Raw genomic sequence first — 576,716 nt, forward strand, 5'->3', positions numbered from 1 at the left:
TTTAAGTTATTATACTAAGCATGACAAGTTATCATCATTTACAATATGGTACACTGACACAATAAAAACCATGTCACAAATGTGCTGTTATAAATCAGTAACGTTAAGGGAAGACATTTCATGAACTGTATTATTTCATATGAAATACTATACAATATAAACAGAACATCCAGTTCGGATGACCTTTACAGCAACCAGAGACCAAGTAATTTTAATTTTTTTTTCAGTGCAAACACATTTATACAAGGCAGTCTTGGTTGCAAAACTCCCTTCTAGCATACAGTAAGTCCCACTTGCATTTATTAACTCATTTAAACCTAAAGCAACAACCACATTCAGTCACTCACAGGTTACCTGCAGAATTATGATCCCTTTAAATCTAAGTCTCCTGTTCATACAGAAGTTAACATCTGTGCCAATTATTCAACGGGCCCTATCTTTCATGCTCACAGGTGGGTGTCTGATGTATTTTAAACTGTCTATAACCTCTAATCACAGTATTGTTGTGAATCATTATGGAATAGCATCAAGGGGTGTGTGAGAGAGAATTTGTCAACGAGAAAAGAACAGTTTGCTTAATGTTTCTTAGGGTACTTTTATGATGCAGAACAACTCAAAGTGGAGGCACTCTGGTGAGTTTGTGTTTGTGCATCATATACTTGGCATGATAGGAGTCTGGCAGTTGCAGAATATGATACACAATGGCTCTATGATAAACTGTGACCTGGGAACCATCTCCCAACAGAAGTACTTTGCTTCTGCCACTGTTAAGTGGACCAAAACAACTTCTCTCATATCATTAACTATTCTTGTCCACTAACTGTATATGCTGCATAGGCTACTGTTATTTTAAACTTTTCTAAAGTGGTTAACACGGCCTCTGCCTCTCAGTCATATGATGCTGGAACTGTCACCGTATTTTCTATGAACTATGGGATACTTATAAATGCTTCCATCATAGTCCCACTTAGGCTGTGGCCATACTATAGAACAAGCCATCTAACTCACCCCCAACAGAACAATGATGGACCAGCAGTCATGTATTGAGCCTATCAGGCACTTTAGATTTGAGCCCCATGTCCTTGCAGATCCAAGGCAGACTGTAATATTGTAAGCGACAGGCCTGCTGTACAACATATTTAGTTTAACAGATAATCAATCCCTCTCATGCTATATTTTGTGAATCCATGTCACACAACACCTCTATGCACACACCCCGTTGGGCTGATCTGGGACCATTTTCATGACATGTTCTTAAAACTGAAATATTGAAACAAATTTAAAACACAGAGGCTTAAGTATTTTCTGCTAATTCCACATGAATGAAAGCGAAGGTGGAACTAGAATGAAAAAAACAGTGTTGTGGCTCCTTAAATACTAACAGCTGCTCTGTGGAATGTGCATGAAGTGGACTGTGGGCCACGAAAGCTGATGCCACAATACATTTATTAGTTTTTAAGGTACCAGAACACTCTTCATTTATGCTGCAAAAGACTAGCATGGCTGTGACATCTCATTATACTTTTATTTCATCCCATTGCCCAAACCCAGCAGAGAAAGCTCGAAAGACAGCTGCAAGAGGGGACAAACCTGCACTTAGCAACTGGTTTCTGTGTGTGCTCTCTCTCAAAGTGATGCTGTGATGATCACCTGTTAGGCAACGGAAAGTATGCCTTGATTTGCAGTGTTTCCCAACCTTGGGCCTCCAGCTGTTTTTGAACTACAGTTCCCATCATCCCTGACCACTGGTCTTGCTAGCTAGGGATGATGGGAGTTGTAGGCCAAAAACATCTGGAGGCCCAAGGTTGGGAAACACTGGTCTAATGGGTAAAGAGGAGTATTACATTTTGGAAGCAGAGGGGTATAAATCAAATGAACTAGATTGGGATGATTATCTGTAGGATTATAACTTAAAAGTGATTTATTTATTTAAGTTAATGAAATTAGTTGGAAATATTCTATGGAGGAGCAGAGAGGAATATAAACTACAGCAATCTCTAATTTACTGAACTCAGCGATTTCACATTTGGAAAAGGCTTGTTCAAAATAAGTATTATAGTATTTCTCTTGTGTGTAGTAATTTTAGTTCTTTTTCACTAGTGAGAATGGCTATGTTGCTGGAAGTTAAAATATTTTGGCACTGTAGTAAGGGCCACTTCAAGGCTCCAAAACGGTTTCTTTTCTTAGACAGCTTAAAAACTAACTTCGTAATGTTAACGCTGAACTTATTTTAAATATTAAACAAATGTTCATTGTTACTAAGCAGTCAAACAAGTAGAATGAGGGAAACCCTGTATTTGAGAGGATTTGGAACCTGGCTACATTGACTTGGAAACAAGTCATTTGACTGCAATGGAGTTTATTTCTACTAGTTAAGTTTGCAAAATGCTTGAGATTTTCAGGAAAAAGTACAGTAGCAGTGCATTGCCAATCTTTTATGAACTGCTCTTTATAACAAAACTCCCCCCCCCCCCTTCCCGGAAAGCGGTGAGGGAAATAATTGCTACTTCTTCCAATTGACAAATATGGCTGGTGATTTACTGAAGGCAAGAATGCTTTTAAACCACACAGCTATTTATGCTAATCTGCCTATTACAATCAGGACTATATTTATTCTGTGTGTCCATGACAGTACCACACATGTGTGGACTGGAATCTGGGTCCTGCATGAGAGTCAGCATCCCACGAATCTCTACAAACAGAGGCTCAAAAATACACAAGGGGAAATCTAATTTTTTTTAGAATGGCTCTGCACACGACTACCAGTGGTTGGGATGTTTGTGGCTTCAATCCTATGTGTGTTTCCCTCCCTCTCCTTCTTCTATGGGTAGCTGATGCAGGGAAAACATATTTATTTCTCAGGAGATGGCTCTTCTTGGTACAGAATCTGGATTACTTTGCTGTAGAATTGGGTGGTTTTTTTTTCCAGGTACAGAACATTCACAGCCCTGACTCCAAGAAAGCCAGTATTATTTTAACTAGTTAAAAGGTTCTAACAATACGCTCCTCCAATCTTGTTTTGTATTTCTGTGTGAGTGATAATGGCATGGATTTAGCTGAACAACACCCTAAAAATATACCTAGCACATTTATAGAGAAATCATAGCCTTGAAGGGCAGCTGTCATTCAATGCGCTTATTTTTGTCACCCCCACCAAGGATGCTTCTGAAGATACTTTCTTAACTGTTCCTCGCTCTTTTTACTGTATGTTTAAAGGAAAAACACTCCTACGGCTTATTTGGTGGTTCTGTTATTATTAACACTAATATCAGGATCTCAGACTATTTATCTCATTGTGAAAAATATTGGGCTCTATAGTATTCAACCCCCAAGATGCGCATGATTGAGAAAACTGAGAGCGTATTATGCCAGTGGCCCACTTGGGAGGCAGATAATGCAAAGATTTAAGCTAAACTCTGGCATGATATGTTGCCATAAATGAAGGCAGAATAGGGCCCAAAGAGTTTAAATGGAGGCAGTAAAATACCTGGTGTGTCTTCTGCTAAGCCCCAAACTGCCAATCATATTCCATATACTGTATATATTTAACAGGCTTCTAAAGTACAAGCAACACTAGACTTTCTACCAGGTAGAAACTTCAGCAGAAATGGAAAGACAAAGGACAAATTTGAGCCCCCCTCCCCTTTGTTTATCTAAAAGATTCTATGACCCTTGTATAAAATCTCGTACTACTAAAGCCAAAAGCCAATTGAATACAGTAACAGGAAATCATGGCAATGAAAAATGACTTCATATGCAAGCACCGACACACAAGAGAACGTCATGGCCTATTTCTTCATAAAGTTTTAAACGTCGCTCTTAACAATACCCTTTTAAAAAAAAGACATGTTGCTGCATTTCATCAAATTCATGGAGGTAGTTATATGTGTAAAAAAGAATTTTACCATAAAAGTAACATGTTGTATTATAATAATACATTTCAAGTGTGCAAAATGCCGACAGATTTGTGTTGACCCTTTAAAGTTGAACACAACATAGAGATTCAACGCATTCTGGTTCTGTAAACCTTTAAGTTGATACATTAGAAGGATGATAGATGATCAACCATGCAATATAAGGTCATCATGATTTCATCACAGGATAACAGTGACAAAAACACTCAAGCTCCACTCCTGTGAGTATATGTCTATAATCTCAAAATGGACTTTCTTTATATTTCTTTTTGAAAAGAATGCACATTAAGAATGTTTCTTTATGTAAGTTTCATTTATATAACATGTTCCGAGAGTCACATTAACGCTAATAAAATGCCACAAACATATTATTGGCCAATAGCCATGCCAATATTAACAGGACCTTTTAAAAGCTTGTCTTTGGGGACCTTTAAATGTCAACCAAGGGAGAATTTATTGTTAAAACACTGGAATGATGTCTTTTGTATAACTGCTTAATGTATCCATTTCAATAATCTTAACTAATGGAAGCATATTTCCCATACATGGTAATATCTTCCTCATTCACATTTTTATACGACATTTTAATTTTTACTTTCAGTTATGAATTCTGATATCATTCCAGCAATTGTAGTGAATGGATGCATACTATAAATATCAGAGCATATCTCCAAAAAACCACCCCACACATTGCTACTGTATAGTGTTATAGCAATTTCCTGCCCAAAACCTAATAACTCTGGAATCTGCATGTATTAAATATTCCCAGAGTTACTTATGTAAGGAATGAGATTTGTCAGGCAATGCATTTCTAGGTTATTATACCATAGCTTCAAAGGTATTTATAAGGCAGGAGGCCAAGTAACTAACCAACCAACCAACCAACCAACCAACCAACCAAGCAGCATAATAATCTCCATTATATGCACTGAGCCATCTCACTACTTGTAGCAAATAGAATGTATACATGATAATAAAGCAAGTATCTAGGCCTGATCCTTCACTGGTTGTTCCAGATAGCAGGGCTACAACTCAAAGCTTCACAGGACCCAGAAGGCTCAGTGTGCACAATGGGATTTCATGTATGGAGCATTTCCTAACACTAAAGTTAAAGGAAGAGCTCCAGTTTGTTTAATACTAAACACACATCTGAGTCCCTGCATAGGTACCAGGGTGCCCTGGATTTGCAATGGACTGATTTACCCTGGTGTAAACTGAAACCAATTGTGCCCAGTGTTTGTAAAGCTATTTAATAAGCACCTGAAAGCTGTTTAAAACTGTTTAAGGTAAGAGTGCACTTTCCGAAGACAACACAGAACACAGGGGAAGCTTGAACAGGTTATACAAATCATCACCAGTACCTGATGAAAATACCGTCTTTAATGGTATGCTTGGTTATATCACCTGGGTATCAACAAAAGACAGATAAGTGTAAATGTTAATCCATACAACAATTTACACTGCTTCTGATCTTTCTTATTGTATTTTATTATTCTACTTGTACCACCATTATGATTGTTTGAAAACAAAATTTATGCAGTACTGGGTTGCATAAATGACAGACAGCAGAATTTGGCCCTTTATACTTTTCAAGTTTACTCTTGAAATTGCAGGTCTCTCTAAACATTAATCTAGAATACTTTTCTTAAAAAATAGATTACTTTGGATTAGCAATTTCAGGACATACACATTAGATATAATAAACCTGTGGATACAGAACTTCTGCTATCAACTTTGTGAGACTCACAAAAGAGGTAACGCGATGTCTTTTATTGAACTAACCTTTGTTGATGAAAAACTTAGCAAGCTTTTGAGTACATCAATGAATATCTCATTTTCTCAGATCAAACAAATAATCTCTCTCTTCATCAGCGATCCACCTGGACACATTTAAAACTCATGATTATTTTTAAACTAAGTATTTCCATACAATGTTTACTCACAAAGAAATGTAATTCAATAAAAGGCCTGAAGTTTATTAGTCTCTAAATCTTTTCTCTACAGTGTATGCTAGTTTCAATAGCCTAATTTAGGCACTCTAAAAGCTACATAAAATAAAAATATAATATGTCCTTCCATAGAAAGAAATCAACCCTTCAGGCCATAATTCATCATTTGTATCACAAAGAACTTTCTTCTTCTTCTTCTTCTTCTTCTTCTTCTTCTTCTTCTTCTTCTTCTTCCAAATTACTTTGATAATAATAATAATATTAATAATTTGGGGTAACAACTGGAGTGACACATTAAAAAAGTGATCACTTTACTTGCCTTTTATATTTTTAAAAACAAAAAACACCTGTTACCTCTTCTATCACTTAGTGATGTGCCTCAATCAAAGTTAGGTTTCTCCTTCCTCACCTTCAATTCAAAGTCTTATATCCCTGCTTTCAACTAGGGGAAATTAAGAAATAAGTTTTAGGGAAACATCTCATACTTTAAAAAAATCAAAGTAAAAATAGATAACATCTCCATTATTCCCCACCTCTTCCCAAAAACACGACCTCTTTTGACTTACTTTTGCTATGGATTCTTGCAAGATCATGTCATGAAGACTCACAGTGAAAATGACAGATGTATAAATAATTCACAGGTAGAGCTGAGGTCTTTCCTAGACTCATTTCGCATTGTTTTCCCTCAAGGTGACCCTTACCTGTTTACTTTCAACAAAGGCTCAGTTTATAAAGGAAAAGAACCATCTCTGTGGCAAATAGTTTAACCAGTGGTAGGGGGCATCACATATCTGTGGCATTTTAAAATGAAGTTGGCAACTGCATGACATTGAAAATGCAGATTACACTTACAGTGTCTAGACTTTCATATATGTGCTCAGTTACGATTAAGTGAAGCAAAAGTGTACATATTATCCCTACTGCTATTCTCTTGCTACAGAGCCGCAAAATGTGAAAAGCAATACCTTGAAATAAAGATTTCTTTGTTGTCCCTAGCCTATGTAGCAACACAGTTTAGGTAGACACAAAAACTGTGCGGTTGAGATGCCTGGTTTTTCCCCCCTCCAAAAGACGTAAACATCAGTCCCAGCGTCGTAAACTTTGCTGTATAGGATGAGACAGAAGATCTGAGGCAGAAGCACTATCAAACACTTGTAACAGAAGCTTGCAGGCAATTAGCAGGTTTCTGCAGTTTTTCAGTTTCGCTTGTTGGCGGGTCAGCAGTTGCGCGGAAGCTGAACACTGGACCTGCACCACCATGTGCAGGACTGAGAGCTGGGTTCTGGCGCCTGTTGCTTTCAACAATGCTTGACGTGTTGGAAGCTAAGCTCTCACGAGTACTAGAGAGAGAAGGGGAGGAAACAAACACACATATAACAGTTGTACATATATCCGTCTACTTGCCTGCAAGAAAAGGTAACACAGAAGGTTATATAAAGAAATTCCTACTTTTGCATTTTAACAGTAAGCCAAGGACCCTAGTTTAATAAACCATACTGTGCACAAGCCCAATCACTCCTACTTCTCTCTTGCCTTGACATCAGTGGGTAAAAAAGAACAGCTTAGTGTGATGTCCGATTATGGTTTGTTTCCTTCTTAAAAAAACCAGGATCTCTAGCCAGACTCCAGCCAAGTTTGTTGTTGACTGACAAACCAAAATTCTGGGTTCAGATGCTTCCACATCACAGAAAGTGAAATTATAGCTTATCAGAGCTGTGTAAACATGCAGACTCCTGGAGAAGAGCTCACAGTTGCTTTTCGCATCCTCTGTCTTTTTAACTCTTATGATGTGCTAAGCCAAGCCATGTTATGAACTCTGAACTCATGATCAAAATTCTTCAACACTGAATATTAGTATATGTTATAATTAATAATTTCAATACTTTACGCAAGATTTAATAAGTCCTTAATACTGAGCCCATGTCAAGGTGTAGATATTGTCAATTGTTGTTCAAGTGAAGCAAACAATATATCCCTATTGCAGGTGAAATGTAGCACCTTTCCATTCCAGACTGGTGCACTCAAGAACAGGGTTGCCCTGGACCAGACGTGTGGCTGCATGACTGAACTAAGATATAAGAATTACTGCTGTATCACAGGCTCCACTGAGCACAGGCACTTACTGCTCCTTATGTAGCATACAGAACATTTCAGGATAAATCTGAAAAGCCTTTAAAAATAATTTTTTATATATATCATGCTGTCAGCATGACACCTTTCCCATAATTTTATCATGCAACCATGACAAAAGACTGACCTTATCCTTGCCTAAAATATGCGTGGGCCTAAGCATGTTACCAATATTCCTTTGTATATCAAAAACATCGTCTGTAGTAGACAGCAGGTCGTAACTACAGGTACAGCAAGTGATGCTTGGCACCCCCAGGGCGGGGGCAAAGAAAAATGATGTGCATGCATGAACCTACAAGACAATTGTAATAAGTTTGCTTCTGAATTTCTTTACTTTTCCCTTCTGTTACCCTCCCCTTTTTCCTTCTGTGTAAAGCAACATTCACTTTTGTCTGTTATAGTTAAGTATCATTCATGTTTATGTTAAGAATAGCAGTGGTCTTTTATTTTTCATCGTGTGAAGAAAGAGCTGTGAGTGGAGGGACTCCCTCTTCCCATCCTCTAGACCCTCTGGGGAACCCAACAAATCTGCTGTACCTAGAAATTGGTGTAGAGAGTGCAGCTCAATGGGACACCGTTGTGGGCAGCCTGAAGAAGTGGGCCTTGGGCCTGCCCATAAAAAGCAAGTCTAGAGTGAAAGATTAGGGTGCCATTTCCATGAGCTCTTCTTGTTGTGGGTGAATTGAGTGTTTGTTTAGATCCTGGGTGAGAACCCAGACGCTGAGAGGAAGGGTGAGTTAAAAGGCAAATGAACTGATATTGATTTATATACGGTGGAACCTTGGTTCCCAAATGGCTTAGATGACAAAGAAATTGGCTCCCGAACGCTGAAAACCTGGAAGTGTTCCGTTTTCCGAACGTTTTTCGGAAGCTGAGCGTTCAATGCAGCTGTCGGCTATTGTTTCCAGGGCGCCTGTGCCAATCGGAAGCCGTGTCTTGATTTCCAAACATTTCAGGAGTCAAATGGACTTCCGGAATGGATTAAGTTCGAGAACCAAGGTTCCACTGTATGTATATATTTGCATTAATGTAACATTTTTGTATGTAACTGTGTATTTTTGAAATATTTTAAGTTGTCTGTTGTTGCTTCAGTTTTCTGCATGCCGCCTAAGGGATATTTTTAGTATATTAAGCAGCATAGAAATTAAATAATCAAACTAATCAATTACTACCTCAATTCCAAGTTCATATTTAGGCCATTAATATCTCATATGAAGCCATATTGTTCAGCCAATGGTAAATCTTTCCCAGATAACCCAATTGCTCTGCCACAAATAGACTGTTATAGCCAGCCAATTCCTGAAATGCCATCATTCTGCAGTGGCATTTCAACTAGAGAGTGATCATGGTGGAAATATCACATCGGTAATAAAACCGTAAGAATGAACACCCAATGCACACTTCTCACTGAATATATAGGGGAGATAGGGCATTATGGACTATTGGTAGGATCTCACAGCACCATCACCACCACATGTTGCTGAACAGAGTTGTTGATTGTATAACTCTAAAAAAATATATATGCCTCACCTAATTTCCAAATAAACTCAAAGAACAAAATATATAAAATCCCCAGTAAAATAAATACTGGTGTAATGTAAAAATAAATAACAAGAATAACAAGAATTAAAATCCCACTAAAATTAAGACAAAGATAAACCAGCAAAGAGAGAACAATCTTTTAAATTAATTAATATTTTTACCAGCCACAAATACAGTATAGTGTGGACCTAACACAGCTAAGCTGGCATTCGACATGTGTTGCACAGGAGAGAAAAGGCCCAAATCGTATTTACTGCTAGTCCTGCTTCCTGGGATTGAAGGATGTAGAGTAGGGCTTCGCATAAATGACTGGCAATGTCAGGAAGAAATGTGCAGAAAAAGGCAGTTCTCAAGGTAATCAGTGCCCAAAAGGTCAACACCAGCACCTTGAATTGGGGCCAGAAACACACCAGTAAACAGTGTACAGATCACACAAAACTGGCATGACAGAATCAAAATATCGAGCACCTGTCAGCAACCTGGCTACAGCATTTTGCAGCAGTTGCAGTTTCAGAACACTTTTCAAGGGTAACCAACCGCACATAGAGCACTTTATTAATTACCAGTAGCAATGTTATTGTTATTGCCATTGGCCTTAACAATTTTCATATAAAATTTCTCAAACACAAACTTCAAGGAAGTAAAAAAAAGTTATATATATATTTTTAACCCAATACATTAATATTACAAATTAAATTAAAGGTATTTGCTATCTTCTCCTTAGATAGCTTCCACACCAGCTGTTTTGAGCCTTTCCACTTCTTTCTCTCAAAGTTAAAACATATAGCATGTTATAAGGGTCACAAAAGGCTGTGACACCCAGCTGGGTTGTTCCCTGTGAATGACCTTCTTATATTACCTTCCATTCTAGGAGTATGGCAGCCAATGTAAGAATCACTCACTGAAAGGGAGCTTCAGCAATATAAAAATCTAAAAAAACCATGTGGTAGCAACCTGGAAGATTGGAAGGAAGTAGAGAAAACATGCTTATTCCTCCCTTCCATCCCAGTTCCTTGACAGTATTTAGCCTAGATGTTCTAGATGGACAGATGGGTTCATGTCCTAGGCCAACAGTCCATTCTCTGAAAATAGGAACAAATTATGTTTACTTTTGAGTGAATGCAATATAGCTCTTTATATGAAGAAACTGCTTAAGTAACAAATAAAAAAAGTGTGTGTGTGTGTGTGTATATATATATATATATATATATATGCATGCACCAGTAGTGTAAATACAGTGGTACCTCTGTTGTTGAACGTAATCCGTTCTGGAAGACTGTTCGACAACTAGTCACAAAGGGCTGGCTGCCAAGTCAATGGAGAAAATTGGGGGGGGGGATGCAGTGGAAGCCATTTGACATCCAAAGTGCATTCGAAAAGGGAAGCAATTACTTCCAGGTTTTCGGTGTTCAAAAATCAACATGTTCAGCTTCCAAGGCGCTCGAAAACCGAGGTACCACTGTATTTTCTGGTTTTCGTCTGCACCAAAATGAGATTGTAACTTTTGCTAATTGCTGGTGGTAATTGCTCATAAAATGTGTATGAAACTATACAAATGGATAGTTAACTACAGTGCTATATGGAGGGAAATGTAGGAAACTGCAGAAGAAATTTATATCCACGTTCATATATGTAGTTCTTCCAGAGGTGTTAATGTGAATTGGCTCAATTCAGGTGTTTCTCCAAATCCTGGTTTGTTTCCTCTGAGCCTTCTCTTTCAGTTACCTGCTTTGCTGTGTGACTTGTGAACTGGCAAGATAGGCCTGTTCTCCAATCCAGCATCAGAAATCCACCTCAAGCCATGGTTTCCAATCCTGGTTTCGAGGGCAATTACTAACCATGGTTTGCTGATTTTGTTGTTATGGTAAATTATGGATTATATTTAAGAGCAAGGAATCCACTCTGTCTAATCCACGGAAAATAATCTGAAGAGAACCTTAGTCATTAACAGACTAAAACCCCTGTCCCACACATACAGAGGGAAAGTGCAAAGAATTCCACCCCAACCGCTACTTTGAAAATCCTGTTGCGTGGCATTTTGCAGGGTAGTAATGCATGGAGATTTGGAAAACACTAAGTTCTTCCCTGAGCCAGTGAAGAATAAAGAAAATAAAAAGAAGGGGTGAAAAAGGTTCTGTCTATGAGAGAAGCAATACAGGAAACTGCCTGATATTGAGATGGAATACTGAACCATCTGTGACAGTTTTGCTGACACTGACTGGCAGTGGCTATCCAGGGTTTCAGACAGGAGATGCTCCCAGCTCAACCTGGAGATGCTAAGGACTGAACCTAAGATCTTCTGCCTGCGAGGCAAATGCTCTCCCTCTGAGCTACAGAGGCAGAGAGATTAGATTACAGAACCTGCAGGACAGAAACAAAAGCCTGCCTTTTACATTCATAATGATATGAATAGCATGTCCATAAAACTGACGTTTTTTTAAAAAGCCTTGGTTGAAATAGTCAAATAAAATTGCACCTCTACACACACCCTGGAAAAGGCAGCCATGACCAGACAGAAAGCTTTGCTTCTTTTCCTCAGGCCTCGTGCAACAGTATAAGATGCAGGTAGTTTGATAGAAGCAATTTACTTTTGACAAAACACGTGCAATAATACCATCCTCGTCTTTGTCTGGTCTCCAAGAGCTACAAACCCAGTAGAAAATAGGCCAATTTGAGAAACAACAACAGAGCTCTGTGGGAGCTGACCAGAAAACAAAGACAACAGCAAGGTCTACAGAAGCTCAGAGAAACCCGTAATTAGAGCCTCCGGCACAGGAATCGGACCTTCTAGGCACAGGCTCCCTGAGTTAACAGCAAGAAGCGGCTGTGAGGAAAGCAAGCTCTCTTTCCAGAGCCAAAGAGCACCAAGATCAAGCTAACAGTGCTATTTCATGCATGACAAATCTCCGACAGAAGATCATTTCCACATAGGAAAAATGTCACAGCCTACAGTCTGATCACCAGATCTGACTATCTGTACAACTTCTTGCCTTAGATTAAGAAACAGTGTGGGAGGAACCTGATCTTGTTGAGATCATGCTCTCTTTTCCTCCTGCTCTCTGGCCTCAGAGGACACAAGTCTAGTCTAGCACTGCTAGAGGAAGCAACCGTGGGCTCCACAGGCATTCTTCCCAATGAGTTGTCCTTCCAACATTGGTTGCTCACTACTTTCGTCTTCATTTCAGGATAACTGATAATATAAAGACTATTGCAATCATTACCAGAAGTGTGCAGAGACTGGTAGGGTTCACTATTCATTGCAATAAAACAAAAAATGACTTGACTCTGCAATCCTATAGGATCCCTTCTATGCTCGAGTGTATAAACCTAGGCAGATAATCCATATAGGCAAGAATTTCACCACACAGCTGCACCATGTTTGAGTATCTGTATCACATCCATTTTTGCCAAAGCTTAAGGAAAAGTATAAGCAGACCTTGGCTCTGTTGGGTTCATGCTCTCCCTTTTCGGCTGATAAAAGCTTCCTTTACCACTTGACCGTATGGTGACAGAGTTCATTCAGAAAGAGTTTAGTTAACTTTCTGAGCTTAAAGGCTGATTATTTAGCAGAATAATACTGACCTAGTCATCCTCTGAAATAATCACAATTATCCCCAGTTGTGTAAACAACCTCACAAATGTCTGGTGGCTGCCTGACTTGGGACGAGTAACCAACCAGCCAGCATAAAGTTAGCAAAGAAAACCTGCTATAAAATGTTATCATTGAATAATAGCCCAGCCTCGTAATACTTAATGCGTATGTAGGACACGATAATTTAAGATTAAAATATTACAGGTTTTGGTAAATGAATGTTAAGATCTTACCGTGGCGAATTGAACCCACTATCGACGGTGATGCTGCTGCTGTCCATGCTGTCCAGTCTTGCTGAATGTGTGGCTCTCTGGTTGTTGCTGTTTTCCGTTTCCTTTGGAGCAAGGAGAGTCAGATTCTTCTCAAACTTCCTTTGCAGGTCTCTTTCTTTTTCCCGCTCAAGCAGCCACTGCATAGTGCCCACATCATCCCGGTTCTTTTCTTCTTCAGCATTCTTATTGGTCCCTTCATCAGAATCGTCATCATCTGATACGTTGTAATAGTCAAAGGATGCCTCTTGGTTTCCGGCTGTTTCTTGCTGTCTCTGTGAAACAGGTATGACTTGTGTTACTGAGGTCACCATAGCTTGCTCGAGTTTGTCGCATCTGCCTGGCAATGCATCAGAAGGTGTCTTTTGATGAGGTTTTAGTAGTGGCACACTAGGCTTGTGAAAACTGTTCACAGAGAGAGTACTGTGAAGAGGCTTAAAAAGTGTGTCTTTACTAAATATTTCTTTCCTCTTATCAAGGCTACTAGATTCCGTGTTGTGGTGTTGAACCAGTCGGCCATTTGCAATCACTTCGGGGGTTTGGCTAGTTGCAACGGGTCCACCACTGCTGTTTGGCCCTTTAGGTGACTCCTCTTTGTGCACCCCAGGCTCTCTGGCTATGTGCTGAGACTGCCTCTCAGAGGGAGACACTTTTTTAACGCTTTCTGTCAAAATCACTGTGTCGTGGTCTTCTTTATTTTTCCCCAAAGGTGAAGGAGCAGTAAGTACAGTTTCACTAGAAGTGTTACACTGAAAATAATCATCAATTGCTGATTTCGTTGTACAGGAGTTGAGCTCATTATACGGGGGCAAATTCTCGGCTGGCTTGCTTTGTTCCAAGAGGCTACAGGAAATGGGAGTTTCTGCATTGCCACCAGTCTTTTCGGGTTTAACTACTTCTTTGTAGTTTGCAGATGACATAAGAGCCCTTTGATGACTTAGTGATTGAGAAGGCCTTAAGGTGCTATCGTCAATGTATGTTTGGCTGGTTGTTTGGTCATCTTGACTGCAAGCTTCAGCTATGTCTTCAGGTGTACCTAAAGGAGGAGCACCCAGAGGTCCTTTGGAGTTATCCATCGATCGAGACCGCTCCTTGGCTTTATTAGACCTCTCATTCCTTGATCTTCGGTCCTGCGTATGGCTGTGGCTTCGATGGACCTTAGAATGGGAGCTTCCCCTTGAAGGTTCAGGAAAAGGCATTTCAGTTCTCCTTTTGGCTAGTTCACCAGATACATCCCATTCAGGTGTCATAGGAAAGTGAGATTCAAGAACGTTAGGGCTGCTGTGCATAATGAAATTGTCCCTCTTGTGTTCTATTATGAAACAGCCTTCGCGTGGGGACCTTGTGAGGGGATCATAGAAATCATACTCTCTTTCACCCGGAACGTCCAAATGGGAGCCCTCTGAAGGATCCCCTTTAGAGACCCGAGTTTTGCTATGTGACCGAGATTTCCCATGAGACTTCCTATGACTTCTACTCTTTTTGCTTCTCCCACTATGGTGAGCTGAAGATCCAGCTTTGCTTCGTTGAGCTTTTTCTTCTTCAAGTTTCTTCATTAGTGCAGTGTGCCTCATGACATTTTCCACAGTTAGATCTGGGTTAATACGCCTAATAATCTCCATCTCTACCTCCCTAGGTATAGTGGTAGGGGTATCTTCATCCCTCAAAGGCCATTCTTCTGGAGGAAACTGGGCAGAAAAGTTGGCCAGCTGTTTTGTCTTGTCCTTTTTGAAGCTTAGTCGAAACAATTTTAGCCCAAATTTCTTAGACTGCTTTTCTCCATCCTTAGGCTTTGTAAGTGTCTCTGTTTTATACGAAAAATTTACAGTACTTTTACTTTTTTCAGTGGGTGGCACCTGGCACATGGAAGGGGGGCAGTAGGAGTCCTTGCAGTCTTTTGCCGATTTCCTCTGCAGAGTGGAGGCATGCATGCTGTGCATGTCTTCTCTACAACAATGGCAGGAGTCGCAGTGGTTTTTGGGTAATGTCCGGTCTCTGACGCAGCCCGAGGTGGAAGGCGTTATAGTTCCTTGCTGTGGAGAGGTACACTGAGACCTGTCAGGTATCCTCTCATCCAGATGGTACCATTTACTGTTAGTTCTAATAAGGGATGGTGTTATAAAATAAGTCTGTGGGGTCACAATGAAGTAGCCATCTGGTGTTGGGTATATTTTCCTCTCCCGTACCAGCATGTTTAAGGTGTGACGAAGGATTTCTGGACTTGGCGTTGGAACACCTGAAAACAACAGCAAAATGTATTTATGAGTTCCTTTTAACCCTTCCCAAAGTATGCAGATCCTTGACATGATAGTTTCTGCTGAGCAAGCAAAACTTGGTCAAGCATCCTCCAGCATGTTTGCTTTTAACCTATCTCTTGCACTTGAGGTCTCTAAATTATTAACTAAAAAGGGAAAGCACTAGCAGAATGTGAAAAAATCCCCTTATTTATTTTCAAAGTGTTGGCGAACCTTAAGGTTCAAAGTTACACCTCCACACCAAGCCCCAAACTAAAAATCTTTATTAAATATTGTGGATTCTTCTCACACACACCACTTACCTTGATAAATATTTAAATCCTAATTAGCCAAGTTATTGCATATAACACAAAAACAAGGCAATAATAAATATGCTGTTTTTGGTATCTGCACATGTATTTAAATAAAGAAATCATATCAGAAAATTAATAACAAATGCCCATGGGGAGGGAAATACACCTTAAAGAAGCAGATCAACATTTCCCTGATTATATCGCAAACTATTATCTTAAGAAAACTGAAGGTGCAGAATTCAATCTAAAAGAAAGTGTTGTTTCAATATCAGGAGAAAGTCAGATTATGTCAAATTTTTCACACAATACACAGATGGCATTAGATTTTGAACTTGAGGTAAAGCTAACTGTAAGACCAATTCAGAAACGCAACAGGTTGACTAGAGAAACCGTGGAGGCTTTATGCAAAAGCTAGACAAATAAAATAGCTTCACAGTGAATATTCAGTATGAAGATGACAAACAAAGTATCTTAAAGAGATTGTTCTTTTCCATCCCATATGGCTGAATATGCAGCCAAAGAAACTGTGCAGCTGCAACATAAGATGCTACCCAAATTACTGTATTTACATCAATCTAATGTGCCATCAAAACTAATGCACACCTCAAATTTCAAAACCCTGAAACCAAAAAAGTTTTTGCTGGCAAATATAAATGCACCATCAAATCTAATGCGCACCCTAATTTTCGCAACGTAATTTGGCCAAAAAAGGTGCGCATTACATTTGAGTAAATACAGTAAATTTCTATGCTATTAAGGGCACATGTTAACTTTTTAAAGCAAACTTACAAGGCACGAAGAAACCATTAGTTACCAAGAAGACATAATGGGTATAGAATGGATATAGAATACACTATTGATTTGGAAAGTAATGGGAATGGGAGGGCGACGCCACCAAAACCAAGATTCCAAAATAATCTTACAACAACAAATCAAGCTTGTTTCACCACACATCCTAAGGCATGTGCTGCAGCCATCCCATGCATAATGAAGGCTTTTAGATCACTTTCCTGCTTATGTCTGAAAAAAGTACAAGAAAAAGTGACAGTGTGAGAAAATTTGCTATAAAATGTGTTAGGCTGTGCGAGAATTTTTAACACCATCTTAACGTCATCATACAATCATGAGAAGAAATCCAGTTATTTGAAAAAAGAAAGAAAAAGCTTTCATACTTTTGGGGGGGAAATTCAAGCTGTGGAGGCACACTCTAAGTGCATTACTCATTATTCCTTTCTAGATTTAATTTAAACTTAGCACTTTTTGAATTTGTCACCTTTTTCAGTCACTGGAGGGCGAGTGGAAAAGGTGACAAATTTTTAAAGAGAGCTGGATTTAAGCGCTGGCTGGAAAGAAAGAACTGAGAGGGCACTTAGGGCATGCTCCCGATTTTCCCTTTTGAATTTGGCATGCCTGAAGTCATGTGGCGAACATGTAGGCAAGGTTTAGGTCAAATGGGGAGGAGGCTTATAGGCTGGAGTTCACCACCATTGCGCTATATCATAATGGCTCAAATATGTTAGGATACCATTTCAAAGCAACATTTCCGTACCCTGCAGAAACATCTTCAAAAGGCCTAACAGTACAACAAGAATTAAGTAGCATAATTTAATCGAGCCTCATAATTTATTACAAATGCACAATCCATTTTAGTGCAGTGGCCTGACAATTCTCCCCCTCTCTCTGCACCCTCTTACCCAATGTGCTACCTTCCACTGTGTTTTAGAGGAGGGGTTGCAAACCTTTTCGAACCAGCATAAGTACCTTGAATTTTGAGAAAGAGCTGCAGGCAGCAGTCACAAAACAGCAGCCATAAGGGGCCTATCGTAATGAAACATTAGAGAGAGCACAGTCATTGCTGATTACTCCTCCCACCCCAAAAACCTCAGGCTTACCATGGGAAGTCAACTATGTCCTGTTGGTACCGATTGTGGAGATCACACAAAATTGTTTTCTCCCCTACCACTTCAGGAAAAATATACAAGGCAGCGACAACGTTAGTTCTCTTACCCACAGACATACGTGCATATCTCTCTCTCTCTCTCTCTCTCTCTCTCTCTCTCTCTCTCTCACACACACACACACACACACACACACACACCACATAAACATCTCTCAGTGTCTCCCACAAACCACACATAAATGCAGACCACATATTCATACCTACCTACCTACCTTTAATAATAACACATCTCCCTTTCACTGACCACACATTCTGTATATGCATAGGTCCGTCTGTCCCCCCCCCCCCCGAGAACTCATACACTTCTCTCTCTGTCTCTCTCCTCCAAGGGCGCTTCTCCCTCACATGCATAGGTATTCAAATGTTTTTTTGGTAGGAGGGGAATTTCCAGGGCTACCCCATTCCCCCCCAACAGGTGGGTGGGTTCCAAGTAAAATACAGTTCCAAGTAAAATACTCCTGACAGTCAGGAGGAGGCTAATTTCTCGCACAAAATCAGAAGCTGCCTGTACATTCTGCCTCACATCTCACACTCTAAAAATGTTAGAAATCTGCTCTTTAAAAAAGAAGAAGCTGGGAATCTGAGGGTTACAATTAATCAAAACCCCTATTTTAGAGGGTCCTGCAACCTAAAGGTATATCTCTTCAATACTGGCAAAATAATTAATTCAAATGAACCCTATAACCATTGCCTTATATTATACCCATTTTAAAGTTAGAGAAAACTTTATAGGTTAAATGCACCCCAAAGATCACACATAATTCATGTTACTACCATGACTAGCAATCAGTTTAGATAAACTTCTATTAAAATATATTTCTTTGTCTAGTTCATCTTCAAAAGCTACCTCATTCCTACACTTCACCAGTAAATTCTTTCAATGATAATAAATAAATAAAACACAGCGAAACCGGAATTTAAAATACTGCCTGACAGCAGTAGTGTTATTTAAGATTATGTAGTGCTTTAATAATTCAAAAGCAAAATCTGTCTGGACACTGAATCATCAGACATGTACATTTTCCACATCTCAAGAAAGTGTGCTGTGCCCTCCACTGAGCTTCCAGACAGAAGATTATGTCTTGTTTGCTGGCCACAAAAGAAGGCTGACCTAAGGTGAACCCAGTTAAATGTAAGACACATTTCAAGCTGCTGTGTGTAAATTGGATGCAATTTAGAAAGGAAATGTATAGGAATCCTAGTTTTAGAAAGAGGCCACAATGAAGCATGGCAGCTGTCAGAAAATGACTTCCTCACTTCTCAAGGTAACAGCAGCATTAATAGTTATACTGCATTTCAGTTTACCGTGCCTAAATAGTCCCATACATTATGCTAATTTTGTAGCTACCTTGACAGTGAAAACGGCCAAAATGCCTTCCCTTTTGTTGCTGCATTCTAATGACAGGCACCTATTCCATTTGCCTTCCCTAGCTTGGGCTCAGGGAGCATTATTCAATCTGCCTTCCAACAAATATTGAACATAACTTTACATAAAACGATTTCTTTTAATAAGATAATAGGCATTCACCATGTTTGCCTATTAGGAAGAATTGTTTTATGTTCATCATTATAGTCAAGCTCTGCCAAGAGATTTGTGGAATCTCTCTTTCCTCTATATATAAGCATGACAAGTGGAGGCCAACCTGGCCCTATCCAACAGCCAGAAAAGGAACAGCTGCAGTGTCATTGCTTCTTCACTTCCTGCACAGAAGAACACTCTGCTCCAGCTGGGAGCGCAGAGCTGAAGGGATGTTCTCCTAAGGTTACTGGGAGGCTGCATGCCTTGCTTCATAGGAAGAACATCACAGCAAGGAAGAGATCAGCTTGGCCCCATCCATTGGCCGGTGAAGATGCAGAATACTCAAATGCTTTCTTGCCTTCCCATCTTGTTTTCCTTTTGTATCATGTCTGTTAGATGGTGCATGCCCATTGGCTCACAATCTTATCTTTCAGTAAATAGACAGTACTGTGTAGTAATAATAATAATAAAGTAAAGGTAAAGGGACCCCTGACCATTAGGTCTAGTCGTGATCAACTCTGGGGTTGCGGCGCTCACCTCGCTTTATTGGCCGAGGGAGCCGGCATACAGCTTCCAGGTCATGTGGCCAGCATGACTAAGCCGCTCCTGGCGAACCAGAGCAGCGCACGGAAACGCCGTTTACCTTCCCGCCAGAGCGGTACCTATTTATCTACTTGCACTTTGACGTGCTTTCGAACTGCTAGGTTGGCAGGAGCAGGGACCGAGCAACGGGAGCTCACCCCATTGTGGGGATTCGAACCTCTGACCTTCCAATCGGCAAGCCCTAGCCTCTGTGGTTTAACCCACAGCGCCACCTGCATCCCTAATAATAATAATAACAACAACCACTTAAATGCTTTAGTTAATGAAGTAGTAGCATGTTCCCTCTCCCTTCCTTTTAAATAAAGCTAACCCTAAGGTATAACAATAAAGGATGCATGTTCTACTGGAATTGGTGTTTATTCACTATGAATACAGATTTATGAAAAGCAAATTCCAAATACTGTACTAAAACTTCTAAAATGATTCCCCCGCCCCCCCGAACTGTCACTGTGGCTTAACAAGGGGTAGAAAAAAAACCATCCTTTGCTCATGATACACTAAAGATGTACAGTGCTTGCAATGTGAGGTTATAAATAATTAGTATACCTTATTTCTGATATAGCCATGACCCAGATTTGTACCTGCTCTGTTGCTCATCAAACTAGGTAGCTATGTTGCAATGTAAAAACCTGCACTGAGGAAGCACATTTTTCTTCTAAGGCTGTGGCTTTGAAATTACTCAATCTTAAAGAGTTGTGTAAAAAGCAGCAAAGTAGCAGAAGCAGTTTGATAAGTGCAGCTTTAGATGGGCAACCAGTTTTTGAACCAGATGGGCTGTGGGTTGGTACCGGTTTTCACAAGCAAATGCCAGAGCAGTTATTAGCAATTCTGATGACTATAGGGGTGATCTATTCTTACTTTCAAGTATTTTGAATACCATCCTTCAGTAAAGATTCTGTGGGTGGTTTACATAAAAGGGGGGGGGGGGAGAGAAACACAACAAAAATAAAAATAATATGAAAGGACTCAGTTATCACCAGTAATAACATCTGCAATCTGTGATGGAAACAAAACAGCAGTGGTATGAAAATGTTTATGTAACCACCACAAAGGCCTATAATATGAAACAGTTCCAAGAATAAAGGGTCCGGTAGCCACAAAAAGCATCTGTCCACAGCTTCTCACAGGACACTATGGAATGATATGTTTGCTTGATCTATTCTCATCGTACAGCATCATTTTAATTATTGATTCCAAAGTATTATTCTTTAACACTATCTCTGCTAACATTATTGCTATTTCTCTTACTCTTGCTATATTTGCAGGGAGGGCCAGAAACACATTTTTCTTATAACAAGCCATTCTGAGAAGTGTTTGGACATGGTCCGCCTGTCCCCCAGGTTTTCTCCATTTCTTACTAGGCAGAAATTAGTTGCCCAACTTAGTTTGTATCAGCATGATGGAAATTTCTTATTAACATAACTTTTCTTGATTGGCTTTTTACAAGCCCTGTCTTTTTGCCAACTTAGGTAATACTGACTGGTCCATGTCTTCAAAGGAAGTCTGCATCTTCTGTCAATCCTACAAACTTCAGATTTTTAGAAAATGTCCAACCCAAATCTCTTACGTGTGTTCATTCTGTCAGCTGTTGGCATGAAACTACATTGTCTAGCTCTAGCTGGTACAAATCCTACAGATATATATTTTCTTGCTCTTTTTTATTTTATTTTTAGATCTGTATCCTCCCGCTGAACTGGAAGCGGTAATCCATGGGATTGCTTTTCATGTTGATGATATATTAATTTAAATATCACATGCTGAAATTGTCTTACTTGAAACGGAGTAGAGAAATTTAGTCATTGGAGAGGTTTGTGGATTACAAAATGAGTATACTTTTAACTTTTATATACATACAGACAAGCTGGCAGCTGTGCATGAGCTTCCATGTGCTAGGAACAAAAACCAAGGAAAGAGCCAACAGTTGGAAGAAATTATTTATTAGTTGGGTTAAGTAGGTGGTTTGCAACCTGCATGAATTGGCACTCCCTGTTATTCCACCTATTCTATAAGATCTCTATTCATAGACTTTTGTGTGGGTGAGATCAGAGAATAAAAGAATCAGAAGAACTATTGCATTTCTGACTATGTCCAGATCTGCTCTTAAAAAGCTGTATCAGCAAGCTCTGCCCACCCAGTTGTGGAAGCTCAACTATTAAATATGGAAAAGAATAAGATGGTGGGGGGAGGAGGAAGATTTGAAAAGCAAAGATGAACTGCAGGGCAGACAGAGAATTTAAATGAGCTGTTACTGTTCACAGAGGATTATGCTTTACAGGAAAATACTAAAGAAATCAATGTTTTGGAAATCAAATCATTCCACAAAAGTGGAGAACACACCCCTCCAATAATATTATAGGGCAAGAGAAAATTGGACAAATTTAATTTCCCTTTCAGGAGAGTAAAACTTTCGCAAACACTCTCTTTGTAAAACCATGTTCAATAAAAATACCCAAATTTTGATTGAAAAAGTGAGATCCCATGAATATTCTATTTGATATAACAAAACAGCTAATTTTCCACTCTTGGTCCTCACTAAATGATACTAGTAAGTCATACTAATAAAGATGTGTATTTGCAGATCACTGGGTTCTTTTCAAAATATCCATAAAAAAGAAAGAAAGAAAAGGTGAGATCCTTTGGCATTACCTCAGGAGGGTTAATCCCCAAAAGGAATCTTTAATGATAATGATGATAATAATGATGTCTGCTCAGAAGCAAGTCATGCTGAGTTCAGCGGGGCTTTCTCCCAGGTAAATGCATATAGGATTGTAGCATAAGGGACTGTTGTTAATTTGTCTTAGAGTCCATTGCAAGTGCAGCCTACAGAATATGCTAATAGGTTGAAAAATCTCTTCTGGAGTATATTTTCGGCTGATAAGCAAAGTTCTGTACTGATGTGTATAAATCCAAATTAGCCATCTGAAATATTTTTAATCTCAACTGTCTAGTGGAAGTGTTCCTTTCTTCGGGATTTCATTCTTTTGGCCCTTACTGTAGCACACCAAGCTGTCATGCAGAAAAGATTGAGATATACTATGCTAGAAAGTAACATGAACTTTATGTGCCCTCTCCACCGCCTTTCCACCTCCAACATGGATCATTAATTTCACAGTCTTCTGAGAACACTGGCAACTCACCTTATAAATAAAGCCACACGTGAAGAGTAATAAAAGAACTCTGCTACAGAATGCAGCTACAATCCTATGCAAAGTTACTTCAGAGTAAACCCCACTGAACTAAGTAGGATTTACTTCTGCAAAAACAGGATCAGGCTGCATGTTAACTTCCCAACTCCCACCCCTAAAAAAAACCAACCCCCAAAACCCCAAGCATGTTTAATTCTCTAATATTTTGAACTCTTTTTTAGAAAAGATGAAGGAAGTATTTGAAACATACTTTAAAATCCACATTCACATCTATTTAGAAAGAAAATCCTTTCCATGCACATATAATAGAGAATGAGGTGACAGACAAGCCCTGATTCAATATAACAAGAAAAGCAAGTGAAATAACCTGAATATACATCATTTCAAAACAGCAAGCTTGTAAAACTTTTACAGGTCATTTGAAAAGCTTTGTTTAAAAATAAGGAAAAGAAAATCTGGGTCAATGTGAGCACAGATACATTAGCATGTATTTTACCTGGGAAACAGGTTGTTAGGTGTTCCATTAGCGCTTCTTGCGTGACTTGTTTTCGTGCTGAGTTCATTGCAGAAATGGCCAAGCAAAGGATTTCCCCAAGTGGGATAAACTGTGATTGACTGATGGGAGACATACTGATGGGCGATACATCACCTGCAGAGAGAAAATATTTTGCTTAAATATCCTCAAAGCAAGCTGACTATTATATACACAGATGTTTCCAGCGTAGTTTTGGAATAAAACTTGGACAACAGAAGAACATTAAAACAACAACAACCCCAGACTATTTTCACAACAGAATTGACATTATTAAAACATATCAATCCCCAAAGTCTGGTTTAATAGGGGTGGTGGTGAGGGGGTTAAAATGTACAAGTCTTCAGGAATATGGGGGGGGGGGGGAATCTTTAGGAAAAGGCAGCCTCCATTTTTTTATATAAAAAAACCCCCTGCTCTCTATCTTTAAGCAGATTGCTCGACAATTCTATAAAAAAACTCTAGCAGAGGGCTAACATTAATTTTACTCATTTTATTAGAATGAAACCACGAGTATTGAGAGGACTGTCAGTCAAGAATGAAGAAGAGAAATCTGATGGAAGTTTTTGGCATCTGTATTTGACCTTATTAGGTCGTTTCCCCAATTTTTACCCCTTCGTCATCTTCTTTAAAAATCTGTGTAAAATTAGTGAATTTTTTAAAGAGCAATATAAATACCGCATTGAAAAAATATGTAACTGTTCCCTGTGATAAGCGATTATAAAGGATATGCATGACGTTTCAAAGTCTGCACTTTACCTACCATTTCAAGCCTAATTCTCATTGAGGTGGTGAATTTGCATCAGCATCACTAGCAGGGGTTCATAAAGGCAACAATTTAATTTGAGATGAGGAGGGGTGGGGGGGAGAATGAAGGGGGGGAGGAATGGTAAACCATGAGTACATCTTTTAAGTAATGAGGGACTTCAAATTTACAAAAATACGAAGGCTAATAAGAGAATTTGTTTTACACACGGTATTGCATTGATTGTAAGTGCAAGGTGCTTTCTTGTTTACTTAAAAGCAATATTAAAGTTGGTTCTTATGAGAAAGGATTTTAGATTCATGCAAATGATTATCTTTGTTTCATTTATCTACACTTCCATATCTCTAGCTGAAGGAGAAGTCACATGCAGTGAAATATATGCAATTCCCCTGCCTGAAATTGCACATGTGGAACCCATTTTTTAAAAATGAAACCCTCCCATCAGCTGTTTTAGTTGGAGAGCAGGGGGATGGACTCAGCCTCCCTTATTGTCCCTTTCTGAACAAACATCTGGTTATCAAGAATTTCACCTTCAACACAGGATCTCACGTGGAGGCTCAGCTGGTCTACATGCTCTCTGCGGGACTGAAGCTGTGCTTATGATTGTGCATGGGACAAAATCAAATACTGCTCTAAATACACTCAAGCCCAATGATTTCAGGGTGCTTAAACTCTACTAGATTTTGTGTTAAATAGTTGCAGCAACACAACACAGGGTCTTGGGCATGTTAAATACACAAAACAGCCACCAACACACCACTGGACTGGATTGTGGACACTGCATTCAGTGGTATGACTTAGGATGCAGCTATTATTTTCTATTTAAATCATTTACTATTACTAAACAAATTGCTTCTGAATGCTTCTGCATACCTGAAAACTCTACTAATGTTTCGACTCTGCACAACTTATTATAAAGTCAAGCTAAACAATGAATAAATATTTGCATGGGCTGACTGCCTTTTAAAAGCATAACAGAAGCCACTCCTTTTTAATTCTTAAAATAATTTTTAGTTCTTGTTTATCGTGACAGGGGAATTCTCATTTACTTTCACTGCTGACACAGTTAATACAATAGGCACTCTACAGATGTCTATGAGACATTTTGTGGCTCCTCATCTCAAATATTTTTGTAGAGCTTACAGAGAACCAGCGACAGCTCCTCTTCATCTCACCTTCAGAGGTACTAATTTGCCATGTTTTATCATACTCTTAAAAATAATATTTGCTAACACTTATCTTCTACATTATTTCAGATCAATTTTAAAGTGCATTTTTCTTCTTAATAAAAAGTTGGGTAGCTTATTTCTTCTGAATACCACAACTCTTACGGAGCATGGAGGCAGGGGGAATCAACCATATGGCTCCCATTAACTTGGGCTGATGCTCGCTTAAAGCAGCTCTCCTTCAAAATTAAATTACCACACTCAACTTTCCAATGTTTATGCTCCAAATTAAAGGGCAAGCTGTGGGTGGGGGGGGGAGTGCTTTTGCAATTTGACTGTCCAGTTTGTTTAAATGCCCAACAATTGGTTTTATCACCACTACTACTAACTGAAAGGAACAACAGTCAACTCAAAAAAAGCAAAGCTGTTCCCTGTTACTTTCTTATCATACTAAGAAAACAACCTGAAAATGGCTACCAAACAGAATTTGCTTGAGTAGAGAAGATGCTTCTTGCAGATGGCTACATAAAAAACTGCAAAAAACAAAAAAATAATTTAATAAGTAAGTTTTCTAAGTGATAAAAAATGGGTAATAATGAATGGGTTCTTAAGGAGGATGTTATTCGAAATATTCAGTTAGATTCTCAGCATATACTTTCCACCCATTTCCTCTAACAGTATTTCTCAAACTTGAACTACAACTCCCATCATCCCTAACTGGCAGGACCAGTGGTCAGTGGATGATGGGAAGTGTAGTCCAACAAACAGACTCTGCAAGCATCTCCTATGTCTTCCCTCAAGGAAAGGTCCTGTTCAGAACAAATTTAACCACAGAATATAGTTCACAGAATACAACCCAATTATGCATCATTTCCCCCCCCCCCCAATAAATTTGTTTATAATATAGAATGATTGCATGCGGAGTAATCTGGGTGCTACTATCAGGGGCACACAGTTCTGTTTGTCACAACAGCAAGTGTTTCATTCATTGGCCATCACATTTTATCTTATCCTTTCTTGCTACTGGCAGGACTTTGTGGAAACCGAAGAGATAAGGGGTGATGGAGGACTTCTCCATGAGCTCCTTTGGATAACCAAACTATTTGATAAGTGTCCATTGGTCAGTAGTTTAGTGATAGTATGAAATACATCTGATGTACCCACTCTATGAAAAAAAGATTTGATTTGGCGGGAAAGTTTTCATTTCATAGGACAACTCAATACTAAACAGCAACTTGCTTGCTCTTGCTCTTGCTCTCGTGAAATGGGAAAGTCTTATCTCAGTGGTAAAACACATATTTTGGGTGCAAAAAGTTCTAGGTTCAATCATTAGCATGTCCAGGTATAGCTGGGAAAGATTCCTGTCTGAAACCCAGGAGAACCATTAGCAGTCAGAGCACAAAATTGTGAGCAGGATGGACCAGTGCAGTATTTTTAAATAGTCCATAGCTATTTTTAAAAAAATAAAAAATATGATAAATGCATTTGCATGTGATATTAAACTGAAACTATTCATCTTCTAGATTCCTATTAATAACATTACCTTCTTTATTCTAAAGCAAATTAAAATTTTCCTCTTTTTCTTAAGATGGGAAGTAGTCATTCCAGAAAGAGCCCAAGCTTTCATAACTGAGGCATATCCTGCAGTAGCTATAGTGCCGTACTATTTTATAATATTTTGGCTGATAAGTTAAAATGGTATCCTGACTTCAAGTTAAATTTCACATATCTTCCATTTTTTGGAAATAAATTATTTCTTATATAATGCTACCTTTTGCTCTGTTTTAGTAACACTTTGTCAGTTTTCTAAAAATTCATACACTTAGAAATAGTCTCCGTTTTCCTTTCTCTTCCCACCCAAATGTCACTGACATTCCACTCCGCCCTTCCCTCCCACTGTCCCTATACATATGTCAACAACAAAAAAGAGAAAAGAAAAACACAAAACAAGCCATCACAAAAAAACAAACAGAAGCACAAACCCACACATATCATATATTTGGAACACAGTCCATTTGCTTTGCTTGTGGTTTAAAACAAACTATTTGGGAAGTCACTTTAATGCCCTATAACTGCTGCTTTCTAAGAATTGAAACATGCAAGATCCTCTTCAAAATGCTATCTCAATTCCTACTGCAGCCCTGCTTTCAATATCCAAATAATATTTGGTCAAAGAAACCTACCAAAGTGTTCTAGAACACCTCAAAATATAAGTTATGCCTGAGACTTTAATTCTGCATTTCTCTCCTAGTTTGCCTTACATGTTTCTAGCTCTACTTTTTGAACTGCACCACTCTAAGTCAACTCTTTCATTATCTTATTAGATTGTTCAAAGTCCTAGCCTTGGGCAACCTGCAACTTTATAGTGGAGAAGCAGATGTTTATATGCTGATTGGCGAGACCTGGATATTGGGTTTTTCTTCCTCCCAAGTCCTGGGAGGGATGAGCCACTACAGGCCACTCTTGAGAGCCCAGCAAGTTTTGGCATGCTCCAGCAGACGCTCTAAGTATCAAATGCTTTCTCCCATGCAATACTTCTGTTTCACAGCAGAGTGTACAGCTGCCTCTTGCAATCTTAGAGCAAAACGGTGGAAGCCTTCTCCCAAGGAAGTACCAGAAGACAGGGTTCTTCTTCCACCCAAGTCATTGAAAGAAAGAGCCATTACCAGGCATACCTGAGAGCTTAGGGAGAGCAGGAGCTGTCAAAACACCCAGAACATTGTAAAGTCTATGTTCCAGAGCACCCATATCTACATTTACCTTTAAGTATATGCTACCCTTTACATCTGTGTATCACCTCTTTAGGTCCTTTGAGCAAGGAAAGCTTTTAATTTCCAATCCATGAAAAGCTTCCCTTGCTCAAATGACCTAAAGAGGTAATGGTATATATGCCAACCTCATAAATGAGTCCCTTTGAGCTTAATGGGGCTTATTCTTGCATTACTGAGTGGCAGCCTAGACTCTGGTTTAGGAGCGGGAATGGGGAAACCAAGGTCTTAAACAGGTGTATCTTCGCAATCAGGCACAGGAGGATATAGCTATGGAGAAGCATCAATGATTATACACTCACGAATTTTGTATCATGCCAAGCCCCGTGGCAGCCATTTTGTGAGTGGCGCCCACAGCACTCTCTCAAAATTTGAGATGTGCCCACTGGTCCAAAAGAGTGGTGACCCCTGCTCTATAAGCCAATCAAAAGCAAACTCAGGTAAATATGCACACATAAGACCTGAAAAACCTGTTTGAAGACACACTTCAACTTTACTAAAAAAATAGCAGTTATGCACAATAATTTCCACTTAATACTAATGCTTTGCTCTTCATGTCACAAACAATGCTGCTGTCAGTTGGCCTCTGGTGACAACAGAATATTGAAAGATTCTATGCTGTGTGGAGAACTTCTACTGCTGGTTAAGTGGCACCCAGCCATTGTTTAGTATCCATTTATTAAATTTATATCCCATCCATCTGCTTGCACTAAGACATGGTTTGGCTTAACGTAAGTGCAAACTAGGTCAGTGGAAGATTAAGACAATAAGCATTTGCATTACAAATTTCAAATTTGCAAGTTATAGTCAAAATTATTTTCAAAAAGGGTGATACCATCAGGATAAGACTTTAGGACAGGGGCCCCAGTTCACACTCAGTGAAGCAGTGTTGGCATACCACATTTTGAAGTAATATACCTTACCATCCAAAGAAGCTAAGACCATTTATTCCAGAGTGCAAAATTACCTAACTGAACCACTGCAAAAGGGAGCTGGGAGTGCATTTAACAATCAAGCTTACATTTAAAGCTAGTAGTATAGTTTGACCTGTCCAAAACAAACTTCTGAAATTTCTATTTATGCTAACATTCCTTCATACATGCTTATCTTAATATAGCTTGATAGAATATGTTGACTATCTAGGTACAAGATAAACAAAGGCCATCATTGGATTAAAAATATTAGATTAGAAAATTACAGCATTTCCTATTTGGGTTTTGTTTTCAACAAGAACCGAAGTATTCTCAACATACACTGTTTCAGGTAGAGTGAACAGATGTACAGAACAATGGCTAAAGTTCAATGGAAGGGAAAAGTCACGCCCTCAACATCCTTTTTTGCTAGAAATAAATATCCAAAATGATAAAAAACCATATTTTAATATATTTTCCCTCACGTTCAACGGCTAGGCAAAACTCCAATGCCATAAATTCACATCTTCTAAGCACATTTTTTTTTAAGTCTATATAAAATACAGAGCATGTTCTTCACAAAACCTAAACGAAAGACAAAAAAAGTTTAAAAAGGCTAAAATCATACTATTCCAAGATTTTAAGAGCAATGTGTTAGTAAAACCACACAACATGCTAAAATGGAGCAGTCTTTATCCCCTTGCAGATATGCTTCCTTCATCTGCATGGACAACCACACCAGATACAGACAAAAAAATACACAATATTATTATGAAAACATCTATTTTGTAGTATAGATGAAGACCAGAGTCCACAGGATTCTCTGAAAGACTGTACTGGACCTGAAAGATGACAAATACACCTTACCTTTAAAATCAGGCTATGATCAAGAACACATTACCTATAAACTGGTCACAGTTAAGTAATTCAGCAGTGCCTGGACAATTAAGAGTAGATGTCAACTCATCAGACCGCAGAGCACACAAGCAAAATTAAGTTAGCTGGAAAGGACTTTAGGAATGTGGCTCCTCATTCATTAATTAGCTTTACAGTATCTAGTGCAACTCAGCATTTCTAGACCAGTTCTACTTCTACTTTCTGGAATGGAAGCACTCACAATGATGGGGGAAGTAACACTGCGCTGCAATGCTTCAGGATTCTGCCGTGTCATCTTCCGCCTGGATCTCTGCAAAGTGAAGTCATATGAAAGCATTGGCCAACCTCACTCTTCACCACCATACCCAGAATCCTTTGTAAGCTGAAATGAGTAATTGCTCTGGGAAAATGCTATCGCACAGTGTTCCAGGTTTTCCAGAGAAGCTTTTGGAAAACTGCCTAGGTGCACTGTATAACAGAAACAAAACAGCTAAAACAGTGGCCAAAATAACCAAGTAATCACTAATTAGTTACCATTTTAACTCCTAGAGTTTTTGAAGGAGTGGGTACTGTATTTAGACCTAAAACATGTCAAGTGTTGATAATTCAAATACGCATCAGCTTCTAAAATGATAAATTAGATGGCTGGTTCACTTACCAGCTTTTATAATACAACCACAGATTCCTGAACGGCTCTCTTTCGACCGTAGAAAAAGAAACTGCAGTCCACTTGAGCAGTACAGAATTGGGGGAGGCGTGGCTCGCTTTTGAGCTTAATGGTGGCTTAGTATTGAGTCTCCCACCGCCACTGAGCTTATATTGCTTCAGGCAATGGCTGTATTGAGAACTAGACAACAGCAAATCCGTTATGCAGTGGGGAACCCTTGGGAGGAAAGCAAAGATGGCCAAATTGAGCAGGGAAGAGGTAACTGATGAGAGCATGTCTGAGCTGTCAAACACGGAGGCCATAACTAGCATGGTGCATGGCAACAGCAAAACAACAAGGGGTGTGAAACTGACAAATGTGGCTAAGGACAAGGGTGAAACCAATGAATTCACTGCAAAGGTTAGATGAACATTAGCTGCTCAAGTCGATCAAGGCCAAGTTATAGGATCTCTTCTTGCAAATTGTGCAGTTAAATAATACTGCAAATGAAGCTATGACTATGAACCTGGACAATCAGGAAAAGGTAGACATTTTAAAAATGGAGGTGGGGGATCCATTGGCTGTGCTTGCCAGAGCTGATGGGAGCTGCAGTTCAGCAACATCTAGAAAGTCAAAAGTCCCCCACCCCTGCCCTAAAGATAGAACTACAACTTTACAATGGGGTAGCCAGACTGGAAATAAACTGCTCCAAGTCTATATAATACCACTGAATATGTCAGAAGCAGAGAAGAACTGTCCTCAGGCTTCACTTTGCAGGACTCACCTGCTGCTGAGGGCCTGAAGGGCCTTTCCTGCCTCCTTCCATCTGGGCAGAGAGGGCTCCGTTTTTGTTTTTTAAATTGCTTTTATTTTTTTATCTATGTCATTTTAAATTGTAATTGATATTAATGCTGCAACCTTGGGTTACAGATGCTTCAGGTTACAGACTCCGCTAACCCAGAAATAGTACCTCGGGTTAAGAACTTTGCTTCAGGATGGGAACAGAAATTGTGCGGCGGCAGCGGGAGGCCCCATTAGCTAAAGTGGTACCTCAGGTTAAGAACAGACCTCCAGAATGAATGAAGTTCTTAACCCGAGGTACCACTGTATTCCTAGTTTTAGATTTTATGACTTATGTGGAAATTGTTTTCCATTTTGTTGTGTACTTTTGATGTGTTTTATTTATTGCTTATGACTTTTGTTACATTAGTAATTATGTAAATCTTGTCATGTTGTAAGCTGCCTTGAACATTGTTTTAACTATGGAAAGGTGGCGTACAAATAAAATGCTGCTGCTGCTGATTTTAGTGGGTTTAGGTACTTCCGAGTAACAATGCCCAGTTGAGAAACATATTAGTGGGAAATTGTATGGGCAGATTAGAAGGGAGATGAAAAACTGGCATAACCCGAACTTGTCATGGTTTGGGAGGACAGCAGGCATTAAAATGGCTATACTGCCAAAGCACTACTTCTTTTTCCAGACCCTCCCTGTCACTATTCCAAATAATTGGTTCTCAAAGTAGCAGTGGCTTTGAATAGCTTCACAACAAGAGACAAGAGGAGCAGCTTGAGTAATGCCACATTGTACAGACCACGTGACAGGGGTTCTGGGAATGCCTAATCTAAAGCTGTATTATGAAACCTTCCTGCTGAAGCATCTTATTCATATTATATGGGGATCCCAGGGAATACAATAGGTGCAACTTGAGATGTATCTTTCAATATCTATTGTATCGTCTCTTCTGCTTTTCAACCCATCATGAGCAATAATACATAAGATTAGCAATCCCTTTTTATGGACATCTTTGCAGGTCTGGAAATGCTGGAACTCCTTTTTAGCTCAAATACAGTCTACCATTATTCCAATATTGGACTACTTGAAGTTTTGCTGCCCAAATATGATAAATTGAAGTGAGGGAGAGTTAAAGGGATAATCAAAGTAAAATATATAATTATTAGGGGCTACCTGATGACACAGCACTCTTTGCAAGATCAATTACAAGAGTGAAACATAACTGGTTTCAAATAGCACAACTAATTGCTTTATTATTATTATTATTATTATTATTATTATTATTATTATTAAAATTTGTATCCACCAATCATCTGAAGATCGCAGGGTGGTTCAGTCTAGTTCTCTAACCAGAAGGGACAAGGGTCTTCGCTCTCTCACCTTGGATGAGCATCATTGTGTGGCAACAAGTTTGTATTGCAAAAGCATGACTTCTGAATTGTACAAGGTATTAAATGAACTGTAAGGTTTCAGAGCATGTGGAAAGGTGACCTGGAAACACTAATCGAGGATGAGCAGTGGGACAGAATATAGACAGCAACACCTCCCCCCCCCCAAACAAACCTGGCTAAAATACAAGAAACCACAATGAAACTACTTTTAAGGTGGTGCTTTATGATTAAGGGAGTCTCAACTCTGTGCTGACAAGAACATGGGGGATGCAGTTGCTACTGCACATGTGGAATTGTGAAATACTTCAGACTTTTTGGTGGCAGGTCTTTGAGGATGTGCCAAGATCATGAAACATTTTTTTTTGTTTAGACCTTGCGTTATTTTACATACAGAAAAAGAAAAATCCGAAAATAATACATAAATACTGAATTTGTATGGTTCTAGCAATCACCTGCTTAAAATCAGCACCCTCTCATAACATTTAACACAACCTCACAGGGTAGTCAAGGGAATGTCCAAGCGCAATCAATTTGATGCAACATGGTTCCTGTTTCTTTGTTTCATCAACGCTTGCAAAGACGTTATTTATCCTCCAGCCACACATGCAACATTATGGTGTGGACGTGTCCAGACAAAAGAGTAAAGTTTTACTTTCCTGTTATTGTAACATTCCTAACTCACCTGTTGTGGATGAATACTGTTGTGACTGATTATTATTTATTATTCATGTTGTGTTCTGGAAAATTGTGGAAAAAACATTATAAATGTTATTTTATTTTTACAATAATTCTCTGTGCTAAATTCGTTGCTAAGGGCTGTTTGCCAATAATTCAAACTGGTGAACAAGTCCTTGCAGGCTTGCCTCTCATCATCCTATTCACTTTTTTATGCATGCACCAAAGAGGAAGCCTTAAAACCATGCCAGTAAGTTGGCAATTAAACGTCAAACAGCTCCAAAGACAGAAAGCCAGTAAAACGGCTGCTTCTCTTGCTCCTGACAAAGAAGGTAACATTCAGAATGAGGTCACTGTGTGAGGTTGCTCGCACAGCGTGAGATTTGTATTTCCTTCGCTAGAGTCTGTAACATTCTATCTGAGAAAAAAAGAACTCAAGGCATGTCTGGGCTTATAAAAGGTTGGATTGCAGCGATGAAAATGTATTTTGTATCCCATGTGTTTGAGTTAGGGGAATGGTGAGTGTAGCACCTATCACATGCAAGAAACAGGAATTTGACATTGACGGAGGGAAGGGGAAATTATATAGCTTGCACAAGTCATTAGTTGTGTGTGTGTGTGTGTGTGTGTGCGCGCGCACGTGCACACGTACACACACACACACACACACACACACACACACACAGACAATTTTATCAAGAGGATCTGCCCATAGCAGCTTGTGTTCTATTTTGATACCTAATCTAGAGAGTTTGACCATATCATTCTAAATGGAACTCAGCTTTCAAAACTTTTCTGGGCTAGTAAACAATTGTGCTAAAAGGTTAAGAGTTTGAAATATGGTTAGTTTTGTTCTTCTCAGGCCTTCTCTGTGATGGGATGGTAGCTGTTTTTATTGGCCTGCGGCACAATAGATGATCTGCCATGCGAAAAACCACTGGAAGGTATCCTACACATACCTACTGAGCTCCAAAGCCAAGCTTCTGTGTCATCTAGAGGAAGTCAACCCTGAACCAGTGTCTCGTGACTAAAATGATAGACAAAAGGTAATGAGAAGAACCCTGCAAATGTGTTAGTCAGCCATCAGTCCTATTAACACTTCAAATTGGCTTACCATACTTTCAATGGCTCTACCATACCGAGGTCTCCTCCTCCTACTTCTCTTTCTGTCAGCCTGCTACCCTGTAACTTTTGCAAGTGTTTGTGAAGACTTTCATTTCTAGAAAAGCTCTCTAACGTCTCATGATCTGCTCACATTAAGTGATGGTGTGATGCAAGTACAGTGGACACTTGGGTTGTGAACGTGATCTGTGCGGGAGGCACGTTCTCAACCTGCAGTGTTTGCAACCCACGACCCGCACATCTGCACACGCGCGAGTCGCGATTCGGCACATGCACAAGCGGCAAAACCCAGAAGTAACCCGTTCCGGTACTTCCAGGTTCGGCGTGGTGCGCAACCCGTAATCGTGCAACCCAAAGTATCTGTAACCCAAGGTATGACTATACCAGCTGCTCACCACCCCTGGTTAGAATTCTCAACTTAAAGTCAGTAATCAGGATGTCTACCTCACCCATAAGAATTTGTTAGCACTCCATCTTCCCCTGAATGAGTGTCTCCCCCCTTTAACTCATCTAATATGTCCTGTCATCACAAAAGGGCAATTCTTTTCAATTCACTGTTTGCAGAGGTTAAGAATATTCAGATACAGAAATTAGATACAAAAGGTCCTATTACTGCAGACCATTCCATTCTTCCTAACAAGTATAACAGGTAACAGCCCATTAAAATGCTTTTAAGTTTTTAAATCCTTAATCAAGTAACATGCTATGATGCCAACAGAACAGTAGTCAGAATTAGCAAACTACCTGCAATATTAAAAGGAACATTGCTATGTGCATCCCTAGAAATAAGCAACAGAAGAGAGGCCAAAGAAAAAAAGAGATTTGATACTAAAATGTTTTACAAATAATACACGTTTTATATTGGCCACATAATAACCTGAGAAACTGACTTATTATCTCGATCTTCAAATTAGGTAGGATTGTTGGAGAAAACAAGACAAAAGCATGCAAATGTCCACATCTGAGAATTACAACAAAAAAGCCAATATTTTTGCAGCTGAGGGGATTTGTATTCTGTATCAAAAAGGTATGTCTACCTAGAGAATGATAGTAAAACCCTCCACTGTGTTTCACCATTGTAACCAGTAGTCCGAGAAAAACTGCTGGCCCCTACAGAAATATTGTGAAAGCACAGCATTTGTATCATGCCCCCAAACCTAATTCTTAATTGCAATAGTCCAAATTTTCCTTCTGCTTACAAGTAGGTAGGCGGCTGGTCTACGTAAATTAGAAGATGACCTCAGTGGTATCTGGAAAAGCCACATTATTGAGCTAGGATAACCTTGGAAGTTTTTTGCCTTAGGCCAACTTGAGGACTTGGCAAATGGTGCACCATAATCTGTATCAAAGCAGCCTCTTGAAAAGGGCTTAGCTGATCTAAATGCAGCAGCTCAGAAACTTTAGGAAATACTGGTCTGGTTTGCACATCACACCAAGCCATGGTTTGTTTACCAAAATACATACAAATGAGAAACTGTCCCTAGTGATCAAACTGGAGTGCACATTATTTAGGATGTGGGGGAGAGCACAAAATGAAAATGGTTCAGACAGCACAGAAGAATTTGAGAAAATAATTCGCTTTCAAGAAACAATGAAAAAGAAGCACAACATAATGAGTTTTGCGTTGTTTTCTTGTTTGCTCTTCTGCATTTGACTAACCTTTGCCCTGAATCAGCCCATGGCTGCACCTCAGTATTATTAATGATGCAGCATAGAGCAGCAATCCTAAATACACTTACAGTGTGCTTTTTACTTACAGTAGGATTTACCTAAACATGCATATGATTGTGCTGCAGGTCTCATTTAAAGTCTGATTTAAAATGTGCCAGAATAAACCTGCCACAGATCTGCACCTGGAGCCCAAATTGGTGTGCTGATAAACCACTAGAGGGAGTATTCCTTGTGGCCAAAAACCTGCCAATAGAAATACATTACACAGCTGCTGTTCCTAGGAAGTATTTAATTATGTGCTGACTTGCAAGTTCTCACAGATTTTTGAGATGGGTAAAGAGCATAAAGAGCATATTTGCTTGCACAAGAGTGTTTTCTAATGCTTGACAGTTCAAAACCCAGACTAGTTCAGGAAGGTTTTTCTAAAGAAAGCAGAGAAAGAGGCACCATAATACAAGATATTCAAAATCAAAGCATATGGCATATTCACTTGATAGCACAAAGAATCAACACCCTTAAATACATATTTTTAAAAAATATTTGTTTATCGGTGGAAATTTCTGAGAACCGTTTTCAGCTTCAAAGCTGGCTACTCTTCTATGAAACACTTTTGACAGGTGAGTGTATTTTGTGACTTCAGGTAGAATCGTGTCCACTTTTGGCAGGCGTGAACTCCACCCTGGAACTACCAAGCGGAACCAATCTCGGTGAGGCTTTCATTCAGCATCAGTTTAAAAGCCCCACAGCCAAGGAACAATCACAAGCATGCCTCACCCCTGGCCTAAACCAAAGGCAAAGGCATTTTAGTTTAATTAATGAAATGAAAAACTCTGCTCAATATTCAAGGTTGTTCTGAGTGGTAGTCAGAACACCCCTTTTTGCATTTCTGTGGTTATATGTATATTGTAATAACAATCAGAGAGAAAAACTAGTATACAGCCATCTTTCTGTGATAAAGAAATCATGATTTTGTTTATTATTCTCACATTTAAATGGGAATTTGAAGAACCCTATGTATAACCCATTAGCAAAATGTGGCCCTGTTACTGTTCTTCACTAGCATACTAAACAAAAAGCCTGCTATTTAAAAATAGCTATGCTACTGCTGTTACATGGGACACACAAAAACACATATCCAAGCTATTTCTAAAAAAAGATAAAAAATCAAGCCTTACGTGTTAGAGCAGGGGATTAGCAAGCTTTTTCAGCAGGGGGCCAGTCCACTGTCCCTCAGACCTTGTGGTGGGCCGGACTATTTTTTTTTTGGGGGGGGGGAATGGACAAATTCCTATGCCCCACAAATAACCCAGAGATGCATTTTAAATAAAAGCACACATTCCACTCATGTAAAAACATCAGGCAGGCCCCACAAATAACCCAGAGCTGCATTTTAGATAAAAGGGTACATTCTACTCATGTAGAAACATGCTGATTCCCGGACCGTCCATAGGCCAGATCAGAAGGCGATTGGGCCGGATTTGGCCCCCAGGCCTTAATTTACCTACCCATGTGTTAGAGGAACTTGGAATCCTGAAACATGCAGATGACAATCCCACACAACACTGCATGTGTGTAAACCTCAGTGACTGTCTGTAGGTTTTTAATCACACAGGTAACACCAGATTAGGGCAGCCTACCCAATTTAGCATCCTGACATGGAACTGCTAAAGTTGGTGTTTTCCAAATCACTCAAAAAGAGGAAGAGGCAGCTGTGTTGGCCTGCAGCAGCAGCAGCAGCAGCAGCAGCAGCAACAACAACAACAACAACAATCCATGTTAGGGCAATATCCAAATTAGAATTATTTTAAAAAGTTAACTTATGAAGAATTAGTGCCCAAATCTGCTTGTTTTCATGTTCTTTTCCTGTTACCTTTATATCACATATATTAGATCAGAAGCCTGCAGACAGAGATTCTGCTTTTTCACATCTTTGCACAACACTTAAAACTTTAGCTGTTTCATAATGCATAATAGTAACCACAGCAGCAGCAGGCAGTTAAAAGTTGTATTTGTTATACTTTACTTTTAAAGTGCCTAAAGGTATTAGACACTATACAATAATATTCACAGGCTTGCAATCAAAATCAAGGGGGAAGTCGTGACATATTTATCGCTCCCAATGTCTAAAATAGACTAAGAACTTCCTGGACTTCACAGTATCTACACCACATATGCCCACTCCAACCAGTGGAGGGTGGGGGACCAACAAATGGTCTGCACTCTCTTTTCCTGATCGTTCGCCACGCTTCCTGATAAGTCACACATTCCTTCTCCTAAATAAGAAAAAAGAGGAGCAACTCAGCTGCTTTCTTGCATCAATGTAGCCACATGCCAAATTATTTGTCAGGAAAGCGTAGCAAGGCATGAACTGCACTTCCAGAGACAGATGACAGTGTACTGCAGGAAGGAGGAGTTGTGTCAATATATTATTTTTTTCTAAGCTGAACCAGCTAGACAGCATTGTCCCAGCAAGCACTCCCGTTGTGGGTAAACTGGAGTTGTCCCAACATTCATTCAGACTGCCAGCCAAAGTTACTGTTAAAGCCCTAATTCTTGGCTCCAGTCCCCTAGGCTGTTTCCACAACCTTTACTGTGAGGAAGGCTGTTGAACTTGGATTGTGGGTACCCACAGGACAGTGCATCTTACCATCATCATGAAACACCAGAAATCCCTCCCTGGTACAATTTCGAACGTCCTGCCCGTAGATCTATTTTTGCCCTAGCTGCTGCTTCTTTCACTACCTGGGAACATGCACGTATATAGGCTTAACAGAGGGCAAAATGCAGTACCGAGCATGCCCAAAGTACAATGGCAAAGCTGCTGAAGTTACAGGTACTGTGGTTTTCGCTCTATAGGACGCACTTTTCCCCCTCCAAAAATTAAGGGGAAATGTTTGTGCGTCCTATGGAGCGAATGCAGGCTCCTTGGCTTCAGCGAAAGCAACGCGAAGCCTCCAAAGCGCAGAGGGAGCGCTCCCTCCGCTCTCCGGAGGCTACGTGTTGCTTTCGCTGAAGCCTGGAGAGCGAACGGGGTTGGTGCGACCAACTCCTCTCACTCTCCAGGCTTTAGGGATACCGCCTGAAGCCTTTGGAGTGCAGTGGGACCTAACGCTGCGCTCCAAAGGCTTCAGATTCCTATTCTGGCTTTTGGATAGCCCCACGAAGCCTCCGCAGGGCATGGGGGTGAAGGCTCCCCGTGCCCTGCGGAGGCTTCGTGCAAAGCTATCCCAGCTATCCCAGCGGCTATCCCAGAAGCCAGAACAGCAAGAGGCTATCCCAGAAGCCAGATCGCTCTTGCTGTTCTGGCTTCTGGGATTTAGAATTCCCCCCCTTGCTTCCTCCCCCCCCCCGCAAACTAGGTGCGTCCTATCATCTGGTGCGTCCTATAGGGCGAAAAATACGGTAGGTAGCCGTGTTGGTCTGCCGTAGTCGAAACAAAAAATTAAAAAAATCCTTCCAGTAGCACCTTAGAGACCAACTAAGTTTGTTATTGGTATGAGCTTTCGTGTGCATGCGCACTTCTTCAGATACACAAGTGTGCATGCACATGAAAGCTCATACCAATAACAAACTTAGTTGGTCACTAAGGTGCTACTGGAAAGAATTTTTTTAATTTTTTGTTTCAAAAGCTGCTGAAGCTAGCGAGTGCCACATTAAAATGCTAAGCTGTGGAGTCAGATGGGTTTTGCTTGTTTTAAGTATCCTGTCATATAAGAACAGCTTCTTTCTACTCCTCTTCCATTTCTTGGAGCTTGCTAGCCCTCCTTTGGCCTCACCTCCTGCACATATTAAAGCTACATACCCAATGAGGGCAATATGTGGATTTCTATTAGCACATACAAATCTGATCGTTATGCAGCAAGTTGCTTTGATTTGGTTATGCAAGTGCTCAAGGTAGATGCCATGGGCAAACAGAAATGCAAGGAAACAATGCCTTAACATTATTTATCTCAAAGTATAAATGCAATTGCAATGGAAAGCAAGCAGTTATTTCACCAAATCTTACTGGCTCACAACATATACATTATACAATTCTCTCCCCCCGCCTTCTGCCAAAAAGGGGACCATCTGATATTCAATCAAGTCTTAACTACTGTAGGCAAGTTTTTTTTTACAAACACAGTATGACAGTATTTCCAATGTTTTCAGCCATTGAAACAATGATGATTAGTTTTAAAAATCATCACAAACAACCATTAGCATCCTACATCTTAAACATTTCTCCAAACTATCAAATTCCTAGAATTACACAGATGGGTTACTCACTGCACACTGGGATTACATATTCACAATTTTACAACTGCGTTAAATAATAAATTCATCCTGCACATAACTGAACCACCCAAATCCTATCATTCAAATAGTGGCATAACTTGAGTCTCTTCTTCCAAAGGTGACCAGAAAGTAACTCCAAACTTTCTTCTCTCCCACATCAATCTCTTTTATCACGCTTTGCCAAAGGAGTTGTCAGCGCATCTTCAATTATGCCAGCACTACGTAGCTATGCTGAAAGCAGCTCATCCCAAACACTGCCAATCAATCTGCCCACAGATAAATCTTAAATTGCTCTCCTAAATTCCCACATCCCACTACATAAATATACATAGAAACCATATAAAGAGTACTGGGGAGGGGGGGTTTCAGTTCAAACGGGAATGAAAATAATCTACACTGCAGCCTTTCAAAAGATCCGAGTCCGTAATCCCAAAAGATTCAAAAGCATTACCTCACCGTCGCTTTGAGACAAACTGAGCATTCACTCCGGGTCCTACCCAGCATTCCCTGGTCCACACAAAGACAACAGAGGTGTGACCAATCACATTGTGGCTAGCAGGCGCTGTTTGAAAGCTCCCTCCCTACACTGCCCATTGACATGCTAGCTGGCAGCCTGCTGAACCTGTCGTCATGGCAACACATCCCAGCTGCTCTCCACTGAGGCTTGTTACATTACTCAGCCCCCTCCTCCCTTTTCACCACTCACTTTTGCTAATTAAAAATTTAGGCCTATGTTTTGCATGTCGGAAGGAAACAGAAACAAAACACACACTCTCGCTGCGAAAGAGCTAAAAACACACATTTAAAGCAAACAGAAAGTCTTGCGGCAGCCAATCAGTGGGCAGCTGTACAGACCCGGACAGATGGAACTTGTCACTAAAGCTCCTCTTTGTTTTTGTAGCAAACACGCGCAGACCTAAAGATACTCCACCCAGATTCAAACCTTGCAGACCTCCATGAAATACATTTGTTTTGCTCGCTCTCTCTAAAGATACCATTTCTGCTCAAAGAGATTGCGGAGAGTCCTCTGTGTTAACACAGGACCAATAAAATCACAAATTGCCCACAGGATAATCAGGCATTGTGTGGGATAAGAACCTAGTTAAGCCGTCAATATAGTAAGTGAAGCCAATGGGGTGGGAGACAAAAGCAGGAGATGCGACAAGGTGAAACTTAAAACATGCAGCTTTTCCAGTGGACTTCCCTTGTTGCACAACAAGCAAAAACAGAGATTAAAGATGCAACCACAGACACATTAACCTGGGAGTGAGTCTCAATGAACAAAATGGGACTTACTCCTGAGTAGATCGAGAATACATGCCATTAGAAAGGATACAGGATACAACAGTGGAAGATCCTCAGATGTGAAAAAAGAGAGCAAGGGTCTTTTCAAATAAAAAAGGGGGCAATAAATATTATTTTGAAAAGCATGTTCAGTGAGTTAAAATGCGCATCAATACGAGAAAGAAGCGGAGGAAGGAAGTTCTGTGCACAGCAGATATCTCTGGCAGCAAACTGAGTTCATGGAAAGTCTTGCCTCATCTCAACTCTGTTCATGATTGCAGTGTCTTCTGTTTTAGCCCATCACTTATGGTTCCATCCTTTCACCTGTTTCTTTGTCATCTTAAAGTTCAACATGTGGTCAAACCACAGCCCAACACGACAACAACAAGAACCCGCCAACAGCATTTGAATCAATCTGGCTAACCTGCTCCAAAAAACACCCCCCCCCTCACACATGAAAACAAATTTCACTACAGCCCATCAAAGACAACCAACCAAACCCTAGGCCAACCCCAACCTCTCTCACCACCAAAGGAAATAAGCAAATAAGAATAAGAAATACAAGCAAATAAGAAAACCCACACGCTGACAGAAAATCCCATGCGTACACTAAGTAGAACAGAAGCCCTGCCACCCAACCCCAACCCACTCACCATTCCCCCAACTCCACCTCTTTCTCCCTTTTCTTCCTAATGTAACACTAATGTTTCAAGTAATGAAACTGATCTGTAGAAAATGTAACTTGAAAAAAGACACTGCACATACTTTTGTAAACCAAGAAATCTTTAATAAGAATATATTATTTTTTTAAAAAAGTGATCAAACTACACAGTGACTACATTCACACAAAACATAGAAACTACTAGACAATCCGACTAAAGGAAATAAGTGGGGCCTACAACAAAACATTAGTGTGGATTACTCATGACATCTTCCAGGATACTCCATTCCATCCCCCTTCCTCCAACCAATTCAGAATTATGTGGCTCAGTGTTTATTGGGCTATATTTTTAATTTGATTCTGTATTTTGTGGTTTTATATTTCAATTTTATTCTGTGAACCGCCCTGAGACCTCCAGGTATAGGGTGGTATATAAATTTAATAAATAATAATATTGGTGGGGTTGCCTCCTTCGGTTTTCTTCTACTTCAAACTTTGGGGTGCTTCCAAGCATGCAGATACCTCTCTCATTTTCTAGTGGCACCATTTGGCTACAATTCTGTTGACAGCATCTGAATTCAATATTGGAGGAAGTGATGACATCATCAACATCTGCTCAGGAGACTGAACGTCCCCACATCCCCTAGAGTCAAGGGGTGGCAAACCTTTTTCATTCATCGTCAACTGTTGGAGGTAGGAAGAGGCTTGTCAAGTGAGGTACAGCTGATGTGCAAAAATGGGCAGACAATTGTTTTTAAAATAGGGTAAATTGGAGGGGTGTCCACAAAAACAGTTTGGCATCACAAAATTGCATCATGGGACCAACTGGAGTGGTAAGTAAGAAAAATAAAAATGGACAAAATTGGAGAATACATTCCAGTGGAGTATCTAAGGGAGCAGGGAGTACAAACATCATAACGATTTCAAAAGTGTGTTCTTTTTTTAATTGAATGTGGAAAAAAGGTGAGGGAAGCTTTGGCATTACGGTACCACGGCAAAGAACCCAGAGGAACAGTAAAAAAAAAAAAGGAAAAAAAGAGTTTTATTTGTTATTATTTTAAATGACACTTTGGGTAGGGGGATTTGAGTTTCACACAAAAGCCTCTTGCAGGACTGAATGTGGCCAATGGTGCAGAGATTAGCCCCCCCCCCCCCCGCCCTAGACATTGTGAAATCTATTTTTATGTAAACATTTAATTGGGCTCCTTTGGTATACAAATACAGTGGTACCTTGGATTAAGAACGCTGCAAACCCAGAAGTAGGTGTTTTGGTCTGTGAACTTTGCCTTGGAAGCAGAACATGTTGAGTGTGTTCCATTTGTAAACTGAGTCTCCCGCTGCTATGGGAAAGCACACCTTGGTTTAAGAACTGACTTCTGGAACGGATTAAGTTTGTAAACCAAGGTACCACTGTAAGCTTTAGTAATGTTTTTGACCAGGACAAAATAAATGAAGCAATTTTGGCAAAATCTTTGAATCTCCATCTTCCTGTCCACTCCCAGCTTCTGACAGCTTAAGTGATAGCCTAACTATGAAGAAGCCTTTTCGCCATGCAGCCTAGGTAAAATATGGAAGAATGGTACTGACTCTGAAAACAAATTGTAACATAATAATTTTCCAGTCAGAAATGACTGGAAATAACAAATCAAAAATATGACCTAACCAAAGCTTGGGAACACCCTCAAAAGTACATGTCAAAATTGTGTCTCATTTGCAGGTAAGTATAATGAATTGAGTATGGTTGATACCTCATGAAGTTCACATTTTTAAAAATTATTTATGGGAAACTAAGGATTTTTCAGTCCCCAAAAATAATGAGGTAATGTCTGAACTTCACCTGTGAAGGTGAGTGGGGGGGGGGAGATACCTGCATGTATCTTCACTGAGTTGCTGGCAAATGCTATAAATCTGGTTAATATTTCAGTAGTGTTGAATCTCTCATATAAGCAATCATTTTTGTCTGTGTGTGTGTGTATGCGCGCACGCACACGTGTGTGCATGCTGGGAGTTATTTACCAACTTAAAAGACATGCTTTTTTAAAAAGGTTGTCATGTGAACAGTATCTCAAATGAAATATTTGTTTAAGTCAAAGGTCATTTAACAGTCAATCGGAGTGTTTATTTTGCGATACTCATGTTGATTTTTCATCAGAGCACAAGCCAAAAGCAGAACATGTAAACATAAGGCCTGTTTATTGAAACCATTAAAACTACATGTAAGAGACATTGCGATGAGTGCTCATTCATAGTAAGAAGACGACTTCGTGCTGCACACTGTGTATATCATCAAGACTATAGCACAAATCTCCACAGTGGGGAAAACTTCCCACAGCAGTATACAAGTAATGAACATCTGGCCAAAGAATGAAATGTGGGACACCCAAGTGAAGAACAGCAGAATGAATCATTTTTGAGGGAATGTAGCTGTTTAGAAGCAACTAATGAAGAATAGCAGAGTATTGCAAAACTCAGCAAAATTCACAAGCATACGATAGCAGACACATCAAACACAAGCTCAGAACACTGTGGGAACAGTATTGGTGAACGTGGTAAAGCTGATGAGGTGACACAGAGAAATATGCTTTACCTCCCTCTCATGACTCTAAAACCTGTGAATAGCCAATGAAGCTGAATGTGTACTGATCTGTAGCTAAACTGAGTTGTAGTTTGCTAGTTTGTGGCCCCACAGCTTGTGTCATGCTTTGCCCAAGTGGCCCAACCTTTGTTGACACATAAACTTCATAAACATATTCTGACTCTGTGGAAATACCGGTACTCAAGCACTTGTTCCTCAGTAAATTGTTTAGACGGGGGTACACATACAGTGGTACCTCGAGTTACATACGCTTCAGGTTACAGACGCTTCAGGTTACAGACTCCGCTAACCCAGAAATAGTACCTCAGGTTAAGAACTTTGCTTCAGGATGAGAACAGAAATCGTGCTCCGGTGGCAGCGGGAGGCCCCATTAGCTAAAGTGGTGCTTCAGGTTAAGAACAGTTTCAGGTTAAGAACGGACCTCCAGAACGAATTAAGTTCTTAACCTGAGGTACCACTGTATTTAAAACTTGATGACTGAGACGTGATGCCACTCCTGTTAAGTTTTGCTGCAGTTTCAATTACATGCATCTTCTGTAGGGTGATGTCGCCTTCTTTTGACTTTGCACAGTACCCTTGCAGGATATGATCATCTTTCCCTATCCCCTTTTTCTCTAGGTCATGCATAATTTTAAATACTTCTATCCTGTCACCTCTTACTTGTCTTTTGTCTCAGCTAACAAGTTCCACATGCTGCAACTTTTCCCTAGAGGAGATGCTCCATTCTCTTGATCATTGCAGTCACAGTTTACTGAACCTCTTCCAACTGTACAATATCCTTTTTGAGGTAAGGCAACCAGAACTGTACACAGCATTCCAAATACATTTGTGCCACAGATCTGTATAACAGCATTATGATAACATCAGTTGAATTTTTAATTCCTTTTCTATTGACCCCTAGCATGGATTTCACACTTTTACACTCTCAACAACTTCAATGAGGTATCCACTACGACCCCAAGGTCTCACTCCTGGTCAGTCACAGGCAGTTCAGACTCCATGAGCATATATGTGAAATTGAGACTTTCTTACCCCAATATTTATCACTTTACACTTGTTTACACTGAACCTCATTTGCCATTTTACGGCTCATTTACTCAATCTGGAGTCAATCCTGCAACTATCATGTCATTTCATGTGATACACTGTTTTTTGATGCATTTATCCCCAAACCAGGTTCAATCCAAATTGAGAAAAAGAACAATCTACCTATGTTTAAAGCTGGCAATGGGTACAGAGTCTTACTCGCTACAGTTGAGTGCCTATTTATAAAAGTGTGATACGGAAATAGCCATGGTTAATTTTTTAATAACGACTAAAAAATTCATGTATTGTCGTTAATAGTCTGCAATATTCCTAAAATGGTAAAGCAACCCAAAGAGCATAATTTAGTGACTGTAGTGTCCAAAATAAACCCTTTGAAGAACTTACAGAACTGGCAATTCTTGGAAATAGGTAAGTGGGCTAAGGGCGTTGCTTTATCTATCCCATTTCCCATTGCTGAGAGCTAACTAGGTCTATATTATGTGGAAGAACATTTGCAGCTTAAAGGTTATGTTCAAAAGGAGATTTCTAATTTATGTTTTTGGGACGTAACAGCATATTCACACCAACATTTTATGTGGCCACATATAAATGATTTGGGGGTATTAAGTGAGTCTTAGGGATGTTCTACCATATAAATTTATCACACCTTGGAAAATTTCCAGAAGTGGATGGAACCAGGTCATAATCTCAACACGCCTGAGCATCCACAAGGTTGGGGGAAATGATGCCACTATCCATCAAAAAGGTAACTGGGTCGTGCAAAGCTGCCTTCAGTTAATTAAACTAAACACAGAAAGGAGAGGGGAGCTGAACCTGCAATATTTCTCTTTCAGCCCCATTCAGAACTTTAATTTTTAGCATTAGGTTAAGCTTTTGTCCAGATTTTTCACCTTAATTTTCAATTTAATGAAATTAAGCCAGTCGCTACACGAGTTCAGAGTGAAATCTGAAGTCTTTATCAGACTGTAAAGATATAAAGCTTTTCTGTGTGTCTCTATTGTCTTCACCCAAGATGAAATAGCAGGCTACAGCATGCACTGAAAAGTCAGTTGAGGATGCATGCCAAATATTTTCAGGAACTAGCACAAGCAACTGAAGAAATGAAATTCACACCATTCTCCCCAGATGAAATCTAAACTTGTGTACTGGTGCCTGTGGTAAATCAATTAACACTACTTGGCTCACCTTCCACACTCATTTATGAATTCAGTTTAATCTTTATGCCATACAGACATGTGCACGATAATATGGAGGATAAGATCACTACTAAATCCCCTTGCACAGACAGAATTTGGGGGTGGGGGTGAGGGGAAACAATGATACTGCTGCACTGCTGGGTGTGAGCTGGCAGAACTAAAAAATGCTGAAATGGATGGAGTAGGTGCATGGTCAGGGAGAACCAAGGCTAGTCAGAACCCTCTGCTTGCTCAGAGGTTGCTTCTGCTCCCAATGGTGGCATAATGTTATTATCTATCAAATAAGCAGTGCCATTTTTCTAGAAAAAGAGGTGCTGGAACTCACCATGAACACTTCCCTCGTTCTCTTAGAATGGCAATGGCACCCACTTGAGAGAGGTGCCAGAACTGAGCTCCTGTGAGTTCCCTCTGGAAAAAAAGCCCTGCAAATAAGTGGTGTAAGGAAAAGCATGCCCAATGGACTCAGTCCAGAGATCCAGATGACTTTCCCCCCAAAGTCACAGTAGAAAACCTCTGGCTACAGTGAAGCACAGCACCAAGAATCGAGAAGACCCAGAAAGGGAACTGAACTTATTCATATCACAGAACAACCGTACTCTACTCTCTTGTCAAAATAATTAATCAGCACATAAGAGAGGACCCTGCGCATAGACTTTATTTCACCCAGGTCAAAGACCCAATTTGGCACACACGCACCCCTGCACATTTGCGCACACACACAGGCTGGGAGCCTCAATGGCGCCCCTCTGGAGGCTTCACCCAGCTAGCCCCACCTCCCACATAGCTATGGCTCTGCCAGGATCCATGGTGAAGTGGCACTGCTGCTTATGCAAAAACAGCCAAGGCCAGCAATAAAGTTGAGAAAGAAGATGCATTACTCTTATGGCTTCAACTCTCATCACAATAGTACTGGCTGGAGCTGGTCAAGTTGCAGAGCAAAATGTCTGTAGGGCACTGAGTTGAGGAAGGTTATGTTACATATATGCCGCTTCAGGATGCCAGAGTTTTGTTTTTGTTTTTTTAAAAAACTAAACCCTGGGACTTTCAAGTTTAATGCTGCAACTAGGGCTCCAGGGGCAAAGAAGGCAGCAGAAGCAAGAAGAACAAGGGGATCACTCCTGAACAACCTTCCCTTCCTCTTTCTTAAGCAGTCTAAAATAAGCACAGCATCCAAATACCCGGGCAACAAAGCATCTTCCCTCCCAAATGCAACATGGAGCAATAATATACTGTCATAACAAACTTCCTTTACTCAACAGGTAAGTGCAGTACAGTGGTACCCCTGATTATTAACTTAAATTCGTTCCAGAGGTCCATTTTTAACCTGAAACCGTTCTTATCCTGAGGCGCGCTTTTGCTAATGGGGCCTCCGGCGCACGGTTTCAGTTCGCATCCTGGGGCAAAGTTTGCAGCCAGGAGCAGCTACTTCCAGGTGAGCAGAGCTCTTAACCTGAAGTGTTCGTAACCAGAGGTACCGCTGTATTTGATCCAAAAAGAACACAGTGAACATACAGATTTCTACCCAAATTGAAATGGGTGCACTATAGAGAGAAGGAAGGATAGGCTCTAGCCAAGGAGAAGAACAGAGATGGAGACAGCTTCTAAGAGAATAGTGTGAGAGAGAACACTTATCAGCTGAAGGAAGAGCTGGAGTTTTGAGTCTAGCAATGGTCATTGTGGGACTTAGGAGGCCTGAGAAAAGCCAGGAGCTGAAATCAAGGTGTGTGGGGAAGAGCTTGTGACTAATGAGGCAGCCTTCAAGAAAGTTATACAGCCAAAAGTCAGCAGAATTGCAGAGAACCTTGAGCAACACTAATGGTTGGACTAGAGTGAAGACTGTAGCATAAGTCCTGGGAGACACTCAAGAGATTCAAGGGAGAAGAGGCCACAGACCTGGTTGAAGACTGCAAATCCTCAGCACCTAGTTGAGTGTTACCTAGGGAGGAGTGGTATGGGAAAACTGGCTTTAGATGACAGGAACCCTAAACCGTATTTGCTATATTATTTAAAGTGATTGCAACCATATAGTGTAAATACATTTATTTAAAGCAACAGTAATAAAGAATAGTGTGCATGTTACCCTATACAAACATCAGCATTTGTCTATAATAATAACCATTGTAAATAAAATAAAATAAAATAAAATTTACTTTGCTTTTTCTTTAATATTTGAGTCTCTGTGTTGTTTTGTCCCATGCTTATCCATAGTTACTGGAGCGTACACCGAGAGAAAATTAGTATTATTGAGATATTTAGTAGCAATGGTAACAAAAGGTTAGAAGATGTAAGTAATGCAGCAGAACCATCTTTTCCAAGACAACCCTCATCATGTCTGGCAAAACAGGAACTATACTTGATGATCTGATAAAGTTGAAAATCTTTACTTGGACTTTGTTATTTTAACTCATGTGCAACTACCTATTCTATGTGCCTATTTTATAGTTTTGTTTTTCAACTTTTAATTTGTGTTTTGTTATAATTGTTCTTTTCGTTTTATGACATTAAAACATGAATTAATAATAAAACTTTGCAAATAAATAAAAGAAAGAAAGAAGGAAAGAAAATAAAGAAAAGAAAATAGGTAATAGCTAAGGAAAAAAACTAATGTGCAAGATGCCGCTCGACAACAAACAAATAAGTAGTGGAGGGGCTCTCCCAGATAACGCCAGATACTAAAGTACCGCCACATGACAACTAATAAACATTGTAAAACATTATATGCCAGTGGTAAATCCCTGGGAATCCTTAGTTCTACAGAACCTTTATCATCAGGTTTTTTGCAATGAAAGAAATAGTTAAGGCAGACATACTTACCCTGAGACAGCTTTCCCACCGCTACTGATTATCTTCAAGGGAATCTTGGGTGTGTTCTAGTGAAAAGACTCATGTAATGATGGGCAATGGAGAGGCTCAATAATAACTTGCATGGATTGGGTATGCATCCTATAATTGTACCCTGGAATCCTCAGTGATACATGGGAGCCAAAATGGAAAGTGCTCTTTAAATATGGAAAGGTTGACAACTACCATAATATGCTACTACGTATCAGGTATGAATATTTAGCATACACCCACAGCACAATACCCAAAGTCATAAAGCACATGTTCCAAGGAAAACTTCCAGGACCAAATTAATTTTAGCTCTGTTAAGAACTAAGGCATCAAGACATCTATCAAGACAACAGATGAAATACAGACTGAGACTTGCAGTCGCAGAAATGCAGGTTTGGATCATATACATTTTTCCAGCAAGTGGCAACCAAGTCGAGCTTAGTTTTCCTGTTGGAGGTTGTTTATTGGATGATTCAAAAAGTGAAGATGATTAATGAGAAAAACAACAACATATGCTATATGACTCAGAACTCAGATGATTGGGGGACACGCCATAGCAAGGGCACATTAGGACGCAGAAATGGAAAATATCGCCTGGCCACTGTCACTGTAGCATTCTTCATGTTTGTTCCTCCGTGGTGTGTGGTAGAAAGGAATAAAGTGTCAAAAAGATGTCCAATTTCATCTCATATGGTTTGCACTGAACATCTGCCAGTGTTTTAGCCCCCTACTGATACACAATACATTTTTTAAAGTTTACGAGGAAAGATTTTTAAAGTTTCCTTCTTGAATTAACAGCATGAAGATGGTAATGGCAAAAACAGACAAATCAGCTTCTGTGGAGAAGGTGTGTGTTTTTCAAATCATGTTTCTGAAAACAATCACAGTCTTACTAAATGGCATCATATGTTTAGGATGTGTGCCACTGAGCAGAACTGATTAATGTCTGCAAAAAGGAAATTAAAATAGTGAGAAAATTCCCACATACATCCTGCTTTTTAGAGAATACAAATATATCTTTAACTGTACGTTTGTTTTAAAATCCTTTGCTTTAGACAGACCCTGTGACTAGTGCAAATTCCTGGCTGCATTTAAAGATGTAACATAAGTCTTATTGGTTTTAACAAAGCCATTATATCGTCTACAGGGTTAACTGAGACATGTGCAATTTCCATAGTAACCTCCTTGATTGTTTATTTGCCATTCATTTTTTATGATGCCCTTGAGTGCTGGCAATTCTTTTTCTCTTTTAATAGCACTCAATTATTGCACTTCATCACACCTGGCTAGGAGGTGAATGTAAAATGTATCAGCACTGCTTGGCATTTCGACAAACCTACATGAAACAGATTATGCCCGAAAAGATCTTGCATTCCCATTCTAGCACAGCCATAGCAGCCCAGACAGTTGTGCAATAGAAAAGTAGTTTTATTTTGTTTCTTTGTTGTAATACATTTGATACAATTATAATAGATAATGTTCCCTTTTATTTGTTTTATTAGAGTCTTCCAGTTCATATAGAATAATAGGTGCTTGCATGAGGACTGCATTCAGGACTACATGCACCATTTGAAAAAAACAAAAAATCAAAACCCCTTTCCTCAGGTTTGGTGAAGATGTAACATTTCTGATTTCCTAACTATGGCTAGGAGATTAATTGCATGCTTCAACTCACATGCTCCCTTCCACTATCTTCATGCTTGTTGATGAATCCTCCTATGCTTTCCCTTTTTAGAGCTAACCATGGTGCAGTGTGAAATCTTCAATAATGCTACTGTAACTATGGTTAGTTTTTGCAAACAGAATTAAAAGCAGGTTTGCAAACTCTGCTTAATTCAAGCTCACATATGCATTCCACATATGCCACCAGGAGTTTGATCCCATGCAGACATAACATTTCTGACCTCCTAAGTATGGTTTGAATAGTAGGGTTGTGTTCTCAGCTTGCGCTTTCTCTCTTCCTTCCTTCTACTGCCTATGCAGATTTGTAACTTGTCTATATCGATGCTCACACAATCCACAATCACCATTAACACTAACCTAGACATAATGCTGCTACACAAGGGAAGGGACACACCAGATCTCAGATGGCAGGCTGCTGGGATCTGGATATCATACAGTGTACATTATGGAATACATGGGAGAATATCATTTAAGGAAAGCAACCACAATAACATTAAGAAAAAAGAAAGTGCCCTACTGGAGCTTGGAGTTTGTACTAATGGGTTTTTATTATTGCTGTTCAGTTTAAGTTAAATACTACTCTTTTCCATTTCTGCTCCTGGTCACCAGATCTGCTTTCCAGGTGACACGCAACTAACCTCATTATCTACTTTATTTAAATGGCTGCTGACAACTAAACTTCTCATTTTGCCTTACTGCAACTGATTTTCCTCCACCATGTTTTTGCTGCACCTCACCTTTCATAGAATCATAGAAATGTTTGAAGGGATCCCAAGGGTTATCTATTCCAACCCCCTGCAATGCAGGAACCTCAACTAAAAATCCATGCCAGATGGCCATCCAGCCTCTGCTTTAAAACCTACAAGGAAGGTGAGTACCTCACCTCTGCTGGGAGTATCTTCCACTGTCAAACAGTTCTTACCGTTGGAAAGTTCTTCCTGATGTTTGGTCAGAATCTCCTTTCTTATACTGTAACTTGAATCCACTGGTCTAGATCCTAGCCTCCAGAGCAGGAGGAAACAACCAGTTGGTTTGGCATTTGTTTTATTTTGTACAGCGTAACAACTGATTTTTAGATGAGTTATACATCAGAAACAAGATTCACAAATCAAGTTTTGTAATTAACTACACTCCAGAGCTAGAAAAAGCAGCAAAATGCTTTTCAGTGAGCACCGCTAGGATGGTGAGAGAGGAAGCTGCCTTATACTGTACAAAAGCATCTCAAGGTACTTAGTATTGACTGGCAGTAAGGTCATCCAAATGCCACTGTTTCAGACAGCAGTCCTTCCTAACCCTACCAGTGTTGACTGTATCTTTCAGTGTATCTGAAGAAGTGTGCATGCACACGAAAGCTCATACCAAGAACTGACTTAGTTGGTCTTTAAGGTGCTACTGGAAGGAATTTTTGTTGTTGTATCTTTCAACAATACCTTTAGAAAGTTTCCCACCCAGTATTAGATCCAGTACCTTGGTTTACAACCATAATCCATTGTGGAGGCCAGTTGTAAACCAAAACAGGTTGTAACCCAAGGCGCACTTCCACCAATGGGGCCTCCAAAAAATGGGCTGTAATCCAAAAAAAGGGACACGCACTTCTGGGTTTGACATGGTTGTAATCCAAATTGGTTGCAAACCAAGGTTCCACTGTATACCTATTTGATGCAATTCACCACAAAAACAGAAAAACAAATACGAACAACTTTCTTAATATTGAGGCTAATACTAAATTCAAATGGTTGATCTGGCACAGAGGCAGTGTTGACATTGTATTTATTGGCAGCAGTTCCTCCCCTATCCCATTTTGAAGTAAATCCTTTTGATAACAGAACAAGGGCACTGGATCCCACCTCAAGTATCCCAGACCACTGAATTCCCTCAAACATATTCATTTTTTTAAAAAAAGAACCATAATTAAGTGTGTGTGTTTTTAACAAAACACACAAAAGGAGATTAAGAATCCAACACTCCTTGAAGGTAGATCTGTTTAGGAGAGTGATTTAGAAGGGAAGGCACAATTGTATAAATAAACACAAAAAAGCTTATGATGATATAAATTAAATTCTGTAAAAATTACATGAAATGCTATATATATATATATATATATATGACTACTTCTGAGGTTTCGATAATTTGCCCCCCAAAAAGGCAATACATACAAACAACTAGAAAATCTGCATAGTTTATTTTTGAGAACAAGGCCAGTAGCATATAGATAACTTATCCCAGGCATGTCCAAAGTCCGTTTCGGGGGGGGGGGGCAACTTCAATCCTAAAAAAAGCTCAACAACTTTGGCTGGCCCTCGCGGCCCTTCGCTTCATTAAATCCGGCCCTTTTTGAAAAAAGTTTGGACACCACTGACTTATCCTATGCAGGCACGTCCAACTCCCCAGAAACTGTGATCTACCCCCACTATAAAAAGACTGGCAGTGACCGACCCATTGGCAGCGAAGGGAGGATGAAACAGAGTTGAACTTTTTTTGGGGGGGGGCACCAGAGTTGTTGAGCTTCTTAGCTTCCTTTAAATAGCTCACCAACAGCTAATGCCAAATTGATGCAATGGAGCAAGAGGGCGTGGGGCAGAGACATCCATTCACATTTTTGAAAAGTTGTTTTTTTAAAGGTAAGGATCTCACGATTGACAACAAACACCAAGGGATCTACCTGTTGGTTGCAGTCGAACGGCTGGACATGTCTTATTTAGTATGTTGATCCAGGTATTCTTCCCAGTGTTGTGAAGCTCCCCCTTCAGACTATAAGGGGAGCGTGGGCTGCATGTCAGGGTCACCAACAGCTAACGCCAAATGAGTGCCAAATTGACGTGATGGAGCAAGAGGCCGGGGGGCAGAGGTCAAATGGCTGGACATGTCTGCTGTAGTATGTTGATCCAGGTATTCTTCCCAGTGTTGTAAAGCTCCCCAATCCCATTTCTTCCCTTCAGACTATACGGGGAGCATGGGCTGCATGTCAGGGTCACCATGCAACCATGGAACTACATCACCTCTGACCAGACTAATCAGGCCTTGAGAGCACCAGTATTCCCTAGCAGCCCACATACATGGAAACCTTATTCTTGCAAAAATTAATGTACTATTTTGAAAAGTGAAAGAACTCTAGATTTTTCCTTAGCACCCTATTGCTATTCAAACTACTGCATTCAAAACTGGGAGGAAATCAGGTTTTTTAGACATCAGCTCTACAGAGGATGGGGCAAGGGATGGGGAAAGGACTGTCAAAACTGACAAGAAACACTATCAAAATTTTAAGTGCTTGGGCAACTATCTGACCAGGGTTCCCCCTGCCCCCAGCCAACTGTATGGAAATGATAATGGAATAAAACCAAACCATCACACGCACAACAAAAACTCAGGCCCACAGAACCTTTCCTCATTATATTAAATATTACGTATTTGACGTTGAAGACAAAGTGGACAAAATTATTGCTTTTACATTCCAAAGCAATAGCAGATAATTAGTTGTTCTTATAAAACAAAATCCCATTCACTAAGAAGTTCCATTTTGGATACAAAAACACAATTCTGCATCATACATATATAAAATTCTGTTGCCATGCTACTAATAACTAACCTCCTTCCCTTTTCTTTCATAAGTAATCCTTCAAGTGTGGAAACCACTCTGTGTAAAATTGCAGGGATTCAAGTTAGGATGTCTGTAACCCTTAGCAGCCACTGAAGCTGCAAACGTGACACCAATGGCAAGTCCAAAATAAGCTGTGTATTGACCAGTAACTGCTACTGTTTGTTTCCCTTTCAGTGGCAAAGGAAAAATACATTAGGATGACTGAAAAGGGTAGATGCAGTATCTCTACTGACCTGAATAACAATCCATTAGAAGTTGACATGGCAGCACAAAACAACACTGAGACACACACACATACACACACACACACAAAATAGACAGACACCATCACTCCTGCAGCAAGGGAGCCAGCAGATAACACTGCTTCTGTAAGTTATGCCAGCCATCTCTGTTCCATCTTGTAGCCAGTGATTAATCACTCTCCAGCAGAGCAACTCATGCAATGCAGACCATGGAAAGGGGGGGCGGGGGACGACACCGTGGGAATTTTACGCCTGGTTAGGAAATCTTTTCATCTACCTGAGAAACTGAAAGTGGTGCAACCAATGAAGTGGAAATACAAGACAGTAGTTTTGATGACTGGATGTGTGTGATGGCATCCCAAGATCTGCAACAAAAGATAATTGTTCTGTTTATTTAAACAAATTTATAGAGATAAGGGAACTTTTTACATTATCAGTAACTAAGTAATTCCCTGACGCACACTCTGGGCCCTAGCCACTGACACCATGAAATACTAATGAGCCCATTTTATAGCTTGGAAGGCTGACAAATAGTTATGGGGTCCAATGAGCCACAGATGTAAAAGCATGACTCTAGCGTCACATTTGACATGTTAAACACTAGAACGCAACAGACTGTGTCTAAGGCTCTATAAAAATAATTTTTAGATACTATTCACATTTATTCCAGATGAAGCATTTTTTGGTCCCAGTTCCTTACCACTGGAAGAATGCATTCAGACAATAGCTAATCATATGGCAACTACTTCAAAACTTACTAGGTGGAATGGAAATCCCCAGTAGCCTTCGGTCATGTGAAAAGGCCAACATTACTTTAGGCCCTTGCAATAAACAGAGGGGGATTCATCAAATTCTACAGGGAATACTTTGCCATCATGACAACTGATTGAGCATTATCTGCCTTACACTGGTGCAACTTTTTCAGCTACAAGTGCAATGCTGGCAACATATCACAAGCCATCACTCCTTTACACGCAGGCAACCCCCAGCTTGCACTGGGGTTGTGTACTTGATCATCGCATGCATCGGTGGAGTGCATAAGCCCACCCTCTTCCAGGTCCAAAAACCACCTCTGCATGCATGGTGGCGCACGCTTAGAATGCGTGCAAAATGTTCGTTGCCTGTATATCTTGGTTGCAAATAAGCATAGTAGTTTGCATATTGCCTTTTGAGAAGATAAGCCAAAACAGCATCCTACATTCTAATTCTGATTCTCTGGTGCCACTGCTTATGTAGCTAGAACAGCCACACACAAGCGGGTCATACCATCAGTCTCAAACCAATGAGGTAATGGGAAATGAGGACAGAGAAAAAGAGATACAAAGGTAACCTCCTTGTTCACTTGATCTCTTGCCCACACCTTGGTCACTCACTTTGGGCAGCCTCCTGTTTGAGCAGGGAGAACTTTGAAGCCTTCCTCCCAATCACATACAAAATTTTGTGCAGTCACACTCATTTCAAGTTATTACCATTTTTCAAAACTGTGACACTTGTGGCCACTGTTAGAAACAGATTCCAGGGCTAGATGGACCTTACTTATGCAGAAAGGCTCTTCTTATATTATTATCCTTATGGGGGCAGTGTGATGTAGTGGTTAGTGTGTTGGACTAGGACCTGAAAGACCAGAGTTCAAATCCCCATGAAAGCTCAGGGGGTGAGCTTGGGCCAGTTGCAATTTCTCAATCCAACCTACCTCACAGGGTTTCTGGGACAATAAAACAAGGGAGGGGAAGAGTACAGAGGAGGCCACTGTGAGTTCCTCCAAGTCAACGAATACAAATGCCACACATAGAGTAAGCTTTAGACCAGGCTTCTTCAACCTCGGCCTTCCAGATGTTTTTGGCCTACAACTCCCATGATCCTTAGCTAGCAGGACCAGTGGTCAGGGATGATGGGAATTGTAGTCTCAAAACATCTGGAGGGCCGAGGTTGAGGAAGCCTGCTTTAGGCTCTCCCAGCACAAGAGGTGTTGATAAATGCCTGTTAGTGTCCCACGTTGCCTTGAGAGTATGTATGTCATGATGCAGATTCAGGGTTTTCACCTCCCCACTAAAAACAAATGGTTGCACAGTTGTGCTTGTAACGACATAGAAAGAAGACTTGTTTAAAGAAAAGATTCCAACAATGGAGAATATACATGACAAATGGCCAAGATTATGGAAAGCAAGATTTCTGTCCAAACTAGTCGAAGGAAAAGTCTGTACCTGTTTTGTGTGATACAAACTTGCATGTAACAAAACTGAAAGTGGAGCACTAAACGGAATAGATCGCTAAGTATGCATTACAATGTGCAATACCTTGCACAACTATCAGCAGCAAATTGTACAAAAACAGTACAGTATTAGATTATTTTCTGCTGTGCCTTTAAAGGTAAAATCATCAGAACCACAAAGGGGGGGGGGGAGAGAGAAAATGAGAATTCCTGCAATTAAGAGCTGACAGTTCTGCACGCCTAATACAGAAAAGCCATCTGCGTGGCATATCTCATTACAACACTAACTTCCAAAAATGTAGAGCAATTTAAACCTCTAAGCCACTGAGCTTTAGCAGGAGACAAGCATATGTGATTAGAAATATACTTTTTTCACCATAATACCTTTTAAAAAAACACTTTAGGCACAGAACTTCCTAACACAAACAAATTTTAAAACTGAGTGAATTCTTCTGGATATTTGCAGTAAATAATTGCTTTCTACATAGTTACATTCTTCTGTGGTTTATCTACATCTTGAGCACTATTGATATCCAAAAATAAACAGATTTCCATTTCAAGTATCAACTAGGCAGTTGCCTTTGACAGTAGAGGTCAAACTAGTGGGTTGCTATGGGTCATTCTTTCTCTCTCTCTCTCTCTCTCTATATATATATATAAAACACTGCATTATTACAGAAAGGCTATTTTAAGCTCTTGAGAGTCCCATGGACTGCAAGAAGATCAAACCTATCCATTCTTAAGGAAATCAGCCCTGAGTGCTCACTGGAAGGACAGATCGTGAAGCTGAGGCTCCAATACTTTGGCCACCTCACGAGAAGAGAAGACTCCCTGGAAAAGACCCTGATGTTGGGAAAGATGGAGGGCACAAGGAGAAGGGGACAACAGAGGACGAGATGGTTGGATAGTGTTCTCGAAGCTACCAGCATGAGTTTGACCAAACTGCAGGAGGCAGCAGAAGACAGGAGTGCCTGGCATGCTCTGGTCCATGGGGTCACGAAGAGTCGGATACGACTAAATGACTAAACAACAACAACAACAACAACAACAATAATAATATATTTATACCCCGCCCATCTGGCTGGGCCTCCCCTTAAAATATCAATTTTAAGCTGATTTAATTACTCAACAAGAAAAATACTTAAACAGACCAACAAACCAACTTATTTCCTAAGATTTTCATGCTTCACTCAGATTAGGTGAATAAATGCAGTAGACACCACACAGAACTCAATACTACTTTGGGCCAGTTAAATTCTTTATTCAGGAACTATTACTGGTTCAATTTGCATGCAGGGATTCCTACTACATAAAATCCCTAATATAACAAGTGCTATACTGATCTGTGAGTCTCAGTTATTTGAGTGATGGGACCAGCAAGCTGAAGCAGTACACACAAGAGTTAAATTTCCTCTTTGTGTTGGGAGGCTTTTGTTTTAAAATAGTAGACTATTTTAGATATGTCTACTTGCAAAAATCTCTTTAGTTCAAATTTAACAACATGATCTCACCCATGTTTACATAGAACTAGCCTCAATGTATTTCAATGAGTTGTCCATTCAAAAGTGTATGTGCTTGACACTAAGAAAAAAAGATCATTATACTGAATCAGAGGTGAAGCTCTAAAAGTTGGTGAAATTAAGAACCTGTACAGTAAGAAAACATAAACTGACAAAAACAGCACACAGAAAGATAAAACAACAGTATTATCAAGTATTAGAAAAGAGAAAGAAATAATAAATTTAAGGTCTACATGTCGTTCACTTCTGCACACTTCCAGAGCTGGTGCAAAACTAAAGCTGGCTTTGGTATTATCTAAGGCAGTCTTAGGGATCTGTAGTCCAAAACATCTGGGAGGCACCAGAATGGGAAGGGCCGATCTAAGGAACTGGATTTTTCTACGAAATTGTGCACTCCATCCACTAAGACCCTCCTCTTTCCACATAATTTGGTTGCCATTTTGTTTGCTGGCCCATTCAAGGTGCCCACAAGCCTTAAAAGACTTACCAGTAGGCCCCAAATATCTGAAAGATCTTAGCCATCCCCACCAACCCTTTCAGGTGTTAAGATCTGTAGAGCGAACTTTCTGGGAGACGGCTTTCTCTATGGTTTCCTCTGCACTATGGAATTCCCTCTCCACAGAAGTGTGTCTACAATCTTCACTGCACAGGCGCCCCCAATTACGATCGATCAACTCACGCGCAACTACATGTACACACAGCGCCAGGAAATAAATTGATGCAAACCAGGAAATTGCAGGAGAGAGCTGGAGAGTCAATGTTTTATAACCACTGTTTTTAGGTTTGAGAAAATCAGAATGTAATGTTCCAGTTACAGATAGGTAGCCGTGTTGATCTGCCATAGTCAAAACAAAAAAAATTCCTTCCAGTAGCACCTTAAAGACCAACTAAGTTAGTTCTTGGTATGAGCTTTCGTGTGCATGCACACTTCTTCAGATACACTGAAACAGAAGTTACCAGACCCTTCTATATAGTGAGAAGGTGGGGAGGGGTATTACTCAGAAGGGTGGTGGGAATGGGTGATTGGCAGATAGCTGTGATGAGCCTGTTGACGACTCGACTGCAATAGGTCTTACAGAAAAAGCAAGGGGTGAGAAGGTGAAAAATGGCTTTGTCATGTATAATGAGATAAGAATCCAATGTCTTTGTTCAGACCAGGTCTCTCCATGGTTTTAAGTTTGGTAATAAGTTGCAATTCAGCAGCTTCTCTTTCCAGTCTATTTCTGAAATTCCTTTGTAGTAAAACAGCTACTTTGAGATCTTGTATAGAATGTCCTAGGAGATTGAAGTGTTCTCCTACTGGTTTCTCTGTCTTGTGATTCCTGATGTCAGATTTATGTCCGTTTATTCTTTGGCGTAAGGTTTGGCCTGAACATAGTTGTGGGCTATCTAGGGTTGCTGTATTTCAAAAAGTGAAAATCCGGACAGTTGAGCTTTTTTTTTTAAAAAAAGCCAAAGGTTTTTTTTTGGGGGGGGCTCCCTGTCTAAGGCACAAAAGTAAATGGTTTATGTAGGTGCTCAGGTTGTTGGGAGTTCTCATGCTTGCAGATGTCGGGCAGCTCCGAGGCCAGGTAGCTGTTGCTGAGGGGGTTTTTTTTTTTTTTTTGAGAAAAGCTCCATTAAAAAATGAGTTTTGAAGCTTTTTAAAGGATTTTCACCAGAAAACTGGCCACATTGCCATACGTCTCGGTTTTCCCTGACATTTTAGCGATTTCCGGAAATTCCACCCAGGTGCCATTTCTGGCATTGGAATCCCACATGTGTCTGGGGAAACCCGGATATATGGCAGCCCCAGGTCTATCTGTGCTCTGCAGATTTAACAACAAAGGTAAGGAGCAAAAAAAATGAAAGACAAATGGTTAGAAGTGGTGCTTTTTCCCACAGAACAGAATTTCTTCACTTATACTGCTGTGCAAACATCCTGAAAAGATACAAAAAAGTATTTAAAATATTGGAGTGTTCTCTGGAGAGAAAATTGAAATGATTTTGACTTCTGCTGCACTTTTGCACCAGATGAAATCAAACTAAAATAATATGAGCAAGTGGATACAGTGCCTCATGAGTTACGTTGACTAGAGGATTACATTAACAAGTCTCTGGGCAACACCTAGAAACTTTAGCCAAAACACCTCCCATACAGAGAGAGCAGGCTTGCATGCACTGTGTCAAATAGCTCCTCCTCAGAAAAATAATTCAGGAGAAATGTTATAGACTACCACCATAGTCACTCCAAATTAAAAATAAAAGGAATATTACCACTTCTGGAAAAACAAGGCATAAGAGAACTTTCTCAGTTTGAAAGGATACTGACTGTATCCAGAGGTTGTGCAACAAGTGTAAGTGATATTTATTTTCTTCCCCTCCCCTTCAGTCTATAGACCCTGACCCTGCTTCCTGCCCTAAAAAGAAACCCTACTTCTGGATAAGTTCTGAATATGATGCGAGACCAAATAAAATTTACAGATTGGCTGTATAGGATTCCCAGTGTGAAACTGGCTAGACACGGCCAACACCAAAGAATAAGCTTGGACTTGGAAAACAGGAGACAAACTCTGAAAAGGGAGGAGGAAGAGTGCGCAACTCTGGGAACAGAGAACCTTTGGTGTTGAAAAATCATTTTTCTTCTCTCGCCCAAGTTAATTTCCTTTCTTATAACTGCTAGTGCCTAATCTCCACTTTCTGAGGGACTCCTCTCAGCTGAAGTCACAAAGGAAAAAGGAGGCAACTGGAAGTTCAGGGTAAGTATGTTAACCCTGAGCACATGTTGCAGAATGAGATGACAGAATTCTATCCCAAGGCGGTAGAGTGAACCATACTATTTCAGAATGCAGGTGGGAGATGTCATTTTAAAATCCTACCTCACATTAATCGTGCCCTCTATTTATTTCTTTTTAATAGTACAACAGGAAGAAAGGTTTTAGCCTAGTCATTTCTCTGTGTCATTCTTGTGCTTGCAGGGAGTTTCACATATAGGGGAGCTGTCAACTATCTGTCCACAATCCACCCATGTCATAACTCTAGCACTGTATTCTGGTGCATCTATAGTATTCAAGGATTACAAAAACTGACAGTCCAGCCCTACCAGAAAATTCATATGGGAAGAACTGGTAAAGTCTTGTTTTAGGACTGTTCTGTACTTATATATTCACCAGTCATGGGCATTAGCAAGGAAATTCTCAGAAAGTATTCAGCAGGCCAAGTTCTCTTTGGCCTGTAAAACCACATTAATATTCTGTTTTGACTGTGACTAATGTTAATCTACTGGTAAACTCAGTATTCACACATAACTAGTGATTAAAACTAATGGGACTCAAATACATGCATCAAGGTTGGGAAAATGTCCCTTGCGTTACAATTTTTCTCTAAATCCAATAGAAACAACGTGAGTATAGAAAGCAACTATCTTTCACCTATGAATTGCACAACACCAAAGCAGATTATGCACTAGACTCAAGATACTTCATTTCAATTTCAGCTCTTCTTCCTTGGACAAACTGTTCCTTGATTATTCTTGAGAGCAGCAATAGCTTCCTCTGCTCAGCACCCCCCATCTCCTAGTTTTTGGATTGGAAATAACAGAAATGCAGAATTGTACAATTGTAAGCAACCCCAGGGATCATCTAGCCTAGCCCCCTGTAATGCGGGAATCTCAACTAAAGCATCTGTATTTAGCTGGAATCTCCTTTCTTGTAACTTCAATCCACTGGTTCCAGGTCCTCCCCTCCAGACTAGCAGAAAACAAGCTTGCTCCGTCTTCCATGTGACAGCCCGTTATAAATTTAAAGATGGCTATCATATTTCCTCTGTCTCCTCATTTCCAAACTAAACATACCCAGCTCCCTCAACTGTTCCTCATATGGCTTGGTTTCCAGACCCTTGATAATCTTTGTTGTCCTCATTTGTACACATTCCAGCTTGCCAATATCCTTAAATTGTGGCGCCCAGAACTGGACACAATATTCCAGTGTCAGCCAGCTAATAGTACAAAGAACATCAACACTGTGCACTCTGATTATCATACTATTTCTCTAATTGTTTAAGTCTGTGGCTCCCAACGAAAGGCACACACTCCATAGGAGAGCAATTTGGAAGCTTGTTTAGACCAAGTTTCAGGCTTCCTCCATGTGAATAGGAGTTCGGTTTTTTTGAAAAATAAGAATTATATGTCATGGCGGGGGAGGCACCAGGATTTTAGAGATGCTTAGGTGGGGCATGGCCAAAAAAGTTGGGAACCACTGGTTTAAGTCAAGCCCTATGGTCAGTTTATATAACTGACAAGACATAGGCAATATCCCTTACTTATGCCTCAGAACCTGGTTTTGGAAGGAAATCGGAGGTGCATTTGGTACAGTTACCCATGTTTACCCATCTTGCAAGGATTATTGGCCCTATAGATATTGTTGGATGTGAAACTGAGCTAGCAAAGCAACCAGGACAAAGTTTCCCAAACCGCAAGCTTCATTCAGTTGGTCTGCGGCATGTCCACATTAAATTATATTTTTATGGTTTATTTTATTTCTTATACTTTCTTTTATTGCATTACTTGAATTTTATGGAATGCAAATTGTAATACAATAAAATACAGTGTAAAAAAAAAGCAATAAAATTGAATTAAAATTCAATTACAATCATACAGCATCTAGCACAGTGCATTGAAATTTCTACAACAGGCAGAAAAGCATGAAGTGGTCCACCTAGACCAAAAGCTATCAGCAACTACCAGATGGTCCATGAAGGTCGGACGTTTAGAACCACTGAACTAGGGTATATTGCACCACACACAAATTTCGTTGCAAATACCAGAAAATTCTTTCATCAGACATTTGGTCCCAATAGGTCAAACAATATTAAACAGAGGACAGCAACCCAATAGAACTCAGGAACCTAAATAAAGTTTGTAGGCCAAAAGCATCATCCAGAATTGAGACTAAGTTCAGAACAGTGAACTCTGTATAAACAAAGACCTGGACTTAAATATAAGGGTAAAATCACTTGATGGGAATTTTGCATACTTTAAAGTAGAGTTGGTTGCTAATCTGGCAGCCTTCAAGTTTGACGGAGTGTTTCAAATGCCAACAGCCAGCTACACAAATAAATTAAATCAAGGGTTTTTTATTTTATGCTGACTTAGCATCATGACCCAATCATACACAAGTTTAACACAGAACTCCTATGCAAGTTCTGTGGAGCTTACTCTCACTTGAGGTGTGCATGGAACAGAGACCTTAGCCTTATTGACAAAAAATAAAAAGCCAAGTAATCTCAATGTGATGCCTTCCATCTTTCAGACACTCATTACCACGCAGAGAACCAATCACAAAGAATTCTTGCCAAATGTACTGATTTCTAACCTTGAGCCACGGAAAACATACAGCCTTCATGATGACTAAACACATCTTACATATGTAGATATTCAAGCAGGAAATCAAGAAAGAGGAGGTCTACGGAGCTGCATCAATAAGGGGAAATGTGTCAGCTAAAATGTCACCAGTTTTTGAATAAGTTGTAGCGTGAACATCAAAAATAGCCCACAGAATGTTGCCACTACCTTGACAGGCACTGAATATTGGTTCCTCACCGACACCCCCTCCTTCTACCCAACTTGCCCTCCTCCTTTCCCATTCCAATGCATAGCAGCTATCTGTTGGGAAAATGAAAAGAAGTCATTATGGGCAGCCCTCCCAGCACACCCACACATGCAACAGCAGTTTCCCCTCCACTTCCTACATTGCAGGGGGTTGGACTAGATGACCCTAAGGGTCCCTTTCAACTCTGCAGTTCTATGATTCTATCCCTGCTTGCCACAAACTGACCTCCCAGTTAGCTATATTTGCAAGACTATCGGGGCTTACAAATAGAACAGAAAGCTAAAACTATTTATTATTTTAATCATGGTATGTGGTGAGGTGCTACATACACAGCAAGAGAAACCACAGCTTATCCCAGAATATAAACATACATGGAAATCAGTGGGATACTGGAAAAGACGGAAAGGCGAAGAAGTCCCAGGCAGGTACCAAAATAGCCTAGAGAGAACAAAACTACTATTTAAGAAATGTGTCCTTATGACTGAGATTTTACATACAGAACTTTAGCTTCTCAGGCATCAATCAATTTATTTCCTTTAGACACTTCAGGAAGCTTGGGAAAGAAAAGTAGGAAGCTAACAGTTTCACCCCCCAGTCTTACATTAGAAGGGATCAAGAACTATTTAGAGGAGAACATAGAGGAGTGTTTCAAACAAATAAGTGGATACCTGCCCTAGTTTTAAATGGCATAGTTTTTATAGAACCACAGGAGTGTAGGATTTTTTTTTATTTATTGTGCTTGAATTTTTAAAAGCAGGGGTGGGGAACCAGTTTTCTATCAAGCACAAGTGACCTGCAGGGGGGAAAATAGGTGTCATAAGCATGATTAATTGTAGCATAGGTTCTTAAATGTATTAAAAATAATAAAACATATTTAAACCTAGGAAGATAGTACTGGGATGCTGCTGGGATGTGGCTACCTAGGCTGAGGGGAACAATTTGACTAACTCAGGGGTCAGCAAACTTTCAGCAGGGGGCCGGTCCACTGTCCCTCAGGCCTTGTGGGGGGCCGGACTATAACCCAGAGATGCATTTTAAATAAAAGCACACATTCTACTCATGTAAAAACACCAGGCAGGCCCCACAAATAACCCAGAAATGCATTTATTTTTAAAGGACACATTCTACTCATGTAAAAACACACAGATTCCTGGACCGTGTACGGACTGGATTTAGAAGGCGATTGGGCCGGATCTGGCCCCCGGGCCTTAGTTTGCCTACCCATAAACTAACTGTTACAATACTATAAATGTTCCTGGAAAGGGAGGCAGAAGAAAATGCATACCTGCTCCTTCCAGCATTCTTGAATGGAGTATGTGGCACCAATCACTGGTTTCTATGCAAACCAATAGCTGTCCTTTTTTAGGAGGATTTTGTTCCTGGGTTAGGTTCAGCATCCTAACCCTATGCACTTAATCCACAAGTAATTCTATCACATACAAATGGGATTTGCTCCCAAGCACAGGGCTGAAACCTGCAATCTGGAAAGAGCTGGGTGCTTCAGTTTTTAATTATTGGTGCAGCAGGAAATGGGGAAAGGGGGGTTCTCTTTTGGGATAGTAACAAACCAAGTGTTTCTGTCTCTATCACGAAGTCTCCCCTTCTCTAACACATCTCTCCTGCCACTTCATGTAACTGTAGTCCACAGAGAAAAGAAGGGCCACGGACAGGACTGATGTGGGCAGTAAAAAATTTGTGAATACTGTATTCCGAGTGGAGAAGCAGAGCTCCTGACCAGTGGCTGGTGATGGCATCATGGAGGAAAGAAATGCTGAACTGCTGCCTCATGCAGTAGTCCAGGGGTAGGCAACCTAAGGCCCGGGGGCCGGATGTGGCCCAATCACCTTCTCATTCCGGCCCGCAGACAGTCTGGGAATAAGCGTGTTTTTACATAAGTAAATGTGTGCTGTTATTTAAAATGCATCTCTGGGTTATTTGTGGGGCATAGAAATTCGTTCATTTTTTTCCCCAAAATATAGTCCGGCCTACCACATAGTCTGAGGGACTGTGGACTGCCCACGGCTGAAAAAGGTTGCTGACCCCTGAAGTATTTTGGGCTCTATGACTTTGGGCTTTCCATCTCTGCTCTTTCATGCAGAAGGGAAAGGAATGGTTGTACCACAGCCTAAAGGAGCAACAAGTCATTTTGTGGGCTCTACAGACTTTGCACCCTTTGTTTCAGGCTCCAACCCCACAGAAACTGCAGTTTCTTTTCCATTTTTTTTCTGTGTTTTGTTCCCTCTGTTGTCAGACCAGGCCTGGTTCAGACTCACCTTCCTCAGTCAGGCGCTGCCTCACTTCCTCTGAAGTGCTATGGGACAGGGCGGGGTAGGGAGGGCAGGGAGTTAGGGGGCTCTTTTCTTTTATGCCAGCCTCAAGCAGCCTCTGTACCCACCTCAGGAATGTGTCCCTGGAAATGTAAAGGGGCCAGATGAAGCTAAGAAGGGCCGCTTCAGCCTCAGGCCTAAAACAGACCTTCAAGTTGTTTAGGCCTCAAAATCATCAATGTCTTGATGCTTTCATACTTAAAAAGAACAAGAAAAAACTTGGAAAAGGCTGAAAGAGCTATTTTGCTTTAGGTTTCACTTCTGGAACCAGCTTTGTTGTTCCAAGATGAGCCCCACTGGTATGAAGAAAATAATATAGAAGATTCGAACATTTTCTGGTCTTCACATGTTTTAGCTTTAGCTATTGGAATCCATCAATATATTAAGAACAGCACCGCTGCATCAGGCGAAAGGTGTACCTAATACAGAAATCTGCTCCTATAGTGACCACAGGGCCTACATCAGGCAGGGAGGATTTGTTGGCCTCCAGACTCTGTTGGAGCCCTTAACCCATCAGTCTCAGCCAGCATGGCTAATATACAGAAAAGACGGGAGCTGTAGTCCCTACAGAACTCCCACAAGCAGGATGTGAGCATAACAGCCCTTTTCCACTTCTGTTCCCCAGCAACAAGTATTTAGAAGCATGCTGCCTTTGATTCAGGAGATTGTAAACAGCCATCATGGCTAGTAACCACTGATAGGCAAATCATGGAGGATACGGCTAATTCCCTTTTAAAACCATCCAGGTTGGTGGTCATCACCACATCTTGAGGAAGCTATGCAAAGAACTTTCTCTTGGAACTTCACACCATTCAGCTTCACTGGATGACCCCTAGGTTCTAGTATTATGAGTCAGAAAAAACTCTCTCTATCCACTTTCTCTATGCATTATTTCATATGCATCTTTCATGTCTTCTCTTACAAACTTTCCCCCTAAACCCTTTCTCACAGGAAGATTACTCCAGCCCAATGTTCATTTTGGTCACAGGTACTGCACAAAGTATTTCAAGTGTGGTCACACCATAGATTTTGTTCTTTTTATGCATCTGTAAAACATGTTTTTAATAAGTGATCCACAAGTTACTATAAACTTTTGGAACTGGTCTTTGGTTTCCTGGGGAATTTGTAAATGAAATGAAGCTCCACCATCCTCCTGCAAAGGGTATTTTTGTGCTTTGTTCCTCTTAATTTGTAAGTCAATTTTTCTGTAAGGGCAATGCACCATTCTCTCTTGAACCAGGCATTCCGGTTTTACCCCTTTTAAATCCTTCCAGAATATGGCTATAATCATATGTGCAGCCACTAAGAGAAAGCCAATTACTAGTTTATCTACCAAGTCCTGATTCTCATTTAAATACAGATTCAGTAACACTAGTTCTGAAGACTTCATGACATGAGATCCTTTGGGAGCTCTTCATAATCCCATTTTTGCCCCTATAACCAATAAGTTGGTATCATTCACAAACTTGGCTACTTTAATGATCTGGCTTTAGGGGTGAGCAGTAAATAATTAAAAGGCACAGGTCCCAAATCAGATCCTTGGGGACCACACCTTACACCCTCTCATTGTGAGAACAGCTCTTTTATTTCTATTCTATGCTTCCTGTTCTTTATCTATCTTCTTATCCCATGACTGCTAAGTTTGCCCAGGAGCTTTTGGGAAGGGACATTGTCAAAAGCTGTTTGAAAATCCTAGTATACAGTGTCTGCCAGATTTCTCCTATCCACATGCTTGCTGATACGCTCAAATAACTCTAAAAGCTTTGTGAGACAGGACTTACCTTTCCAAAAATTACATTGATTCTTCTTTAGCAAGATACTTGATCATTTTAATTTTATGCTTTAAATTTTCTATATTGTATGGTTTTTGTTTGTTTTTTTGTAAGCTACTTGAGGCCCAGATATACTGAAAAGCAGGGCGCAACTTTTAAAAATTAATAATTTTCTGAATGAGTCCCTCTGGATTTCCTTTTAAATGTCACCTTCCAGTTCTAAGACACCATTCTTAGGGAGAATTTACATCACTTTGTTATTTAAGAACACTCTGGTGGACACAATCGACATAATACATGAGATGGGATTTGGGCTCCAATAAAATCTGGAGGCCAAGAGGTTCTCCATCCCTGATGTAGGCATCTGGTTGGTCAGTATAGGAGTAGGATGCTGGATTAGACACAGCTTTTTTGCCTGATCCATTAGGACTGTTCTTAAATTATTAATCTGATCCATATCCATATTATTACAATTTAACTATGTAAACAAATATGGCCAATACATAATGAATTCACAAATCATTTGCGGTATTTATACCCATTTTAGCACGACAGTTCAAAAGTTTAAAGAATTTAAGCAAAAAATATTTGAGAATTTCTTTTCTCCTCAGTCTTCTACTCACACCCTATTCAATGCTAGAACTACCAATATCTGTTTGATGTTCAAGACAAAACTGTCATCTTAGTATTCCTGGCAAGATGGGGTATATATTATAAAATGAACAAACTTCTGCCTGAATTTTCTATTAAGAGGCTGCAGCTTTTCTTAGCAGACGGCATTTATGCTGAGCTGAGTAGGAACCCCTCCTTATTCTTTTCAAATAACAGGAATCACATTTTCTACAATGTGATGAAAACAAAGTGTTATTTTTGGTTGGTAAGCAATTGGTTGACATGGTAAAAGTGATACCACCACTTAATAACAGTAATTCCAAATCATTTTCTGCTAGTATTATGAAAAGGGAAGGATCTTATACAGTTATCAGGTAGGAAGAAAAAGAAAATTTGCATGTTATGGCAGTTCAAGCTGTTGGTCAGTGAGCTGAACCGACAATGAAACATTGTATTTTAGATTTCTAACAGATCATCATGTTACCAAAAACACATTAGCATTTCACAAAATTTCTTTTCAAGTTTTTTTTTTAATTCAGTACACTATCCAATGCCATGATTCCCACAGATGTGTTTGCTAAATATATGTTTCAAAAATGGAAAGCTGCTAAATTATGTTTAGGCTTATCTAAGCCGATCCACAAGTTAGTTGATAACAAAAGGAGATAAAAACTTTCCTGCATTTCAAACACAATAAAAACACTCTTGGTTAGTTCACATCTAGTACCATGATCCAGCACTACAGTATGTCGATAAATCTCAGCAGGTCTGTGCAAAGCTCACATACTCCTCTTTGTCTCCTCTCCTCTTACACAACAAAGAGGATTTCTACTATGTTTACTTTCAACTTGTGACTTAGTGCAGGAATGGGAGCCATGGCTGTCCAGGTGCTTTTTAACTACAGTCCCTATCATCCATGACCATTGGACTGTGTTGGCTGGGCTGATGGAAGTTGGAGTCCAAGAACATCTGGACACCCCTGACTCAGCAGTATGTGTGAACTGTGAACCAGGAATTCTAGTTTACAACCAACAATGGTTAGTTGCTAAACACGCCTACTTCATGGTTTGTAGCTGGCTTGTTTAACAGCTAACCATTGTTGGTTGCAAACCAGAATTCTTGGTTCACACATACTGCTAAAGTTTAGTTTTTGAAATTAAAAGTAAACTCAGCAGCGATCCTCCTCCTGGGTGCACAGAAGGAAGAGACAGGAAGCGTGAGAGCTCATACTTGCCAATACTTATCCTCATGGTGCTAAAGCATTGCTTATCACTAAGTAGAACCAATCAAATTTGATTACAGGTCAATCAATGGTCTCAGCAGCATTAAAAGAATATGAATTCTGGAATATTCTTATAAAAGCCAGGTTCCCCTAATGACATTTCATGATTTTATTGAAGAGTTGTGGTTCTAGGACAATCATTCTACAAAGGTCGCATGTGTACGCCAGCCATATTTCAAATGATAGCAAGAGGCAATGTCTCTTTGCTTTTGCCCTAACCTAAGAAGATTTCAGCCCATTTTATCCTTCACTTACCTACCGGTAAATAGTCCTCAAGCAATGTCTGCCCAGTTCACTGCTAGAACAATGCCATTACCCAAACAATTAAATAAACAAAACAAAAAACACCACAAACTTAAGGCTTCAATCCTACATACACTTACCCAAAATGAAGACTCTCTGTATATTGTGGGATGTCTGAAAAAACATGTACAGGACTGTAGTACAGGATTGATCTAAGCCGTTTTATAAATATAAAATGATTTCTCTTTGCCATTGATACATTTAGGACAGGAAAGAGTAGGAGACTACTTCAAGTAGTTGTCGGGGGATATAAACGCCTTTCCTTGTTCATCACTGAGGTCATCATCCAAGGTCTTGCCTCTGGTGGGTGGCTAATGCAGAAGATCTTCCCAGAGATTTCATTTTGTTCCTACCCTCTCAAAATATTGTTAAAGCATTTTATTCTCTCAAGCGTTAGAAAACAAAACTATATTTGTATCCTTTGTTTGTCTTCCAATTTATCTGCAGCTGCTACAATTGTGAGTGTGTTCGTTGATTATTTTAAGTGGGTTACTTTTGGCATAGTTTTATTTTGGATTGTAGATCTCCTTGCGGGCCTTCTAGTGGAAAGATGGAGCACAAATGTTTTGAATAATCTTTTTATAAAAAGAAACATGATGTATGTGCATCTCGCCATAGCAAAGTCACAGTTGGGTGCTCGTCCGGGGCAGTTGCAACTTACCATAGCTGGGCTGACACTTTGCAAATTACATGGCAAGGCTTAACAAACCTTGTCATGGATAAAATATACAAAATTAGATAACAGGCCAGGTGCAAAAGGAAGAGCAGAACCACTGTGCCTTGTCTAATTTTTATCCCTTCCTTCATCCAAGAGAGGCAAAAAATATATTACTTCCTCATGCTCACTTTATTATTATTATTATTCTCACAACAATCTGTGAGGTAGGCTAGAATGAGTGCATGTGATTGGTCCAAGTTAACCTAATATGCCTCAGGGGTGAGTATGAATTTGAGCCTGGGTCTGCCTGGTCTTGGGCTGAAATACTATATTGCTCCTCAGACTTAGGAACAGAATTCTAGCCAAGTCTATCTATGTTGCACTAGGTTCTTACACACCCTATGTAATGGCAAGCCTCTATTACAGAGCACATGGGCAAGGAATATGTGGCACTGCAAACACTGTTGGACTAACACAACTCCCCTCATCCCCAAACACGGGTGATGCTGGCTTGGACTGAACAGAGTTTGGAGTCCCAACAATATCTAAAGGACCACTGGCAGGTTTTTCAATAATTTTATGTATTGCATCAGAAGCTGGAAACAAACTCTTAATATTGAGTTGAAGTAACATGACAGGGTTGCTAAATTAATCACAGTACAGTGTCTTTCAAGCCAACATGTTTCAATTCTTCAAATACGCAGCCCAAATATCAGAAGCACAAGTGACCCTATGCGTATTTTAGTCACTTTGTTCATTTATCTGAGCACTAACAAACCCTTATTTGAAATTGTATTATGAAGCTCAATATAAGTTTCTCTTTTGAGGTATGAAAAGGCTCCTGCTCTTTTCCCCCAAAATCTCTTTTTTAAATGGCTTTTTCAATGCATTTCATCAAGTAACATGAACAAGTAGGTTATTCCTCCATTAACAAAATTAGTGCTTAAGCTTCTGCTTGGTGGCAAGACTTTGCATTTGGTTCCTTTTTTCTATTTTAATACATGAGCCACTTCCCACTAAACATACTGAAGTGATTTAACAACAAAAACTTTGACAATACTGATGAGAACCGGGATAAAATTCTCAACTTAAAAGGCTCGTTCGAAAATGAAGTTCTTCAATAAATAGGTGTCAAAAAGATGGTAGAGAGGGTGCCTATCTGATGCATCACGAGGGAGTTCCTACATTTGAAGGAACAGACCTACACATGATATGGCAACTGCAGGTGGCCTTCTCCTGCGGAGCACAATAACTGGTTAGATACAGAAGGAATGAAGCAATCTTTCAGGTATCCTAGTCCCAAACTGTACAGGACTTTGTACACCAGTCCCAGCATCTTGAATTTAGCCCAGTAGCTAACTGGCAGCCAGTGCAATTCTTTCACCAGTGACACAATATATTGCTGATATTCTGCCTCAGTGAGCAGCCCAGTCAGAGTATTCTTCTTCTTCTTCTTCTTCTTCTTCTTCTTCTTCTTCTTCTTCTTCTTCTTCTTCAGCAGCTTTTGAGCCAAACTCAGGGGCAGACCCAATCTGGAGGTTACTAGATTTAAGTATCCTCAATACTTCCTCACTATTCCAAACAAATATATTGGTGTAGCAATAGGGGGAAATTAAATCTATATTGTAAAAAACACACCTCCAAGTTAGGGAAAGGCATGTCCATCTGTCCTAAGTCTCTCAGCTACTCCTAGGTGTGCACCCAAGGAGGCAGTTGCCGCAAAATAGAGTTGCCACCCCATGCTCAGCTTATATCTCTCCCCTATCAGAGATGCATGCAAGCAGGCAAAGACTGTCTACATGTAACTTTCTGCTGCTCCTCCTTCAATCCTCTCCTGGTCCTGGGAGACAGTGGAGCAGGAGAGGTGGGGGCAGGAGGAGGTGGTGTAGAAACCCTTGCGTCTACACTAGCCTGACCTATATCTTCCCCTTCCCACACCTGTTTTCCACTCTCCAATCTTGTAGTTTCTCCTGCCTCTGACTCTTGTTTCCCGGCTGCTATAGGTTACCCCAATTCACCGATCCCTTCTTCCAAGTCAGTCTCTAACCCTGCTTCTCCCAGTGACCACTCATCGGTATCCACTCACCAGTCCTCAGCATCCAGCCTGTCTCTGACATTTAGCCACTACTAATATATTTTGAGTTAATGACATTCATGCAGACTGTTCAAAATTTTATATACCTTAGACTGAGCACCACCACCACCACCACTGCTAGCAGCAGACAGTGCAGAAAGTAGCTCAATCACACTCATCCTGCTTAATCAGATTCTGATGGGACAAATATTGTATGTGTATCATACTTAGGGTTGCCATATTTCAAAAAGTGAAAATCCGGACACAAAGTTGAATAGCTTTCTTCCCCCTGGGGTTTTTTGTTCGTTTGTTTAGCGTTGACCAAAGTTGTTGAGCTTCTTTGGCAAAACCGCAAAAAAGTTTTTGAGCCATTTTTATGGAAAACGACACTGCCAAAATGGATTGCCATAAGTCCACATTTTCCCAGACATTTTAGCAAATTTCTGCCCACAGTATTCTGGCTATGTCTGGGAAATTCCGGACATATGGCAACCCTGTCCTCTCCCCAATCACCCCCACAGGGCCAACTGACACCAGCTGCCCTGTGGAAAGGAAGAAAAGAGGCAGGCAGGCAGGCAGGTAAAGGCAACGTCAGGACCTGTTCCAGTTGGACTGTCCCCTGCCCGATCCCCACAGAGCTAACATAGCAACTGCCTTGTCGGATGGAACATCTGATGTCAGCTCCCACCCCACCAGAACTGTTTTCTTTTTTTGAGGATGTGGTTCTTGATGTATCTGTTGTGTTTCAGAAGGATTACTGGCCACTTTGAGGACTGCTGGAAAAGTGGAATATAAATCTACTAAACAAACAAGAACATGCATGGGCTATCTTAATTAAAATTCATCTTCTTGCAATGAATTTAAGTAATGGGCTTTCAATACATAGTTAAGTGCAAATAAATAATAGACAGTGAGAGGCAGTGTTAGAAATTCAGATATATTAGTTAAGTGCCAAATGGCACCTTAAAGCTAAGATACAGTTGTCACAATGGAATGTCTATTTGCCAGGGAGTTGGACTACATGACCCTTGGGGTCCTTTACAATGCTATGATCTCTGCTTTACTATTCTATGATCTCAACTATATTGATTTACAATTCACTTGTCCCAGTATGCAAGAAGGAGAAACACAAAGAGTTGTAAGGGAAATGGTATTAACCATGGACTAAGGCAGAGGCTTTTCAACTGTGGTCGCCAACCTGGTGTCCAGAAATCTCCACGTAGTTGCAATTGGACCCAGGCCAATAGCAAAATGCACTAACACGTTGTTTGCTAAACTCTCAGTAAGTATAAACAGCATAGCAGCATTTGTTGTTGTTATTTAGCATGACTGTTTCCTATTGGTTAAAATTCATCACTATTATAGTATCTACTGTTACTGTCATTTTCAAGTTATAAAAATTATTAGGATAGACCTACCGGTAGTCAAAATCTCTCTCTAGATACAAGGTCAAACATGTTTATTGTTGCAGTTTCTACTTATTTCAAAGGCACAAAAGTCAGCATGCTTTCTTATGGGATATGTATATTTTCAGCATGAACAATGAACTCTCTGCATGGCCTCTGAACCCTATGCTTGCTCAGAAGCCTAAAGAAACTCTGAACTTCAGCAAAGGCCATTCACTAGACAATTACTCATCAGCAAAAGGCACAGAATCTCACCGTGAAAATATCACTACTTTACCTAACAGTTTCTTTATGGGTTGTCTATCAGGTTTTTCAAAACATTTCACTATTTATTAGTAGCCCACTCAAAATAGTATTCAAAATGCTAATATTAAGTACTGGTGTTATTTACTATAAAGTCATAATATTACTAATTCATAAAGTAAATGCATTTTTTTAAAAAATAAGCCCTCTCCCATTCAACTTTGTAGACAGTTGCACTTCTAAAGTAATTATTTGGACCATTTTGTTATTCAAAAGCACATACCCTGTCAGATTACAATTCTTGGTAACTGTTAAGACCACTTTGAGGTCTTTTACAATTGAGTGTTATGCAAATTGTATGAAATAAAATAATTAAACAAGACTCAAAACTCTTACAGCCATTTACAGGAAAACTGACCTTCGGTTCCAAAATAATCAGGGTTGGAGCAACTCCCCTATATGGAATGGTTACACTGTTTGGGGTTTTTATGGGTTGTTAAAAAAAAAAAAAAGCTGAGTAAAGGGAACAAGATAGTGCTACATAAAATTATCCATGTGCGGAGAACGTGGGTAGATATATTTTTTCCTCCTTTTGTCACAACGCCAGAACTCAGGGTCATCCAAAGAAGCTGAATGGTTGGAGATTCAGGGCAGGCAACAGGAAGTACTTCTCTTCATATAGTGCATGTTTAAAAGCATGGAATTCTCTACCACCAAATGATGGCCGCCAACTTAGATGGCTCGAAGAAGGGGATTCCTGTAGGATGTGGCTAGTGATGGCAACTGGTCACAAAGGCTGTATAACACCTCCAGGATCAGAAACAGCATGTCTCTGAAAACCAGTCACTGGTGAACCACAGCATGAGAGGGGCATTGTGCTCCAGTCCTGCCTATGGGCCTCTCCTAAGACATCTGATTGGTCACTGAAGGAACTGGGATATTGGATTACAGTAGCCTTTGGTCTGATACAGTCATGAAGATCTTGTGTACATGTATTGGTGGGGGAGGGGTTAGAGAGAATCGTTTAAAAAGAATTTTAAATTAGATCTTGTTTAATAAACCCATGCCCAATCCCGAAGACTCAAAGTGCATATTAATGAGTTTACAGTCTTTTGAGTGTGGGAGGGAGAAGAAAACAATTTACTTGCTTGCATCCCTCAATGTCCTTGGGCTCAAACAATCAAGCGCAAGCAAGCAACATTGTCTCCTATCTCCCAAACAATACAGCACTTATTTAAAAGGGACCACAACAATACTAATAGTAATTAGGCTAAATGACTGGATAAACAGAATGCAGCCCTCTTGAAAAGCCCATGTGTTTCAAGGCCCTCTCTCCTGTAAAACAGTTTGGGTGACAAAGAAAGCATTTGTATTCACAGTCACTGCTACTTTTATGCAAGACGACTTCCTATAGATTTCCTGTCAGGAAGAGAGCTTCCTTTTAAAATAGCCGAAGTGTTTAGATACAGTACCCATTCCTCCCAAAACCAATATTTGGAAAGGCAAAGGACAGAGTTCATTAAAAAAAAGAGAGAGAGAGAGAAAGTCAACCCACAAAGAGGCCAAAATTACTTTTCCAGCTACAGTATCACATGCTAGATGTGCTTTACATCATTCTTGTTTCAACTGCCACTTGTGCTATACTCCTAACAATTATAGTGTATTACTCATAGTGGATGTGTCACCTGCTCCCTCTTCTCCCACCCCCCCACACCATACGTTCTTGCATTGTAGCACTGCAGATTATTGCCTCTAGGATATTCAAAGATGTAACATTCTGTTTTAGAATGTCCAGACACAATAGGCATTACCTTCCCATCCCCCAAACAAGTACAGACTCATATATGTGTCTCTATTACTTACACACATACACACACCTCTGGAATCAGACAACTCAGTATTGATAATCAAACTGGACCATGCAACCACTCTCCAGAGTTTGTTTTTATGAATACACACATACTTTGCATTTAATTCATGCTAATTGCCACCTATAAAACTCTTAGGAGAAATACATCTGTTAAAAGGATAACTCTTTCAACAACACTGCTTTCAAGAAAAACAAAGAAACCTGTTTTTCCCCCCTCCATAGTCTTAATACAGTTGCAGAAAACTAATTGACTATTCTGTTGGGCATTATCTAATCATTCTGATCTAAAATGTTTCAAATCTCTCTCTTTTTTTGGGAGGGGGGAAAAACTGCACTGTGATAATGAACACCAGCTCAGATTCTAGGTGTATACAGTGAGGCCAGATTTCTCATAGGTGTGTTGCTAAATGTACTGCAGCAACCAAACTATAAACAATATAGTTGCTTTTCAGCTCCTTAAAGCATAAATTACACTTGTCATTTCATTTAATGCATACCTTCTGAGAAAAACAGATAAGCTTGTTCACCAAAACTTAGTCAAGTAATATTTCCATAAAAGATTTCTTCTTTATGTTTATGGTTGCTGACAAAAGAATGTTCACAAGAGATTCTTAAAGCACAAGAATCCTCTCCAGTACTGTTTAAAGAGACATATTTATTAGAATGCAAAGGAATAAGTTGGGTATGTAAATTGCTGATAACCACTAAGTTTGACTTGAATCTGGGGATGGGATACAGGAAAGAGATGGAAAACCTTTTCTAGCTACATATAAGAAATCTTCATTTCTCTAAGCTAAAGTGAGTCTCACAGGGAAAAATGTGCCTTGATGATAAATAGGATATTTGGCATCATGGTCATGAAACATTATGTCGGATTGTCACACTAACGAAGCACTCAAACAACAAAGGAGGCTTCCAAGATATTTTGTCCTTCTCGTCAACATTCTCTTAAAGATTATTTCCTGTTCCCTCCTGAACATCTCAAAAGGGAATCATAGAATGAATGGAATATAAAGGCATCATTAAAAGGGAGGGATGAGGCATTTCCTTTCATAATTTTTATTAAAAGATGACTGTTTCCCCTTGTTATAATCTTCCACAGCTTTATTGTTTGTGCTCTTATCCTGCCATGCATGCACAAGCATGTTGGTGCAGTGTCCATTATTTCTAAAGAGCTTCCACTGAAGCAATTGAATAGATGAACATACACATGTGATACATATCCACAGACACCCTGTTCTCCTAACACACAAATGTTTATATTTATACTTATTTCTGTATAACCAAAAAGAACTTCCCCAGACAAAAACAGTCAACTGGGACACGAAGGCTCTATTCACAGAACCCCCAACTGCAGCGACACTTTTTGTTGTTGTTTAGAAAATGAAACGCAGAAATGCCTATTGAGATAATTGCATTTAGCTGGATTAAGAGACAATATCTGATTTGGTAATCATGATTTAGCAGAAGGAGACCAGGGATGCAGATTTGGGAGTGGGGGGTGGGGTGGGGGAGACTTCTGGGATCACATCTACTAGGCATTTTGATTCGTTGAAAATACTGATCTGACCATTTTTCTCTCCATTTATTTTAGGGGGAAGCGGGGGGGGGGGGCTGGAAGGCTTTAAACACCATATTGAGCAGGCCCTGCTGTGAATCTTCCTGAGGTACAAAATGGTGGATGTGAGCTTTAAAAGAAATTGCATTATTCATTACAACCTATGTTAATCAGTCACAAGATAGCCTTTTTTTTTTTACACAGCACAGGGGAGATAAACAAACATGCGAGCCCATGCCTTGAAACAAACACACAGATGTACACACACACACACACACACACACACACACACACACTGCCAGTTACTGACCAGATGTCATGTAGCCCCGTGAAGCCTGGGAAAGGAAAGCTGGGGGGAAATGTTTGTGCAGGCGGTAGTCCTTTTCACTGCGGGACCTCATGCGATCAGAGGCCCGGTCAGAAAAATCAGAGCTAGGCCAGGCTCGCCGCAAGGTTGTACTTCGCGTCTTCTTCATTTTGAAGCTACCTGCAGTCTAATCCACCACGAGCAGCAGCAACAGCAGCAGCAGCAGGAGCGGCATGAGCCAGGAGGCCTCACGGCTTGCTGGCTGCACTCGTTTTACACACGTCTCTTTACGGGCACCGCTCGGTTCGGCTCTGCAAGCAACATTTTGCCACTACCTTGTCCATCAAGCAGACCGCAGGTCCTTTCCCCCCTTGGAAAGATCCAATTCTTTTACACACGTCCCACAATGCATTACACTTCATTGGCGCTCAAGCCCGGCTTGTAGCTTCCAGAGTCATGTGGAGGAGAGGCAAATTATGTAGCTTCTAATGCGGGGGGGTAGTGGCGGTGGAGGAGGAGGAGGAGAGCGACCGAAAAAAAGGGGGGAGGAGGGGAGAAGAGAAGCGATCTGCAGCGTGGAAGCTCCGGGGTCCCAAAACAATAGGTCGATTCAGCACAGAAAGGCTCGGCCAACTGTGATCTGCAACACAAAAGGCCCGGGCGAATTAGGCAAAGCAGGCTGCCTTTGGGCTTGACCCGAAAGACGGCAGGGAGCAAAGCAAAGCAGCATCGGGTCTGCAATGCCATAGGAATCGCGGGGAAGTGCTGGTAGCGGCCAAAGGCTGGTTTCCCCCGCCCTCCTCCAACCTATCAGAATCCGAGCAAAACATCAATGGAGCAGCCGAAAAATCATGGCTGCAGCAGCAACAGCGAGCATTCTCCCCGTTAGCGGCTCTCGCAGCTCCTCCTGCCGCACTGGCAGAGCAAGGATCCCTCGCTCGCGCGCCCATTCAAGGTGTACATAAACCTACAGGCAGCAGCGATGGTGCTCGATGCGGATGGTCATCATGGCCGAGGGCTCCCGAGTCCCGTCTCTTCCAGGCTCCTGCAGCCGGCCGTCCTTCCTTCCTTCTCGCATGCACGCTTATTCCTCTTTTCCCATCACCGCCTGTGTTTGCCTACGTCTGCGCCCGTCGAGCCGTGCCAGCTCCTCCAGCCTTGGGGGGCAGCCGGACCGCGAGATTAAGCCCAACGCGCTTTGCTTTCTGCAAATCCGGTGCGTTTGCCTTGCCTTGCCTCCCTGCTCCTCTCCGCCTCGACTACAGTGAATAGCTATTGAAGGCAGGAAACAAGGCAGCCACCCAGTCTTATGCTAATCAAGGAGCTGCCTTAAGTTAGACGCGCTCAGCCAGTCGGGCTGCACATTCTCATGTAAAATAGCCCTGGGCTCACCAAACCTTCGCTTGTGCCCCAGCCTATAATCAGCTTGTGCATATTTACATACAAAGTTGTTGTTGTTTTTTTAATTTTTAAAATAACAATCCAGCCTCTACCTCATCTCTTTTCTTTTTCTTACAAAGAAAAAACAGAAACGCCTTTGTTTTTTGTTTTGTTTTGTTTTTTGAAACCAAACCTGCCTGCTAGATTTCTTAGCCTGCCCAAACAATCACTGAGGTTGGAAAGGGGGTGGGGAGGGATGGAGAGAGAGATTGGTGGAGGGAACCCATTCATTTGACAGCTGGAGAGGAACTCTAGGACAAAAGTAATCAAACTGCTTAGAAGCAGCTAGTACTACTACTACTACTTTGGCCCTTCTCTCTCTCTCTCAGCACACACTGCCAACCAATCAGACTCTATGAGAAAGGCCTGTAATCTCTTTTGTAAACCAAAGGCTTGGTACAGCTGTTTCTAGTCCAATAGCCAATCATTGTGAGACAACAATGCATGCAGGGTACTAAAAGGAGAGAGGTCCAGTTCTGTTTGGGATGTGCTATTAGCTGGAGAGCACCCAAGCAGCCAGAGCATGACTGTGGGAAGGGTGTAGGATTCTGGAGACTTAGAGGGATACACCCCCCACCCCTTTTACCTCTCCACCAAAAGGAATTTTAACTATGCTTGTTTTTAACCGCAAGAGCTCTTAAGGCCAATCATTTTCATTCGGAATAACATTATTTACTATCAAACAATTCAGAGGTCTTGTTTATCTATAGGAACATTTCTATCTGGTGCCTACATTCCACTCTGGGCAGCTGAAAGCAATCAAGAGCAACCAAAAAGTACAATAAAAATTTATAAGGTACAATATAACACAAATAGACTAGAACAGCAGATAAAGTAAGGCGTCAGATAAAAAAAACCCCTCCAGATAAAAAAAACTTTTCGAATAAAACACACACCTGCCTAAAACAGGAAAGGTTTTGCCTGCTCCCCAGAGTCAATGAAGGCAACACTAGGACTAGAAATGTTTAAGAAGCACTTCTTCCTCTCCTAGTCCCCGAGAACACATTTCCTGCCACTTATTTTCATAGAGATGTCATCAATACTTCAAAGCTGCCCAGAGATATCTAATGTTACATACATGAAATTAGTCACCCAAGTTGCCACCTGAAAATTACTTTGCTGCTAAACATTCTTCCCTCCTCTTTTCTTGCCATGCTGCAATTCTCAACAGCTTAAAATATATAAATGGTAGTTCCCATTTCATCCAAACAGAGAAACTGTGGTTACTGGTTTGAGAGCAAGTCAGAATCTTAAACCAACTTCAAGGTCACCATGTTTCTCTACGGAATTTTAAATATCACCTTCCATAGGTAATTTTGCTGCTGTTCAGCTGATCATTACAGTAATGAAAGAAAGGTGAATTAAGGACCATAGATATGGGTTGGGGTTGTGGACCTCCTTTCACCTCCTTTCAACTTCTAATTCGGCCATGGATTTGTAAACAAGTCAGAGGTTGAAGTGAGTTCAAAACATTAACCCTGGGCCAAGGTAACAGATTGTGTAAAGAGGTGCTTTGCCTTCATTGGTTTTACAGATTACTATTAATTCATCACAGAGACCAAAAAGTAGCTTTGCTCATTAGCACAAGTTTAATTTACCAATGACAACCGCCATATGGTTGACTTAAAAGGAGAAAAAGTGGTGGATGCAATCTTTCTGCAGAAAAGTCATTGCACCATCCATTACACAGCCATCTCTTGGAGAATATCGCTAAGGCTAAACGTGGCAGGGGTTCATTTAAACAAAAAAGTCACATGGGAAAGCCATGGGAGACCATTTTCAATGGACCACAGTGTCATTGCTCCAAACAAGTCAGCAGGAATAAATTCAAGTCAGTGAGGTTTCCAGGTCAAGCTGCCAAACTTCTGCCACTCAAGACATCACCATCTTAATGTTCCCCACTTTTCTTCCAGTACAACACAAAGAAGAACACAACTACCATTTCCACAAGCACTTCCACGCTATATATACACACTGCTAACCATCTGTGAAAGACTGCAACAGTTTCCCCGTTGAAAGCCATATTAAACAACGAAAGGTTCTTACTACGTATAATTATAAATAGGCATATCTGTAACGTAGCAATGAATACATAAAAACCCTATATCCATTATTGCCAAAATATTTCACATTTTTAAAAGGTCATGGATTTGACAGGTGCAACTTCAAAAGTAATTAGGCATGGGTAAATGGATGCTTCTTATAAAAGAAAGTAATAAATATTGGAAGTTCTATATGGATTGTACTACTTATCTGGAGATAAGACTGAATGAGCTTCTAGTTTAGTTTACCAGCATCACCAAAGTAAAAAGAATAACAAAGCTCAAAACAGTCATGAAAAAAAGGCAGAAGGGGATCTCTCCACACTGACTGGATAAACAAATATGCTAGCAAATAAAATTCACTACTAGTAAGAGCAAAGTAATGCAAGCTAGGGACAAACAATCATAACATCATAACTACACAATGCACATTCATAGGTTGGCTGCAGCTACCTAATAAACTGATCATAATAGAAAGTCCACCAAAAATGTCAACCCAGTGTGTTGAAACAAAAAAGGCAAATGGCTTCAAATAGATTAAACAAGTTAGTGGAGGGTACATTTCAGTAGAATTTAGCCATGACAGATGAAGATGTATTTCCCATGCTCAAGTGCTTCTTTCTGTCTATGACAGACTAGAAGCAAAAAGCAGGGGGGTGATATTGACAATTTGCTTTGCCAATGCTCATCCCTGGGACACTGGATCAGTTTTTTTAGTCTGAAAGCTGGTGTTAGATTGGCACTACTGGGACACCAGCTGTTTCTCTAGCCTTTAAATGTGGAAAGTTTGGTCTGGAGTCAAGGCTGCCTCTTGACTAACAAGCAAAAAGCATCAGAAGATGTGCGCATTTCAGCCTTCAACTGCTAATGTTAATTGAAACCTTAAAGAGTTCAAAGGTTCAAAGGGGGGAGGCTGAGATGGTGAAAAGTTTTGTTTGGAAAGCTCAAACATGAAAACAGAGCTCTGCATCCATCCATCTCTTCCACGTGAAGTAAGCAACGACAAAACCAACTAGTTTAGGAGTTCAGGGGCAATGGCTACTTAGTGAATAAAATATATATTGGTTAAAGTTCTACGCTGGATATAACAGAAATGCCCCAACGAGTGTGGATGTTGTACACAGAGAGAGTGCAGGCACAGAGCTTCAACTAATGTACAGTACCACTTGGTAAGAGTCCTGAATCTTAAGAGCAGGGGAAAGAGGCTGGGATTTCTTAAACAGAGAAAAGGAATTGGGATTTATTATACACATGAGTTGGCAATTACAAATGCTGCAGTGCTTCCCCTCTATCCCTTTTCAGGTCACTTTCAAAAGAAATGACTTTTATGAGTGGCCCAATACTGGGTTACAGGAAGTCCCAGGTTTTGTCTTTCCCACACTGATACTGAGGTTCACTAAGCAAAGTAACATGAAGAAAGGACACAGTACAGCATCGCTCTTAGGATGTCTGCCACTGATTTAATTTGTTCCCTTTCAGAAAATGCTCATCATCATCCAAATCAGATATACAAAGGGCGCCACAAAAAGGAACAGTTGGCAAGAATCACAATCTTTTGGCTGTCTCCATCCTAAGTACATATAAGATTGTTTCCACTGATGGAATTGAATTAGCACCACAGTTGCCAGTTTGACACATTTCAGGGTCTATCTTCTTAGATGCAATGTTTGAACAAATTTTGTCTTTAAAAAACTTGAGAGATACAGAGAGAGACAGCAAAGCAATTCCCAGGATCTTCAAAATATAAAAGCAGGAGCCATTCAGACATCCTCAGGCTAGTCTGCCACTTACCTGCAGAAGGGCAACAGGTATATTATGCTATTGTACTAATCCAGGCTTAATTACAGAACCTTTTAAGCTTATTTCAGATCACATTTCTCCCCCTTCTTGTGGTTCTGGGATGCACAATAACAGGAATGCAGTGCTTCTCTTCCATCAGCTTTTCTTTTCCTTTGTTCTACAATGTGTTTATTTTAACAAACAATTACTTTTAGTCCGGTTAGATTCCCCATTCCCTAAATGTCCCATCGAGAGAAGAAAGGTTTTGCTGACTTATACCCTATTCTGCTTTTTAATCCAAAGGCTTGTGCTCACAGGTACACATTTCAAAGGTGGCAACCTATGACTCAAGGCTCATACTTCTTACCCTGCATTTTTTAAAGAGTTGAAAGTGAAGCAGGAAACCACCTCAGTTCTAAATACCTGCAGCCATGCATGCATGAACAGTTACTTCAGTTTAATAAATCCTAATCCTCTTCAGCTCATACTCCGTCCTCTATGTCAGGCAAGGGGACAGTGAGAAGGAAGACTGAATACAGAGTCCTTAGAGAGGGGCCCACAGTCACTGCCATTCACACGGACATAACCAGAGAAGCTTTCCAAGCAAATGTGACCTGAATAAGGTCACACAACCTGTTCTTAGGATGCTGCTGAACACACCAAGACGGAGCAAGGAGGACCTTCTTCAGTTCAAGGGATGCATTCTCTCCCAGGCAACCTTTTAAGGGCCACATGCAAGGACAGAGGCAATGGATGTAAATTTAACCTTTCTTCCCTGTCTCCCACATGTGCACGTAATGGGGAAATGTAGTTTGAACTAGTTTCTATAGACACTCATGCACCCGTCCCAACAGTCATCTCTCAGAGAAGCAAGATGTATTATCAGAATTCAAGGACACTTTCCAAACTGTTTGGAGTGTATAGCAGAGCCAGCGAAAGGTGTGGCCTAGGGAGAGTTCCAAGACAGAGAGCAGCCTGGAGGTCTGCATTTGGCCCCCAGGACCCCATATTCATATTCAGTAGAAAATGAATAAAGCTTCTCATTCAGTTCCCAACAGAGCCTTTGATCCCAAAAAACCTTCTCCCCACAAGCACCTCAGCCACTTTCTCTCATGATGAAAATTCCCTTTTGCTCAGAGTCATTACAAAATTCTTCCTCTCATGCCACTTATTGTGCATCTTCATTCATTCATTCATTCATTCATTCATTCATTCATTCATTCACTTACTTACTTACTTACTTACTTACCTACCTACCTAAAATTTGTATACTGCCCTTCATCCAAAGATCTCAGAGCAGTTCACAGCATACAAGTTTCTACATACTAGCAAACAGGAGTAGCTAAGGCACCTAAAAGAAAGGCTTTGCCAAATTCTGTTGGGGGATCACAGCACCCTTTACCCTGAATATTGGCTTGAATGAGAATCAGCCAATGGGAAAGCAAGTGTTGCTGCCCCTGCCTGCCAGGCGTTTCCCAGTTCTAGATTAAAATTTCTTTCTGACCAGTAAAGGACACTGTTGGGTTAAAATATGGTGAACCACAAAACAGCAGTTCTGGAGAATGAGTCAAATAACAAAGGAGGGTAAGTAGTGGAGAGTGGGGGATGATAACTGGGATGGCACAGTTATGGAAAGTAGATGTAGAGAAGGTGAGAGCAAAAAGCAGAATGGCATGTTGCAAACACAGCCAAAGCAAGGGAAGCGATTAAGGCTGAAACCCAATGCAATTTACCAGGGAGTAAGTCTTATTGAAACCAAGGGGCTGTGCTGTGCTGACTAATGTCGTCTCCAAAACACATCATGGCTCTCTGATGGACTGAGGGCCTCACTACTGAAAAAAGTACAGAGCATGTGTTTTCAGGGGAAAAAACCCCAGGTATTATAAATATCCTCAAGTTTCACCTGGTTGATTTAAGATTTTACAAGTTTCACAGCTCTCATAATATGTACAACATTATACAGAGCTTAAGCAGAGGGGGAAAAGGTTTAGTACATTTCTCATGCATTTTGCATAACCATGTTCGATGGCTGTACACAAGTCAAGGGCTGAAATCTGGAGGATCTCAAAGGCAAAGACCATTTTCTTTTTCTCAGGTAGCAGCGCATCTCCACATAGCACTACAAGGTGCTTTTCAAACTTTTTCAACTTTGGAAAAAAAAGTAGTTGTGATAGGGAGGAAGAGCTTGCTGTTCAGAAAAGAGAGGTACTGCTGCATGAGAACATGAAAACTGCTGTGAGGATTCTGCCCAATATTCAGTCTTGTTGTTTGATTTTCAAATTGATTTGAAATTTGTAAGAATAAATAGCCATATTTAGCAGAAATGTGCTACCAATAAGTAAAGGGTAAAGGGACCCCTGACCATTAGGTCCAATCGTGACCGACTCTGGGGTTGCGGCGCTCATCTTGCTTTATTGGCCGAGGGAGCCGGCGTACAGCTTCCGGGTCATGTGGCCAACATGACTAAGCTGCTTCTGGCGAACCAGAGCAGCGCATGGAAACGCCATTTACCTTCCCGCTGGAGCGGTACCTATTTATCGACTTGCACTTGGATGTGCTTTCGAACTGCTAGGTGGGCAGGAGGAGGGACCGAGCAACGGGAGCTCACCCTGTTGCGGGGATTCGAACCGCCGACCTTCTGATCAGCAAGTCCTAGGCTCTGTGGTTATACAGTGCGCTAATTTGGGCATGATCCTTAGAGCAGGGGTACAGAACCTGTGGCCCTCCAGACGCTGTTCAACCCCCAGCTCCCATCAGCCAGCATGGCCAATGGGCAGGAATGATGTCCTCTCAAACTTGTACTTAAGACTGGATCCTGTTTTACTGTACTTTCCTCCAACCCTTGTGTGTCAGACAGTACCATACTGGCATGTAGAAAATACAAGTGCTTCTCATTTTGGGGACTTGAAAACATCCACATTGTAACTGCTCTGCACTGGTACTGCCAAGATTCATATGAGCCATACATTTCACAGGAGTTTACATATCAGTCGCTTGGAAGGGACAGCAAAGCAACAGCAGAGGTAACCATCACTATAGTGATGTATGTTGAGACAGACGACAACTCAGAAGGGTCCAATCAGCTGAAGCAGCAGAGAGAATAGCATTATGGTCTTATGTGGCCTGTGGGTCACCTGTTGAGCACCCTTTGCTTTATATTATTTCCCTTCAGTTTCTCAACTAAAACATTAACCGTGCTAAGGCATGGTGTTAAATGCTGAAACATTCAACAGCTGCTCTCTTGTTACAGGCAAGATTGTACAGACAGCAGCTTTAAAAAGCCACAGGGTAACTTGCCCTGCTTGCCAGTGAGCTCTTTGATGAAGATGGGGGAAGAGACAAACAGGTGCCCACTGTTATATTTGGACAGCAGATAAACCGTGTAATGGCATTTGCTAGAGGAAATTTATTAACTTCTTCCCTTATAGCATGCTGTCATTTAAAATAATATGCAGTACAGCTGGCTTCTATATGTCAACTTGTGGCCTTTGTGCTATGGATATTTGAAACTGTGGAAAACAAAAGTTGAGGCCAGCATTTATCCCAGCCCAAAATACTATTTAATCTGTCTGTAGGTTTGTTTGTGTAACTTATTTTTATTACCACGTTTTATTTTACATAGAAAGTTAATGGATTGTCATATGGTTGGTGGTCAAATGCCATGTGTACAATAAATATTCTTACTACTGCAGGAGTAAAACAATCCATGAGAGTCATCTTTTGAGATGCTATTACACATGCACTTTAACTGAAAAGCCAGGTGAGCAACTTGTTTTGCTTGGAAATACATTTAGTTGGTTCGTACAACATAGTAAGCCAAACTAGGTTTAGGTGGTTTATTCTTGGCTACAGCTCATAGTTGGCGAGAAGAGAATTTAGTTATGAGCTTGATTCAGATGACACATTAGTTCAGGGGTCAGCAAACTTTTTCAGAAGGGGACCGGTCCACTGACCCTCAGACCTTGTGGGGGGCCAGACTATATTTTGAGGGGGGGGAGAATGAACCAATTCCTATGCCCCACAAATAACCCAGAGATGCATTTTAAATAAAAGGACACATTCTACTGATGTAAAAACACGCTGATTCCCGGACCATCCACGGGCCAGATTTAGAAGGCGATTGGGCTGGATCCGGCCCCCGGGCCTTAGGTTGCCTTCCCATGCATTAGTTCAAATTAGTGTTACTGCAGTAGTAAAAAAAAAGGGGGGAAAGAGCAGGGTGGAGCATAGCAGCCGCAGGATTCTTCCTGGGAGGCTACACATCTGTGTTGTCCTGTTAAGCCACACTTTGTCTTATCATTTTAGGTGAACCAGGCCATTGTATATCTAATGACAAAGGGGTAAGGAAGAAAAGAGAGAACACGTACATGTGTGTAGTGGGGGCTTGCAATCATGCCACCAAACATCCTGTGTTTGTCTTGTGCAGTGGGCAGATTTTACCTAACCAGTCCCGTCAGCAGAAGCCCTGTGCAAGGACTTCCACTTGTGCAATGGGGTGCTCGCCCTCTCCCTTCCCCTCCAAAATGGGCTCTGGAAGGGTTGGGAGAACCTCCAGAACAGTGTACAGGGGGAAGAGGGAGGGATTGTTCCATCTGGCAAAACTGAAATGCTTGTGCAGATAGAATGATTAAAAGAGTGTGACGCTGAATCTCACCCAGTGGCTGTATTAACAAACCCTTTTCAAACCTCCTAGCAAGGATAACACAGGAGTCAGGGGCACATGAAGGGTTGGCCACCACCTGAAACATTCATTGTACACGTAATGTGTATCACCATAAAACAGAAGCAATCCTCAAAGAGAAAGTACTGATTATTTGGCTGAGAAAACAGGCTCACACCTAAAGCCCAGAGAAGGCAAGAGAAAGGAGGCAGACATTATTAATTAGACCCTTGCTCAGGAGTAATCCTTGCCCCCAAGAACTGTAGCCAAAACTGTAGCCTGAGTCCATGAGGCTTGAACACAGAAATAACTTGCTAGGGGAATGGCCATTTGGACTGAAATTGCGTCGCTTCTCTTTCTCCTTTGAATGAGCCTTTCCCCCCCAGTACCCCACTTTTTTCTATTTTGCCTTTTTTAGATTACAAACCTGTGGGCCAGGCCTGTATTAAGTTTTAGTTATGTTCCATACCCAGCTTTGCATGCTCTGCAATAATGCTATTTGATACTTGGCTTCAATTCAGTGCTGTAATAATTATATTATTCACCCACCCACACGCATACACCCAGTGACTTACCTTGTGCTGACTGCACAATGAAGCACATGGGCTGCCCAAAGGGTGACAAAGCACATCTTTTATGTGTGTAAGAGTGCACATTTTCATTTGTTTCCCCTCCAAACTTCACTCCAAGCTTCACTCGAGAACAGACTGGAATTTGGTAAAAGCAAACCATGCAATATTTCCAACACATATTTTAAATATTTGTTGCTTTTGGTCTCTGCATCGGGTATGACTGCAAACTCACATGGTTATTTCCATTTCCTACCTACTCACCAACTAGGCATTTGGTGGACAATCCATGCTATGACAGAAAGCAAACCTTTGAAAATGGTGTGTGTGTTTAATAACCTACATGAAATGCACGCCTTTCAACGAAAAAAACCCAAAAACACTTGGGTAGGCACTGAAGGCAGTGTTATCTTGTTTTCGGATAACATTTTTTGCCAAGAAAATATTTAAATTGTGTAACAAGCTGCACATCTATATCAACAAATAGTAGCGTTTTTAAACTTTTTAGATTTCTATTCAATGTACAGCCCTTTAAAAGGAGGAGGAGGATGGGGTGGTGGAAGGGGGCAGATTGATGCTATTATTGAGCTGTCCATAAAGAACCTCCTGCTAACACCCTTTCAGCACATCCCCACATGTACCTAATCTGAACATAAAAGGGTGGGATTAAAACTGCCAAGATAAAAACTGCCTGCAGTTTCAAGCTTCAGTGGTGGTGGTTTAAATCCTTGGTTACTTGCATCCTTCAAAAATGTGAAATGCTAAGAATTCCCACTCACCTCCAAGTTACATACAGATCACCCACACCTGCAGGCTCACCATGCAGTGCAGGATCTTGAATGTCATCTTAAAAAAATAAATTAATCAAGTTTCTAGCCCTCGAAGATAAAGAAAAAAGGAAGGGATACAGGCAGTTGCTTCTGAAAGGAAACGAAAACTCTCAAGCAGAGATTCCACTGGGTAAGAGGATATTGTATTTCAGCAGATATTTTGTACGTGCAACTTATATTTCCCATATGTGGTAGATTCTGTTGTGTACCAACGAAAGCGTCATACTGTAGCATACAGTCCAAAGCTGATTTGCAACCATGGGCAGGCTTGCTGCAGATGTAAAATTGTGTCATGGGAAAGAAGATATGGGAAGAAAAGATAATAATGCATGCAACCCTATTGCCTGATCCCAATCTCTTAACCTTGGTTAAGAGTTTGTGAATGTTGTATCTGAACAAATCTATAGTAGTTAAACTGAAGCTTGCATTTCTGAAAGTAAACTGATATAAAACAGACATACACGTTCATACATCAAATTTCAAAAGAAAAATATTTTCCTTTTAACACCACTTATGGCGAACTATATTATACATAAATGCATAGCCTTGACTCTTTTGCTATTTGCTATTATTCTTATTACAATTACTATAGCGCTGATGATTTAATAGCGCTTCCCATCCCTCAACTAATTTCGTATTATTTTTCTGGCAGTCAAATATTCTTCACAAAAAGAACTAGAAGATTAAGAGTAATTAGTGTAACTTTTCTTACTGACAGAAAAGCACTGAAAGGAGATCAAGACATATTTCAAGATTCAGCAACTGTTTTTCCAGGTTAGTAGCACTGAAAATATTTCGCAAGAATGGGAAGTTAGAAAGGAGGACCACAGAAGAATTATATATAGAATGAAGCCCACATAAATAAGATTCTATTTATTTTGCTATTGACAAATCTCACAGTAGTTATCATTTGTATTAAAGGAGCTCAGGTCGGCATAAGAGTTGCCACATTTTTATTTTCACTAGAAGTTTCTGGGGAAGGTTTGTTCACACAGGATGCTAAGTCGTTGTTTGTTTAGCTTCACTGTGATTATTTGTACATCCAAACCAAGCTCACAAAATATGGTTTTGAATGTGACCAATAAACCACGGCTTGAAGTTGGCTTACAAATCTGAGCTCGTCTTAATCATGGTTCCTTTTTAGGTCTGAAATGGTACTCTGATTTGTTTCAGTGTCCCAGCCCAAATGCTCACTGGCTATACCTGGATGAGTCACAAAATGTAAGAAAACAAAACCAATATTACAAAAACAACTTGCAGTTACTTTGCTCATCTACAAGGTTGATCCTCTTTTGTTCAATAGATCATGATTAAAACAAACCATGGCTTAGTGTTGTGTGCAAACGTGGCCAGTTACTTGTTCACACATAACAGCAAACAACAGTTTAACATTATTTATTAAGAGATTTCAATACCACCCTTCAACAAAAAAAGGTCAGAAGTAAATTTACCAAAAAAAATAAATATAAAACATATTAAATGAAAGCATTAAAATAATCCTCAGAATTTATATAAATAGCATAATTAAAAACACCCCCAAAAATGACTTAACTGTCAACCACTAAAAGCTGGCAAAAATTGTGTGTTTTAACCCAATATCTGAAAGAATACAGAGTCGGGGCAAGATGCACGTCAATGGGGGTGTCATTCCAGTGTCAAAGATCCAACACCAAAAATGCTCTTCCACAGGTCCCTGGACTATACACCTCCTTTAACACAGCAACCACCATGAAAGCCTCACCCACTGATCAACCAACACAGGTAGGGTAGTACAGAAGAAAGCATTATCTCATACATTTGGATCCAGGCCATTGAACATAAGTACCCTGAGCTGGGCCTAGAAGGTAACTGGCAACTAGTGCAGATGTTTAGTAACAGGAGTTGGGGTCATCTGGCCCACTGCCATTGACACCAACTGCATTCCACACTAGTTGCAACTTCTGGATTAATTTCAAGGGCAGATCCATTTACAGTAGTCCATCCTGGAGGTTACTAGAGAACATGGTCGAGACCCCTTCATGGACAATCTTTGGATTCACGAGCTCCTTTCTTTTATTCCATTAACCTTCTCCTGCTATTAAGAATTCAGCAAGTTAACAGATGGGGATGGCAATAGGGAAAAGCATTGCCATTTCAATCACCTACCAACTTGTAAATGGCAAATGGGTGAAATAGGGAGCCTTTTCATGTTTTCAAGTTTACTATTCTTGTTCTGTATATTCTTTGTATCTAAAATAAATAAATTTCATTTCATATTAATTATGTACCCTGTTTCTCTCTCAAACTGAAGCCCATGGTGGCTAAACAGCAACCCACTGAAACAAATACAATATGGAAAATAATATGAAAGGTTATTTAAACTTTTTCAAAAATGAAAATCTAGGTGTTTCTGCCACAGAAGTCTGTTACCAGTGTTTTAAAAGAGTATAGCCTCTGTGGACATGGAACTGTTGTTATGAATTGAATAAATCTTCCAGGAGGACGTGGGCTGCCCTATTTGCATATATATTCCCTCCTTGGATCGCAGGCTAAGAGCTTGGTCACCAAATGTGACAAGGCAACAAATTCTCTTTGCATAATGATGGCTCACAAATGCCCACAGCTCTTTTGAGATAGTCCCATATGAAGAAGTGTCCATGTTTACATAGGATTTCAGCATTCCCAGATATCTTCACAGTTCCTAAAAATTCCACAGTGATCAGAAGGTGCACTGCAATCCCATATAGAGGTGTGCTTTTAATTCACATAGTCTTACATCCACATTGTTGAAAGCAAGAATCTGAGACTGAACACACTGTCAACAAAAGGTTTGCACGTACAAAACAATCCTTAGTGACCTAATCCAGAAATATAATTGTAATGCATTTTCAGAGTAAAGGTGCGCCTATGACATGTGACACTCATTCCTTCCCTCCAAAAAAGACTTTTGGTGATAGTCTATCGGAAAAAAAGAGAACTAATCACTACTGTATAATATAAGAAAGGTTACATATTAAGCAAGATTTATGAACGCCATCTGTTTGCCTTTTCTTTCAAATACAGGTTTTTACCAGAATAATTAAATAAATGAGCATTATAACATACAGAGAAAACAATGGAAGCTAAAGCCAGTTTGACTTGTTTGGGCTGTGTTTTATGCTCTCCAGGTCCAGCCAAATTGTCTGTCACCCACTACCAATGTGCTGGGAGGGCTACACATAGAACCAACTTCTCTTTTCATTGAACCACTGCCAAACTTGCCTGGAAATAATAGGGTACCTTTTTAGGTTTCAACCACATTAAGTCTGGTATCTTTCAATGACTCTAAATTAGGAACTGGAATGTCTTCTTGAAACTCCATAATCTATATGCATTTCTGCTACAATAACTCATTACATATTTATATGTTACTTATAAATGCATACATATACACTATGTCATATATGCCCACAAGCATTGCTGAGGCAAAAAGGAGGCAAGCCATTGACTTGGTTTTGCATAATTAAGACTCCAATAACTCAGCTAAAGCAAGTTACCAGGTTCTTTGCTGTTCAAGAATAAAAACAATGAAACCAAAGCAATTCAAGAGGTTCTACTGAAACTGAATGCAAAATATGGAAAGTGCATGACAAGATCACCAAAAAGTATTTCTAATGAATGAATATCCCCCCTCCCACACACATTGAAACACTGTCATAACTTATACTCTTGCAAATTCATTCTTTGTACAGAGGGACAGGAGAGTAGGCAATCCTAGCAGAGTTCATAAAATGGATTGATACTGCATGCTACAGACACTTAAAGACTATGTTGCTGTATCAAGAGAACTGTACAAGTGTTACTGTTCTGCAAATATTTTGGTTTTCATATAAATCACCCACAACATAAATTTTAAAAGCTTAGAGAAAAGTTCAATACACCCATAACATTGTGCTTAGCCTATAGTACAACCTGTTCATACTTCAATTGACACCAGAAGCTTTCTCAGAATTTCCTCACCATATGGCAGGTAGGTACACTAGGGGCGGGGAGAAACTTTTCAACTGCAGCACCACATCCCTTCTTGAAGAAGGACTACCTGGCCCCCTAGTTGGTGACTAGTTGGTCCGCCATGTTCTGAGAACAGGCATTTTCATATAACATTGGGCAAGGGCCTGGTAGCAGGTTAAATGTGCCTCTTGCCCACTTTTATTTTTGGGTGATTTGTTTTGGCTGATACAGCTTGCATTGTATTTTGATTTGCTGTAATATTTTGCTGACTTCAATTGATTGTTTTAAAGCAGGAGGGGAGAAGCTGTAGCCCTTCAGATGTTTCTGGACCCAACTTGCATCAGTCCCAGCTAGAATGACCAGTGATTAGGGGTGATGGAAGTTATAGTCCAACATCATTTCAAGGGCCTCAGGCTCCTCATCCCTGTTTTAAAGAAAAGCAAGCAGGATATAACAACAACTCACTAACCACGTAAACAAATAGGCCCTTGCCATACTATTCTGCCTGATCACCACTCCATACCTGCTCTGAGGAATAGGTTGGCCCAGCTGTGCCTCCTTACAAAATAAAAGGTGGGGGGGAGGTGGGACACTTCTCAAACCAAAGGGGAGGCTATGCAAGATTATAATAAGAAACGGCAGCTCATGTTGAGTTTGCAGCATAATATCATAACATGACTGAACAGCGAGAAACAACACTGTAACATGACATCTAATGGCAGAGATTTTCACCTATGCAAGTCTTTGGAATTCTTTATCAGATGACAGTTCTGTTTGCACTGTTCAATTAAATCTACCCCATATATGCAAGCATTAAGAATACTGTATATCACTTCAACAAAGCATGTAAGTTGTTGGTGAAAAAAGTGAGCATAACTAATATTTTAAGAACCCCATAAAAAGCAATGTGCATGTGTATCACTGGCAGTGGGGGATGTTATTTCACAGTCATTTCCCATAGTCAATCTTCTTGGAAACCAGAATTTTGCTAGAAAAAGTAAGACAGAAACAATAGTTTAGAAAGCAATTCATCTAATGTACCAAACCAAATGTTTGGCTCATGTTTTGACATAAAAACAGTGCCCTCTACTGCAAAACTAATGAGTAGCAGTGCCCAACAAGGACAATAACATTAAATACCGTACCTTTTCAATCAGTGGTAACAGTCACTGTGCCTAGTTTATACTTTTCAGTGATTAGGCTAATTGAATGTACGAACTGTACAACATTGGATAAGAAAGTAGGCTAACTAAACATTTTCTCCTCTGAACTAGTACAGTTTATTCTTTCTGGTAGCAACTACATTTTTGTTGATCACAAAAATACAAAAAGAAAGAAAACCACACCTAACGAGTAGCATTGTAGTATTATTGACAGAGAGTTTGGAACTCTGAAATAAAAAGTATATTATACAGCAGAAAAAGCCTAGCTGAACCATTCATACACTAGTGAGTCTTTTCTTATGTTAAATACCAATGAGAGTAATGATAAAGATCTAGTCACAAGACACCCTTTATTGCTCAAAAGGAAGTGCATGAATTAATCTGCCCACATTGTCCTAAACAATCCTCCTCTAAACATAGATGAGGCACCCTAAAGTTATTGCAGTCAAAGACTTGAGATGCAAATCCAAGTTAGCACCAAATAAAACATTAACCTGTCTTATTTTAAAATTTAACATTTTAAAACGGCATAAATTTTGTTGTTGATTTAAATGCTCACAACTTGAAAAAGAGTGAAAGGCAGACAGAAGGAACAAAGAATCTGAAGAGGATTTATTGATTGTCAGACAGATCCAGGGAGGTCTGCTAACATTGGAACACAAATATTTAATCTGATTCTGAAATCTTATCTGCTGCCTTTAAGAAGATTAACATATATTCTCTTGCTGCAGACTATGAATTCTGACTGCCTAACAAAGTGGAAGCACTTTTTTTTTTTTTGAAGCTATAGTACCTGCAATTCTGTAAAATACAATTTTACTCAAAAGCAATTGTGCTAATACAGACAAAGAGGCAAGCATGTTGAGGAAAGATGTATCTCAATAGCTTACAACAGAGCAGTATTCATGTATTCTAACTTCATATGCATTTAGGCTGTACTTACTGTGAATCCAGTCTGGGATACAATGTGTATGCAGAATATTTAAATCGGGTTGAACTATAGATTAGGAATTATATTTTTGTGTGTGTATATATATTAAAGAAAGAGATAAATTTACATTCTGAGACTTTAAATTAGCAAATAAAAAGAACTCTTAGCTCAATGATGAAGCAATCCTAAACTGAATTGACAGAAAATAAAGACAGAAGCACTCAATATGCTAAACAACTAAATGCTTGAATAAATGAAACCTGTTGCCTCAAAGAGGCCTTTCCAAACCAGTGTGAGAACAGAGACAGGCACACAGCCAGACTGCCATAGACTATCAGCTACATCCCACTCCACATCCTCCATACAGAGGTTTGGGCCAGAAAATCCATTAATTTACAAAAACATTAGGCGTGCCCCTGGCTCTCCACAGCATCCTTCACATTGCCACAAGGGCTTTGTCTAGACTAGGATTTAAGGGCTGCATTAGCTTATCCTAGCATCTAACTCAATCAGTGTAAGTATGTATACATTATTCTGTACATTAGACCCTTTTTAAACTCTGGCTGTTGCCATCCCCCTAAAAAAGCACATCAACATTTAAAGCCAAGTTAGTCACAGTAACATTGAAATAAAGTAGTGGCCCAATTCTAAGAGCCACTGCAAACATACAGTTCATAGGGAACTTGTGACAAAGATACAAGCGGTTCCTTGCAGTAGGGCCCAGATCCAACTGCAGTGCTGGCACACACTGTTGAAACTAGAGGCAGCTAAGCCGCCTTCCTGAGGGCCACCAAAGTGAGCAGTCCAAGAACTGTTGTGTTTGATATGAAGACTTTAAATGGCAACTGGAATCAAACTGCATACAAACTGCTGCCTGTGTTACTTATAGTCAAAATTCCATGTCAAAACTGGGCTAGATGCTAATTTATAAGAAAGTTGAACTAAAGAGGTCTTTAAGGTGCATTATGGGTTAATTAGCAACAGGGGCCTGACATCCATTAGTTGTTGCAATGTACTGGAAGTAACAAACACCCAGCACAATTTTTATAGATCTCACTGTATTAAACTTATTTAAAAAAAAAACCTCACTCCACAAATTTGTTGAGAAACATCTTTGTCATCTTTTGGCAACTTTCTGGTTTTTCACAGCCTGCTGCTATCGAATTACAAGTAACAATCCTGGTCCTTTTTTCAAGTTTTAATACATTTGGAAACTGCTTTCTTTAGACCACATCTTGAATTCTCGCACATTTGTTAAATGTATGAAAAATCCTGAGCCATTTTGGGCTCTGTATCACTCACTAAAATTGCCCCCAAACTTGCAAAAAGGCCTCTCTTCTTCTTTTTAACCCAAATTCTAATGTCACGAGCAAAATCAGATTTTGTTTGATTTTTTTTAATGAAATGTTTGAAGAGGTACTAAAAAGTTAAAGTTTAATAGAAGGGGTTTGTTGAAGTTATCTCATAATTTATTTAATTTTTTTTAAAAAAAACACCACTTCCTGGAAATGTGAATATTTGAAGAAAAACAATAGAACATATCTAATTGTGTGCTTCTTTACTGCAGTTGAGGCTTCTGTGACTGAAAGGGGGGGGGGGTAGAGGAGTTCTAAAAATTCTCCCTTTCCTCAGCAGTCACACTCTTCCAAAGGCTGCCCTTTCCTCTGGAAAAGGTGGCGAGCTCAGAGAATTGCAGAGGGAAGGTAGTTAGGTTAACCAGCATAAATATACTCTTCTGGTTCTTCTCTATGCCAAGATGTTCTGCTAGCATAGAAGACAAGGCATTCAAGCACTCCTTGTTAGCTACATACGGTCTCAAGTTACTGGCGAAAAGTTGAAGAGGGCGACTGTAGTCATGGTCCTGCTTGTTAGAACATTCCTATTGCTTATAGTTGGGCAGTGTAGGAAAAAGGTTACTGGATCTTAAAGGCCTACAGTCTGATGCACATGGCTGTTCTCAATGCACTGTAGAGCTGGGCACTATCTGGTTTTCAACATCATGATACATCACCAGCTGAACTTCATGATATATTGATATATCAAGATGTCTTAAATAAGGATGGAGATATGTAGAGGCTTTGGCTAGCTTCACATTTCCCCCCACATTGGGATTTTGACATAGCACACACACATCATGATTTGCAATATATTTCCAGGTCAAAAATGATGAAACCAATACAATGATATGGACTTGAAACTAGTTTTGGACGATATATCGCCCAGCCCTAACACACATCATGATTCACAATATATTGCCAGGTCAAAAACTATGAAACCGATAATCCGATAAGGACTTCAAACCAGTTTTGGACTATATATTGATATACCGCCCAGCCCTAATACACTGTATATGGGGCTGCCTTTGAAGGCCATGGTACTTGAAAATTTCAGCCGGTACGAAACATGTCAGACAGATTGTTATTGAGCCCAGCTCTAGCCTAACAGCAGCCCTGCATTCTCTCAACGTGCATGAACTCTGCCCCAAATTTGATGCCATTTGGACCTTGCAACAAAGCACTCCTCACAATACAACCCACTGCTTTTGCCTTTAGATATTGTCCTATCCTGACCAATTCCTAATCCTGTATTCAGCTCTGATCCCTGCTTGAGATAAAACATAAAGATACATATATAATTACATATTACTGCAGCTCTGTCTCTTGTCAACCCGCAATATAGTTTTGGTCCATGACTGTAAACGCCTTGGAAAATTCTAACAGAACTCATTAGTGAGGGGTGGGGAGTATATAAAACACTACTCTGCTCATATTTCAGCTTTCACTAGTAACCACTTGACCTCAGAGAATCTAAGAAGACGAATGGCAAAAGGAAACCACTATACAAACCTGAAACTAAAACAGACAGAAGAGGGAAAGAGGATGTAATATATGCCAAAAAGAAAACATGGCCAAACAAAAGCTTTAAATCCAGCCAGTAAAGAATGTTTTTTTAAGTGGCTTTTACAATACTCCAGTTCGGCAATGTTTACATAGGAAAGTTCTTGAAAAGGGGAAACTGTCAAATATCATTAGATTGGTAAAATTATACATCTCAAGTTTACTGCCGCAACCCTCATTTTTCCAGACTTCTTGCCAATTTTTGGCTTTTAAGACTTCACCGCATCTTCCGAGAATCTATTCTGAATTAAAATATATACTTTGTCCAGAAATATCTGAACTCTAAGCTAAATAGAAAAAGGAAAAGACAAGAAAATGATGAGTCCTGTAGACAAGCACTGTAAGAAAAAGCTGAGCATCCTTTAATGAATGAGCCAGATGTCCCAGGACTCCGGTCCTAACTCAATTTAAGGGCAGCCTGAAAATTTGCTAAATAAATTTTACTTTAAAGGAAACAGTGTTTGAATGATTGAATTTTAGATTTGAATATTTAGATTTTGATTAGATCCTCATGCTGCCCTTTAAGATTACAGCTGTACTAGATATTGAGTTCCATTCTTAGCTCATGAATAGGGAAATGAAAACAGCCAAACACAAGTCAGACCATTTTTCCATCTGCTCTAGTTGCAAAGCATATTTTGGCCAGTAAGTTACAGTACCTTCCATCCCATAATTATCTACTCTTGACTGGCAGTGGCCCTTCAGTGTCATCAGCATTGGTCATAGCTCTGGCAAGGAGCACATCACAGAGATCTTCAGCTTGGACAATTACATAGTCTAAGAGGTACCAGTGGTGTGACCAAGGGTGCCTCTATGATGTTTTAAATTTATTTTTGTTGAAAGAGTGTGTTGGTAATAATGAGGTTATGCGCTGCATGTATCGTCAAAAGTAAGATTCCATTCTGGTTGCTGTTACCAATTCCTTCTTTCCCAATAGTCCCAGGCCATAGATCAAAATCTCGCCCAACTCTTGCATTAAAATCACCTAGGAGGATAATTTAATCTGATAGGATGGCATCCAGCTGAGACTAAATTTTTTCTTTAATGTCTTCATCGGCATCCAGTGTTTGTGCATGAGCGCTTAGAATAGCAGCCTGTTGGTTTTTGGTGAGTTTTATTCGAAGGGTTGAAAGCCGCTCATTAATGCCAGTAGGGACTCCTGACAAGAGCTTCACAAGATCATTTTTGATAGCAAAACCTACTCCATGTATTTGATGTTCTTGTTCAGGTAGACCTTTCCAGAAGAATGTGTAGCCTCCTTTTTATTCGTTGCAACTCTCTTGCAATGATGGCAATCCTGAGCTCGGAATGCTCATTATCTGTGTTTTCCAACAAAGTCCGTATATTCCTTGTTCCAAAGTTCAATTGTCTTTTACAACTGCTGGGTTGCGCAGTAATCCAGTCAGGGAAAAAGGGAGGCAGACTATGTTTAGGGCACCTTTTCTACGCCCACCCCCCATTTCACGGTGAGCAGAGTGTATCCTAAATAGGACTGCTCAGCTGCCGAGCTACACAACTGCCTCATTCCTTGAGTCAGAACGAGTGAATCCACTGCCCACAGGCTGGTTCACGACTAGGGGCTTCCAGATTTCATGGTCTTGCCCCTGTTACCATTTGCCGATCACCATGGGACTTTTTTGGGTTTGGGGTGGATTTTTGGAAGACGCCTGTACGTGAATTTGTTTTGTGTGTGTAGATCAGTACACGCTGACCAATGCACAGTCTTCACAGTTAGAGTCTATTCCGATGACATGAGTATCACGACGACCAGTAGATTTTTATGTGCTGCAGCCTTCATCCGCCGTTACAGCCATTGTAACATACCCCTTGTTATCTTCCGCCTGTTCTGTCGTTGAGGACTTCTTGGATCATTCTTGGTCCTCCCCTTTGACCCTTTGTTTCCTGCTTGGCAGGGGGTTGGACTCGATGGCCCTTGTGGTCTCTTCCAACTCTATGATTCTATGATTCTATGACCGTACCCCCTTGGGTGACCCTGCTGGGAGTACGAGACTCCAGACGGCTTCGCTCACAAGGGTCATAGGAACGTGCAAGCCCACTCACCACAACAAGGCGATGATCCTGCAAGCAAGTGTATGTATATGTATGACTTGCTTGCCTGCCCTTCACCGTAAAGTCCCAACTGCCAGGGCAGGTTACAGTATTACACAGTTAGGATTGCTCTGAACATAATTTTAGAAAGAAATGTTAAAATTCTCTTTTAACGTTATAACCAGAAACCCACTCAAGAACACCACAAGAGTCATTTACTTAGTAACAGTATGATAGATATATTTTCACAATAATTAGCAAAATAATCACCTACTGGTCAGCCTTATCTAAAAGAGTGGATAAGTTGGATAACTTTGGTTAATCACAGGTTTGCCTAAACCAGTATTTATCACAGAAGAAGAAATACAGGCTGGCTTTGAGATATATATTATTTAGCTTTTTAATACTGTATGTTATTTTATTTTGCAGAAATCAGGGTTTCCTTTACAAAATGTTTCTTACAACCGTTATTTCTTTGTTTATACTGACCTCTAGTGGTATAGTGGGCTCCATGATCACTGCAGATGGAGACAGCAGTCACGAAATTAAAAGCCGCCTGCTGCTTGGGAGAAAGGCGATAGCAAACCTAGACAGCATCTTAAAAAGCAGAGACATCATCTTGCCAACAAAGGTCCGAATAGTTAAAGCCATGGTTTTCCCAGCAGTGATGTATGGAAGTGAGAGCTGGACCACAAAGAAGGCTGATCGCCGAAAAATTGATGCTTTTGAATTATGGTGCTGGAGGAGACTCTTGAGAGTCCCATGGACTGCAAGAAGATCAAACCTATCCATTCTTAAGGAAATCAGCCCTGAGTGCTCACTGGAAGGACAGATCGTGAAGCTGAGGCTCCAATACTTTGGCCACCTCATGAGAAGAGAAGACTCCCTGGAAAAGACCCTGATGTTGGGAAAGATTGAGGGCACAAGGAGAAGGGGACGACAGAGGACGAGATGGTTGGACAGTGTTCTCGAAGCTACAAACATGAGTCTGACCAAACTGCGGGAGACAGTGGAAGACAGAAGTGCCTGGTGTGCTCTGGTCCGTGGGGTCACGAAGAGTCGGACACGACTAAACAACAACAACAGTGGTATAAAGTAGTATACAATAATTTTATATGTCCCAGAGTTGAAATGCAATATTGAAGAAATTGCCATAACCAAACCAATGAGTCCGTCAACTGTTCACGTTGGCCAAGGAGGTCACACCCTATGAAGGACAAAGCACATTGACACAGATAATACTCAGAATCCCCCACTGGGTTATGAATTAATACCTTACTGTTCATTAACAGACAAGTAAATTCTGTTTTCACACGTTAAGCTTGTAATTAAAATGTGCAATTATAAACATGTAATTAAAAATGTCCAGGAGTTATTAGATAATGTGGAAATGTTTGCATAAATATTTGGCTGAAACTCCGGCTCCTACATATTAAATCTGATGGGTGCCCTTCCTATTTGATTTGATTTTTTAAAAATTTATATACGATTACGATATCTTTATTGTCATTGTCCCATGCAGAACAATGAAATTGAAAAACTACATAAAAGCTACATAAAACTACCACAAAACTACATAAAACTACATAAAAACTACATAAAACATTCAAAACCCCCTAAAAACTCTAAAACCCCATTTTAAAATACACTATACTATAGAGACCCCTTATGCTGCGTTTAGAACCAGAATTGCATTTGCATAGAAACTGTTTCTCAGGCGGCTAGTCCTGGCCTTTATAACCCTATACCTTCTTCAAGAAGGCAGAAGCTGAAAGAGATCATTTCCGGGGTGCGTACTATCCTGTGCTATCTCTGCCGCTTTCCTATGGCACCTGACAGCATAGATTTGATCTAAGGTGGGAAGAGTGCACCCAATTATTCTCTCTGCACTCTTTACAACCCTGGATAGCATTGTTTTCCCCTGGCCGTGCAGCTCCCAAACCACACACACAGACCATAAGTTAGTACGCTCTCCACAGTGCAATGGTAAAATGCCATCAACAGGTCCTTCGAGAGAATGCTTTTCCGGAGGATTCTCAGAAAATATAACCTCTGCTGTGCTCTCTTCACCAGATCTTTGCTGTTCTCTCCCCAGGTTAGGTCAACTAAAAAATATCTCTAAACTGTGCACAGAAAACTGAAGCAACAACAGACAACTTAAAATATTACAAAAATACACAATTACATATAAAAATGTTTCATTAATACAAAGATACTAATATATATAAATCAATATAAATTCATTCTTCTTCTGATGCACACTCTCTCTGGGTTCTCACCCAGGGTCCAAACAAACTCTCACCTCACCCACAAAAGTATCACAAGAAGAAGAGTTCCTGGAACTCTAGTCTAGTCTCTCGCTCTAGACTGGCTTTTCATAAGCAGGCCCAAGGCGAGTGGTACTTCCTCAGCCTGCCCACAGCTGTCTCTCATTCAGCTGTACTCTCCACACGCAGTTCCAGGTGCAGAAGGTTTGTTGAGCTTCCCAGGGGGTCCAAAGGATGGGAAAGGGGCACCCCTCCACTCACAACTCTTTCTTCAACCTCAATCCTCTCTCCTCGTCCTCCATCTGATACATATCCTATTAAAAATGTGAACGAGGCAACAGGGTGTAATTCAGTATTGGTGGAATGACAACAATGGAACAACAGGAGTAAAATCACTAGTAAAGTTTCCACGTGGGGTTCAGCTTACAGATGAGCAGAGTGCCATTGACTAATTTAATGTATGCACAGAGGGTACCAAAATAAAAATGAAGTCCTTGCACTTTAACTGCTTTCAAGTACAGCACACTGAAACATAGTCCATTCTTCCATTCCAAAATTTACCACAGCTTTGGTCACAGGGGTCAGGGCACAGGAATGTTTCACAAGAGGAAGCGGAAGGGTCAAAAGATGGGCAACGGTGGGAAACAACTTTAGCAGTTCATTTCCCTTCTAAAAGAATGACAGTTATTTCCTCTTTCCAGGAGGGAAAAGGTGGATTAAAACATACACATTGTAAGAAATAAAAGGGAGTGAACATCCTCATACTAAATACATTCAGCTGAAGCAAAACCCATTTAAATTCAATAGCTTTTTACTGCGCAAAACATTTTATGGCATACACAAATCCTGTATCAGTCATTTTTGCCCTAAAAACAGAATGAAAAAGGAGCCAGCTTCTAAAAAGTTTCTCTGCACAGTTTTTTGGACACCCCCCCCCCCCACTGGGTGCAATGGTATGACAGATACACTTGATACAGCTTGCATGTGTTGTGCTTCCTGAGAGGAACTAGGAAGAGTTAGGGGCAACATTCACTTTCCTCTGGCCCGAGGAGAGAAGCTACAGAGAGCTGTGAAACCGTTACTTAAATAAAACTTTTAGGTTGGGTTTAGAAAGCAAAGTTTGTTTGATACTGTAAGCAATTCCAGAACCTTTAAATACAGGCAACCAGGCAAGTAGCTATTAACTAGTCTGGCATACTGCAAAGTAATAATTAGTGTTTATACGTCATGCTTAAAAGCGTAAAAAGCACCTTGTATACCTTAGCTCAGCAATCCTTAAGGCAGCCACGGAAAACAGACCAGTACTATCCCCTAGGGCAGATTCTCTCATATTAAGCTGAGAGAACAATACGCTTGCCACTACAGCCCCACAGTTTATTTAGCTACCATAAAGAGTTGCTAATATCGCAACACCTTGGGAAGATGTGTCACCAATGGCGAGACCACTGCTAGCTTCAGCATTTGAGCTACCGTGGGCTCCCAGAAATTAAAACTGTGGGGACCCGAAGCCACACTTCCATGGAACACTGTCTTCTTACAATCTATGGGATATGTTTAAGTTGTCGTGGCCTGAAGACATGGACTTGTGAGGCCAACTACACACCCTCTTGGTCCCTTACCCATTACAGTTGGCAAAATCTAGCAGGAAGATATTGATTGGATGGCTAATGCTTCACTATGCCAGTTACAGATAGGTAGCCGTGTTGGTCTGCCATAGTCAAAACAAAAAAAATTCCTTCCAGTAGCACCTTAAAGACCAACTAAGTCAGTTCTTGGTATGAGCTTTCGTGTGCATGCACACTTCTTCAGATACGAAGAAGAATCTGAAGAATCTTCAGATACAAAGAAGAATCTGAAGAATCTTCAGATACAAAGAAGAATCTGTATCTGAAGAAGTGTGCATGCACACGAAAGCTCATACCAAGAACTGACTTAGTTGGTCTTTAAGGTGCTACTGGAAGGAATTTTTTTTGCTTCACTATGCGAGGGACTTATACCTACCATCTTGAAAGACACAGTGGCGTGGCCTTTTCTGAACAGGCCCTCCATGGACCCGGAGGGTACAGAAAATGCCAGTCCCCACTATTCCCTTTCCTGATCATGTGGAGGCTCTGCACCACTCATGCACTGGGCTTTCTTTACAGTCAACCAAGTGCCACATTGGAGGAAGAGGATGCAACATCAGGGGCAATGTTAAAAGTGTGGCCCTGCACCAAAATAAATATGCCCTACATGTGAGTAACATAGGAACAGAGGTTTTGCCCCAATTACAATGGCACCTGGCTGGGAGGACTAGGGCTATTCCTGGGTGTGTGGGGAATGAATGGGTGATGGCCCCAGCCCAACTACTTTTGGGAGGAGGGGTGCTTGGTGCCCAGCTGTCTTCCACCCACCCAGTGAGGTTTTTCACCTCCTCAATGCCTAGAGCAGGGAGGCAGGTGGCAGAAGACCTCGCTGGCACTGCCATTGCTAAAGCAACAGGAAAATAAGGAGGGGCACTAAAGTAACACCTGAACAGCAATTGAGGTGGAAGGAGGTGATGCCATCACCAGGAGCAGTAGACGACGGTGGATGAAGGAAAGGTGTGGGGAATACACACAGTGTGATTTGTCCTGGCTCCACATCCCCCTAGGGCTAGCCCAGGGATAAGTGTTTGTATTTTCAGATCATGGTACACTGCCCCCACCCCCTTCACTGAACGGTTCAGGTCTTCTTGAAACTGATCTTGGCTAAGTAATACCCTAATATAGGGTAGGATCTTCCACACAAAGGATGGTTCTTCATTAGACAGGCTCATACAGTTCTTATGGACCAGAAAAGGAAAGCACACATTCTTAACAGCCTGCTATATAGTCATACCTTGGAAGTTGAACCGAGTCTGTTTGACTTCCAAAACGTTCGCAAACCAAAGCACGGCTTCTGATTGGCTGCAGGAAACTCCTGCAGTCAATTGGAAGCTGCGGAAGCCCCACCGGACATTCGGGTTCCAAATAACGTTCGCCAACCAGAACAATCACTTCCAGGTTTGCGGTGTTCAGGAGACAAAACATCCGAGTTCCAAGGCATTCGGGATCCAAGGTACAACTGCATTGTGTTGCTAGCATATTGTGTTCTATTTAATGGATAACTTTCCCCTTACTCAAACAACTAATATATTGAGGGGGCACCTACACATAGCAATTTGTGTCAGAGGAGCTTTGCACGAAAACACGATTTCCATGTCAGAATCCTTTACATTTACATGAACTCGCTTTGCATGTCCCAAAAAAAGAAGATGGGTGATCTTCATTTACTTTGTATCACAAGCCTAAAGAAGTTGAAAAACCAAATAGCAAACAAATAGCAGTGTTTGCTGTTGGATGGGTGGTTGGACAAGAATTGAATTATCTATTGTTTCCTCAAATTATTATCAAATCCACACCCTTTCCTCTCAATTAGGACAAGTTACACCCTTTCCTTTCCTTGGGAACATATTTTTTTTCTGCAGCCAAGACTAGTTTCCTTCCTGTGATATACACACACAAACCAGACAGGGTTAGTTTCTAGTTTTTACTTGCACTGAAAACCCCAAGTTTTCCATGAAATCTGTCTCACAGGCAAAGGCTTTTTAATTATTCCCTGCTCTCGGTGAAAAAACTAACATTTAGCAAGACCATAGAACTGTTACCACATTCAAAGTGGCACTAACTATATGAAATAACCTGTGAAAGATACTATATTATGCCTTATGCATAGAGAGAATCTGACACACATCAAGCCAAGTAATATATTGTCTAACTCTGGCTGAGTAGATGAAAAGAGCCCCAGGCCTCTGTTCAAATAATTACAAAAGCTTTAGTCTCCTAGAATGTGGCCCTGATTTGCATATTTACATAAATATGACCTCATTCCAAATCAATCTTTGGACTTCTTCATGATTACAGCCTTACTCAAAATTGGCAGAAAGCCAGTGTTGTGATCCTTGGGCACAGGCAATCTATTTTTCATTTTCTCTCAGTAAACACACATGACTTCTTGATAACTTAAGGATACTAAAACTTTTGCCTAATAATCAGGCCCCCTAAGAGGTCCAGGAAGGCCTGGGTCAAATCTAGCTTTTGAAACTCCCTAGCCATAATAAAAATTGAAACGACAAGACCTAAAAACAACATAAGGCACCAAAAATAGATTGAGAAATAATCTGAATATACATTTTCTTATTTAACAAATGCTTTTGTAGCAAACATTTGGGTCGTATGTACATAAAAAAGAAGTTGCAAAACTTATCAAGTGCTGAAAAAATAAATTTGAAGACCCCTTTTATCTTGAGACCCTGGGACAAAATGGCTCTCCTACCCCACCCCCACTGGCCCTGCTAATAATCTTTTGAATGAATACTCTCATCCATGTTTTCCATTACTTTTAAGCTGCTAATCAGGACAAGGCTGGTCTTAGCAACTCTTGTCTAAATCCCACTTTGCATATCTATACTGCTTTGCACCTAAAGATCTCACTGTGACTTGCAAACAATGAATCACAGGAAACCACTGATTTTTTTAACCAAATAAATCTGCCTGTGAGGTTTGTAAGCAACAGTCTCTAGGAATGAAAGAATGAAACCATGGTGAATTAAATTAGAATATAAGTGAAAGAGGCAAGACATATTGAGCACTACAACCTCAAACAACTCAATTAGCAAACACAGGAGCGGTATTTAAAATTTGCCATTCTGCCCATGTAACTTTAGGAGACAACCTCCCCCCCCAAAAAAAAAAATCCAGTAAGATGACCAGATTTCTGTTACCAAATATTTCCAAATAAAAAGCAATAGCTTTATTAGAACCAACTAAAATATCACACAGTTCTGAGAAGCTTTCTAATTCTCCATAAATCTTTTCCAAACTATCCTGGTCCATGAACCCAATTTTTCAGGGAAAAACATGCTCATTTCAAAATGGCACTGCTAGGCTAGGCTAATGAGATTATTTCTAAAAGGAAAAAAGGGGGGGTGGTCACCTATGTACCCAACCGGCTTCTACCAGATTTGTCATGTGATGTGTGAAGTAACTTTAGCCACAGCACAAAAACCATGGTTTGAGCTTAGTTTTATCATGATTTTCATACTCGTAATAATTGTTTTTATTGCTGCTAATATTATGGCTTTTGTAACAATTGTAAAGCACTTCAGATACAGTGGTACCTTGGGTTAATGACTTAATTTGTTCTGGAGGTCCTTTCTTAACCTGAAACTGTTCTTAACCTGAAGCACCACTTTAGCTAATGGGGCCTCCTGTTGCTGCCGCGCTGCTGCTGCACGATTTCTGTTCCCATCTTGAAGCAACGTTGTTAACCCGAGGTACTATTTCTGGGTTAGCGGAGTCTGTAACCTGAAGCGTCTGTAACCCAAGGTACCACTGTACTATTCTACAGGCAAAGAATGCAACACCTTTTTAAAATTAAACAAATGGGGTTTTTTTGCACTTGGTAGTAGAAATAAGTGCAGTAAATGATGGCAAAATGGAAGTTGACCGTGGACTAAAAAGGCCAAGATGGGCTGCATAAATTGACCACTTGTGATGTAATAATATGTGGGTTTAGTAACTATTACAAGCAGTGGGCATTTCAGGGAAAGACTATACAGTGCAGTAATGCAAACACCTGCAACCAGCTCAACTGAAGGGAAGCAGTAGCAGCTGAAACTCCTCACTGTGCTGCTCTCTAAGTCTAACATTCATTGTAGCTGCATACCTCGGAGCTTTCTCACATACTGAACAAAGATCATTTTCAGAGATAACCTCCAGAATCTATGCAAAAAGTACAACACAAAAAGCCTGGAGATTTCTTTAAAACGTCTCTGTTATTTTCTAACTCATTTTCCTGTCAGCCATGACCAAATATTCAACCCTATTTAAGTGGCATATTTATGACACTTCATTCTTCACAAAAATTATCATCTCATAATTGTCATGTACAATCGTGTGTCAAGGGGTGATTTATTTTTAGATATACTCAAATGTATGGCTTGGACTCAAACCAGCTGGGTTTTCCCCCCACCATTGCTAATAAAACATAGAGGTGTGGTTGCCAGTTTGTTTCTTGGCCCAATTAAAAATGCTCAGCCTATTGCTTAAAAGGCCTAATTGACAAGCCCCAAATATGATTGAGAGACTACCTTTCCTCCTACAAAACCTCTCAGGATCAGCAGAAGGAGTTCTCTTGGTAGTTTCACTGAACTCAGAAGTTCAGGGTGATGATGGCCCAAGAGACTACTCCTCTCTTCCCATTTCAATCTAACCCTGCCTCTGGTTTATTAGCAGACATTAAGCCAAAGGTTCCCAAATTTGGACCTAACAAGGAACTCTGGCATAATTCAAGATCTCTGCAATGAAGCCCACAAGATGGAAGGAGGCAAAGGAGAAACACATGGCTTAATTTTAAAAATCTATGGCAGGGTGAGGGCTGTTGTTTTGTTTGTTACCATGTTGTGTATTTTAGTGTTTTTATATTGTCAATTGCCCTGTGATCCTTGGATGAATGGCTGTATAGAAATTTAATAAATAATAAAATAATAATAATGGCCACAGCACTCATACATAACTTCATAAAATATTATTTATAGAGCCAAATGATAGTCTGAATGTGGCCTTTGAATAAGCAACCAACACTGTCCACAATAGTGATCTGGATTTTAAGATGGTCCTATTCCAGTTTCCATAACAACATTGAGAAGCAGAACTTTCCACACCCAAAAGGTGTTTTTTTAAAGGTGACACCAAATTTGATAGTTTCATCAGTAACACAGAGTTCCATACACAGTATCTCTGTAATCATTATATGAACCCGGTTAGATAGGCCAATATTATTAGCCAAGATATAGTGGTTTGCATAAAGCCATCCTTCTAGTGAGTTTGCAGCAGCTGTGGGACTTGAACCAAACATTTTTCACATCTTGAAGTTTTTGTATGTATAACTTTCTGAAACTTTCTGGTAAATAAACTTTCTGGTAAATAAACCTGGCACTTTTACACCCTGTGGATCAAGATCCCTTGCTCATGTGCTCAGGTAAAAAGGAATGCATTTCTAAAATTACATTATTTCATCAAGCAGCTTCTTGATTAGTAAGTTGTAGCTTTACCAAGAGCTTTGTAATGAGATAACTCCTCATAGGTGAATTTAGTTTTTTTAGTCACACAACTCAACAAGTTCACTCACTTCTTTTTGAAATAACAGCATAACTGGGAGTAGCTGTGCCTGTAAAAAAGACACAGAAGGCGATACAAAACAATGCTCTGGCATACCAGTGCACTGACCCCATGAAACCGGACTATACAAAAATTAAGCTGCAGCACATCTGAACTAGCACATCAACATTCTCCAGATCTTTTAGGAAGATTAGTGTGTGCAAATATTTACACCAACCCCACTCCTATCCTCCCCACAGAAGTCAAACAGTCGAGAGCAGTTTTAATAGCTGACTAGCTCCAGGGTAATCTGCTTACCTGTGTCATATCAATATACAATGCCTCACACAAAGTTTTCCTCAGCTTCTCCTAACAGATCTACCACACAACGTATATACTCAAGTTTCTCTTACTTGTAGGCAACCGGACATAATAAAACATAATTATTGTTAGTATACAGACTTGCCCTTCCCTAGGGCTTAACATAGGAAACCATTTACTTCAATTAGAATTTTATTTGATCCCATAAGTTCACAAATGTATAAAATTATCTCATCTCTCAGCAGTTTCCCACCCCCAGCCATCATGGTTGAACGTAGTTTGCTACATCAATTCACTATATTTTCCATAAGTCCAATATTGTAACAAGGGCATTATTTCATTTAGAAGTTTATCCACTCAAAAAAGAAGAAATACCAGTATCTGTTTTTCAAACTTCTTATTCCCCCCCAAAAAAACTTTACTTATTGTTCTCTTTCCTGCCTATTTATTATGTATTGTGATGGATAATTAATAAACCGCTGCTATGACAAAAAATCAAAACAAGTTTTCTTGCTTCTGCCAATGGTGATCAATGACATAGGACTTGGATACAGTAACTCGGTACAATTAGGGGCACTTTCAGTCAGCCAGGCAGTCAGCCAGGCCAGCCTCGAAGAAAATGGGTCCACCCTTATCAAACAAATTTTAAAGTCTGTCAGTGAAGCTCCCAACACAAAAGAGCAATTCACCTTCATTAATATGTATATGGGTCAACAAAAACATAATTATCAAGCCTGCAATTTAGGGCTGCTGGTTAAAGTGCAAGCGATTTCCACACACAACCACCACCACGCAAAACAATCTTCTAGATCCCACAGAAACTATCCACAGCAACAGGAAATCTGTTCAGTGTGATAGTTATGAAAAAGACGTTGATGCATGTTGTTGCGGACTTCCCAGCAATAAAGACAGCACAGGTGAGTAGTGTTAAGACTGTTCTGCCAGGGGAAATCACTGAAGTTTGCAAGACACATCTTAAGATTGCTGAGGCTGTTCCACCATCCAAGTTTTTCTCCCTTTATTCTTCCGAAAAGGACCAGCCAGCAAATGAGTCATCACACACGGGGCGTGTGGTCTAGGGAGGAGCCTTGGAAAGCAGGATGCAGCCTGCAGGGATGTTATTACCTATTCTTACCTTTAGCCATTTTGTAGAGAGAGTAAGAAATAAATAAGAGTATGTAGGTGCAGTAAAGAAATGTCAGGCATTTATCACCAGCTAACGCCCTAGGTAAGTTCAGCATTCATTCAAGCAATGACTGTTACTGAATTTTGCTGGTGCTCTTCAAGTGTTAACGATTTATAGGCTGCCAAATCATGGTCGTGAGAGAGCCATGTTCAAAACCTCACCTCAGCCATGTATGCATTAGAAGTCACTATTCACTTAGCATGCAGAATGGGGATAATAATAATTCTGACCTAGTTTGCAGGGTTGTTGCAGAAACATTACTTAGTCATGAATAATGGTGCCTTTTAATATTATTATGCATTCATAAAACACATTTAATGAATGTTTCATTAATTCGTATTATTAGTAGCAATAGTAAACAATTCTTCAGGAGTACTAAACTGCAATAAAATGGACCCTTCTTAGAATGCAAACAAACAAACATGGGAGAGAAGAGGAAAGTCGATTTTACCTTTGCCCAAGAGAAAGCAATATGTGAAAACATATTTAATGGTCTGGCTAAGTAATGTTCCTTTAAGCTACTTTGTTCCTCCTCTTTTCTCCCCCACCTCCAACACCCATTAGTGACTGTGAAGATCCTGACAAATATTTCAGAACAGAGGTATGTCACAATGATTCCACAGCAAGGCACAAAAATGTCCCTTCTGTAAGTAGCTCACAGCTAACAATGCATTAACTTGTCCAGACATTGTTGGCTAATAAGAAAAAGATAGCTTCAAGTGACGGGATCAAAGGGAATATGCCTTGCTTAATGAAATTAGATTTGCCCCTACCAGAGTATTAGAGAGGCAGCTGTTGATCCTGGGTTTAGAGAGTCTTAGACTCACTGTCTGGGCTTGCAGATATTGTCAAGTGTCTACATGGATACTTCCCACAGCATCTGTGGCCAAAGAAACATTAGGATTTGTGAACATTTTCACCTTTAGCTCCTTGTTCATCTGGCATTGAGGCAGGTTTTGTCAAAAGCTGGGGGGGGGGGAATCCTCAGCCTATCTCTGTGATTTTTTTTACTGCTCAGAAATAGAATACAAAGAAACTGACAGAAATGTAAGTGCATCTACTCCCACAAATGACAAGAAGGACCAACAGATAGTAGTGGTCTCAGAAAATGCTACAGCATTTGACAAACTATGCCTTTATTAAATATTATGCTGAGCTCCACACTAAAAACATTTGCTTTATATTCACAAAATTATGGGTTTGTGGTTGCTCTTGAAAATCGCTTTCGTGTGGCTGGGGCTCCTCCATACACCAGCTGCAAAGTTTGAGTCTGCTTTTCCATGTGGATCAGCCAAATCGCACTGTGAGTAAGTGAGCGAGCCTCACACATCTGACAGGCTGGCAGTGCTGGCATGGGTACTTGCTGTGCATTCCAGCTCAACCATGTGCAGAAGTGACTGTCAGCAGCAGCCATGTTGTAGAGGTATACTTCTCAACTGGACCTTAAAGTGCAGTTGTGCTTATCACTGGCCTGTTGCTGTATCACTGGCCTAATGCTACAAGGCTCACACTTGAGCAGAGGTAGTTCAAAGTAACCTTGACAGTACATTTACAAGGGATAGCAACCACAGCCTCCTCTGTTCTATAGACATGTAATATCCTCTTTCTCTTGATGGCAGCTGCCATTGGACAGTACAACCTCTGACTGCTTTAAGCCAGAGAGAGAGAGAGAGAGAGAGAGAGAGAGAGAGAGAGAGAGAGAGACCAATGGCTAACACAGAATTTCTGCCTTAGTTTGCAAGAAGAGATACAAAATACATGGAGTACATCAGCATCAGCAATGTTTCCTCAACTGGGAAAAAACACTGTGGCATAATGAATTTCCTGTGAAACAGTTGATATGAACCACAATGTTGCGTTTTGATCATCCCACAATTTAAATGGAAACATTTTGTAAATAAATAAGTAAATTGTATCCCATCCACCTGACTGGGTTACCCCAGACCAGGGGTCTGCAACCTTTAAGACAAAAAGAGCCACTTGGACCCGTTTCCGAAGAAAAAAAAACTGGGAGCCGCAAAACCATTGCGACATTTAAAACAAATATAGACCTGCATGCACGCCGCTGCCCTCCGATCTGACAGCGGGCGGGAAGGTGACGTCGGGACGGTGCGTGACTAATGCACACACCGCCCCCATGCAACGTCACAGCCAGTACAGCGCCCGCCACAGTGGGGAGTGTCGGGGCGCACAATGCGCCTCCTCCCCTCGCTAGTATCCGCCCCGGAGCCGCGGCAAAGGTGTAAAAGAGCCACATGCGGCTCCGGAGCCGCGGGTTGCAAACCCCTGCCCCAGACACTCTGCGGGGCTTCCAACATACAAAAAAAATCCTAAAACATTACACATTAAACAGCTTCCCTATATAGGGCTGCCTTCAGATGTCTTCTAAAGGTTATATAACTACTCAGCTCCTTGACATCTGATGGGAGGGCATTCCACAGGGTGGGTGCCACTGCCGAAAAGGCCCTTTGTCTGGTTTCATCTTTTATCATATTTGCATTTTTTAACTCCTTTAAAGGCTGTTCTTGGAATGCCACTTGACCATTGAAGGACAAGGTATAAACTTCAAAAGTAAACAAACAACTGCCAAGTTTTATTTTCTGTTTGCAGCCATTAGGTGCAAGGCTACTTTGAATAGTGCCAAGTGAACTGTGCAGTAACAGCAAGGAGGAGAGCTGCAGCAAGGTGTTCATTGCAATATTTACTGCATTGTGACAGTTTCAATATAGACAGTTCTGAAAAGCTAGCACCACTCAAAGAAGAAAGATGCAAGAAACAATTGAAATTTCAGGAAGGAAGTCCAAGTATTGGAAGAAGCAATGGACATCTGCAAGCCATCTTCTACTGTTCCAATGCCTGGATTTGACAACATCACCCAAGAATATTGCAGACACCATTATGTGCATTTTACAGTGAACTATTCATAGGTAGCAAGTGTATTTGCAAGTATTTATAGCAAAGCAAGAAGAAAGGAATGCACAAGCAGCCACCGATGTTTCCCTCTTATTGTTGTGTTTTGTGGGAGATGGAGAGAAAGTGAAACTAACACATGTGACACCCAAAGAGCTACAAAAGTCCTGTTAATTGTTAGGGCCACAAATGATACCAATATGCTAATAATAATAATACAGAGAGTAAGGATTTATAAGTGCCTTCAAAAGAATGCTAAGTGTTGTAACTAATACACAGTTATAATGGAATGAAGGAACAATGCTATAAGTATAGAATTAGTTAGAATTAGAGAACAGTGACAAAGTGCAAGCTAGTGATGTAGTTCAAGATTAGGGACACAATCCACAACTGAGCTATGCAGCAGGGGGTGGGGTTTGCATTGACAACCTCTACACTGCTCAGCTCTCACCAACTCCTGGCATATGCAGGGCTGAGATACCTGAAATTTGGGCAACCCACGTGGTTGTCTAGTTTGCCTCGAGGGCCCTTAGTGTTATCTCTAATTAAGGTAAAGGTAAAGGTACCCCTGCCCGTACGGGCCAGTCTTGTCCGACTCTAGGGTTGTGCACCCATCTCACTTAAGAGGCCAGGGGCCAGCGCTGTCCGGAGACATTTCCGGGTCACGTGGCCAGCGTGACGAAGCTGCTCTGGCGAGCTGGCACCAGCGCAGCACACGGAAACACCGTTTACCTTCCCGCTATAAAGCGGTACCTACCGGTATTTATCTACTTGCACTTAGGGGTGCTTTCGAACTGCTAGGTGGGCAGGAGCTGGGACCGAAAGACGGGAGCTCACCCCGCCGCGGGATTCGAACTGCCGACCATGCGATCGGCAAGCCCTAGGCACTGAGGTTTTACCCACAGCGCCACCCGCGTCCCAGTATCTCTAATTAGGGTAGAGTTGTTAGACATAATTACCAAAAGCAAACAGATAACATACCTTTTATTCAGCATACTTCTCAAGAAGCTGTCTACTACTATATTAGTGCATATATAAAAAAAAAAGAATGCAGAAAGCAGAGACTGAAGGTTGCTCATATTCTAGAGGGGGCAAGCGCTGTCTAACATGTCCTCAGTCTACAGTTATGTGTCAATGAGAAGATGAGTTGTTACAAGAAATCACAGGCTTTTAAAAGCAAAAAAACGAAACAGAATTAACTGAAAGGTTAATTACAGAAGAAAGGTAAAACCCTATAATTAAGCTCATAGAAAAAAACGTTTAAGATGAAATAGGAAGTAAGGTTTTCCCCCCAAGGCTTTTGCCAACACATGTCTTACACCATTAACTAGAATTTGACAAAAGGCAAAACAAGCTTAACAGCAACCAAAATGACCATTTATCCTAAAAGGGCAGCATTAAAAGTAATGCATCATTTGCTATAATTATTTCAATATAAACATCTCCAGAAAGTAACAAAGATGCACAGTGATGGGGTATGCACACTGGGACATACCTTGCTGCTTTAAACAACTGAACCATTGGCCATTCAAGACCAGCACTGTATTGGAGATACGTAACCAACACATGTGCTCTAACCAGGATCTACAGTCACTCCTCCACCACAGGTGGTGAAGGAACAGCACTATAAATGCAGAGAAAACATGGGTGGCCAACCTGCAGCACAAATATAGCATGGATCATGGAGGTTTGAGACATACTTTCATAGAAGCACATGGACCCATAGGCCTGGATAGAGCACGACAGCAATGACTATGGCATAGGGGCTCTTTCCTGCCTCCTCCTGAACAATGTGCTTTTGCCTCCTCTCGAATGCAGCAGATTAGTGGCAAACCTACTCCAAGGTAAAGGTAAAGGGACCCCTGACCATTAGGTCCAGTTGTGACCAACTCTGGGGTTGCAGCGCTCATCTCGCTTTATTGGCTGAGAGAGCCGGCGTACAGTTTCCGGGTCATGTGGCCAGCATGACTAAGCCGCTTCTGGCAAACCAGAGCAGCACACGGAAACGTCGTTTACCTTCCCACCAGAGGGAAGGTATTTCCCACCAGAGGGAAGGTACCTATTTATCTACTTGCACTTTGACGTGCTTTCGAACTGCTAGGTGGGCAGGAGCAGGGGCCGAGCAGCGGGAGCTCATCTCATTGGGGCGATTCGAACCTCCGACCTTCTGATCGGCAAGTCCTAGGTTCTGTGGTTTAACCCACAGCGCCACCCACGTCCCTACTCCCAGGTACTAGTAATTTATTGTGGCACTACCATATATTCTGGACTTAACTTGTGGCACGCTTCCCCAAAAAAACTAACCATCACTGAAATGAGCAAGTTTAACATGTGCATTTATCTGTGCAGTTGTTAGGGGTAAGCTGTAGACAGTTGCCAGAAAAGAGAGCTCAGACCAGGAGTTAGGGCAGGGGGTTAGAGCTGAGAGCAGGCTTCCTTCCGGCTTGTCATTCACCATGGTAAGTGAGTTTCTGCAGCAAGATGAACAGTCCTCCTTCCAAGCTTTAAAGCAGGCATCCCCAAACTCGGCCCTCCAGATGTTTTGGGACTACAACTCCCGTCACCCCTAGCTAACAGGACCAGTGGTCAGGGATGATGGGAAATTTAATGTCCCAAAACATCTGGAGGGCCAGGTTTGGGGATGCCTGCTTTAAAGCTTGCAGAGGTGGGTGGGAATTGTCCTGGAGGTTTTGTGGTGATCCTCACCTCACCCCAACCCAACTCCCAAGACTGAGAAGACAAGTACAAGCACTATGGCTGCTGGGTTTCTGGAGGTTGACTGAAATGCCTCAGCTGCCCAGAACCAAACAAGCTGTGGAACAGGAAATACTACAAAGAGCAAAGCCTCCCCCCCCAAAAAAACACACACACACAATGAAAAATTAGTTAGCAGCAGCCATTTTTGAGAAGTAACACAGAGTCACCACTTTTCCTTGAAGTAAATGGATAAGCAGCACATTTTTAGAATGCCTGCTAGCTAACTTCGCAAAGATTTGCCTTACCACAGAAAACAGTACATAGTACTTTGTAGGTGCTGTAAACTCACACATCAAGCACAGCAAGTGTGGGGCTATATACAGGAAGAGAGTAAACTTTTCATAACAAATTTTCTTTCTTGTTAATCATTTGCCAAGTGCAAGGTTACACACAATGCAAGATTTGTGCATTTAATATTTGTTTTGTGAGGAGCAAATGAATTGGTTTGCTGATTAACTGTGCTATGCAATTTTTTTAAAGTTACTGAATGAGAAAATTTGGTTTTATTATGCTGGGTTGAATGCTGTTCTTATGGCTGTTTTATGGTTGTGGAGCCCTACTGCTATTTTCAATGCGGAGTTTTACTATAGTTTGTTTGTTTGTTTGTTTGTTTGGCTAATATATTTTGTATGAGAAGGGGACAACAGAGGACGAGATGGTTGGACAGTGTTCTTGAAGCTACAAACATGAGTCTGACCAAACTGCGGGAGGCAGTGGAAGACAGGAGTGCCTGGCGTGCTCTGTCCATAGGGTCACGAAGAGTCGGACACGACTAAACAACTAAACAACACATATTTTTTATTTTTATTTAATGGAAGCTACCTTGGGACTGCTTGGTCCTAATAAAATACCTCAAATAAATAAAACATGTCAAATACCCATATCGCCTTGTTTACCTATTTATTGAAAGTATACAGTACTTATTGCTTAAAAGCCTGATGGTGATAAGCCTGGTTCCAATCCACATAATAAACTAATATTTAATGCTTTGAGATAAAAGTTCATGCAGGTTACCCTAACCGCAGCAGAACATCAATACCTTTTTCATGTTTGTTTATTTTAAAATGTAGAGACTTTCTTTATTCCCCCCAAAGCATCCAGGATTCAGTACGTTAACTTAAAGTTATGAAACACACTAATTCAAAGAACAGAACAGTGGCAAACACCAAGTTCTGCAGAAATGACAAAGTTGTATAACAACAAATAGATACCGTGGTACCTCGGGTTAAGTACTTAATTCGTTCCGGAGGTCTGTTCTTAACCTGAAACTGTTCTTAACCTGAAGCACCACTTTAGCTAATGGGGCCTCCTGCTGCTGCTGCACCGCCAGAGCACGATTTCTGTTCTCATCCTGAAGCAAAGTTCTTAACCTGAAGCACTATTTCTGGGTTAGCAAAGTCTGTAACCTGAAGCGTATGTAACATGAAGCGTATGTAACCTGAGGTACCACTGTACAACAGTGGTGCATATTCGGTTCTCAAATATATTTCTCTTTTCTTCTCCTCACTTAAAGTTATTTCAGTGGAGACATTGAAACCAAGGTTTTGGAAAACATAAACAATGTTCAGTAACAACAAGACCTAAGGCTGTCCAAATTGCTTTATTCAGTGTTCAAGATAAATTTACTGTAAGCAGCTACTGCATTGCTTTAGAGATCTCATCATCTGATACTGATACTTCTGGCTGGTTAGTATGACATTAAGGATGAGTCACCTAATATGAACTCTTTGTAAAAAGAGGCACCAATTAAACGGTGTGGTTGTTTTTCTGCTGAAAAGGGGTAAATTGCATCCAAAAACTTGTGATGCATAAAATATCCACTCCAAGCTACATAGTTACTACACAGTTATTACCTGTGTTGCCCAATAGCAGGATAATACATGCAAACCTATATGACAAAGAAGTAGTTTTGTTTGTTTTGGTAGCCTAATGATACTCTTAAAAAGCAATTAAAAACTAAGCTTTAATGTAGGAAACCGATGTGTGACTGAAGGTATTCACAATAAAACTTTGGGGGCCCTCCAGAGGTCCCTTTTATTTTGCATTCATGATTGTTTGTGTTCACAATGGTGTCAGGGCAGTTATACACAATCCCATTTTTAATACTGTTTGTGCCTGCAAAAGTTTTGGGGCAGACAGCTTATTTTTACACTTCCTCAAATAATAGCACAAACAGGCAATATGGACATCACAAGTTTTTGCCTGCCCAGCCATTGACTGCCCCAATTTAACTTGGGAGTTGGGGAGAAGAGAGCTAAAGTTAGTATCTCACTAAAAAGACATAAAACTTTCTTGCAATTGGGCAGATGCCCTTGGGTACTTCATTCCAGCCACACCAGAGTCATTATAAAAACACTTTTTTCTTTATAAACCATTATTAAGTTTCAATTCTATGCATGCTTAACTGGGAATGTCTAACTAAATGGGACTTACTTCTGAGTAAATATTTCTGGGATTAGGCTGCATGTCATCAGGCCTGGAGCCTGGCTTTGACAGGATGCACCAGCTGTCTAGTCCTGGAAGGTAGACGATGAGTGCTATGTGCCAGGTGAACTTATGTCTGTGACAACATTGTGGGGGACTGAAGAATGTGCAGTTTTTCTTTTTCTTGGGACTATTGTTTTGTTTTGCCCTGCCCACTTTGTCCCCTGCCCAGTACTGGAATCCAGCCTCCAGAAAATTGGGCTGAAACACATTATAAATTTTTTTTTTGAATGGTGTAAACCACACACAATATTTTTAAAGCACTCACCAAATTGGTATAGACACAGGAGGAAATAGTGTTGCTTGCCACTGGTATCTTGACAAAACGATCTAGCCCGTGTCTACGATGAGACATGCACACTTCACACTATACTTATTATCTCAATGATAAGCTGGGGAGAAAATCACCACTTCCCCTGCAGCCAAATATTTCTGTGCTAATGCTGGGAAGCACCACATCTCAGTAGAAGCTATACCTCAATAAATTATGTCTGAAAACACTTTAACAAATGAGCATCAACTCTGCTGTAGATATGGACGATATGAAGGTAACTTCCAGAACTGTTCTAAAAGACACAGAATTGTTACATATGAATAAACCTTACTCCTCTAGGGGAGGTATTACTACAGATGAGTAACTATTACTGTGAAACCAAAACAACTTTTCAGTGAAAGGAAGTTTTCATGGTAAAAAAGGGATATTTTGAACATGACAATACCTACTTTGTTGCCCATCAACAAATTAACAGCATTTCATGTGCTATGTCTGCTGTACGTTTCTACAGTTATCTACTAATGACCAGAAAATTACAACAAAGCACTACTCCTGGGAGCAAAAATTAGCAGGGACTTAATTTCATTTCAAGAAAAAGAAAAAGAGAGAGGGAGGTGCGGGGAAAGGAAGAATGTGCACACTCAGCTTCAACTCAAGAGAACAGCATATAGCCCCTCTACTGTTATGCATGGCAGCGTCTAAACAAAGGAACAATATTTCTGTTGAATTCCCCTTGCTAGGCTGTTGCTGGTATATTTTGTTTAATTATTGTACAAACTGGTGAAGTCACCTTCCAATTAAGGAAGCTGCCTTCTGAACTATACCAATCACTTATAAAATCTGTGGACCTGTTCCAGCCAAATGTCAAGCCCTTCCTGGCTGTATAATGCTGACATTTTTCAAACAAATCTCTTTGCTTAGCATTAATTCAGCAAGTGAAGATTGTAACAAGAGCTGCAACTGTTGGATAGGGCAAATTTGAAACCCACCTACTAAAGCAGTATTAGCATCGTACAATAAAGCAAACAGCAACAACTGGCTGCAGACGGACACAGAGAAAATCCATAGCTGACAAAGTTTGTCAATAAAGAATAAAAGTTGGGGAAAGAAGTGCCTTCTTGTTGCTTGCTGTAGAATTAACTTGAAATTCTCCTGCCTAAGAGCTCCAGATAAGTATATCACATGTGATGGTTGAGAGGCGAAGTATCAACCACAGATTAGAGTAGTGATCATCTATAACTCTTTACTAGTTTCCTCTGATGGAGAACCTTTTTTTTAAAATGCCATTCTCATTAAGTCTTGTCCTTTGAATGCTGACTTCTGTGCAAAATTCCATGCAAAGCTTCATCTCCAGCCAGCATTATAGACACACCCTCCAATTTTCTAACACTTGAGCAACTTTGGTACTAAATAAACTCTTAAGAGACTATTTTGAGTACTGTATAGCATAAGAAGCAACTAGAAAAAGTACATCACAGAATCCCATTACCATTCATATTAAGAGAGGTTACACAGGTCTGAGAAGAGCAATAATGTCACATTCCATGAGTTTCAAAAGCCCTGTCAGCCTGATTTGCCCTGCACTAAACTTTCGGTCACTGATGGGCTGTCAGCAGCAACTACCGTAATTGATCAGTTTCAGTTCATGGACACCTTAATATTCTCTAACTAGATTTACAATAAGAGCCCCAGTGTAGTAGGTCACAATGAAACAAATATACTATGTTTCTGCTATATATCCAAGTTAGCAAAGCTCTCTCTCTCTCTTTTACACATGGTTTACAAATATTAAAAGATACACTAATTCTAAGATTAAAAGCAAAGATAGTTCACAGCTGCAGAAAGATTTCGCCTTCGGGCACTGCACAATTACTCATATCTTTCACTCACAGAAACATGATTGACTCAACAATTACTGTGTAAACCATTCCTCACAGTGTTTAGAGTTCCAACACTTTAGCCTTCATATCCTTATTTGCAGTACATACAAATTCAAGGTATCAAGTACACCCTATTATAAATGTGGCACTTTGCATCTAATAATGGCAATACCTCAGTGGCAGAGCACATGATAAATACACAGAAGGCTACAGGTTCAATCCTGGGCTACCCCAGTTAAAAGGATCACACAGCAGGTGAAGGGAAGAACCTCTCTGAGACCTCCAAGAGCCACTGCCAACAAGAGAAAATTCTGGGCTAGATGACACAGTATAAGGCAGAGGGGTGTGTGTAGAAAGCCATGGTGTGAACAAGCTCCATTTTGTACAAATGCTTGGGAATCCACAGGCACAGATGCCAGCATAGCAGGGGCAACCAGAAAACTTATATTTGTAAAGAGCAGGGAAAGCATATGCAGGGGTAGCAATGTTTGTTCTTTTTTAAAACTGCCAGGGAGGTGGGGCATTTGATATAAATACAACACTGCATCTAATCTTGAATTGCAGTATCGGTGAAATGGGTTGGAAGGCTACAACCAAGACCATATGGTGGGCAAGACACCATAACACAAATTAAATAGTATTGCTTCTTTCTGCCAGTGCTGTGAAGAGGTACCATTTTCTGGCATGCTCTATGAAAACAGCTCACACAAATGCACCTGCCATTGTAAACATGAATTACTGCAGGGAGTGACCATTACTGTCCCATAAAGAAAATTCCCAAATGTCTAAGATACAGGACACAGACTCTGAGGCAAGTTCACACTAAAACAACAACAAATAAGTCTTGAGAAACATCCCAGGTACAGGAGACTTTTGGACAGACACTACAAAATCCTGGTGGAAATCCAACAAAAGCAAAAACTTTTCCAAGGCCAGCCTACTATAAGAAGCCATTACATTTCATCTTCAAGTTCCTAGTATCTACCTATGTCTGATGTACCAAAGGATAAACGAATACTGTATAAAGCAGTGTAAAAATCAAACCTGGAGACTTCAGCGGATCAGCTACTAAGCCACAGCTGAGTGGTAAAGCATCTGATTTTCATGCACAAGGCCCCAGATTCAGACACAAGTTGTTGAGCTTTTCTTGGCAAAGTTGTTGAGCTTTTGGCCAATAAAGTTTTGGAGCTATTTTTTAAGGGAATTTCCTCCAAAATAGTTAGTTGGCAATGGTTCCTGAGCTAAGTTAAACCACCAATGGAAGAGTCTGTGATTATGTTAGGCATGTGCGCTTAGCTTATTTCGAGCACCATATGTGATGGGGAGGTTAAAAAATTGGAGAAAGGAGAGACAGTGACCAATTGATCTGGGGTAGGAAGGTGTTGGAGATATTTTTCTCACTTTTTATACAACACTCACTAGTTAATCTACATGAACTGCCTATCAAAAAGACAGAAAAAAACAAGAGACAGTACTGACAGGTAAAATGCTAAGGAAATGGAACTTTTCTTAGCAGTTTACCTGTCAAACCTGTATTCAATTGCTGACATACCAGAGGGGGTGAAAAAGAGGCAATATTCTCCCCCCTAAAGATAATAGGCCGCTTCTGGATGGGCGCAATCAAAAGTCCCACCACTTTTCAGGAATCTAGCACCGCTTTTCTTCTTCAAATCACACGATGGTTACGTCGTGTATGACTGTATTTTTTTGCTCTATAAGACGCACCAGACCACAAGACGCACTTAGTTTTTGGAGGAGGAAAACAAGAAAAATAATATTCTGAATCTCAGAAGCCAGAAGAGCAAGAGGGATCGCTGCGCAGTGAAAGCAGCAATCCCTCTTGCTGTTCTGGCTTCTGGGATAGCTGCGCAGCCTGCATTCGCTCCATAAGACGCACACACATTTCCCCTTACTTTTTAGGAGGAAAAAAGTGAGTCTTATAGAGCAATAAATACAGTATATTATACTTACACACCCCTCCCCTCCTCAATCAAGAGGAAAACGCATTTGACAAGAGTTGAGTTAGGCAGAAATCATTAGGAGGTTGCTGAAGGGGTAACGGACTGAGTGGGAAGCAAGAAAGTGGCGTGCGCGCTTCCCCAGGAAGATGCCCAGGTCGCCTTCCTCCCCTTGGGGCAGAGGGAACAAAAAACGTAACCTGGGCTCTCTCAGAGCCTTTCCAAGTTGCCAGGCGGAGCTGGGGGGGGGGTGTTGACATCTTTCGGCCCTGCGCAGGCGCACCCCGCGCCTCCCCGCTCCCGTCCACTGGGGGACGCCGCTGCTTCCCTCGTCCTGCCCCGGCTTGCCCCGCGCGCTCGGCCCTGCGCCCCGGGCGCGCGCTTACCCAGGCACTTGATTCGGAAGCCCGCGGGGGGCTTGAGGGACCTGCGCATCCAGCCCTCGCGCAGCGCCTCCAGGTGCTCCTCCTTGCCCTGGATCAGCAGCACCTGCTCGTCGATCCAGCCCAGGAAGAAAGTCTCGGCCACCGCCGCCGTCACCTTCTTGTTCCAGAAATGCTGCATGTTCTCCTGCTTGAAGTCGGCGAAGATCTCGTAGCCGATGTGGTGGCGACCCAGAGAGTCGCTGCCCGGCGGCGGAGGCGGCGGCGCTCCTTCCCCTTGCTGCTGCGGCTGCAGCCGCCGCCGCCGCTTGCCCTCACCTTCCCCGTCGTCGTCGTCCTCCGCCTCCCCGCCACCGTCCTCCTGCAGCTCCTCTCGGTGCCTGGCCGGCCGCGAGGCAGCCTCTTCCCCGCCGCAGGGGCTCAGGACGATGGCCAAGGAGTGCGGGGCGATTTGCAAGAACTTCTCCATCCGGCGAGGCATCGCGGCGTCGGAGCGCCGAAGCAGCAGCAGTCGAAGCAGGCGCCGCTTGGCCAGGAGCGCCGGGCACGGCACTGCGCGCAGCGCCGGCAGCCTGGCGCGGTTCCCAGCTCCGCCAGGACGGACCGCCCCCCGCCGGCCCAGCGGCAGGTTCCGCGTCTCCCCGCCTTCTCCCCGCTCGCTGCACGTGGACGCCTGGCCCGCCTCCCGGGCGACCCTCAGCGGCGCCGCCCTCTCCCTGCGCCGCGGGCTCCCTCGCAGACCAGCTGCGCGGGCTCCTGGCTCCTTTGGCGCGTTTGCCTCAGGTTATAAAGCCGCTCTTTTCAAAGCAAAAGAAAAGTTTTAAGCGCGGCACACGGCATCATACAATACTCGAGGAAATTATTAAACTACTTTCGCCCGCCGCCAGTTCAGGGTTGCCACCCACAGGGCCCCGCTGTGTATTTTAGCTACTGGAAGATTGGGAAAGGAAACTTAATTCACCGCCTCGAACTTGGGGACTGTTTAGTCCTGTCATGCAGCTCTTGAAAAGCGCGCGCGCGCTGTGAGGAATTGACAGCCCTGATCCACTGCTAGAGAGCAAGGGAGTGGAAGCGTTCTCTCCCTCCTCCCGGTGGCACCCCAGTTCAACAAATCACCTGGGCCATTGTAAATTCCTTTAAAACTTCAAAGGATGAAATGAAACCTATAGAACCTACTCACAATTTACATGTCGCTTGAAATAAGCAGGATACCGTACAAGATGATGGTTGTGTACCTTTTCTTCTTTTAATTCTTAGATAACATTCTCTTACAAAGAGTGTAAGATAAACGATGACAACTGTATAATCGGTGCACTAAGATATGTAATATGCATACTGTACACACACACATATATATCACACACATTTTTTTAAAAACTTTCTTTTCTTACTACCTGAATAGCAAACTTGTCGACAGCTCCTCATCTATTATTACTGGTCATCTTGTAACCAGAGATAGTATTAAAAAAAATTCTGAATTGACAGCTATTTAAATACTGAGGGATTATTTTAATTATTATATATCTCACCATGGGCATAATTTAACCAATGCAGTATTATCTTCAAGCATCATTGATTACATTGGAAAGCCAGTATATATTGAATTTAATTGTTGCTATCTAAATAAGAAGAAGTGTTTTAATTTTGCTGATTCATGAAATTTACATTTTTATCACTTTAGAAACATATTACCTATCTCACAACTTTAGGTTCTGAAAGGTACAAACTTTAAGGGTTTGGTGGGTTTTTAAAACACACAGCAGCTTAAAATGTTTAAAATACAAAAAGCCCAGTAAATCTAAACACCCAAATAGTTTTACCAAAATCCACCAAACCAAAGCAGAGAAAAGGGGTTTAAAAGGAACAGTATCCCAATACCATGCCCAGTGCACAACACTTCATCCTAGATTTATTTTAAAAATGCAAAGTAATGGCATGGTGAAAGCATTTTGTTTCTGTTATAAGGTTGTGTTTTACTTTCTATTATCTGTTACAGATCTGATGTGCATAAGAGTCCATTCTTCCCAGTGGACTTCAGGGAAAGCTACTATCTGTAAAACAAAACTCTAAATACTGACTGACTCATTTGTGGTTAAATAGGAATGTAGGAGACAAAACTCAAAAGGAATGTATTAACTGTACTACCAAAAGTAAAGTTACAGTTAACATTAATGCCCCTGATAGCACCAGGCTATGGTTGATAGAGGCCTGAGGCACCACGATAACTGTTTTAACAAAAGCTTTAAAAAGTATATTGTAAATTATACTCTAGTGTCCTTTCTTCAGTGCTTCCCTAGAATGGACTTGTTAGGGAGTCCATGTTCTCTTGTAATCTCTTCCAGCTGCAGGTATTAACTGCAGCTATAATTTCAGGGTATCACAGAATTCTCTGGATTGTGGCCATGTTCCACATTAATAACACTACCATGAAAGCTGCAATCATATAACTTCTTCCTTCTTCTTTGTGCCATTCCCTGTATTCGACTGGATCTAGCAACAGATAAACAAAATAACCTTGATGACTACTCTTACTTGTTGAAACTAGTCTAAATTAATTTAAGCATGTATGTGGGAAGGAAAATGTTGAGAACAAGGCAAATGAAGAGATAATTGTAGGTAATTTGTCTAAAGGTTTTCTGGCTGGGGATAGTATTTCACGCACACGTGGGCAGCGAGGCATACTCTTAGAACAGAACCTGATCAAGCCAGTACGTATAAATCTTTTTTAGTTGACATTATATTGTGCCATATACTGAAAATAACAAACTGCCCATGAATTAGCCGGAACAAGTAGCACTTCTAGGTTGTTTTGTTTTTCCTGCAGCTTCTAAACAGATAGTAGGCCAAGCCCGAACAATACCCAACTGTCTTTAATTTATTCTTTTAACTGCTACCACCATGCAAAGAGCTTAAGGTCAGTGGGAGACATAAAGGAAAAATAAATTTTCCTGCTAAATGAAACATATCCCTGAAGTCACGCCACCACAATATTAATTTTTATGTATTTCTTTAGATTTACAAACCACTTAATTGCAAGTCTCAAAATGGTATATCAATAAGACAGCTAAAATTAACAAAATGATTACACACACACACACACACACACAATTCTATTATTACTGAGGATTAGAGTCCTCATTTGTACTGTTATAAGGATAATTAGCTGACATCACAACTCAGCATTGACTGAAGCTATTCCAGTGTAATTTTCCTATAGATTGGGTGGCTCCCAAGAATTAGGATTATAACGGCAGCCAAAATACCTCCCTCCCCCCCCCACAAATATATAATTACTCCTTTTTTACACTCAAACAAAAAGGCAACTGCAGCAGAAGTCTATTTCCTTCTCATTGTTTTCTTCATTTAAAAAATGTAAATGTAAACACTTACTGAGGTAGGTGTAAGCTTAAATAAAGTGTTTTGCACCTCTGTAGTCTATAAGGGTTGCTAGCACTTTCAGAATTTGGGTACTGGTATGAAAATACAGAGCAGCTTCGTCATGCTGGCCACGTGACCCGGTAGTGTCTCCGGACAGCGCTGGCCCCTGGCCTCTTAAGTGAGATGGGCGCACAACCCTAGAGTCGGAGACGACTGGCCCGTACGGGCAGGGGTACCTTTACCTTATGAAAATAAACATCAGGATCCAAATCTTTTGCCAGCTGAATAATAAGCAACTGCTAGCCATCTATTTATAGAGTTTGCTTGCCAGATCCGTAACCTGACCGGAATCACCTGGTGCTGTAGTAAATCCCTATTGCAGCAGTGGGGAATGTCTGTTCAGTGGCTTGCAAGTGCTAATAACCAGCTGATCATTGGGGCTTGCAAAGCACAGTACATGGTTTTGAAAAGCCCCAGTGAAAAGCTGATTGCCAGGGCTCCCATGCTCAGAGGTATGAAAAATGGGTCACCTGGTGTAATTATGACAGGTGAATAATAGGTGGATGGCCTGGCTAACCTGTCAAAGATGCCCTGTGAGTGAGATGCAGCCCACCACCCAGATGCAGTTCCCCACCTCATCCTTATTGGGTCACATCCAAACAAACTTAAGAGTTCAGTACTGCAGCTACTCCCCTCTTTAAAAAATATATCAAAGAATGTTTTTGATTTTGAGGGCCTAGTCATTTTTCCAAGACATGGGTAGGAAGTGTGTGAAGCTTCCACTTGGTTTCGATTAATTCTGAAGTGGGAAATAACTGCAAGCTGTTACTTTGCTGTAAATATCAGCTGACCCTGATAATTTTGGGCTTGCACAAGTGGGGACATACCTTTGCTGGTGGCAAAGAAGGGATGGGGGCCCTTTTGGCCCATTGGTTGAAGTGTAACTGGTCCTAGTGATTTCTCTCTCCCCTGTAACTCAGCAATTATGTCCAATTGCTGAGCAAGCCATAGAGACACAACACTGAGAAAAACTTAACACTGTAGATCAGTGGTTCCCAATTGTTGGTCCATGGAACTCAGGGTATCTGCATAACCCACCCATGACACCATTCACATAACAAAAACGACTATAGAGATACAATAAATTTCAAAAGTAGGGGGTCCATGGCTTGGCTTTTGAAAAACAGGGCATCTGCAGTGCTTAGCTAATAAGGAACCACTGCTGCAGATTTTGATCCTTTGAATGGCTTGCTACTTATGTTATATTGAATCATTAGAAACAAATGAAAATAGGAAGAGCAAAACAGTTTTTAATATTGCAATGACAAAATGTACCAGTGATTTGTGATGGGTCATATGTACATCTAACAGAAATAAAAAGGATTTATATAAATACTTTTTTGTGTGTTTTTTTTGCACAGAGTAAACATTTAAGATGTAATGTGCAAAGTTACAAATTTAAAAAATGTTGCGTTTAATGCATAGTTTACAAAGGGATGGAATGTAGAAAAAAGTAAAACCAAAATACACTACCTGCGGGTGGTGCTGGTTGTTTTTTTTTTTGGCGGGTCTTCACTTGTGTTTATATAATAACCTTTTAGTAAGAAAAGACAGACGGCTCCGTTGTACAATAGCCTACGGGTCTGGACACACCCTACAACACTCTGCCATCACAATGACAAGATCAATAAAGAAAAGTGCTATAACCTTGACTTAAAATGAAAAGGAAACCACTAACCTATATTAAAAAGATATGCCATCAGCACAAAGTATTTTTTTCATTCTCTTCTTCAATAGCTATTATTTTAGGTATATGTATGGATTTTAAACTATTTGCCACAAGATTGTTCATGCTTAAGGTTTCTGAAGGCCATAATTCCTTAGTGACTACCAGCATGAAAAGTTTTTAATCCCCCCACTAGATGTTTGGAAATTCTTCTAGTAAAGATTCCAGATGTTTCTTTTTTTTTTCCCAGTCGCTGTTGCTTTTTTTTATGCATCAGGAATGTTGTTAGGGGGCAAGCACTTCATGTCAGATCTTTCTCTTTCTTTTGCAAAATAACTATAAAAAAACTCTCTCCCCCCCTTTGCTTACAGGGTGACCTAGCACACCGTGCTGTGCAGTGCCAATGAGACCATAATGGCCATTCAACATTTTAATTTGCCCACAGACACATTTATGTCATGGGCCTGTGATCCTGGTCTTTTAAAAACTGAAGAACACCCCAGTTCTTTATTTCCCAAACCTGCTTTGTGTTTTTGCATGAATTGTTCATTAAGAAAAAAGAAACAGGAGTAACAAAAGAGATTGTAAATTCCTTGGAGGAGAGACCAACAAAAAAATTCCAACACAGGGAAGGAAAATGGACAGAAGGATAAAACAGGGCAAGAATGTGTGTTCAGTTTGGTTCCACATAAAATTAGTTTCAATAAGGGTTGAAGATTATGGGGTTGTGCCAAAGGTATAACTAAGAAGGTAGCCTTAGAAGGAAGACAGAATTAATGCAGCACAATGTGCTCTGAAATGGTGCTCCAGAGATGGGGCAGTAAAGGGTGGCATGGTAGTGCAGCAACACTCCCCTGACCTGACAGTGGAGTCAGTGCCACTCAATGGGGGAGATGGTGAGGCAGCAGTGAGGTTGGTGTGGTGTAAATGCACTGGCAGGAGCACTAGATAGGCTCCCCTTCCCTCCTCCTTCCCAGTAAATAGCAGAACCACAGCTGGTAGGAGGAGTTTGGATTTGATATCCTGCTTTATCACTACCCAAAGGAGTCTCAAAGCGGCTAACATTCTCCTTTCCCTTCCTCCCCCACAACAAACACTCTGTGAGGTGAGTGGGGCTGAGAGACTTCAAGAAGTGTGACTAGCCCAAGGTCACCCAGCAGCTGCATGTGGAGGAGTGGAGATGCAAACCCGGTTCACCAGATTATGAGACTACCACTCTTAACCACTACACCACATTGGCCAGGCCTCCCCAGCGTGCCATCCATTACTGCAGATGGGTAGAAAGAGGGGCACAGTTTAATGAAACAGGAGAACTGTAGATGGCTGAAGGTGGTGAAGCTGAAGGAACAAAGGTCACAGCTGGGGGATGCTGAAGGGATAAGAATGCTTTGAAGGTAAAGATGAGTTTGCTGGAGAGAAGCAGCATGACCTGGTGATGCTCTAAATAAGGAAAACAAAGGAGATCCAAGATAAAGCCATGGTTACACGCCTAGTCAACAGGGTAGAAGGTGGCAAAGAAGGAAAAAAGGCCCGGAAGGAGAGTTGCCCAAGTATAAACCAAGTTTGTAATGGCAATGAATGAAACATCTAAGCTGAAATATTAGACAGAAAGTTGGTGGGGTTGGATGCAGTTGTGGAATAAAGAAGTAGAGGTGGATGATCTCACTGAAACCTGCAAGATTTATGTACTCAGGTACATAAATGGAGTAGCAGATGACCAAATACAAATTCCTGAGAGACACCAGCAAATTTCCTGTGGAAATTTTGAATGAGGGATTAGGCAAGTAGGGGGAAAACCAACAGAGGACAGAGAGGGATAAACCTAACACACATAAGCAAACAGCAGATATACTCAGCGGCATGAGAGAAGTAACAGACGAGGACAGAAGATCTGAAATGGGGAGAGTTCTTTTGAAGAGTACAAGTTAATTGGAGTACAAAAGGTAGAATTCAGATTGTAAGGATTGGAGAGGAGCTAAAGAAAATCGAGACAGCAGTAATCTAGGATGAGCAACCTGGCATCCTCCAGCTGTTTTGGACTAAGTTTCCCTTCAATCTCAGTCAGTGCTGTTCAGTCGTCACTTAAGAGTGCATGCATTAAACATAAGATGAATTTACTTATATTCCTTTCTTTGAAAGGCAGCCATTTTAGAGAGATTTTAAATATGCTTTTTTTAAAAAAAGGATTTGTGGTCAGGAAAATGCTGTTTCCAAGCATCCCAGCTGGGGAAACTTATTTCACAGATAATTGACTGTTTTCAAAGCATTCAGAAAGATCATTATCAACATTCTCTGGTATTCGTTAGGTACGGTATGTTATTTCTCCTCAGCTTGTGGGCTACCAAGCACACACCTCTGTTCCCGTCTCCTGGTTGAAGTTGAAGTACAAAGCCAGAAAACATGCTCAGGTATTTATTTCCTTTGTTGTTGCAATCAAACATATTGAAAGCCTTCAAACAATAGAAGAGACTGGGGGTTCTTGAACAAGTAGATAACCCATTTTTTCTTGTCAAATTCCATGACTCTTTGACAGGGTCACATACAGGCTTCATACTGATGGCAAAACGGGGATCTTACTGTTAATGCAAATGAAAAATCAGGAGGACTTAATCTATTTTCTACTCTTATGGTCTATCTTTACTCACATTGGTTGTAAAGTCCACCAGGGTACACTTTATACAGCATCTGTGGGCAGATTTTTTCCTTCCTTTAGACCTTATGAAAGGCAAGCCAGCTTTTTAAGGGCTCAAGAGGTAGCATTTATAATGCTGATAATACTATGTGAAGAAAAGCAATGTTGGATTGGTGGACTAGAAAGGCTGCCCCTCTTAGGAATGGCTTAAAGATGCTCACCCAGTAATAGACCACAAATAATCAGCTTGCATTTTAACCAAACCTGAGAATTTTGAAGAAAATAAATGTGCTTGTGAAAGTCTTAAATTTAAAATTTCAAAGCAGCAAAAAACAACAACAAAACAAACCAACAAACAAATGAAATTCAGCCTCAACTCAGTATTGTTATGGCTGGGATGTTGCAGCTCAACTTATGCAATGGTTAGTAAGCATAAGATTTCAAGAGCAGCTTTAAGATCAAGCTAGACTGATCTTGCAGCAATAACTGGTCAGTTTACTTTTAAAGCTTGTATATCCCATCTCAGTTGCACAACATACCTTTTCAGGATCAACACTGCTTTGGTATAATTGTTTTATTTTCTGGTTTAAAGCAACTCTGATTTATTCATATTTTCATCAAAATGAGGTTCACTGCATTTATGAGGCTAGAGGAAGTTAGCCACATATTCTCTCTCTCCCTTGTTCCTCAGTAAAGTTGTGTCATTATTTATTTACTTTTTAATTTTTTTAAAAGACATTTGGTTCATTTCCAGATAGCTGCTTACCCAGTCAGCTGGCCACAATAGTAGCACTGAGGCAGATCTTGCCATGGTGTTAGATTCCTTTAGGAGGAAGATCAAGACATACCCACTTCTAGGTGTTTGAAGGCGAGGAAGTATACTTTTTGACATTGGGTTGGTCATCAATACTACCACATGGGTGACCCTTTTATTAGTACAAAACCAGCTACAGTAATGCCAAATGCTAGTTTGCAAACCTCCTTCAGATTACAGGTGTAAACCTACTTCGGATGGCATTTATGCCATTTTAAAATATTATCTCCTAAACCTGTATCATACCGTAAAGACACTATTCGTCTCATAAATTGCTGTAAAAATTCAGGATAGCACTACTTGGTGGTTAGATCGCACTTCAAGCATTCTGAAGTGCATTGCCTATGTTATGCCAGCAATTGCCAACAGAGCTGGAAATTAAGCCAGTTGTTATCCTCATATTGCAGATGAAGGGACTGAAGCTGAGAAAAAAGCATCGTGCTTACGGCAGCCTAGCAAGTTCATGGTGAGGAGATATTTGAATGAGGAAATTTCCTAGCTCACATTGTTAGCTCACATTGTACCCTGGGCTCTGATCTTCCTTTAGATCCAAAAGGAGACACACTATGAGATCCAAAAGCCAAAGCTTAAATTAATTTATTGAACAATGAAAAAAATCACGAAACACTTTTATTTACATGATTCACTGTGACCGGCTCACATGAACATTGATAGGATGAATTTCTGTTAACTAATTGACATTCTGCATGGAGAGTTAACCCTGATAGAGATTGACTGGATAAAAGTCTGAAGACTGGATGATATTGCTGCAGTGTAATGGCCTTTTTCTACAAAATGGCTTCCAGTTAGCAACTAGAGTTTACAGTAGAAAGCATTTTTAAGCCAGCCCATGGTAGCAGACCTGGCTCTGAACTGTTAAAATTAAGCATATGGCTCCACACATTAGCCAAATGTTTCAGCTTCTCCCAAAAGGCCTACCATAGCAATAGGATAGTTTTGCAAGGGTGGCCAAGCATTTAAGATGCATTTGGCTACTTGATAACAAAATCCAGCCATATCATTTTGTAGTATTGTGGTATTCATGGTTTCTCTTCTCCCATAGTAAATGACTGTCAAAGGATGCTGAAGAGCTGCTTGAAAAAGCCAAGGGTTGTTCAGTGGCCAAGTTGCCATTAGGAACTATCAGCTTCTCAATACATTGCCTCTTCATGAGAAAGGCCCCCAAAACAGCTTCCCCACAGTTTGCACAGCACTACTAATAGCCAGCAACTCTCAATTATCACCAGATGCAAGCACAAAATGACACTTATTCATGGAATACTTCAAATTATCAATCATGCATCAAGTAGCTAGTGCCTAAGAAGACAATAAGCATATTAAGTGAATCCTGTTCTTTACTCGAAACATAGAAGGGCACAAAAAGGAGGTTCTAAAAGCAAGTGAGACTTAAATGCTATAGAAATCGAGGGCCAGTGGTGGAATCAGTTATTATAGCAAACACCACAGGCGTTGCACCTCAAGACTGGCTACTGAAGGCAGAATAAATTTTCTTCTTCTTTTTAGCCAAGTTAACGTCATTCATATTGCCAAAATATTCCATATACATAATAAATAGCACTTCCATTTCAGTGAAGTCCAAGAAAAAACCCGCACACTTAGAAAAACCCGCACACGCAAAATTAGAACACTGACTTTCCCCCATATATTATTTGTTCGAATCAAGTCCATAAAGAGACTTAATTAAGACTTTAAGCAGTTGTTTTGGCTCCTAAGTTTTTCATTTGTAGACTGAGCAAAATTAGTTTGGAAAAAGCAGAGTTCTATAAAGTATGTGCAAAACTCTCCCCCTTAAGTGCATGAATCCACAGTTACGCAGCAGCAATAGAAGCATCATCTGGTTGACGGCCCTGTGGCTTTAGAAGGAAGAGAGAACAGATTTAATATTTAAGTTTAATCTACAAGTATACAGCAGTACAGTACAAATCTACATACCAATATTGGTTTCTTGTCTTTTAGAATTCAATCAGCCCCAAACTGTAAATCCATTGTACTGCAATTCATGGCACAGACTAATATTACTTAGAAGCAGCTGCAGCTAGAGTGGCATCCTCCTCCTAGCAGCTACGTTGGGATTTATTGGGGTGGTGTTGGAACAAGCCAGTGGCGAGGTTCAGGAGCCCTGGACCTGCAGTGGTGGCATTCTTCACCACCAAACCAGAGCTTCGCTGACCTCACCGCCTCCTTGCCCATCCCCATCCTAACAAACCCGATACCCCCAGCCCTCTTCACGTGCAACTGCAGCTTAGAAACTCTGTATATTTATTGTAGAGAAAGTTGCCTAGGGTTCCACTCTTAAAAATATTTAATTGGCGGCACGTCCCATTGAGATTAGTGAGCGCTGAAGGATTGTTAAAACAAACACTGTTAGGCGTTGGCTACAAGGAAGCAATGAAGTTCAGGCTATAATGGTGAAGAGCATTACATTCATTCACTGGTGGAAATAATGTAAGAGTGATTTTTCATATTTTCTTGTGTGTCGGATCACTTCTAATCCAAACAAAAAGGAGTTTGGATATGTGTTAGTTACAGCAGAGACACAGGCAGAAGAAGGCAATAATTAGATGCCAACTGCACTTTGAGCATCCTTCTCTTTTTTCGGATTTCCATCAGCAAGCTGCTCCACTAATAAAAAAATGTTTATCTAATGTCTCTCATTCTGTGGGACTAACAATACTGCATTTTTTTTTACTCTTAAAGAAGATAAATACATGCCACTTAATTAGAAACTTTACAGCATGAGCAAGATAACTCTTATCATTCTTTCAGATTTGTAAAATTCCACCTAGTTTTCAAAAACATTAGTAGCAATAGCTTAGAATGAATTTTAAACTGACGTCACTGGCTCCAACAGTCTCTATAGATACAATGCACAAAAGTATAACTTGCAAAATGACAATTCTTTAGCATTTAAGACGACAATTTTATCACTTCTAAGCAACTACAACACTTATAATAGCAAGTATCTTTAACATTCTTTCAGTGCTGAGAGATTATTAAGTCTAACATAATCCGGGACTCAATTTATTCAACTTTTTTCCTTTAGAGCAGAAAGGGGATGAAATGTATCCCTTAAGGAAGCCCCCCACCCTCTTTTAGGAAGAGAAACTAATATTGCCATGTATGAGAGTATGGGCAAGAAGAAAGTACAGCTCAAGATGCTACACATGCTTAGAGCTTCTTTCCCAGAGGCAGCAGGCTTATGTCTCTAGCTGGCAAAATGTGTAGGTGGTTCATCTCAATAGTATATTGATTGTCAGAATGTATGGGAAACACCCATCCTTTTTGGCTGTAATGCAAATCAAGTAGAATGAAGAGCTATGACAGGGGAGGGGATTAGGTTTTTTTTTTTTTTTTTACAATGTAGTTCACAAAAGGCACATCACATTTTTTCCAACAATTTCACTAACACTGCCTGGACATGTCTCTTTCTAGCCACCAGCGTAACAGTAACATAATGAGTATGAATATTTCAATTAATGTAGACCAATTCTTGCTATGAAAAAAAGGGCTTGGGAGAAACGACTCATTAATCAACTTCATAGTACAGTGGTACCGCTAGATACGAACAGGATCCGTTCCGGAGCCCCGTTAGCATCTAGAAGCAAACGTAACTAGCGATGGCACGTCTGCACACGCACACGTTGCTTTTCGCCGCTTCTGCGCATGATGTCATTTTGAGCATCTGAGCATGCGCAAGCGGCGAAACCCGAAAGTAATGCACCCCGTTACTTCCAGGTTGCCGCGGAGCGCAACTCAAACACGCTCAACCCGAAGCGCATTCAACCCGAGGTATGACTGTACCTAATAATTCCACTATCATATGAATACTTTTAACAAATGCCAAAGAAGCCATTGGTGCTTTGTCTTCATATTAGACTCTTTTCAATTCCAGTTATTTCCAAGTTTGATTTAGCATCATGGTAATTCATAACCCAAAGAGATATTTACTCTATCTTGAAACTATTTCAACTAAGCATCTTACAAATTAATATAATACGAAATATAATACGAAATAGCAGCTATTGTTTGCCTAATTTTAATTTGGATCACAGAATACAGGCAGAAGCTTTAGTACATTTTACAGACTGAACAGATACTCTGGTTCTCTCATAAAATGATGTAAGCTAGTCTTAACAGGAAATATTTCCTCAGAATCCCAATTAAATTATTGCAAAATGCAGTCAACAAGAGCCTTCTAATTGACTCTACTCCTAATTATAGATTTGCTTCTTACATTTTGCAATTTCTGGGTAGATGCTATGCCAACTTGAAAAGTCTAGCCTAATATTCAACTGTCTTTAAGTATGACACATGTACTGAAAGAGCTCTAAACAGCACAGGTGTCATTATTATATCTTACCTTTACAAATATGTGTGTTGGTATAAATCTTCTAAGCAGCTGGTTGGTGAAATTTGGAAACCGTAGCAGGTTGATATTAAGTGATGGCAGCTGTTGATATCCAGCCATGAGAGGATAGAAGTTGTATAACATTTCCTGTTCGGTACCAGGAAGGATTCGCAATCTTATCTAAAAATACAGTTCGAAGTCTGTAATCAGTCTTTTTTTGGATTACGATCTCAATCTAGGCTTTTTATTTAATTTAAACGTTTGTCTGAAACAGTTAATCATTAGTATGTTCTTTTTATTCCCACTCAATTTCTCAACCTCCTCGCTCTTTCAACTTTAACCTTGTAATTTCAACCCTTCTGACCAGCACTTGCAAAGGCTCAAGTATATCTTGTGAATGTTACAAGTTGTCTGTTTCTTAAATGGCAGCTGCTGAAGTCACAACCGTATCAGAGTTCCCCATGGAAAAGGTAAAGGACCCCTGGATGGTTAAGTCCAGTCAAAGGTGACTATGGGGTGTGGCGTTCATCTCGCTTTAGGCCAAGGGAACCAGTGTTTGTCCACAGTCAGCTGTCCAGGTCATGTGGCCAGCATGACTAAACCGCTTCTGGCACAGTGGAACAGCGTGATGATTGCCAGAGCACACAAAACACTGTACCTTCCTGCCACAAAAGTACCTATTATCTACTTGCACTGGGATGCTTTCAAACTGCTAGGTTGACAGAAACTTGGACAGAGCAACAGGAGCTCACCCTGTCACACAGATTCGAACTGCTGATCTTCCGATTGGCAAGCCCATGTAATGAATGGGAGCATACAGTTTAAGGTAATAAACCATACAATTTCTTACCACCATCAATATTTTCTTTCTCTACCCTCTCTCTACTCTAGTTTCTCTCTCAATTATAGATAAATGCAAAGTTCCCCCAGGTACCTAGATATCTGTATATACAAACTTAATATTTCAGATTTATGTAAAAAGTTATTCTTCCCTCAAACAAGGATATCTTGTGGTTTTTATTCCCCAGTTTCTCCACCTCTAAGTTTTGCAAACGGACACAATATTCAGAACACTATTGGACATGTTTAGGACAATCAATTTATCCTATGTGTGACTCAGATAATAGCTTGAAGGTGTGCAAGAGGCTGTAAGAAAATATTTCTTTTAAGTTTGGAGTCTAAGCCATACCTGCTTAAGGCCAGAAAACATGAAGGCTTCACTGGGTTCCACTAACACTTCCACATCTTGAACAATATTGGTCTTATTTTGCAGGTGATATTTTACAGGTAAGGATTCTCTGACTCGACCAAATGAGGGCAAATCTTTGGAAAGGAAGTGTAACAGAAGTTACATGTATTTCAGCAAAAATAGCATTTATTGTTTCTTTCTGAAATTTGCAAGTATATATTAACACTATTTAGGGTTATATCCTCAGAAACCAAGATGATTAAAAATGTACTAAACACAGGAGTAACCATGAAAACATTGTAGCTTCACGTAGGACTGATGAAAATACCAGTCTCTTTTTAGACACTGTTAAGTTGCTGAAGTGCTGCAAGGCAAATTCCATCTGTCAGCAGTAAGTGAAAAGGGAAGGTTGTGCATTACAGTCTGGATTTAAAAAAAATGGAACTAGAATAGCTTATTTCAGTCTTTTGCTTTTATGAAAATTCACATCTGTAACAAACAAATGGAGCATCACTTCTTTCCCCAGAAACATACAAAATGATGGAACAACTTAGCAAAGAAACTTTTATTTATTACATTTTATATCCTGCCTTTGAAATGGCAAAGAGAGGTTGCTTGAATTAGGGTGAGATGCGCCATATCACCAGCAGCTTCATGGCCTAGCAAAGATTTGAACCCAGGATGTTCAGCCTGTCACACTCATTGGACAGGTTTGGGAGTCGGTCTGCTTTTGTATGTTTCTGGGGAAAGAAGTGATGTTCAATAAATTGTGTGTCTTCTCATGGAAGTTTTATGAAGATGGAAACAGGGGACAAACAGAATTTGCATCTATCAATTGTGTGAACTGTGATCTTTTTTTGCCTCTTATATTTTAGAAACTGGAGCGAGCTGTGGCAGCACAAAGGGTTGGATCTAAACTTAGTCATACTTAGAGCAGACCTACTGAAATCAATAGGACTTATGACTAACTTAAATTGCATTGATTTTAGTGGATCTAATCCAAGTATGACAAAGTGGACCCAACCCAGTCCTTAACATTTAATGGGGAAATGACTTTGTCCACAAACTATGTTAGTAAGCAACACTTTTGCAACACACCAGAATCTAATTTTGCACTGCGGTAAGAGTTTGAGAGCATCTGAGGTCAACTATGACTTTATGCATAAATTTACATTACCTGCGTTAACATGGAGTGGGATACTTTCTGCAATAACGTGGGGGAGTGTGATCACAGTATTAACAACAGGTATGCTCTTCTCAGCTGTGCGCCTTTAAAAGAAAACAGAGATAAATATTTTAACACTACAAAAAAATCAGCAGTAAACGACTTCTTAATTTTCAGTTTAAAAGATAAGAGGAAAGAGTTACAAGAAAATCAAATTATTAGAGGCAAGGGATATAGGATCTAGGTGACAAAAACAGATTTGCACAATTCAGTGCTTTGCATAATAAGTCGAGATAAGTATTGTGAAGAATGATAAAGGTTATAAAACGTGAAACCAAAATACAGTAAGGGCAGATGGTTAGGGGAACAGAAAAGCACAGGGACCTTGTTTTTCAGCTTTTCATTTTGCCAACAGCTCTTTCTACTCAGTGCAGATTCTTTTTGCTTGTTTTAGGTTTTTTTAGGTTGTTGCAATACCTAGATATGAATTTAGAATATACAATGGCCATAAATTTTAGGGATGAGTAAAATACAGAAAATAAATTTTGCAGAAAGATCTATGTTCCTGAATTTGATAAAATACTACAGTGGTACCTTGGTTCTCGAACTTAATCTGTTCTGACTCCCGAAACCATTCAAAAACCAAGGCACGGCTTCCGATTGGCTGCAGGAGCTTCCTGCACTCAAGTGGTAGCCGCATCGGACATTTGGCTTCCCAAAAATGTTTGCAAACCACAACACTTACTTCCAGGTTTGTGGCGTTCAGGAGCCAATTTGTTCGACAACTAAGCCGTTTGAGAACCAGTATTTGGATTCTGCCTAAAACTACAGCCTAGCTAGAATCCATAAGCCCACCTCTTGCTACATGAAGCCTCTAAAGTGTTGGGTCTGAAGGTTTGCACCGTGGGCTCCTCACCACACTAGCAGAAGCATTCATGGCCACCTGGCGTTATGGGTACAGATTCAGCACATAAGCATATGAGGCGTATATGCAGGCTTTGGTCTGCATGCTGTTAGTTACTCACACACAGGACTACACAGGTTGGGCAATGAGAAGAGCCCCATTCATGACAGGCAGGCCAAAGCCTTTGCAGAGGCCTCAAGGCACCAGGTGGGTCCCCAGAAGCCCGGCAAAACCTGATGAAGAGTTTTCCAAGCCCCCATCCCAGGTAAATTACAAAGTAGAGTCCACAATGTAAACTTAAGACTCCAGACAAAATTCTGCCTTGGGCAACCTTCACTCCAAGCTCTTCTTTTCAGCAATATATTATGAAAGCTGTTCCTACTGCATTCTGCTAAAGAACTGGTTCCCTGAATGCTGTTTGTTTCACTAAGGAGCTGATAATGAAAAAACAAGCTCCTTGGCTGGGAGTGTGCCTTGAATAGTCAGAGAAATGCTGATCTGCCTCATCTGAACTCTCTAGATTCATGTGTTCAAAATTTGTGTGAATGGGTTTCTTCAGCAGTCCTCTGCCTGGGGTATCTGTGTGAATGTTTTTCCACAGTCTATTTCACCCCCGCTATTTTAAAGGACTACTGTTGGATCTGGCTAAAAGATACACTATTAGATAGCCAAGGCTTCTCTCGGTTATGCCCATATTGTATGCAAGAAGGCGTGAACTGTGATAATGCTTATTGATATTCATCAATAAGGAAGAAATATACAGTGGTACCTCAGGTTACATACACTTCAGGTTACAGACTCCGCTAACCCAGAAATAATAACTCAGGTTAAGAACTTTGCTTCAGGATGAGAACAGAAATTATGCTCCAGCGGCGCGGCAGCAGTGGGAGGCCCCATTAGCTAAAGTGATGCTTCAGGTTAAGAACAGTTTCAGGTTAAGAATGGACCTCCAGAACGAATTAAGTACTTAACCCAAGGTATCACTGTACAAGACTAACCTATGGGATATTTGATGGGAATATTTACCTTTTCCAGGAAATTACATAACTTCCAGTAGCCACTCCACTTTGACCAGTAGGAAGTGATGGACAACGAAGGCAAAAACATTCACTAGCACTTTCACCTGTCTGTAAAACAACTATCAGAAAAGTCAGGTTCAGTCTAAATAATAATAATAATAATAATAATAATAATAATAATAATTTATTTGTACCCCGCCCATCTGGTTGGGTTTCTCCAGCCACTCTGGGCGGCTTCCAACAAAGATAAAAGATACACTGAAATGTCACATATTAAAAACCTCCCTGAACAGGGCTGCCTTCAGATGTCTTCTGAATGTCAGGTAGATGTTTATCGCTTTGACATCTGAAGGGAGGGCGTTCCACAGGGCGGGCGCCACTACCGAGAAGGCCCTCTGCCTGGTTCCCTGTAACTTGGCCTCTCGCAGTGAGGGAACCGCCAGAAGGCCCTCGGAGCTGGACCTCAGTGTCCGGGCAGAATGATGGGGGAGGAGACGCTCCTTCAGATATACTGGACCGAGACCGTTTAGGGCTTTAAAGGTCAGCACCAACACTTTGAATTGTGCTCGGAAACGTACTGGGAGCCAATGTAGGTCTTTCAAGACCGGTGTTATATGGTCTCGGCGGCCGCTCCCAGTCACCAGTCTAGCTGCCACATTCTGGATTAGTTGTAGTTTCCGGGTCACCTTCAAAGGTAGCCCCACATAGAGCGCATTGCAGTAGTCCAAGCGGGAGATAACCAGAGCATGTACCACTCTGGCGAGACAGTCTGCAGGCAGATAGGGTCTCAGCCTACGTACCAGATGGAGCTGGTAAACAGCTGTCCTGGGCACAGATTTGACCTGTGCCTCCATGGACAGCTGTGAGTCCAAAATGACTCCCAGGCTGCGCACCTGGTCCTTCAGGGGCACAGTTACCCCATTCAGGACCAGGGAATCCTCCACACCTGCCCGCCTCCTGTCCCCCAAAAACAGTACTTCTGTCTTGTCAGGATTCAACCTCAATCTGTTAGCTGCCATCCATCCTCCAACCGCCTCCAGACACTCACACAGGACCTTCACTGCCCTCACTGGTTCTGATTTAAAAGAGAGGTAGAGCTGGGTATCATCTGCATACTGATGAACACCCAGCCCAAACCTCCTGATGATCTCTCCCAGTGGCTGCATGTAAATGTTGAAAAGCATGGGGGAGAGGACAGAACCCTGAGGCACCCCACAAGTGAGAGCCCAGGGGTCTGAACACTCATCCCCCACCACCACTTTCTGAACACGGCCCAGGAGGAAGGAGCGGAACCACTGTATGACAGTGCCCCCAGCTCCCAGCCCCTCAAGACGGTCCAGAAGGATGTTATGGTCGATGGTATCAAACGCCGCTGAGAGATCCAGCAGAACTAGGAAACAGCTCTCACCTTTGTCCCTAGCCCGCCGGAGATCATCAACCAGTGCGACCAAGGCAGTTTCAGTCCCATGATGAGGCCTGAATCCCAACAGGAAGGGATCCAAATGGTCCGCTTCTTCCAGGCGTGCCTGGAGTTGTTCAGCAACCACTCGCTCAATCACCTTGCCCAAGAATGGAAGGTTTGAGACTGGGCGATAATTGGCCATCGTGGCCGCATCTAAAGATGTTTTTTTAAGAAGCGGTTTAATAACCGCCTCTTTCAGCAGGTCTGGGAAGGCTCCCTCACGGAGGGAAGCATTCACCACCCCACGAAGCCCATCGCCCAGTCCTTCCCAGCTAGCTTTTATAAGCCAGGATGGGCAAGGATCCAGGAGACAGGTGGTTGGCTTCACTCGTCCAAGCAGCCTGTCCACATCCTCGGAGGTAACAGATTGGAATTGATCCCACACAACTTGACTAGACAGGACTCTAGCACTCTCCCGCCCCGGCCCTGCTCCCACGGTGGAGTCTACTTCTTCCCGAATCTGAGCGATTTTATCTCTAAAGTCTAAAGTTTCTCAGATACAGAAATCATTATGAATGTTTTATATGACCATACTCTATATTTACATACAAGCAAGTGTAGCAAACATTAACATATGAAGACTATAAAGAACGCAAGCATATGCACAGTACAGAACACTGTTTCACTTTTTCCTGTCCCCCAGCAAAAAGCAGAGGAACCAAATCACATAAAGACAGAAGGAGCAGTCATTTAATGACAAAAGATAGGATTAAAGGTAAAGGGACCCCTGACCATTAGATCCAGTCGTGACCGACTCTGGGGTTGCGGTGCTTATCTCGCTTTATTGGCCGAGGGAGCCGGCGTACAGCTTCCGGGTCATGTGGCCAGCATGACTAAGCTGCTTCTGGCGAACCAGAGCAGCGCATGGAAAAGCGGTTTACCTTCCCGCCAGAGCAGTACCTATTTATCTACTTGCACTTTGACATGCTTTCGAACTGCTAGGTTGGCAGGAGCAACGGGAGCTCACCCCGTCGCGGGGATTCGAACCGCCGACCTTCTGATTGGCAAATCCTAGGCTCTGTGGTTTAACCCACAGCGCCACCCACATCCCTTACTAATTCTATGCAATATAAGTCAAAATAATCCTATTTAAATAAAATAAAAACACATAGTGTATGCCTGGCGTAATGCAGTAACAATCAATGGGTTTCTTCCCAAACAACATCCCAGAAGGGTGCTTAAGAATACACAGGAAGGTTCTCACCATTCTCCACGTAAGATTCTAGATGATCCACAGGCATCATGGAAGGAGAAAGCTGCAGCTGGCTGGTTACAATAGTGAGGGCCCAAGGAGAAGCACTGAGGATGTCTGTCATCAACAAAAATGGGATGTCCAAAAACACTTTATCTAAATGCTCAAACTGGCAGGAAGAGAAACAAAAGGTGGGTCATTTTATTGTTCATACTGTCTGTCCAGGCAACGTTTTCAATCAGGTTTTAGTAACGTACCTTAGCTGAGACGAACTTAACAGCTACCTCAAATGGAAATACTGTCTCCACAGTAACTGTTTCATCCTGCATAAAAAAGAAACCCTAAATCATCCACCAGTTTTGATTTTCATGGGCCAACATCCAAAAAGTAGCAAAAGCTTTATCATTCCTCTGCAACTCATGCAAACAGTAACTCCTCCATCTATAGGTACTCTAAAAAACCTCCTCCTGTATCAGAGAAGGAAAAATTTCCAAATATAGCTTGATCTTATCCATACTCAGGGTGTGTGTAGGTGTGTGTATAAAATGGTACTGACCAGTACACACCACCACCACCTCTTTTTTCGTTAACCCTGGAAGCCATCATGTTCTGGCACCCATGACACATTTATCATGATAAGGAGTACCAGCATCTTATTTTTTTACCAAAAAAAAGAGGCACGGTTAATACTAGTAACTACTGTCTCAAATTAGTTGCATTCTTAAAACACACATTATTAAAACCAATAACAGTGATACCTCGGGTTACATACGCTTCAGGTTAAGAACAGTTTCAGGTTAAGTACAGACCTCCGGAATGAATTAAGTACTTAACCCGAGGTACCACTGTATAGTCTTTCATTCCACTGCTCCTATTATTTCAGCACCAGAGTCATTTGGCACCTTAGCCCCCCCCCCCCCAATTATGCTCAGGTCTGAACAAGCCATCACTCACTAAGCTGAACTCATGCACGGCAGCTGACTAGCGGCTCAATACACTTCCTGGTTTCATTGCCTGCCAGAATGCAAAAGTTGAGGGACACATGCAGCTACATTCAGCTTAGTTGGTTACAAGGTGTGCAGACTGGTGCTACATGGATATAAACATTGTCTTGAGTTGAAGGAGACTGTTGCATGTTGAGGACCTGGGTGTTCACCATCCTAGCTATTTCCTGACACCTCTTAAGTTTGCCTTCTTTCAGTTATAGAACGGTACACCCCTTCTTCCTCTGAACATCTTGTCAGAGGAATTACTACTTTTATCACTAATAGCCAAGCTTATCAAAGTGGATAATGAAGAAACGTCTCTCTTAATATGCATTTCTGGTTGACCACATTATAAACAAGCCACTCAATTTATTTTTATTTATATACTATACTGTAAACATATTCCATTTCATGATACTGTTTATACATTTATAATGTCCTACTTCATTTCAATTTATTGATGCCGTAATATAAACAACAGAAACAAAAAAATAAGAATTAAAAAGATTACATTTGTCAAACCATCCATGCATAATGGATTCCAATACAACTTATGTATGTAGTCTGCATGCTTAGGAAACCCTAGACTTTAGCTAGTCATGCGCACAAGGATACACTTGGAGAATCTAAGAAAAAACCAACTGCCAACCAGTCCAACATACCCTGTGACATTTGCAGATAATCTCTTTTCCCTCAATGGTGGCACTCACTAGGTAGGAAACATATACAAGAAACATCCTAGCACCAACTGTTCCACAGTGAATATATAAGGTCTTCTCCAGCTTTACAACAATCAGGGGGAGAAAGAGGGAGGGAGAGAGAAAAAGTGAGTAGACAAAACAAATACCAAAGACCTCTAAGTACAATATGCAGAAGTCTTATTTTAAAACATCACATCCAAAATCATTTCTAGGACTATCTCAACTATGTGTGCATATGAAACCATTTTGTGTTCCTAGGTTGCTTCGTGTTTTACTTTGGAAAAACAAGTGGTTGTGGTTTGAACTATGTGCAAATATCATTCTTGAGCAAATTCTGAATTCTGAAACAGTTTCCCTCCTTACTGTCCCACATGTATCGTGGCACAGATCCAAAGAAATATAATCCTGAACTTCTATTGGAGTGAAAAGGGAATTGAACTGTAATCAATCTTCTTTGGATTGGGGCCTGTATCTCAGAGGTACTCATGTGCAACATAATTCCACCACTGCTTTTTAATACTTGTTACACTGATAAAGTAAGGGACATATTTACCTTTTCACCTGGTTGCAAGTCTCCTACAGGGATATCAGTAAGTAAAGCAGGATAGGAATCATCACACATTTCTGTTCCATTTAGAGTCACATGAGTTTTTTGAGTCAGGTTTGCATCTTGGCCTAAAATAAGGGGGTAGTAGATTGTCATATTTGTTAGGTTTACAATAGCAACTAGGAAAGATTTAAGTTACTTGTATTACAAAACTGCAGTCAATATGAACTTTACGCCGCACTGATCTCATACAAAGTTAAGTTCTTCAGAACCACATTGGCCCAGTTCACATAAAATATTGTTGTGGAGCTGATTTGTGAACCTTGAGCTTGACCATCCTGTTGCAAACCTACCTCTCAGCAAGACTACAAGGAGGATGGAAACTTCTGCTTCCATTTTAGATTAATCCTGTTTTAACATTACATCTGAATCCTAAACTGTGGTTAAGATTAACAATCATTTGCTGAAAGCTTCTTAAGTTACACTTTGAAGTCAGCTTGCTGAAAAAGACCTGTGTTTGGTTGTCTTCCAGCACCAATCCAAATTGTCTATAGCAATTTATTTGTCATAACAGTACAGGAGAAGGGAGTGATTTAATCCTTTCCATAATAAGTCCATCACTCTCTATAGGAAATGTGAGCAAGTACCATGGCACGTAACAAATACCTGGTTTTAAGCCTGCTGTGAGCTTTACATCTTTGGCAACAGTCTTCTCGTGTGACTGAATTGTCACAACCAAACAGTACATTTCGTTTGTCAGGGCAGGAGGTTCGTGACTTAGCTGTACAGAAATGTTTGGCACTCTGGAAATGACCCTTTAATAAAAACAAGAGAAAGATCAACTGCCTGCTACCTCTCAACATTCTTACGTCCTGGTCTTATCCGCTCCTCTAGCTGCTGCAGCGCAAGCCTCTGCTTGCACCACAGCAGCAGCATTCTATGCAAGGCAAACAGTTGACTTTTGTTCCACATGCCTTTCAAATCCCCTCATATCCTCTCTTCTCGCCACATACTTTTGCAATGTCACAAATGTGGACTAATGCTAAATGCACTACTATTAGCTGCCCAGCATAACACATGCTCAGGCACTTCTCTATACTATTTTCATTACCGCCATTTCCATTTTACAAATGGGAAGAAGAGAGGGAAACTCGGCATTTTTCTAGTTTATATATACACACACACACACACACACAGAGGATGCGGGTGGTGCTGTGGGTTAAACCACAGAACCTATGACTTGCTGATCAGAAGGTCGACGGTTCGAAGTCCCGCAACAGGGTGAGCTTCCGTTGCTCGGTCCCTGCTCCTGCCCACATAGCAGTTCGAAAGCACATCAAAGTGCAAGTAGATAAATAGGTACCACTCCGGCGGGAAGGTAAACAGCGTTTCCGTGCACTGCTCTGGTTCACCAGAAGTGGCTTTGTCATGCTGGCCACATGACCCGGAAGCTGTACGCCGGCTCCCTCGGCCAATAAAGCAGATGAGCACCGCAACCCCAGAGTGGGCCACGACTGGACCCAATGGTCAGGGGTCCCTTTACCTTACACACACACACACACACACACACACACACACACACTCTCCCTCTAATACACCAGACCATTCTATGTATCCATTAAACATTTGCCATTGCACATGCCGATTCCCACTTACATGGTGCTCGTCTGAACTGCAAGGCTATCCCAATGAACCTCATTATCTGGAAGTTTAGGTCGCCTTTTGAAGGAACGAGCTGCAAGCAATGCTTCTTGAGAAGAAGCAGCATCTCCCCCTCCTCCATGCCAGTTCAAAATCAAACACCGGCCGTTCTCACCACCCAGAATCAAATCCACTGATGTGATCTGGAAGAGAGACAAATACCACTGGGACTTTTCCACTCCAGTCCATGTAACATATGCCATGACACATACAACATTCACCCAGAACCATACTAATATAAAATTCACATTACCGGTGCCACCTCCTTCTCCATGAAATTATGCTGGGGCAAATCAATATTCTGAACTGTGCGTAAATCAGCCTGCCCCTTCGGACATAAAAATCTCCAGCATCAGATTTTTCCTATTATGTGTGGCTCTATTTTCAATATATGCCACCTTTACTGGAAACTTTGTTCAGAAGTCAATTCAAAAGGGCTTGTCCCACTACAATCTATATGTGCACAGGATTGTGATCTTAGGATTCCTAGGTTTTCTAGAAAATACTTCAACTCTGCCATGTCCCCTTTCTACTAATGCTGCAATTTTGGCCTTCTGAATAATGCAATGCCCTGCAGAGTCCCATCTGGTGCAGTGCTGCAGCACAGCTCAAAATGTCCTACTAGTGCAAAGGCCTTGGGCATCTAATTCTATCTCCTGTTTGTGGTTCGAGGACCTGAACCCCGCACAGTGGAATGAAACACAAGGACACGTAATATAAGGTTAATGGGCAAGAAAAGGCCACAACTTTATTGATTACAGCAAGTGAAAAGGTATTGGCTTAGGCATTGGATTATGTCAGCTGAACTCCACCCACTCGGAGAGGGGTGAGTCTAAAAAACAAAGGGGGTTTATTCACCAGTAGGTGGAGCCTGTTGATGCTAATCCAACTATAAGCTCTCCCCTGATGTCACCGAGGGTCGTGCCATGGCCTCCCACCAAGCAGGCATCGGACAGAATACACGACCGCTGGATTCCTTTAACGGAATACCCAAAAACTGAAGCGCAGGCGATGGCCACACCTAGCCCTTCGACACCACAACACATTATTCCAATGCCTAACCGCCTATCTCCTGTTTGTTAAAACAGTACTCCCTTGGATTAGTCTGCTGGTGTTAACAAACTACTGAATTATAATCAACCTGTCACTGAGCTTTTTAATGTATAGTTTTGAATATCAGTTAAGGGCTTACCTCAATCTTCTTTCCCACATCCTCAGTTTTTGCCACAAATTTGAAAGTGAACTTCTTTGTCTTATCAGGGATAAGACACAATGTCCCCTGGCTGGGTGGTTCCATGTCACTTTTTTGATAGGCTTCTTCCACCACACAATATTGGTTGTATTCCTATAGCAAAAAAATAAAATAAAATTAAAAAATAGTGGGCAGGTTTTCAAAAACAGCACCACTACAAGAGTAGAATAATGTACCAAATCTCATTTGCTGGGATTACTGTTTTGCCCCCCAACCCTTTTAGAGCTAAATAAAAGTTATACATACTATGCACTTCATGTCAAAGCAGCAACAGAAAATACTCGCAGATGTATACAGTCGTACCTTGGAAGTCGAACGGAATCTGTTCTGGAAGTATGTTCGACTTCCAAAATGTTTGAAAACCAAAGCACAGCTTCTGATTGGCTGCAGGAAGCTCCTGCAGCCAATCGGAAGCCGTGGAAGCTGCATCGGACGTTAGGCTTCTAAAAATAGTTCGCTAACTGGAACACTCACTTTCGGGTTTGCGGCATTCAGGAGCCAAAATGTTCGAGAACTAAGCTGTTCAAAAACCAAGGTATGATTGTATGTTGAAAAAGAACTATCAATTGCATTTTGAAGCTATTTAAGATGAGAAAAGTTCAAGGAAAGATTTGTAATTTATACAGCAATCCTAGGTACAGTGGTACCTCGGGTTACATACGCTTCAGGTTACAGACGCTTCAGGTTACAGATTCCGCTAACCCAGAAATAGTACCTCGGGTTAAGAACTTTGCTTTGGGATGAGAACAGAAATTGTGCTCCGGCGGCACGGCGGCAGCAGGAGGCCCCATTAGCTGAAGTGGTACCTCAGGTTAAGAACAGTTTCAGGTAAGAAAGTACCTCCGGAATGAATTAAATACTTGACCCAAGGTACCACTGTACTAGAGGGTAAATCCCAGTGAGCTCAATGGGGCTTGCTTCCAAGTACAGACAAACAGGACTGCACTGCAAGTAGTTTAACTGGTTACTTGGGATAGCCAACATGGTGCCCTCCTGATATTGTTGGAACCACCATTAAATCAGGTCTGTACTTACAAGGATCACTACCTATACAGAAATAAATTTGCAGATTCTAAAAAAGAAAAAGAAAAAAAGTGGAAAAGGAAGTACTGATATTTTGTAGTATTAACATGGTTAGCAGAAGGCAAATCTTATCCACTGCCCATCAAGAAGGCATTAACCTTCCTCAAAAGCAATGCAAGGTTTGTTGCTTTTTTAAATTACCTGATTATTGAAGCTAACACACAGCTTAGAAAACCGGATAGGATGTGGACAATCAGCTTTCAAGCATATGTCAAACTGAACTGGTGTATCAACATGAAAACTTGGAGCAAGAAACTTGGCTTTGCACTGCACTAGAGTTTGGAGCAAAAAAAGACAAGAAACACAGTATTAAGTATGACTGTCATATTTCACAGAAGACCAATGGTAGTTCAGTTAAGTGGGGGCTTCTTCTCTTTCTTGCCCTAGCTAAAGACATGGAACACTTGAAGTGAGATTCTCTAGCTGCAATCCAGGCAGATATGCAGTAGGCAGAGCAGCTTCTGATTTTCTATTGCATTCACTTATCTTCAATATGCACAAGATGTATCATAATATATCTATTTTATATTAGGGTGTGCACAGAAAAAATAGAATATGCTTCAGCTCAGCCCAACATCCTGTTTCACCATGAATTCAAAGTGGAGGTTCACACCACCATATTTCCCAAAGCATTGGATAGATTCTCCCTTGACTACAATAGGAAAATGTATTTAACTTAAGTTTCTTTTTGGCAGCACTGGATTAAATTTACAGGAATAGTAATCATTCTGATGAGATGAAGCCTGCAAAAGTTTTGACAAGGTACAAGTTTTTTTGTGTGTGCTATGCATCTGTGCGATTTTAAAAAATGATTTGATGCCGTTCCCTGTGGCAACTGGATTGAACGTGACATACCACACAAACATTTTGCAGTTGAAATTCTTACCCGAGATCTAAAGTGTATATGCTAAACTTTTTAGTGAAGATTTCTGCATAAATATATCAATGCACTGCATCAAGTCCCTACTTCCAAATCTAGTAAAATCTGTAAACTATAAAAAATAAAACTTTCAGAAATGAAATATGGATGTTTACAGAATTGAAGTGTGCTCTTTCATTTTCCCAACAGGTGCACAAAACGTGACTTTTTTATTTTCAATAGCTTTGATACATACCAAATGGAATAAAGTCTTGCACTTCTATTGTAAAGATATTACTTCCTGCCAGAGAAATGCGGTCAGTCCACAACTTCTGGGCAGCTTTCACAGAAGCAGTATCACATTCAGGTTCTGGATCTGGAGTCTCATTCTGAATCCAAAACAAGAATATCAGTTCTATATGAAAAATATTTTACATTTTTGGAGATTGTCTCAGAGAAGTTGGATTCTACCTACTGACCATGAGAACTTTGATCAGATTCTTTTCTATCCGAGATTTTTGATCTTCTTTCAAAGTAGATGCTGATGGAAAATACAAAAACAAATTAGGAAAAAAGGAATAATAATAATAATAATAATAATAATAATAATAATAATAATATTTATACCCCACCTTCAATTTATAATGAAGAGTTACTGCCTGTAATACCTGCAAATGCTTTAACATTCCCCAGCTATCTTCATACTCAAAATCAAGGTCTAATTCTTGCAGCCAGCTCCAAAGAAGGTTCAGCATATTTGTTGCATTTCTATCCCAATCCTACAAAGATCTCAGAGCAAGATGTGTGCCCACCTTCCACACACACATATGTTAGGCTGAGAGTTACTGAACAGTCCAAGGTAACTCAGGGAATTTCTTAATGTAGTTGGGATTTGAACATAGAACTCCTTGGCGCTAGATTGTCTAACCACATTTGAAGCAAAACCACAAAGAAGGGGTCTCTTAAAGATACAACAACCCTTTTAGGCATACAACACAAATACCTTTCATCTGCCCAGGTTTGTGCTAATAAACATTCAAATCAAAATAGTTAAAAAGAAGAAGACAGAAGTGAAGTGCACTTCCTTACCCCGTCCCAGCAGCTCTAATGAGTATGTAAGGTAATCTTTTATTTGCGCCATGAGATAGGAACATTTAAGAGCTGTGGTCAGTATAGAAGTAAGAAGAGTCCACCATCCTTCACTACGATAGTCACATAAAACATAATCTAGCAGCCTGGAAAAGGGTTAAAAGAGAATTTAACTAAGCAAATGAATCTGACAGTTCATATAAAAATAACACAGAAGGCAAATAGAAGATGCACCTGATCAAATAAGCTTTGTGATGTGAGTTTCCTAGGGGGGAAATTAATCTGAACATTTTCAGTTCCCTATGACAACTGGGATCCGATTTCACATCTTTGACTTCCGCTTAGCAAACAAAGCTAAAGTAGTACATAAGGTTAATTTTACATGCCGCAAAAGTAACTTGGAGGTTTGTTCTAATAGCTGAACTGAAATATTAAGCTGAACACAGAATGAAGAAATCCCACTGGTTACTCCTCCAGTGCTCATGGAAAAACTGCCGGCACACACTAACTACAGGGGAGTATGTCAAAAACACGTGAGCCCTGCATAGGGGAAATAAACCCATCATGGCAGTGCAATGTCTAGAAGCAGTATCTGAGAGGGTGCAGGCTATGGCATCAGTCTATTTCTCCCCTAGCAATGCTCTATTTTTCTTCCTGCTCTAACAGTGTTTTCTGGCAATTAGGTATGATACATCAGTAGGCCATTCTACTGATATATTTCTGACTTCCGGCTGATGTATCTCAAGAGATGCTGGTACAAGAGGGCTGTTGCTGAATTCTAAAACCTTCCACAGCATACCCACCCTAGGATTTCACCTTTAACAAGAATTAAATGCTATACTCAAAAAGAAATTCAATAATTTACTTGACAAATATTGTTACTGAAATATCAGTCACAAAATATTTGCAACTCAGTAGCACTCTACTGAGTTAAGGCAATAAAAACACGTGTCCTAGGGAAAACCACTATGAAAATAGCAAATTTGGTTAGTACTGTCATTATGTTAATGCATTTTTAGAAACGGAGTATTTCCCCTATACCTTCATATTTCCAAGATATTTCCTCTAGAAACAGTTATAAAAAATACAGAATTTATCAGCTATTATATTTGTACATATTGAATTATAGCCACAGGGTGGCATCCAGCTAAACAGTTTATTAGCAGAAGGACTTTTGACTGTGCAAAGGAACTTTCCCTCCCTCTCCTCTCCCCACATGCCCCCTAAATCTGCAGATGGTTTGAGAAACCCCCCAAATATATTTAAGAGGCACACAGAGGAAAGAGAAAGTTCTGCTGCACAGCCGAAAGTCCTTGTGCTAGTGGAACTGTCTAGCTGCATACCACCTGCAATATCTGAACTCACTGAAGCTATGCCAGGATAACTTGTCCTGTTACAATTTATGACAGATTCAATAACTTTCAAATCGACCTATTCACAACCCTCTTCTATACACTGCTGAAAAAAGTTTTCCAATTTTCACTTAAATTACTAAACAAAAATTAAAAAATAAATACCTAAAATCATGCAGTGGCATTTATAAAAATCATACTTACTTCAAAGCTTTGGTGTAATCTTTAGTATCGTAATACTCTTCACCCATCTGAACCACTGAAAAGAACATTATATTATTTACAGTATTAAAAACTGTAAAATGTGTTTTATTAAACATTAGTTAGGAATATTATACTTACTCAAGTGACTTTTCATTCTTGGACATTTGTACTTCTTGAATTGGGCAACTGCATTACTCAGCAAGGTGATTATTAGCTCCTAATAAAAAGTATTGTTAAAGTTATATTTGCCCTTACAATGACAAACTATATATACTATTGAAATGTGACTTACAGAGTGAAGAACCTTTCTCTCTTTCAGTTGCAGCGCCAAAATTCCCACTTTCTCCTTTTCGGGATCATTGAGATCAAAGCCTGCATATGACAATGAAAAATCCATCTTAATGAACTCCCGTACATTCTTTTGTTACAAGCCTAGTTCCAGTTCAAGAATGTTCAGATTCTAAACACTGCTCTGTATCTTAGGAGAAGGAATGTTTTAGAACTCAGGTGTATTCTTTGTTCTTTTAAGTAGACTGTTTTAAAAGATAGGCTGAAATAAATAAACATACTAAAAACTAAAGCACCTTTAAGTGCTATGGTCTAAGTCAGCCTACTAGGAAAATTACTGCTCTTAGCAACAAAGCCAAAACCTCACAATCTGTGGTTTCTTGGCAACAGCCCATAAAAGGACTGATTCCAGAAAAGCAACACTTATTTAATTTTTGCTATTATAGAGGCTACTAATAATGACACAAGCCTTATTATCACACAATGAGAGGGATTGCATTTATCTGTTAAGCTCATTCTAAGCCTTTGAATGGAATGTTTAAAACCACAGGCTTAGTTCACTGTCATCCCGTTCCAAATCTCTGTATGGGCTCTAACAAACAGAAGTTGCTTTTCCAAGCATAGGCTGCCTCATTCATTTCAACAGAGGTAGTAGATCTCCACATGAACAGAAATATACAAGCCCATCTGTTTCCTCTAGTCTTGTGCCACTTTAAAGATTAACCAATTTATTACGGTACAAGCTTCCACAGAACACATTACTACTCTGCGGAACCATTCCTGAACTGATATGCCTCTTGATGAACTTCAGCAAGGCTGTCATGTATTGCAGTATATACGATATGTCTTAGGCCATACTTGATTCACTTGAGACATAGGTTAAGTCTGTTGGGCTTTATCACTGCCCTGGATGAGCTGCAAGTACACACCTGGGCACTGAAGGATAAGATCAGTAGCAGCAGGGAAGCTGTCAGTCAGAGGAGCTCAGCTAGCATTACCAGTCTTCTCATAGTGCAGAGGTAGAAAACCCTCCAGATGTGGTTGGACTATGATTTCCAGCAGTAGCAGCCAGAATGGTGAATGAACCAACATCACCTGGGGAGTAACAGGTTCCTTACTCCTGTCATAGAAGTTTCCCCAATATGCTTGGCAGGATATATAAGGCTCTCAGGAACACAATTTGAAATATACACACATTAGGATAAATGTTTGTTAACTAGGATTGCTTTTTGTTTATGTTCTGTAGGCAAGAAACTGAAAAAGATATTTACTTAGTATTCCCTGCCTCCATGGTCTTTGTCCGTAGAAGTCAAGCATTCCAGTTTGAGTTTCCAGTGGATCTGGATTGGGATATATTACGGAAGACTGCAAATTAAGCAAAGAGAGCCTTAACTATATTGTTAAAGGTTTTGACACAGTGTGACAATAAAATACACAACCGAATGCTGGGGGTGGGGAGGGAAAGACTTCCAAAATGTATGTGATTATAGAAGAAGCAAAACCACATCCAAACTTGTATTGGCACAGAGGAGGGAAACAGAAAAATGCTTGTTGGTACATAAAGGAACTACACTGAACCTACATATACCTGCTTAAGACTCTTGAATTCAATGGAATTCATGCACAAATATTTGGATGCAGGACTGTGCATGTGTGCACACTTAATTATGGCTTCTGTAAAGCTAACTATTAGAGGAGTAAAAATCTTTATGTTTTGCATAATAGGGGAGACCTGAACACCCCTAGAGTTCTGGATTATATTTGAAGACTACAGCACTTCTATTTAAAATTCTTTTTTCTTATTTTTTTCCACATACTTTTAAATGAACACTTTTATGGGCATTATATCATATTAATAAGGGAAATGGGTGGCGCTGTGGGTTAAACCACAGAGCCTAGGACTTGCCAATCAGAAGGTTGGTGGTTCGAATCCCCGCAACAGGGTGAGCTCCCACTGCTCCTGCTCCTGCTAACCTAGCAGTTCGAAAGCACGTCAAAATGCAAGTAGATAAATAGGTACTGCTCCGGTGGGGAGGTAAACAGCATTTCCATGTGCTGCTCTGGTTCACCAGAAGTGGCTTAGTCATGCTGGCCACATGACCCGGAAGCTGTACGCCGGCTCCCTCAGCCAATAAAGCCAGATGAGCACCGCAACCCCAGAGTCTGCCATGACTGGACCTAATAGTCAGGGGTCCCTTTACCTTTATAATATTAATGTAGCATGACCTATCATTAGAATCTGTGCCCAAATAAAGTTGCCTAGAAACCTATAACTGAGTAAGAGTGCCGACATACACTAGGATTCTAAAAGGTGTGCATTATTTAGATTCTACAACACATGCATTTGCCATACACAAACCAAGTTTTTTTAAATCTCTGTGTGTATATGTGTATATATGTATATAAGTAAATATATAAATCTCTTGACCAAAAGTTATGGGTTTATAAAAGTAAGCTTACAGAAGAGATTACAGGATCTGAGATACCTCAGTCAGTAGACCATAAGACTCTTGCGCCCCACGTTGGGCAAAAGATTCCTGAATTACAGGGTGTTGGACTAGATGATCCTAGTGATCCAATTCTACAAGTTTATGACTCTGAGTGTGGACTCATTAGTTTAAAAATACCAACTTGCTAACCCAAAAATCTTATTATTCATGTTACCTTTACCTGAAATTCACTGAGAAATCAAAATAAGTTCTGTTTTCAGCCTTACTTTTGGTTAATTTTTATAACCTATGTGCCACAGGTATGGTTTTATAGCAGCCCATGTGGATTCTTTGCTGTACTGGAATCACACACAGGAATGAAAAGGAATCAGCTTTTTGCACACCACTGATCAGTGCATGGTAACACCATTCACACAAATGAGTCAGCACAGCTATCTAGAAGTATCTTTTTAAAAAAAAAACCCTAAAAGCTATAGTCACTTCTTGCAGAAAACCTTGTAAGAATATGGTCTCACAAAGGAGCGTAAAAAAATGTAAGGCAGCCTATGACTCACCTCATGATTACAGAGACTATTGGCCAATTGCTTCCGTTCTTGTGCATAGTATGCTGCCTGCTGGTAATAGAAACCAGGATTCTGAGTTTGAATAGCTGTCAATCCTAGTTTAATAGCTTCATCGAACAAATCTCCAAAAGCTTGGAATCTGTTTAAAACAAAGGGGGGGGGGGGAATCACACACACATCTGCAGAACCAGACACTTCAGATTTTTCAGAAGGATTAAGCAGAGTAGCAACAGGCAACTAACTCATGGGCCACACAAAATCCTGACCTCTTTCCAGGACCCCAAGAATCTTAATTTAAGGAAAGAATCTAAAACTTTCCTATATAGCCATAAGAAATAGAAAGTCTAAAAACTCAGGGCATCCTTTGCCTTAAACCAAAATAATTTTAAAATAAAGGAACCCACCAAATATATCACTACCTGTCTCAACTGTCATGATTTCTATATTTGTTTCAAACTTTCTAATGATCCCACTGGGCCAAAAAATAAAATCAGAATTATGCAAGTGATTAACATCTGCAATGCTTACTCATGTACAATAGGTACATACAGATGGTTACTTGTTAACAGAATATGCACGTTTGTGGACATTCTCTGGCTCACTATATATTAGCTCACTATATATTTATTTCTAGTGTATCCCTGAACATGTTCCCCATTTTTCTCTGAAACAGGTCTGGAACAGAAAAACACTGAAATCTAGGTAACGAGCACAAAATAATTTGAGGCTTGCAACAGTCACTTTGGTTCACACCCCAGTAGCCTGAGGCAAGTCATTTAAGTCTCAGGTTCTTCATTTGTAGAATGGGTATAATGGCAGCCTTCCTCCCAGAGCTACAGCTATAACTGATGTGGAATGTCATAAGGTTTATGTAATAACTTGCAAACCAAAAGCAACACCGTGCAGCTTGAATAAGCTCATCAATTCACTAATCACAGTAGTAAAATTACTAAGTAAAAACATACTGTTTTGACATCCAGGCAGCATGCTCAAAAGCCAATTCAGCACTCCCAATTTTTTTCTTGCACAAATCTATGTGTTTTCTGAACTGTGCAATTGCATCCAGTGGTGTATTATGTTGAAAACAAAGGCGACAAATCTGAAAAGATTTGAAATTAGAACACTTTGATTAAAATATTTTTCAATGGTATACCAGATTGACAACTACAACAGAATACAGTTGCTGTAGGTGAACAGTAACAGTACAACACACGTTAGTTTTATAATAACTACGTTTCTCTCTGCCCTTTCAGACTACTTCATTTTTTCCTACAGACAGTCAAAATGAAAAGTCAAAATGTAATAGAAGCACAAATTCCAGTTATTCACAGGAAGTAACCTCAAATCATTGCAAAGATGCCAAGGACAGCAATGGGCAACAGACTCCCCCTCAGAAAGAATTTGATGAGGAGAAACTCATCTGCATTTATAGGAGAATGCTGTTCTCACGGGTGCTTTCCCATGTTAACATGAAAACTTGGGATGAATAATTTCTACCAAAACTTTTCACTTACTTGAATCTGAAAGAAGAATAAGTTGAATGGGGGGGATGGAACTTAAAAGTTAAAAGTAGAAAGATGTTTTAATCCATATACTTCACATGATTCAGTATAGAAGAATTCAATACAATAAAATCAAATAAATAAACACAAGATTTCACTATTTTTAGCGTTTCTAGCCTCCAGGATAACACAAAACTATAGGCAATAATTTAAGAAAGGATTATGATTTCTGGTCTTGTTACGTATTCATCATTGCACAAACTGTACCCTCTGCAATTTCAATGCCATCCTTCATGACCCAACATACCCGCCCTCTGTCTATTTACTAGATATAACTTTTTATGACTATGTTGAGGACCAATTACACTATGCCTATATACTTTATACAAAGAGCATGAAGAAAGGTCATTAAGGTCTGTAGGAACATAGCTTTACCTTACTCATTCTGCCTATACTGCCTCCTCACATCCATTCAGGATATTCAACTAAGAAGTGTTCCTTCTCCTTAAATCACCCAGAACAGGAACTTCTGCTACAAAATGTCCTAAGAAGGGCCAAGTTAAATCAACAGTCATTACCTTGTAGTTTATAAATCCTGCCATAGTCTTGATTTCCAATATGTTTGTTTCATGAGCTCTCAGTTCATGTACAAGATTATATGCAGTTCTGTAATTTCTAAGTAATAAATTTTAAAGTTAGAAGTTGTTCACTTGTTGTACAATAAATAAATTAGTGAGCCCCAAATGTATTGCTTTTCTTTTCTTTGGACTACAACAGCGAGGCCCAGAGTCCTTTTGGAATTAAAGGAGTTTACTGTAAAGTTACTTCAGAGGAAATATATTAAATATTCTTCATAAAATGCTGCAGTGCATATTTACTCATGGAGAATGGCAATAAATCGTTTTAAGAATGGCAGTAGAAAGGTGCTCTCCACTCCTTTGTCTCCCATCCCACCCACAAATGGCAGATATGCCTCTCTTTCCAGACTGGGGGAGGTGGGAGGGTCCCATGATTCCAGTCTCTGCATACAAGTACTTACTTTAGAGCATTCTGTGTGTCTTGCTTCAATTCACTGAAGAATCCTATTTTGAACTGGTGTCTAACAAACAGAAGCTGCAACACAACCAACGTACAGTATTTTTAAAAGGTGGTATTAGTTTTAAAGCCATCAACATGACGCTTTAGGCAACACTAATGCAGATTAATACCAAGCTCTAAGAATACCAAATCAATTTATTCCATCATAAATTAAGGCTACTGATTTGGCTTGCTTTTAAATGTGTTAACACCTAGTGTTATTAATTGTGGTTTTAACATATAACTTGCTTTATTCTTGCTACTGCTAAAGATGCATTTTGATTTGTTTTGCATTCTGGTATGATTTTAGAAATGGTCTGTATTCTTATAGAATATATGGTTGTAACATTATGGTACATGCCACTGCATATAATATAATATAATATAATATAATATAATATAATATAATATATAACAATATTTATCTCTCTCTCTCTCTCTCTCTCTCTCTCTCACACACACACACACACACACACACACAACACCACCTTCTGCTTTTCCATGCCTACAGAGTGAAAGACAGGTTCTCAAAGTGACAGGCTGTAATGGCAATATTGTCCAAATGTCTAACAGGAATGATAATAGCACAAAGCAATACAACAGTGACTTGGCAAGTATAAGTCTATTCTAAAATAAACTTATTTATAAGTAAGTTTATAAATAAAATATTCTTAAAACTACCAATAAAAACAGGATTTGCAGCAATGGTGCTTCTAAATTCTTCAGCACTGGTAGCCCAACTAGTTTAATAAAATTGCTAGTTATACCTGATGTGTTGTTTTGTTCAGGTATTCTTTATGAGATTTCACCCTGCGGATTTCTGTATAGTAGTATGTCTGTGCATGTTCATAGAAGGCATTCTCTAACCTATGAAAGAAAAGGTCAACTGCTTAAAAATGAAGTAAGAGTCTTAATACTTCACTGTATCAATAGCTAGCTGCCTTGCTCCAAACACGTTCACCCTAATTTCTCTCCCATAAAACCAGATGGGCGGGGTATAAATAATAAATTATACATAAGCTTACTATCAGCAGCATGGAAAAGGAGCACACAGCTTTTCCAGAAATAAAATGGTGGTGGATTCATTACGTTTCAACAGAAATACGTAACATGTAGTTAATGGGTGTATTCAAGAGTTCCATACAAATGTCGATGTAAACACACTTGGTGGAGATTTAATACACATGAAAGAAAATGTGTTAAACTGTGGAGGTTTTAAAAATGCTTATTTTCTAAAAACTAGCCATATGTACAGCCTGACCTTTTAATTGCTCAGAAGCAGCAGAGTCTGTTCTATTAGGGCAAACTGGGCACTACCTCACCAAACTGAGTCTGCCCTCAGCCAGCCTCACTTGCCTGTCTTTTCAACTGCAACCAGTCCACAGGGTAGCTTGACAGTTTCTTCCTCCTTAGTCTCAGTGTTGCCCTTGCAGAACTCAGCAGGGAAGATGCAGACAAAACTAAAAAGCATTTGCTCTGCGTTTCATTGCCTCTGGCTCTATCTACTGTTGGGTTCCCTGCCTTCTTCCCTACCAGTCTCAAAAGGTACCAGTCACCACAGCTCAGAAGCCAGTTCCACTGAGTGTAATGTGACTCTCAGGCAAGCACGAGGATGATTTTGGCCATGGTAAAAAAAATAACTAAAGAAAAGCCTGCCTCTCACATAATTTACTTACCTTATAATATAACCTACAAGGTGATCAGTATGTGGCAAAACAAACAGTGACTTTCCAGAGAGGTCACAAGCATTGCATAAAGCCGCTGCCCTTTCAGAAGCAATAACGTCTTCTCCTAAAATAAAATTTTAAAAATGCTGAACCATCTACTTTCTGAAAATCTGTCAAAGAGCGACAGATTGTCACATTCACGGTACACTATTAACCATAGTTTACATGACATGCAAATGAGTTCATTGTGCACTACAACATATAAGGTGAATTGTTCCCCTTTGAACCAAATGTGAAGTTAATTTTTTTCTGAGCTGGAAGAAAAGACAAAGACCGCGAGACCTACAGGAACAACACTGCTGTTGCAGTTGATTACAATATATCCGAACCCGTGGTGCACTAGATTCCTAAAAGAACGTCAACCTGCACCGTAAAGACAGCATGAAAGGCTTTTAACACAAATAAAAAGGAACCTAGAAAAGCTGGTTACCAGAGAGAAAAGTGGGATATGACTATACACCCCATAAAAGGCTTTCAAACCAGTCTCAACTCTGTCATCTGTCTCCACCCGAGGGTTAAGACAGATATACTGTATACTTTTAATTCTTTTGCTTTTAACTTGTTTTTATTTTATTGTGTGTTCTGATATTGTTGTAAACTGCTGTGATATATTTCTATGATACAATGGTATATGAAAATGTTTATAAATAAATAAAATAACTGCTACTGAAAAACATTCAACCTACAGTAATATAAAATCCCCCCCCCCCCACTTTCTTTATGGCCTTCTATTCTGCCTTCTATTGAAAAACAGTTGTATTTCACAACTTCAGATTGCTGTGTTCATTTATTTCATATCTGATCATTTTAGCTTTCAATTGTACTTCACCTGGAGGTAACGGTGTTTTCTTCTGAATCAAAACCACAGCAACTTTTGTGTTTCTTCCCTGCAAACTCTGCCTGTAAGAGCAATAAATAACATCAAACTGAGGATGGTAAGCATGCAAGCCTTTAGACCATACATACTGCAAAATACGTTGAGTAATAAAGTTGCCTGTCTCAAGAGCTGAAGTCAAACCAAACATTTAGTACAATCTTAACTAAAAGGAGGCTTTCTGTTTTTGTTTTAAAGCAAGCAATAGAGCTCAGCAGCAGGCTCTCTCTCTTTCCACTTATGTTAGATTTCCCAAAGGTGTAAACTAAGTAAACTAAGATGGCATGGTGCTTTTTTAAAAAGTAGCATTTCAAACATGGGGATGAATTCAGCATAGTACAACAGCAATCATTCTGTCAGCACAAGAATTTCAGCTTGCCAGTCAGAATGATGCCCCCTTTCATCTCACCAACTGGGTGAGGGGAGGCAGGGGGAAGAGAGCTCCTTGCAGAGCTCCTTGCACTGGCTTCCACTAGTTCCCAAACTTTTTCAGGTGCAGAGCACTTTTCAGGAGAGAAATTCGTCATGGAGCACTACTGTTGCCTTTATGCCAAAGGCGTGTGTTTATTTATTTGCTAAGCACTTGGAGATGCTTCGGGGAGACCAAGTGCTCCACGGAGCTCAGTTTGGGAACCACTGCACTAGTGGAACTCATTAAGTTAAATCCAGCCTATGGTTACACTTCTGTTGGAAAAGCACCCTTACATATGTAAGTTACAGTGCAATTCTACATTCAGAAGGAAGCCCCAATGACTTCAGAATTGCACCCTGCTTATCTGTCTTGAAAGTGGAAGAAAGGAGCTTGTGAATGATGACTTTTCCCCAAATATGATGTATTAAGCCATTACTAAGCTAATACCTAAGAAATCTTTTGAAATTATACCTGACAATTTCAACTCTAGTAGCACACTCTGACTGTTTTTCCTTCCACTGTGGCTCATCCCAGTCCAGTTCATAAAACACCACAACAAGTGCAGGCACCAAGTTCAGATGTTTGTTCATCCAGCCAGTTTTCAAGATTCCTTTTGGAATGTACCATTCATACGTTGTTCTCTGCAAGCATTGACAAACAAGGTGAGCTGCTCTCTCTGTTCTTACACAAGTTTGGGTGACTGATATTTTTATGGCAGGACTTAAACATTGTGCTTTATCCCATGTCCTTCTCAATCACAGCTACCAGAAGTACAATAAAGGATCAAACCTTTCTCTTCTCTACGCTAATCACCAACCTTACTGCCTAGAGCAGAATACACTTGGGGGAAAGTTTCATTATACTTAGGACTTTCTACGTAAATATGATTCACTGTAAGAAAGCAAGAATCACAATCTACTCTAGCATCTTGTTCTCACAATGGCCAACCAGATGCCTATCGGAAGCCTTACAAACAGGACATGAACACAACTGTGTTCTACTCACCTGCACCTCCCAGCACCTGTTATTAAACGATTCCGACTTCGGTGGCAGAGAATAGCCATTATGGCCAGAAGCTGATGATAGTCCTATCCTCCATGAATTTGCCTAATCTCTCTTTAAAGTTGGTGCCCATCACATCTTGGGGGAGCATATTTCTATGCATTTGAGCGAAGCACTTTCGTTTGCCCATTCTGAATCTTCCAAGGTCCTGGATTCTAGTATCATAAAGGAGGGAGATTCTCCCAATCCACATTCTCTGCACCATGCATAATCTTACACACCTCTATCATTCCCATTTCCCCCCTAACTTAGAAAGGCACAATTGTTGTAACTTTTCCTCACAGGGGAATTGCTCAAACCCCTTGATCATTTTGGTAGCACTTTTCCATATTGTTTTGCAACTCTACAATTTTCTTCTTGAGGTGAGGGGACCAGAACTGTAGATAATGTTCCAAGTGTGGCCTCAATAAAGATTTGTACAATGGTATTATAATATTGGGTTAATTTCCAATCTGTTTCCTAATGATTCCTAATGTGAAACAACATCTTCTTAGAGCTATCCACTAAAACCCCAAGACTTTGCTCCAGGTTAGTCAGGTCAGACCCAACTAACATATATAAGAAATCAGGACTTCCCCTCCCTCAATGTACATCACTTTATACTCACTTACAGCGAATTGCTTTCACCATTTTATTGCCCATTCACCCTGTCTGGAAAGAATGTTTTGGGGTGCCTCACAATTTTTTGTTTGTTTCACTGTTCACCCCTAACTCAGACTATGAATGGACAAGTTAAAAACAGAAGTCTCAATATGGATTCTTGGGTGACTCCGCTTTCTAAATCCCTCCACTGTGACAACTGTCAATTTATTCCTAAAATAGTCTCAAGAAGAGTTGCAAAGCATGCTTTGGTTTGTGTCAGATACAGAATAAGGCTTCTAGCCTATATAATAACTCAGTTTTTAGATTTAAGCTACAATTATATGCTTCCTTTTGAAAGTATCCCTTTAACTGATTCCAGCATTCAATTAACCTTCAAGTGGAAAACTGATTAAACAAAAAATTACAAGAATCACTGCAAATAGCAAGTAATTCATATTAAATATATTTTACAATCAAGACATAATCCTTTACTTCCAAACATAAAACAAAAAGCAATACCTTTGTCCTACATTTAGGATATTCATGATCCCCAGGGAGTACTTTGAAAGAAATTGGTACTCTGTCCGCTCTCCTGTTTGCACAAAAGGCGTCCCAAACTGCCCGATGAACAGCATTATACACTACATCCAAACCCGTGAGTGTAACGAAGGCCATAGGACGGCAGCATAGTTCCACAGGAAAATCCCATTGCGAAGGGCTCATCGCTAAGGTTGGTTCGCAGGGAAATCTGAAACAGTAAGTATACATTTTCAATGAACTGGTCTGTTACTCAGATACATTTATCGTTATTCTGGGGCACCAATAGTCAAAGAGAAAGAAAAACCTCTGCTAAAAAAAATAAAAATACCTCTGACTAAATTCTTCCCAAATGCAAGCTGATACGACATGCAATAGTAAATGAAATCTTAGGATTGAAAGAGGCGTAGCTTCCCCCACCTTAATAGCAGTATATGGAATCAAAGAATTGTAGAGCTGGAAAAAACTCCAAGGGTCATCCCAGGAATCTCAACACGCGGTTCCCAACCAATCTGAAACCATACCGGACCCGGCTTAGCTTTGCAAACTCCGCAGCCTGAAATAAATTTGTGGCTTAGCCATGAATGACCAAGCGGCTTCCTAGAAGGTTTCGTCGAACTTTCCCCGAGCTTCTCGGCGGTGTCCCTGCTCGCCCGAGGCCGCTGGCCGGCGCTTTTCCTCCGCAGCCCCTCCCGGAGCCAGTCATGGCGCTACCGACAGCTGACAGCGCCTGACCCTCCCGCGTCCCCTTCCCCTCGCAGCCCACCACGCCCTGCGCGGCCCCGCTCCACCCGCACCTGCGCCGCTGCACGGTGAGGAAGAAGCGGCTCCCCCTCAGCGCCACAGGCGGCCGGCGCAGTCCATGGGAAAGGCCCGACCGAACCACGGAGGAAAGAAGGGGAAAGGGTCCACAAGCAGCAGCAGCAGCAGCCCAAGGCCTGACTGAGGAGTCCCGCAAACAAGCCGGGGGTTGGGAGTGGGGGATGCGAAACCAGCTGAGAGCGACGTCTCCAGCTGGCCAATGAGCGCCAAGACTCATCAAGGAACGAAACCATTGGAGCGCGGGCGGTGTTAGAGTTCGACGAAGAGCCAATGAGGACCAGGAAAGAGGCCGGACTGGCATAAGGGAACTGAAGCGAGCCAGAGGGCGTGTCTGAAAGAGCCTGTGGCCAATAGACAGCCGGGAAGAAGACGCGGAAGGGTGGACCCCCGCGTCCAATAGGAAGGGCGGTGAGGACGCGGGTGCCGTAATCCCGCCTCCCCTTGTCATTTTCGGCGCACGCGCACGGGTAGGCGGCTGTCGGGATCAGTCGGGGCTGCGTGGATCTCGCCCTAGCGGAGAGGAGGGCGACGCGATCACCTGGGAGGAGGGACGGTGGGCAGTGAAAGGGGTGGGGGGGCGCTCCTGTTTCCTCCGGTGTCGCGCCATGACGGCGAACGAAGACCAGGAGGTGAGTGAGGATTGAAAGGTTTTGGTGATGATGGGGAGAAGGGCAGAGTTTCATCCGCTGCACAAGTAGAGAATCAACAGGCGAAGTTCTCCCCCCCCCCCCCGCTCTGCCTCTCGGGGGGCAGGCGCTGCACCTGTTGAGCTTCTGCCTGCCGCAGCCAAAAGCTTGTACAGGCAACATGGGGCATTGCTCAGTTGCTTAGAGCAACGGTGCTGATAACGCAGAGGTTGCAATTTCGATCCCCATTTCGAGACAGATGCATGGCAGGGGGTTGCACTAGATGATCCTTGTGGCCCCTTCCAACTCTCCAATTCTATGAACAGAGCAGAGGTGGGCAGAATTTAGACTAGCACTCACTACTGGATATCTAGGTAATTTGCAGAAAATCCGGAAGGTTTCCTGACTCTGAAGTGTCCTGACAATAGCAAGAATTAGGCTGCGGGGGGGGGGGGGAGAGATGGGTTGCAAGAGTGGGCATCTTTGCAGAAGGGGCATCTTGCGAGCTTGGTTCAAATCCAGATCTCAAGTGCTAAAGCAGAGCTTATGTGCAGAGACATCCTGTTCCTTAATTCTGAACAGACTTGCCTTGCTAAACCACTGTTTTGCACCTCCATCTGTTTGGGCCCATCCCTACATTACAGAAGTTAGCATGCTTAAAAACCTCAGGATAATTTTGGTAATTTACTCACTACAGTTGTCAACACCAAGTAGGCAATACCCTGATTCAGTGGTTTTTCAACTAGTGTGGCATGACACCCTGGGGTGCCTTGAATGATGGTCATGGGTGCAACACTGTCATCTATCCCTCTTTCCTTCCCTCATCCTCTGATGCCCTCTCGCGTCGCAGCCTCCCAAAGGCTTGCACAGCTGTTAATTGGGGCAGACCTGGCTGCAAGCTCCGCAGGTGAATGCTGCCTCTGGGGCTGGTCAGGGGGTGCTGGTTGCCAGGAGCTGAAGCAGACTCAGAGTAAGCAAGCAAGCGGGCGAGGGAGACCAGCTAGCCAGTCCACCAGCCCTTGCTGTTGGGAATGGACAGACAAGTCCCAAGCCCCTATGGGGCAGTGTGTGGAGGCACCCCTCTTAGGGGCAGGGAGGGGCAGCTCAGAGACCAGGGGCGGCAGTATTGGCTGCCCAGAGGACTCCCAAGAAGAGGGGGAGAGGAGGCTGAGGGAACACTCCATAAGGGAGAATGTTCAAAAAGGTGAGAGTCTGCCTGCTTTGCAGGCAAGGGGTGACATAACTGGGCTTTTGAGCCGCACAGGGGTACCACTGAAAGAATGTAGTTGCTCAAGGGAGCCGTGGACTCAAAAAGGTTGAAAACCTCTGCCCTGATTGAAAGCCGGAAGGGAGCATAGCTTGGTGGGACCATAGCTTGGTGGTAGAGTCTGCAGACCAGACACACAGACCCCACATCTACTTTCACAAAAACAACCTACCATCTTTACTTTTGCTACACAGTAGAAAACCCAGTAGTTATGTGCTCATTACATACTCGGTTCCAACAAGATGTAAACATTGGATTTGGATCATAATTTTTGTTGTATTCTTCATATTGAATAATTCTATCAATTCTATAAATACAAATATCCAAATTTATCTGTTGTATATAATATGTATTTTCATGTTTTCTTTTCTTAACTTTGCCTTGGATTTAAAGAACTGCATTAGAGAGCATATGCCTAATGGAACTTTGGGCTTCTGTTTCTCAAAACAGCAGTTTCCCAGGCCACATAGTAAATGGGTTGTGAAGCAAGGGACACAGGGGAGACTTTCAAAGTACTGTAGCTTGAAGTATGACACAAGGCACTATTGTCCATAAGTGGGGGGAATCAAAAAGTTACAGTGGTACCTCAGTTTAAGAACAGCCCTGGTTACGAACTCTGCAAAACTGTAAGTAGTGTCCCGGTTTGCAAACTTTACCTTGGTCTAAGAACGGAATCTGAACGGTTGAAGGGCACCGGCGGTGGGAGCCCTCATTAGGGAAAGTGCGCCTCAGTTTAAGAACAGTTTCGGTTTAAAAACAGACTTCCAGAATGGATTAAGTTTGTAAACCGAGGTACCACTGTACAGGGAGTACCATGCACAGAATACTCCTACAATCTTTCTACATGTGTATATGCATTTTAAGGTCTTGTACAAAACAGTGAAAATTAATCATAACTGCTTTTTTTAAAAAAAAGCACATGCAAAATAAAATAGGGCTTTTGGTTCTGTCCAGACTATTTGAAAAAGTACAGGCACCCACCCCAGTTACGTGTATTCAGGTGATGTGTGACTGCGCATATGCATGCCATTGGAAACCAGAATTAGGGGGAAAGACCTGAAGTGCCTCAATAAAGCCCTGCTGCGCCTCCGGCTCACGAGGAGCCCAAAGGGGGCATCCTCTTTGGGGCAGGTCCCTTGCAAGCTTGAAGTGCAGCAGGGTGCTTCCCCACTTAACACACAATTCATTTATGCTTGCAGGTGGCCAGAACCTAACCCCCATGTAAGTCAGGAGTCACATGTATCATTGACTGAAGTGCGCTTTGGATATTAATCCCTGTAGTTGAAAACATTTGTTCCTATAAAGTATTCATATTGTTTATCGTCTTTCTTTTATTTCATACCCAACATAATACACCTCTGCTAGGTTGGTGTTATCATTAGTAAGGTAAAGGTAAAAGGACCCCTGACCATTAGGTCCAGTCGCGGATGACTCTGGGGTTGCGGCGCTCATCTCGCTTTAGTGGCCGAGGGAGCTGGCGTACAGCTTCCTGGTCATGTGGCCAGCTTGACTAAGCCGCTTCTGGTGAAGCCAGAGCAGTGCACAGAAATGCTGTTTACCTTCTCGCTGGAGAAGGTAACTACTTGCACTTTATCTACTTGCACTTTGATGTGCTTTCGAACTGCTAGGTTGGCAGGAGCTGGGACCAAGCAATGGGAGCTTACCCCATCGTGGGGATTTGAACCGCCAACCTTCTGATCAGTAAGCCCTAGGCTCTGTGATAAATCACAGCGCATCAGTAGTAGTAGTATTAAACCCTTTTTTATTTTATGTTCTCTTTTTAAAAATTATTTTGAACTAAGGTTGAAGGTGATGAAATTAATATCAAATATTAATACTTAAACAGATTGTACACAATTTAAATGGTTAAGAAGCAAATAGGAGACCAAGACCACTACTGGCTAAGTATCTTTGGCCCTTTCCTGCAGCATTACCCTTAGGACTATTTTGTGTTTTAAAGATTTGTGCAAATGTTCTCTTTAGCTTTTAAAAATATTAATAGTTTTCTTGTTCTTTCCTTCAGATGGAGCTAGAAGCATTACGTTCTATTTATGAAGGTGATGAGTGTTTTAGGGAACTTAGCCCCATTTCCTTTCAATATAGGGTGAGTTTGCATGAGGTTGACTGTGTTGACTTGAACTGAGTCCCAATTCTTCCAAGACATATGCATGTATCTGAGGTAGCTCATAGTTTTTACTGTTTTTTTAAATTGATTTCTTGATTAATTGCATGCATTTACTGTGATTTAGCTATTGTCCTCTGCTTTGGGATTATTTTATAGGAAAAGTAGGTAACTATTTTTTAAAGAAAAAAGTACACCACCTGTCTAATACAGTTGTGAATGAAAGAATATTTAACTTTTAACTTCAGTAGCCACATTTATTTTCATAGGATTGACAACATGTAATTTGTGAAGTCGAGCTCAGATTCATGCTGTTATCCAGCAATCTCATTTGAATTAAGCAATAATTATTTGAATTAAGAATAATTTGAAGTAATAATTAAACAGTAATAATACTGTGTTTATTCAGAATGAGGAAAGTTACCTATGGAGCAAATGCCTTTTTTATTATTGTTTTCTAATGGCAGCTGCATGGATTCCTGTGAAGTAATATTTTACATTTGTATTGATTAGTGTTGCAGTCGTCTTATCTGAAGACTCAATTCTATGGATGATGATAATAATAAAAATCAACAGTGAAGGATCCTTGTTATAAAACAAATATATTTCAGTATTTCTTCCATTGGTTTAAAAATTAGGGGAGGGGGGATTTTCTGGATACTTCTTACACTGCCATGCTTTATAAATATTTTCCAGATAGGTGAAAATGGAGACCCCAAAGCTTTCCTGATAGAAATATCATGGCCAGAAACATACCCTCAAACTGCTCCAGTCATCTCTATGGATGCATTCTTCAATAACTCTATGTAAGTATTCCAGATTCTTATAGTGGCATTCCTTCTGGAATAGCCTTCTTTTGCATCTATCCCTAAAAGGTGGTTCTATTATTTCTCCTAGAGCCTCCACCATAAAGCAAAGTATATTGAACAAATTAATGGAAGAAGTTGAAGTTAACCTTGGTACCTCTATGACATACACAATTTTTGAATATGCCAAAGATAATAAAGAGCTGTTTATGGAAAACCAACCCATTAATATTGCGGTAAGCTGATAACTTGTTTATATATCTCAAAATACTAGTGTTTTCCCCCAAATATTAAGAGGTTAATGCCAAACTGCCACTGCAAGAATAAGTTCACATTTCTAGAAAAGCTTCACTTTCCTATAGTAAACTAGTAACTGTTTGCCTCAGGTACAATTCGGTATTCTGGATGTTGTTAGTAAAAATGGCTGATTATCATACCTAGAATTGTATATTGTTCACTGGCTACAATATATAAAACTCCATGTATTGTCAACAAGGGTTATGATAAGTCGCAACACAAATATACTTATCTCATAATGAGCTTTCATAGCCAGTAAATGCAAAATTTCCAGTGTAGAAAAGTATAGATGAAGATCTGAAGCAATTGAATCTTTACTAAATGGGAACCCAAGGATGAGAGAAAGTGCCAATAAATTACAGAAATATCTTATTAACAAATTACGTTTTTTAGACAGCTTTGAACAACTGCATCTCAACAGGACATCCAGATGCAGCACAAACTAGTAAGAAAAAAGAGAAAAAGGAACAATTGACCAAAACACAAAAACGAAAGTTAGCAGATAAAACAGGTGTGTATGGTGTAGTTCATATGTTTCTTTTAGATTTTTTTAAAAGATGCATTTTGTTATTGTATGAATTAGGAGATTTAACAAAAGTTTGTCAAACTACAGGATTTTACCTGTTTGTATATTAAGTTTATATTTTTGTGCAGGATAATGTTTATTAAAGCTCTCTCTCTCTGTGTGTGACTACAGTTAATCTTTCAGTAGTTATTGAGTTGGCTCCCATAAAAAGATCAAGCCATGGTTTGGTACTATGACAGGGGTAGGCAACCGAAGGCCCGGTGGCCGGATGCGGCCCAATCGCCTCCTCAATCACAGACGGTCCGGAAATCAGTGTGTTTTTACATGAGTAGAATGTGTCCTTTTATTTAAAATGCATCTCTGGGTTATTTGTGGGGCATAGGAATTCGTTCATTTCCTCCCCCAAAAATATAGTCCGGCCCATCACATGGTCTGAGGGACGGTGGACCAGCTCACGGCTGAAAAAGATTGCTGACCCCTGCACTATGAGAATGAACCCTGTGTTCACGTCGTCCTTCCTTCCCACTCCCCTTATGAACCCCATTTCATTATTTAGTGTGTGGCTGCAAATAATAGTTTGCATTTTGAATCTTGCAGCAAGCTGTGGTTTGCTGCAAACCAGGAAGTGGTTAATTAAAATCTGAAATTTGAAAATTAACGGCTTGTTTGTGGTGTTTTGAATAGATCACAAAGGAGAGCTTCCTCGAGGATGGAATTGGGTCGATGTAATAAAGGTAACATACATTGCAGTTGAAAATTATTCAATACATATATATTTAAGAGACTTCAGCAGTGTCTAATCTGTTACTCTCCCTTTCCCTTCTTTTTGTTAACCATTTTGGACACGGATGGCATTGGGATTCTCTTCTTCTCCTTATGTAGCATGTAAGTATTTCAGTCTTCCTGAATTGTTGTACTAGTTTTTAGATACCTTTAATTCCAAGGTTATTTGGGATACTTTCTCCTTTTGTTAAGTTTTTAGGGCACTTATCCTAAATATGAAAAGAAATCCTATTGAATTATGTTCACGTATTTTTTTAAACAAATTCAGAAGTACTGGCTAACCAGCCTACCACTTTCGTGAAAAGAATATTAATTGTTAGAACTTTTCAACCAAATCTGATATATAATACTGAATATGCAAGAAAGTGGAAATCAAAATATTGTGTGATGTTCCCAGTGTTTGTAAATGTGTGATTAATACAGGTTAACTGTTTACAAATAAGTTCAATGCCCTCCCTGCATGCTTGCCTTCTTCCGTTGTTGTAATTATGTTGTACACTAGCCTGCTTCACATATCACTTTAAACCAATGCCTAATTTCCCCCCTGTACGTCATCACACTGCATATTCGCTTTTAAACTCCAGCTAAGCTTACCATGGTATAAAGTGATATGCAAACAAGGCCATTGACTATAGTGCTAAGTGATGGTTTGCATGTGTGAAGGAACGATCACAGAAGAATCACAACAAATAAAACTTTTTAGTAATCTAATGTTAATTTAAAAAACAATACTTTAAGGGCTGTCCAGGCAGGCTGTCTAATAAAGTGGTAAAACATGTCTACTGAGTTTCATTAAGGTTGCCACAAAGCATCTGATGAACTGCCCCAGGCCAAGACATACTTTTTTGTTTCCATGCACTGAGATTATGATCAGTGCTATAGTCCCAGGTCTGTACTCTCAGGGTTTCTTTTTTTACTGTATGTCTCTCCAACCCTTTCAGCAACTTTTTGTATAAGCAGCTCTCTTCGTTTTGGCAATAAATCGTTTTTTACACCTGTTACTGAATTTTGTGACATTCTAAATACTAGCAGTACCAGTCTCAGATACCTGCCTTTAAGAAAGAAAAAAGTTAACAGAAAATCTGCAGATTGGGGCCAAGAAAAATGGTAGCTACTGAATATTTTAATCTTTTTTTCAGCTAAGCAAAACTGGCTCCAAGGAAGATGAATAGGAGGACACTGATATAGGAAAACATCAGCTTTTACTACAACACTGTTTGGAATCAACTGCCATATTCTCTCTTTTTTCATTTACATTTTATAAAATGACAGTTCCTCACACGTTGTAATCTAAAAAGGTGTGCTTACCTAGAGGGAAATGTTTTTGCTATCCATAATCACTTTCTTCATATCACATGTTTGCCTTTAAAGAAATTAGGCTGAAGATTGTCTCCTATTTGGATGTCAACTAACAGGACTCTGAATATAACAATATGTAATTTGCTTTTATACTGTTTGACCCTGTACTAAATCATGCAAAACTGAAAGTGAGTCATCTAATGCTCTAGCTGCTAGTCTTATTTTATATTTCTCTCTGCATAGCTTCTTCAGTGTTATTTCAAATACTATTCATTACTGATCCAGCTTTTCAGATGAAATCTACAATGACAGGCTAAATTTTGGAAAAATATTGGATCTTCCTGAACCGTGGTATTCTTTAAATGCATTTTTCAACCCAATCCCATGGTCTCCCTCTAGCACAGCTTCCCAGCTGTAATATAGTCACAGACCTAGAAAGCAAAACAGGATCATGAGGTATAAAAGAGAAGGTATCAACTTTTATTCCCATGGCACATCTGCAGTTGCCTACCAGCCACTAATGATGCCCTTGTATTGGTACAGTCCCTGCATCCGTTATCAGCCCATGGCAAAGAACAAATTCACTCATTATATGATTGAGCCAGTACACATGCTGTCCCATGCACAACTAGAGAGAGATGGCTTCACCTCTCCATGCTGTAGGGAGCTAGCAGTAGGCAGAAACTACAACCATCAGGCCTCCCTTCAGACAGGGATTAAATCTGCCAATCCACAGCCTACAACAATAATACTTTTGCCAGGCAAACAAGAAGGGAAGAAAGGAGAACCATTCCACTGGCAACCCAATATCCTAGTGAGCAGATCCATCTCTGAGAATTGTGGGCCCTTTAATGAGTTTTGAGATTTGCTCTGGGATCGGTGATCATACACTGACAACTGCCGGAACACTCCACATAGCTTATATGTTGGTGTCTTCCATGGAGGGAAAAGAGATTTTGCTAATGGAGAAGTCAGAGGCAAGAAAGGAGGAACAGTATGGTAGGGAGCTCACAGCAGAAAGCACCAGGAGTTTTCTGCTAGTTTGTTGGGATGGAGTACTGTAAAGTGAGACAGAAGAGAATGAAGTCACTGCCTGCCACAGGAATTAGCACAAGTCAGACCCACAATGTGGCTTTTGTAGCTACTCAACAACCTATGCTATGACACACACCCTTTCCCCCAAACAGTGATGGCCAAACTTGGCCCTCCAGCTGTTTTGAGACTACAATTCCCATCATCCCTGACCACTGGTCCTGTTAGCTAGGGATGATGGAAGTTGTAGTCCCCAAACAGCCGGAGGGCAAAGTTTGGCAATCACTGCCCCAAACCATGTTTAGATGCAACTGGATAGACTAGGTGTGACTTCCATTTGGAACTGCAACTCGGTGGAATGGGATAGCAGAAGCTCCATAGACATTGGGTTGCAAGTTCAATCCCTGGATAAAATATCCTAGCAGAAGAGGCTGGAAAAGAGCTGCATGTATAGACATATTGAGGCAGGGCAGCACTACAGCCAATGGGAGTCAACGGTTCATGAGCCAATAGCCCCATTTAAATATTTGCTTGCCTTGCATAGAAGTTGAGGTGTTTTAATCTTTTTTACAGTTGATTTTAATTAACTTTAAATGCGTTTAATGACTTTAACTGGTTTTTGTTCATAATTTTAATAGTTCTTGTGAACTGCTTAGAGGTTTTACTACAGTCAAGCAGTTTTTCAAATTTGGTTGAATAAATAAAATAAAGTTATGCCCCAGAATGCCATCATTTCTCCCAGCTCCTTTCATCCCAGCCATGAACCTTTTCCCATAAACCTTTGGTTGATTGCCGGTAGCCACTGTAGAGGCTATTGTACGCACCCTTCTACTATTTGATTTATTATTACATCAACACGTAAGCAGGGTAAGTGGCTGGTATATAAATTCAATAAATACTACTACTACTACTACAGCATAGAAAGCTAGTGAATTGTTGGGATACACTTTGTTACTCTAACTAATGCTCCAGTGGCCACAGACCTCGTCAGGTCATTAATTATGGGGGGATATTGAAATCCACAAGCCTTACTTGTTGAGTCCCTTCCCTCCAGTTTCAGCCAAATCATCCCACCTCTTTTATAAGCATAATGAAAGATACACATCCCAAGCTGTTTCCCAATACAAATGAAACTATCCTATTCTATCCAGAGCCACTGCTATTTGACAGCAATGAATCTTACCTTTTATCTATGAAGTTACTGTTCCTCACTCATCCACAAAGTTGATGGGCTAAATATAATTTCACTTCTGATAATTATTATTTTTAAATGGGTAATTAGAATTCTGATAGGACTGCAGTCCAAAAAACACTGGGGAATACACTTCATTGAACTCAGATCTTCTGAGTAAACCTGCATAGAATTCCAGTGTATGAAAAACTGTGATGAAAAAATAACTAGAACTAGCCCACCAGTACATTTTCTCTCTTGGAAATGCATTTATGGTAGTTTGTATTTTTCCTCTCAAAAGGTAGCACAGTACCCGCCCTAAATGCCGGGCGCCATTTATTTCTGTTATTTTCTTCCTTTGGAAAAATAGGAGTTGTCATGTTTTCTTGTATATGTTAATGAAGAAAGAGATGGATATAACTACCAAATGGGTAGATAAAATGGAATTTTGCATAGATGTGCCGTCTTGTATCTAAAAGTTCTCTTTACTGTATAAATAGTAATAGAGCATAAGATGCCTTAATGCCATCTAATTTTTATTGTGGGAAGGGAGGGGTTTAAATAAATATATATTTATCTGCTGTGTTGTGTGTTTATTTGCATTTAGGCCCTGTGCATACAGTGGGCCAAAGTTAAGCAGAAACTTCAACTGTAGAGTTCAGCACATATTTCAGGCTGCTATTAAAACCTTTGTGACTTCAACCTGCTTTAATTTGGCTAGGCAGCATTATGTGTTTCTGTAACAATATGCTACAAGACGCATGAAGAGCCCTGTTGCAGCAGGCCAAAGGCCTATCTAGCACAGCATCCTGTTCTCACAGTGACCAACTGGAAGGCTGCAAGCAGGACACGAGCACAAGATTGGGTGTGTGTGTGGTTTTTTCCAGATGGAACTCACCAGAACTCAGTTCTAGCGTCTCTCTGGTGGGTGCCATTTCCACTATAAGAGAACAAGGGAGGCGTTCATGGTGAGCACCTCCTTTACTAGAAAAATAACACTGGCAACATAGCTCCACCAACCTGAGATTCCCAGTAACATGCTGCCTCGAACAGTGTGGGTACAACATAGCCGTCATGGAAGGAGGAAGGGGAGATAGAGCAACAGCGGGTGAGTTGGCATGTAATACACAGAATAAAAGAAATGCATGAGATGTCCTAGTGTCGAGGCTGTGAGCAAACTGGTGGAATTGTTCTGTTGTAAATAACAATTTTAAACAAGGAAAACTACGAGAGCGGGATAATTTTAGCAGAGAAAGACTGCTCCAGAAACGGTTTAGCCTGCTCCATGTGTTCTCCCCCACCCCCTGCCATTGGGGAATCAATATAGGATCCAAACCTACATCTCCTCCCAAATAAGTAAATTAAATAGCATGATCAACAGATTGGATCACAGGCCAAGTTATATTTTGACAACTCCTGCCTTTCTACAAATAGATGTTATATCTGTGCTTCTTTGAAATTTAATTAGAGCCATCACAAAAATGAACAGGATATGCAGGCACTCGGCTATGTGATTTTTAGGGCAGTGAATACCTACATAAATTATTGCGCCTTTCACACAAAAGTAATTTCTATGAAAGGAATCCAGATATTAAACATCTAACATCTTTGTCGTGAACACCTGTATTTCTGTTGATGGGGGGACGGGACTAACATTTGAGACTGCCAGGTATGGAAAATAGAGTGCTTTTGTTCAATAGCTCCCCAAGGGAGAGGGAACTCAGTTTATGCATAGTAGAAATTTAGTTACCATGACAATTTATCTGAATAGACCAGTTGGGGGGGAAACAAACAAACCGGAATTGCTTGTCTCCTTTCTGCTGCCACTTGACATGAAGTCAGAATTGGTAGGCTCTTGAAGGAAAACCTTGAAAGGTAGGCTATATGAATACTTCAGACACACTGGTTGATCTTTAGTTGCATGTTGCATTGTAGGGCACACTCTGCTTCTGCACTTTCCTTGCAATTAAAATATCTTAAAATAGCCCACCCCAATGGTTATCCGGGCTGGGGCTAATGGGAGTTGTATTCCCACTTCCCAGGATGGTGCAAGGACCAATTCTGGGGTTGCACCAGCCTGGGGGAAACTCTGATACCCTATGGGGGTAAGAGGTGCTGTATCATTTAAGGTAAGCGGACTTGTAGTCCAAAACATCAGGAGGCTGCCTAAGAATATATTGCAGCAAAACCACCTCTGTCTTCCAGCTGTGTTCTTTCGCTTAAAAAATGTGCAGGCAGAAGTTGCTTCCAATTATAACTTCTAATACAATTATCTGAATTCACCCTGTGTTGTGGTTTCAACAGAGTTAGTTATCTCATCCAGTAAGGCAACTGTAACAGTCCTCACCAAACTGCTCAAACTTGAGACCAACTGAAATAATTTCACAGTGGTTCTGTGTGGTTGGTCCCATGTTGCATCATTGTCTTCTATAAAGCTGTACCATGTGTGATAGGCAGGCTGTGGTTTAGGGGTCAACTATCCTGATGAGCCATTTCAACTCTACTGATTGGGAAACAATTGTTGCCGCTCAACCTAGCACAATTGATTTTGTATAATTAAAAAAATTGTTCATTGTTACCTACTGGCAAATAACAGCCACCCAACAAACTCCAGACAACACTGGCTTAATTATTTTTCTCAACAATTTGTATAGGAATCCGTTTTGAGCTAATTGTAATTGTAATAAAGTGAGATAATAAATAAAGGTAGAGATTCATATTGAGTGCTGAACACATTCTTATGAGCCCATTAATAATGTTCAGCTATTGGGCTTGTTTTTCTCTCCACTTTTTTATTTGGCTTTGGAGCTGACTGTTCTAGCCAACAGCTCTTAAAAGGAGGCTAAAATCTGAATGGCAAGTCAAACAGGTTTTGCCACTGCATGTTGCTATGGGTTAGCGCTGCCTGGGAATCAGTAAACTTACTCACTCCCATATGCCAAGAGGCAGAGAAGAAAAATAGCGCTGGGGAGAGAGATGGGTTTTTTGTTTGCTATTTGGAAGCATCTGTGGGAGAGAAAATCCTACTACGTCATGCGTATTTTGTAAATACGTGTTATACTTCTCAAAGGCAAATGAAGGAAATGTGAAATTATAAGTTTGCAATTGGCCGATAATACTTTCAGTTACGCAGCAGTACCTGTAATTAGATTTGTGCCCTGCTGTCCTCTTACTAAATCTGTTCTCTTCTTACTAAAATTATAACTTTGTAAGGAAGCATAAGAAGATGTTCGGTTATATGTTTTGGAGTACAACTAACTGATTCTTAGCTCAGGAGAGAGCTAAAACAATCCACCAGTACCCAAGAGGCGATGAAATAAAACTTTCCTCTAAGCTGACTTTCTACATTTTCTGACTTGAAACATCTGTGCAAAAACCATGTGGGCAGCTTACACAAAAGGAAATTTGTCTCAGAAGCCTCTACATACAGTAAGTACCTTTTGAGTAAACCTTAGATATTTTATTAAAACTGTAATTTAAAACTAGTTTTACTATGTTGGTTTCTGTTCTAAAACTTTGTATTTCACCCTCACATTCTTGGAAGTGGTTTCTGGGCTGCGTAAGAACCCCAGTGTTAAAAAGCATAGATGAAAGATACCTAACCCTTGTATTATTTTCAACTCAAAACTGTCAGCAGATTTCAACACATTATTAATATTCAAAGATTATGATCTCCTTATCTAAACCATTGCTTCAAAATAAATCTGCTGTTGAATTTTTATGCTAGCTTTTATATTATTAGAGGCCATATATACTCCCTCCTCTGTAACTTTGTTTCAGTTTAAAAGTGCCCAATCTTTCTGTTAAATTCTCAGAGATTAAGAAAGGGAGAATAGATGTAATATATCATATTTACTTATTTACAACATTTTTATGCTGCTTATCAACAAAGTCATCTTGGTGTTCACAAAAGTTATGAATCAATAAATACAGAATCACCATCAAATATCATCAGGACCAATTAAGAACATATCAATACAGCCAACATAAAACCATTAGAAGCCAACATAAAATGAGCATGTGCCCTAGGCCCATGCAGACACAGAAGCAGGCTCAGCCTATTTTGCCGCCTGAGGTGACATAGCAAGCGGCTGCCCAACACATGTACCACACACACGACCTTGCCTCTGGCCTTGCTAACCAGAGTTGCACGGCTGCAACTTCTGGATTTCAGGAAGATCCTGTGAGATCATGCTGCGGCCTCTGTGCACCACAGCCACTTCTCACTTATCAGTTTGCCCTGCCAGCAGCCCAGTGATCTCATCTGCACCTTAATTTTCAAAGGCCTGCCTGAATAAGGAGATCTTAGCCTGCAGGGGGAAGGGTAACAAAGAGGGAGCCAGTCTAACTTCTCTTGGGAGGGAATTCCACAATATGGAAGCGACCATGGAAAAAGCTCTCTCTTGCATCACCACCAACCATGGGTTGTTGATGGGATCAAAAGAAGATGCTCAGCTGAGGATCTTGGCATCTGCGTAAGCTTTTATAGGGAGATACAATCTTTCAGAAGGTTTGGGTCCAAACCACATAGGGCTTTGTAGGTCATAACCAGCACTTTCAATTATACTTGGAAATGGACGAGTAGCCTGTGAAGTTGGTTTAACAAAAGAGTAAAATTCTCCCTGAAACCTGCTCCACTCAGTAATCTGGCTGCAGTATTCTGGGCCAGCTAAAGTTTCTGAACACTTTCCTTTGGATTCAGGGGGGTGGGGGGTTCCAAACACTTTACGTAGAATTATATAAAAAAATATTTTGCTATGTATTTTGTATACAGATACAGATTCATTTTTATAAAATTGGTACACACCATTTCCAGAGCCTATGTAGACTTTTCTAGCCTTGTAACAACAGACATTATTTTTATCTGGCTTTGGCTGAATGCGTAGTTTCCAAAATTGAGGCACAGCAAAATTTTATGCTGTATTTCCTACAGGGTGAAAAAGAAACAATTGTTTTACCTTCAATTCATAAGAGACGATTGGATAATATTGTGACTGTAAGTATTTTAACAATAATGCACTTTTCATTATGTGTGGTGGAGTTCTAGCCCTGCTTACTTGAAATTAATTGCACTGTGGTCAGTGAGGTTTACTCCCTAATGAAGTTTCTTTAGGAATCACAACCTAAATTTCTATCACTGTTGATTAGCATGTAACTTGATGCTCCTCCAGACAACCTATTTATTCAGCATTCATCCAGATTTGCTTGCACAAAGCATATGTGGTGGTTAGACTTTTCCCAATCTAATTACGCATTCCTCTTGATTTGTTTATGTGGGGGTAGTTATGAGCATTCTTCCTGATTTGTTTTGTAGGATCTTTACACATATTTCCATTTTTCCTTCGTACATCCCACATTTTTAAATACCGTATTTTTTGCCCTATAGGACGCACTTTTTCCCCTCCAAAAATGAAGGGGAAATGTGTGTGCGTCCTATGGGGCGAATGCAGGCTTTCGCTGAAGCCTGGAGAGCGAGAGGGGTCGGTGCGCACCGACCCCTCTTGCTCTCCAGGCTTCAGGCAGCTCCGCGCAGCCCTTGGGAGCCCGGCGCGAAGTCGCGCCGAGCTCCCGATGGCTGCACGGAGCTGCCTGCAGCCCCGGGCTTCGCCCAGCTCCGCGCAGCCATCCGGAGCCCGGCACAAAGTCGCGCCGGGCTCCCAATGGCTGTGCGGAGCTGCCTGCATTCCGAAGTCTGGGACGCGCTGAAGAGTGCGCCCGGGCTTCTCGCACCTCTCCACAAGCCTGGGGAGACTGGCGCAACTTCGCGCCGGGCTCCCTAGGCTTGCGGAAAGCAGGCTGTCCTGGGGGCTGGGGTCGGGGGAGGCTCGGGCTTCCCCCGCACCAGCCCCGTGCCTGGAGGGGAAATAAAAATGTTTTTCTTTATTTCCCCCCCCCAAAAAAACCTAGGTGTGTCTATGGGGCGGTGCGCCCTATGGGGCGAAAAATACGGTACATTTCCTCATCACTTTCTGTACTGCAAAATATCTGGGATTATTTTTAAGGGGATTTGTTGTGCTAGGGCAACAGAGCATTTAAATCCACTTTAATTGTACAAACCTAACATCCAATATACGGCTGTACCCTTCCCACAATAAAGTGTCAGTCTGAAGACACCATCGGTTAGCTTGTGGAATATTAAGAATAGCTGGGTAATCAAATAAAGTACATACGGTAGTGCTTTAATTTAATTTAATTATTTAATTTGTAATTTTGTTTTTATTTTGTATTTTTGTATTTTTATGCTGGGAACTGCCCTGAGATCTTTGGATGAAGTGTTGTATAGAAATGTAATAAATTAATGAAATGAAAAGGATTATACCAAACCTGCCACATGCATTTATTTTTCTTTTTAGCCTTCCGGTAATTTGCATAGCCGACGATACTCTAAAAGCCTCCAAGAATTGTTCTTCTCCCTACAGATGTCACATTCACAGAAATATGTGTGCAAAGATATTTGCTCAAAATGGACCGGGGTGAGTTACTGTTCTGGGTTGATGGTGAGGTTAATGAGGTGCTGTGTATTCCCAAATCATGAATGGTTTAATAACCTAAGTACAGTAATAGCTTAATCCTAGGAAATGCAAAAAAAAAACCACTGATACAAACATATGTTTAAAGGAAGTTGAAATTGTTAGAAACTTCAGAATCTAGACCAGAATGGAAAAATCCAGGCAGCAATATTTTTTAAAACACAAGTTTTATTGACTTTAAACCAAAGTCAGACAAATTTGTCAGACAAATAAAGCAAAGGGGTGCATTCAGGAAAAATGAGAGAATGCCCCCGAACACCAGGGGCAGACAGTTTTTATCCCCTTAGGCAAAGCAAAGTTCAGCCTCTAAACTCACCCCCCAAACATTCCCCTTTTGCATATTCATTGAAGCTCAACCAATTAAAGAATTGATGGTAGCCCTTCGGTTCCAAGCTGCATTATCCACTAGGTGGCGCTGCGAGCTTATAATCCTCTTGACCTATTTGCAATTCCTTGTAAAACCACATCCTGACCATCTGTGTTCTCACCTTATTTTGTGGTGGGCTACATCTTTCCTGTTGTTCGCTCTATTCTCGGTCTGTTTACGGGAATTGGGTCAATAGCTAGAGCAGGTGTGAAGCGCTCAGACCACATTTGCTGCATTTACAAAAATGCTGTGTGCAGGCAGAAGAGAGATAGCTTTTAGCCTTTTTAGCTTGCTCCTTTTAAAATGGCGTTTTTGGATTATAAAATGGCTCCAGCCTGGCTCTCCAAAGTGGACCTCTGGTCTCCACTCCTTCATTCCCCCCTTTCCATCACGAAAATGCCGACCGTTACGGTCTCCATTTTCGTTTTGATGGATCTATAGGTCACTCGTGGCATCTGTTGGGGCCAAGGTGCATACCAGACATTCTGACTTATTGGCAGAATGGGCTACCATCTCAGCCATTTGTAACCGCCTATTGTAAGGGTTATGGACGCCCCACTCAGTCATTTGACGAAAAAGTTGGCATGGGAGGCCAGGGGACTCTTTCCCGCTTTGGCCAATACACAGGTAGGTTCTCCAATTCTCCAACCAGATACGATATTGTTCATGCCAGCAAGAATACAGGAACATCCAAAGAAATAGGGCAATACATACCACTCCTACCCACCAACCTCAATATTTCCATAGTTCCTCCCACCAATACTCGGGGCCATTCCTAATATTCTTTTACCGCTGAAGGGCCCACTGATATTCGTATTCAATTATTCGCTGGGCCTCAGGGGTGATTCTCCACCTTATTTCGGAAGCTCCTGCCACTTGGATCAACTTCCCAACTATTCCCGGTGGGTGGGGACCCCTGTGGTTTCCTGGGAGAGTACTATATCCAAAAGGGGCTTCTTCTTCCACGTAAATGATGTTGCACCCACAAGAATATATCCACCCCTGCAATGGCCTGACACACAGGGTGACTATATCAAGGGGTTCTGGTCCCAATACCAAAAGTCCTAGTGGTGCCTCTAAATTTGCTGGAGAGCAAGTTTCTACGTTGGGGATGCTGCCCTCGGGCACCCCTCCCATCCAATTCTTCTGGAACTAGGTGCCCTGTCTGTCTACTGGGTGGCAACTCTTATGCAGCCACAAGAATACCCTGCCACATTCAAGGGTATTAGGTATGGAGTTACCAGGCCCAGTAGTTCAGGCAGTATTCTGGGATTTTGGGAGACTCGAGCCACCACGATAGTCACAGGTGGGACTGCAGAATTTACAGGCACCTGTTCAGCAATTTTAATGTGCACCTGATTCAGACACCCTCCCATGCAACACCCGGAGTAAGATTTGGGCCTGGTTTATCAAATGGGGTTGATATATCGCTTTACCATGCAACCAGCGGGCTATTCTCCCACAACCACAAGAGCAGTCTAGAACTCGATAGATTTCGACCGATCCTGCAGCTCTCCGGAGGAGCCACATCCAAGTGCGCTGGGCAATGCAGTGAATAAAGAGCCACAGTGGGAGAGTGGGATGCTGTACTGCGGCCGCCCTATTGAACCCTCGTTCCCAAGAGCCAACAAGTATGCCGTCTCTTACCACCGGCAAGACGAACCAGTCATAGCAGAGGCCAGCAGACCAATAGGGTTGGTATGGCTCGGTAGGGTCAGGGCAATAAGACATAGAGCAAGTCAATAAAGAAAATAAGAGAGAAAAGAGAAAGTCTTTGTGACTGTCCTTGTGATGAGTAGTCGCAGGATCTCGTTGCCCGTGGCCCAACGCTTTTCCTGGTAGCGTCAGACACAAGGTGATGATCAGCTTCAGAGGGTCAGCAGGATTTCAGACGCGTGTGATGTACCCAGGGGATCACCTCGGCTACTTTCACTGCAGTAGGGGATGAGGGGGTCGCCAGACGCTGTCACCCAGAGGAACTGGTGAACCGGCTCAGCGAGACTGCCGCGGGACTGCACGATGTACGCTCGAGGGAATACCTGGAAAGGAAGCAAACACACACACGACAAACAAAGGGATTGTACTTGTCCTTGAGTGATGTGATTTTTCATCTGCCCCAAACTGGCGGGGATGTCTTGGACGAAAGGGGGTGGCCTGCCATACAAAAGTTCAAAGGGTGATAGTCTCAGTCTCTTGGTTGGCGCACAGGACACAGTTTTGGGATGTAGCAGCAGTTAGTTATAGCAGCAGTTAATTGAGATAGGTTGGTGATGTAGAGTATTCTCCCAAGGTGTGCTTTAGCAGCTGGGCTTCCCAAATGGGTGGATTCGTGGCAGTTCTTCACAATCACGCTGGCCAGATGCTGGGGCACCACAAACACGGCTGTCTGGTCCTTCCTGGAGCGTTGCTCCTTCTTGACATGCCCACTAATGTTCATCAAGGGTGTAACGCTGTTCCACATCATCTGGAGTGAGTTCTGGGATTATTCTTTTGGCATAGCAGGCATTTCCTGGAAATCTGGGCTGCCAGTTGATAAAGGTTGGCTATATAGACATACTTCTCCAGCTGCTTGGTTGTGGCATCTGGCCCCATGTGGGTGGACTCATAGTATCTGGTTTGTTAGCAGTACTTAAGATCACTTCTGGGACCACTGCTCCAATAACTGAGGCAGGGGCCGGTTCCCGGCCTGCTTCCTTGGCCACTCTGTCTGCCAATCGATTTCCTCTGGCCACTTCTCCTGGTCCAGTCTTGTGTCCATACCCTCAATGCAATCGTGCGTCTGCTCCTCACCTTCTCCTACCGGCAACAGGGTAGCTGGGTTGAGGGCGGTGGTGCCCACTGGTGGAGGTCTCAGAGCTGCCTCACAAGCTGCATTATCTACTTTCCGGTTGCCTCTAGTGACCATGTCCCGACCTCTGCCATGGCCTTTGCAGTGCATTACAGCAATTTCTTTGGGGGCCCATACAGCTTCTAGTAACGTCTCAACTTCTGGACCGTATTTCAGAGCTTTCCCGTGGGCTCCAATCAAGCCCCGCTCTTTCCATAGGGCGCCATGCGCATGCAGGGTTAAGAAGGCATATTTAGAATCAGTATAGATGTTAGCCTTGCATCCAGCTGCCAATTGCATGGCAATGCCTTTCGCTGTTGGGCTTCACCTCAAAGGACAAATAACTCTTGGAGACTTTGGCCTCCTCAGAACTCTTGGAATGCTTGCCTGGCCTGCACCCCCACTTTTGGGTGCTCTATTGCCTGAGGAACAGCTTGCAACTGCCTTTTCAGCCTTTCTCCAACACACAGTCCATCAACACAGATGCGTTGAACCGTAGAAACAACTTCCCAAAGCAGCCTCAGCCCCCTCTGGGCTTGGTACTCAGCCTCAAAGATACCCCTTGTTGCCCTGTCCCAGTTAGGGCCCCTATGTTACTTCCCAGTTCACACAGAGTGCGCAAGCATTCTGGCGTCATCACAACGCCATAGTCTCCGCTGAATCCTTTCTTGAAATTGTTCAGCATACACTGTAGGGGAGTTACCGGACCTTTTGAGCCACCCCCCCCCCATATTTAATATGGCCCTTGTGCAGCGTCCCCAAACACCAAACACACAGACACGCAGTTCCCAACTTTCCTCGCCCAGTCGAGCTCGCGCTGCTGGGAAACGAAGTACTTATTGGTTCTACCCCAGGGGAATACCCTGGGGTTGAACACACACACACGCACCAAGTGCCTCTTTCACTGGACGCTGTACCACACACTAGCCTCCCGGTCCCCCCCTTTTTCCTTTCTGCCTTCCTTTAAATCCTTAAGCGTGGGTGGGTATTAGGGGCCAGTCCTTCCCTTACTGCCACCAAGCACGCTTGGACATGTGATCAAGATGTCCCTTCTCCTTAGAAAAGGAGGTTTCCTATGTCCTCAGGGCCCTTTGCCATGTACTCACCCCAGCCGGCTGGTTCCTCCTGCCCTGTCAACCTCGGTCCTTCAATCCGTTGTCTCCTCTCACAGGATCCAGCAGAAGGGTCAAATTGGCTTCGCCCTCCTCCGAAGAAAAACCTCGGTGGCGCCAGGAAAGCGGCCTATTGGCTCTTCCCCTGTGTCCTGCCTAGAAAAGGACAAGGGAGCTGCCTTCTGGTCTTTTTGAGGACTTAAGGTCCTTGATCCGAGTCACCTGTGGCACCAGAAATGTTAGAAACTTCAGAATCTAGACCAGAATGGAAAAATCCAGGCAGCAATATTTTTTAAAACACAAGTTTTATTGACTTTGGTTTAATTTGTCAGACAAATAAAGCAAAGGGGTGCATTCAGGAAAAATGAGAGAATGCCCCCGAACACCAGGGGCAGACAGTTTTTATCCCCTTAGGCAAAGCAAAGTTCAGCCTCTAAACTCACCCCCCAAACATTCCCCTTTTGCATATTCATTGAAGCTCAACCAATTAAAGAATTGATGGTGGCCCTTCGGTTCCAAGCTGCATTATCCACTAGGTGGCGCTGCGAGCTTATAATCCTCTTGACCTATTTGCAATTCCTTGTAAAACCACATCCTGACCATCTGTGTTCTCACCTTATTTTGTGGTGGGCTACATCTTTCCTGTTGTTCGCTCTATTCTCGGTCTGTTTACGGGAATTGGGTCAATAGCTAGAGCAGGTGTGAAGCGCTCAGACCACATTTGCTGCATTTACAAAAATGCTGTGTGCAGGCAGAAGAGAGATAGCTTTTAGCCTTTTTAGCTTGCTCCTTTTAAAATGGCGTTTTTGGATTATAAAATGGCTCCAGCCTGGCTCTCCAAAGTGGACCTCTGGTCTCCACTCCTTCAAAATCAAAGGAGAACCAATAACTTTCTTTCTTTTTAAATGGAAGTAATATTAATTATTAGGAACTCTGGTTTCAGCATGAGTATCATTAATCCCAGGGAAGCTATGAATCACTGTTAGAAAATATATTTCTTCCCATTTATGTGAACAGAACTGTCACTATAGTTCAGTTGCTAGAGCATGAGACTCTTAATGGGTTTGAGCCCAATGTAGGACAAAAAGATTCCTGCATAGCAGGGAGTTGGACTAGCAGACCCTCCAAGTGTCCCAATTTCCCAGGGACACCCCTGATTTAGAGAAGCTATCCCGGTTTCTGATTTGATCCTGGAATGTCCCACTTTTCTTTAGGATGTCCCTGTTTTCATTAGAGAATTATTGGATGGTATAAACCCCCAAATTGTCTGAATGCAAACTTATATAGGGAAGGGTTTTTGGTTTTTTTAATGTTTAGTGTTTTATTATGTTTTTATATATGTTGGAAGCTGCCTAGAGTGGCTGGGCAACCCAGTAAGATGTGTGGGGTATAAACAGTAAAATTATCATTATGGAATGGGACGTCCCTATTTTCATCGGATAAATGTTGGAGGGTGTAGACTAGTTGGCCCTTGTGGTCCCTTCCAAATCTACAAGTCTATGATATACTACAAGTAAAATTTCACATGATGTATATACAGTATTCATCAGCAATGTTCTCATGTGGGCCCTTGGGGCATTAAAAAGAAACTTTTGTAGGGTCAAAACGTTCTTGAAAGATTCACAAATTTTGGCCCATTTACATCTCTCTGGCCACATCTGTACTGCACATTTAAAGCAGTATCATACCTCTTCAAGCAGCCATGTCTTTCCCAAAAGGATTCTAGGAAGTGTAATTTGTTAAGAGTACTGAGAGTTTTAGGAGACCCCAACTCCTTAGAGAGTTACAATTCCCCAAGTACCTTGGGAATAGGCATTGATTGTTAAACTACACTATAAATTAGCTCTGTAAGGGGAAGCGCGGTCATTAAAAGTAATACCTCACCATCAGTAAATTCCCTCATTTACCATTTTTATATTATATTATTAAATTACTTCTAGAAACAAAAATGTCATTGGCATGTACCGTATATGAAAATAACTGAAGAAACAGACATGCAAGTGAGGAAACACTTAAAGGTAGGTAATTACTTGCCTTTAAATTGTTTGAAAGGGGTAGAAAACAAAATGTTTCTAACATTTGCTTTGTTCGTCACTAGCACTGCACGTCTTTCCATTTTGCGAAAAGCCTAAGACACACATCAGAGGATAAAAGTCAATCACACGTGAGAAACCCAGAGATGTTTATTCTAAGGGTAAGACACAAATCACCAGATGATGATAATTATACGGATAAGGATTTTGTTATTTATATGCCGCCCATCTGACTGGGTTGCCCCAGTCATTCTGGGCTGCTCCCAACAAAATAAAAACACAATAAAACTTCCCTGAACAGGGCTGCTGTTTAGGCATCTTCTAAAAGCCAAATAGTTGTTTGACATCTGATGGGAGGGCGTTCCTGTGCCATGTCAGGAGACGCTGTGGGGACCAGCACAGCCTGGTGTGAGGTTGTGCTGACCTGTGCAGCATCCCCAACACTGCGTAGGTTGTTGCAGCCTTCCGCTAGGATGTTTCTATAATTATATTATTCTGCAGTGCCAGGTGATTCCAATAACAGATATTGTATTGGTCTCCCCTCTCCCTATGCATTGCTGTCCATGTTTGATCAAGATCCTTGCAGAGGACAATGTTGTTGGACTACAACTCTCACCATCCGTGGTCATTATTCATGCTGGCTGGGGCGGATGGGAATTGGGGTCAAACAACACCTGGAGGGCTTCATGTCTGTTAACCCTGGTATAATTTGAAGCATTTCAAATGTAGGTAGTTTAAAAATCAACAAAGCATGATTTAAGCCTCCTTTTCCAATCTTGCATCTCTTATATGTACTACTACTGCAGAAGTCAACGGGCATTTTGTGTGTATATGAGATAAAGAGAAATGCATGCTCAACAGTATATATGCAATTAAAATGGCAGTTTATAAAGGCTATCTAATTAATTGTGGGCTTGTTCATTTATTTGTTTTTAGCCAGAGGCAAACATAAATCAGATGAAATGCCACTATTCAAGTTTTAGTGTTTGCTCAAATGAGTCACCGGATGGGGATAAAACTACTGAATTGATTGAAAAAGTTGTAATTTCTAGACACAAAGAAACAGAAACTCAGAAATCAGTGTATACAAACAAATGGCTCCTCCAAAGGCAAACAAGTGAAGAAACCCACCATTCAGAAAACACCAAGACAACTGATGAAAAGAAAATTAACAGGAGGATAATGGATTTATCGAGAAGTGTGTTATCGGGTTCTCTAATGTTATCAGATGTAAATAGTTCAGAAGATAAAGCAGACAGAGCTGCTGTCTGTGGATCCTCATCATCCAGTCTACCTCACCTGAAAACCCAGAATGAAAAAGTAAAAACCTTTAGTGCTCATTTGCTTCAAGAGCAGGGAATAACTAATGAAACCAGATGCTATCCATGCAAGTCTTCAGATGGCGATACAAACAGAGCTGCCATTAGAGGACAAATCAATTCTCCGTGTTTATCCAAAAGGAAAATCTTCATGATCTATATCTGTGGAGGCTATCAAGGTACAACCAAGCGCACCAGAATTTTGTGTTAAAAATCTTAAGACTAACAGATTTATTGTGGTATAAGCTGGTGTTTTGGGGTGGATAGGTAAATTATCACTTTCCTCACCTACTATCTCCTCAGTGTTTTCATTCTTCTTCCAGCCATGCCGGTAACTATTTCTGGAGTGCTCTTGAGCTATACTTTTTTTGTTTGTTTCATCCCTCAGATTTGCACAAAACAACACATGCAAATCACATTATAGAAAATATTAATGTAATTTGCTTGTGCAGTTTTTTGCTTCTTCTTTTTTGCAAATGTAAGTGATCAAAAGAACAAAAAAATACACCAGATATTGCATAGCAAGTTAATCTGAAAAGTGTGTGCTGAGAATTTACAATTGCCTGTGAAATAAATTATGCTCCTAAAAGTCATGATAACTTGTGGTGCTAGAGTCCAGAACCCAGTCCCCTTTCCATTCAAATAAGCACTTTATTTTTACATTGCAGTGAGCCTATAAATCATATACTGAAAGTCTGCCAGTTGCTTCTATATCTCCATGGGCTATAAAAATGTTGCTTTTAATCAACAAATTGATTTAGGTAATATGCTTGCTTTATTATCTTAATCAGATTCAGAAGTAGAACGAAATGCATTAATGGAAAAGTCCTTTCCTTGGCTGTACAAATACTGTAAAGAGAGAGGCTACGACTTCCGGATGGTGGACCTGAGGTGGGGGATAAAAGATGGCATCACTAACAATCACAACATGGCTTCCCTACATATGAAGACATTAAGGAAATGCCAGCAGTTGGGATTCCAAACCTTTGTTGTAAGTTCAGATGGTGTTAAGTTGTGGGTTGACATAAGTTGTGGGTTGACATAGCAGACAACACAGCAATTTCTCCAAAGCAGCTCTTTATTTTGTAAGCTGGAATAGAACTGACTAGCAAACAGCTCAGCCGGCCTGCTTTTATAGGCAGCCGGTTGTCAACATTGTAGCAACAACAACCCAGAGTTTCCCGCCTAAAATAACTGACGTGGACCTGAGTGAAAACTATCTACAGACCTGAGTGAAAACTATCTACAGTATCCCCCTGCTGGTCCAGGGTGAAACTTCACTACATAACAGATGGAATTTGCAATATGTTAAGCACACAGAGGGTTTTTAAAATGCCATTTCAGGGCCTAGTTTTTCCATTTCGTAAGTCATTGGATGGAAGAAAGAGGGGAGTCCATATCAAAACAAAAATGGATATATCTGGACAGGGATGTATAAGGGGTGTGTGGGGTGCAGTTCACCCTGGGTGTTATCCCTGAGGGGGTGACAAAATGGCACACCGCGGGGGGCAGCACTTATCGCAGAGCCTGGCCTGCAGCGCACCCAAGCCACACGTCTCTCCTGGGAGTGACGCGATGGCTGGGGGCCCCGTGTTGCCCGAAATGGCAGTATGGGGCTTGCGTCTGCCAGGCGGACTCCGTGGACAGCTCACCTCCACCGCTCCGGGTGCCAGAGCAGCTAGCTACACCCCTTGTTAAGTTGTGGGCGAACACAGCAGACGACACAGCAATTTCTCCAGAGCAGCTCTTTATTTGTAAGCTGGACAGAACTGAACAGCAAACAGCTCAGCCAGCCTGCTTTTATAGGCAGCCGGCTGTCAACATTGTAGCAACAACAACCTAGGGTTTCCCACCTAAAATAACTGACGTGGACCTGAGTGAAAACTATCTACAGTATCCCCCTGCTGGTCCAGGGTGAGAACTTCAGTACATAACACCCCTGTACCTGGATCACCCCTAGTAGCAGTCAGTTCATTAGGCTACTGTTCTGCTGCCTCAGTTCATTAGGTTATTCTTATGCACTACAGTCATACCTCGGGTTGAAGTAGCTTCGGGATGAATATTTTCGGGTTGCGCTCCGCGGCGACCCAGAAGTAACAGAGTGCGTTACTTCTGGGTTTCGCCGCTCGCGTATGCGCAGACGCTCACTTCAGGATGCGAATGGGGCTCTGGAACGGATCCCGTTCGCATCCAGAGGTACCACTGTATATCTTTGCAGCACATTTGAAGCATGTTTTTACCCTCAGAGAACTCTGGGCACTGTCATTTTTTGGGTATTCCAACTCTATAAGGGATAACAGATGTGCTTTGAATGTGTGTATGCAGCCTCAGTGTGGAATGCCACTGGCTTCACAAAACACTAAATGCACCAAGGCTTTATTGGTTCCATTTTAAGCCAATTTTCTCTTCTTTGGTTTTCTGTTTCAGGTTTTTATTGGGCAAAAACATGACGACCCATCTCTCCCAGCAGTAATAGCCAAGGAAGATTTAGAGGCAATCAAAGCCACAGTTGAACAAATGAAGCTGAGTACCAAAAAGTCAAAGCATAGTTTTGCTAGTGGTTTGAGGGAAGAAACTCTAGTAGATAAAAAGAATGAAATCCAAGGTGATATTAATCAACATGCCCTGAGCCCTAGTGTCTCAACAGAAGAACCTGAAGCTGAGACTAACAGCAAGAAGCAATATGAAATGATTAATTCAAATGGGCAGGAGTTTTCTAATGCTTCTCTCCTCACCCAAAAGACTGTAGCTGAATATGAGAGAGAACTTCAACTTCTGGATTGCTGGTACAGGTTGGATGAAAATTACATCCCTGCAGTTTACAGACTTCAACCTATTTGGTTAGTTATGGTCATTATTGTTGTTATTGTTAAATTACAGAAGCTTGGCAAAAACCCACAGGTGTTGGGACAACTGTTGTGTACTTTTCCTGGCATTTGGTGTCCATTTTGCTCTGTTTGTAAACAAATACCCTTTCTAGTACTGCATCAGAGGTTTGCATGTCATTTACTTCAATTGGCTATTGCTGGCCAGCAAAAGGAGTTTAACGTGAAAAAGGAAACCAATGTGCAGACTCATTCCCCCCTCACAGTTGCTGGTGCTTTGTTTGTGTGTGTGCAGGTCTGAATGTTTGAGTTTAGTATAAAGATGCCCCCCTGTGTGTGTGGGGGGGGGATAAATGTCATTGCTCAACCCAGCTGCCATGAGTGGGCAGAGCAGGAGGTGCAGACAATCTGAACAGCAGACTACGAAAATGAATAGGAAAGAACTGGTTTTCAGGGGCCTGTCCTGGAGTAAAATCCGAGGCAAAAATTTGACGGAACCTCCAGCATGAGACCAAATTGAAAATGGAACTAGGTCTGGATTTAATGGAAAGTATGGATGAGCCTTTATTGAGCTCTAGTCCATGAACAAGCATGTGTTGGCTATGTCTACTGCAGTTTGGTCTGAGATTGAAATGAACCAAAACAGTTCCTCGTGCAAATACGTATTCTCGTCACTTACTTCCATGAATATTACATCCAGAGACAGTTGTTCTATGCCAGAAATATCTGCTGTTTCATCTGCTAAAAGCCAGTGCTTGAATCATAGGAGGGAATCATGGAGGGACAGAGACGTCTTTTCTTAATTGTGCTGGCTTTTTCTCAGCCGGAACTTGCAGGAACTCAGTTCCATCACCTCTTAGGTGGGTGCCATTGCCATTATAAGAGAACAGAGGAGGTGCTCATGGTAAGTTCCAGCACCTCTTTTTCTAGAAAAATCACATTGTTTTTCCCCATTTGTTTTTGGAAGCTTATGGAGACCATAATATATGGCTAAAATGAGGAGAAATTAGGCATTGGATTGTGAGTTTATTTCCGGATTCTCCTAACTTCTTCCTCTAAAATGGAGACACTGTCCTGTGCTATGAATAACTATGCTCTGTGTATCATGGGCATTTGTGTATCATTGATCTGTTGACTTGTGCTCCCATCTTCCTTTCAAAAATCCAAAACTCACTTGTGAATGGAACATGTCTGTGGGGCTACTCTTCAGCATTTCACGGAGCTGACGAAGTGTACATTTCCAAGATGTACATTTGTACACCCAGTGCAAGAGCAATTGTACATTTTTTTTGTTTTTAGCCTGTTTCTCACGGTTCATGCATTTCATGTTGTCTGCACAGCACAGTGTACCAAGATATCCTCAGCAATGATCCTACTCGCAGGCAACAAGCAAAGAACAAATGGTTGGCGTCTTTTCAGAAAGTGCATAAAATATTTCAAGAATATGCTGCAGTTGCTCTTGGACAAGAAGCTGCCACTACACTGCTCAGAACAGGTGAGAAAGGTATCCAATATATGACCAGGATGTTGTTTTGCTTTATTATATGGGTGGTGGCTTATCTGAGTAGTTTAAATAGAATTATTTCTGTTTTGCAAGTTTTGCAACAAGAAGTGGATCAAGGATTCCAGGTCCAGGGAAAGTGTGAAGATCACTGTCACTGCTTCAAAAGAAACATCACAGATCTGCAGTCCAGTCTGTCAAGTCCCCATGCACCAAAATATATTGACGTTCACCCACTAAGACCAGAGATCAACAAAACAACGTACGAAGCACATCAGAACTTTGTGAAAAGCATTCACTCTAGGGTAGGTTGCTCAGAACATCATTGGTAGTTGTCAGCCACATAGGGCCTGGGCTACCTATAGAAGCATCTCAATGGATATTCTTGGTTGAAAATATCTCAAGATGCCCTGATGACATATCATGGGATATGAGATTTGTACCACATCATCCTCTGTAACAAGGGTGGAAAGCCCTTTCCAGTGCAAGGGCAATATTCTCTTCTAGGGACATAGGCCAGTGGTGGGTGGGACCAGGGCAACAGATGTAAATTTTACCTTTGTACAGCAGGCAAATTTCTACACACATCTCTCTCTATCCTCCATCCAGACATACAAGAGGAATCACCAGAGTGCAAAGGCACATTCCAGCCAGGCAAAACACTTGGGGGTGGGGGGTGCAGTAGAACCAGTGAGTGTGGCCTGGGAAAATTTCTTAGGGCCAGATCAATAGGCCTGGACGGCTGTATTTGGCCCCCTAGCCTGAGATTACCCACCCTGCTCTATAACATAGCAAAGGGAATCGTGGGGTCTCTATCTTGAACTGTGCAGTGCAGTTGCTTCGGGCAAAATGTATTGAACACCACTTAAGAAATAGTTTTTCCTAAGCTGTCCACAATATCCATGAGGAAATAAAGAAAACATTTCCCACTCTGTCTACCACTGCATTCTACATAATGATCTGCAAGTGTATACTCTGCCTGCTTTCGGTAAACCAATTCAGACCTTTTTCAGAAACCATTTCTAAGTACTATTATACACATTTTCACCACCTCACCCTGCCCCCCACCAGACACTTTTGGCCTTGATTTTAATTTATTTTAATCCTGTTATCTGAATTTGTAATCTTTCTCAGTTATCCCACAATATGCACTTTTTAAAGCTTTGTTCCTCTTCCTATCTTTATTGCCACCTCTGCTTGTCATTAGTCACTGACTTTCTTAAGCCATGCTCTAGACCTGAAAATGATGGAAGCAAAGTAGAGCCTTTAATGAACAGGTAAAACCTGACAAAATAAATATCATCGCTTCATCTTTTATGTATAAACCTACACTCCAAACACACTAGAGGGAACCGAATAGGAAGCACCATTTTCATTTATTTGCATTTCTCAGCATGAGCTTCAAACTATGCTATTGACAGAAATGGCTTACTATTTTCAAAGGAAAGGTCTTCATTGATTCCTTTCCCAGCATGTCTCTGTGCGATGTCAGACCAGAACATTGCACTGTTACAACATAATAAAGCTTGAAAGAAACATCTTCATTTGCTAGGCTGAAATAAACTATAGTCAATGAAACGTGTATTATTATTTTGCATTCAATTTATCCTTAAAGAAATAGCATCAGCTAGATTTGTGTTACTCAAAATCTCATACTCCATTCTAAACACTGGATGGCCATGTTCCTAATGAAACGGTACTGTTTACATGAAACTTAATTCCTATAAAATACGCCTGGGGACATAACCTACCATACCCTCCAACATTTCTCCAATGAAAATAAGGATGTCCCATTCCATAATGATAATTTTACTATTTACACCCCACACATCTTACTGGGTTGCCCCCAGCCACTCTAGGCAGCTTCCAACATATATAAAAAACATAATAAAACATGAAACATTAAAAAAAATTTCTCCGTACAGGATTGCTTTCAGACGGCTTGGGGGTCAGATAATTCCATACCCTCCACCATATCTCCAGTGAAAATAGGGACATCCTAAGGAAATGTGGGACATTCTGGGATCAAATCAGAAACCAAGACAGCTTCTCTAAATCAGGGACTTCCCTGGAAAATAGGGACACTTGGAGGGTCTGAACTATAAGTATGAAGAACTTTTACTACAAAAGGATTAAGCAGGTTTAAGTTGATCTTAAAAGTAAAGGTAAAGGGACCCCTGACCATTAGGTCCAGTTATGGCCGACTCTGGGGTTGCGGCGCTCATCTCGTTTTATTGGCCGAGGGAGCCAGCGTACACCTTCCGGGTCATGTGGCCAGCATGACTAAGCCGCTTCTGGCAAACCAGAGCAGTGCACGGAAACTCTGTTTACCTTCCCGCCGGTGTGGTATCTATTTATCTACATGCACTTTGACGTGCTTTCAAACTGCTAGGTTGGCAGGAGCAGGGACCGAGCAACAGGAGCTCACCCTGTTGCGGGGATTCAAACTGCCAACCTTCTGATCGGCAAGTCCTAGGCTCTGTGGCTTAACCCACAGCGCCACCCTTAAGTTGATCTTACTCGGGCACTAAGACTCAGTTTAACCTTCAAAACTTCTCTGATACAGACAGTTATCCTCTTCAGTATTGTTCAGTCAGCTGTTTGCTTGCTTGGGTGGTTGATGATGCCAACATTATAGGCTTGTCTTTACAGCTTCGTCACACAAATATCTACAGAAAAAGCATTAACTGGGGAAGAGATGGCATCAGCCCCACCACCACCAGATCCCATGCTTACTACCTTGAGTGCCTTTGCAATGACTTTCAGAAAATTGTCATCAATCACTTCAACAGGTCAGCCACATAACTGCTTCTTTGGTGAAACAGTTTAATGTATACATAACTTAATAGTAAAGGTACGTTCCATTATACTTCAATATAGAAATAGTTTTCCCATGGCACCTTAAATAATCAAAGCCTAAAAAATATGACAGTTGAAAATTTCTGATGTATTGTTTGCTCTGTTTCACTTCCTCACGTTAATTACAGAAGTAATTACCACAAGAGGAGGAGATGGACAGTAACTTAGGTGGCTTCAAAGAGGATTTGACAGATTCATGAGGATAGGCCTGTATGGCTATTAGACATTATAGCTAAGAATAGAACTTCATTTTCAGAGATAATATACCTGGGAGGACCTGTAGTTACAGGGGGTAACTCTCTCCATCATACAGTACTTATAACTTACCAAAGTTGTCTGATTGGTCTCTAGTAGAGGCAGGATGTGCATGATTTAAGAAAGCCAAAAACAAAACAAAATAAAACAAAAACCCAACCCTCTTGTACTTTCACATAGTAAATTATGTACTTTCACATAATTTAAGCAAATTAAAGAAATATAGTATGGTTTGGCTTCCTTGTCAAAAATACAGTGCAGACAGACCTTCCCTAAGAATTGCCACCCATGCAGGCACAATGCTAGGAGGGTCGGTGGAAATGGTTAGGGAGCAGGATCCCGTGGTCCAAAGTTGCATTTTAGACTTCAGATGAAGTCTTTCCAAAATGCCATTTCTAGCAAGTGGGCATAAAGGCTTGAAGATGGGTACTCAGTGGCACTTAATACTGTGTGAAGTGTGTGTGTGTGTCTAAATCAGGAGGAGGTAATTCTTGGCACTGCTGAGAAAATAAAGCTGTTTTAGTCACTTGTGATGGTGCTAAAAAGCCATACGATTTTTGAATATTGTGATTAATAGCATTAATAAAATGATTCAAATATGAGCACTTATAGATCCCATGCTGTGGGGTCGCTAATAAGGCATACTCCAGAGGTTGGGGATTATAAATGCCATCAGTCCAAACTAGTTGCAGCTGATGGGAGTTGTATGTCTGGAGGACATCACATTGGCTAACTCTTGCCATGTGGTTGCCAACAATCATATAAGAATGTTGACACCACAAGCACATTTTGTGCATGTCTTTATAAGGATAGTCTTTTCCCTTGTTTGTCACTTCTGAATGCTGGAAATTGTGAATCTCCCGTGTATATCATCGTATTTGGACATTCATAAAAGGAACTAGGTTTTTCAACATCCTCACATGGTTGTGAACAACTACATGTGTGGTGACATCTAGCTGGGATATGAATGGAAGAAAATAAATAACACTGTCTAAAAGTCACTGTAACCTATACACAATGTTGAAATGTGGATTAAAACTTTCCCCCTCCATGTTTTCATTTGACCAGAACAATCCATTTGAAGGATATTCAAGAAATGCTACCTATGCGAAGGAAGCAAGTATTTGAAACTCATAATGACAACGAAGTTCTGGAACATATCCGGCACTGTCAGGCCTTGTGAGTTTGGTGATGTTTGGTTGCTTAATTTACTTTAGCCAGGCTTCATGATGGAGAACAGTTGAAGAGTTGATATGATGGTTGTGATTTAAGAACAATCTTATTAGCAGCCTCTGTCGAAGTGAAAATCTGACCTACCCATTCATTTGAGCAGCATTCCAGTCATTCAACAAGAGCATATATGAAGGAAAATTAAATGATACCAATTCCTACTCACATCCACACCCTGCCTCTTTCCAGAACATAGACATGTTTGAGAAATAAAAGTTGTACTCTTGTAAATCACTTCTTCTCTGCTACCAACATGCCACCAAAGTGCTTTCTGGACGTTAGGTGATACTTAATATAAGGTTTTCCAGTGCCCTTGAAGGGCTGGCTCATTAGGCAAGGTGAGACAATCCACTCTGGGGAAGGTGGATTTAAAAGTACCATTAATGGGCAGCATATTATCAAATATTCAGTTCTACTATTGAAATTTTACCATCATAAAAGGCACCATTTGGATTTTCTTCAATCATCATCGTCATCATCAAATAATTTATTTATATGCCGCCCAACTGACTAGGTTGCCCCAGCCACTCTGAGTGGCTTACAGCTAATTAAAACATTAAACACAGTAAAATATCAAACATTTAAAACTTCCCTATCTGCGGAAGCATTCATATGTCTTTTAAAAGTCAGGTAGTTGTTTATTTTCTTGGCATCTGATGGGAAGGCATTCCAAAGGGCAGGCGCAGCTGCCAAGAAGCCCCTCTGCCTGGTTCCTTGTAACCTCACTTCTCTCAATGAGTGAACCTCCAGAAGGCCCTCAGAGCTGTATCCCAGTGTCTGGGCTGAACGGTGGATGTGGAGACACTCCTTAAGGTATACAGGACCAAAGCCGTGGCTCCAAAAAGTCTCGGCCATCACTTGGTCCCCTATCCCTAGAATGGCACTACTCCACAACACAGCAATCTCAGTGGTGGCAACTAGCCTAACACCAGTCTGGCATGATACCCAAAATATAGCATCATGTTGGCCCCTGGATCCTCATTGCCTGGGGCTTTGTTCCTTCCTTGCGAAAGGAGTTATAGAAGCAGTCTATAAAACTTTACATTAGCTGTGGTGGCTGCCTATTCACAGGTTCATTTCAGCCCCTGGAAATCATGGTTGTCAGTTGGCCTGTGTCAGTCTCTTGTCACCTATGGCAAGCCAGTGAGTGGTCACACACTTGGGTAGCGCACACTGAATTCATCTTAGATTTGTTTTCCTTTTTTGCCACACTATTGCAGATCTCTCTTTATGAGTATTTGTATATTGTCTGGAAACATGCAGGCTGAGCATAGGAGGAGCCAAATAGCTAAAACACTGTAGCACAATCTACTGCCCCACATTACATATCTACAGGGGCAGCCAGCCAGCAGCAGCACGTGTGTTAGGGCAGAGTTACTCTCCTGACATTGCTGTTGTCGCTACTTAACTACCAGGCTGGGTTGGGACAGGCAGCAGGGAGATCAGGTCTGCATGGTTACACCTGTGGGGTTGGCAGCAGTTTAGCTCTCTTGCTGGTGCACCCCTGTGGCCCTGAACTCAGTCCCATCCTGCCCCATCCCTGTCCAGGTAAGCTGTTGTGGCTTTGATGTCAGTAGGGGATGCTGAGCCCCACCACATGCATCACTATCCCAGCCAGCATCCCAAAGTACTGCAAGAGCTTACTGCTCAGCTCTTGTCTTTCTTGAGAAACCTGTTCACCCACTTCCTTATTCATTCACCTGGGACATGTAGGCAAGGAAAAGGCACTGATAACCTAAGGAAGGAGAGAGTTGTCAAACATGTTATCAAGTAACCATACCCTCCTTTGTGGACGGCAGGATGAATCTATCTGGATGACTAAATCTATATTGAAAGTAGCATGTTGTGGAAGATCATGAATGATTCTAGACTGAGAAAAACTACTTTATTTATTTGCTACAAATGGGTAACCCTAATTCACTTTCTGCCCCTTGCTGGAGGAATAAAAATAAGTCATCCTATAAGCATCTCCTAGGAGTGCTGGGCCACTTACTTGTAGCTCTCAGATACGTTGATATAGGATTTTAGGCTGCATACACACCACACCTTTAAAGCACATCCAAAGCACATTCCCCTGCCCATTCGCACCTGAGAATCATATTAAATGAAGTTTACCCCTCCCAGAGCTACAATTCTCAGCTTCCTCAAGAAAGTGCAGTTCCCAGGATTCTTTGTGGGCTTTAAATGTGTTTTAAAGGTATGGTGTGTGCACAGCATCAGCAAGTACACAGTAGTGACTAAACACAAATAGTGTTTTGATTTTCCCTCTCAAAACAGGGTTAAATGTCTACTAGGAAGAGAAATGTTTTTGTGCAAACTGAAGAATCGTCTTGCATCCTCGAACAGAAAGCTAGTTGTAATTTGTGGAGAGGCTGGATGCGGGAAAACTGCCGTCATAGCAAAAGCCGCTTCTTTGGCTCCTAGCTGGATATCTGGGTAAGGGCCTCTCACAGCCTCACACATATTTGGAACATAGATAAAAGTTCTTGAATAAAGATAACAGAGATAAACCCAGTGTCACCCATACCCAGCTCCCAACTGCTGCTTACTAGCTACCATATTTCCCCCCTTTGATTTGTCTTAGCTGGTATCACAGAGTGCTGTGAATTCTGTGAAATGTAAAATTATTCCATATTGATAACAATATATAAACTAAATTAATACCTTTATATTTGCATATTTTACAATGAGCCCAACATTCACTGTTCACAACGTTAAGTCCACCTTCAACTAGTTGATACAGTAACAGCACACATACATTGATTTAACAGCTAAACACATGTATTAAAAAGAAAACATTTTCATAAGCAAGGTAAAAAGCTATTTTATTTTATTTGCTTTCCCCTCCCCCCTTTTCATTCAGGAACCTCAGAGTTGTAATTCGATTTATTGGTGTTACTGGTGAAAGCAGAAATATCCGACTGACTCTCTTCAGCCTTTGCTACCAGATAGCTTCTATCTACAAGGTCTCGGTTAATTTATCCAAGGTAACAAATTAAATATTCCTTCTTTTTAAGGCTCAAAGAAAAAATTATACTGTTGCATTTTTACAGCAGCAGCACCTACATGCACACACTTTTCCCTCCACATGATTCAGCAAGAAATAAAAGTTAGGAGTGGAAGATGACAAAACAGCTCAAGCATAATGCTGACAGTGCTGCTCAGATAATGAAAGGTCAGAAACCAAGAAACACTTTTCAGCAAATGACCAGTGCTGTTACAGCTGGCAGTGCTCATAATCAGTTCAACATGGGGAAGCAAAGGGGATCCTGAGGCACATCTCCATCACTGCATCATCAAACACTGTAATGTGTTGCATGTCTACAGCCAACTCATGTCAGAGAACATCTCCAAAGTTAAGACAGATTTCCCACAATTTCTATTGCCAACACCTTTTTAATATTCTGCAAGCTATTAGGAATCCCTTGGTATCCATTATTTTTGCTGAGCTGACATTTCGTTTCCGCTCTTTACTCAATCATAGTCTTTAACAATAATAATCATTCTTACCTAGGAATGAATAGATTGGTTTATTTCCACGCCATATCAGTTTCTTATGTGTTCATTCGTAAGTCTGTTTTTTCACATTTCCACATCAACCTGTGAATTTTATTAAATGCATGAAAATTCAAATTGTTTTCACACATATATTTTCACAAATATACACATTTTTATACATAGCTTTTAGCTGAAAACAGTGTTGCAAAAATTTGAAGATGTGCTTGATTTGGATATAGCAGCAAAAATGAATAAGGACTATGAACTTTTGTGGAAACATATCACTTGGCTCTTTGGAACATGTAATTTTGAAGCATCTTTTCCTCTACGAAGTACTTCTGCAACATTTATTGAAGAAAACGGTTTATCTGGAAAAGGTAACAACCTTCTGGGATATGTCAGCTAAAGGATAACAATGAATGCAAATCAAGTTGATTAGCTGAAAAACGTTGAACGAAATTTTCAGGCATCTCTGTTCCTGTGACCCAACACAGTATCTATAGCTACTTGGGACTGGCTAAAATGTTTGCTATCTTTCTCAAAAAGGATTTTGAAGGATTGGTGGAAGAGTTTCTCTCTTTACTGGAGTCTGCCACACAAGACAAACCACTTCTAATATGTCTGGATGGCATAGATGAATTATCAGAGGAACATGTTGCAGAATTTCCTTGGATACCTCCTGAATTACCAAAGAATGTGTATTTTATTGTTTCCACGTGCACTGAATCAAGTTTTTCATGCTTCAAAAAACTGGAGGTAAAGCAATACCTTATTCAGTTGTTTTTTGCATTCCACACTTTCTCAAACAGTGGGAAATTCCAGGGCACTTTGGTAGGGTCAGTACTGGACACTTTCAGCACAATCCTATCCTTGAAAGAAAGTCCTGTTGAAATCAATGGGTCTAAGTCCCACATTAGTGTGTACAGGATTGCAACCTTAAGGGCCTTGATCCAGTCCACCATGAGCACAAATCCTCATGGATTCCCACATAGGGCTTAGAACATTGTGCCCCACCTCATATCCTTAGGGGAAAGTGAGAGTCGTGCCCTAATCTTGCTTTCCTTGAGGAAGTGGAAGAGGTAAGTTGGATGGGGGTATGAAACTTGTACCCAGACCTCCCATTCCATGTAATAATAGACTAGCATGTTGAGTGCTCATGGGCATAGGCCTCATGACTCTGTTATGCACTATGCAGACCTTTCTAAATGTGGGTATTGCTGTACCCACATTGACTCACTGGATCAAGCCCATGGTGCTTTTGTGGCATCTGTTTGTTTAAAGCTTGAGTAATTTATTTACTGAATTTATATTCTAGCTTTCCTCTCAAAGGAGCCCAGGGCAAATAGGAAGGTATAGGTAAGAGAGTGTTAGATTTATAACAACACTCACCCCAAAGCAACAGCAGCACCCTGAAGAGGGAGGGCTTTAGCTTGTAAAAGCTTTCTTTCTTTGGCCATATACAAACTGTTCTGTTTAACTCTCTTGGTGTGTATGCACTTTTTCCTCTATGGATTTTTCCACACTGGAGCAAAATGTGGATTTGCACTAGCCTGTCTCTACATTAACAGAGGGGCATCTACATGACACTTCCCCTATCCCAGTGTCATCCTGTACGTTTTCACCTTTAAATGCTGTGTTTTTTCCCCTATCCTTGGAAAGTCCGAAAAAGACCAGAATCAAAAGTCCCTTCATTTAAGGCAGCCATTTCATTCTACGTCTATGCCAGAATTCCAAGGTCAGTTACGTCTGTGCTTTGTACCCCAGCCCTTTCCCAATATCTGATGTGAGTCAAGAAAGGTAAGACATAGGGGAGTGTCAAGTTTTGCTCCAGTCTCTCTTTGATCTGTCTAGTCTAAAAAGTAAAGAGAACATGCCACCTATCTTTTATAGTCAAACGGCCACACAGGTGTTTAGTATTAACCCTGAGTCTTGATTCAAAACTCGAAGATCCAACCTGTGGAATCCTAGCAGAGATTTATAGGTATAATTATCTGCCCCACAAATCTGGTTATTGGATGAAGAAGTGCAGAAATCCAGTGATATTAAACCCTTTTTTGGTTCTTATATTTTACGGTAAATAGGCTGTCTTGTATTAGGCTGGCAAAATGACACCAACTCAATCAGGCCTGGAGACAATGTGATCAGGGGCAGACTTTGGTCTTTCAAATTTCAGCAGCACCCTGTGCGAGGCCAGAATTTGGTCCTCCCCCATCTTTTGCCTACCGTTTTGTGCATGCACTACATCATAGTTTCAATGCTGCAAGTGCCCTAAATCTGCCTCTGATCTGATAACTGAGATATGTTTCTTTTCTCCAGAAAATAACAGCGAAAGAGAATGTTTTACAAATACCTCCTTTGACATTTGGAGAAATCAGTGAGATGATCAGCTCCTGGTTAGAAAAGGATTGCCGAAGACTTTCCCAGCAACAGCATGATCGCCTAATGGAAGCATGCACAGCCTGCCCATTGCCACTCTTTGTATACTGTGCCTATAAGGAGTCCTGTTTATGGACATCTTTCACCCCAGAGGCAGAGGTGTGTCTTCCTCAAAATATACCTGATCTGTATTCATGGACACTGAGCAGAATGGAAAAATCCCACGGAGAGCAAATTGTAAAAAAGATGGCAGCTTATACCACACTTTCAAGAAATGGCATTACTCAGGAAGAGCTGCTCCACCTTATGTCAACAGATGATATGGTTATTAAGGAAGTAGCTAAATTCCAAAAAGTCTCAATTTCAGCATTCCCGCTAGTGCTGTGGTTGAAACTTTTGGATGATTTTGGAGACCACCTGAAAGAGCAAAGAACTGACCACACTTATGTTTTTAATTGGGCTCATACAGCTCTGAGACGTGTCTGCATGGACAGATATCTCAGAACACAGGATTCCCAAGCATCGCTGCATGCCACCTTTGCAGATTATTACCTGAGTAAAATTCCATATAAACTCATTGAAATGTCTGCATTTCAACCTTTGGCCTGGACTTTAGAAAAAGAGTCCAAGATCAGCTACACCTTTAACGTTCGTAAGCTCCTTGGGGCTCCGTATCACCTCATCAAATCTAAGAATATTACTGCCTTAATCAAAGAATGTCTCTTTAATTATGAGTTTCTCTTATATAAAGCCTGGGCTTCATCAGTTATCAGCATTGAAGCGGATCTAAGAGCAGCTATCGATGCAGACAGGTAGGCTTACAGCAGTAGAACACAACTGTGAATGTCTAGAGCTTATTTTACTTAATCACAAACCCTCATACTTACAGCCTGTAATCAACTAATCTGGTATGATAGTAGGGCCTGCCCAAGAGATTTGGCTGCCTCAGGTGAAAGACAAAATGGTGGTGCACTCCATTTTTCAATGTGGTGGCCATTGACTCTTAGGCCTCATCTGCACTATACATTTAGAGCAGTTTGATACCATTTTTAACAGTGGACTCAGCTATACAGCTGCAAATAAAACACTTTAAATGTGTTGTAAAGTGCAATATACAAATGTGACACTAGATGGCAACAGTGAGCTATGCCAAATTCAACGTATTTTTAAAATCTTTTTTAAAAAGGGATTTTCACCACGTTTTTTAATATGTGTGTAGATTCCACCAGCCACAGCTTATCCCAAAGAATTCTGGTAACTACAAAGAATTCTGAGAACTACAGTTTGTTAAGAGTGCTGAGAGTTGTTAAGAGACCCTTCTTCCCCTCACAAAACTATAATTTTCAGGATAGTTTACAGCCAATCCCTCTTCCCATTGAACTCTGGGAACTGTCACTGACAGGAAAATAGGGGTCTCCTAACAACTGTCAGCACTTTAAAAACTAGTTCTAAGTATTCTTTGAGTGAAGTCAGGACTGCTTAAAAGTGATATGATCCTGCTTTCAATGTGTTGTACACATGGGGCCTTTCTTTAACACAGGTAAATTGATCTTCATCCCACCTAAGGGCAGCAGGCTAGCTGAAAGGTGGGCACATATTGCTCTATCTTCCAAACCACTTCCATTGTTTATAGCACTGTTCAGCAATCCATTTTGTTTAACAATCAAAGCTACATTCAAATAAAGATTCTAGTTACATGCTAATCAAGTTATGAGTTTAGTTTCCATCCTGCCCCTCAGCTGGCCTTTCATTTCTTAACAATAAATAGTTGAGTCCCACAGTGTTTCACTGTAAAAACCACTTCTCTGTAAAAACCCCTCTAGTGTTTTATTGATATTAGAGCAAGGAAACTCAAATGTGATGTGATTCCTGCCCCCTTGCGTCCTCCACAGGACTATACGTGACTTAACTTTATTAAGTGAAGCGCTCAAGTTATCCAAGAAGGTTTTACTACAAGACCCTTGTCAAATGGCTTCACAGCTTATAGGCCGCCTTCATCGTATTGTTGCAGCAGATAAACCTGTGGCCCCAGGTACTGAAAATTATGAGATTTAGATTTTTAAGCAAGAATTTTGCATTTTCTATATTTTTGATATTTTGTTTTGAGCTCCAACCATTATTTGTCACTACGGGGACTTAAGCATCCCAGACAGAACCCAGGGCCGGGCCAGCCATTTGGCAGAGTGAGGCCACTGCCTCAGGCAGTGGAAACCCCTAAAAAGTGGTGCCTCTGCAAACGTCCCACCTTCTCTGCCACTGGAGCCAAATTTGCACTAGAATCTTTGGGGGCACATGAGATCTCATCCAAAATCATCGCTGATTCCATGCGCCACTTCTCCACAGGACAGGGTGGCACTTCCTGTTTTGCCTCAAGCGGCGAAATGGGACGCAATGGCCCTGGCAGAACCAAACTATACTTACATGTTTCCCGGAGGATTAGTCATGACCAGAGGCAGAAAGGAATACTGGAGGCAAATGTAAGGATGTAATTGAGGGCTGGGGACCTTTTTCAGTCTAAGGACTGCATTCCCTTCTGAGGAATGGGGCCAGTGATGGGGCCAGAGGCAAAAGTGGGCAGAACAACAAATGTAAATTTTACCTTTGTAGTCTAGTTTCCACACACACACACACACACACACACACACACACACACACTCCTCTCTGTACTCCATCCAGGGAAGACTGAGATCAAGGACACATTCCAGTCAGGCAAAAAAAACATTAGAGGTGTGAAACACACACAGTGAGGATTGTGGCCTGAGGAGACTTCTGAGGGTCAGAGAGAAAGAGACCTGGATGGCCCCCTATTCAGCCCCTTAGGGATGGAAACATGCATTTTAAAACATTTGAAATAATGCAGAATTCAAGGCAACAGGGTAAAAAAAGCCCTATTTCATATTTATTACAGTTTTAAAACCAGCTCATTGAATGACTAACATACATTATTTTGTGTTGGTTCAGGTGATCCCAAAAAATATCCCTATCTGCCAGCTCTTTTGTCCCAGTGTCAGAAATCTTCTATTCCTGTTCTTCTACCTTCAACAACCTGCCTTATAGAACCTGGTAGACTTCTCCGCAACCTTCTGAGAGGTAAGGAAGAATAATATTAACCTTTTAGAAACCATTTAATGGTGAATCTGTGCTGAAGTTCTAAGCCCTTTGCAAGATTTGCTGAAGACCGGAAGTTACGAAGTTTCTAGCAACTTTAGCTTGATGTCTATTCCCTATGTATATCATTTTAGCGTTGCGTCTATAATTCTTACCATTCAGTCCCTTCCGCATCACTAGAAAAGCAATCAGACCTTTCTTTATGGTTTGGATAGAGAGAGAAAATAATCACATTGTTTCTTATAACTTGTGTTTTGGCCGCTCTGCCTGTTTGCTGACATTTTGCTGCCTGAGGCAAAATACAAGATGGTGCCTGTTAAATAGTGGGTAGACATGGCAGACGACACAGCGATTTCTCCAAAGCAGCTCTTTATTTTGTAAGCTGGAATAGAAAACTGAACAGCAAACAGCTCAGCCGGCCTGCTTTTATAGGCAGCCAGCTGTCAACATTGTAGCAACAACAATCCAGGGTTTCCCGCCTAAAATAACTGACGCTGACCTGAGTGAAAACTACCTACAGTATCCCCCTGCTGGCCCAGGGTGAGAACTTCAGTACATAACAGTGCCCATCCCCATTTAGAAAGTGACCCCCATTTAGAAAGATTTAGAAAGTTTCATTATATTGTACTCAGGTGGCATGAGACATATTCTGGGCTAAGTGATTATGGGCTTGATAATGCGTAGGGTGGTCATGTGCCCTATTCTACAGAGGGCAGTCCTCTGTTTGAAGGATGTCTCCTATTTGAAGGTCTGTCCAGATCAAGTCAGATTTAAAAATAAAGAGCTAAAAGAAGGGAAAACAGAGCCCTTGAAATTGCTCATCCACAGTTAGGACCTGGACTGTAGGCTGAGCAAGCAAGCATGATGATCAGCCTAGCCCAGTCTTCCCCAGCCCCCACCATCATGGTGATATGTACTTACATTTAAATTATTATGGTAATTTTCCCTAAATATAGTTTATGTTCCCTTTTTAATTATTACGTTGTTTTAATGGGTTTCTTTATTGTATTAACTGGATGTTTATTTTAATGGTTTGATGGAATTTTTTTAGTGTGTATTTTAATTATCATAGAATTATAGAGTTGGAAGGGACCTCAAGGGTCATCTAGCCCAACCCCCTGAAATGCAGGAATCTCAACTAAAGCATCCATGACAGCTAACCATCCAGCCTTTGCCTTAAAAAACTTCTTGTAATCAGTTTTCTAAACCGCTAAGAAACCATTTTGACAAGTAAGTGGTATAAATTAATAAATGATGATGAACAGCTACCGATTTATCTGAGTTTCGGAGGAAGGTAAACAATTCTAATTGATTTTACTGAAGCTGCTTTCCCCCAGAGTGAATTCTAACATTTTACTCCCATGGATACATAGGTCACTTGGACAGAATTGTAGCAATTGGAGAAACCCAGGAAGAACTCACTGTTGCAACAGTCTCCAGTGATGGCAGTCTGAAATTGTGGGATTTGAGGGTCGGCAAAGCTGTCTTCACTCTGCATGGAGTTGGGAATAATATCAGTGCAATTGCAGTGTGTCTGGAGAACAGACTGGTGGCTGTGTCTGACAAAAGCACCATTAAAATCTGGGATCTTTCCCTGGAAAAAGTGGTATATGCAACTGGCGAGTTTGTTGGTACTCCAATACTAACATCTGCAATGAATGGGCACCTCTTACTGGTGTTTTTTAATGGCAGCCACATGGTTAAGGTGAGGTGCTGTTTTTAAAAAACCACATCTGTGACAGTGGGTAGAATTATGTTCTGTGCACTGACATGGTTGGTTGTGTTTTGCTAGATTTTTGTGCTGTTATTTCATTGGTATTGTATTGAATTTAAGTCTTTAAGTTGTTTGGAACTGTTAGTCACCCTGTGAATCTTGGATATGGGGAAACTATAAATGTAATCGATAATAAAGCAAACAAGACTTAAGGATTGCTAACCTTTGAATCAGGTCTTATGTAGATCAGCAGACATTAACAGATATTTTGATACTGATGCTGGGATCAGAAGAAAGAGATACAGGATTCAAGCCTTTAATTGTATTCCAAGTGGCCTTACATAACCTCTTTTTACAGTTACTTTTCTTGGCTATTTTACAATTTGGGCTCAGTACTGAGAGCAGGAAAGACATGCAGCATGGCTTTACATAGATACAAAGTGGTCAGCAGCCATCTCAAACCAATTCATTTCCATACTATATTATATTTCAGGTTTTTGATCTTGCTCATTCCTGTCAGCTGCTCCATGAGGTATACCTTTCTACAGAGGAAGAGCCTACCTGCAAGACTAATTCCATTTTGGTATCCAAAAATTCAGTAAAAGATTATGTTCTCTGTGCCTTTAGGTTAGTAGAATGTAATTTATTGTATTAAAATAAATAGTAAACTCCTCTCTATAGAAAAACCCTATGCATTTGAGAAATCTTTCATAAAGAAAAGCCTTGTAGATCAACTACAAGGCCTAATCCAGCAAGCTCTTTTAATGTTCTTATGCTTTGCCATAGATATTTGCAAGGAAGATCTCTGTTGTAGGAATTACCGTATTTGTGCGATGTCTAGTTCCACCCATATAGAATACATCAAAGTAGTGACTAAACACTACTTTGATGTATTCTATATGGGTGGAACTAGACATCGCACAAATACGGTAATTCAGGCAACAAAGGCATTTCTGTTTGCTAAATGGAACAACCTCCCCTCTCCTTCTTCACACACTGTTCAGTGGATTCTCCAAACTCTCCAGAGTGGATTTGGGAAAGGCATGGGGGGAATTTAGGGGAAGAAAGCATTGCGCTATCCAAAGTCCCTGCACTGGCTTCTGCTAGTGTACCAGCTTGGTGAAATCCAGCCCTATGTTCTCCAACACAATAGTTTTCTCGCTATTTATCCCCATCAGTACCACAATGCCTTCATGCAATCTTCCCACCTGGTACCCCTCACATCTCGTTTTGGACTACAGCTCCTATCATTCCTGACCATTGGACATGCTGAATGAGTTTGTGGCCTAAACAGCTGCCTTAATATTTCAGTCTCAAACTACATGTCTCCCTCCACATTCCTAATTACTTAACAGGGGAATGTAGTTTGGGAAATGGTCTGAAACAGGGGCTAAAGAGAAATTAACACTAGTCCCCAGATGTTAGGGCAAGAACAAGCTGGTGCAACTTCCTGTGCAATTAAGCTATACAATTTCTCACACGCATTTGGTTGGCCACTGTGAAATCAGGATGTTGGTCTAGGTAGGCCATTGGCCTGATCCAGCAAGCTCTTTTAATGTTCTTATGCTTTGCCATAGATATTTGCAAGGAAGATCTCTGTTGTAGGGAAATATTTTCCTGTGAATACATTAGTAGAGAAACTGGGTTGTAGCTAACAAAGTCATCCCTTTTGTGCAAAGTCATCCCTTTTGTGGTGGAACTGCCCCCCTCTCCCCATTTGATGTGCCTCCCAATTCCAGAGTGTTGCAGAACAGGGTTTTTTTTGGGGGGGGGCAAATAGTGCAGGGGAGGGGAAGTTGCCTTCCACAAGGGGGAGATCTTGCATGAATGGAACACCCATTGGATACAACCCACTGGTTTTAGGCCCAGTCAGACTTGAGAAAGATAAACATGTATGTCTTTAGAAAATTAATGTTTCCTGGCTTTAATAATTTCTGAAAAGGAGAACAGCAACAGGCCTCAAAAACTATTTGTTTTGGTCTTATTTGTATCTTTTCTTCTTGGTGGATTTGGATGTAAAATCAACATTGCCTCTTTTAGAGATTCCCATGGTCATTATTGTAAACAAATTGTGACTTTGAGGATGATCATTGCCTGTGTGGTCTTGATTCTGTAACATTGTGGCTTCCATAAATCTCTCTCCTCTCTTTTGCAGGAGTGGAAGTGAAGCCATGGTCTTTAGTGGCAAAAAGGGGAAAGTAGTTGCTAAGCTGAGAAGCCAAGAACCAGTGGCAGCTGCTGAGGATGTTGCTGTAACTAAGGAATACTTCCTAGTGATCTTCAGGTAGTACTTGGAAATGAAAGAACAACTTTTTCTACCCTCTTCCAACTGACTATCAGTTGACCATTCCGGTAATATGGCATAAAATCACTCACACCTGCACATCAAAACTTTACATGTCTACACAGAAGTAAGCCCTGTTGAATTAAATGGGATTTGCTCCCAAATGAGTATAGGATTTCAGCCTCAGGATGAAGAAAGCAGAGGCAATGGACCAAAAGGGTGGCCTCATCCCTGTCTAATTTTCACATATACTTCCTTTGCAAACCTATGATGCCTCTCCTTTTAAAATATTTACCTTTGATTATACCTGAGATGAATGTGAATATCACAGAGTTCCTCCTTAACTTAATCTTGCAAAGCCTTGAATATATATATATTTATAACTTCAGGAGGTTTGTTAGGACAAAGCTTGAAAACCTCTGTTTGAAACCTGCCACATTGCAACCTCTTTGCAAAATTCACTTTTTTATTAGTACTACCACTACTAATTCTCACTTCTAATTTATAACATTGAAGATATAGTTTATTGGCCCTCTGGAGTTGTTAACTATTGGTTCTATTTTACACAAAATGAGAGAAGTAAGTAATTTGCTTAACGCCATCCTGGATTCTCTGTTTATCATACATACATTAACATACTTTTCACAACACTACTGTCCTTGAGCATAAGTTTTCCTTCATTCTTCATTCATTACTGCTTTTTAGACAGCCAGAAATCACAATACGTACACCATACAACCCACCCATATTAGCTTTTTCATTCCAGGTGTCCCTTCATGAAACAGCGTGAGATTGTGCATATAGAGCTCTACAACGTCCACACTTTTGCCTATGCTCACAATCTGAAGGGATGCTGCAATGATTATATTCACATTTTTGCTGTGAATCGTTTGGGCTCTCACCTGCTGGCGTTCAGCCCCATCCCAAACACCAACACCACTGAAATAGTGTCGTGGAACCTGGAATCTGAAGACCACAAGCACTTGGTGAAGTTTCCTTCAGTCCCAGCTGGTGGTGAGTAGCTTTTATAGGAAGTTCAAAACCTCTATAGAAAAAGCCTCAAGAGGAACATGTACTTTTGTACATTGAAAACAAGGGGAAAATATAAATATATAAGAATTATCAGTGATGACATTCACCAGCACATGTCCAAATAAGGTTATCAGGAAATCTAAATACAGAGTGTATCTGTATATTTAAGCCAGTATATATGCCACGAGTGGGGAACCTACAGCATGTGGCTCAGTGAAAAAGTTGTGAGTTTCATAGGTGTAGACAACCCATGTTTTTCTAGTAACATGATTAGAGTTTTATTATGCAATGTTGAGATTTTATGACTTATGGTTCTTTTAAATTATGATAAATATGTAGGTGTATGCTCTGACCTTCGGTACTGTTTAACATTCTGTGATGGAGACAATTATCTTCAATCTTGGAATTTAGCTTCCAAGATCAATGACCAGTCATTGACAGTCACTGCAAGTAAAGCCAAGAAAACAAATGGTATTCGTGATATTCTAATAATGGAGAACTATCCTAGGTAAGAAAGACCCACGACTCTCCTAAAAATGTTTTAGTTACTGTTTTAAATATTGTTCTTGACAAACATCATTTTTTAAAATTCTGGCTATGCACTTTTCAAAAGTAGGTTTTGAAAGTAGCCAGTTTTTCAAAAGTAGTCAGGAAAATGCAGAGATTTAAATGCAAAAGACAGAGTTGTTGTGTTTCAGTGATAGCAGACATCTAAGGTACTTGATCCCTGAACAGCTTCCCAAATATGTGCATTACTATAGGCAGGGTTGTTGTATGCTAAAAAGTGGCTGCGGGGTGTGGGGGGGATGACAACATGACGACATGGGGAAATTCTGTGTGAAATTAATTCCAGTTCTCCATCAAGAAAAGCAAAACAAAGAGAATCTGTATATATTGGTTTCTTTTGCACTGCTGACCAAGAGCAGAGAAAAGTACCATGGAGGATCCCATCATTTCTATCCACACTGTTTACCAGCGCAGAAATAACAACATTTGCATAACCTTTGCTATATATCAATAACAAGGCTATTCATTTCAATATTTCCCAAGGTATGCCATGTGCAGAAACACAAGTCCAGGGGTCATAACAGTGTGGAACATCATGAAATCAAAGTGTAAACACAATGCTGTGAGAGTGGAGAGGGGATTGCTAGAGAATACGGATATAGTTCTGGTCAGAGACATGAAACTTTATGTCCTTACAGACAAAGGAATGGCCTCTTTTGCAGATCCTCCGAGACCCATTTTCCAGGTATTGAAGGCACCTCTTTCCTGTAAATACTGGTTGTTTGTTTTTTAGTGATTGGCATTTAAAGCTGAGGCTGTTCAGAAAGAACCTTGTAAGAAAAAGCTGAGACTGTTAAGAAAATGATTTGCACGTATATTTCCTTACCAAAAAATGTTTTTATGCCATTCCAGACTCTTTTAGTTTATGACCTCCTGAAAAAGAAGTATATAAGGAAGCAGACTGGCCTTTACATCATTCCCTGCCCAAATAACGAGTATAAGATCCTTGAAGGAGGCCTTCTACTTGGCCTTTCAGAGAACAGGTAATATATTTACAGCTATTAAAGATAATATGGCTGTTTTCTGTTTGCCAAATCAAACAGAATAGTCACCATCAGCTATTAATATCGGTATGACATGAATTGACTAGATCAGTGGTTCCCAATTAGCTAATTACTGAGGACCCCCTCTTTTTCAAAAGCCAAGCCACGGACTCCCTACTTTAAAAAAAAATTATAATTACCTCTGAAAAGCAATTTTTTAAAACAAAATAAGCCCCTAATAAGCAAATGATTTTAGGTATACGAAAAAAAACAGACTAGGGCGGAGCGATATCTAGTCTTCAAAATCATGTTATATCAGCAGCTAAACATGGGGATATTCTGATATATCAGGATGTCTGAAATTGGAAATCAGGCGGGTGGGGTGCATGCAGATCAGGCATGGGGATGAAGGAAGGAGCAGCTGTGGAGATCGGATGGTTGGGGGGAGGAGAGGAAGCGGAGTCACCTCCACTGCATGGTTTGAATGGGATGGGATGGGGATGGGAGTTACATCAAGCTGCTGTCATTGAGACAGCCAGCGGTGGCAGCCAGCGAAGATGCAGTCCACTATGGCTGCTGCTTTCCTGCTGACTGAGAAAAGCTGCTTTGCCTCAGTGCCAGGGGAAGGTAGTGCCACGGTCCCTTGAACTGAGGGTGACAAGCTGCCCTATTCCCCATGAGCATGAGGAAAAGGCAATGCCTTGTAATCGGCTGCCCTGGTCTCCTTCAAAGCGAGGAAAGGCAGCTCAGATCAGCAGCATTATCAGCTGAGATCATTGTGCAATATCAGCAGTATCTTGAATTCAGCTGCCCTTAATTGGGAACCACTGGACAAGGCTGTCTCGTAAGTTTCCAAACTCAACCAAGTCATGCTTATAGCAACACACTGAGATTAAAAAGTGAAAGATTCCAGGAAGTTCCAGGGTTATTTTTCTGTTGGGAAAATCAAGGCACAGTGGAGGCTAATATCTTTAAGAAATATGGTTTATTTTACACATATTTATACCTAAATCTTCAGTGAAGAGGATGCAGAACAGTATACTCCAAGAGTATACTCACTGGCCGGCTCATAGCTTCAGCAAGCTTGGGTCCAAAGCAGCTGTCAGTCATGGCTGCTGCTCAGATAAAGGGGGAAACATATGGTAGCTTTTTGCTTTGCCAATGGCCCTTAATGGCCCAATACCTGGCTCCCCATTGTTTATCAATGGCTCTGCACTTAGGGCCAGGAAGATTTGCATAAACTCACCCGGGATTTTTTTGTCTGGCACAATTCTGCAGCTTGTATTCTCCCTTCATATCCCAAATATTATCTAAAAATTTCTACCATTCACTAGCAGACTCTACCCTAGATCTATGACACTATGGAACCAGGAAGGGGTAGAATGTCCTGCTCATGTATAAAGTGCAGTCTGAATTGCTTCATTTCTGAAGCCTATTGCTCTTTACAAGCTTCCGACATGAAATGGATGGGCAGTGAGTGAGCTTAGCAGCACATAGTAAAAGGTGGTTTGTCTGTCTTTGATTCTCCCCCCCCCCCCTTTATCTCCTGAATTGCTCTGTTACTGAATCAGAGATTTTACTCAATTTTGTGCCCATCTTACATCAACTGGTCACCTTGAAGTTCTAGAAAGTTATTATCTGTTTGCTTTTCTGGTTCCTGTTTCCAGAGACCATTTTATTACCTGGAACTTGGAAACTGGATTTATTAAGGATCGATTAAGGCCAGAATACAAGGACAAATTTTCATCGCAAGCTGCGAAGCCAAACGGTTCCTTGTCCAGGGAAAACATGAAACGATGCAAAGGAATCTTGCCTAACAGAACAACAGGTTTCAAACTTTTCATTCTACTTCATTCCCTTTGCAGTTTACACAAGATATTAAAACTTACAGTGCATATATTGTTCAACCACCACCACACCCCAGTTGCCTCAAAAACCTTTTATCAGAGGTTTTGTTCTTAGTTGTGTTAGATAATTATTGCAGTGAGGCAGGACCAAAAAAAAGGCCAGGTTCCAAATTATCAAGTTCAGCATAGCCAAGAGGTGTTTACATTTGCTGCTCCTCATGCATACATACATATGGCTACAGAGCAAATTGCTTTTTATATTTATTTGTTTCTTTGCTTGCTTGCCTGCCTGCCTGCCTGCCATTAAGGACCTTTGGCTCAAAATGAAAAATTCAGCAGAGCATAGGTCAGCCATTAGGGGGACCTTGAAGCAGTGTTTTGGATCGTGGCTTGATCTTGTATCACCAAAACACACAAAGTGGCTTACAGCAGTTGAAATCCACTCACGCATATGTTAAAAATCGCAATTTTAAAAGTTATCTGCAACACCATTGCATTCTATAGCAGTGTTACAGCTTCCATGGGAAAGGCGAAATGAAACAATGACAGGAAAGAGACGGAAGAAGGAAAAGGCAGCAAAAATGGAGAGGGAAATGCTGCAGCAACTTGCTGATGAAAAGAGCAATGCCATTGACCAGTTCCTCCTGAGTGGAGACGAGAAGGTGAGAGGCAATGTGTCCTAAGCGCCTATATTTATCTCGTGCCAATGTGCTAATAGTTTGCATTTATTTTAGCGCCTTACAATCCTGTTTTTTCTAACCCATACCAGATTGTAAACTCTCTTGAGAAATGAACTTGTGCCATTTTATGGTTTCTCAAAAATATATGAGTTAGGATTAAGACGCTGTGTCCTTTAACCTAGAGATTGTTTAATTCCATCATAACTTATGAACTTTATTTATTAAACATTTCCTGGAGGGATTTCTGCTTGTGCCTAGCCCAGCTAATTCTGTACTTTTTTGTACATAACTGAATATACTATTAATCCTACTCAGAGAAGACCCTTGAAAGGAATGGATTCAACTAACGTAGGCCCATTAATTTCAGCGGAACTGCTCTGAGTAGGACTTAATTGGATACAACCCAGGATTTTTGTTGTTAATTGTTTTATGATGTATACCACCTTTTAGGTGCTTAAATGATTGCTTTCACATTGATATTATAGCTTGAACAATGCGTGTGTGTAACATGTACATACTTTTGTGTGGATGCGTGGACCTCTCTTGCATCTCCGATTATGCATGTACAGGAAATGGCAGTGGATTAAATGGAAGAACAAAAAGCAAGCAAGCACTGTAGGCTTGTTCACCATCCTGCAAAAGAATACCTTTAAGAAGCTTGCACTGCAGCAAGAGTCCACTGTGGGTGGGCTTTGGCTGCCTGTATGCCATACATTTAAAGCACTAAGAATCCGACTGGCAGAAATGACCGGCAGAATCTGCGACCAAGAGAAAGAGACTGTGGAGGAAGATTGGAAGAAGTTTAAAATATATCTTAAGAACTGCTATAAAATTGAAGAGTGCTAAAATGTTAAGGGAAAGGAAGAGGTATAATTGCAGCGGCAATTTTTTTATGATTTAGGGTGAAATTGAAAAGGAGAACAAATTTAAAATTCAATGGATTAAAAGGGTTGCTGAATAATTGTAAAATAAGGATGCAAAAAGGGGAAGGTACGGGGAAGTCTGAGAAAAGAGGCTTATGAAAATGAGGTTACGAAAATATGATTTTATGTGTTTGTTTGTTTGTTGTTGTTGTTTTGTCTTTTAAAGATGGAAAACTTAATAAAAAATTTATATAAAAAAATAAAGCACTAAGAATCCTGGGGGTTGTAGTTTAAGAGTCCAGGGAATTGTAGCTTGGGGGGGGGCACAAACTATACTTCATAAGATTCGGAGGTGGGGGGAGGGGGGATGTGCTTTAAATGCATGGCATGTACACAGCCCATAACTCAGTCTTGAAGTAGCTTTGATATGCCCTGGGTCATCATAGTCTTCCTGTAGTGAAATGGAGCACCAGATATTTAAGGAGAGAATTACTTCAAGAGCACTCCTCCAGTTGTAAGAAATGGGATTCTCCACACGTTGCAGAAGAGGTACCTTATTGGCAGCAAATAGTACATGAGTTGGTAGTTCTGCCAGTCCCTGCAGTAAACATTTAAAGTGGTACCTCTGGTTACGAACTTAATTCATTCTGGAGGTCCATTCTTAACTTGAAACGGTTCTTAACCTGAGGTACCCCTTTAGCTAATGGGGCCTCCCACTGCCGCTGCGCCGCTGGCACGTGATTTCTGTTTTCATCCTGAGGTAAAGTTCTTAACCCAAAGTACTAGTTCCGGGTTGGTGGAGTCTGTAACTCGAAGTGTTCGTAACCCGAGGTACCACTGTATAGCTCATCCCTCCATTCCTCATAGGCGCAGCTGTCTTATACCAAAGGCCTTTCATACGACTGCTAGTTGCAAGAGAGGACAGATGCACCAACATTTTATTTCATGCAAGTATTTATGGCCCAATATCTAAAAATTAATCCACACATCCCATTATCTTCTCTTAGGTTGCTGTGTGTTCCTACTATGCACATCACCTGTCAGTGTTCAGCTTGGAAAGCATGTCCCATCTCCACACCCTTGAGAGTAGAGAATCCATGCTTTTCTTACACAATGCCGCCTTGACCTATAACGGCCATTATCTGGTGCTCTCCAATTACAGCGAGAAGGAGAAAGTCAGCTATGTAACACTATGGAATTTAGCCACGGGGAAGGTATGTTTTCTGAAATTCTTTTGAGGTGGCAGAGAACCAGCTTTGCAGTTGTGGACTATGTCCCCCCTCCCCCCAAAAAGAGGCCAATGAACAGCCACAGCTTCCTCACAAATGGTGTGCAAACTAAAGGGATTTTTGCTCTCCTTATAGCAGTTTAAAATTAATGACAGAAAACATTCCCAGTTCTAGAATTTCTGAGCTTGATGTCCTCTTGGTCTGCCCTCCCTCCTGTCCCAAAGCTAGACCTGCAACTCCTGCTCTCTGTTTCCTGATGTAGCTGGCTCTTCATTATATCTTCACACCTCATTCTTCCAAAGCTGTAGAGTAGACCATCAATGTACTGGAACACTACTCCAGCCTGCCACCTAAAGGGAGAAAGGGCAGTGCTACACGTTAGGAAGTGCTAAGTAAGTGTAAGTACATAACCAACGTATTTAAAATGGATTATCTCTCCCATAAAAATGCAGGTAAGGAAAAGACTGAAAAATGAGCCAAATGTCGGCTGTACAGCCATTGCTGCTGATGCTAGTAGGATAATTTTTGGAGTGATGGTGGAAAACAGGTAAGCAAAATGCCAAAGTTTAGTAGTTTTTTTCCTACAGTAGGTCCCGCCCCCTCCCCAAATCACTCAGTTTTTCTTAATTGTTTTCTGGAACAGTTTGGCAAGAGTGTCACAGCTGGACACAACTGTAACAGGTTCTGATTTCAGGCTTTTGGAAGCAAAACCTCATGGCCCACACAGACAAGCCTTTTTAAATGAAGCGAAATTTAAGCACACAGAGGCCTATTTTTCATTGGATTCACCTCTCTCCCTCCTGGTGGAAGAGATAGCCCTTCTTCAGATATCAATAGTATATTGGCTAGATGACCTTTGGGGTCCATTCCAACTCTACAATTCTATTATTCCATATAATTACTAGTACAGTGGTACCTCGGGTTAAGTACTTAATTCGTTCCAGAGGTCCGTTCTTAACCTGAAACTGTTCTTAACCTGAAGCACCACTTTAGCTAATGGAGCCTCCTGCTGCCGCCGCGCCGCAGGAAGCACAATTTCTGTTCTCATCCTGAAGCAAAGTTCTTAAGCTGAAGCACTATTTCTGGGTTAGCAGAGTCTGTAACCTGAAGCGTATGTAACCTGAAGCGTATGTAACCTGAGGTACCACTGTATCTGCTGAGACACTATGCTTGATTAAGTAACACAGGAATTTTTTCATTAAGATTGGAAACTACTGTACTTTGGGCAGGTACAAGGGATTACAACTTTCCAATTCAAGCTGTCTTCCTCCTCGATAGGCCCGTTGTGCTTCACAGACTGTTGAAATTCTCCTGCTTTCCACTTGTTGTCTGAACACAAGGTGGAACTTCCCTATGAACATGAAGGGCCTGTCACATACAGCCCTTATCACCAAAGTTTAAGTGTGTACCACGGGGAAAATATTATTAAAATAATTTATAGACCACTATTCATTTTGAGAAGAAATAAGTCCAATGGTTCTACTGTTCCAAGCATGACTAACTCTGGTTCCAATCCTATTTGTTTTCTAACATTTTAGTATATCCTTTGTATCTACATGACATCAGAAATTGTATTAGAGACTAGATATATTTAATTTACATGCTCAAAAAAGGCTTGACTGTCCAGCATTCAGCTGCATAGCTGTTAACTAGCTAAACTTCTGGACAATCATTTGCCAGGTTTCATTACTTGGCATGACTTTGTGTAAGCTTGGGTAACTAAATAGTGAGATGACATTGTAACACCTATACAGTGGTACCTCGGTTCTCAAATGAAATCCGTTCCCAAAGCCCGTTCGGCTTCCAAAATGTTCGAAAACCGAGGTGCGGCTTCCCATTGCCTGCAAGAGCTTCTTGCACTCAGCAAAAACCACGTCATATGTTTGGGTTCTGAAAAATGTTCGAAAACAGAAACATTTGCTTCCGTGTTTTCAATGTTCAGGAGCCAAAACGTACAACATCAGAGGTGTTCTGGAACCAAGCTTCCACTGTATGTGCATTTACTGGAGCAGAGATGCTTAGGTTCGAAATACTTTTGTACAAAAATTTAAAATGGTGCAATGAAAGAAGCAAAGAGGGCATGAAGAAGTGATCCACAGCTGTATGTCATGGATTAGAAACCTTTATTCAGCCCAAGGTCCCTCATCCCTTCTGTAAGGGTTGGAACTACTTTGGGCAGGTACCTTTTAAGTACAGTAGTCTTTAGTGAAAGAATATCTAATCTGCATCTGGACTGTTGAACATTATGTCCTACATATTAGAATATGTTGTCCAGTACAGTGGTAACTCGGGATACAGACGCTTCAGGTTACAGAAATAGTACCTTGGGTTAAGATCTTTGCTTCAGGATGAGAACAGAAATCGTGCAGCGGTGGAGCAGCAGCAAAGGGAGGCCCCATTAGCAAAAGTGGTGTCTCAGGTTAAGAACAGTTTCAGGTTAAGAACGGACCTCCAGAACGAATTAAGTTCTTAACCCGAGGTACCACTGTATTCCAGATGTCCCAATTTACAAACATCCAATATACTGCAGGGCAAGCTCAATACCTTTAAAAAAAACAAAAACATTTGCTCACCATTTACATACAAATAGTTATTGCCCTGTCTGTCACTCTCAGTACTACAGAACTGATATCTCTTTTTTGTGATTTCTAGGATAAAGATCTGGGATCCGTTTAAGCATAAGCACAAGCTAATTCAAGGTTACGAAGGTCTTCATCTAACTGTGTGCAGCAAACTACACATATTAGATGGAGCAAAGGCTGTTCTGCTTGCAGGTTTGTGACAGATTTATTTTGTGGAGGTTGTTGGAGGCAGTAGGGCTAGAATATTTTTGTTACATTAAGCTGGGAATCAACTCAATGCAATTTTCTCCCACGGTTTGCTTTATTTGCTTACAATGGTTAGTTTAAACATTTAATGGCAAAGCAAAGGTAAAAGACGTCTCTGAAACGGGTACTTTATAAATGAAAAACCTTTCAATGTTGGCATGATATTTAACTTTTCAGCTACCCTAACCCTTTGAACAAGGGGGAAAGCAGAAAGAAATATTGATTTGTATTCTGCATCCACAGATTTAACCAACATGAATGGGTTGCTATTATGATTGATGGAAAAGGAGGGAGAATTCACAATGCTGTGCCTTAGCAGGACATAATGTGATGTTATGCGTATTTTTTCCCATTAGGTGAAGTCAGTATCTGGGATTTGGAAAGCGGTACAGTTATATCAGTCTTTACACCAGACAGCAAAATCTCCTGCATGACAGTTGCGTTTGATAGAAACACCGTTCTTTTGGGTTTGAGTGACAACCCTACTCTCATTACTTTGAAAATGCTGGGCACCAACACCGCTGCAAGTTCAACAGGAAAAGATTTGTTTGGAGAGGAATCCTCAAGCAGTGAAGAAGAACCTGAAGTTATTTAAAAGCCAAAATTTTAATCAAGTAAGAAGCTAGCATTCACAATTGAATGGTGTTTTTTTTAAGAGAATATGTTACAAGATATCCATTGATTTGGGAGAACTGGTACAAAATACTTTTGAGTTTCTGTGATGTTGGATCATCACCCAGAGTAGACCCAAGGAAATCAATGAGCTTGTGTTGATTTTAATGGGTCTACTCTAAGCGAGATGAGTGCCACACCCCAGCCTTTGACTGGACTTAATAGTCCAGGGTCCTTTACCTTTTACCTTACTCTGTAACTTAGTTGGTTTATAATCTTGCCCAAACAAAAATACCTACCGGTACTTTTAGTTTGATATTGGAAGATGTTTCCTGGCCTTCTGCATCAGTGAGAACTTATATTGGTTGCATTGTCTAAGGATCCAAACAGAGATTATCAGGGATAAAACACCCAAGTCACTAGTTCCATTTGTGTTGGGTTATATAGAGCAGCTTTATTTAGCCTTGAGCTCCCAATGTTGCTGGACCAAAACTCAAATCATCCCTGACCATTGGCTAAGCTGGCTGAGGTTTGGTGAGAGTTGCAGCCCAACAATATTTGTGGTCTCAAGGCTGATTTAGAAGATATTTTGTGCCCTAAATGTCAGAAAATTTTAACAGAATATGTAGAAAGAAGGGGGTCCCCCTTTCTTTAGGAGCAGCAAGAAGTAATTGGGATACATATATACTACACACATGGTGAAGCTCATGTGCTTGATTAGGTTTCATAAAGGTAGGAAAGGGGTTATCTATCAACTTTAACAATTGTTATGACAGTGATAATGGATTTCAGCGATTTTGTAAAAGATATAATCAGAATGTTTCAATTGAAATATTGATATTCTGTTGTGAAATTTACTGATAAATTAAAATGATAGCAAACATTTGGATGATACTGGGTAATGGCTATTGCATTATGAATATGCATTTGATATACTAATCTAAAGCTAAAATAAGCTAGAGCAATACATTTGTCTTAGTGCTACTAACAATGAGGAATTCTGTTAACTAATTTAGTTGGGTCCAGCTGATTTTGCTCCATCTGAATATCTCAAAGTATGGTTTTAAACAGGACTGTGTTTGTTCTCATCCTTGCTTGGCTTTTGTGTGATTGGGTTGGCACAGCTTATTCCTTACATATAGGCATTGACAAACACTAGCCTCAACCATCTCTCTTTGGCACATACTGTACTTAAGTCAGCTTTGTGTGGAAGAACACCAGTTTATAAGTAAGCATTGGTACAACAATTTCTGATGGCATATGCTACCAGCTCATTTTGAATCAGCCTATCAACTTCATTTTGTTGTGATGTAGCAGAGAGGAGTGGGGATCCCACCTTTCTGAACATGCTAGATTGGCTTGACTTGAAGTTTAACATCAAGCAGACAGAGATAAAAAATCATCCTGTTTAGGAATTCATTCAGATGTCCTGTTTCATCAATGCCCTATTTATTCTGAGATGCAGTTTTAAGAGGTGCAACATGATAAGCATAGAATGCCTTCAATTATGAAATTACGTTTATTGCTTACTGTTCCTACTTCCCTCTTTCCTGTCGTTATATGCTGCTAAATTTAGGGACACTCAAAGGGAAGAATACTACTTGTCTTACTCAAGCATATAAGCCAAGCAGGTCAGAAGGAATCTCAGCATTCATACTTATTATGGTTTTCATCAGAACTCCAGTACTTTTATAGCTTTATTTCAATACCATTTGTCAGATACAAATAAAAGAATATTACAAAACACAGCTAAAGAGCTGTGTGGGGTGTTCCAGACATGTACTGGGGACTTTCATTCTCACTCCACCCTATGTCAAGGTACCCCTGGAGTGACATTTTGTGAGGCAAATGGAGAATGCAGTGTGAAAGGGAAAACTGACTTCTTTCCACATGCACAAAAACATTTATTATACATGTATATGTTTCTTTGGATCCCAGCCTGTGTGTGCATTACTGAAAAAGGGGGCAATATAAAAATGTTCTTTTCCATTTTTACAACCAAAGTGGTTTTTATTCATAAAACATAGCATGCAAAATATTAGATCCAAGTAATTGATACACTTCAGTGGCACAGTTCTTATTTGCATGTGCCCAGGCTTACAAAATTTAGAACCAAGAGGGAGATTGTCAAACCACAGCAAGCAAACTTATTTTAAAATCATTAGAAGTTCATAGCAATGACAGTTTCTTAAAAATGGGAAACATTATCATTTTGCTAAGATAGGGCTAAGAGTCAGGTTGTCAATTGGAAGCAGAGGAGATACAGGAATTGCAGACGCTAGTCTGGGCACTCCCTGTTTAGGAATAGTGCAGATATTTAATGCACACCATTACCTGGTTGCAGAATTATTATGCCTAGAAACAGATCTGAAATGCACAAGTAAGTTTTACCATCAGTGGAAGGTGTTGAATATGGTGTTAAGCACACAGGAGCGAATAAATCCAAAACCAGTTCCCAGTCTCCTTCAGTCAGCTGGGATCAAGTCACTGTTCAAAATATATCCTCTTTCTTAGAATTTCAACAACATGCTAGTACCTTGGGACTTAAATTTTCCTACTTGTTGCATTATTTTGTTCAGGACACTGGGGAGAAGCAACTAGACATCCAAAATAAATACATATATCTGAACTTGCATTTTGTTTTTCCCAAAAACCCTGAACAGAAGACATATTATTAATGGAAGAAGACTTCCTTTTTCACTGGAAGATAGTTCCCAATCAGTGTTGCCCCATGAAATTGTGAGACAGTGTTTCAGAATCAGTTGAAACAAGTGTCCCATTTCTCTATGGAATACAGAAGTAATGATTCAGCTGATAAAACCCGACACCTAACAATAACAGCAGTTCCCAGTTAAACTAGGTAATATATAAGGTCCCAGAGATGCTGCTACTCACCCCTACAAAATGAAAAATGTCCACCTTAAGTGAAGTATCTGGTCAGAGCTCGTGATAACTTTTTTTGTGTGTGTGAAAATATCCAGTACTTTTTCAAAGATCAGTTAAACCACAAAAACTTTAACTGCCACAGAAATGTTTCAGTTTGTTGTTGCAGAAACAAGAGTTTGAAGATATGTGAATTTATTATTGGGCTGTTTATTCCGTTTCATTCACATTGCTATTGCCTCACATGCACGTTATAACCTCTGTGAAATGCAAATAGATCCCTCTCAAATGCTAGAGAAAAAAAAGCCTTGTTTAGAAAAACCGGATAGCGGTATGTTAGACGGCTAGACAGAGGTTACAGCTGTTTGTCATCAAATTTGGCATGTAGAACTCGATTAAAGAAATAATATCTAGTTTTGGAACACCTTCAGTTGCTGTCTGCTCCAAAAATAAGGCCTGGTTCCTTATGTATAAGGTTTTATAAAAAGCAATACACTTTTGAGGAACACAGTTCCTTTTGTCTACATCTACATCTATTGTATCCCTCTTCTATAAGAGGGCAGTTGCTTTTTACTACTACTCAACTTTCCTCAGCTCCAAGAGCCTAGAAAGCACAAAAGCCAGTTAACATACTAGTCCAGGCAAACTCTTATAACTTGTCCAAAGACTTATAGATATTATAGTACTTACGCATCCATTGTACCTGTAAACTTTTCAACATGATTGTATGTTCCTGCCATCATCCAAGAAGTCAGTGGCAAGATGGCACAACATGAGTTAAAAGATGGAAAGGAACAGAATGGGAAAATCAAGTAGCCTCAGTTCAGGACTGTCTTTGCAATGCTGAGTAGAACTCTTCTAGCCATCGTATTTTATTGTTTAATATACCGTCCCTAAAAAGGCTTCTAACCTCAACATCACAAGATTAACATAGTGACATATACAGAAATCACAAGGAAAGCAATAAAGAAGAATGTTGGCTTTTCACCCCGAAAGACTTAAAATGTAACACTAGATTAACCCCAATTAAATATGATCTTTTAAGACTCTGAAGTCTAAAAGCGTCATAGAACGAAAGTGTTCTCAGCAGAATGAGCTATAATGGACTAAAGTTACAACTGCAACAGATGTTAAAATACCAGTCTTAACATGATTATCCCTCCAGTCCGTCCTCATCAGGCATCACCATAATTCTGCAATTAAAAAGAGTGAGGGACCAAGAACTCTTGAATCCCCTTTGTGCTACTCCCATGTGACCCTGTTCGAAGAATTTGGTTTTTTTAGTGCAGAATATTCAAAAGCACAAAAGTACTAACATCTATTAATACTCCATTAGTACTACAGACTGTAAAAAATATTGCATAGTTTTATGCATTATTCTAAAATATGGGTCTGCCTATTAAACAGTTTTTAATAAAAACTACGCAGCTCTCAATGTATTCAGAGCATCGACTACCTCGATCTTCTATCTTTTTTGGATTTGTCTGTACATTTATCCATAGTCTTCTCATTGTCTCCTCTGCACTTAGGACAATACCATTTCCCCTTCGGTTTGTAAGTGAGTCCAACACATGAAAAATGAAACCATTCAATGGGACATAGTTCATTGTCACACCCTATCATTTCCCCGTAAGACACTTGGTCACAGAGACAGTAAGTTGGTTCATTAGGGTCTACTGCAAAATCTACTGGTGAAGCTTCCCTTTCTTGTTTAGCTTTAGAGCGTTTCTTTTTCTTAGCAGATTTGGACCTCTTTTCTTTAGGGGGCTGGTCATCATATTCATCAATTCCATTTGCTATATGGCATATATCACGGCTTTCGCTGGTGCGCTGTCGACGTGGTCTTCGTGAAGATCTTTCTGGTAGACAAGGGTCCACTTTTGACTTTTCGGTGGGCTTCTCTGTATCTGACAGATCTTGGAAACACTGAGACTGGGACTCTATTTGCCGGGCTCTGTTCTCTACCAACTCAAGCATCTGAGTGACTATTTGGATTTTCTCATCACCAAGCTCTTGACTGTTGATCAGTGCTCGCTGAAGATGCTGCTGCAAACGCTTTTTCTGAGCAGGATCATCTTCACTCTTGTATTTTTCATAGACCTCGTCGATTTCTTTTAACGCTTCTGTTAAAAAGAAGTCAGAATAAGTGTATTATGAACTAGAATCCTTCAAGTCACTCCTTTCAAGTTGACAAATGCTAATCTTGTACTAAAAATGTGAATAGTACATATCTGAGGCTATGTAATAAAGCATATACTTTCAAAGGATAGTAACACATTAAAATGCAAAAACAAATCTGTCCAAGGCCTCTTCCAAAATGCAAGGAAGTTTTTTAAAAGCATCTAGAGGCTAATGTGTCATTTAGCATGTCAACATTATAAAGTGATATAATTAAATCTGGGGTTTCATAGGGGGGGAAAGCATGTTTGTTTTTCTAGTTCTTTCCTCTCCTGACATCCTACCTTGAAATGGCAAGCTGCATTTTTTCACATGTTAAGTACTGAAAATTACTATTTCTGTCAATTTACAAGAGGTAGGGAATCTCAGGTCTAGAGCCCAAATGTGGCCCTTCAAACCTTTCCCCAGGCCACACTCTTCATCAGCCTTGCTCTGCTTTTGCCTAGTGGGAATCCATTCTAGAACTATGGCAATGCCTCTTTGCTTGCATGGATGGCGAACAGAGAAATGCTTGTGTAAAACATACAGATTCTGTATGGCTAGAATGTAGCCTGCTGTGCAAAGGCAAGAGTCATGCCCACTGCTTTACCTACTTGTGCCTCTGGCCCTACCCACTGTGTGCCCCCTGGAAGGTTACCTACAAAAGAATGTGGCCCTCAGGCTAAAAAAACAACAACAAAACAGGTTTCCTAGCTCCATTTTGCAGGGAAGTTGGATAAAAAATTATATTGAGGAAAAGACACCATTCCCCAAACACCTCCATCCGCATTCTAACATCATACACAAGAGACCACAACATCATAGAATTGTAGAGTTGGAAGGGACCAAGAGTATCATCTAGTCCAATCCCCTGCAGTGCAGAAATCTTCTTGTTTGCTTCACTTGCCTGGAGGTTACAGATAGGTAGCCGTGTTGGTCTGCCATAGTCAAAACAAAAAAATTCCTTCCAGTAGCACCTTAAAGAGGTGCCCGGAGGTGTTACTACCTGCTCAATTTGTATTTTGGTCATAAAAACAGACTAAAACCGTGTAAAAAGATGGGGGGGGGGGAATCCCTTGGTTGCAAGTGGAAGGAATAGTAGTAAATGGCCTTGAATGGCTCTTCACCCATCTGCCACAAACACTAAAAAGAAAAAAGCACTTTACCTACCACATATATAGTCTGTTGATACAAATGATAGCCCCCAAACCTAGCTAATCTAGCCCTGTCAGCCCTACCTGGGAACCGGGCGGTGTGCAACTGTGCAGGTGCGTGCATGCGTGGGTGATCACTGCACTGCATTTGAAACAACAACAACAACAACAACAACAACAACTCAACTTTGCAGAGACGTCTCCCTGTGCAACCAAGGGAAAAAGGAAAACAATTTCGAAGTTCGCATCTCGGAACTTTTCGGGCGATGCATCTCACCGGAGACCCCACCACGGAGGCGTCTCGGGCGTCACACGGGTTCTGCTACTGAACCTCCTTCCCCCGTGAACTTGGACTTTAAAAAATAAAAAGGTGGCAGAGGGCATGCCCCGTCGTCCGCCGCCCCCTCCCAGCTCGCGTCACAGGGTCATGAGGGCGGGGGTGGGTGGTCCAAGCCCCGCCGGGGCCCCAGTGCCGGGGCCATTCCTCAGCGCCCACCCCCTCAAATTCGCCCCGAGGGCCAAGGCGGGTGGGGGGCTGGCGGAGCGTGGCCATTTTCCTCCCCCTCCGTGGACGCCCCTCCTGCTTTCAAAGCAAGGGCGGTTGGACTGGAGGGGTGGGGGTGGGAGCAGCGCCGCTGCCTCCGCCGCCATCGCCCCCTCCTCCCCGCTCTCCCCCCCCCCGCCACTCACCCCGGCAGCGCGTGTCCATCTCGCGCAGGAGCGAGGCCAGCCTCTGCATGTCCAGCGGCAGCGACTCGACGCACTCCAGGTAGTCCTGCACGTAGCGCGCCAGAATCCTCTCCGACACGCCGCCGCCGCCGCCGCACGGGAAGCCGGACACTCCGCCGGCCCCGCCAGCTGCAGTAGCGGCAGAACCGGCAGCCGCCGCCGCCCCAGACCCCGCCCCCCCAGGCTGTTGCCCCGGCGACCCCAACATCATTACGCGACGTGACAGCGACCCCGCTTCCCCCTCGGCGGACCCGGGGCCCTCGAGCGATGGGGAGGGGGGAGGGGAAGGAAGCCCCTCCGGCCGCTTCTGTTAATCGGCGCGGGCAGCCGAGGCGAAAGAAAACCTCCTCCCTCACTTGGAACTCCCCGCCTCTTTTTCCCTTCCGCGCCCCCACTCCTTCTCCTCCTCGCTTTTTTTTGTACCGCGGAGCACGCATGCGCGAGGCCTTGTCCTTATAAGGAGCGGCCGGTTCGCATTCTCCCGCCTTCCCCTCACACCCAACGCGATTGGTCCGGACGGATGGAACGTCAGGAGGCCAACGCGGAAAACGAAGGGCGGGGTCTCAACTTTAAAGAGACACCGCTCCATGCAATTACGGTTTCCCCTCCTTCACTTCCTGCCGGTGCCTGGTCTCAACGGAACGATCAGTCTCGCCCTCTTTCTCTCACACACACACTCTTTATCAGAACCCGCCTACTTTTTTCCTCCAGCCAATCCGCTGCCGAGAGGGACGGAAATGAAGCCGGAGAAACCGAACGCTCTCTCTCCCCCCCGCCTCCCCCTTTCACTTGTGTCTGAATCTGTTGACAGCGGCGCGTGGAAGGGAGGAGAGAAGGGCTGGGGGAACAAAAGGGAGTTGGCGCGGGGGAGGGAGGAGGGAAAGTGACGCTGGAGCGCCCACGTGGGGCTTGGGGGGGGAATGGAATGCTCTGCTTTAGGACCACTTTGCCAATAGCAGTGTGCTCCCAAACGTTGTTGTTGTTGTTTAGTCGTTCAGTCGTGTCCGACTCTTCGTGACCCCATGAACCAGAGCACGCCAGGCACTCCTGTCTTCCACTGCCTCCCGCAGTTTGGCCAAACCCATGTTTGTAGCTTCGAGAACACTGTCCAACCATCTCGTCCTCTGTCGTCCCCTTCTCCTTGTGCCCTCCATCTTTCCCAACATCGGTGTCTTTTCCAGGGAGTCTTCTCTTCTCGTGAGGTGACCAAAGTATTGGAGCCTCAGCTTCACGATCTGTCCTTCCAGTGAGCACTCAGGGCTGATTTCCTTAAGAATGGATAGGTTTGATCTTCTTGCAGTCCAGGGGACTCTCAAGAGTCTCCTCCAGCACCATAATTCAAAAGCATCAATTCTTCAGGGATCAGCCTTCTTTATGGTCCAGCTCTCACTTCCATACATCACTACTGGGAAAACCATGCCTTTATACCGACCTTTGTTGGCAAGGTGATGTCTCTGCTTTTTAAGATGCTGTCTAGGTTTGTCATTGCTTTTCTCCCAAGCAGCAGGCGTCTTTTAATTTAGTGACTGCTGTCTCCATCTGCAGTCATCATGGAGCCCAAGAAAGTAAAATCTCTCACTGCCTCCATTTCTTCTCCTTCTACTTGTGGATCGCCCTTGATTCGAGGGTCTCTGGACTCCTCCTGCTTCTCCACTTGTCCACTTTTATGCTCTCGAGACAGATTTATGCAGAGAGAAAAGTAACTTGGTCATAGTGTGCTGCTCGCCTTGCTACGTGAGCTACGGTGACTTTAGAAATTACCCCGCACCTGAAATGAGTGGGACTTGGAAGTTTCCAGCTACATATAGTCCAGGCGCACATAGTAAACACGAGTGAACCGACTATCGAGTAAACTGCACGAAACAACACATCAAACCAAACAAGTAAAGTACAACACAGTAAACAAAATCAAAATCAAATCAGCCGTGCTGCAGCTCGAGCAGGAATTGAGTCAAATTACTGCTGCTGGTTGGGAGGCTCAGACGGTAAGTCCTACGGAACTCAGCAAGGCTTTTTTTCCTGAGTAACATACTGATTCTGTTATTGGTGGTGCTTCGATTTCCCATAGGTTGGACTAGATCCAAGTCTACTGGTGCATTTGTAATAGTAATTGTTAAAAAAGGCGTTCTGAGAATGAGCCCCGTTCTGTTGGTGCGGCGATCTCTGTGAAAGATGCACATGCGCACTACCTGCGTGACTATGGAGGTGACGAGAGGCCCCTCCCGCGCCCACCCGCTCGGCCCTGAGGGCTTCTTGGCGGAATCAACGTGAGCTCGCGAGACGGGTTGTTGCGCGCTTCAAAGCGCGCGGCACTCTCTGCCCAGGGTCCGGGGACTTTCCCCTAGGCGGGCTCAGGGGCCCAAGAGAAACAAGCGTTCTCCGCGCGTAGCCTAGAGAGCAGGTCTTTAGAACACCCTACAAAAAAACGACGCGGACAGCGGCTATATAAAGCCTTGAGGAAGCGCCTTTTTTCCAGGTCATGGCGAGCAGTATGAAATGCAAAACCTTTTCTATTTTATATAAAATCGTAGTGCGGAGGTTCTCTTTCTCTCTCTCTCTTTTATGTGGGGGATTGTAGGGGGGGCAGTTCTTTACTACAGAAGGTCTGGGTGCGTATGCTAAACCTACATGCAGATAGTATGCAAATATAACGCATCGCCCCGCCCATTACTAACGAATTTAAGAAGCGGAGGAGGTATTCCGGCAGCTGAAAACTTCTAGGTTGTGGCTGTATAGCCTGAGATGAGCTCGCTGCAGGTGCGGCGACTGCCTCAGGCGGCAGGATCCACGGGGCGCCAGATACCGCCCTTCTGCTCCTGATGTTCTTGTTGCACATCTTCCCTCACCCCATTTCCCCTGGCAGGGGCCGGGTTGGAGGGCGCCAATCCGGTGCCAAAATGTATTGGGCTGGTCCTGCTGTTTTCCCAACGCGGGGCTTATTTGAATCCATGCTCACAAGGTTATATTGTTCGATATCCTGGTGGTTTTGCTTATTTTGCATATAAAAAAGTGCACCTATTATCGCTGTAGAAATTAGAAAGAGAATCTCTGAGCATGTGCAAAGTGCCATTCATGCTTCATTAAATAATTGTCACCCCCAAAAAACTACTGGAAAGGGAGGGGAACTCAGAAAACATAAGTGCTAGAAAAGTTTGAGGACCCCTCGTTTGTTTGTAAATGGAAGATTCCATTTACCACTGTTCCAATGTATTAGATAAGGAACGAGGGTGGTGCTGTGGGTTAAAACACTGAGCCTAGGACTTGCAGATCAGAAGGTCGGCAGTTCGAATCCCCGCAACGGGGTGAGAGCCCATTGCTCAGTCCCTGCTTCTGCTAACCTAGCAGTTTGAGAGCACGTCAAAGTGCAAGTAGATAAATAGGTACCACTCCAGCAGGAAGGTAAACTGCGTTTCCGTGTTCTGCTCTGGTTCTCCAGAAGCGGCTTAGTCATGCTGGCCACATGACCTGGAAGCTGTACGCCAGCTCCCTCGGCCAATAAAGCAAGATGAGCGCCGCAACCCCAGAGTCGGCCACGACTGGACCTAATGTATTAGATAACTTTACCTTTAATGTATTAGATAACCATCTGAAACAACAGCAGTAGAACAGCAGTCTTACCTTGCAACTTTTGGTGGAGCAGCAGCAAGGAGCAGTCACTTTTGTTGCCCACCCACTGAGCAGCATTGGGTGGGAGGGGTGGGTTTGGGGTGAGCAAAGGGAGAGTGCAGGCAAGAGTGCACCAAAGAGGAGCCGCTGCCTTCTCTTGCTAGCACTCCCCCAGTGGTAGCGCTCAGGGAAGGCCCGGAGGCAGCACAGCTAGGATGTGTGTGTATGTTGTCCTGGCAGGTGAATGCCTCCTTAACCTGTTGACCAGATGCTTGCCCTTAAACATAAATTGCTTGAGTGTGAAGAGTGATTGTAAGTTATTTCCTAACCTTCTACTTGAAATGTGGTAGCAGAAGCAGACACTGGAACCCAGATGTCCCACGTAGCAAACACTGGAGCCAGCTGCGTCTTGTATTGTTTGACTTCTCACAGAACCAAACACCAGCTTTAAGGCCAAAAGGTAGTTTGCCTGTACATCATTCACCATCCGCTAGCGATGCCCTTGCACTGCTTGTTTAGTCCAGCACATATGAAAATGGAAATGTCCAAAAAGGTAAAAAGGATATAATCCTCCCTGAATGTGGGGGCAGACCTCATGAGTCTAGTAAGAGCTGCAATAATTCTGTAGCTCTTAACACAGTACAGCCACCCTTGTTGGACAACCACCAGAATTGTTAACTAGTACTTTAAAAAATGTATACAGTGGTACCTCGGGTTACATACACTTCAGGTTACAGACTCCGCCAAACCTGAAATAGTACCTCGGGTTAAGAACTTTGCTTCAGGATGAGAACAGAAATTGTGTGGCGGCGGGAGGCCCCATTAGCTAAAGTGGTGCTTCAGGTCAGTGGCATAGCGTGGGTTGTCAGCACCCGGGGCAAGGCAAGTAATTTGTGCCCCCTAACCCGTGGATTTGCGCCCCCTAACCCCCAGATGTTGGGCCCGGTGCGGCCGGCCCCCCTTCACCCCCCACGCTACGCCACTGCTTCAGGTTAAGAACAGTTTCAGGTTAAGTACGGACCTCCGGAACAAATTAAGTACTTAACCTGAGGTACCACTGTATTAATATGCTTCCTCACTACTTCTGCTTGGCTGAAGGTGGTTATGCATTTCCAGCAAAATCAATTCAGAACAAAAGGTACCTCAGGTTGTAGCAATAAATAAATACAACTGCCAACCACCTTGGCTACTTCAGTCCGCCAGAGGACATGGTTGTACTCCACTCACTTCCATACAGATGCGTTACACTTTTCTGTACCAGTGTAAAACAGACACCCCAAATTAAACTGGAAGTCAAGGGATGTGTTAGTCTAAAACTGCTATCTCTATGGGCAGAATGATGCAAGTAGCCAAAGCTTTACCTGAAGTTGATACTGCAGTTCTCACCAAGGACCTTTTTCTTTTTTAAAAAAGTGGAAACTGCTAGATCATATGCAAGTGAGAGAGAATGCCTGGTAAGGGAATAGAAGGGTGTTTAAGGAAGTGTGTGGGGTGACTCTGCCTGCTGCTGGCAATAGAAGGCTGTCAATAGCTACTAGCCACAATCACTGGTTTACTTCCACTCACAAGAGGCAGTATGCCTCTGAATACTAGCTGCTGGGAATTGCAGATGAGCCGCGTGTTGTTACGCTCATGTCCTGCTTGCAGGGTTCCTACAGGCATCTGGTTGGCTGCTGTAAGGGCAGGCTGCTGGATTAGAGGGGTCCGTGGCCTAATCCAGGAGCCACGTATGACCTTGGATAGGAATGGTAGCCACAAGGGGATGTGACCTGAAAAAGGTTATTCACCTCCATAGCAAAATGCTGGCTTCAGATGTGCTTTTTGTTTGAAAAGCACATATTGCTATACAAGGCCAAATTAAAGAAGCACAAAGAAATACCCATTTGATGCTACTTTTTCTGCCACTCTTCTCTTCTCATAAGTGTTGTACAATCTACCATGCTGTACAAATAAAAACTGAAATCAAAATTGTTTTCCCAATAGTTTTTTGCAAGAAGTTTAACCCATTAAGTTTGAACAGGAGCCAAACAACTGAAAATATCTTTATTTGAATGAGTATTTTTTTTCTTACAAAGGAGCCTACCTTTCTTTAACAAACAATCAGCTGCCACATATTCATTTTGACCCACTTTTGCTCAGGAACAGGGGTCACCAACATGGCACCTGCAGGTGCAGATGTGCTCAACAAGGCCTTCCCTTCAACAGAACCCACATTCATTTCTCAGGTTTGCAAATGTGCTTATGGGCCCCAAGATGTCAGCAACCCCTACTACACAATATTTTATTAAAATGCATTTGAAATCGATTTGCAAAAATTTGAATAATGAGTTGGATCCTAAGTCAACGTAAGGAAGTTAGTGAAAGGAGTGTTTCCTTTCTTCCTCCCCCTATCACTCCTTGGTATCCCATCTCCCAGTTCAGGATGGGCTCTCCAAAGACTTAGCAAAGGGTGAGGCAGGTGGCCGCAGGAACAGAAATGTTCCTTCCATAAATTTCCTTTAAGTTTCCTTAAGACTAAGCCATTGCGTGTTCTGTTGCTGAGGTGAGCGGAATTATTTAAGCAACTTCAGGAAGGGCTCTGTTGTAATTTACAACTTGTATTTCATTCAGCTGCAAGAAATGGTGTCTTGCTTCCCATCTTACAGCTTTGGTCCAGATCCTGGAATTAGCATAGCTAGTTGTTGCCTTGGGATATTTATTAAATGGCACAGCAACACTCAAAGCAGTGCGGTGTGAAGAAAATTAACAGACGATGGGAAATGCTCCATCAGTGCTGTGAGAACATTTCACTGTTCAGAGAACATTTACTAACATAGAGGTAACAGAACGATGCCTGTACATGTAGACCTATGTGCAAACATCACAGCAGTGCAGAACTTTAGATGAGATTCAGTGTGTGAATGCAACACCTTTTAGTTAATACTTGTTGACAACCCCAAGTCATAATGCAGTGCAGGTTTTAATAAAATTAGCACTTAATTTGAGTGGTTGAACTTGCAAATTAATACTAGTGTGTTTAAGACTGAGCAAATATCTAAGTTATAAGCACATATCATTAGTTAAATGAAATGGAAGCAGAATATTTCATAAAATCTTTAAAAATAATCCCAAATTACACAGACATAAATAATTGCTGAATATAGAAAGCTGCATTTATTAGAAAAAAAGCAAAGATGGTATTTCTCACAAAATATAAGTCAAAGCTGCTTAGAGAAGTGTTTAGTGATAGAAGTAATTTGGTGATTATTGACTGACAATTTGCAAGTATGATATTAAATAGGACCAGCATATCATTTTAGTTAAAATTTAAAATATTACTACTTCATTAAAAAACTTAAATCAACTATCTTGAGTCAAATCAACTATCTTCTTTTCTTAAAACAGGCATATGAACATTCTGAGCAACACATGAAGCAGGTGATTAAAGGTTTGATAGAAACTTTTAGACAACCTTCTACAATCCAGATACAATGGTTCTTGTCTACAAATCTGTTCGCAGCTAAAAAGGATGAGTTCTGAAGTGAGCATTACTGATACTAAATTGTAGGATTTAGAAAATTAGACTGAACAGCAAACTGTACCTTAATTGTTCCTTAAAAAATAGAAGACCTGGTATACTATTTAGCAAATAAAACAGCACACTAATGTGCTATATATGTTAAGGCATACCTCAGCACGCTTTACATCTATAACAAATTATTTACATTTGCTACTGAGTGAAAAGAACAAGAATTCCTCAAAACTGAAAAATACAAAATATATGGGAGTCTAATACAGTGTATAAAAAGTAATTGAGTTATTTGTGATAGAACATTATTTGCTAGTATAAACAGTGACTGTTTCACTGTTTTATAATATTTCTTGAGGATTTCTTAAAGCTGGAGGTAAATTTAATGGTTTTGATTCTTCATCAAGAAGCACCAAATCTTCAATCTCCCTTCCTTTGTACTTCCTTTTACATAATTTCACAATTACCTTTTTCTTGAGAAACAGTTTCAGCGCCTCTCTTGAAGCAACTGCTTTGGCATTTTCCTTACTTTTTCCACAGCCAGTTCCCAAATACACCGATTTACATCTCAGTTCACACACCACATTTTCCTGAGAGCTTTTATTCTGAGGTAAATCTGCCAGCTCTTTCAATGGGACAAATTCAACATCTAATGTTGCCTTTACAGACTGAATGGATGAGTTTAAGAGTTCTACATGATTGACATTGGGACTAAACCCTCCAACAGCAACCAACTTCCAAGCAACAGCTTTGTATAGTCTATTGAAAAATGGTTGCCTCTCTTTTGCATCTTCGCTTGTTAATAATCTGCATGGCACTTTGGCAGGAACCACACTCGTGTGTGAGCTGCTTTTTGAAGCTAACGCTGCCGTATCTTCCAATGAGCCTTTCTTTTCAGATGCTAATGTGTTTTCAGATTTGGATTCTGAAGGTTTATTTAAACAGTAATTCAGCTTTGATTCAGGGCCAGGCAAAGAAGAAGCCACAGCTGATTTGTGCCTGGTGGTTGCGGTAGATTCATAATTAGCAACTCTGGCTTCTACTCTTGCTACAGGTGAAGATGCAGCAGGTGCTGCCTTCTGGGCTGCGGAGACTGGCGCTGCAGATGCTACCTTCTGGACTGCAGTTGAGGATGCTGTGGGTGCTACTATCTGAGGTGCAGTCGAAGAGGCTACAGGTGCTACCTTCTGAGCTGTAGAGACTGGAGCTGTAGGCGTCACCTTCTGAACCACTTCTGATGCTGCTGCAGGTGCTTCCTTTTCAGCCACAGTCGAAGATGCTGCAGGTGCTACCTTTTGGGCTGCAGTCGAAGACAGTGGCTTCTCTGCATTTTTTGTTGCCTCTATTCCTGGGTTCTTCACAGGATTAGTATCTGTTTCCATGGGCTCTTCTGGCTTTGCAGACTCTGCATCACTGCCAGTAATTTCAGAAGCTTTTTCTGTGCCAACAGCACGCTTCTTGCTGGGCTCTTCTGGCCCTTCTAAAAAAAAGTTAAAAACAAATTATGTCTGTAATTCACAGTAAGTGTAACTGTCCGTATCACAATCAAACACACACTTTAGAAACAGAGTCAAGGAAACTGAGTTACCTTAAAGTCTTACAATTAATGGCCTCTGCAGGAATTTTATAGGCATTTAATAAATAACTGTCTGGTTTGAAGAGGTACATTTAAAGCAGCATACCCTATTGTATGTAGTTTAGATCAAAGTTCCTTGCTCACTACTGCCATAAAACTACTAGGAAGGCAAATTGACAGTTAACATTTCTGCATGAATTAAATCAAATTCACCTTACACTTATTTGATTGTAAGATTTACCAAAGCAAAATGAGTTAGATCAAATATTAATAATATTATCAACATAACTGACAATTTAAAGAATGTTGGCTGACTTTTTTGAGAGGATAACATTTATTATGCTCCTATGTGTATTTGCACAGCTATTATCTGCTAACCATTGCTACTGGATATGCCTCGTTTCACCTTGGCAACCAGTTCATCTCTCAGAGTGTGGGTTGGAGCATTGGTCACTGTGATGCCTGCAGCCATGTCCATCACCTTTTCCATCACTTGCAGAGGATACCTGAAGGGAAAAGGCAACTGCAATTAGCATTTTGAGGAAAAATTTAGTTCACATTCACTGATCCTCAAGACAGCTACCAACACATACGTGTTATTTTGATTGTAGATATTGCCAATTCCACTTCCACACACCCCAAGCAGTAGTGCAATAAGAACTCAAGAGAAGAAGAAAAGGGGGGGGCAGCTATTTTCAGGGTCAGAATGTATTCAGACATCTGGCTGCATGGGTGCTTGGCTCTAAAAAGCAATTAAAATACTTTAAATAAACTTTTGATGCCTCAGAGTTTGAGGCACTCTCCAAACCCCAGATATCTGCATTGTGGAATAGTAATTCCATTTTTCAATGCACTGATATAAGAATGGATCAGATCAATACAAAATTACTTCTAATTAGGCCTCATTAAGCCCAATGTGAAAAGATAATGATTCAACTTAAATCTTATTGATTTAAGGTCTTCAGTGGAGACCTCTTATGTTCTGCTCAAAAAATGTTTCAAGAAGCAAAGAGCAATTTATCTGCCATTCAGGATGACTTGTGGAAAGACAGAACAATGAGACCTAGACAAGAGGAATTCAATGCTCTAAGGTTATTAGAGTCTTAGCACTGTTTAGTCACCGAATGTGTATTCAGAGTAACAAGCCTGCCTCTCATCTCAGAATCTAGATGAACAAAAAAAGGGGGGAACAGTAAAAAAAGAAGATACGTTTGTTTGGTTTAGCTGGCTGTTACAAAGCCTTATAAGCCCCGCAGTTCTGAAGAACAACAGGTAGCAAAATTAAAGTAATTACAGGCGTTAGCACAATTGGCCTATATGGTCAAATCAGGACATGATCAACACAATGAGTGTGTTGTGGGACTGCAGCAACTTACAGGTACACCAGGCAACTACCTTGCTAAAGGTATACAAGTCTGGTCCTGGGTCTGTGCCTCAATGGAAATCACCCAGGAATCCCATGTATGTCAGCCTGAGCTTCATGACAGAAGAAACATGGGATATGAATATGATAATACAGTTAATATGATTAGGCAGAAAATGATCTTGTAGTTTTTGCTCAAAAATGGGGGATTAATGTCATTTTAGCACATAAGCTAGCTGCAAAAATATGTGCATTGGCTTGTAGAGAAAAAACAAAGATTTATAACAACATTCGGAGAATGCCTTATTTTCCTTCTTAGGTTTATGACATCTTAAGGAACTCCTCCTCATTGTGAAATTAATTACCCTTAAAGTAACGTACAAATCTCACGCAAACAAAACGCTTTTAAGTTTCACTTCTCCCGCCAGCGACTCACCTGCATCCTAGGAAGACATGGTTGGCCCACACCATAGACAGGGAGGTCAGTCGCCGTAATTCCAAGCTGTCTCCGTCCCCCGCACCGCCGTCTTCCCCGCCCGGCGACAAGGGCAGGCCTTCCGCGTTGCGAATCAAGAACTCCCGGCGGTGCTGCCAGTGCCCCTCGGGCTCGCACTCCGCGCGCAGCTTCTCCACCCAGCCCGTCCCGGCGTCGCCGGCTTCCCCGACTTCCTCACCCCCTCGGCAGGGCTCGGAGTCGGGCCCCGCCGCTGGGGCGGCCTCCCCGCCGGCCATGGTGCTCGGCGGGAAGTCGCCTCCTGCCGCCGCTCGCTCTCCGCGACAGGGAACTGTTCGCAGCAGGCCCGGGAAGTAGCGCTGGGCGAGGCCCCAGCTTCCGCAAGAACTGGCTTGCGGCGCCTGTGGCCGACACTCAAAATCCCCTCACCGGAGATGATCGTATCAGAAGAGGCCATGCCCACAAGACCCAGTTCCGGCGAGCCATTATGACTTCACTTCCCACGCCGGCCCCTGAGGATGATGATAAAAAGCTGCGCTTCTTTCCCATAGCCCTTTGCTAATCCAAGAGGGCGGGGAAGGCAAGGGTGTTATCGCCACTTCCGGCTTTCATACGGCTACCTCTTGCGTGCAAGGCAGGAGCGTAATACAAACTGGGAAGGGCTCCTTTATCCCCTTAAAGCAGTAATGGCCAAACTTACAATTCCCATCATCCCTGATCACTAGTCCTGTTAGCTAGGGATGATGGGAGTTGTATTCCCAAAAAACAGCTGAAGGGCCATGTTTGGCCATCGCTGACTTAAAGTGACAAACACGGCTGCCTCACGTTACCAAGTCTCTACGGTGCCTTTTCTTTTCTTTTTTCATCAACGCGCTCCTCACACACGCAGAGATAGAGAAAGGTGTTGAGTGTCACGTAGGTGTCGTATTCAACTGAGAGCCGTGCCTCTATACTTTCATGGCTGACTGCCCCGCCCCTTGACTCGGCGATTGGTTCGTCGTTGCCCTTCTCGCCCTCCGGAATTCCGGCGCGAGATATCATTGGACCATTTTCTCACCAATGAGGAGGCCCTTCGCTCTCGTCGCTGTCTCGAGCGAATGGAACGCGGGAGCCCAGCAGCAACGGAGCCAGCGGGCGCGTCGCCTTCAGAGTGAAATCCCAAGTGCAGCCGCTTGGCCGGTGCTGAGCTCTTCGTTTAGCGCCAAAGTGCTGCTGCAGCAGCATAGCCAGCCTCAATTGTAGCAGCCATCCTGGTTCTGCGCTAGGAAAATGTGGCCAATCCTAACGTTACTTGAGAGTCTCCTGGGAACACGGGTTCTTCGATAGGCTGGAGTTGGGGCTAGCAACGTTCCTCCCATTTGTAACATTAGGATAATTATGTAAAGGTCTACCTTTGAGCACGGTTGTAAGAAATAATGAGATAATTATTATTTTACTTTTTAAATTTGAATACTACCCTTCATCAGTCGATCTCAGGACTGCTGGCAACATAAAATACATATAATTTTATCCCCATGCTGTTTAACATCTACATGAAACCACTGAGTGTATCTGTGTATCTGAAGAAGTGTGCATGCACACGAAAGCTCATACCAAGAACTGACTTAGTTGGTCTTTAAGGTGCTACTGGAAGAATTTTTTTGTTTCCACTGAGTGGTGTCATTCATAGTTTTAGAACACAGTGATGGCACATAGCTCTACTTCTTTACATCTGCAGATGTGGTGGTGGATGCGCTGTACTGTTGTCTGGCCTTGGTAACCTAGACCAGATAGATGGGAGGTTGCCTGCTCTTGATGGGGTTACATTCCCTCTGAAGGAGCTGCTGCATTGCTTGGGGGGTGCTCCTGAATCCTTTGCTATCACTTGTGGCGCTGTGATCTAAACCACTGAGCCTCTTGGGCTTGCTGATCGGAAGTTTGGTGGTTCGAATCTGCACGGCGGAGTGAACTCCTGTTGCTCTGTCCCAGCTTCTGCCAACCTCGCAGTTCAAAAGCATACCAGTGCAAGTAGATAAATAGGTACCACTGCGGCAGGAAAGTAAACAGCATTTCCATGTGCTCTAGCACTTGGCATGGTGTCCCGTTGCACTAGTAGCGGTTTAATCATGCTGGCCACGTGACCCAGAAAGCTGTCTGTGGTCAAACACTGGCTCCCTCGGCCTGAAAAGCAAGATGAGCGCCATCCCCCAGTTGTGTTGGAGTGGATTTAACCGTCCAGGGATCCTTTACCTTATCTGTCACTTGAGGTGGTCTCAGTGGTGCAGAGTGCCTTCCATCAGCTTCCGGTGGTGACCCAGCTGTGCCCCTATCTGGACGGGGATAGCCTAACTCCTGTCACCTATGCTCTGGTAACCTCTGTGTCAGATTACTGCAGTGGGTCTTCCACTGAAAACAATTTGGAAATTTCAGCTGGTGCAGAATTCAGTGGCCAGTTTGGTCACTGGTGCAATACAGTTTGAGCATATTACACCAATCCTGGCCTAACTGCATTGGCTGCCAATTACTTGCTTGGTTCCCATACCCATTTAAATGAACTGAACTTTAGTCACTTACAACTAAGTCTCACTGACTGTATTATAATACAGTGGTACCTCAGGTTAAGTACTTAATTTGTTCCGGAGGTCCGTTCTTAACCTGAAACTGTTCTTAACAGCTAATGGGGCCTCCTGCTGCTGCCGTGCCGCCGGAGCACGATTTCCGTTCTCATTCTGAAGCAAAGTTCTTAACCTGAGGTAATATTTTCTGGGTTAGCGGAGTCTGTAACCTAAAGCGTATGTAACCCGAGGTACCACTGGATAGCTCATCCCTCCATTTCTTATAGGCGCAGCTGTCTTATACCTAAGTACTAGCATACTCACACTGTGTTGGAGAAAGTACGGGTGCAATGTTAGTCCCACAATACAATGGTCTAGTGACACCTCTGAAGTAACTCCCTCCCTACATGAGTGCTATCAGCCCCCAGAAAAGGGCAGAATTATCTGATGGGGGTGACTAAGTCATGCACTGCTTTCACATGATCTCCCCATAGCATAGGTTACTATGAGGAACAACCATTGGTCTGCTAAGGTAATGTGAAAACATTCCCGTATTGTCCTGGATCATCTTAGGGATTATTTTAGCCAGATTTTTGAAGGAAATACATTGCCATTGATTGGTAATAGCTGCTTTACACAAATTAATGGCATTGAATTTTTGTCATCACCCTGCAGAAGTGAGAGCTACATATCTCTCTCTTTCTGTGTATGCATGTGTGTGTGTGTGTGTGTGTGTTTTGGTTGGTACCCCAGGCAAGCATTAATTTGAATGCATTGCTATAAAAAAAATTACTGGTTTTGAGTGTTGTTTTAGCTGTCACCCTGACAACCTTTATTTACTTTGGCATCCTGAAAATAAAAAGATGCTTTGTATTCTACATAATTTATAACTTCCCCTTGTATAGCTGTGATATTCACATTAATTCCACTGGATGGCACCGAAGGAGGCTAGATCACATGTAAATAGCTCTACAAGCCTAACATAATTTTGAAAGTGAATTCAGGGGTTATACTTGATTTGCATCACTGCTCAAATATCAGGCAAATGCTACCTGATTTGTAATTCTGTTAGATTTGTAATCATAAACATAACTGAAGCAGTATTATGGAGCATTATGTGACTGTGTGCCTCCAGTATATCAAAGTATGTGTAGTGCCGAGTTTTGGGATTTAGTTTTGGCAGAATGCCTAGATTCATGTTTAAAGATTAGTAGAGCATTGCCTAATATTGTGTAGTAATTCCATGCTGCATTGAAAGCTCAAATATCTGTCAGAAACTTTAGAGTCCATTCCTCAGCGCCAGCCTATACATTATGCCTAGCCTGCCCATGGGATGCTGCAGAAAAACGACACCCCTATAATGAATTCTCTCTCTTCCTCTTAGAACTTCTAGAAATACTCTCCATGCATCACAGAAACATCTCCAGCTTTTTTACTATGCTCCAGACTGCCTCCCCTACCACACCAAAGGTCCAACACTTACAAAAAGATGTGTGTCTCTGCCTTCACTTCAAAAACTGACACTACTGTCAGAGATGCCTTATTTTTTTCCACCCTCCACCCAAAGTCCCAATCATTGTGTTGTCATATTTAATAGCATAATTGTAGCAGTTAGCAGAAGCAGGCTAGTGAGAGAGCTAGGGACAACGTTGCCAAATTGGTGAGTGTGTGTTTTCAGGAAATACTTGTAAAGTTGGAACAATACACACAAAATTTTGTATTTTTATGCTGTGAACCACCCTGGGATCTTTGGATGAAAGGCAGTATACAAATGTAATAAGTAAGTAAATACAAGCAAGATTCCTTGGTAAACATCTTTTTGCATCGCCTGACAAAGCTGGGATGCTAGGTATCCCAAACTGACATGATCCCAAGAAATTCCTTTATCTCAAGCCATTGAAAAAGGTTTCAGAAGTAACATAGGTTACTTAAAGGTAAAGGTAAAGGGACCCCTGACCATTAGGTCCAGTCATGAACGACTCTGGAGTTGCGGCGCTCATCTTGCTTTATTGGCCGAGGGAGCTGGCGTACAGCTTCCGGGTCATGTGGTCAGCATGACTAAGCCGCTACTGGCGAACCAGAGCAGCGCATGGAAACGCTGTTTACCTTCCCACCAGAGCAGTACCTATTTATCTACTTGCACTTTGACGTGCTTTCAAACTGCTAGGTTGGCAGGAGCAGGGACCGAGCAACGATTCAAACCGCCAACCTTCTGATCAGCAAGTCCTAGGCTCTGTGGTTTAACCCACAGCGCCACCTGCGTCCCTAACAGGTTACTTAGATTCTGCCAACTTCTGGTAGCTTGTGAGACCTTGCAGACTCTTGGTTCAACGACACACCAGCAAATTCACATTGTACAATTATAGTTGATTGGGAGATCTGGTGCAAAAAAAACCCCATTTTCCCCAAAGGTCAGACTTTTTTGTGACAAGAAAAGTAACTGCATTTAATAGATAACCAATATCATCTAATCTTCCTGCAAACAAAACAGGATGATGCTCAATAAACAGGTCATTTGGAAGTGCCCTATGTGACACTTCTTGGGAATTGAAGCAGAGGGAAGAGATTTAGCTGATTCGCTTTCCCTCTGTATCTCCCAATGTCACCTTCTGTGGAGGGTCCCCCAACCACCTGGAGCAGATTTGGGAGGCCTGCAGCAGGGGAAGTGGTGATTAACTCAAGTTGCCTCCCTTTTCTGTTAGCAGGAACAGGGAGGGCTCATTCTGTGAGTGCATTTATAAAATCCGAGAGTCCAACTCCTTGATATTAGGATAAAAGGGGAAACTGAAGTTTTTCAGAGATTTGAGTCCCACCTTTGTACAGAGAGAGCTCAGCTATTAGGAAAGAGCATCAATGGCTTCTGAACCAAAGAATAGCTGAAAAGTCATTGAACTATAAAGGGAAGGGCTTTTGAAAAGCAATTGGGAAAGGTTAAGTGTGAATGATGTTGTCGCTAAGGCAAGAAATTTCTGTCAGCAGCACAATTAGCATTTCACTGTGTGTGTGTGTACTCATAAGACATATAGGCAAAATCCACCACATTTTTCATCCACCACACTCACTGCTGTGGCAGATAAAAGCACCCAATGAGACTTTTATTACTCACATATCATATTAGGAAGCTAGGTTCTTTATTGAGTCATCTGCAGTTTGACAGACCGCTCTTCTTCCCAGGTTGAGAGGAAAAATGGTGACAACAGTTTATTTACTGCAGGGGTCAGCAAACTTACTGTGCCTCAGGCCGGTGTCTCCAGCACTGATCACGCAGAGAGCGGGGGAGTGTGTGCCCATATGCGTGCGCACACACTATTTCCGGCGCACTTCCAGGTCGGAGGAGCACTGGAAATAGCTTGTGTACATGTGCACGGGCCTCCTCCGACCCGGATGTGCACCGGAAATAACGCTTGCACATGCGCAAATAACGCACACACGCACAAGTTATTTCCAGTGCTCGTCTGACCCAGAAGTGAGCAGCCGTGCAGTGCAGCGTAAGAGCGGGTGGCAGGGGTCACCGTGGGCCAGATAAACGAGTCCCTTGGGCCTTATCCGGCCCGTGGGCCTTAGTTTGGGGACCCCTGATTTACTGGGACAGAGCGACTTTTGCAGCTGTTGTTAAAAGTTCACGGTGCCAAACAACAAAGCACAGGACGGAGCTTAGGCCACTTTTTTTGTACCACATCATACATTTGTGCATTTCGACTGTTTCAGTTGTCATCAACCAAGATAACCATAGCTTGCAGGTCTGCCACCTACTGTATCAGCATCTAAGGGATGTGATTGCTTGATGTGCATTACCTGATTTATTTCTCATGCTGAAACTCCACTGAAGTTATCATCTGCGCATGTGGAACAGCTGTCGCCAGTGTTCACATCTCAGCTTAACCCCAGCTTCTGTTTTCTAATTGGATGGCAGCTGGTTTGAGTGAAAGTCCATCAAACAGGCGTATTTCTCAAAAAGCCATGGGATGGACTGTGTCTAATAACACGTGTGGACAGCTTCAAACATCAGGAGTGAGAATGTGCTAGAGCCAGAGTAAACAGTCATAAGATGGGATGCATAAGATGAGATCCATCAAAAGATACCCCCAGTCAGTGCAACATTGAAATACATTATATTGTATTGGCAATGCAGCACTGTTATGACATCATCACAGTCATACAACCTATCACAGCTGATTGGAAAGTTAGTAAACTTTTTAAAAAACTCTTCTTTTGGCAATGACAAACAATCCTTCACTTTAAAAGCTTGTTGCTTTGTAACTTTTTGCCTCTTTGGGGCAAATGCCTCTGGGGCAAATGTTGATACAAACCAAGCTTTCACCTGCATTTTTGAGGAACAATTGTTTGATACCCTGGAAGTTTATTTCTAATATAATGGGATGCTATTATGAAGGAAAGTATCCACCACATCTTCAATTGCTTTGTGTGCCGAGATCCTGCCGGGGACTACTTGGGGAAAAGAAATCCCTCTCATATTCACTTCCTCTCATGAATTGCTTTCCTTTTCTTCTCACTGTGAAATGGCCTATGGCTAAATTGTCAATAAATTCACTGTTGCAGATTGCCTCTGCAGCAGAAGCAGCATGAGGCTGGAAATATAGAAGCAGCCAAGAACTCAGCACTTTGATGGTGGTGTTCCACTGCCCTAGGAGAGGCCTCTGTGGGCCAATCATGCGCGTATCTTACAGCCTCACGTCTCTTCTTATTCTTCCTGTGTTGCCCATTTAGCTTTCTCAACCATAATAGTAGGAGGCAGAATTCCCAATGAAACAAGCTCTACTTCTCTTAGATACATTGGAGCCTTAGCTCAGACTGAAGCCTAATACAGGTATGAAGAGAGGTTCTGCTGCACTGTGATCCTCCCACAACTTTCTCAAACTCCAAATGCAAAAGCAGGGACACAGGAGCAAAGCATCCAAGGAAGGAGAAAACTGAGATAAACACATGTGTCTCTGTCTGACTATCACACACACAGACATTTTGTGAAACTTGATTACTTGAAACAGGAGTAACCTTAGGTTAGGACTTATTCCAGTGACTGTCTATGGCTGGATCTACATTGATCTTCTAAACGGTATTAAAAAACAACGTTCTATAACATTTATAATGGCAGTTTCCCTTTGCTGGTGGGTCGCTGCTCTGTAGCACCCTCTGGTGTCACATTTTAATAACACAATTTTAACGTTATAAACCACGAGTGTAGATGTGCCCCAAGTCTTCCAAAGACACAGAATAGAATCAGGGCCCAAGCGCCATTTTTGGGTCCAGTGCAAACTTGTAATATACCTCTTCACCTTGCCCAACATAGTGATCCCATCCCATACATATAATTTCACAAGCACTGAAATAGAAGTGTGTTTTATCTTTAAGATGCCATTTTCTACATTTCTAAAATTATACCGTGGTCCACATTGGGGCTTTTCTTCCATGCCTGCAACCACACACACCCTGACTTTGTGCTTCTAGCATGAAGAAGACTTCTACTGATCTTTTTTCACTGGTGGAACTAAAGTCACCTTCCGTCAACCCTCTTCCACTGACACTTTCTGGCTCCAGTCCTACGTATTCATCGCCCCTTTAATTTTGATAAACTGCCTTGAAATAACGGATGAAAGGCAGTACATACATGTTTTAAATAAAATAAATGAAATCCCCTCCCCACCATAGCTGTAGCCTTTATAATCAGTGTGGCATTTATGTAGAATTTGTAATTCCTTCAGGGAACAGCCAGCACATTAGTAAAAAGAGGAACAAAGGGAAAAGAAATGTACTGACGGCACGAACTGTGTTGGAGGGGTGAGGGACGACAACAAGGTTTCCTCTTCTTTATTATTTTTGAAAGGAACTCAAGTAGCCCTTCTGGCAGCTCCTCTCCAACCCTTCACTTCCATTTGATAGGCAGATGAGATAGAGATTTTATTAGAATGAAGTGAACCATCAATAATTAGCTTGTGGCAAGTCAGCAAAGAACTGTGCAATGTAATATGCCTGGGCATAGCAGATTAAGGCTTGACACCTGTGAAATTATGAAAATAATGAAAATTAATAGCTTCCTGGTATTGCGATGGCTGTTCCTCTTTTTCTGTAAATTGTCTACTTGCTGTACGTCAAAAACAATACACAACAGAAGGTTTTGTTTTGTTTTTTAAAGCCACAACTGCTCAGCAAAGAAACTGAAGTTTGATATTTTGCATCTCTTTCCTTCGGTCCTTATTGATGGTATCTTCAGCTAGTTATTTTCCATTGCATCTGCCAGGAAAATTCATGCCTGGGTATTACAAGAGGAATTTTAAACACAATCTATAAGCATGTTGTGTATGTGCCTTACTTCTACTTAAAATTAATGTGTTAGAAACTTTCAGGAGACACAGTTAGGATTGATTTTAAAACACCTTTTTATACATGGTGCCTGCTTGTTTTGGCATTTGAAATGGAGCTGGAATCAGTTCCATCAGAAGCAGCGAAGGCTTGTTCCGTACCACCTCCAACATCCTGACAATTATCGCTTGCCTTTGGGTTTTCAAATCTATATTTGAATTAAAATGTATATTTGAATTTAAAATACAGCAGCGTGGGATCTCTTTATCTGCTTATTAGGGGTTCTGAGTTGCCACAGCTCAGTTTGTATCCTAGCTGTGTCTAGTCATTTAGTTTAAGGATATATAGGTTGTGGTATCTGTAGTGGTACAAAATAGTTAACGGTATCCCACCTACTGCAGTTATTCTGCACTGACGGTTTCAAAACTGCATTTCTTTAAAACAAGAAAGGGGAACTTGTAGACCTCCAAGTGTTGCTGGACTCCAACTCCCATCAGCTTCAGTCAGCATGGCCAGGGATGATGGGAGTTGTAGTCCAACAACGTTTAGAGGGCCCAGGCAGCATGAAGTACTACAGTAGCTCTTATGCTTTTATTCTGATCTGCTAAATCATTGCCTATCTGTGCACCAACCTCCATACCAAAAAGTATGCTAAGTTTGGGGTTGGTGCTCTACGGTTGTGGTGCTCCTTCAGCCTACAAAGGATTAAATTTATACTGGAACTCAGAATAGCTTTTTATTTGGTTTGGCATTTGGCAGCTAGGCTGAAGTATATTTTTACCTATGAAGATGACACTGATTTCTGCTTAAAATTGTCTTTAATGTGAGATCTGCCTTGCCCGAAATGGGCATTCAATTTCATTTCTGCATCATGTCCTGCATTAGTAGCACAGAGAAAGACTGAGAGGGATTTTCTGTGCTGTTGAGCACAAACTGATGTGAAAACAGCCTAAATGGATAATGTAGGGTATGCATGTGGAAGGGATTTTAATGTTACATTTTGCTAAGTATAATATTTTTAAATGAGTGTGTTTCAAAATTGTTTTGTTGATTGGGTTTAGGATACTTTGTACCCCTTCCAGATCCTCCGAGGGTAGGCAGGTAGAAACTGATTTTTAGATTTCATCAACACCCGTTGATCTTTTTCTTTTGTCAAATCTCCAGTCAACACAGTTCTGCTGATCTCTTGAAAATTGATCATTTGCTACAATCCAGTGCTTAGCTATTTTCACATTAATTACATAGCTTTTCCTCTGTCTCCATGGCTAGTGATTTCCCTTAATAATCTATTTGGCCAGGCTTTTGGTCTTGACTTGGGATTTGTGCCAGTTTGGATGTAAGGAGTCAGCCATTGGTGTGGTTGTGCATAAAGCCTTAGTGGTATACACAGGCAAATCTGTGATTTAACATTGCCGTGGAGAGAAAATGCTATGGTTAAAGTATCTTTCTCCAAAGAAACCAAGGATTTTTCATATTGCAATGTCTCATGCGCTGACTGCCAATAGCAGGATTTCAAGCAAATCCCAGAACAGCAAAACCTTTTCTGCACATTTTCCAAAATCCAAAATATAAACTCCTGCTTCTTTATTATTGCTGACAACAACCAAGGAAGAAACAGTGTCCTATCCTACTTGATTAGAGAGATCAGTATGTAAAATTGATGTTCTGCAGTAGTGAGCGATGTGCCAATGAATGCAACAAAGCATTTAAACAAAAGATTTGGTCTGACTCAAAATGAAATAGATCCAAGTGGAACAAGTTGGAAATCCTGATGTGGAATTATGCCCTTTTGCAAGTTCGGGGTGTTACAAGACACAGCTTATTCCCTTATCTACACCTTCCACCTGTGTTGAGAGAAGAATGTGACATTTAATCCAAACAATGGTTCAGGTGAAATCTGTGGAACAACAGCGGTGGGCAGAATATGGGAAAGCTCTGGAAATGCCTCTGTTTACATGCTCAGCAAAGGCAATGACAAGCTGAAATGCATAAGCAGTAGAGCCCACATGTTAATCTTTATAAAGGAAAAAAAATTAAAGAGCAAAACAATTAATTTAGCTGTTAACTCTCCTTCTAGCAACGTATCCCAAAAGCAAACCAGTTCTGTCTAACCATCTCTTCTGTCTGAAGAATAGTGCTAAGGGCAAACTTTGAGCGAGATGGATGGAAGTAAATGAAATAAGATTTAATATAGATAAATGTAAGGTAATACACCTGGGAAAAAATAATAATCAACAAGGATACAAAAATGGGAGGTTGTTGTTTGGAAAACAGCAATACAGGAAAGGCCTGGAAGCCAGGAAATAATTAATTACTTCAGCTATGAACCCAAAGTACAACATTGCTGCGAAAATGGAATAGCATCCCAAGGCTTAAAGGGTACGTTTGGTTTTTCTGCATTTGTATAATAAAAACATAGAAAAGGCAAACTTTAATGTCATTGGCACCACATAAACAGCACTGTGAAAAGAATTATAAAGACTGTTATTTTGCTGCAGAGAAGATTCTCCACATGCCTACTGTGGTTTATTAATTTAAAATTGCTATTGCTTTGTGAACCAGCAGCCATTCTTTTTCCTCCATGTGCTCCAAACTGCAGATTGTTATAAAGCTGGTCTGTATATTCAATACCCAATTCAAGACAAATCCCAATAAAGAAATTTGAGTACCTGCTTGTAGATCAACCTAGGGCACTTCTGTGACTCTGAAAAAAAATATGATGTGATTAGCGAGTGGAATGTCTGTTACCAGGAAATTAAAGATGGCATTTCAGAAGCCCCTTTTTCTTTTTCTCAGGGCAAGTGGGGACCCACATGAGTCACCATAACAAACATGGGAAGGGTGAGACAAAGGAGCAAAAGAAGCTTTGCAATATGAAGAAAGGAAATTGCAACATGTAGGCAAGCTCTGCCTAGGCTCATTAGCATCATTTACTGGAACGACACATGGCAAAAGGGGGGGGGGTTCCAGTAACAGCTGTGACCAGTTGGATCCAGCAAAGAGGCTGAATCCTCACCTCATGAAAGCGCACCTGTTTCACAGGCCAACTTTCATAGGTGGGCGTCACCATGCGCCAGCCATTTATCACAATGACATCAGGTTACCCGTTTTTCTTTGCCTGCATGGTTTAGAAATCAAACTGCACAAAGGCATGCAAACCCTGTTTTCAACAAAGGTCGACACCTTTCCCTACCCCACTCCTGATGGAATATATTTATGTCTTTGTAAAATGGAATTGGGATGCGGGTGGCGCTGTGGGTTAAACTACTGAGCCTAGGACTTGCCGATCAGAAGGTTGGCAGTTCAAATCCCCGCCACGGGGTGAGCTCCCGTTGCTCGGTCCCTGTTCCTGCCAACCTAGCAGTTCGAAAGCACATCAAGCGCAAATAGATAAATAGGTACCACTCTGGCAGGAAGGTAAACGGCATCTCCGTGTGCTGCTCTGGTTTGCCAGAAGCGACGTAGTCATGCTGGCCACATGATCCAGAAGCTGTCTGCGGACAAACGGCAGCTCCCTCAGCCTATAGAGCGAGATGAGAGCGCAACCCCAGAGTCGTCCGTGACTGGGCCTAACGGTCAGGGGTACCTTTACCTTAAAATGAAATTTGGGTTTCTGTGTCAAAAACAATATTTGCACCAAACTCTTGTACCACCCCCCATCTTAGATTTCATAACTTTTCACAAGGTAGTTTCAGTTTGTCTCTTAATACCTCTGAGTGAAATCATGGGCTGTGTGCATAGAATACATTTAAAGCACACACCCTACCCTTAAGAACACTGGGAACTGTAGTTTATCCTCCACAGAGCTAAAGTTCCCAGCACTCTTAACAAACTTTAGTTCCCAGGTTATTTTTAGGGGGGAGTGCTTTTAAATGTTCTTTAAATGTATAGTGCGTACACAGCCATAAATAATAGCTCTGTGACTTCATCTTCAAACAAGCATGTATCAATGAATACATAGCAAGCACACCCATATATGTTTTGGTGTGCGCCAGAACATTCTGTTTTTGTCTTTGTCCATGGAGTTTTCTTGGCAGGGATACTTGCCGGTTCCTGCTCCAGGTGGATCACGTTTCCTGCGGGAGGCAGTGGAAGACAGGAGTGCCTGGCGTGCTCTGGTCCATGGGGTCACGAAGAGTCGGACACGACTAAACAACAAGAACATTCTGGAGGGGCCAGAATCTGTCTGGGTGGAAGATCCTCAAATCGGGTGGTCTTAGTACAGTATACTTATGCTGTAGCACCCTGCTTGTGGTTAACGCTTAGCTGGAATGAAATATTCAACGCAGCAATAGAGAAATTAAAATAATAATTTATTTGTCAGACAAATAAATGAGAGGCTCAGTGGTATATGGTTACCAAGCTCTGGCCTGGCCTCTTGCCATCCTGGCCAGCACTTATATTCCCTTAATCCAGCCCCCTTTGCTCCTCCTGTGGCTGCCTCTGTCCAATCAGCCTGGTTGAAATTCCTATTGGCTGTTTGGTAGAACCAATCACAAAAGATACACCCACAAAAGATACACCCACTTCCTTGCCCTTATAAGGGAGACAAAGAGCTATATATGTGACAAATAAGTAATAATATATCTTACATGGAATCTTAATTACCAGCTCACCTCTTGCCCTCCTTGCCCTATTGCCTTCTAAAACAAATGTTTAATCTTACATTTTTATGTTCAACAGATGTCAAGGATCTTGAGTTTCACATCAATATTGAAAGATTTCCTTCATTTGAAAGTTTCTAAACAAATGCCTGACAACCATATATATCAAGAGTGCTTGGATGGCGTCTTCTGTCTAGCAGGGGGGCTAGGCTGGTGGCTGACTTAATTTCAGGATAAATACAACTCTTACAACCATATGAAATAAGAATCTAGCATTCCTTAAATCCTTTGCATAATTACATTTAAGCCAATATATTTAAGCTAATATATTTCATTCACTTATCATAGGTAGCCTTTTAAAAGAATAAAGCCTTTGTAAAGTAAAAAGGAACTCAGTAAAAAACAGCTTTTAAAAAGAAGCCTCTTCAGTTTACACCTCCCCCCTTTCCCCCTCCTTTCCCAGCCAGCTAGATGCTTCTCCCATTAGCTCTTCCCAACAGCTTTAGAAAATTTCCCAAAAATGCTCTCTTTTCTTCTAGCCAAGCCAGTTGCCTTTTTCACTGCTCTTGGCCTTTCAACCTTGGAAAGAAGATCTGGCTCATTTTACTGAGAGGCACATTGGTATTATTTTACTATTTACCCTTGCCTTTAATTGTGTTTTCTCAGTCTGCAAGGGCAGCATATGTAATTCTCCCTTTTTATGACTTTGAGAATTGTTTTTCTACTATAAATCAATGGGGCCCCCTTGTCTTAGGAGAAAAACCTCTTGCCAAGGTTCTTTCTGCCTGGCATGAAACATTTGAAAATCTAAGCCCATTTAATTTAGGAACCTGATCAAGATATAAGCCAATATAAGTCTTGATTAAAAATGCAGTCTATATTCAGATGCCACATTCCCCCCTTTCAAGCTCAAGGACCTTCATCCCAAATGTCCTTGATAGCTTGACCTTCATCATATTCCTGAGGTAAAGCTCTGTATAGGGCCATGATATGAGGTAGAGTTTCATTTGAAACCATCTTGCTAATTGTACTTCTAAAACATGAAATGATACATGGCATCATACACAAAACCATTACCACTACTGTCAAGAAAAACAAGCAAGACAATAGTATCCCTTTGAGTCCTGTGACATTAGGTAACCAATTGGTGAGCCATCCCATATCCCATCCTTCCCATGTTTGTACTGGGACATGTGCTATATTCTCCATCTTTGTGGCCAACACACGGATTGCCTCACCATTATCTGAAATGTTAAAGCAACAGGCATTCCCTGTCAAGTTCAAGACTCCACATAGGCCTCCCTGCCTGGCAAGTACATAATCCATTCCCATTTTCAGCTGCAAAATGGCGGCTCTACTTTCATCCAACTGTTGTGCAATAAGTCTCAAACTCTGGGCCGTTGCATTGGTTACAAGTTCCACTACTGCTTGCAATCGAATTATTCTGTTTAGATTATAAATAGGATCCCGTGCCCCTTGTATGAGCTCACCAGGATTCCAGGAGGCAGGATCATAATAGGCTATAATGCGCTCTGGCGGCCAATCATCAGTACCACTCCAACTTTGGGTACTTCCTCCTGCTATATGAGAAATATCAGCATTCCTTCGTGTTCGCCTGGCCAAACTAGTGGGCATAATCCACATTGGTGGTAAAACCCAACCCAAGAAACAAGTCCCACTCCATTTGGAAGGGAGCTTTTTGTATGCCCATTCTCCACATATCCACCACAACCATCGGGTCTGAGGTTTTTGGTACGTGGAGTACAGAAGGCGAAATACCAAAAGAGGTAGAGAGTTCACAGTGCAGTATGTTAGATTGCCTTTTTCTGTCACAGTTATGTTCCACACCACTTTCCATGCGTGAATAAAAGGAGGTGCACAGGGCAAGGTATTCCGAGTTCGATAGGTAGTACCGTGTGCCCAGGTATGACTATTCTTAATATAATCCCAAGTATAGTGACAATGAGAAGAGCCTATCATGGGAGAATCAGCTGCATCTGATGATTTATGTACACAGAATTCCCCTTGTACAGGTATAACTCGTAATGGTTTAGTTGAGTTCCATCCGGGGAAATTCTGTATTTCTGTTTGGTGTGGCATTTCGCTTACCATACCAATGGCATCTAATGGTATCGGTAATAAGGGCATACCTCCCTCTGAATCATCTGGCCCAAGAGAGCAAACAAGGCAATTGGTCCTATTTGCAACATTGGCTACCATTTCAGCTAAACCTACCCACATATTGTGGTCATGGCTGAATCCATATTTAGCCAATTTGGTCAGATTCAAGGACCCTTCCCCTTCCCAAGGGATCAGGATTAATAATAAAATCATGTTGATGTCTAGTATATGCATTCCTTCCACAAAAGATTACCTTATTGTGATAGCAAATAATTATTAGCCCCAATATAATTCCCCCAGTGACAGAAATGGGGAACCACCAAGACCAAAACATATATCCCGAGGATCCCCAATGAGTAATATCTCTGATAATTGTTCCACAAGGGGGCAGTCAATCAATTGTATTAGAGAATCTTTCCGTTCACAGTCGCTGGTTCAGACGCTCCTCAAGCTTCAGGCGTGCGCAGGTCAGCCAGCTTCCAGGTTGTGGCTGCAGCAGGCCGGTCGTCAAATGTTGCCCGTGACCTAGCCCGTTCCCGGTAGGGCTAGATACAGGGGTTTTTGGAGAGAGTTAGTTTTAAAGGATTAGAGGGGTCACCTTTGCACGTCCAACTGCCTTCTGACTTCTTCAAACGAGAGTGATGAATCCAGGGGGTCACCTCAGCTACCTTCACCGCTGTTGGAGTAGAGAGCAAGACGGTGTAAGGTCCACGCCACTTTGGTGCAAGTGGATCACGTTTCCACTCTTTCACCCATACGCTATCGCCAGCCTGGAACTGATGAATCGGCTCGGCAATGCTGCACGGCGTGCGTTCGAGGGCCCACCTGTTAAGAGAAACAAAAACACGGGAGAGAGATTGCACTTGTCCCTGTGTCACATGATCTCCTATTTGTTTAAGGTCAGCTGGAATATCCTGAACAAAGGAGGGCGGTCTCCCATACAGGAGCTCAAAAGGTGACAACTTAAGTCTTTTCGTGGGTGCACACCGAACACGAAACAGTGTTATGGGTAACACATCTACCCATCCCAATCCCGTTTCCTGGGTTAATTTTGCCAATTGGGTTTTCAGAGTCCGATTCATTCTTTCAGTTTTCCCTGAACTCTGAGGCCTATATGCTGCATGCAGTCTCCATTTTACTTGTAGGACTCGACATACATCTTGTACTACTTGATCAATGAACGCTGGCCCATTATCACTTCCAATGCATCTAGGTAATCCAAACCTTGGGATCAATTCAGTGAGGAGTCTCTTAGTTACCTCTCGTGCCTTTTCAGTTCGGGTGGGAAAAGCTTCAACCCATCCGGTAAGAGTATCTACAAACACAAGGAGATACTTGAATCCCTTAGAAGGGACCAGCTCTGTGAAGTCCACAATTAGACTTTCCATGGGGACATATCCCACATGTTGAATTCCAGGAGGTTGTACTGGTCCCTGCCTGGGATTGTTTTTAGCACAAAGAACACATTTCTGTGAAATGCAAGTTGCTAATTGTGATAGATTAATAATATACAACTTCCGACTGAGACTCTCTCTGGTTGCAGTACCGCCAAGGTGAGTAGATTCATGATAATTTCTTACAATTGTGCCTGCTAGATGATGAGGTACATAAATCCTATTGTCCGGCAGGATCATCCAACCGTCCTTCACAACCGCTCCTTCCTGTTCAGCCCACTTCCTCTCTTCTGGGGTATAGTGAGGTTTAACTTCTTCTGGAACTACCTCTGGTATGAGGGCTGCTATAAATCCTCCCACAGGCTTTTGGGCTGCCTCTCGGGCTGCTTTGTCAGCAGCATGATTTCCTCTGGTTATTGGATCCCTTCCTCGTCCATGACCTTTGCAGTGCATTACAGCAATCTGTTCTGGAGCCCATACTGCTTCTAACAGGATTTCTACTTCAGGTCCATATTTCAAGGCCTTCCCGTGGGCTCCTATTAGACCTCTTTCTTTCCATAGAGCTCCATGTGCATGCAGGGTTAAGAAGGCATATTTAGAATCAGTATAGATGTTTGCCTTACATCCAGCTGCCAATTGCAGAGCTCTAGTTAAGCCTATAAGTTCAGCCTTTTGTGCTGATGTGCCAGCAGGCAAAGCTTCAGCTTCCACAACTTCCTCATTGGTGACCACAGCATATCCTGCTCGTCTGGCACCTTCATGCAGGTAACTGCTACCATCCGTATAATATACAACATCTGGATTTTTCAATGGTTCATCTTTCAGATCAGGTCTACTGGAATAAACTTCATCCATTATTTGGAGACAATCATGTGATTCTTCATCATCTACCTCTGGCAGAGGCAGCAGAGTCGCTGGATTGAGCATATTCACTACTCGTAGATGAATCCTGGGATTTTCACACAATAGGCCTTGGTATCTAGCCATCCTTGGGTTCGTTAGCCAATAACTACCCTTATATTCCATGAGTGTCAGAACAGCATGAGGTACATTCACATACATCGTCTGGCCGAAGGTAAATTTATCAGCTTCTTTGACAAGGCTTGCAGTGGCCGCTACTGCCCTTAGGCATGGAGGCCATCCTTTTGCTACTGAGTCCAATTGTTTAGACAAATAAGCTACTGGGCGGTTCCAACTTCCTAATCTCTGGGTCAGGACTGCAGCTGCAATCCCATTCTGTTCATGTACATACAGCTGAAAGGGTTTTTCCGAATTAGGCAATCCAAGGGCTGGGGCCTCCATAAGTCGTTGTTTGATAACTAAAAAGGCTTGTTTCTGCTCAGGTCCCCATACGAATGGGTCCTTTTCTGCACCTCGAGTGCTTTCATGTAAGGGCTTGGCCAGACTGCTGAAATCAGGTATCCATAGTCTACAAAACCCTGCTGTTCCCAGGAATCCTCTAAGTTGTTTTCTTGTGGTAGGTTCCTTGATAAGGCAAATAGCTTCTTTCCTCTCTGGTCTCAATGCTCGTTGTTGGTGTGAGATGTCAAAGCCCAAATATTTGACCTTTTCTAAACATAACTGTGCCTTTTTCTGGGAAACTCGGTAGCCAGCTTCCCAGAGCAAGTGGAGCAGTTCCTCTGTCCCTTCTTTACAGGTATTAAAATCCTTTGCCGCTAATATAAGGTCATCTACATATTGCAGAACCACCTTTTCTCCCGGTATTGAGGGGTAACTTGTTAGATCCCTCGCCAAGGCAGTGCCAAATAAAGTTGGGGAATTTTTAAATCCCTGGGGCAATCTTGTCCAGGTTAGCTGGCCTTTTGTTCCTGTCAAAGGGTCTTCCCACTGGAAGGCAAATATAGGTTGGCTCTGTGGTGCCAGCCGGCAACAGAAGAATGCATCTTTCAAGTCCAATACAGTAAAAAATGTTGCTTCTGGTGGGATCAAACTCAACAAGGTATATGGGTTTGGTACATTTGGGTGCAAGGTCTCGATAGCCTGGTTTACGAGCCTCAAGTCCTGCACTGGCCTGTATTCATCTGTCCCAGGTTTTCGAACAGGCAAAAGGGGTGTGTTCCATTCTGATTGGCAAGGCTTAAGCAGACCATATTTTAATAGGCGGTCCAAATGTTTCTGGATGCCCTCTGCTGCTCGCCGGGGTAAGGGATATTGCTTTACAGATACGGGGGTAGCCATAGGTTTTAGGGTTACTACAATTGGAGCTATATTCTTAGCCATTCCTGGTGGGCTATTTTCGGCCCATACTCCTGGTGGCACCTGTAGAGTTCGGAGGAGCTTGTTTAATTCTGTATCCAATGTGGGTTGGACTTGCAGGGCTGACATTAGGCGCCATGATTGTTCCTTAGGTACTGAGAGGGTAATTATTCCTGCTGCTTTTGATGGCAGTTTCATTTCTGGACCTCGAGGAGTGAAGGTGATTTGGGCCTGCAATTTGGACAGCATATCTCTGCCTAAGAGAGGTATTGGACACTCAGGTATATACAAAAACTGATGGGTTAAACGATGTCCCCCAATCTGGCATTCCAAAGGTTGGAGGAAAGACCTCTTAGCTGACTGTCCAGTGGCACTTTTAATGACTACACTTTTGGATGCCTTTTTCTGCAATAGTTCTGGGAGTACTGAGTATTCAGCCCCAGTATCAATCATAAAGTCTATTAAATGGCTCCCTAATTGAATCGTGACCGTGGGCTCCTGGAAGCCTAACTTTATGGAGTCCGGTCGTTCCTAGTCTTGAGTAAAATCCTCTTCTGCCAGTCCAATGAAATTGTCTCTATTCTGTCCTTGTCCTGGTCTCTGATATCTTCCATTTCGGATCATTCCCCGTCCCCGTCCCTGGTTTCTTGGGCCGGAGCCTGGGCCTGGGCCTGGGCCTGGGCCTGGGCGTACTTCTTCCAACCTCAGGGGTTCAGGACACTCCCGCTTCCAATGACCCTCCTTCTTGCAATTTGCACATTGATTCCTTCCCAGTGGTGGATTCCTTCCTCGCCCTCTCCCTCCATTTAAGGGGCGGTGGTCTTGCTTCACTGCTGTGGCTAGCATTACCATCTTTTCCTTCTGCCACTTCTTCTTCTCTTGCTTCTCAGCCTCATCCCTATTCCGATAAACTCGGCGTGCAATGGCCATAATTTGGCTCATCAGCATCCCTTCCCATCCTTCTGATTTCTGAATTTTCTTACGAATATCAGAAGCGCACTGGGCCACAAATGTAGCAGTAATCATTCTGCTGTTTTCAGGGGCTTCAGGGTCAAAAGGAGTCCATATACGATAGGCTTCTTGCAGCCTCTCTAAAAAGTCTCCTGGACTCTCATTTGGTTTCTGTTCTACTTCTGAGACTTTAGACATATTAGTGGGCTTCTGGCATGCCCTGCGGATACCTTGCACAAGTGTCTGGCGGTAGGTGGTAAGTCTGGCCAGGTGAATTCCATTGTTTGGATCCCAATTAGGATCTTCCAAGGGAAAGTTATCTTGGAGATGACGGTCAATATTAAAAATATTTCCCACTCTGGCCTGCTCACGCAAATATATCTGTGCCTTTTCAATTATGTCTCTCCTTTCCTCAGTGGTGAAAAGAGTATTTAGGAGCTGGCGACAATCTGTCCAAGTAGGGCTATGAGTATTTACTATTGAAGTCACCAAGTCCATCATAGCCTGAGGTTTTTCTGCGAAAGATGGGGTGTGTGTTTTCCAATTCATCAAATCTGTAGTTGTGAATGGAATATATTGCAGGGTCGAAGTTCGAGGTGGCCGTGGTCCGGGTTGCCCATTAACCAGCGCAGGCTCCTCAAGTGCATCAAATACTCTTCTAAGAGGGGCTACTACGTGATCTTTCTCTTCACTTTGCTCTAGGGGCCTCAAATCATAGGGGATGGTATTTGTCCCAAGGCGTTCTTTTAGCAGCTTTATACGCCTGGCTGTATTGCTTGCTGACCGATTAAGGTCTCCCTGTAACTTCTGTAATAATTCTCTAGGACTTGGATGTACAGGGGTTTGGGGTGGGCAATCAGTTGTTCCACTAAAGGAGACTGTAGATGCAGGTCTATTAGGAGTCACAGGTGGAATAACCACTTCTGCTTGGGCTTTATTATAGGACTCCAATGCCTCCTGAAGATATTTATCATAATCTATCAAGGAATCAAGCTCTGTGACTCCACTCCCATTATTCATTCCACTTTCTTGCCTTGGGGTTACAACTGGCGGAGTGTTTGAATTAAGCTCCCTTCGATGTGGAGCATAGGGTGGAGGTGGAAGCACCTCTTCCTCTGGTCCCTCAAAAATGGGTTTGAGTTTATTTGGCAAGATTCCTTTCCTAGCATCGGCTTTTATAGCCAATAATTTGCATCGTTTGACTTTGCATTCCCTTATCCATGGAGGATTTTTATTTAATGTGCTCAGCCAGGAATCTATATATGGAAATTGTTCTGGGCACCCTCCAGTTTCTTTGGCGATATTAGACCAAAGTTTGCTTACTAAATTTATATCAAAAGTTCCCTGAGATGGCCATTCAGTATTTTGTTTCGGCCATTCTAGTTCACATAACGTTCTCAAGCGCTCTGGCGTCATTTTGACTCCATATGCCCCTGAGAAGGCTTTCTTAAAATTATTTAACATACACTCAAGAGGTGTATTTTCCCCCTTTGAACCCCCAACTCCCATTGTATGGCCCTGTGAAGTATCCACTCAGTCACTCACAGACGCGCTTTGTGGGTTTCCTTGCCTAGTGAAGTCGCCTTACTAGGAACCGAAGTACTGCCCACTCCACACTCAGGTCAGCTACAGATTGCTCTGTACTTTCTCACACATACAATGCGCTAGATACTTCACCACACTCTACCTCCCAATTTTCCCTTTTCCTCCACCAGACCAACATCTGATGTACCCAACCACCTAGCGTACTCAGTTTCCCCTTACTGAGACGCAGAAGTTTGATCAAGACTTCTCTTCCTCCCAATTAATTGGAGGGCCAAAAATCCCTTTGTGCACTTACCCTTGGTTGGTTCCCTGTTTCCCCCGGTCCGTCGCCGCCAGTGAGCAGGGTATCAGACAGACGAGTCTTCTGCGTTCCCCCTGGAAAAATTTACCAGTGCGCGCTGGGTAAGCAGTGGTCCTCTCTCTTGTACCCTGCCCAGTAGGGCGAAGGGGCTGCGTTCCAGCAGACCACTTATCCGAGTCACAGTGGCACCATAAAATGTAGCACCCTGCTTGTGGTTAACGCTTAGCTGGAATGAAATATTCAACGCAGCAATAGAGAAATTAAAATAATAATTTATTTGTCAGACAAATAAATGAGAGGCTCAGTGGTATATGGTTACCAAGCTCTGGCCTGGCCTCTTGCCATCCTGGCCAGCACTTATATTCCCTTAATCCAGCCCCCTTTGCTCCTCCTGTGGCTGCCTCTGTCCAATCAGCCTGGTTGAAATTCCTATTGGCTGTTTGGTAGAACCAATCACAAAAGATACACCCACAAAAGATACACCCACTTCCTTGCCCTTATAAGGGAGACAAAGAGCTATATATGTGACAAATAAGTAATAATATATCTTACATGGAATCTTAATTACCAGCTCACCTCTTGCCCTCCTTGCCCTATTGCCTTCTAAAACAAATGTTTAATCTTACATTTTTATGTTCAACAGATGTCAAGGATCTTGAGTTTCACATCAATATTGAAAGATTTCCTTCATTTGAAAGTTTCTAAACAAATGCCTGACAACCATATATATCAAGAGTGCTTGGATGGCGTCTTCTGTCTAGCAGGGGGGCTAGGCTGGTGGCTGACTTAATTTCAGGATAAATACAACTCTTACAACCATATGAAATAAGAATCTAGCATTCCTTAAATCCTTTGCATAATTACATTTAAGCCAATATATTTAAGCTAATATATTTCATTCACTTATCATAGGTAGCCTTTTAAAAGAATAAAGCCTTTGTAAAGTAAAAAGGAACTCAGTAAAAAACAGCTTTTAAAAAGAAGCCTCTTCAGTTTACACCTCCCCCCTTTCCCCCTCCTTTCCCAGCCAGCTAGATGCTTCTCCCATTAGCTCTTCCCAACAGCTTTAGAAAATTTCCCAAAAATGCTCTCTTTTCTTCTAGCCAAGCCAGTTGCCTTTTTCACTGCTCTTGGCCTTTCAACCTTGGAAAGAAGATCTGGCTCATTTTACTGAGAGGCACATTGGTATTATTTTACTATTTACCCTTGCCTTTAATTGTGTTTTCTCAGTCTGCAAGGGCAGCATATGTAATTCTCCCTTTTTATGACTTTGAGAATTGTTTTTCTACTATAAATCAATGGGGCCCCCTTGTCTTAGGAGAAAAACCTCTTGCCAAGGTTCTTTCTGCCTGGCATGAAACATTTGAAAATCTAAGCCCATTTAATTTAGGAACCTGATCAAGATATAAGCCAATATAAGTCTTGATTAAAAATGCAGTCTATATTCAGATGCCACAATGCAAGCAGATGACTCTCTTCAAAGCTTTACAGTTAGGGCACCTTCACATGACACTTGGGTGCTATAGCTTGCTTCTAGAAGGCAAGCATCTTTAGCATGGGCAGAATGCAGCCAATCCGTCTTTAACAGTATGTCCTGCTCCACAGCAGTCAGCTCCACAAAGTCAGATAAGGATAACTGAGAAGAAAGAACATCTGTTGGTGATGTGCTAGAGCCACTGCAGACAGGAAGGATATCAAAGGATATACAATTACTCTATGAAGTCTATAAAGCCAGTATTCTATCCTTCAAACGCTCTCACAGTGGCATCTTCTGTTTTAAATCTATGATATTACTGATAACACTAATCGAACAACATGTCTAAAAAACATAGATTGCAAACTTTTCATTAACAGCAACAACAATATTAATGCACAATGGGAACGATTTTCCTTCGTTAATTAAGGAATGGTCAGTTGATTATAAGCAAGAAAATGGCCTAAGTTGAATTCATTCAATTTTGTTGTATAGAACAAACCATGGCTGGGTAATTTATGGTTGTCAACTGTGGGCCCCAAGTTTAATAAAGTCAGAAGAAAGAGGGATTCTATCCCAGCTCTGTTCACTGACTGGGAAAGCCAAAAAGAGGCTTTCAAGAAAATGAAAAGTTCTGATTGATGACAATAAAACAGATTTTATGCAAAGTCCTTTTCATAGTGTATGATCTTCTCCCACATGTACCAAGCAATTAGGGCTGTCTTGTAGTAAATTTGTGGCCTTATAAATTGTAGTCCCTGTGAGTCTTCAATGAAAGACAAATAAAGTTGTCTGTTTTACAGTCAGATAAGGCTTTTCTGTGTTTGGATTATTAATTGTGTATGCCTAGCTATCTAGACAGCTTGGACAAGAGCTCTTTTTATATGATGTAGCGTGAAACAAAATATTTATGGTAGAGCAGTGTTCTTGAACAAAAACCCTAGCTTTACCTTAACTACTGCCTGGGTTTTCAGAGGATAATAATAATAAAGTTTGGGTAAACTGTGTGTCTGTTCACACACACACACATACAGACACACAAATTAATTCCCTTGTCTCCTTCAGTGTTTGCTGCATTCTAATACTAGATACACAACAATGTTTTTTCAAAGTTGGCTCCTCACAGTCTGTTCCTCTTGTCCAGTTAAAATGGCTGACACTATGGCCTTCCTCATATGATTCCAAGCTGGTCATTATCCTGTAATCATCTACAGGGCCAGCTCTATAGTTAGGCACAGTGAGGTAGATAGTGTCAGCTGGCAAGTTTTTGGGGTGCTATTAATTGGGGAGAAAATTTATGACTTACTTTTATTTTGCTATCATTTTTACACTACAGTATTGGGGACATCATTTTGACCTTCTCCCTCAGGGTCCAAAATGTCTTGGGTCGTATCTGCTAGGCAAGCAGCAAGACACCAAAAATGCTAAAATATTGAATTGTAACATTAAAAGAAGCTTAACTTTGACAGACGCAGTGAAATTTCCAAATTCACTGTGCAATGTCTTCATTTATTCGCAACAACATGCCCAAATAAATCCTCAAGCAACCATACAGGAAAACCCTCAATACAATGCAACAACACTGTACTAATGGCAACTCATTTCTTCTCCTAGACTATAATCAATGACAGTTCGGGAGAATCACCTCTCTCTCCTGAGATTTTGCCGGTTAGTGGTCTAGAATAGCCTTTTCCAACTTGATGATGCTCTCTGGAAGTTTGGGACTACAACCTCCATCAACCCAAGCCAGCGTGGCCAATGGTAATGATGACACATGAAGCACGGAAGTCACAGTCCAGAGCTCTGAAATCAAGTAAATATAGGTTTCATGTGATGTCACTTCCGGCAGGAACGGGCTATTGTTACTGATATGGGGTGGCGAATCACATTAAGTCATTTATTAATTATAAAGAAAAATCAGGACATGTACAGTATTTTTCGCCCCATAGGGTGCACCGGCCCATAGGACGCACCTAGGGTTTTTTTGGGGGGGGGGGAATAAAGGAAAAAAAAATATTTTCCCCCCAGGCGCAGGGCTGGGGCGGGGGAAGCCCAAACTTCCCCTGACCCCAGCCCCCAGAACAGGGGGCTCCCGCCGGGCTCCCACGCCTTGCGGATATCTGCCTGAAGCCCAAACCAGGTCGGGGGACAGCGGGATGGTGGCATTCCGCCTCCCCGCTGTCCCCCGAGCTTGTGGGGCTGGCGGAAGGGAGAAGCGCGCTTCTCCCCACCGCCTGCCTCCAAACCAGATCGAGGAACCAAAGCCCGGGGCACACTGTGCAGCGCGCCCCAGGCTTCGACATGCAGGCTGCTATCCACAAGCCTAGAGAGACCAACGGGAACTCCCGCGGGCTCCCAAGGCTTGCGGAGAGCTTCCTGAAGCCTGGAGAGTGAGAGGTGTTATGTATTGAAGTTCTCACCCAGGCCACCAGGAGTATTGTGTATGTAGTTTTCACTCAGGTCCACGTCAGTTATTTTAGGCGGGAAACCCTGGGTTGTTCTTGCTACAATGTTGACAGCCAGCTGCCTATAAAAGCAGGCCGGCTGAGCTGTTTGCTGTTCAGTTTCTATTCCAGCTTACAAAATAAAGAGCTGCTTGGAGAAATCGCTGTGTCGTCTGTCATGTCTACCCACAATTCAACACTGGCGACAAGGATGGGATCGATGGACATCAGAGCACAGCCAGACACGGCCACCCTCTGAGATGAGCTGAATCACGGAGCTGAAACACTGAGCGAAATCACGGAGCAGAACCAATACAGAGCTGACCGTTCTGGCTAGAGCACAGTGTACCATCCATCGCCTCCACGTCGGCATCGGAACTATGGCTTCACTCGTGCCTCTACCGCCGTTTGCCCCAGCCTCTGAATCCTGGGACTCCTACCTCGCTCGGTTTGACTGCTACCTCCAAGCAAATGAGCTGACAAGAGGGTCTGTAGAGCAGAAGCGGGGCCTCTCCTCAGCCTTTGTGGACCCGAAGTGTTCGCGACGGCCCGAGCATTGGTTGCGCCTCTAGCAGTCCAGGCAGCACCTTGGGACACGATTCAAGAGAAGCTCCGCAACCACTAAGCCCCAAAGCCGTCCGAGATTGCTGCCCGCCATGCGTTCTACCACTGGAACCAGGCAGAGGGGGAGTCAATCAACAACTACACCACCACCCTCCGACAGGCTGCAATGCACTGCGAGTTCCGAGACTTAGATGATGCCCTGATGGATCAAATCATCTGTGGGGTCCGGGACATCCGTCTGCAACGGCATCTTCTCGCCAAGCCAGACCTCACGCTGCAGAAAGCCACTGAGGAGGCCGTGGCCTCAGAAGCTGTTGAACTCTCCGCCCAGGAAATCCACAAGGCCAGTAGACCGTATTTAAAGGACTATGTTGTTGGACATGTAACACTGTTGGTCTAATGGAAGTAATGTGAAATGTAACCGATATGCTTTGTGCCTAATTGACCCATTACGTGTAGTGCTGTATATAAGGAAACCATTACGATTGTAACTAACGCCTTATCTCGGTGGGGAGGGGTGTTATGTATTGAAGTTCTCACCCAGGCCACCAGGAGTATTGTGTATGTAGTTTTCACTCAGGTCCACGTCAGTTATTTTAGGCGGGAAACCCTGGGTTGTTCTTGCTACAATGTTGACAGCCAGCTGCCTATAAAAGCAGGCCGGCTGAGCTGTTTGCTGTTCAGTTTCTATTCCAGCTTACAAAATAAAGAGCTGCTTGGCGAAATCGCTGTGACGTCTGTCATGTCTACCCACTATTCAACAAGAGGGGTCGGTGCGCACCGAGCCCTCTCGCTGTCCAGGCTTCAGCGAAAGCTTGCATTCGCCCCATAGGACGCACACACATTTCCCCTTCATTTTTGGAGGGGAAAAAGTGCGTCCTATAGGGCGAAAAATACGGTATTTGATGGTCATATTTTTGTTCCTAAAACGGTATTTATTTTTCAACACCTAAGAGCAGGAATTAATGTTCACTGTTTTACAGTGTGTGTGTCAGTGTGGAAGTGGACTCAGCAAGTGAAGGAATTGTATTTTGTTAACAGTGCTGGGAATTTTAGCGCTTTGATGGGTAAACTATAATTCCCACGACTCTTTGGAGGAAGCCATGTGCTTTAAACATGCTTCAGCGTGTGGTGTGGATGTGAGTTAGAGAGGGTCACGTGACTGAGTTTCATCTTGCTGATCTAATCTCTAATGATTCAGACAGAACTACTATGTACACATGCCCACCCCGCCAAGGAGAGCATTAAAGAGAAAAGGCTGTTCTCTCTTCTGAGAGCAATTAACAAGGGCTGGGTGGGTTTTTGTTTTTTTTTTGTTTAGAGGAAGGGATTACCTTTCCTATAGATAGGCAGTATATATCAGCTTTCCTTCTTGGTCATGGATTTTGGAATTCATACAAGTTGATGCCTAGTGCTCCATTTCTTCCCCTTCAAAAAAAAAAATAATTTTCTCTAACAATAAGAGAGCTGTGTTTATAAGAGGGTTTTTCTGAGGGTTATCTCTAAGCATGTGTGTTATCATGCTTTCCAGTTTATTATATTTCAAGGAAGTATTTTGCCCCCCCCTTCCTATAAGTAAGGCTTTTTCAGACACAAAGCAATTAAAACATTTCCCACACTATTTGTTATCAGTCACCCCCCCCACCCGTTTCCCCTCCCCCCACAAAAAGACTGTTCTAAAAAAGCATGGATAGGAATGAATAGGTAATGCCGTTCTCATAAAAGTAGCACAAAACAACATTACAGAACCCAGGGTAAATGGTACAATGTATGGCACCTTTGACTTGAAATAAAAAACATACTGAACTAAATAACCATGAATGATTTCAAGGCTGTGAGCCAGTGATAGTATCTAGCTTAGCTCCCCCCCGCCCCCCTTAGCGTGATATGAAACATCTGATTAATACTACTTTGTTACTCCCACAGAAAAGCTGACCAGAGATTACTTGTATTATATATCTTGGGTATTATATATAAACAGATATATGCCTGTATATACCGGTATACATACCACACTTGAATCTCATCCGTCCTCCAAGGAGATTGGGATAGTAGCACACATACAGGTCTTAACCCATTTGGTTCCCTAACCTGATTACCAGAGAATATTTAGATAGATATGGCTGAGATTAAACCTGTGACTTTATACCAGCAAATCATATGATTTTTGCATGGAGCATTGACTCCTCAGTTGAGTTTAGAGTGAGAATTTGAACTCCAGTTCTTAGCAACTTCTTGTCTTCTTGCCATTATAAGAGAACAAGGGAGGTATCCATGGTGAGTTTCAGAACCTCTTTCTCTAGAGAAATAGCACTGAAAGAGTGCTCCAAAAGTAGAATGGGAGAGTGGGGCTGCCCAGCTGTCCTTGATCTTGATGTTTCATGCCTCTTTGCTGGCCACCTGATGTCTGAAGAAGGGAATCTGGAACATTGCACAATCAGGCGTTCAGATAAACTGGAAGCCTACATGGGTAGAGCTCTATGTGCAAAGGCTCCCCTTAATCAGGCATCCATACTCAATGCATGAACATCCAGGAGGCACATGGCATTGGTGGTTGGGCTAGTAGCAAGACCCTCCTTCACACAGACATACATCTCAACACATCTGTTCTTAAAAGGCATAAAAAGTAGCTTTTCTTTGTTGTTGTTTAGTCATTTAGTCGTGTCTGACTCTTCGTGACCCCATGGACTAGAGCACGTCAGGCACGCCTGTCTTCCACTGCCTCCCGCAGTTTGGTCAAACTCATGTTGGTAGCGTCTATGACACTGTCCAACCATCTCGTCCTCTGTCATCCCCTTCTCCTTGTGCCCTCGATCTTTCCTAACATCAGGGTCTTTTCCAGGGAGTCTTCTCTTCTCATGAGGTGGCCAAAGTATTGGAGCCTCAGCTTCAGGATCTGTCCTTCCAGTGAGCACTCAGGGCTGATTTCCTTAAGAATGGATAGGTTTGATCTTCTTGCAGTCCATGGGACTCTCAAGAGTCTCCTCCAGCACCATAATTCTAAGGCACCATTTCTTCGGCGATCAGCCTTCTTTATGGTCCAGCTCTCACTTCCATACATCACTACTGGGAAAACCATAGCTTTAACTATACGGACCTTTGTTGGCAAGGTGATGTCTCTGCTTTTTAAGATGCTGTCTAGGTTTGTCATTGCTTTTCTCCCAAGGAGCAGGCATCTTTTAATTTTGAGAAATGCTGAAGGGTATGGTAGGATTTATCTATTTTCATTGGAGAAATGTTGAAGAGTATGAAGTAGGCAATATAATATTTGACTACAAAGTTTCATTTTTTAAAATAATACTTTTATTGATTTCCAACATAATTTACACAACAAAATATCTGACATAATTTATAACAAATAAAAAAAATCAGGCTGTTTCATAGCGAGATACACAGAAATCTGTTCTGAGAAGCAGGTTGCTTTTCTTCCCTGTATTAGAAACAGAAGCAGTCCTTGCTTGCTTGCTTGGCTGGCCAGATCTTGGATTGATGAGCCACCTGGGATGCTTCAGGCCAACACGGTATTCTGTTCAGCCAGGTTCGAGACGGAATTCAACATGGGGTACTTATGTTTGGTGAATCTGGGCACAGTTTACAAATGAGTTGTTGTCTGCATGTAGAAGCAAGAGAACTAGCAAAAGAAGTAACAGAGAACTGTACTTTTTGATGATAGCACACTTCAAAGCCCTGCGTGACTGTATTCCTCAATATATACTTAGACTTAACTGTTTTATTCACTTTGAACACTGCTTGATCTAATATCAACTGTGGTAACCCCATGTGGTGAGACACTTCCATTTCTGTAATCAGCAAGGAGACTTTATTCTCTTGACACAGCCAGGTTCTAATGCATCTTAAATTGCACACCCACTGATTTAACATGATATCCAAGAATGGCATCCTAACTCATTGCCTCTCACATGCAACCAGCCACTTCATCTTAACTCGCCATCCTCCCCCACCCTTTGGCACTGCTGACAGAAATGGGACAGGGGAAGGAAGGAAAAGAAATTCTCATTTAGACATGGAAAAAGAAAGCACACCAACTCAGCCAGGTTTTTGTATTTGTATGACTATCTGTTGCTGTTTTATTGCAAACCACACTGATGATTTCTGTAATGAAAAATATATAAAAGCAATATAAGTGTTTTCAATTAAAAATAAATGGACACCATCTTATTTGTTAATCTTATTCAGATTCTGTACTTGATTTCTCTCTCTCCCATTTATCAATGTATAATGCCTTTCTTTTTGCAGTTTAATGATCAGCAGTAATAAAACTGTTGGTAAATGTTTAAAAAGCAAGTGTTATCCCACACTTTCCAAGACATTTCCCCCTCATTTCCCTTATTGCAAGAAGCCCAATATTTGGGGAAGCTGGTTTGTTTTGCAAGACTTCCCAGTTAGCTAAAATTGTGCAACCTGAAGTTGCCAGCATGTGGCTGAGTCCCCCAAACCAGCAAGTCTGGAAGCGCCCTATGATGGGAAAAGCCACACCTGATGATATTATCAATTCTGTTCAACTCTTTCACACCAGAGCATGCTCTGAAGTCACATGATGCAGTAACCTTGCTGAAGCAGGTTCAGTATGTTGATAAAAGCCGCTAGGAAGCCATACAGATACCACCTTAAGCTCATGGAGTTAACATGGAATGGTGTGGTTAAGTGGTTCCTGGTTGGACTAGGAAGAGTTGGGATACCTATGTTCAAACCCCCACTCAGCCAGGATGCTCAATGAGCAATCCTTTGTGCCCCCCCCCAATTCTCATCCTTATGGAGGTGGAAACTAGATCTGACCCACATTTGGGTAATTAAAAAAAGATTTGGATGGGCACCCAGATTCAAAATGCAGGGCTTTGTACATTCTTCAGCAGGAGAGAGCCCCCAACAGAGTTAAAAACACTCTCAGAGTTAACCAGCAGCATAGCATGGAATACAGGCTGTTAAACCTTTTTGCATATCCTGTTTAGTTTGTTTACAGCTCTTGCCTCCCCTCTCTGTCCCTCTTGCAATGAACAGACTACACACTGTTGAATAAGTTTAAAAGCTTTACAGTGGTACCTCGGGCTAAGAACTTAATTCGTTCCGGAGATCCGTTCTTAACCTGAAACTGTTCTTAACCTGAAGCACCACTTTAGCTAATGGGGCCTCCTGCTGCCGCCGTGCCGCCAGAGCACGATTTCTGTTCTCATCCTGAAGCAAAGTTCTTAACCCGAGGTACTATTTCAGGTTTGGCGGAGTCTGTAACCTGAAGTGTATGTAACCCGAGGTACCACTGTACTTATAATCCAAGGTCTGGTTCATGTGTTATTCCATGCTGTAGCAAAGAGAACACAGGTAGATTATTATTGGGTGCAAAATACAGCATATAGTTTCAAACATGTGGTCTGAACTTGGATTAAGTTCAGACACATCCATCCTAGGGGATTACATGGTGAAAACAGAGAGCGAGGAAAGGAAATAGAAGCTTCACTTCCTTCTTCACAAAGGAGAGGGGGGTGTGACCTAGCTGAGGCTAGGAACAGAACTCTGTGGTCTTAATCCCACCATGCCATAACTAGCACTCATGCATAGTCAGGTTTGACTGCAGTATCCCACAGTCCTAGCCTGCCTCCCAGGATTATTGTGAGGATGAAACTGATGTGGAGGAATGAAGTAGCCACTGTGTGGTCTTCAGAGGGAGGGTGGGATAAAATTGTAGCTAATAAGTAAATAAATAATAGGCCCATTCCGGATCTGGATCCAGAGACCTGATGGGCAGCAGAACTCTAAAATATAATTAAGGGGAGCATAAACAATAACAATAATTTGAGCATGAACTTATCAGTAAATTGCTGCATTTTAATTTTCAAGAAGCATCAACATCTACAGTATTTCTGCTATCAGTGTGTGTGTTTCTCTTTGTGTGTGGGGATTCTTTTGCGTGAACACATGATAAACACATACACATAGGCAATTGTATAAAATATTTCCATGGCTGAATGTCGTCTAGCATTACTGTACTTGTTATTTCCAGATCTATCATTTCAGTCACCAGATCAGTAATGTCAACAGTGAGCAAATTCCTTTCTTGTCTGCTGTCAATGCGTCTATAAACAGCAGGATATTCCAGTTCTGTTTTTTTCTTTTTCTTTTTAAAAATAGACCAGCTTTTGAAACATTTGAATATTGATGACCTTTTGCAAGAATCAGTAAAGGGACGGTGCTCTACCACCCTTTTTGAAATGTGAGCAACGAAACAAAGGGAAGCCCTAGGGAAAGAGGTCTTGTTTTCAGAGAACTTGCTGGAACCTCCTGCATTTCTTTTGACAAGTTTTCCATTCCTATATTTCTCCCCCTGAAAAAAAATTAACATTTGGAACAGAGGTGGGCTGCCTCACTGCCCAGGTTCTTGTCATTTCTTAATTGTTCTGCCCGAATTCAGACTATAAAAGGCAGTTGTGTGTAATTCTCAGATCCTGTTCATAGTTAACATTTTCTTTCTGTAAAAATGATTTTTTAAAAATAGAACATGATTGATTTCTCACAGCTCTGTTAGGATAATAATGAAATAAGGGCTTCTTATTCTGCAACTGAAAGCATAAATTTGCACCCGTGACCCATCCGCCCACTGGCACTTGACTTCAGATCAGGCGGGTAGAGCAGCAGGAGATTAATTAAAGTAAGATCCTCTTTTCATGTAAATGGCCTTGGTGTAATGCCCAGCTGTGCTTTCTAATGACTCAATACTGCTACTTTCTTAGAAGCAGCTGTGCAAGTCATACGATGGTAGCTGGGGGTGGAGTGGAGAGAGAAAAACCTGCCTCAGGAAAGGACCACTGTGAGAAATATAGTGATACATTGTGAAAGCAGCATCATTCTGGAAGACAGATGTGTTTCTCGCATGAAGCTCATCAGAATTAGGGTGTGTTCACACTTCTTACTCCACATCTGGTGCGCTCCCACTGCTAGTTTTTGAAGCCACATTCGCACAATGTTAGGCACAACCCATACAGTACTGTAACATAAAGGTAAAGGGACCCCTGACCCTTAGGTCCAGTCGTGACCGACTCTGGGGTTGCTGCGCTCATCTCGCTTTATTGGCCAAGGGAGCCAGCGTATAACTTCCAGGTCATGTGGCCAGCATGACTAAGCTGCTTCTGGCGAACCAGAGCAGCACACGGAAACGCCGTTTACCTTCCCGCCGGAGCAGTACCTATTTATCTACTTGCACTTTGACGTGCTTTCAAACTGCTAGGTTGGCAGGAGCAGGGACTGAGCAACGGGAGCTCACCCCGTCGTGGGGATTCGAACCACCAACCTTCTGATCGGCAAGTCCAAGGCTCTGTGGTTTAACCCACAGCGCCACCCACATCCCTTATAGAACTGTAGCTTCTTGACAAATACTGTTTGATGCATTCCCCTGCCCTCAAACGAGCATCAATCCAACTAGAAAACTGGATGCAGGATAATTGGCAATGTGATCATTTAAGACAGCGGCCATCATGCATGTGCAAATAAGCACACATGCTCAGACGACAATTTCATGAGTAGGAACTCCAGGGGGTGGGGAATGTTGAGCAGACAGGGAAACCCAAAACATCCTGCTGTCTTTGGAACCCCTTCAAGTCTGTCGTTTTATATCTGTAAGATGGGAGTCTACAGTAGAAAGGACTGCTGAAGTGCTCAAACCAGTCTCCTTGTTAACGGCCCTAACAAAGCATGCTATTTACATGTCTAAAGGGTTGGTCAAGTACTGGTGTGTTGCCATATAAACACCTAGCTAGCAATACTTTCAGAACTGGGGGGCAGGCGCCTTCCCTCCCTCTCACCTCGCTGGAGGTCACATCATCCTAGCGGTAGGAGAACAATAGGCCAAGGGCTAGTCTCATCTGGAGCTGGGAAGACACCAAAGCAAGTTCTGTTGGAGTGGCAATGCTGTAAGCCTTTCCACTTCAAGCTCATGATGCAGATATGCAGATATAAGCCCCGGCATCCATGAAGTCTCTCACTACTTGGAAATGTGGGTGCATGCAACACTATATTCCTTCTTCTCAGCCTTTGGTGCAGCCTGAAACCTCCATAGCACCCAACATCTTGGATGTCTGCTATCTCATTCCACATTCCGTCTTGGTAGATCACATGCAAACTCCATGACACCCCAACTCACCTACTCTGTTTACTATCTGGGCTGATGAAAAGTTAGGGAGAACGTGAAAGTTTGCACACTGGGTGATACTTTAGTTGGCCTATTAAAGGTAATAAATCCCAAATACTGATCTTGGAATTTTTATTATGCCCCCACCTTATACCTGTGGTTCCCACAGCTGTAAGACTGCGACAAGACCATTTCTTTTCTCTACATAGGTGATGGGTTATGTGCACCATTTCTTTTAGAATATTTCCATTATCATTACAGTATTTTATTACTCTGAATATTTAAAACACCAGATGTTGGGGATGCAGCCAGCGCTCTAGGCAAAATGACTTATTTTTGGCTACAAAACACATTTCCATCAGGTATTTCCTCCTTCAACATTATTAAGTAAAAACAGAGAATGGGTGGGAATTAATTTACATGCAACTTCAAGCACTGAGATGCTTTTCTCTTTGATTTTACTTGCATTTTCCAGATCCCATTTTTTGTCAATAAATACTCAGTGAATCTATCAATTATAAAAAATTAAAAGCAACACAATCAACATCACAATAAAAAAATGACAGTACAGTTAAAAACAGAATAAAGAACAACAGCAGTAAAAGCTCACTTCAAAAAACAGTACCTGAAAATGCCCCCAAACAGCCTTTTTTTTCACTGAACAGGAAGCAGTCACAGAGCTTGGGAAACTGTATGTTTATGACAAATTACTTGCAGAAACGTGTACAATAGTAAAAATGTGTTTATTCAGAGTTAGTCACGCTAGAACACTGAAGGACTTTCAGGGGGATTTTTAAAAAGGAAATTCACCATTTGTTGAAGAAATGTGGAGAAGGGAATTTAAAATTAAAAAAAAGAGAAACTGAGAGAATTGCAATCGACAGTCTTCTGTCCCTAAACACCAGCAAGGCAGAAGGCTGAGTGGTGGTATTTTTTCGGACTTCCCACTTACTTTCTGGATCAGTGGTTTAATGCTTCAATATTTCCCTCCCATTGGTCACTCCCCACCATTGTGGGAGCTTATTGGAAGAATGAGAGGGCTTTGAATCCAGATGATCAAAGCTTTTCCTGATCTATACATACCCCTGCCATGCCCCCTTTTTTGGCTGTTACCACCAGCTGAGCCCTGTTAGAGGAGTGAGGTTTCTGCTTCCTCAACAGGGGGGCTCACAAGATATTTCTCTCTGTGGTTGGGGAGGGAGATTATCTGCTATGGCAGCTGGGACACGCCCCATGGGACCATAGGATTTCTCTCAATCAGTTAAATAACTAAAACCCTTTTGATCCATAAAAATGGCGCAGCCAATTAACCAGGCAACATAATTTTAAGAATGTTAATGCTTCTAATATAAGGTACATTTGGATATGTAGATGATGGCACATACATATATATATCATCTAAGAAATAATGATGCTACCACACAGCGTGTCACTATATTGAGTCAGGCCATTCAACCATTGAGCCCACAACTGTATACCCAGCATGACAATGGCTTTCTATGGCAAGAGTGGGCAACCTGTGACCTGAGGGACACATATAGCCTGTGGCCTAATTTCACACGGCCCTCAGCTTAATTTCAAAAGCCCTCTGCAAGCGATCAGCTCAGGCCTCTTGAGAAAGCAATCTGACCCTTCCTCAGCTGCGTTCTGGACAGAGGGAAGAAGCCAGGCTGGGTGGGGTGGGGGGTCAGCATGGACCACTTTTGCCCTGGTTCCATCTATCGCTGGCTTCACCCCCACTTTCAATAAGCAGGTGGGACCTATAGACTACTCCTGAGAAACAGCAGCAGCAGTTTCCCCCATCACTTACTAACTAAGGTTTTTGACTGGAGATTAGCAGAGATGGGACTTTCTGTATGAAAAAGCCTGCCATCTACTTCTAATCTAGGGTCCTCCCCACAAGAAACCCCCTAGTAAGCAATGTTTTTTCTCCAAAAACATTGTTGTTTTATTCTATGCAAATTTGAAATGGGCTTTTATTCTATGCGAATTCTATGCTGATAAATTGATTTGTTTCACTGAGTGACAGTCCTACCCTTCATGTTTTGGGTGGCACTTTTGCACGGATGAATCAGAGCTGACTGTTTTCTTCTTCACCAATGTCAATGGAAAGCCATTTAATTTAAACAGCTTAAAAACATTTTCATTTGCCTGGGACTCAGAATAGTAACCTGATTCTTCCCAGGGGAGCCTGGACTGGTTGGGCTTAATTGGAAGGAAAAATGTGGTATGCAAAACTCCCTGGCCCCAATCCAGAAGTCTTTGTGTAGTAGAACATCTGCTAGGGCAGTATGTAGTCCAGTCAAAAATAGCCAGTGTGTGGATCAGTGGGCAGCAAAGTGGGGGAACTGCATACAACCCCCTGCCATTCCCCCTGTGTGATGAAATTGTCAACTTTTGCCTATATGCACCCAACAACTAGATGGGGAGAGTCAACCCCTCTGCTTGTATATTTCCACCTTTCCAGATGGGCTATGCCACCTTCATCATACACCTACCTCCTTAGGTAGATTGGAATGCATATTTGTAAAATATTTGCTTTGCCATTGCAAGATCTCATTTCTATTAATATAAACACACTGTCATGTTTCCTTTTCACCCATGCTGTTTTTCTAGAAAAAGGGGTGCTGGAATTCACCATGAATGCTTCGAGTTCTGGCAAGTTATAGCTGGGGGAAAAGCCCTGCTTTTCATCCTTATTTTGCTCTAGATATAAGAAACGACCAAATACTTACACCTCCCACAAAACAGCCGATGTAAGCTGGGTCCTGCTCATTGTATAAGAGTACAGAAAATGGTTCGTGAACTGTAAACATTGGTTAAGTGTATACCAGTTCATTTCACTCTTACATTGTATTCATGGCACATTTTTACTGTTTCATGATTATAATGGATCTCTTTATTGAATTATTGAACAACATTTTTAAATAAAACATCAAAGGATATTTTTCTGCTATCAGTTCTCCCAGAGTCATGGGATATATCAACCCTCAGGACTCTATTCCCTGCCAGAATACTAACTTTGCCAGATTCATTATTTCTAAACACACTTTACAGAAAAAGTACCCAGTTCTTTTTTTCCTTTCAAAGTAAAACAAGTGTTCTTATAAATATTAAAAAACTAAATTGTTTTTCAGGGGTGGGGGTTGGGGAATTGTGTGTAAGGTCTTTCCCCAACATCTAATTTACATTTCTCTTACATTCTGGAAGCAACGTATTAATTGCACCCTTTTATAACATGCACAAGTTAAGTCTGCAAATATGGAATTGTAGCCAATGCTAGTCCTCCACAGAGTAGACCTGCTTAGCTTAGTGGCTCTCAGTTAATCACTTCTATCCATTTCAGTGGGTCTTCTCTGAAGATGACTAATGTTTGGAAACCTACATCCAAAAAATCAAGTTGGACCTTCCATCCTCCCACTACGCTGGACCTACCAGCCTCAGCTCCCAGACACATGACAGAGGAAAGAATAATTGAGCTTTTCCATTGCAGCGCTGTGGTGAAGGATATGTCCATTTTATTTAACTGAGAGCCATCTCAGGAATGAGTGCCTAAGTGAAGACAATTTAAAGTGATTTTTTTTTTTTGTTAAGGTTAATTTTAACTGATGTGATTTCATTGTATATTTTATTGCATACAATGTAGAGTGCAGCTTTAAACAGATATATATATATAATTAACACATGACCACTGACATGCAGGTCCTTTTGGACCCAGAAGAGGGTGGAAAGGGGTAAATGATAATGGGACAGGGTGGGCTTATGCATGTTCTGCCAATGCTCACAGGGCCAGGAACAGAACCCCCACGCACATAGGAGCCAACTCCTGGTCCCTTTGCCCCACCAATAAAATATTTGAGGGGGCTGGGGCCCACAAAGTTGAGGCGAATTCTCTTTCAAATGGTATGTGTGCCACATCATGTGATGGTTTATGCAGGGCAGGGCTCACCTGCGTGCCTCAATATTTTATTCAAGTTGGCACCCCTGCCCACACAAAATGGTTGCTGACTGTACTTGTGTGTGTGTGTTTGTGTGTGTACACTTATGGGGTGTTAACAAAAGGGTAGTACCTCTGGTAAGAGACACATTGTGCTTCTTCTGGGGTAGTCCTTCCAACTTTGGTCCCTACCCTGCACTCAGCTGTCACTTATGGCTGTCAGCATGTGGCAGTTGCCACACCCCGGGAATGGCTTCGACTGTCCAGATTGAGCGGATGAGACCGAAAGTCAAGAAGGTGGTTTCTACAAGTGCTGTAGAGGAAAATGAGAGGTGGTATACCAAATCTAGTTGGGTCCCGGGCACAGGTCTAAAATCTTTCACAAAGACCATCTGCAGAGGTATCGAGGGGACAAGGCATGTGACGGGTTGCTCCAACCCTCACTGGAGCTGGAGCCTGGGTCCCTGGGAACAGAATCACAGGCCCCACCTGGGCAAGTGGCTCCACCATTTTAGCTAATGTAACCAAGGGCAGTTCGGCAAAGCTGGAGGGTGGGGGCAGGGGCATAGGAAGGGGGGGGCGGCCTGCCCTGGGTGTCATCTAAGGGGGGGTGACAAAATCCCCTCTGGGTGGATCGCCACAGCGCTGATCCCCCCCAAGGCGGATCGCCGCAGTGTCGATCACTCCCCTGGGCAGATCGCCCCACCTCTGTAGGGTGTGAGCCCCCGTGGGGAGCTCGCCCCGCCTGCCACTAGGTGGGGGCTCCTCTACACAGTCTGAGGCAGATGTGTGCTATTTTTTCACAGGGAGGATGTATTTTGCTGTTTGTTGTCCATCTGGGGTCAGATGTCTGGTTCTAACACCCCTGCCCTGATGAGATAATTTATCCAAATGGCAATTGACCAGAGGAAAATCTTAACACGGATACTACACATCCCTATATATTGGCTAACTTTCCCAGAAGATAGGCACACGGTTCTTGTTTGTGGGATAGGCAGTTCTCATGTAGTGGGGCGGATGAAGTGCTAGAAGCATCTCACAGGGGAGAGCACCCCACAGACAGGAGCCCACAACTGAGAACACCTTTTATCATATGATCACCTTGTGCATTTTCCTCAGGTGGGGCACACAAAGAAGGGGCCCTGATGAAGACCTAGATGTGACACTATATGTGTCATTAGCAACCACACCTTAAAATGTGTGTGCATTTTAAATAGCAGGCACAGAAATATTTAAGTGGGGATGCTATTTTGCTATGGTCCTTTTCTTGTCTCCCTGTGCAAGGATGTTGCCTGCATATTCAGCTTTGTGCAGCCTCAGTTCACTGGGAATACAATCAGCTGCCACCTTGATATGTCCTTATATTGCACAAAACTCGTTTGCGTTAATGGCTACAGAATAAGTGGAACATATTGTATCCTACAAGGGCAATCAATTGCCAACAAAACTGGATTCCAATTCCTGATGGACTGCTTTGTGCGCCACTCAAGACATTGTTTCACTTCTTCTCATAGAACCCTGGCTGCATTAGGCAAGAGATATACCGTTGTTGTTTTTTAAAAGGCAAACATAATGTTATGCACTTGAAATGAGAGAAATATAAAATGTCCTGTTGTCAAATGACAACAGCTCTGTCCCTCATCTCCCACTTTTAAATCAATGTTAAGGTCTTCATGTATTCATCTCTTCCACTCAAGTTGATTCTAAACAAAAACGCCAGCCTTTGTCTGTAATTTTATGGCTGTTTTCAGATGAAATTAAAAAAACAAAACTTGTTCCACTAATAAAGGATTCATTAAAACCAACATTAATGTTCAGATGGAAAAATGCCCAGTTTGTCAAAGCAATTTATTATGCAGCACCACAGGAGGCAAAGCAGTTCACAGAACAAGTGCGACTCCAGTGGACCTGTTACTGAACACAGAAGGTCTGGTTATTATGATGTCCTTGAAATGCTTAAAGAAATTGAGCCCACTTATTAAAAGGGGTGGGGGAGGAAAAGAGATGCAGCATTTGAAGTACTCAAAGAAAGGGATTAGGAAGAGTGCTGTGGCTGTCCATGTAAACAGCTTTTCTATTCCAGCATGTTTAGATACATTTGGGTCAGAATTTCTACACAGAGGACTCGTTTGGGGGACACACGAACCCTTAACACCCCTAGACTGGATTCAGATACTAACTGGTGATGCCTTGAAATTAATTATCAACGTATCAACTGTGTTCTTCCTGGGGTCAGCACTGTCATTTTTCATCTCATCCCTAGGATTCAGTGCGAGTCACAATTCTTATTGTTAGCATCTATCTGTCTTGGGGGGGGGGGATGCAAGAGTACGCCTTTGGGGGTAAAGTCAAACCATTAGCGAGTTACGGCGCCTGCTGTCACTGTAGAAACCGACACGGGAGAGACATGTTTTATTGCAGGTGGAGCAGATGTAGGAGCCCAGTTGTGTGTTGCAGGTGCACCATGGCGTTTCTTCTTGCTGAACTCCTCTCAGCAGTATTTTCACCTCTGGTCACTGCTGTAGCCTGTGCAGTTGTCCTGTAGCACGTGAAAGTATAGACGGTACCCACTTAGAGTGAATAAGGATCAGGCAGACACAGCTTTGGAGAAAAGAAGGTGAGGTTTTATTGCTGAGCAATAAGGACCCAGTGGAATCTCTTCCAAAGAACTGGGACCCCGAATGACAGAAATCCTGAGGTCTTTATACCTGAGCAAATCACAGCAAATCACAGATCATGAGACAATCATGAGACAGTCACGAATCACCAGCGAAAATTAACCAATTAGCGAGCTTCTTGCCAGGCTTGCAGCTCCTGGTCAAGCGCAGAGTTCTACTTCTGCTTTCCGTTGCCTGCAATGATGTCTAACCTCTCCCCTAGTTCTGACAGGACAGGGAGTTTTGGAGTTTTTGTGGTTTAGCTCTTCCTGTTCTGTGGATTTATTTAGCCTGTATTCGAGGGGATTTTGTACCAGTGTGTCTGATTCATGTCTTCCCCTTTGTTCAGGGTACGCGGATGTTTCTAGGGGAAAGGTCGGTTCTAAGTTGCTCTTCCAAGCAGTTTGCAGTTAGCTAAGGCAAGAGCTTTCCTTTGATTCAAAATGGATTATAAAAATACTGTAAGCCCTGATTATGTGTGAGCATATATGAATATATTGATTACTGATAACTGATTATATGAATAGCATAAGGGTAGCCCTTCTTTCCTTGCCTCAGTCCCATGTGTGATAATTGCCCACAGCTCTGGCAAAAGTTACCATTGATCAGGGGCAAAACTAGGCTTTATTTCACCCAGGTCAAAGATCCAAAGATCCACCCACTCACGGCCATTTGCATACACACACACACACACACACACAAGCTGGGAGCCTCAAGGGCACCCCTCTGGAGGCTTCACCCCGGCAAAAAAACCTGGCTAGGTCCCCCCCCCCCCCCGCTACAGCTCTGCATTAAAACATAAATATCATGCAAATCACGTTTATTGATACAGTTCGGCCATTTTATGAAAACCTGTTGTAACCGGGACAAAGCAAAGATACTGGGAGTCACTGTTCATTGGCTCGGTGATAGTAGACCTCTGGCAGCTGTGCTGCACATCAAGTTCAAAGCATTAGAGAGTGCCACAATAAATATGCATTGTGATGGCTTTGTCTTTAGTCTACTGAGGTCAGGAGGAGGTAGCGGCACACCATGGAGAGGCCAGCTGGCCGGCCACACTCTCTGCCATGTGTGTCCGTCTGTCCTTGTTCAAGAATGCCACAAACTGTCACTGCCAATACCAGACTAGGTTGGCCACCTATAGGCTAAGGGAGCACTAACTAAGGATTTCTATTCTGTGCTATTACCGTAGATCATATTAACACCTTTTGCTACACATAGCATATAATAGTGTTTAAACAACACCCCTCTCTATGTTCAGTAAATGCATAAGGGAAGGAGTAGAATTTTGTTCCTACTAGCCACACACAATATTCAAAGCTAAACCATAGCTTAGTGCAAATGAGCAAACATATGGGCTCCTGAAGATGTTTGCAGGTAGGACTCATCTAGGTGAGCTTGGCCAGGGCTTCCCACTTACCGGTACTTAGAGGAGTTGTACAGAAGAGGGCATATAGCCCCCCCCCAACCATTATGACAAAATGTGCATTGTTAGGAGCAGAGGCAAAGCAGGCAAAATCCTGTTCCCCCATCATGCATGTCTAAACACCCCTATTCTAAACATCTCCAAAATTGAGTGATCCAAACAAAGCAGCAGTTCCTAGTATACACAATTTAAAATCCTAAGATATCTTAAGTAACAGTGGAGCTTATCGTTGTGGAACATTCTCATTATGAGGGTGGTTTTCTTAAAAAGCTTTCTCAATCCTGTCCTTTCTTGAGTCACAATATACTGTAGATAGTTTTGTGGTGGGAGCTATCATTTTCTATGCTTCCAGTCTACAGTATTCCTGGGCGCATGGAAATGTATATTTATGAGATGGCCTTGTTAATTTTATGTTATTACCTTTTAATTTCAGTGTACATGTTGGAATGAATCAGGCTGTCATGTCACAAGGATCAGCAATTTGGCCTGAAACAAGAGTTTCCTTTTAAGGCTGAAGAGTAATGCAAGAGCCAATGTTTTTCTAAACAGTTCACATAAAACACGCTTGTCTATTGAACGATGTAAAGAAAGTTACCTAAGAGGCTTGTTCAACATACATTTCAGTAGCATCACTGCAGTCTTGTACTGCCAAAGGAGATAAGGACAAGAAAAAGCCCCTGTAAGAAGCCCACACTCAGAAGATCAAGGTGTGCTCAGAAATACTGGGAAGTCAAACTTTTATTCCCATAATGCTCCTGTGGTGCCGCTTATGTAAAGTCTTAAAACAATAGAGTTCATCTTTCCTTTGTGATCAGAAATTCTCTTTTTTCCTTTTTTCCTTAAAGATTTTCTCACTGTCCTTATAAATTAGACATTTTCTATTACCCGATGCCCACGGCCATACAGTATCTCAAGGATACAATATTAATTATCTAATACATACTGTATCTGGTATTTCAAAGGATCTTTTTTGTGTTTCAATTTGCAACATTTCTGCAAGGTGCTTCCTCAAAGAAATCACCCTATTCCTTCTTTCGTTTGCCCAGCAGATCATCATGTGAGCTTGCTTTATTTATTGCCGCTTCTGGACTTTGAGAATATCTCGTTTGGCTTTATCTTTTAAGCCCTAACATTCTTTCACTGTCCTGTGGCAGAAATCTGAAAGGTAGCATCTTGCTCCATCCCAACATGGCTGCCTCCCCACCCCGTTAGTGAATATTTCAATTGGCTTCAGTCTTTTGAGTTCTTCAAATAATCCTAGTTACAACAAAGTTCTTAACAGCGTCAATCCTGCCACTGAGCCTTTCATGTTTTCCTTTCATCAGCCTTCAAATGCTACCAAGTTTTCCCTTTTTCTACCCTTGAGAACTTCTACCCTTGAGGACTTCTCCCCCAGTGAACTTTGCTTTTCCATTCATGCTTCTGTGGGGTATAGCCAAACTAACACAACAGATTGTGTGTTCCTTGTAAACAATAAAAGGAGAAATTCATTTTTGACCACCCTTGCCCTTGCATTTTACTAACGCAACAGAACATATTTGTTCTCTTTCAAGGGGGGATTTTGCACAGGCATGATGGTGCCTTCGGGTGATGCCTTCTACTTATGAACTATCTGTCAAAGATCAAATGAAACTGACAGAAATTTAATATTACTTGACATCACCTCAAACTCCCAGCTACTCCCTCTGCAGCGTCTACAGAGTCCTATGCCACAGAGAGTCTCCAAACTCATCTTCTTTAGGCAGCAAAACACACGGGGGAGTTGAAGGCTAAGCCTCTTCAAGGGCCCTGTCAGCCTGCTGATACTGAAGTTCTGTTTGCTGTTGCACTGACTACAAAAGACTTTGAGCTTCCAGATTATTTTTGTCTGTGTGTGTGTTATTATACAAGCTCAGCAGCTTGTCTAATGCAAATTTTACGCAGTGTTGGTGTGGGAGATTATTACCACCAAACCCCTATATTTTGAGGTGGGTGGTTAGAAGCTCAAGAGAGGTTTTGCAGGTGGTATTGATTGTCACACTTTGTATACTTGTTTGCTCCTCCCCTGAACACAACCATTTTGTTTCTGGCAGCCTGAGTGTTGCAAGCATGCCTATTTCCACCCACTGGCTGCAGTCTGAACTGTACAGTGGTACCTTGGGTTACAAACACCTCAAGTTACAAACACTTTGGGTTATAGACTCCACTAACCTGGAAGTAGTACCTTGGGTTAAGAAATTTACCTCAGGATGAGGACAGAAATTGCATGCCAGTGGCAGTGGGAGGCCCCATTAGCTAAAGTGGTACCTCAGGTTAAGAACGGTTTCAGGTTAAGAACAGACCTCTGGAATGAATTACCGGTAAGTTCATAACCAGAGGTGCCACTGTATTTGAAAGATCTGTGGAGACCATAATCGCAGTACATCGATCACAAGCCTCCATTTTGCCTATTGTGTATTGGCTTGCACTGATATTTATTTCCTCTTCCTTTTTTGCCACTCCATTGAAGCAACACTTCTTTCTCCTCCTTCTGTACTCCTCTCCCTCCCAGTGCTGTTGGTTCATAATGGTATGTGATTTTTTTATTCCTCTTACCCACCTCTCCACCAAAAAGTGATCAAAACATTGCTGGATGATGGAAAAACTGGTTAATTTTTCAAGATACATTTTTCATGGTTATAAAGAAAACCGTATTAAATATCTCCCTCCCCCCAACTCATCTATTATATTTAAACCAGACTGAGTAGTTTTGCTGATATACAGTATTATGGGTTTTGGCATTTGCACATTTAATTAATTTCAAAAGTAAATGAAGCAATCATAAGGACTTAAGCAGAGCCTGCTGGAGTGGGGCAAAAGCCTATCTAGTCCAGCATTTTGTTCTCACAGTGGCCAACCAGATGCCGATGGGAAGCTGGCAAGCGGCACTCTCCTCACCTGTGAATCCCAGCATCTGGTATTGAGAAGCATACTGACAGTGGGTGTATAACTTTATCAGAAAAGGACTTGCACTACCTATGTCAGCATACCCTCTGATCAAAATAGGGACATCCTATTCAACAACAACCATTTATAATTTATACCTTGTCATCTGACTGGGTTGCCCTAGCCCCTCTGAGCAACTTCCAACATATATATATAAATAATAATATATTAAACGTTTTAAACACTCCCCTATACAGGGCTACCTTCTAAAGCTTGTATAGTTACTTATCTTCTTAGCTCGGGAGTTCTCAGAACTCCATACCCTCCAACAGTTCTCCAATGAAAATAGGGATGTCCTAAGGAAAAGCAGGACATTCTGGGATCAAATCAGAAACACAGACAGCTTTTGTAAATCCAGGACTGTCCCTGGAGAATAAGGACACTTGGAGGGTCTGTGATTTCTATTCTGCTGGTTTACTTTTGGTTTCTAGTCTTGGCCACTGCTCCCATCTGCTCCTCAAAAATCAGGGTATACCTGCTATCTCAAAAAGGCATCACCACTCCTTTATGTACATTATCATTGTCTTTCTAAGCTTTCCAAATCTTGTAATTTCTGGAAAAGTAGCGTCATTGGATCAGAATGAGCAGCATTCACATGACCTACCTGTTGGTCCAGAAAAGCTCTCCTTCAGAAAAGTGCGGCGAGTCTGAGACTGGCAGCCACAAAAGGAGTGGTTTCAGAGATCACTCCAAACCTCTTGTGGATGAGCTGGCAAGCACTCGGCCCCTTCTTCCCTGCAGACACTCATGAATGCCACACAAAGCCAAGGCCATCCATAAGGTAGAATGAGGAAGCCACATCAGGTGGCAGAATCCAAGGGTCACCTCCACTGGTGTCCCCACCAGAGAAACAGCTGCAGTGGCTTCTGGGTTCCAGCGAGAGTCCTGTGAAATCTCTTCGGCTCTTGTGAGATTTCACCAGAACCTGGAAGCTGCAGCTGAGCAACCCCATTCAGTGAGGTGGTGGGCATTGTGCGTGTGCTGGGTGAAACGTTCTTGTTTTGCCTTAGCTGGCGAAAAGGGATGGGCCACACCTGCTGCTACCCAATACTGCCCTTCTGCCCCCTTAGCTGCAAAGGGCTTAGGGTTCTGCACCAAATCCTTGTACAATACCAGACAGGTAAAATCCTAAATATGAGTGAAAGGGCAATGCGCTCAAACAGCTAAGGATCATGCCCAAGTGGGATATGCATATTGCTGAAACTTTTCTTCCAAGGACCCTGCAGAAAGTGCCTGCCTCAGGTCTCCAGACACAAATACCTACCACCAGGAATCGCAGCTGCACTGCTGCAGGGGACAGGCTAACCAGGACCTCAGAGTGAGACCCCCTCCCCCCAAAAAAACACCCAAAGCCATGCAGAGATCCCACAGACCCATGGCTTCATATGTCTCCCTCTGTAACGAGAATGAATTTTGCCTTAAGAACCCTTCCTTATTCACCAGGTAAATTGTGTCTTGCAGACAGAGTGCACTGGGCAAGTATACACTGCGCAGAAACAGGGCCACTGTTTTGTTACAAACCTCCCTCCAAAATACAGGTTGTATTGTTGAAGGCATTAGCTTGAACGTACTCTTGGGCAACATTTTATACACGCCATAAATACTGATACGAGTCCAAGTGCTTAAATTAACTTCCATGACAGGAGTGTACTATTCACGCAGGATTTCAGAGTGATCGCTGAGCTGTTTATTCCTAGATTGGTAGCCCTCTTAAACAACATAGCATTTTATATTTGTTTAATGGGATATTTGTGAGGAAGCAACTTGCAGCATGTTGTGGCCTACTTTTGAAGGGGAAACCTGATGAATCTATACAGTGGTACCTCAGGTTACATACGCTTCAGGTTACATACGCTTCAGGTTACAGACTCTGCTAACCCAGAAATAGTGCTTCAGCTTAAGAACTTTGCTTCAGGATGAGAACAGAAATTGTGCAGCGGTGGCGCAGCGGCAGCAGGAGGCCTCATTAGCTAAAGTGGTGCTTCAGGTTAAGAACAGTTTCAGGTTAAGTACAGACCTCCGGAACGAATTAAGTACTTAACCTGAGGTACCACTGTACTAAAAAGTTAATGCAAAGTACAACCAACATTCCTAAAATGATTAGAGCTTTAACTCTAACCTTTCATCACTTCACATATGCCTTAATCTTTACTTTCCTGTGTCTTTTGTTCCTTATAAGATTCTGCTGGGTTTTGTTACAGGATTTCGAGGGTGCATAATATACTGTAAAGCACCACCATGCTTTCTTTTACCTTGCTGTTAAATATTTTCTTTTTGAAAAGGCAGGCGAAGCAGTGGTCCAACTAAGATGCTAGCCACTATCCTAGGGTTCACACTAGTGCGAATATAGTTGCAATCCTATGCTGAAACAGCACCCAGTGGTCAGCAAACCTTTTCAGCAGGGGCTGACCCACTGTCTCTCAGACCTTGTGGGGGGCTGGAATGTATTTTTTTTTGGGGGGATGAACAAATTCCTATGCCCCACAAATAACCCAGAGAGGCATTTTAAATAAAAGGACACATTCTACCCATGTAAAAACAACCTGATTCCTGGGCCATCCGCGGGTCAGATTTAGAAGGCGATTGGGCTGGATCCGGCCCCCGGGCCTTAGTTTGCCTACCAATGACCTAAAGCAACACAATTTCTGCCAATGTAGCAATACCCACAGACACCCCTAGCATATCTCCTCCTACCCACCAGTCATGTTGTTGCATGTCAGCAAGTCTCCCTTATTACTGTACCAGGCATGGGACACACCAACTGATGTGTGAGACCAGTTGGGTGAGTCAGCTTCCCTTATGACATCAACATATGCTGTATCATATGCAATCCTGTACATATGCAACCAATACAATGAACAACCACAAAGCTACAAAGAGACCACTTCCTTAGTGCAGACTACCATGGAGCAGAGGACAAGAGGGCAGCAACTGGACTGCAACGGCCACACATTCCAGGGCTTTGACACACTTCAAGATGAAACATAGGCAGCCTGAAAATCATCTCCCGCAAAGATAGAGCCAGGCGGGAAAGGAAGAAATGTTATTCCAACTGGAGCACCCAATCAGCCATGTGGCCTGGGGAGTAAGAGATATCTCTGAAGAACCCATAGGCTTCCCAGAAGGGGAGTTCAAATCCCCGCTTTCAGAATAGTGTTCTAACCACCAACTTTTTTAAAAAAAATGAACTAATTCAGCCTATAGAAACATATTATGTATTCATTTCACTTTGCCCTGATGGATGATCTCCCTGGAGAAAGTGTGTGTGATGCTTTTGCTGCTGTAGGATCTGAATGAATCTTTGTTTGCGTCAGCCATCGGCCATAGCAATAAAACAACAATACGATATACAATAATAGAAATAATAGAAATACAATAATAGAAATAAAAAGTCAATTATATTTTAGGGTTTTGAATCAATAGTCAAATAGTGGATCTTATTCTAATTGACCCAGCTAAAAACCTTGCAACCTCTGTCGTCACCTGCTCATCTTGATCTGCCAAGAGAAAAGACGCCGTGGCAGTGGTTGGGTGACCTGGAATGGACAATAAAAGAGGGGTGATAACCTCATTCCTCAAGTTTGCTGTAGGATCTCTCAGTAGCCATTGATGCCTTTGATGCCCAAAGTTGTGGGGTATCCTCCTGGACTACCTTCTTGTGGGTTGGAAGTTGGAGGCAATGTTTTCCGGTGGTTCTGCTCCTACAGTACTTAGGGCATTCTATAACTACATATTGGGAGCTGTATTGGCAGGGTGCTGCAAGGCACTATTTCGCCCCCAATGTTATCTTGCATGAAGCCATTGGGAGCAATCCTCAAGATGTTTGGGGCACACCGTATTCTGATGACACCCAGGTCTATTTCCACATTAAATCTGAGTCAGAAGAGGCCAGGTGAAAGCTGAGCCAGCGGCTGGCTGCAGTGCTGGAGTGGATGAGGGCCAATAGGTTGAAGCCCTGCCAATCAAAGACATGGTGGGTAAGAGAATTGGGTTCCCAGGCCTGATAATTGGGGAGTTTGCCTATTCTAGGTGGGGTTGAACTGTATCTGATGGAGCAGGTATGCAGCTTGGGACTTTTCTTGGATTCATCGTTGTCCATTGAGGCCCATGTAGCCTCTGTGGCAAAGAGCACCTGACATCAGCTTCAAAGAGCATCAGCTTCAGCAGCTTTTGCCAACTGCATCCTTTCTTGCACAGGAATTATTTGGACGAACAATAGTCCAAACAAGACATTACTGGTGTAAAGCATCCCATGTGGAGCTTCCCTTGCAGCTGGTCTGGAGGCTACAGCTGGCATAGAATATCACAGCCTGGGTGGTGCTCTTTATTGGGTACATATCCCAGCAGTGCTAAAGGTTCTGTCAGTTTTAATGTTCTGCTACTCACACACACACACACACTCCTAAATAACCTAGAAAACTGTTCCCCCCTCTACTGCTCAGTAAGGGCATGAAGACCAAAAAATTGAACCCAGTTGATTTGCTATGTCCTGATTACTGGCTTGTGATAACATGGCACCAGTGTTGTGAAATGCCAACCCCATCAGTATTGGCATTCCACCGGCTCTTGAAGACACACCAGTTTAGACAAACATTCCCCTGAACTTGAAACTTCTGATGTGTTTTAATTCTTAGATGCCTGCCTTTGGGACTAAAATGGATGAACTCAACGCTTTTTTCTTGGTGGTATCTGCAAACCCCCCCCCCCATCAGAGCCTTGCACCTTGAATAATATTTGTAAAGCTTTTTGTATGGATTCAATAGCCTTAGGTCAAAATGTTTTCTAGACCCTATTTGGAAGCAGATAGACTGAGCAACATAATACAAATAATATTCTCTGGATTGGAAACAGATCCCCTAAATTCAGAGGAACTGCTTTCATTGAGTGGGATCAATTCCAATCTGTTACCTCCGAGGATGTGGACAGGCTGCTTGGACGAGTGAAACCAACCACCTGTCTCCTGGATCCTTGCCCATCCTGGCTTATAAAAGCTAGCCGGGAAGGACTGGGCGATGGGCTTCGTGGGGTGGTGAATGCTTCCCTCCGTGAGGGAGCCTTCCCAGACCCACTGAAAGAGGTGGTTATTAAACCGCTTCTTAAAAAACCATCTTTAGATGCGGCCACAATGGCCAACTATTGCCCAGTCTCAAATCTTCCATTCTTGGGCAAGGTGATAGAGCGAGCGTTGCCGAACAACTCCAGGCACGCCTGGAAGAAGCGGACCATTTGGATCCCTTCCAGTCGGGATTCAGGCCTCATCATGGGACTGAAACTGCCTTGGTCGCACTGGTTGATGATCTCCGGCGGGCTAGGGACAAAGGTGAGAGCTGTTTCCTAGTTCTGCTGGATCTCTCAGCGGCGTTTGATACCATCGACCATAACATCCTTCTGGACCGTCTTGAGGGGCTGGGAGCTGGGGGCACTGTCCTACAGTGGTTCCGCTCCTTCCTCCTGGGCCGTGTTCAGAAAGTGGTGGGGGGGGATGAGTGTTCAGACCCCTGGGCTCTCACTTGTGGGGTGCCTCAGGGTTCTGTCCTCTCCCCCATGCTTTTCAATATTTACATGCAGCCGCTGGGAGAGATCATCAGGAGGTTTGGGCTGGGTGTTCATCAGTATGCGGATGATACCCAGCTCTACCTCTCTTTTAAATCAGAACCAGTGAGGGCAGTGAAGGTCCTGTGTGAGTGAGTGGAGGCGGTTGGAGGATGGATGGCGGCTAACAGATTGAGGTTGAATCCTGACAAGACAGAAGTACTGTTTCTGGGGGACAGGAGGCGGGCAGGTGTGGAGGATTCCCTGGTCCTGAATGGGGTAACTGTGCCCCTGAAGGACCAGGTGCGCAGCCTGGGAGTCATTTTGGACTCACAGCTGTCCATGGAGGCACAGGTCAAATCTGTGTCCAGGACAGCTGTTTACCAGCTCCATCTGGTACGTAGGCTGAGACCCTATCTGCCTGCGGACTGTCTCGCCAGAGTGGTGCATGCTCTGGTTATCTCCCGCTTGGACTACTGCAACGCACTCTACGTGGGGCTACCTTTGAAGGTGACTCGGAAACTACAACTAATCCAGAATGCGGCAGCTAGACTGGTGACTGGGAGCGGCCGCCGAGACCATATAACACTGGTCTTGAAAGACCTACATTGGCTCCCAGTATGTTTCCGAGCACAATTCAAAGTGTTGGTGCTGACCTTTAAAGCCCTAAACGGCCTCGGTCCAGTATACCTGAAGGAGCGTCTCCACCCCCATCATTCTGCCCAGACGCTGAGGTCCAGCGCCGAGGGCCTTCTGGCGGTTCCCTCATTGCGAGAAGCGAAGCTACAGGGAACCAGGCAGAGGGCCTTCTCGGTAGTGGCGCCCACCCTGTGGAACGCCCTTCCAGCAGATGTCAAAGCGATAAACAACTACCTGACATTCAGAAGACATCTTAAGGCAGCCCTGTTCAGGGAAGTTTTTAACGTGTGATATTTTACTGTATTTTTGGTTTTTATGGAAGCCGCCCAGAGTGGCTGGGGAGGCCCAGCCAGATGGGCGGGGTATAAATAATAAATAATTATTATTATTATTATTATTATTATTATTATTATTATCATTGTGTGCTTGCAGCTTTTTGAAGAACTGTATCTGGGTGATTTGTTCCACATGTGCAAATCGGTTTGCACAGCTAAGTCTTCGTGTACACTCTTGTTCTTGTACAAGTGCCATGCACAGAGAAGCACAAGAAGTTGATTGTCTTGTGCATTCAATGCTATGGATCATGGGCTTTGTCTATAGAAACTGGTCACAAAATAGTCACAAATTTTAAACACCTGTTACTATTCTGCCAGTCCATTGCTAGCAATTAAGAATACATTCTTCCACAACAGTTAATTGATGTCTGCTTTTAACTTCTTTTTTCTTTGTGTTTATTGTATGGCTTTACTTTTTATTTCTGTAAAGGTCTTTGATATATATATATATATATTATGATACAGCAGTATATAAATATTTTTAGAAATAAAATTTATATATGGGATAAGCAAGGTATGCTCTACTGCTAAACAAAATAAGATAACCAAAATTGACTTTTTAAAACAAACGAGGAATGTTCCGTCATTCACAATGGATATTTCAGGAATGTAGCTACAATGATCCTGTAGCCTACTTTACGTATCGCTGCTTCTTGACTGTGCTCTAAAAGGGTCAGGTGTATAACAAAGCCTATTTAAATTTAATTTTATATAAAGCACATGAAAAAGATCTTTTGCAATCTTCTCTGTGGTGGCGAAAGAAAAGAAGAATGAAGGAAAGCCTTTGGGTGTATATATACATATATTGAGGAAGTCTAATAATACAGATTATAGGAAAACAGTATACCTTTCTTTACAAGGCCTTGATTTGCAACCCTGAAATCTCAGATTTAGCCATTACAATGAAGTCCTGTTGCAGACAGAGCTGGTTTTTTATCACCACTTAAAATCTAATTAATCCGTATTGAAGCACAAAGATTTCTGTTGTTTTTTTGAGGTTAGGGGTGATAGAGCGTTCTTTGTTCATCCTCAGACTTGTAATCACCAGGCATTGGGATATAATTTTACCAAGCAAATTGGAAGGTAGCAGATCAAATCCTTATCACAAAACCTAACTCATGGTTAAGCAGAGTCCTTCGTCCTTTACAAGAAACATTATATTCAGGAAGAACAAAAACGCATTTCAGAGCTCGGAAAGGGTTAATATGCAAAAGTTTATATTCAGGGCATGAAAGAGCTAAAGATCATCAGAGCTGCAGCCGCCATATAAAGTAGCAAGTCTTATAGAGTTGGCCAAGATTTTCCGGCCAGGCGTTTTCTGCCTTTAGAATGGCTTTAGTGTACCGAACCATGATGCAGTTAGCTGGGATTTTATTTTGTTTGTTGGGATGGGTGTTATCCTGCCTCACTACCTATTTACCTCAGTGGAAGAATCTCAACTTGGAATTGAATGAATTGGAGATCTGGACAATGGGACTCTGGCAAGCCTGTGTAGTTCAAGAAGAAGGGGGAATGCAGTGCAAGGAATTCGATTCTTTTTTGGCTTTACCTCCAGAGCTCAAAATTTCTAGGATTCTGATGTTTGTATCTAATGGATTAGGACTTTCAGGCCTCTTGCTCTCAGGTTTCGGACTGGACTGCTTGAAGATTGGTGAACATCAACTGGACCTAAAGAGGAGGTTACTGCTGTTGGGAGGAATACTCTTCTGGATATCAGGAGTCACAGCCATAGTCCCAGTCTCCTGGGTTGCTCACACCACTGTGCAGGAATTCTGGGATGAGAATATTCCAGACATCGTTCCCAGGTGGGACTTTGGGGAAGCACTGTTTGTAGGCTGGTTTGCTGGATTCTGTCTCATCTTAGGAGGCTCAATGCTAAATTGCACTGTCTGTTCTGCTGATGTGCACTCATCCTCGGTCCATTATACAGTGGCAGAAGAGCAAGATAACTGTCAGCACCTGGAAAGTAACAACAGACCCAAAAGCCTAAGAGTTTGAGAGAGACAGAAAGGAGGATTCTTCTTTCATTTTCAGACACTTAAAACACACGAGCCAGAACCTTGTTCCAATTAAGATTCAAAGGACTCTTTGTTCCTTAGCAGATTCATTACACTTGGGCGTCTAAATTTTCTTCCTGCGCTTTTTCTTTCAAGAGCTGTGTTTTACCCTCCTCACTCATTACAAAACTGAGAATGTTGACTTCACCAACAGGATGAGATTAAAATGACTGTGTAAAAAATCACCACTATGTAGATTTTATCTGATTCGTTTAAAATGTAAAAACAAAAAGCATCCCAAGTTCAAGTTAAGACAGAAAAAAATGTAATATGATACCTCTTATTACACAGCTTCATACTACTAAAGCTAGTAATTTATTTCTATGGCCCACTGAATTTCCTCAAGTCAAAAAGTACAAGGAACTATCCTGCCTGTAGGTTTCTGCTGCAAGAAACAAATCTAATTCATGCAAAAAGACTTTTAATATTAGTTACAAATTGTCCTGCAACACTGGCAAAATGTTTAAATGATTTCAGTGATATCATCTATGGAATAACGAGTGACTCATCTTAACACATGGGAAATGCAAAGTCCCCCTCACTCCTTAATCTGAACGCTCTAGTTCTAGTCTACCTATTTTTATATATCTATATATGTAAGTTAGTAGCAAACAGAAAACAACCTGTGAGATAATGTGTTAAATGTTGCTCTTGTAAATAATCAATGCTGTTCTTCTCTATGTAAATAGTTGAGTTTTAAGCATGCATAATCACAATGTGTTTCCTAAAACCTGATAAATTCTACATTTATTTTACTACATGAAGGCAGTGTCGTCTTTAGTTTACAGCTTGAAGGAGCGGGATTGCTTCATTCGTGTCCCATGCAATCTAAATTAACTTTTATTAAGTAGCTTTGTATTACGTTGTTTAATTTATTAATGCCATCAGACGCTGAAAAGCTATTCTAGAAAGGGATTGACTATTGTTATTTGAATAGAAACCAAAAAAACAACCACCATAGTTCGTTATTCAGGTTCAGTGGAGAATGGGGCTTTCTTTCTTTGAAACAATGGCTTGGCACTGTTTCTTTATGTGCAAAGTATTTCTGTGTCAGCAAATATGAAATATGGCTTCATGTTCTTTAGCAAAACCAAGTAGAATTTCAGTGTGAGAATGTGAACATCTGTTTATAGCCAGTATTAACATAACTTCCAAAAGATGTAACTGCAGCAAGTTCAGAAATTAACGCCACAGCTTTTACAACTCCGACGATGCAATTTATGAAAACTTTACAGTATTTAATAGGAAACGATAGCTAGGGTGTTTAATAACTTGCAAGGCTGGAATAGCTTTGGGTTTTATATGATTTGAAGCAAGGTGCCAACAGTACCATGTGAATATTCCAAGAAGGAACCATGTAAGAAGAATTGTGTAAAAAATGTTAATATTTTTCCTTTAGCTTTGCCTGAAGAAGTCAAAATTTAGAGAATTTTAGCATCTGTGATGAATGGATAATTGCTTGAAGATAGGACACCAGAGGGACAAAAAAACAACAACACAAGTGCCATTGTGACTGATTCCAAGGTTTGTCTTGTTCCAGTTTACTTAGTGTACCCATATTGCAGAAATTTGGTAGGACACTTATTCAAAAGATTGCCACCAGATGGGTATAGTGTTTATTTGTTACTTTAGTAGATTCCTGTTTCTCTGCCCATCTTTCATCAGAGATTCATTCATCATAATTCTGCAATCCATTAGGTCATGGCAGAAATTCAAGATATCATCAGAACATTGAAATCGACAATACAGTCATGGTAAACTAATATCTTAAGGATGACAGAGGGATGTTGATGAACAAGTGCTTTAGAAAAGCATGCTTCCTTTAACTTTTTCTTTTAAAAGGAAAAAGCTTCTGCCTGATAGAAAATGTTCAGATTTTGAGTGAAAATTCCCAAAACCTAAGCGATTCTATGTTTGTTTATTGGGGTATCTATGTTTCCATGATAATTCAATTTGCAAAACTAGCTGCCTATCACACAACTTGAGATATTGCATAACATCAAATTATTTGTCACATAATGAATTCCTGTTTCTGCTGGAATAGTGGTAAAACTGTCAGGAGTTTAAGATTATAAACTAAACAGTTGCTATTTGCCCAATCTATTCCTAAAAGTTTCCAGCATTCAGAAGAACAGTAAAAAAATTATATTGACTGAAAAGAATTTTCCATTCTGCAAAATTGCAGTGATTTTTTTGGCCTCCATAAAAAGAAGAAGCTTTGTTCAATTATATCCCAAGAAAAAGGGCATAAGTATGACTCTGGATTTTAGAGGCAGGTCACTGTCTTGATATAACACCCGATTTTTCAGTTGTGGCTGTCAGAACAGAACCATGCAGACATTGTCACATATTACTGCCAGCCCATGCATTTTACATGGGGGTATGCATTTTATTGATAATATTGATCACTTTACCACCAATATTACATGGTCCAAGTCTTATAAAAACACCAAGGAGTCTTTTGTATGCAAAAATCAAAACTTCTGGGCTGCTTTTGTAAAAAAACAACAAAAGAACACAAATGAGCACAAAAGCTTTGTTAAAAAACTGTATTTTTTTTCCAAATCACTGAAACACATGGAAAGTGCAGAGATGAAAGTTAATCTAGGTGATGTACATATGCACGTTTACAGACAACATTAGCACAGAAAGACATTCGTGATATAACCTGATTAAATATTTAGTTCAGTCCTGAGCATTTTTTTACTTAAATGTAACAAGAAGGCAAAAAGTTGAAATTTGATTTTCATTCTATAAATGATTTGCTATATACTTTGTTCAGTTGGCTAAAAAAATAATATTGCCTTGTACCTGTAATACTTAAAATTTGTTATATAGAACTGTACTAACATACTGATAATGGGAACATGAGGATTATTATGTTTCTTATATCCTATGAAGGGTAAATCTTACAATAAAAGCAGTATCTGTATAACATGAAATGTGGCTGGTATTTTTTTTATCAGTGTCTCACCAATGTTATTTCATTACTGTATATAAACTGAGTTCAAAACACAAACCAACAAACCCAGAACAGTTCAAAATTTATTCCTAAAAATGAGTTGATATTACTGTAGTCTGACGAAGTCAGAAGATGTATTACTGCAGTGACAATTGCTCTCATTTTATAAATGAGCAAATTTTGCAGAACTACCAACAATATTATTTCTGCCAATATTCATGATTTATCAGAGAATCCTTTTTGGTTCCCTCTGAAATTCTCTCTCTCTGTGTGTATGTATGAACAGCTTCTCTGCTAAGAAACCAGAAAGCTGTATACATTTCTCACAGTAGCTTTTTTTTTAAACCCGTAAATTTTAAATGGCCAGAACTGAACTATATTAAGCAGTACATAAATAAGACTGAAAATAAATAAATCACAAGATACAGCTCTATACATCATTTCTACAAACATTTATATTGTCAAACTGAGAAGCTGAAACAGTCAAACTTCATTTCTATATTAAACAATTTGAAACTTTAGCTTTTAGAGATTGACCTCATCAGAATACATGGCGTGTATGTGTTTAGATTAGGCCTAAAAGGAGAGGTAAAGAAAAAGGGGGCACAGTTAGTTTACTGACTACCTCCAGGTTTGAAGAATCTGAATAATTACACAGACTTCTGCATAATAAGAGAACACTTAGGGAGATTTACAAAAATAAATTAAGGCACAAGTTTTCCCCCCCATCAGGATTTCCAAAGATGGCAACAAACATATTTTAGTTATGTTCCCCTAATCTTTCAATGAGACAATTACATTCTGGCAAAAATAAAATATGACATAATTTATAGTAATGTTGCAAAATGGTCAGTGTTCTAGCCCTTTTGTTTCCTTGCTGGATTTCATATTTAGTGTGTGCACTTATGATTCATATACATAACCAGCCATTTATTTGTGCTCATCAAAATGCTTCCAAACAGCTCAGCCATCTTGCAAAATGGTGTCTGAAAGCCCATCTTTTGTAAGCAATATTTATGAGGCTTACAGTTTGATCCTATACATGCCTACACAAAAGACCTATTGAGTTCCGTGGAGTTTGCACTCTACTAAGTGTGCATAGGATTTCAGGCCTGATTCAGCAAAAGTAGCTCACTGCTGCTTGTTCTCTCAAGTGCTCTCCTCTGGGCTGCTCATCACAGCAGCCGCCAAGCTGAAAGTAGACAGAGCTTTGCCAAGCCCCACTGTGACGACCTCAGACTTGATCAGCAATGTGCTTCCCAGTGACATTCAGAGCCCATCACTGGTAGTGCTAATATACACATGACACATCTGCAGATATATGCCTCTTTTAAAAGTAACCAGATTGTTACCAGTTTGAATTCTGACAAGCACATTCATATCATCTTTTACCTTTTATCAATACAAATTCCTGTTTAAGCAAGTTAAGGTTCCAATTCCATAGATACCTTGATCATGCTTATTGTGCCATAATTAAACACATCATTTTAAGTGCTTCATATCATGAGTTTTCTTAGAAGAAACACACACACACACACACACACACACACACACACACACACACGGTACTTAAGAGCAATGAATTTCCTAAGAACCACTCCTTTGAAAATTGCATGGGTCTGTTTGGGCTTTATCAACTTGACTTTTCCTACAGGCTACTGGCTGTAATACTAAACAAACTATTTTATATTCAAGGGTTAGTTTTATATTTCAGTTTATCTTTCAGCTCAGGTTTAAATACTTTGTGCGTGAACCTGAGTCCCATTTCGGAAAACAGCTGCCCTTTGGGTAGTTTCAGTTTATAGACACATTTCAGGGTTACAGACTTGCCCCATATTACTTCCCAGGTTATAGATGCAGAAAACATTAGGAAAACCCCAAATATAGCCCAAACTCCAGTACATTCACAAAATAATACTCCTGCAACTCAGTATCCCATGCCGCTTCCTTCATACCAAGACAGAAAGGAAAAGAACTGGGTTCAACATTGAAAGTTCCAAGGTGGGTGACACAAATATAAACAGCACCTGTTTGCATGAGGCAGTCTTGCTGTTTTGGAAGAGGACTCGTGCTTGCTGCTAGCTACAAAAAAAAATCACACTTTGTACAAAAATATTGCATGGCCTAACAGCCATCTTCACAGTCTGCTCTTGTGAAAAAAACAGTGAAACGAAACCGCCTGTTGAACACAATATTTCTCAACACAGTGCAGTTCAACAGGATATACACACTTGGTACATCCTTTGTTCCTTGATCCATCTTTACAAAAAAGTAGCATATCTGTAAGACATACAAACTGTACAAAATTAGCATCATGTACCAGAAATATTCTACTTTGGTTTTCTGGTGTGGAAGATTTAGGCAGGGGAAGAGAGAGGAGGCTTTCTCTTGCCTTTATATAGATATATATTCATATGTATATGCATATATAAAATCTACCAGCACATAATATATACCACCACATAATGTACTGTATTTTTTTTTTTTTTTTTTACAAACAGTATCTAGGCTTGGATGTAAAACAGTAGGCTTTTTTTAATCATGGGACTATACTACAAAAAACTGTCATCTTAAAATAAAAAAGATGAACGAGTAGAAAAACAGGTTGTGGGGAGAAGCATAGTTAGACATCATCAGCTGGCAGAGATGGTATGCTGATCTTTGCTCTTGTGAAGTATGCAATCTTCTCCCTTAAAAAAGAAGGAAGAGGAAATACATTTTAAGTGGTTAAAAAAAAAAAAAAGGAAATCACAGTGAACTCAAACATGCAAAGTAAAAGCAATGTAAGAACTGAGTAACCATTTTCCACCCATCCAAGCAAATCTCTGTATAATTCAATCCTTTGGAATAAACTGATTATAGTGGTACCTCGGGTTAAGTACTTAATTCGTTCCGGAGGTCCGTTCTTAACCTGAAACTGTTCTTAACCTGAAGCACCACTTTAGCTAATGGGGCCTCCTGCTGCCGCTGGGCCACAGGAGCACGATTTCTGTTCTCAACCTGAAGCAAAGTTCTTAACCCGAGGTACTATTTCTGGGTTAGCGGAGTCTGTAACCTGAAGCATATGTAACCCGAGGTACCACTGTATTTTAAAGTTACTGCGACTTTTTATATTGGATCAGATTGTTATTATTAATGCTTGATGTTTTATTATGTTTTTGTATGTGATGGAAGTCGCCCAGAATGGCTGGGGCAACTCAGTCAGATTGGGGGGTATAATTTTTTTAAAAAATTATTATTAATTAAACTGTACTACTGGAGCAGGGCTCAAATTACAGAGGCCTCAGCCCTCCCTTTTGCAATGCCTCCCTTAGCTACTGTTGAATAAGGCTATCTGGGTGAATCTTTGACTTCCCTCCCTCTATCAAGGGCCCCATGGTATTCTGTTCATCTGGGGCTACATGCCTTACTAAGGAAGGTAGTCTGGTATCTAACTCTGCATTGCTGCATTTATTCAGGCTGTCAATCCACTTAGGTTTTGTTCTCAGGACAAATCTCTCTTTAGCCAACTGAATGTCTGTGTCTGCCTGCTTGTCGTTCCCCATGCATTTGGCATGCATGTTGACCACCTGAGTCTCCTGCCACAAACCAAGAATTCTATCTGCTGGAGATTGCCGTATTTTTTGCTCTATAAGACGCACTCCCCCCCCCTAAAAAGTAAGGGGAAATGTGTGTGCGTCTTATGGAGCGAATGCAGGCTGCGCAGCTATCGCTGAAGCCAGAAGAGCAAGAGGGATCGGTGCGCACTTATCCCTCTTGCTCTTCTGGCTTCAGGGATAGCCACGCAAACCTCTTGAGCGCAGCTGGAGTGCTCCTCCCTCTTTGCTCAAGAGGCTTTGCTTGCTTTCTTGTTTTCCTCCTCTAAAAGCTAGGTGCGTCTTATGGTCGGGTGCATCTTATAGAGCGAAAAATACGGCACATCAGCTGAGGGAACTTTACAGCCAATAGAAAAACAGCAAGCATGCTCTCTGGACAGAAAAACATCTGTTTTCTTGCTGGACTTGGGGAAAATAAAATCAGTTCTACTACACCTCTACAGTAGAACCTCTGCTTACATCCTGCTCTACTTAGGTCCGTTCCAAGTTGTGACCGTGGCAAACCCGGAAGTAAACACCGGGTTTGCCATGATTTGTGCATGTGCAGAAGCAGCTGCCGTCGTCTGCACCTGCACAGAAGCGGGATGCCACCGAATGTGCCTGCGCTTCTACCAGCGACCCGTTTCGACATAAGGACGGGCCTCTGGAACAGATTGTGGTCGGGAGTAGAGGTTCCACTGTACTTGCATTCTGCCAAGGGGAATCACAGAGCTATGTCTATTTGGTTGGCTGTTTCCTCTGGGTTATTTGAAGTCATTTGGCTCGTAAATGGATGGAACTGGGGTGAAGATTTACTGATGAAACCATTAATGCCTTGAGCTCCAGCACTCGGAGCTGCAGATTCCACTTCCAATCACTGCACCTTCTTCCCGATGCTCAGAAACCACATCACAAAGCATGCCCTGAAGACATCTTATGGCATATCTGAATTGCATTTATTGAATAGTTAATTGCATGGCATCAACTAATTCTAGAAAGGTGCATCTATAAGATGGGAAGGCCAGCTGAGAAACTGTCAAAGATTTTTCTCCAGCTCCAAGGAATCAGGGGTCTCTTTACCTGAATGACTGCACCTGCAAAGGAACCTTCTGGCTTTGCTCTCGCAACCGGCACACATCCTTCGACGCTTTCCTCATCAGTTTTTCAGCACTTAAACCCTGTTTTTTTTCCTCCTTTGATTGTTCAGCCTGGTGAGGGAACAAAATTACAGTTAACAGGTACCAAATGACAATATGACAGGATTCAAGAAGCCAGAGAGAGAGAGAGAGAGAGAGAGAGAGAGAGAGAGAGAGAAGAGCGCACCTCACAAAATGTCTTCAACACAACATGCTCTGCTCATGGGACACAGGGTGGACTTGCAAGCAGATGAGAGGTGTGCATACTGCAGCTGGAAGTTGTGCATTGTTCATTTTACAAAATAAGACATATTGGCACCGCAGCTAAAATGACTTGGGGCCAATTTTTAAACAAGATGCATGAAAAGGACTTCACACTTCCTGGCATGTCCTTTAAAGGGCTTTTAATCCATGTGCTGGTGCATCTGAAGCTTATGGCCCAGAAGGCAGCTCTATTGGCATGCAAGCTCTGTGTCGCAGAGGCTGGCAGATGGATGGAAAGCTTTTTAAATGAGATGCCAAGCCACGCAAAGCCTGTTTTTGCACACCCAGTATCTCATTTAAAATCAGTCCTTAGGATGAACTAAGAAGCAGGTATGGTCTGGATTTTATAATCAGGCAATGTTCTTCAGCCAAGTGTTTTGAAAACCCTTGTGGCAATTAAGAGTGTCTAATATCTCAAACACCCCAAACCATCTTTCATTTATTTACTTCCTGTGATGTTGATTAGTTTTATTAAATGCCCCCCTGCTGTGTTAATAAAGTATTTGGTATCTTACTGCCTGTCTCAACTTTTTACTTTAGTACACTAAAAGCCCTAAAGTGCCTATTGACTTTTGCATTTTAATGGACACCGAATTTCTACAGTAAGCACAGCTTTGCCTTCTGGAGTAAACATTGCAAAACTGCAGAAGATGATCCAAGCAAGCTTTTGAAGATCTACAGATGTACATAAGACTTGAACAGTAAGAAAGGAATTTTATAGACTTCAGAACAGGTTATCATTTCTAGCTCTTCGAAAAATAATAATTATGCACTCAGTATTAAGAAAAAAAATCAACTTCAGAACTTAGATACCTCGGTTCGCAAATGCCTAGCGAGTCGGAACATTTTGGCTCCCAACGCTGCAAACCTGGAAACAAGTGTTCGGTTTGCGAACGTTATTTGGAAGCCGAATGTCCGACGCGGCTTCTGATTGGCTGCAGGAGCTTCCTGCAGCTAATCGGAAGCCGCACCTTGGTTTCTGAACATTTTGGAAGTCAAACGGACTTCCAGAACGGATTCCGTTCGACTTCCAAGATACCAGTGTATTTAAAATAAGTTGAAGGGTGGGGGTGAGGGGGACAAAATACCAACTGGAACATTTTTCTTATGTATGGGAGAAAATAGCCCACATCTAACAGAATTAGGTATGCTTAAGCCCATTGGACTGCATCCAGTGTTCCTCTTCCATTAGCGACTTCCACTTGCAGATTTAAGGGAGAGGCACCAGGGGCACAGGGCAATTGCTGGGAATTGCTTCCCTTCCCATTTCGTTGAGGAAGCCTTACCATCAGCTAAGCAACATCATTGGCTATATCCAGTGTTTTTTTTCTAGGGGGACATGTACCCCTAAATATTTTGTGTTGCCCCGACCACTCATGGACAGATTGACATGCCAGTTGTCTCTGCAGTAGCAGTGCAGACTGGAGCGCCATCATTCTCCCTGCCGGTGCCCAGGGAGGGGAGTCTGGGGCAGCTGCGGTGGAGGCAACGGCGCTCCTCCTTCTCCTCTGGCCGGGCTAGAGCCAACGGGCGAGCGCTCGTCCCCCTCGCTCAAGCCGACCCCACCACCGTTGTCGCTGGGGGTCTTCCCATCTTCTCAGCACCGCCTCTGCCTCAAACCCCTCATCCGGGGGTTGGAGGGAGAAGGAGCAGCCAAAATGAGAGTATCCCTAAACATTTTTTTTAGGAAAAAAAGCCCTGGCTACATCCCATTGTACCTTCATGTGCATGCTTCTCTTTCATTTAGAGATGAGCAATTTGATGTCTCTACCTGTTTTTCAGCTTGTTTCAACAGCTTCTGGAACCTTTCATCCTCCAACACCCGTGGAGGAAGCTCTGTCTCTCCTCTCGCTTTCATCTCCTCCAGCTTCTGCTTCAGGTCACGCAGCATCTGCAGTTCGTCATTCAGGCGACTCTGCCGCGTGCGAGAAGCCTGGAGGTCCAGCTCCAAATCCAGAGAGGTGCGAACAGGGCACTCTTGCGTTGCTCTTCGCATGTTAGGCTGGCAGGCAGGCTACAGTTTTCAGGAATCCCAAAAACATAAGAATGAATTTAAAACCCGGAATGAAAACTTCTCAAGGTGATGTCAGCATACCTACATAAAGCATGCCAGGTTTATTTATCTTTTTGTATTAGACAGCTTTCCCCCTGTATATCAGTGTATTCAGTTTTTACTTTGCTTTAGCTTTATATAGGTTTTCATTTTTATGTTATATTATAAGTCATTTTTAGTTTACATTTCATTAAAAAAACACAAAGTTCAATAAATAATATTAAACATATGTATGTACTTTGTGTATAGATTTACGCACACAAAGCTGTGGTCAGACTAAATACCACAGTTCCATTATCCTTCAGTTGTCCTGAAAATTAAGAAGTTTTTCCTCATTTGGTTAGAGGGGGTGCTGACAATGCCAAGGATGCAGGTTTGGTCCTGATATGGGACAGCTGCATATTCCGGCATTACAGGGGGTTGGACTAGATGATCCTCAGGGTCCCTTCCAACTCTATGATTCCAGGCAAAGACCATTACATGATAGGGACAAATTTCGCAACAGGGAAGGCCCTTAATTCCTTTCTCATCCACTACTGTACCTGCAGCCTCCACCTCCATCTGGGATTCCCAGACAGTATTTACCACCTTGAAGGGAAAAGCAGTAGATGCAGGGAAAGGGGCAGGTTGAGGAGGTCTGTGGCAACGTGCCATTTCATGAGACCCCCAACAACTGCCTTGCTCAACTATCCCCCCCCCCTTTTTAAATTGTACTACACCATCAAGCACATCTCTGGAATTTGTTTTTGTGGCAGTGACCATCGCCCCACCAAGTGCTCAGCAGTGAGCAGAACACTGGTGGCAAATCCAAGATGCCGACCGACTCTACTAGGCACTGAAATGCAATTGCCTGGAGTTTTACTCATAGTGGTAATAGGTGAAGGGTAAGTTGTAGGCAGAAAGTGGCTGACCCAGAAATAATTTAATAGGAATTTAGTTCCCACTCCCCCAGGCACTACCCCACAGCAAATGGTGCCCTCTTCTCAACCACTTGAAAACTTGTTGGCAGCAGCCATGATTTTCTGACTCAGGTTGTTCTCTAGCTCAATTCACTGTTTCCCCTATCTGAGCACAACTAAAGCACAAATGGGCTTAAAAAAAAAAAAAGAAAAGATCAGCGCCACAACTTCGTTTGGGCTTCATTCAAATATTAATGGGAAGCCAGGGCTTCCTGGAATGAGAATAAACCACAGGAAGCAACTTCAGTTTGTGGAAGAAACTCTTTAATCTAGCAAAGTGTTTGCAGTGAAATGGAAAAGTGAGCAGCAAATGATCAGACAGCACATACCCTTTTAACTCTCAAGCTCCGCCGTTCAGTGGCATTTCTCACAAAAAGGGATTTTTTGGCCAAGGTTGAGCTGTCGCTATCACTTCGATTCAACTGCCAAAACAAGGAACAGACAAGAGAGTTATAACATAAAGTGATTGGGTTTGAAATGGAACAGCTCCGAGTGTTAAAACTGCCAAGAGTAACTACCACATGTACTAATGGAGGTGCCTACACGCTCACCATTAGTCTTATTAGTAATAAATGCAGAATGGCTAAAAAGCCACAGTTTGATTATCAGTAATTCATTACACCGGAAAAGTGCCACGATTCCATTCCATTAAACAATGTTTACATAGGAGCCATCACCAACTGCTCTGCTGCCCTCAAGTTTCAAAACTTGAGTGTCTAAGGCAGAAAACTTTGGTCAGTGGATCACCAAGAAACTCTTTATTTTGGTTAATGTGAGGAAACTTAATTCACTGTGCTTTAAGGTTCTACAGACTGCAACAAAGCTCTAAGCAGGAGAGTGCACAATGGATTAAGAAGCTATGTACTGAAAACTGATTTACTTATTTTTTTTAAAAAAGCTTACATAGGCACATGTAATGTTGGACTTTTCCCTCTGCACCAAACTGGGACCTTTGCTTGATCAACTACTGTTCATACAGAACACTGGTGTAGCATTACAGGTCCAAGCTTTGGGCTCAAGCACTCCTTCCTCACGCCCTTGGGAACAGTAACTGAATGCTTCTGCTCTAATTTAGTAGCAACCGAAAGGCTGGAATTTGCTGTGTTTGGACAAAACATCCAACTGTGGTTTCTTGCAAACAAGGAATGGGAGCTTCCAATATCCTTCTCTCCCCATGGAGGGGAAAGGGAGCATATGTAAGCCCAAGACTCAAAGCTGCTTGCATTTAATAGAACGCTAAACCATGATTTAGTATTATTACAGTTGACTGCAGTGAATATTTTCCTCAGACCTAAGATTACAACCAGTTCAAAACGTAGAATTGTTTGCTTCTCCACGTTTCTGTCTTATATTGAAAGGTCCTTCTGAGAAGGATCCTGTCTTTGTTTCCGATGCTATTCCATGAAACACCACGTAGAATGATATCACAGTGCAAGAGCAACAAACAACTTTCTGGATGCCTTTGAACTGTAACTCCAGTTTTGTTAACTAATTGCAGATTGTCTCACTTTTAATCCCCACCCCCTTCAAATAATCTCATTTTTCTTGCTGTATATCCTCAACGGGTTGCATTCCAAGACAGGGTAACGCCGAGGGAATGATTTTGTATTGTATAAACAAAAATGTCATATTAAACTTTAAATGAAAAGAAACTACATGCAAGATATACATTTCAGTTCTTCTAGAAGGCATATTAAACAACATTATTTACAAGAATTATACCACAGAATTTTCAATAATTAACAAGATCTGAGTCTTAAAATACGCTGATGTAGCTAGCATTTGAAAAATAGCTTTGTGATCTAGGTTTCTCTCTCCCCAAAGAGACATTAGTTTTCCTACTCTAGGAAGTACGCTGTTAAGCGATCATGGATGATAATGCCATACATTAGTGCTTAAATGTCACTTATGCATACGGAGAGGTACAAACAGAATCAAAAGCTCAGTTTCCCATTATACGATTTGCAGAATTATTACTTTTAAAGAAAGATGGATAATAAATAGTAAAAAATATATTAAAACGACCTGCAATTATCTAATGGTAAATGGTGCAATCAGTAGCAGCCAACATAGATTTGTTAGGAATTAATCATGGTAGATGAACCATATTTCCCCGTTTGGTAAAATAAACTCTTTTAGTAGAGACTTTTGACCTAGTTTCCAAAGTGCTAGATATATGTTCAATCTGGGTGAAACTTCTAACGGAGCACATAAGATTGGGACACACATGGACGGGGACACACACACACACACACACACACACACACGTGTGTGTGTGTGTAAAGGCTAATAGTCTGAATGAGATAGCTAGTGGGATTCTGCAAAGGCAACCAGGATAGATCAAGTGTTTATCAGCATATATATGTCATGTGTCCCTTTTTGGCAAGGCAATGTAGAGTTTTACAGGCCTTTTGCTACCTCTTGTTCATTCACGTTGGGCCTCCAGTTGGGTTGTCTCAAGGATTCACCATTTTGAGTGTGAAAGGGTTTGCGCCCACTTCTTAGGTATGACTGCATGCTATGCCGTTAGCTACTTTAACCACATTTGCCACCTTTCTCCTAGGCCCTCCTTTGGATTTGAGACTGAGGGGGCTCAAGCCTTCAGAGTTTTATTCGAGAAAAGCCAGTCCAGTTAGTCATCACAGACAGAGGGAGGGACAGCTTGAACAAAAAATTAACCACAATTCGACCATACAGTGCCGCAGTACAAAGATGGCTGCCATTTTGAAATTGTTGTACCCATGATGGAAAATTACTAGCACCTCAAATGTAGGGGTCTTGATTTATACACTACAATAGCTTTCCTCCACATCCCAAATGAAGACCCAGTTCAATTTAGGAAAGATTTAAAGAACAGCTAAAAAGATGGTATTATATGAAGTGTGAAGAACAAGGCTTTGTTTAGCATCCAGTTTTTAGATATTTAGCATTTCAGAATCAGACAGAAATTGTTCAACCCTCTGCAACTGGAAGGGAGGATAAGGAGCGATTTTTAGAGTAATGGAAGCCGAACTGAATATTCATACATTCAGTCACTGATTGTTTGCAAGTCTCTCATGTAACTCTACCGTCTCAGTTTTCACATGAGCAGTTTGTCTGAAAGCACTACTATGATAATGTGTAAATTGTTGCTTTGGAACTAAAGGAGCTCCATGGAAACTGTGTCGGTACAGCTTCTTCCAGAAAAGGTATTTCTGAAACAGCACCGTCAGAGGAAGTGCCATTTCCACATTGCATATATTAATTTCAAAATTATATGCTCCTAGAAATCTCACAGAAGCAGCATGTTGCATATAAACAATTGCATTAGCAGAGGTCACAACAGGAAAAAGAGACCAGATTATCTTAGGCTTGAGGGGAGGCCAATGTAGCCATCTAGGCATCTCTGTCCAGCCACTGGGACTCTTCCCAAGCCCTTCCCCATCTCCATCGAACACAATCTTGGCCCTCCTGAAAAGCTTTTGCCTGACTGGGAAGTGTCCTTATGTTGTGATAATGACTCTTGCTTGCCTGCCTGGACAGGCAGATGTGTGCATGTGGGGTGGTTGTGGTGTAGAAACCTTTGCTTTTGTGTGGTTGGAATGTCGCCTGCTCTGCAGAGGTAAGAACTGCATCCACTGGTCTGCTAATTTAAGGACATAACAGCAGCCCTGCTGGACACACTGCGTCTGATACTGGAGGCAGCACATAGTCATGGTGCCTAGTGTCTTTCAGTGGCCTTATCCTCCACTAATTTGTCTTAAAGTCATCCATGCAGGTGGCCATGAACATATATTGTGGTGCTAAATTCCTTAGCTGATCTGTGCCATGTGACGAGTACTTCTTGTCTGCCATGACTATTCCAACATTCAGCTTGATTTGGAAAGCCCCCCCCCCCCCCCGATTCCAGTACTATGAGGGGCGAAAAATGTCTCCCTATCTACTTTTCCCACACCCATTTTATAAACTTCCATCGAGCCCCTCCCCACTTACTTGCCTTTTTTCTACACTAAAAAGCCCCGGTGCTGTAGCCTTCCATCACAGAGGAGTTGCTCCAGCCCTATAATCTTTTTGGTTGCTCTTATTTGCACCTTTCCCATGATGCTGGAATAGTATTCCTAGTGTGGTTGCACTATAGCTTTGTTTAATGGCATTATGATAATGGCAGTTATATTTCTAATCCCTTTCTTAATGGTCCCTAGCATGGAATCCATTTTTTTCACAGCTGCTGAATAATGGGTTGAAATTTTCACTGAGTCATCTGCTACAGCCTCAATATCTTTTTCCAGGTCAGTCACCACCAGTTCACACTCCAGTAGTACACATGTGAAGTTAGGTGTGTTAGCCTGCATTCATTTTTTGGGCCTCCCACCACCACCAACCATTGGCACACAGACCATAGCTGTCAACTTTTCCCTTTTCTCTATTCAGAATAAGGGAATTTCCCTTAAAAAAAGGGAAACGTTGACAGCTATGACATAGACACCAGCAGGCTGCCCAAGAGAGCACGCAGACCTCAGACTGAAAAAGGCCCCCCACTCCTGGCACATGGAATTACAGTGCAATCCTACACACTTGGAAGCAAGCCTTACTGACTTCAGGCTGAGGCCTGTGTGCACCCTCGTATATTTAAATCACATGACTTCCCCCAAGGCATCCTGGGAACTGTAGTTTGTTAAGGGTGCCGGAAATTGTAGCTCTTTGAGGGGTAAATTACAGTGCCAATGATTCTTTGACAGAAGCCTTGTGCTTTACATGCCTGGGTACAGCCTGTCTCCTTAAGTAAGTGTGTACAGTGGTACCTCGGGTTAAGTACTTAATTCGTTCAGGAGGTCCGTTCTTAACCTGAAACTGTTCTTAACCTGAAGCACCACTTTAGCTAATGGGGCCTCCCGCTGCCGCAGCGCTGCTGCTGCACAATTACTGTTCTCATCCTGAAGCAAAGTTCTTAACCCGAGGTACTATTTCTGGGTTAGCGGAGTCTGTAATCTGAAGCGTATGTAACCTGAAGCGTATGTAACCCGAGGTACCTCTGTACTGTTTATATGGCAAAGTGTGAATGTGTTTATGTCAGTGGGGTGGGGTGAGGGGGATGTCAACAGCAGCAACAAGCTCCAGGCTCGCTCATGGCAAGCAGCAATTTCTAAAGTCCACAGGCAAGAGTGACAAGCTTGCTATAGTTTAGCAGCTGAGAGATGGATGCCGGGTTGTCAGTATATGGCTCATTGCCAGTAGCGTGCTACTGCCAAAGAAGTTAAATGAGTCTTTTAGTTAATGGGACCTCGCGGAGAACACTCTTTGTCTTACCCTGCAGATGTACTGGTTCCGCTCGCCTGGAGAGAAAGTTTGTGAGCGCACTATCATGCTGTTCCTGACAAAGGGATGCTGCTGAGACTTGAGGCCGGCTCTGTCCTTGGGTCGTACAGCCACACCCTCACGCCTGTCTTCTGTGTTCGTTTCCTTATCAACCTGTTGAGGATATTGTGCATTGTTGTCAATCCTGAAAACCAAAACCTCCCCACGAAGCTTGCTTTCCCTCCCATTCTGCCACAAATTAGTTAAGATAAAGACAAAGAATCCAATGCACCACTCAGCAATAATAGGCAGAAGGTACTATTTCAATGTGGGACACGTGTGAATCTTACTGCACAAAGCATCACAGACTCACCTGCCTGAATGGCATGTGAATCTTAATTAACAATGATTTTCCCTACTCATATTGTACTTGATATTAAAGGCTTGTGACTCAGGCTGAAACAAGGGACAAAAGCCTGACCTCAGGTTAGAAGTTTCTGATTTTACTAATGGAAACAAAAACCTTGCAGGAGAATGAAAGCTGGATACCATTTTAAGTCAATGAAGTCATATTGCCTGTTTAAAACTAACACTTATAGCGAGGCCTACCATTTGCTAACTGCAGGAATGCTGTTGTCCTCTCTAGAGGTGGTGAAACAAATACTGGAGAGAAAAAGTATTTCCTATTCTAAAATAACAACTCCTCCCTTTACTTAAATTCCAGGTCTTAGAAGAACTGATGGAAGTAACCAGAACTGGCTACTCTTGTGAATTATGCTAAAATTCTCAGTGGGGTAGTACAAGAATGTGGACCAATCCTTCAGGTTTTCTGTTAAATGTGTATGTTATTTTTGCAGAACGATAAAAAACGTAGGAAACTTAACTTAGGCCATCAGTGGAGGCATCAAACAGATTCTAGCCAATGAACATATTCTGAGACATTGCTCAAGACTCTATATAACCAAGAGGTCTTATCAAGATCTTCTGTTTCTGTTTGGTTTTACCAAACGAGCAGCTGTGGTGCTAAGAAGGAACAATCACCTGGTACTTGGAGATCACTTTGTTTATATGGAAAGTAAAATAAAGATAAAAATAAGAGGTGGGAGAACAGGCCTGGCCATTCATAAAAATCAGGCTGCAGTTCAAGATCAGAGGAAGAAGATGCTTTATCAAAGTACAGATACTGTACTCACATGCTTCCAAAGCCATTCCTTCATGCAAAAGGAAGAAGAGTGTCTCTTTGAAGATGCTGCCTGCTACCCATAATTTTTGTACTTAAAGTAATTGTTTCTAGTGGGTCGGATCCAGAGTTGCAACTGTGAAAACTAGCGGAAGAGGCAGAGCTGATTTGGGGTGATATTTTCTCTTCCCTTCCAATCTCTCTCCCCCTCCCCTCAGAAAAAAAAACCTGATCCAGAGGGTTGGAGGATCATTCAGAACTGCAGGGGAAAGGGAAATTGGTGAAAATCACTCTCCCACTCCTTCTGCCCACAGCAGAATCCACTTCATGCAGTGCGTGTCTCCACTGGATCCATTTGACCTCCATAGGAGGAGTCCTTCTGCTCACAGAAGAGCAGGTCTGGATCCCACCCCATAGGTACTGCCTCCTTAACTGGGAGACACCTTTTTAGTTGATCAAAAGTGCTTTTTCATTGTTTAATTCCACCAATTCTTTGACTAAAGCTTACAACCTAAACACACAACACACAATTCTCCTGCAATGCTCTGAAGCGCTGAGCCCTTATTATTAAAACTTCATAACAAATGCAAAAACAAAAATATTAAACCACCCGTGTATGCAAGTATAGCTTAAACATTAAAATAGCCTATTAAATATTTAATACATTCATTATTAAACATGAATAATCTCCCAAATAAACATTAAATGTTAACTAGCAAGCTGAATGCTTTTCTTGAGGACTTAAGAATCTCTTTTCTGCTTTTCCCCTTTACTGTATATCAAAACAAAAAAAGGATCACTTTGCCAGAGGGGACAGAACCTGTTAGAAATCAATGGAGAGTTTAAACGCTGAGCTGACTTTGGCCAGGTTCGTGCATAAAAATATAACATGAAGAAGCAGTGTGCTGGTGCTTACTGCATGCAGACCCCTCCCACTCCTGGTGCACTGCTCCAAACCATGAGCACAAACCTTGGCTTTTGATTGTGCGTTGTTTGGAAGGAAACAAACCGTGTGACAGGGCCCAGGCACCACAATAAGCCAGACTCCAGCTTGCGTTTGTTTTCCAGTGGAGCTATGTGCTCATAAACTATGGTTTGCTTTGAATTATGGTTTAATGTTACATGCAAACCAGGCCTTCATTCATTAACATAGGGCTGATAATAAACAGATTCCTTATGACAAACACACCACCTTGCTCGACCAAACACAGCCACAGGATGTCAGTGTCTTCTTTGTGGTGCATTAGAGAAACAATCTAAAATATTCACCAGTATGGGTGGTGCCGTTGCTTGCTCATTGTGACACGCGTGTGCATGATTTCTGTCTTCCCTGTGCTTGGTTTCACCTTCCTCTACCAGTTTAAGGCAGAATCTGTTGTCATCTGAGTATCTGCTTCCCTCTGCCCCTTTAACATTGTCCTCTTCTTCTGTCACAATCTCACTGGATGCCTCTGCCAGCATTCCTAGCCTGTGAGAACAAAGTAACCCAACTTTACCCTTGAAAACTGACAAGGCCCGCAAAGAGGAAAGAAAAAGAAAAAAACACTGGCATGCCTGGGATCTGAACCCTGTACAAAAGATATATTATTATGGACACATTATCTCAGCCAGAAGTAGATTAGAATTTCAGTACAACGCTTTCATGATCCGACATGTGAATGCATTATATTAGTCATCCGCTCCAAGAAAAACAGAAAGGTCTGTTGCAAATCGGTTCCCTTAGAACATTCTGACAAAAGCACAGTACGTTTGACATCCACAGATGGTTCTAATGGAGAGATGCAAGATACCTTTCTCATGATTATTAACCAGCAAATGTAGAACTAGCAAATACAGACTAATGCTTTTCACATTCTCTACAGATATCAAGATTATATTAACATGAGGGGGGGCACTTTACCTGCATTAATTCTTTTTTTACGTGAGATCTTAACACAAGGCAATTAATCCACATTTAATAACATCTCTACTGAAAGATGAATCACCCAAACTCGACATTTATTGTGGACAATGCAAGGCTGGCTCCAAAGAAGAGATAATACCCATCTTCATTGTTTTATGTCATTAAATAGCATAAAACAAAAGGGAGGGGCTAGTGCCTTCACAACCTGCTTATAGGCATCTGACTGGTCACCAAGGGAAATAGGATGTTGGACTAAATGGACCTTTGGTCTGATCCAACAGGTCTCACAGGTTCTTATGCATGGGGAGTGGGCTGTAGTCCCTTAAGTCATTAGCTTCTGTGCTATTAAGGGGAGAGAGAGAGCAGGCCTTTGCCTTCCGGCTGCATCGCTGTCCGCCCAATTCATGTCCACCAGGCTTCCCCTCTGAAAATACACTTCTCATGTGCAGACAGCGTGGTGCCAGGGCTGGCAGGGGAAATGGGGGTTGGGATTCCAAGGGGTGGGGGTCTCCTGGAAATCTTAATTGTGTGCAGACTCAACGGTGGAAGTGTGTGCGGCGGATATGCCATTCATAATTCCTGCTGCACTTCCCACTCAAGACACAAGATACTACTTAAATTTAAAACAAACAAACAAACAAACAAACAAAAACAGCTTCTCTCTTCAGCACTGGGGAAAGTGGTGTAGGGAAAACAGCAAGTGAAACGTGCAGTTCTCCACCAAGGGGTCTAAAAGGGTAAGAAGTTAATTTTACATGCATGAGGAGCAGATGGTGAGCAGAGGTTTCTTTCAGTGATCAGCCTTGTTTTTGATGTTGCTTTATAAATAATAGTATTTTTATTTATTTTTTAAAAAATCAATCTACCAGTCTTCTTCAACATGTTGTGGCTCCTGTACACCCTTCTCTTCTTCTTCTTCTCCTTCCTCCTCCTCCTCTTCTTCCTCCTCATCTTCATCTTCCTCCTCTGCCAACTCTTGTTCTACTGCCTGCAGCTCTGCTGATGTCCTTTCCAGTAATGCTGACACGGCATCCTAACAGAGACATTGGAAGCAGATCTACATTAGAAGACATACTGAGCGATGTTACTTATAAAACCTGCCCTATTAATAGTTGTGAACAGACAATGCTTTTGTCAATTACACTGGCATTGCCAATTACACTCTACCAGAATCCACCTTTCAGAAAAGGTGTTGATTAAATGTACTGATCACAAAAACATCTGCAGGAACACATGAACCTAAGTAGGGCAGCATCATGAGAAACTCAGGGCCGAGCATATTTGGTTGCTCACGTGACACCAGGTTTCCACGTGACTTCAGAATTCATGCATCCCTTGTGAAAATTATACCCCCACCAAAATTTACAGAAAGGATATAGTAAAGGAAATATATTGTGGTTCTTTGGTGCAAAATTACATATTAACCGTATGCTGCAAAAAACTAGCTGCCATTTATGCATAGCTGGCAAAAGCAAATTTTACAGAAGTATCTGACATTCATAAATGTCAACCAGCCAGGTAAGATTACAACTTTTTCTGGCTCTGCTCCCCGACTTGTAGTAGCGAACAGGAATGCTCATTCCCTTCCCACGCTGCTGAAGCGGGACAATCGTACATAATGTTCATAAAAGACAACATGTTCATTAAATCCAATGCAGCAAGGCCCGGATCTTGTAGGCTGTCATTCCAGGTAAAATCTAGGAAGCAATCATGGGATCGGGCCTGTGTGCGATGGATTTTATATGCCTTTAAGAATGTTATACATGTTTCAGGAAGGCTACGCATGCCAGGTAGGCAGCATATGCTCTTACTTTTTATCACGCATAGAATAGCAGATCAAGGAAAGAAGATAACCCAAGCAGGCCCACTATAGTTGTGCACTTTGTAGCTGAGAATAGGTGTCCAAGTACAGGCAGAAGGTGTGTGTGTATGTGTGGATTGAATAACTGAACTCCAGGTAAAAACAACAGCACTGCTACCAGTTCAAGGTGTTACTATGAGTATATAAAGCCCTAAAGTTTACTTGCAGGAACACCTCATGCCATATGCACACACTCTACTGCTTCAACCTGTGGAACTGGCATTGTTATAGGTGCCCCTTAACCCTCATTCTGGCCTTGCAAGACGTCCAACTTCCAGTGTGGGCAGGGCCTACATTTTGGAAGTCCCTGCCTATTGACATTCCACAGGCACCATCACTGTGCTCTTTTCAGAACCTGCTTAAAATATTTTTGTTTAGGCAAGCTATCCAGACACATAGAGGTTAATGTGTTTTGAGCTTTTCTTTAGCTTCTGTTGGTTTTAATTATCTTTTGAATATCTTAATGCCTGTTTTTAACTGTTTTCCATCAACCATTTTTAATGTTTATTTTATATTGTTGCAAACTGCTTACAAGTGGTGTGTTGTTTTTTTAAAAAGAACACAATACAATACAAATTTTGTTAAATAAACAAAACAAATAACACTGTGGAAAGTAACCTAAGCTTTCTCCATGAGCTAGCATTGTGTTTTTTTATGCACAGGGAATTTTTAATGTGGTAACATGCGGCTTGCAGGTGTTTTCCCCCCCCTTACAAGGTAGATTTGGTTCTTAGAAGCCAAATTACACACCTCCACTCAGGCCATATGGCAGTCAGCTAACAAAAGCAGCAGGAGGGAGCAAATAATTAGACAGTACAATTGCTTCACCGTTGCCGCTTCTATTTTTCTAGTCTCCTGTTCAGAAGTCATCACACATTGCTTACCAGATCCAAGGAGCCAGGCGGCTGATTGTTTGGTACAAATACAGGATCCTCCTTTAGTCCCTTATTCTTTTTCCTAGGGATCTGCTTGTAAGCCAGCAAGTTATACCAGAGAGTAGAAGTCTCATCCGAACATGGCAAGTCTGCCAGGCTTATTTGAGTTCCAGCCTGCACAGAAATGTGAAATGATAATTCATTGGTTATTTAGAAAATCAAATCAATAAAAAATAACAGTAATTTTTTAGATACAACACCCCATCCCTCATGAAACAATGCAAATATGTCAACATGGTTTTACACTGCCTCCTCAAATACCTCTAACTTCCTGTACCTCTTACATAATAACAGGACAATGGCCCATCTACAGTAGCCCAGAATCCTGTTCTCACAGCAACTACTACCTGTGGAAAACCCACAAGCAACTGGGATTCAGAAGGACTCCACATAAGGGACCCAGATCTTCTTCACTGGTTGGTAACAGCCAGTCTTTTGCTGCTGTTGTGTTTTCCCTCAATGTGGGGACAACCTTATTTAAAGGAGACGTGTGTGTGTGTGTGTTGTAATCCAGAAATATTAAAGACCAGACAATGCATACCCAAAAGGATAAATATATATAGTAGTTTAAATTCTGTAAATCTAATCAAATATAACAGATCCATGCAAGAAACAGTACTAAGTTGGTGCCTGGGGCAAAAAAACCCCCTGGCATCAGTCCATCATGAGGAAAGAATGTGGTTTTATATGCAAGAAAAGAAAATAGAGGCTCCTATTCGGAGGCTTGAAGAGCCCTATTGCGCAACATGCCTCAGGCGCCATCATTTTAAACTCTAGCATTGTCCATGGTTATTAATCAATATGCTTCCGTTATACTATTATCCACTGAACGGTTACTGAGGCAATGATAGCGTGAGAAAAACAAAGAAAAACAGAGCAATCAGCTTTTTACCAGGGTGCTCTTATCCAGGGGGAATGTGACCATTTTGCTTGATGCACCTTTGCCACTGAGGTAGGGGAGGAGCCAGAGCTCAGTGACAGAACCCATGCTTTGCTTGCACAAGTTCCCAGGCTCAATTCCCTGGCATGGGAAATTCTGTCTTGGAAAAAGATTGTCTGTAGGCAATATTGGGCTCCATGGAGCAATTTGGTATAAGGCACTTTAGTAGACCTTCCAAAGGCGAATGGAAGAAACTTACTAGCTTTGCAGTTTTCTAGGCTGCACATCATTTCTGTATTGATGTGTGTTGTGGGTCAATGCTGTCAGATATCAACATAAAAGGTAGGCCAGGAAATTGCATCAGCACCAAAATTGTATTTTAGCTATTTAACTCGTGTGTTTCTTGTTCATGTCAATGGGGCTTTTGAGAGCCACAGTAAGACAGAATCGTGTCAGCCATGGAGTGAAAACAGGTGTCACAAACGTAAAATACATTCTAGTGCTTCTACTCTCTCAAAATAAATAAACCTGTGTTGCGGAGGGGCATTTCCCTCTCTCCATAGCCAAAGAACAAAAACATTGTCTGGTAGACAAAAGTTTGCTTCCTGCAAGCACAACAATTGCACCAACTGTTTGGCTCAATTCCAATCTTCCATCATCCCCTCCTAGCCTGTGAATGTGACAGGAAGTCAAAATAAAAGCAACAAAAACTGAACCCTGTCCATCTACCTGCAACCTAAAGATATAAAAAAAAAAATACGGCCAAAGGGATAACTACACCATGTGGGTTGCATATCTGCTAGAAACAAAGGATTTTCGGTTTTCATTAAATTTCCTAGTTGTCACAGCTGGAGAGAGATGTAGAAGAATCTGATGAAAAAATGCAACTAGTAGCAAATCCCCCCCACAAAAAAAATTCTTACTGTTTTCAGCTTCTAAGCTGAAATTTAAAAAATTGAGTTGAGAGGCTGAACCAAAGGCTGCCATGCTTGGAGCACACTATTTTGTTGCAAAGCTCATTGTAGCTTGCCGTTGACTACATCGATTAAAACCATATGCAAATTATGCTTATTACATGTGTCTAAAATATGTATATTAGCTGCAGCCCTCAGGCTTATGATGCATTTTCAATGAAGCCCTCAGCACTGAACAAATTGTCTACCTCTGTAATACTGTGATCAAAAGGGAATCTAAATTCCACAATCATCCCATATCAGAGATGAATATATTAAGTCCTGCGGAGGTTGCTAATGCATGCCTCAGAAGCCTCCTATCTATCAGCATGAGAAAAAACAAAAGAACATCAAACAAAGCCAATAATAAAGAATACTTACTAGGCATTCTTCCCAGCGAGTTTTACTGACAGAGCAGACATCCACTCTCAAAGTCTTCTGCTGCAAAGAGGCCTGGGAAATGGCTACTCTGAACATCTCACTAAATAAAAGAGTTTCAGCAGCAGAGTGGACTTTCGTGCGGAAAAGACAGCTGATGTCAGCGGAAGAGGGAAGAACTGCAACTCTGAAATACCTAGGAGGTGGGAAGAGAAAACATGCGAAAGATTATTCAAACGAGTATCCCAAAGCTCCTGTGCAAAACACTTGTAAAAGAAATGTCTTATTCCTGGATAAGTGTTATGTTCAACTGCAGAGACTTTGGTGCCCACTGCCTTATAGATGTCAATAGTAAAGGTGTGTCACCTAACCCGGTCATTGGGAAAACTAGGGGGAAAAGAAAGAAAAGTGAAAATAGAAATGGAAATGCTGAAACTGAAGAGTGGGTGGGAGTTAAGAAGAGCTCACAAATCACAGGTGGAATTTGTAGAGTCTGTTATCCTACCGGAAATAGCAGGGGAAATGTTAGGTTGCTAAATACTATCCTGATAGTGATATGCTAGAAAGTTGGAAAAGTCTTTTAAAGCTGCAAAAAGGGCTAGGAAAATAAAGCAGAGAAATTTGAGAGTTTGAAATGAAATAAGAAATAGTGAAATGCAATGTTGTGAATTGTAAACAGAATACTGATACATAGATTAAAATACAGAAGTAAAGGAGAATAAGTGACAGAAAATGGAGGAGAAGAGAGAAATATTAAGAGCATTTAGCAGGTTCTGAGTGCTGGTTCACACATACAAATTGTCATTTCTCCCTCCACACAATTCGTTTTGACCGTTTCCAGTGACAGGTGACGAAATGTCAGTGTAAATCCAGCTCCATGTGAATACAATCCCCAGCAGCCAGCAGGAGTTTCCACAATCTTCAACCCTTCATATAAAGTTATCCAATTCCCACTAACATTTCTGTTATTGTTCCTGTAACCCAATGACCAGTTGAAATCGTGAGGTCAGTAATCTACTTCAAAGGCCACTTTCTCTTCTTATTGCCCTTGGATTATTATTATTTTTTAATGCAGATCTCTGGAACAATTCTGTTGATCATGCTACAAAGTTAGTTATTTACAAATGCGGCCTTTCTCACAGACACTTTATTATTTATCTTATGTGAAACCAAAAACCCATCTTTTTGCACAAGCATTTCCTGATGCCACCTTTTAGCAACCATGGGACAGTAACTGTGGAGTTTCACTATTTCATTTCTATGGTCTCATTACTATTATTTTGTTGTAAACTGCCTTGGGATTTATTTTTAAATGAAAAGTGGCAAAGAAATTATTTAAAATAAAATTTTAAAAATCCTAAGACTTTCCCTTAGGTATCTTCAACTCATTTAATCATGTCAACCAATCTTTTTATGGTCCAGTTTTTTTACAGTTATCAACCACATCCACATCTACAGTTCGGAAAATAGCTAATCCTGCTATCCCCAAACAGCTGCTTTTGTTTATTTGCCACAAGCACACAATTAAAGCTTAAAGAAATGCTCGTAATATTGCTTCATCCCACAATACAGCTCAGCAACTTGGGAGTGCTCCTTGCACAACACTGCGTGCTTGAAAACAAAGCAGGGAGGGATAAAATAGAAACCAAGCTGGAGCACTCTCTCACTCTCTGTTCCACATTGTGTTTCCTAAGGCCATGTACACATTAGTGCAGTGTTCCCCAAACTTAGATCGCCCGCTGTTTTCGGACTACGATTCCCATCATCCCTGACCACTGCCCTCAATAGCTAGGGATGATGGGAGTTGTAGTCCAAAAAAACCCCCAAGTTTGCATTAGTCGCTTGAAGCACAGTGAGGTTGTTTCTCCCTGCTGTGTTTCAAGTCCTGTTCTCACTTTTCTATACAAACCAGAGAGGGGAAAGGGATGTCGTCACTTGATGCCTATTACCTGGTTTGTTTCCCCACACTGAACTCCTAATCCACCGAAGCTGTTACCTCTGCACATCCAATGGCATCCAGAACTGTACATACCTCCGCTTAACCGCAGCTTCCATTTTCTAATTGGGTGAAAGCTGGTTTGAGGGAAAGTGCATCAAGCTGGGAATATTTCTCAAGAGGCTACAAGATACCTATGGACTGTGGCTTATTGTCATGCTTACTCGGTTTCCCAGTGGTGGGAATGAGCTGGAGCAAGAGTAAGCAGTAATGTGTACACAGCTTAAGTCTTGTGGGAGCACTCCCAGACCATATTGCGATGTAGAAAGCAGCCTTTTAGTACATAAATATTTCCACAAATTAAGCTACCTTGACGGAAACAAGTGCTCCCAGTAAAAGAGGCATTTCATGCTTTCACAAAAAGGTGCTGCTCTGCTTATCAAGTGAGAAGGTGAAACTCCATTCCCTTTGAAATGCAAATGCATTACACACATACAATGAATGTTTAAAATGGTCTCCAGGTAGCATATGAATCTCAGATACAACTCAAAAAGTATAGTCGGTTTAAGGTCAGCTCCTTCTGGATAGAAAAATCCAGGCATATTTCATGATTGGGGTTTTGCTAAACTATAGACACTTGTGTCCTTTTTAGGTAAGGCCAAAAAGCAACAGGAACTTAAAAGGACACCTTAGCTGGGTTCACCTATAGCTCTTTGACCACCTTTTGAAAAAGTTGTGTATAGGCACAGTTTGAAACCTCACAGGTATTAAAAATATCTTCCTATATTCCTATTTATTTGTTTGTTGCTTGGCAAAGAAAGAAGATGGGTGCTTCTGTGACGCAGAGAAGGAGCACACAACTTTCTAAGGTGAAATGGAATGGAAAAATAAGGACGGGGTCACATGGCAGGGCTTTGGTGTGAAGGGGACAGTGTAATCTTAGGTTCCCTCCTCCATCACCACCATCTTCTTAAAGGCTATGTGAGTATTTATCCAGTCCGGAAGTAAGACATCAACCTTTACAGAATAAAAAACCACACCCTTAAATAATTCTACTGGATCCACCTTTAACCCAGCTTCCTCAGAAAAGCAAAGATCATTGACTTTTGGTATGTGTGGGGAGTATGTGTGTGGGGAGGTGATGAAAGATAAGCAACTAAAAAGGGGGGTTCCCACAGCACTTTCTCCCAATTCCAAATATGCCAAAAAATGTGATAAAATGTAATCCGGGGATTACTTTACTTACACTTTGGAGCCAGGGGATACAGAAAGGGCATGAAGATTTTGTAGCTGCCCCACAATGACCACAAAACTTGAGCTGTTTGTATCGTATCTGTTAAGGAGAGACAAAAACAAAACAAAACCCTGCATCAGGCACTTGTAATAAATACATTTGCAGTTGACAAGGAATAGCCTGACTTTTCACATGCGCCGACTTACCGGAGTCCTATTTGCACTTGAGGTGCCTCTAGAACTGTTGCATCATCTTCACTATATGCAACTTCTTCACTATCGTTTGGTCTAGAGGAGAGAGGAAAAGAGGTTGAATAGCCACAGCAGACCAACATTTATACCTCTGAACAGTAATATACTTTATTTATTCTATACCAAAACCTTAAGATTGTTCCAAATGCATTGTTCAAGTCAATGCTTAGGATTTTTCCGTTTCATATGTAATGTCAAAAAGTGATGACAGAAAAGAGCTACTTCCTTGTGGATCTAGGAAGGAAGTATTGCTAAGGTAGATCTCACTAATGGCTAATTATTTGAGGATCCTCCCTTGAAGGGTCATCATCGTTTATAATTGCTTGTATGCGCAAAGAGAGAACAAAAATCAATAGAAGGACTAGAAACTCCCCCATTCATACATGCTTGCAATTGGCCTCAAATTGTATAAAATTGTGTTTTACCCTTCAGTGTTTATTAGGTCATTTATTCTGATTATTATAAAGAAATGTGCTTTGAAACAAGAGCGAGCTTTTTTTAAAACAACAAATGAAAAGTCCACTGTTCTTGAAAGCATTGCATTGGGTTGTTAGATTATTTTTTCAGTATCTACAAGTAGTATCTTCTTTCTCCTCTTTCTGTGCTAACATACATGAATGAATGAATGAATGAATGAATGAATGAATGAATGAAAGGCCAACTATGGGAGCAATTTTAACTCTCAGCAGCAAGGCAGAATATGGCAACAAAACCATAGCTGGCCCAGCAGAAAAGCTCAGATCAGGCCCATTGCCAGTAACTAGTAAAGGTAAAGGGACCCCTGACCATTAGGTCCAGTCATGGCCGACTCTGGGGTTGCGGCGCTCATCTCGCTTTATTGGCTGAGGGAGCAAGCGTACAGCTTCTGGGTCATGTGGCCAACATGACTAAGCCGCTTCTGGTGAACCAGAGCAGCGCACGGAAATGCCGTTTACCTTCCTGCCGGAGCAGTACCTATTTATCTACTTGCACTTTGACGTGCTTTCGAACTGCTAGGTGGGCAGGAGCAGGGACCAAGCAATGGGAGCTCACCCCGTCGCGGGGATTCGAACCGCCGACCTTCTGATTGGCAAGTGCTAGGCTCTGTGGTTTAACCCACAGCGCCAGTAACTAGACCACCTTAATTAAGTTCCAGTGGATCCTTAGCTGATCCAGTTCTGTCCCTTCTTCTGCTCCCAGTGATGTTACCTTATGCGTTTGGTGAGCACACTGGGGGCTCCTGCAGATGCTCCAATCAAAAAAAGGGATTCAGATTGGTCTGCATGTAAGTTAATTACTATTAATACTAATATTTGAATCCTGACTTTGAATTCTCAGATGTTTCGACAGTACACTAATAAATTTAAATTAGGGATATGCAGTATGGTTTTTGCAAAGTTGATATTCCTTTTATATTACTATTACATATTTATAACCTGTCCTTCAAGCCAATGGTTTCAAAATACCCAAAAGATTACAACCCTGCAACCCCTAGCTATACTTGTTTCTTGTACAGTAATCCTTTGGTCCCCTGGTTGATGTTTGTTTCTGTGCAGTTTTAAAAATTCTTTGTCCTTTCAATCCACAGTCTTGGTTCATCCACACTGCACTTTAATATGATTGGTTGTGGCAACTCACATTATTTTGGTAAGTGGCATCTGTGAAACACCATCATGTCAGGTGCAGCATTGTGACACTATTGACAAAATGACATAAGTTTCAATAGCCAGTAAGTGTGGGCAAATGCGGCTGAGGATTGTGTGGGCAATGAAACAGCAGGGGAAGCTCATCATCAAAATAGTGAGAAGGTGTTTACAATTACCCAAATGAGCAAAGGGAGTGGGGAACCAATACAAAATGAGATAAATTGTTTCGACTCAGCCCCACATACTATTTTTCAAATTGTTGCAAAATGCCTGGACATGACAGAGCCAGATGCTCAAATTTTAGTTTTGGATAAATGGAATTCTGCCTTAAACCTACTGTTTTACAGAAGCTTCGTATACTCCACTGTCTCCGGCCATGGACTCGTCAGATACTGCAGCAGATACACACCCTGCCTTCTCCTCAAGGTGGTGACTTACTGTTCTTCTTGGTAAGTCAACACCTAAGTAGGCAAGAAGGAAGAAAATCTTTGTTTTAGGTTCTATCTATCTGAAAAGCATATACACAAAGCTCTGAAGTCACAGTCAAGTTGAAAAGCATCTTGGACATCAAGCAGACTAACTCGTTTCATCACAAGTCATTTATTCTTATTTACTGAAATAGCACCACACCTTTTTAGATCCAGGACTCCCCTTTAACCCCAACCTACAATTACATAGGAGAGAGAATGTGTTAAGTGCATCTTGATGTTTAGGGCTGAAAAAAGCTACTGCCACTACAATTCTCTTTTGTACAACCATTAAAGGTAAAGGAGGACTATCTTGCTTTGCATGTTAATAATAATAATAATAATAATAATAATAATAATAATAATATCTTTATTGTCATTGCCCCCTCTCAGGGACAACGAAATTACTTGGCTGCTCCATCCACCCAGATAGGGCACTCCACTCAAAATCAGAACAACTATAAAAACACTAATTAAAACAATACAGTATAATACAGCAAGGAAGATTAGATGACTTTCAAAGTCCAGGTTTCCCATTCAGGGCCGAGATCGCTCTGGAGAAGAAGCTGTTCTTGAGACGGCTCGTTCTTGCCATCATCGTCCTGTATCTCCGTCCCGACAGCAGGAGCTCGAAGAGACAGTGACCAGGATGCGATGGATCTTTTACTATGTCCAGTGCCTTCCTATGGCACCTTGTGGCATAAATCTGCTCTAAGGTGGAGAGTGGGCAGCCAACAATGCTCTCTGCTGCCTTAACAACTCTGCACAACACCATCCTGTCCTGGGTAGTACAGCTTCCGTACCACACACATAAGCCATAAGTGAGCACGCTCTCAATGGCACAGTGATAGAAGTGATTATCACAATATCCCCATTTCTCCCCCCCCCAAAAAAAAAAACAATACCCCCACCAAACAAAGAAAATGGGAATGCTGGTGCCCTTGATGTGCCAATCTCAGGTCTGGGAATGATCCATTTGTAGGTTCCAACATACTAGTAGAAAACCAATGTATTGCATACTTTCATTAGGGCTTTTGTGCAAAACTAATCAGCTTCATAGCCTAGCACCGTTATTAACTTGCCCATAAGTTTCCCATCAGCATTATTCCAAGTCCTTAGCTGCAAATGAATATTCCCCACCTTTCAACTTCCCACCATATTCTATTTGAGAAACACTATAAAGCAGTGTGCTTGACAAGCCTTACAAATGGAACATCTAAGGACCAAGTTAGAGCAAAGGCCCCATTCAACTTGGCCAACAAGTGAATCAGTCCCCACACCTAGCAATTAGGACAGGATTGGGGAACCTATCCTTTGCCCTGTCAAAGGTTACTAAACCACAAACAGAGTGAATCAACTGGGGGACTGGTTTTTTTATGTGGCTCAGTGGCCCAAGAGATGCCTCTGAAAGTGCAGATTGGGTTGGATGTCAGATGTCCCAATCTGCATCTCCAAAACTTGACACAGATAGGAGACTGTCCAGCACTGGACAACCTTACACCTGAGAAGAGGAAGCTCTGAAAGTGCCGATTGGGCAGGTCACACCTGGGTGATGTACACTTTCAAAGGTGTTGCTCCTCTCCCACATAAAAGGAGCTTGCAGAATGGATGATAGATGGGCTATTCATGTTTGAAAAGGCATCTCTCCTTAGGAAGAAGGCTGCCCAAGTGCTTCAGGTTAGATGACATTAGTTGGCTGGCCACACTTGAATTAAAATATCATAAAGAAGAAGAAGAAGAAGAAGAAGAAGAAGAAGAGGAGGAGGAGGAGGAGGAGGAGGAGGAGGAGTTTGGATTTGATATCCCGCTTTATCACTCCCGCTGAAGGAGTCTCAAAGCGGCTAACATCTCCTTTCCCTTCCTTCCCCACAACAAACACTCTGTGGGGTGAGTGAGGCTGAGAGACTTCAAAGAAGTGTGACTGGCCCAAGGTCACCCAGCAGCTGCATGTGGAGGAGCGGAGACGCGAACCCGGTTCACCAGATTACGAATCTACTGCTCTTAACCACTACACCACACTGGCTCTCTACAGAATTCTTCCTACCAAAATCCCTGTAAGAAATTAATTCTAATTCTGCCTTCGTTTCAGCCGTGATATGTTCTGCCGAATGTGATATGATTCTACTACCAAAATTTAAGGAGAATCTATAGGGCCAACCACCTCTTAATTTCAATCATCAGCTCACATTCATGAGCTAGAGTTTCCTGCAGAGAGCAAGAAACATTCACTGTAAGCAGCATCCTGTAATATAATAAGTTGCAAGGCTGAGGAGTCCTTTCATCTGCCAAGGAGCCAAGTGTATTGGTATGCATTACGCCCCCCTCCTGAGTCATGACTTTACATCTTGTTAAGATGTTTAAATTTTAAGGCTTCAGATTAGAGGATTGATTGCTGCATTTCTCCTTTCATTTGTAGCAGTGGGGATGCTTTTTCCTTGATGATGAAGTGCTTTTTCTTCCACCACTTTGAGAGGGGTGAAGGTGATGACATGATTTATTGATTACCCCCAGGAATAACCGCAGCAGTCTGAAATCGACTTTGACAATGACAGAGACTGTCTGTGGAAGAACTTCATGGTTATTCTAACTCTGTTACTCCCAAAGATATTTGGCATGGGAAAACCTATGTTTGAGGACAAAGCCCCCGCACCATATAAAGATGCAAGAGACAGCAGGCATGGATGTTGCAAAAATAAAAAAGTCAAAGTCAATGGGGGGGAGAGAGAGATGATTTCAATGAGGGAAGAGAGAGAACTAAGCACATGCTTAAATTTCTCAGTGAAATCAACAGAACTAAAAGCAGCTAACAATGAAACTAGATATATACAGGAATTTCAGGAATAGGTTCAATGCAAATGAATGATCAAAAGGTACAGTATGCACTTAGGGGTTGCCTTTCCTATGTGCTACTTAAAGGACACACAGTGAATTCAGATAACTAGCAGTTGCAGATAAACAAAGCTGATATAATGGAGATTGTAGATTATACATAGAAGGATGCAAGTTACAGAGTGGCTTCTTTATAACCTACCCAATTCACATTCAAGTAGTAAAATATGCTTAGTATCAAGAGAATGATTAAGCTTACCAAATACATTGGTACTACAGTTGTAAAAAACAGATGAAAGCTGCAATTCTATGAACACTTACCCATTTAAACTTAGTAGAACTTACTGAGTTACTCTGCATAGAACTGCTCTGTTAAATGGCAGATTGAGTACTATCGGTAAACCTATCTCCTGCTCCCAATTTAAACTCAAAGTTAGGATTACAGATATCCCATTTTGCAAATGAAAGAAGAGTTATTTTTTAAGGAAAGTAAATCCTGTCAAATTCTTATAGCCCTTGAATGCTTTAGAGATAAAGGACCATTCAAGCTGCCACAAGAAATGTACATTTAGGGACCACACAGCGTACATATAACAACATTTGTTAGAATAAAAACTCTGCCAATTGGGAATGCTAAATTCTATTAAAGCAAGTAATACAAAGTATACACAGGTCCTCAAATCTTTCCAGTACAGTCGTACCTCGGAAGTCAAATGGAATCCGTTCTGGACATCCGTTCGACTTCTAAAACGTTCGGAAACCAAGGCGCGTCTTCTGACTGGCTGCAGGAAGCTCCAGCAGCCAATCAGAAGCCGCGGAAGCTGTGTCGGACATTTGGGTTCCAAAGAATGTTCGCAAACTGGAACACTCACTTCCGGGTTTGCAGCGTTTGGGAGCCAAAATGTTCGACTTGCAAGGCGTTCGGGATCCAAGATATGACTGAATTTGGGAGGGCAAAAAAACATTCAGAGTTATGGTACACCTATCTTCCACAAGATACAGGCTCAGACTGAATAAGGGGATAATTGTTTCTCACTCTTATCATATGTAACAGGGATGGGGAACCTCAGGTCTGGGGACAAAAGTGGTTCTCTAGGTCCGTCTCTATTTGGCCATTAAGAATCTATCCTGAAAATACATCTCTCATGTGCCAAATGCCAGGTAAAGAGGTACGTCTTCACCATTCCCTGAAAGCTGTATGGTGGAAGTACCAGAGGCACCACTGTGGGGACTGAATTCTACAATGTAGGGACTACCACAGAGAATGTCCTCTCCAGGGCTGCTTATTGTCCCCAAACTTCTGAGGGTGGCAGAAATACGAAGAGAGACCCTTCCTGCTGATCTTAACAGGTGGATGTGTGCATGTAAAAAAACCCCAAACAAACAATTCGTTCTAGCCTTTTGTAAGCTAGCATGTAGTATAGTGTATTACAGAAGCCAACTCCTAGGGGCTGAGGTCCCTTCAGCCCCCCAATAAAATATCTGAGGGGGCCACCCCGCAAAGTTGAGTGGAATTCCCATTCAAATAGTGTTTATGCACGCTACATCATGTAATTGATGTGTTACCTGTCCCCCAGCCTCTGAAAGGTTGTCCGTGAAGGAATACAACCCATGGTCTGAAAAGGATTCCCTATCCCGTTAGAAGGAAATTTGTACCACACATCCTTTATCAACTTCATTTTGTCTGTATCTTTGCACAGAACTAGGATATATTTCCCCATTTGTCTGGCAATAGGGAAAGGAAAGCAGAATAAATGGATTTTTGAATACTGGGAGCTATAGGTACATGTTGGATCAGAAACTAAGTCCAAGTGACAAGAATAGGAGAGAGTATGTAAACTGCAGACAATCCCCCTCAGGCCACATGTAGCCAATAAATGCCTTTATTTTTAAACCATTTCTTTCATTACTAATGAGCGGTTGAAACCTCCACAAAGTTTGAGATATAAAACACAACTTATTCCAGGTTCTGACAGATGTATCAGATAACCACAGTGAGGCAGAATTGAAGGTGTACAGATGTCCAGTTTTCCTGAGCATACATGTATGGCGTCGTGCAATAGAATTTGATAGCCATAGCACTGGGAGAAAACTAGAGACGATTACAGCTTGCCAATAAAAGTCTCACATTGCACAAAACAGACGCATACAGCCGCCCCCCTCCACAAGCTGAGCGAGAAGAAAAGCCTCTTGCTATCTTAAAAAAAACCCCAAAACCCCGACCCTGCTTTTAGCCATCTGCAGTCCTTACACTTTTGGCAAGTTTGTGATAAGCTAGAGAATGTACTATTTCATATCAAGTAAGCTCAGCCAAGTGTGTTAAGCCTGAGTTAAGCACTGAAATACTGTCATTCATATTACAAATAGATTTTTCTTTCTTTACTCAGGCAACTGAGCAGATGGCAGACAGTCAGCTCTGGGAGCCCAGCTTGGGCAATAACAGCTGGCTATCGATATTGTATGTCATGAATCCACTTGGGCTGCAACCAGCATTCTTTGCTACAATGGTCTATGCCATGAAACGAGCTTCAGTTACCACATTAATCCAATACTTGACCAAATCAACTTGACAGCCAGTGTGGTGTAATGGTTAGAGAGCTGGACTAGGACCTGGGAGACCAGGTTTCGAATCCCAAAACGAGGAGGAGAACCACGTGCACCACTCTGAGCTACTTGGGAGAACAGGTGTTATATGAATTTAATAAATAATAATAACTTGCTACAGCTATCCAAAGCAACTAACAGTGCCAGCAACTCTTCTCTTCTTGAACATGCCTGCTTCAGAGCACAATTCAGCCTTCCCCAACCATGTGCCCTCCAAATGTTGTTGGACTCCAATTCCCATTAGCCCCAGCTAGCATGGTCAATGATAAGAACTGTAAACCAAAAGACCTGGAGGGCACCAGGTTGAAAAAGACTCATTCAAAGCATTGGCATCAAAGCACTATATAGTAGGAGATGTCAATATCTATGAAGGAATGCCTAGTCCCACATCAATGTGCCCAAGATTGCTGAGCAGGGCTTTGCTATAGGAGCTACTGCCATTTGAGGTAAGTCCAGGAGCAACAGGAGAGAGAGCTTTCTTGATGGTAGTTGCCTATTTATGGAAGTGCATCTCCTAAGAGGCTCACTCGGCGCCTCCTTTGCTGTCTTTTCAGCAGCAGGCAACATACTATTATTCTTTCAGTTAAGTTCTAACTATTTTAATCTGCTTTTAAAAATCGCTGGTGCTTATTCTTTTTGCTTTGTAACTGATTTGATCATTATTCTGCTGTGTTGAGGAATACTCTGGGAAATTCCTTCATTGAAGGTTTTATAAAAGGAGGAAGGAACAGATGGATGGATGAATAAATACTAACAAAATTCTCTCTAACCAGGTCAAAATGCTTGTGAAGTTGAACCCATGAACCAGAAGGTGGCAGCAATACTGTATGTAAGAACATGGGGAGGTGGGAGAGGAGAGGAGGACAGGTTTTGAACGTGTAGCTTCAGCTGAAGGAATCAAGGAAAGACCGCAAGTGAAGCACAAGAAAGGTATCAGCAGGAGCTGAGACACAGCATCTCTCTCTGTATGTGTGTATTCACACACACATGCCTCTCTTTCTGTTTCTTTATCCTTCCAAGACAAAACTTTGAAAGGAAACCTTATCTCTCTGGATCTAAAAGCTGCAAATCATTTTGGTCTTGGAAACACAAATAAAGCTCTTGATGCCAGAGAACAAATCCATTCACAACAAACTCGCAATACATTTGCTAAGTTCCCAACAGTCAGCTGCTGGAAAACTGTAGATTGTTTGGTCAGTTAGCTAAAGAAAACAGCAGCACACCACAGACTGCTCTTAAAACAGTTTTAACTCCTTGTCTCGAATGACTTGGCATGCACCAGGGGAGAACTGTCAAGGCACTGCCAGAAATTGCCTTAACCCAAAGCTAGAGTCCTATGCTAGAGGACAGAATATTTCAGAAGAGTAAGGGTACCACCCACTTTTGATGGCCAAGCTCAGCCTGGATTATGAGTCTCTCTATCTGCACTCTTAAAAAGCATCTTAAAAAGCAGAGACATCACCTTGCCAACAAAGGTCCATATAGTGAAAGCTATGGTTTTCCCAGTAGTGATGTATGGAAGTGAGAGCTGGACCATAAAGAAGGCTGATCGCCGAAGAATTGATGCTTTTGAATTATGGTGCTGGAGGAGACTCTTGAGAGTCCCATGGACTGCAAGAAGATCAAACCTATCCATTCTTAAGGAAATCAGCCCTGAGTGCTCACTGGAAGGACAGATCGTGAAGCTGAGGCTCCAATACTTTGGCCACCTCATGAGAAGAGAAGACTCCCTGAAAAAGACCCTGATGTTGGGAAAGATGGAGGGCACAAGGAGAAGGGGATGGCAGAGGACGAGATGGTTGGACAGTGTTCTCAAAGCTACCAGCATGAGTTTGACCAAACTGCGGGAGGCAGTGGAAGACAGGAGTGCCTGGCGTGCTTTGGTCCATGGGGTCACGCAGAGTCGGACACGACTAAACAACAATCTGCACTCTAGAACCCCTGTGGGTGAGTTGCTTAAGGCCTCAGAACGGTGGACGTATTCTATATTGACAACTCAGGTTCCAGGACAGTCCTGTTCTGGAAAAATGGCAGCCCAGTGATCTCCCTGGCATAGCCTAACTACAAACACTTCAGGTCTAGATCCTTGTCAGGGCCTTCAGCTGTAAGTGCAGTCCTGCTGGGCCAGAACTTGGGCCAATGCAGGTCAGCATCCTGTTCTCACAGGAGCCAACCAGATGCCAATGGGAGGCCCCCAAGCAGGACAAAAATACAACAGCACTCTCCTCCCTTGCATTCCCAGTAACAAAGCCACCATGGACAGTCACCATTGATAGCCTTATCTTATTTACCAATCCTTATCCACCAGGTTGGGCACCATCACTACATACTGTGGTAGCAATATTCAATCATTTAACTGTTTGGAATCTTCCAACATTCACCTTCCTTGGATGACACCAGGTCTAGTATTAAGGGAGAAAAACTCTTTATCCACTTCCCCACCTCGTGCGTAATTCTATACCTTTATCCCACCACTAGTTCAGAGTGTATATGTGAAGTTAGGATTTTTTGCCCCAGTGTGCATTACTTTAGACTTGCTTCCATCTTAATGCCCCTTCATTCAGTTTAGAGAGATTATTTCGGAGCTCCATGCAATCCCTTTTTGTTCTTACCACCCTGAACAACTTCTTGTCAATAGCAAAGGTGCCTACCTCACTGCTCACCCGCAACTGCAAGTAATTAGTTGTGTACTTCTTTCTAGATTATTCTGGCAGTCAGCCTGTCCACTTATCCTGTGGTCTCCTTTTGTGCCTGCTACTTTTCCAGTCATCCACTGCCCAACTATCTGGCTGTCTCTCAATTTACTTCTACCCCACACTCTTTTTCTAGCTTTTTCCTGGCCTACGATATACCCTGCCATCCATTTTCTTGAGCTTTGTTATGCAGCCTACTTCTCACATTCTGCCCAGTTGCCCTTATAGGATCTGCCCCAGCATTGCATTCAAACTCTACCTCACATCTTGCCAGAACTCATAATTCCTGTCTATGCTCAGCTGCCTACAGTCCCATGCTAACTGTGACACCCCAAATTAAAAGACAGCTTGTTGCTCTGAACGTGTGTGTGTGTGTGTGTGTGTGTGTGTGCGTGTGTGTGTATTTCATTTCCAGGCTTTAAGTACTAAAAATTATTCCCCCCCAAAAAAGAATGAATATTTGTGAGTACAAATAGCAAGATATACCCATATGTTACAGGTAGGCCTGACCCTACTTTTTTACCTGTATTTCTTGAAGGTGACATGGTTTGCCTAACACTTTCATGGAGGTCTTTATCATCCACCGATGACTGAGAAGATGCTCTGGCTTCAGAGTTCAACAACATTTGGTTCCCACAGAGGCTAATGCCTGCAAAGTCACTGGGTAAATCGCAGTCCTCAAAGTCCGTGGTGAGATGGTGCAATGGAGAGTCTTGAGGAGGCACTGGGAATGCACCTTCTAAAACCAAAGGTGATCCAGGAGGGGACAAAGAGGAAAGGGAAGATCTTGAAGACAGCGATGTCACCGATTTTGGAGGTTCAGTTAATTTTGGTGCATGGCTTGCTGCCAAAGAGCTGGAAGAATCGCTGTAGTCCATTCTCCCATGGGAATTGACCACCTCATTTTCATGAATTGTGGTAATAGGGCCCGAAGGAATGTAACCACATTTCTCTTGCAATATGAAGTCCAGTTTATACTGATAGTCTAAATCTGTAGGTTGTTCACCTTGGTTATAATACAGATCTGTAGAGCTAAGGGAATTCAGCGACCCCCTGCTGGACGTATTCAGAGACCCACGACTGGATGCCAGGGACCCCAGGCTGCTCCCTGAAGACATAGATAACGTACTGGCTGAAAGACTGCAAAAAAGAAAGAAAAAGATTGAGCATTCATTTCAAATTACTATGTGTCCAATTAGTCTCAGCCCACAATAAAGGATAAAGTATGAATATATAGTCCAGTCAGGTCATAAAGGTGTCAAGTGCAATGACATCTGAAAAAAGGTCAAATGTTACAATTTTGGGGTGTAGAGCCTATTAGTCTGATAACAGTTTTTGGAGGCCAGTTAATTAACTATACATCATATTGGTAACAATATGAGGATGTACCAATTATAGTGTAATTTTAGTGTTTAAGCTCATTTTTTGAGGTTTTGTGTCCAAGAATGGTCATATTTTCACAGGATATCAATTTGTTCACAATTTATGTGACAGCTTCCCTTATCAGTTCTTCTAGTTCACTATTTGGGACACTCTGTTGTTCCCCCTTGGTAGGTAGGTAGGTGACATGGAACATGTACACATGACAGAAATTATCAGGACCTTTTAAAAATTCCCACTGTGATCACCTCTGCATGCACTAGACCTTGTTCAGCTAAAATGTGTCTGCTAATCTGTTTTCCCCTTTCCCTCTGCCTACTCTCATGCAGCTGCAATGCCTTGGAGAAGACGTGTGTTGACAGCTGTAACAGCTGTTTCATATAGAAGTTGCTTCTGCTCTGCGGAGTCTGTGGTCTGGGACACAGGCTGTGGGGAGCCAAATATTTATTAGGAGGTACATTAAATTTTTGTGGGGCATAAAAGTAGTTTCCAAGTTAACAAAATTCCACCCAAAACAAACTAGTACTATTTCCAACTAGATATTTTCAGAGCTCTGTTGGACAAACCTCTGTTTTTCTCTTGTCAATAACAACAGTGTAAACAGAGCAACCTTACCTTTTAAGTTGCAAATGCAAGTTAGTAGTTAGTTGACTAGTTTCTTCAAGTTTTTTAACTAATTTATTCCTTCGTTCTTCCAGTTTTAACCTAGAAGATATAAGAACAATAATTATACTTAAAAACTCATTTAACTTCATTATTCAAGCACATAAAATACAATCCTAAAAACTCTCGCTTCACTGTCACCTTGTATTTAAATACAGTGGTACCTTGGGTTAAGTACTTAATTTGTTCCAGAGGTCCGTTCTTAACCTGAAACTGTTCTTAACCTGAAGCACCACTTTAGCTAATGGGGCCTCCTGCTGCTGCCGCACCGGCGGAGTATGATTTCTGTTCTCATCCTGAAGCAAAGTTCTTAACCCAAGGTACTATTTCTGGGTTAACAGAGTATGTAACCTGAAGCGTATGTAACCTGAAGCATATGTAACCCGAGGTACCACTGTAGTTTAAACAGCAGACAAAGTTCCCATAGAACCCTAATCTTCTCCTTGCTGGTCAAAGTGACAGCAACTGAAGGAACTGTTAAACAGCTTTGCATTGGCAGATAATGTGTGCACAAATAATAACTGATTGAGCAGTATCTGTTAATCAGATTTTTTTTTTAAGTTTCCATAGCAATGTCATTCTTATGGCCAGCTGTTGCACATTGGTTTAATAGCAACCTTGCACTAATGAGGATCTATGGCAAGATGGCCCTTACCGTTTCTAATTCCTGTGTATATTACACAGTACCTTAAAGCAACTGGTTTAATTTTTTAAAAAATGTAAAGTTGTTTAAACATGTGTAAATAATTCCAATTATAGAATAAAAATTCTGTCACAGAATCTCTGTGCGGTTCCGTTGTTTTAACAAAAGGCTAAACTACAGCGCCTTCCTACCAAAATAGTCAGTTTACCTCCCATCCTCTCACTGGTTCAGAAAAAAGATTATACCAATAGCGAAAGAGACCTGAACAAAGAAAATGGTTGTGGAAGAAAGGCAAGAAGAGAAAATAAAGAACAAATGAAATGCATCTATTTTGGCTTTTATACTGTTTCTTGAGCATTTTGTTGCTCTGAAACATAAAACCAACAACGAATGAAGAAAACAACTGCCATACATTTTCACTACTTTGAAGAGTACAAGAACTGTGGAGACTGTAAAAAGCACAAACATTCAAATAACATTCATTGATGTTTAAGAAAATGCTTTGGACCTTATGCTGCCTCATAAAGATTCAGATGATACTTGCTGCCAAAACCATGATCCAAATTCTGATTCACTGCACATTCAGCTTGTTATCCAAACATTCCCATGCATATCTAAAAGATTCATATAAATGTTAAATATGGGGTAAGATGTTTATTTATCAACGTAGGATTGCTGCAGTATTTTTGCCAAATGTACTTCTAAAGGAATCCTATCACTTAGCAGCCATGTTTTTGAAGCCTTATGAAATCTAGGCTAAAGGTTTCACAGCTCTGTTTTTAATGGTGTTCTTATATAAATTCCACATGTCATATTAAATTATTTCTTTTTTCCCAGTGCTGTTTAACAGTTTCCAAATTTATCCAAACCACTCTATTCTTTTTTTAGCTGCTCCTTTGCCTTGGAATATTAAGATATTCTGAATAAAAATTACACTATTCCCCTTTCACCTGAAAAGTTCTAAACTTGTTTTAGAAACCTTTCCTTTGGGAGTCTCCTCTCTGAAATGTCAGGTAGAAGACAAGGTTTCAGATGCATAGACCCCCATCAAAGATACTGCTCTGCATGCAAAATACATACAATGGTGGGGGGAAGCTTAGCACGAGGGTTTTTCTTTGTGATGCAGACATCTTAAGGGAGGCCCTCTTTTTAAGTGCAGTATTTAAATACAGGTTGAAGTCTATTTCTGTTCAGCATAATGCTCTAAATGGTCCATTAGAGGAGGCCGACAAATGACAAAAGGGAATGTTTCAGTGGATAGCTTTGAAAATTGTTCAAAATACTAGGTTTATGTGTTTCCTTGCTTCTGTCCTCTGGATAATGTCCATTTTCTGCCGCAAACATGAATATCATCCAGGCAGCCACTATAGTATACCCGCAGTGTCTTACTGGGCAAAATGCACATGACACAAGGAGATCTAAAACTCACCTTCATATCTCCCTCCTTCTCTCATACTTTCCCCAATACATCTTTGGAGGAAGGGGCTGTACTAATTTGATCAGACAACTAGAGCGGTGGGTGGAGACGCTTAATCGTTTCGTTGGACTATTTTCCCAATATATCCTCCAGGTGCTATTTGATCCATAGGGGAAGTTTTAGGCACCTCCCTCCCCTAGTGCCTGGAGTGGAAATCAGTACAGATGGAAAGTGTCAAACTTGCCTCCCCACTTGCATCACTTTCCTGATCCAATTAATGGTCCTCCCTTCTTCACAGTTGTATTAAGGAGAAAGAAACAGAGGGATCAAACCACAGACCTCTCGGTGTCTTTGGCCCTTATATCAAGCAATGTTTAATAGATTAAAGGTTTGCTTCTTATTCTACAATATAAAAAAAACATATAAATCTGATCTTTGAACAAAAGCAATTGTCCTTGGGGAGACTTAAACAGAGTGTTCGGTGGTTTGGAAGTTCCAGTTTGCATATGCAGTCTGTTTTTGACAAGGGTTCTTGTGGTGCGAATCCTTACAGCATTTTACTAATTATGAGTTTTCTGCTTTGCCTTTTAAATTTGGTGCACCCAAGACCTTGAAGAAATAAGACCATTTAAAACAGCCTTAACTTTCTTGTAAACCACTCAGAAGTTTTATTACAATCAAGTGGCACAGGAATTATTTTGTTAAATATAATAAACTTAGAAAAACACTAGAAGTTTGAGGGGTTTGTTAGCTTGGAAGTTCCTGCTCTGCCATTTGGTAAAGGTCCTCCTCAATTCCTTGAATAAATAGATTTTAAGGGCAGTAGGAGCTGGATGCTGCTTTATTTTATTTGTCTGGAGACACCTGCTTTATAATTGTAATGGTTTTAACAAGGCAGCTAACATTTCTTAGGAAGCTGCAAGCAAATAAAAATAAGTGATTGCTTCCACAGTTCTGCTCATAACACTTTCTATGTCTGAAAGGATGAATTCTTCATTTTATAGACTGAAAGAACATTCGTGTTCCTGAGAGTGGGTTAACACTCATTCAGATATTAATACTTTGATTTAAAATTTTATTTTTAATAGGTTGGCCCACTCAGACACATTGCACTAAATGTAAAGTATCCAATTTAAATATTTTGGGAACTGTGTTTAAATTACTGGCCAGTTAATAGAGAAGCTATTTCAGGAAATTTAGAAAAATCAAACACACACTGCTGGCAAGCAAGGTCTAGTATATGCATAACTTCATCTCAGAAGTCTGGAGTTTGGCTCTCTTTCAAGACTTGTGGCAGGGGTGGTAGAAGAAATTTATCAGGGCATGAGAACTGGGCATCTTCAGATTTGCTTTGGGTTGAAGGGAAAGCAAGCAGTGGCATTACTTCACAGATCTCAGATACTTTAAACTAGTGTAGTGGAATTATGAAATATTTTTGAAAACTATCCCTGCTGCATTTTGCACTAGCCACAGCTTCTCGACTTGGCTTAAGGGTAGTGCATTATGGCTGCCCAATCATGAAGTTACTAATACATGAGTCACAGTGGCAAGGCTACCCCTGTCCAGGAATGATTGCAATAGGAACTATCAGTTGGAGCTGGTAAAAGAGAACTTTTACAGTCACAGTCTTCCAGTGACAAAGATGGATCAAGAAGCAGTGCAAAGCTACACACCTGCTTTGAAGGCAGCAAAAAGCCATGCAGAAAAGGCATACTGTCTGAGTCCCAGATTCGGGAACTAGCCACCCACAAGACTACCCCGTTGTCAGGATTCAGATCCAACTTTCTGGCCCTCATTGGGCTCATGACCAAATCCAGGCACCAATTCAGCACTTCCATAGCCCACCTGATTCAGATGTAACAGAGAAGCAGAGCTGATGACACTGCACTGCAAATTCTCTTATGAATGAACCCAACAGCTTCATACAGATGTTAAATAGCACTGGAAACAAGATGCTTTCCTGAGATACCACATGCATAATTGCCAAGGAGGTGAGGTAGAGTCATTGAATGCAACTTTCTGTCACCAGCTGCGCAGGTAAAAGAAGAATCATTGCAAAACAGGAGCTCTAACTCCCATCTTACACAGCTGGTCCCGATTAATCTGATGGTTAATGTTATCAATGGGATGCGGGTGGCGCTGTGGGTTAAACCACAGAGCCTAGGGCTTGCCGATCATAAGGTTGGTGGTTTGAATCCTGCGATGGGGTGAGCTCCCATTGCTCGGTCCCTGCTCCTGCCCACCTAGCAGTTCGAAAGCACGTCAAAGTGCAAGTAGATAAATAGGTACCGCTCCGGCGGGAAGGTAAACAGCATTTTCGTGCGCTGCTCTGGTTCACCAGAAGCGGCTTAGTCATGCTGGCCACATGACCCGGAAGCTGTACGCCAGCTCCCTTGGCCAATAAAGCGAGATGAGCGCCGCAACCCCAGAGTCGGTCACGACTGGACCTAATGGTTGGGGTCCCTTTACCTTTACCTAATGTTATCAAAAGCTGCTCAGAGATATAGCAAAACCATTAGGGCAACCAAGGATAATTAAGTTCTAAACCCAAGAATGAACTCAGACTGAAATGGGTCTAGATAATCACTTTTCTCCAAGTATGCTTCGAACTAGGCTGCCACTACTCTCTCCAGTACCTAGTTCAGGAAAGGGGTATTTGTGATCAGGCAGTAGGTTTCTAATACCTCAGGATTCAGAGTGGGAATGCATCATCATCTCTTTCAAGGTGGCAGACAGCACCTCCTCCCACAATAAGTTCACCACACCTTGTACCCCCTCACCAGCTCCTACCGGATAGCTTGAATTAGGCATGTCACACCAGGGTCAAAAGCTCAGCGGAATAGCTACAAACACTTTGTTCACATCCTTGGACCTCAAATGCTGAAACTGATCCCCCCCGATTAGACAAGATGGTGCATCAGACACCTCATCAAGACCTCTCAAAATGCAGAGAAAACTAATAGTATTTACTTGGCGTTCTGTTCCTCTGTGGCTAGGATAATACCTTGCCATAGGCAGAACTACGCCAAGCAGACAAAGGGCTTGGATTTGAAAAGCATTGAATTAAAACATCCCCATAAATGTAGATACACACACTTGGGGGCAGAAAGTCACACACCTATTAAAATATCTTTTCATAAGGGAAAGAATATGTTCATTTGTATCTGTAGATGCATGAATATACCAGAACCTTTAGGCATAAAAAATCAAAAAGCTCTAGCAAAAAAGGTACAAAAGATCCTTTGCTTAAGTCTGGTGAAAAACAGGATTGCTGTTTTTCTCCCCTTGGTTTTCAACAATGATTGAGGGCTCACTCAATCCTCTTTCCTTTGAGGTTAACAAGGATTTTTCTGAACATTCTTAATGGTTGCATCCTTGGCAGCAGAATCCTATAAAGGAGGCTCATAGTAGCTTTTCCCTGGCAAATCCAAGCTAGCTTATTAATTAATACTCTTAAATTCAGAGACAGACAAAAGCTAAGCTAGACAATTTTCACTTTGTGCTCGATATGTACAAAACATTGGTTTACAGAGTTAGCATATACCTCCTTAAAACTGGGCCTTCCCTTTCTGACACTGAGCTTAAGACTACTCAATTATTGATGTGATGGTTACAATTATTATTATAAATATTATTAAGTACCCGTCTCAGAGTGTGTTACATTAAGACACAATATTAACAACAGTTTAAAACAACTTACAATCACAGAAATAAGGTGAGTCCTAAAATATATATACCTCAAGCGTTTTAAACAAGCATTCGCAGGAAGCTTTATAATGAAGGTACCAGAAGCACCTCTGTGAGGAAGTTTACAGCTTAGGGGTTGCCACAGAGAATGTCCTCTTCTACGACACCATCTCCTGAGCCTCTGAGGGCAGAGAATTTACCAAGGGGGGCCCCCTGCCAAACACAGCATCCAATATGGTCCCAGGGAAATTCACATGAGCATTCAGGAATCCAGCAGATTCCATCAGTCTCTGAGGATGGACCATGTCGATGGGTTGCCCACCCTTGGAGAGTGGGTAGCTGCTCAGCCCAAACCTCACCAGGGAATGGTCTGTGCATGACAACAGACTCAGAGTGACCCCACCTATCAACCGAGTATTACCACTCAGCTCTGAGGTGAAGACCAGGTGAAAGGTATGCCCTGGTACATGTGTTGGACCATTGATGTACTGTACTGAGACGGTTGTCATGGAGGTCATGAAGTCTTAAGCCAGCCCATTTGAGGCAGCCTCAGCATGGATACTGAAGTCACCCCAAGACCACTGAGTGAGGGTTCTCCAACACCACATCCAAGACACCAGCTTGGTCAGGCAGGTTGCAGAACAGCAAAATGGCTTTTGCATTGGGAAGTCAGGGAAGCATATCTGCCCCATCCCACTCTGCCACCCACGACTGGACACAGGGTTGCTTCCAATTGTGTCCTTCTGTTGATGGAACGCTCTTTGATCCAGTGGAGGCTTCTGTAAACTGAAAGGGGAGAAGAGCTTATTCCCTTCTTCTCCCATATTTTCCAGTCACCTACCACACTGTCCCAAAGGGTTCTCTAACCCTCTTGAGCAAGGAATGAAGGAATCAACAAAAAAAAATCTCCACTAGCTCTTCCACTAAGGGCTCATCTACACATCTGTACGGTCTGTGATTTATTCTGTTTGTCCTTTGACTTCTAGGCATGGGTCCAGTAGGTTTTTCCTTTTTCCCGCAGCTTTCCCTGGGAAAACTCACATTTAAACACTGAACTGGAACAAATGTCAATCGGGTGAATGGATGTTTGTTTCGATTCAGTGCTAAACCACAGGGTTTCCCAGGGAAAGCAGTGGGAACCAAGGAAAACCTCTCAGACCAGTGCCTAGAAGTCACAGGACAAACGAAATAAATTGCAGACCTAACAGAAGTGTGGATGAACCCAGACTCAGGACTCCACTAAACCGGAGAAGGTCAAAATCCCTAGAGTTTTTACTTGTATGGCAATAGCACTGATTACTGGGAAGAAAGGTCCCTTATTATATTTATCACTGGGTGAAGGGTGACAGCAGCTAAGGAGAGACATTTTGTACACACCTAACATCAAAACATTCCTGCAGTGCAAGGGGTTGGACTACATGACCCTCGTGGTCCCTTCCACCCCTACAATTCTATGATTCTATCTACCAGTACCCTGTATACTTAAAATTCTTTGCTAGACATCACAAATAAAATTAGGCTGCAATTCTCATATAAATCCTATTGGCAGAAATTATTACAGTATTCCCCCCATCATTCATTAAGTGCTGGCCAAGTTCAGAAAGCTGATAAGCCATGGCATGGCTTGCAGTGGAAACGAACAGACCCTGGCTGTTGTATGTCTCCCCTTTTGAACTTAAAGCAAGACATTCATTCATTCATTCATTTTCTCATGCAAGCACATGTGTGAATTAGTATCTCTATCCAGAGTAAGAGGTTCCCGCGCTGAAGCAATCAGGACAACATTTGCTGTGAGGAGTTCACACAGGTCGTGGCTATTATCACAAAACCTGCCAATGATGAATTGCGCTCTGCTGGCTTCCTTCAACTATTTAACATCGGGTCTAGGTTTTCTCATGCTGGTCACAAATGCAAAACACAGAGCGTGGAATAATAGGAACTCCGTGAGTTCTATCACGGTTTGAAGGTCTCCTCGTGTTACTGCCTGGTGGACTAATAATAAATTTAATTAAAATCTACACAGAACAGCTACTGAAGGAAAATGGCCCATCAGGGCGCAGCTCTGACTCTAAAATGAGTATAAAGGTTAAACTGAAGAAAGCAGAACTTAATGTTAGGAGGAAGGAGGGGGGGATGAAAAGAGGGAAATCTTACCTCTCTGTAAGTTCGTCACTAGGTGCGCTTTTCACAGACAGCTCCTCTTCCAGCCTTTTCCTTTCTGTTTCCAGATGCTCCAACTCATCTTGAGTGCGTTTACATGGGGTGACAAACTGAAGTTCTTTCAGAAGCTCTTCCTTTTCATTAATTAGCATCAGCTTTTCTTTCTCAATATCCAGTGCCCCAGGCCAAGCTTCACTTTCTAACTTGGACAGTTCAATCTTTAAGTTTGCCATTCTAATCATATATGCATAAAAACCACACACACACATTAAGGAAGGAAGGAAGAAGAAAGTGCAGATGAGCAACAGGCCCCTAAGGGTGAAAAACAACACCTGGTAGAACAGGAACATATATTTAGACTTGGCAAGTCAATGGGATGCAACTATCAGGGCAGAAGAATCAAACCTACTGAACTAAGAAGCCTTAGCAGCAAATGTAAGCCATGATGCTTTTCAGAGGAGGAGGATCTTGGGCCAGATTGGATGAAACAGATCTATGTGTGGTGGAGAGCAGAAGCAAACAGTCAATGCTATTAGCTGCCCAGACCAGGACCTAATATTAGAGGAGGGACAACTCATGTAAAATCTAACAAAACATATGTTAAAATCCAGTGTCCCCCCCCCCCCCGCCTAAATATGTTTACGGGTATTCTCATTTTCTGACTCATATTGAAATACTGCTCCTCAATGAGGCCAAACTTTTATTCACAAAGTGTTTAGGGGTATGCGTACCCCTGCGTACCCCCAGAAAAAAGCACTGTTAAAATCCTAAATTTCATTTGTTAAGTCAGCTGTGCAATATGAGCAAGTCTATGGACATAGACCCTGATCAAATGTTATGCCCTCATGTGAATGAATGGCTAGTTGTTTCAGAGGGAGGGCAGACATATGAGTGGCTAGGGAGGCAAAGATTGCTTATAAAACTCCCACTGCTTCCCATGCAATGTAGGAGACCAAGTGGATCCGTTTGATCCCATTTGGCCCTCTGTCATCCCAGTCAATAGCTGGGAGGAGGGAAATGGCGTTATCTTGCAATGTCACCACACAAAAGGATAGACAGACAATGTTTGCTTTCTGCTTAATAATGTGTAAAACTTGATGTGTAATAAAGCACTGGCTTAAACAGCCAGCATATGGTATCTTAAGTACTGGCATTTCTCATCCTACGGGTAGTTTTAGACTGCCTGTCCCATTAGTCATCTGATAGTTGGGTTTATCACACAGTGAGTCAAATCAATTCCGTTTTTAATTTTTTTTAGAAACAGCTAATTTTGAGAAGGAACTTTCTTCCCATTATCGCAATGTAAAAGCTGCAGCTTGCAAATTTTTCAGCTGTAGCACTCATTTCATGAAATTTGCTCTCAAAATAGATCTACCTTACCAGCTCTCTCCCAGCAGGTAACAATCTCCCTTTACTTAAAGTCTTTCCCTGTTCTTTCATGTACATAGGCTGCATTCAGGAATACTGCTAGTTTTTGTTTTAATTATACTGATTTTAAGCAGCTATTATGAGAGATTTGTACTAAGCAATTATTTTATTTTTGTTTTGTAACATTTTAAAATTATTTGTTTTATGCCTTACTCTACCTTGGGTAAAATTAATAGAGAGGCATCTCAGCAGTCTCCAGAAATCGTATATTAGCCAGCAAATACTACACCTCTGTATTTAAGTTCCGATAACAAACATTACAGGTTTATAAACCATTTCCACAACACACTAAAAAAACTAGCAACCATTTTAATGAGCATAGCATTAGTTTGATTAACCAGAGAAAATACAAGCTAGAACAGACATGATACAAGAAACAGCCTCCTTCTCTTGGACCACAAACACAAACCGAGCAGGAAACTGCTTTATAAATACCTTTGATTAGCCTTAAGATTGTGGAGATTTCGTGCACTCTACCTAAACTTCAGCTTTTAAAACTGTATAGAATTCAGGTTATAATCATTTGTATTTTAATTTCTTTTTTAAAATTAGTAGATCCTCATTTGGAGTATGAAGTCAGTGATTAAATTCATTTTCCTCCAAAAAATATTTTGATTTTGGAAGATGATAATTTGATTCAAAAGATTATTCAGGTGGATGATAATTATTTTGTTTAAGAAATCCACATGGAATATGTATATGGGACATTTTGAAGAGAAGCCTGCCTGACAGCCCAAGATTGATAATGGAATGCAGCAGCTTTATTCTCTGGGTCACTGGTTCAAATCTAGCCAACCTTCGTATTATCTTAAAGTAGCTGCTTTTGACAGCTGTTCAATGACTTACAAGATGAGGTGGCAGTCTCACAGGGGCTTTTTTCTTCATTGCAATGCTGACAGTTATCCGCTATTGTAATTGGCACCCTTGTTAGCTGTCTCATAAAAGGGGCCCAGGATAACAAGGACATGAACACTAAAATGCCCTTTCAACCTTTGAGTGAACATCTTTTTAACAGTGCAAAGTCAATTTATACACACTGCAATATCCCCATCTAATACTGTACTTGCTCTCTGAAGAGGTCTCTGGCCTCTTGACTGGCACTGTTTGTCAATACCAAGTTTCATTTTTAAGGCAGGTTTTTATGTTTTAAATCAATCCAATACCATTTCCCTTGTATATGTTGAAGAGTTTGTTTGAGGCCCCTCAAAGAGTTTCAGGAACTATTCTTCAAACTTGTTAAAATGATGAGGGAGGGAGGAGGATGGCTAATTGAAAACACACCATCTACAATACTGCACACTGTAACTGGCCCCTGGCCTCAACACTACCTCCAAATCTCTCACCAAATTCCACCTGCAAATACTTTCTTGGACCAACACAACCTGAATTTTCCTGCTCATTCTTTAAACTTGTATTCCTTCCCTGACCTTAACCCTTATCAAATACAGTTCTCTTTCCCATGCCTTTTGTTTTCTCTGCCTTACTCATACTTAAGCTGCTTTTGATCTGGAAGCACGCACAAAACATTTTTGTTCTGTGCCACAGACTTTAACTTAGCCATGAACCCACCATCAATTAGAGCAACAGGGAGCAGCTATCTGTGGCTTTCAACTCAGTGAGGAAGATGTGCTTGATTGGATCTCTTGTCACTTATGGTGTGGGCAGGAAGAATGTCCTTTACTATGCTCCATAGCTATCAAATGACTGGTATCGAACAACAGGGCAGCCAAAGACATTTTGCGACCTGAATCAAAGGGCAAGATGATGTCTCCCTTCATTTCATGTACAGAAGCTGACTGGACTGGCAACTAAATCTTAGTTTGACACTGGCAATGGAACAGCACCCTTCAATGAGCAGCAGGTTAATTTAGGGATAACATATAGCTCTAATCTCCAATAGTAGGGAATAGCATACAGCAGCCACTGGTACCCTTAGCGTTTGCCACCTGATGTGATTGCCTCACTCTGCATATTAGTAGGGCTGGCTCTGTTAAATAAACAAGAAATTGTCTCCATATAGGCTATCAATACTGAGAAGTCCTTCAAATACACTGAAGTGTTATGATGTGTTCATTAGGGCTTTTGCTATCTTTTCATTTAAATGGCAGTTTCCAGACACCCTAGCTTAAACTGAATACTTCTTTTGTGGCTTGGGAAGTTGTTGATAATCAATCCCTGCTTCCCCCTCCAACCACAAAAAGAAGTCAAATGCTCACTAGACATGGATACCTAATTCTCCATTCGTTCTTCAACTACCTTTGAATTGGTCCTCCTGTTCTACATGTATGTGGACCCACTTTGTACCTTCCATCAAGGTATTTCAGTACATTTCCATACGCATATTTTGAAATAATTTAATCTTCATTTAAAATATGTGGATTGGTCTGAGAAAGTCCCAAAACACAGCCATCAAGGCTCTGATCTTATGGGCACTAATTATACAAATTATGCTTTTTGTGCATGAGAATCTCCTATCCTACAGTCATTAATGAAGTATAATATGACTACACAAGCCACGAAGTGGAACAGAACTTGCAATAAACGTCCTCTTCTCCTAAATATGCACTTCAATTAGGTCCAATTTCTGCTGCTTATAAGTAGCAGAAGAATTATTTTGTTTCTGGTACTTTCATATTTCATAAATCTGTGTAAGAGTACATCACAGCATCTACTAAATAGCCCAATACATAAGGTTCAATCAGCCTAGAAAGAATAGCAGTTAATGATGCTGATAAGCAATGTTTCATGAAGCTGCATCCAGTAGATGTCACTGCAAGCATTAGATTGGCTACAAGGTTCATGAACTCTCATACAAATTCACATTTTTAAAAAGAAAAGAATCCAGTCATTACCTTCTTTTGGCTTCTTCGTACTTAAGACTTAGTCTGACCTTTTCAGCTAAATTGGACATAGTCCTGACACCAACCTGTTGAAAGAACCAGCAAGCTTATTGCATGGATCATTTTTAAATGAAGAGAGAAAGCAATTTAATGAAATATAAATAGAAACACATTTCAAAATAGTAACTATTGATTTTTCAGCACAAACACTCATAATTACTCAATGTTTTTCTAAGGAATTTACATTCTCAATTGCTAAATCATTTTTGGACAGAATTTAGTACAAGTCAGTACAATTCTGTTTAAGGCCTACTTTGAAGTAACATTTAATACATCCCAAGTTGTTACTTGCTACTTTGAACTCAGAACTTTGGTGGAGATCAATGAAGTTCAAAGTAGGACTTCAATGAAATCAAGATTACTAAAAACCACATTCAAGTTTGGGCTTCTCAGAAAATCTTCGTACAATCACTCTCACAGCCTTTCATCATGCTTCCTTAAAGAAATATGCCAGCATTTGGAAAACATTTGTGGATGTAAACCTATGGCTGACATATGGGTCAATGAGATGCCAAAGATTTTTAAGTCACTAAAGTGGTAATTCCATCAGTCACTTTCAGATGTACAAAAACAGATATTGGAAGAGATCTTTGCTCACCAGTTTTTGAAACTAGAAAGGTGTCAACTTCATTTTATCACCTACTTATATTTATTTACTTATATACTTATTTTCCTTTTGAGGAAAACTAATACCGACCACTTAAATTTAAGAAATATGGGATAGTTTAAGTTATATTTTTTATTTTGAAAGGTACAGGTTACAAATGACTGCTTACTGGCTGGGTTCATATGTCTAGCTAAACAATGGTTTAATGTGAATGGACAGTATGCTACTGCAAGCTGATGAAATTATAGGTACAATGGTATCTTGGTTCTCAAACTTAATCTGTTCCGGGAATCCATTGAACTCCTGAAACTGTTCGACAACCAAGGTGCAGTTTCCAATTGGCTGCAGGAAGTTCCTGCAGTCAAGTGGAAGCTGCGTTGGACATTCGGCTTCCAAAAAATATTCACAAACCAAGGTGCAGCTTCCGATTGGCAACAGGAGTTTTCTGGACTCAATTGGAAGCTGCGTCAGCCACTCGGCTTCCGAAAAATGTTCACAAACCGGAACATTTACTTCCGGGTTTGCAGCGTTCAGGAACCGATTTGTTCAACAACTAAGCCCTCCTTTGGGAACCAAGGTACCACTGTACTTCACCCCTTCCTCACTTCTGTTGCTGCCACACTGCTAGGAAACAAACCATAGTCTGGTTTTTCTCATCTGAACCCAGCTTGGTGGTTTCTTTCTCAAACAAACCTTGGTTTACCATCAGATCTGGAAGCTAGAACGAAGCAGCTCATGGCTTGTATCCTGGTAGCAGCAGAAATGGGGCAGCAGCAGCCCAGCATGCTGCTCATCCACATTAAACCATAGTTTACCTATGGCTTAATGTGACGTGTAAACCAGCTAATTCCCATGCTTTTTACTTTTGAAATGGCTTGCATAAGAAACCGGTTTCAATGTCAGAAAAAAATATTACTTTTACAAAAGGAATTTGAAATATATTTCCTCCCAATGGATGATGGTACTCTTTTGGTACAAGACATGCTATATTCTAAATAGTTAGATAGAAAATTTTACTCCCCCACAAAATACTGCAAAGCATGTGCAGGAGTATTTAGTTTATCATATTTTCTTATGCTTTCCCCCTTCAGCTTCTCAGAAGCCAGTAATAAAATTGGAAGACAAAACTCTGATTCTATCACTTTAATAATATTCTTTTGAAACCCAGCCCTCAGAATTCTAAATGTACCATAGAAAAGCCTCTTTTTGGCAATACTTGGTTTCACTATCAGAAAAAAATATTTTAGTGGGGAATATATTAGCCATCTTGATTAGATATAGCAGCAGCCAACCATTTGACTCAAATCCCCTCAAGAATGTTCTGCAGCTATTTTCTCTCTTCCCCACCTTTGAATGGCATGAAAAACTTACATCACCAGAAATGTCTGTCTGAGACCCTGCATCCAAAGTCTGCCTCGAGAGAGAGAGCTGAGAGTGTGCTGGACTGCACCTCAAATCTGGTTCTGATCTGCCAAAATTTTGATTGAGGAGGAACCTCTCTCTCAGCTTTGCAAGACTCTGAAAGGAAACACAAATAATGATGCACTTTCATGCTTCATTTATTGTAAAAGATCGACACACAGCAAAAATACATTGGATGGGGGAGCAGCGAAAAGACAAACCATAAAAGGAGAAACAGTATAAAGAGCTCCCTCAACAGTTAAACATATCCACTTAGGGAATCAACTCAACTGAAGGTTGATCATATTTGCATGTATAAAAGCATTATACGCATATCACAAAAATAAGCTACTACTTCAAGAGGACAACAAAAAACCATGAGTAGTCAAAACAAAAAAACTAAAAATGCAAAAACATTTACCACTACAGTTGTAGGATAGAAATTCAAAAATACCTGCATTAAATCTTGCTTCTCCTTCTCACCAGAGCTTATAGCCTTTCGGATAGACTTTAATTCATTCACAATGGCTTTGGCTTCACTTAGTTCATACCCACTCTGGCCTCCAGACATTTTTTGGTCAATTCTGTAAAACAGAGACACTAGGGGTAACTGTAGAGAAACAAATATTGTTCTCCAAATTAGGGGAAAGAATAGGTAGGTCTAAAGATATTGTTTCCCATAGCATAGTAAGGACCCAGCTACATTGGCAAAGAAAAAGAGTGTTATATTTGTTTATGCTTTCTAAGACTGTGACACCAGATGGCGCTGTGGAGTTCCGTTTTTGCCAACCCAATTTCTGGCACCCACAGCACTTTCTCAAAGTACAAAATGACCCATTTGTCCAAAAAGGTTGGTGACCCAGTGCTAGGCAAACATTTTAAAATATTCATTTCTAGCCAGACTGGATACTTTCCAGAGGAACAATTTAATATAACCCATACGAGTTTTTAAAAAGATTGTTATTGATTTACAATATCTATCTCCCCATCATTCATCAAGAATATTCTCAAAGTGGTTTGCTTAAAAAGGTAAACACAATAAAAATATCTAACGGAAAATATATTAAAACCACCATTTAAAAGCCATTATCAACAAACCCAAGAAAACAGCAGCCTTACAGAAGCAACAAAAAGGAAGTGATGCAGCAGACTAGAAAGAAGAAGCAGCATTTCTGAAAATCCTTGGTTCCTTCCCCCTTGCCCCCACTTCTTCATCTATCAACGTCAGTCATAAATTTATGTTTTCCAACAGAAGGATGCACCAACACTTCAAAGATAAGAAGTAGTCTTCAACTTCAAGTACACATACAATATCTTACACAGAATGCATGCATTGAAAATGCAATGTTTTCCTAACCTTGACATTAAGCTCCCAGTGTTAAAGAGAGCTTAAAATTGTACACATAGTTTGCTATGCTTTAGAATTCATGGAAGAAAAGTGCCTCCGACCTAGTAACACAGGTAGACAGGCAGATGGCTACTTGATACATGCACAGGAAATTAAACATTATCTGTTATAGGAAGCTAAGTTTTCCAAAAGGTGAACACAAGTTCACAAACTGTGAGTGACAATTGGCTCCTATAGAAATCCATGGCAAAGCTCCAATTGATTTGAATGAGAACCATTGTGGCCAAGATGAAACCATGGTAGCACATTAAAATGTACTAGAGGCTTGCAGCCAAAGATATAGCAAACTATGCAAACTCAGGCTCTCTTGCGCCTCTGTGGCTCTTGGCCACATGAACTTTTCATCTCTGCCAGTTCTCCTCTTCCTCCAAGATGTTTGCTTGACTTCTTGCATTCTCCTGCAGCAGTCAGTGCCTCTTCCATGGTTATTTTTGAAGGATTCTGATTCTTTTAGCCCTCACCCCCCATGATCTTCTACCTTGCTAGCAGGTAGGATAAGAGCACTTAGCCAATCAAGGCCAGAGGCTCTTTTGACTGAGACAATCATTACAGGAGGCTTTTATCACCACACTGCAATATGGAGAGCAATTGTTACTTTGCGGGTAAAGCCATTTGCTCTCTGAAAACAGAGCAAAATAATGACTGGCTGCTTCTTGGGTTATTGTTGTCAAGACATAGGTGCATTCTTGCAAGCTGAATCACGCTCTCTCCAGATATGTGTAAGTATAGCAAGAAAACCAGAAAAAAACACATTTATCTCAGACAGAGGAGTCTATAACTTCCTCTGGTTGGATATGCAGATGACACACATCTGATTTCTGCTGTTCACAGGGGTTCCTAGCTAGTCCAAACCGAAACTGTGGATGGTTTTAACTATCGGAAGCAATCCAACTTAAATCAAGTTGGGATGGGGAACCTGTGATTCTCCAGTCCGTGGCAGACTTTGGGATCTCATATTTCAGCGGTGTCCTGTGTGATGCAAAAACTTGGCACCCCTTGCCTCTCGCACTCTGTTCTACAGCCTTGTTGTGGCGTCCCCTGCAGCGCAGCACCCACCCCAGTTGAACCACTCTAAAACCACCTCTGCTCCAAATGTTGCTGGATTACAGCTCTCATCACCTTCTCCATGACCCTTCTCCATGCTGCCTGGGGTTGGTAGGAGTTGGGTTCCAACATCTGGAAGGCCACAGGTTTCCCAGCCCTGTCCTAAGCTACAGTTTAGATTAACCATAGTTCTGAGTTCAGACCCAACACACTGTAGCTTGTTGAACATGGAATTGAAATCTTCCCATGCCTTCCTTGTGGCCGCTCAGAAGGAAAGGCACTCAAGCCCAAGACTTGCAATGCTAAATATTAGTTCAGCCAAAGACCACATCAGGATCCAATTTAAACATGCATAACTGCCATGGATAGTGAACATATAGTCCCTAATCTTGTTTGATTTTACTATCTTTACACAGCTAGGGTAAACAAACCCCAAAACAAGTGAAACTGACAGTGGTTTTGTTGCATGCTGAATGTCTGCTGCTGTGGAGTGTGGTGTCTCACATTTTAAGCTGGAGCTGCCATATTATCACATACATGGCAAAAATGAATAAAATGGTTCTCCAGCACATAAGATATTCTGACCTCCCAAAGTGGCTATCTGAATTTTTCCAACAAATGCCCATTGTTTGCTTGTGGTATGCTGCTGAAAGTTTCCCAAACATGTTTTAGATTCCTATCAAAATTGCTTGCAAGCAAGTTGCTTTAAAACAATACTTCATTGTTATAGTAATGTAATAAAACCAGCATGTTTGGCTAAACTTTAATCTTGGGATAGTAGCAGAAGTTTCCAAGCTTTGGATATAGGTCCCCGACCGCAAAAACCCCCCTATGCTTTAAGGGATAGCTAAATTATGGTTAAATATGTACCTCTTCATTCCCTCCCAACAACTTTTACTTCGATTTAGAAGTATTACTACTGTAAATTGTGTGCAAACTTTATTTCTATTCGACTTCACAGTCTTCCAACATATGGGTGAAATGTGGTATGTCTTTCCAGCACCTTAACTACATCACAAAGATATCTAAAGTCTCAGCCAGCTGTAAAGTTTAATCAAAAGTTCAGCAACAGACAGACTAGGAATTCTCTGCCTCATTGGTTGCAATCCCAAACATACCTACTAGAAAGTGGTTCAACTGAATTCCAAGTATACACATTTAAGGGTGTGTTGTAAATTCTAACCCTAAGTTCCTTGAAGAAGGTCCATAGCTCAGTGGTAGAACATCTGCTTTGCGTGCAGAAGGGTTCAGCTTCAAACCCTGGCATTTTCAAGTTGGACTGGGAATGTTTCCCATCTCGAATGCTGAAGAACCACTGCTAGTCAGCATGCATAATATTGAGCTAGATGGACTCAGTATAAGGCAGCTTCTTATGTTCCTATCAATTTAGTACCTATTAATCATTATTAATTTTATTTTGCCCCGCAGCCTATTTAGACTGCTGCTTTTTCCTTTTCAGAGGAGCGGTGGGTCTTCAAGTACAGTGGTACCTTGGTTCTCGAACGGCTTAGTTGACGAACAAATTGGCTCCCAAATGCCCAAAACCCGGAAGTTAAGTGTTCCAGTTTTCGAATGTTTTTCAGAAGCTGAATGTCCGATGCGGTTGTCAGCTATTGTTTCTGGGGCACCTGCGCCAATTGGAAGCCGCACCTTGGTTTTCGAACGTTTTGGAAGTCAAACGGAGTTCCGGAACGGATAACGCTTGAGAACCAAGGTATCACTGTAGATACTTGTATTATGCCCATCAACACTTTACACAGCATGGGGAGAATTTGCATTTGGAAATGCAAAAATTAGCTAGGTAAAAAGAAAAAGGTCCTGAGAGCTTTCCAGCTTACGGCATTTCAACCTACAGCAGCTTTCTTGTGCTTCAACCTCTTCACTACAGCATGTCTTTCTCCATGACAGGTAAGGATGCAGTAAAAGCCTAATCCCACTTTAGTGGCTGATGAAGCAGGAAAATGAAACACTGCTGCTCTTCTCTCTCTTTTCCAGCTGATTCTTTGCTCTTCTGCATCCCGCAAGTGGCAGATGGAATCATTCAGTGATGCTTTTTAAAGCCTTGAATCAGCTTTGCACTCCCCCCTGACTTTTTTGAAGTTAATTTTTCAAAACAAAAACATTTTAAAACAGTGGCTAGGTTTTCCCATTGCCGGTAGGCAATAGATTTATCTCAGCTGTTTTCTTATTCCAAAGCTTCTCTCAGTAAACGGATGCAATGATTCTATTTGATTTGGTCCTAACCAGCGGACTGAATTATTTAAGTCAATTTCAATCATTTCATACTCACTGTTGCAATGTTTCATAGCCTTGCTCCTTATACAGTAATTCTTGCTTCATCTGCAAGAGTTCCCTCTTCAGCTTTTTAACCTTAGATGCAAAAACAAATTAGTGAGCCATTCGTTTAAGACAATGGAACACATGGTTGGGATCAGCAATTGGTGTCCCCCCAAGCATTCATTCTTGGTTAGTTGAGGGACTGGACATTACAACCACATGACACAATACCTCTGGGGGTTGACTCACATGTCTGTGTGTGTAATGCTGGAATGTTGTGTCCTATCTCTAGACTTGTAAGCCCTTATTAGTTTTGGCACACTATATAAATCCGTTAGCTTCTACAGGAGTAACAGGCAATTTCCACTCTTGGATATGCTAATGCTTACTAATATGGTGTGAAAAAAAACTGCTCACAAAAGGACTAACTGCTCTGAAAAAGAGTGCAGCATGTGTGTCAGTGTTCAAGATACCCTGCTAGCAGGCATAGCTGGTTTCAACACTACCAGCCTTGCCTATCACATATAAATAAGCCCTTGTTAGTATTTGTTGAACACAAAGGAATTCTATCTTACTCTTGATGTTCCTGAACAAGCAACTAATGCAAGAGACATGCCAGATTAAGACACCTCTTTATTTGGATAGCCTCATTATAGTAATTAAAGTTGAATTTAACATTTACTTGCTTAAGTTAATTTGTCACTGGATGTGTGCGCATGCCACCTGTTCTCATTCAAGAGACATAGCACCTACTGACAGAGCTTGGAGAGAGAGAATGAAACAGAGAGTAAACATGCAAGCGGGAGAGGATCCCCAAAGGCCACTTTTTTTGGTGTGTGTGTCTACACTACACTAACTCAGAAACCAAGAAGTTCCCATCTGGAAGTCAATCTACACATGCTACAATATGTACTGCATTTAAAAACAACATTATTTTCTGCTACAACACGCTTCTATAAACCACCAACAAGCATCAACATACCCTAAACCAAGTACAATTCATATTATTGGAACTGCCAAGTGCTATTCGTATTATTAGTACTGCTAATGTCCACGCACACACACCAAATGTGTTCGTATGTGCATGCCACAAAAAACCCAGCAAACATTTCATTTGGATACGTGGGGATTTCAGTGCCTGGACGGCAAATGTCTAACAAGGAACACCACAGATGACACACATTTCCCCATAGATCTCTAATTAAGCATTCTTACCCTTAATCTTGTAGTGGAGATTTCCGCCTTCAGAATATCAGGGTCATACTTAGTGCTGGAAGAGGAGCTTGAAAATACTTATTAGGAAAATTTAAAGAAAATGGAAAATATATTTAACCAGCTGAGAAATGGCTCATTGTTTAATTGCATCACATTGTTGCATTACAGCCAAAGCTACAGCACGAGAACAACAAATATTCAAATACACTTTCTTTCTATCAACCATAAAATTATTAGAAGATGATATACGAGTGAAAGTTACACAAATGAACAAGCAACTGGCTTTTTTGGGGGGGGTTTAAAACTGGCCCAAGATTAAAATTCATTTTGACACACCCATAATGGGGATGGAGGAAAAATTCATTCACTTTGCATTTTAACAGGAAACTACCTAATTTGCACTTCCAGAACCAGGATGCAAAATAAAACAGAACTATCCTTCAGAATTTGCACCTGTCTGAATCTTGCAATGTAGTTCGCCACTCAAAATATGTGTAAAAAAATGTACCACATTAGGGGAAATTGCTTGCAAATTGCACATCAAGCAGAATTTAATTCAAAAATATGTATGCTAGGAGAAAAGTGCACGAAAATGTACACATGCATATAATTTTTGTAGTGACTTTTTATATATATAGCAAACTGATGTGAAAATGGCTGGGAACGGAGAGGAATCAAAACTGACAGTTTCATCCATCACTAGTCTGGAGGTGGTTGGAGGATGGATGGCAGCTAACAGATTGTGGCTGAATCCCAACAAGACAGAAGTATTGTTTCTGTGGGACAGAGGACGGGCAGGTGTGGGGAACTCTCTAGTCTTGAATGGGGTAACTGAGCCCCTGAAGGAACAACTACCCAACCTGGGAGTCATTTTGGACTCAAAGCTGTCCATGGAGTCACAAGTTAATTCTGTGTCCAGGGCAGCTGTCTACCAGCTCCATTTGGTACACAGCTGAGACCCTACCTGTCTGCGTACTGTCTCACCAGAGTGGTGCATGTGCTGGTTATCTCCTGCTTGGACTACTGCAATGTGCTCTATGTGGGGTTACCTTTGAAGGTGACTCAGAAACTACAACTAATCCTGAATGTGGCAGCTAGACTGGTGAGTGGGAGCAACTGCCAAGACCATATAACACGGATCCTGAAAGACCTACATTGGCTCCCAGTACATTTCCGCGCACAATTCAAAGTGCTGGTGCTGATCTTTAAAGCCCGAAATGATCTTAGCCCTGTATACCTGAAGAAGCATGGACACTGAGATACAGCACAAAGGGCCTTCTGGTGGTTTCCACACTGCGAGAAATAAAGCTACAGGGAACCAGGCAGAGGGCCTTCTCGGTAGTGGCCCTGTGGAATGCCCTCCCATCAGATGTCAAGGAACTTTTAGAAGACAGCTGAAGGCAGCCCTGTACAGGGAAGCTTTTTAAAGTTTAATGTTTTACTGTGTTTTCATATATGCAGGAAGCCACCCAGAGTGGCTGGGGCAACCCAGTCAGATGGGTGGGGTACAAATTTACTACTACTACTATTACAGCAACAAATGAATGAATAAAAATATACAAATACCGTATTTCTAAGATACGTACAGCTTGTATGAGAACTTGATTTCTCCTTGTAAGCATCATTCAGCCTCACATATTCATCCAAAGCAAGTGCTAGTCTCTGTTCTTTCACATGGTACAGTTCTTTCTGAGTGCTGAGTGCATCTTGTGCTACTGTAAGATAATCTTTCAGCATTTTCTCTTGTTCTTGCCTCCATTGTTTTCTTGGATCTTCTATCTGTGTGGTTTCTGGAGAAATGCAGTTGTAAAAGCTTTTATTTAGTAAAATAAAACCGGTCAATCTTAGCCACATTCAAATTAGTGACGTCCAAAGGACTTGTTTAAAAAGCTTTGTTCTATTACCTTGCAAGTTTTAAGTGACATCTTTACTGAATCACATTTTGAACCTCTGCATTATCTACCCATTTTTCACCAGACCCAAGCAAGACATACATACTCAAGCAATACAATGGGTCAGAGTAGACCCAAAAAAAATAATGAAAGTCAGTTAATTCTGATAGCTCTACTCTGAGAAGGACTAACACTGAATACAACTGTTGGATCCAATAACATTTTTGTCCCACGGATATTTAGGTATAAAACATGTTAAGAACTGAGATTACTTCCAAAGTATCTTAGGACTGAAGAAGTTTAAGAGAAAAAGCAATTTTTACATGCAACATGTATGTTATGCTCTATGTTCTTTACTACTTTCTGCCTGCTGTTCTCCTATATAAAAGGCAGAAAAGAATGTTTAAAACCTTTAAGGCATTTCAGAGAAAGATTCAGGTTTTAAGAAAATCTCAGGTCAATGAGTTCAATTTATGTTGATGAAAGATGCTATAGTGTATAACTCTTAAACAGTACTTTATATCTTCAAAGCTCTCTAGGAAAACATTAATCCAAGATACTGATTTAGGTTCAAGTGCTTCTCCTAGCTCTAACGTTAGTTACATATACTTCTCGAAGACACTTTCTCTACTTTTGCCTACTTAAATTATCCAGTGCAAACAGTAACTCCAATGCACCACAATAGACTTTAAACATATGTTTGGTTAGCTTCTGCTGCAGCAGAGGAAGGTCCCTAGTGGTATCAATTGCCAATAATGCTCAATAGTCCTACACATTTAATCTTCCTACTGCTACACTTTGATGTGAATTCAAGAGGCAAGTAAATGAGGAAGTAGCTCTTTTTTTAAAAAAAGAAAAAGGAATCAGAATGATTCCCATGCGCCCCCTTAAACACAAATACAGTTTATGTAGGTACATTTGTATGGAAAGTTTTGCCAAATATACTCAAAACAAGACTAGAGATAGATAGTATTTGTTTTTACACAAGCATATGGAAGGAAAATAAGAGGTGCCAACTTTATATACTGCTGATTTCTCATACGCTTAATAGGATGCTTCTCCCCATCCAAATAATTTTGTTGGTCTCAAGGGACAGTGATGTGAGCCTCCAGGGATGAAGCCAAACTGCTGTTGTTAGCAGCATCAAAGTGACCTCCCTGGGGTGCAAGCCTGGACTGTGTGTATGGAGGTCCTGGGCTGCTCAGGCGACGACCTCCCTCTCAGCCTCGCCGATCTGCTCCAAAGGAAACCAGAGCAGTACATTTGGCACCAACCTGGCTGCAGGAGTTGCTGAAAGAAGTCCTACAAGGCACCATCCAACCATCTTAGGGATTCCACTCTGGGTTTGTGTAGGGTTTACTCCTTTGCCTTTTCTTCTCCCAAAGATATCTCGCAAGGCAATGGAGGTTTAGGATCAGAGTTTTCCTTCTGATGGGCTACCTCCCCAGGTTGATGAGCCCCATCTGCCCCTCACTTTCCTCTACAGCAAACGCAGAAATTGACTTCTTGACCATTTGACCCACTACTTGTCTCATCCACTCAATCCAGTGCAGCCTGTCTTCACATGCAGGGAAAGTCCCTAATTCATTGAGGGTTTGAGATCCATTGTATACCATCACCTGGTTTAGCTGGGTTGTCAAAGCTATTCACTGGGGTGTGGCCATTGTCACATGCTGACAGCTTTTAGGAGCCACAGGTGAAAGCTCAGTGCAGGGTGGGGACAAACTATCCCAGAAGGAGCACAATGTGTCTCCCACCAGAGGCACGACCCCTCCCCTAACACCCCATACAAATAATTTTTATATAAAGCAGAGAAGCTGGCAAAAGCCACATGCAGTCAAGGCAAGCAGAAATAAAGAGGTGTTTCCCAAGCAAAGACAGAGCACAGGAGATGTTCCCTCCATTGCCCTTGTCTTCAAAATGCATCTTTTTTTCTCCTTTCACAGAGAAAGGGGGAGATCATCCCTATGGGCACCAGCATACATCCTTAAATCTCAGAGCCAGGAGCCAGGAGCAAGTCTTTCCCTTGGGCATCATGAGGCAGAAAAAACTCTGGATAAATTCTAGTTGAGACAGAGAGAGCCTTTTTTCCTACTGCTTTTGTGTGTGCCCCTTTTTTTTGGCATACACACTAACCTATGCAAAAATAACAATTATTGGGGTGGTTAAGGGGAAGTGATCATGAAAGCAAACCCAAAGCATCAAATGGGATTTCATAATGATTCTACAATCAAACAGGATAAAGGCAGTTCTGTTGGGCTTTGGGGGATGAATGTAATGATTGCGGTTGTACTTTAAGAGAGCAGCACTAGTCGTAATGGAAAATAATCTCACAAGAGAGAAAAGCCATATCTGCGAACACATTTCAGGTAATTGCTCAGTAGGTTTAAGTCAGGATTGCTCAATGTGTGGCCCAAACTAAAGGAGTAGCCTGCAGAGTCCTAAAATGTGGCCCACAGCAATGCTGTCCTTGTGACTGTAGGACAAGGACAAAGCTGTTTCAATGCAGGGTGTGCGTTTTTTAGCACTTACAGTCTCACAAATCAAGCAATTTTATTTATTTTCGCCTTTATGAAACCTCATGTGGCCACAATTTTTGTTTCTGAATATGAAAACAAAATCAGTTGTGATCGTCTCAGTCCTGAAAAGCTGGTGATATTGTTTCTGAAACGTTCCAGGTATAGGAAAAATTAAGATCCTTTCGAATAATGATTTCCAAACCCTAAGTTTTCTAAAGATGGCTTCCACTCTATGGCTGTTACAAGAAATAGCATGAAAAGGTTCACTGTCTGACAAGTGGCAAACGGGTATATAAATTAAGGCTACGTGGGTGAATTTCAGCCTACTGGGGGTTTCACAGGCCATCTATTCTTAACAGCAGGGCAGTGTACTTTTACATCCACGAAGCAGCGGGACAAAAGTCAGTCCTGCTCGCATTAAAGAAAAAGGTTACCCTTCCCCTTCAAGGTAGCAAAGCCAAAGCTGGATACACCACACAGCAAGCATCTGCAGAATATTTGCTGCAACCTTGCTTCCCTCAAATAAGAGCAATTTTAATAAGTCAGACATAATTCAAGCTTCCCTTTGGTAGCAGAGCAGAAGAGAGCAGTACGCCTATGCTGTTTCAGAACTGCTGTTACTTGGAACATACTGGGACAAATGATGACAGCAAAATAGCATATTTTGCCGTAAAAATAATTTTCAGAGCACCAGTTAAATATGAGCCCATAAATTCGATTCATAAACACCATTTATTCCCAATAAAAACATATTTACTCAGAGAGCATTCTGCATGCAGATATGAAGTTCTGGTCTGCGCTGCAATCTACCTGTATAAATTTCAGTGCAATTGTAATTCCATAACAAAAGAGCATTTCTCTTGACTCTGTCAGGCTTGATTGAAATGTCATACCATGGAATTGATCTCTATTCTTTGAGTTAACTGTCCTTTTGTGTAAGGCATATGGTGTTTCTGCGGATCATGAACATTTGTATTCTTGTTCTTCCATAGTGGAGAACAGCAAGTAATTTCAGGCTAGGCTGTCAATTTCTTGTGCTGAGGGAGGAAAAAAGAACTCAAATCTTTGGACCCATTTGCTCTTCTAAGCTGCTGGCTCAAATAAAAATTTTATGCACTTAAAGAAAGCAGTGAGGGACCAGAGTTTTCTCTTCCTCTGACTAAATAGCTTGTAGACAACACAGTTTCCCATCTTTCTCGAGACAAGCACAACACTGTAATATAAGAGACTGTACCTCTGTTGTCACACATTGTCATATGTACCTTTTGTCGGTATGACTTTGTTGGAAAATTAGGTCCTCTGCCTTACATTTCCTGAGACTATCAGAAAAGAAACTGAAATACACTGAATCACATGTTTAAATCCTTGGGATGCTTGAAGAAATGAGAAATTTAAAAGCACCCAACTGTCACTGTTCAGCTTCAAGCTGCAAATGGAAAAGCAACTCTGCTACCAGACCTGTGAAATCCAAAATGACATTCTGTAGCCAGGTGGACAGTCCCTTTTCAACAGCCCCAAATGTTGGGAAAGGGATGGTCATCAGAACCATGGCGGGAGGGGAAAGCATTAAATATCCCCTCCCTCTTTGCTGAAGTCCCAATCCTGATCCCCCTACCCCAGCTATAACTTAGGGAGGGAAAACAAATCAAGCTACAGTAGAACCTCTACTTACGTCCCGCTCTACTTAGGCCCGTTCCAAGTCACGACCGTGGCAAACCCAGAAGTAAACACCGGGTTTGCCGTGATTCGCGCATATGGAGAAGCAGCTGCCGCCGTCTGCACATGCACAGAAGCGGGCTGCCGCTGAATGCGCCTACGCACAATGGCACTTTTACCAGCGACCCATTTCGCCATAAGGACGGGCCTCCGGAACAGATTGTGGTCTTGAGTAGAGGTTCCACTGTAAAGGCAATGCTATTTGGAAAAAGAAAGGGTTAACGGGACAGAGCAGAATCCTACAGAAGGGACATTGTAATTAATGGGGCTTACTCCCAAGGCAGAGTGTGCAGATTTGCAGAAAGAGCATGTTGTGTTTGAACAAAACAGTATTTTAGTGCTAACACAACCCAGGTCCGCCCCCCGCCCCCAGTTTGAAGCTGTTCTTTATGAAAAATGAAATCAAACCCAACTGCCATACATTTAATGTAAAATTAAATAGTCCGTAAAACACCAGGTACTTTTATTTTTCATAGGTTTCCTTTCAAAACATCTACTGAAGAAGCTTTACTTATGTTTCTCCCTACTTAAAGAGAAAGTGTATTACCATCATACAATTGAAATGTTAAACGTAAAACAAAACCTAAAAAGCAAAAAGGGGGACTGAACCACAGTCCAATCAACGTAGATTTAATTCATTAATTGCTAGCGTGATTAGCCACCTAATCAACACTTCATAAAGTATGGCATGCTTCCATCAACCCTAAAAATTGGGGCCATGCATCTTTTCTATAACATGCTTTTTGACTGCAAGTCATTAGTGCACAATTCACACTGCGAAGACTAGGTCAACATAATTTAACACCCACTCATGAAACTGGCTAACAATCTGTTACTTACCTTCTTTACCAACAATAGGATGCAAAACTAGAATTTCTAAATTTATCAAGCTTCCTACTGTATTCTAGTGTTGGCGTTGCTAGATGAGATCCATGGAAGGTAACTTAACTAAAAACGTTACCATGGGGGGTCAAGACTTCACGAAGCCACTGAATTCCTGCAGATATGTCATTTCTGCTCTACTGGTTAGCTGGGTGGTGAAGGTGGCATCTCTTGAAAGCTAGGTGTATACAGGTGTCCTTTCCACAAACTGATTGATCCCAATGGGGCGAGGGTATCTGCACCCTATATAAAGGAGTCATTAACCCACAGCTGAATGACAACACGGAAGAAGCTGAGAGAAAGCAGGTCACTTTTGGAGCTCAGACATTTCCATACTAAAGCATTAAATTAACCAAGGTCCATATGTCAAACCCTGAAACTAAGAGGCAATCTGCCAAAACTTCAATCAGAAGCTAGCTGGTAAGCACACTGGTGCTTCTTAAAGCTTCAGAAAGTAGAAGGGAAAGTAATAGTATTATCCTTCTTGACTTCACCATGACTGCATCTTCCCTTCCATCTCAGGCAGTGCATTGATTCCCCATTGCTGTGCAAAGGACATACAACAAAAGGCACAGGACAAGAGTGTTGGAAGGAAATAAGTCCATAACTTTCATTCATTGTGGATGTCAGATGGTTTGATGTAGGCATTGGGTATGTATCCTGAAATCAACAAGCCCGTGTGCAGGTTGATGATTAAACAGAGTTGACCAAGGTAAAGGGTCACCCTGCAACACGCATCACATCTGGGCGACCCACCAAGATCACCATGACAGGGGTGCAATGGTCAACCCCTGAGCTGAGTAGCTGGACATGCAGCACCCCGTAACCTCCCTTAGGGGGATACATGACAACACAGCAGTGGGGAGCACCTCCTGGCCATGTCGGCTAAGGATCCATCCCAACGCCTCTTCTGGCACTCACAAGTTGGTGGGAACGGGCATTACCTGACATAAATGCTTCTAGGCAAACACTTCCTGTTCCAGTGCTCCTTACTGGGATCTCCAATCCCAATCCTGCCAGGACTTGTACAGAAAAGCGCCCAAGAGCAAATAATCCTCTCATTGCCAGTATACTTCACCTATGTCTCCAGGTACTAAAGAACAGTCTGTGCCGTTGATTCAGAGCAAGACACAAGACATTTGTTCGGTCTATAACCTTTGAGAACCTTACAAGGGAACCATTCATAAGCAGCAGGAAATCGTCAACAACAACAATGGACACAAACGCTTTACAAAAAAACAACAATGGACACAAACATACAAATTGCCATATTGTGATGAAGGGTTATGAAGTCTGCATCATAGTGAGAGTCATCAGACATCGGCATTTTCATTTGAAGTTAGTAGATGTTTTAGAAAAATAACCATTTATATGCTGAGATCTCAAGCCGAGGGGTGTGTGTGTGTGTGTGTGCGCGTGTGCGCTATTTAAATCCATCATCTGCCTCCATGCATTTGGCACAGGAGGGAAATCCTGCCAGAAACATAAAAGTAGCAACACGGGGGGTGAGGGTGGATAAAACATGTGAACATGTTGCTGAAATGGCCACAAATGATACATCGTATTACACAACTCTTTTCAGATCATGATGGGTGAGATGCTTACATCGGTTAGCAGCTTCAGGCTCCTGCAAAATATTTTGACTTGGTTAAACATTAATTCCAACACTGTGGCTTGTGAGAAGTGGAGAGGATTTCTAGCAACTTACAAGTCAAGCTGTTATAAGAAGGTGTCTTTTCCCAAGACATTTGAGAATAATGCTGTGTTTTTTCTAGTTGTGATTGTACCTGTCCTGTGCAGAAAAAAGAGGATTACCTGTTCTTTCAGCAATCCAACCTAGTGTTAGTCTTTTGAGGGGAAAACTGTACAGATGTTATATGGGCAACAGTACTTGTTTGCTTAGATACGTCTTGAGGTTTGGTCCAACTCGTTTTTGTGTGTGTATGAATATAGCATTAGATTCTGTTTTCTCTTCTCCTGCCTAAGCATCAGAATCCAGACTCAGAACTGAGCCCCAATGAGATCTCCTGTGCAGAGGAGGAGAAACATGGTCCCAGAGAGCCCTCTAGCACAAATGGAGACCTGGGGACTCCATGCTTCATGAAGCTCAGCTGGAGGCACTTCCCTATAATAATAGTCTTCCACTATGGGCCTCCAATATGAGGGACCCCATTGTCCCTTATTGGGACCTTGATTCCAGACCTGGGCTTGCCCATCATTCTCTCCGGGACTCCAGAACTAGTGGCAATTCTGCCTGGGCAGAAGTTTTGGTATGGTGACTCAATCCCCAACTAACAGCCTCAGACCTACCAACCAACTGGACTACTTAGAAGGGAAACACAAACCCCATAGGTGCTCTGGATACTGGCTGTGAGAAGCTCCAGAAAGATGTGAAGCTATGGGTCCACTTTAAAAACAACAACAAAAAACCACCACCAGTCTCTGCAGTGCTATATTTCCAGAAAAAGAGGTGCTGGAACTGAGTTTTGGCGAGTTCTGGTTGGGGCGGGGGGAAAGCCCTGAGTCTCTGGCTGCTAAGCGCTGATGGAACAGAGCAACAACTCCAGGAGGTAGCCCTTCCTTATTCTTGCATTTCCTTGCGCCTTATTTTTTCAGTACAATCTCCTTGCCTGGCTAGAACAGGCCACGTAAGTTCTGACTGTGCAAACAGCTTACCAAAGCCTCTCTTGTATATAGTAACTCAACTGTAGAACCAGAAGTTGTGCACAAACAATAACTAATCAATAGTGGGTTGTGACAGTGACTGTGCCACCTCTCTCACAAGTTTCTGAATATATATATTTACCTCACACATACACCCACCATTTCTCTGTCAATAGCCTACATAAAGCTACTATTGGTAGACATGTTGCCCTTATTTTGTACCAGTGTTGTAATTCTGAAATTGTGTGAAAAGCCCTGAGGTACCTTTTCAAAAAGAAAATTGCATACATGAGTTAGGTGAACTTAAATATATTTTGAGCAAGCTAAAGACTAAACTAAACAAGGGATTCTTCTTAACTGTTTTTGCTTTCTGATCCTGAGCCTACAATACAAATTGGGAACTTATCCAAGCAGCGCTGCTGATATGCAACTTTGATTTATTGAACTGCAACACTGAAAACATACCAAAATGAAAAAAAGGAGGTAGTAAATCAAGCCCAACAGTCATCACATACTGAAAGTCAATTCTTCAGAACGGCTAAGGGGTGGAAATCACTGCTTGGGATTCTTACGGTTTCAACAATAATACTTAACATTTATGTGGGGCTTTGGTTGGCATATTTGAACATTCATCCTATAATCCACCACCATGTAAGGTAAGTGACTATTATCATCCTCATCTTTCTGAAGAGAATAGAGGCTGAGAAAGCAGTGCCTTAACTACGGCCTCCTCATGAATTCTTGGAAAGGACAATCCTAGAACCAGGAACACCATGGTTGACAGCTCTCAGTCTTAGCCACTACACCATGCCAGCTGTTTCAAAAGAATTCAGGCTACATGAAAAGGCTTGGGATGCAACATTATCCTCCTACCTGCAATAATAGCCAGCATAGTTTGGCATCCATTTCTTTTAAAAAGCAAAATGCTCATGGTCTGAAAAAAGGGAGATATGTTGCTTCCACAGTACAAAGACTAAGAGTAACGCAAGCGGTGCAGCTGTTAATACATCATCTACATTTCTGCACAACTGATAACGTATACAAATGCCTCCCCAAACTGCCATTTCTACAGCTAAAAGTTAATGAAACTTTTGGTAAACTCCTGTGTGCTGCAGTTAGCAATTATCAGACCGTTGCATTCCAGGCAGGAGAATTAAAGCTATAATCTCAACTTTAGCATGTAAGACAAATGACCTGCCTCTGACCCTTATCACAGGCAGTTTACCATCCAGTAACTCAAACAAAGAATGCTCTCTTCAGAACACCCACTCCAATACCCCACATACCTGATGTCTACTGCGCTCCAGAAAAGTTTCACCAAAATTGCTCCGTCAACATGGATTAATATACCACTAAGAGAGCATTAAGTACCTGAAACCTCAGTCTCAAACAATGAGGTAAAACCAGTTCAGCAAAACAAAAGTACACCCATTCCACCACCTTCCATAAAACACATTTACAAAACCTCACCCCTACACACATTTTAAAGCCCATAGCAGGAGAAGAGGCAGTTCATTACAAATATGCGTATTTTGTTGCATTCCAGTGCAGCATGCCCAGTAAGAACCCGCCGTGTAAACAAATTCCAAATAGGCTGTCTCAGGTTTGCTATAGGCATAGTTTGTATCTTGTTTGTTTCTTCATCCTTGACAGCTCAAGTATGGATCTAAGCCCTGTAAAGATTTTTAGCAAACTACAAAACATAGTACTTTATGGCCTCTGATTTTAATGCAGTTTTAATCTTATTTCTCAGACAAGCCATGTCCGGCTATAATCTAGGATAATAATAATCAATAGCTTGTCCATGGCTCTCCTTTCTTCACAGAATGCTCTTTAGATGGACCTTTATGACTTCAGTAAGCCACCTTTTAATATTTATCAGGGTCAATTAAAATATAAATGTTTTAATCGTTTCTTACTCAAGTGATAACCCCTTTTTTTGCTGGTGCTCTATTTTAAAGAGACAAGAATTGCTGCAGTCCCTTGGAGCCTGGTTTTATTTTGAGTATTCGTTAGCAAGACCCTACTATTTCTGATGCTTAGTGATAAAATGTCACTGCAAGGCTATACACACTACATTGGTTTCGAGTAAATGTGCATATGGGTGGAGAATAGGGATGATCATCATAACATGGGGAAACCCTATGAGCATACATGTACAGGCTCTTTCACAAGTTATGGTATACAAACATGAAGGATGTTACTTTGTAGTTCATGAAGTACTCAGGCTTTTCCTTTCCTTTTAGTGCTATGTCTACTCTTCCAAAATTGGTTTTATTGTTATTAAAAACAATTTTTAAAATCTCAAGCACCACAAAGCTCAGACAGTTCCAAGAAGATTAATCTCTTCACTACTTTTTAACGAGCAACATCTCAGCAGCACAGATGACAGAAATTCTTAAATGAAAAGTAGTAAGCAATTACACTGGGTTGCATCCAATGCTATGCTTGTGAACTTCGGCTTGTGCAATGGAACGTCACTCTGTGCAGCCCACATGCAACTCCCAACTAATAATTTTGGGACCATTTATGTGTCAATAGATCAGCTACTTCTGAGGATTTTACATCACCCATACTGTCAGAAGTACAGTGGTACCTCGAGTTACAAACACCTCAGGTTACAAACACTTCAGGTTACAAACTCCACTAACCTGGAAGAGTTACCTCAAGTTGAGAACTTTGCCCTAGGATGAGAACGGAAATCGTGTGCTGGCAGTGCAGAGGCAGCAAGAGGTCCCATTAGCGAAAGCACGCCTCTAATTAAGCTCAGTTTCAGGTTAAGAACAGACCTCTGGAACGAATTAAGTTCATAACTAGAGGTACCACTGTAGCAAAATGCAGTCTCTAATGTCTGGATGAGGGACATTAACTTATCAACTGAGAAACTTCTACCTATGGCAAAGAATTCTGGGGCAAGTTCTGGGGCAGACATACAGCTTACATGGGGCGCTAGTCAGGTCTACTGAGCCTAATGAGAACGCATCCCAAAAAACACCCAGCATTCCCCTGTGGTTGCACAATGCAGGGAGAGATTGACATCTGTGAGCAAGCTGGCTTTCATGGAAGCCTGCCTGCCATGACTCACCTTCACTTTGAGGATCCCTCGGTTTGAAAACCACAGCACAAAAGCAATTATGAATATATGGTTATATTTAGATTTAATGCAGTTTCCTATGAATATATTTACTGAATATTGTTCCAGCATCTTCTGGATTTTGTGTTTCTGGCATACAGAGAGACCAATTAGAATGTTAAGTTTTGGCAAAGATGGGGAGCTATTCCTTATGTTTGTATAAACAGAAAAACAGAATGTTTTAATTAGTGGCACAGAGGTTTTAAGGTTAACAGTCAATCCTGTGCAGTTCTGATCTCCATTTTGAGAACCTCAGTTTTAAGTGTCCTTGACAGACAGAAGGATATAAGAGCAGGTTTTTTAAAGGAAGGAAGGAAGTGGGTGGGGGGAGTAGCAGCGGTAGACATTCATTTATTTTCTTAGGAAAAGCACTAAAAGAATTGCTATGGGGAGTTTTGACTGTCTCATAAGAAATCTCTCCTCTTCAAGTTCTTGTTAAGAGTCTAACAACAGAGTCTAATCTGGCTAAGCCTTCTTATATAATCAATAAAGCACTTAGAGAAAACACTTACGGTTTATGTGGTCGATATAGTAGACACCAATCTGAGGATCGTATGCAGCTTCCCATCCCCATGGTAGCTCATCTCCAACACAGTCTGCAAAGGATAATGGCTTTGTTAACCTAAAAACAAAACCAGAAAGTAATTGAATTAAGATTATGGAATTTTTCCTAGACATACACATGCAGAAAATTAGGCAAAGTAATTCAGAAGTGTCACTTCAGGCACTATACTGTTCAATATCTCCACTTTCAAACGAGGAAGAGAGAAAGGCTTGTTTAGGATGAACTGACAAGGGTAAGAGGCTAAAAAACCAATGTCTGAGATGTCTAAACAGAATCAAGGAAATCTACAATATATGCCTTTTTTCAAGGCCAAACAGGATGCCATTCTGGAACACCCATCTTCCAGAGCTACAATGTGCTGTCTTTGCTCTAAAAATCGGAGCCCCTCCTCAATGGGGCAGAGACGAATTAAACTGGACAGACATCATCCCATATAAACCCAGAAGACAAATTTGAAGATTTGCCTAATTTAGGGTTAAAAATGTAAGAGCTTGCTGGATCAGGCCAATGGTCCATCTAGTCCCGCATTCTGTTCTCCCAGTGGCCAACCGGATGCCTGTTAGAAAGGCTCGCCCGGCGCTTTTGTTACATATCTTTAGTGCCAGGAAAAACATTCCTCATCTCCCAGGTCTTTGGTTACCGTATTTTTTGCTCTATAAGACTCACTTTTTCCCTCCTAAAAAGCAAGGGGAAATGTGTGTGCGTCTTATGGAGCGAATGGAGGCTGCGCAGCTATCCCAGAAGCCAGAACAGGAAGAGGGATCGCTGCTTTCGCTGCGCAGCAATCCTACTTGCTGTTCTGGCTTCTGGGATTCAGAATATTTTTTCCCCCTTGTTTTCCTCCTCCAAAAACTAGGTGCGCCTTATAGAGTGAAAAATATGGCGATTAAACAATCTAGGGTGGGGTTTTGTTACTATGTTATGTATATTTGTGTTCTTGTATTGTAAACTCCCGTGATCTTCAGATGAAGGGCAGTAGAGAAATTTTATAAATAAAAATGAAACAAAAAGCCCACAAGCAGGATTTGGGCACAAGAGCGTTCTCTCCCCTCCTTTGGAATTCAGTAACTCACAATAAGAAGCATTACTGTGGAGGCAGAGGATAGCCATCATGCCTAGTAGCCATAAATACCCTTCTCCATGAATGTGTCTAATCCTCTTTTAAAGCAGTCTAGGTTGATGGCCATCATTACCTCCTGTGAGACTGAGTTCCACAGTTTAACTGTGCACTGCATGAAGAAGTCCTTTTGTTTATCAATCTTCCAACATTCAGCTTCTCCAGATGTCCATGGGTTCAAGTGTCATGAGAGGGAGAAAAACTTTTCTCCATCCACTTTCTCCATGCCTCCTACTTGCCTTTTCTATACAGTAGAAAGTCCCCAACCCTGCAATCTTTCTCATATATATATATATTTCTGTCTTACAATTTAAAATACTCATTTTACATCCTTAAGGTATCAATGACTTCCCTTCTTCTCTTTCCATGGTTCATTTTACATATCGTAAATCCCTGCATATTTTACGAAAACTATACCAATCAGTATTCCATCCATCAAAAGTTATTTACACTGCTGAATTTATCTTAATGCTGCCAGCGTTTTCAGCTGTACACAATTATTTCCCATATATTCAATAAACGTTTTCCAATCTTCTTTAAACATATGTTCTTCTTGTTCTCTTCTTCGATATGTTAAGTCTGCAAGTTGTGCCAATTCTATCAACTTAAGTTGCCGTTCTTCTTTGGTTGGGACCTCGCTCCTTTTCTATTTTGGGGCTAACAAAACATGGGCCGCAGTATAGTAGCATACATACCGTAAATAATACATACACAAGGTTGATTGCCCTTTTATTAACCTTGTTAAGGATTCTTGTTAAGAGACTCTGTTGCAGTATCCTAACCCAGGAGGGAAACTAGGCTTTATTTCACCCGAGTCAAAGACCCAGTTTGGCACTCACCCCATGCACATTTGCATACACACACACACAGAGAGAGAGAGAGAGAGAGAGAGAGGGAGGGAGGGAGGGAGGGAGAGAGGCTGGAAGTGTCAATGGCGCCTCTCTGGTGGCTTCATCCAGGGCAAAGCACCCTGCTAGCAGTCTACGGCTACGGCTCTGCCTAACCCAAACATCTACCGGTAATAAATAATTGCAGAAAGATGTCTTGGGACAGAAACAACTTGCTTCTTGCTAGAGCAGGATCTATCAGCAAATGCCATGAACTGTTATGATGTGAGCAAAGAGGCTATAATATCGCTAGAAACTGAAGTCTGAGGGATATCAAAAAGGGTGAAGCCCTTTCACCACTCTAACCTTGAACTCAATTTCTGACCAAAGTTAGGAACTTCAGAGGAATATAGAAGACTGATGAGGAAGCCAAGAATCTGGCTTAATAAAAATAATACTGAAAGGCAATTTATACAGTAAAATGCAACAGCATGATATGCTGATCAGGTCTATGGGCTGTAACTACCCAAGAAAAAACCTGGGGGGGGGGTGGTATGATAGCAAATAGATCGCTGAAGACATTGGCTCTGTGTGCTGGGGAAGTGAGAAGGAAAATTCAGTGATGGGAATTCACAGGAAATAAATTGAAAATGAAACAGCAAGTATCATAATATCATTATATGAATCTATAGCAAACTCACATTTAGAATACTAAGTATGTTGTTTCTGCTTTCCCTAACTTAGGGTGGATATCATAAAGCTTTACAGGGTACAAATAAAAATCTCCTGATTTTCTCTCAGGAGAAAGGCAAAAGGTAGGGCCAGCCAGAGTGGTGCAGCTATTAAAGTGCTTGACTAGAAGCTGGCAGGCCTTGAGTGCAATTTCAACTCAGTCATGAGGCTCACTGGGTAATATTGGGCAAGTTTCTAACTCTCCATCTCACAAGGTTGTTCTGAGAATAAAGTGGGTGGGAAAAGAACTACAAGCTTGTGGGACAGGGATGATTAAGTGGCAATAAAATAAACAAACAAATAAAAAAACCTAAATAGGGTTGGGTCGCTTAGTTAAGATGAAAATACGATGGGATGGGAAGCAGAAAAAAGAGAAAGGTTGATGTAGTTATGAACCAGTGTGCGAAGATGGGAGGAAATCAAAAGTCTTCCTCTCTCACTAGCACTTTAAACAGTTTACTCTCTGCTGAACCTTCTCCTTTAGAAGGTGGTCTTTATGCAATTCCAGTTAATATTTAAGCATTAAATTTTTCATGTAGCTGGTTTGGGGGAAAGCACAACAAAACACAATATTTCATAAGAAACAACAGGATAGATATGGATTGTGGCTAACGTGGTGTGTACACCACTTCCCAAACCAGCGATGGGAGCTCATTGAATGTAGACAAAATTGGAGTGTTTACACAGACTATGTGTAAACTCACTCTCGCCTTCTTTGCTCCTGTTTTTTAGACTGCAAGTTCTCTGGGGCAGATATCTGTTATTTCTTTACAATGCTTGAAAATTAATGGTTCTATTTACAGGCCACCACAATACATTTGTGTTGTTTGTCTACTGATCTGGGAAGCAGAAGCAAGCAGTGCAAAGCTGGAAAAACAGGCAGGAGTGCTGGCCCAACCAAGTGCCATAGTTAGGCTTGCCACAAATGTGTCACAAATCTCCACTGCCTCTGCCAATTCATTCAGTTGGGTCACCCATGGTCCAACCAATGTGCTTCTTCATGAAAGAAAATGAGGATTCTCTGTCCCATCTAGGATAGCTGCATAACCAAGGTTAAAACTTGCAGCATCTGCAAGTAAGTGCTTCAAAAATAACTATAATATCAAAAAGTCTTGTGATACCCTAAAGATTAACAAATTTTATTATGGTATAAACTTGTGTGGACTAGAGTTCACTTCATCAGATGTAATCCTCAGATGCAGATAAACATTCACATGGTTGTAAGAGGAGTTGTAAGCAGCGAGATCAAAGAGAAATGAAATGCAAGTAGTTCAGACAGCGATAATTCAATTACTGCTTGAGTGTGTGCAAAATAAACACAGTAGGCCTTTATAACAGCAGTAGTAGGTGAAAAAACAATCAAATTGACAATGTAAAGTTAATTAACACCTGTAGCAGGAATGGAAACTATTGTCTCTATTCACAGGCAATACAATACAACAGGTCTCTTGAAAAAACCTATTGAATTTAATGGGCTGAGCCCCAGGTAAACAGGTTCAGGATTTCAGCCTTCCCACTATAAACAACCAAGAGCCTTGTGATGCCTTAAAGACTAACAAATGTACTGTGGCCTACGTTTTAGTGGACTCACTTTGTCAGATGCATGAAGTGAAACATCAGTTGGCAGGTATATAAAGGAGAAAACTGTAAGGTGGGGCAACGAGATGCAGCAATTACAGTCAGTGATAATTAGCACTGAAATGTATGTTGAATAGACATGCCTTTTTAAAGTAGCAGATTAGTGATACTAATCAGTATAAATACAGATGTTTCCACCAGGCAGTTCTTGCCCTCAGCCTGTGAGCAAGCAAAGAGAGAAAGAGGGAAGAAGAGTCATGCTGGCTTACAGCGCACTTTAAAGTCCTTATGAGAGGAACTCCAGGAAAAAAGGAGGAAGAGAGAGAGAGAGCTGCCTTACTGTTAGTCCAGCACTAACAATAAATCACAAAGGGAGAGGCACGGATTAGGATAGGGCAGCCAGTGAGTTGATACTCTGCCTCTGGCTCCAACCAAGAGAGACAGTAGAAAGGGGTCAAGGCCATGTTCAGAAACCCCAGAAACAGAGCACTGACTTCTGTGCCAGTGCAGGAGCATGAAACTCAGTATGCATGTTAAAAGGGCAACATTAGGGTTCCAGAGAGTCAGAAGGGCAGCTTTCTAAGAGAGAGCATCTTTGTGACTCTGAAGCACTGAACATGGACAAACCTGAATGCAAACGCCAGATACTGACCACTAAACTGATTTTATTTCAGGGAGTTGCTTTTATTTCAAGGAGTTGCATCTCAGTTTCAGCAATGTACTTAACGTCCTTGTAAATAAGCCCACAAAAGTTCATAGCCTGCAAATATATGTACAACATTAGTAGTTAAGAGAGTACTATTCTGCATTACCATGGAACTACCTCCTCAATCTCCAATACGGATATTGAGGATACTAGCCTCTTAGCAGGCTTGTAAAACCTCCTTGTATTCTATCAACACAGGTGGCAAAGAAGGGGTGGAGCTGAAAGACTGCCATCCCATTCTTCTCAACTTGGTGGAGCACTATGGTGGACAAGGGATGGAGATAGCCATCACCTCAATTGCTAAGCCCTCACCTGCATGGGGTTCCTCATCATTGTGGCTACAGTGTCTTGTTAAATAAAAGGCCACTTTATAGGTCTAGAAATGCACCTTGATTTCCCATCATGAGCAAGAGACATAGTATCTCTTGAGCTCATGTGCTCCTTCTTTCTCCACTTCTCCAAGAGCTACTTTTAGTTCTGATGGTACCACAGCTCTATGTGATGTCTCATTTCATGGAGCTGTGGAGTGAGAACAAACCATAATTTGATACCATGATATCAACCTGGTTTGAGCTTGCTAATCTCAGTTTAACCAGTCGTGGGTAACCTCCAGATCATGAGCCAAATTTGGCTCTGAATACCCCTTTCTCCAAGTCATACGGAGGTAAAGATGCAGCTGCAAAGGAACAAGCCTTAAAACAAGCTCCAGGTTGTTCCTGGACAACCAGGACTTGTCCAGCTGAATCTTCATAATGAAGCCAATCCTTGCTGAAAGGAAGAAGAAGAGGAGTTTGGATTTGATATCCCGCTTTATCACTACCTGAAGAAGTCTCAAAGCGGCTAACATTCTCCTTTCCCTTCCTCCCCCACAACAAACACTCTGTGAGGTGAGTGGGGCTGAGAGACTTCAAAGAAGTGTGACTAGCCCAAGGTCACCCAGCAGCTGCATGTGGAGGAGCGGAGACACGAACCCGAGTCTACCACTCCTTTTAAGTCTACCACTCCTTTAAGCCCTACTGGAATCTTTCTTTCAAGCTCAATCCACACTGCAAAGGAAAAAAATGGTCATCATTTGGAATGTTTTCAATGTGGTTTTTATTGGATTGTTAAAATGGAAAACTTAATAAAAATTATTCCAAAAAAGAGAGGAAAAATGGTCATCTGACATCATGGTGATGTCAATCTACACAGATGCAGGAGTCTCTTAATTTCTAAATACAAGTGCCTTCCACTTTATGCTGTATGAAGTGGCTTTTAGATTAAAAAAATAGTGCAGAGCTGATTAAGTAAGCCAAAAGTGGGGAAGCCAATCGATAATGTTCAATTGCCAAGGAAAAAATAAGTATTTCCAATGTAAGAAATCATGGTGATGTCAGGTGATTGAGAGCTATACATTTTTATTAGGATTGGTTGAATGCTGCAGAGATCTGATTGGCAGAAATGTTTGTGGAGCTTCTGTGAGTTCTAATAGAAGTATTTAAAAAAATCTGTGGCTTTGGAGGGATTTAAAAAAAAATTATTGACCATTCTCCTTAGGATGTGCCGCAGTAGCCCTAGTGCACCAGCCCCCTCTGGCAGCCAGCGTCCAATATGCATAAATGTGGGACCATCACATATTACAATCTACACAGATGCAGGAGTCTCTTAATTTCTAAATACAAGTGCCTTCCACTTTATGCTGTATGAAGTGGCTTTTAGATTAAAAAAATAGTGCAGAGCTGATTAAGTAAGCCAAAAGTGGGGAAGCCAATCGATAATGTTCAATTGCCAAGGAAAAAATAAGTATTTCCAATGTAAGAAATCATTAACCAGAGGCTATATGCACATATCCTCTAAAAAGAGAGAGCTACATCACAACTTAATATATAACCAATTCTTGACAGAGAAGCTGTAAAAGAATTCATGTCTTTGACCAACTTTATGAAGTATTCAACATGCAATCTGTCCCAGCTCTATTTTTTATACACTTGGGTAGTGCTCATTATCAGATCTTGCAGAAGGGAACTAATTTAGCAGTCCCAATTAATAAGTAACATGCTTGTTTTGGATCAATCACTGCATGAAGGTTGGGACAGAAACAGAAGTTGGATTGCATACTTGAGATTCATGAGCAAGCCTGAGCCTAATCCTAAAAGGCCACTATGAAGTTTAGTATCCATATAAATAAACTCAAATGATCTCAGAAGCATTTTTTTAACGTATGCTAGCAAAAACAATAGTTCTGATTCTGCAAACCTTCTTACAAACTTGCTTGGTTCTAAGTACCTAAGAAACATTCTTTATGTCTCAGATGTTTAAGGAATATTACAAACTGCTAGAATTATGTCAAGTTGTGGGTTGCCAGCTCTTACAAAAAACAAAATTAAATTCCAGTTTTTGAAATCCAAACCTTAGTATTGCAACATGACAGAAGTAAGACTTGTGGAATTCAGCTATAAATAGGATATCTCTACCAGTGGTGTGATTATACATGGTAGTTAAAAGAAACCTTTAGGATTTAAGTCCCAGGTACCAGGGGAAAAGCAGCAGTTTCATATTCTGCTAGGAAGCTGCCAGAGGCATTCTGGAATAAACTGAATTTGTTCTTATTCAGAAGGGGAAATCTTCATTATACCAATTCAGAAGTAACTTCAGTGGATCATACTTCCAAGTGCAGTAATTAGGTTTAGGAGTGCAGATGTAGGTTGCACTTCTATGCATATTTACCTGGGAATAAGTCCCACTGGGAGTTGCAGGATGTTTTGGAGTAAGCAAATATAGGATGCATATTTAGACTCCTATAAATCCTAGTATATCTTGCCTAAAAGCAAAGCCAATAAAATCAAGTTCAGTTGTTAATTTAATAATTCCCCCTTCAACTCATGCTTATGCAGCCAAAACAGCACCATCAATGCATAGTGGTCCATGAGTAAACCCAAGGTATTCAGAAGTGCAATTTTTTAAAAGAAAAAACACCCCTAAAAGGGAAGAATCCCCCCAAATGTTAAATGAGGACAGAGCATGCTCAGGGGGCACAGGACGAGGACCCTGGAAAGGAGGCTGGATGAAGGGAGACACAGATATACAAAAGTCTGAGAGAGCCATCTCATTGTCTGGTTCAGATCAAGAAGCTATTTTTGAGACAGAAGCAAGATTTGCCTGTTGAAATAAATGGAGAAATCCAAGATTCTTCCCTTCCCTTATACCTCTTTATCATTCACACACACACATACTTTAATGGGAATGTAAACTGAATGGTTGATATGCTGAACAACTAGACACCGTGTGCACTTTGCAAGGTCTCATCGAGACTGTGCACATAATTATTCCATAAAGAGGGTATTTCACATTTCCTGGTCAATATACATAATCTTCAACAAGCCTTGGGAAATGGGCATATATTGAATGAATTTTATACATTCTTCAGCAATTATGCAGAATACTCAGCACTTTGGGGGACGCAAATACTATGTATTTGCTGAATCTTGTACATTCTCTGGGCAAACTGTATATTCTCGTGTCACTATGTATAAACGCCAAGAAACATTTTTGTTTTCCGTTTCTTGTTCAGAAGGGTGCAATCTGTGCTCTTCAGGTGGCTTCTGGCCCACTGCCTAATCCGACATGGCCTCCAACATTCCCTCCAACTGATCAGCCAAGCAGCAGGAAGAACGAGGACTCCAGATAAAGATTAACTTTTTCTGCAGTCCAACCCTCTTTTCAATACTCTCAGCTATTCCCCAGTCAGCTGAGCAGCACAAGGGGGATTACAGTGAGAGGTAAGTTTTAAACCTTTCTCTCCTACAATTCCGATGGAAATTATTGCCCTCCCCCCCCCCAATAATGCAATATTATCCATGGCCTTTGTCTTCATGCAGCAGATTGGGCTAAGAGGGTAATATACAACAAACCTGCAGTACAGTTCAATCCTGCAATGTACAGTGGTACCTCGGGTTACATACGCTTCAGGTTACATACGCTTCAGGTTACAGACTCCGCTAACCCAGAAATAGTACCTTGGGTTAAGAACTTTGCTTCAGGATGAGAAGAGAAATCGTGCTCCGGTGGCGCAGCAGCAGCAGGAGGCCCCATTAGCTAAAGTGGTGCTTCAGGTTAAGAACAGTTTCAGGTTAAGAATGGACCTCCAGAACGAATTAAGTACTTAACCCGAGGTACCACTGTATGGCTGTTGCGTCCTTCTCACACTGCCGTCCCCGACCACTTTGCGAGTCTGGGATCATCCCAGCCTCTCACAGCTGCTTGGGGCTGGCATCACATCAGCAGTGCCGACTGGGCTGGCACAGCAGTCTCCGTTCATCCTCCATGCTCTCCCACCCACCCCTGGCACATGCATGCATGTCCTGGGCACCAGCAGAATACACTCCAGCACTGGGCTCAGGTAACAAATGCACACAAGGGCCCCACTTATATCTGTGTTAGATCAGACAAATTTCCCAAATAAAAGAATTTCTATTACTGCATTTTAGAACCTCAGCTGTGAAACTTAGTCTGCAATGTTTATTCTACTTATCTTGTAAAAAGTCTAAACTCTTGCAAACAGATCTTATTTATTTAGATTTTCTGCTTCTGCAAAGTTTATAGTGCTTATTTAATTACTACCTACATAGTGTAGGAGCCTCAAGCAAGCACCACCCAAGATATATGACAGAATTTACATATTAGCAGTGAATGAACATTGTGGTTGTGTAACAGTTTCTCTTGAGCTACAATGGTGCAGAATTTTTGACAGGTGCAGAGTATATGCAGTCCTGTACATTGCTCTACTACAAAAAGGATACAAGGGTGGCAAGATAGTCTAAGTAATTGCCTTTAGAAGGTGTTTTTGCTAATGGTGGAGGAATTTTAGTTACAAAAGCACACTGTCAAGTGATATGAAAGATTGCACATTATGGAGACAAGAAGCAAAAGTTCAAGTATTCTATCCACAGGCCACAGCGTACTATTGGAATTTCAATTTTGTTTTGCTCTGTGTAGGAAGTAGAGTTTAAGCATCCAGAAAATATTGAGTGTAAATTGCCTTTGGGCACAATTTATTATTTCAATGGTTATCTGTTTTTTGACATCAGAGAGCTAAGGTAACTAGAGGCAAGTCATAAAAGGGAAATGTAACAAAAACAGACAAAATTTCCTGTTCATGTGTTACTTTCCAGGGAGAAATCTCAACCCAGTTAAGAGTCTCAAGCTCCCAGTCCTGCCCCTTCACCATGCAGGGGGAAAACAAGTGAACCATAGTGCATCACACTGATTTGGATGCAGACCCCTCTGACCACACAATCCATCTCCCTTTTCAGCTGGGGATAGACTACACAGACAGAAAGATCCCATGTTCAAACGCATGCACTACAGTTCAGCTTGTTTGATACTTTTCCTGTGTAGAAGGGGAACGAGGGAGAAAGTATGCCTGTCTCTCCAGCTTGAGATTTCTTCTCAGAAAACATGAAGGTCCAAAGGGAAACAGCAACCCAATTATTCGCATATTGCCCTAAAAGCCCCTGCTTAAAATAGCCTCTCTAGTGGAAATCTGCATGGTCTGTAACATAACGTAATAAACTTATTTTCTAGTAAATCTTGTCTTTCTCTTTTATTCCTCATCACTCTCCCATACGCAAATTAAGCTCTTAAGGCCCCTTGCCAGAATCACTTATCTCCTACAACTCCAGGCTGTGAAAAAGCCCAAAACACAGATTAAGGAAAAATTAAAAATGTGGTTTACTTTTATTGTGTGTTCATCTGCCACACACGAGTGTACCACGAGCTGTGAACCTTTAAAATCTAATAGTAGGACTTCCTATACTGTCGGTTGAACACTCAAATAACAATTACAATAACTAGCCTGACAAAGACATGTGCTCTGAAGGAGGAAGGCAAGTACAGTGGTACCTCGGGTTACAGGCACTTCAGGATACAGACGTTTCAGGTTACAGACTCCGCTAACCCAGAAATAGTACCTTGGGTTAAGAACTTTGCTTCAGGATGAGAACAGAAATCGCACAGCAGCGGCGCAGCAGCAGTGGGAGGCTCCATTACCTAAAGTGGTACCTCAGGTTAAGAACAGTTTCAGGTTAAGAACGGACCTCCAGAATGAATTAAATTCTTAACCAGAGGTACCACTGTAGCTGGTACACCCAAGAGGGGGAAAAGTGGTGCTCATCTCCAAGAGAGACTCCCACTCACCATTTGGTTGAAAGGGCATGGAGAAGGATAATAAAATATACAGGGGCTAGTTTGCACCAAGTCTTTAGGATTAGTCTAGGAGAAACAAACCTAACCATTAATGAATCTGGGTCACTGTAAGCAGCAGCACAGGGAATCACTGGCCCCTCCAACTTTGGGAGCTGTCTCAGGAACCTATCTGAATGGTTCTCTTGCCTTTCATAATGGCAAACTCGAGCTTCTTATTCCTTACATATCACTAGCCTTCATGCCTATCCTTCCAAAAACCAAAGCAGTGCCTCATATTTCTCAGAGGCTCACAGCACTTTCCCATGTCCCATTTATTTCACACCATAACAACAGAGAAGGATAAACATTAATAGGCCAACTCCACTTAGACTTACAGGAGCAATGAAAAGCATGCTCAACATGAATCTGGAAAATCCTTCGTCACCTATGAACTAGATGGCTTGGGCAAGTGCCAATCTGTGAAATAGCTTGAGCCCAACTCTTGCCCAACCCACCCCTGCTACTTAAATCCTGCTCCTTGTCAAACATTAAGTTCTTCTGATAACTACAAATATTTAGACCTTTTAAAAATACATGAACACTTGGAATAGAAATCTTAAAAACTTAAAATCTACAAAACATAAAGGGAAATCAGGGGAGACAAGGTTTTCATTAAAAGACAACTCTAGCTGTGAGGTTCTCCAGCTCAGACAAATACCCTTTTCTACCCGCCACAGAATCAGTATACAGTGGTACCTTGGGTTAAGTACTTAATTCGTTCCGGAGGTCCGTACTTAACCTGCAACTGTTCTTAACCTGAAGCACCACTTTAGATAATGGGGCCTCCTGCTGCTGCTGCGCCGCCGGAGCACAATTTCTGTTCTCATCCTGAAGCAAAGTTCTTAACCTGAAGCAATATTTCTGGATTAGCGGAGTCTGTAACCAGAAGCGTATGTAACCTGAAGCATATGTAACCCGAGGTACCACTGTACAGACCATCAACTTATAAAGTGACTAATGTGGAGTCTTACCACTTAAGACCCCCAACCTTTACCACACAACAGAATTTGTGGCAGAAAACCTTACCATTTGGTATGCTGGTCACAGAGGATTTAGGGCAGATGACTAGTTCTCCTGCACTGGGCGCCGAGCCCAGGTGGCGGGCACTGCAGGGCGTCGTAACTATGATGTCACATATGCACAGAATGGAAGGCGGGGGGGGGGGGCTCTCTGAATTCCGGCTTCTCAAAAGGCATTGCTTAAATGTGGAAGACCAAGGTCTGCCACTGCTGGTCATCTATATTGGGCCTATGCTAGCTTCCTGGGCTTATGTTCTGTTCCTCTGACTCCGCTGAAACACAAATTGCAAGGCCCTGCCTTTTTGTCCATGTTATTCTGTGTTGTGTTAACTGATGGGATTAAGAAATAAACAAATAAGGTGGCAACATGGAGGGGTTATGGGAATGAAATAAACTGAGCAAATAAATATCATTATCTCAGGAAAATAGCCAGTGACAAAAAATAAGAGCTCAAGACCACCTAACTGGCATTTGATTCATTTCAGAATAGTCTCCTTTATGGAGGCGGTTAGATAAAGATTGTGTAATAAGATTGCAGAGCAGCTTTTCTGACATTCAAAAGTCTTCCGAATGAAAGCAAGTGGTGGTAATGCAGTTTTGTTTTACCTCCTAGGGTTCCCTGTAACAGTGTGAAGCAACTTTAATTAGGATGAACACTCCGAGAAGGAACGTATGATCAGCTTCAGCCATTTCCTCACCTTGTTTTGCACAAGGGAGCTCTAAAATGTTAAATCCTTCCTTTGTTCCCAATTATTACCGCAGTTAGGAGGTCAAAGAACAGCATGCCTGATAGTCCAAACAGGTCAGAGAACAGCATGGCTAATAGCCCAAGCAGGATAAAAGTCTATTTGGTTGAGGTCTGGCCCCATTAATTGGGAAGAACAAATGAGGAAGAATGTGAAATTAACAATCATCTAATGCCCAGTTGCCCTCAGATCACAAAACCCACGTGGGTTTGAACAGGCTGTAATGTAAAAATAAAAACAAACATGAAAACATAGGCTGGTGAGTAAAGGTAAAAGCAAAGGTAAAAGGACCCCTGACCGCTAGACGGTCTGGGGTTGCAGTACTCATCTCGGTATACGCTTCTCAATACGAAATTTTAGATCAGCTCTGGTATAGCTGTCTCTTTTATGAAATTAAGTTATTTTCTTAAGACATCATAATCAGAGCAAGATACAGTGGAAACTCGGTTTTCGAGCGTCTCGGAAGCTGAATGATTCAGAAGCCAAACGCTGAAAACCTGGACGTGAATGCTTCCGTTTTCGAATGTGCCTTGGAAGTCAAACGGCTTCCGAGGCATGTTTCTCCATTTTTCTGAATGGAATGTGCCGCCTGCTCATTGTGCCTCAGTTGTCCAATGTTTCAGAAGTTGAATGGTCTTCCAGAATGGATTACGTTCGACAACCAAGGGACCACTCTACAATAGAATGGGTGCTACAGAACAGCTGGGTTCAAGTGCTCAAAAAAGGAAAGAAGTCATTAGGGAAATTTTTCCTCCTAAAGAACATCCAGCAAAACAAGCGTTTCAGGACATTTTAAGTGGAAATTATGGGGTTACAACTTTCCAGTACCCGTGTCAGGATGCAAGGTGCAGGGGCTGGCAGCTCTTGCTTTCCACTCTTTTTATATATCACTAGCCTGGCAGATCACCCAGTGAAACCGATTTGGTTCAGGACTGACAAAAGTCATCACATAATATATAATTATCTTACGGGATTCACCGCCACAAGGTGCAACGACAGCCACTGATTTAAATGACTTCCAAAAAGAAGACGACCTGTGCTCCACAAATTTTCCATATTAATGGTAATTAGCCATGACAGAAGAAATCAAAACTCCTTGTACTGAGGACAAGTATATGGGGACAAGCAAGGATTAGGCATCACCTGAATTCACTGTCTCACAGATTCAGAGGTCTCCTAACTGGTCAATGTTTAACAAAATGCAGAATTCAAGGTTATATTATGAATCCGCAGCCTTCTGCTGGTTGAAAGATTGGATCTTACTGGAAAACACTGATGTCCTAGATCTGGAAGGGTTTGACAATGCTTTTGGGCGGCATGCATATTTGTGGTATGACAAGGTTAAAGTGCACAAATTGTTTAAAAACCACATTGTTAGGAGAGCAATTTTAATGGTCTGGACAAAATATAAAGACTTATTGGAGAGTAAGACTCCGAGGTGGCTCTCACCGGTGGAGGCCAAGGCACGTAAGAGACCTAACATGGAGGCCAATTGGCCTAAATATGGGGAAATAATTGAAAAGATTGGAGACAATTGGAGGTTGCAGAGCTTGGAAAAATTAAAAAACAAGGTGCGAGATTGGTTGCATTATGCACAAATTCAAGAGGTTTTTAAAGTAGACAAGAAGGTTGGATTCCAGGTGGAAAAATCGAAACTAGAGACAGAACTGTTAGAACCAAAAAGTAAACTACTTTCGAGAATGTATAACCTGCTGCTTAAATGGAATACTCAGGATGAGACAGTCAAATCCGCCATGATAAGGTGGGCGCAGGATTTGGGGCATAACATTATGTTTGAAGACTGGGAAAGGTTATGGAACACCGGAATGAAATTTACGGCATGTAGTGCCTTGAAGGAAAACATTATGAAAATGATATACCGGTGGTACATGACCCCAGTCAAGCTTGCTAAGATATATCACCTGTCTGATAATAAATGTTGGAAATGTAAAGAGGCGGAAGGGACATTCTTTCACCTCTGGTGGACCTGCCCGAAAGTGAAGGCCTTTTGGGAGATGATTCATAATGAACTAAAAAAGGTACTTAGATTTACCTTACCTAAGAAACCAGAGGCCTTCCTCCTGGGCATGGTGGACCAGAGAGTGCTTAAGAAGGACAGAACTTTTTTTATGTACGCTACTACAGCAGCAAGGATCCTGATTGCAAAGCATTGGAAGACACAAGATTTACCCACACTGGAGGAATGGCACACGCAGTTGATGGACTATATGGAACTGGCCGAAATGACTGGCAGAATCCGAGACTTGGGAGAAGAAACAATCGAGGAGGACTGGAAAAAATTTAAGGACTATCTGGAAAAACACTATAAGCTGTATGAATGTTAAAAAATGCACCTTTTAGGAAACTCTAGCTTCAGTAATGTTAAACTAAAGAAATGGAAATTAAGGCACAAGAAGTTTGAGATAGAATAATGAAATAACTTTATTGTGTTTAAATGAAAATGTACACGATTTGGGTTATAACACATTTGAAATTGGGTAACATGATAAAACGAAGGATACACAAGTAATGAAATAAGTTAACAAATTGCTGATGTTATGTATCACAGAGAATGCAGGGTTGGGAGGATGTGGGGAAGTCCAGTAGATTTGGAAAAAAGAACAAGAAAATTTGTAACTTTTTTACTTTACTCTTATAATATGCTCTTTATTCTTTTTTCTGTACTTTACAAACTCAATAAAAAATATTATTAAAAAATATATATGCAGAATTCAGGTGTGGCCAACCTGTGGCCCACCGGGCATTGCTGTAACTCCTCTGAGCTCCCAGCCAGCATGACAAACGAACAGCGATGATGGGAGATTGAACAGAATTACAATGCCAGGCAGCATAAAGATAAAGGGGATAAGAATTTCATATTTCACAATACTGTATTCTTGCATAGCATACCACCTGTGCTAACTAGGTAATCCTCTTCAGGCAATGAGACTGAACACAAAGGTATTTGGCTGGGTGTGCTTAGATGCCTCCACATATGGTGGGTGAGGGGGGGTGCACGTGTGTATGTGTCTTGCTCATGAGGAGACCTGTAAGGGCATTCATCCAAATATGCTTCAAATCCCCTTTCAGACCCTGCTGAACACAGGAATGTGATGGTAGAGTTGGCATACCTGGGAACACTGGGGACATGGGCGTTCCTAGGGGTTGGTTAGGTTGCCCCCACCAAGGGCACAAGCGGGTGCAAAAATCATGCCTCTCCACTCTGGCTCAGAGTGGCTAGGAGCCGCCTGCCCACCTGCGCACTCCTTGGGCTGCTCCTCGGTTGCTCTGGGAACCATGGGAAGCACATAGGCTCCTCTGGACACCCCAGAGGAGGAATCCGGTTGCTGGCATGGGTTGTTGCAGCAGCCCTGTGGAAGCCCCTTCCCAATCGGTGAATGGCACTATCAGAAGTGTGAGCAGAGCACCCAGCAGGGCTTGGAGGGAAGAAAGGTGAAAAAAGCAGGTGATAGTTGCAGGAAGAGGAAAAGGGAAGGAAAGAAAAGGAAAGGTGGGAAAAGAAGCAGACAGATGGAGGACAGGGAAGGCACAGCAGAACAGACCTGACCCCAGCAGCAGTGGAGGAAATCACTGGCAGATTGCAAAAGGTGACAAAAAGCAAACTTTTTGACTTTCTAGTCCATGGTCTCTCCTGGTTTCAGAGGTGCCAATATAGTTCCTTGCCAAGAGCACAGGGGAGCCTATGTACTTTCAGGTTGGGGGTGGGATCACCTTAAAGACTAAGGCACTTTAATATGGAGTTTTGGATGAGCTCACACCTCATCAGAAGCAGCAAGTATGATTCTCACCTGTCAGGTATATATACAAATGGGTGTAAAGCAGGGGATGCAAAGGTTAGAATTAAATGGCAATGGAATGCAGAAGTACAATAACTTATAAGTAGAGCTTATATACATTAAAAATGACTCTTCACAGCAGCAGTGATAACAGGATTCCCTGGGCACAGTACACTGTATGTGGATTGTATATTGATATATTTTTCAAATCACTTAGAAATTCTTTGATTAAACGGTTTATCAATTCTTCTGAATTAAAATAAATGTACACTTCCCCTGAGTTCCATAAAGAATATTAATGTCTTTGTACATCTCTTGTACACTATCTGTTCTCTAGGCAGTAAGCATATCACTAATAACTGGTAATAAATAAATGTTTAATAATTCTGCCATGTGCTTGTTCACGGATATGTGCTCCTTTCTCAACTTTTCCATCATTGCAAACTTGGTTGGAACCTTCACAAAATCAATTCATAAAGGGAGGCTTGATATGAGGGACAGGGGGAAAAATGAGACGTGTCTTATTTTGCAGTTCTGCTTTTACCTCCTACTGAAATTCTTCCTTAACCACATACCCAGCTAACATTGTCAAGTAACATGCAATTGGGGACAGAGAACAAGAAGGCAAGCAAATTAATAGGTGTCTGGCTGGAATTGCAGGGGTCAGGTAAGAAGGCAAAGAGACGTGGGGCATGAGATCCCTATTCACAGTTTATAAACCATGGAGGACAGTTCTGATTAACATCAGAATAATGTTTAAGACCTAATAAGAAAAATGTGACCCAATTGATCAAAACATTTTGCAGCAAATTGGCCCCAATGGACCAATTTACAAGGAGGACACTCAGTCAAGACAAAGTATTTCAACCTCATTAATGAAAATATTCTTTGCTACTATTCTTGCTTAATTTCAGAAATCATCCTTTGCCAGTAAAAAAAGAAAAAGGGGGGGAGGAACTCTATAATTTCATTTTAAGGTTAACTATGCATGTCAGGATGGGGGTATCATTAATGCCTTTCCCCAACCTTATAGAATTGGCTACTAAGTAAATATAATAATTCATTATGCAGCAAGGTATTTCAAACAAAGCCTTTCACATGGGAAAAGAAGGTTATTCCTTAAAAACAACAATAGTTTACACATCATATTGCTTCACCCCACCCTTGCAGGGAACTAACTCCATGTATGGCTTCCGCTAACAGACAATAAAGGAGCATTTACCACCACCCCCTTTGATTGGTGAACATAAACATAAGGAGGGGATACTTTCCTGACAAATATTACAGAAAGAATTTGTGATTCACAAGATGGAAGTAAAGCAAATCTTACTGAAAATGAAAAGACAAAAAATAATAATAAAGAAAATAATTACTTTTGGCACAGTACAAATTCTGTTATAAGGATACCACTATCCTTTTTGCACTCTCATCCTGGATCAGAAACAAGTCTGCAATCACAACACAACTTTTAAAATATATTCATGCAGTTACAGCTCATTTCAGTGGAACAGATTCAGATGTACACACAGGGTTGGAAGCTATGATAATTAGGATAGATGCCCAAATTACACCAAAAATCTGAAACAGGCTGCAATCCAATGTATACTTACTTACTCACCCTACAACTGTCCCATTTTAGCTGGGACTACCACATTTTTAAGATCCCCATCTAGATGAAAAGTCCACATTCCAAAAATTCCAGTTTGCAGGAAAAAAATGTGCTTAAGGCTATGAATGCAGCACATATTTAAAACACTTTTAAAAGCAACCCCCCACAACTGGAGTGGGTTAAGGGCACTGAGAACTGTAGCCCTGTGCTGTGTGAACTACAGCTCCCATTGTTCTTTTTTTTCGGGGGGGGGGTGCTTTAAATATATGGTGTATGTGCAACATACTTTTCTTCTGTAATAGCTCAGCATAGGAGTCAAACATGGTGCATGTCTCACTGTGTGTAAATAACCTGTATACTGGATACCAAATAAATTATGGTGACGTCATACAACTTGCATCTCTGAGAATTAAGGAAAACCTGGTAAAATGCATTATTTTAAATGACCCAACCGTCTTCACAACTGGTCCCATTTGTTGGAAACTTCCCATAAACATGGTATAATTAAAAAAAGGGTTGATTCCTTTATCCTCTGAAGCGGATTCAAAATACTAAGCAATGCTACTGTATTTCAATAATATATATTTTAAAGAGGGAGGCCACTAATGATCTTTCGATCTTGACTCTTATGTAGGTGCCAAGCTGAGTTAAATATTGGCTACTGAAAGCAAGGAAGCTTTCAGAAGAAAACAGGAGTCTCAAAGATTTCAACTTCTGTCTATAATCATCTTCCCTTGAGAAAACACCTTCCTGAATTTTACAATAACTTTCTGCTACACATTTCAGCCAGTTGACATAGCTGAAAGTTAAATAGATACAGACACACAAAAGTCAAACTAACATTTTAAGGCTACAAAACCGCAAAAGAAGATTAATGTTAAACTACAGCACTTGCTTCAAAGTGGGGAAAATATTTTGCTAAGCATCATTTCTTTCTTTCTTTCTTTTAGCTCTTGCCATGACAGTTTTACTGCCTGATTATTTGATAAAGCACTCTGCTCTGCTTGAGCATATAAGGTCTAAATATTAGACAAATGGAATGCTAGGAATTTCTGATAGCCATACCCTGTGCAGGGATCATTCCAGCACTATAAACCAAATGATGTGACCTTTGAGCTTTCCAGAGGAAACTCTGAAGCAGCAGAATTATAAAGAGGCCATTATGCTGGGAGCTATTCCAAGATATTTAACATGCACTTTCACATTACTTGTGATGGTAAAAGAAAGTGGGGGGGGGGGGGGAGAAAATCTGTGAAAGTAAAAAGAATATAAAGCAATTGGACCCTAATCCCATGCAGAGTTATGCAGCTGTCAGTCCCACAGATTTAAATAAGACATTTACCCATGGTTAGGACCATCGTCTTACTGTGCAAAGTGCTTCTTCAAGTGCACTTCTCTTCTTAAGACTATTTTTTCATCACTCAGGAACCCATTGTTCCCAGTTCATACCAGGCCAGAGGGTGTGGCATTACCTTTTTCTCCAGCTCAGGATACCCCTCTAATTCATTCCTAACTGCCTCCATGTTGTAGGAACCAGCAGTTACAGAATAAGGCAATGGCTCTTAAGACAGCTCCTCAGAGGGAAGGCGGAAAGGAGGTTCAAGCCAGCCAGCGTTCATAAGACTTCAGCATGCTGCTGAGGCAACAACTGTCTCTTGAGTGAGTCGTAGTCAGCAATGGTTGATGTGAGCTCTCCAGGGTGCTGAGAATTTGTCTTTTGCCTTCCCTTGTCCTAGCTGAGTTCTGGTGGCATGTACCCTGACCGAACTACTGGACTTAACTGACCATGACCCTGCTCTGTTGGATGCAGTCTGCATCCTATTAGAGAGTGCATAAGCGTCAACTTCTCCAATACCCTAAGGTGAGGGAAAACAGGACAATTCTCTAAAGAATAAAATTTGTTGCTAATTCTTATAATTATATAAAAGCCTCAACCATCACTTTCACTGATACAGTGCGATATTCATCTTCATGGTTATCAGTTACAAACAGGATATCTGATCTTGACTGATCAAAGCAGTTTTTAAAAGTTTTGAACAACTTCACTTTCTAGATACCATGCATGTCTGCATATAGCAGAGGTCCACAACTGTGACTAAATGCTTTCAATACAATCCTTATTAGGATGCAACCGTTTTTGTTTTTTTTTTAAAAGAAACCCACCCAACTATTAACTCTGGACCGGATTATTCATCTGTATGTATTAAAGAGCTTAAAAATGCAAACGCCCCCACATTTTAGTCAAATAGGTCATCTGTAATGACCTAAAACTACATCCTAAGAGAATTTCTCACACATACCATTCCCAAAATGGTTTGGAAGACATTGTGAGGCTCATACCAGTATAGACATAACTTGATCTTTCTGTGCCTATGTTGCTAAGTATATGTAAAATGCATAGCAAGAGAACCTTAAATGAGTCTGATATTACTACTTGGGTACTTTTACCCTTGCCAACAGGTGAATCACGAGGGGAGGGGCAGAATATCATTAGCTAAAGGCACTTCATGGTGTGAAATGTATCATGTCTCCAAATTTTCCCAGTAGCTTCCCCAAATGTCAAAAAGTATTAGCAACTGACAGCATTCACCAGCTTTCTGATCTAAGATGGCCAACCTACAGAGAAATTCTGCAACATCCTATACTCTAGGGAGATCAAGCACGGTAATATGAAAGAACAAGGCACTGCAACAAGTGCTTCATTGCAGCGTTCCAGACACTTTATTCCCTACACCACACATGCACACATTTTCCTTTGCCCCCTTACTAACATTGCACCACATTGGGCTGTTGAGGGAGCAATCCCTCCCTTTGTTTTTGTTAGTTTGTTTACAGAGGTGTGACTGACACGTGTGTTCACATTCCTCTCACTTCTGCAACTGGGGACATTTTAAAAATAGCTTCTCAGTGTGAACCAAAAAAATGCATATCTGGGTGATGAGATGGTTCTTTCTACCCTTTTATACCGGAGTCTTTTCCTTCATCCTCCTTTTCCAGCCACTTATTGCCCCAGCCCAGTCAGTCAGCATTCCATGGCCACTGAGTTCTTACTGAGGTTTTTGTGGTTCCCCCTCAAACTTTAAGAATACACGAAGTCTACTGATACCTCCCTTTTGTACATAGGTGGTTTGTGGGTCCAGCTACATTTGTATAATCACACAAAGCCTTGAAGTGGAAAGAAGACAAAATGAATCGTTGAAAAACAGAATGTTTAAACTACCTGAAGAAGAAAAAATAACTGAATACCCTTATTTTTATGCAGCACCACATGATTTTTGTTTCTGATGGTTAATTATAGAGCAGCCTGGGCATTTGAGCTTCAATATTAATTCATTCCTCACTCATAATAAGGCTTAAAGATTAAGAAGCATGTAACATTTATGTAACAGGAAACATCTAAATGTTCTGTGGCCATTTCCTTCCTTCACACCCTCGAAAACCCGCCAAAAACTTCAACAAATAAAACAAAGCTAGCATTGTAACAACTGGTGACTAACCAAAGTATGGCCCAGTTATTAGTATTTGCTTGGAGCAATAACTCTAAAGTGAATTAAATGTCACTTCCTCAGCTCAGCAGTTAAGTGGGTCACATGGATTCCATTTTTGCTCCTGTCAGGATAGAATCTGCATTGCAGGGCAGGGCGCAGATATGCTTTTTTGCAATAAAATCAAAGGCCACCTCCATGTCATTGTCAATGTTTATACTCTGGATATGCTCTCATCCCTGTTCTGAGGCCTGAGAAGAGCCACGAGTCCAGCCATGTGTTTTATTAAGCTGTTAGATTCACAACAGGATGATATTGATCCAACTTCTATTACTGATGGAGAAATGGAGAATGAGACTGGATTCTTTTCTCTTCAGCTGCTTGGACCTTCTGTGTCCATATTTTGTGTTCTATCATCAGAGCACTTCTTGGCTGAATCTAGACACATCAAAGAAGCGTTTCAGTTTAAAGCATTGTAAATTTAAACAGGGAAAACAGGTAGAGAAAAACAGGAGTCCACATCTCCATCTGGTAGCACAATGTTATATCGCACATACAACACACATAAATCCCTTTTTCTTTACCAGTCTAGCTGAGTCCCCTGATCCTGACAAGATTTGTTTTCCGAAAGGATTTTTTGTTTAGGTTTGCCAGTAGGTAAAAATCTTTCTGTCATTATCAAAAACTTCTCAGAAAAGGCTGGAAGTTTTGATACAACAAAAAGTAAAGAAAATTAAATGTGAAAGGAAATGTCTTGAAAAGCTAGGTCTCAATTTGATCGCCATGATCAAACAGCAAAGAACCATAATTTAGATCAATGCGCATTTTAACAGCTTTTTAAAAGCTCTTTTAAAAGGGAAAGCGACAGTCAAATGGAAGGATATTTTCATCCTTACGAATTTTAAAGTAGAGGAGTGAACAAGACATTATAAGCAGTGCAACTCAATTTGAACTGTGCAAAGTTCAGGTACATTATGTGAAGCTGGGGGATATTAGTCACAGCATGGGTAGATGTGAGTCTGATCCCTCTCTCCACCATCACATTTGCCTCTGAAACTACTTCTCCCCATCTCTTTTTCCCCTAGCCTGAGTTACTTGCTAGGTGAGACACATGCCTCCAATTTGCCAAGGTAACAACAAAAAATACTTTTGCTCTTTGATTTCAAAGAAAACAATAGCAGTACGCACTACTAAAGAACCAAGGTGACATGCACTACTATAGGGGATTAATTGTAGAGATGCAGTTGCGTCCAAAAACCTTTCTTCACCACCTTCTGATGCACATATAATTTAGACTTGAAGTTCTTCAGTCTTTGACCCATCGGTGCATCCAAGCCACTGATAACAAAGGATTCCCTGCATACTACAAGATTAGCAGTACTAGATATAATAAAATGGACCCAGAGGAATGAGAGACAAAGCACTAATCAGGAAGCAATACAACCTGTGCCTGTGAGTGAACTCATAACATGCCAAAAGATACCTTTGAGACTGCTTAACCCTTTAAATAAAGGGAGTCTGCAAGTTAGTAGAACAATGCCAAATATTATACAATTTATTGTGTGTGCTGGCGATGTTAAAATGAGTTTTATAGTTCTAAAGCAATGTGAAGCACTGGGAAGCCTTAGACATTACATTAAACCATAGACTCGCGTGCATGAACTTTTTGAATGTCCTCTCTTCTACTCCAGTTGGGCCAAAACCAAAGTGACTGAAAGCATCTGCTTCCATTTTAAACTAACCACAATTTGTCATCTGCTTCCAATATCCTCATCACAGCAATGCAAGGAGAGAAGAGAACGTTTGTGATGCGTAACGCTAAACGATGTCCAAACCAGGTTATCATTGCTTTAAGAGCAACTCATACAACCTGTCTTAAGAGCTCTGTCCAGAAGAGAGAAGTCTGTGTTACAGGCCTACATTCCAATACATCTTCTTCTTTTAATCAATTATCTGTGATTCTAGGATGTTTGTTGTGCCCTTTACCACAATGGACTTACCACACTACAGATCTTATTTACTTTCCTCCCTTTCTTGCCACCTTGCCTTCCTGCAGAAAGAAAAGTTCAAAGAAACTTTTTGGGTATACCTAAGGGATGCTCTGTTTTACCCTGCAAAGAGGCAGGGCTTTAACTTGACTAGGGGAGCATATTCAGCACAGGCGCTCACCTTTTGTTTTATTGGTCCCAGAAGCAGTTATCAAGGATCAAGCAGATGACTATCTCAGACAGGGGAGCAAAACAGAAGGGGAAATAACCCCTCCCCACAACTGTAAAGCAGTCCTTTCCCAGAGCTGGCATTTTGACAGGCAAATTAATTGAGTCCAATAAAAGTTCAAAATGCTGGCATTTTTCTCATAAATGCTCTGCAGGAGGGTGATCTTGGTAAAGTCTGCCTGCCAGTGCAGATTAAGCATTGAAATGGCAGAGATGGCAGGGGGTAGGACCTTCCCTTGCTGCCAGCAACTAGCAATTCTTCTTCCAACTGCCACCAGAACAAGATTCTGAACAGCTTTAGATGTATTTGCTTCTCTCACATCAGACAACCCATTTTAGGAGACCCTCATGTCACCCTGATTGTCCAGTCAATATCCATTAAATTCCATTCTATAATTTAGTTTTTCAATGCATTTTACACAGCTATGGGGCAATATCTACGGAGAGTCAAAACCTCTACACAAGAAAAGCCTGCAGAACTGAAACCACTTGAGTTCACCTATTTGCCTAGAAAAAGCACAGTGCTCAGGAAGTCTCATTCACTCCGAGCTCTCTTGAAAACAGTTGTGGAAGATGAGCTCTATTAGGTATAAAGCTGACATTTAAAATAGTGTCCTGAATATGGACACCAACTTCTCTGATCTCCAAGGCAAACACTGCATTACAATACGTTTTACATTTTCATTTCCCATGCCCACCCTATTTTTAAAATAAGGGTGGGGCTTAGCAGGCTTTGAAGTTCAAAGTGAAAGCTATACCAAAAACTTGTTTAATTATGGTTTATCAACCATCAAATCAGATACCACTATTTTCATGACCCCTTGAAAATAGGTGCAGGAGCTGAGGTGCTGCTTTGAACCTGAAACACCGAATGGTACCTAAAGTAACCACATTTAGCTTTATTCCTATATCTTCATCTTTTAAGGGAGCAATCACACTGCACTGTCTTTTGCGTTTTACTCCCCGACTTTAAAATCTGTGCACATGTAAAACTGATATTTGCACTTGAAATGTTACCCTGAACACATGTACCAATTTTTATTCCAATCTCTTCATGCTCAAACTGTTTAGCATTTAAGCACAGTTATCTGAGATGCCTTACTTTAGATGATGCATTGCTTCATCTTGTGTCACCAGAGTCACAAGGCAAGCTCTGGGTCAAATAAGAGGGCCTCTTAGCATAGTTTGCGTGGCCAGAGATCACGCTGGACTTCATGCATCTGGAAGGTAGAAGCCTGTTTACTTTCAAATGCCTAAATTCCCCATCTTACATTAGACTCACATCTAGTTTTGAAGGACAAATAAGGAAAAACAAAAAATACACACCAGAAGGCAGAGAAAACAAGGAGAAGAATGTAGTCCCTGGAGGCTGGGTAACTGCTGGTCTGAGTTTAGAAGGCCTTTGATTTAGCTGTAGTTAAGTGACCATGATCCAAAGAACTACTTTAGGAATAATAGTTGACTTGGTTTATTTAAAAAGCAGTCAGACCCTCGAGTTTCAAAAGCAGTATTTTGCTGTGTGGCATTGGACCCGTTGAAGACAAACCCAAAGCCCTCTTGAGTACATGGTAGTAGTTGGTTGGTTGTTCTGGACCCTGCCCTTTTTAACTCCACGTTTACATATACAGGTATCTTCATTTCCAATTTAAAAATACAAGAAAACTTAATATCTGTGTTTCCTTTAAGGAACCTAACTTGCTTCATTTACGTTGTCTGGGTAGATAATTTGATATATGCTATAGTCTAAGTGTGTCTGCCCTCTTTTGTAATTAGACACGTTCAGCTTAAAACTTTGCTCCAAAATTAAAATCTCAGCCATAAACCGATATTTGTTGGATTAGTAAAACAACATTTTATGGGCTAATAAATAAAAGATTGTGCATTGCTGGTGATGAGAAGGAGAACACGGAAAGGAAAGGAAGACTAACAAGAGATGTCCTGATGTTGTTCTTACCTGGAAGTTCACCCATCAACTCTGGAACAGCCTCCCCCAAACATTGTTGGACTACAACTTCCATAGTCTCTGCTCAGAGATTCAAAGCTGGGAAAGGTTTGGGCAAAGCTGCCCAAAATACAGAATGGTAGAATGGCTCCCTCTTGTCAATGTCTCATTCCCGTAATGCAGCAAAAAAACCTATTTTTTAAAAAAATCAATCACTCACAGAAATCATTACATGACTAATATTCCAACGATCACTACTGCTCCTTGGGTATTAATAAAGTCTGCCTTTGCACAGCAAATATTATCTTAATACAGTGACACCTCAGTTTACGAACTTAATCAATTCCAGAAGTCCATTCTTAAACCGAGGCGCGCTTTCCCTAATGAGACTTCCCGCCACCGGTGCCCTTCCACCGTTCGGCTTCCGTTCTTAGACCAAGGTAAAGTTTGCAAACTACTTCTGGTTTCACCGAGTTCATAAACCGAATCATTTGTAAACAGGGCTGTTCTTAAACTGAGGTACCACTGTATACTATATAAACAATTATATCTATATATGGAAGAGCACAAGGTAAAATTCTATTCCACATTGTAATTTTAAAATAGTAGTAGCATTGTATCTTGAAATGTTAGGGCAGTCTACTAATTTAGGTTTAACATTTGCAATACAATCCCAGGTATGTTTACTCAGAAGCAAGCACCACTGAATTCAATTGTGTTTATCCTGAGATAAGTGTGTATGGGATTGCAGCCTAAACCTCCATCTTTCTTAATGGCAAAAGGGTACTGTATATTAAACCTCCACTTGACGATGACAGCTGAAAGGCATTCTATTTTCAAGAAGGGTTCCATACAAATGAAGCATGCAATATTCTGTCTGTGGAAGTCAATTTATGCTGAACTCGTAATTTATCATACAAACTCAGGAGATACAAATGAATGTCACAGAACTATTTCTTCATATCATAACTACTGAAGTCTTTTATACATGTTTTTAGAAGTATTGAGTTTCAAAAAACTTGAATCAATCTTTTTCCTATAGAAAGTGTTACAAGACTCATGAGAAAATATATTAAAAGCCTCTGTCAGAGAAAGAAAATCCCCTTTAGATCAGTGATCTTTTGAATAATCACATTAAAGAAACATTTCTATTCTTTCAGGGGGTGGGGGAACCAAGACAGACTACTAAAGTTAGCAAATTTGCAATGCACAGATCTGCAGTCCAAAGATCAGAAGAAATGCACTAGTCAAGACAGGTAAAACTAGTTAGAACTCTATGGGCCAAAAAGGAAAGAAAACCTTTGTACTCAACTGGACTTGCAGCCCAGCATTTAACTAATTTAGCTGGCACTTTCCCATCAAAGGCTGAAATTAATGGTGCTGATTGGCCTGAGAGTAACTTCCCTGAACCTAGAAAACCTTTGAAACAGAGGCAATGGCATCCTCCTGGCTGTGCTCATTGGAATGGGGATGGGGCAAGGCAGGGGCAAGGAATCTCTAAGACCGCCACCTCAGGGCTCCGCGATCTCACAACCGCCTCACCAAGATGCCTCTGCCTCTGTCACTACTCATGAGCCACACGATGAATCCAAAAATATAGCACAACAAGTTGGTCAGAATGTTGACTGGCCAGACTTGTAGAACACCAGTGCTAAAGCAACAATCCAATTCTAAGGCCAATTCAAGGTCCCAATGCAAAGCCCTAAGTCAGGCTTCCTCAACCTCAACCCTCCAGATGTTTTGAGACTACAGTTCCCATCATCCCTGACCACTGGTCCTGCTAGCTAGGGGTCATGGGAGTTGTAGGCCAAAAACATCTGGAGGGCCGAGGTTGAGGAAGCCTGCAACAATGCAGGGTCCAAATATCTGAAGGTGCACCTTCTTCCAATCAAGCTGCCTGTGAATTAAGATCTGCGGGGGAGGCCCTGCTGGTGATTCTGTTGCCAGGGGAAGTCCTAGTGGGAAGGCAGCAGTACACAAGACAGCCTTTTCTGTGTTGGCTCCCCAACTCTGGAATCACCTTCCTTCTGAGGTGGGTCTAGCAGTGACATTATTTAATTTCTGTTAGCAGCTGAAGAGGAAGCTCTTTATACAGGCCTTTGGTGTGGGATAAGGTTTCAATCCACTCAGGTATGTTCATTTATTGTTGCTTTAATAGCTTGCTACCATGATCTACTTTATTGAATTCTGGAATTTAATAATGTTTTGGTTTTATTAAACAATGTTTTATTTTTGCTGTGTACTTCTACCCTGAGAGCTTCTTGCAAAGGGCAGATTATAAATACGGTAAATAGATAAATGAAATAAAAACTATATTGGAAGAATGTTATAGAGATCTACAAATTATCCCAGTAGACACAGAACAAGCAACTTCCTATATTCCTAGGGGAGGCTTTGTATAAATTTACAATATTAAACTAGGTGTGCAGCTTTTAGTCTGGGCTAACAAGAGATTAATTCAATGTTAGATTTACAGTGAAACACTTTCATTTTTCTGCCTTCAAGAATGAAGTTGTTGATTTGAAAGAAGACCACAGATAACACAAGGGCTTGAATAAATGTGAATGCTTTAAAAATAGACTATAATGTATGATCAAGGAGCAGTATTAAGCTGCTGGAAAATTAAGGATCATGCTATATGCTCTAGAATCCTGTGACTTCTGCAAATAAGGGATGCTCTCCTAAAAAAAGGAACAACAACTACCTTTATAATAATAATAATATTTTTTTATTTATACCCCACTCTTCCCGGTTTAAAAACCAGGCTCAGGGCAGCTAACAGCAAATATAAAACATTGATTAAAATGTGACTTAAAAACAGCATAAAACACAACATAAAATGCAGCATCAATATCAATAACATTCAAAAATTTAGGGGTCTTTTTTTGGGGGGGGACCCCAGTCAGTAGACATCAAATGATCACCAGGGCAACTGGCCAAGTTGGTCCTACTAGGGCCAGCAAGGAGACCAGGGAAGAATTTAAATGTGGGGTCCCGGAAAGGGTTTCTTCATAGAAGAGGAAATAGGAAAAGGGAATAGGGGATCAGGCTAATTCAAATTGAAGACCAAGTGGAATAGTCTTACAGGCCCTGTGGAAGAGGAACAAGTCCTGCAGGGCCCTAGTCTCATGGGACAGAGCATTCCACCAGGTCAAAGCCATCACTGAAAAAGCCCTGGCCCTAGTGGAGGATAGTCTGGCTTTCTTAGGGCTCTTTGAATCTATACTGCCAGAAAAATCAAGTCAGTATCTTAGTGGCCCACACACATTCTGCAATTATCTAATGGCTGCCATCAGATTCTGTATGACAAAACCCAGATTAAAATCCCTACTCAGCAAAGAAACTCACTAGGTGACCCTGGTTAATGGTTTAACTATGGTTTGTTTACCAATGACTCCTAACGTGAAGTCATGGTTTGTTGTTGACTTACAAACCTTGATTTGTTTTAACTATGGTGTTACATGTGACCACAGCTCCCTTCCTTAAGCATGGTTTGTTTGGTTACTCTCACCCCAAATACTCACCAGGTTATAAGAGCACAAGATAAGAAAAGCTTGGAAATAAATCAAACTTTGAAGAAAAAAACACATGATTTATTGACTGCCTGTGGCACAATTTGCTATTAATTCATGGTTTGTTAGGTGATGACTTAGCCAGGCCACCTTAGCCAGCTTAAACTACCTCAAAGGGCTATTGTGAGGATAAAACAGGAAGAGGAAAACAATGTTCACCACCCTGAGCTCCTTGAAGATATCAAACAATAAATATAATAGTACACATCCCAAGAAAAAACAGCCCCAATTACTATGATAATAATAAATTTTTAAAAGGCTTCTGTTTACTATGTGATCCAGAAGTATTGCATCAATGGTAAGCACAGTATAGCACAGAACACTAACTGGAAAGGCTTCTCTTCTCTTTTTTTGTGCCCCATAAAGTCTCTAATCATCATTTTAGGAATATTTTACAAAACATGCCAGATGATTATTAATCTCCGTAGCATTCCTTTGTTCATCTAACAACCATGACTGTATTAACTGTTTATTTTGTACACAGCAGCAATCTCTAAGCATAAGGAAAAATAGGTTTTACATGGTGTTTCGGTCTACTCTACAAAGCAAACCAATAATTATCTCAGTAATGTAGCTGCCCAGTTCTTCTCAATATACTACCAGTAAAAGGTACAGTAATTGCACTAGAGAGATTGAAACTAGCCATTTAAGTATATTATCAACCATGAACCAGTTACATGATTAGGAATACCAGAAGTTAATTCACAGTTCTTAAATGCGTAGGTTCACTTCAAGTTTATTTATGTTGGCAGGAAATGCAACAATGTTTTGAACATGTATATTTGCTCATTGTATCGAATCTTCTCAAGTAACTGCATGCTATCTGTGAATCGTCAAATTTTCCCAATAGCACATATCAGAGGCAAAAATCCTGTTATCATCAGGTTACCCGAAAGTTAATTGAGACCATGAAAGAGCCCATATTTATCTCAGGTCTCTTTTACTCAAGTAAACTCTCTTCAGCCTCTCATTAACTGCTTGATCATTGAAATGAATTAAGGCACACACACAATTTGGGAATTCTTATCCCAGCACAAGTGATCATGTAATCAAATCTAAAGGTAGAATGAAGTACTGTATAATGACAAAAAGCACAACAGCACACACATCCTTAAAAAGGGGCAGTTTAGGGCAAGCACATCAAATGTTCATGGACAGAAATCAAGTGTGAACAAAAGGGCTATAACCTTTTGAAAGAAAGCTGGGGGGGATTTTCTCAAGTGAAGATATTTCTGAAAGGCATATCTTCATAACTAGACAAAATCAGAGTTATTTGTACACCATACTCTGGAGGTTCTAACATAAACACATAATGTTGAGCCACTGAAAGCAGAATTTTATTCTTTGCCTAAATTATGCAAATTTGTGTTTATTTTCTTATTTTGCTTAAGTTACCTTGCTCATTATTGAGAAGGCTAAAGAACTGTAGGGATTACTGCAACCCCACTCTCCCTGAGCAGTAGAAATTCCAACCCAGTCCCACCTTGCACCTTCTGAGATTTTAACTAGGTGCTGGCCAGCACACTTTTTCGCTCATTTTTACAGCATTAAGGGCTAGAGGTATCAGAAGAACACATTAGCTTTTTATCAAAGGTAGTTGAATTACACTGTATGGATACTGGAGGTTTTTAATCATGCAAGAGGGTAAAATCTCTTTAATGTGAGCTAATCAAACCCTAATGAATAATGCACACTCTACAACAGAATTATGGATTTTCCCTTTAATAAAGACGGATGACCGTAAATCACTGTACTAAATGGCATGTTTGCTTTCAACAAGGAAGTTTCATACCATACGTATCTCAAGTGAAAAATACAGCACACTCCCTCTTCAAGACTATGTTCTATGGTTACAACTAGTTATAAAACTATTCCACTCTTTATTCAACGCCAGTCAAGACACATAGCATTATGTATTGTTAGAAGTTATTCACCCACACCATTTATTGCATGTTAACGGTCCCCTGCTGGGGGGGGGGGATATTTTCACGGAACAGGGGTCAAGCTGACAATTCAGTGTGACTAAAAACACTCTACCCAGTTGTCTCCATGAGGTTTTGTACAGACTCAGAAGCCGGAGAACTTTAATGTATTAAAGCTTCTAGCTCTCAATAATCTACCCACAGGTTAAAAAAGAACACACCTAATGCAGCTATGTAGTCCAATCTTATGTTGTTTATTCAAAATTAAAGTCCCATTTAGCTTTAAAGAATTTATAACCCAGCAAATGTATATGGACTGCAGGTACATACAAACACTTTAATTGCAGGTACATACAAAGCATTTTAATTTCAATCTCATAATTGTTGTAAGCAATTTTAAAGGCCTGGCTCCTTTGACAATTACTTTGAGCCAAAATCTTCTGCCCAGGACTCCTTGGAGCGGATTGAGTCTAAAGGGAAACTTCCAATGGACCCCTCCAAAGATGCAGATCTTTTAGGTAACGCACTTGAATGAACCCACTGTGGCTGTTTGTTCCCATAAAGATTCCTTTAGGAGAAATCTTAAGAACTCAACTTGGGATATTTAAAAAAGGGAAATCTCCTGCATTGCTGGAGGGAAAAGAATATAATATTTTTCTCCTACTAAAAGCCTATATAAAAATGCATGTGGTAAAGTGGGTAACAACTAAGTCCCACAAAATAAAAATGAGAGAGACATGGTCAGACAGAGTTTCAACCCTGGGAAGTGATAATAGTGTCATATGAGTGCAGTACCCAATATGTGTCAGTGACCATCACACAACAAAGTATACATGCCTCTAGCTGAACTTAAGGGAATAGTACAAAGATCTTTGATAGTTTGGCATGCACCTCCAGAGGTGGTATGAAAACTCTGAGCAATCTTTTTGTCAGTAGTGGAAATTCAGCAGCAACAACAAATAAATGTGTATATTGAGCACAACAGGAAGAGGATAAGAGCATTTCCACTTCTCCCCAAACAGATCAATATAGCCTTAAAGACTGACAGTGATCAATACGACCGTATAGTAATGCACACATATACTGATTTGTTAAGGATGTGCAGAAAGGCAAGAGTACCACTATATCAAAAATTAACATTAAGCTATTGAAATTATTATTCAAATTATTAATTTATAAACACAACAAATGAAACAAATTAGCTGAGAGAAACAAGACCTTCGGTTCAGCAAGTCCATTCAGTATTCCATATGTCTGCTTGTAATGCAGTAACACTCTGATGAGCACTCAAGTATCAGAGTGAAATTTAATGCATATGTTCAGGGCACAATTCTACATTTTGAGTTCAATTACTAGCTTGATGCATCACATCCATTTTCAAAGGAACATGCAAAATATAATGCATTATATCTACCCTGAGAACACAAATATGACACCTCAAGTGAGGTGTCCCAAACATTCTGCTTTACTAGCACTATTCTAATATCTATACTTATGTAAAACAACTTAAAGGTATTCCATGGTGCTGCAATTAACCAAACAATATCGTCTTCGAACACCGGCTTTACTTCCTAGACTGCCATTATTTGTGGTCACTCCTAATCCCTTCTCCTGTGTCTTCGGGTGTGCAAGGGGGCTTGACAGAGATCCAGAGCAATATCTCATTTGTGTGGGGTAAGAAATGACAAGAGTCTTTCCCGCTGCTCAGAAAGACTCCTGCTATTTATTATATGCTCAAAAACTGCAATGGAAATAAAGGCAAGGACCTCCAGGGCAAGGATGCGTGGATGGGATCAGAAAGGTGGTGGCATTTGCTGATAAATGGATTTGTGGGTGCTTCGAAGCAAATGCCAACAATTTACCAAAATTTATCTCAACTCAAATAGCATAGTGACACCATCGAAGCCTTCTCCAAGTGACTTTTTTCTGGCAGTCAAAGATAAAGATCTTGCATTCAACAACAACAAATGCCTTTCATTTCATTCAGTCATGTCTGCAGCACATTCTGATCAATTAATTGTCCTGCGTTCGAAGCTGCCACTGCCCTGCCTTCTTCAACTTTTTTCTCCAATGGAGTCTTTTTCTCAGGTCTTCTCCAACACTGTCTCAACTCTCCTTCAACTTTTTTTTCTTCCTCTCTGTTCAGCACATTGGGTCATTGGTCAGGCAACTGTTTCAATGAAGGGGCTAAACCAAGGGGGACGTATACCACCACAATTCCAATTATGCAAAGCGAAACAATTTGCATCAGAAGACAATTTCATTTACAAGAGTGGGGAAAAACAACCTGTCCAACATTAAGCACTTTGAAATTTAACTGATTTCAATGGGAGATATTTAAGCATGTACCCGTATTTTTCGCTCTATAACACGCACCCGACCATAACACACACGTAGTTTTAGAGGAGGAAAACAAGAAAAAAAAATTCTAAACGAAACAGTGGATGTATGATTTTTGTGGTTCATGCTGTGGCCACAGACATGTGATCTGACAGTGAGTTTGGAGTAGCCCAATGCAAAAATCCTGATGATCCATGTGGATCCATGCTTTGTAACCACGTTTTAAGTGGGGAGGGAAGGAAAAGCACTCAAGGGACAAGGAGCACGCATGGGGTGTGTGGAGAAGGATGCTGCTAATAATGCTATTTAGCGAGCTGAGTGGGGAGGAGAGAGGGACAGAGAGCCTGCTTGCTTTAAAGGAGCCAACCGGACAGGAGCCGCTTACACTCGTGTAAGCGGCTCCTCTCCTCTCCTGCTTTGCTCCTTTAAAGCAAGCAGGCTCTCTGTCCCTCTCTCCTCCCCACTCAGCGGCTCTTCTCCCGCTTGGCTGTTTCAAAGCGAGCCACGGAGGAGGGAAGGAAGGGGAACCATGGATCCTCTGCTCACAACTGCAGCAGATCCCCCCCGCCACCCGTAGGCATTCGCTCCATAACACGCACAGACATTTCCCCTTACTTTCTAGGAGGAAAAAAGTGAGTGTTATGGTGCAAAAAATACGGTACTTAACTTTCCGATTGAAATAAATGGGCTTCAAAGTCCTTAACATTGGTTGAATCTTGTCCCATTATGACTATAAAAGGTGTCACCCATTACTACACCCAAGAGGAAAGCTCATTGCAGAGCAGCTATTATTATTTTAATAATAACATTACCTACTGCTATCATAGAGCATTAGCACTTAACCCTGCAATTATAACTGTGTACTTTCATTCCATTAAAAAAAGTCTTCTGAAGGAGTAAAACAAGTAGCTCTATTCATTGTGGGTTATAGTAAGTGCCCTCACATTACCATACAGAGAGGAAAAAGAATATCGGGGGTGTTTCTAGCACTAAAATATACAGGTAGGAGTGTTAGCAGCTACCGGATAGAACCTGAATACTCAGAGAAGGTGATACAATGCTGTTTAATATTATGCCATGCAGAGGGATGTTAATAACTCTTTCCATACAGACACTTGCCAATGGATATATTATACTGTACTGTATTCTTCATTCTTAGGTGTTTGTAGCTGTGCACAGTGGAATTGTTACACAATTCCATAACAAATACAGAGACTCTATTATGATCAGTGGGGAGAAATAAATATATTGCAAAGTCACCCTGTCCTCAGTGATTCAAATCTTATGGCTACGCAAACATCCCCTTGATATTGGCATTTGAAACCTGTCTATCTACTCTCACCTCTGCAACCTTTGTCAGTAACTGACATTTTGACTGTCACTAACCATATTTGCTTTTTTAAAAAGCTATTTAAATCACTCCTTCAAAACTACCCACTTTCTTTTTGTCAAACTTCAAAACAATGTTCTGGCAGCCGAGCTAGACAGTTAATCTATTTCAAATATGTAATTGGCAGGCGTGTAGTAAACAGTTAATCCTGGATATGCATCCCAGTGGTAGCACACGAACCACCTATTGTTGACCTTGTATGCTTACATAACATTTACTTCCAGCAAACCACTTCTCTACTTTGGGGAAGTGTGACAGTATGCCATCATGCCAGATCTCCAACTCAGCTGGAATAACTGTAGGATTCAAGCCAAACACTGCTTGTGAGGTCTCAAATACACTCTAAAAATTGTATTCTAGGTCTAGGGAAGGAAAGGAAAGGAAGGCGATAAAGGGTGGAAAGAGATGAGCATTGAATCTTTACCACAGAAGTGATCAGATTACCTTTCCCCCATCATCCAATTGTGTATTTATTGTTATTTATAGCAATTTATGTGAAATATAAGTAGGTTCAATTGGGGGGGGGCTCCAAAGGCAGATCTAGGGGAGCGCAACGAGTGTGGTAGCACCACAACAATAACATCCAACAGAAGGCGAGAGGTGAGGGGGCACTGGATTTTGGTGTTGCACAGGCCGCCACTGAAATTTGAGACGCCAAGGTCAGCCACTGGGGGACTGCATACTCCAGACAGCTCAACCATAACAGATTGCTTTCCCTGCAGTGACACAGGCAGAGGATGCTGCTGCTGATGGAAGAGTTAAAACCAATAGAGACTGGTCTATTGGGCAAATGGGGCATTGCCCCAACACATCTGCCCTCAGCCAGTCCCCACCAGCTTGCCTTCTTACTTGTAACCAGTCCAGGGGGTGGCAGCACTGTGCTGTCCTTGTAGGGCCCAGCATGGAGGAGGATGGTGACGAAACTATAATTAGTCGGCTCGGTCTGTCATTGACTGTCTCCAGCAACTTTCTGCCCTCCATCCTACCAGTCTCAATGGCCACCAGCTATCAGTGGCTAAAACAGCATCCTCTGCCAGGCCATGGCATTCCTCTTGCTTTCCATTTAAAACTAAGGCTGAAATCCATTGGACACAACAGGGATTACTTCCAAGTAATTCCAAGTAAACATGTGTAGGATTGCATTGAATATACCTTAAAACCCTGTGCCCTTAAAAATTACAACAAAGAGCAATGTTATAAAAGTACAAAGGGCATTGGCTTTTGCACCTGGTAGCTACTGAACAGGTGCTGGACACCAAATACTGTCCTAACATTAGGAAGATACAATATATTAGATATGATGCTGTACTACTTTATATAAGAATCAGATCACTGGTCCATCTAGCTTAGTATGGTCTACTATTGACTATTAGTATTGACTACTTAGTATTGGTCTACTATTGAGACTTTATCTCAGCCAGTTTATGGTCCCAACCCCAGATTTTCTCAAGGATGGAAGAATGTAGGGGAGGGATTACTTATGCGGAAGGCATCCCACACATTTTCTTTCAGCTGAGCTCTATTTCAAGTGAATCTAGGGTTTTAACTAAAGGTTTTGAAAAGATTTCTGGGGTATTTGCAGAGAAATGGTTAAGCACCTACCCCAACTCAACTTTCTGAAGTCTTCCCCATGGCAAACCTGGAACATAGAAGTTTGCTTGTACAAAGACAGACCATTGGGTCCATCAGACTCACTACTAGGTGGCAGCAGATTTCTATCATTTCATAATGGGCCCTACCTGCAGATGCCAAGAACTGAACCTGGGAACTTTGACATGCAATGCTTGTGCCCTGTGACTACTCTGCAATTCATCCCCAACATGGGGTTTTAACTATAAATGTCTCTGGTAAGACCAAGCCTGACTGTCAGAGAGAAGTTTTTCTCTGCTCTGCTACTCAATGCCTTTTAAAGGTAGAGATGTCAGACAGTAAATCTAAGGCCTTCTGCACTGAGAGCATGCATTGAGATATGGCCCACTCTTGAGCTGCCATTCTGAGACCCTTACACCCGATTCTACAAGTCACTGTGCCAGCACAACAGTTCTTAAGGTCAACCCTTACTATACTCTGAAACACATTTACAGTGGTACCTCGGGTTAAGTACTTAATTCGTTCCGGAGGTCCATTCTTAATCTGAAACTGTTCTTAACCTGAAGCACCACTTTAACTAATGGGGCCTCCTGCTGCTGCTGCACCGCCACTGCACGATTTCTGTTCTCATCCTGAAGCAAAATTCTTAACCTGAGGTACTATTTCTGCGTTAGCGGAGTCTGTAACCTGAAGCGTATGTAACCTGAGGTACCACTGTACTAGGAAAGAAAATCAACTGAAATAATTGGGGCTAGGCTACAATCTGACACACATTTGCCTGAAAATAAGACCCACTGAAGATAGTAGTTCTTACTTCTGAGTAAATGTGCATAGGGTCATGCTGCAATACTATGCACACTTTCTTGCGAGTAAGTCATATATTTCAGTATGTAGCTGGGCTATAACTCTGGATAGATTCAAGATGAGATGTTCACCTTTTACAAGGCGGATCATGCACTGTATACTGAACTCAAATAACAGGGTATACATTACCTGCCTTTTCCCCTTTGTTCCCATATTTGTGTCTCACAGCCGAGACCCATACATTAGTTATGGATTATCTTAAGTACAAAGTGCAACATACCTCTTTCTGTTTGTTCTGTAACAGTGAGTAATGAGATTGACAAGCATTAATAGAGTTACCCCAAACACTGTCTCCCTCACGGTTTAACAAGAACTTCACTTCATTAGCTCTTGTGAAAGAAAATACAGTCAAGCTCTGGGCTGAAAGTGCCCCAAGTCTTCTCTCACTTCAGAAGTTAGGAAATTAATGAAAAGTGAAAGACAGTAGTCAATTCAAATCTCATGTGATACAAGAGGCAAATTGCACTTCATTTTCTTAATATAGCAGGGGGAAATGTAATTGGAAAGTTATAGCTGCAAGTCTGGTTAGCAGAACAGAAAAACCAGATATCTGATCAATGTTCAAGGTGTCACAACAACTCAAAATTTAGTTAACAATGCATAGCAAAAACAATATTTGAGTCTACAGCACTCTTGATAGACAGTAGCACAATATCCTTCTTTCAAGCATTACATTTTTTTCTGTAATCTATTCATAAACAAACATTTAAATGTAAAATCAACAGAAAACAGGTAAGACGTTTTCAAAATTTTATCATTATAAGTTGCCAAATATATGCAGAACTCAGTACAATTACCACAACCTGCAAAACCCACCACTTTATCAACATTTACATTCTGTTTCAGAGATTTTTTTGAAGTACACAGAACGTCAAATAAGAATGTTAGATCAGCAGTTTGAAAACAGTTTCATTCTAGTAACATGTTTATTGTTGCAGCTGCTACAACATTTTGCACGAGGCATGTCAAACTTTTCAGTGTGCAAGCACCATGGAGTCGCTGCAGCTACTCTTTCTTATTTCAGCCAGGAAATATAAGCCAAGACCTTCATGAATAATTCAGCACCGTTTGTGCCATAAATTTATAATGCCCCTTATTAGTTGGGAGATAACTGGATTTCATTGGGCTTAATAAAGTCCAACACTAGTTCCAAATGTGAACAAACGGCCACTGGATATGTTTTACAAAATTATATGCTGGAGAAACTGTTCCTTAACCAAAGACAGGACATCTTAGAGCACTAGTATTATTCTTGCAACGGATTAAATAGAAACTAATATTTATAAAGTAAATAATTAGTTATAGGATCTCTCATCATGAATTTTATCCCCTCATTTACATTCAAAACCTCAAGTTTGAGGACTAGGAAAGGCAGGGAGCATCCTATAATCTGGAAGGGGGGATAAAAGCAGTCAGTTGAGGCCTAGTTTTGTGGTTCAGGCATGAGGCCTGTGAAAACTTCCCTCAGATTCTCCACAATAACTCACTTTAGAGAGAGGTGGGGTGGAACAAGGGATACACATTTAGGGTTGATATCAAGACAACATACAAGGCTTATTTATATATATATATAAATAATAATAATCCAGGATTTCAGAAGCAATGGAAGTTCAAACCTGTTACATGCCAAATCTGCAGTTCCAAAAACAGACTGAGCAAACTGCCTACACTTCCCCACCAGCAGCAGCACTTATTCCTCAGGAAGATTGTACTAAAGAGAACGAAGTCAAATACACTCTTATCACTTTTTTTTTTTGCACACAGTCCCAAGATCTTGACTTTGTTTCTTGGAAGAGGAAAAAAAGGGAGTGTAAAAACAATTTGGTGGAATTCTTTAAAAGACTGACAAATCTATTCTAATTGGAATGCTGATTTCTTTAAAAAAAGAAATCTTTAAAACTTGTGCAAAGTTGTTGTTTTAAAAAAGAAGAGAGCGCCTGAATCGACTTTAGTTCTAAAGGCAATAAAGTTTAAGGTAGAAGGAATTTGCATTTAAAAAAAAAATTGGGGAGAAGGAATGGGTGGGGATTCTGTGGCGGGTCACGAGAGCCTGAAGACATTCCCAGAGTTCTTTCCTTCCTCTTCCCAAACTCTCCTTTTTATTTCCCAGCCTTGCAGAGTCACTTTCACTCTCTTGTCTCCAACTGCACACAAACACACACACCCCTCGCAGGACAACACATGCCAGAAAAACACACAAACACACACACGCCTCTTCTCCTCCCAAAATAATACTGGTGAGGAACCCACTCCCCTTTTTTATTTTTACTCTTTGCAGATTCTTATATAACTGTACGAGACCCTCCCTTACACGGGAGGAGGAGGAGGTAGGGAGAGGAGAGGCGGAAAGAAACTCTCTAAAGTTAGGACAAGCGAGGCTGGTGCCAAGTGCTCCCCCCCCCCCGCATGCTTCAGCCCCCGCCTCTTGTGCTACCCACCTGTCTCTGGGGTCGATCCAGCTGGTCTGCTTGGTGTTGTGGTCGATGTAGAAGACTTTCCCATCGAAATCCCTTGCCTCCTCCCAGCCGTCGGGTAAGGGCAGCTGCCCATTCCCCACTTTCCTAGGCATGGCCGAGGGCGGGGGGTAGCAGCTGCTGCTGCTGCTCCATAGGGACCAGAAAACAAGAAAGGAAGGAAGGAGGGAAGCGGGAAAAAGGAGGACGACCCTACTTCTCTCTCTCTTCCCCCCCACCCCCTCTTACTTCTCCCCGGGAACCCTGGGCGGGTGGAGGGAGGCAGGCAGAGCCTTTGCAAATCGGCCAGGAAACTCGGCGGAGTTTCAGTCCACCATGTCTGAACGGGAGTCTCCGCTTCCTGCCCCCATTCCGTAGCTTCAGCGGGTCAGGGGGGGGGGTCCAGGCTGAGCCGAGGCGGCGACTGGGTTCCGATCCGGGGCGGGAGCGGAGGGTCGAGTTGGGGGGGGGGGGTAGCCCGGCTCAGCCCCCCGAGCGGCGGAGGCGGCGGCGGTAGCAGAAGCAGCCGCTCATTAGCATGAGATTAGCATCCATCTCATCTGCATGCACATTCCTCGCTGGGGCATTCCTGAGCGTTAACCCTGCCAGTGCCAATGGAAAAAAGGAAGGGAGAATGAAAGACAGGCAGGCAGAAAGGCCATCATCATAAGTGAATGTGCTGGGGGGGGGGGTCAGAAAATGCGGGTGATGGGGAAAGGAAGAGGCGAGGAAAGACAAAGAGACAAAGGTGATCACAAAAGTGATTTTCTATTATAATAGTAAACCCTCTATGAACTGTATGGGGGGGGGGCGTTAAAAGTTCACTGCTACAATGCAAACTTTGAAAGTCCATCAGTCCCACCAAGTCAGCTCCCCAAAGTATGACCTCAATGGGTCCGCTGTTGTGACCTGCAGCCGGATTGTTTTCTGGCCCGGCAAAGGCTGCTTTCTACATCACACTTTTTATAAGTAGGGCAAGTACTCTCAGGAGTCACTTCAGCAATTAAGAACATTGTGTTCATGTTCCGGAAAGCTTCATTTTGTCCCTCAAGATGCCACTAGGAGTCTTGGAATAGCCACAGAGCGTTCCTGAGCCTGAAATGACAAAGACAACCTTTTCCTCACATTTATCTTGTTTTAAATCAGGGGGTGCCTTGCAGATGCAATCCAGTGAAAAAATAAAGCAGGAACTACCTGCTTTAGGTATTACGGTAGTTTTTCTCAGCACAGGTGTCAATACCTATAATGGGAATGCCTATAATGTTAAGACAAAGTCAGTATGGTCCTGTGGACAAACAGCTGGAATTTAGTGGAAGAGAGAGAGAAATATTTAAACATAATGATGTCCAGCGCATAAGCATTGTGAAACTGAAAAAGTAGCTTTAACTATCGTATTCACTGCATATATGAGTGGAAATTGCCCAGAAAGTCCAACAGTCACATTTAATTTCAAAAGAGAAATTTCCCAACTATTGCAGGATTAGCTGAAAGGGAACATTCAATGGCCCAACATTCCATAGTTCCTGGTCAGTCTTTCTAATTTTAAAATTTTATATTATGTTTATTTCTTTTCATTTACAAACTAATACTGTATACTTATTCGTATGTGGTGAGTCCTAGAAGTCTGTAGAAACCTCCTAGGCTCCTACCTTATTTTGGGATACTGTATCTGTTTTTTTACAGGCATGGGACCATTGAAGGTCATTATTTGGGGGAATTTTAATGGACAGATTTCACAAATAGCAACATACAGTACACAGCAGAGTTTACTAAGACTGTTTTAGGGGTCCTGCTTTGGTTTAACTTCTTTATAAATCACTTTTTAAGCCACGGCAATTTTTGCATAACCCTCATCTGAAGGTGCCTTATAATCAATATTTCTCCATGATCTGTCCAGGCCACAGGTCTCACAACCAGTGTTTTTTATGGGGGTACATAGGGGTACACATACCCCTAAACATTTTGTGAATCTAAGTTTGGCCTCATGAAGGGCCAGTATTTCAATATGAGTAGGAAAATGAGAATACGCCTAAACATTTTTTAAGAAAAAAAGCACTGCTCACAACAATCCTACTGGCTCCCACAGATGATAAGGGTCTACCAAAGCTTTGAACCATGCCTATTACATGACAAGTTGCATCTGCTAAGTCTCGCCAGGCCACACCTCCACCTGAAGACTCACTAGCTGCTGCTGCTGTTGCTGCTTGCAGCAGCACTCTGTGCTTTGCTTCCCAAATTTACATAATCTGGTCATTCTTGGAATCACAATCTAGTTGGGAGCTATCAACCTATTACTTAATACAGAAAAAGAAAGCTAGTTTATTTAACCCTTTGTATGGGTGATAGCCTATGTTAGTCCTAAATCCATTGATTTTAATGGGTCTACTTTGAGTATGAGTGGACGCAGGTGGCGCTGTGGTCTAAACCACTGAACCTAGGGCTTGCTGATCGGAAGGTCAGCAGTTTGAATGCCCATGACGGGGTGAGCTCCCGTTGTTTGGTCCCACCTCCTGCCCACCTAGCAGGTCGAAAGCACGTCAAGTGCAAGTAGATAAATCGATACCACTCCAGTGGGAAGGTAAATGGCATTTCCATGTGCTGCTCTGGTTCGCCAGAAGCAGCTTAGTCATGCTGGCCACCTGACCCAGAAGCTGTCTACGGACAAATGGCGGCTCCCTCGGCCTATAGAGCAGGATGAGCATGCAACCCCAGAGTCGTCCACGACTGGACCTAATGGTCAGGGGCACCTTAATGTTGGATAGCACCCTATGTTTTTAACCTTATCCAAATCGAACAATTAACCAGGCCGGAGGGAGGTCTTTGGCTTTTAACTATCTAAGCAAGTTATTTTAGAGTAGGTGGGATGTTTTAATGTTTTCTTCCCCTGTCCACCTTGTTTTAATATATGTATGCAGTGCTTTGGGGAGGGCAGGGGTATGCATACCCCTAAATATTTTTTGAATCTTTGTACTTTTGTCCATTTACTGTATTTATTTTTCCCATTTTGAACTATAAAATGAGGGTTTTCTTGAGTCCAAATGAGTGTACCCCCTAAACATTTTTAAGGGATAAAAGCACTGTACGTATGTATTTTATTTTGTTTTTTGTCATTTTGAGTTGCCTATGACACAAAAGTGACTAATAAGATTAATAATACTAATAATAATAATAATCTCCTGTCTTTCCTTACTGTTTTTCTGACACACTCATTTTCTCCTGTCATAACACAAATAATAACCACTCACTGACAAATCAGATATATGTATGATGAAGTAACAGAAAAAGCTAAACAAAGATAGGAAAAGGAAGAAGAAAGTGACTAGGACACATACAGTATGTGGTGTGTTAAAATATTCACCTTTTCTGTTCATAATTTGTCATATTATAAATAAAAATAAGAGAAATGTGCAAAATCTAAAACAATTCCTGTACATATTAACAAAATAGCAATAACAATTTTTATTCTGAATGGAAGTTTCATATCTCTTAATTACCATATTTCAATATTCATTCTTAGAATATTCCTTGTACAGTGCTTAGAATATTCCTTGTACAATGCTTTCCAGTAAAGAATAAAAGAAGTATTTTTTCTGAAATATTTCTATTGAGTTGATTCATTCATTGCATAATTGTTTATATTACATTATTTTATTCAATACTATCAAGCTCTGATGTTCTTCTTCCATTAGCCTATTAAGGGTATTCTATCCTTGTGGGACACGGGTGGCGCTGTCTAGGACTTGCCAATCAGAAGGTCAGCGGTTCGAATCCCTGTGACGGGGTGAGCCTGCGCCTGCCAACCTAGCAGTTCGAAAGCATGTCCAAGTGCAAGTAGATAAATAGGTACCACTCTGGCGGGAAGGTAAATGGCGTTTCCGTGTGCTGCTCTGGTTTGCCAGAAGCGGCTTAGTCATGCTGGCCACATGAACCGGAAGCTGTATGCCGGCTCCCTCGGCCAATAAAGTGAGATGAGCGCCGCAACCCCAGAGTCAGCCATGACTGGACCTAATGGTCAGGGGTGCCTTCACCTTTACCTTTTATCCATTTCCATGTCCTTGTGATCATTATGCAGGCAGCTATCAGCATATGAATAACCAAAATCTTCATCGCTCTGAACCTGATGTTTGAGTTTCCCAAAAGCATTATCACTAGATTCAATTGTAACTGACAACTCGTTATTTAATTAATATTTACTTGAATCCCCCCTCAAAAAAATTTTTTTAATTAAACAACAATACCAGCACTAACAGAACACCAACTTTCCTTCATACTTTTAAATGTAGGCATGAGCTTTTCTGCAGCAAAAAATACACACGTGCCCAACCAGACAAACTGGTTTTAATTTTATCAAATGCACTTTCTTTTATTAATAAGATTCAAAAGTATGTACATTGAAAAATGTGAAGAGGAGATTCCTGTCTTTTGAACCCAGCTGCCAAGTATTGATTTTGGCACCACAGTAGAACTTCAAAGTATGAAAACAGAGCAAGTTATTATAAGGAGAGAGTAGCCTATTCTCCAGCTAATGCACATCTGTGTCTAAGTAGCCTCTGCAACTATATACGTGGTCTACAAATTCTGCTATAAAGAGTTAGTACAGATATCTCATCTACCTTGCTTCTTTCTCTGCAATTAATTATGCTAGTGTCCTATGAGATGCAACAATTTCCACCCTTGAGTAAGGGCATATTTACATTATTTGGTGTACTAACATGATCCATGTGTAACAGCATCAGATTGAAAGATAGCTTATCAGACTAAAACTATATTTTGTACCACATGGTGTATTTGTAATGAAAAGTAGGCCTGGCTGGGAAATTACTAAAGGAAACCTGTGACCCAATGGAAGTTCAAACAATCATTTTCCAGCATGTGCCAAAGTGGAACTTAATTCAAGCTTGGAAAGTGGTTTATTTTACAATTTCAGATTACTGCAGTCTGGAGAATGCACTACAGATGTGTGGCGGACCACCCCTCACCATTACACACAAAAAACAACCACTCAGTAAAGGTTATTGACCCACAGTGACTCTTTAGTTCACTTTGGTGTTGTATATACAGTATTTTGATAAAAGGAAGTTCAAGCCCTTTGGGGTGGAGTTTATCATGCAGAAACCTCTCCAGTGTAAGTATATTCAATGTTTAAAAGAGCAAGCCAAACCATTAAAGTGCGGTGGGTGGGTGCGTCATGAGCCTCACAACACTGTTAGAATCAGGTTTCGATTGGCAGGCTCTGATGGAAGAGGAGGAAGAGGAAACAGAGGGAGGGGTCTGAATTGGGGTGTGTGGGATGCCGGGGCGTACGAAGTGGGGGGCAGAGGGGACGGATCGCCCTGGGTGCCACTTGGGGGGTGACAAGATGGCCCTTGCCTCCCCCCAGCTTTAGAGTGGTTGATGGTGCGCACAGTCAGTATGGACACCGCTCGTGCGGCGTCCGTACGGGCTCCCGCTCTCGCTGTCCATATGGGCTGCCTCTCGCACAGCGACTGTACAGGCTGCTGCGCATGCACACTCCATACGGGATGTCACACATGCATCACCAGGCAGGTTCACCCTGCTCCTCAGCGTCCCACCCTGGGTGCCGGAGAGGGTTCCTTCGCAGCTGGTGGGATGGAGGAGAGGGGATCACCTCTTCTACCCTGACTTCAGTTACTTTGTAAGGAGGAGCAAGGGTGATGCCATTGCTGTGTGTGTAAGCGGGAACAGGCAGCGTTGCATTGCTGTATGTGCTATGATGCCCGGAGGTGGGCTAGTATAATATGTCCCCTGCCTCCCTGAGTTCATTGGCTCCCTCCATGTCTGGGTGACACAAGATGTCATTGGTTTTGTGGGCATTGGTTAATGTTTTCAAAGATGCTGGGGGGTTGTTATCTGCCATTTTTTGCACTGTTTCCCGGTTATCTGTTTTGCAGCTCCCCTCTTGAGCTGAGTACATTTAGGATAGAGTGGCAATTCCACTGACATCTCTCTACTGTCCCAGTGTACGATTAGGGCATAGGATAACTCTGCACTTTAAAATCCAGACAGATGCAAAATAAAGACAGAGAGCAGATTCTGGCTGCTCCAGCCCTATAGTTTGCTCTCCGTGGGAATGTTTGTCTCATCAGTAGGATGATATAGCTTTAGAAAGGATTAGTAACAAAGTCCTTGACTCAAATAAGGAAGTGGTGCCTGGTTAAAAAGACTTATTTCCGTAGTACAGGTCGGGGAGTATAAATACCAATCTGAAATATTTCTAATACAGATGAAATTATTTGGAATTAAGAATAAAGCAGGAGGAGAATGTTTTGGCATTGCATGCAAGACTGAAGATATGCAAGTACAAGTCCTCATTTGACAATGACAGAGTTTTCCTGTTCTCATGTTTTATTACAGTATTTTGAGACAGAAGCCCAGGAAAACATTTAAACTTGCACTTAATAATGTAATCAGATTTATTAGGGGGCTGTCATGAACTCCACAGCACTGCTAGGATCAGGCTTGAGTTGGCAGACTTTGATAGAGGAGAAAAAAATGGGGATGGGGCTGAAATGGGGGGACCTTAGTTGGAGGAGGGGAATCTTTCCTTTCTACTTGTACATCAGAAACATTGGAAGGGGGAGCAGAGGTGCTGGCTTCCCCCTCTGACCTTCCTGAGGAGCAGAGAGTCTCAGTAGAGGCTGGGGAAGGCTTTGATCAGCCAAGGCAGGAAGCAGAATAGGAGCTTGAGCGGGAGGGTACAGTCTTGTCACCTAGAACCAAATGTTGCTTTCCCAGGTGGGAGCAGACCCACCTGCCACGATGGAGTGCATGTGGATAATTGAGAGCCAGTGTGGTGTAGTGGTTAAGAGCGGTAGTCTTGTAATCTGGGGAACCAGGTTCGCGTCTCCGCTCCTCCACATGCAGCTGCAGGGTGACCTTGGGCCAGTCACACTTCTCTGAAGTCTCTCAGCCCCACTCACCTCACAGAGTGTTTGTTGTGGGGGAGGAAGGGAAAGGAGAATGTTAGCCGCTTTGAGACTCCTTTGGGTAGTGATAAAGCGGGATATCAAATCCAAACTCTTCTTCTTCTTCATGCTTGCAATCCTGACATTCCCACAAGGAAAGAGAGTCTCACAAATGAGTGCACCATATCTCTCATTGAAATCTTGGGAGGAGTGGGGAAGCTTGTTTGGACATCTTCATTGCTTCTGTCCGTTTCTGAACTTCTAGTCCTGCTCCTGGATTCCGGAATCATGACTCCTGAGCACTATCTCTGCTGCTGAGCCGGTACTGTTAGTTGCCTGAATAAAATTATCTTTGCTACATCCAAGTAAGAGCTTCTCTCTCTCTCTCTCTCTCTCTCTCTCTCTCTCTCTCTCTCTGTGTGTGTGTGTGTGTGTGTGTGTGTGTGTTTGACAGGAGCCGGGACAGGGCTGTAATTTGTACAGTGAGTTGATGGAAGAGTTCTTAGTGTTACAAAATATGCAGCAACTATCACATTTATAGCACAGCGGATTATTATTTCTATATGGTCTGTGTATTATCCTTTTATGCTGTAATCAATATTCCTAGTCCCCCACCCCAATAATATTGTTCCATTTGACTGAATTAGCTTTAGCTTTGAATATTTGGAAATCCAGTGAAAGAATGTATAGACATGTGTGAGGGTCTCAGACAGACTGGATTAAAGTATATACAGGAATTACACTGAACCCATCTGTTACACTTTTTGCTTTCCTTCCTGTTAGGCACACAGAAAGCAGTCAAATAAACACACAAAGCGCCAGACACCTTTTCTTTGTCTCTTTTATAATCTCCCATCTGGTTATTTTAATTTTTGCAGTGGACAAACTACTTAATTTCCATACACATGGAACAGGGCCTCTTCTCTCCTGAAGGAGCCCACTGCAGGACAAATCCACTTTCCAATTACAAGGCCCTCTCAGATAATTACCATGTAGGTGGGGCTGGCTCATCTATTGGAAATGTGGGACATTTGTCCTATGAATTGTGTTGCTTCCAGATGACCTCTTTATATAACATTCATTCTGATTTAATTGTGGGCATGTTTTTCAACATTGCATCAAACAATTGCTATCCCATACTTTCTAGTGTACTTTTTGAGCACTTTTCTTAGCACAAAAAGTCCATTTTCTTTGTGGGAAGAGGCAGGTTTCTTGCACAAGAGCAGCAAATCCACTTCTACAATGTGAATTTACCAGTGTGTGATTCAGTCCCACTGCAAAGTAGCAACAGTCTGGTAGCTACCATGAATTCTGCAGAAGGCACCAAGGAGACAAGTGCTCAGAAAGAAAAAGAAAAGGGTGGTTTCAGTAACAAAGCTATGGTTTTATTGATAATATACAGCATGTATAACCAAGCAGCATGTTCAGTTAGGAATTACATGAAATAATTTGGAATAAAATAATTTGTTTTAATACTACAATAACACATGAGAAATTGAACTACATGTATTAATTAATTGGCTTGAGTTGATATTTTGTTCACTGATCACAGGACATAGTTGCTGAATGAGTCCTTGGTAGTGGCCAGTATAACCAAAGGAGAGAGAAAACCATACAAAGGAATCAGCTCGTGAGTGTCAACAGGACAAAGGCATACATTCTATTTAGCCAGGGATCAAACCAGTGTCAGTTTCCAGAAGATCCATTCATGGGGATCTAGGAACTAGAAGATGGTGCTGGGAGCATAGAACAGATCTGGGAAATTTGTTCAAAGTGCCATTGGGGACAGGCATAATAATTTTACCTGTCAAGTCTTAGAGAATGAAGAGAATGAAACAGGAATGGCAACTCTAGAATGATGCTTTCCAAGATTTATGCACTCACCTAGAGTTTTGAAACAGCATTCCCAAAATCTCCCAAAAAGAAAAGGGACAATGTTTTACCAGGAAAAAGGGACTGTCCCTGCTAAACAGGGAAGATTTGTGTATATGCAGCTTACATATATAGGTTCAGGTGAACACCCATCAAATCATCTTAGAGACTTAGTTAGCTTCTACAGTAGAGCTGCTGCAGCATGTATGTATGTACAGTGGTACTTCGGGTTAAGTACTTAATTCGTTCTGGAGGTCCGTTCTTAACCTGAAACTGTTTTTAACCTGAAGCACCACTTTAGCTAATGGGGCCTCCTGCTGCTGCTGCTGCGCCGCCAGAGCACAATTTCTGTTCCTGAAGCAAAGTACTTAACCCGAGGTACTATTTCTGGGTTAGTGGAGTCTGTAACCTGAAGCGTATGTAACCTGAAGCGTATGTAACCCGAGGTACCACTATATATATATATATATGTGTGTGTGTGTGTGTGTGTGTGTGTGTATACACATACACATATACATACAGACACAGACACACACTTTTCTAGGTCTAAAAGGACATTACATGATAAAACTTTGGAGCTACTGCACATTGCCAGACCATTTTCAAACCGTAGAGACAGAACTGTCTGAAGATAGATGGACTCATCACAATGTGATGCTTAATAGTGTAGTAACAACAACAACAAAGTCTTGGTTCTCAATGATATTAGAATATAAATTTCAATATGGCAGAACTGGGAGGTAGCAAAGAGAGGAAAGAGACAGGAGGAGCAAAGGTAGCCACTTATGATTGAGAGCAGCCAATGCAATTACATGATGTACCTAGGCTTCACTTCAGTTGGATATTAGACTAAGGTTAGAAAGAGTACAGTTCCCTCTTCTGATCAGCTGTCATGGTGGCATAGGGAATGGGAAACAGATGCCTAGCATCCAAGATCTAATATTGATTGTAATATTGATATTGGGACGCAGGTGGCGCTGTGGGTTAAACCACAGAGCCTAGGACTTGCCGATCAGAAGGTCGGCAGTTCGAATCCCTGCGACGGGGTGAGCGCCCATTGCTTGGTCCCTGCTCCTGCCAACCTAGCTGTTTGAAAGCACAAAGTGCAAGTAGATAAATAGGTACCGCTCCGGCGGTAAGGTAAAGGGCGTTTCCGTGTGCTGCTCTGGTTCGCCAGAAGCGGCTTAGTCATGCTGGCCACTTGACCTGGAAGCTGTCTGCGGACAAACGCTGGCTCCCTAGGCCAATAAAGTGAGATGAGCGCCGCAACCCCAGAGTCGGTCACGACTGGACCTAATGGTCAGGGGTCCCTTTACCTTTACCTTAGAAAGAGTACAGCTCCCTCTTCTGATCAGCTGTCATGGTGGCATAGGGAATGGGAAACAGATGCCTAGCATCCAAGATCTAATATTGATTGTACCTGATACAAGGTACCTACAACATTTCATTAAAACTGGCCATGTGTTTTTTGAAGTGTTAAGGGAACAATGTAGTCCATGTACAGCAAATTTCTAGAAGGAGATTTCACTGGGGAAGATTCCCTTTGGCTCACTAGAACCCAGTTTCATCCACACACACCCTCTGCAGTGTAGTTTCAGTACTCAGACAACCAGGATTTTCATCTGACCTTGTCTCACCTTCCCACTGTCGGTGCCCGCGGCCAGGTGCATGAACAGGCAAAACTAGGACTGCTCGAATTAGGAGAGGAAGGTTATGAGGGCTTGATCCACAATCCCACCCCACTAATCCCTCCAACTTTAGCCTTCATCCTTCTAAAAACTTTAGCTAAGGGATCATAAGAAAGGTAAGTGGGCCAGTTCCCCTCTGACTGTCCTTGCAATTCAAGTGGCAGCTCTCAGGGTAAATAGGAGGACATGTTCAAATCCCCCTTCACCCTGTCTAGCCTCGCCTTCTGCTCAGAGCAAGTCAGAAGTGAGAGAAGGAGCAAGTTAGATGGGGATGTGGAAGATCGGCGCATCCTGCATATCCTTCCTTCTGCCTGCTCACAGACGTGTATGCACATATGAAAATAGGGGGGAAGAAGGAAACAAGGCTCCATTGAGTCTATTAGAATCCTCTATGTGTAGGTACTGCACTTGGAATGGATAGGATCAGGCCCTCTTTTATCTTCCACTATAGTTCCACTGTAGCCTTAACTACTCAGGCATTACTATGCATTATAGTGCCTAAATAATATATGTTAAAGTGTCCTTTCGTAGCATTATGCAGAATGTTTTAAGGAGCACTAAATCTTATTTTTTCTTGAATAGGAATGGCTCTTTAATCTGCTTCTGCTTCTGAACATTGCTTAAAATTATGGCATATATACTACAAATAGCTTTCGGCTTTCACCATTTATTTGACAAATATAATTATTTTCAGGAAAAGCTTGTCAAACACAGTTAATATTCCCACTGGCTAAGCCCTTAGGCAATAGATCTCAAAGTAATAGTTGCATTCTGAGAGTTTATATTTTCTTATTATTTTCATTAGAAGAAACCTTTAATAATATTTAGTGGTGTTTCTCTCTCTCCTGAAAAACATTTTCCAGGCTTCTGCTAATTAAAACCTTTATATCTTTTAGACAGTAAGAGTGGCTTTTCAAACCTGTAACTATTATGTAACTTGCTTTATTAGGGGTTCAATTGTAAAGCCAGATAAACCTGTGATTTAATAATTGACACTTACCGACTACATTTTCCCCATGTAGAACAGTTTGCAAACATTAATTAACTAATTAATCCTTGAGTGACTCCTATAATTTAAGTAAGTAAGTACATCCTCACACATTTCCCTGTAATTTAGGTAAATAAGCATTGTCTCATGCATTTTGCAGAGAAAACAGTTTATAGGCACCAAGAAAAAGAGGGAGGAAAAAAACCAAACCACTGCTATAGCAAGAAATGAAATCCATTTGTGGTGATCAGTTTCTACTTTAATATTTCTAAATTATAATGTGAAATCTAGGCTTTCCTTTGCCAACTTTCAAATAAAAAAGCAGGAACCGCCCCCCCCCAGCTTACTACAGAACCTTGGTTCTCAAATGCCTTGGTACTCATACGTTTTGGCTCCCGAATGCCGGAAACCCAGAAGTAAGTGTTCCAGTTTGCAGACGTTTTTTGGAAGCTGAACGTCCGACGCGGCTTCTGCTTGAGTGCAGGAAGCTCCTGCAGCCAATCGGAAGCTGTGCCTTGGGTTTTGAATGGTTTCGGGAGTCGAATGGACTCCCAGAACGGATTAAGTTTGAGAACCAAGGTACCACTGCGTAATAAATGGGTGGTATTCAACTATGATTTGCTCAGAGCAGATACATTGAAATTAATAAACACAACAAAGCTAGGCCCATTAATTTCAGTACTACACAGAGTTAAACTTAGTTGAACACTCCCCAAGATAACTTACCATGGTTAACTTACATTTTGATCACACAATCACGGGGTTTATGAAATTAAAATGGTGGTGTTATGAAATCTTAATTGTGATGTGTATGGTGGATTGTAAATATGGATTATGGGGATGGGGGCTATTCAGGATTAATTTATCTTGAATGGACAAATTTGAATGTTATTCCTGTTGTCCTCTAGTCCTGCATCTGATCCATATTTGCATCTTTGTCACTGCATATAACCAGAAAGTAGTTGCTCTACTAGCCTAAATAATGACAAAACTAGTTCTACGTGTAGAATGCCCAATTTTCACAGTGTGTGTGATTCTTCATCAATGCAAGTCAGTGCAAATTGTGCACATGTGAGTAAATCTAATGCCTTCTTAGAATCATAGCTGTCAACGTTTCCCTTTTTTAAAGGGAAATCCCCTTATTCCGAATAGGATTCCTCGCAAGAAAAGGGAAAAGTTGACAGCTATGCTTAGAATCTCCACTGAGGTAGGTCTGACTATATAAATACACTGCATGGGGGGTGTAATTGCAACACAGAAACACTATTCAGTTGACGCCACATTAGAACTATGTTGATAATGACCACATCAAAAGTGGCTCACCTTTGGCCCTCCAGATGTTGCTAGACTACAACTCCCAGCATCCCTGACTATTGGTCATGTTGCCTGGATCTGACAGGATTGGAGTCCAACAACATCTGGAGAGTCACAGGTCCCCATTCCTGGATTACAGCCTACCTGGTTTAAAACTATATTGTACATTGTAATGTATGAACAATCTCAGATTGAGTCAGATTGCGAATTGCTTCATGGAGTACTCTGTGAGGGTCACAAATATCAACTATCCAAAAACATGTACTGTATGTAAAGAGCGTCCCTTGAGGAATCTTTCCACCATGACTTTCAATATTTCAAACATTTTTATCACAGAATATGTATTTTGAACCTCTGAGGTGATCCAGCACCAGGAATCTGCAAAACTTCAACTTGTCTTGCATAATACAGTATGGTTGATTGCTGAAGCTCTGAATCCATATTTTCTCTTCAGGAAGATATCTTGAAATGGTTCAAGATCACTGACAGCCTATCAAACTTTCCATTTTAGATATTTGCTTTCTTTTATCAGTCTTTAGATTCTAAATTTTATTATCTTGTGGTCATTAAAATGTATGTATTAATCCCATTAAAATTGTTTCTATGCTATGTATTTTTCACTTCTTATCCCTAGTGGCTCGCTCCTTCTGTTTGTAGACCAACATGCAGGCAATAGAAACAGAATGAAAGGGTGACAAATCTGTAGCCTGGTCCAGAGCTCTGTGTGTATTCTAATGTAGAACTTCTAGCAAGTACAAATCATCACTCAAAACAAAGTCCAGGGCAGCTCATACAAACTGAATTGTCCTTGACTTTGTTTTGAATGGGGAAGCTATGAGCAGGTTGGAGCGCTGTGATGCATTTGGAAAAACCCACAGCAACCTAGGTTTGAAACATAACACATCTAAATGACATTAGAGGTTCAAAGACTTAGAAAGAAATAATCCTTGCTCATTAGTAATAAGGAAAAAAATCTGTAATTTCCTTTGTGTCAAAACTAGACATGAGACCAATGGAAAACAAAACAATGCTTCATGGTTTTGCATCTTGCCTTCCAAGTTCAATTTCTCTGTAGACCTGAGCAGATTTTGGGGGGGATAATTTGTTCTTTTATTGTATTTATAATTAGCCTTCTGCAAGAATAAGTTCTCTTTTCGTTTCCGCAGTGATGCATTGACTCCTTCATTACAGCAAAAATCCATGACCCCCAGTGTTCGACTGTAAACAATGATAGTTACTGGCCTCATTAGGCAACTAGCAGATGGCTTATGAAGTTCTCATTGGAGCTTTTATCCATTTGTGGCTTGCCATGTGCAAATGTTTGCCTTTCCCACTGAATAAAGCCATGCCAAATGGGACTCTGGTTCCTATTTTTATTAGTGTTGATACTTTCTGTTAATAGTTGTGAAAGAATTTCATTTTTTTCAGTTACATAGTCAATCTGCTCTTGTGTCATTCAGGTGAATTGAAAGTAAAGCCCAGGTAGAATTTCACATCAACAGTGTGTAAAATGTGAATAGAATAAGGATGGAGGGTGGACTTGTTCACATACAACTAGTGCTGAGATCCAACTGGTTTTATTCTGAAACACTGTTGTCAAGATTCAAACTCATTCACATAACTGGCAAACTTTCAATGTAGCCATAATGAAGCTGAGGCTTGCTGGTCAACTCTCTCTGCCAGATATACAGGTAAGTGCAAACCACACATTATTGATCCTACCAGGTCTTTCTCCTGCTGAGAGTGGGGTATTGAAACTGTGATTGTGGGCATTCTTAGGACTGCTCTTCAGTGGTTCCACTCGCTGAGGTGCTGCCAGTCTAACAGGCTTGGCATTAACACATAGGACTGTCAGGCAGCTATTTGGCCTCAGCACCTTGGTAGGATCCACAGATGATGTCTTCTCTTTAAACAATTACCCTCCCCCCCCCTTAAAGTATTTTTCTAGCTCTTCATCGAATGACTAGTAACTGGTTCTAGTAACCCCACAATGTCCTGGAGTGATGCTACTTTGCGGACAATAGGAAAAATTTAAATGACCACTCGCAGATACTCACTGAGTATTGCCTGTTAACCATCAGAGCTCTGTTGCTGCCAGGTGGACCACATTCATGGGTTCTATCAGCAAGGACTTTGCCAAGAGCCCAGTATAACAAGTGGAGTCATCTCTCAGGGACTGGTAACTGGGAGTGGCCACCGAGACCATATAACACAGGTCTTGAAAGACCTACATTGGCTCCCAGTACATTTCTGAGCACAATTCAAAGTGTTGGTGCTGACCTTTAAAGCCCTAAACGGCCTCAGTCCAGTATATCTGAAGAAGCGTCTCCACCCCCATCGTTCTGCCTGGATACTGAGGTCCAGCTCCGAGGGCCTTCTGGCGGTTCCCTCACTGTGAGAAGTGAAGCTACAGGGAACCAGGCAGAGGGACGTCTTGGTAGTGGTGCCCGCCCTGTGGAATACCATCCCATTAGATGTCAAGGAAATAAACAACTATCTGACTTTTAGAAGACATCTGAAGGCAGCCCTGTTTAGGGAAGTTTTTATTGTTTGATGTCTTATCACTTTATTATTATTATTATTATTAATAATAATAATAATAATAATATTCTGTTGGGAGCTGCCCAGAGTGGCTGGGGAAACCCAACCAGATGGGCGGAGTATAATAATAATAATAATAATTATTATTATTATTATTATTATTATTATTATTATTAGAATGGTGGGAGGCAGCTGAGGAACTCCCTAGAGAAGCCTCAGAGGAAGAAGGCTCAGATCCAGGGAGTGGTGGTGGGACACAGAAGACGGATCAGAAGAGGGAGGGAGCTGAGGGCGGAAGACACAAGAGACTTGAGTGAACAAGAAGAGCTAGAGGCAGGGAAGCTGGATGACACACATTGAACAGAATCTGAAGGCCAGGGCAGGGAAGGGCCATATGCTGCAACAGCTTCACAGCAGCTGCCCAGTCCCTCTGCCTTGAGCTCCCCTCCCCGTTTGACTCCAAAGTCATGAAGAGCTTTACACATAGCTGAACAGAAAAGCTGGGGGGGGGGGTGCGTCTCCTCTCCCCAGGATTTTGCGTCTGCTTGGAATATGTCCGGAAAAGGAGAGATAGCAGGAAGAAGAGGTGCCAAGAGCCAACCTTGGCAACGTCTTCATGGAGGCAGCCATGCCAGAGTGATCTCTGTTGTGTCCTAATTTCCTAAATAAAATAGCTGACTTTACTTTGAGTCTCTGAGTATCCTTTCTGAGCTGTTGATGAACCTGCTCCCCTGACAGCACCCTGACACCATCCTTGCCATCTATAATCCAGAATCAGAGGCTAGAAAGCATGAGTTTCATTTACTCCACCACTTACTTTTTGATTACTGGTTTGTTACATTTATTGCCTGTCTTTCTTCTATCACAGACCTCAAGTCAGCACACAGTCACACACTGACCAGACCTCAGAACTGCTTAGATCTAGCAAAGTTGCCTGAACGGCAGGCTGACTGATAAACTGAGCTTACTCCATCTCTTGGTACTGCTGAGCAAAGCTTTCAATGAACTAGTTTGGTTTAACCAAGCTCACTGAAACGGTTCAAAAATCTCTTAAAAGTAGTTCCCATTATGGTTGGGTAAAGTGAATGTGAACTGAGTAATTTTGGGGTAGAACTTTGAATGATTTCTAGTTCATCTTCAGCTTTATATTCTTACATGTGTTTTTTATTTTACTCTTTAGACTCTTCGGGCCTTTTCTTAATCTTTTAAAAATATATTTGTTACTTCAGCACGGCAGCTTGTAACATTCTGAAAGCTGGAGTGTTGTTGTTAGCCAAAGAACATTTGAATGCACACGGACTGAATAGTGAACTAGTTTAGTTTGTTGTATAAAGGGACAAACGTTAACTCGAATTCGTTCGCTTTGAGACGTATGAAACCTGAACTAATTACTTTTTGAAATGAACTTTCCAAGCTCTGAATATGAGTTAGGAAGAAGGGCTCTACATGTAGGGAAAGCATAATATGTGAAGTGACTCTATATAGCAGCATAATTAATGTATAGAATTAAGTATAGTTTTTGTTAAGTTGTGGGCGAACATATCAGACGACACAATGATTCTTCAAACAGCTCTTGTTTATTCAGAGGCCAGAACGGAACGGAACTGAAGCGTTCGGTCAGCCTGCTTATCTAGAGCTCCAGTACAACGTAACTGTAACAATTTTCTAAAACTATCCAATCACTGAACATCACTTTTGATCCCTTATTTGCATAACTATCTACAGTATCACCCAGCTGGCCCAGGGTGAGAACTTCAGTACATAACAGTTTTGTTGCTGCATTAGCTAATGGGCTTAAACACGGCCATTCACTGAAAAAAGTAAAGGCAGTGTACATCACCCTTCCCCCTCCCTTCCCATTTTATCCTCATAACAACCCTGTGAAGTAGGTTAGGCTGACGGCACACAAGTCAGCTTTATGGCTGGGTATGAATTTGAGCCCACATCTCCTGAGTCTTGATCCAAGATTGTCACCTGTCTCTTCTTGTGAATGATGCCATTGGACTGCAATATCATCCTCAGAGGAATATATCTTAGAGAATTAGAAGCATTTGGCAACGCAGAATATGCTTCAGTGTGTTTTACAGTGTATTTTAATCTAACCATTTCTAGAGAATGCATTTTATTGAGCTAGCATCTGTACAAGCCTTTATGCTTCACAGAGATCTTCTTCAGGTTTTGTTTTTGTGGATTTCCTTTTGTAAAAAAAAAGAGTATCCTCACCCATGGGAGTTGGTCCAATAAAAGCCATAATCTTACCTTCTTCATCTCTCTCCAGAGCCTCGTGTGTCTTTCATCTTTATATTGTGTTTTTATGTTTTATTTTCTGTTTTAAATTTTAGCACTTCGAATTGTGATTGCTCTAGTGAGACACCATTGTTTTTTTAAAAGAAAGAGAGAAAGAGAGAGAGGGAAGATTGTCATTACTTCCCATAGCATGTATTTTATGTTTTTATCTTCACCTGCTTTTATTAGAAGATTTGCATTAAAAAAGAACTTTATTTCTTCAGAGCGCATCTGTTCCTTCTGCTTATTGCTCACCTGAAAATATAACATTGTGCTAGCAACAAATTCAGTGAGGAATATAAGCAACAGTAGCAGATGAGCTCATAAGAAACAAAGATCCTGTTTTCATGTAAACGTTCTACTAATTAAAAATGAAGGGGAGGGGGTAAAAATAATAAAATGTGGTGCTAGCAAAATATCAATCTTGCAGCACCAACATGTCCCTGACTGAACACCTATTGGCTAGGATATGGGATTATTTCCCCCCATTCTTGTCCATCATCACAAAGGATAATAGGACTCCAACTAACACAGTGCCAGAGGTATTTGATACTCAGGAACACTGATGCCATATGTCAAGACATACGACACAGGGCACATCACTCTGCTCCCAAGTCATTAGCACTTTGAGCACTCATGTTGGTTCACTAACACTAAGCATCTAACATCCTATGAGTACATTTTCTTTATGTGAGCAGAACCAGTCAGAGGTCTAGGTGTAGGACTGGGCTTCAAGCTCAAAAGAGACTTCCAATTTGAACATTTGTTATTTTTTGGCATTTGATAAGTTTTGCAACTTGCTTTTGTGGGCATTGGACCAAAATGTCACACACACACTCAGCTTAGAGGTGCAAACTGAAGAATTTGCCAAGGCTACAAAAGCTCTCTTTTTTTGGCACCTTATTTTGTTTTCACATGTCGTCGTTTTTATTATGACTGGCAGCCTCAAAAGCTGGAAGTATCCCAGTTCTCTCTGGACATCAGAGAGCTTTTTTTTTGTAAGAAATAGTACGGAAAGGGAGCTGAGGTAGCAGTGGTCATGATCACCATTCTCATTTGTTGGGGAGGAAGGAAAATCTGAAATGAATTCTCCTCCCAGTGCCAAGCCAATTCAGACACTGGGCATTCTGTAATTTTTGGCACTTATTTCCCACCATTTCAACTTCTATTTTTCTGCAGACCTTTATAATCTGAGTTGTTGTTAAGTTTATCACAAGCCTGGTTACAACAATTTTCAGTTCAGAATTTGCACTCTCAGGAATAGGGTGGGTCCTGAAAACACACTTCTCAAGTGTCAAAGGCACGGTAAGAACAGGGGACTGAGGATGCTGCGACAAGACTTCTAGTCAGGAAAAAGAACATAAGTGGAGCCCTGCTGGATCAGACCAAAGGCTCATCTAGTAACAATGGCCAGCCCCATGCCGATGGGAGGCTCACAAGCAGGACATGAGTACAATATCAGTGAGAAGTAGAGCAATAGCATGAGCAGGAAGGAAGAAACCATAGCTGTGGAAGTAAGAACAAAAGCTTGTTCCTTCCTCATCTAACACCCTTCCCTTTATTTTTCATTTCTCCTTTTCCCCTTTGGAAAACAGGCATTCAGAGTAGTACAAGCTGCATGCCGGTTCTCGTGTATCTTTGTGGAGAGCAAATGGAAGCACCTATAAGCCTAAACTCAGATCCATATTAGATGACTAGATTAACGTATACAATTATTTATTTATGTAAATAGCTCCTGAGGTGGGAAGAGGACTGAGACTTAGGCTCATGGGAGCTAGGAAGATGAATTTATCTTTCTGCCAACCTGCCAAGGTTCCAACAAAAATCACCTCTCCGAAGCTGTTATTTGTACAGTCATACCTCAGGCTGAATACGCTTCGAGTTGAGCGCGTTCAAGTTGCGCTCCGTAGCAACCCAGAAGTAAAGGAGCGCGTTACCTCCGGGTTTTGCTGCTTGCGCATGTGCAGACGCTCAAAATGATGTCACTCGCATGCGCAGAAGCGGTGAAAAGCGATGCGTGCGTGCGTAGACGTGCTGTCGCTAGTTACATTTGCTTCTGGATGTGAACGGGGCTCCGGAACGGATCCCGTTCATATCTAGAGGTATCACTGTACAAGTGTATGTCACCCTCCCCCACTTTTGGGGGTTACGTTCTGGGCCCCTGTGCACATAAGCGAAAATCACATAAGTGGGGAGCACCCTCTTTACAGCCTTTAAAAACCCTCTCAGCTGCTCTCTCTCCAATCCAGACCAAAAATATACACCACAAGAATTGAAGCTCTGGGGCCAGTTGGAGGATATGCAAAAGAGCGGCTGCTTCTGCTGCACTACCACACACACCAGCTGTTAGGCAGGGAGGCTGAGCAGCGTTTAAAAAGCCCTGCTCCTTTGGGGCTTCCTCCGCCCTCACTGACATCCTCTTCTGGCTCCATGGAGGGTCTCCTTGCTCTCCAGCTCTCTCCTACCATTTTCTGGTATGATTCAAATTATTTATTTCCTGGTATTGCATGTATACACGGTCATGCATGAGTTGATCACGCGTAAGTGGGAAGACACCTGTATGACAAGGGAAGCCTCTATTGGCACCAATTGGATCGTCCCTTGAAATGCAAAAAGTAGCTTTGGAGAAGTGGCTTTTGTGGGGGAAATGGATGGAAGAAAATGAGTCAAAATTCTCTCCTCCACTCCCCTGCATTCCATGGCCGTAGGGATAGTCAGGCTTCCCCCACAGCTTCTATTTACAGTAATAAAGACCTGCAGGTTAATTGCACCCACACAATCAACTATGTGCTTAGTTTGGTCCTTAGCAATGCACACTCACACAAAATGCCATCTGCCTAGAGCAAAGGTTGAGGCTGCCTAGAGTGTGGCGGCTCTGTTTCTTGACCCAAACAGCCAGTCGTTGGCAGCTTTACATGTGTGGTGCTAATTGGACTTCAAAAGTCAAATTTAGCTTGCCATATGGGATTCACCGCTTGCAGTTTCCTCCCATTCTACAGTGATGTGCTGTTTCAGTCCTGTTGACTGCTGGAAACAGGAGAGGATAAAGTTTCCATTTCAGTGGAAGAGACCAGTAGGAAGCAGACTGTGGAATACTCAGTGAAAGGACAAAGTTTAAAACGGCTGATTTAGGACAAGCATCGCAATATCATTTGGGAGTTTGAACCAGCAGCAATGTCTCAGAGTTCAATGTAACAGGAGCAGCAGGAGAATAAAGCACGTTAAACATTTTCACTCTAACACCACAATAATACAATTTGATTTGCAATTTTGCCCTAGGTCTCTACAATGGATGCCTAAGGCAGCTATACTAGATTCTGATCTTTCTTATTACAACGTACCATTATAGCCAAGTGAAACAGCATGTATCTTTATGTGCAATTTGTTTTTTAATGGTTGATTGCCTCTCGAGATTATTGATTTTCCCCATTCAGAAAAAAAACCCATATATTGTCAGATGTTATTTCAAATTGTATTCATTTTTATTACAGACATCACAGCTGAAACTTTTTTCCCTTTCAATTATGCTTTTAGGGCATGAAGTAGACTAGTTGAGAAATTAGCAAACATGCAAAACTACTTTCAGATCTCAGCAAATGCCAACTTCCACCTTTAATGGCAGACTAAATGGCAAATTTACTGATATTTCAACTGCCCATTTCTCACACCCTTTCTTAGCCACATAGATGAGGTGAGAATGTGACTCCATTGCTATGCCACCACTGAATGGGTATTCCAATATTTTTGCCTTCTAGTGCATCAACATTGGAATATATGGTCTTGTAACCATGCACAGCATAGTCTATATTGTCCATGTCCAGGCAAGAGAGGTACTTCTGAAAATACAATTTGGTCCTCTTAGACATGAGGCAACTAGGTTTAAATTTATGCTTAGACCTGGTTACACTTGGTGGAAAGAAACCTACCCCCCAAAAAAATATTTTTTATTGTTTTTTGTGTAACTACAAGAACAACATTTGAGAGAAACCCTCTTAAGACACTTAACCAGGTTGTTGGTTATAGACTGAATGCCACAAAAATGATAAAATATTTGATACAAGAAATAATGTACCTATGCCTCATTCTTCAACCAACAACTTGATTAGGAAACCTGCCTGGCAAAACCTCACTGTGGTTACAAGAGTCTGAAGCAGAACCAACTTTCCTAGACTCAAGCGCACCAAACTGCAGAATCAGAAGTACATTACTTATACTGGATAAAATGATTTATAATACTTTAGGTTTATTTCAGTGCAGTTGTGAAGCTCTGCTTTTAAAATTACTATGGTAGTTGGCTAGAACCCTGACTCGTCAGCTTTCTTATTGGCATTAATTTGTTGTTGGGGGGTATTATTAAAATATGTGACCTTCCATGTTCCACAAGCAGCCTGAAGTAAAAAAAAGCTGTACCACCGGGGTCACCAACCTTATTAAATGAGCAGGCACATTTTGAATTTCGAGAAAGTGCTTTGGCACCAGCTCCAAAAAGGGTGCCATGGTGGCATGGCATACCACAAAATCATTTCTACAGCAAAATTTACAAATACTCCCCCCCCCACCCAATTCCTGTTTCTTTTCCAGGTCTTCGGTTTCTTTAATCTCTTTTCATGCTGGCCAGATGTTTCATTTGTGCTACCAGCAACCTGTTCACCTTGCTGTACAGCCTGCTAGCAGCTAAGGTGATAAAAGTGGATTACATGGTTTTATGGCATTCCCACAATGTTACATTTGAATTAGTGTAGAAGAACGGAATCTATGTCAGAAATCCCTGATGTTTGTGCTCTGCATCTGTCCATTCCTTTCTATTTTCACCTCTAATCACAGTAGCTAGTGGCAGATCTCAATACTGATCTTGGCAGTATTACATTTGTTGGTGCATACCAACTCAGGCTGCAATCCTATACATGCTTACCTGGGAGTAAACCCTATTGAACACAGTTGGACTTGCACTCTGAATAGATACCCTGTTTCCCTGAAAATAAGACAGTGTCTTATATTAATTTTTGCTCCCAAAGATGCGCTAGGTCTTATTTTTCAGGGGATGTCTTATTTTTCCACAAAGAAGAATACGGTACACATATTCCGGGGAGGCCTTATGTTCGGAGGAGGCCTTATTATCGGGGAGGTCTTATTTTCTAGGAATGCCTGATATTACAGCGAGAGGCAAAACTGGAAGTAGGTCTTATTTTCGGGGGGTGTCTTACTTTCGGGAAAACAGGGTATGCATGGGATCATGCTGTTAAACTGTAACCATTCAACATTCCTTTGAGGCCTCCATGATCAAAGTATTTTCTGAAGAGAATAGTCAAGTTTTCAGTTTTAGTATCTTCATTTAAAAAGCTAATCCTGACATTAACAACTAGCTCCCTTAACTGATTTATACCTCTTTTGGAAAATCAAAAGTTGCCTGCACTGTAAGTATATGGAAAATGTCACAAGCATGTTTTTATTTCACATTGCTAATAGCCAGTCAAAAGCTGGAAGGTTGGTTTTTTTCATATCTCAAACTTCATAAGCATCTTTTATTAATATATAATATTAAATTTTGTTATATTTTTATGCTGCCATAATGCTGCCTTTTATAAGAACTTAAACAATGCTGATGTGAAACTCATTTTAGAAAAATGCAAGGCCCTCATCAAACACTTTTCTCTTCTCCCATTCATTTCAGTTTGTAGCAGCACATCCATCTTCCTCCTTTCTTTTTGTAGATCATTATTGCCGGGGAATTTTCATAAGAAAAGAGGAAGAAAATATTTTTTAAAGGATTACGGGCTGGTGCCAGCTGGCAATAGAACATGACATCCATCAAAAATTGTCTTACATTAGCAGATCTTTTTTATTGGACAATTAGCAAAAAGACATATGGCTTTATTAATATTCCTTTCAGCTTCAGGCTTCAAGGCTAAAAGCATGAGCTCACATGAGCCATAGTTCTCATATCATCTGTATCTCGTTTCCAGATATATAATCTTTCATCGTCAGGTCAGAAACTGACAAGCTGCAAAAGCTTATACTTTCTTGGTAAATTGCTTCAGCCAATATCACAGGTTGAAATTTAAATGCATGTTTCACATTCTTTTGAAGCTGTATTTGTGATAGGGGAAGGTTTGGATTGCCATACTGGAAGAATATCACAACTTGTGGCAGTGCACCATGGGAATAAATTAACCCAGAACATTTTGCCAATGTAGCAGTACTGCATGGAGTCTGTGACACAGCTGCCCAATTGAGTCTAGTTGGGTATCTGGCTGTGGTCTCTTGAACTCTTCAGGCTATGACTCTACAATGGAAAGTGCATGATTTTCACACTGATCTCATGTTTTACGCTGACCTGTTGCACATGTGATAGGGGAGTCCCTGAACCCACAGACACAGAGACAATCACAACTTCCCATCCTGCCTTTGACATCTCCACTCCCTGGCAATATCTGAAGAACAAACAAACTGCAACGGAAATAAGCAGGGACTATCTAGTCCAGCACCCTTTCCCCCTACCTGATGCCCATGGGAAGCCCACAAGCAAGACATGAGCACAACAACACTCTTCCACTGTTGTTCTGCTGCCATTGGCTGCCTCTGATCCAGAAGCTACCATGATTAGAAGCCATTAATAACTTTATCCTCCATGAATATGTCAAATCCACTATGAAAACTATCCAACTTGATGGCCATCATACACCTTGCGGTTGCAAATTCCATATTTAACTATACATTGTATGAATTCTTTTCTTTCGTTTGTCCTGAATTGTCCAGCGTTCAGCTTCATTGGATAACGTAGTTCTAGTATTATATGAGAGGAGGAAGCCTCTCTTTCCACTTTCTCCATGTCACACACCAGCTTATAACCTCTATCATGTCCCCCCTCACTCACCTTTTTCTAAACGAAATAGACCCAAAGGTTTAAACCTTACAATAAGTGACTTTTGATCATTATGGTTGCTTTTTTCTTCTCTATTTCCAGCTCTATAATATACCTTTTAAGGTGTGGCATTGAATCCTAACTTTCTGTTATGGTTGGTTTTGGTACATTGGTGCAGGATTACAACTCAGCGAGTGCTTATTTGTTCATTCTTACCAGAGCTTTAGAAGGTAACTCTGAAGTGGATCAAGCCTTCCTGTGTACCTTACAATGCATGAGCTCGTATCCTAGCCATTAGCTTCAAATTTGCATGAGCTTATATTCTAGTCCAGTCTGGGTGCCATGATGCCTGTGATGGCCATTTACAAGAAGAGTCCTCCTAGAAGAAAAGTTATGAAGCAAAATGTGCAGGTACCCAATCTAAGAGGTTTCCTATGGCTGTGCGCTGTAGAAGAGCAGGTCCTGGAGCTGGGGCCCCCCGCTTGCCCCCTTCCACTCCAATTGATTGGGTAGTCAAGGGGCTCCCCTGTTCTTTGGTTGGGCTGATGGGAACTGCAGTCTAAAACATCAGGAGGGCACCAGCTTGGCAAAGCCTGATCTAAAGTATCTTCTGCTGTTGTCCATCAGTGGTTGGTGGCTTCAAATGTGTTCCATTTCCCTAGTAAGAATTATTATTATTATAATTTATGATTTATATGCCAACCCACCTGACTGGGTTGCCCCTGCCACTCTGGGTGGCTTCAACAAATTATAAAACCGCAGTAAAACATCAGACATTAAAAACAATGCCACGTCGCCTCTGCCTTTCTTGAAGACAGGAGATGTTGCTCTTTCAGTTTCTCTAAAAGTGCAATATCCCAAAGTTGCTGATCCCACAAATCCAGATAAAGTCAGTAGCAGCTTTCTACTGTCTGTTTACCTCTAGCCTAGCTGCAATAAGCATAAATGTAATCATTTCTTTATTGAATACATTCTCCTCCTTTAAAAGTGTAGCAGCTTTCTATTCCACTGTGCAGCTGCTGTCTTCTTCCAGTAGTGTTGCCTCATGTTTTTCCTTGCTCCAAAATGTGATTTTAGGTTCTGCTTTGGAACAGAAACGAACCTTGCTGCATGCAATCTCTCTCTCAGGGTTGTGTAGTTGCTGTTCTCTTATCTAATTTTAGAAACTCTTCTATTTTTAATGTGGCAGGAAAGGAAGCTCTCAGGTCAGTCCACCATCTTCTTTTAGTGACATTGCCGCCCCTATGGAATCTCTGTTTTAGTAACAGAAGCTCTTACTTAGCATTCTGTACAACCCATTATTTAAGCATCAACTAAAACAAAATTATGTAGGCATTTCTTGTCATATAGCCTAATATGGAACAACACCTAAAACAAAACCCGTACTGCGCACTGGAATGGTTTTCAAATCACTGTTGCTTTCCCCACAATTTCTATCTTGCAATTCTTCTTATTCCCATGCTCGTTTTGTGTAACACTGTCCACTAGAGAGCAGGCTGAGATCAGCAATCCTGTTTCATTCATGTCCTAAGCCATGTTTGAACCCAGGTGTCTCCGAAAATGGCTAACACACTAAAGCACTCTCCAGCTCCCATTGTTAGCTTATAAATTGCTATCAAACTTGATGGATATAGCTTGTGAAGCTTAGTGACCTACAGTGGTGATAATAAAGTATTCTGGAACCTAGATAACATTTTACTCTGTCACTATGGTTTTCTTGCTCTAGTGACATCAACTAATTTGTACTGCTTTACAGGGAATTTCTATATCCAGCTCTTTAGCTAGGGTCTCAGTTTCCTTACATTGCTCTTACTCCTTTCTGTCAGACTAAATTTCTTTCAAAGAGAAATATTGCTTGATATTGATCCCGGTGCACTAGATAATTTCGGGTTCTCACACTGCTGTTCAGCTAAAACAGTGTTTAAGATTGTGACGAGGTCTTCTAAATGCTCAAAGCTTTACTCCTAAAAGAACAGTACTTACAATCCACTGAAAAAAGACTCTTAAAATACATTTAAAATCCTTCCCACCAAAGAAAAATCCCATGAAGTGGACATTTTGCCATGTTTCAGGGAGCTATACCAGCTCATCCAGTACATTTTCAAAATGTTTTTAATTTCTCGGACACAGTTATAGAGGAAAATGTTAATAACAACATTATAATTTTAATTCAAGAATATAAGGCAACAGATTCAAGGTGAGGATTCAAGACTACAGAGGAAAAGACCCAAATAATTTATAAAGAAAGTTATTTTAACATAATGTATAAGTGATGCCTGACTCCTATAAACCCAAGAAGGTTTACAGAAACCCAAACACTTTTTTCATATATTTTAGTTGAGCTCTGCTATTAGCAAACATTGTGAAGTGAATCTGAAAAATATGGCTTGGATCCAGACATGCCCTTCTGTGAATGGAATAATTCTTTCCAGTGGCAGAAGGGGCTCCAATCCAGCAGTGACTCCTGCTGGAGGAAGGAGAGAGTGATTTTAGCTAGTTTCCTTTCCCCTGCTGGAGAAGAAATTTGGTGAAATGGAAGCCTTGGTCCCTCTGTCCCCAAATAGGGTGGAGAATCTTGAGAGACCATCTGCACACAGCTCCATCATACCCTTGGGAGGGCGTAATCCTTTCACATATACTCAAGGATGTTGCTGTTATGTCTAAGCTTGCATATCATGCTCAACTTAGAAAAGATGGCAGATGTATACAAAACGTGGCCTTTATATGCTGTTTTTTTGAATGAGTAATACAGTGGTACCTCGGGTTAAGTACTTAATTCGTTCCAGAGGTCTGTTCTTAACCTGAAACTGTTCTTAACCTGAAGCACCACTTTAGCTTATGGGGCCTCCTGCTGCTGCTGCCCCACCGGAGCACAATTTCTGTTCTCATCCTGAAGCAAAGCTCTTAACCTGAAGCACTATTTCTGGGTTAGCAGAGTCTGTAACCTGAAGCATATGTAACCTGAAGCGTATGTAACCTGAGGTACCACTGTACAATGAAAAATATGGGCCCATATAGCTTAGCTTCCCATGGTTATATAAACGAAGTACATTGCGTATGATTTCACTTCTTTCTTTTGCTCTGCTGTGTTGTAAGAACTTCATTATTAACCTTTACTATAGCATATAATAAATAAATAAATATTCTATCTCGGGAGAGGGACTTTAAAGCTTTGATGCTTTCTGGCCTATTTTTTCACTGAGCTTGTACAAAATGTTTAGCTTCAGTAGGAAAAAAATGTGCTTCTTCAGAGACAGATGCCTCTCATGTATGGATTCAGCAGGCGGACAGCACAGTTTTTATTGTGGCAATAGGGAACATCCTGGTTAGACTTACAGTAAATAAGTAATGTAACATTTCAGTTGGTCTCTGTTCCAGCTATTCAACAAAAAAAAGCTTAATATTTTATATTGCTGCTTTGATTGCTTTCTTTTCGCATCTAGTTGAAACAATCTTCAGAAACAAGGGTAATGTCTAGTGATAACCAGGAATTCTAGAGACTGCTCCTTGTCTCTGCTGTCCTGAACGATGAGAGTTAAGAATGTTCAGGTCATCTATCCCCAAAATTCAATGGATTTACCGTACCTGTTTGCTTGGCGGATTCTATTCAGTTCGATCTAGTGTGGTGAAGGGCTTATTTTGAGCTATATATGTTGAGCTTTTGTAAGGGCATGAATTTTTAAACGCCATTCTAATTTGCTTGCTTAGTGCTATTTCTGTCTTTCGGGCACACATGTTTTGAAGCATGGATGTAGAGCAAGGATGAGGAATCTGTGGCCCTCCAGATGTTGTTGGACTCCAATTCCCATCAGTCCCAGCCAACATGTCCAGTTGTCCGGGATAATGGCAGGGACAGTCCAACAACATCTGGAGAGCTGCAGGGAGCCAGTTTGGTGTAGTGGTTAAGAGCGGTAGATTTGTAATCTGGGGACCCGGGTTCGAGTCTCCGCTCCTCCACATACAGCTGCTGGGTGACCTTGGGCTAGTCACACTTCTCTGAAGTCTCTCAGCCTCACTCACCTCACAGAGTGTTTGTTGTGGGGGAGGAAGGGAAAGGGGAATGTTAGCCGCTTTAAGACTCCTTCGGGTAGTGATAAAGCGGAATATCAAATCCAAACAACTCCTCCTCCTCTTCTTCTTCTTCTTCTTCTTCTTCTTCTTCTTCTTCTTCTTCTTCTTCTGCATCTCTGGTGTAAAATAGAGATGCTAGACTCCTTCTGTAAGTTGTCCAAAACCTTCTCCTTGGGCAGTCCTCTCCTGTAGCACTTACTCATGTTTCCCTACCTATGATTATATAATCACAGAATCATAGAATTGTACAGTTGGAAGGGATCCCGAGAGCCAACTAAATGAACTGAAGTACTTCATGGCTTACTAGTAAATTAAAAATAAATCTGTATTCTCAGCAAATTGTGTACTGCAGAATGGGAAAATTTTAATATGAGAGTGTAAACAGGGGCATTTCCAAAAATGCAACGAAGAATTGCATTTTTGCAGGAAGGAGCTGATGTGACAGTACTGCTGCCTTTGGTTTTATGCTTTCACAATTAGAGGTCACCCAGCAAAGACAAAACTGTAGCACTTCATCTCTTTTGTCTTGTGTTTGCAGTAGTAACTCAGCATATAAACCCCTGTGATGTATGCTATCTTCCTTTCTCAGAGCGATGCTAAAAGATGTTATTTATTTATTGATCATGTTTGTATAACTCTTCCTCCAAGGACTTTACTGCGGCACACAGCTCACAGTTCTTTGAGCTAGATAGTAACTTGCCCAAGGCCACCCAGCGAGCTTCATAGCTAAATGGGGATTTGAAATCGTCTCCTTGGTCCAACGGGGTTACTAGAAGTAGGATCACAACCCAGAAGAGGAAATAGGAAAAACCCTCAGCTTTCTGCTGCAGGGGAAATTTTCAGGTAAGAATAGGCATATTGAGTTTTCATCATACAGTGGAACCTTGGTTTTTTAACGTAATCCGTTCCGGAAGTCCATTCAACTTCCGAAACGTTTGAAAATGGAGGATCAAAAGGCTGTCAGCAAGTTCAATGGGGAAAATTGGGAAACGCTCCTTGAAAGCCGTTTGACTTCCGAGGCACGTTATGAAAATGGAAGCATTCACTTCTGGGTTTTTGGCAATTGGCAGCCGAGACGAGACGTTCGAAAGCCAAGCTTTGACTGTAATAATACCATACTGGCCTGAATATAAGCCTCACTTTTTCCCCAAATTCTGACTGTGAAAAGTTAAAGCGCGGCTTGAAATCACGACCTCACAAAAATTGGCTTTTATGATATCGCTGCTGAAACAGACATATGGTAAAACGGAACAGGTGTGAGTGCCTCTGGAATTTTAAGGGAGCAGCTTATATTTGGGTGTGGTCTTTTTCTCTCCCTCCCCACTTGAATTTTACAGGTGTGACTTATATTCAGGTGTAGCTTATATTTGGGGCAATATGGTAGTTGACGGTATTATACCATCTTTCATTGCAATCTACTTAACGGGAATGTTGTGAGGATGGACAAAAAATGGACAAACCCTTGGAGAAAGGGCAAAATACTTATGTGACTCCTAAATTAAAGCTATGGGGCATTAGCTTTGGCGTTAGAAGATGAAATCTGGATGGCTCCTGTTACAGTGCTGTTGTTAGCCTTGATTGCTGTTTAAGATTATTTTTATGTTGGCTGTTTGATGATGAGGTTTACATGGCTTTATTTGAGGCATTAAACTGCAACCTATATTGTGATAGATTGGTGGAGAAGAGCAGGCTATAAGTACATATATTAGGTGAATATAGTTGGTGCTTTCCCGAAGGCTTTTTGCTGAGAGGAAAGGTTTTGTCACATTGAGTTAAATTCTTTATTGTGTTGCTGGGAGGGTTTTGACTTTTCTTCCCACAGGTATCATATTCTAAGATGAAAGACTGCTGAACAGAGGCACATCTTACAGGAATATATTCAGACCAAGATCCTCGGGACCAGGGACCAGGTAATATTGAACAGAGTGACCCTGGCACACTCTTGCTTGGTACCTTTTTACATTAATTGGTTTTTCTTCCAGTGGTGTATCTATTTTACAGTTGTTCTTTCTAGTTCACATTTATCAAGCTTTCTTTGGAGGATCTCATGTGAAACTAGATCAAAACTAAAACTAAAACATTCAATTGTAGTTCCCTTGTCTACCAAACCAGGTACTTTGTCAAAGGAAGCCAAGTTAGTTTAGCATACTTTCTTCTTAACAAATCCATGTCAGCCATTAGTCATTCTGACATATAGGCTCCCCCTACCTCTCCCATTCCTTGTTCCTGTCAATACTGTCAGTTGTCTTATCAGATTTTATTTTTGTAAAGTGAGAAGCAAGGTTTGCATGCATTCATCAGCTTGGACTTCTCTGCATCATTTGACAGCATATTTTTTTCTGTGATCAATAACACACCCACCCAGCATATCCATTATCTATGCAGCCAATAAGAACATCCATTGTTCTACTATATGGTGTATAAATTGCATGGAATGCGACCTCTTGTCCTTTAAGGTTCTAAAAAACAAAGTGCTATCCATTTTCCCAAGCCAAATAATAAATAACGGACCTTTTCTAGTACTAAATTAGTATCTGTGGAAGCTCAACCAGAGATATCAATAATTTCCAGGTGCTCTCTTGCAACTTGTTAGGAGAAGCAAGTGAATAATAATAATTTTAATCGCCTTACAACTCATGGAAAGTGACTGAATGTACAGAGATCCTTTTCTGTCCATGAAGGTATCAGGTTTCCAAAATACAGCAAAGCTTCACAGATGCAAAATCTCCCTGCTTCAAACAGTTGCCTTCCATGAGTTGCCCTTTCCTTCTTATGCATCGCCAAGCCTTTCTGAAAGATCTGGGGCGCTTTCATAATCATAGTCATACAATGCTGCAATGGCGAAGGGAAGAAATGGCCAAAATCAGAGCTCCACTTGTGTAAGATTCCTCTGCCTAAGCAGCTTCTCTGATATTTTTTTTTTACCTTTATTGGCATAAGTTTAAATAATAAAATCATACAAAGTCATCCAAATACATTAAATTAATAATCCAAACACATACAATATATAAAAGGCTCGGTAACCACCACTGAATAAATCAGACAACTTTAGCTTTAGCTTTAAAAATCTCAGCTAAGTATCCCGAAACAATCTTTTTAGTTTTGGGAGTACAGTATCATCCCTCAACAGATACTGGGTTATAGATTCTTTATAAGTGGATATTTTGAGCTGTAAGGGAGTCACTAAGAGATCTCCATGAAGGGTGTCAAGAAGAGGGCCTCTCTGCTTCTATCCATTCAAAAGCCCAAAGCAGGTAACAACTAAAAATGTGGTGCTTCCTGTGAGTCAGAGCTGACAGGGAGACCCACCGGAATCAGCTGCACTACGGAGCTCCCCATCAGGATCGCTTGGTTTGGATTCAAAGCTCAAATCAAACGTTTTCCACTCAGGGGGAAAAAAGGTAAAGGTAAACCCCTGGACAGTTAAGTCCAGTCAAAGGCAACTATGGGGTTGCAGCGTTGCAGGGAAATAGTGAGTATGAGGCTGAATACTGTACATACTAACCGATTGGTATCAGAGATGTTTTTCTCAATCTGGAATCATTAATGCTCGTCCTCAACATGCTTTCAATCTAGATTTTTCCTAGATCCTGCTGTCCACAAGGATGGTGTAGCTACTTGATATGCATTTGAAAACCCTCTCTCTGATTAGGTCATCTATGGCTTTTTCCTCCTTGCGCATGCCCCAGGTGAGCGAAGAAGGAAGTGGTGATTGCTATCTTGGTGTATACACCCACGCACAACATCACTGCGCAGGTGTGGATATACTGCCTCCATTACTGGGAGAGCCTACCTTTGTTTCCAAATGGACACACTGGAGTAATGTGGAATCAACATGCAATTAACTTTTATATTTGGAATGAAACCAGTTTTTCAAGAAGCACTTATCAGGGCAAAAACATATGCAACATATCTAGATTTTACGTATTAAAAACAAGTACTCATTCTTCATTGATTCTAGAATAAAATGTAGCATACACGAAGCCTGAAACAGTAGTTACTGATAACATCCTAGATATGCTTCTGGTAAACAGCACCATGAGTAAAATTTCCTTAAAAACAACAACAACAACAACAACAACTGCAGCAAACCTTTCGAACGTCTCACTTTTTATATAAAAAAATTCCTGAAATACTTTGTTCATCTTCAGTTACTTTTTATTTCTTTGGAGCAAAGGAAAAACAAAACAATTAAAGACTTTTTTTAAAAAAAGGAAAGAAAAGGGCAAATAACTTAATTAAGAGTTATTTTGCAATAACCTGTTATTCAGAGATAATATCTACCGTACTTTTAAAGGTAGCTTTAAAGACTACGGCCTAGTGACATTCTCTGTAAGTGATAAACACCCTCCTTTTTTCATGCCCCCTGTAAAGGCTAAGGGCAAAATTCTACTTCAACAGAGGGTGAATTGTGATTAAAGAAAGAGAGGAGATGCATACTTACTGGTATCTAGAGATTATCTGCCCTTTTAAAAGTTAGAAATATCACCCAAGGACTTGAGACAATTCGGGAAGTAGGATTTGATATTCTTTTGCAGCAAGTAGAACCATTGTTTCATTCAGTTTATTAGGCATACAGCAACACAGGAGCTAGGTTTGCAATAGCCAAGATTTTGACCTCATCTCATTCCAATAATCCCCTTTCTTAAGCATCTTCAGCCAGACTGAAATTCTCCACACTGTGGTGTCTACAAGAGTAGATGTGAAAGGGAAATTTCGATCCACAAACTTATTCCTTTTTATTTCACTTACACAGCACTGGGATTTGACTTCTTTCCTACAGTGGTACCTCGGGTTAAGTACTTAATTCGTTCTGGAGGTCCGTTCTTAACCTGAAATTGTTCTTAACCTGAAGCCCCACTTTAGCTAATGGGGCTTCCTGCTGCTGCTGCACCACCGGAGCACGATTTCTGTTCTCATCCTGAAGCAAAGTTCTTACTATTTCTGGGTTAGCAGAGTCTGTAACCTGAAGCGTATGTAACCTGAAGTGTATGTAACCCGAGGTACCACTGTATTTCTATTCACACTTACAATGATGTGACAGCTGTATTGGAACAGGAATTTGTGATTAGGCTTGCAGTCAGACCAGTGTGGATAGAAAAAGGGAAATGGACAGAAGGCACTACTGCACCCCTTCTGACTTGACCAGCCCACCAAGAAGTTCCACTCACCCCCCCTTCTCCAAACATCTGTTTCAAAAGGACACATTCCCCCCCCCATGTAGTGTCATGGCCACTGTAACCCTGCCAATCCCCATTTGCCCAGACTCCAAAGATGTTTCTTTGATGTGTTGATGAGTGGTCATCAGTACCTTTGTTCCACTTAACTACTGTAGGCTGCATTTTTGCACTGTTAAACACGAGCACCAGAGCATCTAGAGCAGGTCAGGATGCCCAGAAACCCAAGGGAGTGAGGGCCAGGGCTCTTTACCCGGGGGGGGGGGTACAAGGGGTGCGGGGCGTCAGGGGGGCGCCAGGCGCCTGCTGCTTAAGCCACCTAAGCATACAGTGGTACCTCAGATTAAGAACTTAATTCATTCTGAAGGTCCGTTCTTAACCTGAAACTGTTCTTAACCTGAAGCACCACTTTAGCTAATGGGGCTTCCCGCTGCCGCCGCGTGATTTCTGTTCTCATCCTGAAGCAAAGTTCTTAACCTGAGGTAATATTTCTGGGTTAGCGGAGTCTGTAACCTGAAGCGTCTGTAACCTCAAGCATGTGTAACCCAAAGCATATGTAATACAGGTACCACTGTATTGTATTGAGCTGCTATGTGGCAGTGGGGTCTTTGGCACCTGTTTGGAAAGTCTCGCTCACCCAAGCCGGGAGGAGGGAGAGTGACAGGAAAGAGGGAGAGACAGACAGAAAGAGAGTGCGCCTATATAGCGACGGGAGCGTGCACAGGCTCCGGAACATTCCCAAGAAGAACTCGTATATGCGTGCTCGCAAGTGCCCTCCCAGCTCCTCTAGGAATAAGGTTGCTCCCACAATGAAAGGCTGCCCAAGATGGCTTTCCCATGCATGCGCACAATGCCCACCCGTCTCATCTTTCAGACACCTCCCTACAACCGTAAGCACATGCGTGGAGTCTTTGTACCAACTCCAATGCGTTATTTGTCTTCTTTTGAAAAGCTGGTTTTAAACAAAAAACACAAAAAAACTCCTTTTGGAGCCGCGCAGGCATGAGCGCTATTTATCAAACGATAATAGTGATATAAGCATAATAAAAGTGAATTTGGGGCCTAAACTAAATTTGGGGATGCTGGGTGGATCTTTGCACCCTGGCGGCGCATATGGTGAGGGCACCCACAAACTTGTAACAATATGATACGAGGCCAACACAGTTTACTCTAACATAACCCTGAAGGCTCCAGTTGTGTCAGAAACAAAAGCAAGGACAAGAATGCATGAGCTTAGCCACAGCCTGAGCTATTAAACCTGGTTCAGGTTTGACTATCCCAGAGAAATTCAAAACTTATTAGCAACGAATTAATGTCATGCCATCATAAACCAATTTATGAGCTTAGTGTTAGTGAGATGGTAAAAGGCTGTTAGTAATTTTGAAAGGGCAATCAAAACGAATACTGTAGAATGTTGTTTTAAAGTTCCTAAAAGTGTCTAAATGTATTTTTTATATATCTTAGAGACTTAGACATTTCAGAGGTGTTTTGGCTCTTGAAATAAAAAAAAATATGGAAATTACACTGCACATATTTCAAGTACAGCAGATATTCCCATATAAAATATAATTATAACACTAGGGTTGTAGAAATATAAAAATGGATTAATAAATATCGAGAAAAGTTGTTCCTCGGTAGATTGATTCAGATATCTATACTCACTGCTAGTCATTAAATGTACAATAATCAATACAGATAGGGTGGACCAGCTCAGTATACACTCAGACCAGTATTTATAACAGTTGATTTATTTATTTTCATAACAGTCACTAATGTAAGAAAAACTATTGTACATTGGGACAGTCAGTGTATGGCAAATATTTTAAGAACGTACGTTTCAGAGGGTAGTTTCAGCGTGGTGGGGAGGAGGAATCATTCCAGTTCCATTTATGTTGCACATTAAATGCTGCCAGCTCCTGTTTCATAAGAACCCAACAGTGACTTTTTTATTACGTAAGGTAAAGGTAAAGGTACCCCTGCCCGTACGGGCCAGTCTTGACAGACTCTGGGGTTGTGCGCCCATCTCACTCAAGAGGCCAGGGGCCAGCGCTGTCCGGAGACACTTCCGGGTCACGTGGCCAGCGTGACATCGCTGCTCTGGCGAGCCAGAGCTGCACACGGAAACGCCGTTTACCTTCCCGCTGGTAAGCGGTCCCTATTTATCTACTTGCACCCGGAGGTGCTTTCGAACTGCTAGGTTGGCAGGCGCTGGGACCGAGCAGTGGGAGCGCACCCCGCCACAGGGATTCGAACCGCCGACCTTTCGATCGGCAAGTCCTAGGCACTGAGGCTTTAACCCACAGCGCCACCTGCGTCCCACTTTTTATTACGTAAACATGTTCATTTTAGGCCAACCTGTTGCACACTTACATTAAAAGGCAGTCAGTGATGGAATTATACAACAGGGTGAGGAGTTTAAGGAACACACATGCACAGGACCACAATTTTCTGAATTTGTTCTGAAAACAAATTACTAAGCTGCGATGCTCTGAAAGATGAACATTACGGAGACAACAAAGATACACGGGCAGGACACCCCTAAAACAAGGCACGTGCAGCATTTGCTGAACAACGCAGCGTGAGCACCACTGAAACGAGGCCTTGCCTTGCAAAGAAAAACTGCGTCCGCTTTAGTCGATTTGATTCACTAAGTTTGAGCGCCAGCTGCCCCCTGAGGACTACAACGTCCAGCATGCCAGGAGTTCCGTGGTTCACAATCCCCCCTCCGACGCGGAGGGCAATGCATCCTGGGAAATGTAGTCCGAGTCCGGACTTAACTTTTTGGAGCGCTTCGACTTTTGTCCCTCCGCTCCTTGAGTCGCCGCGCGCTTTCGAGGAATCGGGCAGAGAAAGCGCGGAGCGGCCTCGGAAAAGTTATCAATGCGCGTGGTTTCAAGTCTGCTCCTCCTCCTCCCGGAGCTGCCGCTTTGGCGCCAAATTGTAAAGCGGACGTGTCCAGCATGGAGCCGGCGTTTCCCCGGGGCCGTGACGTTGTCCCTGCCTCAGACGGCAGCGAGATGAATGGTGGGGTTCAAACGCAGGCGAGCTGCCTGAATGGGTAGGCGCACGGTGGTGGGTCTCCCTCCTCATAACTTTCCTTGCTTCTCCCTCTAGGCATAAGGAATGGCTTGCGTAGAAAAATCTCTTTCCTCTCGCCCGCTTTTATGGGGATTTTTTGCAAGGAGGGAAAGTGACTTGGAAAAACATCCCCCCCCTCACACGTCTGCTCATTGATCCCCTTCCGTGGAATTTGGAAACTTTCCTTTTATTCCCTCGTTTCCCAACCCCTTGAACTTCCGTCTGAATCTTTTCTTGATTTATGTAACGAGCTCTTTTCCTGCTTATATGCAAGTCCCACAGAGTTCAGGTAAATGGATATGGGATTGCCGCGTCTCTGAACGGGCTATCCTGTTGTTTCAATCGGCTGTATAAATAAGTTTTTAAAAAATGTTTCTGGTTAGAAACTTCTTTCTTTTCTAATCACATGTTTCTGAAGGCAATTCAACTTCCGTCTCTGTCGTTGGTTTCCCTGCCCATGCGGTGATGTCTTATTATTGCACAGAGCCAACCTTGCTTAACACAGATAGCCTGTAAGTCGCTTTATAAAGTCACTTTGGCAAACCAGTTTGTATCCGCAGTCAGAGTAGATAAAGGGGCAGAGCAGGAAAGAAGCAATGGTAAGTTAAGTAGTGGTTCTGATGGTGATGCCAACTGTAGATGCAGAAAATATTTAAAAATAAATTTAAGGATCCGCAGAAAGAGGGGGAAGGAAGCCGAGTTTTGAAATGTTAAAATGGTTGTAAAATTATTGAAATGTATAAAACTGAAAATCATAAATATAATAATAATAATAATAATAATAGTAATAATAATAATAAATGAGTTAGTGGGAACTGAAAGGATTCTTTCCAACTGGTTCTGGTTTAGAAATTCTGTACCCCTTGCCTTTTGTTCTCACTACTCTCTTGCCTATGTTCCTGTCTGGTGTAGTCTGGTTTCCGTTCCTTGCTCATCATGTATTCACAGCCAGGATAGTGAATGATTGTCTGGAATATGTAGCGGCAGTCTCTTGCAGGCCATGGTGATGGGTAGATTCGTAGAGTTGGAAGGGACCACAAGGGACATCTAATCCAACCCCCTACAATGCAGGATTTTTTTGCCCAATGTGTGGTTCAAGAGAGATGGCTCCCTTGCAGCGTTCAAAACTCCCATTGTTCTTAGGCACGTTTTGCGACAGGGAATTTCATTAGCGCAAGCAGTTTCTGAGCTCTGGGTGCAGTACTGTGCTAGGATTTCAGATTAAAAATGCAGAGGAAAGAAAGAACCCTTTCTGCCTCCTCACTTCCAGCCACACTCTGAAGACTGGAGGAGAGACCCTCTTAAGAATATTAGGGGGGTGGGCAGGGGAAGGACTAGGGACCATGTGAAAAATGAACATAATATTTTAGCTGCAGTTCATACATTTTCAGTTTTGTATTCTTCTTATAAAAGAAACGTGCCTAGACATTCCGTTGTTGCGCCCATAACCTAGGCTTAAGGTGCCATTTAGCTCCTAGCTTTCATATCTCGGTTTCTAACACTGCTCCCTTGATATAAAATAATGAAGATAAAAGGAGTATATTGAGGTGCCAACTGAGTGATGCCTTAAAGTGTCTAGGACAAAATTCAGTAAGTGCTCTTGCCAGTACTTCTTTTTTTATTATTGCTAAATTTTGTGATAGGTTTTTATGTGCACAGTACCAAAATGTGATGCCTTCTCCCAGCTGAGAGCTGCAGATGTGATTTGGTAAATGACACATATATTTCTTTTTGCTAAGTGATGGAGATTTTGTCATATTATGGAATTAAAAATACCTTATTTTGTTTTTATGTGTCATTGTTTTTAAATTTTATTATGATTAGGGCCTCAGAAATTATAAGTAGTCTCGGCCTGGTATAAGGGATGGGCTATCATTAAGAGGGTATTGGTGGAGGGTGGCTGGAACAGGAAGCACTCTGCGTTGCAACATTTCATTGCTGGTCCCACTTGTCATGTAACTGATGGAGCATACAGTGTGTGTGTGTGCGTGTGGTGTGTGATGGTGGAAGTTGAAGCATTCTAAAATGCCCGTGTAATTTGGTGTTGAGTGGGCAATGGTCGTCTGAAGGGACTTTTAATACAGTGGTACCTCAGGTTAAGTATTTAATTCGTTCCGGAGGTCTGTTCTTAACCTGAACCACCACTTTAGCTAATGGGGCCTCCTGCTGCTGCTGCTGCTGCTGCGCCGCCGGAGCACGATTTCTGTTCTCATCCTGAAGCAAAGTTCTTAACCTGAAACACTATTTCTGGATTAGCGGAGTATCTAACCTGAAGCTATGTAACCTGAGGTACCACTGTATTCATATTTTTTAAAACAATATGCCCTGCTCCACACAGGCTGAACCACCTTTTCAAATGTTGCAGGGGGTTGTTGTCTCTTGGTCTGATGAAATACTGTCAGTAGGCATCATGGATGTTAAAAAGGGAAAGAGATTTAGAATAACGGTGTATAAAAGATATGCAAGAAGTTGACTGTGAATGTGAGTGTGAGAGGCAGAATATGTGAAGTACATGAGTAAAGGCACCAAATGGCAAAAATATAATTGAGGCTCCTTGCTTGGATGCATTGTAAGGGATGATCCAGATGAAGGGTAGCTGAGGAAATGAAAATATATAATATAAAGAAGAATAGAGGATATCTGGGCTATAAAATAAATCTACAGGGGAACTTTATGAGACTGTACTTCACAGTGATGCTGCAAAATTAGGGGCACTACTAATATACAGAATTATCTTAAAATATATCATTTAGCTATTCCCTAAATAGCTCTTTGAGCTAGCTTTGCTGTGATGTTCTCCCAGAGACACAGGCATAAAAAGCACCAAAATAATTAAATGAACAGCACAGTGTTGTGGATGCAACTCTCAGTGCATTTCAGGAAGAAAAATTATGTTCTGATGGTGTCAGGCGGGACTGATTATTGCCAAAAGCCTGGAAATCCATAAAAACTAAACAATATTATCTTCTATAAAGGTTTTGATTACAGTCAATATTCTGAGCAGGGGGTAGCATGCAATTAAAAAAACATACACAACTATTTAGATAAAAAAGGCCTTTCTATGCAAGCATTTCAACTTCATTTTGATTGTGAAATGAAAGGAGACAAATCTAAAGGAAAGGAAGCAGTTGATGCCCTTGAAGGAAGGAAGGTTAATAATGTCCAAAGAAATCCAGCCAAGGTGATGAATGTGGTCTTTGGTAGGTGGAGTATTGCCAAAGCCTTACTATATCTGAATTCGTGAGCTGAGTAATATGATAAAATACTACCGAGAGGCGGTTATTAATATTTTTCTGTTTATGAGTCTAAAATGAGCAAATTCAGACAGTTTGTAATGCATTATGGGCAGGTACATATGGGTCACAGAATGCATACACGTTTTATGAACAAGGTAATTCTTAAATGAGCTGGCTTTGTACAAATTTAAGCCAGTCTTTTAACCAGTTAACTTTTATCTTACCTTAAGAGCAGTATCTCTTAACAGCTTTGGGAAAGGGGTTTTTCCTTGACCAGGTTGACTCTGCTTCATTTGAGGTTTTTAAACTGAGGTTGGATTGCCATGTGTGAGGGATTCTTTAGCTGTAATTCCTGCATTGTAGTGGGTTGGACTGGATGACCCTCAGACCCCATTACAATTCTCTGATTCTACAGGTGGTCAAGGATTAGACATAAGATTGAATATGTGTTAAAAGCTTTTTTTTTCTACCACTGGTTTATAGAGCTTTGTCTAAGAAAGAGTCATAAAGCTCTTCTCTAAGATAGCAGACCATGCTCTTTGTTCTTACTCAAATAAATCTAAATTAGCAGCAAAGAAGCAGAATAGTGGAGAATGCAATTCAGGTTGTTGATAAGTTTTGATGTCTCAGTCTTTATCAAAAAATACTAGAGCTTCTTTACTTCCCATCTATATACTAACAGAGTAGTTTATTGATAGTATTGTTGTATGCCACACTAATTTCTGAGTGGTGCAAGATTCCAGGGGCTCTAGACACGTACCTAGGACTTGTGTTTCTTTTTGGAGATGAGGCATAGCGGAGACTGTGGTTTCCTTATGATACATGGTTTATTTACACATATATAACCTGAGTCTACAATGGAAGGCTTCACAGCTTTAACACTCCGAAAGGATCTTGTTTCTCCCATAGTCCAAGCCTTGGATTCAAACAGAAATCAAAACTGACTTTCTCTCCAGCTTGCTGTTTTACTTCCAAGTCAAATCACTGCAACTTAACTCTAAACTCAGGCTTTGTCCGTCTAACTATCTGTGAGTTGAGGGAGGGGCCTCACCCATTTGCTGTCTCACTCAAAGCTCTTTTCCTTTGTTTTCCTTAATGGCCCATCACCCAGGCCACCACCTCAACACAGGAAGCTAGTCTGGGTTATAGTTTTAAAACTTGCTGGATCCAGGGGTTTGAAGGATCTCGCATACAGCCTACGCCCCCTCCCCCCCCCAACTCATAACAGTACAGTATGATGATTGTAGGATTCCCACCCCCACCCCTTTTTACTTTAAGGAATTCTATTTGGTACCTTAGCCTTAATTTTCATTTCTGCAAGATTCCTTATTTCACATCCTTAAAATGCTCTTTAAAAGTAAATATATCAGGATGACTTACACTATGTTCAGTATAGGAGGAGTTATCAGCAAATCTAATTAGCCACAGTTTTAGTGACCTTGGAGCCTTTTGCAGATTGGCTTGGTCCTCTGAAGATGCTAGTTCTTGTAAATTGATGGTTCTATGTTCTACTGAGGGAATAAGTCATCTGAATCCATCCATTGTGTCTGTCTTCCAAGAAACAATGCTATCTTTCATACTGAAACCTTGTTCAGCAAGAGCTGAAATAGTTTAATTTCAAGTCTAAGATCACCTGTGCCTTTAAACCGAATCTCTGTCATGATGTAATGAACAAATTGCCTTTGTCTTGACTGGTGTCTTAGCTAAATCCAATTTATACACCTTATACCTCCTATGTCTTAGTTTAGACTAAAGTAATGATTGTCCTTCAGGTGGTTTCCCCAAGGAGTAAAAATGTTGAAAAGAGAGCTTGTTCTTATAATTTTTCTCTAGACATTTCCATAGATAGCAGTGTGGAAGTGGCATAATGAAGGAGAAAATTATTTCTGTTGTACCAGGAAAAAGAAAATTTGGGTGTATAAAGACACATAATGAGCTCACCATGGAAGCTCATTTGCCCCATAATGGTATATATGCCTAATTCAAGTTGAATTAGTATGTGGGCAGGGAGTGGGGATGCACCAACCAGTCTTGCCTTGTCTGATTAGCACTGGCTATGAACCTTTGCAGGGAGAGGGTCTTTGCACATGTAGCTGTACACACAAAGACTGACATGTAACCCATTTGCCGCACACACATGCATTTGTGCAAATACCAGGTATTGGGAAGGTGTGATGTCAGGTGCAGAGTTAGTTCAGCCCTGCTCATGCAGTGATTCAGTTTGTGAATAGGCTTGCCTGAGTAGGGTTTTAGTCTGAGTCTCCAACCTGAATCAAACTCTGAAGAAGTCCATTCACCGAAGAAGGGTTTACACAGTGCTAAAGCCCTCTTCAGGCATTATACTAACAAGGAAATAGAAATAAGAGCTGGGAGGAGCATGCTAGCTTGTCTCCTTGCCCTTATCATTGGAGAATGGCTCTCTGCAATGGGGAGCCCGCTACTCACGTAGCCTTCCCACACAATGTACAACTTATTTTTCCAGAGTTCTGCATTGTGTGGGAAGCTTCCATGAATAAAGGAGACACTTCACGGCAAACAGATGTTGTCCAACTCATTGCTAGGGATGGTGGTGAATCTAATGCCCTTGTCCCCACTCTGGTTAGTACAGTGCATGATTTGGACTAGGCTGGCTGCTGATTGTGTCAGTCCATACCTCTTCACTCTAAAAGTAGTGATTCAAGAGTAAAGTGTGCATAAAAAGTGTTTTGAAACTTTCTTAAAATGTAAATATTAAGTATGCAAAGTGCTTGAAAGCAAACTAAGGTAAAGGTAAAGGTACCCCTGCCCGTATGGGCCAGTCTTGACAGACTCTGGGGTTGTGCGCCCATCTCACTCAAGAGGCCAGGGGCCAGCGCTGTCCGGAGACACTTCCGGGTCACGTGGCCAGCGTGACATCGCTGCTCTGGCGAGCCAGAGCCGCACACGGAAACGCCGTTTACCTTCCCGCTGGTAAGCGGTCCCTATTTATCTACTTGCACCCGGAGGTGCTTTCGAACTGCTAGGTTGGCAGGCGCTGGGACCGAGCAGCGGGAGCGCACCCCGCCGCAGGGATTCGAACCGCCGACCTTTCGATCGGCAAGTCCTAGGCGCTGAGGCTTTAACCCACAGCGCCACCTGCGTCCCTGAAAGCAAACTAAAACAAACAGCAAATCAATCATCCCAGCCATAGTGGCTGGGGAAGCCCAGCCAGATGGGCAGGGTATAAATAAGAGAGTTGTTGTTGTTTTTGTTGTTGTTATTCCTTGAAGGAGGGATGAAGAGGAGATCAATATTCACTTCAAAGATTGTATGTGTTTAAGTATCAACGGCAAGGGGCAGGATAGTTACGTCTTTATGCACCCTCTTAGTCATCTTTAAGCACTTCTACCTGGTACATGTGAGACTCAAATGTGCAATAGTTTATATGGGAGCAAAAGATAATCTGTTCCACTATATCACAACCACAGTATGAAACAGACTACTAGTTGTTGTTTTTTTGGCCTTCTAGGTTGTTCTGTGCCTAAAAATCAATTACAGAAAGGTGGAAGGATTAACCTTTACTGTAGGATTTAAGCATGAAAAAAAATTCAGTGTTTGTTTTGTACATTAGAAATAAAATAGAGGAGTGCCACTCTACTGCACTCTATGATTCTTGCTGGTGACTTCTAAAGGAGTTATTTCAAAGCTGTCACTTTCTGTTTTCTGAGATGCTGGATGCGGTTGAGGTGTCCTAGGAAATGCTGGCACGACAGGTGTCTTGGTATATACAAAACCTACAAATTAGAGTTTTAAGTGCTATGGCTGAGTGACAAAAGGTGAGGCTGGGAGACATGTTAGTTTTTTCAAGGAGCTGAAGGCAGGCTGAAAGAGGGAGGCTGCTTCTTTGTGTACCTGGCAAAATTTGGGGTGGATATATTTGGTGGATATATTTGGGGCTCGGTGGCGCTGTGGTCTAAACCACAGAGCCTAGGGCTTGCCAATCGGAAGGTCGGCAGTTTGAATTCCCGTGACGGGGGGAGCTCCCGTTGTTCAGTCCTTACTCCTGCCAATGTAGCAGTTTGAAAGCACGCAGTGCAAGTAGATCAATAGGTACCACTCCGGCAGGAAGGTAAACGGTGTTTCTGTGCACTGCTCTGGTTCGCCAGAAGCAGCTTACTCATGCTGGCCACATGACCCGGAAGCTGTCTGCAGACAAAACGCCAGCTCCCTTGGCCACTAAAGCAGATGAGCGCTGCAACCCCAGAGTCATCTGCGACTGGACCTAATGGTCAGGGGTCCCTTTACCTTTATATTTGGTGTGTGCAGTACACACAATGGAAAACAAAACCTCTTGCAAGTCACAGACCACTTTTAATACTCTTAAGGTTTTTTCTGCTCTATTCTAGTTATGTATCTAAAGAATGAAACTCGTACACATAGGCTTTTTTCTTTTAGACCATGTTTTTGTTTGAGTAATGAGTTTATTTGAAATGCTCCTATTTGGGGTTAATTGTTCCACCCGCCTATTCATGCTTCCCAATTGTAGAGATTTGGCAAAAGGGCCATTACTGTCTATAGACTCCTATAGAGAGATTCAAAGACTTGACTCCTCACATTAGAATGCACATTGGCAACACTATTTATGGGCAGTGTAACTGAAAACCATTCTTAGCAGACAGTGATACCACCAGAAATGTTCAGCAAAGAGTGCCTCATATTCTATTTTTATATTTTAGCTGTAACAAAAGATATCGCACCATATGCTTGCAATTAGAATAGCTGGTCTAAGAGGTATCTTTGCTCAAGCAACTTAACTGTCAGTAATGCTGGAGCAAAGAACGTAACCTTTTGCATATTTCTCTAAAGAAGGTAACATTGAGGGATAGATAATAGTTGGCACTGCGCTGCCTAAAGACTGCAAATTGCTGCTTTAAATGAGATAATTTAGTCTCCTTTTGGCCTTTTTGGTTGAAAAAAGTGTTGCTCATATGGCACTGGGCAGATATGGAACACTGATATTCTCCACTGTTAAATTCTTGATCTGAATTTATAACCTTTATGGTCAGATGCTGCTCTCTTAGTTGTACTAATTAAACCCTCATGCCACTCTGGAATTTTACATCATGGTAATTGCCTTATTTCCAGAGACTCAAACACTGGGGTCAAAGTATACCTAATAGACTATTTTTAAAAAATAAAACAATTCATGCAAATCGTAACCATTAGTGTCATTCATTTGATTTGACTTTTGTAGGTATGGCTGTGAAACACCCTGTAAAAAACGTGATGACTATTTGGAGTGGCCTGAATATTTCATGGCTGTAGCTTTCTTGTCGGCACAAAGAAGCAAAGATCCAAATTCTCAGGTAAGAATATAGTGCCCAGGTAGCTTATGTTGCACTGTCTCTCATAAATTCATATGGCAATAAGTTTCTAGTCATTCAGCACAATCTAATTACAAGGATATCCAAAGTTAGAGCCAGGAGGAAACTACAATGAGGATTTTATCTATCAAGTGGTAACTTGAGCTGTTTTTTCTTGGGAAGGTTGTTCTTTTATAGTACTAGATGAGGAGCTGTGTGGTTCCTTTCCCCATAAGAAGTAAAAATACTTACAGTTTACAGATAATGCATCTGATGAAAATAATTGAAGAAGAAGCTAGTGTATTTGAGATTATAGTTTGATCTAGCCATGTAATATGGTACGTTTTTACTGAGGTTCTGACTTTTGCATTTTTACCTGCATGTCACTAAGTAGGAACAGACCAACCTAGCCTACAAAGCATCACAATAAAAAGCATTTCTGTACCTTCCATGTTTTTGAATTGAGTTGTTATGCTGGGAACTTTTGTCCTTTTCAGTATGGTGCAGTTTGAATGAAGAAGCATGGTCTCAAATCATGCTTACATAGTGCTTGAACATTTTCAGTGTTGATGCTCAAGGTCAGACCAGGCTCACTTGGGTTTCCTTTATGGGGAAGTATAGCTTCAGCTACAACAGGGTGGGTACCATTTGCCTTGGCAGAGAAACCAGGTGAGTATGGGATCACCAAAATATCTGACCTATTACAAGAAACAAAGTTGTTCATTTCATTTCAGGTTGGTGCATGTATTGTGAATTCAGAAAACAAGATTGTTGGGATTGGATACAACGGCATGCCTAATGGATGCAGTGATGACTTGCTACCTTGGACCAGAACAGCAGATAGTAAACTTGACACAAAATATCCATATGGTAAGGAATACATAATATCCTTGCTTTTATTTATAAAACATTTTTTCTCTTTCATATTAAAGAGAAAAGAAAGAGGCTTTTACAACCAAATTTTTCTCTATAAAAAAACTTAGGCATTCATATAATGCCATCTTAAGCTTTTTGTTTCATCCTCTCGCTATTATATTTGTACAAGCCTATAGGAATGCTTGCCTAGCAGCTAGTGTAAGTAGAATAAATGTTTGTTTATCTACCCAAAATCGGGCAAATATAGTATTTATTCTTTGTAAGAACTGAAGTTGAACAGAATTTCTTCAAACCTTACAAGAGTTTCAGTGTTAATTGTAAATATGTGTTTTAGGAAAAGCATATTACAAGTCACAACACAGGCTAGGCAATGCAAAATAAAATTGGACTGTAATAGTATTTTAATTAGGTTAGTCCCATATGTGAATAGTATTAAGAAATGAGCAATTAATAGTGTTTGTTAAGTTTTGTTGTGTATATATATATATAGAGAGAGAGAGAGAGAGCGCGCGCTAAAATGCATGTTTGTTTAAAGCAATAGTGCCATTGTTCAGGTAGATTACTCAAAAACCCCTTAAACATGTCCACATTTCATTAGATGCTAGGATTGAGCATCCCATTTCCATTCTGAACATAGATGTGCAAAGAGCTTCTTTCAATGAGTGAGGTGTTGTCTGATTTAAGTGTCCTTTCCCCACCATTAATGAGGGTGGCAGATGAGGTGGGACAAGCCTCACCATATTGCGGTCCTGCCTTTTACTGCTCTTTCAACGTGGCATACATTTTTTGTTCTCCTACATACCTCACAACAGCCATTTTGTTACTGGTGGCCAAAATGGGTCCAATGGTCCAAAAAGGTTGGCCACCTATGTTTTATCTCAAAATACACCCCAAACTCCTTTGCAAACAAATTGCTTAAGTTAAATGTAGAACAAAATACAGTGGACCCTCTAGATACATACCGCCCTGGATACGTAACTTTTGGGTTATGAACATAGCAAACCCAGAAGTATATACTTACAGGTTTCGCCACATACACAGAAGCGCTCTGTGCGCCGTGTGTGTGCGCAGAAGTGCTCCATCGCACCGTGCGCAGAAGCGGTGCCTCTGCCTACGGACTTTTCGGGAAGCGGACGGACCCCCGGAACGAATTTAATTCGTATCTGGAGGGTCCACTGTACAGTGGTACTTTGCTTCTCAAACTTAATCCATTCCGGAAGTCCTTTCCAAAACCAAGACGCGCTTTCTCATAGAAAGTAATGCAAAACGGATTAATCCATTCCAGACTTTTAAAAACAACCCCTAAAACAGCAGTTTAACATGAATTTTACTATCTAACAAGATCACTGCTCCATAAAATGAAAGTAATAATCAATGTACTATACTATAAAATAAATAAGACAGTATTATAGATGATAAAAAAAATAATAATTTTTTTTTCTTACCTGCACTGATGATAGTCATTGTTTGGATGCGGAGCTTTTATCAATTTCTGTAATCACATAGTCAATCAATCAGTAGCTGAACTGGGTTCCACACAGTCACAAAAACAAATTAACCTAAAAAGCCTCAAAAACAAAAACGCGAAATAAATAGTAAAAACAAAAGCACTAAACTTAATCTGTTCCAGAAGTCTGTTTGACTTCCGAAATGTTTGAAAACCAAGGTGCAGCTTCTGATTGGTGCAGGTGCCCTGGAAACAATAGCCGACAGCTGCATCAGACGTTTGGCGTCCTAAAAACATTTGAAAACTGGAACACTTACAGTGAGGGGGGGAAAGTATTTGATCTCCTGCTAAATTTGCCCGTTTGCCCTCCAACGAAGAAATGACCAGTCCATAATTTTAATGGTAGTTTTATTGTAGCCGTGAGAGACAGAATAACAACAGGAAAAACATGATTTAGAAGGTGATTGGGCTGGATCCGGCCCCCAGGCCTTATTTTGCCTACCCATGAACTAGCTAGTTTACTTTTTAATGATTTTTTAAATAATGATTATCTGGTGCCAAACATTTAAATTTGGATAGAACTGTGTCCCCTTATTGGCCTATAGCTATTATGCAGAAGAATGAAGCAGAGCACCTGCTAGCTAACCAATTAGAATTTACTAGCTTCTGATGCCTTAGCACCTGTTTAAAAAGACAGAAATCTCACTCAGTTAGTTATCTCCTTTTTGAAGCAGTGTAAACAACAGCAGTTAAGCTGTCACTCAGGTGACCTGCTGGCTTCCTGCTGATAACATTTTATCTCCACAGCTCTAGAAGAAAACCCAGGACAGTTTACATAACTGTTAACCCTTATATAAAACCTTGGAAACAATAGGATTTCTCCACGACAACAAAATGAGTTTTCCTTACGGCGTTACTGTTCTTTCACAGGAGCCTAATATGGTGCTTCTTGGAAATTAGAAATAACCTCTTCACTTTTGGATTGTTCCAAGATGACCTTGTAGCAATTAAGACAGCCTTAATAGGTGCTAGTGAAGATGGTAACGGTACAAAATGATTGTCTAAACTGCATTCTTAGTGCTGGTCGCTTTTTCTCAAGCTTCATTGCCAGCTATCTTACCTGGAGGTGAGAGCTGCTTGGCTTTACTTCATAATTCCCTCTGCTCTTAAGAACACAGAGTGCACTTGCATAATCAAAAGAACATTCCTATCCATGCATGTAAACACACAAATGAGCTCCTTTATAATGGCAATTAGAGCTCTCTGGGAGCACTGGTGCCGTGAGATATTGCCACACTTAGGGTGACTGAAACTACTTGGCCTTCAGCCTATGGCTTTGCTTCGTCCTGTAGGTGTTCATGAATGGCCATGTTAATGTGCTTAATGATTTCATTACTCACTGCAAGCCTGGCCAGATTGCTTGACCTTCATTGATCTTGGTATTTCTGGATTGTTTCCCCTCCCCTTCCCCACTTTAAATTTCTCTCTGGTGTGACAGATTGTGCTGGCTGTTTGCTTCTGGAAGGACGCAGGCATTTGCGGCGTAACACTTTGTTAAGTTTCAGATTGATGACTCACTGTAATGAACGCTCATATGAATATTTGTTGGGTTCTTTTTATCTTTAATCAGTGTGTCACGCTGAACTGAACGCCATAATGAACAAGAACTCTGCTGATGTGAAAGGCTGCAGCATGTATGTTGCCTTGTTTCCGTGTAATGAATGTGCAAAGCTCATCATCCAGGCAGGTAAGGGAAGGTGCCAGCTTGATTTGTCAGTGTTGCTGCACTGTCTGTTCATGGGTACCTCGTCACAGATGTATTTGGTTTCCAAATTGCGGCTGTTTAGATCTAAATTAATTGCACTATCAACCTTTAAGACACTCCTTGTGTTTTCTATACTTGAGTGGTGCCAGGTTTTCCCGTGCTAATTGCATCCTCTGTGATTCTTAGCTTGTTTTTAATTCAAGTTTGCCTCTTCCTCGACCAAGAGCTGCCAAGGAACTGTGCAGGCGTTGCATATAATTAGTGTCAATTTACAATTCTCTGACACATCGTGAACAGAAAATGGGGGTGGGGGAGAGAGAATAAACTGTGTGTCACAAGATCTGCTGGGAGTATATATATGTAACATTTTAATTTGAGCGTCAGACATGGTCGACACTTGAAGATTTTATCTCTTTGGTCATAAATGTCACAGAGACTTCTATGATCTCTCTTATAATTATGTCTTTCATTACAATAGTGATAAATCTTCACCACTGCAGCAGGTGTGCTAGTCTGATCATTAGTCCTTTCTTCAGATTATTGGATACTAGTAAAATGTCCATTATTATGACAAGATGCAGAATGAAGGCTTATATATTTCACAGATCCCTGCGGTCTGGGGGAGGGGGGAATGTGCATCTGTACAGGATCTCTTGTCCATGAGACCTGGGTCACCCGCTGTAAACACTCATAGGCACGTTTTCCCCAAGTGCAGCACATTACTTTGGGAAATCTCCATACCACAGTGCTAGAGTATATTCTGTGCTTGCAAAAGGTCCCACGTTAATCCTCAGCATCTTTGGGTCTGAAATTCTGGCACGCTACTGCCAATCAATGGACCAGTGGGGGCTGACATTTCTCTGTGAACTTTCACTGTAGGGATGAATGGCAACCCTCACTTATTTGGGAGAAAATAAAGGGGTGCCCCATTGGGATGGGGTCTAAGTCTTCTCCTGCCTGCATAGGAGTTTGGATTTGATATCCTGCTTTATCACTACCCGAAGGAGTCTCAAAGCGGCTAACATTCTCCTTTCCCTTCCTCCCCCACAACACTCTGTGAGGTGAGTGGGGCTGAGAGAGACTTCAGAGAAGTGTGACTGGCCCAAGGTCACCCAGCAGCTGCATGTGGAGGAGTGGGGAATCGAACCCAATTCACCAGATTACGAGTCCACCGCTCTAACCACTACACCACACTGGCTCTAGGGACATTCTGGTCTTGTTTCTTGGCCATACTTCACTATGATGGAAAATTGGGAGAGTGACACTTGGTTTCAGGCACTGGGCTTTTATACAGCTAATTTCCTCTGCCACAAGTGGAAGAGCTTTAATTGCAATATAAATGGCTCTGTTTTGATTAAATTTTAATGTTAATCAACTGGATTGGCAGGCCAAAATTTTAGAAACATGGAGAAACTTCTCACAAGTATTCCCTTGTAGATTTTAAGCATTTTATCAGGGCTGAAATGTAAGGAGGGGGAAAACGATATGCAATATTTTTTGAAAAAGTTATACCTAATGACACCACAGCCATGACACAATTACTTAGTTCATTGTAAAGGGCAATTATAAAATAAAAGTACCAAAATAAACTATAAATATAATTCAGTCTTGCCTCTGAGAAGACACTGCCCTGCTTTGTAAGGGATCCTGGGAGAGACTATTCCACCTGTCTGCCCACCTTGTTCCCAATTCCCCTGCCAGCCAGTAGTAGGAGAGTGGAGACAGTTACAGCTAATTGACTGGCGTTCCTGCTCACAAACCAAATAAGAGGACCACTGCAGTGCCAGTGCAGACCATCAGTGCTGTTGACCCCTGTCCCCCAAGGAGAGATGTCAAAGAGATTTATCCTTATTTGAGTCATCAAGAGGGTGAGGGTACCACTCTTTAATTTTGCATTTTTGAATTTAATCATCTGGTATACAGAAGTGAGTTACGTAGTACGGGGTGGCAACTTGAATTGTTCGTGCATTTTGCAACCCGGAGTAATAGTTTGCGTTGCAACGTTTCTGAGTGTTTTAATGTTGCTTGAATCCTAGAATTGTAGAGTTGCAAGAAACCCCGAGGGTCATCTAGTCCAGTACCCCACAATGCAGGAAAATGCAGCTATCTTTTGCGGGGATCTAACCTTGAACCTTGGCATTATCAGAACCATGCTCTAACCAACTGAGCTTCTTGCCACTTAGGGGAAGAATCTGAATCAGTATAGAGTAAGGCCCTACCTGAGTTGGAGATGGCATAATGTATTTATTTATTTATTAAATGTATATCCTTCCGTTCTTCCCAAAGCTGTTTGTATGACACTGTTTTGCCTTAGATGAAGGGGGCGAATGAGCTGCTTCTAAATCATACCTAATGCTACCAGGAACTTTTTTGTGGATTTTCTTTTTTAATGTTTAAGACAATATTTTCTTTTTATGTGTTAATTATGCTACTTTAAACATGGATCATAGTTGTATTTGTATCTGATTCTCATTCATAGTGTTTGAGATATATATATATATATATATATATATATATATATATGTCATTTTCAGTTTGGTTGTTTAAGACAGGCTGTAAACCACTTAAGAGATTCCTTTGGAGTTGTGAAGTGGCATAAATTTGATATAAATAAATAAATTGATAAATGTAAAATAAGATTCAGTGAAATAAAGTATGTGTAAGATACATAAACACAAGTATGATTTAATGATAATTAAATTTTTAGTTATCAAAGGTTAATTTCCACATTTTACATGGGATATGGCTCTTGAAAAGACTCAGCACATTGTATGTATTTCTTAATTTTTGATTGAAATCACACCATGTAATATTGGGACATTTTAGAAAACTAGGTCCATCTCAATTTTGCCTAATAAACTCATTTGCCATTATATTCATTTCCTTTATATGCGGCAGTGAAAGAGTTAAGCTCTTAAAGCAATCACTATTTCAACTCTCTCCTGTCAGATTCATTGTCAGTTATCACTCTTGGTTTTTTCTGTTCTTTGTGTGTTCAGGATGTAATATTGACATGTTGGCAGAATTGGAAAATTTGTAGGATTGTGCTCAGCACAGTCACAGTTAATGCTTGCAGTCCGATGGGGGTAGGGAAGAGCCATGGAAGCAGAAACAGAAATTGCAAGAGATAGGAGTGCTTTGAAATTGTCCAAAATCTGCTTTAAGTAATTACGTGAGACTGTCCTATTGTGTTTTTTTTAAGGATGAATTCACGATACATACAAATTCTTCAGAGAAGAAATGTCTCCTGTCTTTCATTGTGCACACTGATGGACAGTAATAGCTTCGCATTCTGGAAACAGAAATGCCAGCAAAGCAGAAGACAATTGGGTAGCAGCAATTTCACAGTTGCAGTTCAGTGTGTGGCTCCATCTACTCTAGCTTTCTTTATATATCCCACCAATAACTCTACAGATCCGCTTGGGAAAATATATAACACTTTTGGTATTGCACCCTCTTAAGTGCTGGGCCTGAAAATCCTGAGGCTAAATCTGTCTTCCTCCACTTTTGAAGTTCCATGACCTTCAGAGTTTTTGGCCTCATTAACAATCCCATCTCTTCCCAGATTAAGCTACTTTAAAAAAAAAATTATATAGCAGCATTATAGGACAGAATACCTATACTCTAGATCTGTCATGCCGGTTCTAGTTGTTGCTAATGTTGGATGCCCTATTTTAACTTGTTTGTAACATGCAGAATCAGCATGTCTTTAAACTCTTTAACTGGTAACAAGTGGTTTAGTTTAAAGAAAACTAGGTGGGTTAAGTGGAGAACACTCTGAATAGGAAACAAATAATGGCTCAAAAAAAATTCCCCATGCTAACATCCTCTCCAGATCTCTAGACAATCTAGTGTGAACATAACTATGTGCAAATATTTCATTCAATTTTTCTAATAGCTGATAAATCTCCCTATTACTCAAATCACGCCTAAACCAATCGATGGGTTTTACGCTATACAGTGGTTCCTCGGGATGCAAACGGGAACCGTTCCAGAGCCCCGTTCGCATCCTGAATGGAACGTAAGATGCGTCTGCACAGGTCACGTTTTGCCGCTTCCGCGCATGCACATGATGTCATTTTGAGCACATGCGCGAGTGGCGAAACCTGGAAGTAACACGCTCCATTACTTCTGGGTTGCCGCAGAGCACAATCCGAAAGCGGTCAACCTGAAGCACATTCAACTCGAGGTATGACTGTAATTAAAATAGTGTCCATGAACCTCAGAGCTTTTACTACTGCCTATAGGCAACAGAACTCTGAGCAAGGGGTTGTCTTCTCCCTTTTCTGTATACACTGGTGGGAAATCCTGCTGCACAGAAGGGGCTGCTTTATTAGGAGCACAGCTGATTTGGAAATTGGAAGATTTGCATACATTTCTTCTGCTTAAAAATATCTTTACATAGATGTTACTTTTTTATTTAAATTTAACTCTGTCTTTCCTTGAATGCATCTAAACATTTTTGCTTCTCATGGTTGTGTCTGCTCATAGGTATAAAAGAAGTTATTTTTATGTCTGACAAATATCACGATACTGTGGAGATGACAGCTGCACGGCGCTTGTTTGATTTAGCTGGAATTATATACAGGTGAGGTAATGCATGGGCTCTTGCATCTTTTGTCTCTTCCATCCTTTCATATGCTTCTGTGCTGTTCTGAAGCCCCACACCAATTCAACTATAGGCCTCCTCCCATTCATGATGCAAGTAAGTGAAATGATATCATTAAGGGCTCAGAGGACCAAGGCCAAATACAGGGAAGTGGTTGCCTGATGTAAGCTTTTTCTGTAACCTATTTCACAGCCTTTGTGCAAAAAGGGATGTAGTGGCTGCCACCAAATATATTTGGATTCTTTGAAAATCATGGCAGACAAGTTTCCTGCCCCAACCTATACAGAAAAGCAGGTCATATTTATTTATCTATGAGGAAGATACCTTTATGGAAAACCTTATACCTTCTTCCTATATTGTGTAGTATTTCCCTAAGAAATATGGCCTCTGTTTGTACATTGCAAAATGCATGTATTTATTGTTTGCAGTGTTATTCTTGTTTGCCAAATAAGAATTTATTGTTCACGTAAAATATAGGCTGTATAGCATGTTGTCATATTGGCTGTGCTTAAAGAATATAGCAGTAGAGGTGTTACAAAGTGTTTAGCTGGCCAATCAAAGCCATTTCCTGGGATGTCCTGTTTCCTGGGGTGTGGCCGCTGTCACATGCTGGCAGCTTCTAGGAGCCACAGGTGAGAACTGAGTGCAGGGGGGAGACCAAAGGTGGACAAACTACCCCAGAAGGAGCACAACGTGTTCCCCACGAGAGGTACTGCCCTCCCCTAATACCCCAACACCCCATCCAAGTGCAATACTCTAGAAGAAATTGCATTATAGATCCATGATAGATACGGATTGTGATTAATGTTGTGTGTACACCACTTCGCAAACCAATGGTGGGAGAGGACTTTATGCAGACTAAAGGAGACAGCCTTCGGGTATAACCAAGCCAATCTTTTCATGGAATGTGGCCTGAAGACAAAAAAAGGGTATATTTTATAAGGCACTAAGGGAGGTTAATGTTCAACTAATGGTTTAACACCTTTATGATGCCGTGGTGAAAGGCTAATTATTATGAATTTAAAAACTTGAAAATCTTAATATTAATGTAGAACCTTCTTGAAGTTTTGCATGTTTTAACAGTTCTGACTGAAAACGTTAAGCAGACTTCTAGCTCCTGGGCTAAAGTAGAAATCATGAGCCAATAATGCAGCATTTGAAATTCTGTTCTAAAGTTATTCTTGTATTATATGTCTACCTTGGGCACTAGGTGAAGTGGAGGCATAACTCATTCTGTTGCAAGTGAAATATTTCCAGAGCTTGCCCATGATTAGGGTGCCTCCAGTGCTTCCAAGCGATAGGCTGGATAAAGTGTGTGTGCCACCCTCTTCCCAAACTTGTCCTTCATTCTCTTGGCTGTTTTTGCCTCTTCGCATTGATTTGTGAGGATATGGTTATGCTTAATGAATCTCTAGAACTGAATTGTCAAGCTTAATGAGACACTAAATCCACACTATTTGCATAATCCTCTGTTTACTGGTAGATTGTAAAATATACACACAGTCCCCAAATACCTTTCTTGCTAATTGCTGCAGCAGATGCTCTAATGATGTAAAAGGATGAGCTTTGTTGGCAATATTAATTTTACAATTCTAAAGTTGTAACTTAAAAATTATTCCAGTTTCCACTAGTTTATATTTTCTATCCCTTGCATAATGCAGTATATTTTTCCCCTTTGCAGTGAAATTACTGAAGCAAACTTTGGAAGTTTTCTGTGAAAAAATTGGCATGAAAAAATATCAAATGTTACAGAAAGACTGGTTACATGATGCCACCTCCTGCAGCTAGGTTGTTAGAAATCCTTTGACTCCTGGCTAATTTATGAACTCCAATAGCTGAAGAACATACAAACTAAGCAACCCCATGTGTCTTTTTGTCTTAGACTTTCTTGTCCGGGTTTCTCTCAGTATGGTGCACTATAATTGGCTCCTATAGAGATGAAACACAGAGTGAATCCAATGATATTTTCCCCTTCTTAAAATTTAGTTGGGAGGCAAAGCAAACAAAATGTTTAACTACTTCACTAGCTAATATCCATCTCTCTCCCTCTCTCTCTCCATTTCTTCCCCAGGAAATTCAAACCTAAGTGCAGTAAGATAGTCATTGATTTTGATTCAATTAACAGCAGACCGTGTCAAAAGCCTCTGTGAGTTACATCTAATTAAATCTCTAGAAGATTGTGATTATCCTTTTCTTAGAAGCTGCTAATGCCTTTCATCTTGAAGTTTGGCATAACTTTTTAATAGCCCACTACAGTTGTAAGTAGACATCTAAGGAATATGTCAGGCCCAGAAAATTTTTGTCCTCCTTGCCATATGTTTTAAGCTTTGACTTCCTGGAGTTTTCTAAATCTTTTCTAAATGGAACCTATAGGTGAGGTCTGGGCTTGTGTATGAACAATAGGAAAGGTGTGTTCACTGTGCAAACATCTGATCTGAATGAAGAGAACAAAAGTCACAAGCAATAACCTATGAATATCGGCTCGATCAAGAAAGCTGCTGGATAGCTTGTGTCTACCAGCCTAGCTAGATCTGCATAAAGCACAAACTATTGAAAATGTCATTTTTCAAGCAATATGGCTAGATGTCTCTATAACAGTCAAAATATTGTGTTGTGTGAAATCCATACTGGTACATTGCACCTTGATATTTTACCAGATGTTCATCTCTTTAATTGCTTCTCCTGTTGCAGTGTAGCGTGTGAGCATGTGTTCAATTATGTTTGAAGAATGTTTTGTATTGGATGTAGTTTCAGAGTAGCTTTAATTCCTTTCCCCCCAAGATACCTTCCATTTAGCAGAGGATAAGTGCATAAATCATTAGGCTTTCACCTATGGGACTCTGTTTGGAACTGATTTTAATGTCTAAAAGGAGACACATTTATTGGTCTAAATCTCTACTAGACAATCCAGCACATTACAATTCTGGGATCAGCCTCTAAGGTAACTTAATCACTGCTTTCCCTCTAAGGGAAATGAGGAGATTCAGTCCGCACTGAGGTTGAACATGCCAAATGTCATAATTATGGTTTTAGCTTGCTTTTAGTTGTTAAAAACTGGCCCTGTGCCATAAGTTCTGGAAACACAGGCTAAAACTATCAAGGGCTTTCAATATCTCCCCTTCTATTTGATTTTGGGAGGGAATGCCTAATTGTGCATGTTTAGAAAATGTTTCCAACCCCAAAGGTATTCATGTTTTTTAAACATTGTGATGTTTTCCTGGACTCTTATTTTCTATGTTGAAACCATTCTGTAGATTAAGACATTGTGTAATTTGGCTTGCCACCAGTATTATTAAAGTCTTATTAAAATCCTACTTTGTTGAAGTAGACTCATTATTATTATATTACACTATATGTTTGGCTCTAGAGAGCTGCTGTTTCTGCAATCATATGCAAAGTGTATTTTGTATATTTGTTGTATCATTACAGAAATTGTAATGATCAAAAATTACTTTGCTGCTGAAGAAGTCATGCTGTAGTGGTGGTTACATGTGAACCTTTAAGTATATTTTTTTAAAATATTCAGCCAATTGAAAAATATGCTCCAGCTTCCCCTAATTTCCATCTGAAATCTGGCTTAATTGTTTTAGGAGTATTTTCTTAATTTGTGGGTCAGCCTAACCATTTATGCAGATGAATATTGTTTTTGGAAAATACATGGCATTTTATTTAATTTTATTTCTTGTGTGTGTTTCTGAATATTTAAAGGAAAACCCCTCAAACACACGAAAAGCCTCTGGTAGTGTATTAACATGGCAGTTTCATGTGGATTGAAGTGCACATATTTTTCTTGTCCACACAGTGTCCTAATCCAAAGGCCAGCTGAAACGTTTTTCCAATTTAATACTCTTCCCTCCCCCACCCCCAAATCTCTGGATAATCTGGTATGAAACATATTGCATTAACACTGCACAAGTGTGGATGCTCTGCTGTGTGACCTGACATGCTTTTGTGGCTGGTTATTCACCTATGTGGTGATGCTCTTGGGTTTCACAACACCCTTGTTCTTAATGCAGAAAGGATGAGCTGAATTGTACTGCCTAGATATGTACAGAGACATTTTCCTGTTGCGGTTAGTAGGGCAGTGCTTTGAAATGGTTGCATTTAAAAGGAAATATTCCAAACAGGCAAGAATCATTCTATAAGGAATTCCTTGATAACTGAGGCATAATAACACTAAATCTGAGAGGAGTGTTGCTGGCTGTCATGACCAATAAGTAACATAAAGGGCCCAAAGTACTCAGTAGAATTGGTACGCTCAAAGGAGAGACATGCAGGAAAATAAGAGATAGACTACTTTGTCACTGCTGGTTGATATTCAGCAGCATACACAAGGAGGTAGAAATGCAGGCTTCTTACAGGCCTAAAGGAAGTCATTCAGTTATGCGTGTTCAAAATTATTATTATTATTTTTAAACCACTATCCTAAGCAGTACCAAATGCCTGAAGAGGAGATTATGAAAAGCAACAGAATTGACTCATTTGGGTGCTGGTACTACAGTCTTCTAATCGCGGTGATTTTTTTAAAACAGTGTCTTCTTGTTTAGTCAATGTGTACAGTTGTCCAAGGTTTCAAAAAGACCACCGTCACCAAAGGAAAGAAATGCAGTCATGGTTAAACCACCACTTAATGCCTTGGAATGTTATTTTGCAGCATATTTTAGCTAGTCAATAAACAGAGAAACCTATGCTTGTTTTTCATGGAGAAGTTTTATCAGGGATACAGGTTGGCTTTTACCTCCGTTGTACTATGTTCTAGCTGGAATATTGCTGGATTTAAAAGTACCCATTAATAATATTGTTATTTTTAATTTTTTTGTTCATAACAAGAACTCGAATAGTGCATGTACACAAGAGACTCTTAAGAATCCCTGAAGGCAGTGCTGCTATTCCTTCTACTGAATGAGAGGTAGGAATGGTTCATAGTGCTATCCAGGCTTCTTTTGGGTAATGTGATGGGCACTGGTTGTCAGCATTTCTCTCTGGAGGGAACACTTTTCACATGGCTGCAGAACTGCCAGGCCTCTGCTATGGATCCGTTTGTTCATTTTGGAGGACTTGGGGCATATTTCTAGGGTGTTCACACAGGTTATTGGCCATATTAGAGGAGTCTACATATCAACGTACAGCTGCACAATGCAGCATAAAATCAGTAGTGATTAGCAAGCTTCAGGGAAGCTTTTCTCCCATTGCCGATCTTTTCATTCAATCTCTGAATGAACTTGAGGATTCCTCCGGAATACTGTTTGAACACTGCTGCCCTGGAATGTCCCCGTTGCAAAGAGCTTTGCACAGTGCCTTTCACACTGCATTAGCCAAGTGGCCCCAGGGAATAAAAAGAAACTTAATAATGAAATGTTCCCCTGCATATAACGTTTGATACAGGTTCCTTGGAAGAGCTATGAAATGTCCACAGAGAGCTCCACAGGAAGACTTTGGGCTTAACCAAAGCATATTCCTTTTTTAAAATTTAGAACAGGGTAGCTGTATTTAAGCCATTCCATTTTGAGATTATTATATTTATGCTGCTTTTACTGTATTGGCCATGTGCCAATGCCAGAATGCAAGTATGGCAAAGACAGAGAGTTTTCTATTATAAATCCAATAACAGTTTATGGCTTTGTTCTTCTGGGCTCCTAAATCACATCTGGCTGATAATCTGAGGTGCTTCTTTTAAACTTTAGTTTTTGATAGGTTCTACAAATATGCCTTTGCAATAAAGGAACATTTGTATGTGTGGAGTTTTGTCCGGTACTCAAGGAGTGCAGAGCAATCTACCCTGCCATAAAGCAGCCTTTTACTCATGGGAGCTTTCTGAATTGCCCACTAAGTTCCTGTAGCTGCAGGTCTTTTACTTCAGTAGCAAAGGTGATAGAGACTCTGTACTAGGCTGTCAGAAATCCAGTGTTTCCCAGATCTTTTCTTTGGTGAGTGACTGTATTCTACATTTGCTAGTATACTTATAATGAACAAGGGGCATGGGAGGTACATTTCTAGTAATGCCAAACTTGTTTAGAACCCATCTTGTTATAGAACCATGACTTGGAAGAATTTACTCTTGGGTATTTGCCGTGAAAAGACCAAGAAGTGGACATAAATAAAACCAGTTAATATTATAAAATATAACATAAAAAATAATTGCATGCATTTGGCATTTTGCTGCTGCAGCCATAAGGACAATGCATATATTAATGCCCTTCTGATAACACATTCCCCCTCCCTCCCATTTGCATTCCCATTTATCCCTTACGATAGAGCAAGGACAAATGGTATATTTAATAGCGTTTGTGATGGTTGTCTAATACATATCATGTCCCCATCCAATGCTTTGAAACGGGGCAGCTCCCAACACATTTAGAACCCAGCCTAAGCAGCCAGTGGTAGTTCTGCCAGTTTCTTCTCTCTATAAAATATCTGCGACAAAGCTGCACCATGTATCAACTTTAATTTTGTAAGGTAATTGATCTATACCTCCAAATAAAGGGACGCGGGTGGCACTGTGGGTTAAACAACAGAGCCTAGGACTTGCTGATCGGAAGGTTGCCGGTTCGCATCCCCGTGACGGGGTGAGCTCCTGTTGCTTGGTCCCTGCTCCTGCCCACCTAGCAGTTCGAAAGCACGTCAAAGTGTAAGTAGATAAATAGGTACCGCTCCAGCGGGAAGGTAAACGGTGTTTCCGTGCGCTGCTCTGGTTCGCCAGAAGCAGCTTAGTCATGCTGGCCACATGACCCAGAAGCTGTCTGCGGACAAAAACCGGCTCCCTCGGTCCATAGAGCGAGATGAGCGCTGCAACCCCAGAGTCGTCCAAACTAGACCTAATGGTCAGGGGTACCTTTAACTTTACTTTACCTCCAAATAACTTCCTTTGCTGTCTTAGTTATCCTTTCTCAAGTCCTTGTTCTATCGTTGGTGATATAATTAAAAGAAGGGATGGGTACAGAAGAAGAAAAAGAGGGGGAGTAGGAAATCAGCCGAGAGTTGCAAAACTACATCACATCTCATGCATGTACCAGAACTTGAGTTCCAGTGCTGGCGCAAGGGCCTCATCCTCTTGTATGAACACTAGGTTCTTTGCACTGTATCATATCCTCAGATCCACTGACATATAACATAATTCAGTTACTTAAGGTGAGATCGTTTTGGAGATGTTATTTTCCTTTCCGACTTCTGAAAGGAACAGCAGGAGTGTTCCTGCAACCCTCTCTGAGTTACTGTTGCTGTCTCCAGAGAAATGAGCTTCATCTAAGATGTATTCTTGTATACATGTCGGGCTGACACCTTCTTTTTCTTCATTCTCTGGCTGTTCCATCCAGGACTACAGGCATCTCGGCTGCACATGTTGAGATCTGAGTAGTAAGCATTGCAAAAACATGACTACCTGTATGGGTTGTCTGTTTTAATTTAGGGGGCAAACTCCTGATCGCCGCAGTGTAGGAGACTGACAGGCGGCGAAGAAGAAGAAGCTTGGAAGCTTTGATGCCTTTATCTGAATAGCAGCCAGCAGCGGTGTTCAGCAAAGCGGGACTGATCTTCCTAGGGCTCAGCTATACAGCCGCAAATAAAACATTCACAAATGTGACACTGGATGTGTGTCGATTGCAGCCTAGTATCTGGAAAGGAGGCTTGGACTAGAAGGAGCACTGTTAACATACAGAATGAAGTTTGAATCTTCAAAAGCTACTGAAGAAGAGAAAGGAGAAGCATGCTGAGGACAATCTTAGTTTATAAAAAATATATATATGAAGAAACTCAGAAATAAATTGCACCACAATCCCACTGATTTAATTATTATTAAGATGAATTACATAGAAAAGAGTATCTATTGAAATTCACAGAAATTCCAGACATGGGGGCAGAGGTTACCACCCGTCTGCTAAAATTGTCTACTTTTCAATTCACCCCTGCAACACAGTGTGATCTGAAGCCTGCTGATTTCTATATACGTAGTTGCTGTTAAGAGCATCAGCAGGTCTGAGCAGCTTTTTCTCTCCCAGTTATATTGCCAACTTCATTCTCTATAGCTGTAACTTCTGGCTCTGCTACACAGTGATGATTTATAGTGTCCATCTATAGCTATTTCACACAGCCTTTTTGCCCACTGCCCAGAAGCTTAGGGCTCACCTCCACTTACCTTTTGCCCTGCATTTTCTAGACACAACTCTGCACTTTCAAGCTCTGTGTCGTAGTGGGTTGTGGGTTTTTTGCCCTGCCGTGTTCTCTAGGAAAACCTGCCCTTTAACCCTGAATCAGAACAAACAGCGATTTGGGTTTTCTGGGGATTTCCGTTTGCTCCAGTTCAGTGGTAAAGAGCAGGTCTTCGCAGGGAAAGTACCAGGAGGGTGGAAGCGCTCAGACACTGAGCTTTAAACCACCTAGAAACAGCAGAAAAGGAAATGTGGACGAGCCCTTAGTTTTAATGTTGATTATTTTGGACACAATTAGACCTGTGTACACATCCACACCAAGGACCAGATTTCACTGTCACATAACAATAACAATACTAATAATAACTGCAGTTGTAGGTCTGATACGTTCACATCTCCATCTGTACTAGGGCCAACCAGTAGAAAGCTCCTTACTCCTTATTTCTAGTTTAGGTATTGAAATAAATCAGTGAAGAATGTGTGTTTATACTTCCCTCTGGCGAAGAAGGGGCTACAAAAGAGTTCATTACCCCCTCTCCCGAGACTTCAACCGTTATAATTAAGTAGTTAAAGGCAAAGGCCACAATACAACACAGAGATAAATATGTCTAAGCCCATTGTGCTCAATGGGCTTAGCCATCTTGGGTTGTGGCCATAATGACTGCGCTCATATTGATTTCTGTGGGATTAACTCATGAGAAGCAAATTTAGGATTGCAGCCAAAGTGGAACATTTTTAAATAAATTAAACAGCTGTTTAAATCCGTAAATTAAGATTAATGGGCTAGCCTTAAAAAGCATCTGCATAATAGTTATAAAATAGCCTTTCCTTTATGCGAGAAAAACATACATCTATACTTGATAAATGAATGGAGCCGGGGGAGGAGGGGATTTTGCACAAGGAACATTTGCCAAGCAGCTACAGTAAGTTACAAAGACGACTTTAAACAAATGCTCTCTGCATGTAATGCAGAATATGGATACTAATTCTGCCCTGGGCTCTTTTGGGAGGAAGGGTCAGGTATAAATTTAATAAATAAATACAGAAGAAAATACACCTAGTGTTCAAAGGGTAGTAAATTAAAAATGTATTTTAGACTTTAAAAGTACTAAGCAGTAACCTCTTTTAGCAACTTTATTCAAAGGCTATCCTTTTCCACAGGTAACTGCCAGGGGAGAAAGCATGAGATGTGATACAATATTAATATGGCCTAGTTTTGAGTTCACCACTCCTGTGCCCAGAGACAGGCCTGCCCTGGTGCCAAAAGGGCCCTTCTGCTGAAATTAGGCTTGACAGAAGCATTCCATAGTGACTAACAATTGATTCTGGTGTAAGCGGAGTCCACAACAGTTCCTCCTGTTTGCAAATGTGCCCTTGGGTCCAAAAAGGCAGTGGTGTAGTGTGGTGAGGGCCACAGGAATGGTTGCCCCAGGCACAAAATTAGGAGTGCAAAATTTCAACATCCAGTGCTGCCTCAATACAGCTGTGTGCTTCTGTTTCTGGGTTCTGTTGAAAATGGCTTCTTCATGTGAACCAGGAAGTGACCTCTCCAGACAATGGAATGACTCTTTTCTTATGTCTGCAGCTGCAATCTCCTGGGCGATGTGGACACTGTAAGGCAATTGAAACGTGCATGCATACTCCATATGTTTCACTCCCTCCCACCCACCACTTGCACAGCCCCAGGTGCTGGTAACCTATGCTACACCATTGCAAAAAGGTCATCAGCCCTTGATCTAGTAGGCAAAATTGTCTGAAGGAATATGACAAGTTCTGAGCATTTCAGAAGAGGGATAATAAATAGATACACAATATATGCACCATATTTTAAGCCTTTGGAGTTTAGGGGTTACTACAGGGTGTATGGTGAATCAAATGAGCATCAAGAATAGCTTTCTTAGAGTCACTCAACAACTCTCTGTGGTAAGTTATTGTTCTGATGAAGTAGCTGCTTGTCTGCATACTCTCCCAGGAGTCTCTGATGAAGACCCAAGATTGCTGTGACCTGATCAGAGGTTTGAGTTATTGAGACCCTGCACTCTCTGCAAAAGCAGGCAAAAATATTGCAGACATCCAAGCAAAGTTTAAACAAAGAAGTTAAGGAAGAAGCAAAAGCCAGTTCATCAGCAGACAAAGAGTCTTAAGATGTAAACAAGAGCCAAGAAAGTGGACAGCACAGACCCAGTGGAGTTGCAAGACTACACCTGCAGCAAGTGTGAGCTGATTGCTCTGTTGAAAGAGGAAGTAAGGACTGTGTTTCCACACCTTGCCTCATTAGAGAAGATGAGTTCTTGGAGAGGACAAGAGGGCAGCTCAGCAAGGAAAAGTGGGGAGAGACTGTCAGGTAAGATGATGAAAATGGCAATGGGGAAGATAAAACTGCATGGAAGACAGGATGTCAAAGGCATTCTGATCTTTAGGAACTAAGAAAAACCTTTTAGTATCTTTCTAATGAGTGTGACTGAGGATCCTGATAGAGGACAGCTGCAGCAGGTTGTGCTAGGTAGGAAGGAAGCCTTTCAACCCTTCAAAGACTACTACTGTCTGTAGAAAGGCAGTTCAACTATTGTCTGTAGAAAAAAGGTGAAGGGTGGTGGTGATTGGGGATCCCCTACTGAGAGATGGCTGTGTGCTGACCAGGCCTGTTAAACTCGTGAAGTACATTGTCTCCTCAGTGCATGGATTCAGGGTATGAGAGACAGGTTGCCCAAGACTGAACACTCATCAGCCCTACTTGCCAGGCAGAACTACATTTTATGTTTGACTATTATATTTATTAAATTTATATCTATTATATCCCACCCTTCTTGCCTAAAGAGCACATTAATTCTTCTCATAAAGAGGAGAGGAGTACAAAAAACTTAGACTTCTTAAAGTGAATTACTGGCTACACAGATGAATATTGATCTGAGATGTTCAGTTTCTGGGACCCAAGGTGTAAGCTTTCTTTATAGGCTACCGCCTGAGGGCTGGAGAAAATGTATTTGGCAAAAAATAGGGTGCTTGATCAAAAGGTCTTTAAAGGGGTAAGGATAAATTACCTATAAGGGTAAATCCAAATGCAAGCACTAAAAATAGGAATTTGCTACAGAAGAAACTGGGAGATGTATGGGGGTACCTGGAAACCTTATACAGTACTAAAGTAACAGGTGAGTCAGTAGAAAAGAGTATCTAAGGATTTAAATGTATCCCAGTGTGCAGAGTACAGATAATAAACATAATGAACTTCTAGTATTGGAAGATACATTCAACTTGACAGGTATAACAGACTTGGTGAGATGACTTCAATAATTAGAATTTAGGAACTGAAGGCTCTAACTTGTTCCAAAATAACAGATGCAACAGAAAGAAATGTGGAGGTAGCATTTCATGTCAAAAATGTGCACACTGGCACAGACATTAAAGAGAGTGAAATGCTGTAGCAAATGAGGCCAGTGAGCAACAAAAAGGACTTTTCTAGGTATGTTCAATACAAAAGGAAGATAAAGGGAATGGTAGTCCTACTGTTCAGTAAGGATGTTGAAATATTCATAGATAGGAATTCCTATTCTCCCAAACTGGGAACCACAGTGTTCCATATTTTTGGGGGGGGGAGGGGCAAGCAACCTGCCTTAAAAGGCTTGAGCATGTTCAGTGACCACGGAATGCTGAATATAATGGACTAGTGGTGAACGACTTGCTGACTGAAACAGTGAACATTGTGCAATATTTTGTTAAAGTTCCCCACAAAAGTCTTTTAGGACTTACCACCCCATGTGCTAAGACTAGACCTATGCTCTTTTTAAAGTTACTTTTGAAGCCACGGGTTCTAGGGAAGGTTAAAAAATACAACATTTTAGGAGTTGTTTGAATCCTCTAGGGACCAAAACCATCTAGATCAGATGAAATACTCAAAGCCATCAGAGATGATGCAGGTGAGCTCATTACCTACCAGCAAGAGAAGACAAAACCTGTTGCAAAAGAGAACTCAGTAAAATATTTTAATGAGTAAAAGAATTAAGCCTTTGTGTTAACAATATAGCAAGTGAAGCCACTGTTCATGTGGGGTTGTTCACTCCTTAGTTACTGAATTGCTATAGCCAGCCAGAATACAGTACTTGCTTTCTAACCTTCTGCCAGCACATTTTAATGTTTAAAGCCTCACTTCCTACTGAACAATATTTCAGTTTATAGCTGCTCAGACAAGATTTCGAAGATTTGTTTTCCCATATGTGCTCCCTGTCCGGTTTTTTTCTGTCTCGGTGCCCCTCCTCTTGCTGTTGATTGCTAACAACTGTAGCACATAACAGAAGCATTCATTGTTACAGCTTTTGTTTTCAGGTGACAAATTCCTTGTCTGTTGCTGCAATAGCAAAACTCTTTGCTATCTAAATGTCCTTTGGGGATGACTATGAAGCCAACAGTTTGGAGTGTTCATTGCACTGAGGCCCACAAACAGACCACTGATATAACCTAGTATCCATTTGCTACTATATGAAGCTGTCTTTGGGGATCTGCTGGCACTTAGATATTATTTGAAAATATTAAATCTACCAGGGCAAGATGATGCCTAGGAGCACAACACAAATTAAGCCATTGTTTAAACTATACTGAAATATTGTGGGTTGTTCATAGATTTAAAAACCACTCCGAAAGACTTGTCACGTACTCCATTCTACTCTATTTTTCGCCTTTCTTCTCCTTTAAAGCATCATATACTAGTCAATATTTTACACTTGTTTCATATTGAAAGGATCAAGGGGTTCATGTTGAACTATGGAATTTGATTACTTGTTCTGTCTTCGGAAATTTTTAAAAACATGAAATCACTACAGACTAGAAACTGTGGGGTTGTTTCTATGCAGATTTAGAAATGAACACATTTTGTTCTATCATAATATCTCCCTCCACAAATTCTAAAATTTCAGAATTTTACATTTGTGGTAATGGGTGCTGTTGCCAGACTCAAGTAAGGCAGGCAATACTGTGCCACCCAAAAGGTGATGTGTGTGTGTGTAGCTGCGCCACAGCCACAGCTTGTCCTGTGGCATCCCATAACATAGTTGCTAAGCGGCTGAAAAGCATTCTCCCAATGATCCTCTCAGGACTTTGTCCCGATGGTAGGATTGGAACCACTGTAACAGATTGCCCTCAATTCCCATTTTCTGGAGCGGATCCAGGATGACACCATGGTCAATGGTATCAAAAGGCAATGAGCTATCACGAAGCAGCAGTAAGGTCACACTCCCCCTGCCCACTTTCTGCAAATGTTATCCATCGGGGTGACCAAGACTGACTCATTCCCATGTCCAGGCATGGACCTGGATTGGAATGGATCATAGGCGCCGACTCCATGGGGCCTGAGGGGGCCCAAGCCCCCTCAAAAATTCGTTTGGGGGGCTCTGCCCCCCCAACAATGTAGGAAAATTATATTACTGCTGCGAAGAGGCGGGAGGGAGAGAAGGCCCCTTGGGAGGAGCGGGCAGGTGCTGGGGCGGCAGCGCTGGGCGGGGGCCGAGGGGTGGGCGCCCCCCTGCGCCGGCATCGCCTCGCCGCCGCCGCGGGTTTGGCTGGGCCGCTGGCCGAGGGGAAGCGCCAAACAAGGCCAGGATCCAGGCCCGCCCCGCTCTCCTTATTTGGTGCCCGGTTCCGGCTCCCGGGTGGCCTCCTCCCACCCGCTCTCGCTACCAGTGGAAAGAGAGACGGAGGTGCAGCGGAACCCGCAGCCTTTGCAGGCGCCGCCCGGCCGGGGGAGGGGAGCGCGGAGGAGCCCCGCGGGCCTGGGCCCGGCCAGCCGAGCCCTCCCGAATTGCGCCCCGCAGCCAGGATCTTGTGGCGAGGACCCCGGTATGGGCCCCCCCAATATTTTTTATAAGTCGGCGCCCCTGGAATGGATCTACAGAGAGTTGATTGCGGATGATATACTTGTGGGAGTCATTGCTAATTCTCAGCTTTTAGAAAAATTCGCTAGCTGCTTGGCTGCTGTGCTAAACATACTGCAAGTATAACATTATTTACATTTTTTTATTCCTACTAGTTAATATCCTGCTGACTAATCCAGAGGGTTCTCACAGTGGCTTACAAATAGAATAAAAAAAAAAACCACATATAAAACAAATTAAAACAGCAGTCATAAAACACTAAAGCAGCATAAATATAAATCCAACCGAAGTCAATAAAAGCCGACTCAAACTCAGCAGCGCAAAAACCTTCCTGAATAAAATAGAACCCCCCACCAACACACACGCTATCATGATTATTTGATGCTCGAGCTCTGGACTCATGATCATTTTTTTTATTTTTTATTTTTAAGCAGGCACTGTTCAAACTGTTAAATATTGTACTGGGAATAATGTTAGTGCTTGCAATAAAATAAATAAATTGTATTGTAATTACTTTCATGACATGGTGCTGCAGAGTCATGGTGGGAAAATGCCGCATCATGATGTGCAGCTGCAAAGCATCACAGCTGGGGTTGAATCTTATCGGCGCTTGTTAGTGTTTTGTAAGCAATTAAAATAACAACCAGTAGTCTAAATAAAATGGTTATCTCCAACGTACTGTTCACACTGTTTTAGAGCATTTTCTATTCATATTTGGCAATAGCCTTGGAATCACAGTTCACATCAGACAACTGCTGTACACCATTGTTTCTTGGAGACGGATGGTGTTAAACAGGAATCAACAGAGCCATTAATGCACGATGGTGATAATAATTCTTAGTTTATTATGTATATAATGTTAGCATGATCATAGTGCAACACAAATATGTTGTGTTGCTTTAAAAAACATTTACAGTGGTACCTCAGGTTACAGACGCTTCAGGTTACAGACTCTGTTAACCCAGAAATAGTACCTCGGGTTAAGAACTTTGCTTCAGGATGAGAACAGAAATCGCGTGGCAGCGGCGCAGTGGCAACTGGAAGCCCCATTAGCTAAAGTGGCACCTCAGGTTAAGAACAGTTTCAGGTTAAGAATGGAACTCCAGAACGAATTAAGTTCTTAACCCAAGGCACCACTGTATATATATTTCTGAAGCAAAAAATATTACGGCATATACCAGCAGCAGCTCTAAAAGCTGTCCAAAGCCATAATGTACAGTGACCTGTGGTGACACATCTTACAACAGTCTTTCTTATATTAGTATTGTACCAGCCTGTAGTACGTCACCATTCACAATAGATGGTGGACTGGTTACAGATAGGTAGCCGTGTTGGTCTGCCATAGTCAAAACAAAACAAATTCCTTCCAGTAGCACCTTAAAGACCAACTAAGTTAGTTCTTGGTAAGAGCTTTCGTGTGCATACACACTTCTTCAGATACACTTCTTCTGTGTATCTGAAGAAGTGTGCATGCACATGAAAGCTCATACCAAGAACTAACTTAGTTGGTCTTTAAGGTGCTACTAGATGGTGGACTGTTTTCCAACTGTAATTTTGCTCTGTTTTCCCCACACAATTCATGTACTTTTATTTATGACTTATTATTATGACTTTATTTTTTGAATTTACATACCACCCTACTTTTAACCATCGTGTAACAGAAAGAAACAAGGGAGACTTGCCATAAAACATTGTCGTTCATCCTCACTCCCAAACAGGAGTACCCTTGTCCAGCCATGCCCTTCTTCAGGATCCTATAAGTTGTAAGGACTCAAGAAGACTGGGTTTTACCTTATTACACCTCACTATAGTGGGGAAGTCTCTATTTCTATTAAAATTACAGCAATTATTCCTAATATATGCACACATATACACAACATGAAACATTTGTGCAAATTACCACTATATTTCACCTGCCTTTTTTGGTGATGCAGACGTGGCTACTTTATTCATCATATTGTCGCCTTCACGAGTTACCCACATCAAGGGCAGATGTGCAGAAAAAGGAGCAGGCCTGACCCCATTTCTTGTTCTACACATGACTGTCCTCCAAGTGCACAAGATATGAAGGGAGATACTGTGCTGCAGCCATTAAAGGTGCTAGAGACCTAGCCAGGAAAAGGTATCAACACTTGCCAGTTCTGATTTAATAATAATGTTTGAGTCAGCCAGCATAATATTTCCACACACACCACAAACTATTATAGACACACAGTGCTAATATCTATGATATAATCATAGGATGGAGGATGAAACCTGGGCTTTAGATCCCTGCCCCCTGTGTAGCCCCCTACAAAAATTCCAGAATTTATAGCAATTTGTCATTCTGAACTCATACACTTAAACGGAGCTGTTGTACAAAGAAGAAAAGGCACAATTCAAAGAGCAGGCCCTTTCTTTCCTCGAGATTCTGGCTATTTTAGAACAACAACAACAACTAATAATAATAATAATAATAAATTTATATCCTGCCCATCTGGCTGGGTTTCCCCAGCTTACAACATATAAAACAACAAAACATCAAACATTAAAAAACAATATATCCTATACAAGCAACAAACAAACCAATAAATCAATAAAAAACAATGGCAATAATAATATTTTAGCCGGAGCCAAAATATTTCTCCTCAGAGAGCAGAATGCTAGAATGATCTAAGGCCATTTTGCTGTTTCAGGTTTGACCTAAGATGATTATAGCCGAAAACAACCACCAAATTGATTCCTAAGACGAGAATGTTAGTATCTGAATATGGTTAATATGTGAATTGAGCCTGAAGAGGTAGAGCCCAGTTGGGGACTGTTGCAATTTCAATGAGAAACAATTGTGTTGCGATATTTGTTGTTAAAAAAAAAAAAGATGCAATTGTAATTTGGGAAGCGGTGTATGTGATGTGAATCCATCTTGAAAACACTGGTTGTGCTAGCTAAAACAGAGACACTTCCTCTCAGAGGGCAGCCCACAGTACTGGTATGTGGCTTTTTAAATATGCCTCACATATGGTTGCTACAGGGCCAAACTGGAAAAAACCACTTACGACATAGAATTTAGCTATGTATCTTTTTTATTTTTATGTGTTTGTGTGTGGTGTTTTTACTGAGAAGGCAGCACACAGAGCAGGGACACTTATCACCTCATACTAAGTCCTAGGCCTCTTCTGTACTATACATTTAAGGGAATATTATAGCACTTTTAACAATGACGGCTTCCCACAAAGAATCCTGTGGTTTATTAAGGGTGCTGAAAGTTGTTAGGAGACAGTTTCCCCCCTCACAAAGCAACCATTGCCAGAGTGCTTTAATAATCAACCCCTCTTCACTGGGAACTCTGGAAATTTTAGCTCTGAGACTGGGATAGAGATCTCCAAACAACTTTCAGCACCTTTAACTAACTACATTTCAAAGGATACTTTGGGATAAGCCATGACTGTTTAAAGTGCCCTGCCTCTTGGATCCTGCAGCGGAGCAGCAGCTGCAGACTGAGAACTGCCATTTTGATATGCTGGAATTGTGGGCCAGCAGGAATCTGGCCCATCAATTTATTATCCGGCCTTTACCATAAGCAGTGTTAGAAACTGAGATATGAAAGCTAGGAGCTAAATGGCACCTTAAACCTAGGTTATGGACGCAACAAGAGAATGTCTAGGCATGCTTTTTTATAACAAGCTGAATACAAAGCTGTTTTATAACAAGCTTTTATACAAAGCTGAAAATGAATGAACTGTAGCCCAAATATTATGTTCATTTTTCACATGGTCTAGTCCTTCCTCTGCCCACCCCCCTAATATTCTTAAGAGGGTCTCTTCTCCAGTCTTCAGAGAGCTGCTGGAAGTGTAGAAGCAGAAAAGGGTCCTCCTTTCCTTCCACTCTGCATTTTTAATCTGAAATCTCAGGTGCCCGGAGCTTAGAAACTGCTCACGCTAATGAAATTTCCTGTCGCAAAATGCACCTAGAACAATGGGAGTTGACCATACAGTCCCACTGACCATAAGGTCCCAGGGCAGATTACAGCAATAAAATATTCAATTATAAACTAAATAAAACAGTTACAACTGCAAAATAAGGAAAGGGTAAAAACTATTGTTACAAGGTTCACCTTATGGCGGCCTGATCCCTGTAATATAGTTGTCATAGAACCACTATTATTGTTGAATGGTCACCATCTGTTCTGCTGATGCCATGTTAACATTAAAGTGAAGATTAAGAAATTGCAAAGTGGGCATATGCTGTACCTAAAACTGAGCTTGTTCCCCTTCAAATGAGAGACCTTCTATAAAACCTAACATTTGGAATGGAGAAAAACTATTCTAAAGTTAGAATACAATAGAAAACCTTTCTTTGTATGCAGATTTTTTTTTTAAAAAAAAAAAATTTCTGCTGCCCCCCACTCCTCTTTGAGTAAGCTGTTAAAGTGAATGGAAATAACTTTAGCAATGTACCAGGAACCATCACTTGCAGAAAGTCTGCAGGGAGAGGCCTGCATTATCAGCTGCATTGTGAAGAAAGCAGACTTGTAGGTAAGCAGCCATTAAAGTATCTTTCTTTTGGCAATCGCTGCAAATCCTTTCAGAATAAAATATGGGAACAAAAGCGCCCTTTCAAAAGCTCTGGTGCTCTTTTAGTTCCACAAAAGAGCCAGCATGGTGGTGTTCTGCACCAATTGAGCATTATGTTATTTCTTAGATGCCTCCCCTTCTCTGTATTTTGAACATTTTAAATGTTCCCTTTAGGGAACTGTTAGCAACTGTTCAAGCCTTAGCATCTATTATCGTGCATTGATTGGTTATACCTATGTAGAATATCTAATCCTATTTAGACCAGATCTTGGAGACCTCTCACTGGCATTGTTTCTCTGCCACTCTGAGTTGCAACCTGGAGGGCCTGCCCTTGCATTGACTTTTTGCCACCCCTTTCATCTCAGCTAGATTCAACCATCTATTTAAGCCTTCTTAAAACTAACCATTTGATTATCTGCATTTAGAAGCTGCTTGCTGCTCAAGTTATCAATAGAGTTGATTTACATGAAAATATGGATTGGATGTGAGTTTTAGCTAAATGTGCAGACATACCGCCTAATGTGTGTTGAGGCGAGAACAGGTGCAGTGATTAGCGCAGTGGAGACTCTGAAACCCAGGGGTAAATGCACTCTCTCTTTAGATTCTCTCCTGGCTGCACCTCTCCATTGTCCTTCTCTGTGCTCTGCTTGAATGCTTTTGCCAGGCTGACATGTTTCCTCGAACTGTGATATGCCTCTTGCTTTCTGGACAGGGGGATGGCTTTGTGCTTGTGTTATTGTGTGCGTGTAGAAACATCAGACTTCTGCTGAGAGTGGGATCTGAAGTTGAAACAACAGTTCCAACTTCTTTCAGTCAGCTCTGGAAAGAAGGTGAACAGGGCAATGTGCCGCACAGTGGAACAATTGGGAGGCCAGGTGATTCAGCACCCTGGCATCTGTTTCAGCGATGCAAAGCTTTTCAGGCCTGGTGACATGCATATATCATTTAGGGGCAATGAGGCCTGGCTACGGGATAGCTACAGGGGCTTGTGTAATTGCTTGTAGATGTAAGTGGTTTGGTGGCAAGACAGCGAGGACAGACTGACTCAGATGGCAGAAAAAGAAATTGGGTTGGATTCTTAGTCTAAACTGGAACAAGGGTAGCTGGGTAAAAGGGTCCGGGGGGGGGGCGGGGAAGTTAGTCTGATGGCCTAGATGGGGGCTAATGGGCCATATAACTCCCCAAATGGTGTCCTGGTGGGTTTGGCCTATTTGATCCTGCATCGTGGGGGGAAACCTTTATCTCTGGATCGACCAGCAATCGGGTTAGTTGGTTCAGGATCCATACCCAATGCCTATGCCAAAGCCTACTGGCATCTATAATCAATAAAGTTGTGGCCATTTTGATCCCAAGTTGTTGTGCAATGTCTTTAGTGCTGCTTTCACACCCTTTGCCCCTGGTAAGCCCTGCACCTGGGTCCTCAAGGTTGCTCATGAAGGAATGTGGCCTTTGGGCAGAAAAAGAGTCCTCGCCCCCATGTAGAACAATCTGAGCTCCTTAGAGGAGGACTGAGATATATAATATCTACCAGCATCAATGATAGATTGAATTCCTACTCCCTCACCCCTGGATTTTACAGGTGAGTGTAGTCACACAGAAAGTAAACCTGTTAGAGCAGGCTGAGCTAGAGATCTATATTAGTAGTGAAACCTGTACCTTTTATTTTGCTGTATTGCTATGCTAACCTAGTCCACACATTAAGAATGGAAGCAAGGGGTTAGAATAACTGATGACTTATAGCTTTCCTAGCTTTGATTTAATTTATTTAAGAGATTTCCTACCCGCCCTGCACCATAAGGTTCCAGCATTATGATTGTACAAGGGAAGGGACATTTCTCTGGGATGCAAATATGCTTAGGTAAAAAGTAAAAAGATACGGTGAAACAGAACAACGGGTTTGTTTTAAAATGGCAGTTGTTTTGGAGCTTTCTAATGAAAGAAAGAGAAGGGAAGTATGTGAAAAATGAAACCAACCATTTTGTGTGAAAACTCTGTGGCAAGTTCAAACAAAACTGGCCTGCGCAAAGGGTGGCAGGGACCTCATTAACACATTTGTCTCAGACCTCGAAAAAAACCCCTTAAGACAGCCTTAGAACTGCTGTTCATTTTGAAATAGTCACTTACGTAACGAAAGCAAGCAGACACACACTTCATTATCTTCTTGCTGATTTGGAGCAGCAGGTGGCTTAGGCTCGCTGTGGAGTAGCAATTTTTATATTGCTCCTCAGCAAATAACTTGGCATTAAGAGTTTTATGCTGCACCGAGGAGTAACATTAGCATTAGCATTAATGAATGCTAATAGGGCACTTTGCCCTGAGAAAACTGCCTATTTGCATTCATGTAGCCAAGTACAAGGTCAGTGCACATAATGTCCAGGATTGTGACAGAAACTAGTAAATTAAAAGCTGAGCCAGAAACAGTTCTACACTTGTCTTTAAGTGCACTGCAGTCATGCAAAGTCAGAAAGAGAGAAGAGTCTAGCCCTGCTTGCGGGCACAATATATACATATATATCTCTTTACCTTCCTTTTTTTCTTTTAGGTCACAGTCCTAGCGTATTGTAACATTTTGAGGTGGATTTCCTAGCTCTCCAGATGGAATTGAAATATTAGCTACCCACATTTACAGAAGTGTGAGAGACACCAGATCATATGCTCAGATCATTCAATTTCTCTTAAGGCAGAGAATACAGCCTTGGCTGCAATATCCATCAGGTATATGCACTCACCTGTGATTAACCTTACTTGGCCATTAAATGTCACAATTCTTGAGTACACATGAAGCTGAAAGAATATACATTTGTCAGTAAAAAGGTGACTGAATGAAAGACGTGAAATGACATTTTTCGTGGGGGTGGGAGTTGTATCTTGACTGTGAAGGAAAATTGCTTTTTCTGTAAATCTTAGGCCTAACGGAATAAAACACACATTTCTTTCCAGTTGGGAAGCCATTCTCATCGACATAATGAAGGCATTGTAAAGCTGTGACTTTTTGCAAACTCTGAGAGAAAACCAATCTGCAATCTTGACAGATATGATCTTTTCCAAGATGCGCTATTCATTTACAGCAGCAGGAGACCTCAGTTAATTTACGAGGGGGACAGCAGACAGTGAACTCTCCAGCTCAGCCTAGGTGGCAATGTCCCAGTCTGAATTTATGTACTGGTTATTTATTTATTTTTTTAAAAAAGATTTATATTAAGCTTTTCTTTCATTCCAAGAGTACATTAAAATTCTAATGGAAAGCCATTTGTATGCATTTGTTGGATTGCTATTTATTGCCTAGCAAAGAAAAAGGAAAGGAGTTGGGGGGAGGGAAGCTCCAAAAGTTTGCAAACAGTAAAGTTTTAAAGATGGAAACTAGTATAGAAGATGCAGGGGTAGGAAGTGAGAATCTAGCAGGAAAATATCTGCTGTGACCTGCTGAAACGGTCATCATGCTGTGAGTAATAGTTTGGAAGTGCTGTCCCCAGAGCCTGAGCAACAGTAGCCAATGCCATTTTAGGCAGCTGCTATCAGAGTGATTTCCATTCTGCCATAAAGTGACAGAAATGGCCTAGTCTAAAGGCTCACTCACACATCAAAGTTTGTTACACACTGAGTGCAATTTCAAGGAATGACCTCCACGTGTGAATGAGTCATCACCACACATTTATTCATTACGTTTATATCCAGCCTTTCAGCCAACTGGGCATTGCACTTAATAGACCCAGATCTGCTTAGCTTCCATAAGGTTATTACATCATTTGCCTTCGCTTCAGGCCGTGCCCTGGACAGTAGCACAAATAGTACTTCCATTTAATACTTTTCAGTGGGATCATCAAGTGGTGATAAGAAATTGTGTACCTGTGAAACAATCCTAAGTGCTAAGGAACAAAATTTCTATCTTTCCCAAACATGATTGACATATGTTTGCAACAGGAGCATGAAATCTGATTTTAAGAAATTGTATTAAATTAAAGTAATTTGTTTTGATTTGTAATATTTTTTTGGGGGGGATTATTTAAAAAATCAGCAGGATTCAGGCATGTGTGGATTGTGGCCTTCACATTTTACAATCCTGATAGTACTCATCTTCATAGCAACTCCATTAAATTTGTGATTCTTATTTTCCCATTTAGCCCTTGGAAAATGGAAGGCTTTGTCATGTGTTATAGTTTCAAGCAATATATTGTTATGCACTTGGTGTTGGGGGAAGTAGGCTGTATGCAGAGACCCTCCTAATCCCTGGATCCAGCAAGTGTTATATTTTAAGGCAGGCTAGCTTCCTGTTGAGGTGGTCGCCTGGGCGATGGGCCATTAAGGGAACCAAGGAAGTGGATCTGTGTGACATGGCAAATGGAAGGACAAAAGGCCAGAGTAGAGAGTTGGGTGATGTGAGCCAGAAACTGGAAGAAAAAGCAGCAAGCTGGAAAGAGTGTCAAAGCAGCGTTTGATTTCGGCTGTGGGACCCCTGGAATCTCAGACTGCTTGAAGATTGGAGTGGTGTGCAACACTATGCTATAGATTTGCCTTCTATAAGTGTTGGCATTCAAAACTCATATGCATAGTGGTTGGTTGTGGCTTTTTATTCTTATGTATATATAATGGAAATGGTGTTGGAAGCTGAGATGGATATTAGATCCTTCCCTAGGTTTGTTTCCATGATGTGTACAAAGTGAAAAAAAGAAACAAATATACTTTAATCATTACATTTAAAGAGGTATATGTTGTAGCTTAGCAACATTTTGACAAACATAATATGCACACCACTAGCTTAGGTGGTTTTTTTTAAAAAAGGTCAGACAAATTCATAAGTTTAGGTTTTAAAAAAATATATTAGCTGTCAAACCTCCATATGCAGAGACAGTACTGTATCTCAATACCAGTTGCTTGAGACCAACAGGGACACCATTATCTCCATGCCCCCTTTGTGATCTCCCGGTGTTGACTTTTTCTGTGGTTTTGGAAACTGATCTGGTGATGCAGTGTCCAGGCTGCTGCTTGATTTTACGGCAAATGAAAATTCTAATTTCTGAGACACAGAGAGCTGTGCTGTGTGATCCTTCATGAGATTTCTGGACCTTCCTTTGTTAAAAGGGAGGAGGAGCATGCGTGGGGTGGGGTGGGGTGGAAGGGAAGGATTGCACAGAGTTGGTGAGCATTTTTGGGGAGGATTCACCCGAGTTGTTGAGCTTTTTATATGTACACTTCCAAAATGGCCAAAAATGCCCCAAAAGCATAACAACAACACGTATGGTTTGCTTCCTTTTAATGATATCCCAAAATCAGCTGCCTGAGCCAGGCTGCTTTGTCTAATGGAAAGGTCAACCCATGATGCATTCAGGTTTCTCAGTACATAGATAGGATCCCTTTTAGGCTTCAAATCCCAAACAAACCATGCCTAGAAGTGGGTGGCTGGTTATACCTGTGGTATCATAGTCCCAGATTCAAACCCTGGCATCACAGTGACACCACAATGAAGCTATCTTTTAGGTAGGGCTGGTGAAGATTCCCCCACCCTGAACCATTAGAGAGCTGCTTCTTATATAAGAGGGCTTAGTGGTCTGACTCAATACAAAGCAGCTTTCTCTGTTCCTATGAATTACAAGTAAACATTAACAAAAACCTCAGAATGAAAATCATTCAATAAATGGGTGGGTTGTATTCAGAAATTCAGAATTTCTCACCGAGTGAGAAAATGGAATTTATTTTCATCCTTCAGTTTGGACTCCTTCAAGAATACATTTTACACACACACCACACACCCAAACCACCACCAGTCACTCTAAGCTGTTAAAAAACCTTTGTGTTTCAACATAGTAGCCTCTCTCTTATTCTGCTGGTCCTTTTCTTTAGAAATGACTTTTGACAAAGGGCTTAGTAACAGGAAGGTTAATTTTCTGTTTGTATTCTGAACATTATTTGACAGTAGAAAAAGTTAGAAAACAGATATTGGAGGGGGAGGAGGCAAAAAGAATGTGTATACCGTGGTACCTCAGGTTAAGTACTTAATTCGTTCCGGAGGTCCGTTCTTAACCTGAAACTGTTCTTAACCTGAAGCACCACTTTAGCTAATGGGGCCTCCCGCTGCTGCTGCGCCGCCGGAGCATGATTTCTGTTCTCATCCTGAAGCAAAGTTCTTAACCTGAAGCACTATTTCTGGGTTAGCGGAGTCTGTAACCTGAAGCGTATGTAACCTGAAGCGTATGTAACCTGAGGTACCACTGTATGTTCTTCAGGCAGATGTGTCTCTGTTGGCAACATGGATAAAAATCTCTCTGTTACTGCAGGGAACAGGAGATGGGAACTGGTTTATCCACTGTTGAGATGGAGAGATATAAAATATTTGATTAAAAGTATTGCTAATTATTATAGCTCTGCTATCCAACCATTTCCTTGTCAGTAATTTTGTTACACTTTAATAGTCAGTCAATGACTCTTTTCATTTGCTCTTGAGGCATTAGTGAGTCTGGCTCTGATAATGCGTTACCTAATCTTATCTATCTATCTATCTGGGATTTTTATGAAACCTGCACATAAAACCCTGGAAAGTGCTTAACTGTGTCTCTTCATAGATTAAAGCAATGTCCTTCGTCTTTCCTGTACCAATTTAAGTCAAGTGAGTGGCCTTGCTGCAATTTGGAATAGACTTTTGTGAAGTCCAGAAGTAATCCTCATGTAGGGTGTGCAAAATTGGACTTTTTGTACTTAAGGGAAGGACAAAAGACATAGGGGGGAAATTTTTGAGTTTAGGCTTCTCAACATCTGAAGAAATTACAGTATGTTTTGGAGCATTTGCCTGTAATTTTCAAAACTAGGGAACATTGGGAGGGGGTGCTTGTTCACTTTTTAAATTTGTATGTGTACCATTGTGCAAAGTGTAGTAGTTAATATTGTCTCATCTGCTAGGAGGCTGTCATTAAAGACTTTTTCAAAGACAAGAGCTGGTCAAAAATGGGAAATCTTAACTTATTGGTGTGGCCTGGCGTCTATTTGGAGTGTTGCAGGCACAACTGAAGAGGCTGTGTGTTTGTCCAATAAAGACTTTTCTCTCCTGTAAACCACATTTGATGTGTATGCAAACAAAAAATAGGCCCCTCTGGATTTGAAAGTTCTTTTGCAGGATAGCAGTGGGTTGTTTCCAAAGTGATACTCAGTCAGGATAATATTTTCTAGATGCAATGTGGAAAGCGTTTATTTAAGGGCTGGTGTGAAAGAATGTGTTTTAAACCTTTTACAAATGCTGTTACTGCCTTCAGGATGCAGTTTGCAAGTCTAAGGCTGAAATCACACGTGCATTTTCAGGTGGTTTAATTATCTTTTCCCACATAAGTTAATTCATCTTATCACTGTTCAAGTTATGCATCCCCCTCTTTAAATGTCACAACCCCTCCAGCTAGTGTGTTCTGGCCCGTACTGCCCTGTAACTCTTTTCAGATGCAATTCCATCTTGACCTAATGGACCTCCTTACTGACAGTGTGAGAATAGATTTCTTTCTGAATTATTTGCCCACCAAGCCCACTGAAGTCACATCATCATCATCATCATCGTTTCTAATGAAACTGACAAAGTAAGGTGAAAGACCTGTCAATTTTACTTAATGATTTCCTTCCTTTCCCCTACACTCCCTCCCAGATCCTGGCGAAATTCTTGTCATTTGGTGTCTTGTGCATTTTGAAAATTAGAGCAGTATTATGTGCCCCAGTGGTGGACCACATGAATCCCCTTCTGAAGAGAAAAACAACAACAAATCATGCTGGTGAAATAGATTAAGCTTCCTTTGACCTTGCCTCACCAGAGAGAGGACACAATGTTGATGGGGGGGCCCTCAACAGTTCCCAGGATTCTTTTGGGGGAAGCCATGACACTTAAAGCAGTGTAAGAGTGCTTTAAATGTATGGTGTAGATTGTTAGTTAGTGGTTTTGTTGTGACAATCTCCTACATGTTTTCTGTTGCAGTCTGTGTGTCTTCTATTTCATTCTCCTCTTTTACCCCCCCACTCTTGTTTTATGCAAATTGTTTTCCATTCTGATGTGGACAGTAACTGTGAGCAGTAGGTTCTTCTCTCTCTAATTGGAAGAACTGGAAAAGAAGCAATTCTGTGAGGCGAAAAGCATGCTTTTGAAAGCTTGGTTGTTGATTCTGTCTTAGAAAGAGAGAGAATGAGTCAGGGTCACCTTTATGCTATCGCCATTGGCTTCTGCTCTGTGGAAGCATCTCTCTGCTAATGTGAATTATGCTTTCTGAGGGCCCTGGTTACTGGGAAGTATTTCCCACAGAGTGGTGCGCATAATGCTCAGTGCTTTATTTTAATTATTAAAATGCAATACTGCAAAATAATCATTACTGTATTGCTTCAGAAACACTTACCAAAGATGTGGTCCTGGCAAAGTAAGTTCCATTCACTCACTTTAATGGATGGTTGCTGTAACCCGGGGGGATGGGGGCAGTGAGAGGAAGACTGCAGTTCAGGCCAAGCTGAGCTTTTGGTGGGAGGGCACAATATTGATTTGACTATTGATTCTGCACAGAACATTTTTGCTTTCTATTTTTCAGAACAAAATCCCCACCTTCCTCTTGACAGATCAGATGTCACTTTATTTTTCTTTACGTGAAATAATACCGAATGCAGGTTGTTGACAGCTTTAAGCTTTTGCACAGTCAGCATGACAGGGAGGAATGGCATAGACATGAGCAAAAGTCAAATGGTCTCCCAGGAGCTCCAACCCATTAAAGCAATTGCTGGGGGAGAAAATGAATGATCAAAACATCTGCAGCTTCCCTTAGCTTCAGTTTACAGTCTGGTCTAAAAGTTTTGTTTTGAACCCTTATGCTTTATTAAGTGTCCCTAACCCATGTTGGGAACTAGGTTTGAATGTGGTAAGAAAATGCTTCCTGTTGCTCCAATCGAAACTAAATTCTGTGCTCAGATCTGTACAACTTGTGCTCAGATCGTACAAGTTGTGTCCCATCAAGTCTTGCACAGCAGTGCAGGAGATCAGTGAACCTTCTGTTTTTGCTGTCTGCCTGCAACTTAAAAAATATGGTACCTCGGGTTACAGACGCTTCAGGTTACAGCCTCTGCTAACCCAAAAATAGTACCTCAGGTTAAGAACTTTGCTTCAGGATGAGAACAGAAATCGTGCTCTGGTGGTGTGGCAGCAGCAGAAGGCCCCATTAGCTAAAGTGGTACTTCAGGTTAAGAACAGTTTCAGGTTAAGAACGGACCTCCAGAACGAGTTAAGAGTTTTTAACCAGAGGTACCACTGTACATTTGCCACAATGTACAGCTAGTAGGCTGTATTCAAAGTGGATTACAGGGGATCTTGCATAATCCTCAATTCTTCAATGACAAATCTGATGTGTGTGTCCCAGAATATGGAAAGGGGCACAATATAGCCATTGGTATGAGAATTACGGACACAGGGGGGAAGGAAATAGCCTCTGTGGCACTCTCAGAGGGAAAGGGAGATTCACAGGGCGAGACACAGAAGGTTAGTGTCCCAAGGCCAGTGTTACCATGATGTAGAAATTTCTGTAGATCTGGGAAATGCCATTCTTGAAAATTAGCTGAAATGTTAACCTATGTGCAGAGTGCAGGATTCACTTGTCTGCAAGCAGTAGATCATAATAAAATATTACTGTGTTAAGTGTGGACCAGTGTTGTAGGTCACATCCCATAATCTATTGCTAAATGTTTTGTATGTAAGTTTCTGTATCTAATCTTGGCATAAAATGTGGCAGAACAGCCTCAGAAATGTGGAGGAGGCTGCACAATTCTGTGACCCCTTTCCCAATTGCTTCCATTTGCCATTATTTCTGCTGGTAACTTCTTTTACTCTTCAAATATGAGTCTACTCTGTACCATGTTGCTACAATCCATGGATAGTAAATTCTGAATAAGGATGTTGAGGACTGTGTGGAATAATAAATGGCATCTAAAGAAATTGCACCAAGTATCTTGTAAATGTACTCCATTTATAATATGATACTGTGCAAGTGGTTTGTGTGGACTATCTCTTTTTCAGCACTGTTTGAATGACTTGCTATGTTAGAGAGTAAGTGATAACCTCTTGAGCCATTTTTTTTATTGACCAATATTATTTTTGATTGTTTATTACATCTACATAGGAGCAAACTGATCTATACAATCTTCAAATGGTTAAATGAGCATACACCGTACCTTTGATGAAAGCGAATTGTGCAGCATGCCAGCTTGACAACATAATGAACAGGTAAGAAACCTGTTTGCATTATATATTTAGAATATTGTCATTGTTAGCAGACATCACTTGTGAATAATTCATCTCCAATGATGAAACATATTTTGGAAGGTATTCCTGAGCATCTACTTGTTCACTTTAAAGTAGCCTCTGTGTGGCCTTTTCTCCTAGGTTGCCACTTTTCTAAATGGGCAAAGAATGCATCTATTTAACAACTCTGTAATAGAAACCACCAGATGACTTCTCTGCATCATGGAGATACAGTGATGGGAAGAGGTTTACCTGTTGAGACCCACCTGTCATACAGCTGTTAAAGGCATGGGAAAGCCCGTGTCAGTTAAAAAGATAAGGAATGGTGCCAGTAGTTTTAAATTCATTGAACAAAGCATCACAGCTTCCCTCAAGATTGTGGGGGCATCCTGTTCACTGAGCACACAAAGTGTTTTGCACCTTGACGTATGCAGTCCTTCAACCACATAGCTCATTTGCTGCTATTGTAATTGTTATGTGAATAATATTTGTGTCATAATATTACAGGTTACTCCCTTGCATACCTGCAGTTTGGTGTGTTTTTTATAAAAAGAATATTTGGAATGGATTCTTGTGCAAAGAATTAGAGAAGAGGAGTAGGGTTTATGCCCATAGCAATGTCTCACTAACCTATGAACCTGTATTTTTAAAAAATTAAAGAAATAGGAACATACATTTATTTGCTTCAAAAATACACTGCCCTAAAAGGTCCCAAAAGTGGATTACATAAAAGAAGAAAATAAAGCCAAACAAAAAACTAAAACTAAAACATTAGAACCAAAATGGAACAGTTAAAATAACCTTCAATCATATATTTAAAGGCACGTGGACTGCTTTCACTGCCTGTCTAAATGCCATCAGGGATGAGGCTAGTCTCATAATGGCTCTCAGACTTTTGCTTTCATAAAGGAATTTACAGGATATTTGCACAGAGGATAAATATTGGCTGAGGCATATGTGGACTGATCTACTAGACATGACATGTGTAACTAGTGTGTATATTTTAGGCCTGCTTGATTTTTATACTATATATATATACATGACTGACCTCAATACTAAACATAGGTAGATCAAATTCTGTAACCTGCCTTTAAATAATGAATTCATGTTCTTACTATACCTGACCCCTGTAGGTCTTATTGGGAGATGATAAAAAAAGAAGACGAGTCTGTCATGAGTTTCAGCAGCTTTTTCTCCATGTACAGTTTCCCTATTCTGATTCTGCTTGTTGTGGAAGCTGAATAACGAAATGTAATTAAACTAATCCACATAACAGAGCAGTGTCTCCTTAGGTTTGAATAAAGAGGTTGTAAAAAGGCAGCTTTAGCCTCAAGTGTTCCTGCTCTTGCCTGTAGACCACAGGCGTTTTTCAGACTTTGTCCTCCCCACCAATCTGCGTAGGACAGAAGAACAACTGTTGCACACTAGGCTTTTCCATCTGAATGAAAGGGTCTCTCTGCCACTGATGTTCGTTTTGTATTGTTTTAAAATTTATCTTCACTTATTTTTTGTATTATTTTAAAAATTATTTGCAGCTGTTTTTATTTTATGTCATGCTTTAGATCAGGGCTGAGAACCCTTTCGCCCTCTAGATGCTACTGGAGTACAACTCCCATCTTGCCTAGCCATTGGCTATTCTGGTTGGGGCTGATGGAAATTGGAATTCAACAACATCTGGAAGGCGAAAGTTTGCCCAGAGAGAAGGAAAATAAGTCCAAAAGGAATGTATGAAACCGAGAGAGAGAGAGAGAGAGAGAGAGAGAGAGAGAGAGAGAATATGAATTAATATACTTTCCCCTCCCATCCCCAGGAAAGCAATGCACAATGTGGAACATTCAAGGACTATTTGTGTTAAACTGTATTGATTGCTTTGTGAGTAAAAATACAGTTGACGCCAGCACCCCCCTCCTTTCCTCTGCCGCACTGGATCACTCCTCCTTGGAGTGTTCCCATGACAGTCATGGTTTGTGTTTTTATTAGTTCGATTTACTCAATAAATAAATGGAAAAAATAAAACAACATGATTATCAGGGAGTGAATAGCTACAACATTTGCAGACTCCAGCAATAAGCAACCTTTAGCTTAAGTGACCACTTAAATGTAACACTGATGATATTTCCAGGACAATTTTGCCTGACCTTTGCTTAGACCTTTCTCTGCTGTAAACATTGGGTCACAAAAAAATTGCTTGTCCTTGTTCTGCTGTATATAAGCTGCCCTAGAATACTCGGCTCCTTATAGGGATGTTGATATACTTAGCAATCTTTGCTTTATGTTTATATAGTAAAACCTATTTGTAGAGCCATAGTGTGACCTGCTGCTCTCCCATGGATGGTTAACTCAATAATCTAGGTGTCTGCAATTTCACACTTAATTTTAGTTTTGACATGTGGCATATAACTCAGCACTCTTGGAGCAGAGGCCCTTCAAAACCCATGTTTGGCTCAATTTGTTAGCTATGAAAGAGTGATCTGGAAATGGAGTTTGTAATGTCTGCTCACAAACAACAATACTTTCCTTAATGTATTGCACATACAGTGATACCTTGGTTTGCAACTGTTTTGGATTACAACCATGTCAAACCCTAAAGTGTGTGTCCCCTTTTTTGGGATTACAACCCATTTTTTTTTTTTTTGGAGGCCCATTGGCAAAAGCGTACCTTGGGTTACAACCTGTTTTGGTTTACAACCGGACCTCTGGAACGGATTATGCTTGTAAACCAAGGCATCACTGTAGTACATAGTCTAGAACCACTCTTGTTGTGAGGATTCTTGTACAATCCAGAAACTGCAGCAGCACATCCATGCAGAAGGTCTTAGATTCAATCCCTGGCTTTTCTGGGTAAACCCTGCCTGAAATCTTAGAGTGCTGCTGGCCAATCAGTGCAGCGTAAATACTAAGTTTGAGAGACCAATGGCCTGACTTGGTGTAAGGCAGCTTCCTATGTTCCATGTGTGAGATGGGCTTCTACTTGACTCTAGTTCTCATCTTTGGATCATGCAGTTCTAAACTCCTACTCTGTGACTCTAAGATACGGTACTAGATCCATGTATAAGATGAAAAGTAGGAAAGTGGAATGGAGAAGCTCCCAATTGGAGGGACATCCAGCAGTTGGTTAGTTGCCCTGTCCTCCTGCAAAGGAGGAATAAACAAACCTGTATCCTGTATCCTGACTGGTACTACAGCTGTGACTATGGGGACCAGCCAGTCAGATTGTTTGGCAATGAACAGGAGTAGAGAGTGTGCTACTGGGATTGCCTCAGTGTACCACTAATACCCATATCCAAACTGCAGCTTGGATGGTGTACCTTTTTGGAATTTGCATGTGCTGAAGCCCCTGGGGTCTGAGGGCTGCCTGAGTTCACCAAGTCTTTGAAATATATCTCCTAACAATGTGCCCCAGGACAATGCTTATGTAGTCTCCCCATTCTTCAGTTCTGCAAATCTGTCAGTGGCCAGGGGAGGGAGCACTAAGTGTCTGCTGGTTCAGGGTAGCAGAGTGGTGGACAGACCATGCACTCTACTGCAGATAAAGCTCTGTGCTTGCATCACTAATTTGACAGAGTACCTTTTGGTGCAGGCCTCCCTCAGGTCAAAGCCCTCTTGCCTCTGTTCTAGACAGGGCCACAGAGCCTATTAAAACTCAATGAAATAACTAATAAAAGGACAGAGCCAGGGTGACTAATTGGATTTACTGCACTTAGTTCAATTGCATTTTGTGTTTTAAATCCGAAGCTATTAAAAAATCCCTTAAACTTTCATCATTCTGCCTATCAGCTTGCTGGAAAAAGAAAAAGAAGTCCTTCCTTTGAGTTTTCTGCACGCTCCTAATCAGAATGTGCCATGTGAGATGCACCCAGTTGCGTTTGAGCAGCATGCTAAAGCTGCACTTTAATCAGTGGTTGATGCTGTTTTCCCCTTTGAAGATCAGCTTTTTCTCCCACTCTGGAGGAGTCAACACAAATCAGAAACTTCACACACGATTCCACTGAGTGGCAGGAATCGAACAACCACAGCCTGGAAAGGAGACTTGAGAGGCAGGCCTCAGTCCAAATGCCATTTGCCAAAAAGGGCGTGTGTGGAATACTCAAGCTTCAGATGCTCTTGCTTCTGGATGCAAAATGTTGTTTTCAAGTGTCGCAGAGCTGTGATGATGGCCTATTTATTTAACAATTTTTGTGCCACTTCATCACAGCTGCCTCTAAGCAGTGCACAGGGGACCCCAATACAATAAGACTAAAAACAAGTCAAACATATAAAATTAGAATTCAGATTAAAAAGTATGCTGAAATAAAAAGTCTTCAGTGACTTCAAGATAGAGGGAGCCTGTCTATCTCAACTGGATGGAAGTTCCACAGAATTGGACCCACAAAACTGAACACACTGCTCCTTGTGGATACGATTCATGGATATGAACCAGGAGGGAGGCGCTAACAGTGACTTCCCTCAAGACCTCAGTAATTAGGCATTAAGAGATCAGGCAGTCCCTGAGGTTTCCTGGACCCAAGGTCTTAAGGACTTTGTAACATAATACAAGAACTTTAAACCTGGCCCAGCAGTATATGGGCAGCCAGTGCAAGCTTTTGGCCACTGGAGTGATGGTCTGTCTCCATCAACATTCTAGCTGTGGTGTTTTGCACCAGCTGGAACCTTGGACTAGGCTCAGGGGTAGCCCTGCATAGGTCATGTTGCAATAATTGAGCCTTGAGGTTACCAATCCATGAATCCCTGTGGCCAGACTATCCCTATACAATAGGGATATAGCTAATAGAAGTCATGGAGGCTGTCTGACCTTCGAATGGCAAAGATGGATCCTCTTATTTCAGAAGGAGCCCAATCCAGAACAGGCAAATGGATAATTTCCTGGACGTGGGGCCCACTGGCCCACAGTGCCTACATCTTCCCAAGGTTTATTGTCTCTCATCCTCTGCACCTCATCTCTGCACCCAGACATCAGTCCAGATCATGCACACCTTCTCCCTAACACTGATGTTACGGAGAAATAGAGCTGTATCATCAGTGTATTTTTGACACTTTGCCCCAGTACTCTGAATGACCACATCCAATGGCTTCATATAGATAGTGCCTGATCACTTGCCTTCCTGTCCTGTGTTTGATGTGGCATGAAATCAGCCTGTCCGCTGCCAGAAGTCCAAGCTTCATTAGAAAGTGGTATTGCTAGATGAGAAAAGCTGGGAGTGAGACAGCAGTAGACAATTTCAGACCCTTTAAGTGTCCCTATTTTCCAGGGATGTCCTTGATTTAGGGAAGCCGTCCCAGTTTCTGATTTGATCTCAGAATGTCCTGCTTTTCCTTAGGACATCCCTATTTTCATTGGGGAAATGTTGGAGGGTATGGAGTTATCTGACCCCTGAGCCATCTGAAGGCAATCCTGTATAGGGAAGTTTTTAAAAATGTTTCATGTTTTATTATCTTTTTATATATGTTGGAAGCTGCACAGAGTAGCTGGGGGCAACCCAGTAAGATGTGTGGGGTATAAATAGTAAAATTATCATTACGGAATGGGACGTCCCTGTTTTAATTGGAGAAATGTTGGAGGGCATGTAATTTTGATCAAGTCATCCTCAAAGCACTTGATTTTTTTTAGGCAGAGGCACCTGGGGCTTGTGAGGTGGATGTGTTAGGGACTTCAAAATACAGACCAGAAATGGAAAAATCCAGGCAGCAATATTTTAAAGAAATGTTTTTATTTAATTTGGTTTTTTGTCAGACAAGAAAGCAAATGGGTGCATTCAGGAAAAATGAGAGAATGCCCCCGAGCACCAGGGGCAGACAGTTTTTATCCCCTCAGGCAAAGCAATGGTTCAGCCCCTTAGCAATCCCTTTAGCCAATGATTGACAATTTCCTATGGTCTTTGATGCATATTCATTAAAAGCTCTACCAATGAAAAAATTGGTGGTGGCCTTTCGGTTCCAAGCTGCCTTATCCACTAGATGGTGCTGCTGGCTTATTAAAGAGATTTGACACCTATGGATTCCAGTAAACACCCTGGCCACCTGTTTCTCAGAAACAGGGTCTGTGGTTTTAACAGCTTTTAACTAGGTCTCGCTTCTGAGATCTTGTGGTGGGCATACATCCTGTTCTTTGCTGTGTTTATCAGAATTTGAGGCAGTTTCAGGGGTCCGTTTCCTAGAAATAGCTTGCAAACGGGGCTGCAGCTGCAGATACCTTAACTGCAAATGCTATTGCAAAACAGAAGAGAACTTTTGCAAACTTAGCTTTTAGCTTGCTTCACAAAAATGGCACAGAAATGGCTTTTTGCCTGCTTGCTCTCTAAAATGGTTCTTGCCTGGCCTGGCTCTTACAGCATTCCAAGGTAGACCCCTGGTCTTCACTCCTACAGATGCACTGACTTATAAATTAAATTTTGCACTATAGGAGCCCTGTCCTCTTTTGCATCTGGGCATCCTGACTAGGTGTGATCTCCAGTGATTTTAAAAAGTTCAAAAAACAGTTTTTTGGGGGTTGGGGTTAGATTGAGGAGTTCGTGCTGGAGGAGAGCATACATGTATGGTTTCCCAATGGGGCAAAGAGTGGCTTTGGTGACATAATTTAGTTCAGGAAAACAACAGGAGAGAAAGGGTTATACTTGTTCCTCACATGCCTCTTCCCTTTAGCTGCTTTTCACTTAAAAAACAAAAATCACCACACAGGAAATCCTGATTGCAGATCTCCCACATCACATCCAGTTGTGTCCTAAAGCTCATAGCCAAAGGTGAAAGATTCCCACTTCTTTGTTTTTACAGAAACAAAACAAAAATCTTCAAGAAGGATATACAGGAGTGAGCAAGAGAAAGAAATTTGAAATGTTAGTTTGAACTCTAGTTTAGACACCAGGAAGCATTTCAGTGGAAAGACTTCCACTCTATTGCTTACTCACGGTGCTATGACTGCTCATTCTGGTGGTTTCAGTGCACAGTTATGATTGTGTGTTACGTCTGGGTTGTGCACTTCAGGCTTGCTAGTCTGTCTTAACTGCAGCCTGTCAGCAAGGAATTTCTTTCTGTTGCTCAGCGGCTGTCACTGCTGGAGTGTTTACTTTAACCTATTTTGCTTGGTTTTGATGGTGAAAGAGCACAGGCTCCTGATAATAATTTTGAGCTCCTTCACTGTGAAAGCTAATTCAGACATCATGCCAGGTATCACAGGCAACACCTGTTTTACCTTGTGGTATTTTCTTCCTTCCTGATAATAGTCACACCTTTTATTCTCTTTTTTACCTTATTGAGCATCTTTAGGTGGGACTTAGATAACTTGCAGGAACATGTGAGCTATTTCCTTCTAATTTAACAAGAAAGGGTCTTTTCCTTTATGTGTAATACTTCCTAGGAATCGGAGTCAAGGGTTAAATCAGATTTCAGCAACCTTTTTCAGCCATGTGCCGGTCCACCGTCCCTCAGACCATGTGGTGGGCTGGACTATATTTTTTTTTGGGGGGGGGATGAACGAATTCATATGCCCCACAGATAACCCAGAGATGGGTTTTTTAAATAAAAGAACACATTCTACTCATGTAAAAACACGCTGATTCCAGAACTGATTTCAGTTCGTTGGCTGGATTGAGAAGGCGAATGGACTGCATCCAGCCCACGGGCCTCAGGTTGCCTACCCCTGGGTTAAATGAAGGGCTGGGAAGTGCATAGGTCTGGGATAGGTCTGCAGCAGTAGAAAGTGAAGTCAGCAGGTTGTCAGGTCAGATGCTGCTCTCCTACCTACCCCAGATGTGCCCAGAAAGGTGGCCTCTCTTTGAGTGTGCTTTGAAAGAGTTCAACCACTGTGTTTCCTCCTGGCAAAATCAGAATAATGTTTCCAGTCCTGAAAAGGATGCTGTTTTTCTGGCTTGTCCTGAAAAAAAATCAAAACGATTGGTTACAGCAGTTCACTTCCAGAGCAGTAAGAAGTTCTAGAGAGGCAGCATTACCCAGGCTGCATTTCTTTTGGTGGAAAGAACACTGGAGACTTAAAATGCTGCTTTATTTACAAGCAACATTCACACTCCAGTGAGGCAGGAGATCTGCTGTGCCATATCAAGTCAATAGAGAGAGAGAGAGAGAGAGAGAGACTCTTCCCTCCTTTGATAACTCCTTCCTTTCTGTGTCTGTTTCAGATGTGTCTCAGATTGTTGTTTCTTCACACACATATGCCTCCTCTTAGCTGAGTAAAGGAGAACCCCCTTTCCTCAAGGTTTGATGGCTCTCATCTTTAAAACAAACAATGTCTTTAGACTCTCAAGAGGATCATTTCATAACCTACTGATTAACTACCAACCAGCTAACCAATCTGGGCAATTGCTAATCTGCCTAACAAAGGAATGTCTGTCGGTTGTAACAAATGCTTAGTAGGGCCCCAGGTTGTGACCAGTGGGTTTAACTAAGTCCTACTCAGAGGTCCTACATTATTTATGTTCTTACATTTATGTCACAGTTCATGCCTGGAACCCAAGGCAGTGTGTGTGTGGTGCATATCAGATAATGTTCAAGCCACCCCCCACCCCTCTGAGGGATGACTTCCCTTTGCTCAGAGTCTCAAGTATTGGAAAAGAGCAGGCCTGCTATCCTCTTGAGCCTTCAGACCATACTCTGGGTTCAAGGTCAGTATATTTTTGGGTCTGCCAACTTTAGTGTGGACTCTCACAACCTTTACCTGTTGTTCAACAAAGGGATGAGGTTGCTTTGTAAAAGATATCTGATTGAGGTTTTTGAGAATAAGCTTGGAGAAGTGTTGATTTAGGCTGCATACCTCGATCCATGTAACTTAGTGGGAGTTTTTTTCTGCATGGGTGTGTCCGTGATTAAATTAATTATTAAAATTGGGTTTTATTTGTACCATGCTGGTCCCAGATTGTAGTATATGTTTGATTTATCTACCTGGTACAAATGTTTCCTGGAGAAGATACGCTAGAACAGCCATGTAAGTCCAGACTTGCACATATTGATTAGTAATTATCCAGAGATGCATAATAAAGTCAAGTGGGACAACTTGAATTTAATTACGTGGCACCAAGCAGGTTTGCCTAAATGAGCAGTGCACAGTAGAGAGGGTGGCTTTTGATTGTTTAGTAAAACAAATTAAGAAACCTCAGAGCAGCTTATTCTTTGTATTGCTTTTTTTTTTTACTAACCAGCAGGTAGGGGGCAGGTTTGTGTGTGTATGTGTGTGCTGTTTTGGTTTTGTATCAGGTAGCAGGTATTTTAACACTATCCCTGTTGCTAATTATTGCTTCAGTAAACAACAGCTGTTCAGATGCAGCTCAGCTTCTTTATCTGCTTTTAAAAAGATTTGACAGTGCTCAAACTGTAGACGGGTATTGCTGAAAGGGGAGAAAATGTTATAATCATTTCACTCCCCTACTGCTAGCGAGTTTTATGGGCCTTGTTATGGCAGGCATATTAATTGCTGGTGAGCTGACGTGAAGCAAATTAAACATCTTTAGTGCTGTGCGTGTTTGCACACTTGGTTGGAAGCAGCTTAACAGCCGTCTTCTAAAAAGGTTGGTATGTTTAGACTTTAAATTGTTTCCCACATTAAGATGTTGAAATGCCATAAAAAAATAAAGCCTACCACACAATAGTGGTAATATGCTGTTAGCGATATTTCAAGGCAGCAGAAGTCAAAGGCAAAACGTTGGTTTCTGGAGTGTTGTCCTAGTTCCACGAAACTGTGAGTTGAGTCACCCCAGCTGTTTGGTGTTCAGTTGCCAGGGGTCATCCAAGTAAGCATAGCTATCAGATAATGTTCAAGCCACCCCCACCCACCTGAGGGATGGTTTTCCTTTGCTAAGAGTCTCCAGAATTGGAAGAGGCAAGGCAAGCAGAGCAGGCCTGCTGCTTGTTGCTCACCTGGGTGAGTTTGGTGAGCTGACTTAGCAGCACCTTCCATTCCTCCCAGAGCTACACTTTCATCTGTTCTTTTCTGAGTTCCTCCGGCCTCTTCGCTGCCTGGTGGGCTGCGTGCAGAACAGCTGAATAGGAGCCGTGGCTGTAGTTCACGAAGCAGTCAGAGGTGTTGGCGCTGGGGCCTGCCACACTCAGCTGACCAGAAAACAATTCTTGGCAGCAAGCTCCATTTTGATCTGCCAGGCGAGAGGAACCTTGTTTGACAAAGCTTCTGCTTGAGGTGAAAAGAAATCTTAAGGGAGTGATTTTTTGGTTTGTTGTTGTTGCAAGGCCCAGGCATCAGTGAGCTGAAGCATGAAGCAGCAGTAATAGCCTTTATTTGTGAAACTCTGTGGGCAGTGCTAAGCTGTTAAAATGCAGGATAATTAGAATTCTTCAAACAATAGCAAAAGAAATGCAGACTCTGCTTAAATGGCACAAGGCATACTCTGCCCCCTTCCCCCAACCACTTTCTGAGTCTCTCCCAAACTTTTATCCTCCACTAGGGGGTACTAGTGTCACATTTGTGGTAGAGCAAATGTGGAAGAACTGATGACTGGTTACCTATAAGGCCTTTTTATGGGTCTAAGCCCCATTTATGATTTGAGCAGGGGACATATTAACTGTGTAGCAATTTGCACGACCTACAGGGAGCACATGCAGCTTAACTGATGTTTAAAAGACAGGCTCCTTTTAAAGGTTTACCTGTCCCTCCTTATTCAGGTTGTTGACATCCCAACAAATTATTCAGGTTGAAAATCCCAATCCTGTTTTCAGGAGTACCGCAAGTGCTTAGTATCTTTGATCAAAGCAAGTTGCACTGGTTGCTCTCTTGTAGAGATGTGAACTGCAGGCTGCTCCCCAACCAGTTTGAGACTTTTCCCATTCATGCTCTCTGTTTACAAGGGAGAGAGGTGGGAGAATTGCCAAAAAGAATTTGCATTTTCAGGAAGCCTGCTGCTCCTGAAAGTTCTTCCTTTGAGCTGGAATTTTGGTTTTCAAGGACCCTTTAAAATCAACGTCTCTGAAGTCCTGTAATCAAAATCCAGAGGAAATTGCTTTTTTATTTTTTTTATAAAGCTCTCTACTTATAAAAGTGCATTTGTAATGGACTTACAAATTCTTATATTACTTCTGGGCTCATAAAATGTGCTTAAATGACAGAAATGAAGAATGAATGGCCTTGGCTGAAGTGGGAGGTGGTGGAGCTGTTTTTGACTGCCAGCTTGTAATTTTAAGTTATGGATCAGCCAGAAAAAGTGCAGAATGTTGCTTCTGTATCTTTCTTAAAACAGATACACTGACTGGTACCCTAATAATAAACAAACTTATTGGGAAGCAATAAATTCAGGGGAATTTACTTCCAAATATAAGGGTGTTTAGGATTGCAGCTTTTCAGGAGCTGATCGTAGCATTGGGCTGAGGTACCTTCACCCCCCCAATAAAATATTTGAGGGGTCTGCCCCTCCCCCAAAGTTGATGGACATTGTCATTCAAATGGTGTGTGCCATGTCATTTGACTGATTGTGCTAGATGGGGCTTACCTGACCCCCCATATTTCATTCAAGTTGGTACCCGTGACGGTTGTAGAGATCCACAGTTCTTGCACTACACTGAGTCGGTTTGCACTCTGGCCTTTGTGAAATCTGGACCAAACTAGATGTGATGCTGGCAGATCTGTGTGCAAAAAGAGTTTTTGCCACTGAATCATTCAAGCGGCAGGTTGGGAGGCAATTTAAAAGTGTAGCACTTGGGGCAGGAGAAAGGATTTGGAACTGTCTGCTCTGCCTAAGCTTTCCCTTGGGAGTCTACTTTTTACTAGCTACTCCTTCCCTGGTCATATACACCCATCAGAAGACACATGGCTTTAAAATAGTTTCAGCTGGAAAAGCAGTAGTGGGGAAGGGCTCATCAGTAGAGGAGAGCACTGTGAAGATGGGTGACAAGGTATCTCAAGAGCTTCTGGACCTACTAGGAGCCCCCTTGAAATTACTCCTGGGTGTCTGTCTCAACACAAGTGAGCCATTTGTATGGACCGGCTTATGTTGTCTTTCCCATAACACCATCAGAGATTTTCTGGAGGTGTAGCATGGAAAACATCCTGATTCTCATGTCAAGAACTGCACATGAATGCCCGGAAGGGGCCATTTAAAGCGATCTCTCCATGATAGCTATTCCACGTGCACAACATGAGTTTGCCCTGTCCTGTGAAGATTATTTGAACCGTCATACAGAATGCGATAATCTTTTAGCTATAAAATGCAACAGACAGATTCTGTCTCTGCTGTAGAATTTTCTGCAGTGGCTTTAAAACAAGCAACCCAGGGGAAGGCTCCCATTTTCTATTAAACCTGATAGGTTTTAGCGTAATTCTTGTGAAAAACCTATTGCTTTCATTGCCTTCTAAATTGTATGGGTACAATTTCAATGAGGGATAGAAACAACACATTCCCAGGGGGTCAAGTGTGAGTTTTCTGTTCCTAAGTGTCTCAGATTAATTAGATCCTGTAATTTCATCCCCTGGAACAATTTGCCGGTGCTAGTTAGAGGACGTATCCAGTAATAACGTTAAGGTAAAGGGTCCCAGTATTTGAATGAGTTTTGCTTCCTCAAAACTTGAGCTTTATTTTAGGAAAACCTGAAAGTTGTTGACATATGGCTGCCCTAAGCTACAAGGGAACAATGAGTCACTTCAAACATTGTTCCATGCCAGCAAAATTAGGTAAAACAATTAAAGTTGATTTGGCACTCCAACGCACCCCCCCCCCCGACTTTTTTGTGATAGGGAAAGTGAAGAGGAAATTTACTGAGAAGCATGGGTTAACACTTGCTTGGTGCACATTTGTATAACCTCTCCAGGAACAAATCAGGATAAATGCTCAACAAACAGGTTATTTGGAAGTGACCTAGGAGCCACAGGCAAGCAAACCAACTTCCTCCTCTGTAGTAGCCTCAATCATAGCTTTATAATATTTTACCCTATCTTGGTCCCGAACGTATTAAGTTTGTTTTGTAGAAGCCATGGACTCTAAAATGCACCATTAGGTAATTGGTTAATTCTGAATCTATTTTTCCTCTTATGGAGGACCCCAGGAATTCCTATTCCTCCATGACATAATTTGAAGTCAAGTTATTTAATAGAAAAGTTTACTCAAAGTTATTAGTAACATGAAGAGACCCTCATACAAAAGTGGTGGTGGTGGTGGGACAGCGACTGAGCACTAGAAAGATGTTAGATACTGGCCTAAAAATGTTGGGGTCTTCCTAAAAAAGATCAACTTTTGGGGTCTGCTGATTTTTACCTTTTGAAATATGCACATTTAAATTGGGGTTGCCATATCTCATTCCCTTCATTGGATGGGGCATGAGTGGTGATACCTGCCTGTTTGGTAGCAGCACCCCTATTCACGACATTTATTTATAGGAACAATTTCCATATTACCTTAACTACAGTAGTCCCTAAGTGGTTTATTAGGTTATAATACAAATAGGTCAAAACTACCTATAAAATAAAACTTCAGTTAAAAGGCCTGCTTGAATGGGAAAAGTTTTCCAGTAGGTAGTGGAAGTCATATAGAAAGGAGGCCTATCTGACCTCAACTGGAAGAGGGACTTCCATAAAATTGGAACCTCAGACTAAACACATGCCCCCTGGTGGATGTGAGCCATACATCCAAGCCATGGGGGATCACTAACCTTGAAGCTGGCCCGGTAGCATAGCAGCAGCCACCAGGGCATACTCCTGAGCGTTGGAGTTATGTGCTTTCCATTCTACATTTTGTAATTTAACAATAACTTTAAATCTCTATAAAATATTATCCTGTTTATACTTGCAAAAATGCAAATGCCACTACATCTACAGTTATGCAAATCTTCAGCAGTTATTTTTCTCCTGCTCAGTAGTTTGAAAAATTTGGCACTAAAGCACTTGTAAAGTCAACAATGAAGGCCATCTTGAAAATCATAGCCTGCCTTCCCTACTACCAATCCCAAGATTTCACTAGTCTTCCATTCTTGAGCAATATAGAGTACAAAAGAGGCTTGCTTTTTTTTTTTTTTAAAAAAAGTTTCCTTCTGTTGGCTAGACTTTTACATTTACAAGTGATGTTTATTTGTCAGGGTGCCAGTACATCAAACCTCCAGACAAAAGTTTGTGGGTTCTGATCAAATTTCTAGAACTTAAAAGCCAAAATAACTTTTAACACACTTTAGGGACTTGTTAAAACACTGGTGGTCCATGCAGTTCACAAACCATAGAGTCTATGCCATTGCTTCAGAGACCAAATACAGTTAATACTGTTCATTATTGTTGATTCCAAACTCAGAGCAGGACACCCTAGGCGCAATGTAACTTGTCAAATGAAAGGGCTGGGTACATATGGTTGCAATCTGAAAAAGAGATTGAGGGGCCAATCTACGCATTTTGTCAAACATACGCTTGTTTGCAACTGGCCATCTTCTTATTTAGTAGGTCTGGCTCTGGATCATAGTCAGAGTCAATTTATTTTCTTTCCATCTCTTAAAGTTGTTTTCCTTAAAGGGTTTTCAGTGTTAACAAGGGTACATATGATCTCTCTGTTTTCAATTCATCGAGTCCTTTCTACAGGTCAGTTATGTTTGGTGTGAGACACAGCTGTCACAGACATTGTGAAGGGGGGGGGGGAGAAATAAGGGGGTAGTGATTTTCCATTCTTTGGCCTAGTGTATGTGCAGAGTTTTTGTGCCAGTGTTGTGAGGATAAGTTCTTTATTTATCTGTCAGTTTTTGTTGGCAGTGCAAGAGATTGGAGAGCCCAGAGTATGGCTGGTTGCATTTAGCTGATTGCAGTAAGTTTTGTTTGTGTGTATGAAGGGGGTGTGGGTTGTTGGGTTAAATTAGTCCTATTGATTTGTATGCTGTCAACGGGTTTATTGGGCTGTGTATGTAATAAAGGCAAGCCATAGTCTATTTATTTATATACCACATTTCCCACAAATACATTTGTGCTCAACGTGTTTCATAGGATGTAAAAAATTCACAATAATAATACAAAATCATAATAGAACCACAGCATGGCATTAAAAAAAAAAAAAACCTGTGTCATTTTCCTGATGAAAATCATGCCCAAACTACTTGCCCTTGAAAATGCTATTGGCTGCAATAGTACTTGTAATTATTTTTTAAAAAATATCGTTTTCTTTTGCACAAATAGGTGAGATTGCTTTTTTGTACCCCCCTCTTATGGGAGAGGTCTGTAACCCAGGTCTTTATAACAGATATCTGATTGAGGTCTGGGATGATGGGAGTTACAGTCCAACAGGTAGAGAGCCACATATTCCCCACTGCAGACCTAAATGGATGTAGGCTAGGTTTGACAAATGTTGCCGTGATGGGCATGCTTGCTTCACCGTTTACAAAGCACACAGTTCACCCTACCTCCAAGATACAGCTTCTCAGTACAGTGGTACATAAATGTGAGTTTTAATCTGGGTTTCTGGTAGAGCATCTATAACTTTTTGTCATCTATGTAATCTAGTCTGGCTCTGGATTCATTCAGCACACCCCAGTCTGGTCATATGACCCAGCCCCCCACCCCACAGGTGGTCCAATGCTGAGGCAGACCAACCATTAACAGAAAATGTGTTGTTTGGGCTACAATGCTTAATGTTTCCTTCAGTAAAATCAGTGTAGTATATCCTCAGATAGTAAACTCTCATGACTCGTATTTGAGACAAAATGTTGCTGCTGTCCTGAAGCTGGGCTTGGCTCCAAGCTAGGATTTCCCCCTTTTATATCAGTAGTTTATTAGAGTTCTGGCAGTATTATAATATGGCAATAATTATAGATTGGCTTAACACAGCTGTTATAAGGATACGTTACAATGTGAAGCACTTTGAACATTCTTAAGTGTTATACACGTGTGAAGTATTGTAGTACTGTTGTTGCTGCATTCAGTCATTACTCTATAAAACCGCTAATAATGCTTTCAGGATGACATTATTTCCCTTTGTAAAATGGAAGATCTGTTTCTCTCATCTGTGTGAAAATACCAAGTCTGTAATCAGCATTTTTTTAAAAAAAGGTGACATAGAATAACCAATTTGGGATGGATGAGCATGTTTGTCAAGCTACAGTTGTCACTACAAAGCAAATGTGATGAAGTCTGCCTATTCTACCTAACATAAAAACATGCAGAGTGTTTTGAAGGCAGCACTTTTCAGCAAATGGTGTGAATTTGGATTGAAGGCTCTTCAGGCCTTGAATGACTTATCAGTGTCAAACTGGTTATATATAATCAGCTGCTTTAATTAAGTGCTGTGTTTTTTAATATGAAAGGGAATAAGCCTTCATTTTTCATTTTCTCTTAGCTTTATGATGCTTAACAATGTGAGGTGTAGTTAATGCTTCTGTAAAGTAGGTCGCTAGAGAGATCCCATGGAGTAATTTGCCTTGCTGAGCTAGCAGTCTGGGCCACTGGGCAGAGGGGGCAGGAAACAACTCCCAACTGGGCAGCAAATGAATCAATACTAGCAGTACTGGATCACTTTGCATCTACAAGTAGGAACAGAAAAGCAATAACACAGTTATAATGTCTGACACACATAGTTAAGAAAACAAATCTAAACGCAGACACATTGGCTTGGCTTTTATTGGAAAGCCTAGATGCAATCTATAGTCATCAAGGTGTGGAAAAATTCAGGACACATATAAAGTTCAGAAGGCAAATTAAAAGAACAGTACAAATCAGACAAAATTTACATTTCAAAATAGCATGAAAGCATTTTGCCTAAAATACTCTGAATCTCCTTATTTTTGTAGGGTATTTATTTTAATACATTTTTTTCCATTTCTTTTAAATTTTCTTGTTTACAAATCCCCCAAAGTCTCTGTCTCATGTAGGAGCATGTCCATCTCAGAATGATTGTTTTTCTCTTTAGTGTATAGCTAGAGAAAAGGCTGCTGATTGGGCCCTTATCTAAGTCTAGATGACCATCAAGAGAAACTATAGTTTGGGGGGCTACCTGTGCCTAAACCAGGGAGAAGGAACAAGGGCACAGGAAGTAGAAGCTTTAATTCTATTCTGACATGTAACACACTGGATATGTTTGCGGTATTCCAAGTCAATAACATTCCACTACATTTTTTGAGCATGAACCTAATTCCACAGTTAGAGCTGACAAACCTCTAATACAATGCTGTTAAATCCGAGTTAACAGAACTGCAATCCCCATACATTTCCCAGATTAAAATAATATGTGAAATAATGGCACTGAGCTGTGGGTTTCATGAATCATAGTTGCTAAATTTGGGCTCTTTGAAGGTTGAAAAATAAAAACAAACTTAACTGTTAATTTGCACTTTAATAAAATAACAGCTTTTATTCTAAATGTCAGCAGTTCTGTAGCTTCTACCCAAGGGGTACATGAATAGCAACAGCACTGATAGTGTGGATTCAGTAACTTGCTTGACCTACTCACAGCCTGTTTGACAAGACTCCTACTGTGCAGTTGAGAGCACACATAATACTATAGAATCTCGGTGCAGAAAGCATTTAGGAAACTATTTTTATTCCACCCCTTCAGGTATTTAAGACACATTCACCTGCCATTTGTTGCCATTCTGCATACCGAGTACAGCACAATTAACCTTTCTCCCCCACCCACCCAAAAAACCCAAACAAACCCCACAATATTTTAGTCATTTTGTGGCTGAAAGCAGCACTCAGGAACAAGGGATCTTATCCAGAAATACTGAGGAATGTGGGAAGGAGTAGCCCTAAAAATAAGATGCCCCTCTTTGTCTTTCCCTGCCCACTTACAAATGATGTAACCTCCTCCCACTGCATTTTTAATCAGGCATGGTTCAGTCCAGTTACAAGTGCTGAGCTTTTTTGAACTGGTGTAGTTATAAAATTTGATGAAGGGGCGGCATATGAGCAGAGGCCAGAAACCAAGGAACACTTTAATGCAGATTCTCTAGCACAGGAAGGCTTAGTGGGAAGTACATACGTGAATGTTATTTCTTAATGTTATCTCTGCAAGTCTGAATGGTAGTTTTTTTTAATAAAAAAACCAGCACACTGGAAGCTGAGAGTCTCAGAATTTGGGAAGAGTGATGAATTCTGTTCTACTGAAATAGAATGCATATTGTGAGATTACATGACCTAGATTCCTCTGAAAGCAGTCTCAGGCATACTAAGAGCCACTGTCTCCCAGTGATCTGATTTTGTTATAAAGTTAGGTGCTGGAGTTCAAACCTGCCAGAGAGCTCTATCATTTGGTATGAGACTTCTGTCGCTCCCCCCCCCCCCCATCTAAGATCAGGGACAGCAGACTGTGTTGAGAGATGCACTTGGAACATATTCATATCAGAAGCATTCCCCTTGATTGTTAATTCAGATGTTCCAGACCAGATGCCCAGTATTTAAACCTGCCTCAAAAAGGCCTGTGTTAACCTCTGCTGTTTGCATGTCTTGAGTCCAACCATATTAGACTGGACTGTCCTTATGAGCAGGTCATGCCAAACTGTAGTGCTATTTTTTCCTAGAAAAAGAGGTTCTGGAACTCACCATGAACGCCTCCCTTGTTCTAATGGCAATGCCACCCATCTGAGAGGTGCCGGAACCGAGTTCCTGTGAGGTTCTAGCTGAAAAAAGCCCTGCCAAACTGTATGGTAGCTTTATGATGTGGATTAGGCACTAAGTTAATACTCTCACCTTCCTGTTTCTTGCAATTCATATGTGTGTGTGTCTGTGACTCTTTTTGGTGGACAAGAGGTTTAAAGGCTAGGGTATTAGTTTAACTTGGTTTTCCACCTACCCATGTTGTTCTGTGTTTTTCCAGTGAAATACTGAAAACCTTTCTTTCAGAAGACATAGGCAGGTGAGCACTGCACCAACTTTCCATTCATGTACATTTGCAGAGCACCTGAGGCTGCAATCCTAAACTCGCTCACTAGAAAATGAGCCCCATTGAACACAATGAGACTAAACTCTCTGTGTCAACATGGATAGGATTGCTCCTTTCACCACATAACACAGCTTTACATCCCACATTTTAAAAATACACAACAGAGCCGCAAAATGAATAAATACACCTTTAGGGCTGAAAGAGGACAAGGCAAGCCCAGCCTACAAAAGTCTTCTACTGTCATACATAAATCTTATTGAGTTGCTCTCCCTCTTAGCAGCGAGTGGCGAGGGCCAAGCAGGGCACAGGAAGCAGGGCGGAGTGGCTGCCCCACACCAACCTTTCCCACAAGCAATTGAAAGAGAAAAATGCACTGTTTTTAAAGCTAATACAAAAATATTAACACTTCTGTCCATTTGTATACACTGTTATATCTCTACAATATAACTCTTTATACTGTACAGCTATAACATAACAAAAGGTGCAATTCCTTTAAAAAAATTCACACACTGCACATTTTTATCATTTTATTTTAAGTATAAACCTTTTTTAAACACTTTACATAAATTAACTCCTCTGAGACTAATATTTGATGTACAGTAAATTGTAATTCATATAAAAATCCATAAACAACTTGTCTCACATAATTTACAAAAAAAATCAAGGTTTCCTTTGCTGCTCTGTGACAAGGATTCTACTTGCCATTCCCCCACCCCCACCCAAGGCAAACCACGTTATCATTGTAAAATCCATTATTAAATTCCCATTGTAGCATAAATTGCTTGTGCCAATGTCCTTTTAGAAAGAAGCACAGTTTAAAGCCATTGGGGTTGTCCATAAACAAGAGTTTTTGCCCCACATTTTAAAATGAACAAAGATATATACCACATCCTATGCAGAGAGAGGAAGAGAGCAAGAGAGAGAGGAGGAGAGAGAGACTAGTTTCTTGTAAGCAAAGGTCAACAATTTAGTAATATTTGGAAACACTGTATGGATCTGTTTCTTAGTTAAAAGACAGTGCCTCAAAAGAATAGGCAGCTTGTTGCAAACCCTTTAGGTCTTCCTTGTAATACTTTCAGTCCAACTCGAGTGCAGCGATATGCATATGTAAACATATTCTTTAAAGCAGATCACCTTTAAGGTCATTCAGAGTAGGGAAAAACAACTCCCAGTTTTTCTTTTTAGCAATATCATTCTTCTGGAAGGCTCTCTCTTTCTTGTAGAGTCTTATTGGGATTGTGCTACAGAAAAATCTGAGCAAAGGTGTACATTTAGGCTCAAGTAGTAATGCAGCAAAACAATTTGGTCTCCCTCTCAGAAGACACTGGTACAGGGTCAGTCTCTTTGGCAGCCCAGGCTCAACCAGTGTGTTACCTCTTTCCAATCTCACTTTGCCTAAGGAACTGTATATTGTTAGCGCTGTCTGCTAATTCGGGGTATTGCTCCACGGAGAGTACATAGTACCCATCATATCCTTGGACTTTTCCAGCACTCAACAGTTGCCTCTTTTCCCCTTCTGTCCATAACCTGGCACCTTCCTCTCCATCTCTCACTCTTTGTTGTTCTCTGGCCCAGGCATTGGAAAGAGCCCTTTGCCTAGCCTGCTCTAATATCCGTGCCTTCTCCTCATCAAGTGTCATGCCGTAGCGGACATGAAGAGCCAGTGCACCATACTGCATTTCAACATCAGCAAACCTACGAGTCCTGCCGTTCACTACAGTGGTAGACTGGGAAACGGTGACATTGATACCATTTTCTAGGGCCTTCCGTCCGCTAGTCAGTCTCAGTGTGCCCAGGTCACTCTCTGGCGAGGTGGTCTTGATGAAATAGTGTGTGTCCTTTCCTTCAATGGTGAAATGCAGGTTTTCAAGGTAGTATGCATTGTTCAGAACAGCTGCCACTTTGATACAATCCTCGTTTGCAATGTTAAGCACATTAGTCTGCACTTTGCCTTGATTGACAGCCAGCATAACCCCTTTCCCAATCAAAGACTTCACAGTTGCGAACCACAACCACGATTTCTCGCCGCCAGGTCTGCGCTTGCTGATCTGGACTTCTGCCATCTTTCCTAGGGACAGGAAAGCCTTTGCTTGCCTTGCCACTTGTTGTTGCACTCCAGAAATTGGCTGAAAACAAGAACAGACAGAAGTTTTACAAACCATCTGTAGCCCCTAGATTCCAACAGTCATGCATTTATTGGCACAATGCCTGGAGCTGACAATAGGATATGCCACAACCGACACTGCCAAAGAGTTAATTGAATCCACATACTGAATTCCACTGTTACAAGTGCTATTTTGTTTGATACTGTTTGATGTTTTTCTCATTTTTGTCTGTCTCTTTTCGAATCCAAAAAAAGAGTCTCTAGCACTGAATCACTCCAAAGAAATTTTAAAGGTGGTACATAAAGGATTATTATGCTTAATACTTGGCATTTGCACAAGTATATCGTATGTTAATTAATCCATCATGAAACCAGTTGTACAAAGCTGTAGCGTAAACATTTTCCAGATGGGGAAATAGAGGCAGTGAGGCTAAGGCTACAGAGGCAAATAAATGTTAGGCAAGGGTTAAAATGAAAAAACCTTATTTACATCTAGCTAAGCTCACAGTGCAGCTCTTACCTTACAGACAAAAAACATTGTTTGAAAGGCGCTTACTGCACTTGTTATTGATCTAAACATTTCTAGCAATTTCCCTTCGAATCATTCCTTTTGCAGAAAGGTTGAAAGAAAGATTATGAGTTTCCTCGCACATTACATCACTTACGTAATAATTGCAGTGTTATATTCTCCTATTATCCAACATGGAAACTTAAGCTAGGTGGTGATAAACCTATTGTAGGCTTCTTGTCATTTACCTTGAACATTTAATGCTTCTCATAAAGCGAAGTTACATACATAATTGGTTGAAGTGGCACTTATTAAGTGAGGAGTGGATCACTTAATAATATGTCTCCACTGGCATTCAGTAACCAAGGTCCATTTCCCTTTGCCCTGTGTGGAGGCGTGTACATATTTAAAAGTACTTAAAAGGCAGTAATTTGTTCATTCACCTAGTCATAACGTAAAGAGAATAATTTCAAAGCTTTCAAAGACCCAATGCCTTGAATGTTGGCCACACAGAATGGTAACAAAAGTTGAGTGAATTGAGGGATGAGCAGGCTGTGCCAGGGAACATTTCCCTCTGCCATGGGCAGTGTTCCCTCTTAGGCAATTTTCTGGTGGCTGCACAGCAGTGTTGGATGGGGCAATGAGAGTGACTCTTTTGTACAGCAGAATACAGTCCAGCCGCATGTAAGCCAGAGGTTTCTACACATGCATCTCTCCAGGCAAGTGAGAGGCGTTATTACGGTTCAAAGACATTCCAGTCAGACAAAACTACAGGAGGGCGGCTTAGTGCAGGATCAGTGATGGGTGTGGGCTGAGGAGGCGGCCTGGATTTGGCACCTGGGCCTGAAGTACCTGACTTCTAGACTAGGCAGGTGGAAGTGGTAGATGGCTATTGAGCCAGGAAAGGACAGAGCAGAAGGGGAAGAGCCCCAGCATCACCAGGCAGGAGTGGGAGAGGCCCCATCTGAGACTCCCTACCAGTCTGTGTTGCCAGTACCTCTTCTGAAGGCGGGCGGGGGGCGAAAGTCTTTGCTCCCCCCCGCCTGCCTTCAAAAGCCGTCCAGGACAGCGGAGAAACACGCTGCGTTTCTCCGCTCTCCCGGGAAGGCAGGCAGGGGGGAGCAAAGACTTTTGCCCCCCGCCAGCCTTCAGAAGAGGTCCAGGACCTCTTCTGAAGACCGGCGGGGGAGCAAAAGTCTTTGCTCCCCCCGCCAGCCTTCAAAAGCCGTCCAGGATAGCGGGAAGCGCTTCCCTGCTATCCCGGACTGCTTTTAAAATGCTGGTGGAGGGGAGCAAAGCCTTTCGGCCCCCGCCGGCCTTCCTGGACCTCTTCTGAAGGCCGGAGGGGGGGGAAGGCTTTGCTCCCCACCGCCAGCATTTAAAAGAGGTCCCCGGAGATTTCCCTATGGGCTTTCTTCTTGCGAAGCAAGCCCATAGGGAAATTTGTCTTGCGAAGTGCCTCAAAAAACGGAAAACCCTTTCGTCTTGCGGGTTTTTCGTCTTGCGAGGCATTCGTCTTGTGGGGCACCACTGTACTGAGCTAGCTAGGTCAATGGTCTGATTTGGTATAAATGGTCTTACATTCCCGTGACCTGCAATGCAAGAAAATGGAGGAGGGAAGAAGCTAGAGCTATTTCTCCAATGCACTCGCTCCTCCTGTGTTCAGGGCCTGTGCACAGGAAAGAGAGTATATGCTGGTACAATTTTATGGGTTGTGTGAATATGGTTTCTGCTGTGAGAATACGGCTTGGGAAACTGATGCAGGTGGTGGCTTCTTGACCTATATAGCACATGAAACCATCCTGATTCTTTAATTTAAAAACCAGAGAAGATACAAAGATGCTTTAGAACAATTGTCATGAGTGAGCAACTGTTCTAAAGTTTCTCATTCCCTGCCAGTAACTGGAAACTTGATGGCGCATGGCCTTTTGATCTTTGAACAGTTAAAATTTATAATCGCTATTTTCCTAAATACCAGATAGGGCTTTTCTGTTTTACATTCCATTTATTTTGTCCATCATTTAAACTGGCTACATATTTCTGGACCGAAGGAGATTTTTTTTTATCAAAAAATTTCATAAGCACCTAGAGTTTTTTTGGCTCTATGAAATGTAATGGGTTTTACCTGAGGTAATTTCACATTCAATATTTTATCTTCACATATAAAACATGGTTAATATTAAAGAGAAGTAAAATTGTACTGGTGCTTGGTATGCATAATTTATATCACCTGTTCTTCTGTTTATTTCACAGTCTATTTTTTATTACAGTGTTCACTTTCTGCCTTGAGGCAGGGTGCTGGTATAAATCCAATCTCCAGAGCTTCCACTGGGAAAGTTACAATTCTAAAAAAGGGTTTCAACATACTATTATTTATTGATTAGGTCTACCCTTCTTCCTATTTTAGTTTGCATTATGAAAAGCCAATTAGGATATGTCGAAATTCAGACCTAATCTTTAGCAAATGCACCAAGCAAGAGCAGAATTAGCATCTAGTCTATGGATATCTTGTGAATAAAAATAGTCTTTACAAAGTGCATTTAAATATTTTTTAATGCCACGTAAGCCTTTGAGGATTATAGTGCTCAAACAGCATGGTGTCTTTTATTCAATTTTGACACAGTTTAATATTCACTTTCTTTTTTCCCCTTACCGGTACGTCATCCCACTGCTGACTCTTCACAAGTTCATAGGAGGGCTCTGTTAAATCAAACTTGGGCACAGGGAATCCTGGGATAGCATTATGCAGGTGGAAGCCAAATGTTACCAGCCAGCTGTTGACATCTAACAAAATAATTGTGGAGAGAGAGAGAGATCAGATTTTCAATCCCCGATTATTTAATTTAACTTTACAGGCGTTCACATCAGTTGGCCTGGATTCAGGTTTGAGCCACAATTAAATATACTTTGGGGAGAAACCACAGTATGGTTATATCTTAGCTCATCTAAACATTCTGCTTCTTTGGAAAATGGCAATATAGATGCAGAATCCATTCTTATCCTGAGCCCATGAAAGTCATCTGCACCTCCCCTTTCAAACTGGAAGCTGCCTGTGTGGCTCCTGCTGCATACGCTCTGCAAGCAGCAGCTGGATTTGTTTCCATGGCTTGTGTTGCTGGATTGGGACTGTGGGCCCGACCACACTTTCATTTGTCCCACGATCTCAAGTGATTTCAAACCATGGGTTCGACAGGGTTCCTCCCCCACGTTCCCTGGGAATACCCACTTCTTAATCCTTAATCAGAGCACACATCAATCTGCAGAAAACCTGACTGATGTTTGCTCCCATTCAGCACTAAACCCTGGGTTTTCCCGAGGAAAGCGGTGGTACAAAAAAGCCAACAACCTCTCTCAGACCCAGGACTTGGAAATGCTTGAAATCACGGGACAAACGGAAGTGAGGATGGGTGTGCAGATGCAAAAGAAAAGCAACACTGTTGGCTTTTACAGCGGAAGTGTCAATGGGCAAAGTACCAATTTCCTTCCTTACTCATTCATCTAGCAGGTAATCTGCACTGTCAAAACTCACAGCCACGTGCATGCAGCTCGACTGCTGTGTGTGAATACCTGTAGTTCTGGTTTGTTGCCTTTAGATTTCATGGACTTTCACAGTATCTGCAGGTATTATTGTTAGCTGACATGATAAATGATCTAGGGTCTAGAGCCAGAATAATTTATTTCCTCCTCTCAGCTTAATCTTCATAAGCAATGCACCCTTTCTAGACAAAATCCTTTTGCTATGAGATGAGGCCAACAACTTTGTAAATACTCAAAGTAGTCTAAATCTCACACCATTATTATTTAAATATCTTACATGGTTGGTTCCTGATGAGTGTTCCATCTCCCCAGCTATTAAAGCACAGAAGATTCTGTCCCATAAGATTCTGACTTGCTTCAGGACTACACATGACTGGGAACCATGCAAATTTGTGAAAACGTTCCCATACCTGTCCTGCCCCTATTACGGCAAAACAAGCTACTAGGAACAAGACTTTATGATAATTTTGACTGCTGGAGATAAAACCCAGAAAATAACTGTTTTAGAAGGCAGAATGAATCTAGTCCTTCTTTTATTCAGCACATAAAGTCAGGAGTTGAAGGATCTGTTTTTATGGGCAGTGCCAAACTAGTACTCTTGCAGTGTAATTGGAATCTGTCTACACCATTGCTGCAGAGCAGAAGGATAATATAATAATGAGGAAAGAGGCATTCTGCCACCCATTCCTCTTGCACCACATCTTAGTTGTAGATGAACTAAGAAGTTAAATTATGCAAACAATAACTACAAGTACTTTTCTTAGGGTGCTGGGAGTGCTAGGATAAGTATTTGAGCTGAATGACCACTGGATCTTCTCATCAAAGTGGGGAAGGGGGAAAAGATATTTGTGGACAACATTTTATACAGTAGTTATCCACATATAATGGGTACAACAAGTAGTTTTAGCTTTGTGAAAGTTGAAAAGTGAAAGTTGGCAGTAAAAAGAACATGGCAAGCAGGCCATTAATCCATTTGGTCTGAGAACTCCTAAACTACCAGGAGAGATGACAAAATAGTGGGAAATAAGAAACACTATTTTTATTTAATATGCAAATGAATACACTGCCACAAACAGCAAGTGGGAGTGATAGCACACGATGGCTTGGAAAGATTCCCTTCACAAAGATGATCATCTGAGGTGTTATCATGCAAGTAACAATCCCTACCAGGCACTCTAGATAAAGTTGCCATCTGGCATAATATCACCTATAATATTCAATACATTACTAGTTTATAAATGGTTGCTGTGGGAACTGTCTAGTCAGATATAGAAACATCAAAATTGTGTTTTCCTTCCTGCAATTCCTTTGTTCTGAATCTCTTAAGAGGGCTGTTATATTCTGCAAGGACAAAGGACAGGGCCCACTATGAGGAGTGTTGACCATTCCTAGCCAAATGCCAGTTAATGATCCCAGGAGATAAAGTCCATTGTTATTACTGAAGCAATGGCCTTGACAGATGTATTTTGGAATATATTTTACACAACTCTATTTGCTTTTGTTCTCACTGAGATGGAATGAACTAGAATATGCATGGCAAAAACTATTTTGCCTTAGTGGCCTATATCCCTCATCATATTCAGCCACACTGCTGTCAGCTAGATAGCGTACAAGCAACTCGCAATTTACACACATTTAACTTGTGCACGTTAAGCTTTATGCACTTGGCAATAAAAAAAAAATTAAGGGGGAGGAAAGGGTGTGAGTATCCAGTGAAAAAACACTTTGGCAATCCCACCTACTACTGAATGCCAAGAGTTTTGACTCTACACGATTTTGACTTCACGTGCTATCCCTGGAACATAACTCCTGTGCAAATTGACTGTCACTGGTAATTAATTCCAAGGTTTTGCGTACAATGTAGTTTGCTAACCAGGTAGATTATGAGCAAACAGAAATTCCTGTCAAGTGTAAATCACTAAAAAAAAACACCCTTTATTTACCTGTGATATAATCTTTCACATCATGTATTCTGCTGGCTGGGTTGTTATTTCGGAACATGTATAGATTAAAAGGAGCTGGATCCTTCCCTATTTTTTTCCAGATTTCAATGTCGGGTGTAGTCCAGCGGCCTGCCAGTATGTCATAATCTCTTTGCCCAAAGTGAATCAGTTTGGTCAAAGGGTCATAAAGGCCTCCATGGAATCCAATCACCAACTGGAAGTCAAGATTGGAGTCAAAATAGATCTCGCCGTAAGCTGTGTACTGGATCTGCTTCAACATCAGACCATTGCTGCTAAAAACAGCGAGTGGTGTGCCCGTGTTGTCTGAAGCGATGTAGAACTCATCCCCACTGCTGATCTCCATGGCAAAGAGGTGTCCTTGCAAGTCATAGTAGAGAGAGGTGATTTCAGAACTTGAATGGTTATATACATGAGTTATCCTTGTAGGATATGTGAGGTCAGCATAAAAAAACTGGAGGTGTTGTCCCAGACTGGTTTTACTGGAAACTCGTCTCCCAAGCCCATCATAACGGTATATCACTGTCCACCCACTGCCTTTGCTATAAACTCTGGTCAGCAGGCCCTTTGAGCTGTATTCAAATATCTCTGTACCCCTCTGCCGCAGGAATCCATCTTCATCTAAACGGTACTGTACATCACCTAGCCGAGTGATTCTGTCTCTCAAGTCATACCGAAGTGGTGTTAAACGAGCACTATTACTTGGATTGAGCAGATGGAGATTGCCGTTCAGGTCATAGTTGTATCGCCACATTATTTTTTCGTTCAGGTAAACTGTCTGTAGTTGCCCATCGACATCATATTCATAAGCATACTTGGTTGTGTTAGCAAATGGCCCTATTTTAATTTCTCTTTTAGTTACCCGTCCCATGTTATCATACTGAATTGTAATCCAGTACATAAGGGATCTGAATATTTCATACTGAATTTCTTTTATGCGGCCGTGGGCATCAAAGTGTTTTGTGTAAGTCATTACAGCTGTGGAAATTATCTGGTTAATGTCATAATATATAACCCCAAATTTTCCAAACTGCTCAACTTTTCCAGAGATGTCATCAAACTGGTAAAGATCAATAGGCAATGGAGTTTCATTGATTACACCTTGCATGCTAGTCACTCTGAAGCTATTGTCATAGCTGTAGTCAAATCGGGCATTTACCATTCCATCTTCACTAAAGCGGAAAATCTGCCTGTCAATCAATGGGCCAATTTGCCTGTACCTAATGGTGCAGATAAACCCATCGCTCTGGAGGTTTACTGTTTTCAGAACTCCTGCTGTCTCATCATAAGTAAAACTGACTCTTGTGCTATCATAGAGGATTTCAGAGAGCCTGGTCTGCCTTCTGTATTTGAAAAGGACTCTTCGACTTGTACCCAAGAAAGCAGTTTGTAGCAGCTGCCCTTCCTCATTGTAGTCCATGATGACAGAAGCATTGCTTTCAGGGGGATTGTAGATGTTTCGATAATAGCCAATGGAACGGATAGTCTGCATAGTATGGCGAGCAACACTAGGCATGGTTATTGCAGAAAGCCGATCCAGTAAGTCATATTCAAAGATGTACTGCCGTTGACTATGCAGCAAGAGGACCATAGACTGAAAGGAAAGGAAATGGAAGTTTAATCCAATGCCAAAACCACTGTATGATAACAGCACTTTGTTTGAGTAAATCATCATCTTCTAAATTGAGTTATCCTTGACCTTACATATTGGTAATTATTCTCTGCCTAATTCATTTGGATACTTAATTGTAAGGGGTTTGGTAATTAGTAGCTCCAGACTCTTAATGTGCTACTTGTTGTGACTGAGCCATTCTTTTATCAGGCACTCACAGCCAAACAGCAGATTGTCAATGGATTTGGATAAGTCATGTTTAATACTGGCAAAAGTGAAACTGTCTTAAAGCCAATAACTCAGGAAGGGAACAACATATGGAAGAGACAATTTCACTCCTGTAATTAGAGATAATTTAGCGAGAAGTTTACTAGCCTGAAGATCCCTGAACCTCCTCTTCCACATCTATTTGTCAGATGGGCAAAGCAATTTATTCATTATTTACATCAAACTTTGTAGAGTCAATCAGCCACCAAATGACTTTTTTTTTGGGGGGGGGGGTAAAGCTTCAGTGGTGTTGCTTGTTTACATTATTCACATGAAGATGTATGAAACAGTCATAATATATCCCTGGCTTTTCTTATCTAAGGCAAAGCCTGCCCTGGCCCCCTGAAAGTGATGTCACCTTAAAAGATAATAGAAGGCAACACAACTGGATGCTTTCATTACTTCTTGATTGATTCCATAAGACTGAACATATGAAGCCCTCAATTTTAAGACATAACATATTTAGAAGCACTTACATTATGCTCTGCTCAGTACTGTGCTATGCTAGCAAAGCGTGGGATTGAGTTTCCAGTGCACATATAAAGGAGTACCTTATCCCTTCTTTTGGCACAGGAAATTGCATTCTCTGCCAGGCGGCAGAAGTTACTGGCACTGCTGCACCAATGCTGGAGAAATGCCCTTATACAGCAGACACAGACACAGCACATGTGTGAGAGTTCGGATTTAAAGAAAATGTGGTACAGTTCATCTGTAAAACTTACAGTGTGGATGCAATCAGGCTACCAGTGACATTTGGCAGGTAGCGACTAGAGGTAAAAGTCTTTTCCGCAATGGTGACCTGGCTTTGGAGCTCTCAGTAGAGCTTTGCTTGGCACAAAGTCTACTGTTCTTTTGGTACCAGGTGAAAACCTTTACGCTCTCCACACCTTTTCGATTTCCTTTTGCAATTGGATTTTATCTTGTTACTCTGCTGCTGTGTCTTTTTTTCCTTACTGTTGCAAATTTTAAATTGGGTTGTAACCAATAGCTATTCGTTTGCTGATAGAAAGCTCTTTCATTCAGCATAGCTTTCTGTCAGCAGAACAGGGACTGGGGTGGTCTCTAGTGATTCTCCTTCCCCTTGGAAGCCCCATGCAGCACCTGCCATGCTGTTCCTTCAAACCATCCAGAGTTGATTTTGGAGGAGGCTACAGAAGGGTAGGAGAATAGCTGAAAACACCAAATGCATACAAGCAATAGTTTTTATCTGTGCTGGAAACTGTTTTTCAAAATTAAAAATGGAATAGGAAATACCTAAATAATAAGTAGATAAAAGTTGGCATGATTCTGAGAAAAACAACTGCAATTAAACTTTTTCAGGTCACTGGGATGCAATCACTCAAGTAATCTTTAATTCTGATCTATTTCGACGGCATCATTAACTTTCACTGGATTGCACCAATTGGCAGCAAACCAACAAATGTAAGAAGTGCACCTTATTTTAGGAACTGTATAGATCCATATGCTTATTCTTCAGGTATGGATATTTGTGGCTCCACAGTCTAAAACTAAAAACCTTGTACATCAGTGTATGGCTTGTGACCATTTTCTGCAGCAATAACTCACTAATTTAACTGCAAGACACACACATTCCTACGATAGGATAGCACTTTACCTTTTCAAGATATGTGTAACTCCACGTTTTGCCATCAGCAAATACTCTAGATACAATTCTTCCCTGTCCATCATAATCTACTTTTTCACTAGTAGTTCCTCGCTGGATACTGCCAATTTGACCTGTAGATGAATAGGTAACATTGACAGCCATAAGCTTGCTGCTTGGGAGCCAGAGAGTTGGGTGTCCTGATGTGTCATAGGCAATCCTCAACAGAAATTTACGATGGTCATCGTAGATCTTCTCTGTCTTTGAGGTCCGATCAAAGTCAACAGAAAGGAGGTTCCTACCATTAACCTTTTATGAAACAAACAAGATGACAAAATAAATCACGTTGTTTCACCACAGGCTGTTTTACTTCCTCATAGCAACAGCTATTTGAACATCATTATGTAAACACCCTTTGCAATGACTGATTTCCTTTGTCAGTAAATTAATTTAGAAACTTCTTGGTATAAGTAAAAAGGTAAAGGTAAAGGTACCCCTGCCCGTACGGGCCAGTCTTGACAGACTCTGGGGTTGTGCGCCCATCTCACTCAAGAGGCCAGGGGCCAGCGCTGTCCGGAGACACTTCCGGGTCACGTGGCCAGCGTGACATCGCTGCTCTGGCGAGCCAGAGCCGCACACGGAAACACCGTTTACCTTCCCGCTGGTAAGCGGTCCCTATTTATCTACTTGCACCCGGAGGTGCTTTCGAACTGCTAGGTTGGCAGGCGCTGGGACCGAGCAGCGGGAGCGTACCCCGCCGCAGGGATTCGAATCGCCGACCTTTCGATCGGCAAGTCCTAGGCGCTGAGGCTTTAACCCACAGCGCCACCTGCGTCCCCTTGGTATAAGTACCCGACATTAGATTAACTGCCATTTAAAAAGGTTTCATTAAATAAAGATGTATTGGCATTTATTCAAACCTTTTCAGTTAATTCCCATGGAATTTAGTTAAATGTTAATATAATAAACAATACATACATTGATATACTTTATAATAGTTAGATTTATGAGGGATATTAGGAGAGATACAGCAAAATTATCAGTGTAGAATTAATACAGAAAAAGAAAACAAAGGCCAACTCATATACTGATGAACTATAAATAATTATATTTCAATTTAATTGTTAGGGCTACACAATATTATTTTACATGGCCCCAAAATTATTTTATATTAAAGCGTCTCTAGTGTTAATAATTATTATATAAATCATGATTTATGTACACAGGGTTGTACATATTACACGACTGCCCTCCATATATAAGTTCTGAAAGAATTATTTCTGGTGGGCTGACGGAACTGCATTGCTTGCAATCAGAAAGACTCAAACCATATATGAACCTGCCATTACAACAAGGCTAGTTAGTAGCATTCTTAAACAACAGTCTCCATAAAAAAAAAACCCATACAACCTGTTTATTAATGATTAGTAAATTCTGTTAAATCAATCATGTTTACTTAATAATATGTGTAGGATAAAGGAGCCCAGAAATTGACAGCATTATATCCACTGAACTTCTGTTAGTGGACCACTGACCCTCTCTCAAAAGCTCCACATATTAAAGAGAAAGGACAGTGGAAACTTAGGCTTTAACTGTAAACAAAAATGGGCTACAAGGCTACCACTACAAGGTGTGGCAACAGCTACTAAGGGGATTAGGTTGTGGGCTGAACTAAACATGTTATTACCAAGTGTGTGTGTGTGTGTGTGTGTGTGTGTGTGTGTGTGTGTGTTAGTGTGTTAGTAAGACTGCAGGGCTGGGGGAGGTGAGACTGAAGCCCTCGTTCTCCAGCTGCAATTTTCATGAAATTCACTTCCCTCTGCCTGACAATCAGCACTGGGCAAAAAGCTCCCATTGATGTCAATGGAATCCTCCCTGCCCCCATGCTAATTGCCAGCAGATATTCTAGAACAGATCAGATTTATTTATTTGTATATCTAGTCATCAGACCATCAAAAAATATTATAAAAGCAACTATCAATAAATATTAACTCAGACTCAAATAAAGCCATCTATAACATTAACATTAAATGCTGAATTTCACTGACGGATAACAAATACCCCTTTAAAAATACTGTCACTCTTTCAAGAAATAAAAAAAATTCCTTCCAGTAGCACCTTAAAGACCAACTAAGTCAGTTCTTGGTATGAGCTTTCGTGTGCATGCACACTTCTTCAGATACACTTCAGATACACTTCAGATACATGTGTATCTGAAGAAGTGTGCATGCACACGAAAGCTCATACCAAGAACTGACTTAGTTGGTCTTTAAGGTGCTACTGGAAGGAATTTTTTTTGTTTTGACTATGGCAGACCAACACGGCTACCTATCTTTCAAGAAATGTTACATCAAAATGACATGACATGACTTTATTCAAAATTATTTAAAACATAAATAAAAGTATAAAACATAACTTAGCTTCTGAATCTCCCTGAAGAACTCTCTCTCAAGAACTGCACATTTGCATCAAAATGTGCAGTCTTCACAGTTACTATTATTATTTATTCAATTTATATCCACACTTCCTCCCAAAGGAGCCCTGGGTGGCAGGTTGTATATTTATGTTGTCAACCCAGTAGATAAATTAAAGACGGATGGTCAAACCTCTCTGCATCTCTCCCTAAAATTTGTCCCAGTTTTCGTCTACTCAACGTATTATAAAAAGGACAATCTGTAATAATATCTACAAGGTCTTCAACCTTTAGACCACAAGGGCAGGTCCATTCAGAACGGAGCATTTCTGAATCTCCCTTCTAAGACAGCCGAGTGCAACAGATTTAACTACATGTTTGTGAAGTATGTCTCAGTTTTTGCAAATCCTTAAAATAATATGGTAGCAGAAAAACAAGAAGCTACCTTATACTGAATCAGACAATTGGTCCATCTAGCTCAGTATTATCTATGCAGACTGACACCTTTCTCAGCCCTACCTGGGACCTTCTGCACCCAATCACTGAAGTATCATCCCTCGCCATGGGATTTCCACAAATATTGTGGCTGGGAATGGAAAGCTTAAACTGCCCCTCCTTATGCACTGCAAACTTGACAATACCCCCTAACCCACAACACCTGGTATTTTTTAAATTAAAAAAACCTTCTTAATCACATAATCATTATCACTGGCAATTAGGCCTACGGTCATGGAGGAGAAATCTGTCATGATGGCTGTATGGTACTGCCAGGTTTAGGAGGCATATACTTCTGAATGCTCATTGTGGAAGAATAGCAGCAGGAGAGGCTCTTATGCTCATGTCCTGCTTATGGGCTTTCCATAGGTTATCTGGTTGGCCCTGTGGAAGATGCTGGACTGGAGAAGCCCTTTGGTCTGATCCAGCAAGGCTCTTATGTTTCAGTAAAGAAAGTTATATGAAGGTCAATGGGGAACCATGCAGAGAAGAAGCATTCATATAACTTTCTTTAATGAAAGGGTAAAAGATGGCTCTTGAATGCTTTTTGTTTTACTCTTTCATAATTTTAATTTTTTTATCCTTGCTTAGATATTGTACCTCCTGTTTGAGCTTTGCTTGGTCTCCTCCCCCCCCCCAAAAAAAACCCCTGTGAAAATGAAGCCCTTTATAGAGCACTGAGAAAACAGGAATATAATTCTCTTTTGAGAAATGGATTAGTGATGTTTCTGTTTCATCAATTTGGGGATTTATCAGAAGACTTTACTATCTTTAAGCCAGGAGATTTACATTGTTAGATAGCCAGAAGCCTTTGGCAGAAATAATCCATAAATAAAGTATTATCCCATTTCTGAATTGGTTATATTGAGCAACACAAAACTATCAAAGGGCTCAAAGTTTTCCAGCTATTCAAGGTGCTTTAAAACAAGGAAGACACTTTTGACAAGGATGGTAGGTTTCCATCTTCTTGTTCGTTGAGTGCCAACAGGTAATTTCAATCCTACACTTAACTCTTCTTACTGGCCCTTCTCTTCCATAATCCTTTGGTTAAAGTACTTCAAAGAAGAGCAGAAAATAATGAAACAGAGCCCTGCAATTAGTCTTGTTTAGAGCAGTGGTCTGTTGTTTTTAAAACCATCCTGCTTACTTAAAACAAGGGTTTTACACATTTTCATAGTTCTTGGGTAGCCTAGAAATGTATGTTTCTGTAGACATATATGGTTGTTGTACTTGAAGAAGTACTACATGCAACACTGCTTCACAAGTTAAGTGCTATAGGCTACTTTCTAGCCTTTTCTTCTAAAACTAGGCATCACAGCACTCTATTTTTTTAAAGAAAGCCAAGTCAAATGTAAAATATCTGTGCAATTCTGCAGTGTTGAAACAATTAAAGATATTGCTATGTGGAGAAGAGAATATGTTTGTGTTTCTGGTATAATAGTGATTCATCGTCAGCAAAGCTAACTGAAGACACAAAGTCCCATGGACAAGTTTTTTAAATACATATATTAACACAAACAATCAAAAGGTCCTGTGGCATCTTCAAGACTAACAAATGCATTCTGATATAAGCTTTCATTGACTTTCATGTCAGATGCTAGACTTGAGTCCACAAAAGCTTATGCCATAATAAATGCATTAGTTTTTAAGATGCCACAAGACTCCTGTTTTTACTGCACTCAAAGAAATGCATACGGCAGAGAGTTAACCCATTATTGTCAAAGAAAACACAGTCGCTTTGATAGCTCTGGATACCTAAGTACACCCATCTAGCATCTAGACAGGTATCCCCAGGTCTGCACTCTATGGAGCAGTTTAAGCAACTGAGTGTTAGGATTTCACCCCTCTCTATGCTGCAGATATAGGATTGTTGGATCACATGTCTGTATGTAATGCATTTCAGCTGCTGATTGTTAGAGCTATATAAGCGGAAAGGGAGATACGCTGTTTGCTCCCTTCCTCCCACTGTTCTCCCACAGGGATGTTTTGTTTCAGCATTCTCTCTGAGGAAGAGAGAGAAAGAGGAGCCATGTTTACTTTGTACTATTATGTTTGATTTCGTTGCAATAAATAAGGATTAGATGTTACACCTCAAGGCTAACACTTCTATTTTGGACTCTGCTAGTCGTGTGTCATGTCCCAGGAGGATATGGGTCACAACAGCGTGACGGGAGACCGGAGTGAAGAATTCCGGCCGACGCTGCATTGGGGAATGGCACAAGGCCTTGGCGTTATCTCCCAACACTGGGGACCACTCCGACAGGCTGTGCGCATATAGCCAGAAAAAAACGCCTATGCGGAAGCTGCTTCTACTCTTCCTGCCTTAATTTTTGGTTCTGGGAGATAGTGGCGCAGGGAAAGGTGGGGAAGCACCTGGCCATTCACTTGCCTGGCCTGCCTCATCCACATCTTTCTCCAGCTCTGAAGCTTCCCCTCCCTCTGAATTTTGCCTCCTGGCCCCACAGACCACTGCCCTCCTCTCCTGAGTCAGATTCAAGCCCCCCGGGTACACACTTGTCAGCATCCTACCAGTCCCTGACAAAGGATATTCTGCCTCAAAATGTTTTCACCTCAAAAATTTGTCCCCAAATTATAACCACCAATGGCCCTTTCCTTTTATCTGAACTGTTATCAGAAAACAAAGGAGAGCATGCACATTTCAAGCACTGCAAGTTTGTAGCATATCCTCCACAGTACCATCTTAAATAAAAAATGCATTAGAGGTATTACTTACTCTGAGCTTTCGGCCAAACACATTGACTTTGCCTTGGGCTTGTTCTTTTCGGAACCTCCACTCCACCAAATTCTGTCCATTTTCTCCAGGGAGAGTCATATTTCTTTTTGCTACAGTTGGATTGGCTGTGCCAGCTAAAACGTGTGGTTCTGTCTGGTAGTGTGTATCCAGGCCACTGGCATAGATAATTCTGAGAGACCCATCATAGCCAATCTGGTAGCTGTTTCTTAACTGATCTGAAATGGAACAAAAGTATAGCATACTTCCAGAGCTGTGACTTTTCATTTAAAGGGAGCCATAATGGAGAACAAACCACAGCTTCTTGTAGATTTTTCTACCCTGTTAAAATTTATTCTGATTCTTCAGTTTGTATACAACCTCTTAACTTCACTATTTGACAGATGTATCTGTTTGATTCACATCACTATGGATATTGCAAAAAGCACAGTTGTGTTCCCCCGCATGTGTTTCTCCCATTCACTTCTTTATAGGAATTTCTGCATGCATAGGAGCTTCATATAATTTGTTTATAAAATATATAAACAACCACAATTCAATAGCATAACTTCAGTTTCAACAACAGCTAATGAGCAGTAGCTTCAAATTAACCAGCATTTAAAAACAATTTCCAACCCAACATAAAAATAGGTAACAGAATAATTTTAATGCTTCATTTGCTGTTAGCTTCAGATACAAATAATAATATTTGGGCCAGTTATATAACAAAGGTTAATCACACACCCCAAATATAGCCAACCCATCTTTCAAACTGTATGCTTAAGAATGAGATGTAATATTTCACCTTGCAGATCTCCAATGCTAATCCTTAACTGTAATATCCTGACTATAACTGGCTTTGTTTCATTTTCTTCCTCTGAGAAAAAGGGGCTTTTGTTAAATCCTGTTACTGTACCTTGTACCATTGTATAGAAAGAATCAATTGATGATAGGTTTGAAGTAATGCTGACATCTTCCTCTCTGCTAGAAGATTCAATGTCGACTGTAATGGCCTTTTCCATCTCCCCATGCAGGTTGGTGACCACTCCAGTTGGAAATGTGACATTGGTTAATCGCCCCTCACTGTCGTAGCTAAAGCAGAAAAAGCAGAAAATGAAATGATAAGAAACAAGAACAAATTGTTTTTCTTCACATATTAAAACTAACAGAAAATATCAGATGGTAATATTGCTAAGGAATCCTTGGTTTTTGTGCCTGAGTAATGCACAATGAAGACTTCAAACAGGCTTTGAAGTTACTGAAAGCCTGTTTAACATACAGGAGCCTCAGTGGAAGAGAAAACAGATGGATCTCCAGTTCTGCATATTATTCTTTGAAGTGTGACCAAATCCTGCTGCACATCTAATTTGCTGTTTCAAAGGGAACATGTTTGGTGGGGATAAATTGCTTCACATTCCGAACTCGCTTCCCATAATCAGGCTAGATTTAGTTCACTCTTATGCGAATGTTATCTCAGGGGCTCTTGAGATTTTTTAGCACGGGCCTTATCATCCTGTGAAGAGAGCAGACCTCCTCCACTTATGCTCTTCACTGCATCACATTCTCTGTATTACAAGGATAAGCTGTATTGGGAAACAATTATTCTCTGCTGCTACCTGGACATGCTTGGAGCAGAAAATCAAATGGAGCAAGCTGAAAACTACCCTTCTGCCTGATATTTTCCCCTTCCAACCCTCCTTTTTTGCCCTCCACCCTCTGTAATAGACAGTCAGCATTCTATGGTCACTGAACATGCTCAGTAATTATTTCACTGTTCTTAGCTTCCTCACTTGCACACGCCCTTTCTTTTACTTTCACCAACTCCCAAAGCTTTCTGATACCTTCCTCTTGGACATGAGCAGTACTATTTTGGCAGCCTGTACTTGTGAAAAAGAAGGAGCAAGTGGTTACCTTGCAACAATATTTATTTATTTAAAAGATTCCTCAGCTGCTCTGCATTGCAAATGTATTTCCAGAACAGGGTGAAATTAAAACATTTCCAGGTGCATTATACAGTTATACAATTACAATCAGCCAGCTAAAATAGCCATCAGTAACGGCACTGAACTCTACCAAAAGCCTGGACAAATAACCCCTTCTTCAGCTAGCATTAATGACTTTAAAGAGTTGGCACCAGCCACATCTCGGTGATGAGGGAATTCTAAAGCTGGGGTGCCACAGTGCTTTGGGGTGGAGTGTTTCTGTTCAGGATTCCAGCAGCAGTCAGCTTTTCCTATCCAAATAGTAAGCTCAGTCTTCCTTGGGCTGTGGTGGGTGGAATGCCCAATCTAATCTACATGAAAATTTTGGATTTTTCCATTGGTTTCTAGGTGCAGCTCTCACTTCTGTTCCTGGAGAGCATGTAAACTTCTCAGTGTAAGCTTCCAAAGAGCATATACAGACAATGCAATAGTTCACTTTCTATATCTTTTCAAGATGCTCCATTCTATTCTTCCTTCACAACAGCCAGTCAGCATTCTGTAGGCACTTAGCCATCACTGGGATGTTTGGGGAGAGGGTGTTCACCTAGCCCCCAAATATTTTTCTGGTATTTTTGTAAACCTCAGGTTTTCCCTGAGTACTCTTAAATGTGTGTTTTGGCAGTGTAACTACAAGCACTTGAATACCTGAGATCAGTATAAATATAGATGATACAATGTTGTAGTGCCAGACACATTTCTTCTGTTTGCAACTGCATAGATCTGTTCAATATATAGTTATACATAATAGTGTCAAACAATATTTCTAACTGGCCTTGGCTTAGATGATGGAGACCAAATTCACTACAGCAGGGCTTATGCCCCTTTAAAAGCCCTGAAGGTGGGCAACTTTCAGTGGTTGTGTGATTCAAATCATTGTAAATTTCTTGGGAAAGCAGCAGGTATGTAATGTCTGTTTGCAGAGCTTTATCAACTCCCTGGTGTTAAACAGAATATTAACAACATCGTTAACACAATAATGGGGCTCTTATATATGTAGTTAGATTTAAAAATAAAATAAGAATTTCAAAAATGTGGGCATACTTGAGAGATGGCTGTATTCTCCCTCTCTGTAGGGTAATGGACACTTAAGTACCATGTTCCCTTACTCTAATCATCTTCTTCCCTACATTTGCAGTTGGTTGCAGGACCCACAGCAGATATACACTTTAAAGTACTTTAAAGCTCCCACAGTGATCATGTGATCATCACTTGGAGTGTTCAGTGTGCTCATTCAAGTGCACATATCACCTGCAAGTCTCGCAGGGTCTATGCTCATCTTCTGTGCGATTGCAAATTCAACTTACAAGGTTAGACTGGTAGCTCATCTGCAGATGATTGGGGTTTGTGGCATAAAACCCAGTACAGCTTTTACATTCCCATTTTTACTCATGGCCACTTCCTATATTTCTAGTTTAGCCTTAAATTCTACAACTAGTCTCAGGTTCTTGCCAGCATTGGGACATTCACTGCGCACCCACAGACACACTGCATTCCTTTCTGCAGCTCTCACACCAGTTTCCAACCCTTGAGATTACAGATATTATCCTGCCTTGTAACAAACAGTTAACCAAATGAGTGGATCCTCGTATTTCTTTTAGAGTATGAGACGGCTTTTCTTTAGAACCCAATATGGGTAGCAGCAATCCACAAAAACTAGGTAAGATTTTCTCAACAAGTCAAAGAGAGTGAAAAATAGAGATGCCACATCTTTCATATTTAAAACGTGAAATCTCAGAACAGACTCTGTTATGAAGTTGAACTAACAATTTCTATTTTTCTTGAGCCAATGGAAGTGTGTCATGTGACAATTCCTTTGTAACTTCCAGGGATTCAGTGTTAACAGGATCGACTCCCAACTTTTCAAGGTCTTACTAAGTCATTCGGAAGCTAGTACTGACCACTGTCAGTTCTGTTTTGTTGACCAGTTTAATTTCTTGTTCTTTTTCACTGTGATTCAAATATGAAACTTTCCCATGACAAACAATTTCCACAAGCAGCATATCTAAGGCTGATCTAAAAGCTTTACACAGCCATTAATCACATATCCCATTTCATAAGAGGCTTTCAATTTTTAATTGTGTCACACAAGAATTAAAATACATTGCAGTTGTACCTTATTAAACTTGTAGTCATTTTTATGCCTTTACTTAAGCTCTATTTTTTTCCTGTGAGAGCTTAAGTAAAGCAACCATTCACAGATTGATTTCTTGCTCTTCTTAAAACCATTTCTGATTGCTAACTACAAGACTTTTGTACAAGGGCAACCTGTCAGTGGTAATGATGATCACCATCTCAAACATTTGATCTTTTACTCCCTTAACTACTGGAATTCTCTCTTCTGAGGTCCATTCTCCTTACTTTTAAAATTACATTCCCACCCAATTTGTTAGTTTTTCTAATCTATACTCCTGCCTTTCACATTGTTCTGTAATAATTTTCAGAACACCCTGAAACCACAGGAGAAATATGTCTCAGATTTAATTTGACAACTATGAAATATGTCTGATTTCACATCAAATGCTTTTTACTCTCTGCCCCTGCTTATTATGTGTTTATGTGAGAAGATAAATAGCTCTTCTGTTAAACAAGAGGCAGGCTTCTATGTCACACACCACCAGAAATATTCCCAGGTACTGCTCCTTAGAGCAAAACAGCAAGAAGCAGTGGGAGGGCAAAGCTACTTATTTCAGCAACATCCCTCCCTCAAAAGCGCTGTGATTGGAAAGCCCTGGTAAAACCAGTTGCTCTGATTACAAGCTAAATTTGTCCATCACAAAGGAAATCTCTCCTCGCCCTGGCATTTTCCTTGTATGGAAAGCTTAGAGGAACAGTTTTGCTTTTAGAAGACACACTGACTATATTCACACATCCTTTTATTTTAGAAACAATGAATATATCTCACTTCTTCCAAACTAACCTGAAGACAGAGCTACCAAAGCAATGGAAATTATAAAGGGGAAGAAATGGCAGCATAAGAGACAGTGAGGCCAAACATCATTTTACTGTGGGATTTTCAAGTTTGTTCTTATGAACACAGCTGCCAAAACACAATTAAGAAGAGTCCAATTTTCCTTGAATGATTCATGCAAGCCATTGCATTCTGCAATGTGATAAAACCTTTGCAAAGAACAGAAAGAATGTTAACCTGCCAGAGTAAAATGATAATGCTTCACAAAAAAATAATTGATCTACTTGATGTTCATCGCAGCCTTGTAGAACAGGGAATACCACAACAAAGAAAATACAAATACAGTCACTGAAGAGCAGATTTGCAAATGTGGGGCAGGGCAGAGCAGAGCTGGGGATGTGAAGGTAGTAGAACATTAAGAACATGGGAAAATTGAACAACTAGATGCACATTGAGTGTAGGAGCTACAGAATACATCCTCAGTCTAGTCTGATCCAGCAACACTCTTCGGATGTGATGCAGAATTTCTGTGTTTCAATGCTGCCCATTAAAAAGCTCAATGCTCAGATAAAAATAGCATGGGGAAAAGTCTATGATGAATGATATCTATGATACCTGTGCTTTCTTCATGGAATAAGCCTTCGGGAGAGGGGAGAGCATTCAAATCAAACTTGTATCCACCTGTTACCCTTGGAGTGGAAGTGCAGTCCAGGTGAAGCTTTACCACCCGGTTCTGTTGCATGTGAAAACTGGGCCAGGGTCTCTGATTTTGACAGGGTCAAAGCTAATTCTTTACTGAAAAAATGTCTGCCCCCTCCCACCTCCCAGTCATTATGATCCTATGTAGCCTTGAAGAAATCCATTCATCAAATGTATTCTTCCCCTACTCATGGTCTTCTATGTGCCGCTTTTATAGACCTGAAGGCGGCTTTCGACAGTATCTCTAGAGAGCTGTTATGGGAAAAACTGGCAAAGTGGGGCATAGATAAAAGGCTGTTGTGGCTTATGATTAAATTACATGAAGGGATGGCCGCTAGGGTGAGGTTAACACCTGAGGACGACCTCACAAACTCTGTACCAATAAACAAGGGGGTACGACAAGGGTGCATCCTTGCCCCCTATCTTTTTAACCTCTATATTAATGACATGAGAACGCCCCTAGCTGAGGCCCAAACCTCCATTCATGCACCCAGGCTTGCAGACTATCGCTGCCCCTTATTATTGTACGCTGACGATGCGGTGATCCTCTCTTATTCTCGATTCGGTTTGAGGAGGGCCCTTAAGATTTTTGCGTTATATTGCCAAACAAATTTACTTACTATTAACCATTCCAAATCTAAAGTCCTAATTTTTTCCAGGAGTCGTAAACTGTATAGATGGGAACTCGAGGGGAAGCCAACTGAACAAGTTTACAAATTTCAATATCTAGGAATTTACTTCCAGTATAATATGGGATGGAAAGCGCATATCACATATTTACAAAATAAGGTTAAAGCCCTTATCTATGCTCTATTACGCTTCTTCTTTACTGAGGGGGCTATGCATGTTCCATCCGCCTTAAAAGTTTATAGTGCGAAAGTGGTTGCAACTATGGCCTATGCGGTCCCTTTATGGGGCACCTTTGTAAACCTCTTGCCTCTGGTGACATTGCAAAATCTTTTTCTAAGACGCCTTTTGAAACTACCCTCCTGTGTAAGCAACTCTGCCATTCGCTTAGAACTTAAGACCCCCTCCCTAGAGATTCTGATGTGGAGACATGCCTTTAATTATTGGCTGTCCCTTTGGCATAAATTGCCAAACCACCATCTTATTCAGTGCCTTTGGAGAGACGAATTCACCAGCCCATGGGCAACAAAAATCCATTCCAAACTGTTGTCTTATGGAATCTCTCCTTCCGATATACTTAATTTAGATCTAATTACAGCAAAAAAGGTCATCAAACAAAGATTGGAGGAGGTAGATTTGCAACAAAATCTTACTACAGGTGGAGGTACATGTTCCCCGATAAATCAGGGCATTACATCTATGTCCCAGATACCTCGATATCTGTCTACTTTATCGGCTGCGTCGCATAGATTCGCATTTGTTAGAGCCAGATTTAATGTGTTCCCCTCAAATGTGCTGAGCAATAGATTTTCTAACGGTAAAACCTCTGTTTTATGCGCATGTGACAACAAATCAATAGAATCCCTCTATCATATCTTGTTTAATTGCCCCTTATACATTGTTCCCCGATCAAGGATCCTGAGTTCAATCATTCTGGAAATTGCTGCTAAACCACCTGAATTACATCTAGCTTATCTACTCCAGGACATTGACTCTTATAGAACATTACAGGTTGCTAGATTCCTGATTTCAGTTCTTTCATACAAAAGACTTCATGGAATGCTGCATGACTATTAAAAATCCAGTAAACTCTATGCACCATCTTTATCTTCAAGGCCATAACACGGTACAGCTAGAGATTGTAAGTAATGTGAAGGAGATTATGCGTTGAAATATTTTAGTTGATATTTTAGATTGTAAAATGCTATTTTATCTATTGATTTGTTTTACCTTGTGGGCTTATAGCCGAATAAAGTATTATCCTATCCAGATGCCTTCCCTTTTGTTGGGTTATTTCATCAGCCTAAATATGTTTGTGTTGGTAGCCAGATGGCAGCATGGGGCAGAGGCACTGATCTGCCCTCTTGGCAATTTAGTCACTGCAGCTTATGGCCAGTGGAGGGGAGCATGGCAGCGGGGAGGGCGGCTCATTGTAGCGGCAGGACCACTGGATTGGCTCAGCTGTTACGTTTGCACCATTTTGATCTCCCTTCCCCTTCCCAATAAGCAGCAGTGATTCACCTGTTGGAATGTTAGTTACCACTAGTTATCACTGTGGGAAGTAATCACTTCTGCCCCACAATGCCACCCGCTACTTAGTTTGGTGCATTATGAGCCTGTTCCTGTGTAACTGTAAAAGTCTATCATATTGCTTCAAGTTGCTGATGTTTCACAGTTGAACATGATTTTTTCACTTCTCCTTCTTTGGTTTTGTAATGTATTGGACAGTTTGATTTGTGAACCACTCTGGGATTTTCTACATTAGGAGCAGTATACAAATGGACCTTATAAATAAATAAAAACAAAGAGATTGGGGGAATAAAAAGCTTGTGTGAAGGCTTATTTGCATAATCATTTATCTCAACATGACAGCCTCTTCCCTCCCTTCCACTTTTAATTTGCTTGTATGGTCAACACACACAATAACAATGTGACATGACACAATCAATCAGAGCTGCTAAATGACATATATTACCTTGCCACGCCAGCATACTAAAAATGTGCATTTGTAATCAGGTGGATAATAATAGCAACTTGTTATTAAATAATTATCCCATAATGACCATTACTGTAAAATAATGTAATAAGAAAGCACAAGGAGGGCAGGTTTCCACCTCCTATCCAAGACTGAGTGCCTGAAGAGACACCACCCAGAGAGTGAGTTTTCTCTGCCACTTCTGATGACCTGCCCTCCACTTCCTTTGCCTGCAGTCACGAAGAGAGCCAGTTTTGCCCCACAGCAGGTGTATGAAGCAGACAGAGCAGCATCAAGTGATGCTATTCCTAAAGTCATTGCCCTGGAGCTGTAAAATCAAAACTGTTGCCTTCAAGTTAGGATCCAGCAACCCCGTTGGTTGTGATTGTATTGAGGATTACCAATAAAATGCAAATCTCTCATACCCTATTCCTATGACTAATCAAGAATCCTAAGTACAAATACTGTCTCACAAAGGGCCCTCCTACATTTTCCCCAGCATTCCTGAATTGTGAGGTTCAAATGAAATGTTCAAAATGTGCCCTGGAAAGAAAGAAAAAAATCCACAATATTTCAGACTGGAGGCAAAAAGTGTATTTCAAAGCCCTGAAGCCTTTTCAGATGAATTCCCTCTGGCACATTCCTCTGATATATTGAAAGGGACGATTCTGTTGATCATACCCTTGGCAGTGTTACTATTCTGGCATTATGACACCCTGGAGATTTCTGCATGCCAGAAAAATACCCAAGTCCTCTGCATTTATAACGGAGGCTTTATAATTGTGCTCAGATCCTTTCAAGAGCAGCCAAGTGCTAAAAGTTTGTGGATGAAAGTTACAGTGATTTTTAAAAAACCAACTATTAAGGTTTCAGGATGTCCCACAGTTCAAGGGAGGGTATTGTATTTCATAGCAGAACTCCACAGAGCAGTTACAACAGTGTCAGTGTCTAGTCTTTGAAAGCTTTATCTGAAAATTTAATAAGTAATTGTGTGTTTTAACTTATCACCAACTCTTTGGATCTAACTTATAGTGAGTCTTTTGGGGGAACCTCAACTGACTGCCAAGAAATTCCTTATCTGAGAAAAGGAATACCTAGAGAACTCAGACATCACAAAAAAGGGCTAACCCTACCAGTTTGGATGTTACCTTTTTTGTGTGTGTGTGGGGGGGGGGAGACTCAACTTGGTTAGAGTTGCAGTCACACATTACTCTCCCATGCACTCACTGTGGGAAGAAAGTTATGTGGCTGGAGTGTAGTTTCTTTTGGCATCTTCCTGATGCTGCAACTGTACATCACAATCTTTTGCAAGTAGAGATCCAAGAGATTGAGTAGGATACCACATTCAAATGAAGAAGCCCCAGCCTCCCTGACAGGGGTGAGCATTGCTGGACCCTTGCCAAGGCCCACACCCCTCTTTGGTCACCTTCCCATCCCCTTTTGTGTTCTGTGTTTTAGTTGGTAAGCTTGCCCTGTTTTAATTGTGTGTGCAGAAGCTGCTTTGGCTGAAGAGGAGGTCAAAACACTCCAAATAGATAACTGATTATGGGCAAGATGTGTAAAAAAGTGTAAGGCAAGATGTATTTCTAAACGTTTTCTACACTGGGTATGGTGTTTCAATGCAACACTACTTTCAATGCAGCACCAGAGTCCCCTACAACTGTTGTATATCTTATATTCCTTTGTAGAATTATGACTGAATCATCACAGATTTAATTGCATCTACTCTACCAAACATAATTTTTCACGTATCACATTGTTTGCCTATGTGAAGTTCCTTTTGTGCGTGTGTGTTAGAGAAAAAAAGTTGCACAGGTGAGGTGTAATAATGCAAATGCTTAATTTGCTGTGAGTCAGAAGCAGAAACATCTGCAGCATGAAGTAACCAAAGCTGAGCTCGGTGGCCTTTGCAGCAAAATGAGCACAACTTTCTCAGTTGTCCTTTTTTCATGCTCTTTCAAAGTTTTCGGTTATATAATGCTGCAGAACAGAGCTGATTGAACTAAACTGATTCATGTATTTGTTCAAGGCTAACTAGCTATCCAGCTAGGTGAAATGAAGGGAAGCTGTCTGTGGTGAGCCATAGCTGGGAAAAAAAGCACCTGATCACAGCCAGAGATAAAAAGCCTGGAGAATATTTGGAACTGAAGGGTGTGGGGGGAAGAGAAGTACAGCACAGTGAGAGGCTGAAAGGCAGAGTAAGGAGAAAGGTGGGGGGGGGGAGAGAAGCTGCAATTGGTTGATTGCATCTGACATATGAAGGAGGTTTTGCCACAATCAACCTTGGTACTGTTTGAAAAACAGCTGCAATCCGAAACGTATTTACCAGGAAGTAAGCCCCACTGGCCACAATAGGACTTACCTCTCAGCAAACATGCAAAGGGTTGTCAGTAAGTGGCTACAAAAATCCTATGCTGACTACGCTGCTTACATTACTCTTTAAAGCTGAAATGTTTATGAATTCGTGGAAGTGTTTTAGATGGTAGAATTATCATTTCTTTGTTAGCAGTCTCCTAAGACTCTTACAGTGGACTAAATATTTAAACTGAATTTTCATGTGGAGTCAAACATTTAGTTTGTATTTTATTTTCATTCTGGGTCACAGGTACAGGCATTATGGCATAATTTTGATTATATGCAGCTGCTGGGAGAAATCATCCAAAGGGTACAGCTTTAATGACATCAGCAATACCAAACAGTGCACTTCATTTTCCCCCCTGAAAGAAGTGTTTGTTTTGCATGTTTTTTAGCTCAAGGAGAGCATGATTCTGCACTGTGTGTGTTCGGGTGAAAAAGATTCAATTTGCATGAAAAGGTGAGCTACTAAGGATCTTGCAGCACAGGGCAGGCTGAGATAGCTCAGTTGGTAAAGCACTAGGCTCTTAACCTCAGGATTGTAGGTTTGAGCCCCACATTGCTCAAAAGCTTTCTGCACTGCAGGAAGTTGGACTAGATGACCCTCACGGTCTCTTCCAACTCAACAAATTCTATTATTCTAAGTTGGGGTAGGCAACCTAAGGCCCGGGAGCCAGATGTGGCCCAATCACCTTTTCAATCCAGCCCATGGATGGTCTGGGAATCAGCGTGTTTTTACATGAATAGAATGTGTCCTTTTATTTAAAATACATCTCTGGGTTATTTGTGGGGCATAGGAATTCGTTCACCCCCCCCCCAATATAGTCTGGCCCACCACATGGTCTGAGGGACGGTGGACCGGCCCACAGCTAAAAAAGGTTGCTGATCCCTGTTCTAAGTTGTAGGTTTCTTGCCAACAAACCTCTACTGGCATAAAGCAAGGTGTAGCCTCCAACCTGCTATTCAGCTCATATGGGATCACATTAGAATGTTAATGCCCAACTTTCCTCTGGTTCTAACTTAAATAAAAACCACACTGTACCACCTATTAATTAGATATGAGAAACCAGAGGTTTCAGGAGGTTCATCCAACAAGTACTGCAAATCTCACCACAACCTAGGTGGAATCTAAAGGTAAAGGTAAAGGTACCCCTGCCCGTACGGGCCAGTCTTGCCAGACTCTGGGGTTGTGCGCCCATCTCACTTAAGAGGCCAGGGGCCAGCGCTGTCCGGAGACACTTCCAGGTCACGTGGCCAGCGTGACAAAGCTGCATCTGGTGAGCCAGAGCCGCACACGGAAACGCCGTTTACCTTCCCGCTGGTAAGCGGTCCCTATTTATCTACTTGCACCCAGAGGTGCTTTCGAACTGCTAGGTTGGCAGGCGCTGGGACCGAGCAGCGGGAGCGCACCCCGCCGCAGGGATTCGAACCGCCGACCTTTTGATCGGCAGGTCCTAGGCGCTGAGGCTTTAACCCACAGCGCCACCTGCGTCAGGTGGAATCTACACACATATAAAAAAATGCATCTAGTGTCACATTTGTATACTGCACTTACAACACATTTAAAATGTTTTATTTGCAGCTGTATAGCTGAGTTCCTAGACATCCATTTGTTAAACAACAGATTCTTTTGGGCAGACATCTGGAAATCGCCCTTTCAGAACCATATTTTTGTACAATTAGATTTTCCCACCTAATTCCATCCCCTGTGTTTCTCCCACAAGCCCCACAGTTCCTTTTACCCAGCAGTCCCTCCTTCCGTTCGCCTAAGTTAGTAAGCTCCTGGGTAGTATCTGCCTTATAATCAACCACTTCTCCAGTGTTCAGACAGAACATAAGCAATGATCAGTACTAATTATCTGTCTTTAAATCCTCCTCCGCTGCCTTTTCAGAGTTACCATGAATTTTCGCTTTCCCTCCTCTCCAACTGTGTTAGAGACTCATCTCCTCTTTCTCTCTTCCTGGGAACACTTCAGTAGTTATTCCCATGAGCATAGCCAGGATTTTTGTTAGGGCCAAAGTTGTTGAACTTTTTTGCCGCCCCCCCCCCCCCCAGCTATTCCCATGGTTATTCCCAGCATTCTTAATAAACTACAGTTCCCAGGATTCTTTGACCGGTAAATTAATGGTGTGTACACAGCTTTCCTGATCAATGTGGAGGAAGGTGGAATAACTTAATATGGAACTTCAAGGAAGGAATATTCCCCCTGCCTTCCCCCAGCAACCCAACTCATCTCACATTGCTCCAGAGAAGCTTTTCAGGAGCTGCAGCAGGCCAAAAGTTTCCCTCCATGAAACTTCCTTAACATATCATAGGATCCAAACCAGCATATACAAAATGCCCAGAGCTATGATTGATCTGTGGGTTACTGACAGCATGTGCAAACAATGTGCACTCAGTTTGTGTCTTTTTTAATTATTTTCTTTATTTATTAAATTTGCATTCTGCTTTTCTTCCCAAAGAAGTCCAGGGTGGCAAACGAGTGATAAAACAATAAAACAGGTCTGCCTGCTCTAAAACCTGATAGTTGTAAGCCTCTTAGCAGATCCACACCATACGTTTAAAGCAGATCCAATACACACTTAAAGCAAAAGAATCTTGGGAACTATAACTTGCCCCTCAGAGTTACCACAATTCCCAGAATTCTTTGGGAGAAGTCATGTACTTTAAACATGTGTGCACGTTGTCTCCTGAGGCAGACGGATGCCAACCAATGTCTAAATACCAATTGTTATGAAGCACAGAGCGGGAGATAGCAACTGTCTTGCTGTCCAGGTCGTGGGCTTCCCAGGAGGCATTGGGCTGGCCACTGTTGGCAGCAGAACACTGGGGCTGCTCAAACATGGAAGGTTTCCACAGAATCTGCATGCCCACACATCCACATGTGAGCATGAAATGCCACCCTATCTCACCCCATCTCCAATTTAATTTGGATTTATCATTTCCATGGAAAATCCATTTTTTAAAAAAATAAAAAACCCTGTTTCTAGCAACACATTTGTGATGTCTGAATGACCCATTTGCAGTACAGTGGTGCCTTGGGTTACTTATGCTTCAGGTTACAGAAATATTACCTTGAGTTAAGAACTTTGCTTCAGGATGAGAACAGAAATCGTGCTCCGACGGTGTGGCGGCGGCAGGAGGCCCCATTAGCTAAAGTGGTGCTTCAGGTTAAGATCAGTTTCAGGTTAAGAACGGACCTCCAGAATGAATTAAGTACTTAACCCGAGGTAAAGGTAAAGGTAAAGGTACCCCTGCCCGTACGGGCCAGTCTTGACAGACTCTGGGGTTGTGCGCCCATCTCACTCAAGAGGCCAGGGGCCAGCGCTGTCCGGAGACACTTCCGGGTCACGTGGCCAGCGTGACATCGCTGCTCTGGCGAGCCAGAGCCGCACACGGAAGCGCCGTTTACCTTCCCGCTGGTAAGCGGTCCCTATTTATCTACTTGCACCCGGAGGTGCTTTCGAACTGCTAGGTTGGCAGGCGCTGGGACCGAGCAGCGGGAGCGCACCCTGCTGCAGGGATTCGAACCGCCGACCTTTCGATCGGCAAGTCCTAGGCGCTGAGGCTTTAACCCACAGCGCCACCTGCGTCCCTTAACCCGAGGTACCACGATATTAAGCTCCCATCTAGAAGGAACATGATGTTCTTGGGAAATGCTTTTCTCAGCAAAATACAAGGAAAGGCAAAGACCGTGACTCTATGTATCTTGACGAGAAAAGCAGCAATTGAAATATTGATATCCTTCACAAGGCAGAAGAACCAGAGTGCAAGCAGTATGAAGGAGCACCAAGATTAGGGACATTTCTTTTAACATACTACAGGGCAACGAAGTGTAGTTTTTGTGCCCCAGCACATCTTACAGTATTAAATGCCAGACATGACCGAAGGCTGGTTAACAAGCTACCATTTTTGTATCACCCTAATGGGCTGAAATGAACCAGCTTGGTCTAAGGCATCAAACAGGGCCTTTCAGCAGGCAATTGAACATCCCTCTCACACAGACCAGAGGTTCTATATTTAACAAAGCTGGGCAACTGAAATGGCTCTTCAACCAGAAAGTAATTATTCAGTTCATGAAGCACACTGCTGTAAATCCTCCCTAAGATTCAAAAAAGGCAGACATATAAGCCACTTGATACGGAATAAAATCTTTTAAAAGGCCACATAGAAGCCATTAAAGTACATTCAGAAGTCCTCAGCTATTTCCCTAATGGGATTAAAACAGCCACACAATAACTACAAGAAACACGAGGAGAAATTACTGCTAGAAATAAAACGCTGGGGTCTCTCCCAGGCAGAATGAATGCCAGTGTGCTAAAGATGCCAGCTGTCCTCAGCAGACACATTTGTTCTGGAAATGCATTTCCCCCTCTTTCATTCCCCACCTGGTCCAACTCACAAGCTGGAAGACAGGGTTATTGGGTACATAAAAACAATTAAACCTTATTTACTGGGATGCGATAAACAAAGCACACCAGATTTAAATCATTTAAACAGAAAAGCCACAAGCTAACGAAAAAGTATCCTTAGATTTGAGCTATTTTTTAAACATTGTTGGTCATTCTAATGGACCCATAACATTTATACAGCCCTGTGCCCTCAGAGTGGCCACTTTTCTTCAATTAGTCTTGACAACATTGAGATCAATGAACATTGTGCAGGAATGTCAGATTTGGTGAACTTCAAATCCCACATTAATTATTACGGCTATGGTTTGTTGTTTTCAAACACAAACACCCGCACACACAAACTTAAAAATATGGTGCTTCCAACAAAATTGATGAAATCTTTTATAACCTTAACATATCCAACAGCTATATATTTATTCCCACTGGAGAAGGATTCCCATTTGCTATTAACTTGGGATTTTACCGTTCAGCAACAGAAAAAACATTTATAACTCTTGAAGAATAAGAAGTACATTTATTGCCCCAGGCTGAATAATCTCTCATCATTATGTCTCTACGTGCTTTTGGCAGGGCCAGAAAAAGAGAAAGATATGCAATGATGTACAACATGCAGTACAATACATCAGGTGTGCACTAATGCATTGGGACTAACCCCACCATCATAATCCTTTCATTTGTAAATCATTATAAAAATGCATTTTGTATGCCAGCGGTTTTGTGCAACTTGGTGCTACTTTTATTTGAATACAGTATTTTCGGTTCAGCTCCTCTTCACTTCCATTAAATAGCTTCTGCTATTCTTGCACCTCTAATGAGATAGAGAGTGGCCAGAAGTGATCACAATGAACACTACTAAAGAGTTCAGGGGTCAGAAAATCTTTTGAATCTATGGGTACATTTGCAAACTGAGGAAACTGATGTGGGCACCACACACACTGCAACCTACTCTATTGGCTACAGTGGAATGTTTTTTGCTAGGCCCCATCTGGTTGGGGTCCCTTCGGTGGGGAAGGGACCTAGTGGGCAAAGGCTTCTGCAGGTGCACCCTTGGGTGCCATGTTAATGACCCTGATGTAATGTCAACAAGCTGGCAAGAAGAAAAAGAGCTACAAACAAGCTTTGTAGCACAGAGTTGGAAAAATAAATAATGCGGATATGACAAAGGGGGAATGCCAAGACAAGGCAGAGGACCCCATAGCTAATTCAACGTTGCACCCTTCTAATTGTCAGACAAAATGATCCTCCCTCTCTTCCCCTCGTGATACTACGAAGCCAAGCATGCCTCCTAAAAACAGTATATGATTTTGTGTTACTTACTCAAAAAAAGTTGTCCATCCAGTCTCATCACTTTTCGTTGCTAGGAGTCCACTGTTGCCATGATAGGTAAACAAGACTAGCTCCTGCCCTTGGGCTGTCATGCTTTTTAGACATCCATTGGTTCCTATAGTTAGCCAGATAACTTGGTTGTCAGGAGATACCACCCTCACTGGCATCCGGTTGGGATCTCGCCTTATACGAAGCGTATTTCCATTGCTGTCAGTTACAGCTGTGATGTCATTGTCGTTACTGTAGCTAAAATTGTACAGATAGTCTCCTGTGACTAAACTCATTGTGTACTGATGGGTGCCGTTGACATCAAAGATGTAGAGTTCCTGATCGGTTGGAGAGGCAACTTCATAAAAATTCATTGAAGTCAGCAACGGTTTGTTCTTTGACACAGCTCGTATCCGAATATTTCCAAGATCAGCAATGTACAACGTTCCATCAGGTGAGGCAGCTAAAGAAGATGGGGCATTAAGTTTGGCATCTTTAGCATAACCATCACCATTTTGGTAGCAGTCACAGTTAACATCATTTTTGCAATCACACTCAGAGGGTATTCCAGCAACTAATGAGATCTCTCCATCAGTTGTGACTTGTCTTATTCTGTTTATCTTTTTTTCATCAGTTTCTGTAATGTAAAGCACTCCACTGTAAGATACAGCAATCGCTGTGGCTGATTCTAAAGTAGTCTGTACAGCATGTTTGCCCACTGTGTACTCCACTCCAGGAACTTGGCAATGCATTGGCCTCCCAGCAGCAATACGGACTTGCCGATTTTCAGTAATCTGAAGAACTACGTTGTTATCTAACACATATATGGAGTTATCCATTGGGTTGATAGCCAAATCCGTTGGCCACTCCAGACGCACCTTTTAAAAAAAGGAAAAGTGTTTTATTAGCCAATTATTATCTTTAGCAATCACAGTTTTCTAACTGAACAAGTGCTAGAGATACCACTTTTGAAACAGTTCTCTGTTTTTCTGAAGTTACATAGAATTACATATATAAAAGGAAATGCAGTAGTTTAAATTATTGCCCCTAGGGTGAATATAAAGGGCAGGGGGGAATGGAACCAGGGAAACTGGAGTGCTGGAAACACTAAAACTGAATGCTCAAAACATTATTTTTATTTACATTTCATTTAGTCCAAGAGCACGTGTTTGTAATGGTCCTGATTCAGTTAATGTTAGTCATGACTAAAGGTGGAATCCTAACCATGTCTACTCAGAAGTAAGCCTCACTGAATTCAGTGGGGCTTACTCCCAGGTAGGCGCTGTTGGGATTGCAGCACAAGTTAATTGTGCTAAGTTGTTCCATTGGTTTTAATGGGACTGAGTCATGACTATAATTCTGGGTGAATCTGGCACATAGAAATCATATATTTCTAAATATAAAATATGTCAATGCTAAATAAAGGTAAGATCTTTTCCAATATGACACAGATTAATGTTTGCTATTATTTTTCTATCAGAATAGCAAGTCTCTTTAGTGCTGGGGGGAAACCATAGAAATCAATAGAAAAAGTTATCTGGTGTTGAAAAAATATATCACAGAGTTCAAAACTGCAGACTAGAGGCATTAGTAGAAGTTGGTATTAGAAACATCAGAATGCCAATACTTTTCTAATATACTTCTGCTCCACTTGTATTTTATGACTGTACCTCTTGTAAATAATTATGGTCTTCCCTACTGTCCCTAAAATTTATTGTAAAGGTAGACATAAAGATACATTTTTAGGTGTATAATATTGATACTTATGTTCTTAGAATAAGCTCCTTATCGCGAAGATATAGTATAAAAAACAGTTCAGGATGCTTCTAGACACCTGCTTATTCTAGGATTGGAGCTACAATATATACAATACATATCATCAAATTGCCATCTAATCCAGAATTACACTTTCCCAGGAAAAATCTGAAAAATACATAAATAAATACATAAACAAACAACCCATTTATGATATCGCAACTGTTTGAAAGGACCCTTTCTATAAATGTTTACTCAGAATTAAGTCCCAGTTCCCCCTTAGCACTGAGGAGAGTGGCCATGGTGGCCTGGTGCGGTCATGGCAGGGTGTGACTTCCTCCCCTCAGCTTCAGCATGGCAGGAGGGGAAGCTTCTGTCTCCTCTCGCCAGGGTGACTGCTAGGACATGCTCACAAGGTTCAGCAGCCAATTGCAAGCAAGTGGACCAGAGGGAGTACTTCCTCCTGGTCAGCTTTCTGGTCATAAAAACCAGCTGTGCCAGAGCTCAGGCCTCAGTCAACATTGGATTCTCCGCCCTCTGTTCCTTGTTAATGTGGCTTAATGGGCTGCCTGAGGGAAAGTAAGCATGGCATTGCTGGACCTTGCTATGAAAGTACATGGGTCACCATATCTGGGTCCAGCGAGGAATTCTCCCTGCAGACTAATTAGGCCTGTCTGCAGGGATTTGCCTGCATCAGAGCAACTAACATAACTTCCTGGTGGACAATGCATTGGGTTTGATCCGTCTGGGAGGCCAGGGGATGGCCCTCCTTGCTCTGCTGTCATGGAGTATCTCCTTAAAGGAGCCTGGGGTTCTACACATCCAGACTTCCATCTTGGGGGCTGATGGGCCATAGTGTTCCCCCGCCAGTGATCATGGGGGTCTTCTATATGATGCACATTGCAAGGTGACCCTTAACCTTGATCAAACAGCAGTAACACTGGCTGTTTTCAGGATACATACCCAGTGCCTACTCCAGAAGCTGCTGACATCTGCTATCAATAGAAGTTGTGGCCTGATTAAATCCCAATACTGCTGCCTTGTGTTTTTATTGTGTGTATGCCCTCGGCCTTGGCTCCACTGCCCCAGGGTCTGCAACGGTACTGATTTCAAGCATTCTCCCCTCATGTGTTCAGCAACTGGTATTAAGAAGTATTGCTGCCTCCAACCGTGGAGGCAGAACATAGCTATCATGGCTAACAAATAGCTATCAATAGCCCTCTCCTCCATGAATTTTAGTCCTCTGTTAAGGCAATCTCGGTTGGTTGCAGTCACCGCCTTCTGTGGGAGGAAGTTTCATAATTTACCTATGTGCTGCGTTTAGAAGTACTTTCTTTTTATCTGTCTCGTATCTCCCAACATTCAGCATCACTGGATATCTGTGAGTTCTAGTATTATGAGAGAGGGAGAACAACTTTCCTCTATCTGCTTTCTCTATGCCATGCATGATTTTATAAACTTATATCATGGTGCCCCTAAAACAACTAACAGATCTGTTTTTTTAAATACCTGACTGATGTGCATGCTGGTATCACATGTTAAAGGTCTAGCTGAAGTCAGATCATTTGAGCCAAGTAATGTTGATATGATTCCATTCTGGTCCACTTTCCTGATCATAGTCCCATCAACAAAGTAGATTAATCCATTTTTGTCTACTGCCACTCCTTGGGTAAAAAAACAAAACACAACACCAAGAGCTTGTTACTTGTTTTTGATCAAAACTATTAAACCTGTTTTCCTGCTTTGTTTGTTCATCCTTTCCCACAAAGCCAGAAAATTTGTCTGAAAATATTAACAAAAATGACAGGTTTTAAACATCACATGCAGCTTCGTGAGGTTTAACTGGTTAAAATTTAGATATTAATGTATGGTACTTTATTAAACATAGCTAGTACATTAGAACAACGTGTATGAAAGGAAAACATTCTGCTTGTGGGGGGTGAAATCCAACAAGCACTTCTCCTAATGGACTCATTTAAATATTGCTTCTGGACTGGACCCTTTGCAATTTGCTCAGTATAAAGTCTTTGTGGCATAACTGGAATGTGAAAAAGTATTTATAATGAATTATAATAAATGACTAACTACAAATCTCACTTTCTGCAGTTATGCTTTTGGATAGCTTTGCCATTCACAAACTGAAAACAAGCTTTTGGAAACACAGGACTGAATAAATAACTAGATAGCATGAAATGCTCTTGTGTGTGCTGACTGAACTGTGTTTTGCTCTTCATATATTGACAGTTTCCTCCACCTTTGGGGCTCATGAGTGTCGCTTCTACAGCCTTGCCACCATCACCACATCTGGCTTCGTCAAATGGAAGGCACTGTTCCCCAGTTCCTGCTACCACTTCAGCATTTTTTGTCAAGTCCTTTGCCCCAGTGAGTGACTTCGGACGGTAAATCCTTCGTGTGTTGGTGTCAGAAACATACAATTCTCCTGTGACTGGGTCAGTTGCAAGGTAGTATCTATGAGCCGGGTTACTGCTGCAGAAAGGGAAACAACAGGTTTTAGCACAGTAAGCAATATTCACTATTACATTTCAAAAGACAGTCTATCAATTGGACTTAGAAAGCAAATAATTGAAGCAAGCAACCCCTGTTGCCATTCAAAAGTTAGAGTGAAGAAGGCAGCCATAGCTGAGTGTGGTGGAAGTGATCTTAAAACACATTCTTAGTCTTGGGGACCAACAGCTTTGAATGCAGCAAATCTGTGTTCAAACCATTTTTATTGCACTGCAGTGTCCATCTCACTTCACCCCTAGTCATAATGGTATCAAAAAGGCCCAATGAAAACATGGTATGCCTTGCTTCTTACTTTCTGCAAAGTATTTTCAAGGGTGGGAGGGGGAACAGAAAGTGCTGATGTGCTGCTGTTGTTTTAAACACATTGTATGTTATGTGTGAACTCTGCTGACTCTGAAAAGAGAATGTGTAAGCGAAAATCAGTAGTTTTGTTTGAAGAAAGTGTTTAATGAAGGGACGCGGGTGGTGCTGTGGGTTAAACCACAGAGCCTAGGACTTGCCGATCAGAAGGTCGGCAGTTTGAATCCCCGCAACAGGGTGAGCTCCCGTTGCTCAGTCCCTGCTCCTGCCCACCTAGCAGTTCAAAAGCACGTCAAAGTGCAAGTAGATAAATAGGTACCGCTCCGGTGGGAAGGTAAACGGCGTTTCCGTGTGCTGCTCTGGTTTGCCAGAAGCAGCTTAGTCATGCTGGCCATATGATGCAGAAGCTGTACGCCGGCTCCCTTGGCCAATAAAGTGAGATGAGTGCTGCAACCCCAGAGTCGGCCACTACTGGACCTAATGGTCAGGGGTCCCTTTACCTAAGTGTAATTTTGGTTAGTTAAGAGTTGGTTAGTGTATTGTTGCTCTGCAATTGAGAAACAGTCAAATAAATACATATTTTTAAAAGACGGGAGGAGTGTTGATGTATGGATTCTTCCACCTTGCGGAAAGGTAATGGAATAAACACCGTTTTGGTTCCTCCTTTTAATTATATAAATGTGCAAACGTCATTTTGAGTATTATCTTCAAACCAACAGCACTGGATTAGATCACTCTACAGCCTATGTTTTTCAAATTGCACCTATGTCACTAACTGTATTATTTCAAGTAATCTAGGCCACTTGAGTACATGATGCATAATATTCATAAACAGAAGAGACTGTTCATGCTACTGATTGGAAGGCATGTGATTACTTGATGTGATTTAATAGGTCAGATGGCATATTTTAGAAGTAGTTCAGTTTCTTGTCTTAAGTCATCTTAAATCATTGCAAACTTTCACATAAAACTAACGAATATGCTGGACCATCCTTCTATGAAATAAAGCCACTTTTCAAAAAACACAGAGCACATGACACCATAAACCTTATACAACTGAAACATTTCTCTCCTATGGAATGAGTAGCTCTAGAGAATACATTTGTTGCTCAAAGATACAATCCAGAAGCTTAATTAGTTGCATCTATGACAGAGGATCTGAGTTATGGTGCTCAGAACTGAAATGAATATATAGATGGCAGTGCTAGTGCCTGCTAACACACAGAGCCCAAGCGCCACGGCAGTCAGTTGCATCTCTAATGTGTTTGCAAATGCAGTGCTAAAATGTATCTACCAATCTTGGTGATATCTGAGCATCTGTTCACAAAACATAGTGCCTCGTATTTCATAAATATAACACAGTGCTAATGTACTTCTGTTTGCAAAAGGCAACCGAGGCCAACATAAACAAGTTGTGAACAAATTACATCTTGGAGCACAGACATTTCTGAAGTATACAACTAAAGCAATGTAACATCCAAAACAAAACAAAACAGCAGCAGAATAGGCACAAAATAAAATAAGCAACATGGTATAACAATACTGTGAAAGAGCTAAAACCACTAAACGTTTTTAAAGACTGAAATAAAACATAAAGGTCTACACCTAGCACTAAACTGGTGAGCCCCTTTAGGTAGATATTCAATTACTAGGGAGCCACCACAAAAAAGTCCTATCTCTACCTCATCATGTTTGGCATGGGCACTTTAAGAAGCACCTCTGTGTGGATGACTTTAGGACCCAAGCAAGTGGTGGAGTTGATTGTCAGGTAACCTGGTCCAAAGCAGAGGCAAATTTAGGGCAGTGCGACTGGTTCCCCTGCACTGGATACAGAGTCTAGGGGGTGCTGGAGGGATTCACAACTAGGATGTAGTCAATTGAGCAGGAAAAGGGTTTTTATTTGCCTTTTTTAAACTTCTGAGTGCTCTATTAACTAGATTTAGCTTTTCTCTATTTCTGAGAACTAGCCACGTAACTTAAAAAAGGTTTCTGTGCAACCCTGAACCTAAACTATGATGGTAATAATAGATTTAAAAGATATATGTGCCTTTTTATATATGTACTTTTAATCTTTTTGTTCATTAATGTGCTTATTTGTTATATACAATTCTTTTTTTGAAAAGCACCAGGTGTATGGATAGTGCTTTAATTATCAGCATAAAAAAAATCTTTATATAAAATCCAACTTTGGATAAGTTTCAGGGCAATTAGTTTGGTTGTAGAATGATGAACAGTTTAAAATTAAAGCTTAGAACACATAATTGTGGTTGGTTGGATTTTTAACCAATGTACTCCATCATTGATAAAAGGAGAAAGTGAACACACAACACACACACACACACACACACACACACACACACGGGACACACACACGGGACATAGTCTAACCACTGTGTAAGCTTTATGCCAGCATATGAGGATGAATGCTGAATGAACAAGTCATCTGATTTCTTTGCCATTAGGATTATTACATCAATGAAAATGTGTGGATAATTCTAGTGGAGGCTCCTGACAAGTACAACATTTCTAACATGAGTAGAGAAATCATTTTAGTACAATTTTGAAAATGACACTAGCTGTGCTATTGCCTGCCCTGCACAAGGCAGATGAATCTCTGAAGAATAATCATTAGCATGCTCCATGAGAATCCACGGCACTGAAAATAACCTCAACTCAGGAGACTTCAAAGACTCTGCGCTCTAGAGATCGACAATAATAATCTTGGCTGGCTGTAAAATTGCTGTTTTTGACTAACATGGGATATTCCCTTCTTTCTATTGAAACAAAATCTTTACCTTAATGTAGGCATTACAAGGCATACTTGGTGTAGTAAAAATCCTTCATAGACAGAAAAATATCCAGTCTCTGCTACTGCAGTTGCCTCTGCAGCTCTTTATACATCTTTGTATTTCTCTAGGGAATCTCTGTAGTAGTACACTAATCTCAAAGAAGTTGAACTCAACATTAATACACAATTGCCTGCTTCCCTCTAGAAATGTCCTTTTGTAGCAGAACCACACTAGTCTATCCAGGAAGTGCAACTCATATAACACTGAACATGCAACTATTTTTGCCTGTAGTTCTCCAAAGGCTAAAGAGTTTCCCCACTAAAGACAACTGGATTACTCCAGAAGAATGATATATGGATCACACATTCACTTTCCCTATTCCAGTAATAAATAAAAAGTAGTATTTGAAAGTACGTGTGCTGTATAATATAGTTAAATCACAGAAAATGGGTATTACTTAACATATGTTCTTGATTCCCCAATATGCTTAGCAACAGATGAACAACAGAATGCAGGGAGCCATGTGTAACAACTTTTGAATGCATGTCATATTTTGCATTTGGTATAATATTAAAATGTGAATTTACAAAGTATTCTATCTAATGACTGTTAAAGCATCAGCTGGTTTCAATGGACAGAGGGCACTGGTTGTTGTTTTTTTAAAGCAACAATGAACCTTCAGAATGATATGAGAACAGCTGACAGCTATGCTTATAATTTAAAATAAGGGTGCATATTATATTTAGTCATGGAGAAAATGCTACTTGCCGACACTACACAAAGCAACATATGTGAAACATTAATTCTGAAATATAAAAAAACATTTCAGTTAAGGAAGAAAACCCACATGAGGCAGTATAACTAGAAGCCCGAGTGAATTTCAACAGAAACCAGACGTAATAAAATAAAATGTAGGTCTCTGGGGATTTGTGTAAGAGGGGGAGAAAGACCAAAAATAAAGATGAAGCATGCATGATAATAAGGAGGGTTTCTTAATGTCACCCTGCATTTTGCATGACACATTTAGCAGCTGTGGCACACAGCAGTGATGTAATGCATGTGTCTAGCAAATAATTTCAGACTGAGCTCTGCCCACTTCATTCTAGCTAGTGGCAGTCACTGTGATCACAGAACAGAAAGAAAGCGCTGTCCGTGCTGTTTTATCACCCTCCTCTTTAAAGATATGCCTAGCCATAATTCAGCGTGAATCATCTACAGTTCGCTCTTATGAACATAGGATGTTGCCATGTCATATACTGAGTTAAAGGTAAAGGGACCCCTGACCATTAGGTCCAGCCGGAGCGGTACCTATTTATTTACTTGCACTTTGATGTGCTTTCAAACTGCTAGGTTGGCAGGAGCAGGGACCAAGCAACAGGAGCTCACCCCATCGCGGGGATTCGAACCGCTGACCTTCTGATTGGCAAGGCCTAGGCTCTGTGGTTTAACCCACAGCGCTACCCGCATCCCTATACTGAGTTAAAGATAAAGGTAAAGGGACCCCTGATCATTAGGTCCAGTCGTGGCTGACTCTGGGGTTGCGGCGTTCATCTCGCTTTATTGGCTGAGGGTGCTGGCGTACAGCTTCCGGGTCATGTGGCCAGCATGACTAAGCCGCTTCTGGTGAACCAGAGCAGCGCACGGAAACGCTGTTTACCTTCCTGCCAGAGTGGTACCTATTTATCTATACTGAGTTAGACCTCGGCTAATGTATTTGTCCGCAGTGACTGAGGCTCTCTCTCTGGAATCTGAGATACGAGTCTTCCTTAGCGCTACTTGGAGATGCCAGGAATTGTTCTACCATTGAGCCACATAGCTAATTTTGTTCTCCACTGCTAAGTGGCCACTAGATTTCTGTATCACTGGTTATTATAAAGCAGCTGAATGTTTGAATTGACTCCCCTGAAGCACACAGCATTTCAGGTGATACAAGGACAAAATGAAAGTTCTGTCTGTGGCATTCAGGGCAAGGAGAGAACAATGAAAAGGAGAGGATGATGGTGAATGAGTGAGGCATGGATTACAGAAGCACAGCAAGGAGGAAAAATAGGAGCAATACCTTACAGACAGGCTGGAAACGGAAAACAAAAAGTGATAGGGAGCAAGCAACATTTTTATTTATTTCATCATTTCAGACATTTATACCCTATCATTTAAATGACTTTCCTGGGATGCCTTATGATAAAATATAACTATTTTAACTAGAATGGGGAAAGAATTTGGGTTATGTTGAATAGGAGCAATCTTCCAAACTTACACCTCTCTATGATTTAAGGCAAAAATAGTCACTTTTATAGAGCACTCCTTCCTTATGATCGTAACAATTTTTACAGCACTTCAATCTATTGAATTTATTTGTTCATTCTTTTTTAAAGGAAAGAACACGTTGAACAAAAAGTATGAACATGCTTAAAATGCTTACCTATGTCTAAAATCTTTATTTCTTGGTGGGAAGGCAAGGAAAGGAAGAGTAAAAAAAAACAACAGTATTAGAAAAAAAAGTTAGATGAAAAGTTGTTAAAAGAGGGAACAGTAAATAGGTAATGATGCTGATAAGGTTGCTGATTGTAATTCCATTCAGTCATTTTTTATCATCTGAATAGCAGAGATATTTTGACAGCTATCTCCATGAGTAAATGGCTTGAGAAAATGTCCCATCTTTCTTCAACCTCATTTTAAAATATTATTTTTAAAGCATTTGCATTTTTATTACAGTGTTCAGGTGTATATGGAAACATGGTATCATAAAATGACTGATTCATCACATAATCTCGAAACCAAATGTTTTAGGAGTAAAGATATACCTTAGTTCAAGAACACTTGTTACATTTCCAGATGGGAATATCCGTCGAACATAGTTAAAATCCCCTACGTACAGGCTTCCATCAATACCACAAGCTAAGGCAACGGGAGCCAAAAGCTTATTGCCATCTGCTTGACCATTGCAACTTGGGCAAGAAATGCTACGTCGTCGACCATTGCCCATTATACTACTGACAACTGGTGGCTGCTGAGAGATGAACTGATTTTCCCCATTGCCTTTGTAGAGGATTCCTGGAGAAAACACAAATATGGTTTCCTACATCAGTGGAGTATTTTTGTCACTTACAAATTTTGATCAGAAAATACTAAATACATTTAATATTCCACACTGGGACTGTATTTCAGACGTGTCAAGATCAAGAGAGAGGACAATGACCACCACGCTGGTTCTCCTGAAATTCAAGAGAAGCTCGTCCATAAGAACTGGAGGCTGCTATCTGGAAGTGGCACTTTAGAAGTCTGTTGCACAAGTGGCCATCCATTTCAATCCCACCCACTGAATGAAACTCTTTGTGAAAAGGGATCAAAATATCACTATTCATATTTACAATCAGCTCAGAAGGTAATCAGAGCAACCACAGCAAGAGAAAAAAAGCATATAAGATAACAGTGATGTTTTAAATAACAAACTTCTATGAAAAGTTGGCAAATGCTTAAAAAAAGGATACATCTGGAAAAGTAGAAATGGGCAGAACTCGTGTTTGCAACAGTTACCTTGGGGCAATCCAATGGGGAGCAATGATATACAAGTGGGTGCTGTGCATGTGCTTCTCATAGCTGAGAAGCTGAGCTGTTCCTGTGCAACCCCCCACTGGATTGCCATAAAAAAAACGCTTTCTGACCTAAATACAGTTCTATGTTCCTTCTCCTTCCTTCCCAAGCAGGCAACTCATACTATTCAAAACCACTTGATTTGACAATCTCCCAAACTGGATTTTTTGACTCTGGGAAACATACACAGTACCCATTTGCATGTGCATTTTTCTCAGTTGGATTTGGGTGAACGTTGGTTTGGAATGATGCATTCCTGTTCGTTTATTCTGTACTGTTAGAATAAATTGCTTACATATGTCCTGTTACGCATCACACACCCACAACATTATACCAGTAAACTATTATTGTAAATAAGTTTTCTGACAGCCTCAATTTCCCATTGTCAAATGGTCTTATTTTACGCAAAAGAATAAGTTGTCTTTGCTAGCAGAGCCCAGCTCTATAATGTATCTGCAGTTCTGTACTCATATGTCAAACACAACAAAAATGTTTGGGCAAGAATCATTAGGAAAAGAAGAAGTATTTCTCCAGCATCATTTTTATGGCCTTCACAGGAAATGTGGGGAAGCAATATATGTGCATAATATTAGGCTTTCACAATTACAACTATATTTTGTTAAAACATTACCACTATCCTCATTATTATCCTGATCAATGACTCAGTCAAGGTCTGCTGTGAGAACTGTCTGCTATTACTGTTAACACTTATTCCACAGTAAATCTCAATGCGTTATAATCCATGCAAACCACATGTCACTTTGTACAGTATAGTAATACTTGCTTTATTGATCAAGTGTACAATATTTCAAAGATAACAGTACTAATGACTTTATTTTTGTCCCACGGTAACTGTTAAAATACATTTAGGAAGTTCTATGGCAGCTTTCTCCACCCTAAGGTTACTTTTAAGTTGAATTTCAATGGGTAAATATTTTCCATAAACAGAACATGTTCCTTGGCCTGTGCCAATTACTTTTCTAATGCCATGCAATCCGAGAGAGGTATACCAGAGGACGGACAACATTATGAAATAAGAGGAAATGAAAATGGCTCATGAAATATAAAAGAAAAGCCATGTAAATGAGGCTGCATCATAACAGCACATGGATTTCATTTCCCCAAGAAAAGTTGGAACGAGAATGCACTAATGGAATCTGAAATCCCCTTCCTATGATCACATCATTTATGACAATCAGGAAACCATAATTTTGCTGAAATAGCTGAGTTCTATAATTTTCATCAGAGGTATCATACAAGTCAGCACTCAGCACTATGGTACCTGATTTATTCTGTCATTACTTTGAAAAATTGCCCTTTCGCATCTCTCTTCTATTACCACAGGGGGAAAGATGAACATTAGAATATTTATTGCAGTGATTCAGGGTGTCCGTATAAACACCTGTCACTGTCTTTGCTCCCTTGTGAATAAATTTCCCCAGCTCATCCACCCTGTCATTACAACTAGCCACTTCATTTATTCAATTAGACAGGCATCACTTTGAAAAGTCATTACTTGTCAAACAGTCTCCTGAGCATAAATTTAGGAGCATAGCTGACTCACCTTATGATCAGAAACTACTGAACAACAAAATGAGGAAAATGAATGTACACGTAATTATCTCAGTGCTTACTTGCTTTGTGCCAGTTCCCATGATAAGTTGCATTGGCATTCAATGGCAGTACACTTATTAACCCTTGCCTCCCAGTGAAATGTACCATATTCACATGAAACGAAGTCTCTCTGTAACTAATCCCATAATAGCTAGAAATACCAAGAAACATGATCTTGTTAACTAGTCCTTAGACATCATTTCGGTGTCCTTTGGCTTCCATAACATTCTGCATCCTGGCATCCTCCTTTCTAAGATAGGTCTTTGCCTATCTTAAATCTGAGATCATTTCTTTCCTTCCATAACATAACTTCCAGGCAACATGAGTGTCATTAGTCACCTTGACTAAGCACCTGTGTGTCATTGCCGCCTGCAGTTAAATGGCAGGCACATTTCACTCTAAAACTGGCAGTGTTCCAATGACAGGAGAAATATTTCCTCCATACAACTTGTAATGTGTTTCATAATATGGAAGAAAATATACATGTTGCTATATTGCAATTGTAGCTGGAGTCATACTGCTATGGAAGTCCCAATATATTTAAGCATAAACTGTTTGAGTGAAGAAGCTTCGTGGGGCATCAAGCAAACTGTTTAATTGAAACAATAAAGCTCTCCAGTAAATCTGACATATTTACTTGGAAGCCACAAGTGAAAAGGGAGCTTGTGCCTGAGTAAGTGTACTTAGGATCACAGTTTAGCTAGTCATTAGTGATGACAGAGAAGAAGAAAAAGGTTGGAGAAAGCAGGTCAAGCAGAGAACTATGGGAAGGAAACATGGGTTTTCCTTTTCCTTTTTTTGAAACATGGATTTTTATCAGAGATTTAAGGGGGGGAATGCAGTAAATACCAGAGATTTAAAAGAAGTAAAAGAATAAAAGAAGAGTTGGAATTAAAGAATAAAGATATGTAAAAATGAGTAAAGGAAAGTTAATGAAGCAAGGAAGAACCATTGGAAATGGCAGGAAAATGGATGAAGTTATTTCCTGCATACGAGTGCCAATTCTGTTGTGGACTAAAAACCTCTCCCACCCATAACATATTTGTATAAAATACATTTCCCCACCAAATATTCGAATTGACAATGAGAGGCTTAGGAAACACTTATTTATTTGCATAGAAATACAGGAGTAATCATGCTAGTGAGGCAAAAGAGCAGCAATAATGCTAGCTGTACTTGACACAGTTCCATGGAAACTGTGGGGGGAGACTAGGCACAGCATAATGATTTTATGTAGTATGAAGAAGAAAACATTTCCTGGTGTTGGCATGGAATGAAGTTATGCTCATAAATTCAACATTAATTCAAATTAAAGAATAATTCTAGGATAGTCATGAATGTGTATTACTCATAACTTTTGCGTGACAGACAATGAATTAATTACATAGTCAGTATGAGTCCAGAAAAAAAATATTAAAATAAAATGGAGACTTACCATTCTGAACATCCAGGACGTGGTGCTTATCTAGGGTCCAGCCCCCCATGTTGGAAGCATCCAATTCATAGCCTTGTAAAATAGCTGTCCGTTTTTCCCACAGTGTTAGATCCAAACAAGATTCATATTCATAACCTACAGATACTGGAATTAAAAATAAAAATATTTATTATTATTATTATTATTATTATTATTATTATTATTATTATTATTAAACTACCCTTCCTCTCTTGATACCTGAAGACAGGTTCTAAGTACTTTCACTGAACAGGGTTTCCAATTACAGGGAAGTTTCTTTGCATGTTAACATAACACACTTAGAATATTAGTTTTTCCTCTGGGTTAGTGTTAGATACAATCTAGGAAATATATACCGTATTTTTTGCACCATAACACTCACTTTTTTCCTCCTAGAAAGTAAGGGGAAATGTCTGTGCGTGTTATGGAGGAAATGCCTACGGGTGGCATGCCTACGGATTTTCCTCCTCTAAAAACTACGTGCGTGTTATGGTCGGGTGCATGTTATAGAGCGAAAAATATGGTATTTATAATTTTCAACAAATCTTTTGCAGGGATAGAGGTGACACACCTGTATAGCCTGCTTGGCTAGAATTAGTTCAGGAGTCCCATGCACTGTGTCAACCCTAGCAATTATTCAGGGAGCAAATTTTAATCTGTGACTGAAGTTTCAGTCAATTAATTGTACTGACTGATTAAAGCTTGAAGCTCTATATACACATGATATATTGATGCTCCCTTGAAATAATTTAAAGCCTTGAGTTGTTGAAAAACACCAGATGTTTAATAGCAATTTAAGGCAATTAAAATCATTTTGTTTTTTGAAAGCACCACAGGCAGTCCAAGGCTTTGTCTGTGAAAATGATGGTGCAACTATTTTCCCCATCTTAGTCTGTCTCAGACCTGATCAACACAGTCCTCACAATTTGTTACTTCCAGGTACTAGTTTAGTTAGATGTGATAATTACAAACGAAGTGTAATTCCTTTGTGATTTTAAAGTTCCATTCTTTTTATAAAAATGAAAAAATATGTCTATAACACATTTCAACTCTAAGAAGAGCCCTCAAGTCAGCTTACAACAATTTACTGTTAAAAGTAAGCTGTTGTAACAGTAATTGTTAACAATTAAAAGTTTACATTCATTCTACACAGCATACAGAACTTCTCATATATCTTCATTATTAAATATTATTCTATGTTTTCTAGATAATGCAAACATGCAAACAAAACCCATAACAACACAAATAAGACCTACCAACAGCTTCAGATAAACCATAGACCTTTTGGTTATATGCGTCAGTTTTATCCCATATGAATGTGTAAGCCAAATTTGGGGATGCAGGGAACCATTTTTGGAAAAGTCTTCCCACCACTGCCACCATGAGATGAACCTTCATTAAGTTAAATGGTATCACTGACTGCGTCATGGTGATCTTAAGAACGGATTTATACCCTGCAGCTCTGGAGCTTAAATAAGACAATTTCAAATCAGTTCCTGGGACTGTGGTCTCCTCATGTAGTACCTAAAAAATAAAAAGAGGAAAATGACAAAATAATCTCAACTAGCAAGAATTTTACTGCATGTGATTGATTAGAAACTATCAGAAATACGTTTTCTGTAGAAAGATACAATTGTTTAAACAATCATTGGGCTGACTACCTAAACTTCTGAAGCATTATGTGATTTTTTTTTTAGGATGAATATATGCAAAAGTTTTTACAACCTTATTTCCTACAGCAATTGCTGCATCAATGGATGTACTACCTATAAAATAACTGTTACATATATACATGTGTACAAAATACTGTGATCTGAGTGCTGTAAAAGACAATGGTTTAGGAAGGAATGGTCTGTATGCCTCCCCTCCTTCATGAGCCGGCTTGGTGCTGTGATCTGTGTGTGTTTAAACCAGAAATTTAAACCAAGATTTCATCCGGATCTGAAATTCTGGTTGGTAAATCCAGCAGGATTGAAGCACTGCAGCCATCACAGGACAGGCATGCACACATACCCTTCTGCTTTGAAATCCTTTTTATTTTGGAACCTTTCTATCTGGGAAATTTGCCTCTTACGGTCCAATCAAACTTATTTCCTGTCTTGCCATGGTTCCTTTAAAAAGTCACACAAAACCTCCCTGAAATATATCCCTCATCAACTGGCTGCTGATGTGGGTGAAGAGGAAATGGATGTGAGGGCATTTATTGCCAATGTTGAAGCCCTCAAGAAGCAGACTGGGAAAGGAGATGGGGGAAGGTCAGACACTTATGGACATGCAGGCTGAGCATGCAGGCTGAGAGCTGCATGAGTCTCTTTCTACCTGGGTTGAGGCTCTGGTGAGCAGGATGACCGTGTATCCTGCAAAACCCCTGGGAAGAGTTGCCCTTTTAGGTGAGAGAGTAATGGCACTCAGCCTTCACAGCAGCTGCTTCTGCAGTCTGATGAACCACTGGTGTGTTTGGCCCTTCTGACATCATCTGTGTAGTCTGGGGCCTCTCAGCCTAGGATGGTACAGCAAGAGGATGCGCATGGAGACGTACCCCTCGGAAAGTGGAGTGGCACCTTACTTCTTTTGCAGAGATGAGCTGCTCTTCTCATAACCCTCTCTGATTTTCCTGCTTCTAATTACTATATTTCACAATTTAGTTCTAATTACTAAAATGGTTTTGTTGTATGGCATTTCAAAATATTGCCTTCAGAATATTTACATTGGCAATTTTTCAAGGAAGATGTTTAAAACAGAAATTTTCTTTCCTTCTTTCTCAAGCTAGATGGCTGCCTTAGGGAAAGCTTCCTCATGCATTCTGATCAATATTCAACCCTTTCTCATATCAGGAGAGCACAATGATTCAATCTTCTTTTTAGAGCCTTTCTTGCCTAGAAAAGTGTGTGGGTGATAGTTAGACAAGATGGGTTTCTGTCTTCCATGGATTAAGGCAGTCAATCATCTTTATTTCATTCAAGACTTCCAACTAGATTTTTTTCTTAACCACACCACTAAAGCGTTAGCTGTAAAGCCACCAAACAGCTCCATTAAGATGAGAAGATTTCTAAAAAGACAACGATAAATCTCATATCACTAAAATATGGTGCCTCTGAAACACATAAAGCTCAATTCTCAGGATGCTGGCCACCAACTCAAAAAGCTGCCTCAAAGTTAGCCTAACCTGAGCTTCCAGGTAGGAGCCATCAAGGAAAGATCTGCACTGCTCAGCATCATTCCAGTTTAGGAGGTGCTGCGGACTAATTGGTTCTGCAAGTGCATGTTGATGCCATCCAGGCAATTTGCAGGGCAACGCAACAGCTGCCATGGCCCAAGTTTGGAGAGAAGCATCTCCCTTTGCAAGATCTCAGGGCACACCACACTTCATGTGGCTCCATAAGCTCTCATGAGGGGGGCACGGTGGCAGGAATCATGAAGAAGTCCTGCCTCACTGGGTAACAGCATAGGCAGTATTCAATGCAAGTTTTACTCAAAGTAGACCCAGTGAAATTAATGGTGCTACATTCATTCATTTAAAACTGAGCAAAATTGAGTTGAATACCCACGTTTACCAGGCAAGAGCCTCCCTTCTCCCAAACAGAATCCTGCAATTATGGGTTAGGTCTCTTGAAAACTGCAAGTGGAAGGAAGCTCTACCCCCTCCTCCCCCTCGAAGAAAACCCCTCTCTGGGGAGTGGGAGGGACCCCTTTCAATAGCATGGCATGGGGTGTGGGTGACAAGTGCTGTCACCTGATCTTGGATGGGGCAATTGCCCAGGCTCCATTGCATACTGTTCAAGAAAATGAACCCAAGCTGCATTCTGGAACAATGAACAACAAACTTTAATTTTAGTGTGATGTCTGAACCAGTGCCTATGGTTTGTTTCTCCCAAACAACCATGTTCAGGAAGCCAACAGCAAACTTTGGCTTCACGTGGCAATTTGTTTGGACAGAAACAAATCATGAATGTTAATTAAGATATCAAACTAAGTCAAGGATTCTCTACATTATGATTTGAACAAATCATACACCTTGGCTTAATGTTATCTGTGATTGCTGTTCTTTTCTGCCACCAGACTGTCCTGGCAAACAGCAAAGTGTTAATAAAGCTTTGACTCCATAACTAGAGTAGCACATTGGTATGCTATGAAAATGATGCAGAATGTTGCCAACTCATTTTAGTACTGTGGCTGATTCTAGTGAAGGAAAACCAAATGGAAATAAACTTATTTGTTTTGTTTTTCAAGTTATCACTTACACATACATTATATGCCTTGCTTGATAATTTATTTGAAAAATTACACTGTTCACTTCCAAGAAAGCCTGGAACTGTATTGATTTATTGTGACTAATGGTTTTTGTGAGAGATGAGGATATTCAATATTATGTATTGTGCATCTGAGCTTAACATTCAGCCCTTGGGAATTATAAATATGCGTCACTTCTACAACAGAAGGTAAGAATCCTATGAGTGCACAGAGTTTGGAGAAAGCACCCCTCTAATTTATGTTTTCCTGCAAAAATACATATCAGATATGCATTAGCAACAGCGCTAATGTGCCCACACATCAGAAAAAAGCTATTCATATTAGTACAGTTTAAATAAAATCAAGGTGTAAAAGTTTACTTTTTTCTTAAAATAATCCTTTCTTTCAAAGCACTTTACCGAGAGGCTTGTAAATTATTAATTTTAATTGTTTATAGACTTGAGTTTAGACATTTCATCAGCTACTGCCAAAAATCAAAGCTATGTTGCCATGGGTAGTATTTTGAAACTAACTTTTGATCTCATCTGCAGTAACCAAAGGCAGAGGCATAACAGTGACAGATAAAACTGGCTCCTGCTTAATTATTCTGTGTTTTCCTTTAGGCTTCCAGTCCACATCAACGAATGATTATGTTTCATCCCCTTCCACCTTGCAATGCTAATGGAGTAGGGCATTATGAGTCTAAAACACAAGTTTTATAGCAGAATGTTTTGAGTTGCCTAAATAATATTACATAAGAGTCCTTAATTTCAAAGTAAAAAGAACTCTTCATTTTGAAACATGCTATAGGTCACACCATGTATTTCAATAAGCTGATAACCTTGTAATTCCTGGATCCTTCCCAATGTCTATTTCATTGCAGCCCATATATCCTATGCAGTAACACATTTCCTTAAATTTTAACTTGCTTTCAGATGCCACATTTAGCTTCCATGGCAAACACTGTGGAGGCAGTCATCACCACAAGGGACAGATTAACTATTGCCATTAACACATGTTAAGAGGGGGAGGGGGGAGACAAAGCAACCAGGAAAGGGTAGGAATCAGGGTGGCAGCAGTGGAGTTGACAAGGCACTATATGTGGGGACCCTAGAAGGAACCTTGCCCCCAGCCCCCCTTACTTAGAAAGGGTCCTGATTCTCACAAATATATTTGGACTTAAGATGTATTGTACCTGCGTCTCAGGAATAATAGGACTGTCCTCAGGGGAAATCCTGAACAAGGTAGAAAGAGGTGATGATACAATGACAGGATTTGGTCTCACAAATCCACTCAGATCGCAGCTGGGAATGTCATTCTCCTCCTTCTTCATGACCAGGGTGTCCATGACATAGAAGACATTCCATGGAATCCAAACTGTGTGGTATTGAGTAAGGAATGGTGACCGTTCGAACACTAGGGTTAAAGATGCGCCTCCATTTGCCACCAAGTCAAACCTAATGTAAATCAGATTATTATTGTGTAAAATGCCTTAAATTTACATCTTGCTCACAGACATATATACAATTTAAATTTAAAGATTCTGATTTCTTAAGTTTGTCAGAAGAAGCAGTAGTCCTTTTCTCGTGTGTGTGTGTGTGTGTGTGTGTGTGTGTGTGTGTGTAGACATAAACATAAACATGTGTGTAGACATAAATCTCAAAACAACCTTTGTTGAAATAAGGCAAGTTAATTTTCTGTACTGCTATCTCAACATACGTGATATGAAACTTACATTCCATCTTGACGAGTGATGGTGTACCCATAATCTGGATAATGTAAAAACGACACATTAACTCCGATGAGTGGTGTTCCATCTGCTGTCAATACTTGGCCCCTTATAACAGATGCAAGACTGTAGGGAAAGGTACAAAATTACAACATTTAATATTTTCCCAAACAAGCACTTCCATGCCAATGTACCAAAGCATAAACATCCTGTTAGTTCACAACGTTGTATACTGTGCAGCCACTGCCTTATTTCAAAACTCATTTGGATCTATAGTCTCTCTGAGATGGTTTCAGTGTACACCGAATTACTTACAGTGTAAATATGACAAGCACTTGCATCATACAAATACAGTGGTAACTGATTGGTTTGTTGTCACATGTACACTCAGCAGCAGATTCGGGTTCGCCTCTGTGTTCACATGTAAAAATATTATCTGCTTATACAGTGGTACCTCGGGTTACATACGCTTCAGTTACATATGCTTCATGTTACAGACTCCGCTAACCCAGAAATAGTGCTTCAGGTTAAAAACTTTGCTTCAGGATGAGAACAGAAATTGTGCTCCGGCGGTGCGGTGGCAGCGGGAGGCCCCATAGGTTAAAGTGGTGCTTCAGGTTAAGAACAGTTTCAGGTTAAGAATGGACCTCTGGAACGAATTAAGTACTTAACCCGAGGTACCACTGTACAGTAAAATCCTGTGCATGTTTATTTACAATTCCCACTGAATTCAATGTGGCTTACTTCCTAGTAATGGTATTCAGAACTGAACTGCTGCATCTTGCTTGCTAACTCTGCAAACTTGAGCACACTCACTTGGTGGTAGGTTTCATTGGGATCAAAATAACTTACTTCTAAGCCAATGGCTGAAATCTGATAAATATAAGGAACACCCTCAGTATGAAGCAGGATTTTTATTTTGTTTTGTTTTTTTTCAAACAAAAGCGTCCTGCGCTGCACTGTAAGAATCTTTTTAAGTTTCATGAATTTTAAAAGCCGTTTATGATATGCTACAGTAGGAGGGAACTGCTGTTTGGATAGACCCCTACTACGGCGAACAATCTCTTGACTGCATATAAAGGGGCTCTCTGGATCACAACCAAAGCATTTTGGATCAGTGTGCAAAATTAATAAATTAGCAATGGTGTTTTAAAATTATAAACTCAAGGCTTTCCTTCTAAACAGCCTATCTTTTTGCACTTCCCTACGGAAAAGTGTTTTGCCAATTAATTTTTAGGCAATCTGTAAACCTGCGGGGGCTGCAAAGCACAGAATTTAAAGGAGTAATAAGGAACATTTGTGTTACAACTTTTAATCAACCGCTGTGCTCAACTACATTAATGCAGCTAAATTACTGCAGACACAGGAGTTCCAGAGTAAATCATCTACTTTCACTCAGTAAGGCACAGGACACCTGCTTTCAGTTACTAGCTTATTTTCAGGTATATAACCACTCTGCAAAGCACCAGGCAGGCAGCTCCTGCAATCATACTGTCATGCAGTTAACAGTTCTATTACATTAATTCATAATTTATATTATTTACTGAGCTCAGCTTTAAAAGTGCATCACTGCCTTCCCTTCTGAGGCGTTTTCATCACTTTGATACACTTCCAACTGTGCTAACCCAAATCAGCTGGGTCAATGAAGATTTATATAATCCTTAATGGAATGCCCTGTTAGAACTTAGACAGTACACAGTATAAAAAGCTATGTTAAAGCAGTATCACTGTCTGTCTGAAGTTTTGTACAAAATCAGCCATGCAGAGTCCCAAATTTTATACTTTTCCAACTATCCTTGAAACAAAGTCTAGCAAAAGGAATAACAGAAAACCCTCACCTTTTATTGAAAGGGCTTTCCCCAGGAATGACATGGGAGCTGTCCGGTCCTATAAGAAAACTTATCCGATCGTAAAAGGATTTAGCAGCTTGCTGAGATGGTGACTGCTGGCTTTGGCTAATGATATCTTGTGGGTCCGGCAGTCCACGGCAGTAGGGCTGGTTTTGGCAGGAACTCTGCAAACAGCAGTCAGGATCCATGCAGTCAATTAATCCATCTACAGACAAAAAAGTTAGAAGAAAAGGAGCAATACTTCCTATTCATTTTCCCTAATGAGCAATTAAAGACAACAATCACATACAGCAGTTTTCACAGTGTAAATAATAAGCAAAGATATTAGAAGATTAGAAGTTATTTCAGGCCTTTCAGAGGAACAAAGGACAGATATTGTGCTAAGTAATAATCTGAAAGCAATGAAGAAGAGGGTCCATGTTGCAAATGTGGCATATATAAATTTGCATATTAAAGAAACTCGAGACAAAATAAATAAGAGAAATAGCACACACACAACAGAACTGGATGAATATCTAAAAAGTGCATACAACATCACAACTGCATAACCACACCAGGGAAAGGCTGAAAACCAGTTTACTTTCCAAGTTAACGTGTCAACTGTCAGAATCCTGCCTTTCAGGATCCTAAGCTATAAATCTGTGGCTCCTGTTGTAGTGGTAAGACTATGCATCATAGCTGCACTAAAGTAGATGAGAAGACGCCACGCTGAATTTTGCAGGTTTATGTATGTAAACTGTTCCCAATCATATAACCAAGTGCGTGGGTGAGTTGATCTTTCTGGAAACAGTCTACTCAAAGGCAGCCTTAATAATATTTTTTGGTTTGTTATTTTAAGGGCATGTCACTGGAATAGGCACTATACAAAAGCAGTTGTGTGTGTGTTCATGTGCATATAGATAGATAGATAGATAGATAGATGATAGATAGATAGATAGATAGATAGATAGATAGATAGATAGATAGATAGATATAGATATATAGATATATATATGAACCCTCCCTGATCTAAGCGTTAGGGCCAAAAACGCCTCATGCATCCAGTGGAGATTCACAATGATGCCAACAGCTTACAAGTGATTATTTCCCCAGCTGCAATTCCCCCAAGAGGAAAATCTGATCCTTGATGTGATGGGGGAAGCAATATGCATGCTCAGAATATGAAAAGCATTAGCTGCCCTTGTCACTGCTGGTTCAAATTTAGAACCCTCAAAGTTACTAAAAAGGTCTCTGAGAATAGCTGAAAGGTGCAAGATAGAGTAACTCTGTTGAAACTAAGCAAAGTCTAGACAGTGCCTTAAGGGGATACTGCCTAGGAACGCTAGGTGTGTTATTCTAGGTAAGTTGGGAAACAATAAAACATACTCCCCCCCTTCATCATATCACATGGTGAGAGAGAAAGACCACAACTCCCATCATGATTTACCATTGGCCAAGTTGTCTGGAGTTGAGCCCTAAAACATCTGGAGGGCAACACATTCAATACTGTCTTTCTGACTAGCAGTGGCTGTTGAGGGTTTCAGACAGAGGCTTTACTAAAACGCTACCTAGTGAATGTGCTGGACTGTTGCCTTGCCTCGGTAATGGACTGGATGAGAGCCAACAAACTGAAGCTTAATCCAGATAAAACTGAGACACTGTTAGTGGACAGTTCCCTGGACCAGATGGGTAGTAGGTGGCCTGTTCTTGACAGGGTTTACACTGCCTCTGAAGGAGCAGGATATAGCTTGGGATACTTCTGGGTCCTTTGCTTAGTGATGCGTTAGTACAATGCAAACAAGTTCCAAAAGCCACAATGAAATTCAGATTTCATGCAGATGTTGGCACAGAAACAAAGTACCCACAAATTTTTGTGAATTGATATTGAGTACTGTTGCAATTTGAGAAGTTCAAAGTATACCAGATTTCAAATCACTGCAGAATTTCATTTCAATGCCAGCACAGATATAGCTAACACACATATTGCTGATTTATAAATATTAAATAATTTCCAAGGGGGCTTAAAAGTAGCTTTTATGTGAGGTTATTTGGTTTTCTAGAAAGAGAAGCAGGTAACTGCAGCTTGGCTGCTTCTTGGAGCATATTTAAAGCATTTGAGCTGCAAGTCAGCTTTAAATATTTAAGAACATTTATGAAGATGGATTCTTTTTCCTTTAGAAGAAAGGCTACATTGCTACAAGCAGAGGTAATTTCAGCCGCTCTTTCAGCTGAAAATATATATATATGAGAACACAATATATGCTCAGCAAATTGAATCTTAATGCAAATCAGTTAATGATGAATACCAGCTTATATAACATAACATAGTGAATACAAACCTGCGTATTTCACACATGTGCACAACATATTTAAATACAGAGGTGAATCCCCATTTACGTGGGGATTAGATTCCGAACCCCCTCGCAAGTCAATGAAATCACATGGAGAGTCTTAGTAGCTTACGAGGAGACCCACCCCAGAGCCCAAAGAGGATGTGTGGGGTAGCGCAGCAGCCATTTCCCTGTGCATCAGCTGAGCAAGTCCTGCTGCCCCTCCAGCTCGCACTGAGACCCTCCCCAGAGCCCAGAGGACATCCTCTTCAGGCTCTGCTGAGGGTCTCCTTGTTAGCCAGAGGCTTGTGGAGGCTGGTCAGCTAATGCACGGAAAAGCTTCCCAGTGCATCAGCTGAGCAGCTCAATGAAGTCTCCTCCAGCTACCCCTCCAGCTCACGTGACCAGCTCAGCTGATGTGCAGGGAAGACGCTTCCCCATGCGTCTGCTGTGTAAGCCCTGCTGCTCCTCAGCTCCTTTTATTATTTCCTACCAGTCTGCTTATTTCTCATTCTCAAATGATCTTTTTTCTGTTCTACATTTTCCTATCTATCATCTTCTAAAAATGATACAACCTGCTTCTCAGTGCACTGGAAAATGAAAGAAAATATGAAATTGACGTGAAATCAGTAAAAAAAAATTTTTTGTTTTTTGTTTGCTTCTGTGTCCTATATTTCTCTTATCTTGTGTGTCTATCTTCTTGTCTTGGTAGCAATTCTTTTGAGAAAAGTTCTATTTATCACTTAATATCTATACATCACTTAGCACAATAACCTTACTGCTTTGTTAGTTTTTAGCCACCACTAAATTAAATGCCAGGGACGCAGGTGGCGCTGTGGGTTAAAGCCTCAGCGCCTAGGACTTGCCGATCGAAAGGTCGGCGGTTCGAATCCCTGCGGCGGGGTGCGCTCCCGCTGCTCGGTCCCAGCGCCTGCCAACCTAGCAGTTCGAAAGCACCTCCGGGTGCAAGTAGATAAATAGGGACCGCTTACCAGTGGGAAGGTAAACGGCGTTTCCGTGTGCGGCTCTGGCTCGCCAGAGCAGCATTGTCACGCTGGCCACGTGACCCGGAAGTGTCTCCAGACAGCGCTGGCCCCTGGCCTCTTAAGTGAGATGGGCGCACAACCCCAGAGTCTGTCAAGACTGGCCCGTACGGGCAGGGGTACCTTTACCTTTACCTTTTAAATTAAATGCCATTGAGGGAAACATGATTAATTAGCTAGATCTTAAACTTTACACTGTGACCACAATCCAAAGAGATTAGTAGTATGTGCACAAAATAGCACACATGCATCTATCACCCTCCTTCAATTTCCTTTTCATCATATCCCCAAATTAACTTTACAACAACTACAAATTATTGCTAATTATGTATTTATTTACACACACCAGAATGTGTGCTTTGGCTCAGCATTCGTAACTCTAGCGACAGAAGGGTAACACACTAGCTTCTTCCAGAAAAATATGTATGGAGTCCAGAATGTAAACACTTCTGGTGACTTTGCCAACATGCATATTTTCTGCTTAGAAAACATTATCTGCTTTCCTGTAAGTACACATGTTAAGATACAGGTGAGATTGCCATGTATGTCTTGCAAATGCAGTTTGAGAAATGATGCTTGTTCTTCTCAAAGTATTTTGAAATTTTACAAATATTAACCTATTGACATATTTTGTGTTGTCTGTCACTAATTAAGTTAAAATGCATTTATGATTTTCTTCAAAATGTATTCTCTTAAAAATAACAGAGTAATAGACAAATGCCTTGTCAATCTGGGCTTAAACCAATTTATGTTAGTATCAGTATCCAATACATTAATTGTTAAACGCTCTATATTGGCAATAGGTGCTTTTGGGGGCTTTGCTCTGTTTGCTCTGTGTTGTCCTGCAGGCAATATTTAGCACAGTTGCCATAGAGGAATGCTCAAATTTAGTCATTCATCTTTGTTACTTTATAAATAGCAAATGTACATCTGGCATGTAGACTGCAGGTCATAAAACTGTTTGAGATTGACATCTTCTGAACTAATCAGCTGGAAATGCATTTTTACAAGCCTCCCCACTCACATCAATCAGGAAAAGAATCTCATTTTCACCAGTCAAGATACAGGGACACACTGTTTGTTATTTTTCTATGAAGTTTATCAGCTACTTGCCCAAGCGAGTGACGGATGGTTATGAATCTGGCTCCTTCTAACTTGCAAAAATATTTTTCATTCTCTCTCTCTCTCGCTCTCTCTCTCTCTTTATACAGCTAGTGCATTTTACCAAGTATTCTATTGCCCCATGTGTAAAATAACAAAGGCGAAATCCCTTTACTAAATAATCAGTCTATTGTAGTTGGGACCAAAAACTGCACCTGTCTCTTATGGTTCAACAACAACAATCTTTGTTTGAGTTAAGAAAGAAAATCACAGAATGTTCAAGTCCACTAAATTATCATTATAGTACTAGATGATAGTCTTGCATTTAGAATATCTTAACCCATAGGGCTAAGTCCAACCTGTCAACAAAAATCTAAACTATGGGCTTTTATAAAAATTCTAATTATACCAGTTTGCTCCCATATAAACACATGGTTCATCTTGATTATTGCATGCACTTTTGATCTTCATATTTCAAACAGGATATAACTAGAAACTGTGAAGAGAAAATGTACAAAATAATCAGAGACTATACAAAACCTTTCAAGAACAGGAAGGAAAATATTAAACCTCTTCTGCTAAGGAAGGTGTAACTAAAGAATAACAACTGAAGCATATATAGAATCTTGAGATTTTAAAAATTAAGAAAGGTATCTACCGTATTTTTCGCCCTATAGGACGCACCGGCCCATAGGACGCACCTAGATTTGGGGGGGGGGAGGGAAATAAAGGGGAAAAAATTATTTCCCCAGCCCCCAGAATGGGAGCCAGAGCGATGCCGAAGCTGCGCGCAGCATCTGCGTCGCTCTGGGAGCTTGCGGGGCTGGGGGGATAGCTTCCTGAAGCCTGGAGAGCGAGAGGGGTTGGTGTGCACCGACCCCTCTCGCTCTCCAGGCTTCAGCGAAAGCCTGCATTCGCCCCATAAGATGCCACACACATTTCCCCTTCATTTTTGGAGGGGAAAAATTGCGTCCTATAGGGCGAAAAATATGGTATGTTCCTTTTTATACTTTAGAGGGAAGGCAATGACATCCAAAGGTAGCAGGTTTCACTAAGAAAACATAATTTGTCATATGTCATGCAGACTTCCTACTAGATGCTTGAATTTATATATCGGTGTGTGTGCAGACCTATTCAGACAATCATATATTAGGTTGGTAAGCTAAGATATGCATGCTGCTCCCCCCCTCCCATAACATGCAGCCTCTTTGTTCAAGTCACAAAGAAAAACTCAAAATTAACAAGGTACAAGGCAAGAAGCAACTTCAAACAATTAAACCTGGCTTGTTCTTCAGCTGGTAACCAGTCTCCCAGTTTTGATAAAAAGGGAAACTATGGTTATTATAGTGTTCCCGCTTTGATTGTGGCCTGCATGAAAGAGGGAGCAATGGGGCAGCATGTGCAAGGCATAAGGCTTATGCAACTCTTGCTATAATCAACCAAACATGGCCAATCGCATGGTGGATTTGCAATACCAAGAAGCTGGAGGCACAAGAATACACTAGGTTTCTAATAAATGACCAGAGGCTAGGAATGATGCTTGGGATATTTGTTTTTGAAAAAGGCAACTGAAGCATTTGCTCACTCGCTATATTGGGCTGGGTAGACCTAATCAGAAACCCAACAAAACTGTTCACTTTTTTATGCTGGCAGAAATGGACACTGAAGCTACAATTCAAACCCCCAGGCAGCAGAAGGCTTATCTGATCAGGATAGCCACTTCCACATCCATAGTCCCACCACTCACACTGCTCAGAGCGAAAATAGGGAGTCAGGTAAAAATGGATTATTTTGCCATGCCATCTCCCAGGCTGCTGAACAAAAATCCAGAAAGAAAACAAGTGAACCTCCAAGCTAAACACATCCCATTAGTCTTGCAAGGCTAGGATGGCAAATTTTTGTAAGACAAAAATGTGGCCCAGGGGTCAGCATCTTGGGATCCAATCTGTTGAATCAGATTCAACACCCAGTGGTAGAATGGCAGAGCAGTAACGGGACTAGAGCACACATGGAAGTACTTCACTCATTTCATGTGGTAAGTGATTGCACATGCGGAAAACTCTCCTGCCACCAAGAAGCACATCTATATACACTATCAGGACAGATTAATCTAAAATAATATAGACCACAACTGGGCTGGAAACGAAAAGTAGCAACCGAAAGGAAATAATTCAATTGAATGAGTGTAGAGGCAAAATATATTGCTGCAATTCTAAATCCCAATTCAACACCACATTATTAAGGATCTGAGCATTTTGAAGTTATTCTCGTAAATGTTTACAGATATGTTGATAAGCATACAATCGGAAATTCAATCAGTGAAACCACAACAGAAAACTCAAAACCATGCAAAGCGTGTCAGTCAGTGAAATTAGCCATAGCAACAAATGTGACCCTATAAGCAGGTAACTCAAAACACGGGCTGTGTTTCAATACAAGTCAAGTCACACTGTACATGGCACTGTAAACTGTACTGACCATCTAGAAATTATTTCCCTTGTATACATGAACAACTTCTCTCATGCCCACCCATATAGGCTAGAAATACCATCCCATCTGGCTGCTACTACCTGCTACTCAAATCAGATGCTTTTGGAGGAAACTGATTTTCAGTTGGGGTTTAGGCCTGGTTTTGACACAGAAACGGCTTTGGTCGCCCTGTATGATGACCTCTGTCGGAAGAGAGACAGGGGAAATGTGTCCCTGTTAATGACCCCCAGCTTCTCAGTTCCCTCCAGGATTATTTTCAAGCAAACGGCGATTGTGCCTGCATGAAACCAACCTCTCTTCCATCCTTTACATGTTTCTTCTGGTTCTGAGAGACAAGGGGGAAGGGCAGCTTGATGCAGCAAGAAAGGGAGACACCTGTGAGTCTTCACTAGTAGGACCCATCTCTGCCTCTTGGCCTTCTCAGCTTCTGCCTCTGATTCTGGACTTCTCTCCACCACAGATGCTCCCAGCTCACTAAGCCCCGTTAACTCTTCAGCTTCCAACACTTCCGCTTCTTCCTCTGACCACTCATTGTTTCCCCACCACCAATCCCCATGGTCTGAACCTTCTTCCCTTATGGGTTCCCCAGCTGGTTCCTCCCACCATTCCTCTCCGTCCAACCACTCCATGACATACAGCCTAGCTTCTGTTGTTTATGCTCTGGTAACCTCTAGGCTAGATTAGTGGAATGCATTATGCACAGGGCTGCATCTGATGACGGATTGGAAACCAACTGCATTAGCTACCAATTAGTTTCCGGGCTCAATCCAAAGTCCTGGTTTTGACCCATAAAGCCTCAAACGGCTCATGACCGCAATACCTCAAGTACCATCTCTACCCATATGAACTGCCCCTGCTCCTGCAATAATAAGCTGACACCCTTCTTTGTGTGCCTCCTCCATGAGAGGTTCGATGGGTGGCAACAAGCCTTTTCTGTAGTGGATCTCCATGTGTGGAATGCTCTACCCAGGGAGGCTTGCCTGGAGCCATCATTACATATCTTTAGGTGCCAGCCAATAACATTTCTCTTCAACCAGACCTTTGGCTGATTAACATTCCATGGCCTTTTAAATGTGTTTGTGGGAGCGGGGTGCCATATGTAAGCTGCCTTGAGCATGGTTTGAACTGTGGAAAGGTAGCATACAAAAATGTATTTATGTATGATTGCAATGACAGAAGACAGAGAGGCAAAAGGTACTGTGAGGAACTGGAAATGGGAGGTACATAGAAGATGATTTTTTTTAGAGTGGAAAATAGGGCTGGGGGAAAGTAGAGATAAAGTAGTAGGCATTGATGGAAGGCAGGGGAAGGTGTGGCAATGCTGCTGTGGTTGCTAAAAATTATTCTGGAAGGCCTTCAATAATGAGCTATAAGAACAACACAGGAATGAGTCAAAGCTGAGATCAGATAAGGAACAGTTGTGCTAGTAAGAAGCTTGGTGGGATTAGCTTGTTGCTGACAATGGATCTTTTAAAAATGTGAAGTTCTTACTAAATTATTTCTCAACATCTGTACCTCTTGAAAAACTTTCCCGAATGTGGATGTCACAACTATTCACTTTAGGCATGTGTGCAGCTTTATTATAAAGCTCTCGGAATTACAGTATTATTTTTGCCCTTAGATAAAATACTACCACTTGGAACTTAATGCTCACTAATGGATTTCGATGTACACATTTTGCCTGCTGTAACCATCTCTTAAGGATTTGATAGCATACTAAATGAAGGCAATAAATGTTGTAGCACATTCCTGCATGTATCTCATCACAGGTAGTAAAAGCTCTGTATCATTCTCACAGCAGTATTTTTTTCACCTGATTGGGAAGCCGATAATTTTACAAATTTTTTTTTAGCAGTGCAGGAATTTCACTCTGCATCTCCTACCTCCTTCATTGTCCTTGCTATCAGTACATAAAGTTTCCATGGCGACATCACATCCTGCTCCCCTCCATCCTGGCTGACAAACACAGTGCCAGCCATTTTGGTCCAGAGTACATCTTCCATTGCTATTACACAAGCCAGGGCATCCCTCTGTCAAAACAGACAAAAAAAATGACACTGCATGTGATTTAGCTATTACAACAATTTAAAATGTAATCAAAATACGAACAGGGGACACTTACTGGGAACAGGCCTTCAGAACAGCACAAATACTGTAATTGCACATGGAGAGTAGCAGCAACATTACCTGGGATTCTAATTCTTAACTAAGTGGCATCTTTGATTGGTCTGACACTTGAGACACCACTTACCTGTGCAGGCAGGAAATATATCCAAGAAACCTCTAAATACCTGCAGGCCAGACAAAATTATGTTTTCCTGTTCTTTATCAGAGTAGCAGGCAATATGACCACAACATAATACACAACACAGCCTCTAGGCAAAACAACAGGGGTTCTGCATTTATAGAGGAAATAATTATTTGATGTATATGCGTTGCTGGTTACTTGATGGTATAGATTTCGTTAAGCTCCTTGTTATTTTAAATAAATCCTTGGAAATTTCAAAGTAGCTGTGCCACTCTGCTTTCAACAACGTTAATTTTATCTGGTCTCAAGAGTTGCCATGTGTTCATGTGAAATTACAGTGCATTAAATAATTGCACAAAGTATAGGTCAGTTTCAGTGACTATACTTTATGCCAAAAGTACATTCCTTGTCACAGAATAAGCAAAGCCCAGGAAATAGTGAAGCAGCTTAGCATCTATTCTAACAAACATTAGGATTCAGGCTGCATACGGATGGGACAGGACCGACAGGATTTCCAACTAAATGTAATAGCTGTGCGTATTTGATTACTTAGGACGGACAAAATGAAATACCATAAGGACCACAATAAAACATTGATAGACTGAACAAAAACACGGTAGTGACGTGCTTCAAGACAGATAGCGGAGAGTGATTCTTTTGTGACAATCTCCCTAAGGCTTTTGTGCTGTTACCTTTATATCCTATCTTGTCTGCTTTTATGGCCAAGGAGGGAAAATTTGGGAAACAATTAAAATTATTTAATATATCCAAAATCTATTACTTTTTTTTCATCTAACAGTACATCAAAAACAGTATCTGTCACTTCCTACTGATGGAAAAACTGGCATGCAGCCAACATGACCTGTATGAGAATGACAACAGTATATATCTATATAGATATATATAGATATAGATATATAGATATATAAATGTATATATATGTAGAATTCTAGTATTCCTTATCTATGACTGCGGTAAGACATTCACATAAGCAAGTACAGAAGCAGAACTATGATCAGTGGCTACAAATCAGGTATTTTAGGACAAAGCAGTTATTTCTAACGCTATACAGCATGTAATATAACTTGTGCCACTACCTTATTAAGATGCATCTGTTTAGTGTCTCTGGGAACTAACCTAGTGTCCTGTTTCTGTTGATTCACACATGTGCTTGAAACCATCTTTTTTTGCTAGGAATCCTTAAATAATTATTAACGTACTTCTTTCTCCACTTACGCAGCACAAATGAAACAATCATTCTAAGGCCGTTATTGCCTCTAGCAAAAATTAGTACTTACAGATGGAAGGGAATAATAGTAGTGTCTCATGACAAGGTATGATGAAGCTATAGTTATGGATATCATGTCATCATGCCAGGCTGAGATTAGATTTGGCTGCCAGTTATTCTTTAGGTACTATTTGCCATCTGCACTTTTCAATTATATGTGCAGAAGGTAAATTTTTTTACTTCTGAAATGTTTTTCTTCCACTTTGGTTACAGAGGACACACAGCTTTATCTGTCCTACTGGCAAAGAATTTCAGAAAACAATTGAATGCACTCAAGAGTGATTATACGAAAGCCTGGCTTCTGCCATGAATATTGCCATACTCTAATGAAAAAGCACAAATAAGGAAGAGAAGAAAGGCAATCTGGAAAAAAGGGGAGTACTTGTGATAATTAAACAAAAACACATTTCTTTTACCACAACTGAAGATATGAGAACGGTCGCTGTTTAGTGGTACATGCTCAATGAAGAGTTGGCTAAATCAACTTTTCCATTGCAATCCAAAACTACGAAGTATAATTATT

At 41.3% G+C, this 576,716-nt stretch overlaps 10 protein-coding genes and 6 long non-coding RNA genes across 83 annotated transcripts in view; 6 read left to right on the forward strand and 10 right to left on the reverse strand.

The window, feature by feature from the left end:
• Positions 1-6,081: 6,081 nt before the first annotated feature.
• STOX2 (storkhead box 2) lies at positions 6,082-130,889 on the reverse strand. 6 transcript variants are annotated; one of them, XR_014568055.1, is made up of 5 exons: positions 79,639-80,991; positions 23,669-23,821; positions 13,361-15,632; positions 6,829-7,203; positions 6,082-6,305 (listed from the first exon to the last, which is right to left on the reverse strand). XR_014568055.1 is itself a non-coding variant. In XM_083755496.1 (5 exons), exons 2-5 carry the CDS (start codon positions 126,023-126,025, stop codon positions 7,008-7,010), a joined length of 3,099 nt encoding a protein of 1,032 aa, XP_083611622.1. In that variant the 5' UTR covers positions 126,026-129,014; positions 129,165-130,889; the 3' UTR covers positions 6,082-7,007. The 6 variants fall into 6 exon arrangements, 4 of the variants coding, with proteins under 4 accessions (XP_083611622.1, XP_083611624.1, XP_083611623.1 ...); XR_014568056.1 differs by lacking the exon at positions 79,639-80,991 and adding an exon at positions 41,216-41,389; XM_083755496.1 differs by lacking the exon at positions 79,639-80,991 and adding exons at positions 125,548-129,014; positions 129,165-130,889 and having other exon boundaries at positions 6,082-7,203.
• TRAPPC11 (trafficking protein particle complex subunit 11) lies at positions 95,693-167,355 on the reverse strand. Of its 3 annotated transcripts, none has more exons than XM_083755383.1 (30): positions 167,040-167,269; positions 166,225-166,453; positions 164,533-164,702; positions 163,605-163,675; positions 162,725-162,839; positions 161,816-161,915; positions 161,011-161,084; positions 160,550-160,646; positions 159,435-159,568; positions 158,461-158,608; positions 156,728-156,821; positions 155,461-155,540; positions 155,307-155,385; positions 155,169-155,223; positions 153,613-153,758; positions 153,003-153,064; positions 152,780-152,912; positions 151,806-151,936; positions 150,522-150,674; positions 149,285-149,472; positions 148,295-148,443; positions 147,635-147,756; positions 147,043-147,162; positions 145,652-145,717; positions 145,407-145,563; positions 142,748-142,859; positions 140,830-140,921; positions 139,653-139,786; positions 138,476-138,643; positions 95,693-95,912 (listed from the first exon to the last, which is right to left on the reverse strand). In XM_083755383.1, exons 2-30 carry the CDS (start codon positions 166,426-166,428, stop codon positions 95,886-95,888), a joined length of 3,381 nt encoding a protein of 1,126 aa, XP_083611509.1. In that variant the 5' UTR covers positions 166,429-166,453; positions 167,040-167,269; the 3' UTR covers positions 95,693-95,885. The 3 variants fall into 3 exon arrangements, with proteins under 3 accessions (XP_083611509.1, XP_083611508.1, XP_083611510.1); XM_083755382.1 differs by lacking the exon at positions 95,693-95,912 and adding an exon at positions 134,674-135,968 and having other exon boundaries at positions 167,040-167,355; XM_083755384.1 differs by lacking the exons at positions 95,693-95,912; positions 138,476-138,643; positions 139,653-139,786 and adding an exon at positions 139,915-140,392.
• Positions 155,547-156,733, forward strand: LOC310852584. Its single transcript, XR_014568290.1, has 2 exons — positions 155,547-156,104; positions 156,703-156,733. It is a non-coding gene; the product is annotated as an uncharacterized lncRNA (long non-coding RNA).
• Positions 167,356-167,450: 95 nt separating the features above from the next.
• On the forward strand, positions 167,451-177,574 carry RWDD4 (RWD domain containing 4). 2 transcript variants are annotated; one of them, XM_083756076.1, is made up of 7 exons: positions 167,451-167,693; positions 170,981-171,061; positions 171,776-171,885; positions 171,977-172,121; positions 172,576-172,693; positions 173,393-173,442; positions 174,631-177,574. In XM_083756076.1, exons 1-7 carry the CDS (start codon positions 167,670-167,672, stop codon positions 174,661-174,663), a joined length of 561 nt encoding a protein of 186 aa, XP_083612202.1. In that variant the 5' UTR covers positions 167,451-167,669; the 3' UTR covers positions 174,664-177,574. The 2 variants fall into 2 exon arrangements, with proteins under 2 accessions (XP_083612202.1, XP_083612201.1); XM_083756075.1 differs by lacking the exon at positions 174,631-177,574 and having other exon boundaries at positions 167,522-167,693; positions 173,393-173,523.
• Positions 177,575-179,829: 2,255 nt separating this feature from the next.
• Positions 179,830-226,486, forward strand: LOC310852222 (uncharacterized protein). 2 transcript variants are annotated; one of them, XM_083755265.1, is made up of 32 exons: positions 179,830-180,422; positions 181,927-181,989; positions 183,347-183,466; positions 189,770-189,847; positions 189,928-190,023; positions 190,799-191,360; positions 191,973-192,172; positions 193,609-194,021; positions 195,347-195,501; positions 195,604-195,812; positions 198,160-198,299; positions 199,690-199,800; positions 202,129-202,287; positions 202,715-202,838; positions 203,896-204,105; positions 205,666-206,537; positions 207,618-207,757; positions 208,687-208,815; positions 210,207-210,538; positions 211,041-211,174; positions 212,703-212,831; positions 213,598-213,845; positions 214,203-214,371; positions 214,914-215,115; positions 215,283-215,413; positions 217,081-217,241; positions 217,765-217,922; positions 219,811-220,017; positions 220,485-220,579; positions 222,685-222,806; positions 223,217-223,474; positions 225,049-226,486. In XM_083755265.1, the coding sequence occupies exons 1-31, from the start codon at positions 180,372-180,374 to the stop codon at positions 223,453-223,455; spliced, it is 6,159 nt and encodes a 2,052-aa protein (XP_083611391.1). In that variant the 5' UTR covers positions 179,830-180,371; the 3' UTR covers positions 223,456-223,474; positions 225,049-226,486. The 2 variants fall into 2 exon arrangements, with proteins under 2 accessions (XP_083611391.1, XP_083611392.1); XM_083755266.1 differs by lacking the exon at positions 225,049-226,486 and having other exon boundaries at positions 179,831-180,422; positions 217,768-217,922; positions 223,217-224,355.
• On the reverse strand, positions 181,461-208,362 carry LOC310852588. The gene is made up of 3 exons (XR_014568294.1): positions 208,147-208,362; positions 203,362-203,451; positions 181,461-181,579 (listed from the first exon to the last, which is right to left on the reverse strand). It is a non-coding gene; the product is annotated as an uncharacterized lncRNA (long non-coding RNA).
• ING2 (inhibitor of growth family member 2) lies at positions 225,462-230,821 on the reverse strand (the record flags this gene model as incomplete). Of its 3 annotated transcripts, none has more annotated exons than XM_083756000.1 (2): positions 225,462-228,478; positions 230,357-230,821. In XM_083756000.1, the coding sequence occupies 2 exons, from the start codon at positions 230,604-230,606 to the stop codon at positions 227,808-227,810; spliced, it is 921 nt and encodes a 306-aa protein (XP_083612126.1). In that variant the 3' UTR covers positions 225,462-227,807. The 3 variants fall into 3 exon arrangements, with proteins under 3 accessions (XP_083612126.1, XP_083612127.1, XP_083612128.1); XM_083756001.1 differs by lacking the exon at positions 230,357-230,821 and adding an exon at positions 229,854-230,191; XM_083756002.1 differs by lacking the exon at positions 230,357-230,821 and adding an exon at positions 229,751-229,814.
• A 5,209-nt stretch (positions 230,822-236,030) lies between these two features.
• On the reverse strand, positions 236,031-241,616 carry CDKN2AIP (CDKN2A interacting protein). Of its 2 annotated transcripts, none has more exons than XM_083698488.1 (3): positions 240,885-241,616; positions 239,464-239,591; positions 236,031-238,989 (listed from the first exon to the last, which is right to left on the reverse strand). In XM_083698488.1, the coding sequence occupies exons 1-3, from the start codon at positions 241,178-241,180 to the stop codon at positions 237,851-237,853; spliced, it is 1,563 nt and encodes a 520-aa protein (XP_083554614.1). In that variant the 5' UTR covers positions 241,181-241,616; the 3' UTR covers positions 236,031-237,850. The 2 variants fall into 2 exon arrangements, with proteins under 2 accessions (XP_083554614.1, XP_083554615.1); XM_083698489.1 differs by having other exon boundaries at positions 236,031-238,986; positions 240,885-241,417.
• A 7,232-nt stretch (positions 241,617-248,848) lies between these two features.
• Positions 248,849-266,142, reverse strand: LOC310851992. Its single transcript, XR_014567939.1, has 3 exons — positions 266,007-266,142; positions 252,424-252,458; positions 248,849-249,452 (listed from the first exon to the last, which is right to left on the reverse strand). It is a non-coding gene; the product is annotated as an uncharacterized lncRNA (long non-coding RNA).
• Positions 266,143-281,273: 15,131 nt separating this feature from the next.
• Positions 281,274-286,884, reverse strand: LOC310852007. 2 transcript variants are annotated; one of them, XR_014567945.1, is made up of 4 exons: positions 286,694-286,884; positions 284,122-284,203; positions 283,947-284,012; positions 281,274-281,357 (listed from the first exon to the last, which is right to left on the reverse strand). It is a non-coding gene; the product is annotated as an uncharacterized lncRNA (long non-coding RNA). The 2 variants fall into 2 exon arrangements; XR_014567946.1 differs by lacking the exon at positions 281,274-281,357 and having other exon boundaries at positions 282,888-284,012.
• A 7,341-nt stretch (positions 286,885-294,225) lies between these two features.
• LOC310852467 (claudin-22-like) lies at positions 294,226-300,505 on the forward strand. Its single transcript, XM_083756051.1, has one exon. It carries the CDS (start codon positions 294,326-294,328, stop codon positions 294,992-294,994), a length of 669 nt encoding a protein of 222 aa, XP_083612177.1. The 5' UTR covers positions 294,226-294,325; the 3' UTR covers positions 294,995-300,505.
• Positions 297,589-409,483, reverse strand: WWC2 (WW and C2 domain containing 2). The gene is made up of 23 exons (XM_083755417.1): positions 408,719-409,483; positions 368,554-368,663; positions 356,822-357,025; positions 355,236-355,312; positions 354,034-354,113; positions 349,746-349,875; positions 349,262-349,408; positions 347,236-347,309; positions 342,950-343,189; positions 335,001-335,090; positions 333,529-334,145; positions 324,750-324,873; positions 322,743-322,823; positions 322,549-322,635; positions 319,370-319,562; positions 317,105-317,269; positions 315,226-315,392; positions 313,726-313,924; positions 311,289-311,450; positions 306,332-306,424; positions 304,762-305,004; positions 302,671-302,798; positions 297,589-300,705 (listed from the first exon to the last, which is right to left on the reverse strand). Exons 1-23 carry the CDS (start codon positions 408,847-408,849, stop codon positions 300,639-300,641), a joined length of 3,609 nt encoding a protein of 1,202 aa, XP_083611543.1. The 5' UTR covers positions 408,850-409,483; the 3' UTR covers positions 297,589-300,638.
• Positions 374,571-407,993, reverse strand: LOC310852576. Its single transcript, XR_014568282.1, has 3 exons — positions 407,897-407,993; positions 390,457-390,882; positions 374,571-374,612 (listed from the first exon to the last, which is right to left on the reverse strand). It is a non-coding gene; the product is annotated as an uncharacterized lncRNA (long non-coding RNA).
• Positions 409,484-445,268: 35,785 nt separating the features above from the next.
• DCTD (dCMP deaminase) lies at positions 445,269-466,104 on the forward strand. The gene is made up of 6 exons (XM_083756129.1): positions 445,269-445,516; positions 453,985-454,096; positions 454,828-454,963; positions 458,047-458,163; positions 462,673-462,769; positions 464,862-466,104. Exons 1-6 carry the CDS (start codon positions 445,419-445,421, stop codon positions 464,938-464,940), a joined length of 639 nt encoding a protein of 212 aa, XP_083612255.1. The 5' UTR covers positions 445,269-445,418; the 3' UTR covers positions 464,941-466,104.
• A 13,259-nt stretch (positions 466,105-479,363) lies between these two features.
• On the forward strand, positions 479,364-548,010 carry LOC310852543. Of its 6 annotated transcripts, XR_014568241.1 has the most exons (6): positions 480,528-481,309; positions 483,891-484,063; positions 491,464-491,567; positions 520,933-521,057; positions 537,822-538,002; positions 547,874-548,010. It is a non-coding gene; the product is annotated as an uncharacterized lncRNA (long non-coding RNA). The 6 variants fall into 6 exon arrangements; XR_014568242.1 differs by lacking the exon at positions 520,933-521,057 and having other exon boundaries at positions 480,533-481,309; XR_014568239.1 differs by lacking the exons at positions 480,528-481,309; positions 520,933-521,057; positions 537,822-538,002 and adding an exon at positions 479,364-479,530 and having other exon boundaries at positions 547,874-548,009.
• TENM3 (teneurin transmembrane protein 3) overlaps positions 510,885-576,716 on the reverse strand; it is a 1,240,854-nt gene continuing 1,175,022 nt past the window's right edge. For 20 of the 50 annotated variants that reach the window (XM_083755180.1, XM_083755191.1, XM_083755179.1 and 17 more), the window contains 18 exons: positions 575,598-575,618; positions 574,541-574,687; positions 565,703-565,919; positions 563,871-563,990; positions 563,331-563,592; positions 559,162-559,429; positions 557,888-558,031; positions 554,049-554,298; positions 553,667-553,687; positions 547,884-548,116; positions 547,139-547,293; positions 543,878-544,752; positions 528,518-528,693; positions 527,605-527,840; positions 521,975-522,271; positions 518,463-520,074; positions 515,636-515,766; positions 510,885-512,496 (listed from right to left, as the gene is read on the reverse strand). In XM_083755180.1, coding sequence (XP_083611306.1) covers positions 511,741-512,496; positions 515,636-515,766; positions 518,463-520,074; positions 521,975-522,271; positions 527,605-527,840; positions 528,518-528,693; positions 543,878-544,752; positions 547,139-547,293; positions 547,884-548,116; positions 553,667-553,687; positions 554,049-554,298; positions 557,888-558,031; positions 559,162-559,429; positions 563,331-563,592; positions 563,871-563,990; positions 565,703-565,919; positions 574,541-574,687; positions 575,598-575,618 — 5,921 coding nt within the window. In that variant the 3' untranslated portion in view covers positions 510,885-511,740. The remainder of the gene's footprint in view (positions 512,497-515,635; positions 515,767-518,462; positions 520,075-521,974; positions 522,272-527,604; positions 527,841-528,517; positions 528,694-543,877; positions 544,753-547,138; positions 547,294-547,883; positions 548,117-553,666; positions 553,688-554,048; positions 554,299-557,887; positions 558,032-559,161; positions 559,430-563,330; positions 563,593-563,870; positions 563,991-565,702; positions 565,920-574,540; positions 574,688-575,597; positions 575,619-576,716) is intronic. The other 30 variants (XM_083755174.1, XM_083755171.1, XM_083755181.1 and 27 more) reach the window with 4 other exon arrangements.

Source organism: Podarcis gaigeae (genome assembly GCF_964106915.1).
Source record: "Podarcis gaigeae genome assembly, chromosome: 9".
Taxonomy (NCBI): Eukaryota; Metazoa; Chordata; class Lepidosauria; order Squamata; family Lacertidae; genus Podarcis; species Podarcis gaigeae.

Coding starts and splice junctions, on each gene's coding strand:
- TRAPPC11 (XM_083755382.1), bottom strand. CDS start 167,281: ATGAGTCTTGGCGCTCATTGGCCAGCTGGAGACGTCGCTCTCAGCTGG. Junction 147,757..148,294: donor CACAGCAGGCTTAAAACCAG/GTATTTGTTACG, acceptor CCCTTATTTTAG/GCCAAGATGCAAACCTGACT. Junction 139,787..140,829: donor CCCACTCCATGTTAACGCAG/GTAATGTAAATT, acceptor TCCTTTCCAAAG/ATTTGCCCTCATTTGGTCGA.
- DCTD (XM_083756129.1), top strand. CDS start 445,419: ATGGAGCCGGCGTTTCCCCGGGGCCGTGACGTTGTCCCTGCCTCAGAC. Junction 445,517..453,984: donor CAGGCGAGCTGCCTGAATGG/GTAGGCGCACGG, acceptor TGACTTTTGTAG/GTATGGCTGTGAAACACCCT. Junction 454,964..458,046: donor TGACACAAAATATCCATATG/GTAAGGAATACA, acceptor ATCTTTAATCAG/TGTGTCACGCTGAACTGAAC.
- STOX2 (XM_083755496.1), bottom strand. CDS start 126,025: ATGCCTCGCCGGATGGAGAAGTTCTTGCAAATCGCCCCGCACTCCTTG. Junction 23,822..125,547: donor CTTCCGAATCAAGTGCCTGG/GTAAGCGCGCGC, acceptor TTCTCTCTGCAG/GTGATGTATCGCCCATCAGT. Junction 15,633..23,668: donor CCTAACAACCTGTTTCCCAG/GTAAAATACATG, acceptor TGTTGTTTTCAG/GTGTTCCAACGCCAAGTCCA.
- CDKN2AIP (XM_083698488.1), bottom strand. CDS start 241,180: ATGGCCGGCGGGGAGGCCGCCCCAGCGGCGGGGCCCGACTCCGAGCCC. Junction 239,592..240,884: donor CATGTCTTCCTAGGATGCAG/GTGAGTCGCTGG, acceptor TTTTCCCTTCAG/GTATCCTCTGCAAGTGATGG. Junction 238,990..239,463: donor AGGCATATCCAGTAGCAATG/GTTAGCAGATAA, acceptor ACTTTTTTTTAG/AAGGGCCAGAAGAGCCCAGC.
- WWC2 (XM_083755417.1), bottom strand. CDS start 408,849: ATGCCTAGGAAAGTGGGGAATGGGCAGCTGCCCTTACCCGACGGCTGG. Junction 317,270..319,369: donor CTCGCTGGGAAGAATGCCTA/GTAAGTATTCTT, acceptor ATTTCTGTGCAG/GCTGGAACTCAAATAAGCCT. Junction 300,706..302,670: donor TTGCAGGTGCAGTCATTCAG/GTAAAGAGACCC, acceptor TTCTTTTTTAAG/GGAGAAGATTGCATACTTCA.
- LOC310852222 (XM_083755265.1), top strand. CDS start 180,372: ATGTGGGCAGCTTACACAAAAGGAAATTTGTCTCAGAAGCCTCTACAT. Junction 195,502..195,603: donor CACTACACTGCTCAGAACAG/GTGAGAAAGGTA, acceptor CTGTTTTGCAAG/TTTTGCAACAAGAAGTGGAT. Junction 217,242..217,764: donor CTTGCCTAACAGAACAACAG/GTTTCAAACTTT, acceptor TGCATTCTATAG/CAGTGTTACAGCTTCCATGG.
- LOC310852467 (XM_083756051.1), top strand. CDS start 294,326: ATGGCTTTAGTGTACCGAACCATGATGCAGTTAGCTGGGATTTTATTT.
- RWDD4 (XM_083756075.1), top strand. CDS start 167,670: ATGACGGCGAACGAAGACCAGGAG. Junction 171,062..171,775: donor CCATTTCCTTTCAATATAGG/GTGAGTTTGCAT, acceptor AATATTTTCCAG/ATAGGTGAAAATGGAGACCC. Junction 172,122..172,575: donor ACCAACCCATTAATATTGCG/GTAAGCTGATAA, acceptor TACGTTTTTTAG/ACAGCTTTGAACAACTGCAT.